Raw genomic sequence first — 576,716 nt, 5'->3', positions numbered from 1 at the left:
TCCGATGCAATATCTGTGTTTCTTCGTCAATAAAAAGGTCAGAGGGATACAGTAAACCTGAAGTGAAGCATCGGAATCTATAACTAGTGGCACAGGAATTTTTCAACACATAGACAACAAGAAGAGTCAGTCTTCCTGTACTTAAGTCGGCATTGTGCCTTTTGTATTTAATTAAGATGCTATTTCTGTGTTTCATCGTCAATAAGATGGTCAGAGGGATACAGTAAACCTGAAGTGAAGCATCGGAATCTGTAACTAGTGTCACAGGAATGGATCAAAACATAGACAGTAAGAAGAGTCAGTTTTCTTGTACTTAAGTCGGCATTGTGCCTTTTGTATATAATTCCGAAGCAATTTCTGTGTTTCTTCGTCAATAACAAGGTCACAGGTATACAGTAAATCTGAAGTGAAGCATCGGAATCTTTAACTAGTGTCACAGGAATGGTTCAAAACATAAACAGTAAGAAGAGTCAGTTTTCTTGTACTTAAGTCGGCATTGTGCCTATTCTATTTAATTCCGATACAATTTCTGTGTTTCATCGTCAATAAGAATGTCAGCGGGATACAGTAAACCTTAAGTGAAGCATCGGAATCTATAACTAGTGTCACAGGAATGGTTCAAGACATAGACAGTAAGAAGATTAAATTTTCTTGTACTTAAGTCGGATTAGTGCCTGTCGTATTTAATTCCGATGCAACTTCTGTGTTTCATCGTCAATAAGAAGGTCAGAGGGATTCAGTAAACCTGAAGTGAAGCATCGTAATCTACAACTAGTGTCACAGGAATGGTTCAAAACATAGACAGTAAGAAGAGTCAGTTTTCTTGTACTTAAGTCGGCATTGTGCCTATTCTATTTAATTCCGATACAATTTCTGTGTTTCAGCGTCAATAACAAGGTCCAAGGGATACAGTAAACCTGAAGTGAAGCATCGGAATCTAAAAGCGGTCTCTCAGGAAAGGTTCAAAACATAGACAGTAAGAAGAGCCAGTCTTCTTGTACTTGAGTCGGCATTGTGCCTTTTGTATTTATTTCCGATGCAATTTCTGTGTTTTGTCGTCAATAGAAAGGTTAGAGGGATACAGTAAACCTGAAGTGAAGCATCGGAATCTATAACTAGTGTCACAGGAACGGTTGAAAACGTTGACAGTAAGAAGAGTCAGTGTCCTAGTACTTAAGTCGGCATTGTGCCTTTTGTATTTAATTCCGATGCAATTTCTGTGTTTCATCGTCAATAAGGAGGCCAGAGGGATACAGAAAACCTGAAGTGAAGCATCGGAATCTATAACTAGTGTCACAGGAATGGTTCAAAGATAGACAGAAAGAAGAGTCAGTTTTCTTGTACTTAAGTCGGCATTGTGCCTTTTGTATTTAATTCCGATGCAATTTCTGTGTTTCTTCATCAATAGGAATGTCCAGAGGATACAGTATACCTGAAGGATAGCATCGGAATCTAAAATCGGGCTCACAGGAAAGGTTCAAAAACATAGACAGTAAGAAGAGCCAATCTTCTTGTACTTGAGTCGGCATTGTGCCTTTTGTATTTAATTCCGTTGCAATTTTGTGTGTTTCATCGTCAATAAGAAGGTCAGAGGGATACAGTAAACCTGAAGTGGAGCATCGGAATCAATAACTAGTGTCACAGGAAAGGTTCAAAACATAGACAATAAGAAGTGTCAGTTTTGTTGTACTTAAGTCGGTATTGTGCCTTTTGTATTTAATTCCGATGCAATTTCTGTGTTTCGTCGTCAATGAGAAGGACCATGGGATGCAGTAAACCTGAAGTGAAGCAACGGAATCTAAAACCTGTCTCACAGGAAAGGTTCAAAACATAGACAGTAAGAAGAGCCAGTCTTCTTGTACTTGAATCGGCATTGCGCGTTTTGTATTTAATTCCGATGCAATTTCTGTGTTTTATCGTCAATAAGAAGGTCAGAGGGATACAGTAAACCTGAAGTAAACCATCGGAATCTGTAACTACTGTCACAGGAATGGTTCAAAACATAGGCAGTAAGAAGGGTCTGTTTTCTTGTACTTAATTCAGCATTGTGCATTTTGTATTTAATTCCGATGCAATTTCTGTGTTTCATCGTCAATCAGGAGGTCAGAGGGATACAGTAAACCTGAAGTGAAGCATCTGGATCTATAACTTGTGTCACAGGAGTGGTTCAAACATAGACAGTAAGAAGAGTCAGTTTTCTTGTACTTAAGTCGGCATTGTGCATTTTGTATTTAATTCCGATGCAATTTCTGCGTTTCGTCGTCAATAAGAAGGTCCACCGGATACAGTATACCTGAAGTGAAGCATCGGAATCTATAAGTAGTGTTACAGGAATGGTTCAAAAACATAGACAGTAAGTACAGTCAGTTTTCTTGTACTTAATTCGGCATTGTGCCTTTTCTATTTAATTCCGAAGCAATTTCTGTGCTTCATCGTCAATAAATAGGTCAGAGGGATACAGTAAACCTGAAGTGAAGCATCGGAATCTAAAACCGGGCTCACAGGAAAGGTTCAAATCATGGACAGTAAGAAGAGTCAGTCTTCTTGTACTTGAGCCGGCATTGTGCCTTTGGTATATAATTCCGATGCAATTTCTGTGTTTCATCGTCAATAAGAAGGTCAGAGGGATACAGTAAACCTGAAGTGAAGCATCGGAATGTATAACTAGTGTCACAGGAATGGTTCAAACATAGACAGTAAGAAGTGTCAGATTTCTTGTACTTAAGTCGGCATTGTGCATTTTGTATTCAATTTCGGTGCAATTTCTGCGTTACGTCGTCAGTAAGAAGGTCCACCGGATAGAGAAAACCTGAAGTGAAGCATAGGAATCTAAAACCTGTCTCACAGGAAAGGTTCAAAACATTGACAGTAAGAAGAGCCAGTCTTCTTGTACTTGAGTCGGCATTGCGCCTTTTGTATTAAATTCCAATGCAATTTCTGTGTTTCATCGTCAATACGACGGTCAGAGGGATACAGTAAACCTGAAGTGAAGCATCGGAATCTATAACTAGTGTCACTGGAATGTTTCAAATCATAGATATTAAGAAGATTGTTTTTTCTTGTACTTAAGTCGGCGTTGTGCCTTTTCTATTTAATTCCGATGCAATTTCTGTGTATCATCGTCAATAAGAAGGTCCAAGGGATACAGTAAACCTGAAGTGAAGCATCGCAATCTAAAACTGGCGTCACAGGAAAGGTTCATAACATAGACAGTAAGAAGAGCCAGACTTCTTATACCTGAGTCGGCATTGTGCCTTTTGTATTTAATTCCGATGCAGTTTCTGTGTTTCATCGTTAATAAGACTGTCAGAGGGATACAAGAAACCTGAAGTGCAGCATCGGAATCTATAACTAGTGTCACAGGAATGATTCAAAACATAGACAAAAAAAAGAGTCAGTTTTCTTGTACTTATGTCGGCGTTGTGCATTTTCTATTTAATTCCGATGCAATTTCTGTGTTCGTTGTCAATAAGAATGTCGAAGGAATACAGTAAACCTGAAGTGAAGCACCGGAATCTAAAACCGGTGTCACAGGAAAGGTTCAAAACATAGACAGTAAAAGGAGCCAGACATCTTGTACTTGAGTCGTCATTGTGCCTTTTGTATTTAATTCCGATGCAATTTCTGTGTTTCATCGTCAATAAGAAGGTCAGAGGGATACAGTAATACTGAAGTGAAGCTTCGGAATCTATAACTTGTGTCACAGGAATGGTTCAAAACATAGACAGTAAGAAGAGTTAGTCTTCTTGTACTACGGTCGGCATTGTGCCTTTTGTATATAATTCCGATGCAATTTCTGTGTTTCATCGTCAATAAGAAGGTCAGAGGGATACAATAAACCTCTAGTGAAGCATCGGAATCTATAACTTGTGTCACAGGAGTGGTTCAAAGCATAGACAGTAAGAAGAGTTGGTCTTCTTGTACTAGGGTCGGCATTGTGCCTTTTCTATTTAATTCCGATGCAATTTCTGTGTTTCGGCGTCAATAAGAAGGTCCAAGGGATACAGTAAACCTGAAGTGAAGCATCGGAATCTAGAGCCCGTCACACAGAAAAGGTTCAAAACATAGACAGTAAGAAGAGTCAGTCTTCTTGTACTAGAGTCGGCATTGTGCCTTTTGTATTTAATTGCGATGCAATTTCTGTGTTTCATCGTCAATAAGAAGGTCAGAGGCATACAGTAAAACTGAAGTGAAGCCTCGCAGTCTATAGCTAGTGTCACAGGAATGGATCAAAAAATAGACAGTAAGAAGAGTCAGTTTTCTTGATCTTCAGTCGGCATTGTGCCTTTTGTATTTAATTCCGATGCAATTTCTGTGTCTGATCGTCAATAAGAGGGTCAGAGGGATACAGTAAACATGAAGTGAAGCATCGGAATCTATAACTAGTGTCACAGGAATGGTTCAAAACATAGACAGTAAGAAGAGGCAGTTTTGTTGTACTTGATCCGGAATTGTGTCTTTTGTATTTAATTCCGATGTAATTTCTGTGTTTCATCGTCAATAAGAAGGTCAGAGGGATACAGTAAACTGAAGTGATGCATCGGAATCTATAACTAGTGTCACAGGAATGGTTTAAAACATAGACAGTAAGAAGAGTCAATCTTCTTGTACTTAAGTCGGCATTGTGCCTTTTGTATTTAATTCCGATGCAATTTCTGTGTTTAATCGTCAATAAGAAGGTCAGCTGGATACAGTCAACCTGAAGAGAAGCATCGGAATCCATAACTAGTGTCACAGAATTGGTTCAAAACATAGAAAGGAAGAAGAGCCAGCCTCCTTTCCTTGAGTCGGCATTGTGCCTTTTGTATTTAATTCCGATGCAATTTCTGTGTTTCATCGTCAATACGAGGGTCAGAGGGATACAGTAAACCTGAGGTGAAGCATCGGAATCTACAACTAGTGTCGCAGGAATGGTTCAAATCATAGATATTAAGAAGAGTCTTTTTTCTTGTACTTAAGTCGGAAATGTGCCTTTTCTATTTAATTCCGATGTAATTTCTGTGTATCGTCGTCAACAAGAAGGTCCAAGGGATACAGTAAACCTGAAGTGAAGCATCGGAATCTAAAACTGGTCTCACAGGAAAGGTTCATAGCATAGACAGTAAGCAGAGCCATACTTCTTGTACCTGAGTCGGCATTGTGCATTTTGTATTTAATTCCGTTGCAATTTCTGTGTTTCATCGTTTATAAGACAGTCAGAGGGATACAGGAAACCTGAAGTGCAGCATCGGAATCTATAACTAGTGTCACAGGAATGGTTCAAAACATAGACAGTAGGAAGAGTCAGTCTTCTTGTACTTAAGTCGGCATTGTGCCTTTTGAATTTAATTCCGATGCAATTTCTGTTTTTCATCGTCAATAAGAAGGTCAGCTGAAAACAGTAAATCTGAAGTGAAGCAGCGGAAGCTTTAACTAGTGTCACAGGAATGATTCAAAACATAGATAGGAAAAAGAGTCAGTCTTCTACTACTTATGTCGGCGTTGTGCATTTTCTATTTAATTCCGATGCAATATCTGTGTTCGGCGTCAAAAAGAATGTCCAAGGAATACAGTAAACCTGAAGTGAAGCACCGGAATCTAAAACCGGTGTCACAGGAAAGGTTCAAAACATAGACAGTAAAAGGAGCCGGATATCTTGTACTTGAGTCGTCATTGTGCCTTTTGTATTTAATTCCGTTGCAATTTCTGTGTTTCATCGTCAATAAGAAGGTCAGAGGGATACAGTAAAACTGAAGTGAAGCTTCGGAATCTATAACTTGTGTCACAGGAGTGGTTCAAAGCATAGACAGTAAGAAGAGTTAGTCTTCTTGTACTTAGGTCGGCATTGTGCCTTTTCTATTTAATTCCGATGGAATTTCTATGTTTCGGCGTCAATAAGAAGTCCAAGGGATACAGTAAACCTGAAGTGAAGCATCGGAATCTAGAGCCCGTCACACAGAAAAGGTTCAAAACATAGACAGTAAGAAGAGTCAGTCTTCTTGTACTAGAGTCGGCATTGTGCCTTTTGTATTTAATTCCGATGCAATTTCCGTGTTTCATCGTCAATAAGAAGGTCAGAGGGATACAGTAAACCTGAAGTGAAGATTCGGAATCTGTAACTAGTGACACAGTAATGGTTCAAAGCATAGACAGTAAGAAGGGTCAGTTTTCTTGTACTTAAGTCGGTATTGTGCCTTTTGTATTTAATTCCGAGGCAATTTCTGTGTTTCGTCGTCAATAAGAAGGTCCATGGGATACAGTAAACCTGAAGTGAAGCAAGGGAATCTAAAACCTGTCTCACAGGAAAGGTTCAAAACATAGACAGTAAGAAGATCCAGTCTTCTTGTACTTGAGTCGACATTGTGCCTTTTGTATTTAATTCCGTTGCATTTTCTGTGTTTGATCGTCAATAAGAAGGTCAGAGGGATACAGTAAACTTGATGTGAAGCATCGGAATCTATAACTAGTGTCACAGGAATGGTTCAAAACATAGGCAGTAAGAAGAGTCCGTTTCCTTGTACTGAAGTCGGCATTGTGCCTTTTGAGTTTAATTCCGAGGCACTTTCTGTGTTTCATCGTGAATAAGAAGGTCAGAGGGATACAGTAAACCTGAAGTGAAGCATCAGAATCTATAACTAGTGTCACAGGAATGGATCAAAACATAGACAGTAAGAAGAGTACGTTTTCCTGTACTTAAGTCGGCATTGTGCCTTATGTAATTAATCCCGATGCAATTTCTATGTTTCATCGTCAATAAGAAGGTCAGAGGGATACAGTAAACCTGAAGTGAAGCATCGGAATCTATAAATAGTGTCACAGGAATAGTTCAAAAGATAGACAGTAAGAAGAGACAGTTTTCTTGTACTTAATTCGGCATTGTGCCTTTTCTATTTAATTCCGAAGCAATTTCTGTGTTTCATCGTCAATAAGGAGGTCAGAGGGATACAGTAAACCTGAAGTGAAGCATCGGAACCTAAAACCGGTCTCACAGGAAAGGTTCAAAACATAGACAGTAAGAAGAGCCAGTCTTCTTGTACTTGAGTCGGCATTGTGCCTTTTGTATTTAATTCCGATGCAATTTCTGTGTTTTATTGTCAATAACTGGGTCAGAGGGATACAGTAAACCTGAAGTGAAGCATCGGAATCTATAACTAGTGTCACTGGAATGGTTCAAAACATAGACAGTAAGAAGAGCCAGTCTTCTTGTACTTGAGTCGACATTGTGCCTTTTGTATTTATTTCCGTTGCATTTTCTGTGTTTGATCGTCAATAAGAATGTCAGAGGGATACAGTAAACCCGAAGTGAAGCATCGGAATCTATAACTAGTGTCACAGGAATGGTTCAAAACATAGACAGTAAGAAGAGTCCGTTTTCTTGTACTGAAGTCGGCATTGTGCCTTTTGAGTTTAATTCCGAGGCACTTTCGGTGTTTCATCGTCAATAAGAAGGTCAGAGGGATACAGTGAACCTGAAGTGAAGCTTTAGAATCTATAACTAGTGTCACAAGAATGGTTTAAAACAAAGACAGTCAGAAGAGTCCGTTTTCTTGTACTTAAGTCGGCATTGTGCCTAATGTATTTAATCCCGATGCAATTTCTATGTTTCATCGTCAATAAGAAGGTCAGAGGGATACAGTAAACCTGAAGTGAAGCATCGGAATCTAAAACATGTATCACAGGAAAGTTTCAAAACATAGACAGTAAGAAGAGTCAGTCTTCGTGTACTTGAGTCGACATTGTGCCTTTTGTATTTAATTCCGATGCAATTTCTGTGTTTCATCGTCAATAAGAAGGTCAGAGGGATACAGTAAACCTGAAGTGAAGATTCGGAATCTGTAACTAGTGACACAGTAATGGTTCAAAGCATAGACAGTAAGAAGGGTCAGTTTTCTTGTACTTAAGTCGGTATTGTGCCTTTTGTATTTAATTCCGAGGCAATTTCTGTGTTTCGTCGTCAATAAGAAGGTCCATGGGATACAGTAAACCTGAAGTGAAGCAAGGGAATCTAAAACCTGTCTCACAGGAAAGGTTCAAAACATAGACAGTAAGAAGATCCAGTCTTCTTGTACTTGAGTCGACATTGTGCCTTTTGTATTTAATTCCGTTGCATTTTCTGTGTTTGATCGTCAATAAGAAGGTCAGAGGGATACAGTAAACTTGATGTGAAGCATCGGAATCTATAACTAGTGTCACAGGAATGGTTCAAAACATAGGCAGTAAGAAGAGTCCGTTTCCTTGTACTGAAGTCGGCATTGTGCCTTTTGAGTTTAATTCCGAGGCACTTTCTGTGTTTCATCGTGAATAAGAAGGTCAGAGGGATACAGTAAACCTGAAGTGAAGCATCAGAATCTATAACTAGTGTCACAGGAATGGATCAAAACATAGACAGTAAGAAGAGTACGTTTTCCTGTACTTAAGTCGGCATTGTGCCTTATGTAATTAATCCCGATGCAATTTCTATGTTTCATCGTCAATAAGAAGGTCAGAGGGATACAGTAAACCTGAAGTGAAGCATCGGAATCTATAAATAGTGTCACAGGAATAGTTCAAAAGATAGACAGTAAGAAGAGACAGTTTTCTTGTACTTAATTCGGCATTGTGCCTTTTCTATTTAATTCCGAAGCAATTTCTGTGTTTCATCGTCAATAAGGAGGTCAGAGGGATACAGTAAACCTGAAGTGAAGCATCGGAACCTAAAACCGGTCTCACAGGAAAGGTTCAAAACATAGACAGTAAGAAGAGCCAGTCTTCTTGTACTTGAGTCGGCATTGTGCCTTTTGTATTTAATTCCGATGCAATTTCTGTGTTTTATTGTCAATAACTGGGTCAGAGGGATACAGTAAACCTGAAGTGAAGCATCGGAATCTACAACTAGTGTCACAGGAATGGTTCAAAACATGGACAGTAAGAAGAGTCAGTTTTCTTGTACTTAATTCGGCATTGTGTCTTTTGTGTTTAATTCCGATGCAATTTCTGTGTTTCATCGTCAATCATGAGGTCAGATTGATACAGTAAGAAGAGTCAGTTTTGTTGTACTTAAGTCGGCATTGTGCCTTTTGTATTTATTTCCGATGCAATTGCTGTGTTTGGTCGTCAATAAGAAGGTCCACCGGATACAGTAAACCTGAAGTGAAGCATCGGAACCTAAAGCCGGTCTCACAGGAAAGGTTCAAAACATAGACAGTAAGAAGAGCCAGTCTTCTTGTACTTGAGTCGGCATTGTGCCTTTTTTATTTAATTCCGATGCAATTTCTGTGTTTCATCGTCAATAAGAAGGTCAGAGGGATACAGTAAACCTGAAGTGAAGCATCGGAATCTATAACTAGTGTCACTGGAATGGTTCAAAACATAGACAGTAAGAAGAGCCAGTCTTCTTGTACTTGAGACGACATTGTGCCTTTTGTATTTATTTCCGTTGCATTTTCTGAGTTTGATCGTCAATAAGAATGTCAGAGGGATACAGTAAACCCGAAGTGAAGCATCGGAATCTATAACTAGTGTCACAGGAATGGTTCAAAACATAGACAGTAAGAAGAGTCCGTTTTCTTGTACTGAAGTCGGCATTGTGCCTTTTGAGTTTAATTCCGAGGCACTTTCGGTGTTTCATCGTCAATAAGAAGGTCAGAGGGATACAGTGAACCTGAAGTGAAGCTTTAGAATCTATAACTAGTGTCACAAGAATGGTTTAAAACAAAGACAGTCAGAAGAGTCCGTTTTCTTGTACTTAAGTCGGCATTGTGCCTAATGTATTTAATCCCGATGCAATTTCTATGTTTCATCGTCAATAAGAAGGTCAGAGGGATACAGTAAACCTGAAGTGAAGCATCGGAATCTAAAACATGTATCACAGGAAAGTTTCAAAACATAGACAGTAAGAAGAGTCAGTCTTCGTGTACTTGAGTCGGCATTGTGCCTTTTTTATTTAATTCCGATGCAATTTCTGTGTTTTATCGTCAATAAGAAGGTCAGAGGGATACAGTAAACCTGAAGTGAAGCATCGGAATCTATAATAAGTGTCACACGAATGGTTCAAAACATAGACAGTATGAAGAGACAGTTTTCTTGTACTTAATTCGGCCTTGTGCCTTTTCTATTTAATTCCGAAGCAATTTCTGTGTTTCATCGTCAATAAGGAGGTCAGAGGGATACAGTAAACCTGAAGTGAAGCATCGGAATCTATAACTAGTGTCACGGGAATGGTTCAAATATAGACAGTAAGAAGAGTCAGTTTTCTTGTACTTAAGTCGGCATACCCCCCCATGAACCATGGACCTTGCCATTGGTGGGGAGGCTTGCGTGCCTCAGCGATACAGATAGCCGTACCGTAGGTGCAACCACAACGGAGGGGTATCTGTTGAGAGGCCAGACAAACGTGTGGTTCCTGAAGAGGGGCAGCAGCCTTTTCAGTAGTTGCAATGGCAACAGTCTGGATGATTGACTGATCTGGCCCTGTAACAATAACCAAAACGGCCTTGCTGTGCTGGTACTGCGAACGGCTGAAAGCAAGGGGGAACTACAGCCGTAATTTTTCCCGAGGGCATGCAGCTTTACTGTATGATTACATGATGATGGCGTCCTCTTGGGTAAAATATTCCGGAGGTAAAATAGTCTTCCATTCGGATCTGCGGGCGGGGACTACTCAAGAGGATGTCATTATCAGGAGAAAGAAAACTGGCGTTCTACGGATCGGAGCGTGGAATGTCAGATCCCTTAATCGGGCAGGTAGGTTAGAAAATTTAGAAAGGGAAATGGATAGGTTGAAGTTAGATATAGTGGGAATTAGTGAAGTTCGGTGGCAGGAGGAACAAGACTTCTGGTCAGGTGACTACAGGGTTATAAACACAAAATCAAATAGGGGTAATGCAGGAGTAGGTTTAATAATGAATAGGAAAATAGGAATGCGGGTAAGCTACTACAAACAGCATAGTGAACGCATTATTGTGGCCAAGATAGATACGAAGCCCACACCTACTACAGTAGTACAAGTTTATATGCCAACTAGCTCTGCAGATGACGAAGAAATTGAAGAAATGTATGATGAAATAAAAGAAATTATCCAGATTGTGAAGGGAGACGAAAATTTAATAGTCATGGGTGACTGGAATTCGAGTGTAGGAAAAGGGAGAGAAGGAAACATAGTAGGTGAATATGGATTGGGGGACAGAAATGAAAGAGGAAGCCGCCTGGTAGAATTTTGCACAGAGCACAACATAATCATAACTAACACTTGGTTTAAGAATCATGAAAGAAGGTTGTATACCTGGAAGAACCCTGGAGATACTAAAAGGTATCAGATAGATTATATAATGGTAAGACAGAGATTTAGGAACCAGGTTTTAAATTGTAAGACATTTCCACAGGCAGATGTGGACTCTGACCACAATCTATTGGTTATGACCTGTAGATTAAAACTGAAGAAACTGCAAAAAGGTGGGAATTTAAGGAGATGGGACCTGGATAAACCAGAGGTTGAACAGAGATTCAGGGAGAGCATAAGGGAGCAATTGACAGGAATGGGGGAAATAAATACAGTAGAAGAAGAATGGGTAGCTTTGAGGGATGAAGTAGTGAAGGCAGCAGAGGATCAAGTAGGTAAAAAGACGAGGGCTAGTAGAAATCCTTGGGTAACAGAAGAAATATTGAATTTAATTGATGAAAGGAGAAAATATAAAAATGCAGTAAGTGAAACAGGCAAAAAGGAATACAAACGTCTCAAAAATGAGATCGGCAGGAAGTGCAAAATGGCTAAGCAGGGATGGCTAGAGGACAAATGTAAGGATGTAGAGGCCTATCTCACTAGGGGTAAGATAGATACCGCCTACAGGAAAATTAAAGAGACCTTTGGAGATAAGAGAACGACTTGTATGAATATCAAGAGCTCAGATGGAAACCCAGTTCTAAGCAAAGAAGGGAAAGCAGAAAGGTGGAAGGAATATATAGAGGGTCAATACAAGGGCGATGTACTTGAGGACAATATTATGGAAATGGAAGGGGATGTAGATGAAGATGAAATGGGAGATACGATACTGCGTGAAGAGTTTGACTGAGCACTGAAAGACCTGAGTCGAAACAAGGCCCCCGGAGTAGACAATATTCCATTGGAACTACTGACGGCCGTGGGAGAGCCAGTCCTGACAAAACTCTACCATCTGGTGGGCAAGATGTATGAAACAGGCGAAATACCCTCAGACTTCAAGAAGAATATAATAATTCCAATCCCAAAGAAAGCAGGTGTTGACAGATGTGAAAATTACCGAACTATCAGCTTAATAAGTCACAGCTGCAAAATACTAACACGAATTCTTTGCAGACGAATGGAAAAACTAGTAGAAGAAAACCTCGGGGAAGATCAGTTTGGATTCCGTAGAAACACTGGAACACGTGAGGCAATACTGACCTTACGACTTATCTTAGAAGAAAGATTAGGGAAAGGCAAACCTACGTTTCTAGCATTTGTAGACTTAGAGAAAGCTTTTGACAATGTTGACTGGAATACTCTCTTTCAAATTCTAAAGGTGGCAGGGGTAAAATACAGGGAGCGAAAGGCTATTTACAATTTGTACAGAAACCAGATGGCAGTTATAATAGTCGAGGGACATGAAAGGGAAGCAGTGGTTGGGAAGGGAGTAAGACAGGGTTGTAGCCTCTCCCCGATGTTGTTCAATCTGTATATTGAGCAAGCAGTAAAGGAAACAAAAGAAAAATTCGGAGTAGGTATTAAAATTCTTGGAGAAGAAATAAAAACTTTGAGGTTCGCCGATGACATTGTAATTCTGTCAGAGACAGCAAAGGACTTGGAAGAGCAGTTGAATGGAATGGACAGTGTCTTGAAAGGAGGATATAAGATGAAGATCAACAAAAGCAAAACAAGGATAATGGAATGTAGTCTAATTAAGTCAGGTGATGCTGAGGGAATTAGATTAGGAAATGAGGCACTTAAAGTAGTAAAGGAGTTTTGCTATTTGGGGAGCAAAATAACTGATGATGGTCGAAGTAGAGAGGATATAAAACGTAGGCTGGCAATGGCAAGGAAAGCGTTTCTGAAGAAGAGAAATTTGTTAACATCCAGTATTGATTTAAGTGTCAGGAAGTCATTTCTGAAAGTATTCGTATGGAGTGTAGCCATGTATGGAAGTGAAACATGGACGATAAATAGTTTGGACAAGAAGAGAATAGAAGCTTTCGAAATGTGGTGCTACAGAAGAATGCTGAAGATTAGATGGGTAGATCACATAACTAACAAGGAAGTATTGAATAGGATTGGGGAGAAGAGAAGTTTGTGGCACAACTTGACCAGAAGAAGGGATCGGTTGGTAGGACATGTTCTGAGGCATCAAGGGCTCACCAATTTAGTATTGGAGGGCAGCGTGGAGGGTAAAAATCGTAGAGGGAGACCAAGAGATGAATACACTAAGCAGATTCAGAAGGATGTAGGTTGCAGTAGGAACAGAGAGATGAAAAAGCTTGCACAGGAAAGAGTAGCATGGAGAGCTGCATCAAACCAGTCTCAGGACTGAAGTTCACAACAAGAACAAGTCGGCATTGTGCCTTTTGTATTTAATTCCGATGCAATTTCTGTGTTTCGTCGTCAATAAGAATGTCCATGGGATACAGTAAACCTGAAGTGAAGCATCGGAATCTAAAACCGGGCTCACAGGAAAGTTTCAAAACATAGACAGTAAGAAGAGCCAGTCTTCTTGTACTTGAGTCGGCATTATGATTTGGTATATAATTACGATGCAATTTCTGTGTTTCATCGTCAATAAGAAGGTCAGAGGGATACAGTAAACCTGAAGTGAAGCATCGGAATCTATAACTAGTGTCACAGGAATGGTTCAAAACATAGACAGTAAGAAGAGTCAGTTTTCTTGAACTTAAGTCGGTATTGTGCCTTTTGTATTTAATTCCGATGCAATTTCTGTGTTTCGTCGTCAATACGAAGGTCCATGGGATACAGTAAACCTGAAGTAAAGCATCGGAATCTAAAACCTGTCTCGCAGGAACGGTTCAAAACATAAACAGTAAGAAGAGTAAGTTTTCTTGTACTTAAGTCGGCATTGTGCCTTTTCTATTTAATTCCGATGCAATTTCTGTGTTTCGTCGTCAATAAGAAGGTCCACGGGATACAGTAAACATGAAGTGAAGCATGGGAATCTAAAACCGGTCTCACAGGAAAGGTTCATAACAAAGACAGTAAGAAGAGCCAGTCATCTTGTATTTGAGTCGGAGTTGTGCCTTTTGTATTTAATTCCATGGAATTTCTGTGTTTCATCGTCAATAACAAGGTCAGAGGGATACAGTAAACCTGAAAGGAAGCATCGGAATCTATAACTAGTGTCACAGGAATGGTTCAAAACATAGACAGTAAGAAGGGTCAGTTTTCTTGTACTTAAGTCGGTATTGTGCCTTTTGTATTAAATCCGATGCAATTTCTGTGTTTCGTCGTCAATAAGAAGGTCCATGGGATACAGTAAACCTGAATTGAAGCAACAGAATCTAAAACCTGCCTCACAGGAAAGGTTCAAAACATAGACAGTAAGAAGAGCCAGTCTTCTTGTACTTGAGTCGGCATTGTGCCTTTTGTATTTAATTCCGATGCAATTTCTGCGTTTCATCGTCAATAAGAAGGTCGGAGGGATACAGTAAACCTGAAGTGAAGCATCGGATTCTGTAACTAGTGTCACAGGAATGGTTCAAAACATAGACAGTAAGAAGAGTCAGTTTTCTTGAACTTAAGTCGGTATTGTGCCTTTTGTATTTAATTCCGATGCAATTTCTGTGTTTCGTCGTCAATACGAAGGTCCATGGGATACAGTAAACCTGAAGTAAAGCATCGGAATCTAAAACCTGTCTCGCAGGAACGGTTCAAACCATAAACAGTAAGAAGAGTAAGTTTTCTTGTACTTAAGTCGGTATTGTGCCTTTTCTATTTAATTCCGATGCAATTTCTGTGTTTCGTCGTCAATAAGAAGGTCCACGGGATACAGTAAACATGAAGTGAATCATGGGAATCTAAAACCGGTCTCACAGGAAAGGTTCATAACAAAGACAGTAAGAAGAGCCAGTCATCTTGTATTTGAGTCGGAGTTGTGCCTTTTGTATTTAATTCCATGCAATTTCTGTGTTTCATCGTCAATAACAAGGTCAGAGGGATACAGTAAACCTGAAGGGAAGCATCGGAATCAATAACTAGTGTCACAGGAATGGTTCAAAACATAGACAGTAAGAAGGGTCAGTTTTCTTGTACTTAAGTCGGTATTGTGCCTTTTGTATTAAATCCGATGCAATTTCTGTGTTTCGTCGTCAATAAGAAGGTCCATGGGATACAGTAAACCTGAATTGAAGCAACAGAATCTAAAACCTGCCTCACAGGAAAGGTTCAAAACATAGACAGTAAGAAGAGCCAGTCTTCTTGTACTTGAGTCGGCATTGTGCCTTTTGTATTTAATTCCGATGCAATTTCTGCGTTTCATCGTCAATAAGAAGGTCGGAGGGATACAGTAAACCTGAAGTGAAGCATCGGATTCTATAACTAGTGTCACAGGAATGGTTCAAAACATAGACAGTAAGAAGAGTCAGTTTTCTTGAACTTAAGTCGGTATTGTGCCTTTTGTATTTAATTCCGATGCAATTTCTGTGTTTCGTCGTCAATACGAAGGTCCATGGGATACAGTAAACCTGAAGTAAAGCATCGGAATCTAAAACCTGTCTCGCAGGAACGGTTCAAAACATAAACAGTAAGAAGAGTAAGTTTTCTTGTACATAAGTCGGTATTGTGCCTTTTCTATTTAATTCCGATGCAATTTCTGTGTTTCGTCGTCAATAAGAAGGTCCACGGGATACAGTAAACATGAAGTGAATCATGGGAATCTAAAACCGGTCTCACAGGAAAGGTTCATAACAAAGACAGTAAGAAGAGCCAGTCATCTTGTATTTGAGTCGGAGTTGTGCCTTTTGTATTTAATTCCATGCAATTTCTGTGTTTCATCGTCAATAACAAGGTCAGAGGGATACAGTAAACCTGAAGGGAAGCATCGGAATCTATAACTAGTGTCACAGGAATGGTTCAAAACATAGACAGTAAGAAGGGTCAGTTTTCTTGTACTTAAGTCGGTATTGTGCCTTTTGTATTAAATCCGATGCAATTTCTGTGTTTCGTCGTCAATAAGAAGGTCCATGGGATACAGTAAACCTGAATTGAAGCAACAGAATCTAAAACCTGTCTCACAGGAAAGGTTCAAAACATAGACAGTAAGAAGAGCCAGTCTTCTTGTACTTGAGTCGGCATTGTGCCTTTTGTATTTAATTCCGTTGCATTTTCTGTGTTTGATCGTCAATAAGAATGTCACAGGGATACAGTAAACCCGAAGTGAAGCATCGGAATCTATAACTAGTGTCACAGGAATGGTTCAAAACATAGACAGCAAGAAGAGTCCGTTTTCTTGTACTGAAGTCGTCATTGTGCCTTTTGAGTTTAATTCCGAGGCACTTTCTGTGTTTCATCGTCAATAAGAAGGTCAGAGGGATAGAGTAAACCTGAAGTGAAGCATCAGAATCTATAACTAGTGTCACAGGAATGGTTCAAAACATAGACAGTAAGAAGATTCCGTTTTCTTGTACTTAAGTCGGCATTGTGCTTTATGTATTTAACCCCGATGCAATTTCTATGTTTCATCGTCAATAAGAAGGTCAGAGGGATACAGTAAACCTGAAGTGAAGCATCGGAATCTAAAACCGGTCAACCAGGAAAGGTTCAAAGCATAGACAGTAAGAAGAGTCAGTCTCCTTGTACTTGAGTCGGCATTGTGCCTTTTGTATTTAATTCCGATGCAATTTCTGTGTTTTATCGTCCATAAGAAGGTAAGAGGGATACAGTAAACCTGAAGTGAAGCATCGGAATCTATAACTAGGGTCACAGGAATGGTTCAAACATAGACAGTAAGAAGAGTCAGATTTCTTGTACTGAAGTGGGCATTGTACCTTTTGTATTTAATTCCGATGCAATTTCTGTCTTTCGTCGTCAATAAGAATGTCCAAGGGATACAGTAAACCTGAAGTGAAGCACAGGAATCTAAAACCGGGCTCACAGGAAAGGTTCAAATCATAGACAGTAAGAAGAGCCAGTCTTCTTGTACTTGAGTCGGCATTGTGCCTTTGGTATATAATTCCGATGCAATTTCTGTGTTTCATCGTCAATAAGAAGGTCAGAGGGATACAGTAAACCTGAAGTGAAGCATCGGAATCTATAACTAGTGTCAGAGAAATAGTTCAAAACATAGACAGTAAGAAGTGTCAGATGTCTTGTACTTAAGTCGGCATTGTGCCTTTTGTATTCAATTCCGATGCAATTTCGGCGTTTCGTCGTCAATAAGAAGGTCCACCGGATACAGTAAACCTGAAGTGAAGTATCGGAATCTAAAACCGGTCTCACAGGAAAGGTTCAAAACATAGACAGTAAGAAGAGCCAGTCTTCTTGTACTTGATTCGGCATTGTGCCTTTTGTATTTAATTCCGATGCAATTTCTGTGTTTCATCGTCAATAAGAAGGTAGGAGGGATACAGTAAACCTGAAGTGAAGCATCGGATTCTATAACTAGTGTCACAGGAATGGTTCAAAACATAGACAGTAAGAAGAGTCCGTTTTCTTAAACTGAAGTCGGTATTGTGCCTTTTGTATTTAATTCCGATGCAATTTCTGTGTTTCGTCGTTAATACGAAGGTCGATGGGATATAGTGAACCTGAAGTGAAGCATCGGAATCTAAAACCAGTCTCACAGGAAAGGTTCAAAACACAAACAGTAAGAAGAGTAAGGATTTTTGTACTTATGTCGGCATTGTGCTTTTTCTATTTAATTCCGATGCAATTTCTGTGTTTCGTCGTCAATAAGAAGGTCCACGGGATACAGTAAACCTGAAGTGAAGCATCGGAATCTAAGACCGGTCTCACAGGAAAGGTTCATAACAAAGTCAGTAAGAAGAGCCAGTCTTCTTGTATTTGAGACGGCGTTGTGCCTTTTGTATTTAATTCCGATGCAATTTCTGTGTTTCATCGTCAATAAGAAGGTCAGCGGGATTCAGTAAACCTGAAGTGAAGAAACGAAATGTATAACTAGTGTCACACGAATGGTTCAAAGCATAGAAAGTAGGTAGTGTCAGTCTTCTTGTACTTAAGTCGGCATTGTGCCTTTTGTATTTAATTCTGATTCAATTTCTGTGTTTCATCGTCAATAACAAGGTCAGAGGGATACAGTAAACCTGAAGTGAAGCATCGGAATCTATAACTAGTGTCACAGGAATGGTTTAAAACAAAGACAGTAAGACGAGCCAATCTTCTTGTACTTGAGTCGGCATTGTGCCATTTGTATTTAATTCCCATGCTATTTCTGTGTTTCATCGTCAATAAGGAGGTCAGAGGGATACAGTAAACCTGAAGTGAAGCATCGGAATCTATAACTAGTGTCACAGGAATGGTTCAAAACATAGAAAGTAAGGGGAGTCAGTTTTCTTGTACTTAAGTCGGCAATGTGCCTTTTGTATTTAATTCCGATGTAATTTCTGTGTTTCATCGTCAATAAGAAGGTCAGTGGGATACAGTAAAACTGAAATGAAGCATCGCAATCTATAACTACTGTCACAGGAAAGGTTCAAAACATAGACTGTAAGAAGAGTCAGTTTTCTTGTACTTAAGTCGGCATTGAGCCTTTTGTATTTAATTCCGATGCAGTTTGTGCGTTTCATCGTCAATAAGAATGTCAGAGGGATACAGTAAACCTGAAGTGAAGCATCGGAATGTAAAAATAGTGTCAGAGGAATGGTTCAAAACATAGACAATAAGAAGTGTCAGATTTCTTGTACTTATGTCGGCATTGTGCCTTTTCTATTTAATTCCGATGCAATTTCTGCGTTCGTCGTCAATAAGAAGGTCCACCGGATACAGTAAACCTGAAGTGAAGTATCGGAATCTAAAACCGGTCTCACAGGAAAGGTTCAAAACATAGACAGTAAGAAGAGCCAGTCTTCTTGTACTTGAGTCGGCATTGTGCCTTTTGTATTTAATTCCGATGCAATTTCTGTGTTTCATCGTCAATAAGAAGGTCGGAGGGATACAGGAAACCTGAAGTGAAGCATTGGATTCTATAACTAGTGTCACAGGAATGGTTCAAAACATAGACAGTAAGAAGAGCCAGTTTTCTTGAACTGAAGTCGGTATTGTGCCTTTTGTATTTAATTCCAATGCAATTTCTGTGTTTCGTCGTTAATACGAAGGTCCATGGGATACAGTAAACCTGAAATGAAGAATCGAAATCTAAAACCAGTCTCACAGGAAAGGTTCAAAACATAGACAGTAAGAAGAGTAAGTTTTCTTGTACTTAAGTCGGCATTGTGCCTTTTGTATTTAATTTCAATGCAATTTCTGTGTTTCGTCGTTAATACGAAGGTCCATGGGATACAGTAAACCTGAAGTGAAGCATCGGAATCTAAAACCAGTCTCACAGGAAAGGTTCAAACATAGACAGTAAGAAGAGTAAGTTTCCTTGTACTTAAGTCGGCATTGTGCCTTTTGTATTTATTTTCAATGCAATTTCTGTGTTTCGTCGTTAATACGAAGGTCCATGGGATACAGTAAACCTGAAGTGAAGCATCGGAATCTAAAACCGGTCTCACAGGAAAGGTTCAAAACATAGACAGTAAGAAGAGCCATTCCTCTTGTATTTGAGTCGGCGTTGTGCCTTTTGTATTTAATTCCGATGCAATTTCTGTGTTTCATCGTCAATAAGAAGGTCGGAGGGATACAGTAAACCTGAAGTGAAGCATCGGATTCTATAACTAGTGTCACAGGAATGGTTCAAAACATAGACAGTAAGAAGAGTCAGTTTTCTTGAACTGAAGTCGGTATTATGCCTTTTGTATTTAATTTCAATGCAATTTCTGTGTTTCGTCGTTAATACGAAGGTCCATGGGATACAGTAAACCTGAAGTGAAGCATCGGAATCTATAACTAGTGTCACAGGAATGGTTCAAAACATAGACAGTAAGAAGAGCCAGTCTTCTTGTACTTGAGTTGGCATTGTGCCCTTTGTATTTAATTCCGATGTAATTTCTGTGTTTCATCGTCAATAAGAAGGTCAGAGGGATACAGTAAAACTGAAATGAAGCATCGGAATCTATAACTAGTGTCACAGGAAAGGTTCAAAACATAGACAGTAAGAAGAGTCCGTTTTCTTGTACTTATGTCGGCATTGTGCCTTTTGTATTTAATCCCCATGCAATTTCTATGTTTCATAGTCATTAAGAAGGTCAGAGGGATACAGTAGACCCGATGTGAAGCATCGGAATCTAAAACCGGTCTCACAGGAAAGGTTCAAGACATAGACAGTAAGAAGAGCCAGTCTTCTTGTACTTGTGTCGGCATTGTGCCTTTTGTGTTTAATTCCGATGCAATGTCTGTGTTTTATCGTCAATAAGAAGGTCAGAGGGATACAGTAAACCTGAAGTGAAGCATCGGAATCTATAACTAGTGTCACAGGAATGGTTCAAATCATAGACTGTAAGAAGAGTCAGTTTTCTTGTACTTAATTCGGCATTGTGCCTTTTGTATTTAATTCCGATGCAATTTCTGTGTTTCATCGTCAATTAGGAGGTCGGAGGGATACAGTAAACCTGAGGTGAAGCATCGGAATCTATAACTAGTGTCACAGGAAGGGTTCAAAACATAGACAGTAAGTAGAGTCAGTTTTCTTGTACTTAAGTCGGCATTGTGCCTATTCCATTTAATTCCGATGCAATTTCTGTGTTTCGTCGTCAGCAAGAAGGTCCACCGGATACAGTAAACCTGATGTGCAGCATCGGAATCTAAAACCCATCTCACACGAATGGTTCAAAACATAGACAGTAAGTAGAGCCAGTCTTCTTGTACTTGAGTCGGCATTGTGCCCTTTGTATTTAATTCTGATCCAATTTCTGTGTTTCATCGTCAATAAGGAGATCAGAGGGATACAGTAAACCTGACGTGAAGCATCGGAATCTATAACTAGTGTCACAGGAATGGTTCAAAACATAGACAGTAAGAAGAGCCAGTCTTCTTGTATTTGAGTTATCATTGTGCCTTTTTTATTTAATTCCGATGTAATTTCTGTGTTTCATCGTCAATAAGAAGGTCAGAGGGATACAGTAAAACTGAAATGAAGCATCGGAATCTATAACTAGTGTCACAGGAAGGGTTCAAAACATAGACAGTAAGAAGAGTCAGTTTTCTTGTACTTAAGTCGGCATTGTGCCTTTTGTATTTAATTCCAATGCAATTTCTGTGTTTCATCGTCAATAAGGAGGCCAGAGGGATACAGTAAAGCTGAAGTGAGCATCGGAATCTATAACTAGTGTCACAGGAATGGTTCAAACATAGACAGTAAGAAGAGTCAGTTTTCTTGTACTTAAGTCGGCATTGTGCCTTTTGTGTTTAATTCCGATGCAATTTCTGTGTTTCGTCGTCAATAGGAATGTCCAAGGGATACAGTAAACCTGAAGTGAAACATCGGAATCTAAAACCGGGCTCACAGGAAAGGTTCGAAAGATAGACAGTAAGAAGAGCCAGTCTTCTTGTACTTGAGTCGGCATTGTACATTTTGTATTTAATTCCGATGCAATTTCTGTGTTTCATCGTCAATAAGGTCAGAGGGATACAGTAAACCTGAAGTGAAGCATCGGAATCTATAACTAGTGTCACACGAATGGTTCAAAGATAGACAGTAAGAAGAGTCCGTTTTCTTGTACTTAAGTCGGCATTGTGCCTTTTGAGATTAATTCCGATGCACTTTCTGTGTTTCATCGTCAATAAGAAGGTCAGAGGGATACAGTAAACCTGAAGTGAAGCATCGGAATCTATAACTAGTGTCACAGGAATGGTTCAAAACATAGACAGTATTAAGAGTCAGTTTTCGTGTACTTAAGTCGGTATTGTGCCTTTTGTATTTAATTCCGATGCAATCTCTGTGTTTCGTCGTCAATAAGAAGGTCCATGGGATGCAGTAAACCTGAAGTGAAGAAACGGAATCTAAAACCTGTCTCACAGGAAAGGTTCAAAATATAGACAGTAAGAAGAGCTAGTCTTCTTGTACTTGAGTCGGCATTGTACCTATTGTATTTAATTCCGATGCAATTTCCGTGTTTCATCGTCAATAAGGTCAGAGGGATACAGTAAACCTGAAGTGAAGCATCGGAATCTATAACTAGTGTCACACGAATGGTTCAAAGATAGACAGTAAGAAGAGTCCGTTTTCTTGTACTTAATTCGGCATTGTGCCTTTTGAGTTTAATTCCGATGCACTTTCTGTGTTTCATCGTCAATAAGAAGGTCAGAGGGATACAGTAAACCTGAAGTGAAGCATCGGAATCTATAACTAGTGTCACAGGAATGGTTCAAAACATAGACAGTAAGAAGAGTCCGTTTTCTTGTACTTAAGTCGGCATTGTGCCTTTTGTATTTAATCCCGATGCAATTTCTATGTTTCGTAGTCATTAAGAAGGCCAGGGGGATACAGTAAACCTGAAGTGAAGCATCGGAATCTAAAACCGGTCTCACAGGAAAGGTTCAAACATAGACAGTAAGAAGAGCCAGTCTTCTTGTACTTGAGTCGGCATTGTGCCTTTTCTGTTTAATTCCAATGCAATTTCTGTGTTTTATCGTCAATAAGAAGGTCATAGGTATACAGTAAACCTGAAGTGAAGCATCGGAATCTATAACTAGTGTCATAGGAATGGTTCAAAACATAGACTGTAAGAAGAGTCAGTTTTCTTGTACTTCACTCGGCATTGTGCCTTTTGTATTCAATTCCGATGCAATTTCTGTGTTTGATCGTCAATAAGGAGGTCAGAGGGATACAGTAAACCTGAAGTGAAGCATCGGAATCTATAACTAGTGTCACAGGAATGGTTCAAACATAGACAGTAAGAAGAGTCAGTTTTCTTGTTTTTAAGACGGCATTGTGCCTTTTGTATTAAATCCGATGCAATTTCTGTGCATATTCGTCAATAAGAATGTCCAAGGGATACAGTAAACCTGAAGTGAAGCATCGAAATCTAAAAACGGGCTCACAGGAAAGGTTCAAAGCATAGACAGTAAGAAGAGCCTGTCTTCTAGAACTTGAGTCGGCATTGTGCCGTTTGTATTTAATTCCGATGCAATTTCTGTGTTTCTTCGTCAATAAGAAGGTCAGAGGGATACAGTAAACCTGAAGTGAAGCATGAGAATCTATAACCAGTGTCACAGGAAGGGTTCAAAACATAGACAGTAAGAAGAGACAGTTTTCTTGTACTTAATTCGGTTTTGTACATTATCTATTTAATTCCGAAGCAATTTCTGTGTTTCATCGTCAATAAGGAGGTCAGAGGGATACAGTAAACCCGAAGTGAAGCATCGGAATCTATAACTAGGGTCACAGGAATGGTTCAAACATAGACAGTAAGAAGAGTCAGTTTTCTCGTACTTAAGTCGGCATTGTGCCTTTTGTATTTAATTCCGATGCAATTTCTGTGTTTCGTCGTCAATAAGAAATTCCAAGGGATACAGTAAACCTGAAGTGAAGCATCGGAATCTAAAACCGGGATCACAGGAAAGGTTCAAATCATAGACAGTAAGAAGAGCCAGTCTTCTTGTACTTGAGTCGGCATTGTGCCTTTGGTATATAATTTCGATGCAATTTCTGTGTTTCATCGTCAATAAGAAGGTCAGAGGGATACAGTAGACCTGAAGTGAAGCATCGGAATCTATAACTAGTGTCACAGGAATGGTTCAAACATAGACAGTAAGAAGAGTCAGTTTTCTTGTACTTAAGTCGGCATTGAGCCTTTTGTATTTAATTCCGATGCAATTTGTGTGTTTCATCGTCAATAAGAAGGTCAGAGGGATACAGTAAACCTGAAGTGTAGCATCGGAATGTAAAAATAGTGTCAGAGGAATGGTTCAAAACATAGACAATAAGAGGTGTCAGATTTCTTGTACTTAAGTCAGCATTGTGCCTTTTCTATTTAATTCCGATGCAATTTCTGCGTTTCGACGTCAATAAGAAGGTCCACCGGATACAGTAAACCTGAAGTGAAGTATCGGAATCGAAAACCGGTCTCACAGGAAAGGTTCAAAACATAGACAGTAAGAAGAGCCAGTTTTCTTGAACTGAAGTCGGTATTGTGCCTTTTGTATTTAATTCCAATGCAATTTCTGTGTTTCGTCGTTAATACGAAGGTCCATGGGATACAGTAAACCTGAAGTGAAGCATCGGAATCTAAAACCAGTCTCACAGGAAAGGTTTAAAACATAGACAGTAAGAAGAGTAAGTTTTCTTGTACTTAAGTCGGCATTGTGCCTTTTGTATTTAATTTCAATGCAATTTCTGTGTTTCGTCGTTAATACGAAGGTCCATGGGATACAGTAAACCTGAAGTGAAGCATCGGAATCTAAAACCGGTCTCACAGGAAAGGTTCAAAACATAGACAGTAAGAAGAGCCAGTCTTCTTGTACTTGTGTCGGCATTGTGCCTTTTGTGTTTAATTCCGATGCAATGTCTGTGTTTTATCGTCAATAAGAAGGTCAGAGGGATACAGTAAACCTGAAGTGAAGCATCGGAATCTATAACTAGTGTCACAGGAATGGTTCAAAACATAGACTGTAAGAAGAGTCAGTTTTCTTGTACTTAATTCGGCATTGTGCCTTTTGTATTTAATTCCGATGCAATTTCTGTGTTTCATCGTCAATTAGGAGGTCGGAGGGATACAGTAAACCTGAGGTGAAGCATCGGAATCTATAACTAGCGTCACAGGAAGGGTTCAAAACATAGACAGTAAGAAGAGTCAGTTTTCTTGTACTTAAGTCGGCATTGTGCCTATTCTATTTAATTCCGATGCAATTTCTGTGCTTCGTCGTCAGCAAGAAGGTCCACCGGATACAGTAAACCTGATGTGCAGCATCGGAATCTAAAACCCATCTCACAGGAAAGGTTCAAAACATAGACAGTAAGTAGAGCCAGTCTTCTTGTACTTGAGTCGGCATTGTGCCCTTTGTATTTCATTCTGATCCAATTTCTGTGTTTCATCGTCAATAAGGAGGTCAGAGGGATACAGTAAACCTGACGTGAAGCATCGGAATCTATAACTAGTGTCACAGGAATGGTTCAAAACATAGACAGTAAGAAGAGCCAGTCGACTTGTACTTGAGTTGGCATTGTGCCTTTTTTATTTAATTCCGATGTAATTTCTGTGTTTCATCGTCAATAAGAAGGTCAGAGGGGTACAGTAAAACTGAAATGAAGCATCGGAATCTATAACTAGTGTCACAGGAAGGGTTCAAAACATAGACAGTAAGAAGAGTCAGTTTTCTTGTACTTAAGTCGGCATTGTGCCTTTTGTATTTAATTCCAATGCAATTTCTGTGTTTCATCGTCAATAAGGAGGCCAGAGGGATACAGTAAAGCTGAAGTGAGCATCGGAATCTATAACTAGTGTCACAGGAATGGTTCAAACATAGACAGTAAGAAGAGTCAGTTTTCTTGTACTTAAGTCGGCATTGTGCCTTTTGTGTTTAATTCCGATGCAATTTCTGTGTTTCGTCGTCAATAGGAATGTCCAAGGGATACAGTAAACCTGAAGTGAAACATCGGAATCTAAAACTGGGCTCACAGGAAAGGTTCGAAAGATAGACAGTAAGAAGATCAGTCTTCTTGTACTTGAGTCGGCATTGTACATTTTGTATTTAATTCCGATGCAATTTCTGTGTTTCATCGTCAATAAGGTCAGAGGGATACAGTAAACCTGAAGTGAAGCATCGGAATCTATAACTAGTGTCACACGAATGGTTCAAAGATAGACAGTAAGAAGAGTCCGTTTTCTTGTACTTAAGTCGGCATTGTGCCTTTTGAGATTAATTCCGATGCACTTTCTGTGTTTCATCGTCAATAAGAAGGTCAGAGGGATACAGTAAACCTGAAGTGAAGCATCGGAATCTATAACTAGTGTCACAGGAATGGTTCAAAACATAGACAGTATTAAGAGTCAGTTTTCGTGTACTTAAGTCGGTATTGTGCCTTTTGTATTTAATTCCGATGCAATCTCTGTGTTTCGTCGTCAATAAGAAGGTCCATGGGATGCAGTAAACCTGAAGTGAAGAAACGGAATCTAAAACCTGTCTCACAGGAAAGGTTCAAAATATAGACAGTAAGAAGAGCTAGTCTTCTTGTACTTGAGTCGGCATTGTACCTATTGTATTTAATTCCGATGCAATTTCCGTGTTTCATCGTCAATAAGGTCAGAGGGATACAGTAAACCTGAAGTGAAGCATCGGAATCTATAACTAGTGTCACACGAATGGTTCAAAGATAGACAGTAAGAAGAGTCCGTTTTCTTGTAGTTAATTCGGCATTGTGCCTTTTGAGTTTAATTCCGATGCACTATCTGTGTTTCATCGTCAATAAGAAGGTCAGAGGGATACAGTAAACCTGAAGTGAAGCATCGGAATCTATAACTAGTGTCACAGGAATGGTTCAAAACATAGACAGTAAGAAGAGTCCGTTTTCTTGTACTTAAGTCGGCATTGTGCCTTTTGTATTTAATCCCGATGCAATTTCTATGTTTCGTAGTCATTAAGAAGGCCAGGGGGATACAGTAAACCTGAAGTGAAGCATCGGAATATAAAACCGGTCTCACAGGAAAGGTTCAAAACATAGACAGTAAGAAGAGCCAGTCTTCTTGTACTTGAGTCGGCATTGTGCCTTTTGTGTTTAATTCCGATGCAATTTCTGTGTTTCATCGTCAATAAGGAGGTCAGAGGGATACAGTAAACCTGAAGTGAAGCATCGGAATCTATAACTAGTGTCACAGGAATGGTTCAAACATAGACAGTAAGAAGAGTCAGATTTCTTGTTTTTAAGACGGCATTGTGCCTTTTGTATTAAATCCGATGCAATTTCTGTGTATATTCGTCAATAAGAATGTCCAAGGGATACAGTAAACCTGAAGTGAAGCATCGAAATCTAAAAACGGGCTCACAGGAAAGGTTCAAAGCATAGACAGTAAGAAGAGCCAGTCTTCTAGAACTTGAGTCGGCATTGTGCCTTTTGTATTTAATTCCGATGCAATTTCTGTGTTTCTTCGTCAATGAGAAGGCCAGAGGGATACAGTAAACGTGAAGTGAAGCATCGGAATGTATAACTAGTGTCAGAGGAATGGTTCAAAACATAGACAGTAAGAAGTGTCAGATTTCTTGTACTTAAGTCGGCATTGTGCCTTTTGTATTCAATTCCGATGCAATTTCTGCGTTTCGTCGTCAATAAGAAGGTCCACCGGATACAGTAAACCTGAAGTGAAGTATCGGAATCTAAAACCGGTCTCACAGGAAAGGTTCAAAACATAGACAGTAAGAAGAGCCAGTCTTCTTGTACTTGAGTCGGCATTGTGCCTTTTCTATTTAATTCCGTTGCAATTTCTGTCTTTCGTCGTCAATAAGAAGGTCCACGGGATACAGTAAACCTGAAGTGAAACATCGAAATCTAAAACCGGTCTCACAGGAAGGTTCATAACAAAGACAGTAAGAAGAGCCAGTCTTCTTGTATTTGAGTCGGCGTTGTGCCTTTTGTATTTAATTCCGATGCAATTTCTGTGTTTCATCGTCAACAAGAAGGTCAGCGGGATTCAGTAAACCTGAAGTGAAGAAACGAAATGTATAACTAGTGTCACAGGATTGGTTCAAAACAAAGACATTTAAAAGAGTCAGTTTTCTTGTACTTAATTCGGCATTGAGCCTTTTGTATTTAATTCCGATGCAATTTCTGTGTTTCATCGTCAATTAGGAGGTCGGAGGGATACAGTAAACCTGAGGTGAAGCATCGGAATCTATAACTAGCGTCACAGGAAGGGTTCAAAACATAGACAGTAAGTAGAGCCAGTCTTCTTGTACTTGAGTCGGCATTGTGCCCTTTGTATTTAATTCTGATCCAATTTCTGTGTTTCGTCGTCAATAAGGAGGTCAGAGGGATACAGTAAACCTGACGTGAAGCATCGGAATCTATAACTAGTGTCACAGGAATGGTTCAAAACATAGACAGTAAGAAGAGCCAGTCTTCTTGTACTTGAGTTGGCATTGTGCCTTTTTTATTTAATTCCGATGTAATTTCTGTGTTTCATCGTCAATAAGAAGGTCAGAGGGGTACAGTAAAACTGAAATGAAGCATCGGAATCTATAACTAGTGTCACAGGAAGGGTTCAAAACATAGACAGTAAGAAGAGTCAGTTTTCTTGTACTTAAGTCGGCATTGTGCCTTTTGTATTTAATTCCAATGCAATTTCTGTGTTTCATCGTCATTAAGGAGGCCAGAGGGATACAGTAAAGCTGAAGTGAGCATCGGAATCTATAACTAGTGTCACAGGAATGGTTCAAACATAGACAGTAAGAAGAGTCAGTTTTCTTGTACTTAAGTCGGCATTGTGCCTTTTGTGTTTAATTCCGATGCAATTTCTGTGTTTCGTCGTCAATAGGAATGTCCAAGGGATACAGTAAACCTGAAGTGAAACATCGGAATCTAAAACTGGGCTCATAGGAAAGGTTCGAAAGATAGACAGTAAGAAGATCAGTCTTCTTGTACTTGAGTCGGCATTGTACATTTAGTATTTAATTCCGATGCAATTTCTGTGTTTCATCGTCAATAAGGTCAGAGGGATACAGTAAACCTGAAGTGAAGCATCGGAATCTATAACTAGTGTCACACGAATGGCTCAAAGATAGACAGGAAGAAGAGTCCGTTTTCTTGTACTTAACTCGGCATTGTGCCTTTTGAGATTAATTCCGATGCACTTTCTGTGTTTCATCGTCAATAAGAAGGTCAGAGGGATACAGTAAACCTGAAGTGAAGCATCGGAATCTATAACTAGTGTCACAGGAATGGTTCAAAACATAGACAGTATTAAGAGTCAGTTTTCGTGTACTTAAGTCGGTATTGTGCCTTTTGTATTTAATTCCGATGCAATCTCTGTGTTTCGTCGTCAATAAGAAGGTCCATGGGATGCAGTAAACCTGAAGTGAAGAAACGGAATCTAAAACCTGTCTCACAGGAAAGGTTCAAAATATAGACAGTAAGAAGAGCTAGTCTTCTTGTACTTGAGTCGGCATTGTACCTATTGTATTTAATTCCGATGCAATTTCCGTGTTTCATCGTCAATAAGGTCAGAGGGATACAGTAAACCTGAAGTGAAGCATCGGAATCTATAACTAGTGTCACACGAATGGTTCAAAGATAGACAGTAAGAAGAGTCCGTTTTCTTGTACTTAATTCGGCATTGTGCCTTTTGAGTTTAATTCCGATGCACTTTCTGTGTTTCATCGTCAATAAGAAGGTCAGAGGGATACAGTAAACCTGAAGTGAAGCATCGGAATCTATAACTAGTGTCACAGGAATGGTTCAAAACATAGACAGTAAGAAGAGTCCGTTTCCTTGTACTTAAGTCGGCATTGTGCCTTTTGTATTTAATCCCGATGCAATTTCTATGTTTCGTAGTCATTAAGAAGGCCAGGGGGATACAGTAAACCTGAAGTGAAGCATCGGAATCTAAAACCGGTCTCACAGGAAAGGTTCAAAACATAGACAGTAAGAAGAGCCAGTCTTCTTGTACTTGAGTCGGCATTGTGCCTTTTGTGTTTAATTCCGATGCAATTTCTGTGTTTCATCGTCAATAAGGAGGTCAGAGGGATACAGTAAACCTGAAGTGTAGCATCGGAATCTATAACTAGTGTCACAGGAATGGTTCAAACATAGACAGTAAGAAGAGTCAGATTTCTTGTTTTTAAGACGGCATTGTGCCTTTTGTATTAAATCCGATGCAATTTCTGTGTATATTCGTCAATAAGAATGTCCAAGGGATACAGTAAACCTGAAGTGAAGCATCGAAATCTAAAAACGGGCTCACAGGAAAGGTTCAAAGCATAGACAGTAAGAAGAGCCAGTCTTCTAGAACTTGAGTCGGCATTGTGCCTTTTCTATTTAATTCCGTTGCAATTTCTGTCTTTCGTCGTCAATAAGAAGGTCCACGGGATACAGTAAACCTGAAGTGAAACATCGAAATCTAAAACCGGTCTCACAGGAAGGTTCATAACAAAGACAGTAAGAAGAGCCAGTCTTCTTGTATTTGAGTCGGCGTTGTGCCTTTTGTATTTAATTCCGATGCAATTTCTGTGTTTCATCGTCAACAAGAAGGTCAGCGGGATTCAGTAAACCTGAAGTGAAGAAACGAAATGTATAACTAGTGTCACAGGATTGGTTCAAAACATAGACATTTAAAAGAGTCAGTTTTCTTGTACTTAAGTGGGCATTGTGTCTTTTGTATTTAATTCCGATGCAATTTCTGTGTTTCATCGTCACTAAGAAGGCCAGAGGGATACAGTAAACCTGAAGTGAAGCATCGGAATCTATAACTAGTGTCACAGGTATGGTTCAAAACATAGACAGTAAGAAGAGCCAGTCTCCTTGTACTAGAGTTGGCATTGTGCCCTTTGTATTTAATTCCGATGTAATTTCTGTGTTTCATCGTCTATAAGAAGGTCAAAGGGATACAGTAAAACTGAAATGAAGCATCGGAATCTATAACTAGTGTCACAGGAAAGGTTCAGAACATAGACAGTAAGAAGAGTCAGTTTTCTTGTACTTAAGTCGGCATTGTGCCTATTCTATTTAATTCCGATGCAATTTCTGTGTTTCGGCGTCAATAAGAAGGTCCAAGGGATATAGTAAACCTGAAGTGAAGCATCGGAATCTAAAACCGGTATCACAGTAAACGTTCAAAACATAGACAGTAAGAAGAGCCAGTCTTCTTGTACTTGTGTCGGCATTGTGCCTTTTGTATTTAATGCCGATGCAATTTCTGTGATTCATCGTCAATAAAAAGGTTAGAGGGATACAGTAAACCTGAAGTGAAACATCGGAATCTATAACTAGTGTCACAGGAACGGTTCAAAACATAGACAGTAAGAAGAGTCAGTTTTCTTGTACTTACGTCGGCATTGTGCCTTTTGTATCTAATTCCGATGCAATCTCTGTGTGTCATCGTCAATAAGGAGGCCAGAGGGATACAGTAGACCTGAAGCGAAGCATCGGAATCTATAACTAGTGTCACAGGAATGGTTCAAACATAGACTGTAAGAAGAGTCGGATTTCTTGTACTTAAGTCGGTATTGTGCCTTTTGTATTTAATTCCGATGCAATTTCTGTGTTTCATCGTCAATAAGAAGGTCCATGGGACACAGTAAACCTGAAGTGAGGCAATAGAATCTAAAACCTGTCTCACAGGAAAGGTTCAAAACACAGACAGTAAAAAGAGCCAGTCTTCTTGTACTTGAGTCGGCATTGTGCCTTTTGTATTTAATTCAGATGCAATTTCTGTGTTTCATCGTCAATAAGAAGGTCAGAGGGATACAGTAAACCTGAAGTGAAGCTTCGGAATCTATAACTAGTGTCACACGAATGGTTCAAAGCATAGTCAGTAAGAAGAGTCCGTTTTCTTGTACTTAAGTCGGCATTGTTCTTTTTGAGTTTAATTCCGATGCACTTTCTGTGTTTCATCGTCAATAAGAAAATCAACGGGATACAGTAAACCTGAAGTGAAGCATCGAAATCTATAACTAGTGTCACAGGAATGGTTCATAACATAGACAGTAAGAAGAGTCCGTTTTCTTGTACTTATGTCGGCATTGTGCCTTTTGTATTTAATCTCCATGCAATTTCTATGTTTCATAGTCATTAAGAAGGTCAGAGGGATACAGTAGACCCGTTGTGAAGCATCGGAATCTAAAACCGGTCTCACAGGAAAGGTTCAAGACATAGACAGTAAGAAGAGCCAGTCTTCTTGTACTTGTGTCGGCATTGTGCCTTTTGTGTTTAATTCCGATGCAATGTCTGTGTTTTATCGTCAATAAGAAGGTCAGAGGGATACAGTAAACCTGAAGTGAAGCATCGGAATCTATAACTAGTGTCACAGGAATGGTTCAAAACATAGACTGTAAGAAGAGTCAGTTTTCTTGTACTTAAATCGGCATTGTGCCTTTTGTATTTAATTCCGATGCAATTTCTGTGTTTCATCGTCAATTAGGAGGTCAGAGGGATACAGTAAACCTGAGGTGAAGCATCGGAATCTATAACTAGTGTCACAGGAATGGTTCAAAACATAGACAGTAAGAAGAGTCCGTTTTCTTGTACTTAATTCGGCATTGTGCCTTTTGTATTTAATTCCGAAGCAATTTCTGCGTTTCGTCGTCAGCAAGAAGGTCCACCGGATACAGTAAACCTGATGTGCAGCATCGGAATCTAAAACCCATCTCACAGGAAAGGTTCAAAACATAGACAGTAAGTAGAGCCAGTCTTCTTGTACTTGAGTCGGCATTGTGCCCTTTGTATTTAATTCTGATGCAATTTCTGTGTTTCATCGTCAATAAGGAGGTCAGAGGGATACAGTAAACCTGACGTGAAGCATCGGAATCTATAACTAGTGTCACAGGAATGGTTCAAAACATAGACAGTAAGAACAGCCAGTCTTCATGTACTTGAGTTGGCATTGTGCCTTTTTTGTTTAATTCCGATGTAATTTCTGTGTTTGATCGTCAATAAGAAGGTCAGAGGGATACAGTAAAACTGAAATGAAGCATCGGAATCTATAACTAGTGTCACAGGAAGGGTTCAAAACATAGACAGTAAGAAGAGTTAGTTTTCTTGTACTTAAGTCGGCATTGTGCCTATTCTATTTAATTCCGATGCAATTACTGTGTTTCGGCGTCAATAAGGATGTCCAAGGAATATAGTAAACCTAAAGTGAAGCATCGGAATGCAAAACTGGTCTCAGGAAACGTTCAAAACAAAGACAGTAAGAAGAGCCAGTCTTCTTGAACTTGAGTCGGCATTGTGCCTTTTGTATTTAATTCCGATGCAATTTCTGTGTTTCATCGTCAATAAAAAGGTTAGAGGGATACAGTAAACCTGAAGTGAAACATCTGAATCTATAACTAGTGTCACAGGAACGTTTCAAAACATAGACAGTAAGAAGAGTCAGTTTTCTTGTACTTAAGTCGGCATTGTGCCTTTTGTATTTAATTCCGATGCAATTTCTGTGTTTCATCGTCAATAAGGAGGCCAGAGGGATACAGTAAACCTGAAGTGAGCATCGGAATTTATAACAAGTGTCACTGGAATGGTTCAAACATAGACAGTAAGAAGAGTCAGTTTTCTTGTACTTAAGTCGGCATTGTGCCTTTTGTGTTTAATTCCGATGCAATTTCTGTGTTTCGTCGTCAATAGGAATGTCCAAGGGATACAGTAAACCTGAAGTGAAACATCGGAATCTAAAACTGGACTCACAGGAAAGGTTCGAAAGATAGACAGTAAGAAGATCAGTCTTCTTGTACTTGAGTCGGCATTGTACATTTTGTATTTAATTCCGATGCAATTTCTGTGTTTCATCGTCAATAAGGTCAGAGGGATACAGTAAACCTGAAGTGAAGCATCGGAATCTATAACTAGTGTCACACGAATGGTTCAAAGATAGACAGTAAGAAGAGTCCGTTTTCTTGTACTTAAGTCGGCATTGTGCCTTTTGAGATTAATTCCGAGGCACTTTCTGTGTTTCATCGTCAATAAGAAGGTCAGAGGGATACAGTAAACCTGAAGTGAAGCATCGGAATCTATAACTAGTGTCACAGGAATGGTTCAAAACATAGACAGTATTAAGAGTCAGTTTTCGTGTACTTAAGTCGGTATTGTGCCTTTTGTATTTAATTCCGATGCAATCTCTGTGTTTCGTCGTCAATAAGAAGGTCCATGGGATGCAGTAAACCTGAAGTGAAGAAACGGAATCTAAAACCTGTCTCACAGGAAAGGTTCAAAATATAGACAGTAAAAAGAGCTAGTCTTCTTGTACTTGAGTCGGCATTGTACCTATTGTATTTAATTCCGATGCAATTTCCGTGTTTCATCGTCAATAAGGTCAGAGGGATACAGTAAACCTGAAGTGAAGCATCGGAATCTATAACTAGTGTCACACGAATGGTTCAAAGATAGACAGTAAGAAGAGTCCGTTTTCTTGTACTTAATTTGGCATTGTGCCTTTTGAGTTTAATTCCGATGCACTTTCTGTGTTTCATCGTCAATAAGAAGGTCAGAGGGATACAGTAAACCTGAAGTGAAGCATCGGAATCTATAACTAGTGTCACAGGAATGGTTCAAAACATAGACAGTAAGAAGAGTCCGTTTTCTTGTACTTAAGTCGGCATTGTGCCTTTTGTATTTAATCCCGATGCAATTTCTATGTTTCGTAGTCATTAAGAAGGCCAGGGGGATACAGTAAACCTGAAGTGAAGCATCGGAATCTAAAACCGGTCTCACAGGAAAGGTTCAAAACATAGACAGTAAGAAGAGCCAGTCTTCTTGTACTTGTGTCGGCATTGTGCCTTTTGTGTTTAATTCCGATGCAATTTCTGTGTTTCATCGTCAATAAGGAGGTCAGAGGGATACAGTAAACCTGAAGTGAAGCATCGGAATCTATAACTAGTGTCACAGGAATGGTTCAAACATAGACAGTAAGAAGAGTCAGATTTCTTGTTTTTAAGACGGCATTGTGCCTTTTGTATTAAATCCGATGCAATTTCTGTGTATATTCGTCAATAAGAATGTCCAAGGGATACAGTAAACCTGAAGTGAAGCATCGAAATCTAAAAACGGGCTCACAGGAAAGGTTCAAAGCATAGACAGTAAGAAGAGCCAGTCTTCTAGAACTTGAGTCGGCATTGTGCCTTTTGTATTTAATTCCGATGCAATTTCTGTGTTTCTTCGTCAATGAGAAGGCCAGAGGGATACAGTAAACGTGAAGTGAAGCATCGGAATGTATAACTAGTGTCAGAGGAATGGTTCAAAACATAGACAGTAAGAAGTGTCAGATTTCATGTACTTAAGTCGGCATTGTGCCTTTTGTATTCAATTCCGATGCAATTTCTGCGTTTCGTCGTCAATAAGAAGGTCCACCGGATACAGTAAACCTGAAGTGAAGTATCGGAATCTAAAACCGGTCTCACAGGAAAGGTTCAAAACATAGACAGTAAGAAGAGCCAGTCTTCTTGTACTTGAGTCGGCATTGTGCCTTTTCTATTTAATTCCGTTGCAATTTCTGTCTTTCGTCGTCAATAAGAAGGTCCACGGGATACAGTAAACCTGAAGTGAAACATCGAAATCTAAAACCGGTCTCACAGGAAGAATCATAACAAAGACAGTAAGAAGAGCCAGTCTTCTTGTATTTGAGTCGGCGTTGTGCCTTTTGTATTTAATTCCGATGCAATTTCTGTGTTTCATCGTCAACAAGAAGGTCAGCAGGATTCAGTAAACCTGAAGTGAAGAAACGAAATGTATAACTAGTGTCACAGGAATGGTTCAAAACATAGACATTTAAAAGAGTCAGTTTTCTTGTACTTAAGTGGGCATTGTGTCTTTTGTATTTAATTCCGATGCAATTTCTGTGTTTCATCGTCACTAAGAAGGCCAGAGTGATACAGTAAACCTGAAGTGAAGCATCGGAATCTATAACTAGTGTCACAGGAATGGTTCAAAACATAGACAGTAAGAAGAGCCAGTCTCCTTGTACTAGAGTTGGCATTGTGCCCTTTGTATTTAATTCCGATGTAATTTCTGTGTTTCATCGTCGATAAGAAGGTCAGAGGGATACAGTAAAACTGAAATGAAGCATTGGAATCTATAACTAGTGTCACAGGAAAGGTTCAGAACATAGACAGTAAGAAGAGTCAGTTTTCTTGTACTTAAGTCGGCATTGTGCCTATTCTATTTAATTCCGATGCAATTTCTGTGTTTCGGCGTCAATAAGAAGGTCCAAGGGATATAGTAAACCTGAAGTGAAGCATCGGAATCTAAAACCGGTATCACAGTAAACGTTCAAAACATAGACAGTAAGAAGAGCCAGTCTTCTTGTACTTGTGTCGGCATTGTGCCTTTTGTATTTAATGCCGATGCAATTTCTGTGATTCATCGTCAATAAAAAGGTTAGAGGGATACAGTAAACCTGAAGTGAAACATCGGAATCTATAACTAGTGTCACAGGTACGGTTCAAAACATAGACAGTAAGAAGAGTCAGTTTTCTTGTACTTACGTCGGCATTGTGCCTTTTGTATTTAATTCCGATGCAATCTCTGTGTGTCATCGTCAATAAGGAGGCCAGAGGGATACAGTAGACCTGATGCGAAGCATCGGAATCTATAACTAGTGTCACAGGAATGGTTCAAACATAGACTGTAAGAAGAGTCGGATTTCTTGTACTTAAGTCGGTATTGTGCCTTTTGTATTTAATTCCGATGCAATTTCTGTGTTTCATCGTCAATAAGAAGGTCCATGGGACACAGTAAACCTGAAGTGAGGCAATAGAATCTAAAACCTGTCTCACAGGAAAGGTTCAAAACATAGACAGTAAGAAGAGTCCGTTTTCTTGTACTTATGTCGGCATTGTGCCTTTTGTATTTAATCTCCATGCAATTTCTATGTTTCATAGTTATTAAGAAGGTCAGAGGGATACAGTAGACCCGATGTGAAGCATCGGAATCTAAAACCGGTCTCACAGGAAAGGTTCAAGACATAGACAGTAAGAAGAGCCAGTCTTCTTGTACTTGTGTCGGCATTGTGCCTTTTGTGTTTAATTCCGATGCAATGTCTGTGTTTTATCGTCAATAAGAAGGTCGAAGGGATACAGTAAACCTGAAGTAAAGCATCGGAATCTATAACTAGTGTCACAGGAATGGTTCAAAACATAGACTGTAAGAAGAGTCAGTTTTCTTGTACTTAAATCGGCATTGTGCCTTTTGTATTTAATTCCGATGCAATTTCTGTGTTTCATCGTCAATTAGGAGGTCAGAGGGATACAGTAAACCTGAGGTGAAGCATCGGAATCTATAACTAGTGTCACAGGAATGGTTCAAAACATAGTCAGTAAGAAGAGTCCGTTTTCTTGTACTTAATTCGGCATTGTGCCTTTTGTATCTAATTCCGAAGCAATTTCTGCGTTTCGTCGTCAGCAAGAAGGTCCACCAGATACAGTAAACCTGATGTGCAGCATCGGAATCTAAAACCCATCTCACAGGAAAGGTTCAAAACATAGACAGTAAGTAGAGCCAGTCTTCTTGTACTTGAGTCGGCATTGTGCCCTTTGTATTTAATTCTGATGCAATTTCTGTGTTTCACCGTCAATGAGGAGGTCAGAGGGATACAGTAAACCTGACGTGAAGCATCGGAATCTATAACTAGTGTCACAGGAATGGTTCAAAACATAGACAGTAAGAACAGCCAGTCTTCATGTACTTGAGTTGGCATTGTGCCTTTTTTATTTAATTCCGATGTAATTTCTGTGTTTGATCGTCAATAAGAAGGTCAGAGGGATACAGTAAAACTGAAATGAAACATCGGAATCTATAACTAGTGTCACAGGAACGTTTCAAAACATAGACAGTAAGAAGAGTCAGTTTTCTTGTACTTAAGTCGGCATTGTGCCTTTTGTATTTAATTCCGATGCAATTTCTGTGTTTCGGCGTCAATAAGGATATCCAAGGAATATAGTAAACCTAAAGTGAAGCATCGGAATGCAAAACTGGTCTCAGGAAACGTTCAAAACAAAGACAGTAAGAAGAGCCAGTCTTCTTGAACTTGAATCGGCATTGTGCCTTTTGTATTTAATTCCGATGCAATTTCTGTGTTTCATCGTCAATAAAAAGGTTAGAGGGATACAGTAAACCTGAAGTGAAACATCGGAATCTATAACTAGTGTCACAGGAACGTTTCAAAACATAGACAGTAAGAAGAGTCAGTTTTCTTGTACTTAAGTCGGCATTGTGCCTTTTGTATTTAATTCCGATGCAATTTCTGTGTTTCGCCGTCAATAGGAATGTCCAAGGGATACAGTAAACCTGAAGTGAAGCATCGGAATCTAAAACCGGCCTCACAGGAAAGGTTCGAAAGATAGACAGTAAGAAGAGCCAGTCTTCTTGTACTTGAGTCGGCATTGTATATTTTGTATTTAGTTCCGATGCAATTTCTGTGTTTCATCGTCAATAATGTCAGAGGGATACAGTAAACCTGAAGTGAAGCATCGGAATCTATAACTAGTGTCACACGAATGGTTCAAAGATAGACAGTAAGAAGAGTCCGTTTTCTTGTACTTAAGTCGGCATTGTGCCTTTTGAGTTTAATTCCGATGCACTTTCTGTGTTTCATCGTCAATAAGAAGGTCAGAGGGATACAGTAAACCTGAAGTGAAGCATCGGAATCTATAACTAGTGTCACAGGAATGGTTCAAAACATAGACAGTAAGAAGAGTCCGTTTTCTTGTACTTAAGTCCTCATTGTGCCTTTTGTATTTAATCCCGATGCAATTTCTATGTTTCGTAGTCATTAAGAAGGCCAGGGGGATACAGTAAACCTGATGTGAAGCATCGGAAACTAAAACCGGTCTCACAGGAAAGGTTCAAAACATAGACAGTAAGAAGAGCCAGTCTTCTTGTACTTGAGTCGGCATTGTGCCTTTTGTGTTTAATTCCGATGCAATTTCTGTGTTTCATCGTCAATAAGAAGGTCAGAGGTATACAGTACAACTGAAGTGAAGCATCGGAATCTATAACTAGTGTCATAGGAATGGTTCAAAACGTAGACTGTAAGAAGAGTCAGTTTTCTTGTACTTCTTTCGGCATTGTGCCTTTTGTATTTAATTCCGATGCAATTTCTGTGTTTCATCGTCAATAAGGAGGTCAGAGGGATACAGTAAACCTGAAGTGAAGCATCGGAATCTACAACTAGTGTCACAGGAATGGTTCAAACATAGACAGTAAGAAGAGTCAGTTTTCTTGTTTTTAAGACGGCATTGTCCCTTTTGTATTAAATCCGATGCAATTTCTGTGTATATTCGTCAATAAGAATGTCCAAGGGATACAGTAAACCTGAAGTGAAGCGTCGAAATCTAAAAACGGGCTCACAGGAAAGGTTCAAAACATAGTCAGTAAGAAGAGCCAGTCTTCTAGAACTTGAGTCGGCATTGTGCCTTTTGTATTTAATTCCGATGCAATTTCTGTGTTTCATCGTCAATGAGAAGGCCAGAGGGATACAGTAAACGTGAAGTGAAGCTTCGGAATCTATAACTAGTGTCACAGGAATGGTTCAAACATAGACAGTAAGAAGAGTCAGTTTTCTTGTACTTAAGTCGGCATTGTGCCTCTTGTATTTAATTCCGATGCAATTTCTCTGTTTTGTCGTCAATAAGAAGGTCCATGGGATGCAGTAAACCTGAAGTGAAGAAACGTAATCTAAAACCTGTCTCACAGGAAAGGTTCAAAACATAGACAGTAAGAAGAGCCAGTCTTCTTGTACTTGAGTCGGCATTGTACCTTTTGTATTTAATTCCGATGCAATTTCTGTGTTTCATCGTCAATAAGGTCAGAGGGATACAGTAAACCTGAAGTGAAGCATCGGAATCTATAACTAGTGTTACAGGAATGGTTCAAAACATAGACCGTAAGAAGAGTCCGTTTTCTTGTACTTAAGTCGGCATTGTGAATTTTTAGTTTAATTCCGATGCTCTTTCTGTGTTTCATCGTCAATAAGAAGGTCAGAGGGATATAGTAAACCTGAAGTGAAGCATCGGAATCTATAACTAGTGTCGCAGGAATGGTTCAAAACATAGACAGTAAGAAGAGCCCGTTTTCTTGTACTTAAGTCAGCATTGTGCCTTTTGTATTTAATCCCGATTCAATTTCTATGTTTCATCGTCAATAAGAAGGTCAGAGGGATACAGTAAACCTGAAGTGAAGCATCGGAATCTAATACCGGTCTCACAGGAAAGGTTCAAAACATAGACAGTAAGAAGAGCCAGTCTTCTTGTACTTGAGTCGGCATTGTGCATTATGTAATTAATTCCGATGCAATTTCTGTGTTTCATCGTCAATAAGGAGGTCAGAGGGATACAGTAAACCTGAAGTGAAGCATCGGAATCTATAACTAGTGTCACAGGAAGGGTTCAAAACATAGACAGTAAGAAGAGCCAGTCTTCGTGTACTTGAGTTGGCATTGTGCCATTTGTATATTAATTCCGATGTAATTTCTGTGTTTCATCGTCAATAAGAAGGTCAGAGGGATACAGTAAAACTGAAATGAAGCTTCGGAATCTATAACTAGTGTCACAGGAAAGGTTCAAAACATAGACAGTAAGAAGAGTCAGTTTTCTTGTACTTAAGTCGGCATTGTGTCTATTCTATTTAATTTCGATGCAATTTCTGTGTTTCGGCGTCAATAAGAATGTCCAAGGGATACAGTAAACCTAAAGTGAATCATCGGAATCTAAAACCGGTCTCACAGGAAAAGTTCAAATCATAGACAGTAAGAAGAGCCAGTCTTCTCGTACTTGAGTCGGAATTGTGCCTTTTGTATTTAATTCCGATGCAATTTCTGTGTTTCATCGTCAATAAAAATGGTTAGAGTGATACAGTAAACCTGAAGTGAACATCGGAATCTATAACTAGTGTCACAGGAACGGTTCAAAACATAGACAGTAAGAAGAGTCAGTTTTCTTGTACTTAAGTCGGCATTGTGCCATTTGTATTTAATTCCGATGCAATTTCTGTGTTTCATCGTCAACAAGGAGGCCAGAGGGATACAGTAAACCTGAAGTGAAGCATCGGAATCTATAACTAGTGTCACAGGAATGGTTCAAATATAGACAGTAAGAAGAGTCAGTTTTCTTGTACTTAAGTCGGCATTGTGCGTTTTGTATTTAATTCCGATGCAATTTCTGTGTTTCGTCGTCAATAGGAATGTCCAAGGGATACAGTAAACCTGAAGTGAAGCATCGGAATCTATAACTAGTGTCACAGGAATGGTTCAAAACATAGACAGTAGGAGGAGTCAGTTTTCGTGTACTTAAGTCGGCATTGTGCCTTTTGTATTTAATTCCGATGCAATTTCTGTGTTTCGTCGTCAATAAGAAGGTCCATGGGATGCAGTAATCCTGAAGTGAAGAAACGGAACCTAAAACCTGTCTCACAGGAAATGTTCAAAACATAGACAGTAAGAAGAGCCAGTCTTCCTGTACTTGAGTCGGCATTGTACCTATTGTATTTAATTCCGATGCAATTTCTGTGTTTCATCGTCAATAAGGTCAGAGGGATACAGTAATCCTTAAGTGAAGCATCGGAATCTATAACTAGTGTTACAGGAATGGTTCAAAAGATTGACAGTAAGAAGAGTCCGTTTTCTTGTACTTAAGCCGGCATTGTGCATATTTAGTTTAATTCCGATGTAATTTCTGTGTTTCATCGCCAATAAGAAGGTCAGAGGGATACAGTAAAACTGAAATAAAGCATCGGAATCTATAACTAGTGTCACAGAAAAGGTTCAAAACATAGACAGTAAGAGGAATCAGTTTTCTTGTAATTAAGTCGGCATTGTGCCTATTCTATTTAATTCCGATGATATTTCTGTGTTTCGTCGTCAATAGGAATGTCCAAGGGATACAGTAAACCTGAAGGGAATTACGGTATCTAAAACCGGGCTCACAGGAAAGGTTCGAAAGATAGACAGTAAGAAGAGCCAGCCTTCTTGTACTTGAGTCGGCACTGTGCCTTTTGTATTTAATTCCGATGCAATTTCTGTGTTTCATCATCAATAAGAAGGTCAGAGGGATACAGTACACCTGAAGTGAAGCATCGGAATCTATAACTGGTGTCACAGGAATGGTTCAAAACATAGACAGTACGAAGAGTCAGTTTTCGTGTACTTAAGTCAGTATTGTGCCTTTTGTATTTAATTCCGATGCAATTTCTGTGTTTCGTCGTCAATAAGAAGGTCCATGGGATGCAGTAAACCTGAAGTGAAGAAACGGAATCTAAAACCTGTATCACAGGAAAGGTACAAAATATAGACAGTAAGAAGAGCCAGTCCTCTTGTATTTGAGTCGGCATTGTACCTTTTGTATTTAATTCGGATGCAATTTCTGTGTTTCATCGTCAATAAGGTCAGAGGGATACAGTAAACCTGAAGTGAAGCATCGGAATCTATAACTAGTGTCACAGGAATGGTTCAAACATAGACAGTAAGAAGAGTCAGTTTTCTTGTACTTGAGTCGGCATTGTGATTTTTGTGTTTAATTCCGATGCAATTTCTGTGTTTCGTCGTCAATAGGAATGTCCAAGGGATACAGTAAACCTGAAGTGAAGCATCGGAATCTAAAAACTGGCTCACAGGCAAGGTTCAAAACATATACAGTAAGAAGAGCCAGCCTTCTTGAACTTGAGTTGGCATTGTGCATTTTGTATTTAATTCCGATGCAATTTCTGTGTTTCATCGTCAATAAGATGGTCAGAAGGATACAGTAAGCCTGAAGTGAAGCATCGGAATCTATAACTAGTGTCACAGGAATGGTTCAAAACATAGACAGTAAGAAGAGTCAGTTTTCTTGTACTTAAGTCGGTATTGTGCCTTTTGTTTTTAATTCCGATGCAATTTCTGTGTTTCATCGACAATAAGAAGGTCCATGTGATACAGTAAACCTGAAGAGAGGCAACGGAATCTAAAACCTGTCTCACAGGAAAGGTTCAAAAGACAGACAGTAAGAAGAGCCAGTCTTCTTGTACTTGAGTCGGCACTGTGCTTTTTGTATTTAATTCCGATGCAATTTGTGTGTTTCATCATCAATAAGAAGGTCAGAGGGATACAGTAAACCTGAAGTGAAGCATCGGAATCTATAATTAGTGTCACACGAATGGTTCAAAACATAGACTGTAAGAAGAGTCCGTTTTCTTGTACTTAAGTCGGCATTGTGCCTTTTGAGTTAAATTCCGATGCACTTTCTGTGTTTCATCGTCAATAAGAAGGTCAGAGGGATACAGTAAACCTGAAGTGATGCATCGGAATCTATAACTAGTGTCACAGGAATGGTTCAAAACATAGACTGTAAGAAGAGTCAGTTTTCTTGTACTTAAATCGGCATTGTGCCTTTTGTATATAATTCCGATGCAATTTCTGTGTTTCATCGTCAATAAGAAGGTCAGAGGGATACAGTAAACCTGAAGTAAAGCATCGGAATCTATAACTAGTGTCACAGGAACGGTTCAAAACATAGACAGTAAAAAGAGTCAGTTTTCTTGTACTTAAGTCGGCATTGTGCCTTTTGTATTTAATTCCGATGCAATTTCTGTGTTTCATCGTCAATAAGGAGGCCAGAGGGATACAGTATACCTGAAGTGAAGCATCGGAATCTATAACTAATGTCACAGGAATGGTTCAAACATAGACAGTAAGAAGAGTAAGTTTTCTTGTAGTTAAGTCGGCATTGTGCCTTTTGTATTTAATTCCGATGCAATTTCTCTGTTTTGTCGTCATTACGAAGGTCCATGGGATGCAGTAAACCTGAAGTGAAGAAACGGAATCTAAAACCTGTCTCACAGGAAAGGTTCAGAACATAGACAGTAAGAAGAGCCAGTCTTCTTGTACTTGAGTCGGCATTGTACCTTTTGTATTTAATTCCGATGCAATCTCTGTGTTTTATCGTCAATAGGAAGGTCAAAGGGATACAGTAAACCTGAAGTGAAGCATCCGAATCTATAACTAGGGTCACAAGAATGGTTCGAAACATAGATAGTAAGAAGAGTCAGTTTTCTTGTACTTAATTCGGCATTGTGCCTTTTGTATTTAATTCCGATGCAATTTCTGTGTTTCATCGTCAATAAGGAGGTCAGAGGGATACAGTAAATCTGAAGTGAAGCATCGGAATCTATAACTAGTGTCACAGGAATTGTTCAAACATAGACAGTAAGAAGAGGCAGTTTTCTTGTATTTAAGTCGGCATTGTGCCTTTTGTATTTAATTCCGATACAATTTCTGCGTTTCGTCGTCAATAAGAAGGTCCACCCGATACAGTAAACCTGAAGTGAAGCATCGGAATCTAAAACCCATCTCACAGGAAAGTGTCAAAACATATACAGTAAGAAGAGCCAGTCATCTTGTACTTTAGTCGGCATTGTGCCTTTTGTATTTAATTCCGATGCAATTTCTGTGTTTCATCGTCAATAAGAATGTCAGAGGGATACAGTAAACCTGAAGTGAAGCAACGGAAGCTATAACTAGTGTCACAGGAATGGTTCAAAACATAGACAGTAAGAAGAGTCAGTTTTCTTGTACTTACGTCGGCATTGTGCCTTTAGTATTTAATTCCGATGCAATCTCTGTGTGTCATCGTCATTAAGGAGGCCAGAGGGATACAGTAAATCTCAAGCGTAGCATCGGAATGTATAACTAGTGTCACTGGAATGGTTCAAACAATGACAGTAAGAAGAGTCGGTTTTCTTGTACTGAAGTCGGCTATGTGACTTTTGTCTTTAATTCCGATGCAATTTCTGTGTTTCGTCGTCAATAGGAATGTCCAAGGGATACAGTAAACCTGAAGTGAAGCATCGGAATCTAAAAACGGGCTCACAGGAAAGATTCAAGACATAGGCAGTAAGAAGAGCCAGCCTTCTTGAACTTGAGTTGGCATTGTGCCTTTTGTATTTAATTCCGATGCAATTTCTGTGTTTATTCGTCAATAAGAATGTCCAAGGGATACAGTAAACCTGAAGTGAAGCATCGAAATCTAAAAACGGGCTCACATGAAAGGTTCAAAGCATAGACAGTAAGAACAGCCAGTCTTCTAGTACTTGAGTCGGCATTGTGCCTTTTGTATATAATTCCGATGCAATTTCTGTGTTTCATCGTCAATAAGAAGGTCAGGGGGATACAGTAAACCTGAAGTGAAGCATCGGAATCTATAAATAGTGTTACAGGAATCGTTCAAAACATAGACAGTAAGAAGAGTCAGTTTTCTTGTACTTAATTCGGCGTTGTGCCTTTTGTATTTAATTCCGAAGCAATTTGTGTGTTTCATCGTCAATAAGGTCAGAGGGATACAGTAAACCTGAAGTGAAAACTCGGAATCTATAACTAGTGTCACAGGAATGGTTCATAACATAGACAGTAGCAAGAGTCAGTTTTCTTGTACATGCGTCGGCATTGTGCCTGTTGTTTTTAATTCCGATGCAATTTCTGTGTTTCGTCGTCAATAGGAATGTCCAAGGGAGATAGTAAACCTGAAGTGAAGCATCGGAATCTAATACCGGTCTCACAGGAAAGGTTCAAAACATAGACAGTAAGAAGAGCCAGTCTATTTGTACTTGAGTCGGCATTGTGCCTTTTGTATTTAATTCCGATGCAATTTCTGTGTTTTATCGCCAATAAGAAGGTCAAAGGGTTACAGTACACCTGAAGTGAAGCATCGGAATCTATAACTAGTGTCACAGGAATGGTTCAAAACATAGACAGTAAGAAGAGTCAGTTTTCTTGTACTTAATTCGGCATTGTGCCTTTTGTATTTAATTCCGATGCAATTTGTGTGTTTCATCGTCAATAAGGAGGTCAGAGGGATACAGTAAACCTGAAGTGAAAAATCGGAATATATAACTAGTGTCACAGGACTTGTTCAAACATAGACAGTAAGAAGAGTCAGTTTTCTTGTACTTAAGTCGGCATTGTGCCGTTAGTATTTAATTCCAATGCAATTTCTGCGTTTCGTCGTCAATAAGAAGGTCCACCGGATAGAGTAAACCTGAAGTGAAGCATCGGAATCTAAAACCCATCTTACAGGAAAGTGTCAAAACATAGACAGTAAGAAGAGCCAGTCATCTTGTACTTGATTCGCATTGTGCCTTTTGTATTTAATTCCGATGCAATTTCTGTGTTTCATCGTCAATAAGAAGGTCAGAGGGATACAGTAAACCTGAAGTGAAGCATCGGAATCTATAACTAGTGTCACAGGAATGGTTCAAAACATAGACAGTAAGAAGAGTCAGTTTTCTTGTACTTACGTCGGCATTGTGCCTTTAGTATTTAATTCCGATGAAATCTCTGTGTGTCATCGTCATTAAGGAGGCCAGAGGGATACAGTAAACCTCAAGCGAAGCATCGGAATTTATAACTAGTGTCACAGGACTGGTTCAAACATAGACAGTAAGAAGTGTCGGTTTTCTTGTACTTAAGTCGGCTATGTGACTTTTGTCTTTAATTCTAATGCAATTTCTGTGTTTCGTCGTCAATAGGAATGTCCAAGGGATATAGTAAACCTGAAGTGAAGCGTCGGAATCTAAAAACGGGCTCACAGGAAAGGTTCAAGACATAGACAGTAAGAAGAGCCAGCCTTTTTGAACTTGAGTTGGCATTGTGCCTTTTGTATTTAAATCCGATGCAATTTCTGTGTTTCTTCGTCAATAAGAAGGTCAGAGGGATACAGTAAACCTGAAGTGAAGCATCGGAATCTATAACTAGTGTCACAGGAAAGGTTCAAATCATAGACAGTAAGAAGAGTCAGTTTTCTGGTACTTCAGTCGGTATTGTGCCTTTTGTATTTAATTCCGATGCAATTTCTGTGTCTCATCGACAATAAGAAGGTCCATGGGATACAGTGAACCTGAAGTGAGGAAACGGAATCTAAAACCTGTCTCACAGGAAAGGTTCAAAACACAGACAGTAAGAAGAGCCAGTCTTCTTGTACTTGAGTCGGTATTGTGCCTTTTGTATTTAATTCCGATGCAATTTCTGTGTTTCATCGTCAATAAGAATGTCTAAGGGATACAGAAAACCTGAAGTGAAGCATCGAAATCTAAAAACGGGCTCACAGGAAAGGTTCAAAATATAGACAGTAAGAAGAGCCAGTCTTCTAGTACTTGAGTCGGCATTGTGCCTTTTGTATTTAATTCCGATGCAATTTCTGTGTTTCATCGTCAATACGAAGGTCAGAGGGATACAGTAAACCTGAAGTGAAGCATCGGAATCGATAACTAGTGTCACAGGAATGGTTCAAAACATAGACAGTAAGAAGAGTCCGTTTTCTTGTACTTAAGTCGGCATTGTGCCTTTTGTATTTAATCCCGATGCAATTTCTATGTTTCATAGTCATTAAGAAGGCCAGAGGGATACAGTAAACCTGAAGTGAAGCATCGGAATATATAACTAGTGTCACAGGAATGGTTCAAAACATAGACCGTAAGAAGAGTCTGTTTTCTTGTACTTAATTCGGCATTGTGCCTTTTGTATTTAATTCCGATGCAATTTCTGTGTTTCATCGTCAATAAGGAGGTCAGAGGGATACAGTAAACCATAAGTGAAGCATCGGAATCTGTAACTAGTGTCACAGGAGTTGTTCAAACATAGACAGTAAGAAGAGTCAGTTTTCTTGTACTTAAGTCGGCATTGTGCCTTTGTATTTAATTCCGATGCAATTTCTGTGTTTATTCGTCAATAAGAATGTCCAAGGGATACAGAAAACCAGAAGTGAAGCATCGAAATCTAAAAACGGGCTCACAGGAAAGGTTCAAAACATAGACAGTAAGAAGAGCCTGTCTTCTAGTACTTGAGACGGCATTGTGCCTTTTGTATATAATTCCGATGCAATTTCTGTGTTTCATCGTCAATGAGAAGTTCAGAGGGATACAGTAAACCTGAAGTGAAGCATCGGAATCTATAAATAGTGTTACAGGAATGGTTCAAAACATAGACAGTAAGAAGAGTCAGTTTTCTTGTACTTAAGTTGGCATTGTGCCTTTTGTATTTAATTCCGATGCAATTTCTGTGTTTCATCGTCAATAAGAAGGTCATAGGGATACAGTAAACCTGAAGTGAAGCATCGGAATCTATAACTAGTGTCACAGGAATTGTTCAAACATAGACAGTAAGAAGAGTCAGTTTTCTTGTACTTGAATCGGCATTGTGCCTTTTGTATTTAATTCCGATGCAATTTCTGCGTTTCGTCGTCAGCAAGAAGGTCCTCCGGATACAGTAAACCTGAAGTGAAGCATCGGAATCTAAAACCCATCTTACAGGAAAGTGTCAAAACACAGACAGTAAGAAGAGCCAGTCATCTTGTACTTGATTCGCATTGTGCCTTTTGTATTTAATTCCGATGCAATTTCTGTGTTTCATCGTCAATAAGAAGGTCAGAGGGATACAGTAAACCTGAAGTGAAGCATCGGAATCTATAACTAGTGTCACAGGAATGGTTCAAAACATAGACAGTAAGAAGAGTCAGTTTTCTTGTACTTACGTCGGCATTGTGCCTTTAGTATTTAATTCCGATGAAATCTCTGTGTGTCATCGTCATTAAGGAGGCCAGAGGGATACAGTAAACCTCAAGCGAAGCATCGGAATTTATAACTAGTGTCACAGGACTGGTTCAAACATAGACAGTAAGAAGTGTCGGTTTTCTTGTACTTAAGTCGGCTATGTGACGTTTGTCTTTAATTCTAATGCAATTTCTGTGTTTCGTCGTCAATAGGAATGTCCAAGGGATATAGTAAACCTGAAGTGAAGCGTCGGAATCTAAAAACGGGCTCACAGGAAAGGTTCAAGACATAGACAGTAAGAAGAGCCAGCCTTTTTGAACTTGAGTTGGCATTGTGCCTTTTGTATTTAAATCCGATGCAATTTCTGTGTTTCTTCGTCAATAAGAAGGTCAGAGGGATACAGTAAACCTGAAGTGAAGCATCGGAATCTATAACTAGTGTCACAGGAAAGGTTCAAATCATAGACAGTAAGAAGAGTCAGTTTTCTGGTACTTCAGTCGGTATTGTGCCTTTTGTATTTAATTCCGATGCAATTTCTGTGTCTCATCGACAATAAGAAGGTCTGTGGGATACAGTGAACCTGAAGTGAGGAAACGGAATCTAAAACCTGTCTCACAGGAAAGGTTCAAAACACAGACAGTAAGAAGAGCCAGTCTTCTTGTACTTGAGTCGGTATTGTGCCTTTTGTATTTAATTCCGATGCAATTTCTGTGTTTCATCGTCAATAAGAATGTCTAAGGGATACAGAAAACCTGAAGTGAAGCATCGAAATCTAAAAACGGGCTCACAGGAAAGGTTCAAAATATAGACAGTAAGAAGAGCCAGTCTTCTAGTACTTGAGTCGGCATTGTGCCTTTTGTATTTAATTCCGATGCAATTTCTGTGTTTCATCGTCAATACGAAGGTCAGAGGGATACAGTAAACCTGAAGTGAAGCATCGGAATCGATAACTAGTGTCACAGGAATGGTTCAAAGCATAGACAGTAAGAAGAGTCCGTTTTCTTGTACTTAAGTCGGAATTGTGCCTTTTGTATTTAATCCCGATGCAATTTCTATGTTTCATAGTCATTAAGAAGGCCAGAGGGATACAGTAAACCTGAAGTGAAGCATCGGAATATATAACTAGTGTCACAGGAATGGTTCAAAACATAGACCGTAAGAAGAGTCTGTTTTCTTGTACTTAATTCGGCATTGTGCCTTTTGTATTTAATTCCGATGCAATTTCTGTGTTTCATCGTCAATAAGGAGGTCAGAGGGATACAGTAAACCATAAGTGAAGCATCGGAATCTGTAACTAGTGTCACAGGAGTTGTTCAAACATAGACAGTAAGAAGAGTCAGTTTTCTTGTACTTAAGTCGGCATTGTGCCTTTGTATTTAATTCCGATGCAATTTCTGTGTTTATTCGTCAATAAGAATGTCCAAGGGATACAGAAAACCAGAAGTGAAGCATCGAAATCTAAAAACGGGCTCACAGGAAAGGTTCAAAACATAGACAGTAAGAAGAGCCTGTCTTCTAGTACTTGAGACGGCATTGTGCCTTTTGTATATAATTCCGATGCAATTTCTGTGTTTCATCGTCAATGAGAAGGTCAGAGGGATACAGTAAACCTGAAGTGAAGCATTGGAATCTATAAATAGTGTTACAGGAATGGTTCAAAACATAGACAGTAAGAAGAGTCAGTTTTCTTGTACTTAAGTTGGCATTGTGCCTTTTGTATTTAATTCCGATGCAATTTCTGTGTTTCATCGTCAATAAGAAGGTCATAGGGATACAGTAAACCTGAAGTGAAGCATCGGAATCTATAACTAGTGTCACAGGAATTGTTCAAACATAGACAGTAAGAAGAGTCAGTTTTCTTGTACTTGAATCGGCATTGTGCCTTTTGTATTTAATTCCGATGCAATTTCTGCGTTTCGTCGTCAGCAAGAAGGTCCTCCGGATACAGTAAACCTGAAGTAAAGCATCGGAATGTAAAACCCATCTCACAGGAAAGGTTCAAAACACAGACAGTAAGAAGAGCCAGTCTTCTTGTACTTGAGTCGGCATTGTGCCTTTTGTATTTAATTCCGATGCAATTTCTGTGTTTCATCGTCAATAAGAAGGTCTGAGGGATACAGTAAACCTGAAGTGAAGCATCGAAATCTATAACTAGTGTCACAGGAATGGTTCAAAACATAGACAGTAAGAAGAGACAGTTTTCTTGTACTTAAGTCGATATTGTGCATTTTGTATTTAATTCCGATGCAATTTCTGTGTTTCGTCGTCAATAAGAAGGTCCATGGGATACAGTAAACCAGAAGTGAGGCAACGGAATCTGAATCCTGTCTCACAGGAAAGGTTCAAAACACAGACTGTAAGAAGAGCCAGTCTTCTTGTACTTGAGTCGGCATTGTGCCTTTTGTATTTAATTCCGATGCAATTTCTGTGTTTCATCGTCAATAAGAATGTCTAAGGGATACAGAAAACCTGAAGTGAAGCAACGAAATCTAAAAACGGGCTCACAGGAAAGGTTCAAAACATAGACAGTAAGAAGAGCCAGTCTTCTAGTACTTGAGTCGGCATTGTGCCTTTTGTATTTAGTTCCGATGCAATTTCTGTGTTTCATCGTCAATAAGAAGGTCAGAGGGATATAGTAAACCTGAAGTGAAGCATCGGAGTCTATAACTAGTGTCACACGAATGGTCCAAAACATAGACAGTAAGAAGAGTCCGTTTTCTTCTACTTAAGTCGGCATTGTGCCTTTTGAGTTAAATTCCGATACACTTTCTGTGTTTCATCGTCAATAAGAAGGTCAGAGGGATACAGTAAACCTGAAGTGAAGCATCAGAATCTATAACTAGTGTCACAGGAACGGTTCAAAACATAGACAGTAAGAAGAGTCCGTTTTCTTGTACTTAAGTCGGCATTGTGCCTTTTGTATTTAATCCCGATGCAATTTCTATGTTTCATAGTCATTAAGATGGCCAGAGGGATACAGTTACCCCAAGTGAAGCATCGGAATCTATAACTAGTGTCACAGGAATGGTTCAAAACATAGACTGTAAGAAGTGTCAGTTTTCTTGTACTTAATTCGGCAGTGTGCCTTTTGTATTAATTCCGATGCAATTTCTGTGTTTCATCGTCAATAAGGAGGTCAGAGGGATACAGTAAACCATAAGTGAAGCATCGGAATCTGTAACTAGTGTCACAGGAGTGGTACAAACATAGACAGTAAGAAGAGTCAGTTTTCTTGTACTTAAGTCGGCATTGTGCCTTTTGTATTTAATTCCGATGCAATATCTGTGTTTATTCGTCAATAAGAATGTCCAAGGGATAGAGAAAACCTGAAGTGAAGCATCGAAATCTAAAACCGGGCTCACAGGAAAGGTTCAAAACATAGACAGTAAGAAGAGCCAGTCTTCTTGTATTTGAGTCGGCATTGTGCCTTTTGTATTTAATTCCGATGCAATTTCTGTGTTTCATCGTCAATAAGAAGGTCAGAGGGATACAGTAAACCTGAAGTGAAGCATCGAAATCTATAACTAGTGTCACAGGAATGGTTCAAAACATAGACAGTAAGAACAGTCAGTTTTCTTGTACTTAAGTCGGTAGTGTGCATTTTGTATTTAATTCCGATGCAATTTCTGTGTTTCGTCGTCAATAAGAAGGTCCATGGGATACAGTAAACCAGAAGTGAGGCGACGGAATCTGAATCCTGTCTCACAGGAAAGGTTCAAAACACAGACAGTAAGAAGAGCCAGTCTTCTTCTACTTGAGTCGGCATTGTGCCTTTTGTATTTAATTCCGATGCAATTTCTGTGTTTCATCGTCAATAAGAAGGTCAGAGGGATACAGTAAACCTGAAGTGAAGCAACGGAATCTATAACTAGTGTCACACGAATGGTTCAAAACATAGACAGTAAGAAGAGTCCGTTTTCTTGTACTTAAGTCGGCATTGTGCCTTTTGTATTTAATCCCGATGCAATTTCTATGTTTCATAGTCATTAAGAAAGTCAGAGGGATACAGTAAACCTGTAGTGAAGCATCGGAATCTAAAACCGGTCTCACAGGAAAGGTTCAAACATAGACAGTAAGAGGAGCCAGTCTTCTTGTACTTAATTCGGCATTGTGCCTTTTGTATTTAATTCCGATGCAATTTCTGTGTTTCATCGTCAATAAGAAGGTCCATGGGATACAGTAAACCTGAAGTGAGGCAACGGAATCTAAAACCTGTCTCACAGGAATGATTCAAAACACAGACAGTAAGAAGAGCCCGTCTTCTTGTAATTGAGTCGGCATTGTGCCTTTTGTATTTAATTCCGATGCAATTTCTGTGTTTCATCGCCAATAAGAAGGTCAGAGGGATACAGTAAACCTGAAGTGAAGCATCGGAATCTATAACTAGTGTCACGCGAATGGTTCAAAACATAGACAGTAAGAAGAGTCCGTTTTCTTGTACTTAAGTCGGCATTGTGCATTTGTATTTAATTCCGATGCAATTTCTGTGTTTATTCGTCAATAAGAATGTCCAAGGGATACAGAAAACCAGAAGTGAAGCATCGAAATCTAAAAACGGGCTCACAGGAAAGGTTCAAAACATAGACAGTAAGAAGAGCCTGTCTTCTAGTACTTGAGACGGCATTGTGCCTTTTGTATATAATTCCGATGCAATTTCTGTGTTTCATCGTCAATGAGAAGGTCAGAGGGATACAGTAAACCTGAAGTGAAGCATCGGAATCTATAAATAGTGTTACAGGAATGGTTCAAAACATAGACAGTAAGAAGAGTCAGTTTTCTTGTACTTAAGTTGGCATTGTGCCTTTTGTATTTAATTCCGATGCAATTTCTGTGTTTCATCGTCAATAAGAAGGTCATAGGGATACAGTAAACCTGAAGTGAAGCATCGGAATCTATAACTAGTGTCACAGGAATTGTTCAAACATAGACAGTAAGAAGAGTCAGTTTTCTTGTACTTGAATCGGCATTGTGCCTTTTGTATTTAATTCCGATGCAATTTCTGCGTTTCGTCGTCAGCAAGAAGGTCCTCCGGATACAGTAAACCTGAAGTAAAGCATCGGAATGTAAAACCCATCTCACAGGAAAGGTTCAAAACACAGACAGTAAGAAGAGCCAGTCTTCTTGTACTTGAGTTGGCATTGTGCCTTTTGTATTTAATTCCGATGCAATTTCTGTGTTTCATCGTCAATAAGAAGGTCAGAGGGATACAGTAAACCTGAAGTGAAGCATCGAAATCTATAACTAGTGTCACAGGAATGGTTCAAAACATAGACAGTAAGAAGAGACAGTTTTCTTGTACTTAAGTCGATATTGTGCATTTTGTATTTAATTCCGATGCAATTTCTGTGTTTCGTCGTCAATAAGAAGGTCCATGGGATACAGTAAACCAGAAGTGAGGCAACGGAATCTGAATCCTGTCTCACAGGAAAGGTTCAAAACACAGACTGTAAGAAGAGCCAGTCTTCTTGTACTTGAGTCGGCATTGTGCCTTTTGTATTTAATTCCGATGCAATTTCTGTGTTTCATCGTCAATAAGAATGTCTAAGGGATACAGAAAACCTGAAGTGAAGCAACGAAATCTAAAAACGGGCTCACAGGAAAGGTTCAAAACATAGACAGTAAGAAGAGCCAGTCTTCTAGTACTTGAGTCGGCATTGTGCCTTTTGTATTTAGTTCCGATGCAATTTCTGTGTTTCATCGTCAATAAGAAGGTCAGAGGGATATAGTAAACCTGAAGTGAAGCATCGGAGTCTATAACTAGTGTCACACGAATGGTCCAAAACATAGACAGTAAGAAGAGTCCGTTTTCTTCTACTTAAGTCGGCATTGTGCCTTTTGAGTTAAATTCCGATACACTTTCTGTGTTTCATCGTCAATAAGAAGGTCAGAGGGATACAGTAAACCTGAAGTGAACCATCAGAATCTATAACTAGTGTCACAGGAATGGTTCAAAACATAGACTGTAAGAAGTGTCGGTTTTCTTGTACATAATTCGGCATTGTGCCTTTTGTAGTTAATTCCGATGCAATTTCTGTGTTTCATCGTCAATAAGGAGGTCAGAGGGATACAGTAAACCATAAGTGAAGCATCGGAATCTGTAACTAGTGTCACAGGAGTGGTACAAACATAGACAGTAAGAAGAGTCAGTTTTCTTGTACTTAAGTCGGCATTGTGCCTTTTGTATTTAATACCGATGCAATTTCTGTGTTTATTCGTCAATAAGAATGTCCAAGGGATAGAGAAAACCTGAAGTGAAGCATCGAAATCTAAAACCGGGCTCACAGGAAAGGTTCAAAACATAGACAGTAAGAAGAGCCAGTCTTCTTGTATTTGAGTCGGCATTGTGCCTTTTGTATTTAATTCCGATGCAATTTCTGTGTTTCATCGTCAATAAGAAGGTCAGAGGGATACAGTAAACCTGAAGTGAAGCATCGAAATCTATAACTAGTGTCACAGGAATGGTTCAAAACATAGACAGTAAGAACAGTCAGTTTTCTTGTACTTAAGTCGGTAGTGTGCATTTTGTATTTAATTCCGATGCAATTTCTGTGTTTCGTCGTCAATAAGAAGGTCCATGGGATACAGTAAACCAGAAGTGAGGCAACGGAATCTGAATCCTGTCTCACAGGAAAGGTTCAAAACACAGACAGTAAGAAGAGCCAGTCTTCTTCTACTTGAGTCGGCATTGTGCCTTTTGTATTTAATTCCGATGCAATTTCTGTGTTTCATCGTCAATAAGAAGGTCAGAGGGATACAGTAAACCTGAAGTGAAGCAACGGAATCTATAACTAGTGTCACAGGAATGGTTCAAAACATAGACAGTAAGAAGAGTCCGTTTTCTTGTACTTAAGTCGGCATTGTGCCTTTTGTATTTAATCCCGATGCAATTTCTATGTTTCATAGTCATTAAGAAAGTCAGAGGGATACAGTAAACCTGTAGTGAAGCATCGGAATCTAAAACCGGTCTCACAGGAAAGGTTCAAACATAGACAGTAAGAGGAGCCAGTCTTCTTGTACTTAATTCGGCATTGTGCCTTTTGTATTTAATTCCGACGCAATGTCTGTGTTTTATCGTCAATAAGAAGGTCAGAGGGATACAGTAAACCTGAAGTGAAGCATCGGAATCTATAACTAGTGTCACACGAATGGTTCAAATCATAGACAGTAAGAAGAGTCCGTTTTCTTGTACTTAAGTCGGCATTGTGCCTTTTGAGTTTAATTCCGATGCAATGTCTGTGTTTCATCGTCAATAAGAAGGTCAGAGGGATACAGTAAACCTGAAGTGAAGCATCGGAATCTATAACTAGTGTCACACGATTGGTTCAAAACATAGACAGTAAGAAGAGTCCGTTTTCTTGTACTTAAGTCGGCATTGTGCCTTTTGTATTTAATTCCGATGCAATGTCTGTGTTTCATCGTCAATAAGAAGGTCAGAGGGATACAGTATACCTGAAGTGTAGCATCTGAATGTATAACTAGTGTCACATGAATGGTTCAAAACATAGACAGTAAGAAGAGTCAGTTTTCTTGTACTTAAGTCGGTATTGTGCCTTTTGTATTTAATTCCGATGCAATTTCTGTGTTTCATCGTCAATAAGAAGGTCCATGGGATACAGTAAACCTGAAGTGAGGCAACGGAATCTAAAACCTGTCTCACAGGAATGATTCAAAACACAGACAATAAGAAGAGCCCGTCTTCTTGTAATTGAGTCGGCATTGTGCCTTTTGTATTTAATTCCGATGCAATTTCTGTGTTTCATCGCCAATAAGAAGGTCAGAGGGATACAGTAAACCTGAAGTGAAGCATCGGAATCTATAACTAGTGTCACACGAATGGTTCAAAACATAGACAGTAAGAAGAGTCCGTTTTCTTGTACTTAAGTCGGCATTGTGCCTTTTGTATTTAATCCCGATGCAATTTCTATGTTTCATAGTCATTAAGAAAGTCAGAGGGATACAGTAAACCTGTAGTGAAGCATCGGAATCTAAAACCGGTCTCACAGGAAAGGTTCAAACATAGACAGTAAGAGGAGCCAGTCTTCTTGTACTTAATTCGGCATTGTGCCTTTTGTAATTAATTCCGACGCAATTTCTGTGTTTTATCGTCAATAAGAAGGTCAGAGGGATACAGTAAACCTGAAGTGAAGCATCGGAATCTATAACTAGTGTCACACGAATGGTTCAAATCATAGACAGTAAGAAGAGTCCGTTTTCTTGTACTTAAGTCGGCATTGTGCCTTTTGAGTTTAATTCCGATGCAATGTCTGTGTTTCATCGTCAATAAGAAGGTCAGAGGGATACAGTAAACCTGAAGTGAAGCATCTGAATCTATAACTAGTGTCACACGAATGGTTCAGAACATAGACAGTAAGAAGAGTCCGTTTTCTTGTACTTAAGTCGGCATTGTGCCTTTTGTATTTAATTCCGATGCAATGTCTGTGTTTCATCGTCAATAAGAAGGTCAGAGGGATACAGTATACCTGAAGTGTAGCATCTGAATGTATAACTAGTGTCACATGAATGGTTCAAAACATAGACAGTAAGAAGAGTCAGTTTTCTTGTACTTAAGTCGGTATTGTGCCTTTTGTATTTAATTCCGATGCAATTTCTGTGTTTCATCGTCAATAAGAAGGTCCATGGGATACAGTAAACCTGAAGTGAGGCAACGGAATCTAAAACCTGTCTCACAGGAATGATTCAAAACACAGACAGTAAGAAGAGCCCGTCTTCTTGTAATTGAGTCGGCATTGTGCCTTTTGTATTTAATTCCGATGCAATTTCTGTGTTTCATCGCCAATAAGAAGGTCAGAGGGATACAGTAAACCTGAAGTGAAGCGTCGGAATCTATAACTAGTGTCACACGAATGATTCAAAACATAGACAGTAAGAAGAGTCCGTTTTCTTGTACTTAAGTCGGCATTGTGCCTTTTGTATTTAATTCCGATGCAATGTCTGTGTTTCATCGTCAATAAGAAGGTCAGAGGGATACAATAAACCTGAAGTGAAGCATCGGAATCTATAACTAGTGTCACAGGAATGGTTCAAACATAGACAGTAAGAAGAGTCAGTTTTCTTGTACTTAAGTCGGCATTGTGCCTTTTGTATTTAATTCCGATGCAATTTGTGTGTTTATTCGTCAATAAGAATGTCCAAGGGATACTGTAAATCTGAAGTGAATCATCGAAATCTAAAAACGGGCTCACAGGAAAGGTTCAAAACATAGACAGTAAGAAGAGCCAGTCTTCTTGTACTTGAGTCGGCATTGTACCTTTTGTATTTAATTCCGATGCAATTTCTATGTTTCATCGTCAGTATGGTCAGAGGGATACAGTAAACCTGAAGTGAAGCATCGGAATCTATAACTAGTGTTACAGGAATGGTTCAAAGCATAGACTGTAAGAAGAGTCCGTTTTCCTGTACTTAAGTCGGCATTGTGCATTTTTAGTTTAATTCCGATGCACTTTCTGTGTTTCATCGTCAATAAGAACGTCAGAGGGATATAGTAAACCTGAAGTGAAGCATCGGAATCTATAACTAGTGTCACAGGAATGGTTTAAAACATAGACAGTAAGAAGAGCCCGTTTTCTTGTACTTAAGTCAGCATTGTGCCTTTTGTATTTAATCGCGACTCAATTTCTATGTTTCATCGTCAATAAGAAGGTCAGAGGGATATAGTAAACCTGAAGTGAAGCATCGGAATCTTATACCGGTCTCACAGGAAAGGTTTAAATCATAGACAGTAAGAAGAGACAGTCTTCTTGTACTTGAGTCTGCATTGTGCCTTTTGTATTTAATTCCGATGCAATTTCTGTGTTTTATCGTCAATAAGAAGGTCAAAGGGATACAGTAAACCTGAAGTGAAGCATCGGAATCTATAACTAGTTTCACAGGAATGGTTCAAAACGTAGACAGTAAGAAGAGTCAGTTTTCTTGTACTTAATTCGGCATTGTGCCTTTTGTATTTAATTCCGATGCAATTTCTGTGTTTCATCGTCAATAAGGAGGCCAGAGGGATACAGTAAACCTCAAGCGAAGCATCGGAATCTATAACTAGTGTCACAGGAATGGTTCAAACATAGACAGTAAGAAGAGTCGGCTTTCTTGTACTTAAGTCGGTATTGTGCCTTTTGTTTTTAATTGTAATGCAATTTCTGTGTTTCGTCGTCAATAGGAATGTCCAAGGGATACAGTAAACCTGAAGTGAAGTATCGGAATCTAAAAGCGGGCTCACAGGAAAGGTCCAAAACATAGACAGTGGGAAGAGCCAGCCTTCTTGAACTTGAGTTGGCATTGTGCCTTTTGTATTTAATTCCGATGCAATTTCTGTGTTTCATCGTCAATAAGAAGGTCAGAGGGATACAGTAAACCTGAAGTGAAGCATCGGAATCTATAACTAGTGTCACAGGAATGGTTCAAAGCATAGACAGTAAGAAGAGTCAGTTCTCTTGTACTTAAGTTGGTATTGTGCCTTTTGTATTTAATTCCGATGCAATTTCTGTGTTTCATCGACAATAAGAAGGTCCGTGGGATACAGTAAACCTGAAGTGAAGCATCGGAATCTATAACTAGTGTCACAGGAATGGTTCAAAGCATAGACAGTAAGAAGAGTCAGTTTTCTTGTACTTAAGTTGGTATTGTGCCTTTTGTATTTAATTCCGATGCAATTTCTGTGTTTCATCGACAATAAGAAGGTCCGTGGGATACAGTAAACCTGAAGTGAAGCATCGGAATCTATAACTAGTGTCACAGGAATGGTTCAAAACATAGACAGTAAGAAGAGTCAGTTTTCTTGTACTTAAGTCGGTATTGTGCCTTTTGTATTTAATTCCGATGCAATTTCTGTGTTTCATCGACAATAAGAAGGACCATGGGATACAGTAAACCTGAAGTGAGGCAACGGAATCTAAAACCTGCCTCACAGGAACGGTTCAAACACAGACAGTAAGAAGAGCCAGTCTTCTTGTACTTGAGTCGGCATTGTGCCTTTTGTATTTAATTCCGATGCAATTTCTGTGTTTCATCGTCAATAAGAAGGTCAGAGGGATTCAGTAAACCTGAAGTGAAACATCGGAATCTATAACTAGTGTCACACGAATGGTTCAAAACATAGACAGTAAGAAGAGTCAGTTTTCTTGTACTTAAGTCGGCATTGTGCCTTTTGTATTTAATTCCGATGCAATTTCTGTGTTTCATCGTCAATAAGAAGGTCATAGGGATACAGTAAACCTGAAGTGAAGCATCGGAATCTATAACTAGTGTCACAGGAATGGTTCAAACATAGACAGTAAGAAGAGTCGGTTTACTTGTACTTAAGTCGGCATTGTGCCTTTTGTTTTTAATTCCGATGCAATTTCTGTGTTTCGCAGTCAATAGGAATGTCCAAGGGATACAGTAAACCTGAAGTAAAGCATCGGAATCTATAACTAGTGTCACACGAATGGTTCAAAACATAGACAGTAAGAAGAGTCCGTTTTCTTGTACTTAAGTCGGCATTGTGCCTTTTGAGTTTAAATTTGATGCACTTTCTGTGTTTCATCGTCTATAAGAAGGTCAGAGGGATACAGTAAACCTGACGTGAAGCATCGGAATCTATAACTAGTGTCACAGGAATGGTTCAAAACATAGACAGTAAGAAGAGTCCGTTTTCTTGTACTTATATCGGCATTGTGCCTCTTGTATTTAATTCCGATGCAATTTCTGTGTTTCATCGTAATAAGGAGGTCAGAGGGATACAGTAAACCTGAAGAGAAGCATCGGAATCTATAACTAGTGCCACAGGAATGCTTCAAACATAGACAGTAAGAAGAGTCAGTTTTCTTGTTCTTAAGTCGGCATTGTGCCTTTTGTATTTAATTCTGATGCAATTTCTATGTTTATTCGTCAATAAGAACGTCCAAGGGATACAGTAAACCTGAAATGAAGCATCGGAATCTAAAAACGGGCTCACAGGAAAGGCTCAAAACATAGACAGTAAGAAGAGCCAGTCTTCTTGTAGTTGGTCGGCATTGTGACTTTTGTATATAATTCCGATGCAATTTCTGTGTTTCATCGTCAATAAGAAGGTCAGAGGCATACAGGTAACCTGAAGTGAAGCATCGGAATCTATAACAAGTGTCACAGGAATGGTTCAAACTATAGACAGTAAGAAGAGTCAGTTTTCTTGTACTTAAGTCGACATTGTGCCTTTTGTATTTAATTCCGATGCAATTTCTGTGTTTCATCGTAAATAAGAAGGTCAGAGGGATACAGTAAACCTGAAGTGAAGCATCGGAATCTATAACTAGTGTCACAGGAATGGTTCAAAACATAAACAGTAAGAAGAGACAGTTTCCTTGTACTTAAGTCGGCATTGTGCCTTTTGTATTTAATTCCGATGCAATGTCTGTGTTTCATCGTCAATAAGAAGGTCAGAGGGATACAGTAAACCTGAAGTGAAGCACCGGAATGTATAACTAGTGTCACAGGAATGGTTCAAAACATAGACAGTAAGAAGTGTCAGATTTCTTGTACTTAAGTCGGCATTGTGCCTTTTGTATTGAATTACGATGCAATTTCTGCGTTTCGTCTTCAATAAGAAGGTCCACCGGATACAGTAAACCTGAAGTGAAGCATCGGAATCTAAAACCGGTCTCACAGGAAAGGTTCAAATCATAGACAGTAAGAAGGGTCAGTTTTCTTGTACTTAAGTCGGCATTGTGCATTTTGTATTTAATTCCGATGCAATTTCTGTGTTTCATCGTCAATAAGAAGGTCATAGGGATACAGTAAACCTGAAGTGAAGCATCGGAATCTATAACTAGTGTCACAGGAATGGTTCAAACATAGACAGTAAGAAGAGTCGGTTTACTTGTACTTAAGTCGGCATTGTGCCTTTTGTTTTTAATTCCGAAGCAATTTCTGTGTTTCGCAGTCAATAGGAATGTCCAAGAGATACAGTAAACCTGAAGTAAAGCATCGGAATCTATAACTAGTGTCACACGAATGGTTCAAAACATAGACAGTAAGAAGAGTCCGTTTTCTTGTACTTAAGTCGGCATTGTGCCTTTTGAGTTTAAACTTGATGCACTTTCTGTGTTTCATCGTCTATAAGAAGGTCAGAGGGATACAGTAAACCTGACGCGAAGCATCGGAATCTATAACTAGTGTCACAGGAATGGTTCAAAACATAGACAGTAAGAAGAGTCCGTTTTCTTGTACTTAAGTCGGCATTGTGCCTTTTGTATTTAATTCCGATGCAATGTCTGTGTTTCATCGTCAATAAGAAGGTCAGAGGGATACAATAAACCTGAAGTGAAGCATCGGAATCTATAACTAGTGTCACAGGAATGGTTCAAACATAGACAGTAAGAAGAGTCAGTTTTCTTGTACTTAAGTCGGCATTGTGCCTTTTGTATTTAATTCCGATGCAATTTGTGTGTTTATTCGTCAATAAGAATGTCCAAGGGATACTGTAAATCTGAAGTGAATCATCGAAATCTAAAAACGGGCTCACAGGAAAGGTTCAAAACATAGACAGTAAGAAGAGCCAGTCTTCTTGTACTTGAGTCGGCATTGTACCTTTTGTATTTAATTCCGATGCAATTTCTATGTTTCATCGTCAGTATGGTCAGAGGGATACAGTAAACCTGAAGTGAAGCATCGGAATCTATAACTAGTGTTACAGGAATGGTTCAAAGCATAGACTGTAAGAAGAGTCCGTTTTCCTGTACTTAAGTCGGCATTGTGCATTTTTAGTTTAATTCCGATGCACTTTCTGTGTTTCATCGTCAATAAGAACGTCAGAGGGATATAGTAAACCTGAAGTGAAGCATCGGAATCTATAACTAGTGTCACAGGAATGGTTTAAAACATAGACAGTAAGAAGAGCCCGTTTTCTTGTACTTAAGTCAGCATTGTGCCTTTTGTATTTAATCGCGACTCAATTTCTATGTTTCATCGTCAATAAGAAGGTCAGAGGGATATAGTAAACCTGAAGTGAAGCATCGGAATCTTATACCGGTCTCACAGGAAAGGTTTAAATCATAGACAGTAAGAAGAGACAGTCTTCTTGTACTTGAGTCTGCATTGTGCCTTTTGTATTTAATTCCGATGCAATTTCTGTGTTTTATCGTCAATAAGAAGGTCAAAGGGATACAGTAAACCTGAAGTGAAGCATCGGAATCTATAACTAGTTTCACAGGAATGGTTCAAAACGTAGACAGTAAGAAGAGTCAGTTTTCTTGTACTTAATTCGGCATTGTGCCTTTTGTATTTAATTCCGATGCAATTTCTGTGTTTCATCGTCAATAAGGAGGCCAGAGGGATACAGTAAACCTCAAGCGAAGCATCGGAATCTATAACTAGTGTCACAGGAATGGTTCAAACATAGACAGTAAGAAGAGTCGGCTTTCTTGTACTTAAGTCGGTATTGTGCCTTTTGTTTTTAATTGTAATGCAATTTCTGTGTTTCGTCGTCAATAGGAATGTCCAAGGGATACAGTAAACCTGAAGTGAAGTATCGGAATCTAAAAGCGGGCTCACAGGAAAGGTCCAAAACATAGACAGTGGGAAGAGCCAGCCTTCTTGAACTTGAGTTGGCATTGTGCCTTTTGTATTTAATTCCGATGCAATTTCTGTGTTTCATCGTCAATAAGAAGGTCAGAGGGATACAGTAAACCTGAAGTGAAGCATCGGAATCTATAACTAGTGTCACAGGAATGGTTCAAAGCATAGACAGTAAGAAGAGTCAGTTCTCTTGTACTTAAGTTGGTATTGTGCCTTTTGTATTTAATTCCGATGCAATTTCTGTGTTTCATCGACAATAAGAAGGTCCGTGGGATACAGTAAACCTGAAGTGAAGCATCGGAATCTATAACTAGTGTCACAGGAATGGTTCAAAGCATAGACAGTAAGAAGAGTCAGTTTTCTTGTACTTAAGTTGGTATTGTGCCTTTTGTATTTAATTCCGATGCAATTTCTGTGTTTCATCGACAATAAGAAGGTCCGTGGGATACAGTAAACCTGAAGTGAAGCATCGGAATCTATAACTAGTGTCACAGGAATGGTTCAAAACATAGACAGTAAGAAGAGTCAGTTTTCTTGTACTTAAGTCGGTATTGTGCCTTTTGTATTTAATTCCGATGCAATTTCTGTGTTTCATCGACAATAAGAAGGACCATGGGATACAGTAAACCTGAAGTGAGGCAACGGAATCTAAAACCTGCCTCACAGGAACGGTTCAAACACAGACAGTAAGAAGAGCCAGTCTTCTTGTACTTGAGTCGGCATTGTGCCTTTTGTATTTAATTCCGATGCAATTTCTGTGTTTCATCGTCAATAAGAAGGTCAGAGGGATTCAGTAAACCTGAAGTGAAACATCGGAATCTATAACTAGTGTCACACGAATGGTTCAAAACATAGACAGTAAGAAGAGTCAGTTTTCTTGTACTTAAGTCGGCATTGTGCCTTTTGTATTTAATTCCGATGCAATTTCTGTGTTTCATCGTCAATAAGAAGGTCATAGGGATACAGTAAACCTGAAGTGAAGCATCGGAATCTATAACTAGTGTCACAGGAATGGTTCAAACATAGACAGTAAGAAGAGTCGGTTTACTTGTACTTAAGTCGGCATTGTGCCTTTTGTTTTTAATTCCGATGCAATTTCTGTGTTTCGCAGTCAATAGGAATGTCCAAGGGATACAGTAAACCTGAAGTAAAGCATCGGAATCTATAACTAGTGTCACACGAATGGTTCAAAACATAGACAGTAAGAAGAGTCCGTTTTCTTGTACTTAAGTCGGCATTGTGCCTTTTGAGTTTAAATTTGATGCACTTTCTGTGTTTCATCGTCTATAAGAAGGTCAGAGGGATACAGTAAACCTGACGTGAAGCATCGGAATCTATAACTAGTGTCACAGGAATGGTTCAAAACATAGACAGTAAGAAGAGTCCGTTTTCTTGTACTTATATCGGCATTGTGCCTCTTGTATTTAATTCCGATGCAATTTCTGTGTTTCATCGTAATAAGGAGGTCAGAGGGATACAGTAAACCTGAAGAGAAGCATCGGAATCTATAACTAGTGCCACAGGAATGCTTCAAACATAGACAGTAAGAAGAGTCAGTTTTCTTGTTCTTAAGTCGGCATTGTGCCTTTTGTATTTAATTCTGATGCAATTTCTATGTTTATTCGTCAATAAGAACGTCCAAGGGATACAGTAAACCTGAAATGAAGCATCGGAATCTAAAAACGGGCTCACAGGAAAGGCTCAAAACATAGACAGTAAGAAGAGCCAGTCTTCTTGTAGTTGGTCGGCATTGTGACTTTTGTATATAATTCCGATGCAATTTCTGTGTTTCATCGTCAATAAGAAGGTCAGAGGCATACAGGTAACCTGAAGTGAAGCATCGGAATCTATAACAAGTGTCACAGGAATGGTTCAAACTATAGACAGTAAGAAGAGTCAGTTTTCTTGTACTTAAGTCGACATTGTGCCTTTTGTATTTAATTCCGATGCAATTTCTGTGTTTCATCGTAAATAAGAAGGTCAGAGGGATACAGTAAACCTGAAGTGAAGCATCGGAATCTATAACTAGTGTCACAGGAATGGTTCAAAACATAAACAGTAAGAAGAGACAGTTTCCTTGTACTTAAGTCGGCATTGAGCCTTTTGTATTTAATTCCGATGCAATGTCTGTGTTTCATCGTCAATAAGAAGGTCAGAGGGATACAGTAAACCTGAAGTGAAGCACCGGAATGTATAACTAGTGTCACAGGAATGGTTCAAAACATAGACAGTAAGAAGTGTCAGATTTCTTGTACTTAAGTCGGCATTGTGCCTTTTGTATTGAATTACGATGCAATTTCTGCGTTTCGTCTTCAATAAGAAGGTCCACCGGATACAGTAAACCTGAAGTGAAGCATCGGAATCTAAAACCGGTCTCACAGGAAAGGTTCAAATCATAGACAGTAAGAAGGGTCAGTTTTCTTGTACTTAAGTCGGCATTGTGCATTTTGTATTTAATTCCGATGCAATTTCTGTGTTTCATCGTCAATAAGAAGGTCATAGGGATACAGTAAACCTGAAGTGAAGCATCGGAATCTATAACTAGTGTCACAGGAATGGTTCAAACATAGACAGTAAGAAGAGTCGGTTTACTTGTACTTAAGTCGGCATTGTGCCTTTTGTTTTTAATTCCGAAGCAATTTCTGTGTTTCGCAGTCAATAGGAATGTCCAAGAGATACAGTAAACCTGAAGTAAAGCATCGGAATCTATAACTAGTGTCACACGAATGGTTCAAAACATAGACAGTAAGAAGAGTCCGTTTTCTTGTACTTAAGTCGGCATTGTGCCTTTTGAGTTTAAACTTGATGCACTTTCTGTGTTTCATCGTCTATAAGAAGGTCAGAGGGATACAGTAAACCTGACGCGAAGCATCGGAATCTATAACTAGTGTCACAGGAATGGTTCAAAACATAGACAGTAAGAAGAGTCCGTTTTCTTGTACTTATATCGACATTGTGCCTCTTGTATTTAATTCCGATGCAATTTCTGTGTTTCATCGTAATAAGGAGGTCAGAGGGATACAGTAAACCTGAAGAGAAGCATCGGAATCTATAACTAGTGCCACAGGAATGCTTCAAACATAGACAGTAAGAAGAGTCAGTTTTCTTGTTCTTAAGTCGGCATTGTGCCTTTTGTATTTAATTCTGATGCATTTTCTATGTTTATTCGTCAATAAGAACGTCCAAGGGATACAGTAAACCTGAAATGAAGCATCGGAATCTAAAAACGGGCTCACAGGAAAGGCTCAAAACATAGACAGTAAGAAGAGCCAGTATTCTTGTAGTTGGTCGGCATTGTGACTTTTGTATATAATTCCGATGCAATTTCTGTGTTTCATCGACAATAAGAAGGTCAGAGGCATACAGTTAACCTGAAGTGAAGCATCGGAATCTATAACAAGTGTCACAGGAATGGTTCAAAATATAGACAGTAAGAAGAGTCAGTTTTCTTGTACTTAAGTCGGCATTGTGCCTTTTGTATTTAATTCCCATGCAATTTCTGTGTTTCATCGTAAATACGAAGGTCAGAGGGATACAGTAAACCTGAAGTGAAGCATCGGAATCTATAACTAGTGTCACAGGAATGGTTCAAAACATAAACAGTGAGAAGAGACAGTTTCCTTGTACTTAAGTCGGCATTGTGCGTTTTCTATTTAATTCCGATGCAATTGCTGTGTTTCATCGTCAATAAGAAGGTCAGAGGGATACAGTAAACCTGAAGTGAATCATCGGAATCTATAACTAGTGTCACAGGAATGGTTCAAAATATAGACAGTAAGAATAGTCAGTTTTCTTGAACTTAGGTCGTTATTGTGCCTTTTGTATTTAATTCCGATGCAATTTCTGTGTTTCATCGTCAATAAGAAGGTCAGAGGGATACAGTAAACCTGAAGTGAATCATCGGAATCTATAACTAGTGTCACAGGAATGGTTCAAAATATAGACAGTAAGAATAGTCAGTTTTCTTGAACTTAGGTCGTTATTGTGCCTTTTGTATTTAATTCCGATGCAATTTCTGTGTTTCATCGTCAATAAGAAGGTCAGAGGGATACAGTAAGCTTGAAGGGAAGCATCGGAATCTGTAACTAGTGTCACAGGAATGGTTCAAAACAAAGACAGTAAAAAAAGTAAGTTTTCTTGTCCTTAAGTCGGCATTATGCCTTTTGTATCTAATTCCGATGCAATTTCTGTATTTCATCGTCAATAAGAAGGTCAGAGGGATACAGTAAACCTGAAGTGATGCATCAGAATCTATAACTAGTGTCACAAGAATGGTTCAAAACAAAGACTTTAAGAAGAGTCAGTTTTCCTGTACTTAATACGGCATTGTGCCTTTTGTATGTAATTCCGATGCAATTTGTAAGTTTCATCGTCAATAAGAAGATCAGAGGGATACAGTAAACCTGAAGTGAAGCATCGGAATCTATAACTAGTGACACAGGAATGGTTCAAAACATAGACAGTAAGAAGAGTCAGTTTTCTTGTACCTAAGTCGGCTTAGTGCCTTTTGTATTTAATTCCGATGCAATTTTTATGTTTCGTCGTCAATAATACGGTCCAAGGGATACAGTAAACCTGAAGTGAATCATCGGAATCTAAAACAGGTCTCACAGGAAAGGTTCATAGAATAGACAGTAAGAAGAGCCAGTCTTCTTGTATGTGAGTCGCCATTGTGCCTTTTGTATTTAATTCCGCTGCAATTTCTGTGTTTTATCGTCAATAAGAAGGTCAAAGGGATACAGTGAACATGAAGTGAAGCATCGGAATCTATAACTAGTGTCACAGGAATTGTCCAAACATAGACAGAAAGAAGAGTCAGTTTTCTCGTACTTAAGTCGGCATTGTGCCTTTCGAGTTTAATTCCGATGCACTTTCTGTGTTTCATCGTCTATAAGGTCAGAGGGATACTGTAAACCTGAAGTGAAGCATCGGAATCTATAACTAGTGTAACAGGAATGGTTCAAAACTTAGACAGTAAGATGAGTCAGTTTTCTTGTACTTAATTCGGCATTGTGCCTTTTGTAATTAATTCCGATGCAATTTCTGTGATTCATCGTCAATAAGGAGGTCAGAGGGATACAGTAAACCTGAAGTGAAGCATCGGAATCTATAACTAGTGTCACAGGAATGGTTCAAAACATAGACTGTAAGAAGAGTCAGTTTTCTTGTACTTAATTCGGCATTGTGCCTTTTGTATTTGATTCCGATGCAATTTCTGTGTTTCATCGTCAATAAGGAGGTCAGAAGGATACAGTAAACCTGAAGTGAAGCATCGGAATCTATAACTAGTGTCACAGGAATGGTTCAAACATAGACAGTAAGAAGCGTCAGTTTTCTTGTACTTAAATCGGTATTGTGCATTTTGTATTAAATTCCGATGCAATTTCTGTGTTTATTCGTCAATAAGAATGTCCAAGGCATACAGTAAACCTGAAGTGAAGCATCGAAATCTAAAAACGGGCTCACAGGAAAGGTTCAAAGCATAGACAGTAAGAAGAGCCAGTCTTCTAGTACTTGTGTCGGCATTTTGCCTTTTGTATATAATTCCGATGCAATTTCTGTGTTTCATCGTCAACAAGAAGGTCAGAGGGATACAGTAAACCTGAAGTGAAGCATCGGAATCTATAAATAGGGTCACAGGAATGGTTCAAAACATAGAAAGTAAGAAGAGTCGGTTTTCTTGTACTTAAGTCGGCATTGTGCCTTTTGTAGTTAATTCCGATGCAATTTCTGTGTTTCATCGTCAATAAGAAGGTCATAGGGATATAGTAAACCTGAAGTGAAGCATCGGAATCTATAACTAGTGTCACAGGAATTGTTCAAACATAGACAGTAAGAAGAGTCAGTTTGCTTGTACTTGAGTCGGCATTGTGCCTTTTGTATTTAATTCCGATGCAATTTCTGCGTTTTGTCGTCAGCAAGAAGTTCCTCCGGATACAGTAAACCTGAAGTGAAGCATCGGAATCTATTAGTGTCACAGGAACGGTTCATAACATAGACAGTAAGAAGAGTCAGTTTTCTTGTACTTACGTCGGCATTGTGCCTTTTGTTTTTAATTCCGATGCAATTTCTGTGTTTCGCCGTCAATAGGAATGTCCAAGGGATACAGTAAACCTGAAGTAAAGCATCGGAATCTATAACTAGTGTCACACGAATGGTTCAAAACATAGACAGTAAGAAGTGTCAGATTTCTTGTACTTAAGTCGGCATTGTGCCTTTTGTATTGAATTCCGATGCAATTTCTGCGTTTCGTCGTCAATAAGAAGGTCCACCGGATACAGTAAACCTGAAGTGAAGCATCGGAATCTATAACTAGTGTCACAGGAATGGTTCAAAACATAGACAGTAAGAATAGTCAGTTTTCTTGTACTTAAGTCGTTATTGTGCATTTTGTATTTAATTCCGAAGCAATTTCTGTGTTTCGTCGTCAATAAGAAGGTCCAAGGGATACAGTAAGCTTGAAGGGAAGCATCGGAACCTGTAACTAGTGTCACAGGAATGGTTCAAAACAAAGACAGTAAAAAAAGTAAGTTTTCTTGTCCTTAAGTCGGCATTATGCCTTTTGTATCTAATTCCGATGCAATTTCTGTGTTTCATCGTCAATAAGAAGGTCAGAGGGATACAGTAAACCTGAAGTGATGCATCAGAATCTATAACTAGTGTCACAAGAATGGTTCAAAACAAAGACTTTAAGAAGAGTCAGTTTTCCTGTACTTAATACGGCATTGTGCCTTTTGTATGTAATTCCGATGCAATTTGTATGTTTCATCGTCAATAAGAAGTTCAGAGGGATACAGTAAACCTGAAGTGAAGCATCGGAATCTATAACTAGTGACACAGGAATGGTTCAAACATAGACAGTAAGAAGAGTCAGTATTCTTGTACCTAAGTCGGCATAGTGCCTTTTGTATTTAATTCCGATGCAATTTTTATGTTTCGTCGTCAGTAATACGATCCAAGGGATACAGTAAACCTGAAGTGAATCATCGGAATCTAAAACCGGTCACACAGGAAAGGTTCATAAAATAGACAGTAAGAAGAGCCAGTCTTCTTGTATGTGAGTCGCCATTGTGCCTTTTGTATTTAATTCCGCTGCAATTTCTGTGTTTTATCGTCAATAAGAAGGTCAAAGGGATACAGTAAACATGAAGTGAAGCATCGGAATCTATAACTAGTGTCACAGGAATTGTCCAAACATAGACAGAAAGAAGAGTCAGTTTTCTTGTACTTAAGTCGGCATTGTGCCTTTCGAGTTTAATTCCGATATACTTTCTGTGTTTCATCGTCTATAAGGTCAGAGGGATACAGTAAACCTGAAGTGAAGCATCGGAATCTATAACTAATGTCACAGGAATGGTTCAAAACTTAGACAGTAAGATGAGTCAGTTTTTTTGTACTTAATTCGGCATTGTGCCTTTTGTAATTAATTCCGATGCAATTTCTATGTTTCATAGTCATTAAAAAGGCCAGAGGTATACAGTAAACCTGAAGTGAAGCATCGGAATCTAAAACAGGTCTCACAGGAAAGGTTCAAAACATAGACACAAGAACAGCCAGTCTTCTTGTACTTGAGTCGGTATTGTGCCTATTGTGTTTAATTCCGATGCAATTTCTGTGTTTCATCGTCAATAAGAAGGTCAGAGGGATACAGTAAACCTGAAGTGAAGCATCGGAAACTATAACTAGTGTCACAGGAATGGTTCAAAACATAGACTGTAAGAAGAGTCAGTTTTCTTGTACTTAATTCGGCATTGTGCCTTTTGTATTTAATTCCGATGCAATTTCTGTGTTTCATCGTCAATAAGGAGGTCAGAGGGATACAGTAAACCTGAAGTGAAGCATCGGAATCTATAACCAGTGTCACAGGAATGGTTCAAACATAGACAGTAAGAAGAGTCAGTTTTCTTGTACTTAAGTCGGCATTGTGCCTTTTGTATTTAATTCCGATGCAATTTCTGTGTTTATTCGTCAATAAGAATGTCCAAGGCATACAGTAAACCTGAAGTGAAGCATCGAAATCTAAAAACGGGCTCACAGGAAAGGTTCAAAACATAGACAGTAAGAAGAGCCAGTCTTCTAGTAGTTGAGTCGGCATTTTGAATTTGGTATATAATTCCGATGCAATTTCTGTGTTTCATCGTCAACAAGAAGGTCAGAGGGATACAGTAAACCTGAAGTGAAGCATTGGAATCTATAAATAGGGTCACAGGAATGGTTCAAAACATAGACAGTAAGAAGAGTCGGTTTTCTTGTACTTAAGTCGGCATTGTGCCTTTTGTAGTTAATTCCGATGCAATTTCCGTGTTTCATCGTCAATAAGAAGGTCATAGGGATATAGTAAACCTGAAGTGAAGCATCGGAATCTATAACTAGTGTCACAGGAATTGTTCAAACATAGACAGTAAGAAGAGTCAGTTTGACTGTACTTGAGTCGGCATTGTGCCTTTTGTATTTAATTCCGATGCAATTTCTGCGTTTTGTCGTCAGCAAGAAGTTCCTCCGGATACAGTAAACCTGAGGTGAAGCATCGGAATCAATTAGTGTCACAGGAACGGTTCATAACATACACAGTAAGAAGAGTCAGTTTTCTTGTACTTACGTCGGCATTGTGCCTTTTGTATTTAATTCCGATGCAATTTCTGTGTGTCATCGTCAATTAGGAGGCCAGAGGGATACAGTAAACCTGAAGTGAAGCATCGGAATCTATAACTAGTGTCACAGGAATGGTTCAAACATAGACAGTAAGAAGAGTCGGTTTTCTTGTACTTAAGTCGGCATTGTGCCTTTTGTTTTTAATTCCGATGCAATTTCTGTGTTTCGCCGTCAATAGGAATGTCCAAGGGATACAGTAAACCTGTAGTAAAGCATCGAAATCTATAACTAGTGTCACACGAATGGTTCAAAACACAGACAGTAAGAAGTGTCAGATTTCTTGTACTTAAGTCGGCATTGTGCCTTTTGTAATGAATTCCGATGCAATTTCTGCGTTTCGTCGTCAATAAGAAGGTCCACCGGATACAGTAAACCTGAAGTGAAGCTCCGGAATCTAAAACTGGTCTCACAGGAAAGGTTCAAAACATAGACAGAAAGAAGAGCCAGTCTTCTGGTACTTGAGTCGGCATTGTGCCTTTTGTATTTAATTCCGATGCAATTTATGTGTTTTATCTTCAATAAGAAGGTTAGAAGGATACAGTAAACCTGAAGTGAAGCATCGGAATCTATAACTAGTGTCACAGGAATGGTTCAAAACATAGACAGTAAGAATAGTCAGTTTTCTTGAACTTAAGTCGTTATTGTGCATTTTGTATTTAATTCCGAAGCAATTTCTGTGTTTCGTCGTCAATAAGAAGGTCCAAGGGATACAGTAAACCTGAAGTGAAGCAAAGGAATCTAAAACCTGTCTCACAGGAAAGGTTCAAAACATAGACAGTAAGAAGAGCCAGTCTTGATGTACTTGAGTCGGCATTGTGCCTTTTGTATTTAATTCACATGCAATTTCTGTGTTTCATCGTCGATAAGAAGGTCAGCGAGATTCAGTAAACCTGAAGTGAAGAATTGGAATCTATAACTAGTGTCACAGGAATGGTTTAAAACATAGACAGTAAGAAAAGTCAGTCTTCTTGTACTTAAATCGGCATTGTGCCTTTTGTATTTAATTCCGATGCAATTTCTGTGTTTCATCGTGAATAAGAAGGTCAGAGGGATACAGTAAGCTTGAAGGGATGCATCGGAATCTATAACTAGCGTCACAGGAATGGTTCAAAACAAAGACAGTAAGAAAAGTAAGTTTTCTTATCCTTAAGTCGGCATTGTGCCTTTTGTATCTAATTCCGATGCAATTTCTGTGTTTCATCGTCAATAAGAAGGTCAGAGGGATACAGTAAACCTGAAGTGAAGCATCGGAATCTATAACTAGTGTCACAAGAATGGTTCAAAACAAAGACTTTAAGAAGAGTCAGTTTTCCTGTACTTAAGACGGCATTGTGCCTTTTGTATGTAATTCCGATGCAATTTGTATGTTTCATCGTCAATAAGAAGATCAGAGGGATAAAGTAAACCTGAAGTGAAGCATCGGAATCTATAACTAGTGACACAGGAATGGTTCAAAACATAGAAAGTAAGAAGAGTCAGTTTTCTTGTACTTAAGTCGGCATTGTGCCTTTTGTATTTAATTCCGATGCAATTTTTATGTTTCGTCGTCAATAATACGGTCCAAGGGATACAGTAAACCTGATGTGAAGCATCGGAATCTAAAACCGGCCTCACAGAAAAGGTTCAAACATAGACAGTAAGAAGAGCCAGTCTTCTTGTACTTGAGTCGGCATTGTGCCTTTTGTATTTAATTCCGATGCAATTTCTGTGTTTTATCGTCAATAAGAAGGTCAGAGAGATACAGTAACCTGAAGTGAAGCATCGGAATCTATAACTAGTGTCACAGGAATGGTTCAAATCATAGACAGTAAGATGAGTCAGTTTTCTTGTACTTAATTCGGCATTGTGCCTTTTGTATTCAATTCCGATGCAATTTCTGTGTGTCATCGTCAATAAGGAGGTCAGAGGGATACAGTAAACCTGAAGTGAAGCATCGGAATCTATAACTAGTGTCACAGGAATGGTTCAAAACATAGACGGTAGGAAGGGTCCGTTTTCTTGTACTTAAGTCGGCATTCTGCCTTTTGTATTTAATCCCGATGCAATTTCTATGTTTCATAGTCATTAAAAAGGCCCAAGGTATACAGTAAACCTGAAGTGAAGCATCGGAATCTATAACTAGTGTCACAGGAATGGTTAAAACATAGACTGTAAGAAGAGTCAGTTTTCTTGTACTTAATTCGGCATTGTGCCTTTTGTATTTAATTCCGATGCAATTTCTGTGTTTCATCGTCAATAAGGAGGTCAGAGGGATACAGTAAACCTGAAGTGAAGCATCGGAATCTATAACTAGTGTCAACGGAATGGTTCAAACATAGACAGTAGGAAGAGTCAGTTTTCTTGTACTTAAGTCGGCATTGTGACTTTTGTATTTAATTCCGATGCAATTTGTGTGTTTATTCGTCAATAAGAATGTCCAAGGGATACAGTAAACCTGAAATGAAGCATCGAAATCTAAAAACGGGCTCACAGGAAAGGTTCAAAACATAGACAGTAAGAAGAGCCAGTCTTGTAGTACTTGAGTCGGCATTGTGCCTTTTGTATATAATTCCGATGCAATTTCTGTATTTCATCGTCAACAAGAATGTCAGAGGGATACAGTACACCTGAAGTGAAACATCGGAATCTATAAATAGTGTCACAGGAATGGTTCAAAACATAGACAGTAAGAAGAGTCAGTTTTCTTGTACTTAAGTCGGCATTGTGCCTTTCGAGTTTAATTCCGATGCACTTTCTGTGTGTCATCGTCTATAAGGTCAGAGGGATACAGTAAACCTGAAGTGAAGCATCGGAATCTATAACTAGTGTCACAGGAATGGTTCAAAACTTAGACAGTAAGATGAGTCAGTTTTCTTGTACTTAATTCGGCATTGTGCCTTTTGTAATTAATTCCGACGCAATTTCTGTGATTCATCGTCAATAAGGAGGTCAGAGGGATACAGTAAACCTGAAGTGAAGCATCGGAATCTATAACTAGTGTCACAGGAATGGTTCAAAACATAGACAGTAAGAAGGGTCCGTTTTCTTGTACTTAAGTCGGCATTGTGCCTTTTGTATTTAATCCCGATGCAATTTCTATGTTTCATAGTCATTAAGAAGGCCAGAGGTATACAGTAAACCTGAAGTGAAGCATCGGAATCTAAAACAGGTCTCACAGGAAAGGTTCAAAACATAGACACAAGAACAGCCAGTCTTCTTGTACTTGAGTCGGCATTGTGCCTATTGTGTTTAATTCCGATGCAATTTCTGTGTTTCATCGTCAATAAGAAGGTCAGAGGGATACAGTAAACCTGAGTGAAGCATCGGAATCTATAACTAGTGTCACAGGAATGGTTCAAAACATAGACTGTAAGAAGAGTCAGTTTTCTTGTCTTTAATTCGGCATTGTGCCTTTTGTATTTAATTCCGATGCAATTTCTGTGTTTCATCGTCAATAAGGAGGTCAGAGGGATACAGTAAACCTGAAGTGAAGCATCGGAATCTATAACTAGTGTCACAGGAATGGTTCAAACATAGACAGTAAGAAGAGTCAGTTTTCTTGTACTTAAGTCGGCATTGAGCCTTTTTTATTTAATTCCGATGCAATTTCTGTGTTTATTCGTCAATAAGAATGTCCAAGGCATACAGTAAACCTGAAGTGAAGCATCGAAATCTAAAAACGGGCTCACAGGAAAGGTTCAAACATAGACAGAAAGAAGAGCCAGTCTTCTAGTACTTGAGTCGGCATTTTGCCTTTTGTATATAATTCCGATGCAATTTCTGTGTTTCATCGTCAACAAGAAGGTCAGAGGGATACAGTAAACCTGAAGTGAAGCATCGGAATCTATAACTAGTGTCACAGGAATGGTTCAAAACATAGACAGAAAGAATAGTCAGTTTTCTTGAACTTAAGTCGTTATTGTGCATTTTGTATTTAATTCCGAAGCAATTTCTGTGTTTCGTCGTCAATAAGAAGGTCCAAGGGATACAGTAAACCTGAAGTGAAGCAAAGGAATCTAAAACCTGTCTCACAGGAAAGGTTCAAAACATAGACAGTAAGAAGAGCCAGTCTTGATGTACTTGAGTCGGCATTGTGCCTTTTGTATTTAATTCACATGCAATTTCTGTGTTTCATCGTCGATAAGAAGGTCAGCGAGATTCAGTAAACCTGAAATGAAGAATTGGAATCTATAACTAGTGTCACAGGAATGGTTTAAAACATAGACAGTAAGAAAAGTCAGTCTTCTTGTACTTAAATCGGCATTGTGCCTTTTGTATTTAATTCCGATGCAATTTCTGTGTTTCATCGTGAATAAGAAGGTCAGAGGGATACAGTAAGCTTGAAGGGAAGCATCGGAATCTATAACTAGTGTCACAGGAATGGTTCAAAACAAAGACAGTAAGAAAAGTAAGTTTTCTTGTCCTTGAGTCGGCATTGTGCCTTTTGTATCTAATTCCGATGCAATTTCTGTGTTTCATCGTCAATAAGAAGGTCAGAGGGATACAGTAAACCTGAAGTGAAGCATCGGAATCTATAACTAGTGTCACAAGAATGGTTCAAAACAAAGACTTTAAGAAGAGTCAGTTTTCCTGTACTTAAGACGGCATTGTGCCTTTTGTATGTAATTCCGATGCAATTTGTATGTTTCATCGTCAATAAGAAGATCAGGCATTGTGCGCTTGTGTTTAATTCCGATGCAATTTCTGTGTTTCATCGTCAATAAGAAGGTCAGAGGGATACAGTAAACCTGAAGTGAAGCATCGGAATCTATAACTAGTGTCACAGGAATGGTTAAAACATAGACTGTAAGAAGAGTCAGTTTTCTTGTACTTAATTCGGCATTGTGCCTTTTGTATTTAATTCCTATGCAATTTCTGTGTTTCATCGTCAATAAGGAGGTCAGAGGGATACAGTAAACCTGAAGTGAAGCATCGGAATCTGTAACTAGTGTCACAGGAATGGTTAAAAAATAGACAGTAGGAAGAGTCAGTTTTCTTGTACTTAAGTCGGCATTGTGCCTTTTGTATTTAATTCCGATGCAATTTGTGTGTTTATTCGTCAATAAGAATGTCCAAGGGATACAGTAAACCTGAAATGAAGCATCGAAATCTAAAAACGGGCTCACAGGAAAGGTTCAAAACATAGACAGTAAGAAGAGCCAGTCTTGAAGTACTTGAGTCGGCATTGTGCCTTTTGTATATAATTCCGATGCAATTTCTGTGTTTCATCCTCAATAAGGTCAGAGGGATACAGTAAACCTGAAGTGAAGCATCGGAATCTATAACTAGTGTCACACGAATGGTTCAAAACATAGACATTAAGAAGAGTCCGTTTTCTTGTACTTAAGTCAGCATTGTGCCTATGTATTTAATTCCGATGCAGTTTCTGTGTTTCATCGTCAATAAGAAGGTCCGAGGGATACAGTAAACCTGAAGTGAAGCATCGGAATCTATAACTAGTGTCACAGGAATGGTTAAAAACATAGACAGTAAGAAGAGTAAGTTTTCTTGTACTTAAGTCGGCATTGTGCCTTTTGTATTTAATCCCGATGCTATTTCTATGTTTCATAGTCATTAAGATGGCCAGAGGGATACAGTAAACCTGAAGTGAAACATCGGAATCTATAACTAGTGTCACAGGAATGGTTCAAAACATAGACTGTTAGAAGAGTCAGTTTTCTTGTACTTAATTCGGCATTGTGCCTTTTGTATTTAATTCCGATGCAATTTCTGTGTTTCATAGTCAATAAAGAGGACAAAGGGATACAGTAAACCTGAAGTGAAGCATCGGAATCTATAACTAGTGTCACAGGAATGGTTCAAACATAGAAAGTAAGAAGAGTCAGTTTTCTTGTACTTAAGTCGGCATTGTGCCTTTTGTATTTAATTCCGATGCAATTTCTGTGTTTATTCGTCAATAAGAATGTCCACGGCATACAGTAAACCTGAAGTGATGCATCGAAATCTAAAAACGGGCTCATAGGAAAGGGTTAAAACATAGACAGTAAGAAGAGCCAGTCTTCTAGTACTTGAGTCGGCATTGTGCCATTTGTATATAATTCCGATGCAATTTCTGTATTTCATCGTCAACAAGAATGTCAGAGGGATACAGTACACCTGAAGTGAAACATCGGAATCTATAAATAGTGTCACAGGAATGGTTCAAAACATAGACAGTAAGAAGAGTCAGTTTTCTTGTACTTAAGTCCGCATTGTGCCTTTTGTATTTAATTCCGATGCAATTTCTGTGTTTCATCGTCAATAAGAAGGTCATAGGGATACAGTAAACCTGAAGTGAAGCATCGGAATCTATAACTAGTGTCACAGGAATTGTTCAAACATAGACAGTAAAAAGAGTCAGTTTTCTTGTACTTGAGTCGGCATTGTGCCTTTTGTATTTAATTCCGATGCAATTTCTGCGTTTCGTCGTCAGCAAGAAGTTCCTCCGGATACAGTAAACCTGAAGTGAAGCATCGGAATCTATAACTAGTGTCACAGGAATGGTTCATAACATAGACAGTAAGAAAAGTCAGTTTTCTTGTACTTACGTCTGCATTGTGCCTTTTGTATTTAATTCCGATCCAATTTCTGTGTGTCATCGTCAATTAGGAGGCCAGAGGGGTACAGTAAACCTGAAGTGAAGCATCGGAATCTATAACTAGTGTCACAGGAATGGTTCAAACATAGACAGTAAGAAGAGTCGGTTTTCTTGTCCTTAAGTCGGCATTGTGCCTTTTGTTTTTAATTCCGGTGCAATTTCTGTGTTTCGCCGTCAATAGGAATGTCCAAGGGATACAGTAAACCTGAAGTGAAGCATCGGAAACTAAAATCGGACTCGCAAGAAAGGTTCAAAACATATACAGTAAAAAGAGCCAGTCTTCTTGTACTTGAGTTGGCATTGTGCCTTTTTTATTTATTCCGATGCAATTTCTGTGTTTCATCGTCAATAAGAAGGTCAGAGGGATACAGTAAACCTGAAGTAAAGCATCGGAATCCATAACTAGTGTCTCACGAATGGTTCAAAGCATAGACAGTAAGAAGAGTCCGTTTTCTTGTACTTAAGTCGGAATTGTGCCTTTTGAGTTTAAATTTGATGCACTTTCTGTGTTTCATCGTCTATAAGAGTGTCAGGCGGATACAGTAAACCTGAAGTGAAGCATCGGAATCTATAACTAGTGTCACAGGAATGGTTCAAAACATAGACAGTAAGAAGAGTCCGTTTTCTTGTACTTCATTCGGCATTATGCCTTTTGTATTTAATTCCGATGCAATTTCTGTGTTTCATCGTCAATAAGGAGGTCAGAGGGATACAGTAAACCTGAAGAGAAGCATCGGAATCTATAACTAGTGCCACAGGAATGGTTCAAACATAGACAGTAAGAAGAGTCAGTTTTCTTGTACTTAAGTCGGCATTGTGCCTTTTGTATTTATTTCCGATGCAATTTCTATGTTTATTCGTCAATAAGAACGTCCAAGGGGTACAGTAAACCTGAAATGAAGCATCGGAATCTAAAACCGGTCTCACAGGAAAGGTTCAAAACATAGACAGTAAGAAGAGCCAGTCTTGTTGTACTTGAGTCGGCATTGTGCCTTTTGTATTTAATTCCTATGCAATTTCTGTGTTTCATCGTCAATAAGAAGGTCAGCGAGATACATTAAACCTGAAGTGAAGAATTGGAATCTATATCTAGTGTCACAGGAATGGTTCAAACAAAGACAGTAAGAAAAGTAAGTTTTCTTTTCCTTAAGTCGGCATTGTGCCATTTGTATCAAATTCCGATGCAATTTCTGTGTTTCATCGTCAATAAGAACGTCAGAGGGATACAGTAAACCTGAAGTGAAGCATCGGAATCTATAACTAGTGCCACAAGAATGGTTCAAAACAAAGACTTTAAGAAGAGTCAGTTTTCCTGTACTTAAGACGGCATTGTGCCTATTGTATGTACTTCCGATGCAATTTGTATCTTTCATCGTCAATAAGATCAGAGGGATACAGTAAACCTTAAGTGAAGCATCAGAATCTATAACTAGTGACACAGGAATGGTTCAAAACATAGACAGTAAGAAGAGTCAGTTTTCTTGTACTTAAGTCGGCATTGTGCCTTTTGTATTTAATTCCGATGCAATTTTTATGTTTCGTCGTCAATAATACGGTCCAAGGGATACAGTAAACCTGAAGTGAAGCATCGGAATCTAAAACCGGTCTCACAGGAAAGGTTCATAGCATAGACAGTAAGAAGAGCCAGTCTTCTTGTATTTGAGTCGCCATTGTGCCTTTTGAATTTAATTCCGATGCAATTTCTGTGTTTCATCGTCAATAAGGAGGTCAGAGGGATACAGTAAACCTGAAGTGAAGCATCGGAATCTATAACTAGTGTCACAGTAATGGTTCAAAATATAGACAGTAAGAAGAGTCAGTTTTCTTGTACTTAAGTCCGTATTGTGCCTTTTGTATTTAATTCCGATGCAATTTCTGTGTTTCGTCGTCAATAAGAAGGTCCATGGGATACAGAAAACCAGAAGTGAGGCAACGGAATCTAAATCCTGTCTCACAGGAATGGTTCAAACACAGACAGTAAGAAGAGCCAGTCTTCTTGTACTTGTGTCGGCATTGTGCCTTTTGTATTTAATTCTGATGCAATTTCTGTGTTTCATCGTCAATAAGAAGGTCAGAGGGATACAGTAAACCTGAAGTGAAGCATCGGAACCTATAACTAGTGTCACACGAATGGTTCAAAGCATAGACAGTAAGAAGAGTCCGTTTTCTTGTACTTAAGTCGGAATTCTGCATATTGAGTTTAAATTTGATGCTCTTTCTGTGTTTCATCGTCTATAAGAATGTCAGAGGGATACAGTAAACCTGAAGTGAAGCATCGGAATCTATAACTAGTGTCACAGGAATGGTTCAAAACATAGACAGTAAGAAGAGTCCGTTTTCTTGTAGTTAATTCGGCATTGTGCCTTTTGTATTTAATTCCGATGCAATTTCTGTGTTTCATCGTCAATAAGGAGGTCAGAGGGATACAGTAAACCTGAAGTGAAGCATCGGAATCTATAACTAGTGCCACAGGAATGGTTCAAACATAGACAGTAAGAAGAGTCAGTTTTCTTGTACTTGAGTCGGCATTGTGCCTTTTGTATTTAATTCCGATGCAATTTCTATGTTTATTCGTCAATAAGAACGTCCAAGGGATACAGTAAACCTGAAATGAAGCATCGGAATCTAAAAACGGGCTCACAGGAAAGGTTCAAAACATAGACAGTAAGAAGAGCCAGTCTTCTTGTACTTGGTCGGCATTGTGACTTTTGTATATAATTCCGATGCAATTTCTGTGTTTCATCGTCAATAAGAAGGTCAGAGGCATACAGTTAACCTGAAGTGAAGCATCGGAATCTATAACGAGTGTCATAGGAATGGTTCAAAACATAGACAGTAGGAAGAGTCAGTTTTCTTGTACTTAAGTCGGCATTGTGCCTTTTGTATATAATTCCGATGCAATTTCTGTGTTTCATCGTCAATAAGAAGGTCACAGGGATACAGTAAACCTGAAGTGAAGCATCGAAATGTATAACTAGTGTCACAGGAATGGTTCAAAACATAGAAAATAAGAAGTGTCAGATTTCTTGTACTTAAGTCGGCATTCTGCCTTTTGTATTGAATTCCGATGCAATTTCTGCGTTTCGTCGTCAATAAGAAGGTCCACCGGATACAGTAAACCTGAAGTGAAGCATCGGAATCTAAAACCGGTCTCACAGGAAGGGTTCAAAACTTAGACAGTAAGAAGAACCAGTCTTGTTGTACTTGAGTCGGCATTGTGCCTTTTGTATTGAATTCCGATGCAATTTCTGTGTTTCATCGTCAATAAGAAGGTCAGCGAGATTCATTAAACCTGAAGTGAAGAATTGGAATCTATAACTAGTGTCACAGAAATGAGTCAAAACAAAGACAGTAAGAAAAGTAAGTTTTCTTGTCCTTAAGTCGGCATTGTGCCATTTGTATCTAATTCCGATGCAATTTCTGTGTTTCATCGTCAATAAGAAGGTCAGAGGGATACAGTAAACCTGAAGTGAAGCATCGGAATCTATAACTAGTGTCACAAGAATGGTTCAAAACAAAGACTTTAAGAAGAGTCAGTTTTCCTGTACTTAAGACGGCATTGTGCCTTTTGTATGTAATTCCGATGCAATTTGTATCTTTCATCGAAAATAAGAAGATCAGAGGGATACAGAAAACCTTAAGTGAAGCATCGGAATCTATAACTAGTGACACAGGAATGGTTCAAAACATAGACAGTAAGAAGAGTCAGTTTTCTTGTACTTAAGTCGGCATTGTGCCTTTTGTATTTAATTCCGATGCAATTTTTATGTTTCGTCGGTAATAATACGGTCCAAGGGATACAGTAAACCTGAAGTGAAGTATCGGAATCTAAAACCGGTCTGACAGGAAAGGTTCATAGCATAGACAGTAAGAAGAGCCAGTCTTCTTGTATTTGAGTCGCCATTGTGCCTTTTGTATTTAATTCCGATGCAATTTCTGTGTTTTATCGTCAATAAGAAGGTCAGAGGGATAGAGTAAACCTGAAGTGAATCATCGGAATCTATAACTAGTGTCACAGGAATGGTTCAAAACATAGACAGTAAGAAGAGTCAGTTTTCTTGTACTTAATTCGGCATTGTGCCTTTTGTATTTAATTCCGATGCAATTTCTGTGTTTCATCGTCAATAAGGAGGTCAGAGGGATACAGTAAACCTGAAGTGAAGCATCGGAATCTATAACTAGTGTCACAGGAATGGTTCAAACATAGACAGTAAGAAGAATCAGTTTTCTTGTACTTAAGTCGGCATTGTGCCTTTTGTATTTAATTTCGATGCAATTTCTGTGTTTATTCGTCAATAAGAATGTCCAAGGGATGCAGTAAACCAGAAGTGAACCATCGGAACCTAAAAACGGGCTCACAGGAAAGGTTCAAAACATAGACAGTAAGAAGAGCCAGTCTTCTTGTACTTGAGTCGGCATTGTGCCTTTTGTATACAAGTCCGATGCAATTTCTGTGTTTCATCGTCAATAAGAAGGTCAGAGGGATACAGTAAACCTGAAGTGAAGCATCGGAATCTATAACAAGTGTCACAGGAATGGTTCAAAACATAGACAGTAGGAAGAGTCAGTTTTCTTGTAGTTAAGTCGGCATTGTGCGTTTTGTATTTAATTCCGACGCAATTTCTGTGCTTCAGCGTCAATAAGAAGGTCAGAGGGATACAGTAAACCTGAAGTGAAACATCGGAATCTATAACTAGTGTCACAGGAATGGTTCAAAACATAGACAGGAAGAAGAGTCAGTTTTCTTGAACTTAAGACGTTTTTGTGCCTTTTGTATTTAATTCCGAAGCAATTTCTGTGTTTCGTCGTCAATAAGAAGATGCAAGGGATACAGTAAACCTGAAGTGAAGCATCGGAATCTAAAACCTGTCTCACAGGAAAGGTTCAAAACATAGACAGTAAGAAGAGCCAGTCTTCTTGTACTTGAGTCGGCATTGTGCCTTTTGTATTTAATTCCGATGCAATTTCTGTGTTTCATCGTCAATAAGAAAGTCAGCGAGATTCAGTAAACCTGAAGTGAAGAATTGGAATCCATAACTAGTGTTACAGGAATGGTTCAAAACATATACAGTAAGAGAAGTCAGTCTTCTTGTACTTAAGTCGGCATTGTGCCTCTTGTATTTAATTCCGTTGCAATTTCTGTGTTTCATCGTCAATAAGAAGGTCAGAGGGATACAGTAAGCTTGAAGGGAAGCATCGGCATCTATAACTAGTGTCACAGGAATGGTTCAAAACAAAGACAGTAAGAAAAGTAAGTTTTCTTGGTCTTAAGTCGGCATTGTGCGTTTTGTATCTAATTCCGATCCAATCTCTGTGTGTCATCGTCAATAAGGAGGCCAGAGGGATACAGTAAACCTGAAGCGAAGCATCGGAATCTACAACTAGTGTCACAGGAATGGTTCAAACATAGACAGTAAGAAGAGTCCGTTTTCTTGTACTTAAGTCGGCATTGTGCATTTTTAGTTTAATTCCGATGCACTTTCAGTGTTTCATCGTCAATAAGAAGGTCAGAGGGATATAGTAAACCTGAAGTGAAGCATCGGAATCTATAACTAGTGTCACAGGAATGGTTCAAAGTATAGACAGTAAGAAAAGCCCGTTTTCTTGTACTTATGTCAGCATTGTGCCTTTTGTATTTAATCGCGATTCAATTTCTATGTTTCATCGTCAATAAGAAGGTCAGAGGGATACAGTAAACCTGAAGTGAACCATCGGAATCTTATACCGGTCTCACAGGAAAGGTTCAAAACATTGACAGTAAGAAGAGCCAGCCTTCTTGAACTTGAGTTGGCATTGTGCCTTTTGTATTTAATTCCGATGCAATTTCTGTGTTTCATCGTCAATAAGAAGGTCCGAGGGATACAGTAAACCTGAAGTGAAGCATCGGAATCTATAACTAGTGTCACAGAAATGGTTCAAAACATAGACAGTAAGAAGAGTCAATTCTTCTGTACTTAATTCGGCATTGTGCATTTTGTATATAATTCCGATGCAATTTCTGTGTTTCATCGTCAATAAGGAGGTCAGAGGGATACAGTAAACCTGAAGTGAAGCATCGGAATCTATAACTAGTGTCACAGGAATGGTTCAAACATAGACAGTAAGAAGAATCAGTTTTCTTGTACTTAAGTCGGCATTGTGCCTTTTGTATTTAATTCCGATGCAATTTCTATGTTTATTCGTCAATAAGAATGTCCAAGGGATACAGTAAACCTGAAGTGAACCATCGTAATCTAAAAACGGGCTCACAGGAAAGGTTCAAATCATAGACAGTAAGAAGAGCCAGTCTTCTTGTACTTGAGTCGGCATTGTGCCTTTTGTATATTATTCCGATGCAATTTCTGTGTTTCATCATCAATAAGAAGGTCAGAGGGATACAGTAAACCTGAAGTGAAGCATCGGAATCTATAACAAGTGTCACAGGAATGGTTCAAAACATAGACAGTAGGAAGAGTCAGTTTTCTTGTAGTTAAGTCGGCATTGTGCGTTTTGTACTTAATTCCGATGCAATTTCTGCGTTTCATCGCAAATAAGAAGGTCAGAGGGATACAGTAAACCTGAAGTGAAGCATCGGAATCTATAACTAGTGTCACAGGAATGGTTCAAAACATAAACACTAAGAAGAGCCAGGCTTCTTGTACTTGAGTCGGCATTGTGCTTTTGTATTTAATTCCGAAGCAATTTCTGTGTTTCATCGTCAATAAGAAGGTCAGAGGGATACAGTAAAACTGAAGTGAAACATCGGAATCTATAACTAGTGTCACAGGAATGGTTCAAAACATAGACAGTAAGAAGAGCCAGTTTCCTTGAACTTAAGACGTCTTTGTGCCTTTTGTATTTAATTCCGAAGCAATTTCTGTGTTTCGTCGTCGATACGAAGGTGCAAGGGATACAGTAAACCTGAAGTGAACCATCGGAATCTTATACCGGTCTCACAGGAAAGGTTCAAAACATTGACAGTAAGAAGAGCCAGCCTTCTTGAACTAGAGTTGGCATTGTGCCTTTTGTATTTAATTCCGATGCAATTTCTGTGTTTCATCGTCAATAAGTAGGTCCGAGGGATACAGTAAACCTGAAGTGAAACATCGGAATCTATTACTAGTGTCACACGAATGGTTCAAAACATAGACAGTAAGAAGAGTCCGTTTTCTTGTACTTAAGTCGGCATTGTGCCTTTTGTATTTAATCCCGATGCAATTTCTATGTTTCATAGTCATTAAGAAGGTCAGAGGGATACAGTAAACCTGAAGTGAAGCATCGGAATCTAAAACAGGTCTCACAGGAAAGGTTCAAAACATAGACAGTAAGAAGAGCAAGTCTTCTTGTACTTGAGTCGGCACTGTGCCTTTTGTGTTTAATTCCGATGCAATTTCTGTGTTTTATCGTCAATAAGAAGGTCAGAGGGATACAGTAAACCTGAAGTGAAGCATCGGAATCTATAACTAGTGTCACAGGAATGGTTCAAAACATAGACTGTTAGAAGAGTCAGTTTTCTTGTACTTAATGCGGCATTGTGCCTTTTGTATTTAATTCCGATGCAATTACTGTGTTTCATCGTCAATAAAGAGGTCAGAGGGATACAGTAAACCTGAAGTGAAGCATCGGAATCTATAACTAGTGTCACAGGAATGGTTCAAACATAGACAGTAAGAAGAGTCAGTTTTCTTGTACTTAAGTCGGCATTGTGCCTTTTGTATTTAATTCCGATGCAATTTCTGTGTTTATTCGTCAATAAGAACGTCCACGGCATACAGTAATCCTGAAGTGAAGCATCGAAATCTAAAAACGGGCTCACAGGAAAGGTTCAAAACATAGACAGTAAGAAGAGCCAGACTTCTAGTACTTGAGTCGGCATTGTGCCTTTTGTATATAATTCCGATGCAATTTCTGTATTTCATCGTCAACAAGAATGTCAGAGGGATACAGTAAACCTGAAGTGAAGCATCGGAATCTATAAATAGTGTCACAGGAATGGTTCAAAACATAGACAGTAAGAAGAGTCCGTTTTCTTGTACTTAAGTCGGAATTCTGCCTTTTGAGTTTAAATTTGATGCACTCTCTGTGTTTCATCGTCTATAAGAATGTCAGAGGTATACAGTAAACCTGAAGTGAAGCATCGGAATCTATAACTAGTGCCACAGGAATGGTTCAAACATAGACAGTAAGAAGAGTCAGTTTTCTTGTACTTAAGTCGGCATTGTGCCTTTTGTATTTAATTCCGATGCAATTTCTATGTTTATTGTCCAAAAGGAACGTCCAAGGGATACAGTAAACCAGAAATGAAGCATCGGAATCTAAAAACGGGCTCACAGGAAAGGTTCAAAACATAGACAGTAAGAAGAGCCAGTCTTCTTGTACTTGGTCGGCATTGTGACTTTTGTATATAATTCCGATGCAATTTCTGTGTTTCATCGTCAATAAGAAGGTCAGAGGGATACAGTCAACCTGAAGTGAAGCATCGGAATGTATAACTAGTGTCACAGGAATGGTTCAAAACATAGACAGTAAGAAGTGTCAGATTTCTTGTACTTAAGTCGGCATTGTGCCTTTTGTATTGAATTCCGATGCAATTTCTGCGTTTCGTCTTCAATAAGAAGGTCAGAGGGATACAGTAAACCTGAAGTGAAGCATCGGAATCTATAACTAGTGTCACAGGAATGGTTCAAAACATAAACAGTAAGAAGAGACAGTTGTCTTGTACTTAAGTCGGCATTGAGCCTTTTGTATTTAATTCCGATGCAATGTCTGTGTTTCATCGTCAATAAGAAGGTCAGAGGGATACAGTAAACCTGAAGTGAAGCATCGGAATGTATCACTAGTCTCACAGGAATGGTTCAAAACATAGACAGTAAGAAGTGTCAGATTTCTTGTACTTAAGTCGGCATTGTGCCTTTTGTATTGAATTCCGATGCAATTTCTGCGTTTCGTCTTCAATAAGAAGGTCCTCCGGATACAGTAAACCTGAAGTGAAGCATCGGAATCTAAAACCGATCTCACAGGAAAGGTTCAAAACGTAGACAGTAAAAAGAGCCAGTCTTGTTGTACTTGAGTCGGCATTGTGCCTTTTGTATTTAATTCCGATGCAATTTCTGTGTTTCATCGTCAATAAGAAGGTCAGCGAGATTCAATAAACCTGAAGTGAAGAATTGGAATCTATAACTAGTGTCACAGGAATGGTTCAAAACAAAGACAGTAAGAAAAGTAAGTTTTCTTGTCCTTAAGTCGGCATTGTGCCATTTGTATCTAATTCCGATGCAATTTCTGTGTTTCATCGTCAATAAGAAGGTCAGAGGGATACAGTAAACCTGAAGTGAAGCATTGGAATCTATAACTAGTGTCACAAGAATGGTTCAAAACAAAGACTTTAAGAAGAGTCAGTTTTCCTGTGCTTAAGACGGCATTGTGCCTTTTGTATGTAATTCCGATGCAATTTGTATCTTTCATCGTCAATAAGAAGATCAGAGGGATACAGTAAACCTTAAGTGAAGCATCGGAATCTATAACTAGTGACACAGGAATGGTTCAAAACATAGACAGTAAGAAGAGTCAGTTTACTTGTACTTAAGTCGGCATTGTGCCTTTTGTATTTAATTCCGATGCAATTTTTATGTTTCGTCGTCAATAATACGGTCCAAGGGATACAGTAAACCTGAAGTGAAGCATCGGAATCTAAAACCGGTCTCACAGGAAAGGTTCATAGCATGGACAGTAAGAAGAGCCAGTCTTCTTGTATTTGAGTCGCCATTGTGCCTTTTGTATTTAATTCCGATGCAATTTCTGTGTTTTATCGTCAAAAAGAAGGTCGGAGGGATACAGTAAACCTGAAGTGAATCATCGGAATCTATAACTAGTGTCACAGGAATGGTTCAAAACATAGACAGTAAGAAGAGTCAGTTTTCTTGTACTTAATTCGGCATTGTGCCTTTTGTATTTAATTCCGATGCAATTTCTGTGTTTCATCGTCAATAAGGAGGTCAGAGGGATGCAGTAAACCTGAAGTGAAGCATCGGAATCTATAACTAGTGTCACAGGAATGGTTCAAACATAGACAGTAAGAAGAATCAGTTTTCTTGTACTTAAGACTGCATTGTGCCTTTTGTATTTAATTCCGATGCAATTTCTGTGTTTATTCGTCAATAAGATTGTCCAAGGGATACAGTAAACCTGAAGTGAACCATCGGAATCTAAAAACGGCCTCACAGGAAAGGTTCAAAACATAGACAGTAAGAAGAGCCAGTCTTTTTGTACTTGAGTCGGCATTGTGCCTTTTGTATATAATTCCGATGCAATTTCTGTGTTTCATCGTCAATAAGAAGGTCAGAGGGATACAGTAAACCTGAAGTGAAGCATCGGAATCTGTAACAAGTGTCACAGGAATGGTTCAAAACATAGACAGTAGGAAGAGTCAGTTTTCTTGTAGTTAAGTCTGCATTGTGCGTTTTGTATTGAATTCCGATGCAATTTCTGTGTTTCATCGTCAATAAGAAGGTCAGAGGGATACAGTAAACCTGAAGTGAAGCATCGGAATCTGTAACAAGTGTCACAGGAATGGTTCAAAACATAGACAGTAGGAAGAGTCAGTTTTCTTGTAGTTAAGTCTGCATTGTGCGTTTTGTATTGAATTCCGATGCAATTTCTGTGTTTCATCGTCAATAAGAAGGTCAGAGGGATACAGTAAACCTGAAGTGAAGCATCGGAATCTATAACTAGGGTCACAGGAATGGTTCAATACGTAAACACTAAGAAGAGCCAGGCTTCTTGTACTTGAGTCGGCATTGTGCCTTTTGTATTTAATTCCGATGCAATTTCTGTGTTTCATCGTCAATAAGAAAGTCAGCGAGATTCAGTAAACCTGAAGCGAAGCATCGGAATCTACAATTAGTGTCACAGGAATGGTTCAAACATAGACAGTAAGAAATGTCGGTTTTCTTGCACTTAAGTCGGCATTGTGCTTTTTGTTTTTAATTCTAATGCAATTTCTGAGTTTCGTCGTCAATAGGAAAGTCCAAGCGATACAGTAAACCTGAAGTGAAGCATCGGAATCTAAAAACGGGCTCACAAGAATGGTTCAAAACATAGACAGTAAGAAGAGTCAGCCTTCTTGTACTTGAGTTGGCATTGTGCTTTTTGTATTTAATTCCGATGCAATTTCTGTGTTTCATCGTCAATAAGAAGGTCAGAGTGATACAGTAAACCTGAAGTGAAGCACCGGAATCTATAACTAGTGTTACAGGATTGGTTCAAAACATAGACAGTAAGAAGAGTCCGTTTTCTTGTACTTAAGTCGGCATTGTGCATTTTTAGTTTAATTCCGATGCACTTTCAGTGTTTCATCGTCAATAAGAAGGTCAGAGGGATATAGTAAACCTGAAGTGAAGCATCGGAATCTATAACTAGTGTCACAGGAATGGTTCAAAGCATAGACAGTAAGAAAAGCCCGTTTTCTTGTACTTAAGTCAGCATTGTGCCTTTTGTATTTAATCGCGATTCAATTTCTATGTTTCATCGTCAATAAGAAGGTCAGAGGGATACAGTAAACCTGAAGTGGACCATCGGAATCTTATACCGGTCTCACAGGAAAGGTTCAAAACATTGACAGTAAGAAGAGCCAGCCTTCTTGAGCTTGAGTTGGCATTGTGCCTTTTGTATTTAATTCCGATGCAATTTCTGTGTTTCATCGTCAATAAGAAGGTCCGTGGGATACAGTAAACCTGAAGTGAAGCATCGGAATCTATAACTAGTGTCACAGAAATGGTTCAAAACATAGACAGTAAGAAGAGTCAATTCTTCTGTACTTAATTCGGCATTGTGCATTTTGTATTTAATTCCGATGCAATTTCTGTGTTTCATCGTCAATAAGGAGGTCAGAGGGATACAGTAAACCTGAAGTGAAGCATCGGAATCTATAACTAGTGTCACAGGAATGGTTCAAACATAGACAGTAAGAAGAATCAGTTTTCTTGTACTTAAGTCGGCATTGTGCCTTTTGTATTTAATTCCGATGCAATTTCTATGTTTATTCCTCAATAAGAATGTCCAAGGGATACAGTAAACCTGAAGTGAACCATCGTAATCTAAAAACGGGCTCACAGGAAAGGTTTAAAACATAGACAGTAAGAAGAGCCAGTCTTCTTGTACTTGAGTCGGCATTGTGCCTTTTGTATATTATTCCGATGCAATTTCTGTGTTTCATCATCAATAAGAAGGTCAGAGGGATACAGTAAACCTGAAGTGAAGCATCGGAATCTATAACAAGTGTCACAGGAATGGTTCAAAACATAGACAGTAGGAAGAGTCAGTTTTCTTGTAGTTAAGTCGGCATTGTGCGTTTTGTATTTAATTCCGATGCAATTTCTGTGTTTCATCGCAAATAAGAAGGTCAGAGGGATACAGTAAACCTGAAGTGAAGCATCGGAATCTATAACTAGTGTCACAGGAATGGTTCAAAACATAAACACTAAGAAGAGCCAGGCTTCATGTACTTGAGTCGGCATTGTGCCTTTTGTATTTAATTCCGAAGCAATTTCTGTGTTTCATCGTCAATAAGAAGGTCAGAGGGATACAGTAAAACTGAAGTGAAACATCGGAATCTATAACTAGTGTCACAGGAATGGTTCAAAACATAGACAGAAAGAAGAGCCAGTTTCCTTGAACTTAAGACGTTTTTGTGCCTTTTGTATTTAATTCCGAAGCAATTTCTGTGTTTCGTCGTCAATAAGAAGGTGCAAGGGATACAGTAAACCTGAAGTGAACCATCGGAATCTTATACCGGTCTCACAGGAAAGGTTCAAAACATTGACAGTAAGAAGAGCCAGCCTTCTTGAACTTGAGTTGGCATTGTGCCTTTTGTATTTAATTCCGATGCAATTTCTGTGTTTCATCGTCAATAAGAAGGTCCGAGGGATACAGTAAACCTGAAGTGAAACATCGGAATCTATAATTAGTGTCACACGAACGGTTCAAAACATAGACAGTAAGAAGAGTCCGTTTTCTTTTACTTAAGTCGGCATTGTGCCTTTTGTATTTAATCCCGATGCAATTTCTATGTTTCATAGTCATTAAGAAGGTCAGAGGGATACAGTAAACCTGAAGTGAAGCATCGGAATCTAAAACAGGTCTCACAGGAAAGGTTCAAAACATAGACAGTAAGAAGAGCCAGTCTTCTTGTACTTGAGTCGGCACTGTGCCTTTTGTGTTTAATTCCGATGCAATTTCTGTGTTTTATCGTCAATAAGAAGGTCAGAGGGATACAGTAAACCTGAAGTGAAGCATCGGAATCTATAACTAGTGTCACAGGAATGGTTCAAAACATAGACTGTTAGAAGAGTCAGTTTTCTTGTACTTAATGCGGCATTGTGCCTTTTGTATTTAATTCCGATGCAATTACTGTGTTTCATCGTCAATAAAGACGTCAGAGGGATACAGTAAACCTGAAGTGAAGCATCGGAATCTATAACTAGTGTCACAGGAATGGTTCAAACATAGACAGTAAGAAGAGTCAGTTTTCTTGTACTTAAGTCGGCATTGTGCCTTTTGTATTTAATTCCGATGCAATTTCTGTGTTTATTCGTCAATAAGTACGTCCACGGCATACAGTAAACCTGAAGTGAAGCTTCGAAATCTAAAAACGGGCTCACAGGAAAGGTTCAAATCATAGACAGTAAGAAGAGCCAGACCTCTAGTACTTGAGTCGGCATTGTGCCTTTTGTATATAATTCCGATGCAATTTCTGTATTTCATCGTCAACAAGAATGTCAGAGGGATACAGTAAACCTGAAGTGAATCATCGGAATCTATAAATAGTGTCACAGGTATGGTTCAAAACATAGACAGTAAGAAGAGTCAGTTTTCTTGTACCTAAGTCGGCATTGTGCCTTTTGTATTTAATTCCGATGCAATTTCTGTGTTTCATCGTCAATAAGAAGGTCATAGAGATACAGTAAACCTGAAGTGAAGCATCGGAATCTATAACTAGTGTCACAGGAATTGTTCAAACATGGACAGTAAGAAGAGTCGGTTTTCTTGTACTTAAGTCGGAATTGTGCCTTTTGTTTTTAATTCCGGTGCAATTTCTGTGTTTCGCCGTCAATAAGAAGGTCCATGGGATACAGAAAACCAGAAGTGAGGCAACGGAATCTAAATCCTGTCTCACAGGAAAGGGTCAAACACAGACAGTCAGATGAGCCAGTCTTCTTGTACTTGAGTCGGCATTGTCCCTTTTGTATTTAATTCCGATGCAATTTCTGTGTTTCATTGTCAATAAGAAGGTCAGAGGGATACAGTAAACCTGAAGTAAAGCATCGGAATCTATAACTAGTGTCAAACGAGTGGTTCAAAGCATAGACAGTAAGAAGAGTCCGTTTTCTTGTACTTAAGTAGGAATTCTGCCTTTTGAGTTTAAATTTGATGCACTCTCTGTGTTTCATCGTCTATAAGAATGTCAGAGGGATACAGTAAACCTGAAGTGAAGCATCGGAATCTATAACTAGTGCCACAGGAATGGTTCAAACATAGACAGTAAGAAGAGTCAGTTTTCTTGTACTTAAGTCGGCATTGTGCCTTTTGTATTTAATTCCGATGCAATTTCTATGTTTATTGTCCAATAAGAACGTCCAAGGGATACAGTAAACCTGAAATGAAGCATCGGAATCTAAAAACGGGCTCACAGGAAAGGTTCAAAACATAGACAGTAAGAAGGGCCAGTCTTCTTGTACTTGGTCGGCATTGTGACTTTTGTATATAATTCCGATGCAATTTCTGTGTTTCATCGTCAATAAGAAGGTCAGAGGGATACAGTCAACCTGAAGTGAAGCATCGGAATGTATAACTAGTGTCACAGGAATGGTTCAAAACACAGACAGTAAGAAGTGTCAGATTTCTTGTACTTAAGTCGGCATTGTGCCTTTTGTATTGAATTCCGATGCAATTTCTGCGTTTCGTCTTCAATAAGAAGGTCAGAGGGATACAGTAAACCTGAAGTGAAGCATCGGAATCCATAACTAGTGTCACAGGAATGGTTCAAAACATAAACAGTAAGAAGAGACGGTTTTCTTGTACTTAAGTCGGCATTGAGCCTTTTGTATTTAATTCCGATGCAATGTCTGTGTTTCATCGTCAATAAGAAGGTCAGAGGGATACAGTAAACCTGAAGTGAAGCATCGGAATGTGTCACTAGTCTCACAGGAATGGTTCAAAACATAGACAGTAAGAAGTGTCAGATTTCTTGTACTTAAGTCGGCATTGTGCCTTTTGTATTGAATTCCGATGCAATTTCTGCGTTTCGTCTTCAATAAGAAGGTCCTCTGGATACAGTAAACCTGAAGTGAAGCATCGGAATCTAAAACCGATCTCACAGGAAAGGTTCAAAACATAGACAGTAAGAAGAGCCAGTCTTGTTGTACTTGAGTCGGCATTGTGCCTTTTGTATTTAATTCCGATGCAATTTCTGTGTTTCATCGTCAATAAGAAGGTCAGCGAGATTCAATAAACCTGAAGTGAAGAATTGGAATCTATAACTAGTGTCACAGGAATGGTTCAAAACAAAGACAGTAAAAAAAGTAAGTTTTCTTGTCCTTAAGTCGGCATTGTGCCATTTGTATTTAATTCCGATACAATTTCTGTGTTTCATCGTCAATAAGAAGGTCAGAGGGATACAGTAAACCTGAAGTGAAGCATTGGAATCTATAACTAGTGTCACAAGAATGGTTCAAAACAAAGACTTTAAGAAGAGTCAGCTTTCCTGTACTTAAGACGGCATTGTGCCTTTTGTATGTAATTCCGATGCAATTTGTATCTTTCATCGTCAATAAGAAGATGAGAGGGATACAGTAGACCCTAAGTGAAGCATCGGAATCTATAACTAGTGACACAGGACTGGTTCAAAACATAGACAGTAAGAAGAGTCAGTTTACTTGTACTTAAGTCGGCATTGTGCCTTTTGTATTTAATTCCGATGCAATTTTTATGTTTCGTCGTCAATAATACGGTCCAAGGGATACAGTAAACCTGAAGTGAAGCATCGGAATCTAAAACCGGTCTCACAGGAAAGGTTCATAGCATAGACAGTAAGAAGAGCCAGTCTTCTTGTATTTGAGTCGCCATTGTGCCTTTTGTATTTAATTCCGATGCAATTTCTGTGTTTTATCGTCAAAAAGAAGGTCGGAGGGATACAGTAAACCTGAAGTGAATCATCGGAATCTATAACTAGTGTCACAGGAATGGTTCAAAACATAGACAGTAAGAAGAGTCAGTTTTCTTGTACTTAATTCGGCATTGTGCCTTTTGTATTTAATTCCGATGCAATTTCGGTGTTTCATCGTCAATAAGGAGGTCAGAGGGATGCAGTAAACCTGAAGTGAAGCATCGGAATCTATAACTAGTGTCACAGGAATGGTTCAAACATAGACAGTAAGAAGAATCAGTTTTCTTGTACTTAAGTCTGCATTGTGAATTTTGTATTTAATTCCGATGCAATTTCTGTGTTTATTCGTCAATAAGATTGTCCAAGGGATACAGTAAACCTGAAGTGAACCATCGGAATCTAAGAACGGCCTCACAGGAAAGGTTCAAAACATAGACAGTAAGGAGAGCCAGTCTTTTTTTACTTGAGTCGGCATTTTGCCTTTTGTATATAATTCCGATGCAATTTCTGTGTTTCATCGTCAATAAGAAGGTCAGAGGGATACAGTAAACCTGAAGTGAAGCATCGGAATCTGTAACAAGTGTCACAGGAATGGTTCAAAACATAGACAGTAGGAAGAGTCTGTTTTCTTGTAGTTAAGTCTGCATTGTGCGTTTTGTATTGAATTCCGATGCAATTTCTGTGTTTCATCGTCAATAAGAAGGTCAGAGGGATACAGTAAACCTGAAGTGAAGCATCGGAATCTATAACTAGTGTCACAGGAATGGTTCAATACGTAAACACTAAGAAGAGCCAGGCTTCTTGTACTTGAGTCGGCATTGTGCCTTATGTATTTAATTCCGATGCAATTTCTGTGTTTCATCGTCAATAAGAAGGTCAGAGGGATACAGTATACCTGAAGTGAAACATCGGAATCTATAAGTAGTGTCACAGGAATGGTTCAAAACATAGACAGTAAGAAGAGTCAGTTTTCTTGAACTTAAGACGTATTTGTGCCTTTTGTATTTAATTCCGAAGCAATTTCTGTGTTTCGTCATCAATAAGAAGGTGCAAGGGATACAGTAAACCTGAAGTGAAGCATCGGAATCTAAAACCTGTCTCACAGGAAAGGGTCAAAACATAGACAGTAAGAAGAGCCAGTCTTCTTGTACTTGAGTCGCCATTGTGCCTTTTGTATTTAATTCCGATGCAATTTCTGTGTTTCATCGTCAATAAGAAGGTCAGCGAGATTCAGTAAACCTGAAGTGAAGAATTGGAATCTATAACTAGTGTCACAGGAATGGTTCAAAACATATACAGTAAGAGAAGTCAGTCTTCTGGTACTTAAGTCGGCATTGTGCCTTTTGTATTTAATTCCGTTGCAATTTCTGTGTTTCATCGTCAATAAGAAGGTCAGAGCGATACAGTAAGCTCGAAGGGAAGCATCGGAATCCATAACTAGTGTCACAGGAATGGTTCAAAACAAAGACAGTAAGAAAAGTAAGTTTTCTTGTCCTTAAGTCGGCATTGTGCCTTTTGTATCTAATTCCGATGCAATCTCTGTGTGTCATCGTCAATAAGGAGGCCAGAGGGATACAGTAAACCTGAAGCGAAGCATCGGAATCTATAACTAGTGTCGCAGGAATGGTTCAAACATAGACAGTAAGAAAAGTCGGTTTTCTAACACTTAAGTCGGCATTGTGCTTTTTGTATTTAATTCCGATGCAATTTCTGTGTTTCATCGTCAATAAGAAGGTCATAGTGAAATAGTAAACCGGAAGTGAAGCATCGGAATCTATAACTAGTGTCACAGGAATGGTTCAAATCATAGACAGTAAGAAGAGTCAGTTTTTTTGTATTTAAGTCGGTATTGTGCCTTTTGTATTTAATTCCGATGCAATTTCTGTGTTTCATCGACAATAAGAAGGTCCATGGGATACAGTAAACCTGAAGTGAGGCAGCGGAATCTAAAACCTGTCTCACAGGAAAGGTACAAACCACAGACAGTAAGAAGAGCCAGTCTTCTTGTACTTGAGTCGGCATTGTGACTTTTGTATTTAATTCCGATGCAATTTCTGTGTTTCATCGTCTATAAGAAGGTCAGAGGGATACAGTAAACCTGAAGTGAAGCATCGGAATCTGGAACCGGTCTCACAGGAAAGGTTCATAGCATAGACAGTAAGAAGAGCCAGTCTTCTTGTATTTGAGTCGCCATTGTGCCTTTTGTATTTAATTCCGATGCAATTTCTGTGTTTTATCGTCAATAAGAAGGTCGGAGGGATACAGTAAACCTGAAGTGAATCATCGGAATCTATAACTAGTGTCACAGGAATGGTTCAATACGTAAACACTAAGAAGAGCCAGGCTTCTTGTACTTGAGTCGGCATTGTGCCTTTTGTAATTAATTCCGATGCAATTTCTGCGTTTCATCGTCAATAAGAAGGTCAGAGGGATACAGTAAACCTGAAGTGAAACATCGGAATCTATAACTAGTGTCACAGGAATAGTTCAAATCATAGACAGTAAGAAGAGTCAGTTTTCTTGAACTTAAGACGTTTTTGTGCCTTTTGTATTTAATTCCGAAGCAATTTCTGTGTTTCATCGTCAAGAAAGAGGTCAGAGGGATACAGTAAACCTGAAGTGAAGCATCGGAATCTATAACTAGTGTCACAGGAATGGTTCAAACATAGACAGTAAGAAGAATCAGTATTCTTGTACTTAAGTCGGCATTGTGCCTTTTGTATTTAATTCCGATGCAATTTCTGTGTTTATTCGTCAATAAGATTGTCCAAGGGATACAGTAAACCTGAAGTGAACCATCGGAATCTAAAAACGGGCTCACAGGAAAGGTTCAAAACATAGACAGTAAGAAGAGCCAGTCTTTTTGTACTTGATTCGGCATTGTGCCTTTTGTATATAATTCCGATGCAACTTCTGTGTTTCATCGTCAATAAGAAGGTCAGAGGGATACAGTAAACCTGAAGTGAAGCATCGGAATCTATAACAAGTGTCACAGGAATGGTTCAAAACATAGTCAGTAGGAAGAGTCAGTTTTCTTGTAGCTAAGTCTGCATTGTGCGTTTTGTATTGAATTCCGATGCAATTTCTGTGTTTCATCGTCAATAAGAAGGTCAGAGGGATACAGTAAACCTGAAGTGAAGCATCGGAATCTATAACTAGTGTCACAGGAATGGTTCAATACGTAAACACTAAGAAGAGCCAGGCTTCTTGTACTTGAGTCGGCATTGTGCCTTTTGTATTTAATTCCGATGCAATTTCTGTGTTTCATCGTCAATAAGAAGGTCAGAGGGATACAGTAAACCTGAAGTGAAACATCGGAATCTATAACTAGTGTCACAGGAATGGTTCAAATCATAGTCAGTAGGAAGAGTCAGTTTTCTTGTAGCTAAGTCTGCATTGTGCGTTTTGTATTGAATTCCGATGCAATTTCTGTGTTTCATCGTCAATAAGAAGGTCAGAGGGATACAGTAAACCTGAAGTGAAGCATCGGAATCTATAACTAGTGTCACAGGAATGGTTCAATACGTAAACAGAAAGAAGAGCCAGGCTTCTTGTACTTGAGTCGGCATTGTGCCTTTTGTATTTAATTCCGATGCAATTTCTGTGTTTCATCGTCAATAAGAAGGTCACAGTGATACAGTAAAGCTTAAGTGAAGCATCGGAATCTCTAACTAGTGTCACAGGAATGGTCCAAAGAATAGAGAGTAAGATAAGACAGTCTTCTTGTACTTAAGTCGGCATTAAGCCTTATGTATTTAATTCCGATGCAATTTCTGTGTTTTATCGTCAGTATAAGGTTAGAGGGATACAGTAAACCTGAAGTGAAGCTTCGTAATCTAAAACCCATCTCACAGGAAAGGTTCAAAGCATAGACAGTAAGAGGAGTCAGTTTTCTTGTACATTAGTCGGCATTGTGCCTTTTGTATTTAATTCCGATGCAATTTCTGTGTTTCATCGTCAATAAGAAGGTCAGAGGGATACAGTAAACCTGAAGTGAAGCATCGGAATCTATAACTAGTTTCACAGGAATGGTTCAAATCATAGACAGTAAGAAGAGTCAGTTTTCTTGTACTTAAGTCGGCATTGTGCCTTTTGTATTTAATTCCGATGCAAATTCTGTGTTTCGTCGTCAATACGAAGGTCCAAGGGATACAGTAAACATGAAGTGAAGCATTGGAATCTATGACTAGTGTCACAGGAATGGTTCAAAACATCGACAGTAAAAAGAGTCAGTTTTCTTGTACTTAAGTCGGCATTGTGCCTTTTGTATTTATATCCGATGAAATTTCTGTGTTTCATCGTCAATAAGAAGGTCAGAGGGATAGAGTATACCTGAAGTGAAGCATCGGAATCTATAACTAGTGTCACAGGAATGGTTCAAAACATAGACAGTAAGAAGAGTCAGTTTTCTTGTACTTAATTCGGCATTGTGCCTTTTGCATTTAATTCCGATGCAATTTCTGTGTTTCATCGTCAATAAGAAGGTCAGAGGGATACAGGAAACCTGAAGTGAAGCATCGGAATCGATAATTAGTGTCACAGGAATGGTTCAAAACATGGACAGTAAGAAGAGTCAGTTTTCTTGTACTTAAGTCGGCATTGTGCCTTTTGTATTTAATTCCATTGCAATTTCTGTGTTTCATCGTCAATAAGAAGTTCAGTGGGATACAGTAAACCTGAAGTGAAGCATCGGAATCTATAACTAGTGTCACAGGAATGGTTCAAAACATAGTCAGTAAGAAGAGTCAGTTTTCTTGTACTTAAGTCGGCATTGTGCCTTTTGCATTTAATTCCGGTGCAATTTCTGTTTTTCGTCGTCAATAAGAAGGTCCGAGGGATACAGTAAACCTGAAGTGAAGCATCGGAATCTATAGCTAGTGTCACAGGAATGGTTCAAAACATAGACAGTAAGAAGAGCCAGTCTTCTTGTACTGTAGTCGGAATTGTGCCTTTTGTATTTAATTCCGATGCAATTTCTGTGTCTCATCGTCAATAAGAAGGTCACAGTGATACAGTAAATCTGAAGTGAAGCATCGGAATCTCTAACTAGTGTCACAGGAATGGTCCAAAGAATAGAGAGTATGATGAGACAGTCTTGTTGTACTTAAGTCGGCATTGAGCCTTATGTATTTAATACCGATACAATTTCTGTGTTTCATCGTCAGTATAAGGTCAGAGGGATACAGTAAACCTGAAGTGAAGCATCGGAAACTAAAACCCATCTCACAGGAAAGGTTCAAAACATAGACAGTAAGAAGAGTCAGTTTTCTTGTACATATGTCGGCATTGTGCCTTTTGTATTTAATTCCAATGCAATATCTGTGTTTCATCGTCAATAAGAAGGTAAGAGGGATACAGTGAACCTGAAGTGAAGCATCGGAATCTATAACTAGTGTCACAGGATTGGTTCAAACATAGACAGTAAGAAGAGTCTGTTTTCTTGTACTTGAGTCGGCATTGTGCCTTTTGTATTTAATTCCGATGCAATTCCTGTGTTTTATCGTCAATAAGAAGGTCAGAGGGATACAGTAAAGCTGAAGTGACGGATCGGAATCTATATCTAGTGTCACAGGATTGGTTCAAAACATAGACAGTAAGAAGAGTCAGTTTTCTTGTATTTAAGTTGGCATTGTGCTTTTTGTATTTAATTCCGATGAAATTTCTGTGTTTCGTCGCCAATAAGAAGGTCAGAGGGAGACAGTGAACCTGAAGTCGAGCATCCGAATCTATAACTATTGTCACAGGAATGGTTCAAATCATAGACAGTAAGATGAGCCAGTCTTCTTGTACTTGAGTCGGCATTGTGCCTTTTGTATTTAATTGCGATGCAATTTTGTGTTTCATCGACAATAAGGAGGTCAAGGGGACACAGTAAACATGAAGCGAACCATCGGAATCTATAACTAGTGTCACAGGAATGGTTCAAATCATAGACAGTAAGATGAGCCAGTCTTCTTGTACTTGAGTCGGCATTGTGCCTTTTGTATTTAATTCCGATGCAATTTTGTGTTTCATCGACAATAAGGAGGTCAGAGGGACACAGTAAACATGAAGTGAACCATCGGAACCTATAACTAGTGTCACAGGAAAAGTTCAAAAGATAGACAGTAAGAAGAGCAAGTCTTCTTGTACTTGAGTCCGAATTGTGCCTTTTGTATGTAATTCCGATGCAATTTCTGTGTTTCATCGTCAATAAGAAGGTCACAGTGATACAGTAAAGCTTAAGTGAAGCATCGGAATCTCTAACTAGTGTCACAGGAATGGTCCAAAGAATAGAGAGTAAGATAAGACAGTCTTCTTGTACTTAAGTCGGCATTAAGCCTTATGTATTTAATTCCGATGCAATTTCTGTGTTTTATCGTCAGTATAAGGTTAGAGGGATACAGTAAACCTGAAGTGAAGCTTCGTAATCTAAAACCCATCTCACAGGAAAGGTTCAAAGCATAGACAGTAAGAGGAGTCAGTTTTCTTGTACATTAGTCGGCATTGTGCCTTTTGTATTTAATTCCGATGCAATTTCTGTGTTTCATCGTCAATAAGAAGGTCAGAGGGATACAGTAAACCTGAAGTGAAGCATCGGAATCTATAACTAGTTTCACAGGAATGGTTCAAATCATAGACAGTAAGAAGAGTCAGTTTTCTTGTACTTAAGTCGGCATTGTGCCTTTTGTATTTAATTCCGATGCAAATTCTGTGTTTCGTCGTCAATACGAAGGTCCAAGGGATACAGTAAACATGAAGTGAAGCATTGGAATCTATGACTAGTGTCACAGGAATGGTTCAAAACATCGACAGTAAAAAGAGTCAGTTTTCTTGTACTTAAGTCGGCATTGTGCCTTTTGTATTTATATCCGATGAAATTTCTGTGTTTCATCGTCAATAAGAAGGTCAGAGGGATAGAGTATACCTGAAGTGAAGCATCGGAATCTATAACTAGTGTCACAGGAATGGTTCAAAACATAGACAGTAAGAAGAGTCAGTTTTCTTGTACTTAATTCGGCATTGTGCCTTTTGCATTTAATTCCGATGCAATTTCTGTGTTTCATCGTCAATAAGAAGGTCAGAGGGATACAGGAAACCTGAAGTGAAGCATCGGAATCGATAATTAGTGTCACAGGAATGGTTCAAAACATGGACAGTAAGAAGAGTCAGTTTTCTTGTACTTAAGTCGGCATTGTGCCTTTTGTATTTAATTCCATTGCAATTTCTGTGTTTCATCGTCAATAAGAAGTTCAGTGGGATACAGTAAACCTGAAGTGAAGCATCGGAATCTATAACTAGTGTCACAGGAATGGTTCAAAACATAGTCAGTAAGAAGAGTCAGTTTTCTTGTACTTAAGTCGGCATTGTGCCTTTTGCATTTAATTCCGGTGCAATTTCTGTTTTTCGTCGTCAATAAGAAGGTCCGAGGGATACAGTAAACCTGAAGTGAAGCATCGGAATCTATAGCTAGTGTCACAGGAATGGTTCAAAACATAGACAGTAAGAAGAGCCAGTCTTCTTGTACTGTAGTCGGAATTGTGCCTTTTGTATTTAATTCCGATGCAATTTCTGTGTCTCATCGTCAATAAGAAGGTCACAGTGATACAGTAAATCTGAAGTGAAGCATCGGAATCTCTAACTAGTGTCACAGGAATGGTCCAAAGAATAGAGAGTATGATGAGACAGTCTTGTTGTACTTAAGTCGGCATTGAGCCTTATGTATTTAATACCGATACAATTTCTGTGTTTCATCGTCAGTATAAGGTCAGAGGGATACAGTAAACCTGAAGTGAAGCATCGGAAACTAAAACCCATCTCACAGGAAAGGTTCAAAACATAGACAGTAAGAAGAGTCAGTTTTCTTGTACATATGTCGGCATTGTGCCTTTTGTATTTAATTCCAATGCAATATCTGTGTTTCATCGTCAATAAGAAGGTAAGAGGGATACAGTGAACCTGAAGTGAAGCATCGGAATCTATAACTAGTGTCACAGGATTGGTTCAAACATAGACAGTAAGAAGAGTCTGTTTTCTTGTACTTAAGTCGGCATTGTGCCTTTTGTATTTAATTCCGATGCAATTCCTGTGTTTTATCGTCAATAAGAAGGTCAGAGGGATACAGTAAAGCTGAAGTGACGGATCGGAATCTATATCTAGTGTCACAGGATTGGTTCAAAACATAGACAGTAAGAAGAGTCAGTTTTCTTGTATTTAAGTTGGCATTGTGCTTTTTGTATTTAATTCCGACGAAATTTCTGTGTTTCGTCGCCAATAAGAAGGTCAGAGGGAGACAGTGAACCTGAAGTCGAGCATCCGAATCTATAACTATTGTCACAGGAATGGTTCAAATCATAGACAGTAAGATGAGCCAGTCTTCTTGTACTTGAGTCGGCATTGTGCCTTTTGTATTTAATTGCGATGCAATTTTGTGTTTCATCGACAATAAGGAGGTCAAGGGGACACAGTAAACATGAAGCGAACCATCGGAATCTATAACTAGTGTCACAGGAATGGTTCAAATCATAGACAGTAAGATGAGCCAGTCTTCTTGTACTTGAGTCGGCATTGTGCCTTTTGTATTTAATTCCGATGCAATTTTGTGTTTCATCGACAATAAGGAGGTCAGAGGGACACAGTAAACATGAAGTGAACCATCGGAATCTATAACTAGTGTCACAGGAAAAGTTCAAAAGATAGACAGTAAGAAGAGCAAGTCTTCTTGTACTTGAGTCCGAATTGTGCCTTTTGTATGTAATTCCGATGCAATTTCTGTGTTTCATCGTCAATAAGAAGGTCACAGTGATACAGTAAAGCTTAAGTGAAGCATCGGAATCTCTAACTAGTGTCACAGGAATGGTCCAAAGAATAGAGAGTAAGATGAGACAGTCTTCTTGTACTTAAGTCGGCATTAAGCCTTATGTATTTAATTCCGATGCAATTTCTGTGTTTTATCGTCAGTATAAGGTTAGAGGGATACAGTAAACCTGAAGTGAAGCTTCGTAATCTAAAACCCATCTCACAGGTAAGGTTCAAAGCATAGACAGTTAGAGGAGTCAGTTTTCTTGTACATTAGTCGGCATTGTGCCTTTTGTATTTAATTCCGATGCAATTTCTGTGTTTCATCGTCAATAAGAAGGTCATAGGGATACAGTAAACCTGAAGTGAAGCATCGGAATCTATAACTAGTTTCACAGTTATGGTTCAAAACTTAGACAGTAAGAAGAGTCAGTTTTCTTGTACTTAAGTCGGCATTGTGCCTTTTGTATTTAATTCCGATGCAAATTCTGTGTTTCGTCGTCAATACGAAGGTCCAAGGGATACAGTAAACCTGAAGTGAAGCATTGGAATCTATAACTAGTGTCACAGGAATGGTTCAAAACATCGACAGTAAAAAGAGTCAGTTTTCTTGTACTTAGGTCGGCATTGTGCCTTTTGTATTTAATTCCGATGAAATTTCTGTGTTTCATCGTCAATAAGAAGGTCAGAGGGATACAGTAAACCTGAAGTGAAGCATCGGAATCTATAACTAGTGTCACAGGAATGGTTCAAATATAGACAGTAAGAAGAGTCAGTTTTCTTGTACTTAATTCGGCATTGTGCCTTTTGCATTTAAATCCGATGCAATTTCTGTGTTTCATCGTCAATAAGAAGGTCAGAGGGATACAGTAAACCTGAAGTGAAGCATCGGAATCGATAATTAGTGTCACAGGAATGGTTCAAAACATTGACAGTATGAAGAGTCAGTTTTCTTGTACTTAAGTCGGCATTGTGCCTTTTGTATTTAATTCCGTTGCAATTTCTGTGTTTCATCGGCAATAAGAAGGTCAGCGGGATACAGTAAACCTGAAGTGAAGCATCGGAATCTATAACTAGTGTCACAGGAATGGTTCAAAACATAGTCAGTAAGAAGAGTCAGTTTTCTTGTACTTAAGTCGGCATTGTGCCTTTTGTATTTAATTCCGGTGCAATTTCTGTGTTTCGTCGTCAATAAGAAGGTCCGAGGGATACAGTAAACCTGAAGTGAAGCATCGGAATCTATAGCTAGTGTCACAGGAATGGTTCAAAACATAGACAGTAAGAAGAGCCAGTCTTCTTGTACTTTAGTCGGAATTGTGCCTTTTGTATTTAATTCCAATGCAATTTCTGTGTTTCATCGTCAATAAGTAGGTCACAGTGATACAGTAAAGCTGAAGTGAAGCATCGGAATCTCTAACTAGTGTCACAGGAATGGTCCAAAGAATAGAGAGTAAGATGAGACAGTCTTCTTGTACTTAAGTCGGCATTGAGCCTTATGTATTTAATACCGATGCAATTTCTGTGTTTCATCGTCAGTATAAGGTCAGAGGGATACAGTAAACCGGAAGTGAAGCATCGGAAACTAAAACCCATCTCACAGGAAAGGTTCAAAACATAGACAGTAAGAAGAGTCAGTTTTCTTGTACATATGTCGGCATTGTGCCTTTTGTATTTAATTCCGATGCAATTTCTGTGTTTCATCGTCAATAAGAAAGTAAGAGGGATACAGTGTACCTGAAGTGAAGCATCGGAATCTATAACTAGTGTCACAGGAATGGTTCAAAACATAGACAGTAAGAAGAGTCAGTTTTCTTGTACTTAAGTCGGCATTGTGCCTTTTGTATTTAATTCCGATGCAATTCCTGTGTTTTATCGTCAATAAGAAGGTCAGAGGGATACAGTAAACCTGAAGTGACGGATCGGAATCTATATCTAGTGTCACAGGATTGGTTCAAAACATAGACAGTAAGAAGAGTCAGTTTTCTTGTATTTAAGTCGGCATTCTGCTTTTTGTATTTAATTCCGATGAAATTTCTGTGTTTCATCGCCAATAAGAAGGTCAGAGGGAGACAGTGAACATGAAGTCGAGCATCCGAATCTATAACTATTGTCACAGGAATGGTTCAAATCATAGACAGTAAGATGAGCCGGTCTTCTTGTACTTGAGTCGGCATTGTGTTTTTTGTATTTAATTCCGATGCAATTTTGTGTTTCATCGACAATAAGGAGGTCAGAGGGACACAGTAAACATGAAGTGAACCATCGGAATCTATAACTAGTGTCACAGGAAAGGTTCAAAACATAGACAGTAAGAAGAGCCAGTCTTCTTGTACTTGAGTCGGAATTGTGCCTTTTGTATTTAATTCCGATGCAATTTCTGTGTTTCATCGTCAATAAGAAGATCACAGTGATACAGTAAAGCTTAAGTGAAGCATCGGAATCTCTAACTAGTGTCACAGGAATGGTCCAAAGAATAGAGAGTAAGTTGAGACAGTCTTCTTGTACTTAAGTCGGCATTAAGCCTTATGTATTTAATTCCGATGCAATTTCTGTGTTTTATCGTCAGTATAAGGTAAGAGGGATACAGTAAACCTGAAGTGAAACTTCGGAATCTAAAACCCATCTCACAGGAAAGGTTCAAAACATAGACAGTAAGAAGAGTCAGTTTTCTTGTACTTAAGTCGGCATTGTGCCTTTTGTATTTAATTCCGATGAAATTTCTGTGTTTCATCGTCAATAAGAAGGTCAGAGGGATACAGTAAACCTGAAGTGAAGCATCGGAATCTATAACTAGTGTCACAGGAAGGGTTCAAAACTTAGACAGTAAGAAGAGTCTGTTTTCTTGTACTTAAGTCGGCATTGTGCTTTTTATATTTATTTCCGATGTAATTTCTGTGTTTCATCGTCAATACGAAGGTCAGAGGGATACAGTAAACCTGAAGGGAAGCATCGGAATCTATAACTAGTGTCACAGGAATGGTTCAAACATAGACAGTAAGAAGAGTCTGTTTTCTTGTACTTAATTCGGCATTGTGCCTTTTGCATTTAATTCCGATGCAATTTCTGTGTTTCATCGTCAATAAGAAGGTCAGAGTGATACAGTAAACCTGAAGTGAAGCATCGGAATCGATAACTAGTGTCACAGGAATGGGTCAAAACATAGACAGTAAGAAGAGTCAGTTTTCTTGTACTTAAGTCGGCATTGTGCCTTTTGTATTTAATTCCGTTGCTATTTCTGTGTTTCATCGTCAATAAGAAGGTCAGTGGGATACAGTAAACGTGAAGTGAAGCATCGGAATCTATAACTAGTGTCACAGGTATGGTTCAAAACATAGTCAGTAAGAAGAGTCAGTTTTCTTGTACTTAAGTCGGCATTGTGCCTTTTGTATTTAATTCCGGTGCAATTTATGTGTTTCGACGTCAATAAGAATGTCCGAGGTATACACTAAACCTGAAGTGAAGCATCGGAATCTATAGCTAGTGTCACAGCAATGGTTCAAAACATAGACAGTAAGAAGAGCCAGCCTTCTTGTACTTTAGTCGGAATTGAGTCTTTTGTATTCAATTCCGATGCAATTTCTGTGTTTGATCGACAATAAGAAGGTCACAGTGATACAGTAAAGCTGAAGTGAAGCATCGGAATCTCTAACTAGTGTCACAGGAATGGTCCAAAGAATAGAGAGTAATATGAGACAGTCTTCTTGTACTTAAGTCGGCATTAAGCCTTATGTATTTAATACCGATGCAATTTCTGTGTTTCATTGTCAGTATAAGGTCAGAGGGATACAGTAAACCTGAAGTGAAGCATCGGTATCTAAAACCCATCTCACAGGAAAGGTTCAAAACATAGACAGTAAGAAGAGTCAGTTTTCTTGTACTTAAGTCGGCATTGTGCATTTTGTATTTAATTCCAATGCAATTTCTGTGTTTCATCGTCAAAAAGAAGGTCAGAGGGATACAGTAAACCTGAAGTGAAGCATCGGAATCTATAAGTTGTGTCACAGGAATGGTTCAGAACATTGACAGTCAGAAGAGTCAGTTTTCTTGTACTTAAGTCGGCATTGTGCCTTTCGTATTTAATTCCGTTGCAATTTCTGTGTTTCATCGTCAGTAAGAGGGTCAGAGGGATACAGTAAACCTGAGGTGAAGCATTGTAATCTATTATTAGTGTCACAGGAATGGTTCAAAACATAGACAGTAAGAAGAGTAGTTTTCTTGTACTTAAGTCGGCATTGTGCCTTTTGTATTTATTTCCGATGCAATTTCTGTGTTTCATCGTCAATAAGAAGGTCAGAGGGATACAGTAAACCTGAAGTGAAGCATCGGAATCTATAACTAGTGTCACAGGAATGGTTCATAACATAGACAGTAAGAAGAGTCAGTTTTCTTGTACTTAAGTCGGCATTGTGGCTTTTGTAATTAATTCCGATGAAATTTCTGTGTTTCTTCGTCAATAAGAAGGTCAGAGGGATACAGTAAACCTGACGTGAAGCATCGGAATCTATAACTAGTGTCACAGGAATGGTTCAAACCTTAGACAGTAAGAAGAGTCAGTTTTTTTGTACTTAAGTCGGCATTGTGCCTTTTATATTTATTTCCGATGCAATTTCTGCGTTTCATCGTCAAGACGAAGGTCAGAGGGATACAGTATACCTGAAGTGAAGCATCGGAATCTATAACTAGTGTCACAGGAATGGTTCAAACATAGACAGTAAGAAGAGTCTGTTTTCTTGTACTTAAGTCGGCATTGTGCCTTTTGTATTTAATTCCGATATAATTCCTGTGTTTCATCGTCAATAAGAAGGTCTGAGGGATACAGTAAATCTGAAGTGAAGCATCGGAATCTATATCTAGTGTCACAGGATTGGTTCAAAGCATAGACAGTAAGAAGAGTCAGTTTTCTTGTACTCAAGTCGGCATTGTGCCTTTTGTATTTAATTCCGATGCAAATTTTGTGTTTCGTCGTCAATACGAAGGTCCAAGGGATACAGTAAACCTTAAGTGAAGCATCGGAATCTATAACTAGTGTCACATTAATGGTTCATAACATAGACAGTAAGAAGAGTCAATTTTTTTGTACTTAATTCGGCATTGTGCCTTTTGTATTTAATTGCGATGCAATTTCTGTGTTTCATCGTCAATAAGAAGGTCAGAGGGATACAGTAAACCTGAAGTGAAGCATCGGAATCTGTAACTAGTCTCAAAGGAATGGTTCAAAACATAGAGAGTAAGAAGAGTCAGTTTTCTTGTACTTAAGTCGGCATTGTGCCTTTTGTATTTAATTCCGATGCAATTTCTGTGTTTCATCGTCAATAAGAAAGTCAGCGGAATACAGTAAACCTGAAGTGAAGCATCGGAATCTATAACTAGTGTCACTGGAATGGTTCAAACATTGACAGTAAGAAGAGTCAGTTTTCTTGTACTTAAGTCGGCATTGTGCCTTTCGTATTTAATTCCGTTGCAATTTCTGTGTTTCATCATCAGTAAGAAGGTCAGAGGGATACAGTAAACCTGAGGTGAAGCATTGGAATCTATTACTAGTGTCACAGGAATGGTTCAAAACATAGACAGTAAGAAGAGTCAGTTTTCTTGTACTTAAGTCAGCATTGTGTCTTTTGTATTTAATTCCGATGCAATTTCTGTGTTTCATCGTCAATAAGAAGGTCAGAGGGATACAGTAAACCTGAAGTGAAGCATCGGAATCTATAACTAGTGTCATAGGAATCGTTCAAACATAGACAGTAAGAAGAGTCAGTTTTCTTGTACTTAAGTCGGCATTGTGCCTATTGTATTTAATTCCGAAGCAATTTCTGTGTTTCATCGTCAATAAGAAGGTCAGAGGGATACAGTAAACCTGAAGTGAAGCATCGGAATCTATAACTAGTGTCACAGGAATGGTTCAAACCTTAGACAGTAAGAAGAGTCAGTTTTCTTGTACTTAAGTCGGCATTGTGCCTTTTATATTTATTTCCGATGCAATTTCTGCGTTTCATCGTCAATACGAAGGTCAGAGGGATACAGTAAACCTGAAGTGAAGCATCGGAATCTATAACTAGTGTCACAGGAATGGTTCAAACATAGACAGTAAGAAGAGTCTGTTTTCTTGTACTTAAGTCGGCATTGTGCCTTTTGTATTTAATTCCGATGCAATTCCTGTGTTTCATCGTCAATAAGAAGGTCAGAGGGATACAGTAAACCTGAAGTGAAGCATCGGGATCTATATCTAGTGTCACAGGAATGGTTCAAAACATAGTCAGTAAGAAGAGTCAATTTTCTTGTATTTAAGTCGGCATTGTGCCTTTTGTATTTAATTCCGATGCAATTTCTGTGTTTCATCGTCAATACGAAGGTCAGAGGGATACAGTAAACCTGAAGTGAAGCATCGGAATCTATAACTAGTGTCACAGGAAGGGTTCAAACATAGACAGTAAGAAGAGTCTGTTTTCTTGTACTTAAGTCGGCATTGTGCCTATTGTATTTAATTCCGATGCAATTTCTGTGTTTCATCGTCAATAAGAGGGTCAGAGGGATACAGTAAACCTGACGTGAAGCATCGGAATCGATAACTAGTGTCACAGGAATGGTTCAAAACATAGACAGTAAGAAGTGACAGTTTTCTTGTATTTAAGTCGGCATTGTGCCTTTTGTATTTAATTCCGATGCAATTTCTGTGTTTCATCGTCAATAAGAATGTCAGAGGGATACAGTAAACCTGAAGTGAAGCATCGGAATCTATAACTAGTGTCACAGGAATCGTTCAAACATAGACAGTAAGAAGAGTCAGTTTACTTGTACTTAAGTCGGCATTGTGCCTTTTGTATTTAATTCCGAAGCAATTTCTGTGTTTCATCGTCAATAAGAAGGTCAGAGGGATACAGTAAACCTGAAGTGAAGCATCGGAATCTATAACTAGTGTCACATGAATGGTTCAAAACATAGACAGTAAGAAGAGTCAATTATCTTGTTCTTAAGACGGCATTCTGCCTTTTGTATTTAATTCCGATTTTATTTCTGTGTTTAATCGTCAATAAGAAGGTCAGAGGGATACAGTAAACCTAAAGTGAAGCATCGGAATCTATAACTAGTGTCACAGGAATGGTTCAAACATAGACAGTAAGAAGAGTCTGTTTTCTTATACTTAAGTCGGCATTGTGCATTTTGTATTTAATTCCAATGCAATTTCTGTGTTTCATCGTCAATAAGATGGTCAGACGGATTACAGTAAACCTGAAGTGAAGCATCGGAATCTATAACTAGTGTCACAGGATTGGTTCAAAACATAGACAGTAAGAAGTGTCAGTTTTCTTGTACTTAAGTCGCCGTTGTCGCTTTTGTATTTCATTCCGATGCAATTTCTGTGTTTCATCGTCAATAAGAAGGTCAGAGGGTTACAGTAAACCTGAAGTGAAATATCGGAATCTAAAACTAGTGCCACAGGAATGATTCAAAACATAGACAGTAAGAAGAGTCAGTTTTCTTGTACTTAAGTCGGCATTGTGCCTTTTGTATTTAATTCCGATGCAATTTCTGTGTTTCATCGTCAATAAGAAGGTCAGAGGGATACAGTAAACCTGAAGTGAAGCATCGGAATCTATAACTAGTGTCACAGTAACGGTTCAAAACATAGACAGTAAGAAGAGTCAGTTTTCTTGTACTTAATTCGGCATTGTGCCTTTTGCATTTAATTCCGATGCAATTTCTGTGTTTCATCGTCAATAAGAAGGTCAGAGGGATACAGTAAACCTGAAGTGAAGCATCGGAATCTATAACTAGTGTCACAGGAATCGTTCAAACATAGACAGTAAGAAGAGTCAGTTTTCTTGTACTTAAGTCGGCATTGTGCCTTTTGTATTTAATTCCGAAGCAATTTCTGTGTTTCATCGTCAATAAGAAGGTCAGAGGGATACAGTAAACCTGAAGTGAAGCATCGGAATCTATAACTAGTGTCACATGAATGGTTCAAAACATAGACAGTAAGAAGAGTCAATTGTCTTGTACTTAAGTCGGCATTGTGCCTTTTGTATTTAATTCCAATTTTACTTCTGTGTTTCATCGTCAATAAGAGGTCAGAGGTATACAGTAAACCTTAAGTGAAGCATCGGAATCTATAACTAGTGTCACAGGAATGGTTCAAACAGAGACAGTAAGAAGAGTCAGTTTTCTTGTACTTAAGTCGGCATTGTGCATTTTGTATTTAATTCCGATGCAATTTCTGTGTTTCATCGTCAATAAGATGGTCAGAGGGATACAGTAAACCTGAAGTGAAGCATCGGAATCTATAACTAGTGTCACATGAATAGCTCAATACATAGACAGTAAGAAGAGTCAGTTTCCTTGTACTTAAATCGGCATTGTGCATTTTGTATTTAATTCCGGTGCTGTTTCTGTGTTTCATCGTCAATATGAAGGTCAGAGGGATACAGCAAACGTGAAGTGAAGCATCGGAATCTGTAACTAGTGTCACAGGAATGGTTCAAAACATAGAGAGTAAGAAGAGTCAGTTTTCTTGTACTTAAGTCGGCATTGTGCCTTTTGCATTTAATTCCGATGCAATTTCTGTGTTTCATCGTCAATAAGAAGGTCAGAGGGATACAGTAAACCTGAAGTGAAGCATCGGAATCTATTACTAGTGTCACAGGAATGGTTCAAAACATAGACAGTAAGAAGAGTCAGTTTTCTTGTACTTAAGTCGGCATTGTGCCTTTCGTATTTAATTCCATTGCAATTTCTGTGTTTCTTCGTCAATAAGAAGGTCAGAGGGATACAGTAAACATGAGGTGAAGCATCGGAATCTATTACTAGTGTCACAGGAATGGTTCAAAACATAGACAGTAAGAAGAGTCAGTTTTCTTGTACTTAAGTCGGCATTGTGCCTTTTGTATTTAATTCAGATGCTATTTCTGCGTTTCATCGTCAATAAGAAGGTCAGAGGGATACAGTAAACCTGAAGTGAAGCATCGGAATCTATAACTAGTGTCACAGGAATGGTTCAAAACATAGACAGTAAGAAGAGTCAGTTTTCTTGTACTTAAGTCGGCATTGTGCATTTCGTATTTAATTCCGATGCAATCTCTGTGTTTCATCGTCAATAAGAATGTCAGAGGGATACAGTAAACCTGAAGTGAAGCATCGGAATCTATAACTAGTGTCACATGAATGGTTCAAAACATAGACAGTAAGAAGAGTCAGTTATCTTGTACTTAAGTCGGCATTGTGCCTTTTGTATTTAATTCCGATGCTATTTCTGTGTTTCATCAACAATAAGAAGGTCAGTGGGATACAGTAAACCTGAAATGAAGCATCTTAATCTAGAACTAGTGTCACAGGAATGGTTCAAAGCTTAGACAGTAAGAAGAGTCAGTTTTCTTGAACTTAAGTCGGCATAGTGTCTTTTGTATTTAATTCCGAAGCAATTTCTGTGATTCAGCGTCAAAAAGAAGGTCGGAGGGATACAGTAAACTTGGAGTAAAGCATCGGAGTCTATAACTAGTGTCACATGAGTAGTTCAAAACATAGACAGTAAGAAGAGTCAGTTTTCTTTTACTTAGGTCGGCATTGTGTTTTTTGTATTTAATTCCGATGCAATTTCTGTGTTTTATCGTCAATAAGAAGGTCAGAGGGATACAGTAAACCTGAAGTGAAGAATCGGAATCAATAACTAGTGTCACAGGAATGGTTCGAAGCATAGACAGTAAGAAGAGTCAGTTTTCTTGTACTTAAATCGGCATTGTGCATTTTGTATTTAATTCCGATGCAATTTCTGTGTTTCATCGTCAATAAGAATGTCAGAGGGATACAGTAAACCTGAAGTGAAGCACCGGAATCTATAACTCGTGTCACATGAATGGTTCAAAACATAGACAGTAAGAAGAGTCAGTTATCTTGTACTTAAGTCGGCATTGTGCCTTTTGTATTTAATTCCGATGCTATTTCTGTGTTTCATCGTCAATAAGAAAGTCAGAGGGATACAGTAAACCTGAAGTGAAGCATCGGAATCTATAACTAGTGTCACAGGAATGGTTCAAACATAGACAGTAAGAAGAGTCAGTTTTCTTGTACTTTAGTCGGCATTGTGCCTTTTGTTTTTAATTCCGAAGCAATTTCTGTGTTTAATCGTCAATAAGATGGTCACAGGGATACAGTAAACCTGAAGTGAAGCATCGGAATCTATAACTAGTGTCACATGAATAGTTCTAAACATAGACAGTAAGAAGAGTCAGTTTTCTTGTACTTAAGTCGGCATTGTGCCTTTTGTATTTAATTCCGATGCTGTTTCTGTGTTTCATCGTTAATAAGAAGGTCAGAGGGATACAGTAATCCTGCAATGAAGCATTGTAATCTATAACTAGTGTCACAGGAATGGTTCAAAACATAGACAGTAAGAAGAGTCAGTTTTCTTGTACTTAAGTCGGCATTGTGCCTTTTGCATTTAATTCCGTTGCAATTTCTGTGTTTCATCAACTATAAGAAGGTCAGAGGGATAAAGTAAACCTGCAGTGAAGCATCGGAATCTATAACTAGTGTCACAGGAATGGTTCAAAACTTAGAGAGTAAGAAGAGTTAGTTTTCTTGTACTTAAGTCGGCATTGTGTCTTTTGTATTATTTCCGAAGCAATTTCTGTGATTCAGCGTCAAAAAGAAGGTCGGAGGGATACAGTAAACTTGGAGTAAAGCATCGGAGTCTATAACTAGTGTCACATGAGTAGTTCAAAACATAGACAGTAAGAAGAGTCAGTTTTCTTGTACTTACGTCGGCATTGTGTTTTTTGTATTTAATTCCGATGCAATTTCTGTGTTTTATCGTCAATAAGAAGGTCAGAGGGATACAGTAAACCTGAAGTGAAGCATCGGAATCTATAACTAGTGTCACAGGAATGGTTCAAAACATAGACAGTAAGAAGTGTCAGTTTTCTTGTACTTAAGTCGCCGTTGTGGCTTTTGTATTTCATTCCGATGCAATTTCTGTGTTTCATCGTCAATAAAAAGGTCAGAGGGATACAGTAAACCTGAAGTGAAAGATCGGAATCTAAAACTAGTGCCACAGGAATGATTCAAAACATAGACAGTAAGAAGAGTCAGTTTTCTTGTACGTAAGTCGGCATTGTGCCTTTTGTATTTAATTCCGATGCAATTTCTGTGTTTCATCGTCAATAAGAAGGTGAGAGGGATACAGTAAACCTGAAGTGAAGCATCGGAATCTATAACTAGTGTCACAGGAACGGTTCAAAACATAGACAGTAAGAAGAGTCAGTTTTTTGTACTTAATTCGGCATTGTGCCTTTTGCATTTAATTCCGATGCAATTTCTTTGTTTCATCGTCAATAAGAAGGTCAGAGGGATACAGTAAACCTGAAGTGAAGCATCCGAATCTATAACTAGTGTCACAGGAATCGTTCAAACATAGACAGTAAGAAGAGTCAGTATTCTTGTACTTAAGTCGGCATTGTGCCTTTTGTATTTAATTCCGAAGCAATTTCTGTGTTTCATCGTCAATAAGAAGGTCAGAGGGATACAGTAAACCTGAAGTGTAGCATCGGAATCTATAACTAGTGTCACAGGAATGGTTCAAAACATAGACAGTAAGAAGAGTCAATTACCTTGTACTTAAGTCGGCATTGTGCCTTTTGTATTTAATTCCAATTTTATTTCTGTGTTTCATCGTCAATAAGAGGTCAGAGGTATACAGTAAACCTAAAGTGAAGCATCGGAATCTATAACTAGTGTCACAGGAATGGTTCAAATAGAGACAGTAAGAAGAGTCAGTTTTCTTGTACTTAAGTCGGCATTGTGCATTTTGTATTTAATTCCGATGCAATTTCTGTGTTTCATCGTCAATAAGATGGTCAGAGGGATACAGTAAACCTGAAGTGAAGCATCGGAATCTATAACTAGTGTCACATGAATAGTTCAAGACATAGACAGTAAGAAGAGTCAGTTTCCTTGTACTTAAATCGGCATTGTGCATTTTGTATTTAATTCCGGTTCTGTTTCTGTGTTTCATCGTCAATATGAAGGTCAGAGGGATACAGTAAACCTGAAGTGAAGCATCGGAATCTGTAACTAGTGTCACAGGAATGGTTCAAAACATAGAGAGTAAGAAGAGTCAGTTTTCTTGTACTTAAGTCGGCATTGTGCCTTTTGTATTTAATTCCGATGCAATTTCTGTGTTTCATCGTCAATAAGAAGGTCAGAGGGATACAGTAAACCTGAAGTGAAGCATCGGAATCTATAACTAGGGTCACAGGAATGGTTCAAAACATAGACAGTAAGAAGAGTCATTTTTCTTGTACTTAAGTCGGCATTGTGCCTTTCGTATTTAATTCCATTGCAATTTCTGTGATTCATCGTCAATAAGAAGGTCAGAGGGATACAGTAAACATGAGGTGAAGCATCGGAATCTATTACTAGTGTCACAGGAATGGTTCAAAACATAGACAGTAAGAAGAGTCAGTTTTCTTGTACTTAAGTCGGCATTGTGCCTTTTGTATTTAATTCAGATGCTATTTCTGCGTTTCATCGTCAATAAGAAGGTCAGAGGGATACAGTAAACCTGAAGTGAAGCATCGGAATCTATAACTAGTGTCACAGGAATGGTTCAAAACATAGACAGTAAGAAGAGTCAGTTTTCTTGTACTTAAGTCGGCATTGTGCATTTTGTATTTAATACCGATGCAATCTCTGTGTTTCATCGTCAATACGAATGTCAGAGGGATACAGTAAACCTGAAGTGAAGCATCGGAATCTATAACTAGTGTCACAACAATGGTTCAAAACATAGACAGTAAGAAGAGTCAGTTATCTTGTACTTAAGTCGGCATTGTGCCTTTTGTATTTAATTCCGGTGCTATATCTGTGTTTCATCGTCAATAAGAATGGCAGAGGGATACAGTAAACCTGAAGTGAAGCATCGGAATCTATAACTAGTGTCACAGGAATGGTTCAAACATAGACAGTAAGAAGAGTCAGTTTTCTTGTACTTAAGTCGGCATTGTGCCTTTTGTATTTAATTCCGATGCAATTTCTGTGTTTCATCGCCAATAAGATGGTCAGAGGGATACAGTAAACCTGAAGTGAAGCATCGGAATCTATAACTAGTGTCACATGAATAGTTCAAAACATAGACAGTAAGAAGAGTCAGTTTTCTTGTACTTAAGTCGGCATTGTGCCTTTTGTATTTAATTCCGATGCTGTTTCTGTGTTTCATCGTTAATAAGAAGGTCGGAGGGATACAGTAAACCTGAAATGAAGCATTGTAATCTATAACTAGTGTCACAGGAATGGTTCAAAACATAGAGAGTAAGCAGAGTCAGTTTTCTTGTACTTAAGCCGGCATTGTGCCTTTTGTATTTAATTCCGTTGCAATTTCTGTGTTTCATCAACAATAAGAAGGTCAGAGGGATACAGTAAACCTGAAGTGAAGCATCTTAATCTAGAACTAGTGTCACAGGAATGGTTCAAAGCTTAGACAGTAAGAAGAGTCAGTTTTCTTGAACTTAAGTCGGCATTGTGTCCTTTGTATTTAATTCCGAAGCAATTTCTGTGATTCAGCGTCAAAAAGAAGGTCGGAGGGATACAGTAAACTTGGAGTAAAGCATCGGAGTCTATAACTAGTGTCACATGAGTAGTTCAAAACATAGACAGTAAGAAGAGTCAGTTTTCTTGTACTTAGGTCGGCATTGTGTTTTTTGTATTTAATTCCGAAGCAATTTCTGTGTTTTATCGTCAATAAGAAGGTCAGAGGGATACAGTAAACCTGAAGTGAAGAATCGGAATCAATAACTAGTGTCACAGGAATGGTTCGAAACATAGACAATAAGAAGAGTCAGTTTTCTTGTACTTAAGTCGGCATTGTGCATTTTGTATTTAATTCCGATGCAATTTCTGTGTTTCATCGTCAATAAGAATGTCAGAGGGATACAGTAAACCTGAAGTGAAGCGTCGGAATCTATAACTAGTGTCACATGAATGGTTCAAAACATAGACAGTAAGAAGAGTCAGTTATCTTGTACTTATGTCGGCATTGTGCCTTTTGTATTTAATTCCGATTCTATTTCTGTGTTTCATCGTCAATAAGAATGTCAGAGGGATACAGTAAACCTGAAGTGATGCATCGGAATCTATAACTAGTGTCACAGGAATGGTTCAAAACATAGACAGTAAGAAGTGTCAGTTTCCTTGTACTTAAGTCGCCGTTGTGGCTTTTGTATTTCATTCCGATGCAATTTCTGTGTTTCATCGTCAATAAGAAGGTCAGAGGGATACAGTAAACCTGAAGTGAAAGATCGGAATCTAAAACTAGTGCCACAGGAATGATTCAAAACATAGACAGTAAGAAGAGTCAGTTTTCTTGTACTTAAGTCGGCATTGTGCCTTTTGTATTTAATTCCGATGCAATTTCTGTGTTTCATCGTCAATAAGAAGGTGAGAGGGATACAGTAAACCTGAAGTGAAGCATCGGAATCTATAACTAGTGTCACAGGAACGGTTCAAAACATAGACAGTAAGAAGAGTCAGTTTTCTTGTACTTAATTCGGCATTGTGCCTTTTGCATTTCATTCCGATGCAATTTCTGTGTTTCATCGTCAATAAGAAGGTCAGAGGGATACAGTAAACCTGAAGTGAAGCATCGGAATCTATAACTAGTGTCACAGGAATGGTTCAAAACATAGACAGTAAGAAGAGTCAGTTTTCTTGTACTTAAGTCGGCATTGTGCCTTTTGTATTTAATTCCGAAGCAATTTCTGTGTTTCATCGTCAATAAGAAGGTCAGAGGGATACAGTAATCCTGAAGTGAAGCATCGGAATCTATAACTAGTGTCACATGAATGGTTCAAAACATAGACAGTAAGAAGAGTCAATTACCTTGTACTTAAGTCGGCATTGTGCCTTTTGTATTTAATTCCAATTTTATTTCTGTGTTTCATCGTCAATAAGAGGTCAGAGGTATACAGTAAACCTAAAGTGAAGCATCGGAATCTATAACTAGTGTCACAGGAATGGTTCAAACGTAGACAGTAAGAAGAGTTAGTTTTCTTGTACTTAAGTCGGCATTGTGCATTTTGTATTTAATTCCGATGCAATTTCTGTGTTTCATCGTCAATAAGATGGTCAGAGGGATACAGTAAACCTGAAGTGAAGCATCGGAATCTATAACTAGTGTCACATGAATAGTTCAAGACATAGACAGTAAGAAGAGTCAGTTTCCTTGTACTTAAATCGGCATTGTGCATTTTGTATTTAATTCCGGTGCTGTTTCTGTGTTTCATCGTCAATATGAAGGTCAGAGGGATACAGTAAACCTGAAGTGAAGCATCGGAATCTGTAACTAGTGTGACAGGAATGGTTCAAAACATAGAGAGTAAGAAGAGTCAGTTTTCTTGTACTTAAGTCGGCATTGTGCCTTTTGTATTTAATTCCGATGCAATTTCTGTGTTTCATCGTCAATAAGAAGGTCAGAGGGATACAGTAAACCTGAAGTGAAGCATCGGAATCTATAACTAGTGTCACAGGAATGGTTCAAAACATAGACAGTAAGAAGAGTCATTTTTCTTGTACTTAAGTCGGCATTGTGCCTTTCGTATTTAATTCCATTGCAATTTCTGTGTTTCATCGTCAATAAGAAGGTCAGAGGGATACAGTAAACATGAGGTGAAGCATCGGAATCTATTACTAGTGTCACAGGAATGGTTCAAAACATAGACAGTAAGAAGAGTCAGTTTTCTTGTACTTAAGTCGGCATTGTGCCTTTTGTATTTAATTCAGATGCTATTTCTGCGTTTCATCGTCAATAAGAAGGTCAGAGGGATACAGTAAACCTGAAGTGAAGCATCGGAATCTATAACTAGTGTCACAGGAATGGTTCAAAACATAGACAGTAAGAAGAGTCAGTTTTCTTGTACTTAAGTCGGCATTGTGCATTTTGTATTTAATTCCGATGCAATCTCTGTGTTTCATCGTCAATAAGAATGTCAGAGGGATACAGTAAACCTGAAGTGAAGCATCGGAATCTATAACTAGTGTCACATGAATGGTTCAAAACATAGACAGTAAGAAGAGTCAGTTATCTTGTACTTAAGTCGGCATTGTGCCTTTTGTATTTAATTCCGATGCTATTTCTGTGTTTCATCAACAATAAGAAGGTCAGTGGGATACAGTAAACCTGAAGTGAAGCATCTTAATCTAGAACTAGTGTCACAGGAATGGTTCAAAGCTTAGACAGTAAGAAGAGTCAGTTTTCTTGAACTTAAGTCGGCATTGTGTCTTTTGTATTTAATTCCGAAGCAATTTCTGTGATTCAGCGTCAAAAAGAAGGTCGGAGGGATACAGTAAACTTGGAGTAAAGGATCGGAGTCTATAACTAGTGTCACATGAGTAGTTCAAAACATAGACAGTAAGAAGAGTCAGTTTTCTTTTACTTAGGTCGGCATTGTGTTTTTTGTATTTAATTCCGATGCAATTTCTGTGTTTTATCGTCAATAAGAAGGTCAGTGGGATACAGTAAACCTGAAGTGAAGAATCGGAATCAATAACTAGTGTCACAGGAATGGTTCGAAGCATAGACAGTAAGAAGAGTCAGTTTTCTTGTACTTAAGTCGGCATTGTGCATTTTGTATTTAATTCCGATGCAATTTCTGTGTTTCATCGTCAATAAGAATGTCAGAGGGATACAGTAAACCTGAAGTGAAGCACCGGAATCTATAACTAGTGTCACATGAATGGTTCAAAACATAGACAGTAAGAAGAGTCAGTTATCTTGTACTTAAGTCGGCATTGTGCCTTTTGTATTTAATTCCGATGCTATTTCTGTGTTTCATCGTCAATAAGAAAGTCAGAGGGATACAGTAAACCTGAAGTGAAGCATCGGAATCTATAACTAGTGTCACAGGAATGGTTCAAACATAGACAGTAAGAAGAGTCAGTTTTCTTGTACTTTAGTCGGCATTGTGCCTTTTGTTTTTAATTCCGAAGCAATTTCTGTGTTTCATCGTCAATAAGATGGTCACAGGGATACAGTAAACCTGAAGTGAAGCATCGGAATCTATAACTAGTGTCACATGAATAGTTCTAAACATAGACAGTAAGAAGAGTCAGTTTTCTTGTACTTAAGTCGGCATTGTGCCTTTTGTATTTAATTCCGATGCTGTTTCTGTGTTTCATCGTTAATAAGAAGGTCAGAGGGATACAGTAATCCTGCAATGAAGCATTGTAATCTATAACTAGTGTCACAGGAATGGTTCAAAACATAGACAGTAAGAAGAGTCAGTTTTCTTGTACTTAAGTCGGCATTGTGCCTTTTGCATTTAATTCCGTTGCAATTTCTGTGTTTCATCAACTATAAGAAGGTCAGAGGGATAAAGTAAACCTGCAGTGAAGCATCGGAATCTATAACTAGTGTCACAGGAATGGTTCAAAACTTAGAGAGTAAGAAGAGTTAGTTTTCTTGTACTTAAGTCGGCATTGTGTCTTTTGTATTATTTCCGAAGCAATTTCTGTGATTCAGCGTCAAAAAGAAGGTCGGAGGGATACAGTAAACTTGGAGTAAAGCATCGGAGTCTATAACTAGTGTCACATGAGTAGTTCAAAACATAGACAGTAAGAAGAGTCAGTTTTCTTGTACTTACGTCGGCATTGTGTTTTTTGTATTTAATTCCGATGCAATTTCTGTGTTTTATCGTCAATAAGAAGGACAGAGGGATACAGTAAACCTGAAGTGAAGCATCGGAATCTATAACTAGTGTCACAGGAATGGTTCAAAACATAGACAGTAAGAAGTGTCAGTTTTCTTGTACTTAAGTCGCCGTTGTGGCTTTTGTATTTCATTCCGATGCAATTTCTGTGTTTCATCGTCAATAAAAAGGTCAGAGGGATACAGTAAACCTGAAGTGAAAGATCGGAATCTAAAACTAGTGCCACAGGAATGATTCAAAACATAGACAGTAAGAAGAGTCAGTTTTCTTGTACGTAAGTCGGCATTGTGCCTTTTGTATTTAATTCCGATGCAATTTCTGTGTTTCATCGTCAATAAGAAGGTGAGAGGGATACAGTAAACCTGAAGTGAAGCATCGGAATCTATAACTAGTGTCACAGGAACGGTTCAAAACATAGACAGTAAGAAGAGTCAGTTTTTTGTACTTAATTCGGCATTGTGCCTTTTGCATTTAATTCCGATGCAATTTCTTTGTTTCATCGTCAATAAGAAGGTCAGAGGGATACAGTAAACCTGAAGTGAAGCATCGGAATCTATAACTAGTGTCACAGGAATCGTTCAAACATAGACAGTAAGAAGAGTCAGTATTCTTGTACTTAAGTCGGCATTGTGCCTTTTGTATTTAATTCCGAAGCAATTTCTGTGTTTCATCGTCAATAAGAAGGTCAGAGGGATACAGTAAACCTGAAGTGTAGCATCGGAATCTATAACTAGTGTCACAGGAATGGTTCAAAACATAGACAGTAAGAAGAGTCAATTACCTTGTACTTAAGTCGGCATTGTGCCTTTTGTATTTAATTCCAATTTATTTCTGTGTTTCATCGTCAATAAGAGGTCAGAGGTATACAGTAAACCTAAAGTGAAGCATCGGAATCTATAACTAGTGTCACAGGAATGGTTCAAATAGAGACAGTAAGAAGAGTAAGTTTTCTTGTACTTAAGTCGGCATTGTGCATTTTGTATTTAATTCCGATGCAATTTCTGTGTTTCATCGTCAACAAGATGGTCAGAGGGATACAGTAAACCTGAAGTGAAGCATCGGAATCTATAACTAGTGTCACATGAATAGTTCAAGACATAGACAGTAAGAAGAGTCAGTTTCCTTGTACTTAAATCGGCATTGTGCATTTTGTATTTAATTCCGGTTCTGTTTCTGTGTTTCATCGTCAATATGAAGGTCAGAGGGATACAGTAAACCTGAAGTGAAGCATCGGAATCTGTAACTAGTGTCACAGGAATGGTTCAAAACATAGAGAGTAAGAAGAGTCAGTTTTCTTGTACTTAAGTCGGCATTGTGCCTTTTGTATTTAATTCCGATGCAATTTCTGTGTTTCATCGTCAATAAGAAGGTCAGAGGGATACAGTAAACCTGAAGTGAAGCATCGGAGTCTATAACTAGGGTCACAGGAATGGTTCAAAACATAGACAGTAAGAAGAGTCATTTTTCTTGTACTTAAGTCGGCATTGTGCCTTTCGTATTTAATTCCATTGCAATTTCTGTGATTCATCGTCAATAAGAAGGTCAGAGGGATACAGTAAACATGAGGTGAAGCATCGGAATCTATTACTAGTGTCACAGGAATGGTTCAAAACATAGACAGTAAGAAGAGTCAGTTTTCTTGTACTTAAGTCGGCATTGTGCCTTTTGTATTTAATTCAGATGCTATTTCTGCGTTTCATCGTCAATAAGAAGGTCAGAGGGATACAGTAAACCTGAAGTGAAGCATCGGAATCTATAACTAGTGTCACAGGAATGGTTCAAAACATAGACAGTAAGAAGAGTCAGTTTTCTTGTACTTAAGTCGGCATTGTGCATTTTGTATTTAATACCGATGCAATCTCTGTGTTTCATCGTCAATACGAATGTCAGAGGGATACAGTAAACCTGAAGTGAAGCATCGGAATCTATAACTAGTGTCACAACAATGGTTCAAAACATAGACAGTAAGAAGAGTCAGTTATCTTGTACTTAAGTCGGCATTGTGCCTTTTGTATTTAATTCCGGTGCTATATCTGTGTTTCATCGTCAATAAGAATGGCAGAGGGATACAGTAAACCTGAAGTGAAGCATCGGAATCTATAACTAGTGTCACAGGAATGGTTCAAACATAGACAGTAAGAAGAGTCAGTTTTCTTGTACTTAAGTCGGCATTGTGCCTTTTGTATTTAATTCCGATGCAATTTCTGTGTTTCATCGCCAATAAGATGGTCAGAGGGATACAGTAAACCTGAAGTGAAGCATCGGAATCTATAACTAGTGTCACATGAATAGTTCAAAACATAGACAGTAAGAAGAGTCAGTTTTCTTGTACTTAAGTCGGCATTGTGCCTTTTGTATTTAATTCCGATGCTGTTTCTGTGTTTCATCGTTAATAAGAAGGTCAGAGGGATACAGTAAACCTGAAATGAAGCATTGTAATCTATAACTAGTGTCACAGGAATGGTTCAAAACATAGAGAGTAAGCAGAGTCAGTTTTCTTGTACTTAAGCCGGCATTGTGCCTTTTGTATTTAATTCCGTTGCAATTTCTGTGTTTCATCAACAATAAGAAGGTCAGAGGGATACAGTAAACCTGAAGTGAAGCATCTTAATCTAGAACTAGTGTCACAGGAATGGTTCAAAGCTTAGACAGTAAGAAGAGTCAGTTTTCTTGAACTTAAGTCGGCATTGTGTCCTTTGTATTTAATTCCGAAGCAATTTCTGTGATTCAGCGTCAAAAAGAAGGTCGGAGGGATACAGTAAACTTGGAGTAAAGCATCGGAGTCTATAACTAGTGTCACATGAGTAGTTCAAAACATAGACAGTAAGAAGAGTCAGTTTTCTTGTACTTAGGTCGGCATTGTGTTTTTTGTATTTAATTCCGATGCAATTTCTGTGTTTTATCGGCAATAAGAAGGTCAGAGGGATACAGTAAACCTGAAGTGAAGAATCGGAATCAATAACTAGTGTCACAGGAATGGTTCGAAACATAGACAATAAGAAGAGTCAGTTTTCTTGTACTTAAGTCGGCATTGTGCATTTTGTATTTAATTCCGATGCAATTTCTGTGTTTCATCGTCAATAAGAATGTCAGAGGGATACAGTAAACCTGAAGTGAAAGATCGGAATCTAAAACTAGTGCCACAGGAATGATTCAAAACATAGACAGTAAGAAGAGTCAGTTTTCTTGTACTTAAGTCGGCATTGTGCCTTTTGTATTTAATTCCGATGCAATTTCTGTGTTTCATCGTCAATAAGAAGGTGAGAGGGATACAGTAAACCTGAAGTGAAGCATCGGAATCTATAACTAGTGTCACAGGAACGGTTCAAAACATAGACAGTAAGAAGAGTCAGTTTTCTTGTACTTAATTCGGCATTGTGCCTTTTGCATTTCATTCCGATGCAATTTCTGTGTTTCATCGTCAATAAGAAGGTCAGAGGGATACAGTAAACCTGAAGTGAAGCATCGGAATCTATAACTAGTGTCACAGGAATGGTTCAAAACATAGACAGTAAGAAGAGTCAGTTTTCTTGTACTTAAGTCGGCATTGTGCCTTTTGTATTTAATTCCGAAGCAATTTCTGTGTTTCATCGTCAATAAGAAGGTCAGAGGGATACAGTAATCCTGAAGTGAAGCATCGGAATCTATAACTAGTGTCACATGAATGGTTCAAAACATAGACAGTAAGAAGAGTCAATTACCTTGTACTTAAGTCGGCATTGTGCCTTTTGTATTTAATTCCAATTTTATTTCTGTGTTTCATCGTCAATAAGAGGTCAGAGGTATACAGTAAACCTAAAGTGAAGCATCGGAATCTATAACTAGTGTCACAGGAATGGCTCAAAACATAGACAGTAAGAAGAGTCAGTTTTCTTGTACTTAAGTCGGCATTGTGCCTTTTGTATTTAATTCCGAAGCAATTTCTGTGTTTCATCGTCAATAAGAAGGTCAGAGGGATACAGTAATCCTGAAGTGAAGCATCGGAATCTATAACTAGTGTCACATGAATGGTTCAAAACATAGACAGTAAGAAGAGTCAATTACCTTGTACTTAAGTCGGCATTGTGCCTTTTGTATTTAATTCCAATTTTATTTCTGTGTTTCATCGTCAATAAGAGGTCAGAGGTATACAGTAAACCTAAAGTGAAGCATCGGAATCTATAACTAGTGTCACAGGAATGGTTCAAACATAGACAGTAAGAAGAGTTAGTTTTCTTGTACTTAAGTCGGCATTGTGCCTTTTGCATTTAATTCCGTTGCAATTTCTGTGTTTCATCAACTATAAGAAGGTCAGAGGGATAAAGTAAACCTGCAGTGAAGCATCGGAATCTATAACTAGTGTCACATGAGTAGTTCAAAACATAGACAGTAAGAAGAGTCAGTTTTCTTGTACTTAGGTCGGCATTGTGTTTTTTGTATTTAATTCCGATGCAATTTCTGTGTTTTATCGTCAATAAGAAAGTCAGAGGGATACAGTAAACCTGAAGTGAAGAATCGGAAGCAATAACTAGTGTCACAGGAATGGTTCGAAGCATAGACAGTAAGAAGAGTCAGTTTTCTTGTACTTAAGTCGGCATTGTGCATTTTGTATTTAATTCCGATGCAATTTCTGTGTTTCATCGTCAATAAGAATGTCAGAGGGATACAGTAAACCTGAAGTGAAGCACCGGAATCTATAACTAGTGTCACATGAATGGTTCAAAACATAGACAGTAAGAAGAGTCAGTTATCTTGTACTTAAGTCGGCATTGTGCCTTTTGTATTTAATTCCGATGCTATTTCTGTGTTTCATCGTCAATAAGAAAGTCAGAGGGATACAGTAAACCTGAAGTGAAGCATCGGAATCTATAACTAGTGTCACAGGAATGGTTCAAACATAGACAGTAAGAAGAGTCAGTTTTCTTGTACTTTAGTCGGCATTGTGCCTTTTGTTTTTAATTCCGAAGCAATTTCTGTGTTTCATCGTCAATAAGATGGTCACAGGGATACAGTAAACCTGAAGTGAAGCATCGGAATCTATAACTAGTGTCACATGAATAGTTCTAAACATAGACAGTAAGAAGAGTCAGTTTTCTTGTACTTAAGTCGGCATTGTGCCTTTTGTATTTAATTCCGATGCTGTTTCTGTGTTTCATCGTTAATAAGAAGGTCAGAGGGTTACAGTAATCCTGCAATGAAGCATTGTAATCTATAACTAGTGTCACAGGAATGGTTCAAAACATAGACAGTAAGAAGAGTCTGTTTTCTTGTACTTAAGTCGGCATTGTGCCTTTTGCATTTAATTCCGTTGCAATTTCTGTGTTTCATCAACTATAAGAAGGTCAGAGGGATAAAGTAAACCTGCAGTGAAGCATCGGAATCTATAACTAGTGTCACAGGAATGGTTCAAAGCTTAGAGAGTAAGAAGAGTTAGTTTTCTTGTACTTAAGTCGGCATTGTGTCTTTTGTATTATTTCCGAAGCAATTTCTGTGATTCAGCGTCAAAAAGAAGGTCGGAGGGATACAGTAAACTTGGAGTAAAGCATCGGAGTCTATAACTAGTGTCACATGAGTAGTTCAAAACATAGACAGTAAGAAGAGTCAGTTTTCTTGTACTTACGTCGGCATTGTGTTTTTTGTATTTAATTCCGATGCAATTTCTGTGTTTTATCGTCAATAAGAAGGTCAGAGGGATACAGTAAACCTGAAGTGAAGCATCGGAATCTATAACTAGTGTCACAGGAATGGTTCAAAACATAGACAGTAAGAAGTGTCAGTTTTCTTGTACTTAAGTCGCCGTTGTGGCTTTTGTATTTCATTCCGATGCAATTTCTGTGTTTCATCGTCAATAAGAAGGTCAGAGGGATACAGTAAACCTGAAGTGAAAGATCGGAATCTAAAACTAGTGCCACAGGAATGATTCAAAACATAGACAGTAAGAAGAGTCAGTTTTCTTGTACGTAAGTCGGCATTGTGCCTTTTGTATTTAATTCCGATGCAATTTCTGTGTTTCATCGTCAATAAGAAGGTGAGAGGGATACAGTAAACCTGAACTGAAGCATCGGAATCTATAACTAGTGTCACAGGAACGGTTCAAAACATAGACAGTAAGAAGAGTCAGTTTTTTGTACTTAATTCGGCATTGTGCCTTTTGCATTTAATTCCGATGCAATTTCTTTGTTTCATCGTCAATAAGAAGGTCAGAGGGATACAGTAAACCTGAAGTGAAGCATCGGAATCTATAACTAGTGTCACAGGAATCGTTCAAACATAGACAGTAAGAAGAGTCAGTTTTCTTGTACTTAAGTCGGCATTGTGCCTTTTGTATTTAATTCCGAAGCAATTTCTGTGTTTCATCGTCAATAAGAAGGTCAGAGGGATACAGTAAACCTGACGTGTAGCATCGGAATCTATAACTAGTGTCACAGGAATGGTTCAAAACATAGACAGTAAGAAGAGTCAATTATATTGTACTTAAGTCGGCATTGTGCCTTTTGTATTTAATTTCAATTTTATTTCTGTGTTTCATCGTCAATAAGAGGTCAGAGGTATACAGTAAACCTAAAGTGAAGCATCGGAATCTATAACTAGTGTCACAGGAATGGTTCAAATAGAGACAGTAAGAAGAGTCAGTTTTCTTGTACTTAAGTCGGCATTGTGCATTTTGTATTTAATTCCGATGCAATTTCTGTGTTTCATCGTCAATAAGATGGTCAGAGGGATACAGTAAACCTGAAGTGAAGCATCGGAATCTATAACTAGTGTCACATGAATAGTTCAAGACATAGACAGTAAGAAGAGTCAGTTTCCTTGTACTTAAATCGGCATTGTGCATTTTGTATTTAATTCCGGTTCTGTTTCTGTGTTTTATCGTCAATATGAAGGTCAGAGGGATACAGTAAACCTGAAGTGAAGCATCGGAATCTGTAACTAGTGTCACAGGAATGGTTCAAAACATAGAGAGTAAGAAGAGTCAGTTTTCTTGTACTTAAGTCGGCATTGTGCCTTTTGTATTTAATTCCGATGCAATTTCTGTGTTTCATCGTCAATAAGAAGGTCAGAGGGATACAGTAAACCTGAAGTGAAGCATCGGAATCTATAACTAGGGTCACAGGAATGGTTCAAAACGTAGACAGTAAGAAGAGTCATTTTTCTTGTACTTAAGTCGGCATTGTGCCTTTCGTATTTAATTCCATTGCAATTTCTGTGTTTCATCGTCAATAAGAAGGTCAGAGGGATACAGTAAACATGAGGTGAAGCATCGGAATCTATTACTAGTGTCACAGGAATGGTTCAAAACATAGACAGTAAGAAGAGTCAGTTTTCTTGTACTTAAGTCGGCATTGTGCCTTTTGTATTTAATTCAGATGCTATTTCTGCGTTTCATCGTCAATAAGAAGGTCAGAGGGATACAGTAAACCTGAAGTGAAGCATCGGAATCTATAACTAGTGTCACAGGAATGGTTCAAAACATAGACAGTAAGAAGAGTCAGTTTTCTTGTACTTAAGTCGGCATTGTGCATTTTGTATTTAATACCGATGCAATCTCTGTGTTTCATCGTCAATACGAATGTCAGAGGGATACAGTAAACCTGAAGTGAAGCATCGGAATCTATAACTAGTGTCACAACAATGGTTCAAAACATAGACAGTAAGAAGAGTCAGTTATCTTGTACTTAAGTCGGCATTGTGCCTTTTGTATTTAATTCCGGTGCTATATCTGTGTTTCATCGTCAATAAGAATGGCAGAGGGATACAGTAAACCTGAAATGAAGCATCGGAATCTATAACTAGTGTCACAGGAATGGTTCAAACATAGACAGTAAGAAGAGTCAGTTTTCTTGTACTTAAGTCGGCATTGTGCCTTTTGTATTTAATTCCGATGCAATTTCTGTGTTTCATCGCCAATAAGATGGTCAGAGGGATACAGTAAACCTGAAGTGAAGCATCGGAATCTATAACTAGTGTCACATGAATAGTTCAAAACATAGACAGTAAGAAGAGTCAGTTTTCTTGTACTTAAGTCGGCATTGTGCCTTTTGTATTTAATTCCGATGCTGTTTCTGTGTTTCATCGTTAATAAGAAGGTCAGAGGGATACAGTAAACCTGAAATGAAGCATTGTAATCTATAACTAGTGTCACAGGAATGGTTCAAAACATAGAGAGTAAGCAGAGTCAGTTTTCTTGTACTTAAGCCGGCATTGTGCCTTTTGTATTTAATTCCGTTGCAATTTCTGTGTTTCATCAACAATAAGAAGGTCAGAGGGATACAGTAAACCTGAAGTGAAGCATCTTAATCTAGAACTAGTGTCACAGGAATGGTTCAAAGCTTAGACAGTAAGAAGAGTCAGTTTTCTTGAACTTAAGTCGGCATTGTGTCCTTTGTATTTAATTCCGAAGCAATTTCTGTGATTCAGCGTCAAAAAGAAGGTCGGAGGGATACAGTAAACTTGGAGTAAAGCATCGGAGTCTATAACTAGTGTCACATGAGTAGTTCAAAACATAGACAGTAAGAAGAGTCAGTTTTCTTGTACTTAGGTCGGCATTGTGTTTTTTGTATTTAATTCCGATGCAATTTCTGTGTTTTATCGTCAATAAGAAGGTCAGAGGGATACAGTAAACCTGAAGTGAAGAATCGGAATCAATAACTAGTGTCACAGGAATGGTTCGAAACATAGACAGTAAGAAGAGTCAGTTTTCTTGTACTTAAGTCGGCATTGTGCATTTTGTATTTAATTCCGATGCAATTTCTGTGTTTCATCGTCAATAAGAATGTCAGAGGGATACAGTAAACCTGAAGTGAAGCGTCGGAATCTATAACTAGTGTCACATGAATGGTTCAAAACATAGACAGTAAGAAGAGTCAGTTATCTTGTACTTATGTCGGCATTGTGCCTTTTGTATTTAATTCCGATTCTATTTCTGTGTTTCATCGTCAATAAGAATGTCAGAGGGATACAGTAAACCTGAAGTGATGCATCGGAATCTATAACTAGTGTCACAGGAATGGTTCAAAACATAGACAGTAAGAAGTGTCAGTTTTCTTGTACTTAAGTCGCCGTTGTGGCTTTTGTATTTCATTCCGATGCAATTTCTGTGTTTCATCGTCAATAAGAAGGTCAGAGGGATACAGTAAACCTGAAGTGAAAGATCGGAATCTAAAACTAGTGCCACAGGAATGATTCAAAACATAGACAGTAAGAAGAGTCAGTTTTCTTGTACTTAAGTCGGCATTGTGCCTTTTGTATTTAATTCCGATGCAATTTCTGTGTTTCATCGTCAATAAGAAGGTGAGAGGGATACAGTAAACCTGAAGTGAAGCATCGGAATCTATAACTAGTGTCACAGGAACGGTTCAAAACATAGACAGTAAGAAGAGTCAGTTTTCTTGTACTTAATTCGGCATTGTGCCTTTTGCATTTCATTCCGATGCAATTTCTGTGTTTCATCGTCAATAAGAAGGTCAGAGGGATACAGTAAACCTGAAGTGAAGCATCGGAATCTATAACTAGTGTCACAGGAATGGTTCAAAACATAGACAGTAAGAAGAGTCAGTTTTCTTGTACTTAAGTCGGCATTGTGCCTTTTGTATTTAATTCCGAAGCAATTTCTGTGTTTCATCGTCAATAAGAAGGTCAGAGGGATACAGTAATCCTGAAGTGAAGCATCGGAATCTATAACTAGTGTCACATGAATGGTTCAAAACATAGACAGTAAGAAGAGTCAATTACCTTGTACTTAAGTCGGCATTGTGCCTTTTGTATTTAATTCCAATTTTATTTCTGTGTTTCATCGTCAATAAGAGGTCAGAGGTATACAGTAAACCTAAAGTGAAGCATCGGAATCTATAACTAGTGTCACAGGAATGGTTCAAACATAGACAGTAAGAAGAGTTAGTTTTCTTGTACTTAAGTCGGCATTGTGCATTTTGTATTTAATTCCGATGCAATTTCTGTGTTTCATCGTCAATAAGATGGTCAGAGGGATACAGTAAACCTGAAGTGAAGCATCGGAATCTATAACTAGTGTCACATGAATAGTTCAAGACATAGACAGTAAGAAGAGTCAGTTTCCTTGTACTTAAATCGGCATTGTGCATTTTGTATTTAATTCCGGTGCTGTTTCTGTGTTTCATCGTCAATATGAAGGTCAGAGGGATACAGTAAACCTGAAGTGAAACATCGGAATCTGTAACTAGTGTCACAGGAATGGTTCAAAACATAGAGAGTAAGAAGAGTCAGTTTTCTTGTACTTAAGTCGGCATTGTGCCTTTTGTATTTAATTCCGATGCAATTTCTGTGTTTCATCGTCAATAAGAAGGTCAGAGGGATACAGTAAACCTGAAGTGAAGCATCGGAATCTATAACTAGTGTCACAGGAATGGTTCAAAACATAGACAGTAAGAAGAGTCATTTTTCTTGTACTTAAGTCGGCATTGTGCCTTTCGTATTTAATTCCATTGCAATTTCTGTGTTTCATCGTCAATAAGAAGGTCAGAGGGATACAGTAAACATGAGGTGAAGCATCGGAATCTATTACTAGTGTCACAGGAATGGTTCAAAACATAGACAGTAAGAAGAGTCAGTTTTCTTGTACTTAAGTCGGCATTGTGCCTTTTGTATTTAATTCCGATGCTGTTTCTGCGTTTCTTCGTCAATAAGAAGGTCAGAGGGATACAGTAAACCTGAAGTGATGCATCGGAATCTATAACTAGTGTCACAGGAATGGTTCAAAACATAGACAGTAAGAAGAGTCAGTTTTCTTGTACTTAAGTCGGCATTGTGCATTTTGTATTTAATTCCGATGCAATTTCTGTGTTTCATCGTCAATAAGATGGTCAGAGGGATACAGTAAACCTGAAGTGAAGCATCGGAATCTATAACTAGTGTCACATGAATAGTTCAAAACATAGCCAGTAAGAAGAGTCAGTTTTCTTGTACTTAAGTCGGCATTGTGCCTTTTTTATTTAATTCTGATGCAATTTCTGTGTTTTATCGTCAATAAGAAGGTCAGATGGATACAGTAAACCTGAAATGAAGCATTGTAATCCATAACTAGTGTCACAGGAATGGTTCAAAACATTGACAGTAAGAAGAGTCAGTTTTCTTGTACTTAAGCCGGCATTGTGCCTTTTGTATTTAATTCCGTTGCAATTTCTGTGTTTCATCAACAATAAGCAGGTCAGAGGGATACAGTAAACCTGAAGTGAAGCATCGGAATCTAGAACTAGTGTCACAGGAATGGTTCAAAGCTTAGAAAGTAAGAAGAGTCAGTTTTCTTGAACTTAAGTCGCCATTGTGTCTTTTGTATTTAATTCCGAAGCAATTTCTGTGATTCAGCGTCAAAAAGAAGGTCGGAGGGAAACAGTAAACTTGGGGTAAAGCATCGGAGTCAATAACTAGTGTCACATGAGTAGTTCAAAACATAGACAGTAAGAAGAGTCAGTTTTCTTGTACTTAAGTCGGCATTGTACCTTTTGTATTTAATTCCGATGCAATTTCTGTGTTTTATCGTCAATAAGAAGGTCAGAGGGATACAGTAAACTTGAAGTGAAGCATCGGAATCTATAACTAGTGTCACAGGAATGGTTCAAAACATAGACAGTAAGAAGTGTCAGTTTTCTTGTACTTAAGTCGGCGTTGTGCCTTTTGTATTAATTTCCGATGAAATTTCCGTGTTTCATCGTCAATAAGAAGGTCAGAGGGATACAGTAAACCTGAAGTGAAGCATCGGAATCTATAACTAGTGTCACAGGAATGGTTCAAATCATAGACAGTAAGAAGAGTCAGTTTTTTTGTACTTAAGTCGCCGTTGTGCCTTTTGTATTTCATTCCGATGCAATTTCTGTGTTTCATCGTCAATAAGAAGGTCAGAGGGATACAGTGAACCTGAAGTGAAGCATCGGAATCTATGACTAGTGTCACAGGAATGTTTCAAAACATAGACAGTAAGAAGAGTCAGTTTTCTTGTACTTAAGTCGGCAAATGTGCCATTTGTATGTAATTCCTATGAAATTTCTGTGTTTCATCGTCAATAAGATGGTCAGAGGGATACAGTAAACCTGAATTGAAGCATCGGAATCTATAACTAGTGTCACAGGAATGGTTCAAAACATAGTAAGAAGAGTCAGTTTTCTTGTACTTAAGTCGGCATTGTGCCTTTTGTATTTAATTCCGATGCAATTTCTGTGTTTCTTCGTCAATAAGGAGGTAAGAGGAATACAGTGAACCTGAAGTGAAGCATTGGGATCTATAACTAGTGTCACAGGAATGTTTCAATTCATAGACAGTACAGAGATTCAGTTTTCTTGTCCTTAAGTCAGCATTGTGCCTTTTGTATTTAATTCCGGTACAATTTCTGTGTTTGTTCGTCAATAAGAAGGTCAGAAGGATACAGTAAACCTGAAGTGAAGCATCGGAATCTATAACTAGTGTCACATAAATGGTTCAAAACATAGACAGTAAGAAGAGTTAGTTTTCTTGTACTTAAGTCGGCATTGTACCTTTTGTATTTAATTCCGATGCAATTTCTGTGTTTCATCGTCAATAAGAAGGTAAGAGGGATACAGTAAACCAGAAGTGAAGCATCGGAAATTATAACTAGTGTCACAGGAATGGTTCATAACATAGTCTGTAAAAAGAGTCAGTTTTCTTGTACTTAAGTCGGCATTGTGCCTTTTGTATTTAATTCCGATGCTATTTCTGTGTTTCGTCGTCAATAAGAAGGTCAGAGGGATACAGTAAACCTGAAGTGAAGCATCGGAATCTATACCTAGTGTCACAGGAATGGTTCAAAACATAGACAGTAAGAAGAGTCAGTTTTTTGTACATAAGTCGGCATTGTGCCTTTTGTATTTAATTCCGATGCAATTTCTGTGTCTTATCGTCAATATGATGGTCAGAGGGATACAGTAAACCTGAAGTGAATTTTCGGAATCTATAACTAGTGTCACTTGAATGGCTCAAAACATAGACAGTAAGAAGAGTCAGTTTTCTTGTACTTAAGCCGGCATTGTTCCATTTGTACATAATTCCGATGCTATTTCTGTGTTTCATCGTCAATAAGAAGGTCAGAGGGATACAGTAATCCTGAAGTGAAGCATCGGAATCTATAACTAGTGTCACAGGAATGGTTCAAAACATAGAAAGTAAGAAGAGTCAGTTTCCATGTACTTAAGTCGGCATTGTGCCTTTTGTATTTAATACCGATGCAATTTCTGTGTTTCATCAACAATACGAAGGTCAGAGGGATACAGTGAACCTGAAGTGAAGCATCGGAATCTATAACTAGTGTCACAGGAACGTTTCAATACATAGACAGTAAGAAGAGTCAGTTTTCTTGTAGTTAAGCCGGCATTGTGCATTTTGAAATTTAATTCCGGTGCAATTTCTGTGTTTGATCGTCAATAAGAAGGTCAGAGGGATACAGTAGACCTGAAGTGAAACATCGGAATCTATAACTAGAGTCACAGGAATGGTTCAAAACATAGCCAGTAAGAAGAGTCAGTTTTCTTGTACTTAAGTCGGCATTGTGCCTTTTCTATTTAATTCCGATGCAATTTCGATGTTTCATCGTCAATAAGAAGGTCAGAGGGATACAGAAAACCTGAAGTGAAGCATCGAAGTCTATAACTAGTGGCACAGGAATGGTTCAAAACATAGGCAGGAAGAAGAGTCAGTTTTTTTGTACTTAAGTCGCCGTTGTGCCTTTTGCATTTTATTCCGATGCAATTTCTGTGTTTCATCGTCAATAAGAAGGTCAGAGGGATACAGTGAACCTGAAGTGAAGCATCGGAATCTATTACTAGTGTCACAGGAATGTTTCAAATCATAGACAGTAAGAAGAGTCAGTTTTTCTTGTACTTATGTCGGCATTGTGCCATTTGTATTTAATTGCGATGCAATTTCTGTGTTTCATCGTCAATAAGAAGGTCAGAGGGATTCAGTAAACCTGAAGTGAAGCATCGGAATCTATAACTAGTGTCACAGGAATGGTTCAAAACATAGACAGTAAGAAGAGACTGTTATCTTGTACTTAAGTCGGCATTGTGCCTTTTGTATTTAATTCCGATGCTATTTCTGTGTTTCATCGTGAATAAGAAGGTCAGAGGGATACAGTAAACCTGAAGTGATGCATCGGAATCTATAAATAGTGTAAAAGGAATGGTTCAAAACATAGCCAGTAAGAAGAGTCAGTTTTGTTGTACTTAAGTCGGCATTGTGCCTTTTGTATTTAATTCCGATGCAATTTCTGTGTTTCATCGTCAATAAGAACGTCAGAGGGATACAGGAAACCTGAAGTGAAGTATCGGAATCTATAACTAGTGTCACAGGAATGGTTCAAAACATAGACAGTAAGAAGGGTCAGTTTTCTTGTACTTTAGTCGGCATTGTGCCTTTTGTATTTAATTCCGATGCAATTTCTGTGTTTCATCGTCAATAAGAAGGTCAGAGGGATACAGTGAACCTGAAGTTAAGCATCGGGATCTATAACTAGTGTCACAGGAATGTTTCAAATCATAGACAGTACGAAGAGTCAGTTTTCTTGCACTTAAGTCAGCATTGTGTCTTTTGTATTTAATTCCAGTACAATTTCTGTGTTTGTTCGTCAATAAGAAGGTCAGAGGGATACAGTAAACCTGAAGTGAAGCATCGGAATCTATAACTAATGTCACAGGAATGGTTCAAAACATAGACAGTAAGAAGAGTCAGTTTTCTTGTACTTTAGTCGGCATTGTGCCTTTTGTATTTAATTCCGATGCAATTTCTGTGTTTCATCGTTAATAAGAAGGTAAGAGGGATACAGTAAACCTGAAGTGAAGCATCGGAATCTATAACTAGTGTCACAGGAATGGTTCAAAACATAGAAAGTAAGAAGAGTCAGTTTCCATGTACTTAAGTCGGCATTGTGCCTTTTGTATTTAATTCCGATGCAATTTCTGTGTTTTATCAACAATAAGAAGCTCAGAGGGATACAGTAAACCTGAAGTGAATCATCGGAATCTATAACTAGTGTCACAGGAATTGTTCAAAACTTAGACAGTATGAAGAGTCAGTTTTCTTGTACTTAGGTAGGCATTGTGCATTTTGTATTTAATTCCGAAGCAATTTCTGTGATTCATCGTCAATAAGAAGGTCGGAGGGATGCAGTAAACTTGGAGTAAAGCATCGGAGTCTATAACTAGTGTCACATGTATGGTTCAAAACATAGACAGTTAGAAGAGTCAGTTTTCTTGTACTTAAGTCGGCATTGTGTTTTTTTTATTTAATTCCGATCCAATTTCTGTGTTTCATCGTCAATAAGAAGGTCAGAGGGATACAGTTAACCTGAAGTGAAGCATCGGAATCTATAACTAGTGGCACAGGAATTGTTCAAAACATAGACAGTAAGAAGAGTCAGTTTTCTTGTACATAAGTCGGCGTTGTGCCTTTTGTATTTAATTCCGATGCAATATCTGTGTTTCATCGTCAATAAGTAGGCCAGAGGGATACAGTAAACCTGAAGTGAAGCATCGGAATCTATAACTAGTGTCACAGGAATGGTTCAAAGCATAGACTTAAAGAATAGTCTGTTTTCTTGTACTTAAGTCGGCATTATTATTTTTGTATTTAATTCCGATGCAATTTCTGTGTTTCATCGTCGATAAGAAGGTCAAAGGAATACAGTAAATCTGAAGTGAAGCATCGGAATCGATAACTAGTGTCACTTGAATGGTTCAAAACATAGACAGTAAGAAGAGTCAGTTTTCTTGTACTTAAGTCGGCATTGTGCCTTTTGTAATTAATTCCGATGCAATTTCTGTGTTTTATCTTCAATAAGAAGGGCAGAGGGATACAGTAAACCTGAAGTGAAGCATCGGAATTTATAACTAGTGTCACAGGAATGGTTCAAAACATAGACAGTAAGAAGAGACTGTTTTCTTGTACTTAAGTCGGCATTGTTATTTATGTATGTAATTCCGATGCAATTTCTGTGATTCATCGTCGATAAGAAGGTCAGAGGGATACAGTGAACCTGAAGTGAAGCATCGGAATCTATAACTAGTGTCACAGGAATGTTTCAATACATAGACAGTAAGAAGAGTCAGTTTTTTTGTCCTTAAATCGGCATTGTGGCATTTGTATTTAATTCCGATGCAATATCTGTGTTTCATCGTCAATAAGAAGGTCAGAGGGATACAGTAATCCTGAAGTGTAGCATCGGAATCTATAACTAGTATCACAGGAATGGTTCAAACCATAGACTGTAAGAAGAGTCAGTTTTGTTGTACTTAAGTCGGCATTGTGCCTATTGTATTTAACTCCGATGCAATTTCTGTGTTTCATCGTCAATAAAAAGGTCAGAGGGATACAGTAAACCTGAAGTAAAGCATCGGAATCTATAACTAGTGTCACAGGAATGGTTCAAAATATAGACAGTAAGAAGAGTCAGTTTTCCTGTACTTAAGTCGGCATTGTGCCTTTTGCATTTAATTCCGACGCAATTTCTGTGTTTCATCGTCAATAAGAAGGTCAGAGGGATACAGTAAACCTGAAGTGAAGCATCGGAATCTATAACTAGTGTCACAGGAATGGTTCAAACATAGACAGTAAGAAGAGTCTGTTTTCTTATACTTAAGTCGGCATTGTGCCTTTTGTATTTAGTTCCGATGCAATTTCTGTGTTTCATCGTCAATAAGAAGGTCAGAGGGATACAGTAAACCTGAAGTGAAGGATCGGAATCTATAACTAGTGTCAAAGGAATGGTTCAAAACATAGACAGTAAGAAGAGTCAGTATTCTTGTACTTAAGTCGGCATTGTGCCTTTTGTATTTAATTCCCATGCAATTTCTGTGTTTTATCGTCAATAAGAAGGTCAGAGGGATACAGTAAACCTGAAGTGAAGCATCGGAACCTATAACTAGTGCCACATGAATGGTTCAAAACATAGACAATTAGAAGAGTCAGTTCTCTTGAACATAAGTCGGCATTGTGCCTTTTGTATTTAGTTCCGATGCAATTTCTGTGTTTGATCGTCAATAAGAAAGTCAGTGGGATACAGTGAACCTGAAGTGAAGCATCGGAATCTGTAACTAGTGTCACATAAGTGGTTCAAATCATAAACAGTAAGAAGAGTCAGTTATTTTGTACTTACGTCGGCATTGTGCCTTTTGTATTTAATTCCCATGCAATTTCTGTGTTTCATCGTCAATAAGAAGGTCAGAGGGATACAGTAAACCTGAAGTGAAGCATCGGAACCTATAACTAGTGCCACATGAATGGTTCAAAACATAGACAATTAGAAGAGTCAGTTCTCTTGAACATAAGTCGGCATTGTGCCTTTTGTATTTAGTTCCGATGCAATTTCTGTGTTTGATCGTCAATAAGAAAGTCAGTGGGATAAAGTGAACCTGAAGTCAAGCATCGGAATCTGTAACTAGTGTCACATAAGTGGTTCAAATCATAAACAGTAAGAAGAGTCAGTTATTTTGTACTTAAGTCGGCATTGTGCCTTTTGTATTTAATTCCGATACAATTTCTGTGTTTCATCGGCATTAAGAAGGTCAGAGGGATACAGTAAACCTGAAGTGAAGCATCGGAATCTATAACTAGTCTCACAGGAATGGTTCAAACATAGACAGTAAGAAGAGTCAGTTTTCTTATACTTAAGTCGGCATTGTGCCTTTTGTCTTTAATTCCGATGCAATTTCTGTGTTTCATCGTCAATAAGAAGGTCAGAGGGATACAGTAAACCTGAAGTGAAGGATCGGAATCTATAACTAGTGTCAAAGGAATGGTTCAAAACATAGACAGTAAGAAGAGTCAGTATTCTTGTACTTAAGTCGGCATTGTGCCTTTTGTATTTAATTCCCATGCAATTTCTGTGTTTCATCGTCAATAAGAAGGTCAGAGGGATACAGTAAACCTGAAGTGAAGCATCGGAACCTATAACTAGTGTCACAGGAATGGTTCAAAACATAGACAATAAGAAGAGTCTGTTTTCTTGTACATAAGTCGGCGTTGTGGCTTTTGTATTTAATTCCGATGCAATTTCTGTGTTTCATCGTCAATAAGAAGGCCAGAGGGATACAGTAAACCTGAAGTGAAACATCGGAATCTATAACTAGTGTCACAGGAATGGTTCAAAGCATAGACATTAAGAAGAGTCAGTTTTCTTGTCCTTAAGTCGGCATTGTTATTTTTGTATGTAATTCCGATGCAATTTCTGTGTTTCATCGTCGATAAGAAGGTCAGAGGGATACAGTGAACCTGAAGTGAAGCATCGGAATCTATAACTAGTGTCTCAGAAATGTTTCAATACATAGACAGTAAGAAGAGTCAGTTTTCTTGTAGTTAAGTCGGCATTGTACCTTTTGTATTTAATTCAGGTGCAATTTCTGTGTTTGATCGTCAATAAGAAGGTCAGAGGGATACAGTAAACCTGAAGTGAAGCATCGGAAACTATAACTAGTGTCACAGGAATGGTTCAAAACATAGACAGTAAGAAAAGTCAGTTTTCTTGTACTTAAGTCGGCATTGTGCATTTTGTATTTAATTCCGACGCAATTTCTGTGTTTCATCGTCAATAGGAAGGTCAGAGGGATACAGTAAACCTGAAGTGAAGCATCGGAAACTATAACTAGTGTCACAGGAATGGTTCAAAATATAGACAGTAAGAAGAGTCAGTTTTTTTGTACTTAAATCGGCATTGTGCCATTTGTATTTAATTTCGATGCAATATCTGTGTTTCATCGTCAATAAGAAGGTCAGGGGGATACAGTAAACCTGAAGTGTAGCATCGGAATCTATAACTAGTATCACAGGAATGGTTCAAACCATAGACTGTAGGGAAGAGTCAGTTTTGTTGTACTTAAGTCGGCATTGTGCCTTTTGTATTTAACTCCGATGCAATTTCTGTGTTTCATCGTCAATAAGAAGGTCAGAGGGATACAGTAAACCTGAAGTAAAGCATCGGAATCTATAACTAGTGTCACAGGAATGGTTCAAAATATAGACAGTAAGAAGAGTCAGTTTTCTTGTACTTAAGTCGGCATTGTGCCTTTTGCATTTAATTCCGATGCAATTTCTGTGTTTCATCTACAATAAGAAGGTCAGAGGGATACAGTAAACCTGAAGTGAAGCATCGGAATCTATAACTAGTGTCACAGGAATGGTTCAAACTTAGACAGTAAGAAGAGTCAGTTTTCTTATACTTAAGTCGGCATTGTGACTTTTGTATTTAATTCCGATGCAATTTCTGTGTTTCATCGTCAATAAGAAGGTCAGAGGGATACAGTAAACCTGAAGTGAAGGATCGGAATCTATAACTAGTGTCAAAGGAATGGTTCAAAACATAGACAGTAAGAAGAGTCAGTATTCTTGTACTTAAGTCGGCATTGTGCCTTTTGTATTTAATTCCCATGCAATTTCTGTGTTTCATCGTCAATAAGAAGGTCAGAGGGATACGGTAAACCTGAAGTGAAGCATCGGAACCTATAACTAGTGCCACATGAATGGTTCAAAACATAGACAGTTAGAAGAGTCAGTTCTCTTGAACATAAGTCGGCATTGTGCCTTTTGTATTTAGTTCCGATGCAATTTCTTTGTTTGATCGTCAATAAGAAAGTCAGTGGGATGCAGTGAACCTGAAGTGAAGCATCGGAATCAGTAACTAGTGTCACATAAGTGGTTCAAATCATAGACAGTAAGAAGAGTCAGTTATTTTGTACTTAAGTCGGCATTGTGCCTTTTGTATTTAATTCCGATGCAATTTCTGTGTTTCATCGGCATTAAGAAGGTCAGAGGGATACAGTAAACCTGAAGTGAAGCATCGGAATCTATAACTAGTGTCACAGGAATGGTTCAAACATAGACAGTAAGAAGAGTCAGTTTTCTTATACTTAAGTCGGCATTGTGCCTTTTGTATTTAATTCCGATGCAATTTCTGTGTTTCATCGTCAATAAGAAGGTCAGAGGGATACAGTAAACCTGAAGTGAAGGATCGGAATCTATAACTAGTGTCAAAGGAATGGTTCAAAACATAGACAGTAAGAAGAGTCAGTATTCTTGTACTTAAGTCGGCATTGTGCCTTTTGTATTTAATTCCAATGCAATTTCTGTGTTTCATCGTCAATAAGAAGGTCAGAGGGATACAGTAAACCTGAAGTGAAGCATCGGAACCTATAACTAGTGTCACAGGAATGGTTCAAAGCATAGACAGTAAGAAGAGTCAGTTTTCTTGTACATAAATCGGCGTTGTGCCTTTTGTATTTAATTCCGATGCAATTTCTGTGTTTCATCGTCAATAAGAAGGCCAGAGGGATACAGTAAACCTGAAGTGAAACATCGGAATCTATAACTAGTGTCACAGGAATGGTTCAAAGCATAGACATTAAGAAGAGTCAGTTTTCTTGTACTTAAGTCGGCATTGTTATTTTTGTATGTAATTCCGATGCAATTTCTGTGTTTCATCGTCGATAAGAAGGTCAGAGGGATACACTGAACCTGAAGTGAAGCATCGGAATCTATAACTAGTGTCACAGGAATGTTTCAATACATAGACAGTAAGAAGAGTCAGTTTTCTTGTAGTTAAGTGGCATTGTGCCTTTTGTATTTAATTCAGGTTCAATTTCTGTGTTTGATCGTCAATAAGAAGGTCAGAGGGATACAGTAAACCTGAAGTGAAGCATCGGAATCTATAACTAGTGTCACAGGAAAGGTTCAAATCATAGACAGTAAGAAGAGTCAGTTTTCTTGTACTTAAGTCGGCATTGTGCATTTTGTATTTAATTCCGATGCAATTTCTGTGTTTCATCGTCAATAGGAAGGTCAGAGGGATACAGTAAACCTGAAGTGAAGCATCGGAATCTATAACTAGTGTCACAGGAATGGTTCAAACATAGACAGTAAGAAGAGTCAGTTTTCTTATACTTAAGTCGGCATTGTTCCTTTTGTATTTAATTCCGATGCAATTTCTGTGTTTCATCGTCAATAAGAAGGTCAGAGGGATACAGTAACACTGAAGTGAAGGATCGGAATCTATAACTAGTGTCAAAGGAATGGTTCACAACATAGACAGTAAGAAGAGTCAGTATTCTTGAACTTAAGTCGGCATTGTGGCTTTTGTATTTAATTCCCATGCAATTTCTGTGTTTCATCGTCAATAAGAAGGTCAGAGGGATACAGTAAAGCTGAAGTGAAGCATCGGAACCTATAACTAGTGCCACATGAATGGTTCAAAACATAGACAGTTAGAAGAGTCAGTTCTCTTGAACATAAGTCGGCATTGTGCCTTTTGTATTTAGTTCCGATGCAATTTCTGTGTTTGATCGTCAATAAGAAAGTCAGTGGGATACAGTGAACCTGAAGTGAAGCATCGGAATCTGTAACTAGTGTCACATAAGTGGTTCAAATCATAGACAGTAAGAAGAGTCAGTTATTTTCTACTTAAGTCGGCATTGTGCCTTTTGTATTTAATTCCGATGCAATTTCTGTGTTTCATCGGCATTAAGAAGGTCAGAGGGATACAGTAAACCTGAAGTGAAGCATCGGAATCTATATCTAGATTCACAGGAATAGTTCATAACATAGACAGTAAGAAGAGTCAGTTTTCTTGTACTTAAGTCGGCATTGTGCCTTTTGTATTTAATTCCGATGCAATTTCTGTGTTTCATCGTCAATACGAAAGTCTGAGGCATACTGTAAAGCTAAAGTGAAGCATCGGAATCTATAACTAGTGTCACAGGAATGGTTCAAATCTTAGATTGTAAGAAGAGTCAGTTTTCTTGTACTTAAGTCCGCATTGTGCCTTTTGTATTTAATTGCGATGCAATTTCTGTGTTTCATCGTCAATAAGAAGGTCAGATGGATACAGTAAACCTGAAGTGAAGCATCGGAATCTATAACTAGTGTCACAGGAATGGTTCAAAACATAGACAATAAGAAGAGTCAGTTTTCTTGTACTTAAGTCGGCATTGTACCTTTTGTATTTAATTCCCTTGCAATTTCCGTGTTTCATCGTCAATAAGAAGGTCAGAGGGCTACAGTAAACCTGAAGTGAAGGATCGGAATCTATAACTAGTGTCACAGAAATGGTTCAAAACATAGACAATAAGAAGAGTCAGTTTTCTTGAACTTAAGTCGGCATTGTGCCTTTGTATTTAATTCCGTTGCAATTTCTGTGTTTCATCGTCAATAAGAAGGTCAGAGGGATACAGAAAACCTGAAGTGAAGCATCGGAATCTATAACTAGTGTCAAAGGAATGGTTCAAAACATAGACAGTAAGAAGAGTCAGTTTTCTTTTACTCAAGTCGGCATTGTGCCATTTATATTTATTTCCGATGCAATTTCTGTGTTTCATCAACAATAACAAAGTCAGAGGGATACAGTAAACCTGATGTGAAGCATCGTAATCTATAACTAGTGTCACAGGAATGGTTCAAAACATAGACAGTAAGAAGAGTCAGTTTTCTTGTACTTAAGTCGGCATTGTACCTTTTGTATTTAATTCCCTTGCAATTTCCGTGTTTCATCGTCAATAAGAAGGTCAGAGGGATACAGTAAACCTGAAGTGAAGCATCGGAATCTATAACTAGTGTCACAGGAATGGTTCAAAACTTAGATAGTAAGAAGAGTCAGTTTTCTTGTGCTTAAGTCAGCATTGTGCTTTTTGTATTTAATTCCGATGAAATTTCTGTGTTTCATCGTCAATAAGAAGGTCAGAGGGATACAGTAAACCTGAAGTGAAGCATCGGAATCTATAACTAGTGTCACAGGAATGGTTCAAACATAGACAGTAAGAAGAGTCAGATTTCTTGTACTTAAGTTGGCATTGTGCCTTTTGTATTTAATTCCGATGCAATTACTGTGTTTCATCGTCAATAAGAAGGTCAGAGGGATACAGTAAACCTGAAGTGAAGCATCGGAATCTGTAACTAGTGTCACATGAGTGGTTCAAATCATAGACAGTAAGAGGAGTCAGTTATTTTGTACTTAAGTCGGCATAGTGCCTTTTGTATTTAATTCCGATGCAATTTCTGTGTTTCATCGGTAATAAGAAGGTCAGAGGGATGCAGTTAACCTGAAGTGAAGCATCGGAAACTATAACTAGTGTCACAGGAATAATTCAAAACATAGACAGTCAGAAGAGTCAGATTTCTTGTACTTAAGTTGGCATTGTGCCTTTTGTATTTAATTCCGATGCAATTACTGTGTTTCATCGTCATTAAGAAGGTCAGAGGGATACAGTAAACCTGAAGTGAAGCATCGGAATCTATAACTAGTGTCACAGGAATGGTTCAAACATAGACAGTAAGAAGAGTCAGATTTCTTGTGCTTAAGTTGGCATTGTGCCTTTTGTATTTAATTCCGATGCAATTACTGTGTTCCATCGTCAATAAGAAGGTCAGAGGGATTCAGTAAACCTGAAGTGAAGCATCGGAATCTGTAACTAGTGTCACATGAGTGGTTCAAATCATAGACAATAAGAAGAGTCAGTTATTTTGTACTTAAGTCGGCATAGTGCCTTTTGTATTTAATTCCGATGCAATTTCTGTGTTTCATCGGCAATAAGAAGGTCAGAGGGATACAGTTAACCTGAAGTGAAGCATCGGAAACTATAACTAGTGTCACAAGAATAGTTCAAAACATAGACAGTAAGAAGAGTCAGATTTCTTGTACTTAAGTTGGCATTGTGCCTTTTGTATTTAATTCCGATGCAATTACTGTGTTTCATCGTCAATAAGAAGGTCAGAGGGATACAGTAATTCTGAAGTGAAGCATCGGAATCTATAACTAGTGTCACATGAATGGTTAAAAACATAGACAGTTAGAGGAGTCAGTTCCCTTGAACTTAAGTCGGCATTGTGCCTTTTGTATTTAATTCCGATGCAATTACTGTGTTTCATCGTCAATAAGAAGGTCAGAGGGATACAGTAAAACTGAAGTGAAGCATCGGAATCTGTAACTAGTGTCACATGAGCGGTTCAAATCATAGACAGTAAGAAGAGTCAGTTATTTTGTACTTAAGTCGGCATAGTGCCTTTTGTATTTAATTCCGATGCAATTTCTGTGTTTCATCGGCAATAAGAAGGTCAGAGGGATACAGTTAGCCTGAAGTGAAGCATCGGAAACTATAACTAGTGTCACAGGAATAGTTCAAAACATAGACAGTAAGAAGAGTCAGATTTCTTGTACTTAAGTTGGCATTGTGCCTTTTGTATTTAATTCCGATGCAATTACTGTGTTTCATCGTCAATAAGAAGGTCAGAGGGATACAGTAAACCTGAAGTGAAGCATCGGCATCTATAACTAGTGTCACATGAATGGTTAAAAACATAGACAGTTAGAGGAGTCAGTTTTCTTGAACTTAAGTCGGCATTGTGCCTTTTGTATTTAATTCCGATGCAATTTCTGTGTTTCATCGTCAATAAGAAGGTCAGAGGGATACAGTAAACCTGAAGTGAAGCATCGGAATCTGTAACTAGTGTCACATGAGTGGTTCAAATCATAGACAGTAAGAAGAGTCAGTTATTTTGTACTTAAGTCGGCATAGTGCCTTTTGTATTTAATTCCGATGCAATTTCTGTGTTTCATCGGCAATAAGAAGGTCAGAGGGATACAGTTAACCTGAAGTGAAGCATCGTAATCTATAACTAGTGTCACAGGAATGGTTCAAAGCATGGACAGTAAGAAGAGTCAGTTTTCTTGTACTTAAGTCGGCATTGTGCATTTTGTATTTAATTCCGATGCAATTTCTGTGTTTCATCGTCAATAGGAAGGTCAGAGGGATACAGTAAACCTGAAGTGAAGCATCGGAATCTATAACTAGTGTCACAGGAATGGTTCAAACATAGACAGTAAGAAGAGTCAGTTTTCTTATACTTAAGTCGGCATTGTGCCTTTTGTATTTAATTCCGATGCAATTTCTGTGTTTCATCGTCAATAAGAAGGTCAGAGGGATACAGTAAACCTGAAGTGAAGTATCGGAATCTATAACTAGTGTCAAAGGAATGGTTCAAATCATAGACAGTAAGAAGAGTCAGTATTCTTGTACTTAAGTCGGCATTGTGCCTTTTGTATTTAATTCCCATGCAATTTCTGTGTTTCATCGTCAATAAGAAAGTCAGAGGGATACAGTAAACCTGAAGTGAAGCATCGGAACCTATAACTAGTGCCACATGAATGGTTCAAAACATAGACAGTTAGAAGAGTCAGTTCTCTTGAACATAAGTCGGCATTGTGCCTTTTGTATTTAGTTCCGATGCAATTTCTGTGTTTGATCGTCAATAAGAAAGTCAGTGGGATACAGTGAACCTGAAGTGAAGCATCGGAATCTGTAACTAGTGTCACATAAGTGGTTCAAATCATAGACAGTAAGAAGAGTCAGTTATTTTCTACTTAAGTCGGCATTGTGCCTTTTGTATTTAATTCCGATGCAATTTCTGTGTTTCATCGGCATTAAGAAGGTCAGAGGGATACAGTAAACCTGAAGTGAAGCATCGGAATCTATATCTAGATTCACAGGAATAGTTCATAACATAGACAGTAGGGAGAGTCAGTTTTCCTGTACTTAAGTCGGCATTGTGCCTTTTGTATTTAATTCTGATGCAATTTCTGTGTTTCATCGTCAATACGAAAGTCTGAGGCATACTGTAAAGCTAAAGTGAAGCATCGGAATCTATAACTAGTGTCACAGGAATGGTTCAAATCTTAGATTGTAAGAAGAGTCAGTTTTCTTGTACTTAAGTCCGCATTGTGCCTTTTGTATTTAATTGCGATGCAATTTCTGTGTTTCATCGTCAATAAGAAGGTCAGATGGATACAGTAAACCTGAAGTGAAGCATCGGAATCTATAACTAGTGTCACAGGAATGGTTCAAAACATAGACAATAAGAAGAGTCAGTTTTGTTGTACTTAAGTCGGCATTGTGCCTTTGTATTTAATTCCGTTGCAATTTCTGTGTTTCATCGTCAATAAGAAGGTCAGAGCGATACAGTAAACCTGAAGTGAAGCATCGGAATCTATAACTAGTGCCACATGAATGGTTAAAAACATAGACAGTTAGAAGAGTCAGTTTTCTTGAACTTTAGTCGGCATTGTGCCTTTTGTATTTAATTCCGATGCAATTTCTGTGTTTCATCGTCAATAAGAAGGTCAGAGGGATACAGTAAACCTGGAGTGAAGGATCGGAATCTATAACTAGTGTCACAGGAATGGTTCAAAACATTGACAATAAGAAGAGTCAGTTTTCTTGTACTTAAGTCGGCATTGTGCCTTTGTATTTAATTCCGTTGCAATTTCTGTGTTTCATCGTCAATAAGAATGTCAGAGGGATACAGTAAACCTGAAGTGAAGCGTCGGAATCTATAACTAGTGTCACATGAATGGTTCAAAACATAGACAGTAAGAAGAGTCAGTTATCTTGTACTTATGTCGGCATTGTGCCTTTTGTATTTAATTCCGATTCTATTTCTGTGTTTCATCGTCAATAAGAATGTCAGAGGGATACAGTAAACCTGATGTGAAGCATCGGAATCTATAACTAGTGTCACAGGAATGGTTCAAACATAGACAGTAAGGAGAGTCAGTTTTCTTGTACTTAAGTCGGCATTGTACCTTTTGTATTTATTTTCCTTGCAATTTCCGTGTTTCATCGTCAATAAGAAGGTCAGAGGGATACAGTAAACCTGAAGTGAAGCATCGGAATCTATAACTAGTGTCACAGAATGGTTCAAAACTTAGATAGTAAGAAGAGTCAGTTTTCTTGTACTTAAGTCAGCATTGGGCCTTTTGTATTTAATTCCGATGAAATTTCTGTGTTTCATCGTCAATAAGAAGGTCAGAGGGATACAGTAAACCTGAAGTGAAGCATCGGAATCTATAACTAATGTCACAGGAATGGTTCAAACATAGACTGTAAGAAGAGTCAGATTTCTTGTACTTAAGTTGGCATTGTGCCTTTTGTATTTAATTCCGATGCAATTACTGTGTTTCATCGTCAATAAGAAGGTCGGAGGGATACAGTAAACCTGAAGTGAAGCATCGGAATCTGTAACTAGTGTCACATGAGTGGTTCAAATCATAGACAGTAAGAAGAGTCAGTTATTTTGTACTTAAGTCGGCATAGTGCCTTTTGTATTTAATTCCGATGCAATTTCTGTGTTTCATCGGTAATAAGAAGGTCAGAGGGATACAGTTAACCTGAAGTGAAGCATCGGAAACTATAACTAGTGTCACAGGAATAGTTCAAAACATAGACAGTGAGAAGAGTCAGATTTCTTGTACTTAAGTTGGCATTGTGCCTTTTGTATTTAATTCCAATGGAATTACTGTGTTTCATCGTCTTTAAGAAGGTCAGAGGGATACAGTAAACCTGAAGTGAAGCATCGGAATCTATAACTAGTGTCACATGAATGGTTAAAAACATAGACAGTTAGAGGAGTCAGTTTTCTTGAACTTAAGTCGGCATTGTGCCTTTTGTATTTAATTCCGATGCAATTTCTGTGTTTCATCGTCAATAAGAAGGTCAGAGGGATACAGTAAACCTGAAGTGAAGCATCGGAATCTGTAACTAGTGTCACATGAGTGTTTCAAATCATAGACAGTAAGAAGAGTCAGTTATTTTGTACTTAAGTCGGCATAGTGCCTTTTGTATTTAATTCCGATGCAATTTCTGTGTTTCATCGGCTATAAGAAGGTCAGAGGGATACAGTTAACCTGAAGTGAAGCATCGGAAACTATAACTAGTGTCACAGGAATAGTTCAAAACATAGACCGTAAGAAGAGTCAGATTTCTTGTACTTAAGTTGGCATTGTGCCTTTTGTATTTAATTCCGATGCAATTTCTGTGTTTCATCGTCAATAAGAAGGTCAGAGGGATACATTAAACCTGAAGTGAAGCATCGGAATCTATAACTAGTGTCACATGAATGGTTAAAAACATAGACAGTTAGAGGAGTCAGTTTTCTTGAACTTAAGTCGGCATTGTGCCTTTTGTATTTAATTCCGATGCAATTTCTGTGTTTCATCGTCAATAAGAAGGTCAGAGGGATACAGTAAACCTGAAGTGAAGCATCGGAATCTGTAACTAGTGTTACATGAGTGGTTCAAATCATAGACAGTAAGAAGAGTCAGTTATTTTGTACTTAAGTCGGCATAGTGCCTTTTGTATTTAATTCCGATGCAATTTCTGTGTTTCATCGGCAATAAGAAGGTCAGAGGGATACAGTTAACCTGAAGTGAAGCATCGGAATCTATAACTAGTGTCACAGGAATGGTTCAAAGCATAGACAGTAACAAGAGTCAGTTTTCTTCTACTTAAGTCGGCATTGTGCCTTTTGTATTTAATTCCGAAGCAATTTCTGTGATTCATCGTCAAAAAGAAGGTCAGAGGGATACAGTAAACTTGGAGTAAACCATCGGAGTCTATAACTAGTGTCACATGAATGGTTCAAAACATAGACAGTAAGAAGAGTCAGTTTTCTTGTACTTAAGTCGGCATTGTGTTTTTCGTATTTAATTCCGATGCAATTTCTGTGTTTTATCGTCAATAAGAAGGTCAGAGGGATACAGTAAACCTGAAGTGAAGCATCGGAATCTATAACTAGTGTCACAGAAATGGTTCAAAACATAGACAGTAAGAAGTGTCAGTTTTCTTGTACTTAAGTCGCCGTTGTGACTTTTGTATTTCATTCCGATGCATTTTCTGTGTTTCATCGTCAATAAGAAAGTCAGAGGGATACAGTAAACCAGAAGTGAAGCATCGGATTCTATAACTAGTGTCACAGGAATGGTTCAAAACATAGACAGTAAGAAGAGTCAGTCTTCATGTACTTAAGTCGGCATTGTGCCTTTTGTATTTAATTCCGATGCAATTTCTGTGTTTCATCGTCAATAAGAAGGTCAGAGGGATACAGTAAACCTGAAGTGAAGCATCGGAATCTATAACTAGTGTCACAGGAACGGTTCAAAACATAGACAGTTAGAAGAGTCAGTTTTCTTGTACTTACGTCGGCATGTGCCTTTTGTATTTAATTCCGATGAAATTTCTGTGTTTCATCGTCAATAAGAAGGTCAGAGGGATACAGTAAACCTGAAGTGAAGCATCTTAATCTATAACTAGTGTCACAGGAATGGTTCAAAACATAGACAGTAAGAAGAGTCAGTTTTCTTGTACTTAAGCCCGCATTGTGCCTTTTGTATTTACTTCCGATGCAATTTCTGTGTTTCATCGTCAATAATAAGGTCAGAGGGATACAGTAAACCTGAAGTGAAGCATCTGAATCTATAACTATTGTCACTTAAATGGTTCAAAACATAGTCAGTAATAAGAGTCAGTTATCTTGTACTTAAGTCGGCATTGTGGCTTTTGTATTTAATTCCGATGCTATTTCTGTGTTTCATCGTCAATAAGAAGGTCAGAGGGATACAGTAAACCTGAAGTCAAGCATCGGAATCTATAACTAGTGTCACAGGAATGGTTCAAAACATAGACAATAAGAAGAGTCAGTTTTCTTATACTTAAGTTTTCACTGTGCCTTTTGTATTTAATTCCGATGCAATTTCTGTGTTTCATCGTCAATAAGATGGTCAGAGGGATACAGTAAACCTAAAGTGAAGCATTGGAATCTATAACTAGTGTCACATGAAAGGTTCAAAACATAGACAGTAAGAAGAGTCAGTCTTCTTGTACTTAAGTCGGCATTGTACCTTTTGTATTTAATTATCTTGCAATTTCCGTGTTTCATCGTCAATAAGAAGGTCAGAGGGATACAGTAAACCTGAAGTGAAGCATCGGAATCTGTAACTAGTGTCACATGAGTGTTTCAAGTCATAGACAGTAAGAAAAGTCAGTTATTTTGTACTTAAGTCGGCATAGTGTCTTTTGTATTTAATTCCGATGCAATTTCTGTGTTTCATCGGCAATAAGAAGGTCAGAGGGATACAGTTAACCTGAAGTGAAGCATCGGAAACTATAACTAGTGTCACAGGAATGGTTCAAAATATAGACAGTAAGAAGAGTCAGTTTTTTTGTACTTAAATCGGCATTGTGCCATTTGTATTTAATTCCGATGCAATATCTGTGTTTCATCGTCAATAAGAAGGTCAGAGGGATACAGTAAACCTGAAGTGTAGCATCGGAATCTATAACTAGTATCACAGGAATGGTTCAAACCATAGACTGTAAGAAGAGTCAGTTTTGTTGTACTTAAGTCGGCATTGGGCCTTTTGTATTTAACTCCGATGCAATTTCTGTGTTTCATCGTCAATAAAAAGGTCAGAGGGATACAGTAAACCTGAAGTAAAGCATCGGAATCTATAACTAGTGTCACAGGAATGGTTCAAAATATAGACAGTAAGAAGAGTCAGTTTTCTTGTACTTAAGTCGGCATTGTGCCTTTTGCATTTAATTCCGATGCAATTTCTGTGTTTCATCGTCAATAAGAAGGTCAGAGGGATACAGTAAACCTGAAGTGAAGCATCGGAATCTATAACTAGTGTCACAGGAATGGTTCAAACAGAGACAGTAAGAAGAGTCAGTTTTCTTATACTTAAGTCGGCATTGTGCCTTTTGTATTTAATTCCGATGCAATTTCTGTGTTTCATCGTCAATAAGAAGGTCAGAGGGATACAGTAAACCTGAAGTGAAGGATCGGAATCTATAACTAGTGTCAAAGGAATGGTTCAAAACATAGACAGTAAGAAGAGTCAGTATACTTGTACTTAAGTCGGCATTGTGCCTTTTGTATTTAATTCCCATGCAATTTCTGTGTATCATCGTCAATAAGAAGGTCGGAGGGATACAGTAAACCTGAAGTGAAGCATCGGAACCTATAACTAGTGCCACATGAATTATTCAAAACATAGACGGTTAGAAGAGTCAGTTCTCTTGAACATAAGTCGGCATTGTGCCTTTTGTATTTAGTTCCGATGCAATTTCTTTGTTTGATCGTCAATAAGAAAGTCAGTGGGATACAGTGAACCTGAAGTGAAGCATCGGAATCTGTAACTAGTGTCACATAAGTGGTTCAAATCATAGACAGTAAGAAGAGTCAGTTATTTTCTACTTAAGTCGGCATTGTGCCTTTTGTATGTAATTCCGATGCAATTTCTGTGTTTCATCGGCATTAAGAAGGTCAGGGGGATGCAGTAAACCTGAAGTGAAGCATCGGAATCTATATCTAGATTCACAGGAATAGTTCATAACGTAGACAGTAAGAAGAGTCAGTTTTCCTGTACTTGAGTCGGCATTGTGCCTTTTGTATTTAATTCCGATGCAATTACTGTGTTCCGTCGTCAATAAGAAGGCCAGAGGCATACTGTAAAGCTGAAGTGAAGCATCGGAATCTATAACTAGGGTCACAGGAATGGTTCAAAACTTAGATAGTAAGAAGAGTCAGTTTTCTTGTACTTAAGTCGGCATTGTGCCTTTTGTATTTAATTCCGATGCAATTTCTGTGTTTCATCGCCAATAAGAAGGTCAGTGGGATACAGTAAACCTGAAGTGAAGCATCGGAATCTATAACTAGTGACACAGGAATGGTTCAAATCTTAGATAGTAAGAAGAGTCAGTTTTCTTGTACTTAAGTCGTCATTAGGCCTTTAGTATTTAATTCCGATGAAATTTGTGTGTTTCATCGTCAATAAGAAGGTCAGAGGGATACAGTAAACCTGAAGTGAAGCATCGGAATCTATAACTAGTGTCACAGGAATGGTTCAAACATAGACAGTAAGAAGAGTCAGATTTCTTGTACTTAAGTTGGCATTGTGCCTTTTGTATTTAATTCCGATGCAATTTCTGTGTTTCATCGTCAATAAGAAGGTCAGAGGGATACAGTAAACCTGAATTGAAGGATCGGAATCTATAACTAGTGTCACATGAATGGTTAAAAAAATAGACAGTTAGAAGAGTCAGTTTTCTTGAACTTAAGTCAGCATTGTGCCTTTTGTATTTAATTCCGATGCAATTTCTATATTTCATCGTCAATAAGAAGGTCAGAGGGATACAGTAAACCTGAAGTGAAGCATCGGAATCTGTAACTAGTGTCACATGAGTGGTTCAAATCATAGACAGTAAGAAGAGTCAGTTATTTTGTACTTAAGTCAGCATAGTGCCTTTTGTATTTAATTCCGATGCAATTTCTGTGTTTCATCGGCAATAAGAAGGTCAGAGGGATACAGTTAACCTGAAGTGAAGCATCGGAAACTATAACTAGTGTCACAGGAATAGTTCAAAACATAGATAGTAAGAAGAGTCAGTTTTCTTGTACTTAAGTCGGCATTGTGCCTTATGTATTTAATTCCGATACAATTTCTGTGTTTCATCGTCAATACGAAAGTCTGAGGCATACTGTAAAGCTAAAGTGAAGCATCGGAATCTATAACTAGTGTCACAGGAATGGTTCAAAACTTAGATTGTAAGAAGAGTCAGTTTTCTTGTACTTAAGTACGCATTGTGCCATTTATATTTATTTCCGATGCAATTTCTGTGTTTCATCAACAATAACAAAGGCAGAGGGATACAGTAAACCTGAAGTGAAGCATCGGAATCTATAACTAGTGTCACAGGAATGGTTCAAACATAGACAGTAAGAAGAGTCAGATTTCTTGTACTTAAGTTGGCATTGTGCCTTTTGTATTTAATTCCGATGCAATTACTGTGTTTCATCGTCAATAAGAAGGTCAGAGGGATACAGTAAACCTGAAGTGAAGCATCGGAATCTGTAACTACTGTCACATGAGTGGTTCAAATCATAGACAGTAAGAAGAGTCAGTTATTTTGTACTTAAGTCGGCATAGTGCCTTTTGTATTTAATTCCGATGCAATTTCTGTGTTTCATCGGCAATAAGAAGGTCAGAGGGATACAGTTAACCTGAAGTAAAGCATCGGAAACTATAACTAGTGTCACAGGAATAGTTCAAAACATAGACAGTAAGAAGAGTCAGATTTCTTGTACTTAAGTTGGCATTGTGCCTTTTGTATTTAATTCCGATGCAATTACTGTGTTTCATCGTCAATAAGAAGGTCAGAGGGATACAGCAAACCTGAAGTGAAGCATCGTAATCTATAACTAGTGTCACATGAATGGTTAAAATCATAGACAGTTAGAGGAGTCAGTTTTCTCGAACTTAAGTCGGCATTGTGCCTTTTGTATTTAATTCCGATGCAATTTCTGCGTTTCATCGTCAATAAGAAGGTCAGAGGGATACAGTAAACCTGAAGTGAAGCATCGGAATCTGTAACTAGTGTCACATGAGTGTTTCAAATCATAGACAGTAAGAAGAGTCAGTTATTTTGTACTTAAGTCGGCATAGTGCCTTTTGTATTTAATTCCGATGCAATTTCTGTGTTTCATCGGCAATAAGAAGGTCAGAGGGATACAGTTAACCTGAAGTGAAGCATCGTAATCTATAACTAGTGTCACAGGAATGGTTCAAAGCATAGACAGTAAGAAGAGTCAGTTTTCTTGTACTTAAGTCGGCATTGTGCCTTTTGTATTTAGTTCCGACGCAATTTCTGTGTTTGATCGTCAATAAGAAAGTCAGTGGGATACAGTGAACCTGAAGTGAAGCATCGGAATCTGTAACTAGTGTCACATAAGTGGTTCAAATCATAGACAGTAAGAAGAGTCAGTTATTTTCTTCTTAAGTCGGCATTGTGCCTTTTGTATGTAATTCCGATGCAATTTCTGTGTTTCATCGGCATTAAGAAGGTGAGGGGGATGCAGTAAACCTGAAGTGAAGCATCGGAATCTATATCTAGATTCACAGGAATAGTTCATAACATAGACAGTAAGAAGAGTCAGTTTTCCTGTACTTAAGTCGGCATTGTGCCTTTTGTATTTAATTCCGATGCAATTTCTGTGGTTCGTCGTCAATAAGAAGGCCAGAGGCATACTGTAAAGCTGAAGTGAAGCATCGGAATCTATAACTAGGGTCACAGGAATGGTTCAAAACTTAGATAGTAAGAAGAGTCAGTTTTCTTGTACTTAAGTCGGCATTGTGCCTTTTGTATTTAATTCGGATGCAATTTCTGTGTTTCATCGTCAATAAGAAGGTCAGTGGGATACAGTAAACCAGAAGTGAAGCATCGGAATCTATAACTAGTGACACAGGAATGGTTCAAATCTTAGATAGTAAGAAGAGTCAGTTTTCTTGTACTTAAGTCGGCATTAGGCCTTTAGTATTTAATTCCGATGAAATTTGTGTGTTTCATCGTCAATAAGAAGGTCAGAGGGATACAGTAAACCTGAAGTGAAGCATCGGAATCTATAACTAGTGTCACAGGAATGGTTCAAACATAGACAGTAAGAAGAGTCAGATTTCTTGCACTTAAGTCGGCATTGTGCCTTTTGTATTTAATTCCGATGCAATTTCTGTGTTTCACTGTCAATAAGAAGGTCAGAGGGATACAGTAAACCTGAATTGCAGGATCGGAATCTATAACTAGTGTCACATGAATGGTTAAAAAAATAGACAGTTAGAAGAGTCAGTTTTCTTGAACTTAAGTCAGCATTGTGCCTTTTGTATTTAATTCCGATGCAATTTCTGTGTTTCATCGTCAATAAGAAGGTCAGAGGGATACAGTAAACCTGAAGTGAAGCTTCGGAATCTGTAACTAGTGCCACATGAGTGGTTCAAATCATAGACAGTAAGAAGAGTCAGTTATTTTGTACTTAAGTCAGCATAGTGCCTTTTGTATTTAATTCCGATGCAATTTCTGTGTTTCATAGGCAATAAGAAGGTCAGAGGGATACAGTTAACCTTAAGTGAAGCATCGGAAACTATAACTAGTGTCACAGGAATAGTTCAAAACATAGACAGTAAGAAGAGTCAGTTTTCTTGTACTTAAGTCGGCATTGTGCCTTATGTATTTAATTCCGATACAATTTCTGTGTTTCATCGTCATTACGAAAGTCTGAGGCATACTGTAAAGCTAAAGTGAAGCATCGGAATCTATAACTAGTGTCACAGGAATGGTTCAAAACTTAGATTGTAAGAAGAGTCAGTTTTCTTGTACTTAAGTACGCATTGTGCCATTTATATTTATTTACGATGCAATTTCTGTGTTTCATCAACAATAACAAAGGCAGAGGGATACAGTAAACCTGAAGTGAAGCATCGGAATCTATAACTAGTGTCACAGGAATGGTTCAAACATAGACAGTAAGAAGAGTCAGATTTCTTGTACTTAAGTTGGCATTGTGCCTTTTGTATTTAATTCCGATGCAATAACTGTGTTTCATCGTCAATAAGAAGGTCAGAGGGATACAGTAAACCTGAAGTGAAGCATCGGAATCTGTAACTAGTGTCACATGACTGGTTCAAATCATAGACAGTAAGAAGAGTCAGTTATTTTGTACTTAAGTCGGCATAGTGCCTTTTGTATTTAATTCCGATGCAATTTCTGTGTTTCATCGGCAATAAGAATGTCAGAGGGATACAGTTAACCTGAAGTAAAGCATCGGAAACTATAACTAGTGTCACAGGAATAGTTCAAAACATAGACAGTAAGAAGAGTCAGATTTCTTGTACTTAAGTTGGCATTGTGCCTTTTGTATTTAATTCCGATGCAATTACTGTGTTTCATCGTCAATAAGAAGGTCAGAGGGATACAGCAAACCTGAAGTGAAGCATCGTAATCTATAACTAGTGTCACATGAATGGTTAAAATCATAGACAGTTAGAGGAGTCAGTTTTCTTGAACTTAAGTCGGCATTGTGCCTTTTGTATTTAATTCCGATGCTATTTCTGTGTTTCATCGTCAATAAGAAGGTCCGAGGGATACAGTAAACCTGAAGTGAAGCATCGGAATCTATAACTAGTGTCACAGGAATGGTTCAAAACATAGACAGTAAGAAGAGTCAGAATTGTTGTACTTAAGTCTGCATTGTGCCTTTTGTATCTAATTCCAAAGCAATTTCTGTGATTCATCGTCAATAAGAAAGTCAGAGGGATACAGTAAACCTGAAGTGAAGCGTCGGAATCTATAACTAGTGTCACAGGAATTTTTCAAATCATAGACAGTAAGAACAGTCAGTTTTCTTGTACTTAAGTCGGCATTGTGCCTTTTGTATTTAATTCCGATGCAATTTCTGTGTTTCATCGTCAATAAGAAGGTCAGAGGGATACAGTGAACCTGAAGTGAAGCATCGGAATCTATAACTAGTGTCACAGGAATGGTTCAAACATAGACAGTAAGAAGAGTCAGTTTTCTTGTATTTAAGTCGGCATTGTGCCTTTTGTATTTAATTCCGATGCAATGTCTGTGTTTCATCGTCAATAAGAAGGTCAGAGGAATACAGTAAACCTGAAGTGAAGCATCGGAATCTATAACTATTGTCACTTGAATGGTTCAAATCATAGACAGTAAGAAGAGTCAGTTATCTTGTACTTAAGTCGGCATTGTGCCTTTTGTATTTAATTCCGATGCAATTTCTGTGTTTCATCGTCAATAAGAAGGTCAGAGGGATACAGTAAACCTGAAGTGAAGCATCGGAATCTATAACTAGTGTCACAGGAATGGTTCAAAACATAGACAGTAAGAAGAGTCAGTTTTCTTGTACTTAAGTCGGCATTGTGCCTTTTGTATTTAATTCCGATGCAATTTCTGTGTTTCATCGTGAATAAGATGGTCAGAGGGATACAGTAAACCTGAAGTGAAGCATCGGAATCTATAACTAGTGTCACATGAATGGTTCAAAACATAGACAGTAAGAAGAGTCAGTTTTCTTGTACTTCAGTTGGCATTGTGCTATTTGTATTTAATTCCGATGCTATTTCTGTGTTTCATCGTCAATAAGAAGGTCAGAGGGATACAGTAAACCTGAAGTGAAGCATCGGAATCTATAACTAGTGTCACAGGAATGGTTCAAAACATAGACAGTAAGAAGAGACAGTTTTCTTGTACTTAAGTCGGCATTGTGCCTTTTGTATTTAGTTCCGATGCAATTTCTGTGTTTCATCGTCAATACGAAGGTCAGAGGGATACAGTAAACCTGTAGTGAAGCATCGGAATCTATAACTAGTGTCACAGGAATGGTTCAAATCATAGACAGTAAGAAGAGTAAGTTTTCTTGTACTTAAGTCGGCATTGTGCCTTTTGTATTTAATTCCGATGCAATTTCTGTGTTTCATCGTCAATACGAAGGTCAGAGGGATACAGTAAACCTGAAGTGAAGCATCGGAATCTATAACTAGTGTCACAGGAATGGTTCAAATCATAGACAGTAAGAAGAGACAGTTTTCTTGTACTTAAGTCGGCATTGTGCCTTTTGTATTTAATTCCGATGAAATTTCTGTGTTCCATCGTCAATAAGAAGGTCAGAGGGATACAGTAAACCTGAAGTGAAGCATCGGAATCTATAACTAGTGTCACAGGAATGGTTCAAAATATAGACAGTAAAAAGAGTCAGTTTTGTTGTACTAAAGTCGGCATTGTGCCTTTTGTATTTAATTCCGAAGCAATTTCTGTGATTCATCATCAATAAGAAGGTCAGAGGAATACAGTAAACCTGAAGTGAAGCATCGGAATCTAGAACTAGTGTCACAGGAATGGTTCAAAACATAGACAGTAAGAAGAGTCAGTTTTCTTGTACTTAAGTCGGCATTGTGCATTTTGTATTTAATTCCGATGCAATTTCTGTGTTTCACCGTCAATACGAAGGTCAGAGGGATACAGTAAACCTGAAGTGAAGCATCGGAATCTATAACTAGTGTCACAGGAATGGTTCAAATCATAGACAATAAGAAGAGACAGTTATCTTGTACTTAAGTCGGCATTGTGCCTTTTGTATTTAATTCCGATGCAATTTCTGTGTTTCATCGTCAATAAGAAGGTCAGAGGGATACAGTAAACCTGAAGTGAAGCATCGGAATCCATAACTAGTGTCACATGAACGGTTCAAAACATAGACAGTAAGAAGAGTTAGTTATCTTGTACTTAAGTCGGCATTGTGCCTTTTGTATTTAATTCCGATGCTATTTCTGTGTTTCATCGTCAATTAAAAGGTTAGAGGGATACAGCAAACCTGAAGTGAAGCATCGGAATCTATAACTAGTGTCACAGGAATGGTTCAAACATAGACAGTAAGAAGAGTCAGTTATCTTGTACTGAAGTCGGCATTGTGCCTTTTGTATTTAATTCCGATGCCATTTCTGTGTTTCATCGTCAATAAGAAGGTTAGAGGGATACAGTAAACCTGAAGTGAAGCATCGGAATCTATAACTAGTGTCACTTGTATGGTTCAAAACATAGACAGTAAGAAGAGTCACTTATCTTGTACTTAAGTCAGCATTGTGCCTTTTGTATTTGATTCCGATGCTATTTCTGTGTTTCATCGTCAATAAGAAGGTCAGAGGGATACAGTAAACCTGAAGTGAAGCATCGGAATCTATAACTAGTGTCACAGGAACGGTTCAAAACATAGACAGTAAGAAGAGTCAGGTTTCTTGTACTTAAGTCGGCATTGTGCCTTTTGTATTTAATTCCGATGCAATTTCGGTGTTTCATCGTCAATAAGATGGTCAGAGGGATACAGTAAACCTGAAGTGAAGTATCGGAATCTATAACTAGTGTCACATGAATGGTTCAAAACATAGACAGTAAGAAGAGTCAGTTTTCTTGTACTTCAGTTGGCATTGTGCCATTTGTATTTAATTCCGATGCTGTATCTGTGTTTCATCGTCAATAAGAAGGTCAGAGGGATACAGTAAACCTGAAGTGAAGCATCGGAATCTATAACTAGTGTCACAGGAATGGTTCAAAACATAGACTGTAAAAGAGTCAGTTTTCTTGTACTTAAGTCGGCATTGTGCATTTTGTATTTAATTCCGATGCCATTTCTGTGTTTCATCAACAATAAGAAGGTCAGAGGGATACAGTAAAGTGAAGTGAAGCATCGGAATCTATAACTAGTGTCACAGGAATGGTTCAAAACATAGACACTAAGAAGAGTCAGTTGTTTTGTACTTCAGTCGGCATTGTGCCTTTTGTATTTGATTCCGATGCAATTTCTGTGTTTCATCGTCAATAAGAAGGTCAGAGGGATACAGTAAACCTGAAGTGAAGCATCGGAATCCATAACTAGTGTCACATGAACGGTTTAAAACATAGACAGTAAGAAGAGTCAGTTTTCTTGTACTTAAGTCGGCATTCTTCCTTTTGTATGTAATTCCGATGCATTTTCAGTGTTTCATCGTGAATAAGAAGGTAAGAGGAATACAGTAAACCTCTAGTGAAGCATCGGAATCTATAACTAGTGTCACTTGAATGGTTCAATACATAGACAGTAAGAAGAGTCAGTTATCTTGTACTTAAGTCGGCATTGTGCCTTTTGTATTTAATTCCGATGCTATTTCTGTGTTTCATCGTCAATAAGAAGGTCCGAGGGATACAGTAAACCTGAAGTGAAGCATCGGAATCTATAACTAGTGTCACAGGAATGGTTCAAAACATAGACAGTAAGAAGAGTCAGAATTGTTGTACTTAAGTCTGCATTGTGCCTTTTGTATCTAATTCCAAAGCAATTTCTGTGATTCATCGTCAATAAGAAAGTCAGAGGGATACAGTAAACCTGAAGTGAAGCATCGGAATCTATAACTAGTGTCAATGGAATTTTTCAAATCATAGACAGTAAGAACAGTCAGTTTTCTTGTACTTAAGTCGGCATTGTGCCTTTTGTATTTAATTCCGATGCAATTTCTGTGTTTCATCGTCAATAAGAGGGTCAGAGGGATACAGTGAACCTGAAGTGAAGCATCGGAATCTATAACTAGTGTCACAGGAATAGTTCAAACATAGACAGTAAGAAGAGTCAGTTTTCTTGTATTTAAGTCGGCATTGTGCCTTTTGTATTTAATTCCGATGCAATATCTGTGTTTCATCGTCAATAAGAAGGTCAGAGGAATACAGTAAACCTGAAGTGAAGCATCGGAATCTATAACTATTGTCACTTGAATGGTTCAAATCATAGACAGTAAGAAGAGTCAGTTATCTTGTACTTAAGTCGGCATTGTGCCTTTTGTATTTAATTCCGATGCAATTTCTGTGTTTCATCGTCAATAAGAAGGTCAGAGGGATACAGTAAACCTGAAGTGAAGCATCGGAATCTATAACTAGTGTCACAGGAATGGTTCAAAACGTAGACAGTAAGAAGAGTCAGTTTTCTTGTACTTAAGTCGGCATTGTGCCTTTTGTATTTAATTCCGATGCAATTTCTGTGTTTCATCGTGAACAAGATGGTCAGAGGGATACAGTAAACCTGAAGTGAAGCATCGGAATCTATAACTAGTGTCACATAAATGGTTCAAAACATAGACAGTAAGAAGTGTCAGTTTTTTTGTACTTCAGTTGGCATTGTGCCATTTGTATTTAATTCCGATGCTATTTCTGTGTTTCATCGTCAATAAGAAGGTCAGAGGGATACAGTAAACCTGAAGTGAAGCATCGGAATCTATAACTAGTGTCACAGGAATGGTTCAAAACATAGACAGTAAGAAGAGACAGTTTTCTTGTACTTAAGTCGGCATTGTGCCTTTTGTATTTAGTTCCGATGCAATTTCTGTGTTTCATCGTCAATACGAAGGTCAGAGGGATACAGTAAACCTGAAGTGAAGCATCGGAATCTATAACTAGTGTCACAGGAATGGTTCAAATCATAGACAGTAAGAAGAGTAAGTTTTCTTGTACTTAAGTCGGCATTGTGCCTTTTGTATTTAATTCCGATGCAATTTCTGTGTTTCATCGTCAATACGAAGGTCAGAGGGATACAGTAAACCTGAAGTGAAGCATCGGAATCAATAACTAGTGTCACAGGAATGGTTCAAATCATAGACAGTAAGAAGAGTCAGTTTTCTTGTACTTAAGTCGGCATTGTGCCTTTTGTATTTAATTCCGATGAAATTTCTGTGTTCCATCGTCAATAAGAAGGTCAGAGGGATACAGTAAACCTGAAGTGAAGCATCGGAATCTATAACTAGTGTCACAGGAATGGTTCAAAACTTAGACAGTAAAAAGAGTCAGTTTTGTTGTACTAAAGTCGGCATTGTGCCTTTTGTATTTAATTCCGAAGCAATTTCTGTGATTCATCATCAATAAGAAGGTCAGAGGAATACAGTAAACCTGAAGTGAAGCATCGGAATCTAGAACTAGTGTCACAGGAATGGTTCAAAACATAGACAGTAAGAAGAGTCAGTTTTCTTGTACTTGAGTCGGCATTGTGCATTTTGTATTTAATTCCGATGCAATTTCTGTGTTTCACCGTCAATACGAAGGTCAGAGGGATACAGTAAACCTGAAGTGAAGCATCGGAATCTATAACTAGTGTCACAGGAATGGTTCAAATCATAGACAATAAGAAGAGACAGTTATCTTGTACTTAAGTCGGCATTGTGCCTTTTGTATTTAATTCCGATGCAATTTCTGTGTTTCATCGTCAATAAGAAGGTCAGAGGGATACAGTAAACCTGAAGTGAAGCATCGGAATCCATAACTAGTGTCACATGAACGGTTCAAAACATAGACAGTAAGAAGAGTTAGTTATCTTGTACTTAAGTCGGCATTGTGCCTTTTGTATTTAATTCCGATGCTATTTCTGTGTTTCATCGTCAATTAAAAGGTTAGAGGGATACAGTAAACCTGAAGTGAAGCATCGGAATCTATAACTAGTGTCACATTAATGGTTCAAACATAGACAGTAAGAAGAGTCAGTTATCTTGTACTGAAGTCGGCATTGTGCCTTTTGTATTTAATTCCGATGCCATTTCTGTGTTTCATCGTCAATAAGAAGGTTAGAGGGATACAGTAAACCTGAAGTGAAGCATCGGAATCTATAACTAGTGTCACTTGTATGGTTCAAAACATAGACAGTAAGAAGAGTCAGTTATCTTGTACTTAAGTCAGCATTGTGCCTTTTGTATTTGATTCCGATGCTATTTCTGTGTTTCATCGTCAATAAGAAGGTCAGAGGGATACAGTAAACCTGAAGTGAAGCATCGGAATCTATAACTAGTGTCACAGGAACGGTTCAAAACATAGACAGTAAGAAGAGTCAGTTTTCTTGTACTTAAGTCGGCATTGTGCCTTTTGTATTTAATTCCGATGCAATTTCGGTGTTTCATCGTCAATAAGATGGTCAGAGGGATACAGTAAACCTGAAGTGAAGTATCGGAATCTATAACTAGTGTCACATGAATGGTTCAAAACATAGACAGTAAGAAGAGTCAGTTTTCTTGTACTTCAGTTGGCATTGTGCCATTTGTATTTTATTCCGATGCTATTTCTGTCTTTCATCGTCAATAAGAAGGTCAGAGGGATACAGTAAACCTGAAGTGAAGCATCGGAATCTATAACTAGTGTCACAGGAATGGTTCAAAACATAGACTGTAAAAAGAGTCAGTTTTCTTGTACTTAAGTCGGCATTGTGCCTTTTGTATTTAATTCCGATGCCATTTCTGTGTTTCATCAACAATAAGAAGGTCAGAGGGATACAGTAAACTGAAGTGAAGCATCGGAATCTATAACTAGTGTCACAGGAATGGTTCAAAACATAGACACTAAGAAGAGTCAGTTGTTTTGTACTTCAGTCGGCATTGTGCCTTTTGTATTTGATTCCGATGCAATTTCTGTGTTTCATCGTCAATAAGAAGGTCAGAGGGATACAGTAAACCTGAAGTGAAGCATCGGAATCCATAACTAGTGTCACTTGAACGGTTCAAAACATAGACAGTAAGAAGAGTCAAGTATCTTGTACTTAAGTCGGCATTGTGCCTTTTGTATTTAATTCCGATGCTATTTCTGTGTTTCATCGTCACTAAGAAAGTTAGAGGGATACAGTAAACCTGAAGTGAAGCATCGGAATCTATATCTAGTGTCACAGGAATGGTTCAAAACATAGACAGTAAGAAGGGTCAGTTATCTTGTACTCAAGTAGGGATTGTGCCTTTTGTATTTAATTCCGATGCCATTTCTATGTTTCATCGTCAATAAGAAGATTAGAGGGATACAGTAAACCTGAAGTGAAGCATCGGAATCTATAACTAGTGTCACAGGAATGGTTCAAACATAGATGGTAAGAAGAGTCAGTTTTCTTGTACTTAAGTTGGCATTGTGCCTTTTGTATTTAATTCCGATGCAATTTCTGTGTTTCATCGTCAATAAGAAGGTCAGAGGAATACAGTAAATTTGAAGTGAAGCATCGGAATCTATAACTAGTGTCACTTGAATGGTTCAAAACAGAGACAGTAAGAAGAGTCAGTAATATTGTACTTAAGTCGGCATTGTGCCATTTGTATTTAATTCCGATGCTATTTCTGTGTTTCATCGTCAATAAGATGGTCAGAGGGATACAGTTAATCTGAAGTGAAGCATCGGAATCTATAACTAGTGTCACAGGAATGGTTCAAAACATAGACAGTAAGAAGAGTCAGTTTTCTTGTACTTAAGTCGGCATTGTGCCTTTTGTATTTAATTCCGATGCAATTTCTGTGTTTCATCGTCAATAAGATGGTCAGAGGGATACAGTAAACCAGAAGTGAAGCATCGGAATCTATAACGAGTGTCACATGAAAACTTCAAAACGTAGACAGTAAGAAGAGTCAGTTTTCTTGTACTTCAGTTGGCATTGTGCCATTTGTATTTAATTCCGATGCTATTTCTGTGTTTCATCGTCAATAAGAAGGTCAGAGGGATACAGTAAACCTGAAGTGAAGCATCGGAATCCATAACTAGTGTCACTTGAACGGTTCAAAACATAGACAGTAAGAAGAGTCAGTTATCTTGTACTTAAGTCGGCATTGTGCCTTTTGTATTTAATTCCGATGCTATTTCTGTGTTTCATCGTCACTAAGAAAGTTAGAGGGATACAGTAAACCTGAAGTGAACCATCGGAATCTATATCTAGTGTCACAGGAATGGTTCAAAACATAGACAGTAAGAAGGGTCAGTTATCTTGTACTCAAGTAGGGATTGTGCCTTTTGTATTTAATTCCGATGCCATTTCTATGTTTCATCGTCAATAAGAAGATTAGAGGGATACAGTAAACCTGAAGTGAAGCATCGGAATCTATAACTAGTGTCACAGGAATGGTTCAAACATAGACTGTAAGAAGAGTCAGTTTTCTTGTACTTAAGTTGGCATTGTGCCTTTTGTATTTAATTCCGATGCGATTTCTGTGTTTCATCGTCAATAAGAAGGTCAGAGGAATACAGTAAATTTGAAGTGAAGCATCGGAATCTATAACTAGTGTCACTTGAATGGTTCAAAACAGAGACAGTAAGAAGAGTCAGTAATATTGTACTTAAGTCGGCATTGTGCCTTTTGTATTTAATTCCGATGCAATTTCTGTGTTTCATCGTCAATAAGAAGGTCAGAGGGATACAGTAAACCTGAAGTGAAGCATCGGAATCTATAACTAGTGTCACATTAATGGTTCAAAACATAGACAGTAAGAAGAGTCAGTTTTCTTGTACTTAAGTCGGCATTGTGCCTTTTGTATTTAATTCCGATGCAATTTCTGTGTTTCATCGTGAATAAGATGGTCAGAGGGATACAGTAAACCTGAAGTGAAGCATCGGAATCTATAACTAGTGTCACATGAATGGTTCAAAACATAGACAGTAAGAAGAGTCAGTTTTCTTGTACTTCAGTTGGCATTGTGCCATTTGTATTTAATTCCGATGCTATTTCTGTGTTTCATCGTCAATAAGAAGGTCAGAGGGATACAGTAAACCTGAAGTGAAGCATCGGAATCTATAACTAGTGTCACAGGAATGGTTCAAAACATAGACAGTAAGAAGAGACAGTTTTCTTGTACTTAAGTCGGCACTGTGCCTTTTGTATTTAGTTCCGATGCAATTTCTGTGTTTCATCGTCAATACGAAGGTCAGAGGGATACAGTAAACCTGAAGTGAAGCATCGGAATCTATAACTAGTGTCACAGGAATGGTTCAAATCATAGACAGTAAGAAGAGTAAGTTTTCTTGTACTTAAGTCGGCATTGTGCCTTTTGTATTTAATTCCGATGCAATTTCTGTGTTTCATCGTCAATACGAAGGTCAGAGGGATACAGTAAACCTGAAGTGAAGCATCGGAATCTATAACTAGTGTCACAGGAATGGTTCAAATCATAGACAGTAAGAAGAGTCAGTTTTCTTGTACTTAAGTCGGCATTGTGCCTTTTGTATTTAATTCCGATGAAATTTCTGTGTTCCATCGTCAATAAGAAGGTCAGAGGGATACAGTAAACCTGAAGTGAAGCATCGGAATCTATAACTAGTGTCACAGGAATGGTTCAAAACATAGACAGTAAGAAGAGACAGTTTTCTTGTACTTAAGTCGGCATTGTGCCTTTTGTATTTAGTTCCGATGCAATTTCTGTGTTTCATCGTCAATACGAAGGTCAGAGGGATACAGTAAACCTGAAGTGAAGCATCGGAATCTATAACTAGTGTCACAGGAATGGTTCAAATCATAGACAGTAAGAAGAGTAAGTTTTCTTGTACTTAAATCGGCATTGTGCCTTTTGTATTTAATTCCGATGCAATTTCTGTGTTTCATCGTCAATACGAAGGTCAGAGGGATACAGTAAACCTGAAGTGAAGCATCGGAATCTATAACTAGTGTCACAGGAATGGTTCAAATCATAGACAATAAGAAGAGACAGTTATCTTGTACTTAAGTCGGCATTGTGCCTTTTGTATTTAATTCCGATGCCATTTCTGTGTTTCATCGTCAATAAGAAGGTTAGAGGGATACAGTAAACCTGAAGTGAAGCATCGGAATCTATAACTAGTGTCACTTGTATGGTTCAAAACATAGACAGTAAGAAGAGTCAGTTATCTTGTACTTAAGTCAGCATTGTGCCTTTTGTATTTGATTCCGATGCTATTTCTGTGTTTCATCGTCAATAAGAAGGTCAGAGGGATACAGTAAACTGAAGTGAAGCATCGGAATCTATAACTAGTGTCACAGGAATGGTTCAAAACATAGACACTAAGAAGAGTCAGTTGTTTTGTACTTCAGTCGGCATTGTGCCTTTTGTATTTGATTCCGATGCAATTTCTGTGTTTCATCGTCAATAAGAAGGTCAGAGGGATACAGTAAACCTGAAGTGAAGCATCGGAATCCATAACTAGTGTCACTTGAACGGTTCAAAACATAGACAGTAAGAAGAGTCAAGTATCTTGTACTTAAGTCGGCATTGTGCCTTTTGTATTTAATTCCGATGCTATTTCTGTGTTTCATCGTCACTAAGAAAGTTAGAGGGATACAGTAAACCTGAAGTGAAGCATCGGAATCTATAACTAGTGTCACAGGAATGGTTCAAACATAGACGGTAAGAAGAGTCAGTTTTCTTGTACTTAAGTTGGCATTGTGCCTTTTGTATTTAATTCCGATGCAATTTCTGTGTTTCATCGTCAATAAGAAGGTCAGAGGAATACAGTAAATTTGAAGTGAAGCATCGGAATCTATAACTAGTGTCACTTGAATGGTTCAAAACAGAGACAGTAAGAAGAGTCAGTAATATTGTACTTAAGTCGGCATTGTGCCATTTGTATTTAATTCCGATGCTATTTCTGTGTTTCATCGTCAATAAGATGGTCAGAGGGATACAGTTAATCTGAAGTGAAGCATCGGAATCAATAACTAGTGTCACTTGAACGGTTCAAAACATAGACAGTAAGAAGAGTCAGTTATCTTGTACTTAAGTCGGCATTGTGCCTTTTGTATTTAATTCCGATGCTATTTCTGTGTTTCATCGTCAATAAGATGGTCAGAGGGATACAGTAAACCAGAAGTGAAGCATCGGAATCTATAACGAGTGTCACATGAAAACTTCAAAACATAGACAGTAAGAAGAGTCAGTTTTCTTGTACTTCAGTTGGCATTGTGCCATTTGTATTTAATTCCGATGCTATTTCTGTGTTTCATCGTCAATAAGAAGGTCAGAGGGATACAGTAAACCTGAAGTGAAGCATCGGAATCCATAACTAGTGTCACTTGAACGGTTCAAGACATAGACAGTAAGAAGAGTCAGTTATCTTGTACTTAAGTCGGCATTGTGCCTTTTGTATTTAATTCCGATGCTATTTCTGTGTTTCATCGTCACTAAGAAAGTTAGAGGGATACAGTAAACCTGAAGTGAAGCATCGGAATCCATAACTAGTGTCACTTGAACGGTTCAAAACATAGACAGTAAGAAGAGTCAAGTATCTTGTACTTAAGTCGGCATTGTGCCTTTTGTATTTAATTCCGATGCTATTTCTGTGTTTCATCGTCACTAAGAAAGTTAGAGGGATACAGTAAACCTGAAGTGAAGCATCGGAATCTATAACTAGTGTCACAGGAGTGGTTCAAACATAGACGGTAAGAAGAGTCAGTTTTCTTGTACTTAAGTTGGCATTGTGCCTTTTGTATTTAATTCCGATGCAATTTCTGTGTTTCATCGTCAATAAGAAGGTCAGAGGAATACAGTAAATTTGAAGTGAAGCATCGGAATCTATAACTAGTGTCACTTGAATGGTTCAAAACAGAGACAGTAAGAAGAGTCAGTAATATTGTACTTAAGTCGGCATTGTGCCATTTGTATTTAATTCCGATGCTATTTCTGTGTTTCATCGTCAATAAGATGGTCAGAGGGATACAGTTAATCTGAAGTGAAGCATCGGAATCAATAACTAGTGTCACTTGAACGGTTCAAAACATAGACAGTAAGAAGAGTCAGTTATCTTGTACTTAAGTCGGCATTGTGCCTTTTGTATTTAATTCCGATGCTATTTCTGTGTTTCATCGTCAATAAGATGGTCAGAGGGATACAGTAAACCAGAAGTGAAGCATCGGAATCTATAACGAGTGTCACATGAAAACTTCAAAACATAGACAGTAAGAAGAGTCAGTTTTCTTGTACTTCAGTTGGCATTGTGCCATTTGTATTTAATTCCGATGCTATTTCTGTGTTTCATCGTCAATAAGAAGGTCAGAGGGATACAGTAAACCTGAAGTGAAGCATCGGAATCCATAACTAGTGTCACTTGAACGGTTCAAGACATAGACAGTAAGAAGAGTCAGTTATCTTGTACTTAAGTCGGCATTGTGCCTTTTGTATTTAATTCCGATGCTATTTCTGTGTTTCATCGTCACTAAGAAAGTTAGAGGGATACAGTAAACCTGAAGTGAAGCATCGGAATCTATATCTAGTGTCACAGGAATGGTTCAAAACATAGACAGTAAGAAGGGTCAGTTATCTTGTACTCAAGTAGGGATTGTGCCTTTTGTATTTAATTCCGATGCCATTTCTATGTTTCATCGTCAATAAGAAGATTAGAGGGATACAGTAAACCTGAAGTGAAGCATCGGAATCTATAACTAGTGTCACAGGAATGGTTCAAACATAGACTGTAAGAAGAGTCAGTTTTCTTGTACTTAAGTTGGCATTGTGCCTTTTGTATTTAATTCCGATGCGATTTCTGTGTTTCATCGTCAATAAGAAGGTCAGAGGAATACAGTAAATTTGAAGTGAAGCATCGGAATCTATAACTAGTGTCACTTGAATGGTTCAAAACAGAGACAGTAAGAAGAGTCAGTAATATTGTACTTAAGTCGGCATTGTGCCTTTTGTATTTAATTCCGATGCAATTTCTGTGTTTCATCGTCAATAAGAAGGTCAGAGGGATACAGTAAACCTGAAGTGAAGCATCGGAATCTATAAGTAGTGTCACATTAATGGTTCAAAACATAGACAGTAAGAAGAGTCAGTTATCTTGTACTTAAGTCGGCATTGTGCCTTTTGTATTTAATTCCGATGCAATTTCTGTGTTTCATCGTGAATAAGATGGTCAGAGGGATACAGTAAACCTGAAGTGAAGCATCGGAATCTATAACTAGTGTCACATGAATGGTTCAAAACATAGACAGTAAGAAGAGTCAGTTTTCTTGTACTTCAGTTGGCATTGTGCCATTTGTATTTAATTCCGATGCTATTTCTGTGTTTCATCGTCAATAAGAAGGTCAGAGGGATACAGTAAACCTGAAGTGAAGCATCGGAATCTATAACTAGTGTCACAGGAATGGTTCAAAACATAGACAGTAAGAAGAGACAGTTTTCTTGTACTTAAGTCGGCATTGTGCCTTTTGTATTTAGTTCCGATGCAATTTCTGTGTTTCATCGTCAATACGAAGGTCAGAGGGATACAGTAAACCTGAAGTGAAGCATCGGAATCTATAACTAGTGTCACAGGAATGGTTCAAATCATAGACAGTAAGAAGAGTAAGTTTTCTTGTACTTAAGTCGGCATTGTGCCTTTTGTATTTAATTCCGATGCAATTTCTGTGTTTCATCGTCAATACGAAGGTCAGAGGGATACAGTAAACCTGAAGTGAAGCATCGGAATCTATAACTAGTGTCACAGGAATGGTTCAAATCATAGACAGTAAGAAGAGTCAGTTTTCTTGTACTTAAGTCGGCATTGTGCCTTTTGTATTTAATTCCGATGAAATTTCTGTGTTCCATCGTCAATAAGAAGGTCAGAGGGATACAGTAAACCTGAAGTGAAGCATCGGAATCTATAACTAGTGTCACAGGAATGGTTCAAAATATAGACAGTAAAAAGAGTCAGTTTTGTTGTACTAAAGTCGGCATTGTGCCTTTTGTATTTAATTCCGAAGCAATTTCTGTGATTCATCATCAATAAGAAGGTCAGAGGAATACAGTAAACCTGAAGTGAAGCATCGGAATCTAGAACTAGTGTCACAGGAATGGTTCAAAACATAGACAGTAAGAAGAGTCAGTTTTCTTGTACTTAAGTCGGCATTGTGCATTTTGTATTTAATTCCGATGCAATTTCTGTGTTTCACCGTCAATACGAAGGTCAGAGGGATACAGTAAACCTGAAGTGAAGCATCGGAATCTATAACTAGTGTCACAGGAATGGTTCAAATCATAGACAATAAGAAGAGACAGTTATCTTGTACTTAAGTCGGCATTGTGCCTTTTGTATTTAATTCCGATGCAATTTCTGTGTTTCATCGTCAATAAGAAGGTCAGAGGGATACAGTAAACCTGAAGTGAAGCATCGGAATCCATAACTAGTGTCACATGAACGGTTCAAAACATAGACAGTAAGATAGAGTTAGTTATCTTGTACTTAAGTCGGCATTGTGCCTTTTGTATTTAATTCCGATGCTATTTCTGTGTTTCATCGTCAATTAAAATGTTAGAGGGATACAGCAAACCTGAAGTGAAGCATCGGAATCTATAACTAGTGTCACAGGAATGGTTCAAACATAGACAGTAAGAAGAGTCAGTTATCTTGTACTGAAGTCGGCATTGTGCCTTTTGTATTTAATTCCGATGCCATTTCTGTGTTTCATCGTCAATAAGAAGGTTAGAGGGATACAGTAAACCTGAAGTGAAGCATCGGAATCTATAACTAGTGTCACTTGTATGGTTCAAAACATAGACAGTAAGAAGAGTCAGTTATCTTGTACTTAAGTCAGCATTGTGCCTTTTGTATTTGATTCCGATGCTATTTCTGTGTTTCATCGTCAATAAGAAGGTCAGAGGGATACAGTAAACCTGAAGTGAAGCATCGGAATCTATAACTAGTGTCACAGGAACGGTTCAAAACATAGACAGTAAGAAGAGTCAGGTTTCTTGTACTTAAGTCGGCATTGTGCCTTTTGTATTTAATTCCGATGCAATTTCGGTGTTTCATCGTCAATAAGATGGTCAGAGGGATACAGTAAACCTGAAGTGAAGTATCGGAATCTATAACTAGTGTCACATGAATGGTTCAAAACATAGACAGTAAGAAGAGTCAGTTTTCTTGTACTTCAGTTGGCATTGTGCCATTTGTATTTAATTCCGATGCTATTTCTGTGTTTCATCGTCAATAAGAAGGTCAGAGGGATACAGTAAACCTGAAGTGAAGCATCGGAATCTATAACTAGTGTCACAGGAATGGTTCAAAACATAGACTGTAAAAAGAGTCAGTTTTCTTGTACTTAAGTCGGCATTGTGCATTTTGTATTTAATTCCGATGCCATTTCTGTGTTTCATCAACAATAAGAAGGTCAGAGGGATACAGTAAACTGAAGTGAAGCATCGGAATCTATAACTAGTGTCACAGGAATGGTTCAAAACATAGACACTAAGAAGAGTCAGTTGTTTTGTACTTCAGTCGGCATTGTGCCTTTTGTATTTGATTCCGATGCAATTTCTGTGTTTCATCGTCAATAAGAAGGTCAGAGGGATACAGTAAACCTGAAGTGAAGCATCGGAATCCATAACTAGTGTCACATGAACGGTTTAAAACATAGACAGTAAGAAGAGTCAGTTTTCTTGTACTTAAGTCGGCATTCTTCCTTTTGTATGTAATTCCGATGCATTTTCAGTGTTTCATCGTGAATAAGAAGGTAAGAGGAATACAGTAAACCTCAAGTGAAGCATCGGAATCTATAACTAGTGTCACTTGAATGGTTCAATACATAGACAGTAAGAAGAGTCAGTTATCTTGTACTTAAGTCGGCATTGTGCCTTTTGTATTTAATTCCGATGCTATTTCTGTGTTTCATCGTCAATAAGAAGGTCCGAGGTATACAGTAAACCTGAAGTGAAGCATCGGAATCTATAACTAGTGTCACAGGAATGGTTAAAACATAGACAGTAAGAAGAGTCAGAATTGTTGTACTTAAGTCTGCATTGTGCCTTTTGTATCTAATTCCAAAGCAATTTCTGTGATTCATCGTCAATAAGAAAGTCAGAGGGATACAGTAAACCTGAAGTGAAGCATCGGAATCTATAACTAGTGTCAATGGAATTTTTCAAATCATAGACAGTAAGAACAGTCAGTTTTCTTGTACTTAAGTCGGCATTGTGCCTTTTGTATTTAATTCCGATGCAATTTCTGTGTTTCATCGTCAATAAGAGGGTCAGAGGGATACAGTGAACCTGAAGTGAAGCATCGGAATCTATAACTAGTGTCACAGGAATAGTTCAAACATAGACAGTAAGAAGAGTCAGTTTTCTTGTATTTAAGTCGGCATTGTGCCTTTTGTATTTAATTCCGATGCAATATCTGTGTTTCATCGTCAATAAGAAGGTCAGAGGAATACAGTAAACCTGAAGTGAAGCATCGGAATCTATAACTATTGTCACTTGAATGGTTCAAATCATAGACAGTAAGAAGAGTCAGTTATCTTGTACTTAAGTCGGCATTGTGCCTTTTGTATTTAATTCCGATGCAATTTCTGTGTTTCATCGTCAATAAGAAGGTCAGAGGGATACAGTAAACCTGAAGTGAAGCATCGGAATCTATAACTAGTGTCACAGGAATGGTTCAAAACGTAGACAGTAAGAAGAGTCAGTTTTCTTGTACTTAAGTCGGCATTGTGCCTTTTGTATTTAATTCCGATGCAATTTCTGTGTTTCATCGTGAACAAGATGGTCAGAGGGATACAGTAAACCTGAAGTGAAGCATCGGAATCTATAACTAGTGTCACATGAATGGTTCAAAACATAGACAGTAAGAAGAGTCAGTTTTCTTGTACTTCAGTTGGCATTGTGCCATTTGTATTTAATTCCGATGCTATTTCTGTGTTTCATCGTCAATAAGAAGGTCAGAGGGATACAGTAAACCTGAAGTGAAGCATCGGAATCTATAACTAGTGTCACAGGAATGGTTCAAAACATAGACAGTAAGAAGAGACAGTTTTCTTGTACTTAAGTCGGCATTGTGCCTTTTGTATTTAGTTCCGATGCAATTTCTGTGTTTCATCGTCAATACGAAGGTCAGAGGGATACAGTAAACCTGAAGTGAAGCATCGGAATCTATAACTAGTGTCACAGGAATGGTTCAAATCATAGACAGTAAGAAGAGTAAGTTTTCTTGTACTTAAGTCGGCATTGTGCCTTTTGTATTTAATTCCGATGCAATTTCTGTGTTTCATCGTCAATACGAAGGTCAGAGGGATACAGTAAACCTGAAGTGAAGCATCGGAATCAATAACTAGTGTCACAGGAATGGTTCAAATCATAGACAGTAAGAAGAGTCAGTTTTCTTGTACTTAAGTCGGCATTGTGCCTTTTGTATTTAATTCCGATGAAATTTCTGTGTTCCATCGTCAATAAGAAGGTCAGAGGGATACAGTAAACCTGAAGTGAAGCATCGGAATCTATAACTAGTGTCACAGGAATGGTTCAAAACTTAGACAGTAAAAAGAGTCAGTTTTGTTGTACTAAAGTCGGCATTGTGCCTTTTGTATTTAATTCCGAAGCAATTTCTGTGATTCATCATCAATAAGAAGGTCAGAGGAATACAGTAAACCTGAAGTGAAGCATCGGAATCTAGAACTAGTGTCACAGGAATGGTTCAAAACATAGACAGTAAGAAGAGTCAGTTTTCTTGTACTTGAGTCGGCATTGTGCATTTTGTATTTAATTCCGATGCAATTTCTGTGTTTCACCGTCAATACGAAGGTCAGAGGGATACAGTAAACCTGAAGTGAAGCATCGGAATCTATAACTAGTGTCACAGGAATGGTTCAAATCATAGACAATAAGAAGAGACAGTTATCTTGTACTTAAGTCGGCATTGTGCCTTTTGTATTTAATTCCGATGCAATTTCTGTGTTTCATCGCAATAAGAAGGTCAGAGGGATACAGTAAACCTGAAGTGAAGCATCGGAATCCATAACTAGTGTCACATGAACGGTTCAAAACATAGACAGTAAGAAGAGTTAGTTATCTTGTACTTAAGTCGGCATTGTGCCTTTTGTATTTAATTCCGATGCTATTTCTGTGTTTCATCGTCAATTAAAAGGTTAGAGGGATACAGTAAACCTGAAGTGAAGCATCGGAATCTATAACTAGTGTCACAGGAATGGTTCAAACATAGACAGTAAGAAGAGTCAGTTATCTTGTACTGAAGTCGGCATTGTGCCTTTTGTATTTAATTCCGATGCCATTTCTGTGTTTCATCGTCAATAAGAAGGTTAGAGGGATACAGTAAACCTGAAGTGAAGCATCGGAATCTATAACTAGTGTCACTTGTATGGTTCAAAACATAGACAGTAAGAAGAGTCAGTTACCTTGTACTTAAGTCAGCATTGTGCCTTTTGTATTTGATTCCGATGCTATTTCTGTGTTTCATCGTCAATAAGAAGGTCAGAGGGATACAGTAAACCTGAAGGGAAGCATCGGAATCTATAACTAGTGTCACAGGAACGGTTCAAAACATAGACAGTAAGAAGAGTCAGTTTTCTTGTACTTAAGTCGGCATTGTGCCTTTTGTATTTAATTCCGATGCAATTTCGGTGTTTCATCGTCAATAAGATGGTCAGAGGGATACAGTAAACCTGAAGTGAAGTATCGGAATCTATAACTAGTGTCACATGAATGGTTCAAAACATAGACAGTAAGAAGAGTCAGTTTTCTTGTACTTCAGTTGGCATTGTGCCATTTGTATTTTATTCCGATGCTATTTCTGTGTTTCATCGTCAATAAGAAGGTCAGAGGGATACAGTAAACCTGAAGTGAAGCATCGGAATCTATAACTAGTGTCACAGGAATGGTTCAAAACATAGACTGTAAAAAGAGTCAGTTTTCTTGTACTTAAGTCGGCATTGTGCCTTTTGTATTTAATTCCGATGCCATTTCTGTGTTTCATCAACAATAAGAAGGTCAGAGGGATACAGTAAACTGAAGTGAAGCATCGGAATCTATAACTAGTGTCACAGGAATGGTTCAAAACATAGACACAAAGAAGAGTCAGTTGTTTTGTACTTCAGTCGGCATTGTGCCTTTTGTATTTGATTCCGATGCAATTTCTGTGTTTCATCGTCAATAAGAAGGTCAGAGGGATACAGTAAACCTGAAGTGAAGCATCGGAATCCATAACTAGTGTCACTTGAACGGTTCAAAACATAGACAGTAAGAAGAGTCAGTTATCTTGTACTTAAGTCGGCATTGTGCCTTTTGTATTTAATTCCGATGCTATTTCTGTGTTTCATCGTCACTAAGAAAGTTAGAGGGATACAGTAAACCTGAAGTGAAGCATCGGAATCTATATCTAGTGTCACAGGAATGGTTCAAAACATAGACAGTAAGAAGGGTCAGTTATCTTGTACTCAAGTAGGGATTGTGCCTTTTGTATTTAATTCCGATGCCATTTCTATGTTTCATCGTCATTAAGAAGATTAGAGGGATACAGTAAACCTGAAGTGAAGCATCGGAATCTATAACTAGTGTCACAGGAATGGTTCAAACATAGACGGTAAGAAGAGTCAGTTTTCTTGTACTTAAGTTGGCATTGTGCCTTTTGTATTTAATTCCGATGCAATTTCTGTGTTTCATCGTCAATAAGAAGGTCAGAGGAATACAGTAAATTTGAAGTGAAGCATCGGAATCTATAACTAGTGTCACTTGAATGGTTCAAAACAGAGACAGTAAGAAGAGTCAGTAATATTGTACTTAAGTCGGCATTGTGCCATTTGTATTTAATTCCGATGCTATTTCTGTGTTTCATCGTCAATAAGATGGTCAGAGGGATACAGTTAATCTGAAGTGAAGCATCGGAATCTATAACTAGTGTCACAGGAATGGTTCAAAACATAGACAGTAAGAAGAGTCAGTTTTCTTGTACTTAAGTCGGCATTGTGCCTTTTGTATTTAATTCCGATGCAATTTCTGTGTTTCATCGTCAATAAGATGGTCAGAGGGATACAGTAAACCAGAAGTGAAGCATCGGAATCTATAACGAGTGTCACATGAAAACTTCAAAACATAGACAGTAAGAAGAGTCAGTTTTCTTGTACTTCAGTTGGCATTGTGCCATTTGTATTTAATTCCGATGCTATTTCTGTGTTTCATCGTCAATAAGAAGGTCAGAGGGATACAGTAAAAATGAAGTGAAGCATCGGAATCTATAACTAGTGTCACAGGAATGGTTCAAAACATAGACTGTAAGAAGAGACAGTTTTCTTGTACTTAAGTCGGCATTGTGCCTTTTGTATTTAATTCCGATGCAATTTCTGTGTTTCATCGTCAATACGAAGGTCAGAGGGATACAGTAAACCTGAAGTGAAGCATCGGAATCTATAACTAGTGTCACAGGAATGGTTCAAATCATAGACAGTAAGAAGAGTCAGTTTTCTTGTACTTAAGTCGGCATTGTGCCTTTTGTATTTAATTCCGATGCAATTTCTGTGTTTCATCGTCAATACGAAGGTCAGATGGATACAGTAAACCTGAAGTGAAGCATCGGAATCTATAACTAGTGTCACAGGAATGGTTCAAATCATAGACAGTAAGAAGAGTCAGTTTTCTTGTACTTAAGTCGGCATTGTGCCTTTTGTATTTAATTCCGATGAAATTTCTGTGTTCCATCGTCAATAAGAAGGTCAGAGGGATACAGTAAACCTTAAGTGAAGCATCGGAATCTATAACTAGTGTCACAGGAATGGTTAAAAACTTAGACAGTAAAAAGAGTCAGTTTTGTTGTACTAAAGTCGGCATTGTGCCTTTTGTATTTAATTCCGAAGCAATTTCTGTGATTCATCATCAATAAGAAGGTCAGAGGGATACAGTAAACCTGAAGTGAAGCATCGGAATCTAGGACTAGTGTCACAGGAATGGTTCAAAACATAGACAGTAAGAAGAGTCAGTTTTCTTGTACTTAATTCGGCATTGTGCCTTTTGTATTTAATTCCTATGCAATTTCTGTGTTTCACCGTCAATACGAAGGTCAGAGGGATACAGTAAACCTGAAGTGAAGCATCGGAATCTACAACTAGTGTCACAGGAATGGTTCAAATCATAGACAATAAGAAGAGACAGTTATCTTGTACTTAAGTCGGCATTGTGCCTTTTGTATTTAATTCCGATGCAATTTCTGTGTTTCATCGTCAATAAGAAGGTCAAAGGGATACAGTAAACCTGAAGTGAAGCATCGGAATCCATAACTAGTGTCACATGAACGGTTCAAAACATAGACAGTAAGAAGAGTCAGTTATCTTGTACTTAAGTCGGCATTGTGCCTTTTGTATTTAATTCCGATGCTATTTCTGTGTTTCATCGTCAATTAAAAGGTTAGAGGGATACAGTAAACCTGAAGTGAAGCATCGGAATCTATAACTAGTGTCACAGGAATGGTTCAAACATAGACAGTAAGAAGAGTCAGTTATCTTGTACTTAAGTCGGCATTGTGCCTTTTGTATTTAATTCCGATGCTATTTCTGTGTTTCATCGTCAATTAAAAGGTTAGAGGGATACAGTAATCCTGAAGTGAAGCATCGGAATCTATAACTAGTGTCACAGGAATGGTTCAAACATAGACAGTAAGAAGAGTCAGTTATCTTGTACTTAAGTCGGCATTGTGCCTTTTGTATTTAATTCCGATGCAATTTCGGTGTTTCATCGTCAATAAGATGGTCAGAGGGATACAGTAAACCTGAAGTGAAGTATCAGAATCTATAACTAGTGTCACATGCATGGTTCAAAACATAGACAGTAAGAAGAGTCAGTTTTCTTGTACTTCAGTCGGCATTGTGCCATTTGTATTTAATTCCGATGCTATTTCTGTGTTTCATCGTCAATAAGAAGGTCAGAGGGAAACAGTAAACCTGAAGTGAAGCATCGGAATCTATAACTAGTGTCACAGGAATGGTTTAAAACATAGACAGTAAGAAGAGTCAGTTTTCTTGTACTTAAGTCGGCATTGTGCCTTTTGTATTTAATTCCGATGCCATTTCTGAGTTTCATCAACAATAAGAAAGTCAGAGGGATACAGTAAACTGAAGTGAAGCATCGGAATCTATAACTAGTGTCACAGGAATGGTTCAAAACATAGACACTAAGAAGAGTCAGTTGTTTTGTACTTCAGTCGGCATTGTGCCTTTTGTATTTGATTCCGATGCAATTTCTGTGTTTCATCGTCAATAAGAGGGTCAGAGGGATACAGTAAACCTGAAGTGAAGCATCGGAATCCATAACTAGTGTCACTTGAACGGTTCAAACATAGACAGTAAGAAGAGTCAGTTATCTTGTACTTCAGTCGGCATTGTGCCTTTTGTATTTATTCCGATGCTATTTCTGTGTTTCATCGTCACTAAGAAAGAGGGATACAGTAAACCTGAAGTGAAGCATCGGAATCTATATCTAGTGTCACAGGAATGGTTCAAAACATAGACAGTAAGAAGGGTCAGTTATCTTGTACTCAAGTAGGGATTGTGCCTTTTGTATTTAATTCCGATGCTATTTCTATGTTTCATCGTCAATAAGAAGATTAGAGGGATACAGTAAACCTGAAGTGGAGCATCGGAATCTATAACTAGTGTCACAGGAATGGTTCAAACATAGACGGTAAGAAGAGTCAGTTTTCTTGTACTACAGTTGGCATTGTGCCTTTTGTATTTAATTCCGATGCAATTTCTGTGTTTCATCGTCAATAAGAAGGTCAGAGGAATACAGTAAATTTGAAGTGAAGCATCGGAATCTATAACTAGTGTCACTTGAATGGTTCAAAACATAGACAGTAAGAAGAGTCAGTAATATTGTACTTAAGTCAGCATTGTGCCATTTGTATTTAATTCCGATGCTATTTCTGTGTTTCATCGTCAATAAGATGGTCAGAGGGATACAGTAAATCTGAAGTGAAGCATCGGAATCTATAACTAGTGTCACAGGAATGGTTCAAAATCTAGACAGTAAGAAGAGTCAGTTTTCTTGTACTTAAGTCGGCATTGTGCCTTTTGTATTTAATTCCGATGCAATTTCTGTGTTTCATCGTCAATAAGATGGTCAGAGGGATACAGTAAACCAGAAGTGAAGCATCGGAATCTATAACGAGTGTCACATGAAAACTTCAAAACATAGACAGTAAGAAGAGTCAGTTTTCTTGTACTTCAGTTGGCATTGTGCCATTTGTATTTAATTCCGATGCTATTTCTGTGTTTCATCGTCAATAAGAAGGTCAGAGGGATACAGTAAACCTAAAGGGATGCATCAGAATCTATAACTAGTGTCACAGGAATGGTTCAAAACATAGACAATAAGAAGAGACAGTTATCTTGAACTTAAGTCGGCATTGTGCCGTTTGTATTTAATTCCGATACATTTTCTGTGTTTCATCGCCAATATGAAGGTCAGAGCAATACAGTAAACCTGAAGTGAAGCATCGGAATCTATAACTAATGTCACTTGAATGGTTCAAAACATAGACAGTAAGAAGAGTCAGTTATCTTGTACTTAAGTAGGGATTGTGCCTTTTGTATTTAATTTCGATGCTATTTCTGTGTTTCATCGTCAATAAGAAGGTCAGAGGGATACAGTAAACCTGAAGTGAAGCATCGAAATCTATAACTAGTGTCTCAGGAATGGTTCAAACATAGACAGTAAGAAGAGTCAGTTTTCTTGTACTTAAGTAGGGACTGTGCCTTTTGTATTTAATTCCGATGCTATTTCTGTGTTTTATCGTCAATAAGAAGGTCAGGGGGATACAGTAAACCTGAAGTGAAGCATCGGAATCTATAACTAGTGTCACAGGAGTGGTTCAAACATAGACAGTAAGAAGAGTCAGTTTTCTTGTACTTAAGTCCGCATTGTGCCTTTTGTATTTAATTTCGATGCAATTTATGTGTTTCATCGTCAATAAGAAGGTCAGAGGAATACAGTAAACCTGAAGTGAAGCATCGGAATCTATAACTTGTGTCACTTGTATGGTTCAAAACATAGACAGTAAGAAGAGTCACTTATATTGTACTTAAGTCGGCATTGTGCCTTTTGTATTTGATTCCGATGCTATTTCTGTGTTTCATCGTCAATAAGAAGGTCAGAGGGATACAGTAAACCTGAAGTGAAGCATCGGAATCTATAACTAGTGTCACAGGAACGGTTCAAAACATAGACAGTAAGAAGAGGCAGTTTTCTTGTACTGAAGTCGGCATTGTGCCTTTTGTATTTAATTCCGATGCAATTTCGGTGTTTCATCGTCAATAAGATGGTCAGAGGGATACAGTAAACCTGAAGTGAAGCATCGGAATCTATAACTAGTGTCACAGGAATGGTTCAAACATAGACAGTAAGAAGAGTCAGTTTTCTCGTACTTAAGTCGGCATTGTTCCATTTGTATTTAATTCCGATGCAATTTCTGTGTTTCATCGTCAACAAGAAGGACAGAGGAATACAGTAAACCTATAGTGAAGCATCGGAATCTATAACTAGTGTCACTTGAATGGTTCAAAACATAGTAATAAGAGTCAGTTATCTTGTACTTAAGTCGGCATTGTGCCTTTTGCATTTAATTCCGATGCTATTTCTGTGTTTAATCGTCAATAAGAAGGTCAGAGGGATACAGTAAACCTGCAGTGATGCATCGGAATCTATAACTAGTGTCACAGGAATAGTTCAAAACATACACAGTAAGAAGAGTCAGTTTTCTTGTACTTAAGTCGGCATTGTGCCTTTTGTATTTAATTCCGATGCAATTTCTGTGTTTCATCGTCAATAAGATGGTCAGAGGGATACAGTAAACCTGAAGTGAAGCATCGGAATCTATAACTAATGTCACATGAATGGGCAAAACATAGACAGTAAGAAGAGCCAGTTTTCTTGTACTTCAGTTGGCATTCTGCCATTTGTATTTAATTCCGATGCTATTTCTATGTTTCATCGTCAATAAGAAGGTCGGAGGGATACAGTAAACCTGAAGTGAAGCATCGGAATCTATAACTAGTGTCACAGGAATGGTTCAAAACATAGACAGTAAGAAGAGTCAGTTTTCTTGTACTTAAGTCGGCATTGTGCCTTTTGTATTTAATTCCGATGCCATTTCTGTGTTTCATCAACAATAAGAAGGTCAGAGGGATACAGTAAACCTGAAGTGAAGCATCGGAATCTATACCTAGTGTCACAGCAATGGTCCAAAGCTTAGACAGTAAGAAGAGTCAGTTTTCTTGTACTTAAGTCGGCATTGTGCCTTTTGTATTTAATTCCGAAGCAATTTCTGTGATTCATCGTCAATAAGAAGGTCAGAGGGATACAGTAAACCTGAAGTGAAGCATCGCAATCTGTAACTAGTGTCACAGGAATGGTTCAAAACAAAGACAATAAGAAGAGACAGTTATCTTGTACTTAAGTCGGCATTGTGCCTTTTGTATTTAATTCCGATGCAATTTCTGTGTTTCCTCGTCAATAAGAAGGTCAGAGGGATACAGTAAACCTGAAGTGAAGCATCGGAATACATAACTAGTGTCACTTGAATGGTTCAAAACATAGTAATAAGAGTCAGTTATCTTGTACTTAAGTCGGCATTGTGCCTTTTGTATTTAATTCCGATGCTATTTCTGTGTTTCATCGTCAATAAGAAGGTCAGAGGGATACAGTAAATCTGCAGTGATGCATCGGAATCTATAACTAGTGTCACAGGAATGGTTCAAAACATACACAGTAAGAAGAGTCAGTTTTCTTGTACTTAAGTCGGCATTGTGCCTTTTGTATTTAATTCCGATGCAATTTCAGTGTTTCATCGTCAATAAGATGGTCAGAGGGATACAGTAAACCTGAAGTGAAGCATCGGAATCTATAACTAATGTCACATGAATGGGCAAAACATACACAGTAAGAAGAGTCAGTTTTCTTGTACTTAAGTCGGCATTGTGCCTTTTGTATTTAATTCCGATGCAATTTCAGTGTTTCATCGTCAATAAGATGGTCAGAGGGATACAGTAAACCTGAAGTGAAGCATCAGAATCTATAACAAGTGTCACAGGAATGGTTCAGAACATAGACAATAATAAGAGACAGTTATCTTGAACTTAAGTCGGCATTGTGCCTTTTGTATTTAATTCCGATTTAATTTCTGTGTTTCATCGCCAATATGAAGGTCAGAGGAATACAGTAAACCTTAAGTGTAGCATCGGAATCCATAACTAGTGTCACTGGAATGGTTCAAAACATAGACAGTAAGATGAGTCAGTTATCTTGTACTTATGTAGGGATTGTGCCTTTTGTATTTAATTCCGATGCTATTTCTGTGTTTCATCGTCAATAAGAAGGTCAGAGGGATACAGTAAACCTGAAGTGAAGCATCGAAATCTATAACTAGTGTCACAGGAATGGTTCAAACATAGACAGTAAGAAGAGTCAGTTTTCTTGTTCTTAAGTCGGCATTGTGCCTTTTGTATTTAATTCCGATGCAATTTCTGTGTTTCATCATCAATAAGAAGGTCAGAGGAATACAGTAAACCTGAAGTGAAGCATCGGAATCTATAACTAGTGTCACTTGAATGGTTCAAAACATAGACAGTAAGAAGAGTCAGTTATCTTGTACTTAAGTCGGCATTGAGCCTTTTGTATTTAATTCCGATGCTATTTCTGTGTTTCATCGTCAATAAGAAGGTCAGAGGGATACAGTAAACCTGAAGTGAAGCATCGGAATTTATAACTAGTGTCACAGGAGTCGTTCAAAACATAGACAGTAAGAAGAGTCAGTTTTCTTGTACTTAAGTCGGCATTGTGCCTTTTGTATTTAATTCCGACGCAATTTCTGTGTTTCATCGTCAATAATATGGTCAGAGGGATACAGTAAACCTGAAGTGAAGCATAGGAATCTATAACTAGTGTCACATGAATGGTTCAAAACATAGACAGTAAGAAGAGTCAGTTTTCTTGTACTTCAGTTGGCATTGTGCCATTTGTATTTAATTCCGATGCTATTTCTGTGTTTCATCGTCAATAAGAAGGTCAGAGTTATACAGTAAACCTGAAGTGGAGCATCGGAATCTATAACTAGTGTCACTTGAATGGTTCAAAACATAGACAGTAATAAGAGTCAGTTATCTTGTACTTAAGTCGGCATTGTGCCTTTTGTATTTAATTCCGATGAAATTTCTGTGTTTCATCGTCAATAAGAAGGTCAGAGGGATACAGTAAACCTGAAGCATCGGAATCTAGAACTAGTGTCACAGGAATGGTTCAAAACATAGACAGTAAGAAGAGTCATTTTTATTGTACTTAAGTCGGCATTGTGCCTTTTGTATTTAATTCCTATGAAATTTCTGTGTTTCATCGTCAATAAGAAGGTCAGAGGGATACAGTAAACCTGAAGTGAAGCATCGGAATCTATAACTAGTGTCACAGGAATGGTTCAAAACATAGACAGTAAGAAGAGTCAGTTTTCTTGTACTTAAGTCGGCATTATGCCTTTTGTATTTAATTCCGATGCAATTTCTGTGTTTCATCGTCAATAAGAAGGTCAGAGGGATACAGTAAACCTCAAGTGAAGCATCAGAATCTATAACAAGTGTCACAGGAATGGTTCAAAACATAGACAATAATAAGAGACAGTTATCTTGAACTTAAGTTGGCATTGTGCCTTTTGTATTTAATTCCGATTTAATTTCTGTGTTTCATCGTCAATAAGAAGGTCAGAGGGATACAGTAAACCTGAAGTGAAGCATCGGAATCTATAACTAGTGTCACAGGAGTCGTTCAAAGCATAGACAGTAAGAAGAGTCAGTTTTCTTGTACTTAAGTCGGCATTGTGCATTTTGTCATTAATTCCGATGCAATTTCTGTGTTTTATCTTCAATAAGATGGTAAGAGGGATACAGTAAACCTGAAGTGAAGCATGGGAATTTATAACTAGTGTCACATGAATGGTTCAAAACATAGACAGTAAGAAGATTCAGTTTTCTTGTACTTCAGTTGGCTTTGTGCCATTTGTATTTAATTCTTATGCTATTTCTGTGTTTCATCGTCAATAAGAAGGTCAGAGGGATACAGTAAACCTGAAGTGAAGCATCGGAATCTATAACTAGTGTCACAGGAATGGTTCACACATAGACAGTAAGAAGAGTCAATTTTCTCGTACTTAAGTCGGCATTGTGCCTTTTGTATTTAATTCCGATGCAATTTCTGTGTTTCATCGTCAAAAAAAGGTCAGAGGAATACAGTAAACCTGAAGTGAAGCATCGGAATCTATAACTAGTGTCACTTGAATGGTTCAAAACATAGACAGTAATAAGAGTCAGTTATCTTGTACTTAAGTCGGCATTGTGCCTTTTGTATTTAATTCCGATGCTATTTCTGAGTTTCATCGTCAATAAGAAGGTCAGAGGGATACAGTAAACCTGCAGTGAAGCATCGGAATCTATAACTAGTGTCACAGGAATGGTTCAAAACATAGACAGTAAGAAGAGTCAGTTTTCTTGTACTTAAGTCGGCATTGTGCCTTTTGTATTTAATTCCGATGCAATTTCTGTGTTTCATCGTCAATAAGAAGGTCAGAGGGATACAGTAAACCTGAAGTGAAGCATCAGAATCTATAACAAGTGTCACAGGGATGGTTCAAAACATAGACAATAATAAGAGACAGTTATCTTGAACTTGAGTCGGCATTGTGCCTTTTGTATTTAATTCCGATGCAATTTCTGTATTTCATCGTCAATAAGAAGGTCAGAGGTATACAGTAAACCTGAAGTGAAGCATAGGAATCTATAACTAGTGTCACATGAATGGTTCAAAACATAGACAGTAAGAAGAGTCAGTTTTCTTGTACTTCAGTTGGCATTGTGCCATTTGTATTTAATTTTTATGCTATTTCTGTGTTTCATCGTCAATAAGAAGGTCAGAGGGATACAGTAAACCTGAAGTGAAGCATCGGAATCTATAAGTAGTGTCACAAGAATGGTTCAAACATAGACAGTAAGAAGAGTCAATTTTCTCGTACTTAAGTCGGCATTGTGCCTTTTCTATTTATTTCCGATGCAATTTCTGTGTTTCATCGTCAATAAGAAGGTCAGAGGGATACAGTAAACCTGAGGTGGAGCATCGGAATCTATAAGTAGTGTCACAGGAATGGTTAAAAACATAGACAATAATAAGAGACAGTTATCTTGAACTTGAGTCGGCATTGTGCCTTTTGTATTTAATTCCGATGCAATTTCTGTATTTCATCGTCAATAAGAAGGTCAGAGGTATACAGTAAACCTGAAGTGAAGCATAGGAATCTATAACTAGTGTCACATGAATGGTTCAAAACATAGACAGTAAGAAGAGTCAGTTTTCTTGTACTTCAGTTGGCATTGTGCCATTTGTATTTAATTTTTATGCTATTTCTGTGTTTCATCGTCAATAAGAAGGTCAGAGGGATACAGTAAACCTGAAGTGAAGCATCGGAATCTATAAGTAGTGTCACAAGAATGGTTCAAACATAGACAGTAAGAAGAGTCAATTTTCTCGTACTTAAGTCGGCATTGTGCCTTTTGTATTTAATTCCGATGCCATTCCTGTGCTTCATCAACAATAAGAAAGTCAAAGGGATACAGTAACCTGAAGTGAAGCATCGAAATCTATACCTAGTGTCACAGGAATGGTTCAAAACATAGACAGTAAGAAGTGTCAGTTTTCTTGTACTTAAGTCGGCATTGTGCCTTTTGTATTTAATTCCGAAGCAATTTCTGTGATTCATCGTCAATAAGAATGTCAGAGGGATACAGTAAACCTGAAGTGAAGCATCGGAATCTATAACTAGTGTCACTTGAATGGTTCAAAACATAGACAGTAAGAAGAGTCAGTCTTCATGTACTTAAGTCGGCATTGTGCCTTTTGTATTTAATTCCGATGCTATTTCTATGTTTCATCGTCAATAAGAAGGTTAGTGGGATACAGTAAACCTGAAGTGAAGCATCGGAATCTATAACTAGTGTCACAGGAAAAGTTCAAACATAGACAGTAAGAGGAGTCAGTTTTCTTGCACTTAAGTCGGCATTGTTCTTTTTGTATTTAATTCCGGTGCATTTTCTCTGTTTCATCGTCAATAAGAAGGTCAGAGGAATACAGTAAACCTGAAGTCAAGCATCGGAATCTATAACTAGTGTCACTTGAATGGTTCAAAACATAGACAGTAAGAAGAGTCAGTTACCTTGTACTTAAGTAGGGATTCTGCCTTTTGTATTTAATTCCGATGTTATTACTGTGTTTCATCGTCAATAAGAAGGTCAGAGGGATACAGTAAACCTGAAGTGAAGCATCGGAATCTATAAGTAGTGTCACAGGAATGGGTCAAAACATAGACAGTAAGAAGTGTCAGTTTTCTTGTACTTAAGTCGGCATTGTGCCTTTTGTATTTAATTCCGATGCAATTTCTGTGTTTCATCGTCAATAAGATGGTCAGAGAGATACAGTGAACCTGAAGTGAAGCATAGGAATCTATAACTAGTGTCACATGAATGGTTCAAAACATAGACAGTAAGAAGAGTCAGTATTCTTGTACATAATTCCAATGCAATTTCTGTGTTTCATCGTCAATAAGAAGGTCAGAGGGATACAGTAAAGCTGAAGTGAAGCATCGGAATCTATAACTAGTGTCACAGGAGTGGTTCAAAACATAGACGGTAAGAAGAGTCAGTTTTCTTGTACTTAAGTCGGCATTGTGCCTTTTGTATTTAATTCCGATGCTATTTCTGTGTTTCATCGTCAATAATTAGGTCAGAGGGATACAGTAAACCTGAAGTGAAGCATCGGATTCTATAACTAGTGTCACAGGAATGGTTCAAACATAGACAGTAAGAAGAGTCAGGTTTCTTGTACTTAAGTCGGCATTGTGCCTTTTGTATTTAATTCCGATGCAATTTCTGTGTTTCATCGTCAATACGAAGGTCAGAGGAATACAATAAACCTGAAGTGAATCATCGGAATCTATAACTAGTGTCACTTGAATGGTTCAAAACATAGACAGTAATAAGAGTCAGTTATCTTGTACTTAAGTCGGCATTGTGCCTTTTGTATTTAATTCCGATGCTATTTCTGGGTTTCATCGTCAATAAGAAGGTCAGAGGGATACAGTAAACCTGCAGTGAAGCATCGGAATCTATAACTAGTGTCACAGGAATGGTTCAAAACATAGACAGTAAGAAGAGTCAGTTTTCTTGTACTTAAGTCGGCATTGTGCCTTTTGTATTTAATTCCGATGCAATTTCTGTGTTTCATCGTCAATAAGATGGTCAGAGGGATACAGTAAACCTAAAGTGAAGCATCGGAATCTATAACTAGTGTCACATGAATGGGCAAAACATAGACAGTAAGAAGAGCCAGACTTCTTGTACTTCAGTTGGCATTGTGCCATTTGCATTTAATTCCGATGCTATTTCTATGTTTCATCGTCAATACGAAGGTCAGAGGGATACAGTAAACCTGAAGTGAAGCATCGGAATCTATAACTAGTGTCACAGGAATGGTTAAAACATAGACAGTAAGAACAGTCAGTTTTCTTGCACTTAAGTCGGCATTGTTCCTTTTGTATTTAATTCCGATGCATTTTCTGTGTTTCATCGTCAATAAGAAGGTCAGAGGAATACAGTAAACCTGAAGTGAAGCATCGGAATCTATAACTAGTGTCACATGAATGGTTCAAAACATAGACAGTAAGAAGAGTCAGTTATCTTGTACTTAAGTAGGGATTGTGCCTTTGTATTTAATTCCGATGTTATTTCTGTGTTTCATCGTCAGTAAGAAGGTCAGAGGGATACAGTAAACCTGAAGTGAAGCATCGGAATCTATAACTAGTGTCACATGAATGGCTCAAAACATAGACAGTAAGAAGAGTCAGTATTCTTGTACATAAGTCGGCATTGTGTTTTTTTTATTTAATTCCAATCCAATTTCTGTGTTTCATCGTCAATAAGAAGGTCAGAGGGATACAGTAAACCTGAAGTGAAGCATCGGAATCTATATCTAGTGTCACAGGAATGGTTCAAACATAGATAGTAAGAAGAGTCAGTTGTCCTGCACTAAAGTCGGCATTGTTCCTTTTGTATGTAATTGTGGTGCATTTTCTGTGTTTCATCGTCAATGAGAAGGTCAGAGGAATACAGTAAACCTGAAGTGAAGCATCGGAATCTATAACTAGTGTCACTTGAATGGTTCAAAACATAGACAGTAAGAAGAGTCGGTTATCTTGTACTTAAGTAGGGATTGTGCCTTTTGTATTTAATTCCGATGCTATTTCTATGTTTCATCGTCAATAAGAAGTTCAGAGGGATACAGTAAACGTGAAGTGAAGCATCGGAATCTATAACTAGTGTCACAGGAATGGTTCAAACATAGACAGTAAGAAGAGTCAGTTTTCTTGTACTTAAGTCGGCATTGTGCCTTTTGTATTTAATTCCGATGCAATTTCTGTGCTTCATCGTCAATAAGAAGGTCAGAGGAATACAGTAAATTTGAAGTGAAGCATCGGAATCTTTAACTAGTGTCACTTGAATGGTTCAAAACATAGACAGTAAGCAGAGTCAGTTATCTTGTACTTAAGTCGGCATTGTGCCTTCTGTATTTAATTCCGATGCTATATCTGAGTTTCATCGTCAATAAGAAGGTCAGACGGATACAGTAAACCTGCAGTGAAGCATCGGAATCTACAACTAGTGTCACAGGAATGGTTCAAAACATAGACAGTAAGAAGAATCAGTTTTCTTGTACTTAAGTCGGCATTGTGCCTTTTGTATTTAATTCCGATGCAATTTCTGTGTTTCATCGTAAATAAGATGGTCAGAGGGATACAGTAAACCTGAAGTGAAGCATCGGAATCTATAACGAGTGTCACATGAATAATTCAAACATAGACAGTAAGAAGAGTCAGTTTTGTTGTACTTCAGTTGGCATTGTGCCATTTGTATTTAATTCCGATGCTATTTCTGTGTTTCATCGTCAATAAGAAGGTCAGAGGGATACAGTAAACCTAAAGTGAAGCATCGGAATCTATATCAAATGTCACAGGAATGGTTCAAACCATAGACAGTAAGAAGAGTCAGTTTTCTTGTACTTAAGTCGGCATTGTGTCTTTTGTATTTAATTTCGATGCTATTTTTGTGTTTCATCAACAATAAGAAGGTCAGAGGGATGCAGTAAACCTGAAGTGAAGCATCGGAATCTATAACTAGTGTCACAGGAATGGTTCAAAACTTAGACAGTAACAAGAGTCAGTGTTGTTGTACTTAAGTCGGCATTGTGCCTTTTGTATTTAATTACGAGGCAATTTCTGTGATTCATCGTCAATAAGAAGGTCAGAGGGATACAGTAAACCTGAAGTGAAACATCGGAGTCTATAACTAGTGTCACAGGAATGGTTCAAAACATAGACAGTGAGAAGAGTCAGTTTTCTTGTACTTAAGTCGGCATTGTGCCTTTTGTATTTAATTCCGATGCAATTTCTGTGTTTCATCGTCAATAAGAAGGTCAGAGGGATACAGTAAACCTGACGCATCGGAATCTAGAACTAGTGTCACAGGAATGGTTCAAAACATAGACAGTAAGAAGAGTCAGTTTTATTGTACTTAAGTCGGCATTGTGCCTTTTGTATTTAATTCCGATGAATCTTCTGTGTTTCATCGTCAATAAGAAGGTCAGAGGGATACAGTAAACCTGAAGTGAAGCATCGGAATCAATAACTAGTGTCACAGGAATGGTTCAAAACATAGACAGTAAGAAGAGTCAGTTTTCTTGTACTTAAGTCGGCATTGTGCCTTTTGTGTTTAATTCCGATGCAATTTCTGTGTTTCATCGTCAATAAGAAGGTCAGTGGGATACAGTAAACCTGAAGTGAATCATCAGAATCTATAACAAGTGTCACAGGGATGGTTCAAAACATAGACAATAAGAAGAGACAGTTATCTTGAACTTGAGTCGGCATTGTGCCTTTTGTATTTAATTCCGATGCAATTTCTGTGTTTCATCGTCAATAAGAAGGTCAGAGGTATACAGTAAACCAGAAGTGAAGCATCGGTATTCATAACTAGTGTCACATGAACGGTTCAAAACATAGACAGTAAGAAGAGTCAGTTATCTTGTACTTAAGTCGGCATTGTGTCTTTTGTATTTAATTCCGATGCTATTTCTGTGTTTCATCGTCAATAAGAAGGTTAGAGGGATACAGTAAACCTGAAGTGAAGCATCGGAATCTATAACTAGTGTCACAGGAATGGTTCATACATAGACAGTAAGAAGAGTCAGTTTTCTTGCACTTAAGTCGGCATTGTTCCTTTTGTATTTAATTCCGATGCATTTTCTGTGTTTCATCGCCAATATGAAGGTCAGACGAATACAGTAAATCTGAAGTGAAGCATCGGAATCTATAACTAGTGTCACTTGAATGGTTCAAAACATAGACAGTAAGAAGAGTCAGTTATCTTGTACTTAAGTAGGGATTGTGCCTTTTGTATTTAATTCCGATGCTATTTCTGTGTTTCATCGTCAATAAGAAGGTCAGAGGGATACAGTAAAACTGAAGTGAAGCATCGACATCTATAACTAGTGTCACAGGAATGGTTCAAACATAGACAGTAAGAAGAGTCAGTTTTCTTGTACTTAAGTCGGCATTGTGCCTTTTGTATATAATTCCGATGCAATTTCTGTGTTTAATCATCAATAAGAAGGTCAGAGGAATACAGTAAACCTGAAGTGAAGCATCGGAATCTATAACTAGTGTCACTTGAATGGTTCAAAACATAGACAGTAAGAAGAGTCAGTTATCTTGTACTTAAGTCGGCATTGAGCTTTTTGTATTTAATTCCGATGCCATTTCAGTGTTTCATCGTCAATAAGAAGGTCAGAGGGATACAGTAAACCTGAAGTGAAGCATCGGAATCTATAACTAGTGTCACTGGAGTCGTTCAAAGCATAGACAGTAAGAAGAGTCAGTTTTCTTGTACTTCAGTTGGCATTGTGCCATTTGTATTTAATTCTTATGCTATTTCTGTGTTTCATCGTCAATAAGAAGGTCAGAGGTATACAGTAAACCTGAAGTGATGCATCGGAATCTATAACTAGTGTCACAAGAATGGTTCAAACATAGACAGTAAGAAGAGTCAATTTTCTCGTACTTATGTCGGCATTGTGCCTTTTGTATTTAATTCCGATGCAATTTCTGTGTTTCATCGTCAATAAGAAGGTCAGAGGAATACAGTAAACCTGGAGTGAACCATCGGAATCTATAACTAGTGTCACTTGAATGGTTCAAAACATAGAGAGTAATAAGAGTCAGTTATCTTGTACTTAAGTCGGCATTGTGCCTTTTGTATTTAATTCCGATGCAATTTCTGTGTTTCATCGTCAATAAGAAGGTCAGAGGGATACAGTAAACCTGCAGTGAAGCATCGGAATCTAGAACTAGTGTCACAGGAATGGTTCAAAACATAGACAGTAAGAAGAGTCAGTTTTCTTGTACTTAAGTCGGCATTGTGCCTTTTGTATTTAATTCCGATGCAATTTCTGTGTTTCATCGTCAATAAGATGGTCAGAGGGATACAGTAACCTGAAGTGAAGCATCGAAATCTATACCTAGTGACACAGGAATGGTTCAAAACATAGACAGTAAGAAGTGTCAGTTTTCTTGTACTTAAGTCGGCATTGTGCCTTTTGTATTTAATTCCGAAGCAATTTCTGTGATTCATCGTCAATAAGAAGGTCAGAGGGATACAGTAAACCTGAAGTGAAGCATCGGAATCTATAACTAGTGTCACAGGAATGGTTCAAAACATAGACAGTAAGAAGAGTCAGTCTTCATGTACTTAAGTCGGCATTGTGCCTTTTGTATTTAATTCCGATGCAATATCTGTGTTTCATCGCCATTAAGAAGGTCAGAGTGATACAGTAAACCTGAAGTGAAGCATCGGAATCTATAACTAGTGTCACAGGAATGGTTCAAAACGTAGACAGTAAGAAGAGTCAGTTTTCTTGTACTTAAGTCGGCATTGTGCCTTTTGTATTTCATTCCGATGCATTTTCTGTGTTTCATCGTCAATAAGAAGGTCAGAGGGATACAGTAAACCTGAAGTGAAACATCGGAATCCATAACTAGTGTCACATGAACGGTTCAAAACGTAGACAATAAGGAGAGTCAGTTATCTTGTACTTAAGTCGGCATTGTGCCTTTTGTATTTAATTCCGATGCTATTTCTATGTTTCATCGTCAATAAGAAGGTTAGTGGGATACAGTAAACCTGAGGTGAAGCATCGGAATCTATAACTAGTGTCACAGGAAAAGTTCAAACATAGACAGTAAGAGGAGTCAGCTTTCTTGCACTTAAGTCGGCATTGTTCCTTTTGTATTTAATTCCGGTGCATTTTCTGTGTTTCATCGTCAATAAGAAGGTCAGAGGAATACAGTAAACCTGAAGTCAAGCATCGGAATCTATAACTAGTGTCACTTGAATGGTTCAAAACATAGACAGTAAGAAGAGTCAGTTACCTTGTACTTAAGTAGGGATTCTGCCTTTTGTATTTAATTCCGATGTTATTTCTGTGTTTCATCGTCAATAAGAAGGTCAGAGGGATACAGTAAACCTGAAGTGAAGCATCGGAATCTATAAGTAGTGTCACAGGAATGGTTCAAAACATAGACAGTAAGAAGTGTCAGTTTTCTTGTACTTAAGTCGGCATTGTGCCTTTTGTATTTAATTCCGATGCTATTTCTGTGTTTCATCGTCAATAAGATGGTCAGAGGGATACAGTGAACCTGAAGTGAAGCATAGGAATCTATAACTAGTGTCACATGAATGGTTCAAAACATAGACAGTAAGAAGAGTCAGTATTCTTGTACATAATTCCAATGCAATTTCTGTGTTTCATCGTCAATAAGAAGGTCAGAGGGATACAGTAAACCTGAAGTGAAGCATCGGAATATATAACTAAAGTCACAGGAGTGGTTCAAAACATAGACAGTAAGAAGAGACAGTTTTCTTGTACTTAAGTCGGCATTGTGCCTTTTGTATTTCATTCCGATGCAATTTCTGTGTTTCATCGTCAATATGATGGTCAGAGGGATACAGTAAACCTGAAGTGAAGCATCGGAATCTATAACTAGTGTCACTCGAATGGTTCAAAACATAGACAGTAAGAAGAGTCAGTTATCTTGTACTTAAGTAGGGATTGTGCCTTTTGTATTTAATTCCGATGTTATTTCTGTGTTTCATCGTCAATAAGAAGGTCATAGGGATACAGTAAGCCTGAAGTGAAGCATCGGAATCTATAAGTAGTGTCACAGGAATGGTTCAAAACATAGAGAGTAAGAAGTGTCAGTTTTCTTGTACTTAAGTCGGCATTGTGCCTTTTGTATTTAATTCCGATGCAATTTCTGTGTTTCATCGTCAATAAGATGGTCAGAGGGATACAGTGAACCTGAAGTGAAGCATCGGAATCAATAACTAGTGTCACATGAATGGCTCAAAACATAGACAGTATGAAGAGTCAGTATTCTTGTACATAAGTCGGCATTGTGTTTTTTGTATTTAATTCCAATCCAATTTCTGTGTTTCATCGTCAATAAGAAGGTCAGAGGGATACAGTAAACCTGAAGTGAAGCATCGGAATCTATAACTAGTGTCACAGGAGTGGTTCAAAACATAGACAGTAAGATGAGTCAGTTTTCTTGTACTTAAGTCGGCATTGTTCCATTTGTATTTAATTCCGATGCAATTTCTGTGATTCATCGTCAATAAGATGGTCAGAGGGATACAGTGAACCTGAAGTGAAGCATCGGAATCTATAACTAGTGTCACATGAATGGTTCAAAACATAGACAGTAAGAAGAGTCAGTTTTCTTGTACTTCAGTTGGCTTTGTGCCTTTTGGATTTAATTCCGATGCTATTTCTGTGTTTCATCGTCAATAATTAGGTCAGAGGGATACAGTAAACCTGAAGTGAAGCATCGGATTCTATAACTAGTGTCACAGGAATGGTTCAAACATAGACAGTAAGAAGAGTCAGGTTTCTCGTACTTAAGTCGGCATTGTGCCTTTTGTATTTAATTCCGATGCAATTTCTGTGTTTCATCGTCAATACGAAGGTCAGAGGAATACAATAAACCTGAAGTGAATCATCGGAATCTATAACTAGTGTCACTTGAATGGTTCAAAGCATAGACAGTAATACGAGTCAGTTATCTTGTACTTAAGTCGGCATTGTGCCTTTTGTATTTAATTCCGATGCTATCTCTGTGTTTCATCGTCAATAAGAAGGTCAGAGGGATGCAGTAAACCTGCAGTGAAGCATCGGAATCTATAACTAGTGTCACAGGAATGGTTCAAAACATAGACAGTAAGAAGAGTCAGTTTTCTTGTACTTAAGTCGGCATTGTGCCTTTTGTATTTAATTCCGATGCAATTTCTGTGTTTCATTGTCATTAGATGGTCAGAGGGATACAGTAAACCTGAAGTGAAGCATCGGAATCTATAACTAGTGTCACATGAATGGGCAAAACATAGACAGTAAGAAGAGCCAGTCTTCTTGTACTTCAGTTGGCATTGTGCCATTTGTATTTAATTCCGATGCTATTTCTATGTTTCATCGTCAATACGAAGGTCAGAGGGATACAGTAAACCTGAAGTGAAGCATCGGAATCTATAACTAGTGTCACAGGAATGGTTAAAACATAGACAGTAAGAAGAGTCAGTTTTCTTGCACTTAAGTCGGCATTGTTCCTTTTGTATTTAATTCCGATGCATTTTCTGTGTTTCATCGCCAATAAGAAGGTCAGAGGAATACAGTAAACCTGAAGTGATGCATCGGAATCTATCACAAGTGTCACTTGAATGGTTCAAAACATAGACAGTAAGAAGAGTCAGTTATCTTGTACTTAAGTAGGGATTGTGCCTTTTGTATTTAATTCCGATGTTATTTCTGTGTTTCATCGTCAATAAGAAGGTCAGAGGGATACAGTAAACCTGAAGTGAAGCATCGGAATCTATAAGTAGTGTCACAGGAATGGTTCAAAACATAGAGAGTAAGAAGTGTCAGTTTTCTTGTACTTAAGTCGGCATTGTGCCTTTTGTATTTAATTCCGATGCAATTTCTGTGTTTCATCGTCAATAAGATGGTCAGAGGGATACAGTGAACCTGAAGTGAAGCATCGGAATCTATAACTAGTGTCACATGAATGGCTCAAAACATAGACAGTAAGAAGAGTCAGTATTCTTGTACATAAGTCGGCATTGTGTTTTTTTTATTTAATTCCAATCCAATTTCTGTGTTTCATCGTCAATAAGAAGGTCAGAGGGATACAGTAAACCTGAAGTGAAGCATCGGAATCTATAACTAGTGTCACAGGAGTGGTTCAAAACATAGACAGTAAGATGAGTCAGTTTTCTTGTACTTAAGTCGGCATTGTGCCTTTTGTATTTAATTCCGATGCAATTTCTGTGTTTCATCGTCAATATGATGGTCAGAGGGATACAGTAAACCTGAAGTGAAGCATCGGAATCCATAACTAGTGTCACATGAACGGTTCAAAACATAGACAGTAAGAAGAGTCAGTTATCTTGTACTTAAGTTGGCATTGTGCCTTTTGTATTTAATTCCGATGCTATTTCTGTGTTTCATCGTCAATAAGAAGGTTAGAGGGATGCAGTAAACCTGAAGTGAAGCATCGGAATCTATATCTAGTGTCACAGGAATGGTTCAAACATAGATAGTAAGAAGAGTCAGTTGTCCTGCACTAAAGTCGGCATTGTTCCTTTCGTATGTAATTGCGGTGCATTTTCTGTGTTTCATCGTCAATGAGAAGGTCAGAGGAATACAGTAAACCTGAAGTGAAGCATCGGAATCTATAACTAGTGTCACTTGAATGGTTCAAAACATAGACAGTAAGAAGAGTCAGTTATCTTGTACATAAGTAGGGATTGTGCCTTTTGTATTTATTTCCGATGCTATTTCTATGTTTCATCGTCAATAAGAAGTTCAGAGGGATACAGTAAACGTGAAGTGAAGCATCGGAATCTATAACTAGTGTCACAGGAATGGTTCAAACATAGACAGTAAGAAGAGTCAGTTTTCTTGTACTTAAGTCGGCATTGTGCCTTTGTATTTAATTCCGATTCAATTTCTGTGTTTCATCGTCAATAAGAAGGTCAGAGGAATACAGTAAATTTGAAGTGAAGCATCGGAATCTTTAACTAGTGTCACTTGAATGTTTCAAAACATAGACAGTAAGAAGAGTCAGTTATCTTGTACTTAAGTCGGCATTGTGCCTTCTGTATTTAATTCCGATGCTATATCTGTGTTTCATCGTCAATACGATGGTCAGAGGGATACAGTAAACCTGAAGTGAAGGATCGGAATCTATAACTAGTGTCACAGGAATGGTTCAAAACTTAGACAGTAAGAAGAGTCAGTGTTGTTGTACTTAAGTCGGCATTGTGCCTTTTGTATTTAATTACGAGGCAATTTCTGTGATTCATCGTCAATAAGAAGGTCAGAGGGATACAGTAAACCTGAAGTGAAACATCGGAATCTATAACTAGTGTCACAGGAATGGTTCAAAACATAGACAGTGAGAAGAGTCAGTTTTCTTGTACTTAAGTCGGCATTGAGCCTTTTGTATTTAATTCCGATGCAATTTCTGTGTTTCATCGTCAATAAGAAGGTCAGAGGGATACAGTAAACCTGAAGTGAAGCATCAGAATCTATAACTAGTGTCACAGGAATGGTTCAAAACATAGACAATAAGAAGAGACAGTTATCTTGAACTTAAGTCGGCATTGTGCCTTTTGTATGTAATTCCGATGCAATTTCTGTGTTTCATCGTCAATAAGAAGGTCAGAGGTATACAGTAAACCTGAAGTGAAGCATCGGTATTCATAACTAATGTCACATGAACGGTTCAAAACATAGACAGTAAGAAGAGTCGGGTATCTTGTACTTAAGACTGCATTGTGCCTTTTGTATTTAATTCCGATGCTATTTCTGTGTTTCATCGTCAATAAGAAGGTTAGAGGGATACAGTAAACCTGAAGTGAAGCATCGGAATCTATAACTAGTGTCACAGGAATGGTTCAAACATAGACAGTAAGAAGAGTCAGTTTTCTTGCACTTAAGTCGGCGTTGTTCCTTTTGTATTTAATTCCGATGCATTTTCTGTGTTTCATCGCCAATATGAAGGTCAGAGGAATACAGTAAACCTGAAGTGAAGTATCGGAATCTATAGCTAGTGTCACTTGAATGGTTCAAAACATAGACAGTAAGAAGAGTCAGCTATCTTGTTCTGAAGTAGGGATTGTGCCTTTTATATTTAATTCCGATGCTATTTCTGTGTTTCATCTTCAATAAGAAGGTCAGAGGGATACAGTAAACCTGAAGTGAAGCGTCGGAATCTATACCTAGTGTCACAGGAATGGTTCAAAACTTAGACAGTAAGAAGAGTCAGTTTTCTTGTACTTAAGTCGGCATTGTGCCTTTTGTATTTAATTCCGAAGCAATTTCTGTGATTCATCGTCAATAAGAAGGTCAGAGGGATACAGTAAACCTGAAGTGATGCATCGGAATCTATAACTAGTGTCACAGGAATGGTTCAAATCATAGACAGTAATAAGAGTCAGTCTTCATGTACTTAAGTCGGCATTGTGCCTTTTGTATTTAATTCCGATGCAAATTCTGTGTTTCATCGTCAATAAGAAGGTCAGAGGAATACAGTAAACCTGAAGTGAAGCATCGGAATCTATAACTAGTGTCACTTGAATGGTTCAAAACATAGACAGTAAGAAGAGTCAGTTATATTGTACTTAAGTAGAGATTGTGCCTTTTGTATTTTATTCCGATGTTATTTCTGTGTTTCATCGTCAATAAGAATTTCAGAGGGATACAGTAAACCTGAAGTGAAGCATAGGAATCTATAACTAGTGTCACAGGAATGATTCAAATATAGACAGTATGAAGAGTCAGTATTCTTGTACTTAAGTCGGCATTGTGCCTTTTGGATTTAATTCGTGTGCAATTTCTGTGTTTCATCAACAATAAGAAGGTCAGAGGGATACAGTAAACTTGAAGTGAAGCATCGGAATCTATAACTAGTGTCACAGGAATGGTTCAAACTTAGACTGTAAGAAGAGTCAGTTTTGTTGTACTTAAGTCGGCATTGTGCCTTCTGTATTTAATTCCAAAGCAATTTCTGTGATTCATCGTCAATAAGAAGGTGAGAGGGATACAGTAAACCTGAAGTGAAGCATCGGAATCTATAACTTGTGTCACAGGAATGGTTCAAAACATAGACTGTAAGAAGAGTCAGTTTTCTTGTACTTATGTCGGCATTGTGCTTTTTGTATTTAATTCCGATGTAATTTCTGTGTTTCATCGTCAATAAGAAGGTCAGAGGGATACAGTAAACCTGAAGTGAAGCATCGGAATCTATAACTACTGCCACAGGAATGGTTCAAACATAGACAGTAAGAAGAGTCACTTTTCTTGTACTTCAGTCGGGATTGTGCTTTAGTATTTAATTCCGATGAAATTTCTGCGTTTCATCGTCAATAAGAAGGTCAGAGGGATACAGTAAAGCTGAAGTGAAGCAACGGAATCTATAACTAGTGTCACAGGAATGGTTTAAAACATAGACAGTAAGAAGAGACAGTTATCTTGTACTTAAGTCGGCATTGTGTCTTTTGTATTTAATTCCGATGCTATATCTGTGTTTCATCGTCAATAAGAAGGTCAGAAGGATACAGTCAACCTGAAGTGAAGCATCGGAATCTATAACTAGTGTCACAGGAGTGGTTCAAACATAGACAGTACGAAGAGTCAGTTCTCTTGCACTTAAGTCTCCATTGTTCCTTTTGTATTTAATTCCGATGCATTTTCTGTGTTTCATCGTCAATAGGAAGGTCAGAGGAATATAGTAAACCTGAAGTGAAGCATCGGAGTATTTAATTCCGAAGCAATTTCTGTGATTCATCGTCAATAAGAAGGTCAGAGGGATACAGTAAACCTGAAGTGAAGCATCGCAATCTGTAACTAGTGTCACAGGAATGGTTCAAAACAAAGACAATAAGAAGAGACAGTTATCTTGTACTTAAGTCGGCATTGTGCCTTTTGTATTTAATTCCGATGCAATTTCTGTGTTTCCTCGTCAATAAGAAGGTCAGAGGGATACAGTAAACCTGAAGTGAAGCATCGGAATACATAACTAGTGTCACTTGAATGGTTCAAAACATAGTAATAAGAGTCAGTTATCTTGTACTTAAGTCGGCATTGTGCCTTTTGTATTTAATTCCGATGCTATTTCTGTGTTTCATCGTCAATAAGAAGGTCAGAGGGATACAGTAAACCTGCAGTGATGCATCGGAATCTATAACTAGTGTCACAGGAATGGTTCAAAACATACACAGTAAGAAGAGTCAGTTTTCTTGTACTTAAGTCGGCATTGTGCCTTTTGTATTTAATTCCGATGCAATTTCAGTGTTTCATCGTCAATAAGATGGTCAGAGGGATACAGTAAACCTGAAGTGAAGCATCGGAATCTATAACTAATGTCACATGAATGGGCAAAACATAGACAGTAAGAAGAGCCAGTTTTCTTGTACTTCAGTTGGCATTCTGCCATTTGTATTTAATTCCGATGCTATTTCTATGTTTCATCGTCAATAAGAAGGTCGGAGGGATACAGTAAACCTGAAGTGAAGCATCGGAATCTATAACTAGTGTCTCAGGAACGGTTCAAAACATAGACAGTAAGAAGAGTCAGTTTTCTTGTACTTAAGTCGGCATTGTGCCTTTTGTATTTAATTCCGATGCCATTTCTGTGTTTCATCAACAATAAGAAGGTCAGAGGGATACAGTAAACCTGAAGTGAAGCATCGGAATCTATACCTAGTGTCACAGCAATGGTCCAAAACTTAGACAGTAAGAAGAGTCAGTTTTCTTGTACTTAAGTCGGCATTGTGCCTTTTGTATTTAATTCCGAAGCAATTTCTGTGATTCATCGTTAATAAGAAGGTCAGAGGGATACAGTAAACCTGAAGTGAAGCATCGCAATCTGTAACTAGTGTCACAGGAATGGTTCAAAACAAAGACAATAAGAAGAGACAGTTATTTTGTACTTAAGTCGGCATTGTGCCTTTTGTATTTAATTCCGATGCAATTTATGTGTTTCCTCGTCAATAAGAAGGTCAGAGGGATACAGTAAACCTGAAGTGAAGCATCGGAATACATAACTAGTGTCACATGAACGGTTCAAAACGTAGACAATAAGGAGAGTCAGTTATCTTGTACTTAAGTCGGCATTGAGCCTTTTGTATTTAATTCCGATGCTATTTCTATGTTTCATCGTCAATAAGAAGGTTAGTGGGATACAGTAAACCTGAAGTGAAGCATCAGAATCTATAACAAGTGTCACAGGAATGGTTCAAAACATAGACAATAATAAGAGACAGTTATCTTGAACTTAAGTCGGCATTGTGCCTTTTGTATTTAATTCCGATTTAATTTCTGTGTTTCATCGCCAATATGAAGGTCAGAGGAATACAGTAAACCTTAAGTGATGCATCGGAATCCATAACTAGTGTCACTGGAATGGTTCAAAACATAGACAGTAAGAAGAGTCAGTTATCTTGTACTTATGTAGGGATTGTGCCTTTTGTATTTAATTCCGATGCTATTTCTGTGTTTCATCGTCAATAAGAAGGTCAGAGGGATACAGTAAACCTGAAGTGAAGCATCGAAATCTATAACTAGTGTCACAGGAATGGTTCAAACATAGACAGTAAGAAGAGTCAGTTTTCTTGTTCTTAAGTCGGCATTGTGCCTTTTGTATTTAATTCCGATGCAATTTCTGTGTTTCATCATCAATAAGAAGGTCAGAGGAATACAGTAAACCTGAAGTGAAGCATCGGAATCTATAACTAGTGTCACTTGAATGGTTCAAAACATAGACAGTAAGAAGAGTCAGTTATCTTGTACTTAAGTCGGCATTGAGCCTTTTGTATTTAATTCCGATGCTATTTCTGTGTTTCATCGTCAATAAGAAGGTCAGAGGGATACAGTAAACCTGAAGTGAAGCATCGGAATCTATAACTAGTGTCACAGGAGTCGTTCAAAACATAGACAGTAAGAAGAGTCAGTTTTCTTGTACTTAAGTCGGCATTGTGCCTTTTGTATTTAATTCCGACGCAATTTCTGTGTTTCATCGTCAATAATATGGTCAGAGGGATACAGTAAACCTGAAGTGAAGCATAGGAATCTATAACTAGTGTCACATGAATGGTTCAAAACATAGACAGTAAGAAGAGTCAGTTTTCTTGTACTTCAGTTGGCATTGTGCCATTTGTATTTAATTCCGATGCTATTTCTGTGTTTCATCGTCAATAAGAAGGTCAGAGGGATACAGTAAACCTGAAGTGGAGCATCGGAATCTATAACTAGTGTCACTTGAATGGTTCAAAACATAGACAGTAATAAGAGTCAGTTATCTTGTACTTAAGTCGGCATTGTGCCTTTTGTATTTAATTCCGATGAAATTTCTGTGTTTCATCGTCAATAAGAAGGTCAGAGGGATACAGTAAACCTGAAGCATCGGAATCTAGAACTAGTGTCACAGGAATGGTTCAAAACATAGACAGTAAGAAGAGTCATTTTTATTGTACTTAAGTCGGCATTGTGCCTTTTGTATTTAATTCCTATGAAATTTCTGTGTTTCATCGTCAATAAGAAGGTCAGAGGGATACAGTAAACCTGAAGTGAAGCATCGGAATCTATAACTAGTGTCACAGGAATGGTTCAAAACATAGACAGTAAGAAGAGTCAGTTTTCTTGTACTTAAGTCGGCATTATGCCTTTTGTATTTAATTCCGATGCAATTTCTGTGTTTCATCGTCAATAAGAAGGTCAGAGGGATACAGTAAACCTCAAGTGAAGCATCGGAAACTATGACTAGTGTCACAGGAGTGGTTAAAAACATAGACAGTAAGAAGAGTCAGTTTTCTTGTACTTAAGTCGGCATTGTGCCTTTTGTATTTAATTCCGATGCAATTTCTGTGTTTCATCGTCAATATGATGGTCAGAGGGATACAGTAAACCTGAAGTGAAGCATCTGAATCAATAACTAGTGTCACATGAATGGTTCAAAACATAGACATTAAGAAGAGGCAGTTTTCTTGTACTTCAGTTGGCATTGTGCCTTTTGGATTTAATTCCGATGCTATTTCTGTGTTTCATCGTCAATAATTAGGTCAGAGGGATACAGTAAACCTGAAGTGAAGCATAGGAATCTATAACTAGTGTCACAGGAATGATTCAAATATAGACAGTATGAAGAGTCAGTATTCTTGTACTTAAGTCGGCATTGTGCCTTTTGGATTTAATTCGTGTGCAATTTCTGTGTTTCATCAACAATAAGAAGGTCAGAGGGATACAGTAAACTTGAAGTGAAGCATCGGAATCTATAACTAGTGTCACAGGAATGGTTCAAACTTAGACTGTAAGAAGAGTCAGTTTTGTTGTACTTAAGTCGGCATTGTGCCTTCTGTATTTAATTCCAAAGCAATTTCTGTGATTCATCGTCAATAAGAAGGTGAGAGGGATACAGTAAACCTGAAGTGAAGCATCGGAATCTATAACTTGTGTCACAGGAATGGTTCAAAACATAGACTGTAAGAAGAGTCAGTTTTCTTGTACTTATGTCGGCATTGTGCTTTTTGTATTTAATTCCGATGTAATTTCTGTGTTTCATCGTCAATAAGAAGGTCAGAGGGATACAGTAAACCTGAAGTGAAGCATCGGAATCTATAACTACTGCCACAGGAATGGTTCAAACATAGACAGTAAGAAGAGTCAGTTTTCTTGTACTTCAGTCGGGATTGTGCTTTAGTATTTAATTCCGATGAAATTTCTGCGTTTCATCGTCAATAAGAAGGTCAGAGGGATACAGTAAAGCTGAAGTGAAGCAACGGAATCTATAACTAGTGTCACAGGAATGGTTTAAAACATAGACAGTAAGAAGAGACAGTTATCTTGTACTTAAGTCGGCATTGTGTCTTTTGTATTTAATTCCGATGCTATATCTGTGTTTCATCGTCAATAAGAAGGTCAGAAGGATACAGTCAACCTGAAGTGAAGCATCGGAATCTATAACTAGTGTCACAGGAGTGGTTCAAACATAGACAGTACGAAGAGTCAGTTCTCTTGCACTTAAGTCTCCATTGTTCCTTTTGTATTTAATTCCGATGCATTTTCTGTGTTTCATCGTCAATAGGAAGGTCAGAGGAATATAGTAAACCTGAAGTGAAGCATCGGAGTATTTAATTCCGAAGCAATTTCTGTGATTCATCGTCAATAAGAAGGTCAGAGGGATACAGTAAACCTGAAGTGAAGCATCGCAATCTGTAACTAGTGTCACAGGAATGGTTCAAAACAAAGACAATAAGAAGAGACAGTTATCTTGTACTTAAGTCGGCATTGTGCCTTTTGTATTTAATTCCGATGCAATTTCTGTGTTTCCTCGTCAATAAGAAGGTCAGAGGGATACAGTAAACCTGAAGTGAAGCATCGGAATACATAACTAGTGTCACTTGAATGGTTCAAAACATAGTAATAAGAGTCAGTTATCTTGTACTTAAGTCGGCATTGTGCCTTTTGTATTTAATTCCGATGCTATTTCTGTGTTTCATCGTCAATAAGAAGGTCAGAGGGATACAGTAAACCTGCAGTGATGCATCGGAATCTATAACTAGTGTCACAGGAATGGTTCAAAACATACACAGTAAGAAGAGTCAGTTTTCTTGTACTTAAGTCGGCATTGTGCCTTTTGTATTTAATTCCGATGCAATTTCAGTGTTTCATCGTCAATAAGATGGTCAGAGGGATACAGTAAACCTGAAGTGAAGCATCGGAATCTATAACTAATGTAACATGAATGGGCAAAACATAGACAGTAAGAAGAGCCAGTTTTCTTGTACTTCAGTTGGCATTCTGCCATTTGTATTTAATTCCGATGCTATTTCTATGTTTCATCGTCAATAAGAAGGTCGGAGGGATACAGTAAACCTGAAGTGAAGCATCGGAATCTATAACTAGTGTCACAGGAATGGTTCAAAACATAGACAGTAAGAAGAGTCAGTTTTCTTGTACTTAAGTCGGCATTGTGCCTTTTGTATTTAATTCCGATGCCATTTCTGTGTTTCATCAACAATAAGAAGGTCAGAGGGATACAGTAAACCTGAAGTGAAGCATCGGAATCTATACCTAGTGTCACAGCAATGGTCCAAAGCTTAGACAGTAAGAAGAGTCAGTTTTCTTGTACTTAAGTCGGCATTGTGCCTTTTGTATTTAATTCCGAAGCAATGTCTGTGATTCATCGTCAATAAGAAGGTCAGAGGGATACAGTAAACCTGAAGTGAAGCTTCGCAATCTGTAACTAGTGTCACAGGAATGGTTCAAAACAAAGACAATAAGAAGAGACAGTTATTTTGTACTTAAGTCGGCATTGTGAATTTTGTATTTAATTCCGATGCAATTTATGTGTTTCCTCGTCAATAAGAAGGTCAGAGGGATACAGTAAACCTGAAGTGAAGCATCGGAATACATAACTAGTGTCACATGAACGGTTCAAAACGTAGACAATAAGGAGAGTCAGTTATCTTGTACTTAAGTCGGCATTGAGCCTTTTGTATTTAATTCCGATGCTATTTCTATGTTTCATCGTCAATAAGAAGGTTAGTGGGATACAGTAAACCTGAAGTGAAGCATCAGAATCTATAACAAGTGTCACAGGAATGGTTCAAAACATAGACAATAATAAGAGACAGTTATCTTGAACTTAAGTCGGCATTGTGCCTTTTGTATTTAATTCCGATTTAATTTCTGTGTTTCATCGCCAATATGAAGGTCAGAGGAATACAGTAAACCTTAAGTGAAGCATCGGAATCTATAACTAGTGTCACTTGAATGGTTCAAAACATAGACAGTAAGAAGAGTCAGTTATCTTGTACTTAAGTCGGCATTGAGCCTCTTGTATTTAATTCCGATGCTATTTCTGTGTTTCATCGTCAATAAGAAGGTCAGAGGGATACAGTAAACCTGAAGTGAAGCATCGGAATTTATAACTAGTGTCACAGGAGTCGTTCAAAACATAGACAGTAAGAAGAGTCAGTTTTCTTGTACTTAAGTCGGCATTGTGCCTTTTGTATTTAATTCCGACGCAATTTCTGTGTTTCATCGTCAATAATATGGTCAGAGGGATACAGTAAACCTGAAGTGAAGCATAGGAATCTATAACTAGTGTCACATGAATGGTTCAAAACATAGACAGTAAGAAGAGTCAGTTTTCTTGTACTTCAGTTGGCATTGTGCCATTTGTATTTAATTCCGATGCTATTTCTGTGTTTCATCGTCAATAAGAAGGTCAGAGGGATACAGTAAACCTGAAGTGGAGCATCGGAATCTATAACTAGTGTCACTTGAATGGTTCAAAACATAGACAGTAATAAGAGTCAGTTATCTTGTACTTAAGTCGGCATTGTGCCTTTTGTATTTAATTCCGATGAAATTTCTGTGTTTCATCGTCAATAAGAAGGTCAGAGGGATACAGTAAACCTGAAGCATCGGAATCTAGAACTAGTGTCACAGGAATGGTTCAAAACATAGACAGTAAGAAGAGTCATTTTTATTGTACTTAAGTCGGCATTGTGCCTTTTGTATTTAATTCCTATGAAATTTCTGTGTTTCATCGTCAATAAGAAGGTCAGAGGGATACAGTAAACCTGAAGTGAAGCATCGGAATCTATAACTAGTGTCACAGGAATGGTTCAAAACATAGACAGTAAGAAGAGTCAGTTTTCTTGTACTTAAGTCGGCATTATGCCTTTTGTATTTAATTCCGATGCAATTTCTGTGTTTCATCGTCAATAAGAAGGTCAGAGGGATACAGTAAACCTCAAGTGAAGCATCAGAATCTATAACAAGTGTCACAGGAATGGTTCAAAACATAGACAATAATAAGAGACAGTTATCTTGAACTTAAGTCGGCATTGTGCCTTTTGTATTTAATTCCGATTTAATTTCTGTGTTTCATCGTCAATAAGAAGGTCAGAGGGATACAGTAAACCTGAAGTGAAGCATCGGAATCTACAACTAGTGTCACAGGAGTCGTTCAAAGCATAGACAGTAAGAAGAGTCAGTTTTCTTGTACTTAAGTCGGCATTGTGCATTTTGTCATTAATACCGATGCATTTTCTGTGTTTTATCGTCAATAAGATGGTAAGAGGGATACAGTAAACCTGAAGTGGAGCATCGGAATCTATAACTAGTGTCACATGAATGGTTCAAAACATAGACAGTAAGAAGATTCAGTTTTCTTGTACTTCAGTTGGCATTGTGCCATTTGTATTTAATTCTTATGCTATTTCTGTGTTTCATCGTCAATAAGAAGGTCAGAGGGATACAGTAAACATGAAGTGAAGCATCGGAATCTATAACTAGTGTCACAGGAATGGTTCACACATAGACAGTAAGAAGAGTCAATTTTCTCGTACTTAAGTCGGCATTGTGCCTTTTGTATTTAATTCCGATGCAATTTCTGTGTTTCATCGTCAAAAAAAAGGTCAGAGGAATACAGTAAACCTGAAGTGAAGCATCGGAATCTATAACTAGTGTCACTTGAATGGTTCAAAACATAGACAGTAATAAGAGTCAGTTATCTTGTACTTAAGTCGGCATTGTGCCTTTTGTATTTAATTCCGATGCTATTTCTGAGTTTCATCGTCAATAAGAAGGTCAGAGGGATACAGTAAACCTGCAGTGAAGCATCGGAATCTATAACTAGTGTAACAGGAATGGTTCAAAACATAGACAGTAAGAAGAGTCAGTTTTCTTGTACTTAAGATGGCATTGTGCCTTTTGTATTTAATTCCGATGCAATTTCTGTGTTTCATCGTCAATAAGAAGGTCAGAGGGATACAGTAAACCTGAAGTGAAGCATCAGAATCTATAACAAGTGTCACAGGGATGGTTCAAAACATAGACAATAATAAGAGACAGTTATCTTGAACTTGAGTCGGCATTGTGCCTTTTGTATTAATTTCCGATGCAATTTCTGTATTTCATCGTCAATAAGAAGGTCAGAGGTATACAGTAAACCTGAAGTGAAGCATAGGAATCTATAACTAGTGTCACATGAATGGTTCAAAACATAGACAGTAAGAAGAGTCAGTTTTCTTGTACTTCAGTTGGCATTGTGCCATTTGTATTTAATTTTTATGCTATTTCTGTGTTTCATCGTCAATAAGAAGGTCAGAGGGATACAGTAAACCTGAAGTGAAGCATCGGAATCTATAAGTAGTGTCACAAGAATGGTTCAAACATAGACAGTAAGAAGAGTCAATTTTCTCGTACTTAAGTCGGCATTGTGCCTTTTGTATTTAATTCCGATGCCATTTCTGTGCTTCATCAACAATAAGAAAGTCAAAGGGATACAGTAACCTGAAGTGAAGCATCGAAATCTATACCTAGTGCCACAGGAATGGTTCAAAACATAGACAGTAAGAAGTGTCAGTTATCTTGTACTTAAGTCGGCATTGTGCCTTTTGTATTTAATTCCGAAGCAATTTCTGTGATTCATCGTCAATAAGAATGTCAGAGGGATACAGTAAACCTGAAGTGAAGCATCGGAATCTATAACTAGTGTCACTTGAATGGTTCAAAACATAGACAGTAATAAGAGTCAGTTATCTTGTACTTAAGTCGGCATTGTGCCTTTTGTATTTAATTCCGATGCTATTTCTGAGTTTCATCGTCAATAAGAAGGTCAGAGGGATACAGTAAACCTGCAGTGAAGCATCGGAATCTATAACTAGTGTCACAGGAATGGTTCAAAACATAGACAGTAAGAAGAGTCAGTTTTCTTGTACTTAAGTCGGCATTGTGCCTTTTGTATTTAATTCCGATGCAATTTCTGTGTTTCATCGTCAATAAGAAGGTCAGAGGGATACAGTAAACCTGAAGTGAAGCATCAGAATCTATAACAAGTGTCACAGGGATGGTTCAAAACATAGACAATAATAAGAGACAGTTATCTTGAACTTGAGTCGGCATTGTGCCTTTTGTATTTAATTCCGATGCAATTTCTGTATTTCATCGTCAATAAGAAGGTCAGAGGTATACAGTAAACCTGAAGTGAAGCATAGGAATCTATAACTATTGTCACATGAATGGTTCAAAACATAGACAGTAAGAAGAGTCAGTTTTCTTGTACTTCAGTTGGCATTGTGCCATTTGTATTTAATTTTTATGCTATTTCTGTGTTTCATCGTCAATAAGAAGGTCAGAGGGATACAGTAAACCTGAAGTGAAGCATCGGAATCTATAAGTAGTGTCACAAGAATGGTTCAAACATAGACAGTAAGAAGAGTCAATTTTCTCGTACTTAAGTCGGCATTGTGCCTTTTGTATTTAATTCCGATGCCATTTCTGTGCTTCATCAACAATAAGAAAGTCAAAGGGATACAGTAACCTGAAGTGAAGCATCGAAATCTATACCTAGTGTCACAGGAATGGTTCAAAACATAGACAGTAAGAAGTGTCAGTTTTCTTGTACTTAAGTCGGCATTGTGCCTTTTGTATTTAATTCCGAAGCAATTTCTGTGATTCATCGTCAATAAGAATGTCAGAGGGATACAGTAAACCTGAAGTGAAGCATCGGAATCTATAACTAGTGTCACTTGAATGGTTCAAAACATAGACAGTAAGAAGAGTCAGTCTTCATGTACTTAAGTCGGCATTGTGCCTTTTGTATTTAATTCCGATGCTATTTCTATGTTTCATCGTCAATAAGAAGGTTAGTGGGATACAGTAAACCTGAAGTGAAGCATCGGAATCTATAACTAGTGTCACAGGAAAAGTTCAAACATAGACAGTAAGAGGAGTCAGTTTTCTTGCACTTAAGTCGGCATTGTTCTTTTTGTATTTAATTCCGGTGCATTTTCTGTGTTTCATCGTCAATAAGAAGGTCAGAGGAATACAGTAAACCTGAAGTCAAGCATCGGAATCTATAACTAATGTCACTTGAATGGTTCAAAACATAGACAGTAAGAAGAGTCAGTTACCTTGTACTTAAGTAGGGATTCTGCCTTTTGTATTTAATTCCGATGTTATTACTGTGTTTCATCGTCAATAAGAAGGTCAGAGGGATACAGTAAACCTGAAGTGAAGCATCGGAATCTATAAGTAGTGTCACAGGAATGGGTCAAAACATAGACAGTAAGAAGTGTCAGTTTTCTTGTACTTAAGTCGGCATTGTGCCTTTTGTATTTAATTCCGATGCAATTTCTGTGTTTCATCGTCAATAAGATGGTCAGAGGGATACAGTGAACCTGAAGTGAAGCATAGGAATCTATAACTAGTGTCACATGAATGGTTCAAAACATAGACAGTAAGAAGAGTCAGTATTCTTGTACATAATTCCAATGCAATTTCTGTGTTTCATTGTCAATAAGAAGGTCAGAGGGATACAGTAAAGCTGAAGTGAAGCATCGGAATCTATAACTAGTGTCACAGGAGTGGTTCAAAACATAGACGGTAAGAAGAGTCAGTTTTCTTGTACTTAAGTCGGCATTGTGCCTTTTGTATTTAATTCCGATGCTATTTCTGTGTTTCATCGTCAATAATTACGTCAGAGGGATACAGTAAACCTGAAGTGAAGCATCGGATTCTATAACTAGTGTCACAGGAATGGTTCAAACATAGACAGTAAGAAGAGTCAGGTTTCTTGTACTTAAGTCGGCATTGTGCCTTTTGTATTTAATTCCGATGCAATTTCTGTGTTTCATCGTCAATACGAAGGTCAGAGGAATACAATAAACCTGAAGTGAATCATCGGAATCTATAACTAGTGTCACTTGAATGGTTCAAACATAGACAGTAATAAGAGTCAGTTATCTTGTACTTAAGTCGGCATTGTGCCTTTTGTATTTAATTCCGATGCTATTTCTGGGTTTCATCGTCTATAAGAAGGTCAGAGGGATACAGTAAACCTGCAGTGAAGCATCGGAATCTATAACTAGTGTCACAGGAATGGTTCAAAACATAGACAGTAAGAAGAGTCAGTTTTCTTGTACTTAAGTCGGCATTGTGCCTTTTGTATTTAATTCCGATGCAATTTTTGTGTTTCATCGTCAATAAGATGGTCAGAGGGATACAGTAAACCTAAAGTGAAGCATCGAAATCTATAACTAGTGTCACATGAATGGGCAAAACATAGACAGTAAGAAGAGCCAGACTTCTTGTACTTCAGTTGGCATTGTGCCATTTGCATTTAATTCCGATGCTATTTCTATGTTTCATCGTCAATACGAAGGTCAGAGGGATACAGTAAACCTGAAGTGAAGCATCGGAATCTATAACTAGTGTCACAGGAATGGTTAAAACATAGACAGTAAGAACAGTCAGTTTTCTTGCACTTAAGTCGGCATTGTTCCTTTTGTATTTAATTCCGATGCATTTTCTGTGTTTCATCGTCAATAAGAAGGTCAGAGGAATACAGTAAACCTGAAGTGAAGCATCGGAATCTATAACTAGTGTCACATGAATGGTTCAAAACATAGACAGTAAGAAGAGTCAGTTATCTTGTACTTAAGTAGGGATTGTGCCTTTGTATTTAATTCCGATGTTATTTCTGTGTTTCATCGTCAGTAAGAAGGTCAGAGGGATACAGTAAACCTGAAGTGAAGCATCGGAATCTATAACTAGTGTCACATGAATGGCTCAAAACATAGACAGTAAGAAGAGTCAGTATTCTTGTACATAAGTCGGCATTGTGTTTTTTTTATTTAATTCCAATCCAATTTCTGTGTTTCATCGTCAATAAGAAGGTCAGAGGGATACAGTAAACCTGAAGTGAAGCATCGGAATCTATATCTAGTGTCACAGGAATGGTTCAAACATAGATAGTAAGAAGAGTCAGTTGTCCTGCACTAAAGTCGGCATTGTTCCTTTTGTATGTAATTGTGGTGCATTTTCTGTGTTTCATCGTCAATGAGAAGGTCAGAGGAATACAGTAAACCTGAAGTGAAGCATCGGAATCTATAACTAGTGTCACTTGAATGGTTCAAAACATAGACAGTAAGAAGAGTCGGTTATCTTGTACTTAAGTAGGGATTGTGCCTTTTGTATTTAATTCCGATGCTATTTCTATGTTTCATCGTCAATAAGAAGTTCAGAGGGATACAGTAAACGTGAAGTGAAGCATCGGAATCTATAACTAGTGTCACAGGAATGGTTCAAACATAGACAGTAAGAAGAGTCAGTTTTCTTGTACTTACGTCGGCATTGTGCCTTTTGTATTTAATTCCGATGCAATTTCTGTGCTTCATCGTCAATAAGAAGGTCAGAGGAATACAGTAAATTTGAAGTGAAGCATCGGAATCTTTAACTAGTGTCACTTGAATGGTTCAAAACATAGACAGTAAGCAGAGTCAGTTATCTTGTACTTAAGTCGGCATTGTGCCTTCTGTATTTAATTCCGATGCTATATCTGAGTTTCATCGTCAATAAGAAGGTCAGACGGATACAGTAAACCTGCAGTGAAGCATCGGAATCTACAACTAGTGTCACAGGAATGGTTCAAAACATAGACAGTAAGAAGAGTCAGTTTTCTTGTACTTAAGTCGGCATTGTGCCTTTTGTATTTAATTCCGATGCAATTTCTGTGTTTCATCGTCAATAAGATGGTCAGAGGGATACAGTAAACCTGAAGTGAAGCATCGGAATCTATAACGAGTGTCACATGAATAATTCAAACATAGACAGTAAGAAGAGTCAGTTTTGTTGTACTTCAGTTGGCATTGTGCCATTTGTATTTAATTCCGATGCTATTTCTGTGTTTCATCGTCAATAAGAAGGTCAGAGGGATACAGTAAACCTAAAGTGAAGCATCGGAATCTATATCAAATGTCACAGGAATGGTTCAAACCATAGACAGTAAGAAGAGTCAGTTTTCTTGTACTTAAGTCGGCATTGTGTCTTTTGTATTTAATTTCGATGCCATTTTAGTGTTTCATCAACAATAAGAAGGTCAGAGGGATGCAGTAAACCTGAAGTGAAGCATCGGAATCTATAACTAGTGTCACAGGAATGGTTCAAAACTTAGACAGTAACAAGAGTCAGTGTTGTTGTACTTAAGTCGGCATTGTGCCTTTTGTATTTAATTACGAGGCAATTTCTGTGATTCATCGTCAATAAGAAGGTCAGAGGGATACAGTAAACCAGAAGTGAAACATCGGAGTCTATAACTAGTGTCACAGGAATGGTTCAAAACATAGACAGTGAGAAGAGTCAGTTTTCTTGTACTTAAGTCGGCATTGTGCCTTTTGTATTTAATTCCGATGCAATTTCTGTGTTTCATCGTCAATAAGAAGGTCAGAGGGATACAGTAAACCTGAAGCATCGGAATCTAGAACTAGTGTCACAGGAATGGTTCAAAACATAGACAGTAAGAAGAGTCAGTTTTATTGTACTTAAGTCGGCATTGTGCCTTTTGTATTTAATTCCGATGAATCTTCTGTGTTTCATCGTCAATAAGAAGGTCAGAGGGATACAGTAAACCTGAAGTGAAGCATCGGAATCTATAACTAGTGTCACAGGAATGGTTCAAAACATAGACAGTAAGAAGAGTCAGTTTTCTTGTACTTAAGTCGGCATTGTGCCTTTTGTGTTTAATTCCGATGCAATTTCTGTGTTTCATCGTCAATAAGAAGGTCAGAGGGATACAGTAAACCTGAAGTGAATCATCAGAATCTATAACAAGTGTCACAGGGATGGTTCAAAACATAGACAATAATAAGAGACAGTTATCTTGAACTTGAGTCGGCATTGTGCCTTTTGTATTTAATTCCGATGCAATTTCTGTGTTTCATCGTCAATAAGAAGGTCAGAGGTATACAGTAAACCAGAAGTGAAGCATCGGTATTCATAACTAGTGTCACATGAACGGTTCAAAACATAGACAGTAAGAAGAGTCAGTTATCTTGTACTTAAGTCGGCATTGTGCCTTTTGTATTTAATTCCGATGCTATTTCTGTGTTTCATCGTCAATAAGAAGGTTAGAGGGATACAGTAAACCTGAAGTGAAGCATCGGAATCTATAACTAGTGTCACAGGAATGGTTCATACATAGACAGTAAGAAGAGTCAGTTTTCTTGCACTTAAGTCGGCATTGTTCCTTTTGTATTTAATTCCGAAGCATTTTCTGTGTTTCATCGCCAATATGAAGGTCAGACGAATACAGTAAATCTGAAGTGAAGCATCGGAATCTATAACTAGTGTCACTTGAATGGTTCAAAACATAGACAGTAAGAAGAGTCAGTTATCTTGTACTTAAGTAGGGATTGTGCCTTTTGTATTTAATTCCGATGCTATTTCTGTGTTTCATCGTCAATAAGAAGGTCAGAGGGATACAGTAAAACTGAAGTGAAGCATCGACATCTATAACTAGTGTCACAGGAATGGTTCAAACATAGACAGTAAGAAGAGTCAGTTTTCTTGTACTTAAGTCGGCATTGTGCCTTTTGTATATAATTCCGATGCAATTTCTGTGTTTAATCATCAATAAGAAGGTCAGAGGAATACAGTAAACCTGAAGTGAAGCATCGGAATCTATAACTAGTGTCACTTGAATGGTTCAAAACATAGACAGTAAGAAGAGTCAGTTATCTTGTACTTAAGTCGGCATTGAGCTTTTTGTATTTAATTCCGATGCTATTTCAGTGTTTCATCGTCAATAAGAAGGTCAGAGGGATACAGTAAACCTGAAGTGAAGCATCGGAATCTATAACTAGTGTCACAGGAGTCGTTCAAAGCATAGACAGTAAGAAGAGTCAGTTTTCTTGTACTTAAGTCGGCATTGTGCTTTTTGTATTTAATTCCGATGCAATTTCTGTGTTTTATCGTCAATAAGATGGTCAGAGGGATACAGTAAACCTGAAGTGCAGCATAGGAATCTATAACTAGTGTCACATGAATGGTTCAAAACATAGACAGTAAGAAGAGTCAGTTTTCTTGTACTTCAGTTGGCATTGTGCCATTTGTATTTAATTCTTATGCTATTTCTGTGTTTCATCGTCAATAAGAAGGTCAGAGGGATACAGTAAACCTGAAGTGAAGCATCGGAATCTATAACTAGTGTCACAAGAATGGTTCAAACATAGACAGTAAGAAGAGTCGATTTTCTCGTACTTATGTCGGCATTGTGCCTTTTGTATTTAATTCCGATGCAATTTCTGTGTTTCATCGTCAATAAGAAGGTCAGAGGAATACAGTAAACCTGGAGTGAACCATCGGAATCTATAACTAGTGTCACTTGAATGGTTCAAAACATAGAGAGTAATAAGAGTCAGTTATCTTGTACTTAAGTCGGCATTGTGCCTTTTGTATTTAATTCCGATGCAATTTCTGTGTTTCATCGTCAATAAGAAGGTCAGAGGGATACAGTAAACCTGCAGTGAAGCATCGGAATCTAGAACTAGTGTCACAGGAATGGTTCAAAACATAGACAGTAAGAAGAGTCAGTTTTCTTGTACTTAAGTCGGCATTGTGCCTTTTGTATTTAATTCCGATGCAATTTCTGTGTTTCATCGTCAATAAGATGGTCAGAGGGATACAGTAAACCTGAAGTGAAGCATCGGAATCTATAACTAGTATCGAATGAATGGGCAAAACATAGACAGTAAGAAGAGCCAGTTTTCTTGTACTTCAGTTGGCATTGTGCCTTTTGTATTTAATTCCGATGCTATTTCTATGTTTCATCGTCAATACGAAGTTCAGAGGGATACAGTAAACCTGAAGTGAAGCATCGGAATCTATAACTAGTGTCACAGGAATGGTTCAAAACATAGACAGTAAGAAGAGTCAGTTTTCTTGTACTTAAGTCGGCATTGTGTCTTTTGTATTTAATTCCGATGCCATTTCTGTGCTTCATCAACAATAAGAAAGTCAGAGGGATACAGTAACCTGAAGTGAAGCATCGAAATCTATACCTAGTGACACAGGAATGGTTCAAAACATAGACAGTAAGAAGTGTCAGTTTTCTTGTACTTAAGTCGGCATTGTGCCTTTTGTATTTAATTCCGAAGCAATTTCTGTGATTCATCGTCAATAAGAAGGTCAGAGGGATACAGTAAACCTGAAGTGAAGCATCGGAATCTATAACTAGTGTCACAGGAATGGTTCAAAACATAGACAGTAAGAAGAGTCAGTCTTCATGTACTTAAGTCGGCATTGTGCCTTTTGTATTTAATTCCGATGGAATATCTGTGTTTCATCGTCATTAAGAAGGTCAGAGTGATACAGTAAACCTGAAGTGAAGCATCGGAATCTATAACTAGTGTCACAGGAATGGTTCAAAACATAGACAGTAAGAAGAGTCAGTTTTCTTGTACTTAAGTCGGCATTGTGCCTTTTGTATTTAATTCCGATGCATTTTCTGTGTTTCATCGTCAATAAGAAGGTCAGAGGGATACAGTAAACCTGAAGTGAAACATCGGAATCCATAACTAGTGTCACATGAACGGTTCAAAACGTAGACAATAAGGAGAGTCAGTTATCTTGTACTTTAGTCGGCATTGTGCCTTTTGTATTTAATTCCGATGCTATTTCTATGTTTCATCGTCAATAAGAAGGTTAGTGGGATACAGTAAACCTGAGGTGAAGCATCGGAATCTATAACTAGTGTCACAGGAAAAGTTCAAACATAGACAATAAGAGGAGTCAGCTTTCTTGCACTTAAGTCGGCATTGTTCCTTTTGTATTTAATTCCGGTGCATTTTCTGTGTTTCATCGTCAATAAGAAGGTCAGAGGAATACAGTAAACCTGAAGTCAAGCATCGGAATTTATAACTAGTGTCACTTGAATGGTTCAAAACATAGACAGTAAGAAGAGTCAGTTACCTTGTACTTAAGTAGGGATTCTGCCTTTTGTATTTAATTCCGATGTTATTTCTGTGTTTCATCGTCAATAAGAAGGTCAGAGGGATACAGTAAACCTGAAGTGAAGCATCGGAATCTATAAGTAGTGTCACAGGAATGGTTCAAAACATAGACAGTAAGAAGTGTCAGTTTCCTTGTACTTAAGTCGGCATTGTGCCTTTTGTATTTAATTCCGATGCTATTTCTGTGTTTCATCGTCAATAAGATGGTCAGAGGGATACAGTGAACCTGAAGTGAAGCATAGGAATCTATAACTAGTGTCACATGAATGGTTCAAAACATAGACAGTAAGAAGAGTCAGTATTCTTGTACATAATTCCAATGCAATTTCTGTGTTTCATCGTCAATAAGAAGGTCAGAGGGATACAGTAAACCTGAAGTGAAGCATCGGAATATATAACTAGTGTCACAGGAGTGGTTCAAAACATAGACAGTAAGAAGAGACAGTTTTCTTGTACTTAAGTCGGCATTGTGCCTTTTGTATTTCATTCCGATGCAATTTCTGTGTTTCATCGTCAATATGATGGTCAGAGGGATACAGTAAACCTGAAGTGAAGCATCGGAATCTATAACTAGTGTCACTTGAATGGTTCAAAACATAGACAGTAAAAAGAGTCAGTTATCTTGTACTTAAGTAGGGATTGTGCCTTTTGTATTTAATTCCGATGTTATTTCTGTGTTTCATCGTCAATAAGAAGGTCATAGGGATACAGTAAGCCTGAAGTGAAGCATCGGAATCTATAAGTAGTGTCACAGGAATGGTTCAAAACATAGAGAGTAAGAAGTGTCAGTTTTCTTGTACTTAAGTCGGCATTGTGACTTTTGTATTTAATTCCGATGCAATTTCTGTGTTTCATCGTCAATAAGATGGTCAGAGGGATACAGTGAACCTGAAGTGAAGCATCGGAATCAATAACTAGTGTCACATGAATGGCTCAAAACATAGACAGTATGAAGAGTCAGTATTCTTGTACATAAGTCGGCATTGTGTTTTTTGTATTTAATTCCAATCCAATTTCTGTGTTTCATCGTCAATAAGAAGGTCAGAGGGATACAGTAAACCTGAAGTGAAGCATCGGAATCTATAACTAGTGTCACAGGAGTGGTTCAAAACATAGACAGTAAGATGAGTCAGTTTTCTTGTACTTAAGTCGGCATTGTTCCTTTTGTATTTAATTCCGATGCAATTTCTGTGATTCATCGTCAATAAGATGGTCAGAGGGATACAGTGAACCTGAAGTGAAGCATCGGAATCTATAACTAGTGTCACATGAATGGTTCAAAACATAGACAGTAAGAAGAGTCAGTTTTCTTGTACTTCAGTTGGCTTTGTGCCTTTTGGATTTAATTCCGATGCTATTTCTGTGTTTCATCGTCAATAATTAGGTCAGAGGGATACAGTAAACCTGAAGTGAAGCATCGGATTCTATAACTAGTGTCACAGGAATGGTTCAAACATAGACAGTAAGAAGAGTCAGGTTTCTCGTACTTAAGTCGGCATTGTGCCTTTTGTATTTAATTCCGATGCAATTTCTGTGTTTCATCGTCAATACGAAGGTCAGAGGAATACAATAAACCTGAAGTGAATCATCGGAATCTATAACTAGTGTCACTTGAATGGTTCAAAACATAGACAGTAATACGAGTCAGTTATCTTGTACTTAAGTCGGCATTGTGCGTTTTGTATTTAATTCCGATGCTATTTCTGTGTTTCATCGTCAATAAGAAGGTCAGAGGGATGCAGTAAACCTGCAGTGAAGCATCGGAATCTATAACTAGTGTCACAGGAATGGTTCAAAACATAGACAGTAAGAAGAGTCAGTTTTCTTGTACTTAAGTCGGCATTGTGCCTTTTGTATTTAATTCCGATGCAATTTCTGTGTTTCATTGTCATTAGATGGTCAGAGGGATACAGTAAACCTGAAGTGAAGCATCGGAATCTATAACTAGTGTCACATGAATGGGCAAAACATAGACAGTAAGAAGAGCCAGTCTTCTTGTACTTCAGTTGGCATTGTGCCATTTGTATTTAATTCCGATGCTATTTCTATGTTTCATCGTCAATACGAAGGTCAGAGGGATACAGTAAACCTGAAGTGAAGCATCGGAATCTATAACTAGTGTCACAGGAATGGTTAAAACATAGACAGTAAGAAGAGTCAGTTTTCTTGCACTTAAGTCGGCATTGTTCCTTTTGTATTTAATTCCGATGCATTTTCTGTGTTTCATCGCCAATAAGAAGGTCAGAGGAATACAGTAAACCTGAAGTGATGCATCGGAATCTATCACAAGTGTCACTTGAATGGTTCAAAACATAGACAGTAAGAAGAGTCAGTTATCTTGTACTTAAGTAGGGATTGTGCCTTTTGTATTTAATTCCGATGTTATTTCTGTGTTTCATCGTCAATAAGAAGGTCAGAGGGATACAGTAAACCTGAAGTGAAGCATCGGAATCTATAAGTAGTGTCACAGGAATGGTTCAAAACATAGAGAGTAAGAAGTGTCAGTTTTCTTGTACTTAAGTCGGCATTGTGCCTTTTGTATTTAATTCCGATGCAATGTCTGTGTTTCATCGTCAATAAGATGGTCAGAGGGATACAGTGAACCTGAAGTGAAGCATCGGAATCTATAACTAGTGTCACATGAATGGCTCAAAAACATAGACAGTAAGAAGAGTCAGTATTCTTGTACATAAGTCGGCATTGTGTTTTTTTTATTTAATTCCAATCCAATTTCTGTGTTTCATCGTCAATAAGAAGGTCAGAGGGATACAGTAAACCTGAAGTGAAGCATCGGAATCTATAACTAGTGTCACAGGAGTGGTTCAAAACATAGACAGTAAGATGAGTCAGTTTTCTTGTACTTAAGTCGGCATTGTGCCTTTTGTATTTAATTCCGATGCAACTTCTGTGTTTCATCGTCAATATGATGGTCAGAGGGATACAGTAAACCTGAAGTGAAGCATCGGAATCCATAACTAGTGTCACATGAACGGTTCAAAACATAGACAGTAAGAAGAGTCAGTTATCTTGTACTTAAGTTGGCATTGTGCCTTTTGTATTTAATTCCGATGCTATTTCTGTGTTTCATCGTCAATAAGAAGGTTAGAGGGATACAGTAAACCTGAAGTGAAGCATCGGAATCTATATCTAGTGTCACAGGAATGGTTCAAACATAGATAGTAAGAAGAGTCAGTTGTCCTGCACTAAAGTCGGCATTGTTCCTTTTGTATGTAATTGCGGTGCATTTTCTGTGTTTCATCGTCAATGAGAAGGTCAGAGGAATACAGTAAACCTGAAGTGAAGCATCGGAATCTATAACTAGTGTCACTTGAATGGTTCAAAACATAGACAGTAAGAAGAGTCAGTTATCTTGTACATAAGTAGGGATTGTGCCTTTTGTATTTATTTCCGATGCTATTTCTATGTTTCATCGTCAATAAGAAGTTCAGAGGGATACAGTAAACGTGAAGTGAAGCATCGGAATCTATAACTAGTGTCACAGGAATGGTTCAAACATAGACAGTAAGAAGAGTCAGTTTTCTTGTACTTAAGTCGGCATTGTGCCTTTGTATTTAATTCCGATTCAATTTCTGTGTTTCATCGTCAATAAGAAGGTCAGAGGAATACAGTAAATTTGAAGTGAAGCATCGGAATCTTTAACTAGTGTCACTTGAATGTTTCAAAACATAGACAGTAAGAAGAGTCAGTTATCTTGTACTTAAGTCGGCATTGTGCCTTCTGTATTTAATTCCGATGCTATATCTGTGTTTCATCGTCAATACGATGGTCAGAGGGATACAGTAAACCTGAAGTGAAGGATCGGAATCTATAACTAGTGTCACAGGAATGGTTCAAAACTTAGACAGTAAGAAGAGTCAGTGTTGTTGTACTTAAGTCGGCATTGTGCCTTTTGTATTTAATTACGAGGCAATTTCTGTGATTCATCGTCAATAAGAAGGTCAGAGGGATACAGTAAACCTGAAGTGAAACATCGGAATCTATAACTAGTGTCACAGGAATGGTTCAAAACATAGACAGTGAGAAGAGTCAGTTTTCTTGTACTTAAGTCGGCATTGAGCCTTTTGTATTTAATTCCGATGCAATTTCTGTGTTTCATCGTCAATAAGAAGGTCAGAGGGATACAGTAAACCTGAAGTGAAGCATCAGAATCTATAACTAGTGTCACAGGAATGGTTCGAAACATAGACAATAAGAAGAGACAGTTATCTTGAACTTAAGTCGGCATTGTGCCTTTTGTATGTAATTCCGATGCAATTTCTGTGTTTCATCGTCAATAAGAAGGTCAGAGGTATACAGTAAACCTGAAGTGAAGCATCGGTATCCATAACTAATGTCACATGAACGGTTCAAAACATAGACAGTAAGAAGAGTCGGGTATCTTGTACTTAAGACTGCATTGTGCCTTTTGTATTTAATTCCGATGCTATTTCTGTGTTTCATCGTCAATAAGAAGGTTAGAGGGATACAGTAAACCTGAAGTGAAGCATCGGAATCTATAACTAGTGTCACAGGAATGGTTCAAACATAGACAGTAAGAAGAGTCAGTTTTCTTGCACTTAAGTCGGCGTTGTTCCTTTTGTATTTAATTCCGATGCATTTTCTGTGTTTCATCGCCAATATGAAGGTCAGAGGAATACAGTAAACCTGAAGTGAAGCATCGGAATCTATAACTAGTGTCACTTGAATGGTTCAAAACATAGACAGTAAGAAGAGTCAGCTATCTTGTTCTGAAGTAGGGATTGTGCCTTTTATATTTAATTCCGATGCTATTTCTGTGTTTCATCTTCAATAAGAAGGTCAGAGGGATACAGTAAACCTGAAGTGAAGCATCGGAATCTATACCTAGTGTCACAGGAATGGTTCAAAACTTAGACAGTAAGAAGAGTCAGTTTTCTTGTACTTAAGTCGGCATTGTGCCTTTTGTATTTAATTCCGAAGCAATTTCTGTGATTCATCGTCAATAAGAAGGTCAGAGGGATACAGTAAACCTGAAGTGATGCATCGGAATCTATAACTAGTGTCACAGGAATGGTTCAAAACATAGACAGTAATAAGAGTCAGTCTTCATGTACTTAAGTCGGCATTGTGCCTTTTGTATTTAATTCCAATGCAAATTCTGTGTTTCATCGTCAATAAGAAGGTCAGAGGAATACAGTAAACCTGAAGTGAAGCATCGGAATCTATAACTAGTGTCACTTGAATGGTTCAAAACATAGACAGTAAGAAGAGTCAGTTATATTGTACTTAAGTAGAGATTGTGCCTTTTGTATTTTATTCCGATGTTATTTCTGTGTTTCATCGTCAATAAGAAGGTCAGAGGGATACAGTAAACCTGAAGTGAAGCATCGGGATTTATAAGTAGTCTCACAGGAATGGTTCAAAACATAGACAGTAAGAAGTGTCAGTTTTCTTGTACTTAAGTCGGCATTGTGCCTTTTGTATTTAATTCCAATACAATTTCCTTGTTTCATCGTCAATAAGATGGTCAGAGGGATACAGTGATTCTGAAGTGAAGCATCGGAATTTATAACTAGTGTCACATGAATGGTTCAAAACATAGACAGTAAGAAGAGTCAGTATTCTTGTACATAAGTCGGCATTGTGTTTTTTGTATTTAATTCCAATGCAATTTCTGTGTTTCATCGTCAATAAGAAGGTCAGAGGGATACAGTAAACCTGAAGTGAAGCAACGGAATCTATGACTAGTGTCACAGGAGTGGTTAAAAACATAGACAGTAAGAAGAGTCAGTTTTCTTGTACTTAAGTCGGCATTGTGCCTTTTGTATTTAATTCCGATGCAATTTCTGTGTTTCATCGTCAATATGATGGTCAGAGGGATACAGTAAACCTGAAGTGAAGCATCTGAATCTATAACTAGTGTCACATGAATGGTTCAAAACATAGACATTAAGAAGAGTCAGTTTTCTTGTACTTCAGTTGGCATTGTGCCTTTTGGATTTAATTCCGATGCTATTTCTGTGTTTCATCGTCAATAATTAGGTCAGAGGGATACAGTAAACCTGAAGTGAAGCATAGGAATCTATAACTAGTGTCACAGGAATGATTCAAATATAGACAGTATGAAGAGTCAGTATTCTTGTACTTAAGTCGGCATTGTGCCTTTTGGATTTAATTCGTGTGCAATTTCTGTGTTTCATCAACAATAAGAAGGTCAGAGGGATACAGTAAACTTGAAGTGAAGCATCGGAATCTATAACTAGTGTCACAGGAATGGTTCAAACATAGACTGTAAGAAGAGTCAGTTTTGTTGTACTTAAGTCGGCATTGTGCCTTCTGTATTTAATTCCAAAGCAATTTCTGTGATTCATCGTCAATAAGAAGGTGAGAGGGATACAGTAAACCTGAAGTGAAGCATCGGAATCTATAACTTGTGTCACAGGAATGGTTCAAAACATAGACTGTAAGAAGAGTCAGTTTTCTTGTACTTATGTCGGCATTGTGCTTTTTGTATTTAATTCCGATGCAATTTCTGTGTTTCATCGTCAATAAGAAGGTCAGAGGGATACAGTAAACCTGAAGTGAAGCATCGGAATCTATAACTACTGCCACAGGAATGGTTCAAACATAGACAGTAAGAAGAGTCAGTTTTCTTGTACTTCAGTCGGGATTGTGCTTTAGTATTTAATTCCGATGAAATTTCTGCGTTTCATCGTCAATAAGAAGGTCAGAGGGATACAGTAAAGCTGAAGTGAAGCAACGGAATCTATAACTAGTGTCACAGGAATGGTTTAAAACATAGACAGTAAGAAGAGACAGTTATCTTGTACTTAAGTCGGCATTGTGTCTTTTGTATTTAATTCCGATGCTATATCTGTGTTTCATCGTCAATAAGAAGGTCAGAAGGATACAGTCAACCTGAAGTGAAGCATCGGAATCTATAACTAGTGTCACAGGAGTGGTTCAAACATAGACAGTACGAAGAGTCAGTTCTCTTGCACTTAAGTCTCCATTGTTCCTTTTGTATTTAATTCCGCTGCATTTTCTGTGTTTCATCGTCAATAGGAAGGTCAGAGGAATATAGTAAACCTGAAGTGAAGCATCGGAATCTATAACTAGTGTCACTTGAATGGTTCAAAACATAGACAGTAAGAAGAGTCAGTTATCTTGTACTTAAGTAGGCATTGTGCCTTTTGTATTTAATTTCGATGCTATTTCTGTGTTTCATCGTCAATAAGAAGGTCAGAGGGATACAGTAAACCTGAAGTGAAGCATCGGAATCTATAACTAGTGTCACAGGAATGGTTCAAAACATAGACAGTAAGAAGGGTCAGTTTTCTTGTACTTAAGTCGGCATTGTGCCTTTTGTATTTAATTCCGATGCAATTTCTGTGCTTCACCGTCAATAAGATGGTCAGAGGGATACAGAAAACCTGAAGTGAAGCATCGGAATCTATAACTAGTGTCACAGGAATGGTTCAAAGCATAGACAGTAAGAAGAGTCAGTTTTCTTGTACTTAAGTCGGCGTTGTGCCTTTTGTATTTAATTCCGAAGCAAATTCCGTGTTTCATCGTCAATAAGAAGGTCAGAGGGATACAGTAAACCTGAAGTGAAGCATCGGAATCTATAACTAGTGTCACAGGAATGGTTCAAAACATAGACAGTAAGAAGAGTCAGTTTTCTTGTACTTAGGTCGGCATTGTGCCTTTTGTATTTAATTCCGAAGCAATTTCTGTGATTCATCGTCAATAAGAAGGTCAGAGGGATACAGTAAACCTGAAGTGAAGCATCGGAATCTATAACTAGTGTCACTTGAATGGTTCAAAACATAGACAGTAAGAAGAGTCCGTTATCTTGTACTGAAGTAGGGATTGTGCCTTTCGTATGTAATTCCGATGCTATTTCTGTGTTTCATCTTCAATAAGAAGGTCAGAGGGATACAGTAAACCTGAAGCTAAGCATAGGAATCTATAACTAGTGTCACATGAATGGTTCAAAACATAGACAGTAAGAAGAGTCAGTTTTCTCGTACTTAAGACGGCATTGTGCCTTTTGTATTTAATTACGATGCAATTTCTGTGTTTCATCGTCAATAAGAAGGTCAGAGGAATACAGTAAACCTGAAGTGAAGCATCGGAATCTATAACTAGTGTCACTTGAATGGTTCAAAACATAGACAGTAATAAGAGTCAGTTATCTTGTACTTAAGTCGGCATTGTGCCTTTTGTATTTAATTCCGATGCTATTTCTGTGTTTCATCGTCACTAAGAAGGTCACAGGGATACAGTAAACCTGCAGTGAAGCATCGGAATCTATAACTAGTGTCACAGGAATGGTTCAAAACATAGACAGTAAGAAGAGTCAGATTTCTTGTACTTAAGTCGGCATTGTGCCTTTTGTATTTAATTCCGATGCAATTTCTGTGTTTTATCGTCAATAAGATGGTCAGAGGGATACAGTAAACCTGAAGTGAAGCATCGGAATCTATAACTAGTGTCACATGAATGGGCAAAACATAGACAGTAAGAAGAGCCAGTTTTCTTGTACTTCAGTTGGCCTTGTGCCATTTGTATTTAATTCCGATGCTATTTCTATGTTTCATCGTCAATACGAAGGCCAGAGGGATACAGTAAACCTGAAGTGAAGCATCGGAATCTATAACTAGTGTCACAGGAATGGTTAAGAACATAGACAGTAAGAAGAGTCAGTTTTCTTGTACTTAAGTCGGCATTGTGCCTTTTTTATTTAATTCCGATGCCATTTGTGTGTTTCATCAACAATAAGAAGGTCAGAGGGATACAGTAAACCTGAAGTGAAGCATCGGAATCTATACCTAGTGTCACAGGAATGGTTCAAAACTTAGACAGTAAGAAGAGTCAGTTTTCTTGTACTTAAGTCGGCATTGTGCCTTTTGTATTTAATTCCGAAGCAATTTCTGTGATTCATCGTCAATAAGGAGGTCAGAGGGATACAGTAAACCTGAAGTGAAGCATCGGAATCTATAACTAGTGTCACAGGAATGGTTCAAAACATAGACAGTAAGAAGAGTCAGTCTTCATGTACTTAAGTCGGCATTGTGCCTTTTGTATTTAATTCCGATGCAATTTCTGTGTTTCATCGTCAATAAGAAGGTCAGAGGGATAGAGTAAACCTGAAGTGAAGCATCGAATCTATAACTAGTGTCACAGGAATGGTTCAAAACATAGACAGTTAGAAGAGTCAGTTTTCTTGTACTTAAGTCGGCATTGTGCCTTTTGTATTTAATTCCGATGCAGTTTCTGTGTTTCATCGTCAATAAGAAGGTGAGAGGGATACAGTAAACCTGAAGTGAAGCATCAGAATCTATAACTAGTGTCACAGGAATGGTTCAAAACAAATACAATAAGAAGAGACAGTTATCTTGTACTTAAGTCGGCATTGTGCCTTTTGTATTTAATTCCGATGCAATTTCTGTGTTTCATCGTCAATAAGAAGGTCAGAGGGATACAGTAAAACTGAAGTGAAGCATCGGAATCCATAACTAGTGTCACATGAACGGTTCAAAACGTAGACAATAAGGAGAGTCAGTTATCTTGTACTTAAGTCGGCATTGTGCCTTTTGTATTTAATTCCGATGCTATTTCTATGTTTCTTCGTCAATAAGAAGGTTAGTGGGATACAGTAAACCTGAAGTGAAGCATTGGAATCTATAACTAGTGTCACAGGAATAGTTCAAACATAGACAGTAAGAAGAGTCAGTTTTCTTGCACTTAAGTCGGCATTGTTCCTTTTGTATTAATTTCCGATGCATTTTCTGTGTTTCATCGTCAATAAGAAGGTCAGAGGAATACAGTAAACCTGAAGTGAAGCATCGGAATCTATAACTAGTGTCACTTGAATGGTTCAAAACATAGACAGTAAGAAGAGTCAGTTATCTTGTACTTAAGTAGGGATTGTGCCTTTTATATTTTATTCCAATGTTATTTCTGTGTTTCATCGTCAATAAGAAGGTCAGAGGGATACAGTAAACCTGAAGTGAAGCCTCGGAATTTATAAGTAGTGTCACAGGAATGGTTCAAAACATAGACAGTAAGAAGTGTCAGTTTTCTTGTACTTAAGTCGGCATTGTGCCTTTTGTATTTAATTCCAATACAATTTCCTTGTTTCATCGTCAATAAGATGGTCAGAGGGATACAGTGAATCTGAAGTGAAGCATCGGAATCTATAACTAGTGTCACATGAATGGTTCAAAACATAGACAGTAAGAAGAGTCAGTATTCTTGTACATAAGTCGGCATTGTGTTTTTTGTATTTAATTCCAATGCAATTTCTGTGTTTCATCGTCAATAAGAAGGTCAGAGGGATACAGTAAACCTGAAGTGAAGCATCGGAATCTATAACTAGTGTCACAGGAGTGGTTCAAAACATAGACAGTAAGAAGAGTCAGTTTTCTTGTACTTAAGTCGGCATTGTGCCTTTTGCATTTAATTCCGATGCAATTTCTGTGTTTCATCGTCAATATGATGGTCAGAGGGATACAGTAAACCTGATGTGAAGCATCTGAATCTATAACTAGTGTCACATGAATGGTTCAAAACATAGACATTAAGAAGAGTCAGTTTTCTTGTACTTCAGTTGGCATTGTGAATTTTGGATTTAATTCCGATGCTATTTCTGTGTTTCATCGTCAATTATTAGGTCAGAGGGATACAGTAAACCTGAAGTGAAGCATAGGAATCTATAACTAGTGTCACAGGAATGATTCAAATATAGACAGTATGACGAGTCAGTTTTCTTGTACTTAAGTCGGCATTGTGCCTTTTGGATTTAATTCGTGTGCAATTTCTGTGTTTCATCAACAATAAGAAGGTCAGGGGGATACAGTAAACTTGAAGTGAAGCATCGGAAACTATAACTAGTGTTACAGGAATGGTTCAAACTTAGACTGTAAGAAGAGTCAGTTTTGTTGTACTTAAGTCGGCATTGTGCCTTCTGTATTTAATTCCAAAGCAATTTCTGTGATTCATCGTCAATAAGAAGGTGAGAGGGATACAGTAAACCTGAAGTGAAGCATCGGAATCTATAACTTGTGTCACAGGAATGGTTCAAAACATAGACTGTAAGAAGAGTCAGTTTTCTATTACTTATGTCGGCATTGTGCTTTTTGTATTTAATTCCGATGCAATTTCTGTGTTTCATCGTCAATAAGAAGGTCAGAGGGATACAGTAAACCTGAAGTGAAGCATCGGAATCTATAACTAGTGCCACAGGAATGGTTCAAACATAGACAGTAAGAAGAGTCAGTTTTCTTGTACTTCAGTCGGGACTGTGCTTTAGTATTTAATTCCGATGAAATTTCTGTGTTTCATCGTCAATAAGAAGGTCAGAGGGATACAGTAAACCTGAAGTGAAGCATCGGAATCTATAACTATTGTCACAGGAATGGTTCAAAACATAGACAGTAAGAAGAGTCAGTTTTCTTGTACTTAAGTCGGCATTGTGCCTTTTGTATTTAATTCCGATGGAATTTCTGTGTTTCATCGTCAACAAGAAGGTCAGAGGGATACAGTAAAGCTGAAGTGAAGCATCGGAATCTATAACTAGTGTCACAGGAATGGTTTATAACATAGACAGTAAGAAGAGACAGTTATCTTGTACTTAAGTCGGCATTGTGTCTTTTGTATTTAATTCCGATGCTATATCTGTGTTTCATCGTCAATAAGAAGGTCAGAAAGATACAGTCAACCTGAAGTGAAGTATCGGAATCTATAACTAGTGTCACAGGAGTGGTTCAAACATAGACAGTACGAAGAGTCAGTTCTCTTGCACTTAAGTCTCCATTGTTAATTTTGTATTTAATTCCGATGCATTTTCTGTGTTTCATCGTCAATAGGAAGGTCAGAGGAATATAGTAAACCTGAAGTGAAGCATCGGAATCTATAACTAGTGTCACTTGAATGGTTCAAAACATAGACAGTAAGAAGAGTCAGTTATCTTGTACTTAAGTAGGCATTGTGCCTTTTGTATTTAATTCCGATGCTATTTCTGTGTTTCATCGTCAATACGAAGGTCAGAGGGATACAGTAAACCTGAAGTGAAGCATCGGAATCTATAACTAGTGTCACAGGAATGGTTCAAAACATAGACAGTAAGAAGAGTCAGTTTTCTTGTACTTAAGTCGGCATTGTGCCTTTTGTATTTAATTCCGATGCAATTTCTGTGTTACATCGTCAATAAGATGGTCAGAGGGATACAGAAAACCTGAAGTGAAGCATCGGAATCTATAACTAGTGTCACAGGAATGGTTCAAAGCATAGACAGTAAGAAGTGTCAGTTTTCTTGTACTTAAGTCGGCGTTGTGCCTTTTGTATTTAATTCCGAAGCGAATTCCGTGTTTCATCGTCAATAAGAAGGTCAGAGGGATACAGTAAACATGAAGTGAAGCATCGGAATCTATAACTAGTGTCACAGGAATGGTTCAATACATAGACAGTAAGAAGAGTCAGTTTTCTTGTATTTAAGTCGGCATTGTGCCTTTCGTAATTAATTCCGATGCTATTTCTGTGTTTCATCGTCAATACGAAGGTCAGAGGGATACAGTAAACCTGAAGTGAAGCATCGGAATCTATAACTAGTGTCACAGGAATGGTTCAAAACATAGACAGTAAGAAGAGTCAGTTTTCTTGTACTTAAGTCGGCATTGTGCTTTTTGTATTTAATTCCGAAGCAATTTCTGTGATTCATCGTCAATAAGAAGGTCAGAGGGATACAGTAAACCTGAAGTGAAGCATCGGAATCTATAACTAGTGTCACAGGAATGGTTCAAACATAGACAGTAAGAAGAGTCAGTTTTCTTGTACTTAAGTCGGCATTGTGCCTTTTGTATTTAATTCCGATGCAATTTCTGTGTTTCATCGTCAATAAGAAGGTCAGAGGGATACAGTAAACCTGAAGTGAAGCATCGGAATCCATAACTAGTGTCACATGAACGGTTCAAAACGTAGACAATAAGGAGAGTCAGTTATCTTGTACTTAAGTCGGCATTGTGCCTTTTGTATTTAATTCCGATGCTATTTCTATGTTTCATCGTCAATAAGAATGTTAGTGGGATACAGTAAACCTGAAGTGAAGCATCGGAATCTATAACTAGTGTCACAGGAATAGTTCAAACATAGACAGTAAGAAGAGTCAATTTTCTTGCACTTAAGTCGACATTGTTCCTTTTGTATTTAATTCCGATGCATTTTCTGTGTTTCATCGTCAATAAGAAGGTCAGAGGAATACAGTAAAACTGAATTGAAGCATCGGAATCTATAACTAGTGTCACTTGAATGGTTCAAAACATAGACAGTAAGAAGAGTCAGTTATCTTGTACTTAAGTAGGGATTGTGCCTTTTGTATTTAATTCGGATGTTATTTCTGTGTTTCATCGTCAATAAGATGGTCAGAGGGATACAGAAAACCTGAGGTGAAGCATCGGAATCTATAACTAGTGTCACAGGAATGGTTCAAACCATAGACAGTAAGAAGTGTCAGTTTTCTTGTACTTAAGTTGGCATTGTGCCTTTTGTATTTAATTCCGATGCAATTTCTGTGTTTCATCGACAATAAGATGGTCAGAGGGATACAGTGAACCTGAAGTGAAGCATCGGAATTTACAACTAGTGTCACATGAATGGTTCAAAACATAGACAGTAAGAAGAGTCAGTATTCCTTTACATAAGTCGGCATTGTGTTTTTTGTATTTAATTCCAATGCAATTTCTGTGTTGTATCGTCAATAAGAAGGTCAGAGGGATACAGTAACCCTGAAGTGAAACATCGGAATCTATAACTAGTGTCACAGGAATGGTTCAAAACATAGACAGTAAGAAGAGTCAGTTTTCTTGTACTTAAGTCGGCATTGTGCCTTTTGGATTTAATTCCGATGCTATTTCTGTGTTTCATCGTCAATAATTAGGTCAGAGGGATACAGTAAACCTGAAGTAAAGCATCGGAATCTATAACTAGTGTCACAGGAATGGTTCAAACATAGACAGTAAGAAGAGTCAGTTTTCTTGTACTTAAGTCGGCATTGTGCCTTTTGGATTTAGTTCCGATGCAATTTCTGTGTTTCATCAACAGTAAGAAGGTCAGAGGGATACAGTAAACTTGAAGTGAAGCATCGGAATCTATAACTAGTGTCACAGGAATGGTTCAAACTTAGACAGTAAGAAGAGTCAGTTTTGTTGTACTTAAGTCGGCATTGTGCCTTCTGTATTTAATTCGAAAGCAAAATCTGAGATTCATCGTCAATAAGAAGGTCAGAGGGATACAGTTAACCTGAAGTGAAGCATCGGAATCTATAACTAGTGCCACAGGAATGGTTCAAACATAGACAATAAGAAGAGTCAGTTTTCTTGTACTTAAGTCTTGATTGTGCCTTTTGTATTTAATTCCGATGAAAATTCTGTGTTTCATCGTCAATAAGAAGGTCAAAGGGATACAGTAAACCTGAAGTGATGCATCGGAATCTATAACTAGTGTCACAGGAATGGTTCAAAACATAGACAGTAAGAAGAGTCAGTTTTCTTGTACTTAAGTCGGCATTGTGCCTTTTGTATTTAATTCCGATGGAATTTCTGTGTTTCGTCGTCAATAAGAAGGTCAGAGGGATACAGTAAACCTGAAGTGAAGCATCGGAATCTATAACTAGTGTCACAGGAATGGTTCAAAACATAGACAGTAAGAAGAGACAGTTATCTTGTACTTAAGTCGGCATTGTGCCTTTTGTATTTAATTCCGATGCTATATCTGTTTTTCATCGTCAATAAGAAGGTCAAAGGGGTACAGTAAACCTGAAGTGAAGCATCGGAATCTATAACTAGTGTCACAGGAATGGTTCAAAACATAGACAGTAAGCAGAGTCAGTTTTCTTGTACTTAAGTCGGCATTGTGCCTTTTGTATTTAATTCCGATGCAATTTCTGTGTTTCATCGTCAATAAGATGGTCAGAGGGATACAGTAAACCTGAAGTGTAGCATCAGAATCTATAACTAGTGTCACATGAATGGTTCAAAACATAGACAGTAAGAAGAGTCAGTTTTCTTGTACTTAAGTCGGCATTGTGTTTTTTGTATTTAATTCCAATGCAATTTCTGTGTTTCATCGTCAATAAGAAGGTCAGAGGGATACAGGAAACCTGAAGTGAAGCATCGGAATCTATAACTAGTGTCACAGGAATGGTTCAAAGCATAGACAGTAAGAAGAGTTAGTTTTCTTGTACTTAAGTCGGCGTTGTGCCTTTTGTATTTAATTCCGAAGCAAATTCCGTGTTTCATCGTCAATAAGAAGGTCAGAGGGATACAGTAAACCTGAAGTGAAGCATCGGAATCTATAACTTGTGTCAAAGGAATTGTTCAAACATATACAGTAAGAAGAGTCAGTTTTCTTGTATTTAAGTCGGCATTGTGCCTTTCGTAATTACTTCCGACGCAATTTCTGTGTTTCATCGTCAATAAGAAGGTCAGAGGGATACAGTAAACCTGAAGTGAAGCAGCGGGATCTATAACTAGTGTCACAGGAATGGTTCAAAACATAGACAGTAAGAAGAGTCAGTTTTCCTACACTTAAGTTGGCATTGTGCCTTTTGTATTTATTTCCGATGCAATTTCTGTGTTTGATCGTCAATAAGAAGGTCAGAGTGATAAAGTAAACCTGAAGTGAAGCATCGGAATCTATAACTAGTGTCGCAGGAATGGATCAAAACATAGACAGTAAGAAGAGTCAGTTTTCTTGTACTTAAGTCGGCATTGTGCCTTTTGTATTTAATTCCGATGGAATTTCTGTGTTTCGTCGTCAATAAGAAGGTCAGAGGGATACAGTAAACCTGAAGTGAAACATCGGAATCTATAATTAGTGTCACAGGAATGGTTCAAAATAAAGACAGTAAGAAGGGTCAGTTTTCTTGTACTTAAGTCGGCATTGTGCCTTTTGTATTTTATTCCGATGCCATTTCTGTGTTTCATCGTCAATATGATGGTCGGAGGGATACAGTAAACCTGAAGTGAAGCATCGGAATCTATAACTAGTGTCACATGAATGGTTCAAAACATAGACAGTAAGAAGAGTCAGTTTTCTTGTACTTCAGTTGGCATTGTGCCTTTTGGATTTAATTCCGATGGAATTTATGTGTTTCATCGTCAATAAGAAGGTCAGAGGGATACAGTAAACCTGAAGTGAAGCATCGGAATCTATAACTAGTGTCACAGGAATGGTTCAAACTCAGACAGTAAGAAGAGTCAGTTTTGTTGTACTTAAGTCGGCATTGTGTCTTCTGTATTTAATTCCAAAGCAATTTCTGTGATTCATCGTCAATAAGAAGGTCAGAGGGATACAGTAAACCTGAAGTGAAGCATCGGAATCTATAACTAGTGTCACAGGAATGGTTCAAAATATAGACTGTAAGAAGAGTCAGTTTTCTTGTACTTAAGTCGGCATTGTGCTTTTTGTATTTAATTCCGATGCAATTTCTGTGTTTCATCGTCAATAAGAATGTCAGAGGAATACAGTAAACCTGAAGTGAAGCATCAGAATCTATAACTAGTGCCACAGGAATGGTTCAAACATAGACAATAAGAAGAGTCAGTTTTCTTGTACTTAAGTCGGGATTGTGCCTTTTGTATTTAATTCCGATGAAATTTCTGTGTTTCATCGTCAATAAGAAGGTCAGAGGAATACAGTAAACCTGAAGTGAAGCATCGGAATCTATAACTAGTGTCACAGGAATGGTTCAAAACATAGACAGTAAGAAGGGTCAGTTTTCTTGTACTTAAGTCGGCATTGTGCCTTTTGTATTTAATTCCGATGGAATTTCTGTGTTTCATCGTCAATAAGAAGGTCAGAGGGATACAGTAAACCTGAAGTGAAGCATCGGAATCTATAACTAGTGTCACAGGAATGGTTCAAAACATAGACAGTAAGAAGAGACAGTTAACTTGTACTTAAGTCGTCATTGTGCTTTTGTATTTAATTCCGATGCTATATCTGTTTTTCATCGTCAATAAGAAGGTCAGAGGGATACAGTAAACCTGAAGTGAAGCATCGGAATCTATAACTAGTGTCACAGGAATGGTTCAAAACATAGACAGTAAGAGGAGTCAGTTTTCTTGTACTTAAGTCGGCATTGTGTATTTTGTATTTAATTCCAATGCAATTTCTGTGTTTCATCGTCAATAAGAAGGTCAGAGGGATACAGGAAACCGGAAGTGAAGCATCGGAATCTATAACTAGTGTCACAGGAATGGTTCAAAGCATAGACAGTAAGAAGAGTCAGTTTTCTTGTACTTAAGTCGGCGTTGTGCCTTTTGTATTAAATTCCGAAGCAAATTCCGTGTTTCATCGTCAATAAGAAGGTCAGAGGGTTACAGTAAACCTGAAGTGAAGCATCAGAATCTATAACTAGTGTCAAAGGAATGGTTCAAAACATAGACAGTAAGAAGAGTCAGTTTTCTTGTATTTAAGTCGGCATTGTGCCTTTCGTAATTACTTCCGACGCAATTTCTGTGTTTCATCGTCAATAAGAAGGTAAGTGGGAAACAGTAAACCTGAAGTGAAGCAGCGGGATCTATAACAAGTGTCACAGGAATGGTTCAAAACATAGACAGTAAGAAGAGTCAGTTTTCCTACACTTAAGTTGGCATTGTGCCTTTTGTATTTATTTCCGATGCAATTTCTGTGTTTGATCGTCAATAAGAAGGTCAGAGTGTTAAAGTAAACCCGAAGTGAAGCATCGGAATCTATAACTAGTGTCTCAGGAATGGTTAAAATCTTAGACAGTAAGAAGAGTCAGTTTTCTTGTACTTAAGTCGGCATTGTGCCTCTTGTATTTAATTTCGAAGCAATTTCTGTGATTCATCGTCAATAAGAAGGTCGGAGGGATACAGTAAACTTGGAGTAAAGCATCGGAGTCTATAACTAGTGTCACATGAATGGTTCAAAACATTGACAGTTAGAAGAGTCAGCTTTCTTGTACTTAATTCGGCATTGTGTTTTTTGTATTTAATTCCGATGCAATTTCTGTGTTTCATCGTCAATAAGAAGGTCAGAGGGATACAGTAAACCTGAAGTGAAACATCGGAATCTATAATTAGTGTCACAGGAATGGTTCAAAACATAGACACTAAGAAGAGTCAGTTTTCTTGTACTTAAGTCGGCGTTGTGCCTTTTGTATTTAATTCCGATGCAATTTCTGTGTTTCATCGTCAATAAGATGGCCAGAGGGATACAGTAAACCAGAAGTGAAGCATCGGAATTTATAACTAGTGTCACAGGAATGAATCAAAACATAAACAGTAAAAAGAGTCAGTTTTCTTGTACTTAAGTCGGCATTATTAATTTTGTATTTAATTCCAATGCAATTTCTGTGTTTCATCGTCGATAAGAAGGTCAGAGGGATACAGTGAACTTGAAGTGAAGCATCGGAATCTATAACTAGAGTCACAGGAATGGTTCAAAACATAGACAGTAAGAAGAGTCAGTTTTCTTGTAGTTAAGACGGCATTGTGCCCTTTGTATTTAACTCCGATGCAATTTCTGTGTTTGATCGTCAATAAGAAGGTCAGAGGGATACATTAAACCTGAAGTGAAGCATCGGAATCTATAACTAGAGTCACAGGAATGGTTCAAAACATAGACTGTAAGAAGAGTCAGTTTTCTTGTACTTAAGTCGGCATTGTGCTTTTTGTATTTAATTCCGATGCAATTTCTGTGTTTCATCGTCAATAAGAAGGTCAGAGGGATACAGTAAACCGGAAGTGAAGCATCGGAATCTATAACTAGTGCCACAGGAATGGTTCAAACATAGACAATAAGTAGAGTCAGTTTTCTTGAACTTAAGTCGGGATTGTGCCTTTTGTATTTAATTCCGATGAAATTTCTGTGTTTCATCGTCAATAAGAAGGTCAGAGGGATACAGTAAACCTGAAGTGAAGCATCGGAATCTATAACTAGTGTCACAGGAATGGTTCAAAACATAGACAGTAAGAAGAGTCAGTTTTCTTGTACTTAAGTCGGCATTGTGCCTTTTGTATTTAATTCCGATGGAATTTCTGTGTTTCGTCGTCAATAAGAAGGTCAGAGGGATACAGTAAACCTGAAGTGAAACATCGGAATCTATAATTAGTGTCACAGGAATGGTTCAAAATAAAGACAGTAAGAAGAGTCAGTTTTCCTACACTTAAGTTGGCATTGTGCCTTTTGTATTTATTTCCGATGCAATTTCTGTGTTTGATCGTCAATAAGAAGGTCAGAGTGATAAAGTAAACCTGAAGTGAAGCATTTGAATCTATAACTAGTGTCACAGGAATGGTTCAAATCATAGACAGTAAGAAGAGTCAGTTTTCTTGTACTTAAGTCGGCATTGTGCCTTTTGTATTTAATTCCGATGGAATTTCTGTGTTTCGTCGTCAATAAGAAGGTCAGAGGGATACAGTAAACCTGAAGTGAAACATCGGAATCTATAATTAGTGTCACAGGAATGGTTCAAAATAAAGACAGTAAGAAGGGTCAGTTTTCTTGTACTTAAGTCGGCATTGTGCCTTTTGTATTTAATTCCGATGCCATTTCTGTGTTTCATCGTCAATATGATGGTCAGAGGGATACAGTAAACCTGAAGTGAAGCATCGGAATCTATAACTAGTGTCACATGAATGGTTCAAAACATAGACAGTAAGAAGAGTCTGTTTTCTTGTACTTCAGTTGGCATTGTGCCTTTTGGATTTAATTCCGATGGAATTTCTGTGTTTCATCGTCAATAAGAAGGTCAGAGGGATACAGTAAACCTGAAGTGAAGCATCGGAATCTGTAACTAGTGTCACAGGAATGGTTCAAACATAGACAGTAAGAAGAGTCAGTTTTCTTGTACTTAAGTCGGCATTGTGCCTTTTGGATTTAATTCCGATGCAATATCTGTGTTTCATCAACAGTAAGAAAGTCAGAGGGATACAGTAAACTTGAAGTGAAGCATCGGAATCTATAACTAGTGTCACAGGAATGGTTCAAAACATAGACAGTAAGAAGAGTCAGTTTTCTTGTACTTAAGTCGGCATTGTGCCTTTTGTATTTAATTCCGATGGAATTTCTGTGTTTCATCGTCAATAAGAAGGTCAGAGGGATACAGTAAACCTGAAGTGAAGCATCGGAATCTATAACTAGTGTCACAGGAATGGTTCAAAACATAGACAGTAAGAAGAGACAGTTATCTTGTACGTAAGTCGTCATTGTGCTTTTGTATTTAATTCCGATGCTATATCTGTTTTTCATCGTCAATAAGAAGGTCAGAGGGATACAGTAAACCTGAAGTGAAGCATCGGAATCTATAACTAGTGTCACAGGAATGGTTCAAAACATAGACAGTAAGAAGAGTCAGTTTTCTTGTACTTAAGTCGGCATTGTGTATTTCGTATTTAATTCCAATGCAATTTCTGTGTTTCATCGTCAATAAGAAGGTCAGAGGGATACAGGAAACCGGAAGTGAAGCATCGGAATCTATAACTAGTGTCACAGGAATGGTTCAAAGCATAGACAGTAAGAAGAGTCAGTTTTCTTGTACTTAAGTCGGCGTTGTGCCTTTTGTATTAAATCCCGAAGCAAATTCCGTGTTTCATCGTCAATAAGAAGGTCAGAGGGTTACAGTAAACCTGAAGTGAAGCATCAGAATCTATAACTAGTGTCAAAGGAATGGTTCAAAACATAGACAGTAAGAAGAGTCAGTTTTCTTGTATTTAAGTCGGCATTGTGCCTTTCGTAATTACTTCCGACGCAATTTCTGTGTTTCATCGTCAATAAGAAGGTAAGTGGGAAACAGTAAACCTGAAGTGAAGCAGCGGGATCTATAACAAGTGTCACAGGAATGGTTCAAAACATAGACAGTAAGAAGAGTCAGTTTTCCTACACTTAAGTTGGCATTGTGCCTTTTGTATTTATTTCCGATGCAATTTCTGTGTTTGATCGTCAATAAGAAGGTCAGAGTGTTAAAGTAAACCCGAAGTGAAGCATCGGAATCTATAACTAGTGTCTCAGGAATGGTTAAAATCTTAGACAGTAAGAAGAGTCAGTTTTCTTGTACTTAAGTCGGCATTGTGCCTCTTGTATTTAATTTCGAAGCAATTTCTGTGATTCATCGTCAATAAGAAGGTCGGAGGGATACAGTAAACTTGGAGTAAAGCATCGGAGTCTATAACTAGTGTCACATGAATGGTTCAAAACATTGACAGTTAGAAGAGTCAGCTTTCTTGTACTTAATTCGGCATTGTGTTTTTTGTATTTAATTCCGATGCAATTTCTGTGTTTCATCGTCAATAAGAAGGTCAGAGGGATACAGTAAACCTGAAGTGAAACATCGGAATCTATAATTAGTGTCACAGGAATGGTTCAAAACATAGACACTAAGAAGAGTCAGTTTTCTTGAACTTAAGTCGGCGTTGTGCCTTTTGTATTTAATTCCGATGCAATTTCTGTGTTTCATCGTCAATAAGATGGCCAGAGTGATACAGTAAACCAGAAGTGAAGCATCGGAATTTATAACTAGTGTCACAGGAATGAATCAAAACATAAACAGTAAAAAGAGTCAGTTTTCTTGTACTTAAGTCGGCATTATTATTTTTGTATTTAATTCCAATGCAATTTCTGTGTTTCATCGTCGATAAGAAGGTCAGAGGGATACAGTGAACTTGAAGTGAAGCATCGGAATCTATAACTAGTGTCACAGGAATGTTTCAATACATAGACAGTAAGAAGAGTCAGTTTTCTTGTAGTTAAGACGGCATTGTGCCCTTTGTATTTAACTCCGATGCAATTTCTGTGTTTGATCGTCAATAAGAAGGTCAGAGGGATACATTAAACCTGAAGTGAAGCATCGGAATCTATAACTAGAGTCACAGGAATGGTTCAAAACATAGACTGTAAGAAGAGTCAGTTTTCTTGTACTTAAGTCGGCATTGTGCTTTTTGTATTTAATTCCGATGCAATTTCTGTGTTTCATCGTCAATAAGAAGGTCAGAGGGATACAGTAAACCGGAAGTGAAGCATCGGAATCTATAACTAGTGCCACAGGAATGGTTCAAACATAGACAATAAGTAGAGTCAGTTTTCTTGAACTTAAGTCGGGATTGTGCCTTTTGTATTTAATTCCGATGAAATTTCTGTGTTTCATCGTCAATAAGAAGGTCAGAGGGATACAGTAAACCTGAAGTGAAGCATCGGAATCTATAACTAGTGTCACAGGAATGGTTCAAAACATAGACAGTAAGAAGAGTCAGTTTTCTTGTACTTAAGTCGGCATTGTGCCTTTTGTATTTAATTCCGATGGAATTTCTGTGTTTCGTCGTCAAGAAGAAGGTCAGAGGGATACAGTAAACCTGAAGTGAAACATCGGAATCTATAATTAGTGTCACAGGAATGGTTCAAAATAAAGACAGTAAGAAGAGTCAGTTTTCCTACACTTAAGTTGGCATTGTGCCTTTTGTATTTATTTCCGATGCAATTTCTGTGTTTGATCGTCAATAAGAAGGTCAGAGTGATAAAGTAAACCTGAAGTGAAGCATAGGAATCTATAACTAGTGTCACAGGAATGGTTCAAATCATAGACAGTAAGAAGAGTCAGTTTTCTTGTACTTAAGTCGGCATTGTGCCTTTTGTATTTAATTCCGATGGAATTTCTGTGTTTCGTCGTCAATAAGAAGGTCAGAGGGATACAGTAAACCTGAAGTGAAACATCGGAATCTATAATTAGTGTCACAGGAATGGTTCAAAATAAAGACAGTAAGAAGGGTCAGTTTTCTTGTACTTAAGTCGGCATTGTGCCTTTTGTATTTAATTCCGATGCCATTTCTGTGTTTCATCGTCAATATGATGGTCAGAGGGATACAGTAAACCTGAAGTGAAGCATCGGAATCTATAACTAGTGTCACATGAATGGTTCAAAACATAGACAGTAAGAAGAGTCTGTTTTCTTGTACTTCAGTTGGCATTGTGCCTTTTGGATTTAATTCCGATGGAATTTCTGTGTTTCATCGTCAATAAGAAGGTCAGAGGGATACAGTAAACCTGAAGTGAAGCATCGGAATCTGTAACTAGTGTCACAGGAATGGTTCAAACATAGACAGTAAGAAGAGTCAGTTTTCTTGTACTTAAGTCGGCATTGTGCCTTTTGGATTTAATTCCGATGCAATATCTGTGTTTCATCAACAGTAAGAAAGTCAGAGGGATACAGTAAACTTGAAGTGAAGCATCGGAATCTATAACTAGTGTCACAGGAATGGTTCAAACTTAGACAGTAAGAAGAGTCAGTTTTGTTGTACTTAAGTCGGCATTGTGCCTTCTGTATTTAATTCCAAAGCAATTTCTGTGATTCATCGTCAATAAGAAGGTCAGAGGGATACAGTAAACCTGAAGTGAAGCATCGGAATCTATAACTAGTGTCACAGGAATGGTTCAAAATATAGACAGTAAGAAGAGTCAGTTTTCCTACACTTAAGTTGGCAATGTGCCATTTGTATTTATTTCCGATGCGATTTCTGTGTTTGATCGTCAATAAGAAGGTCAGAGTGATAAAGTAAACCTGAAGTGAAGCATCGGAATCTATAACTAGTGTCACAGGAATGGTTCAAAACATAGACAGTAAGAAGAGTCAGTTTTCTTGTACTTAAGTCGGCATTGTGCCTTTTGTATTTAATTCCGATGGAATTTCTGTGTTTCATCGTCAATAAGAAGGTCAGAGGGATACAGTAAACCTGAAGTGAAGCATCGGAATCTATAACTAGTGTCACAGGAATGGTTCAAACATAGACAGTAAGAAGAGTCAGTTTTCTTGTACTTAAGTCGGGATTGTGCCTTTTGTATTTAATTCCGATGAAATTTCTGTGTTTCATCGTCAATAAGAAGGTCAGAGGGATACAGTAAACCTGAAGTGAAGCATCGGAATCTATAACTAGTGTCATAGGAATGGTTCAAAACATAGACAGTAAGAAGAGTCAGTTTTCCTGTACTTAAGTCGGCATTGTGCCTTTTGTATTTAATTCCGATGGAATTTCTGTGTTTCATCGTCAATAAGAAGGTCAGAGGGATACAGTAAACCTGAAGTGAAGCATCGGAATCTATAACTAGTGTCACAGGAATGGTTCAAAACATAGACAGTAAGAAGAGACAGTTATCTTGTACTTAAGTCGTCATTGTGCTTTTGTATTTAATTCCGATGCTATATCTGTTTTTCATCGTCAATAAGAAGGTCAGAGGGATACAGTAAACCTGAAGTGAAGCATCGGAATCTGTAACTAGTGTCACAGGAATGGTTCAAAACATAGACAGTAAGAAGAGTCAGTTTTCTTGTACTTAAGTCGGCATTGTGCCTTTTGTATTTAATTCCGATGCAATTTCTGTGTTTCATCGTCAATAAGATGGTCAGAGGGATACAGTAAACCTGAAGTGAAGTATCAGAATCTATAACTAGTGTCACATGAATGGTTCAAAACATAGACAGTAAGAAGAGTCAGTTTTCTTGTACTTAAGTCGGCATTGTGTTTTTTGTATTTAATTCCAATGCAATTTCTGTGTTTCATCGTCAATAAGAAGGTCAGAGGGATACAGGAAACCGGAAATGAAGCATCGGAATCTATAACTAGTGTCACAGGAATGGTTCAAAGCATAGACAGTAAGAAGAGTCAGTTTTCTTGTACTTAAGTCGGCGTTGTGCTTTTTGTATTAAATTCCGAAGCAAATTCCGTGTTTCATCGTCAATAAGAAGGTCAGAGGGTTACAGTAAACCTGAAGTGAAGCATCGGAATCTATAACTAGTGTCAAAGGAATGGTTCAAAACATAGACAGTAAGAAGAGTCAGTTTTCTTGTATTTAAGTCGGCATTGTGACTTTCGTAATTACTTCCGACGCAATTTCTGTGTTTCATCGTCAATAAGAAGGTAAGAGGGAAACAGTAAACCTTAAGTGAAGCAGCGGGATCTATAACTAGTGTCACAGGAATGGTTCAAAACATAGACAGTAAGAAGAGTCAGTTTTCCTACACTTAAGTTGGCATTGTGCCTTTTGTATTTATTTCCGATGCAATTTCTGTGTTTGATCGTCAATAAGAAGGTCAGAGTGTTAAAGTAAACCTGAAGTGAAGCATCGGAATCTATAACTAGTGTCTCAGGAATGGTTAAAATCTTAGACAGTAAGAAGAGTCAGTTTTCTTGTACTTAAGTCGGCATTGTGCCTCTTGTATTTAATTTCGAAGCAATTTCTGTGATTCATCGTCAATAAGAAGGTCGGAGGGATACAGTAAACTTGGAGTAAAGCATCGGAGTCTATAACTAGTGTCACAGGAATGGATCAAAACATAAACAGTAAAAAGAGTCAGTTTTCTTGTACTTAAGTCGGCATTGTGCTTTTTGTATTTAATTCCGATGCAATTTCTGTGTTTCATCGTCAATAAGAAGGTCAGAGGGATACAGTAAACCTGAAGTGAAGCATCGGAATCTATAACTAGTGCCACAGGAATGGTTCAAACATAGACAATAAGAAGAGTCAGTTTTCTTGAACTTAAGTCGGGATTGTGCCTTTTGTATTTAATTCCGATGAAATTTCTGTGTTTCATCGTCAATAAGAAGGTCAGAGGGATACAGTAAACCTGAAGTGAAGCATCGGAATCTATAACTAGTATCACAGGAATGGTTCAAAACATAGACAGTAAGAAGAGTCAGTTTTCTTGTACTTAAGTCGGCATTGTGCCTTTTGTATTTAATTCCGATGGAATTTCTGTGTTTCATCGTCAGTAAGAAGGTCAGAGGGATACAGTAAACCTGAAGTGAAGCATCGGAATCTATAACTAGTGTCACAGAAATGGTTCAAAACATAGACAGTAAGAAGAGACAGTTATCTTGTACTTAAGTCATCATTGTACCTTTTGTATTTAATTCCGATGCTATATCTGTTCTTCATCGTCAATAAGAAGGTCAGAGGGATGCAGTAAACCAGAAGTGAAGCATCGGAATCTATAACTAGTGTCACAGGAATGGTTCAAAACATAGACAGTAAGAAGAGTCAGTTTTCTTGTACTTAAGTCGGCATTGTGCCTTTTGTATTTAATTCTGATGCAATTTCTGTGTTTCATCGTCAATAAGATGGTCAGAGGGATACAGTAAACCTGAAGTGAAGCATCAGATTCTATAACTAGTGTCACATGACTGGTTCAAAACATAGACAGTAAGAAGAGTCAGTTTTCTTGTACTTAAGTCGGCATTGTGTTTTTTGTATTTAATTCCAATGCAATTTCTGTGTTTCATCGTCAATAAGAAGGTCGGAGGGATTCAGTAAACTTGGAGTAAAGCATCGGAGCATATAACTAGTGTCACATGAATGGTTCAAAACATAGACAGTAAGAAGAGTCAGTTTTCTTGTACTTAAGTCGGCATTGTGTTTTTTGTATTTAATTCCGATGCAATTTCTGTGTTTCATCGTCAATAAGAAGGTCAGAGGGATACAGTAAACCTGAAGTGAAACATCGGAATCTATAATTAGTGTCACAGGAATGGTTCAAAACATAGACACTAAGAAGAGTCAGTATTCTTGTACTTAAGTCGGCGTTGTGCCTTTTGTATTTAATTCCGATGCAATTTCTGTGTTTCATCGTCAATAAGATGGCCAGAGGGATACAGTAAACCTGAAGTGAAGCATCGGAATTTATAACTAGTGTCACAGGAATGGATCAAAACATAGACACTAAGAAGAGTCAGTTTTCTTGTACTTAAGTCGGCGTTGTGCCTTTTGTATTTAATTCCGATGCAATTTCTGTGTTTTATCGTCAATAAGATGGCCAGAGGGATACAAAACCTGAAGTGAAGCATCGGAATTTATAACTAGTGTCACAGGAATGGTTCAAAACATAGACAGTAAGAAGGGTCAGTTTTCTTGTACTTAAGTCGGCATTGTGCCTTTTGTATTTAATTCCGATGCAATATCTGTGTTTCATCGTCAATAAGATGGTCAGAGGGATGCAGTAAACCTGATGTGAAGCATCGGAATCAATAACTAGTGTCACATGTATGGTTCAAAACATAGACAGTAAGAAGAGTCAGTTTCCTTTTACTTAAGTCGGCATTGTGTTTTTTGTATTTAATTCCGATGCAATTTCTGTGTTTCATCGTCAATAAGAAGGTCAGAGGGATACAGTAAACCTGAAGTGAAGCAACGGGATCTATAACTAGTGTCACAGGAATGGTTCAAAACATAGACAGTAAGAAGAGTCAGTTTTCCTACACTTAAGTTGGCATTGTGCCTTTTGTATTTATTTCCGATGCGATTTCTGTGTTTGATCGTCAATAAGAAGGTCAGAGTGATAAAGTAAACCTGAAGTGAAGCATCGGAATCTATAACTAGTGTCACAGAAATGGTTAAAATCTTAGACAGTAAGAAGAGTCAGTTTTCTTGTACTTAAGTCGGCATTGTGCCTCTTGTATTTAATTTCGAAACAATTTCTGTGATTCATCGTCAATAAGAAGGTCGGAGGGATACAGTAAACTTGGAGTAAAGCATCGGAGTCTTAACTAGTGTCACATGAATGGTTCAAAACATTGCCAGTTAGAAGAGTCAGTTTTCTTGTACTTAAGTCGGCATTGTGTTTTTTGTATTTAATTCCGATGCAATTTCTGTGTTTCATCGTCAATAAGAAGGTCAGAGGGATACAGTAAACCTGAAGTGAAGCATCGGAATCTATAACTAGTGTCACAGGAATGGTTCAAAACATAGACAGTAAGAAGAGACAGTTAACTTGTACTTAAGTCGTCATTGTGCTTTTGTATTTAATTCCGATGCTATATCTGTTTTTCATCGTCAATAAGAAGGTCAGAGGGATACAGTAAACCTGAAGTGAAGCATCGGAATCTATAACTAGTGTCACAGGAATGGTTCAAAACATAGACAGTAAGAAGAGTCAGTTTTCTTGTACTTAAGTCGGCATTGTGCCTTTTGTATTTAATTCCGATGCAATTTCTGTGTTTCATCGTCAATAAGATGGTCAGAGGGATACAGTAAACCTGAAGTGAAGTATCAGAATCTATAACTAGTGTCACATGAATGGTTCAAAACATAGACAGTAAGAAGAGTCAGTTTTCTTGTACTTAAGTCGGCATTGTGTTTTTTGTATTTAATTCCAATGCAATTTCTGTGTTTCATCGTCAATAAGAAGGTCAGAGGGATACAGGAAACCGGAAGTGAAGCATCGGAATCTATAACTAGTGTCACAGGAATGGTTCAAAGCATAGACAGTAAGAAGAGTCAGTTTTCTTGTACTTAAGTCGGCGTTGTGCCTTTTGTATTAAATTCCGAAGCAAATTCCGTGTTTCATCGTCAATAAGAAGGTCAGACGGTTACAGTAAACCTGAAGTGAAGCATCGGAATCTATAACTAGTGTCAAAGGAATGGTTCAAAACATAGACAGTAAGAAGAGTCAGTTTTCTTGTATTTAAGTCGGCATTGTGACTTTCGTAATTACTTCCGACGCAATTTCTGTGTTTCATCGTCAATAAGAAGGTAAGAGGGAAACAGTAAACCTGAAGTGAAGCAGCGGGATCTATAACTAGTGTCACAGGAATGGTTCAAAACATAGACAGTAAGAAGAGTCAGTTTTCCTACACTTAAGTTGGCATTGTGCCTTTTGTATTTATGTCCGATGCAATTTCTGTGTTTGATCGTCAATAAGAAGGTCAGAGTGTTAAAGTAAACCTGAAGTGAAGCATCGGAATCTATAACTAGTGTCTCAGGAATGGTTAAAATCTTAGACAGTAAGAAGAGTCAGTTTTCTTGTACTTAAGTCGGCATTGTGCCTCTTGTATTTAATTTCGAAGCAATTTCTGTGATTCATCGTCAATAAGAAGGTCGGAGGGATACAGTAAACTTGGAGTAAAGCATCGGAGTCTATAACTAGTGTCACAGGAATGGATCAAAACATAAACAGTAAAAAGAGTCAGTTTTCTTGTACTTAAGTCGGCATTGTGCTTTTTGTATTTAATTCCGATGCAATTTCTGTGTTTCATCGTCAATAAGAAGGTCAGAGGGATACAGTAAACCTGAAGTGAAGCATCGGAATCTATAACTAGTGCCACAGGAATGGTTCAAACATAGACAATAAGAAGAGTCAGTTTTCTTGAACTTAAGTCGGGATTGTGCCTTTTGTATTTAATTCCGATGAAATTTCTGTGTTTCATCGACAATAAGAAGGTCAGAGGGATACAGTAAACCTGAAGTGAAGCATCGGAATCTATAACTAGTATCACAGGAATGGTTCAAAACATAGACAGTAAGAAGAGTCAGTTTTCTTGTACTTAAGTCGGCATTGTGCCTTTTGTATTTAATTCCGATGGAATTTCTGTGTTTCATCGTAAGTAAGAAGGTCAGAGGGATACAGTAAACCTGAAGTGAAACATCGGAATCTATAACTAGTGTCACAGAAATGGTTCAAAACATAGACATTAAGAAGAGACAGTTATCTTGTACTTAAGTCATCATTGTACCTTTTGTATTTAATTCCGATGCTATATCTGTTCTTCATCGTCAATAAGAAGGTCAGAGGGATGCAGTAAACCTGAAGTGAAGCATCGGAATCTATAACTAGTGTCACAGGAATGGTTCAAAACATAGACAGTAAGAAGAGTCAGTTTTCTTGTACTTAAGTCGGCATTGTGCCTTTTGTATTTAATTCTGATGCAATTTCTGTGTTTCATCGTCAATAAGATGGTCAGAGGGATACAGTAAACCTGAAGTGAAGCATCAGATTCTATAACTAGTGTCACATGACTGGTTCAAAACATAGACAGTAAGAAGAGTCAGTTTTCTTGTACTTAAGTCGGCATTGTGTTTTTTGTATTTAATTCCAATGCAATTTCTGTGTTTCATCGTCAATAAGAAGGTCGGAGGGATTCAGTAAACTTGGAGTAAAGCATCGGAGCCTATAACTAGTGTCACATGAATGGTTCAAAACATAGACAGTAAGAAGAGTCAGTTTTCTTGTACTTAAGTCGGCATTGTGTTTTTTGTATTTAATTCCGATGCAATTTCTGTGTTTCATCGTCAATAAGAAGGTCAGAGGGATACAGTAAACCTGAAGTGAAACATCGGAATCTATAATTAGTGTCACAGGAATGGTTCAAAACATAGACACTAAGAAGAGTCAGTTTTCTTGTACTTAAGTCGGCGTTGTGCCTTTTGTATTTAATTCCGATGCAATTTCTGTGTTTCATCGTCAATAAGATGGCCAGAGGGATACAGTAAACCTGAAGTGAAGCATCGGAATTTATAACTAGTGTCACAGGAATGGATCAAAGCATAGACACTAAGAAGAGTCAGTTTTCTTGTACTTAAGTCGGCGTTGTGCCTTTTGTATTTAATTCCGATGCAATTTCTGTGTTTCATCGTCAATAAGATGGCCAGAGGGATACAGTAAACCTGAAGTGAAGCATCGGAATTTATAACTAGTGTCACAGGAATGGTTCAAAACATAGACAGTAAGAAGAGTCAGTTTTCTTGTACTTAAGTCGGCATTGTGCCTTTTGTATTTAATTCCGATGCAATATCTGTGTTTCATCGTCAATAAGATGGTCAGAGGGATACAGTAAACCTGATGTGAAGCATCGGAATCAATAACTAGTGTCACATGTATGGTTCAAAACATAGACAGTAAGAAGAGTCAGTTTCCTTGTACTTAAGTCGGCATTGTGTTTTTTGTATTTAATTCCGATGCAATTTCTGTGTTTCATCGTCAATAAGAAGGTCAGAGGGATACAGTAAACCTGAAGTGAAGCAACGGGATCTATAACTAGTGTCACAGGAATGGTTCAAAACATAGACAGTAAGAAGAGTCAGTTTTCCTACACTTAAGTTGGCATTGTGCCTTTTGTATTTATTTCCGATGCGATTTCTGTGTTTGATCGTCAATAAGAAGGTCAGAGTGATAAAGTAAACCTGAAGTGAAGCATCGGAATCTATAACTAGTGTCACAGAAATTTTTAAAATCTTAGACAGTAAGAAGAGTCAGTTTTCTTGTACTTAAGTCGGCATTGTGCCTCTTGTATTTAATTTCGAAACAATTTCTGTGATTCATCGTCAATAAGAAGGTCGGAGGGATACAGTAAACTTGGAGTAAAGCATCGGAGTCTTAACTAGTGTCACATGAATGGTTCAAAACATTGACAGTTAGAAGAGTCAGTTTTCTTGTACTTAAGTCGGCATTGTGTTTTTTGTATTTAATTCCGATGCAATTTCTGTGTTTCATCGTCAATAAGAAGGTCAGAGGGATACAGTAAACCTGAAGTGAAACATCGGAATCTATAATTAGTGTCACAGGAATGGTTCAAAACATAGACACTAAGAAGAGTCAGTTTTCTGGTACTTAAGTCGGCGTTGTGTCTTTTGTATTTAATTCCGATGCAATTTCTGTGTTTCATCGTCAATAAGATGGCCAGAGGGATACAGTAAACCTGAAGTGAAGCATCGGAAATAATAACTAGTGTCACAGGAATGGATCAAAACATAGACAGTAAGAAAAGTCAGTTTTCTTGTACTTAAGTCGGCATTATTATTTTTGTATTTAATTCCGATGCAATTTCTGTGTTTCATCGTCGATACGAAGGTCAGAGGGATACAGTGAACCTGAAGTGAAGCATCGGAATCTATAACTAGTGTCACAGGAATGTTTCAATACATAGACAGTAAGAAGAGTCAGTTTTCTTGTAGTTAAATTGGCATTGTGATTCTTGTATTTAATTCCGGTGCAATATCTGTGTTTGATCGTCAATAGGAAGGTCAGTGGGATACAGTAAACCTGAAGTCAAGCATCGGAATCTATAACTAGTGTCACAGGAATGGTTCAAAATAAAGAAAGTAAGAAGAGTCAATTTACTTGTACTTAAGTCGGCATTGTGTTTTTTGTATTTAATTCCGATGCAATTTCTGTGTTTCATCGTCAATAAGAAGGTCAGAGGGATACAGTAAACCTGAAGTGAAGCATCGGAATCTATAACTAGTGTCACAGGAATGGTTCAAAACATAGACAGTAAGAAGAGTCAGTTTTCTTGTACTTAAGTCGGCATTGTGCCTTTTGTATTTAATTCCGATGGAATTTCTGTGTTTCATCGTCAATAAGAAGGTCAGAGGGATACAGTAAACCTGAAGTGAAGCATCGGAATCTGTAACTAGTGTCAAAGGAATGGTTCAATACATAGACAGTAAGAAGAGACAGTTATCTTGTACTTAAGTCGTCTTTGTGCCTTTTGTATTTAATTCCGATGCTATATCTGTTTTTCATCGTCAATAAGAAGGTCAGAGGGATACAGTAAACCTGAAGTGAAGCATCGGAATCTATAACTAGTGTCACAGGAATGGTTCAAAACATAGACAGTAAGAAGAGTCAGTTTTCTTGTACTTAAGTCGGCATTGTGCCTTTTGTATTTAATTCCGATGCTATATCTGTTTTTCATCGTCAATAAGAAGGTCAGAGGGATACAGTAAATCTGAAGTGAAGCATCGGAATCTATAACTAGTGTCACAGGAATAGTTCAAAGCATAGACAGTAAGAAGAGTCAGTTTTCTTGTACTTAAGTCGGCGTTGTGCCTTTTGTATTTAATTCCGAAGCAAATTCCGAGTTTCATCGTCAATAAGAAGGTCAGAGGGATACTGTAAACCTGAAGTGAAGCATCGGGATCTATAACTAGTGTCACAGGAGTGGTTCAAAACATAGACAGTAAGAAGAGTCAGTTTTCCTACACTTAAGTTGGCATTGTGCCTTTTGTATTTATTTCCGATGCGATTTCTGTGTTTGATCGTCAATAAGAAGGTCAGAGTGATAAAGGAAACCTGAAGTGAAGCATCGGAATCTATAACTAGTGTCACAGGAATGGTTAAAATCTTAGACAGTAAGAAGAGTCAGTTTTCTTGTACTTAAGTCGGCATTGTGCCTCTTGTATTTAATTTCGAAGCAATTTCTGTGATTCATCGTCAATAAGAAGGTCGGAGGGATACAGTTAACTTGGAGTAAAGCATCGTAGTCTTAACTAGTGTCACATGAATGGTTCAAAACATTGACAGTTAGAAGAGTCAGCTTTCTTGTACTTAAGTCGGCATTGTGTTTTTTGTATTTAATTCCGATGCAATTTCTGTGTTTCATCGTCAATAAGAAGGTCAGAGGGATACAGTAAACCTGAAGTGAAACATCGGAATCTATAATTAGTGTCACAGGAATGGTTCAAAACATAGACACTAAGAAGAGTCAGTTTTCTTGTACTTAAGTCGGCGTTGTGCCTTTTGTATTTAATTCCGATGCAATTTCTGTGTTTCATCGTCAATAAGATGGCCAGAGGGATACAGTAAACCAGAAGTGAAGCATCGGAATTTATAACTAGTGTCACAGGAATGGATCAAAACATAAACAGTAAAAAGAGTCAGTTTTCTTGTACTTAAGTCGGCATTGTGCTTTTTGTATTTAATTCCGATGCAATTTCTGTGTTTCATCGTCAATAAGAAGGTCAGAGGGATACAGTAAACCTGATGTGAAGCATCGGAATCTATAACTAGTGCCACAGGAATGGTTCAAACATAGACAATAAGAAGAGTCAGTTTTCTTGAACTTAAGTCGGGATTGTGCCTTTTGTATTTAATTCCGATGAAATTTCTGTGTTTCATCGTCAATAAGAAGGTCAGAGCGATACAGTAAACCTGAAGTGAAGCATCGGAATCTATAACTAGTGTCACAGGAATGGTTCAAAACATAGACAGTAAGAAGAGTCAGTTTTCTTGTACTTAAGTCGGCATTGTGCCTTTTGTATTTAATTACGATGGAATTTCTGTGTTTCATCGTCAGTAAGAAGGTCAGAGGGATACAGTAAACCTGAAGTGAAGCATCGGAATCTATAACTAGTGTCACAGAAATGGTTCAAAACATAGACAGTAAGAAGAGACAGTTATCTTGTACTTAAGTCAGCATTGTACCTTTTGTATTTAATTCCGATGCTATATCTGTTCTTCATCGTCAATAAGAAGGTCAGAGGGATGCAGTAAACCTGAAGTGAAGCATCGGAATCTATAACTAGTGTCACAGGAATGGTTCAAAACATAGACAGTAAGAAGAGTCAGTTTACTTGTACTTAAGTCGGCATTGTGCCTTTTGTATTTAATTCTGATGCAATTTCTGTGTTTCATCGTCAATAAGATGGTCAGAGGGATACAGTAAACCTGAAGTGAAGCATCAGATTCTATAACTAGTGTCACATGACTGGTTCAAAACATAGACAGTAAGAAGAGTCAGTTTTCTTGTACTTAAGTCGGCATTGTGTTTTTTGTATTTAATTCCAATGCAATTTCTGTGTTTCATCGTCAATAAGAAGGTCGGAGGGATTCAGTAAACTTGGAGTAAAGCATCGGAGTCTATAACTAGTGTCACATGAATGGTTCAAAACATAGACAGTAAGAAGAGTCAGTTTTCTTGTACTTAAGTCGGCATTGTGTTTTTTGTATTTAATTCCGATGCAATTTCTGTGTTTCATCGTCAATAAGAAGGTCAGAGGGATACAGTAAACCTGAAGTGAAACATCGGAATCTATAATTAGTGTCACAGGAATGGTTCAAAACATAGACACTAAGAAGAGTCAGTTTTCTTGTACTTAAGTCGGCGTTGTGCCTTTTGTATTTAATTCCGATGCAATTTCTGTGTTTCATCGTCAATAAGATGGCCAGAGGGATACAGTAAACCTGAAGTGAAGCATCGGAATCTATAACTAGTGTCACTGGAATGGTTCAAACATAGACAGTAAGAAGAGACAGTTATCTTGTACTTAAGTCGTCATTGTGCCTTTTGTATTTAATTCCGATGCTGTATCTGTTTTTCATCGTCAATAAGAAGGTCAGAGGGATACAGTAAACCTGAAGTGAAGCATCGGAATCTATAACTAGTGTCACAGGAATGGTTCAAAACATAGACAGTAAGAAGAGTCAGTTTTCTTGTACTTAAGTCGGCATTGTGCCTTTTGTATTTAATTCCGATGCAATATCTGTGTTTCATCGTCAATAAGATGGTCAGAGGGATACAGTAAACCTGATGTGAAGCATCGGAATCAATAACTAGTGTCACATGTATGGTTCAAAACATAGACAGTAAGAAGAGTCAGTTTCCTTGTACTTAAGTCGGCATTGTGTTTTTTGTATTTAATTCCGATGCAATTTCTGTGTTTCATCGTCAATAAGAAGGTCAGAGGGATACAGTAAACCTGAAGTGAAGCAACGGGATCTATAACTAGTGTCACAGGAATGGTTCAAAACATAGACAGTAAGAAGAGTCAGTTTTCCTACACTTAAGTTGGCATTGTGCCTCTTGTATTTTTTTCCGATGCGATTTCTGTGTTTGATCGTCAATAAGAAGGTCAGAGTGATAAAGTAAACCTGAAGTGAAGCATCGGAATCTATAACTAGTGTCACAGAAATGGTTAAAATCTTAGACAGTAAGAAGAGTCAGTTTTCTTGTACTTAAGTCGGCATTGTGCCTCTTGTATTTAATTTCGAAGCAATTTCTGTGATTCATCGTCAATAAGAAGGTCGGAGGGATACAGTAAACTTGGAGTAAAGCATCGGAGTCTTAACTAGTGTCACATGAATGGTTCAAAACATTGACAGTTAGAAGAGTCAGTTTTCTTGTACTTAAGTCGGCATTGTGTTTTTTGTATTTAATTCCGATGCAATTTCTGTGTTTCATCGTCAATAAGAAGGTCAGAGGGATACAGTAAACCTGAAGTGAAACATCGGAATCTATAATTAGTGTCACAGGAATGTTTCAATACATAGACAGTAAGAAGAGTCAGTTTTCTTGTAGTTAAATTGGCATTGTGATTCTTGTATTTAATTCCGGTGCAATATCTGTGTTTGATCGTGAATAGGAAGGTCAGTGGGATACAGTAAACCTGAAGTCAAGCATCGGAATCTATAACTAGTGTCACAGGAATGATTCAAAATAAAGACAGTAAGAAGAGTCAATTTACTTGTACTTAAGTCGGCATTGTGTTTTTTGTATTTAATTCCGATGCAATTTCTGTGTTTCATCGTCAATAAGAAGGTCAGAGGGATACAGTAAACCTGAAGTGAAGCATCGGAATCTATAACTAGTGTCACAGGAATGGTTCAAAACATAGACATAAGAAGAGTCAGTTTTCTTGTACTTAAGTCGGCATTGTGCCTTTTGTATTTAATTCCGATGGAATTTCTGTGTTTCATCGTCAATAAGAAGGTCAGAGGGATACAGTAAACCTGAAGTGAAGCATCGGAATCTATAACTAGTGTCAAAGGAATGGTTCAATACATAGACAGTAAGAAGAGACAGTTATCTTGTACTTAAGTCGTCTTTGTGCCTTTTGTATTTAATTCCGATGCTATATCTGTTTTTCATCGTCAATAAGAAGGTCAGAGGGATACAGTAAACCTGAAGTGAAGCATCGGAATCTATAACTAGTGTCACAGGAATGGTTCAAAACATAGACAGTAAGAAGAGTCAGTTTTCTTGTACTTAAGTCGGCATTGTGCCTTTTGTATTTACTTCCGATGCAATATCTGTGTTTCATCGTCAATAAGATGGTCAGAGGGATACAGTAAACCTGAAGTGAAGCATCAGAAACTATAACTAGTGTCACATGAATGGTTCAAAACATAGACAGTAAAAAAAGTCAGTTTTCTTGTACTTAAGTCGGCATTGTGTTTTTTGTATTTAATTCCAATGCAATTTCTGTGTTTCATCGTCAATAAGGAGGTCAGAGGGATACAGGAAACCTGAAGTGAAGCACCGGAATCTATAACTAGTGTCACAGGAGTGGTTCAAAACATAGACAGTAAGAAGAGTCAGTTTTCCTACACTTAAGTTGGCATTGTGCCTTTTGTATTTATTTCCGATGCGATTTCTGTGTTTGATCGTCAATAAGAAGGTCAGAGTGATAAAGGAAACCTGAAGTGAAGCATCGGAATCTATAACTAGTGTCACAGGAATGGTTAAAATCTTAGACAGTAAGAAGAGTCAGTTTTCTTGTACTTAAGTCGGCATTGTGCCTCTTGTATTTAATTTCGAAGCAATTTCTGTGATTCATCGTCAATAAGAAGGTCGGAGGGATACAGTAAACTTGGAGTAAAGCATCGGAGTCTTAACTAGTGTCACATGAATGGTTCAAAACATTGACAGTTAGAAGAGTCAGTTTTCTTGTACTTAAGTCGGCATTGTGTTTTTTGTATTTAATTCCGATGCAATTTCTGTGTTTCATCGCGAATAAGATGGCCAGAGGGATACAGTAAACCTGAAGTGAAGCATCGGAATTTATAACTAGTGTCACAGGAATGGATCAAAACATAGACAGTAAGAAGAGTCAGTTTTCTTGCACTTAAGTCGGCATTATTATTTTTGTATTTAATTCCGATGCAGTTTCTGTGTTTCATCGTCGATAAGAAGGTCAGAGGGATACAGTGAACCTGAAGTGAAGCATCGGAATCTATAACTAGTGTCACAGGAATGTTTCAATACATAGACAGTAAGAAGAGTCAGTTTTCTTGTAGTTAAGTCGGCATTGTGCCTCTTGTATTTAATTCCGGTGCAATTTCTGTGTTTTTATCGTCAATAGGAAGGTCAGTGGGATACAGTAAACCTGAAGTGAAGCATCGGAATCTATAGCTAGTGTCCCAGGAATGGTTCAAAATAAAGACAGTAAGAAGAGTCAGTTTACCTGTACTTAAGTCGACATTGTGCCTTTTGTATTTAATTCCGATGCAATATCTGTGTTTCATCGTCAATAAGAAGGTCAGAGGGCTACAGTAAACCTGAAGTGAAGCATCGGAATCTATAACTAGTATCACAGGAATGGTTCAAAACATAGACTGTAAGAAGAGTCAGTTTTCTTGTACTTAAGTCGGCATTGTGCCCTTTGTATTTAACTCCGATGCAATTTCTGTGTTTCCTCGTCAATAAGAAGGTCAGAGGGATACAGAAAACCTGAAGTGAAGCATCGGAATCTATAACTAGTGTCAAAGGAATGCTTCAAATCTTAGATAGTAAGAAGAGTCAGTTTTCTTGTACTTAAGTCGGCATTGTGCCTTTTGTATTTAATTCCGATTCATTTTCTGTGTTTCATCGTCAATAAGTAGGTCAGAGGGATACAGTAAACCTGAAGTGAAGCATCGGAATCTATAACTAGTGTCAGAGGAATGGTTCAAACATAGACAGTAAGAAGAGTCAGTTTTCTTGTACTTAAGTCGGCATTGTGCCTTTTGTATTTAATTCCGATGCAATTTCTGTGTTTCGTTGTCAATTAGAAGGCCAGAGGCATACTGTAAAGCTGAAGTGAAGCATCGGAATCTATAACTAGTGTCACAGGAATGGTTCAAATCTTAGATAGTAAGAAGAGTCAGTTTTCTTGTACTTAAGTCGGCATTGTGCCTTTTGTATTTAATTCCGATGCATTTTCTGTGTTTCATCGTCAATAAGTAGGTCAGAGGGATACAGTAAACCTGAAGTGAAGCATCGGAATCTATAACTAGTGTCACAGGAATGGTTCAAACATAGACAGTAAGAAGAGACAGTTTTCTTGTACTTAAGTCGGCATTGTGCCTTTTGTATTTAATTCCGATGCAATTTCTGTGTTTCATCGTCAATAAGAACGTCAGAGGGATACAGTAAACCTGAATTGAAGGATCGGAATCTATAACTAGTGTCACAGGAATGGTTCAAATCATAGACAGTAAGAAGAGTCAGTTTTGTTGTACTTAAGTCGGCATCGTGCCTTTTGTATTTAATTCCGAAGCTTTTCTGTATTTCATCGTCAATAAGAAGGTCAGAGGAATACAGTAAACCTGAAGTTAAGCATCGGAATCTATAACTAGTGTCACTTTAATGGTTCAAAACATAGACAGTAAGAAGAGTCAGTTATCTTGTACTTAAGTAGGCATTGTGCCTTTTGTATTTAATTCCGGTGCTATTTCTGTGTTTCATCGTCAATAAGAAGGTCAGAGGGATACAGTAAACCTGAAGTGAAGCATCCTAATCTATAACTAGTGTCACAGGAATGGTTCAAAACATAGACAGTAAGGAGAGTCAGTTTTCTTGTACTTAAGTCGGCATTGTGCCTTTTGTTTTTAATTCCGATGCAATTTCTGTGTTTCATCGTCAATAAGATGGTCAGAGGGATACAGTAAACCTGAAGTGAAGCATCAGAATCTATAACTAGTGTCACATGAATGGTTCAAAACATAGACAGTAAGAAGAGTCAGTTTTCTTGTACTTAAGTCGGCATTGTGTTTTTTGTATTTAATTCCAATGCAATTTCTGTGTTTCATCGTCAATAAGAAGGTCAGAGGGATACAGGAAACCTGAAGTGAACCATCGGAACCTATAACTAGTGTCACAGGAATGGTTCAAAGCATAGACAGTAGGAAGAGTCAGTTATTTTGTACTTAAGTCGGCATAGTGCCTTTTGTATTTAATTCCGATGAAATTTCTGTGTTTCATCGTCAATAAGAAGGTCAGAGGGATACAGTAAACGTGAAGTGAAGCACCGGAATCTGTAACTAGTGTCACAGGAATGGTTCAAATCATAGACAGTAAGAAGAGTCAGTTTTCTTGTACTTAAGTCGGCATTGTGCCTTTTGTATTTAATTCCGATAGAATTTCTGTGTTTCATCGTCAATAAGAAGGTCAGAGGGATACAGTAAACCTGAAGTGAAGCATCGGAATCTATAACTAGTGTCACAGGATTCGTTCAAACATAGACAGTAAGAAGAGTCAGTTCTCTTGCACTTATGTCGGCATTGTTCCTTTTGTATTTAATTCCGATGCTTTTCTGTGTTTCATCGTCAATAAGAAGGTCAGAGGAATACAGTAAACCTGAAGTTAAGCATCGGAATCTATAACTAGTGTCACTTTAATGGTTCAAAACATAGACAGTAAGAAGAGTCAGTTATCTTGTACTTAAGTAGGCATTGTGCCTTTTGTATTTAATTCCGATGCTATTTCTGTGTTTCATCGTCAATAAGAAGGTCAGAGGGATACAGTAAACCTGAAGTGAAGCAACCTAATCTATAACTAGTGTCACAGTAATGGTTCAAAACATAGACAGTAAGGAGAGTCTGTTTTCTTGTACTTCAGTCGGCATTGTGCCTTTTGTTTTTAATTCCGATGCAATTTCTGTGTTTCATCGTCAATAAGATGGTCAGAGGGATACAGTAAACCTGAAGTGAAGCATCAGAATCTATAACTAGTGTCACATGAATGGTTCAAAACATAGACAGTAAGAAGAGTCAGTTTTCTTGTACTTAAGTCGGCATTGTGTTTTTTGTATTTAATTCCAATGCAATTTCTGTGTTTCATCGTCAATAAGAAGGTCAGAGGGATACAGAAAACCTGAAGTGAAGCATCGGAACCTATAACTAGTGTCACTGGAATGGTCCAAAGCATAGACAGTAAGAAGAGTCAGTTTTCTTGTACTTAAGTCGGCATTGTGCCTTTTGTATTTAATTCCGAAGGAATTTCTGGGATTCATCGTCAATAAGAAGGTCGGAGGGATACAGTAAACTTGGAGTAAAGCATCGGAGTCTATAACTAGTGTCACATGATTGGTTCAAAACATTGACAGTTAGAAGAGTCAGTTTTCTTGTACTTAAGTCGGCATTGATTTTTTGTATTTAATTCCGATGAAATTTCTGTGTTTCATCGTCAGTAAGAAGGTCAGGGGGATACAGTAAACCTGAAGTGAAACATCGGAATCTATAATTAGTGTCACAGGAATGGTTCAAAACATAGACAGTTAGAAGAGTCAGTTTTCTTGACTTAAGTCGGCATTGTGCCTTTTGTATCTAATTCCGATGCAATTTCTGTGTTTCATCGTCAATTAGAAGGCCAGAGGGATACAGTAAACCTGAAGTGAAGCATCGGAATTTATAACTAGTGTGACAGGAATGGATCAAAACATAGACAGTAAGAAGAGTCAGTTTTCTTGTACTTAAGTCGGCATTGTTATTTTTGTATTTAATTCCGATGCAATTTCTGTGTTTCATCGTCGATAAGAAGGTCAGAGGGATACAGGAAACCTGAAGTGAAGCATCGGAACCTATAACTAGTGTCACAGGAATGGTTCAAAGCATAGACAGTAGGAAGAGTCAGTTATTTTGTACTTAAGTCGGCATAGTGCCTTTTTTATTTAATTCCGATGCAATTTCTGTTTTTCATCGGCAATACGAAGGTCAGAGGGATGCAGTAAACCTGAAGTGAAGCATCGGAATCTATAACTAGTGTCACACGAATAGTTCAAAACATAGACAGTAAGAAGAGTCAGATTTCTTGTACTTAAGTCGGCATTGTGCCTTTTGTATTTAATTCCGATGCAATTTCTGTGTTTCATCGTGAATACGAAGGTCAGAGGCATACTGTAAACCTGAAGTGAAGCATCGGAATCTATAACTAGTGCCACAGGAATGGTTCAAACATAGACAGTAAGAAGAGTCAGTTTTCTTGTACATAAGTCGGGATTGTGCCTTTTGTATTTAATTCCGATGAAATTTCTGTGTTTCATCGTCAATAAGAAGGTCAGAGGGATACAGTAAACGTGAAGTGAAGCACCGGAAACTATAACTAGTGTCACAGGAATGGTTCAAAACATAGACAGTAAGAAGAGTCAGTTTTCTTGTACTTAAGTCGGCATTGTGCCTTTTGTATTTAATTCCGATAGAATTTCTGTGTTTCATCGTCAATAAGAAGGTCAGAGGGATACAGTAAACCTGAAGTGAAGCATCGGAATCTATAACTAGTGTCACAGGAGTCGTTCAAACATAGACAGTAAGAAGAGTCAGTTCTCTTGCACTTATGTCGGCATTGTTCCTTTTGTATTTAATTCCGATGCTTTTCTTTGTTTCATCGTCAATAAGAAGGTCAGAGGAATACAGTAAACCTGAAGTTAAGCATCGGAATCTATAACTAGTGTCACTTTAATGGTTCAAAACATAGACAGTAAGAAGAGTCAGTTATCTTGTACTTAAGTAGGCATTGTGCCTTTTGTATTTAATTCCGATGCTATTTCTGTGTTTCATCGTCAATAAGAAGGTCAGAGGGATACAGTAAACCTGAAGTGAAGCATCAGAATCTATAACTAGTGTCACATGAATGGTTCAAAACATAGACAGTAAGAAGAGTCAGTTTTCTTGTACTTAAGTCGGCATTGTGTTTTTTGTATTTAATTCCAATGCAATTTCTGTGTTTCATCGTCAATAAGAAGGTCAGAGGGATACAGTAAACCTGAAGTGAAGCATCGGAACCTATAACTAGTGTCACAGGAATGGTTCAAAGCATAGACAGTAAGAAGAGTCAGTTTTCTTGTACTTAAGTCGGCATTGTGCCTTTTGTATTTAATTCCGAAGGAATTTCTGTGATTCATCGTTAATAAGAAGGTCGGAGGGATGCAGTAAACTTGGAGTAAAGCATCGGAGTCTATAACTAGTGTCACATGATTGGTTCAAAACATTGACAGTTAGAAGAGTCAGTTTTCTTGTACTTAAGTCGGCATTGATTTTTTGTATTTAATTCCGATGAAATTTCTGTGTTTCATCGTCAGTAAGAAGGTCAGGGGGATACAGTAAACCTGAAGTGAAACATCGGAATCTATAATTAGTGTCACAGGAATGGTTCAAAACATAGACAGTTAGAAGAGTCAGTTTTCTTGTACTTAAGTCGGCGTTGTGCCTTTTGTATTTAATTCCGATGCAATTTCAGTGTTTCATCGTCAATTAGAAGGCCAGAGGGATACAGTAAACCTGAAGTGAAGCATCGGAATTTATAACTAGTGTGACAGGAATGGATCAAAACATAGACAGTAAGAAGAGTCAGTTTTCTTCTACTTAAGTCGGCATTGTTATTTTTGTATTTAATTCCAATGCAATTTCTGTGTTTCATCGTCGATAAGAAGGTCAGAGGGATACAGTGAACCTGAAGTGAAGCATCGGAATCTATAACTAGTGTCACAGGAATGTTTCAATACATAGACAGTAAGAAGAGTCAGTTTTCTTGTAGTTAAGTAGGCATTGTGCTTTTGTATCTAATTCCGGTCCAATTTCTGTGTTTGATCGTCAATAAGAAGGTCAGAGGGATGCAGTAAACCTGAAGTGAAGCATCGGAATCTGTAACTAGTGTCACATGAGTGGTTCAAATCATAGACAGTAAGAAGAGTCAGTTATTTTGTACTCAAGTCGGCATTGTGCCTTTTGAATTTTATTCCGATGCAATATCTGTGTTTCATAGTCAATAAGAAGGTCAGAGGGATACAGTAATCCTGAAGTGAAGCATCGGAATCTATAACTAGTATCACAGGAATGGTTCAAAACATAGACTGTAAGAAGTGTCAGTTTTCTTGTACTTAAGTCGGCATTGTGCCTTTTGTATTCAACTCCGATGCAATTTCTGTGTTTCATCGTCAATAAGAAGGTCAGAGGGATACAGTAAACCTGAGGTGAAGCACCGGAATCTATAACTAGTGTCACATGAGTGGTTCAAAGCATAGACAGTAAGAAGAGTCAGTTTTCTTGTACTTAAGTCGGCATTGTGCCTTTTGTATTTAATTCCGATGCAATTTCTGTGTTTCATCGTCAATAAGTAGATCAGAGGTATACAGTAAATCTGAAGTGAAGCATCGGAATCTGTAACTAGTGTCACATGAGTGGTTCAAATCATAGACAGTAAGAAGAGTCAGTTATTTTGTACTTATGTCGGCATTGTGCCTTTTGTATTTAATTCCGTTGCAATTTCTGTGTTTCATCGGCAATAAGAAGGTCAGAGGGATACAGAAAACCTGAAGTGAAGCATCGGAAACTATAACTAGTGTCACAGCAATAGTTCAAAACATAGACAGTAAGAAGAGTCAGTTTTCTTGTACATAAGTCGGCATTGTGCCTTTTGTATTTAATTCCGATGCAATTTCTGTGTTTCGTCGTCAATAAGAAGGCCAGAGGCATACTGTAAAGCTGAAGTGAAACACCGGAATCTATAACTAGTGTCACAGGAATGGTTCAAAACTTAGATAGTAAGAAGAGTCAGTTTTCTTGTACTTAAGTCGGCATTGTGTCTTTTGTATTTAATACCGATGCAATTTCTGTGTTTGATCGTCAATAAGAAGGTCAGAGGGATACAGTAAACCTGAAGTGAAGCATCGGAATCTATAACTAGTGTCACAGGAATGGTTCAAATCTTAGGTAGTAAGAAGACTCAGTTTTCTTGTACTTAAGTCGGCAATGTGCCTTTTGTATTTAATTCCGATGCATTTTCTGTGTTTCATCGTCAATAAGAAGGTCAGAGCGATACAGTACACCTGAACTGGAGCATCGGAATCTATAACTAGTGTCACAGGAATGGTTCAAACATAGACAGTAAGAAGAGTCAGTTATCTTGTACTTAAGTAGGGATTGTGCCTTTTGTATTTAATTCCGATGCAATTTCTGTGTTTCATCGTCAATAAGAATGTCAGAGGGATACAATAAACCTGAATTGAAGGATCGGAATCTACAACTAGTGTCACAGGAATGGTTCAAAACATAGACAGTAAGAAGAGTCAGTTTTCTTGTACTTAAGTCGAAATTGTGCCTTTTGTATTTAATTCCGATGCAATTTCTGTGTTTCATCGTCAATAAGAAGGTCAGAGGGATACAGTAAACCTGAAGTGAAGCATCGGAATCTGTAACTAGTGTCACATGAGTGGTTCAAATCATAGACAGTAAGAAGAGTCAGTTATTTTGTACTTAAGTCGGCATAGTGCCTTTTGTATTTTATTCCAATGCAATTTCTGTGTTTCATCGGCAATACGAAGGTCAGAGGGATACAGTAAACCAGAAGTGAAGCATCGGAATCTATAACTAGTGTCACAGGAAAAGTTCAAAACATAGACAGTAAGAAGAGTCAGTTTTCTTGTACTTAAGTCGGCATTGTGCCTTTTGTATTTAATTCCGATGCAATTTCTGTGTTTCATCGTCAATACGAAGGTCAGAGGCATACTGTAAAGCTAAAGTGAAGCATCGGAATCTATAACTAGTGTCACAGGAATGGTTCAAAACTTAGATAGTAAGAAGAGTCAGTTTTCTTGTACTTAAGTCGGCATTGTGCCTTTTGTATTTAATTGCGATGCAATTTCAGTGTTTCATCGTCAATAAGAAGGTCAGAGGGATACAGTAAACCTGAAGTGAAGCATCGGAATCTATAACTAGTGTCACAGGAATGGTTCAAAACTTAGACAGAAAGAGGAGTCAGTTTTCTTGTACTTAAGTCGGCATTGTGCCGTTTGTATCTAATTCCGATGCAATTTCTGTGTTTCATCATCAATAAGAAGGTCAGAGGGATACAGTAAACCTTAAGTGAAGCATCTGAATCTATAACTAGTGTCACATGAATGGTTCAAAACATAGACAGTAAGAAGAGTCAGTTTTCTTGTACATAAGTCGGCATTGTGCCTTTTGTATTTAATTCCGAAGCAATTTCTGTGTTTCATCATCTATAAGAAGGTCAGAGGGATGCAGTAAACCTGACGTGAAGCATCGGAATCTATAACTAGTGTCACATGAATGGTTCAAACATAGATAATAAGAAGGGTCAGTTTTCTTGTACATAAGTCGGAATTGTGCCTTTTGTATTTAATTCCGATGGAATTTCTGTGTTTCATCGTCAATAAGAAGGTCAGAGGGATACAGTAAACCTGAAGTGAAGCATCTGAATCTATAACTAGTGTCACATGAATGGTTCAAAACATAGACAGTAAGAAGAGTCAGTTTTCTTGTACATAAGTCGGCATTGTGCCTTTTGTATTTAATTCCGATGCAATTTCTGTGTTTCATCATCTATAAGAAGGTCAGAGGGATGCAGTAAACCTGACGTGAAGCATCGGAATCTATAACTAGTGTCAAAGGAATGGTTCAAAACATAGACAGTAAGAAGAGTCAGTTTTCTTGTACTTAAGTCTGCATTGTGCCTTTTCTATTTAATTCCGATGCAATGTGTGTGTTTCATCGTCAATAAGAAGGTAAGAGGGATACAGTAAACCTGAAGTGAAGCATCGGAATCTATAACTAGTGTCACATGAATGGTTCAAAACATAGACAGTAAGAAGAGTCAGTTTTCTTGTACTTAAGTCGGCATTGTGCCTTTTGTATTTAATTCCGATGCAATTTCTGTGTTTCATCGTCAATAAGAAGTTCAAAGTGATACAGTAAACCTGAAGTGAAGCATCGGAATCTATAACTAGTGTCACAGGAATAGTTCAAATCATAGACAGTAAGAAGAGTCAGTTGTTTTGTACTTAAGTCGGCATTGTGCCTTTTGTATTTAATTCCGATGCAATTTCTGTGTTTCATCGTCAATAAGACGGTCAGAGGAATACAGTAAACCTGAAGTGAAGCATCGGAATCTGTAACTAGTGTCACAGGAATGGTTCAAAACATAGACAGTAAGAAGAGTCAGTTTTCTTGTACTTAAGTCAGCATTGTGCCTTTTGTATTTAATTCCGATGCTATTTCTGTGTTTCATCGTCAATAAGAAGGTCAGAGGGATACTGTAAAGCTGAAGTGAAGTATCGGAATCTATAACTAGTGTAACAGGAATGGTTCAAACTTAGACAGTAAGAAGAGTCAGTTTTCTTGTACTTAACTCGGCATTGTGCCTTTTGTATTTAATTCCGATTCAATTTCTGTGTTTCATCGTCAATAAGAAGGTCAGAGGGATACAGTAAACCTGAAGTGAAGCATCGGAATCTATAACTAGTGTCACAGTAATGGTTCAAAACATAGACAGTAAGAAGAGTCAGTTTTCTTGTACTTAAGTCGGCATTGTGCCTTTTCTATTTATTTCCGATGCAATTTCTGTGTTTCATCGTCAATAAGAAGGTCAGAGGGATACAGTAAACCTGATGTGAAGCATCGGAATCTATAACTAGTGTCACAGGAATGGTTCAAACATAGACAGTAAGAAGAGTCAGTTTTCTTGTACTTAAGTCGTCATTGTGCCTTTTGTATTTAATTCCGATGCAATTTCTGTGTTTCATCGTCAATAAGAACGTCAGGGGGATACAGTAATCCTGATTTGAAGGATCGGAATCTATAACTAGTGTCACAGGAATGGTTCAAAACATAGACAGTAAGAAGAGTCAGTTTTCTTGTACTTGAGTCGAAATTGTGCCTTTTGTATTTAATTCCGATGCAATTTCTGTGTTTCATCGTCAATAAGAAGGTCAGAGGGATACAGTAAACCTGAAGTGAAGCATCGAAATCTATAACTAGTGTCACATGAATGGTTCAAATCATAGACAGTTAGAAGAGTCAGTTTTCTTGAACTTAAGTCGGCATTGTGCATTTTGTATTTAATTCCGATGCAATTTCTGTGTTTCATCGTCAATAAGAAGGTCAGAGGGATACAGTAAACCTGAAGTGAAACATCGGAATCTGTAACTAGTGTCACATGAGTGGTTCAAATCATAGACAGTAAGAAGAGTCAGTTATTATGTACTTAAGTCGGCATAGTGCCTTTTGTATTTAATTCCGATGCAATTTCTGTGTTTCATCGGCAATACGAAGGTCAGATAGATACAGTAAACCTGAAGTGAAGCATCGGAATCTATAACTAGTGTCACAGGAATAGTTCAAAACATAGACAGTAAGAAGAGTCAGTTTTCTTGTACTTAAGTCGGCATTGTGCCTTTTCTATTTATTTCCGATGCAATTTCTGTGTTTCATCGTCAATAAGAAGGTCAGAGGGATACAGTAAACCTGAGGTGGAGCATCGGAATCTATAAGTAGTGTCACAGGAATGGTTAAAAACATAGACAGTAAGAAGAGTCAGTTATCCTGTACTTAAGTCGGGATTGTCCCTTTTGTATTTAATTCCGATGATATTTCTGTGTTTCATCGACAATAAGATGGTCAGAGGCATACAGTAAACCTGAAGTGAAGCATCGGAATCTATAACTAGTGTCACATGAATGGTTCAAACATAGACAGGTGGAAGAGTCAGATTTCTTGTACATAAGTCGGCATTGTGCCTTTTGTATTTAATTCCGATGCAATTTCTGTGTTTCATCGTCAATAAGAAGGTCAGAGGGATACAGTAAACCTGAAGTGAAGCATCGGAATCTATAACTAGTGTCACATGAATTGTTCAAAACATAGACAGTAAGAAGAGTCAGTTTTGTTGTACTTAAGTCGGCATTGTGCCTTTTCTATTTAATTCCGATGCAATTTCTGTGTTTCATCGTCAAAAAGAAGGTCACAGGTATACTGTTAAGCTGAAGTGAAGCATCGAAATCTATAACTAGTGTCACAGGAATGGTTCAAAACTTAGACAGTAAGAAGAGTCAGTTTTCTTGTACTTAACTCGGCATTGTGCCTTTTGTATTTAATTCCGATGCAATTTCTGTGTTTCATCGTCAATAAGAAGGTCAGAGGGATACAGTAAACCTGAAGTGAAGCATCGGAATCTATAACTAGTGTCACAGGAATGGTTCAAAACATAGACAGTAAGAAGAGTCAGTTTTCTTGTAGTTATGTCGGCGTTGTGCCTTTTGTATTTAATTCCGATGCAATTTCTGTGTTTCATCGTCAATAAGAAGGTCAGAGGGAATCAGTAAACCTTAAGTGAAGCATCGGAATCTATAACTAGTGTCACAGGAATGATTAAAAAAAAAAACAGTAAGAAGAGTCAGTTTTCTTGTACTTAAGTCGGCATTGTGCCATTTGTATTTAAATCCGATGCAATTTCAGAGTTTCATCGTCAATAAGAAGGTCAGAGGGATACAGTAAACCTGAAGTGAAGCATCGGAATCTATAATTAGTGTCACATGAATGTTTCAAACATAGACAGTAAGAAGGGTCAGTTTTCTTGTACATAAGTCGGCATTGTGCCTTTTGTATTTAATTCCGATGCAATTTCTGTGTTTCATCGTCAATAAGAAGGTCAGAGGGATGCAGTAAACCTGAAGTGAAGCATCGGAATCTATAACTAGTGTCACAGGAATGGTTCAAAACATAGACAGTAAGATGAGTCAGTTTTCTTGTAGTTAAGTCTGCACTGTGCCTTTTCTATTTAATTCCGATGCAATTTTTGTGTTTCATCGTCAATAAGAAGGTCAGAGGGATACAGTAAACCTGAAGTGAAGCATCGGAATCTATAACTAGTGTCACAGGAATGGTTCAAATCATAGACAGTAAGAAGAGTCAGTTGTTTTGTACTTAAGTCGGCATTGTGCCTTTTGTTTTTCATTCCGATGCAATTTCTGTGTTTAATCGTCAATACGACGGTCAGAGGGATACAGTAAACCTGAAGTGAAGCATCGGAATCTGTAACTAGGGTCACAGGAATGGTTCAAATCATAGACAGTAAGAAGTATCAGTTTTCTTGTACTTAAGTCAGCATTATGCCTTTTGTATTTAATTCCGATGATATTTCTGTGTTTCATCGACAATAAGATGGTCAGAGGGATACAGTAAACCTGAAGTGAAGCATCGGAATCTATAACTAGTGTCACAGGAATGGTTCAAAACATAGACAGTAAGAAGAGTCAGTTTTCTTGTACTTAAGTCGGCATTGTGCCTTTTGTTTTTAATTCCGATGCAATTTCTGTGTTTCATCGTCAATACGAAGGTCAGAGGGATACAGTAAACCTGAAGTGAAGCATCGGAATCTATTACTAGTGTCACATGAATGGTTCAAAACATAGACAGTAAGAAGAGTCAGTTTTCTTGTACATAAGTCGGCATTGTGCCTTTTGTATTTAATTCCGATGCAATTTCTGTGTTTCATCATCTATAAGAAGGTCAGAGGGATGCAGTAAACCTGAAGTGAAGCATCGGAATCTATAACTAGTGTCACAGGAATGGTTCAAAACATAGACAGTAAGAAGAGTCAGTTTTCTTGTACTTAAGTCTGCATTGTGCCTTTTCTATTTAATTCCGATGCAATGTGTGTGTTTCATCGTCAATAAGAAGGTAAGAGGGATACAGTAAACCTGAAGTGAAGCATCGGAATCTATAACTAGTGTCACATGAATGGTTAAAAACATAGACAGTAAGAAGAGTCAGTTTTCTTGTACTTAAGTCGGCATTGTGCCTTTTGTATTTAATTCCGATGCAATTTCTGTGTTTCATCGTCAATAAGAAGTTCAAAGTGATACAGTAAACCTGAAGTGAAGCATCGGAATCTGTAACTAGTGTCACAGGAATGGTTCAAAACATAGACAGTAAGAAGAGTCAGTTTTCTTGTACTTAAGTCAGCATTGTGCCTTTTGTATTTAATTCCGATGCTATTTCTGTGTTTCATCGTCAATAAGAAGGTCAGAGGGATACTGTAAAGCTGAAGTGAAGCATCGGAATCTATAACTAGTGTCACAGGAATGGTTCAAACTTAGACAGTAAGAAGAGTCAGTTTTCTTGTACTTAACTCGGCATTGTGCCTTTTGTATTTAATTCCGATGCAATTTCTGTGTTTCATCGTCAATAAGAAGGTCAGAGGGATACAGTAAACCTGAAGTGAAGCATCGGAATCTATAACTAGTGTCACAGTAATGGTTCAAAACATAGACAGTAAGAAGAGTCAGTTTTCTTGTACTTAAGTCGGCATTGTGCCTTTTCTATTTATTTCCGATGCAATTTCTGTGTTTCATCGTCAATAAGAAGGTCAGAGGGATACAGTAAACCTGATGTGGAGCATCGGAATCTATAACTAGTGTCACAGGAATGGTTCAAACATAGACAGTAAGAAGAGTCAGTTTTCTTGTACTTAAGTCGTCATTGTGCCTTTTGTATTTAATTCCGATGCAATTTCTGTGTTTCATCGTCAATAAGAACGTCAGGGGGATACAGTAAACCTGATTTGAAGGATCGGAATCTATAACTAGTGTCACAGGAATGGTTCAAAACATAGACAGTAAGAAGAGTCAGTTTTCTTGTACTTAAGTCGGCATTGTGCCTTTTCTATTTATTTCCGATGCAATTTCTGTGTTTCATCGTCAATAAGAAGGTCAGAGGGATACTGCAAAGCTGAAGTGAAGCATCGGAATCTATAACTAGTGTCACAGGAATGGTTCAAACTTAGACAGTAAGAAGAGTCAGTTTTCTTGTACTTAACTCGGAATTGTGCCTTTTGTATTTAATTCCGATGCAATTTCTGTGTTTCATCGTCAATAAGAAGGTCAGAGGGATACAGTAAACCTGAAGTGAAGCATCGGAATCTATAACTAGTGTCACAGGAATGGTTCAAACTTAGACAGTAAGAAGAGTCAGTTTTCTTGAACTTAAGTCGGCACTGTGCATTTTGTATTTAATTCCGATGCAATTTCTGTGTTTCATCGTCAATAAGAAGGTCAGAGGGATACAGTAAACCTGAAGTGAAACATCGGAATCTGTAACTAGTGTCACATGAGTGGTTCAAATCATAGACAGTAAGAAGAGTCAGTTATCTTGTACTTAAGTCGGCATAGTGCCTTTTGTATTTAATTCCGATGTAATTTCTGTGTTTCATCGGCAATACGAAGGTCAGATAGATACAGTAAACCTGAAGTGAAGCATCGGAATCTATAACTAGTGTCACAGGAATAGTTCAAATCATAGACAGTAAGGAGAGTCAGTTTTCTTGTACTTAAGTCGGCATTGTGCCTTTTCTATTTATTTCCGATGCAATTTCTGTGTTTCATCGTCAATAAGAAGGTCAGAGGGATACAGTAAACCTGAGGAGGAGCATCGGAATCTATAAGTAGTGTCACAGGAATGGTTAAAAACATAGACAGTAAGAAGAGTCAGTTATCTTGTACTTAAGTCGGGATTGTGCCTTTTGTATTTAATTCCGATGATATTTCTGTGTTTCATCGACAATAAGATGGTCAGAGGCATACAGTAAACCTGAAGTGAAGCATCGGAATCTATAACTAGTGTCACATGAATGGTTCAAACATAGACAGGTGGAAGAGTCAGATTTCTTGTACATAAGTCGGCATTGTGCCTTTTGTATTTAATTCCGATGCAATTTCTGTGTTTCATCGTCAATAAGAAGGTCAGAGGGATACAGTAAACCTGAAGTGAAGCATCGGAATCTATAACTAGTGTCACATGAATTGTTCAAAACATAGACAGTAAGAAGAGTCAGTTTTGTTGTACTTAAGTCGACATTGTGCCTTTTCTATTTAATTCCGATGCAATTTCTGTGTTTCATCGTCAAAAAGAAGGTCACAGGTATACTGTATGGCTGAAGTGAAGCATCGAAATCTATAACTAGTGTCACAGGAATGGTTCAAAACTTAGACAGTAAGAAGAGTCAGTTTTCTTGTACTTAACTCGGCATTGTGCCTTTTGTATTTAATTCCGATGCAATTTCTGTGTTTCATCGTCAATAAGAAGGTCAGAGGGATACAGTAAACCTGAAGTGAAGCATCGGAATCTATAACTAGTGTCACAGGAATGGTTCAAAACATAGACAGTAAGAAGAGTCAGTTTTCTTGTACTTATGTCGGCGTTGTGCCTTTTGTATTTAATTCCGATGCAATTTCTGTGTTTCATCGTCAATAAGAAGGTCAGATGGAATCAGTAAACCTTAAGTGAAGCATCGGAATCTATAACTAGTGTCACAGGAATGATTAAAAAAAAAACAGTAAGAAGAGTCAGTTTTCTTGTACTTAAGTCGGCATTGTGCCATTTGTATTTAAATCCGATGCAATTTCAGAGTTTCATCGTCAATAAGAAGGTCAGAGGGATACAGTAAACCTGAAGTGAAGCATCGGAATCTATAATTAGTGTCACATGAATGTTTCAAACATAGACAGTAAGAAGGGTCAGTTTTCTTGTACATAAGTCGGCATTGTGCCTTTTGTATTTAATTCCGATGCAATTTCTGTGTTTCATCGTCAATAAGAAGGTCAGAGGGATGCAGTAAACCTGAAGTGAAGCATCGGAATCTATAACTAGTGTCACAGGAATGGTTCAAAACATAGACAGTAAGAAGCGTCAGTTTTCTTGTACTTAAGTCGGCATTGTGCCTTTTCTATTTATTTCCGATGCAATTTTTGTGTTTCATCGTCAATAAGAAGGTCAGAGGGATACAGTAAACCTGAAGTGAAGCATCGGAATCTATAACTAGTGTCACAGGAATGGTTCAAATCATAGACAGTAAGAAGAGTCAGTTGTTTTGTACTTAAGTCGGCATTGTGCCTTTTGTTTTTCATTCCGATGCAATTTCTGTGTTTAATCGTCAATACGACGGTCAGAGGGATACAGTAAACCTGAAGTGAAGCATCGGAATCTGTAACTAGGGTCACAGGAATGGTTCAAAACATAGACAGTAAGAAGTATCAGTTTTCTTGTACTTAAGTCAGCATTGTGCCTTTTGTATTTAATTCCGATGATATTTCTGTGTTTCATCGACAATAAGATGGTCAGAGGGATACAGTAAACCTGAAGTGAAGCATCGGAATCTATAACTAGTGTCACAGGAATGGTTCAAAACATAGACAGTAAGAAGAGTCAGTTTTCTTGTACTTAAGTCGGCATTGTGCCTTTTGTTTTTAATTCCGATGCAATTTCTGTGTTTCATCGTCAATACGAAGGTCAGAGGGATACAGTAAACCTGAAGTGAAGCATCGGAATCTATTACTAGTGTCACATGAATGGTTCAAATCAATGACAGTAAGAAGAGTCAGTTGTTTTGTACTTAAGTCGGCATTGTGCCTTTTGTACTTAATTCCGATGCAATTTCTGTGTTTCATCGTCAATAAGACGGTCAGAGGGATACAGTAAACCTGAAGTGAAGCATCGGAATCTATAACTAGTGTCACAGGAATGGTTCAAAACTTAGACAGTAAGAAGAGTCAGTTTTCTTGTACTTAAGTCGGCATTGAGCCTTTTGTTTTTAATTCCGATGCAATTTCTGTGTTTCATCGTCAATACGAAGGTCAGAGGGATACAGTAAACCTGAAGTGAAGCATCGGAATCTATTACTAGTGTCACATGAATGGTTCAAATCAATGACAGTAAGAAGAGTCAGTTGTTTTGTACTTAAGTCGGCATTGTGCCTTTTGTACTTAATTCCGATGCAATTTCTGTGTTTCATCGTCAATAAGACGGTCAGAGGGATACAGTAAACCTGAAGTGAAGCATCGGAATCTATAACTAGTGTCACAGGAATGGTTCAAAACATAGACAGTAAGAAGAGTCAGTTTTCTTGTACTTAAGTCGGCATTGTGCCTTTTGTTTTTAATTCCGATGCAATTTCTGTGTTTCATCGTCAATACGAAGGTCAGAGGGATACAGTAAACCTGAAGTGAAGCATCGGAACCTATTACTAGTGTCACATGAATGGTTCAAATCAATGACAGTAAGAAAAGTCAGTTGTTTTGTACTTAAGTCGGCATTGTGCCTTTTGTACTTAATTCCGATGCAATTTCTGTGTTTCATAGTCAATAAGACGGTCAGAGGGATACAGTAAACCTGAAGTGAAGCATCGGAATCTATAACTAGTGTCACAGGAATGGTTCAAAACATAGACAGTAAGAAGAGTCAGTTTTCTTGTACCTAAGTCAGCATTGTGCCTTTTGTATTTAATTCCGATGCAATTTCTGTATTTCATCGTCAATAAGAAAGTCAGAGGGATACTGTAAAGCTGAAGTGAAGCATCGGAATCTATAACTAGTGTCACTGGAATGGTTCAAAACTTAGACAGTAAGAAGAGTCTGTTTTCTAGTACTTAAGTCGGCATTGTGCCTTTTGTATTTAATTCCGATCCAATTTCTGTGTTTCATCGTCAATAAGAAGGTCAGAGGGATACATTAAACCAGAAGTGAAGCATCGGAATCTATAAGTAGTGTCACAGTAATGGTTCAAAACATAGACAGTAAGAAGCGTCAGTTTTCTTGTACTTAAGTCGGCATTGTGCCTTTTCTATTTATTTCCGATGCAATTTCTGTGTTTCATCGTCAATAAGAAGGTCAGAGGGATACAGTAAACCTGAGGTGGAGCATCGGAATCTATAAGTAGTGTCACAGGAATGGTTAAAAACATAGACAGTAAGAAGAGTCAGTTATCTTGTACTTAAGTCGGGATTGTGCCTTTTGTATTTAATTCCGATGATATTTCTGTGTTTCATCGACAATAAGATGGTCAGAGGCATACAGTAAACCTGAAGTGAAGCATCGGAATCTATAACTAGTGTCACATGAATGGTTCAAACATAGACAGGTGGAAGAGTCAGATTTCTTGTACATAAGTCGGCATTGTGCCTTTTGTATTTAATTCCGATGCAATTTCTGTGTTTCATCGTATATAAGAAGGTCAGAGGGATACAGTAAACTTGAAGTGAAGCATCGGAATCTATAACTAGTGTCACAGGAATGGTTCAAAACATAGACAGTAAGAAGAGTCAGTTTTGTTGTACTTAAGTCGGCATTGTGCCTTTTCTATTTATTTCCGATGCAATTTCTGTGTTTCATCGTCAATAAGAAGGTCAGAGGGATACAGTACACCTGAAGTGAAGCATCGGAATCTATAATTAGTGTCACATGAATGTTTCAAACTTAGACAGTAAGAAGGGTCAGTTTTCTTGTACATAAGTCGGCATTGTGCCTTTTGTATTTAATTCCGATGCAATTTCTGTGTTTCATCGTCAATAAGAAGGTCAGAGGGATGCAGTAAACCTGAAGTGAAGCATCGGAATCTATAACTAGTGTCACAGGAATGGTTCAAAACATAGACAGTAAGAAGAGTCAGTTTTCTTGTAGTTAAGTCTGCACTGTGCCTTTTCTATTTAATTCCGATGCAATTTTTGTGTTTCATCGTCAATAAGAAGGTCAGAGGGATACAGTAAACCTGAAGTGAAGCATCGGAATCTATAACTAGTGTCACAGCAATGGTTCAAATCATAGACAGTAAGAAGAGTCAGTTGTTTTGTACTTAAGTCGGCATTGTGCCTTTTGTTTTTCATTCCGATGCAATTTCTGTGTTTAATCGTCAATACGACGGTCAGAGGGATACAGTAAACCTGAAGTGAAGCATCGGAATCTGTAACTAGGGTCACAGGAATGGTTCAAAACATAGACAGTAAGAAGTATCAGTTTTCTTGTACTTAAGTCAGCATTGTGCCTTTTGTATTTAATTCCGATGATATTTCTGTGTTTCATCGACAATAAGATGGTCAGAGGGATACAGTAAACCTGAAGTGAAGCATCGGAATCTATAACTAGTGTCACAGGAATGGTTCAAAACATAGACAGTAAGAAGAGTCAGTTTTCTTGTACTTAAGTCGGCATTGTGCCTTTTGTTTTTAATTCCGATGCAATTTCTGTGTTTCATCGTCAATACGAAGGTCAGAGGGATACAGTAAACCTGAAGTGAAGCATCGGAATCTATTACTAGTGTCACATGAATGGTTCAAATCAATGACAGTAAGAAGAGTCAGTTGTTTTGTACTTAAGTCGGCATTGTGCCTTTTGTACTTAATTCCGATGCAATTTCTGTGTTTCATCGTCAATAAGACGTTCAGAGGGATACAGTAAACCTGAAGTGAAGCATCGGAATCTATAACTAGTGTCACAGGAATGGTTCAAAACTTAGACAGTAAGAAGAGTCAGTTTTCTTGTACTTAAGTCGGCATTGAGCCTTTTGTTTTTAATTCCGATGCAATTTCTGTGTTTCATCGTCAATACGAAGGTCAGAGGGATACAGTAAACCTGAAGTGAAGCATCGGAATCTATTACTAGTGTCACATGAATGGTTCAAATCAATGACAGTAAGAAGAGTCAGTTGTTTTGTACTTAAGTCGGCATTGTGCCTTTTGTACTTAATTCCGATGCAATTTCTGTGTTTCATCGTCAATAAGACGGTCAGAGGGATACAGTAAACCTGAAGTGAAGCATCGGAATCTATAACTAGTGTCACAGGAATGGTTCAAAACATAGACAGTAAGAAGAGTCAGTTTTCTTGTACTTAAGTCGGCATTGTGCCTTTTGTTTTTAATTCCGATGCAATTTCTGTGTTTCATCGTCAATACGGTCAGAGGGATACAGTAAACCTGAAGTGAAGCATCGGAATCTATTACTAGTGTCACATGAATGGTTCAAATCAATGACAGTAAGAAAAGTCAGTTTTCTTGTACTTAAGTCGGCATTGTGCCTTTTGTACTTAATTCCGATGCAATTTCTGTGTTTCATCGTCAATAAGACGGTCAGAGGGATACAGTAAACCTGAAGTGAAGCATCGGAATCTATAACTAGTGTCACAGGAATGGTTCAAAACATAGACAGTAAGAAGAGTCAGTTTTCTTGTACCTAAGTCAGCATTGTGCCTTTTGTATTTGATTCCGATGCAATTTCTGTATTTCATCGTCAATAAGAAGGTCAGAGGGATACTGTAAAGCTGAAGTGAAGCATCGGAATCTATAACTAGTGTCACAGGAATGGTTCAAAACTTAGACAGTAAGAAGAGTCAGTTTTCTTGTACTTAATTCGGCATTGTGCCTTTTGTATTTAATTCCGATGCAATTTCTGTGTTTCATCGTCAATAAGAAGGTCAGAGGGATACAGTAAACCTGAAGTGAAGCATCGGAATCTATAACTAGTGTCACATGAATTGTTCAAAACATAGACAGTAAGAAGAGTCAGTTTTCTTGTACTTAAGTCGGCATTGTGCCTTTTCTATTTAATTCCGATGCAATATCTGTGTTTCATCGTCAAAAAGAAGGTCACAGGTATACTGTAAAGCTGAAGTGAAGCATCGAAATGTATAACTAGTGTCACAGGAATGGTTCAAGACTTAGACAGTAAGAAGAGTCAGTTTTCTTGTACTTAATTCGGCATTGTGCCTTTTGTATTTAATTCCGATGCAATTTCTGTGTTTCATCGTCAATAAGAAGGTCAGAGGGATACAGTAAACCTGAAGTGAAGCATCGGAATCTATAACTAGTGTCACAGGAATGGTTCAAAACATAGACAGTAAGAAGAGTCAGTTTTCTTGTACTTATGTCGGCGTTGTGCCTTTTGTATTTAATTCCGATGCAATTTCTGTGTTTCATCGTCAATAAGAAGGTCAGAGGGAATCAGTAAACCTTAAGTGAAGCATCGGAATCTATAACTAGTGTCACAGGAATGATAAAAAAAAAAAAACAGTAAGAAGAGTCAGTTTTCTTGTACTTAAGTCGGCATTGTGCCATTTGTATTTAAATCCGATGCAATTTCAGAGTTTCATCGTCAATAAGAAGGTCAGAGGGATACAGTAAACCTGAAGTGAAGCATCGGAATCTATAATTAGTGTCACATGAATGTTTCAAACATAGACAGTAAGAAGGGTCAGTTTTCTTGTACATAAGTCGGCATTGTGCCTTTTGTATTTAATTCCGATGCAATTTCTGTGTTTCATCGTCAATAAGAAGGTCAGAGGGATGCAGTAAACCTGAAGTGAAGCATCGGAATCTATAACTAGTGTCACAGGAATGGTTCAAAACATAGACAGTAAGAAGAGTCAGTTTTCTTGTACTTAAGTCGGCATTGTGCCTTTTCCATTTAATTCCGATGCAATTTCTGTGTTTCATCGTCAATAAGAAGGTGAGAGGGATACAGTAAACATGAAGTGAAGCATCGGAATCTATAACTAGTGTCACAGGAATGGTTCAAATCATAGACAGTAAGAAGAGTCAGTTTTCTTGTACTTAAGTCGGCATTGTGCCTTTTGTATTTAATTCCGATGGTATTTCTGTGTTTCATCGACAATAAGATGGTCAGAGGGATACAGTAAACCTGAAGTGAAGCATCGGAATCTATAACTAGTGTCACAGGAATGGTTCAAAACATAGACAGTAAGAAGAGTCAGTTTTCTTGTACTTAAGTCGGCTTTGTGCCTTTTGTTTTTAATTCCGATGCAATTTCTGTGTTTCATCGTCAATACGAAGGTCAGAGGGATACTGTAAAGCTGAAATGAAGCATCGGAATGTATAACTAGTGTCACAGGAATGGTTCAAAACTTAGACAGTAAGAAGAGTCTGTTTTCTAGTACTTAAGTCGGCATTGTGCCTTTTGTATTTAATTCCGATGCAATTTCTGTGTTTCATCGTCAATAAGAAGGTCAGAGGGATACATTAAACCTGAAGTGAAGCATCGGAATCTATAAGTAGTGTCACAGTAATGGTTCAAAACATAGACAGTAAGAAGCGTCAGTCTTCTTGTACTTAAGTCGGCATTGTGCCTTTTCTATTTATTTCCGATGCAATTTCTGTGTTTCATCGTCAATAAGATGGTCAGAGGGATACAGTAAACCTGAGGTGGAGCATCGGAATCTATAAGTAGTGTCACAGGAATGGATAAAGACATAGACAGTAAGAAGAGTCAGTTATCTTGTACTTAAGTCGGGATTGTGCCTTTTGTATTTAATTCCGATGATATTTCTGTGTTTCATCGACAATAAGATGGTCAGAGGCATACAGTAAACCTGAAGTGAAGCATCGGAATCTATAACTAGTGTCACAGGAATGGTTCAAAACATAGACAGTAAGAAGAGTCAGTTTTCTTGTACTTAAGTCAGCATTGTGCCTTTTGTATTTAATTCCGATGATATTTCTGTGTTTCATCGACAATACGATGGTCAGAGGGATACAGTAAACCTGAAGTGAAGCATCAGAATCTATAACTAGTATCACAGGAATGGTTCAACGCTAAGACAGTAAGAAGAGTCAGTTTTCTTGTACGTAAGTCGGCATTGTGCCTTTTGTATTTAATTCCGATGCAATATCTGTGTTTCATCGTCAATAAGTAGGTCAAAGGCATACAGTAAAAATGAAGTGAAGCATCGGAATCTATAAATCTATAACCAGTGTCACAGGAATGTTTCAAAACATAGACTGTAAGAAGAGTTAGTTATCTTGTACTTAAGTCGGCATTGTGACTTTTGTATTTAATTCCGATGCATTTTCTGTGTTTCATCGTCAATAAGAAGGTCAGAGGGATACAGTAAACCTGAAGTGAAGCATCGGAATCTATAACTAGTGTCACATGAATTGTTCAAAACATAGACAGTAAGAAGAGTCAGTTTTCTTGTACTTAATTCGGCATTGTGCCTTTTGTATTTAATTCCGATGCAATTTCTGTGTTTCATCGTCAATAAGAAGGTCAGAGGGATACAGTAAACCTGAAGTGAAGCATCGGAATCTATAACTAGTGTCACAGGAATGGTTCAAAGCATAGACAGTAAGAAGAGTCAGTTTTCTTGTACTTATGTCGGCGTTGTGCCTTTTGTATTTAATTCCGATGCAATTTCTGTGTTTCATCGTCAATAAGAAGGTCAGAGGGATACAGTAAACCTTAAGTGAAGCATCGGAATCTATAACTAGTGTCACAGGAATGATTAAAAAAAACAGTAAGAAGAGTCAGTTTTCTTGTACTTAACTCGGCATTGTGCCTTTTGTTTTTAATTCCGATGCAATTTCTGTGTTTCATCGTCAATACGAAGGTCAGAGGGATACAGTAAACCTGAAGTGAAGCATCGGAATCTATTACTAGTGTCACATGAATGGTTCAAATCAATGACAGTAAGAAGAGTCAGTTGTTTTGTACTTAAGTCGGCACTGTGCCTTTTGTATTTAATTCCGATGCAATTTCTGTGTTTCATCGTCAATAAGATGTTCAGAGGGATACAGTAAACCTGTAGTGAAGCATCGGAATCTATAACTAGTGTCACAGGAATGGTTCAAAACATAGACAGTAAGAAGAGTCAGTTTTCTTGTACCTAAGTCAGCATTGTGCCTTTTGTATTTAATTCCGATGCAATTTCTGTATTTCATCGTCAATAAGAAGGTCAGAGGGATACTGTAAAGCTGAAGTGAAGCATCGGAATCTATAACTGGTGTCACAGGAGTGGTTCAAAACTTAGACAGTAAGAAGAGTCTTTTTTCTAGTACTTAAGTCGGCATTGTGCCTTTTGTATTTAATTCCGATGCAATTTCTGTGTTTCATCGTCAATAAGAAGGTCAGAGGGATACATTAAACCTGAAGTGAAGCATCGGAATCTATAAGTAGTGTCACAGTAATGGTTCAAAACATAGACAGTAAGAAGCGTCAGTTTTCTTGTACTTAAGTCGGCATTATGCCTTTTCTATTTATTTCCGATGCAATTTCTGTGTTTCATCGTCAATAAGAAGGTCAGAGGGATACAGTAAACCTGAGGTGAAGCATCGTAATCTATAAGTAGTGTCACAGGAATGGTTAAAAACATAGACAGTAAGAAGGGTCAGTTATCTTGTACTTAAGTCGGGATTGTGCCTATTGTATTTAATTCCGATGATATTTCTGTGTTTCATCGACAATAAGATGGTCAGAGGGATACAGTAAACCTGAAGTGAAGCATCAGAATCTATAACTAGTATCACAGGAATGGTTCAACGCATAGACAGTAAGAAGAGTCAGTTTTCTTGTACGTAAGTCGGCATTGTGCCTTTTGTATTTAATTCCGATGCAATTTCTGTGATTCATCGTCAATAAGTAGGTCAGAGGCATACAGTAAAAATGAAGTGAAGCATCGGAATCTATAAATCTATAACCAGTGTCACAGGAATGTTTCAAAACATAGACTGTAAGAAGAGTCAGTTATCTTGTACTTAAGTCGGCATTGTGACTTTTGTATTTAATTCCGATGCATTTTCTGTGTTTCATCGTCAATAAGAAGGTCAGAGGGATACAGTAAACCTGAAGTGAAGCATCGGAATCTATCTCTAGTGTCACAGGAATGGTTCAAAGCATAGACTGTAAGAAGAGTCAGTTTTCTTGTACTTAAGTCGGCATTGTGCCTTTTGTATTTAATTCCGATGCAATGTCTGTGTTTCATCGTCAATAAGAAGGTCAGAGGGATACAGTAAACCTGAAGTGAAGCATCGGAATCTATAACTAGTGTCACAGGAATGGTTCAAAACATAGACAGTAAGAAGAGTCAGTTTTCTTGTACTTAAGTCGGCTTTGTGCTTTTTGTATTTAATTCCGATGCAATTTCTGTGTTTTATCGTCAATAAGAAGGTCAGAGGGATACAGTAAGCCTGAAGTGAAGCATCGGAATCTATAACTAGTTTCACAGGAATGGTTCAAAACATAGACAGTAAGAAGAGTCTGTTTTCTTGTACTTAAGTCGGCATTGTGCCATTTGTATTTTATTCCGATGCAATTTCTGTGTTTCATCAACAATAAGAAGGTCAGAGGGATACAGTAAACCAGAAGTGAAGCATCGGAATCTATAACTAGTGTCACATGAATGGTTCAAAAGTAGACAGTAAGAAGAGTCAGTTTTCTTGTACTTAAGTCGGCATTGTGCCTTTTGTATTTAATTCCGATGCATTTTCTGTGTTTCATCGTCAATAAGAAGGTCAGAGGGATACAGTAAACCTGAAGTGAAGCATCGGAATCTATAACTTGTGTCACATGAATGGTTCAAATCATAGACAGTAAGAAGAGTCAGTTGTTTTGTACTTAAGTCGGCATTGTGCGTTTTGTATTTAATTCCGATGCTATTTCTGTGTTTCATCGTCAATAACACGGTCAGAGGGATACAGTAAACCTGAAGTGAAGCATCGGAACCTATAACTAGTGTCACAGGATTGGTTCAAAACATAGACAGTAAGAAGAGTCAGTTTTCTTATACTTAAGTCAGCATTGTGCCTTTTTTATTTAATTCCGATGGAATTTCTGTGTTTCATCGTCAATAAGAAGGTCAGAGGGATACTGTAAAGCTGAAGTGAAGCATCGGAATCTATAACTGGTGTCACAGGAATTGTTCAAATTTAGACAGTAAGAAGAGTCAGTTTTCTTGTACTTAAGTCGGCATTGTGCCTTTTGTATTTAATTCCGATGATATTTCTGTGTTTCATCGACAATAAGGTGGTCAGAGGGATACAGTAACCCTGAAGTGAAGCATCGGAATCTATAACTAGTGTCACATGAATCGTTCGAACATAGACAGTAAGAAGAGTCAGTTTTCTAGTCCTTAAGCCGGCATTGTGCCCTCTGTATTTAATTCCGATGCAATTTCTGTGTTTCATCGTCAATAAGAAGGTCAGAGGGATACTGTAAAGCTGAAGTGAAGTATCGGAATCTATAACTAGTGTCACAGGAATGGTTCAAACTTAGACAGTAAGAAGAGTCAGTTTTCTTGTACTTAACTCGGCATTGTCTCTTTTGTATTTAATTCCGATGCAATTTCTGTGTTTCATCGTCAATAAGAAGGTCAGAGGGATACAGTAAACCTGAAGTGAAGCATCGCAATCTATAACTAGTGCCACAGTAATGGTTCAAAGCATAGAAAGTAAGAACAGTCAGATTTCTTGTAATTAAGTCGGCATTGTGCCTTTTCTATTTATTTCCGATGCAGTTTCTGTGTTTCATCGTCATTAAGAGGGTCAGAGGGATACAGTAAACCTGAGGTGAAGCATCGGAATCTATAACTAGTGTCTCAGGAATGGTTAAAAGCATAGACAGTAAGAAGAGTCAGTTTTCTTGTACTTAAGTCGGCATTGTGCCTTTTGTATTCAATTCCGATGCAATTTCTGTGTTTCATCGTCAATAAGAAGGTCAGAGGGATACAGTAAACCTGAAGTGAAACATCGGAATCTATAACTAGTGTCACAGGAATGGTTCAAATCATAGACATTAACAAGAGTTAGTTTTCTTGTACTTAAGTCGGCATTGTGCCTTTTGTATTTAATTCCGATGATATTTCTGTGTTTCATCGACAATAAGATGGTCAGAGGGATACAGTAAACCTGAAGTGAGGCATCGGAATCTATAACTAGTGTCACATGAATTGTTCAAAACATAGACTGTAAGAAGAGTCAGTTTTCTTGTACTTAAGTCGGCATTGTGCCTTTTGTACTTAATTCCGATGCAATTTCTGTGTTTCATCGTCAATAAGACGGTCAGAGGGATACAGTAAACCTGAAGTGAAGCATCGGAATCTATAACTAGTGTCACAGGAATGGTTCAAAACATAGACAGTAAGAAGAGTCAGTTTTCTTGTACTTAAGTCGGCATTGTGCCTTTTGTTTTTAATTCCGATGCAATTTCTGTGTTTCATCGTCAATACGAAGGTCAGAGGGATACAGTAAACCTGAAGTGAAGCATCGGAATCTATTACTAGTGTCACATGAATGGTTCAAATCAATGACAGTAAGAAAAGTCAGTTTTCTTGTACTTAAGTCGGCATTGTGCCTTTTGTACTTAATTCCGATGCAATTTCTGTGTTTCATCGTCAATAAGACGGTCAGAGGGATACAGTAAACCTGAAGTGAAGCATCGGAATCTATAACTAGTGTCACAGGAATGGTTCAAATCATAGACAGTAAGAAGAGTCAGTTTTCTTGTACCTAAGTCAGCATTGTGCCTTTTGTATTTGATTCCGATGCAATTTCTGTATTTCATCGTCAATAAGAAGGTCAGAGGGATACTGTAAAGCTGAAGTGAAGCATCGGAATCTATAACTAGTGTCACAGGAATGGTTCAAAACTTAGACAGTAAGAAGAGTCTGTTTTCTAGTACTTAAGTCGGCATTGTGCCTTTTGTATTTAATTCCGATGCAATTTCTGTGTTTCATCGTCAATAAGAAGGTCAGAGGGATACATTAAACCAGAAGTGAAGCATCGGAATCTATAAGTAGTGTCACAGTAATGGTTCAAAACATAGACAGTAAGAAGCGTCAGTTTTCTTGTACTTAAGTCGGCATTGTGCCTTTTCTATTTATTTCCGATGCAATTTCTGTCTTTCATCGTCAATAAGAAGGTCAGAGGGATACAGTAAACCTGAGGTGGAGCATCGGAATCTATAAGTAGTGTCACAGGAATGGTTAAAAACATAGACAGTAAGAAGAGTCAGTTATCTTGTACTTAAGTCGGGATTGTGCCTTTTGTATTTAATTCCGATGATATTTCTGTGTTTCATCGACAATAAGATGGTCAGAGGCATACAGTAAACCTGAAGTGAAGCATCGGAATCTATAACTAGTGTCACATGAATGGTTCAAACATAGACAGGTGGAAGAGTCAGATTTCTTGTACATAAGTCGGCATTGTGCCTTTTGTATTTAATTCCGATGCAATTTCTGTGTTTCATCGTCAATAAGAAGGTCAGAGGGATACAGTAAACCTGAAGTGAAGCATCGGAATCTATAACTAGTGTCACATGAATTGTTCAAAACATAGACAGTAAGAAGAGTCAGTTTTCTTGTACTTAAGTCGGCATTGTGCCTTTTCTATTTAATTCCGATGCAATTTCTGTGTTTCATCGTCAAAAAGAAGGTCACAGGTATACTGTAAAGCTGAAGTGAAGCATCGAAATGTATAACTAGTGTCACAGGAATGGTTCAAAACTTAGACAGTAAGAAGAGTCAGTTTTCTTGTACTTAATTCGGCATTGTGCCTTTTGTATTTAATTCCGATGCAATTTCTGTGTTTCATCGTCAATAAGAAGGTCAGAGGGATACAGTAAACCTGAAGTGAAGCATCGGAATCTATAACTAGTGTCACAGGAATGGTTCAAAACATAGACAGTAAGAAGAGTCAGTTTTCTTGTACTTATGTCGGCGTTGTGCCTTTTGTATTTAATTCCGATGCAATTTCTGTGTTTCATCGTCAATAAGAAGGTCAGAGGGAATCAGTAAACCTTAAGTGAAGCATCGCAATCTATAACTAGTGTCACAGGAATATTTAAAAAAAAAAACAGTAAGAAGAGTCAGTTTTCTTGTACTTAAGTCGGCATTGTGCCATTTGTATTTAAATCCGATGCAATTTCAGAGTTTCATCGTCAATAAGAAGGTCAGAGGGATACAGTAAACCTGAAGTGAAGCATCGGAATCTATAATTAGTGTCACATGAATGTTTCAAACATAGACAGTAAGAAGGGTCAGTTTTCTTGTACATAAGTCGGCATTGTGCCTTTTGTATTTAATTCCGATGCAATTTCTGTGTTTCATCGTCAATAAGAAGGTCAGAGGGATGCAGTAAACCTGAAGTGAAGCATCGGAATCTATAACTAGTGTCACAGGAATGGTTCAAAACATAGACAGTAAGAAGAGTCAGTTTTCTTGTACTTAAGTCGGCATTGTGCCTTTTCCATTTAATTCCGATGCAATTTCTGTGTTTCATCGTCAATAAGAAGGTGAGAGGGATACAGTAAACATGAAGTGAAGCATCGGAATCTATAACTAGTGTCACAGGAATGGTTCAAATCATAGACAGTAAGAAGAGTCAGTTTTCTTGTACTTAAGTCGGCATTGTGCCTTTTGTATTTAATTCCGATGGTATTTCTGTGTTTCATCGACAATAAGATGGTCAGAGGGATACAGTAAACCTGAAGTGAAGCATCGGAATCTATAACTAGTGTCACAGGAATGGTTCAAAACATAGACAGTAAGAAGAGTCAGTTTTCTTGTACTTAAGTCGGCTTTGTGCCTTTTGTTTTTAATTCCGATGCAATTTCTGTGTTTCATCGTCAATACGAAGGTCAGAGGGAGACTGTAAAGCTGAAATGAAGCATCGGAATGTATAACTAGTTGCACAGGAATGGTTCAAAACTTAGACAGTAAGAAGAGTCTGTTTTCTAGTACTTAAGTCGGCATTGTGCCTTTTGTATTTAATTCCGATGCAATTTCTGTGTTTCATCGTCAATAAGAAGGTCAGAGGGATACATTAAACCTGAAGTGAAGCATCGGAATCTATAAGTAGTGTCACAGTAATGGTTCAAAACATAGACAGTAAGAAGCGTCAGTCTTCTTGTACTTAAGTCGGCATTGTGCCTTTTCTATTTATTTCCGATGCAATTTCTGTGTTTCATCGTCAATAAGATGGTCAGAGGGATACAGTAAACCTGAGGTGGAGCATCGGAATCTATAAGTCGTGTCACAGGAATGGTTAAAGACATAGACAGTAAGGAGAGTCAGTTATCTTGTACTTAAGTCGGGATTGTGCCTTTTGTATTTAATTCCGATGATATTTCTGTGTTTCATCGACAATAAGATGGTCAGAGGCATACAGTAAACCTGAAGTGAAGCATCGGAATCTATAACTAGTGTCACAGGAATGGTTCAAAACATAGACAGTAAGAAGAGTCAGTTTTCTTGTACTTAAGTCAGCATTGTGCCTTTTGTATTTAATTCCGATGATATTTCTGTGTTTCATCGACAATACGATGGTCAGAGGGATACAGTAAACCTGAAGTGAAGCATCAGAATCTATAACTAGTATCACAGGAATGGTTCAACGCTAAGACAGTAAGAAGAGTCAGTTTTCTTGTACGTAAGTCGGCATTGTGCCTTTTGTATTTAATTCCGATGCAATTTCTGTGTTTCATCGTCAATAAGTAGGTCAAAGGCATACAGTAAAAATGAAGTGAAGATTCGGAATCTATAAATCTATAACCAGTGTCACAGGAATGTTTCAAAACATAGACTGTAAGAAGAGTTAGTTATCTTGTACTTAAGTCGGCATTGTGACTTTTGTATTTAATTCCGATGCATTTTCTGTGTTTCATCGTCAATAAGAAGGTCAGAGGGATACAGTAAACCTGAAGTGAAGCATCGGAATCTATAACTAGTGTCACATGAATTGTTCAAAACATAGACAGTAAGAAGAGTCAGTTTTGTTGTACTTAAGTCGGCATTGTGCCTTTTCTATTTAATTCCGATGCAATTTCTGTGTTTCATCGTCAAAAAGAAGGTCAGAGGTATACTGTAAAGCTGAAGTGAAGCATCGAAATCTATAACTAGTGTCACAGGAATGGTTCAAAACTTAGACAGTAAGAAGAGTCAGTTTTCTTGTACTTAATTCGGCATTGTGCCTTTTGTATTTAATTCCGATGCAATTTCTGTGTTTCATCGTCAATAAGAAGGTCAGAGGGATACAGTAAACCTGAAGTGAAGCATCGGAATCTATAACTAGTGTCACAGGAATGGTTCAAAGCATAGACAGTAAGAAGAGTCAGTTTTCTTGTACTTATGTCGGCGTTGTGCCTTTTGTATTTAATTCCGATGCAATTTCTGTGTTTCATCGTCAATAAGAAGGTCAGAGGGATACAGTAAACCTTAAGTGAAGCATCGGAATCTATAACTAGTGTCACAGGAATGATTAAAAAAAAACAGTAAGAAGAGTCAGTTTTCTTGTACTTAACTCGGCATTGTGCCTTTTGTTTTTAATTCCGATGCGATTTCTGTGTTTCATCGTCAATACGAAGGTCAGAGGGATACAGTAAACCTGAAGTGAAGCATCGGAATCTATTACTAGTGTCACATGAATGGTTCAAATCAATGACAGTAAGAAGAGTCAGTTGTTTTGTACTTAAGTCGGCACTGTGCCTTTTGTATTTAATTCCGATGCAATTTCTGTGTTTCATCGTCAATAAGATGTTCAGAGGGATACAGTAAACCTGTAGTGAAGCATCGGAATCTATAACTAGTGTCACAGGAATGGTTCAAAACATAGACAGTAAGAAGAGTCAGTTTTCTTGTACCTAAGTCAGCATTGTGCCTTTTGTATTTAATTCCGATGCAATTTCTGTATTTCATCGTCAATAAGAAGGTCAGAGGGATACTGTAAAGCTGAAGTGAAGCATCGGAATCTATAACTGGTGTCACAGGAGTGGTTCAAAACTTAGACAGTAAGAAGAGTCTTTTTTCTAGTACTTAAGTCGGCATTGTGCCTTTTGTATTTAATTCCGATGCAATTTCTGTGTTTCATCGTCAATAAGAAGGTCAGAGGGATACATTAAACCTGAAGTGAAGCATCGGAATCTATAAGTAGTGTCACAGTAATGGTTCAAAACATAGACAGTAAGAAGCGTCAGTTTTCTTGTACTTAAGTCGGCATTGTGCCTTTTCTATTTATTTCCGATGCAATTTCTGTGTTTCATCGTCAATAAGAAGGTCAGAGGGATACAGTAAACCTGAGGTGAAGCATCGTAATCTATAAGTAGTGTCACAGGAATGGTTAAAAACATAGACAGTAAGAAGGGTCAGTTATCTTGTACTTAAGTCGGGATTGTGCCTATTGTATTTAATTCCGATGATATTTCTGTGTTTCATCGACAATAAGATGGTCAGAGGGATACAGTAAACCTGAAGTGAAGCATCAGAATCTATAACTAGTATCACAGGAATGGTTCAACGCATAGACAGTAAGAAGAGTCAGTTTTCTTGTACGTAAGTCGGCATTGTGCCTTTTGTATTTAATTCCGATGCAATTTCTGTGATTCATCGTCAATAAGTAGGTCAGAGGCATACAGTAAAAATGAAGTGAAGCATCGGAATCTATAAATCTATAACCAGTGTCACAGGAATGTTTCAAAACATAGACTGTAAGAAGAGTCAGTTATCTTGTACTTAAGTCGGCATTGTGACTTTTGTATTTAATTCCGAAGCATTTTCTGTGTTTCATCGTCAATAAGAAGGTCAGAGGGATACAGTAAACCTGAAGTGAAGCATCGGAATCTATCTCTAGTGTCACAGGAATGGTTCAAAGCATAGACTGTAAGAAGAGTCAGTTTTCTTGGACTTAAGTCGGCATTGTGCCTTTTGTATTTAATTCCGATGCAATGTCTGTGTTTCATCGTCAATAAGAAGGTCAGAGGGATACAGTAAACCTGAAGTGAAGCATCGGAATCTATAACTAGTGTCACAGGAATGGTTCAAAACATAGACAGTAAGAAGAGTCAGTTTTCTTGTACTTAAGTCGGCTTTGTGCTTTTTGTATTTAATTCCGATGCAATTTCTGTGTTTTATCGTCAATAAGAAGGTCAGAGGGATACAGTAAGCCTGAAGTGAAGCATCGGAATCTATAACTAGTTTCACAGGAATGGTTCAAAACATAGACAGTAAGAAGAGTCTGTTTTCTTGTACTTAAGTCGGCATTGTGCCATTTGTATTTTATTCCGATGCAATTTCTGTGTTTCATCAACAATAAGAAGGTCAGAGGGATACAGTAAACCAGAAGTGAAGCATCGGAATCTATAACTAGTGTCACATGAATGGTTCAAAAATAGACAGTAAGAAGAGTCAGTTTTCTTGTACTTAAGTCGGCATTGTGCCTTTTGTATTTAATTCCGATGCATTTTCTGTGTTTCATCGTCAATAAGAAGGTCAGAGGGATACAGTAAACCTGAAGTGAAGCATCGGAATCTATAACTTGTGTCACATGAATGGTTCAAATCATAGACAGTAAGAAGAGTCAGTTGTTTTGTACTTAAGTCGGCATTGTGCGTTTTGTATTTAATTCCGATGCTATTTCTGTGTTTCATCGTCAATAACACGGTCAGAGGGATACAGTAAACCTGAAGTGAAGCATCGGAACCTATAACTAGTGTCACAGGATTGGTTCAAAACATAGACAGTAAGAAGAGTCAGTTTTCTTATACTTAAGTCAGCATTGTGCCTTTTTTATTTAATTCCGATGGAATTTCTGTGTTTCATCGTCAATAAGAAGGTCAGAGGGATACTGTAAAGCTGAAGTGAAGCATCGGAATCTATAACTGGTGTCACAGGAATTGTTCAAATTTAGACAGTAAGAAGAGTCAGTTTTCTAGTCCTTAAGCCGGCATTGTGCCTTTTGAATTTAATTCCGATGCAATTTCTGTGTTTCATCGTCAATAAGAAGGTCAGAGGTATACAGTAAACCAGAAGTGAAGCATCGGAATCTATAACTAGTGTCACATGAATGGTTCAAAAATAGACAGTAAGAAGAGTCAGTTTTCTTGTACTTAAGTCGGCATTGTGCCTTTTGTATTTAATTCCGATGCATTTTCTGTGTTTCATCAACAATAAGAAGGTCAGAGGGATAGAGTAAACCTGAAATGAAGCATCGGAATCTGTAACTAGTGTCACATGAATGGTTCAAACATAGACAGTAAGAAGAGTCAGTTTTCTTGTCCTTAAGCCGGCATTGTGCCTTTTGAATTTAATTCCGATGCAATTTCTGTGTTTCATCGTCAATAAGAAGGTCAGAGGTATACAGTAAACCAGAAGTGAAGCATCGGAATCTATAACTAGTGTCACATGAATGGTTCAAAAATAGACAGTAAGAAGAGTCAGTTTTCTTGTACTTAAGTCGGCATTGTGCCTTTTGTATTTAATTCCGATGCATTTTCTGTGTTTCATCGTCAATAAGAAGGTCAGAGGGATACAGTAAACGTGAAGTGAAGCATCGGAATCTGTAACTTGTGTCACATGAATGGTTCAAATCATAGACAGTAAGAAGAGTCAGTTGTTTTGTACTTAAGTCGGCATTGTGCGTTTTGTATTTAATTCCGATGCAATTTCTGTGTTTCATCGTCAATACGACGGTCAGAGGGATACAGTAAACCTGAAGTGAAGCATCGGAATCTATAACTAGTGTCACAGGATTGGTTCAAAACATAGTCAGTAAGAAGAGTCAGTTTTCTTGTACTTATGTCAGCATTGTGCCTTTTGTATTTAATTCCGATGGAATTTCTGTGTTTCATCGTCAATAAGAAGGTCAGAGGGATACTGTAAAGCTGAAGTGCAGCATCGGAATCTATAACTGGTGTCACAGGAATTGTTCAAACTTAGACAGTAAGAAGAGTCAGTTTTCTTGTACTTAACTCGGCATTGTCTCTTTTGTATTTAATTCCGATGCAATTTCTGTGTTTCATCGTCAATAAGAAGGTCAGAGGGATACAGTAAACCTGAAGTGAAGCATCGCAATCTATAACTAGTGCCACAGTAATGGTTCAAAGCATAGAAAGTAAGAACAGTCAGATTTCTTGTAATTAAGTCGGCATTGTGCCTTTTCTATTTATTTCCGATGCAGTTTCTGTGTTTCATCGTCATTAAGAGGGTCAGAGGGATACAGTAAACCTGAGGTGAAGCATCGGAATCTATAACTAGTGTCTCAGGAATGGTTAAAAGCATAGACAGTAAGAAGAGTCAGTTTTCTTGTACTTAAGTCGGCATTGTGCCTTTTGTATTCAATTCCGATGCAATTTCTGTGTTTCATCGTCAATAAGAAGGTCAGAGGGATACAGTAAACCTGAAGTGAAACATCGGAATCTATAACTAGTGTCACAGGAATGGTTCAAATCATAGACATTAACAAGAGTTAGTTTTCTTGTACTTAAGTCGGCATTGTGCCTTTTGTATTTAATTCCGATGATATTTCTGTGTTTCATCGACAATAAGATGGTCAGAGGGATACAGTAAACCTGAAGTGAGGCATCGGAATCTATAACTAGTGTCACATGAATTGTTCAAAACATAGACTGTAAGAAGAGTCAGTTTTCTTGTACTTAAGTCGGCATTGTGCCTTTTGCATTTAATTCCGATGCAATTTCTGTGTTTCATCAACAATAAGAAGGTCAGAGGGATAGAGTAAACCTGAAATGAAGCATCGGAATCTGTAACTAGTGTCACATGAATGGTTCAAACATAGACAGTAAGAAGAGTCAGTTTTCTTGTCCTTAAGCCGGCATTGTGCCTTTTGAATTTAATTCCGATGCAATTTCTGTGTTTCATCGTCAATAAGAAGGTCAGAGGTATACAGTAAACCAGAAGTGAAGCATCGGAATCTATAACTAGTGTCACATGAATGGTTCAAAAATAGACAGTAAGAAGAGTCAGTTTTCTTGTACTTAAGTCGGCATTGTGCCTTTTGTATTTAATTCCGATGCATTTTCTGTGTTTCATCGTCAATAAGAAGGTCAGAGGGATACAGTAAACGTGAAGTGAAGCATCGGAATCTGTAACTTGTGTCACATGAATGGTTCAAATCATAGACAGTAAGAAGAGTCAGTTGTTTTGTACTTAAGTCGGCATTGTGCGTTTTGTATTTAATTCCGATGCAATTTCTGTGTTTCATCGTCAATACGACGGTCAGAGGGATACAGTAAACCTGAAGTGAAGCATCGGAATCTATAACTAGTGTCACAGGATTGGTTCAAAACATAGTCAGTAAGAAGAGTCAGTTTTCTTGTACTTATGTCAGCATTGTGCCTTTTGTATTTAATTCCGATGGAATTTCTGTGTTTCATCGTCAATAAGAAGGTCAGAGGGATACTGTAAAGCTGAAGTGCAGCATCGGAATCTATAACTGGTGTCACAGGAATTGTTCAAATTTAGACAGTAAGAAGAGTCAGTTTTCTGGTACTTAACTCGGCATTGTGCCTTTTGTATTTAATTGCGATGCAATTTCTTTGTTTCATCGTCAATAAGAAGGTCAGAGGGATACAGTAAACCTGAAGTGAAGCATCGGAATCTATAACTAGTGTCACAGTAATGGTTCAAAACATAGACAGTAAGAAGAGTCAGTTTTCTTGTACTTAAGTCGGCATTGTGCCTTTTCTATTTATTTCCGATGCAATTTCTGTGTTTCATCGTCAATAAGAAGGTCAGAGGGATACAGTAAACCTGAGGTGAAGCATCGGAATCTATAACTAGTGTCACAGGAATGGTCAAAAACATAGACAGTAGGAAGCGTCAGTTTTCTTGTACTTAAGTCGGCAATGTGCTTTTTCTATTTAATTCCGATGCAATTTCTGTGTTTCATCGTCAATATGAAGCTGAGAGGGATACAGTAAACCTGAAGTGAAGCATCGGAATCTATAACTAGTGTCACAGGAATGGTTCAAAACATAGACAGTAAGAAGAGTCAGTTTTCTTGTACTTTAGTCGGCATTGTGCCTTTTGTATTTAATTCCGATGATATTTCTGTGTTTCATCGACAATAAGATGGTCAGAGGGATACAGTAAACCTGAAGTGAAGCATCGGAATCTATAACTAGTGTCACAGGAATGGTTCAAATTATAGACAGTAAGAAGAGTCAGTTTTCTTGTACTTAAGTCGGCATTGTGCCTTTTGTATTTAATTCCGATGATATTTCTGTGTTTCATTGACAATAAGATGGTGAGTGGATTACAGTAAACCTGAAGTGAAGCATCGGAATCTATAACTAGTGTCACAGGAATGGTTGAAAACATAGACAGTAAGAAGAGTCAGTTTTCTTGTACTTAAGTCGGCATTGTGTCTTTTGGATTTAATTCCGATGATATTTCTGTGTTTCATCGACAATAAGGTGGTCAGAGGGATACAGTAAACCTGAAGTGAAGCATCGGAATCTATAACTAGTGTCACATGAATCGTTCGAACATAGACAGTAAGAAGAGTCAGTTATCTTGTACTTAAGTCGGCATTGTGACTTTTGTATTTAATTCCGATGCATTTTCTGTGTTTCATCGTCAATAAGAAGGTCAGAGGGATACAGTAAACCTGAAGTGAAGCATCGGAATCTATCTCTAGTGTCACAGGAATGGTTCAAAGCATAGACTGTAAGAAGAGTCAGTTTTCTTGTACTTAAGTCGGCATTGTGCCTTTTGTATTTAATTCCGATGCAATGTCTGTGTTTCATCGTCAATAAGAAGGTCAGAGGGATACAGTAAACCTGAAGTGAAGCATCGGAATCTATAACTAGTGTCACAGGAATGGTTCAAAACATAGACAGTAAGAAGAGTCAGTTTTCTTGTACTTAAGTCGGCTTTGTGCTTTTTGTATTTAATTCCGATGCAATTTCTGTGTTTTATCGTCAATAAGAAGGTCAGAGGGATACAGTAAGCCTGAAGTGAAGCATCGGAATCTATAACTAGTTTCACAGGAATGGTTCAAAACATAGACAGTAAGAAGAGTCAGTTTTCTTGTACTTAAGTCGGCATTGTGCCATTTGCATTTTATTCCGATGCAATTTCTGTGTTTCATCAACAATAAGAAGGTCAGAGGGATACAGTAAACCAGAAGTGAAGCATCGGAATCTATAACTAGTGTCACATGAATGATTCAAAAATAGACAGTAAGAAGAGTCAGTTTTCTTGTACTTAAGTCGGCATTGTGCCTTTTGTATTTAATTCCGATGCATTTTCTGTGTTTCATCGTCAATAAGAAGTTCAGAGGGATACAGTAAACCTGAAGTGAAGCATCGGAATCTATAACTTGTGTCACATGAATGGTTCAAATCATAGACAGTAAGAAGAGTCAGTTGTTTTGTACTTAAGTCGGCATTGTGCGTTTTGTATTTAATTCCGATGCTATTTCTGTGTTTCATCGTCAATAAGACGGTCAGAGGGATACAGTAAACCTGAAGTGAAGCATCGGAACCTATAACTAGTGTCACAGGATTGGTTCAAAACATAGACAGTAAGAAGAGTCAGTTTTCTTATACTTAAGTCAGCATTGTGCCTTTTTTATTTAATTCCGATGGAATTTCTATGTTTCATCGTCAATAAGAAGGTCAGAGGGATACTGTAAAGCTGAAGTGAAGCATCGGAATCTATAACTGGTGTCACAGGAATTGATCAAATTTAGACAGTAAGAAGAGTCAGTTTTCTGGTACTTAACTCGGCATTGTGCCTTTTGTATTTAATTGCGATGCAATTTCTTTGTTTCATCGTCAATAAGAAGGTCAGAGGGATACAGTAAACCTGAAGTGAAGCATCGGAATCTATAACTAGTGTCACAGTAATGGTTCAAAACATAGACAGTAAGAAGAGTCAGTTTTCTTGTACTTAAGTCGGCATTGTGCCTTTTCTATTTATTTCCGATGCAATTTCTGTGTTTCATCGTCAATAAGAAGGTCAGAGGGATCCAGTAAACCTGAGGTGAAGCATCGGAATCTATAACTAGTGTCACAGGAATGGTCAAAAACATAGACAGTAGGAAGCGTCAGTTTTCTTGTACTTAAGTCGGCAATGTGCTTTTTCTATTTAATTCCGATGCAATTTCTGTGTTTCATCGTCAATATGAAGGTGAGAGGGATACAGTAAACCTGAAGTGAAGCATCGGAATCTATAACTAGTGTCACAGGAATGGTTCAAAACATAGACAGTAAGAAGAGTCAGTTTTCTTGTACTTTAGTCGGCATTGTGCCTTTTGTATTTAATTCCGATGATATTTCTGTGTTTCATCGACAATAAGATGGTCAGAGGGATACAGTAAACCTGAAGTGAAGCATCGGAATCTATAACTAGTGTCACAGGAATGGTTCAAATTATAGACAGTAAGAAGAGTCAGTTTTCTTGTACTTAAGTCGGCATTGTGCCTTTTGTATTTAATTCCGATGATATTTCTTTGTTTCATTGACAATAAGATGGTGAGTGGATTACAGTAAACCTGAAGTGAAGCATCGGAATCTATAACTAGTGTCACAGGAATGGTTCAAAACATAGACAGTAAGAAGAGTCACTTTTCTTGTACTTAAGTCGGCATTGTGTCTTTTGGATTTAATTCCGATGATATTTCTGTGTTTCATCGACAATAAGGTGGTCAGAGGGATACAGTAAACCTGAAGTGAAGCATCGGAATCTATAACTAGTGTCACAGGAATGGTTCAACGCATTGACAGTAACAAGAGTCAGTTTTCTTGTACTTAAGTCGGCATTGTGCCTTTTCTATTTATTTCCGATGCAGTTTCTGTATTTCATCGTCATTAAGAAGGTCAGAGGGATATAGTAAACCGGAGGTGAAGCATCGAAATCTATAACTAGTGTCTCAGGAATGGTTAAAAGCATAGACAGTAAGAAGAGTCAGTTTTCTTGTACTTAAGTCGGCATTGTGCCTTTTGTATTCAATTCCGATGCAATTTCTGTGTTTCATCGTCAATAAGAAGATCAGAGGGATACAGTAAACCTGAAGTGAAACATCGGAATCTATAACTAGTGTCACAGGAATGGTTCAAATCATAGACATTAACAAGAGTTAGTTTTCTTGTACTTAAGTCGGCATTGTGCCTTTTGTATTTAATTCCGATGATATTTCTGTGTTTCATCGACAATAAGATGGTCAGAGGGATACAGTAAACCTGAAGTGAGGCATCGGAATCTATAACTAGTGTCACATGAATTGTTCAAAACATAGACTGTAAGAAGAGTCAGTTTTCTTGTACTTAAGTCGGCATTGTGCCTTTTGCATTTAATTCCGATGCAATTTCTGTGTTTCATCAACAATAAGAAGGTCAGAGGGATAGAGTAAACCTGAAATGAAGCATCGGAATCTGTAACTAGTGTCACATGAATGGTTCAAACATAGACAGTAAGAAGAGTCAGTTTTCTTGTCCTTAAGCCGGCATTGTGCCTTTTGTATTTAATTCCGATGCTATTTCTGTGTTTCATCGTCAATAAGAAGGTCAGAGGTATACAGTAAACCAGAAGTGAAGCATCGGAATCTATAACTAGTGTCACATGAATGGTTCAAAAATAGACAGTAAGAAGAGTCAGTTTTCTTGTACTTAAGTCGGCATTGTGCCTTTTGTATTTAATTCCGATGCATTTTCTGTGTTTCATCGTCAATAAGAAGGTCAGAGGGATACAGTAAACGTGAAGTGAAGCATCGGAATCTGTACTTGTGTCACATGAATGGTTCAAATCATAGACAGTAAGAAGAGTCAGTTGTTTTGTACTTAAGTCGGCATTGTGCGTTTTGTATTTAATTCCGATGCAATTTCTGTGTTTCATCGTCAATACGACGGTCAGAGGGATACAGTAAACCTGAAGTGAAGCATCGGAATCTATAACTAGTGTCACAGGATTGGTTCAAATCATAGACAGTAAGAAGAGTCAGTTTTCTTGTACTTAAGTCAGCATTGTGCCTTTTGTATTTAATTCCGATGGAATTTCTGTGTTTCATCGTCAATAAGAAGGTCAGAGGGATACTGTAAAGCTGAAGTGCAGCATCGGAATCTATAACTGGTGTCACAGGAATTGTTCAAATTTAGACAGTAAGAAGAGTCAGTTTTCTGGTACTTAACTCGGCATTGTGCCTTTTGTATTTAATTGCGATGCAATTTCTTTGTTTCATCGTCAATAAGAAGGTCAGAGGGATACAGTAAACCTGAAGTGAAGCATCGGAATCTATAACTAGTGTCACAGTAATGTTTCAAAACATAGACAGTAAGAAGAGTCAGTTTTCTTGTACTTAAGTCGGCATTGTGCCTTTTCTATTTATTTCCGATGCAATTTCTGTGTTTCATCGTCAATAAGAAGGTCAGAGGGATACAGTAAACCTGAGGTGAAGCATCGGAATCTATAACTAGTGTCACAGGAATGGTCAAAAACATAGACAGTAGGAAGCGTCAGTTTTCTTGTACTTAAGTCGGCAATGTGCTTTTTCTATTTAATTCCGATGCAATTTCTGTGTTTCATCGTCAATATGAAGGTGAGAGGGATACAGTAAACCTGAAGTGAAGCATCGGAATCTATAACTAGTGTCACAGGAATGGTTCAAAACATAGACAGTAAGAAGAGTCAGTTTTCTTGTACTTTAGTCGGCATTGTGCCTTTTGTATTTAATTCCGATGATATTTCTGTGTTTTATCGACAATAAGATGGTCAGAGGGATACAGTAAACCTGAAGTGAAGCATCGGAATCTATAACTAGTGTCACAGGAATGGTTCAAATTATAGACAGTAAGAAGAGTCAGTTTTTTGTACTTAAGTCGGCATTGTGCCTTTTGTATTTAATTCCGATGATATTTCTGTGTTTCATTGACAATGAGATGGTGGGTGGATTACAGTAAACCTGAAGTGAAGCATCGGAATCTATAACTAGTGTCACAGGAATGGTTCAAAACATAGACAGTAAGAAGAGTCAGTTTTCTTGTACTTAAGTCGGCATTGTGTCTTTTGGATTTAATTCCGATGATATTTCTGTGTTTCATCGACAATAAGGTGGTCAGAGGTATACAGTAAACCTGAAGTGAAGCATCGGAATCTATAACTAGTGTCACATGAATCGTTCGAACATAGACAGTAAGAAGAGTCAGTTTTCTAGTCCTTAAGCCGGCATTGTGCCCTCTGCATTTAATTCCGATGCAATTTCTGTGTTTCATCGTCAATAAGAAGGTCAGAGGGATACTGTAAAGCTGAAGTGAAGTATCGGAATCTATAACTAGTGTCACAGGAATGTTTCAAACTTAGACAGTAAGAAGAGTCAGTTTTCTTGTACTTAAATCGGCATTGTGCCTTTTGTATTTAATTCCGATGCAATTTCTGTGTTTCATCGTCAATAAGAAGGTCAGAGGGATACAGTAAACCTGAAGAGAAGCATCGCAATCTATAACTAGTGCCACAGTAATGGTTCAAAACATAGAAAGTAAGAACAGTCAGATTTCTTGTAATTAAGTCGGCATTGTGCCTTTTCTAATTATTTCCGATGCAGTTTCTGTGTTTCATCGTCATTAAGAAGGTCAGAGGGATATAGTAAACCTGAGGTGAAGCATCGGAATCTATAACTAGTGTCTCAGGAATGGTTAAAAGCATAGACAGTAAGAAGAGTCAGTTTTCTTGTACTTAAGTCGGCATTGTGCCTTTTGTATTCAATTCCGATGCAATTTCTGTGTTTCATCGTCAATAAGAAGATCAGAGGGATACAGTAAACCTGAAGTGAAACATCGGAATCTATAACTAGTGTCACAGGAATGGTTCAAATCATAGACATTAACAAGAGTTAGTTTTCTTGTACTTAAGTCGGCATTGTGCCTTTTGTATTTAATTCCGATGATATTTCTGTGTTTCATCGACAATAAGATGGTCAGAGGGATACAGTAAACCTGAAGTGAGGCATCGGAATCTATAACTAGTGTCACATGAATTGTTCAAAACATAGACTGTAAGAGGAGTCAGTTTTCTTGTACTTAAGTCGGCATTGTGCCTTTTGCATTTAATTCCGATGCAATTTCTGTGTTTCATCAACAATAAGAAGGTCAGAGGGATAGAGTAAACCTGAAATGAAGCATCGGAATCTGTAACTAGTGTCACATGAATGGTTCAAACATAGACAGTAAGAAGAGTCAGTTTTCTTGTCCTTAAGCCGGCATTGTGCCTTTTGTATTTAATTCCGATGCAATTTCTGTGTTTCATCGTCAATAAGAAGGTCAGAGGTATACGGTAAACCAGAAGTGAAGCATCGGAATCTATAACTAGTGTCACAGGATTGGTTCAAAACATAGACAGTAAGAAGAGTCAGTTTTCTTGTACTTAAGTCGGCATTGTGACTTTTCTATTTATTTCCGATGCAATTTCTGTGTTGCATCGTCATTAAGAAGGTCAGAGGGATACAGTAAACCTGAGGTGAAGCATCGGAATCTATAACTAGTGTCACCGGAATGGTTCAAATCATAGACAGTAACAAGAGTTAGTTTTCTTGTACTTAAGTCGGCATTGTGCCTTTTGTATTTAATTCCGATGGTATTTCTGTGTTTCATCGACAATAAGATGGTCAGAGGGATTCAGTAAACCTGAAGTGAGGCATCGGAATCTTTAACTAGTGTCACATGAATTGTTCAAAACATAGACTGTAAGAAGAGTCAGTTTTCTTGTACTTAAGTCGGCATTGTGCCTTTTGCATTTAATTCCGATGCAATTTCTGTGTTTCATCAACAATAAGAAGGTCAGAGGGATAGAGTAAACCTGAAATGAAGTATCGGAATCTCTAACTAGTGTCACATGAATGGTTCAAACATAGACAGTAAGAAGAGTCAGTTTTCTTGTCCTTAAGCCGGCATTGTGCCTTTTGTATTTAATTCCGATGCAATTTCTGTGTTTCATCGTCAATAAGAAGGTCAGAGGTATACAGTAAACCAGAAGTGAAGCATCGGAATCTATAACTAGTGTCACATGAATGGTTCAAAACTAGACAGTAAGAAGAGTCAGTTTTCTTGTACTTAAGTCGGCATTGTGCCTTTTGTATTTAATTCCGATGCATTTTCTGTGTTTCATCGTCAATAAGAAGGTCAGAGGGATACAGTAAACGTGAAGTGAAGCATCGGAATCTGTAACTTGTGTCACATGAATGGTTCAAATCATAGACAGTAAGAAGAGTCAGTTGTGTTGTACTTAAGTCGGCATTGTGCGTTTTGTATTTAATTCCGATGCAATTTCTGTGTTTCATCGTCAATAAGACGGTCAGAGGGATACAGTAAACATGAAGTGAAGCATCGGAATCTATAACTAGTGCCACAGGATTGGTTCAAAACATAGACAGTAAGAAGAGTCAGTTTTCTTGTACTTAAGTCAGCATTGTGCCTTTTGAATTTAATTCCGATGGAATTTCTGTGTTTCATCGTCAATAAGAAGGTCAGAGGGATACTGTAAAGCTGAAGTGCAGCATCGGAATCTATAACTGGTGTCACAGGAATTGTTCAAATTTAGACAGTAAGAAGAGTCAGTTTTCTGGTACTTAACTCAGCATTGTGCCTTTTATATTTAATTGCGATGCAATTTCTTTGTTTCATCGTCAATAAGAAGGTCAGAGGGATACAGTAAACCTGAAGTGAAGCATCGGAATCTATAACTAGTGTCACAAAAATGGTTCAAAACATAGACAGTAAGAAGAGTCAGTTTTCTTGTACTTAAGTCGGCATTGTGCCTTTTCTATTTATTTCCGATGCAATTTCTGTGTTTCATCGTCAATAAGAAGGTCAGAGTGGTACAGTAAACCTGAGGTGAAGCATCGGAATCTATAACTAGTGTCACAGGAATGGTCAAAAACATTGACAGTAGGAAGCGTCAGTTTTCTTGTACTTAAGTCGGCAATGTGCCTTTTCTATTTAATTCCGATGCAATTTCTGTGTTTCATCGTCAATAAGAAAGTGAGAGGGATACAGTAAACCTGAAGTGAAGCATCGGAATCTATAACTAGTGTCACAGGAATGGTTCAAAACATAGACAGTAAGAAGAGTCAGTTTTCTTGTACTTTAGTCGGCATTGTGCCTTTTGTATTTAATTCCGATGATATTTCTGTGTTTCATCGACAATAAGATGGTCAGAGGGATACAGTAAACCTGAAGTGAAGCATCGGAATCTATAACTAGTGTCACAGGAATGTTTCAAATTATAGACAGTAAGAAGAGTCAGTTTTCTTGTACTTAAGTCGGCATTGTGCCTTTTGTATTTAATTCCGATGATATTTCTGTGTTTCATTGACAATAAGATGGTGAGTGGATTACAGTAAACCTGAAGTGAAGCATCGGAATCTATAACTAGTGTCACAGGAATGGTTCAAAACATTGACAGTAAGAAGAGTCAGTTTTCTTGTACTTAAGTCGGCATTGTGTCTTTTGGATTTAATTCCGATGATATTTCTGTGTTTCATCGACAATAAGGTGGACAGAGGGATACAGTAAACCTGAAGTGAAGCATCGGAATCTATAACTAGTGTCACATGAATCGTTCGAACATAGACAGTAAGAAGAGTCAGTTTTCTGGTCCTTAAGCCGGCATTGTGCCCTCTGTATTTAATTCCGATGCAATTTCTGTGTTTCATCGTCAATAAGAAGGTCAGAGGGATACTGTAAAGCTGAAGTGAAGTATCGGAATCTATAACTAGTGTCACAGGAATGTTTCAAACTTAGACAGTAAGAAGAGTCAGTTTTCTTGTACTTAACTCGGCATTGTGCCTTTTGTATTTAATTCCGATGCAATTTCTGTGTTTCATCGTCAATAAGAAGGTCAGAGGGATACAGTAAACCTGAAGTGAAGCATCGGAATCTATAACTAGTGCCACAGTAATGGTTCAAAACATAGACAGTAAGAAGAGTCAGTTTTCTTGTACTTAAGTCGGCATTGTGCCTTTTCTATTTATTTCGGATGCAATTTCTGTGTTTCATCGTCATTAAGAAGGTCAGAGGGATACAGTAAACCTGAGGTGAAGCATCGTAATCTATAACTAGTGTCTCAGGAATGGTTAAAATCATAGACAGTAAGAAGAGTCAGTTTTCTTGTACTTAAGTCGGCATTGTGCCTTTTGTATTTAATTCCGATGCAATTTCTGTGTTTCATCGTCAATAAGAAGGTCAGAGGGATACAGTAAACCTGAAGTGAAACATCGGAATCTATAACTAGTGTCACAGGAATGGTTCAAATCATAGACAGTAACAAGAGTTAGTTTTCTTGAAATTAAGTCGGCATTGTGCCTTTTGTATTTAATTCCGATGATATTTCTGTGTTTCATCGACAATAAGATGGTCAGAGGGATACAGTAAAAATGAAGTGAAGCATCGGAATCTATAACTAGTGTCACATGAATTGTTCAAAACATAGACTGTAAGAAGAGTCAGTTTTCTTGTACTAAAGTCGGCATTGTGCCTTTTGCATTTAATTCCGATGCAATTTCTGTGTTTCATCAACAATAAGAAGGTCAGAGGGATAGAGTAAACCTGAAATGAAGCATCGGAATCTCTAATTAGTGTCACATGAATGGTTCAAACATAGACAGTAAGAAGAGTCAGTTTTCTTGTCCTTAAGCCGGCATTGTGCCTTTTGTATTTAATTCCGATGCAATTTCTGTGTTTCACGTTAATAAGAAGGTCAGAGGGATACAGTAAACCAGAAGTGAAGCATCGGAATCTATAACTAGTGTCACATGAATGGTTCAAAAATAGACAGTAAGAAGAGTCAGTTTTCTTGTACTTAAGTCGGCATTGTGCCTTTTGTATATAATTCCGATGCATTTTCTGTGTTTCATCGTCAATAAGAAGGTCAGATTGATACAGTAAACCTGAAGTGAAGCATCGGAATCTATAACTTGTGTCACATGAATGGTTCAAATCATAGACAGTAAGAAGAGTCAGTTGTTTTGTACCTAAGTCGACATTGTGCGTTTTGTATTTAATTCCGATGCAATTTCTGTGTTTCATCGTCAATAAAACCGTCAGAGGGATACAGTAAACCTGAAGTGAAGCATCGGAAACTATAACTAGTGTCACAGGAATGGTTCAAATCATAGACAGTAAGAAGAGTCAGTTTTCTTGTACTTAAGTCAGCATTGTGCCTTTTGTATTTAATTCCGATGGAATTTCTGTGTTTCATCGTCAATAAGAAGGTCAGAGGGATACTGTAAAGCTGAAGTGCAGCATCGGAATCTATAACTGGTGTCACAGGAATTGTTCAAATTTAGACAGTAAGAAGAGTCAGTTTTCTTGTACTTAACTCGGCATTGTGCCTTTTGTATTTAATTGCGATGCAATTTCTTTGTTTCATCGTCAATAAGAAGGTCAGAGGGATACAGTAAACCTGAAGTGAAGCATCGGAATCTATAACTAGTGTCACAGTAATGGTTCAAAACATAGACAGTAAGAAGAGTCAGTTTTCTTGTACTTAAGTCGGCATTGTGCCTTTTCTATTTATTTCCGATGCAATTTCTGTGTTTCATCGTCAATAAGAAGGTCAGAGGGATACAGTAAACCTGAGGTGAAGCATCGGAATCTATAACTAGTGTCACAGGAATGGTCAAAAACATAGACAGTAGGAAGAGTCAGTTTTCTTGTACTTTAGTCGGCATTGTGCCTTTTGTATTTAATTCCGATGATATTTCTGTGTTTCATCGACAATAAGATGGTCAGAGGGATACAGTAAACCTGAAGTGAAGCATCGGAATCTAGAACTACTGTCACAGGAATGGTTCAAATTATAGACAGTAAGAAGAGTCAGTTTTCTTGTACTTAAGTCGGCATTGTGCCTTTTGTATTTAATTCCGATGATATTTCTGTGTTTCATCGACAATAAGATGGTGAGTGGGATACAGTAAACCTGAAGTGAAGCATCGGAATCTATAACTAGTGTCACAGGAATGGTTCAATACATAGACAGTAAGAAGAGTCAGTTTTCTTGTACTTAAGTCGGCATTGTGCCTTTTGGATTTAATTCCGATGATATTTCTGTGTTTCATCGACAATAAGGTGGTCAGAGGGATACAGTAAACCTGAAGTGAAGCATCGGAATCTATAACTAGTGTCACATGAATCATTCGAACATAGACAGTAAGAAGAGTCAGTTTTCTAGTCCTTAAGCCGGCATTGTGCCTTTTGTATTTAATTCCGATGCAATTACTGTGTTTCATCGTCAATAAGAAGGTCAGAGGGATACAGTAAACCTGAAGTGAAACATCGGAATCTATAACTAGTGTCACAGGAATGGTTCAAATCATAGACAGTAACAAGAGTTAGTTTTCTTGTAATTAAGTCGGCATTGTGCCTTTTGTATTTAATTCCGATGATTTTTCTGTGTTTCATCGACAATAAGATGGTCAGAGGGACACAGTAAACCTGAAGTGAAGCATCGGAATCTATAACTAGTGTCACATGAATTGTTCAAAACATAGACTGTAAGAAGAGTCAGTTTTCTTGTACTTAAGTCGGCATTGTGCCTTTTGCATTAAATTCCGATGCAATTTCTGTGTTTCATCGTCAATAAGAAGGTCAGAGGGATACAGTAAACCTGAAGTGAAGCATCGGAATCTATAACTAGTGTCACATGAATGGTTCAAATAATTGACAGTAAGAAGAGTCAGTTGTTTTGTACTTAAGTCGGCACTGTGCGAATTTGTATTTAATTCCGATGCAATTTCTGTGTTTCATCGTCAATAAGACGGTCAGAGGGATACAGTAAACATGAAGTGAAGCATCAGAATCTATAACTAGTGTCACAGGAATGGTTCAAAACATAGACAGTAAGATGAGTCAGTTTTCTTGTACTTAACTCGGCATTGTGCCTTTTGTATTTAACCCCGATGCAATTTCTGTGTTTCATCGTCAATAAGAAGATCAGAGGGATACAGTAAACCTGAAGTGAAGCATCGGAATCTATAACTAGTGTCACAGTATTGGTTCAAAACATAGACAGTAAGAAGAGTCAGTTTTCTTGTACTTAAGTCGGCATTGTGTCTTTTCTATTTATTTCCGATGCAATTTCTGTGTTTCATCGTCAATAAGAAGGTCTGAGGGATACAGTAAACCTGAGGTGAAGCATCTGAATCTGTAACTAGTGTCACAGGAATGGTTAAAAGCATAGACAGTAAGAAGAGTCAGTTTCCTTGTACTTATGTCGGCATTGTGAATTTTTTATTTAATTCCGATGCAATTTGTGTGTTTCATCGTCAATAAGAAGGTGAGAGGGATACAGTAAACCTGAAGTGAAGCATCGGAATCTATAACTAGTGTCACAGGAATGGTTCAAATTATAGACAGTAAGAAGAGTCAGTTTTCTTGTACTTAAGTCGGCATTGTGCCTTTTGTATTTAATTCCGATGATATTTCTGTGTTTCATCGGCAATAAGATGGTGAGAGGAATACAGTAAACCTGAAGTGAAGCATCGGAATCTATAACTAGAGTCACAGGAATGGTTCAAAACATAGACAGTAAGAACAGTCAGTTTTCTTGTACTTAAGTCGGCATTGTGTCTTTTGTATTTAATTCCGATGATATTTCTGTGTTTCATCGACAATAAGGTGGTCAGAGTGATACAGTAAACCTGAAGTGAAGCATCGGAATCTATAACTAGTGTCACATGAATAGTTCGAACATAGACAGTAAGAAGAGTCAGTTTTCTTGTCCTTAAATCGGCATTGTGCCTTTTGTATTTAATTCCGATGCAATTTCTGTGTTTCATCGTCAATAAGAATGTCAGAGGGATACAGTAAACCTGAAGTGAAGCATCGGAATCTATATCTAGTGTCACAGGAATGGTTCAAAACATAGACTGTAAAAAGAGTCAGTTTTCTTGTACTAAAGTCGGCATTGGGCCTTTTGTATTTAATTCCGATTCAATTTCTGTGATTCATCGTCAATAAGAAGGTCAGAGGGATACAGTAAACCTGAAGTGAAGCATCGGCATCTATATCTATTGTCACAGGAATGGTTCAAAACATAGACAGTAAGAAGAGTCAGTTTTCTTGTACTTAAGTCGGCATTGTGCCTTTTGTATTTAATTCCGATGCAATTTCTGTGTTTCATCGTCAATAAGAAGGTCAGAGGGATACAGTAAACCTGAAGTGAAGCATCGGAATCTATGACTAGTGTCACATGAACGGTTCAAAACATAGACAGTAAGAAGAGTCAGCTTTCTTGTACTTAGGTCGGCATTGTGCCATTTGTATTTTAATCCGATGCAATTTCAGTGTTTCATCAACAACAAGAAGGTCAGAGGGATAGAGTCAACCTGAAATGAAGCATCGGAATCTATAACTAGTGTCACATGAATGGTTCAAACATAGACAGTAAGAAGAGTCAGTTTTCTTGTCCTTAATTCGGCATTGTGGCTTTTGTATTTAATTCGGATGCAATTTCTGTGTTTCATCGCCAATAAGAAGGTCAGATGGATACAGTAAACCTGAAGTGAAGCATCGGAATCTATATCTAGTATCACAGGAATGGTTCAAAACATAGACTGTAAAAAGAGTCAGTTTTCTTGTACTAAAGTCGGCATTGTGCCTTTTGTATTTAATTCCGATTCAATTTCTGTGATACATCGTCAATAAGAAGGTCAGAGGGATACAGTAAACCTGAAGTGAAGCATCGGAATCTATATCTATTGTCACAGGAATGGTTCAAAACATAGACAGTAAGAAGAGTCAGTTTTCTTGTACTTAAGTCGGCATTGTGCCTCTTGTACATAATTCCGATGCAATTTCTGTGTTTCATCGTCAATAAGAAGGTCAGAGGGATACAGTAAACCTGAAGTGAAACATCGGAATCTATAACTAGTGTCACATGAATGGTTCAAATAATTGACAGTAAGAAGGGTCAGTTGTTTTGTACTTAAGTCGGCATTGTGCGTTTTGTAATTAATTCCGATGCAATTTCTGTGTTTCATCGTCAATAAGACGGTCAGAGGGATACAGTAAACCTGAAGTGAAGCATCGGAATCTATGACTAGTGTCACATGAACGGTTCAAAACATAGACAGTAAGAAGAGTCAGTTTTCTTGTCCTTAATTCGGCATTGTGGCTTTTGTATTTAATTCGGATGCAATTTCTGTGTTTCATCGCCAATAAGAAGGTCAGATGGATACAGTAAACCTGAAGTGAAGCATCGGAATCTATATCTAGTGTCACAGGAATGGTTCAAAACATAGACTGTAAAAAGAGTCAGTTTTCTTGTACTAAAGTCGGCATTGTGCCTTTTGTATTTAATTCCGATTCAATTTCTGTGATACATCGTCAATAAGAAGGTCAGAGGGATACAGTAAACCTGAAGTGAAGCATCGGAATCTATATCTATTGTCACAGGAATGGTTCAAAACATAGACAGTAAGAAGAGTCAGTTTTCTTGTACTTAAGTCGGCATTGTGCCTCTTGTACATAATTCCGATGCAATTTCTGTGTTTCATCGTCAATAAGAAGGTCAGAGGGATACAGTAAATCTGAAGTGAAGCATCGGAATCTATGACTAGTGTCACATGAATGGTTCAAAATATAGACAGTAAGAAGAGTCAGTTTTCTTGTACTTAGGTCGGCATTGTGCCATTTGTATTTTATTCCGATGCAATTTCAGTGTTTCATCAACAATAAGAAGGTCAGAGGGATAGAGTAAACCTGAAATGAAGCATCGGAATCTATAACTAGTGTCACATGAATGGTTCAAACATAGACAGTAAGAAGAGTCAGTTTTCTTGTCCTTAAATCGGCATTGTGGCTTTTGTATTTAATTCCGATGCAATTTCTGTGTTTCATCGCCAATAAGAAGGTCAGAGGGATACAGTAAACCTGAAGTGAAGCATCGGAATCTATATCTAGTGTCACAGGAATGGTTCAAAACATAGACTTTGAAAAGAATCAGTTTTCTTGTACTTAAGTCGGCATTGTGCCTTTTGTATTTATTTCCGATGCAATTTCTGTGTTTCATCGTCAATAAGAAGGTCAGAGGGATACTGTAAAGCTGAAGTGCAGCATCGGAATCTATAACTGGTGTCACAGGAATTGTTCAAATTTAGACAGTAAGAAGAGTCAGTTTTCTTGTACTTAACTCGGCATTGTGCCTTTTGTATTTAATTGCGATGCAATTTCTTTGTTTCATCGTCAATAAGAAGGTCAGAGGGATACAGTAAACCTGAAGTGAAGCATCGGAATCTATAACTAGTGTCACAGTAATGGTTCAAAACATAGACAGTAAGAAGAGTCAGTTTTCTTGTACTTAAGTCGGCATTGTGCCTTTTCTATTTATTTCCGATGCAATTTCTGTGTTTCATCGTCAATAAGAAGGTCAGAGGGATACAATAAACCTGAGGTGAAGCATCGGAATCTATAACTAGTGTCACAGGAATGGTCAAAAACATAGACAGTAGGAAGAGTCAGTTTTCTTGTACTTAAGTCGGCAATGTGCCTTTTCTATTTAATTCCGATGCAATTTCTGTGTTTCATCGTCAATAAGAAGGTGAGAGGGATACAGTAAACCTGAAGTGAAGCATCGGAATCTATAACTAGTGTCACAGGAATGGTTCCAAACATAGACAGTAAGAAGAGTCAGTTTTCTTGTACTTTAGTCGGCATTGTGCCTTTTGTATTTAATTCCGATGCAATTTCTGTGTTTCATCGTCAATAAGAAGGTCAGAGGGATACAGTAAACCTGAAGTGAAACGTCGGAATCTATAACTAGTGTCACAGGAATGGTTCAAATCATAGACAGTAACAAGAGTTAGTTTTCTTGTAATTAAGTCGGCATTGTGCCTTTTGTATTTAATTCCGATGATTTTTCTGTGTTTCATCGACAATAAGATGGTCAGAGGGATACAGTAAACCTGAAGTGAAGCATCAGAATCTATAACTAGTGTCACATGAATTGTTCAAAACATAGACTGTAAGAAGAGTCAGTTTTCTTGTACTTAAGTCGGCATTGTGCCTTTTGCATTAAATTCCGATGCAATTTCTGTGTTTCATCGTCAATAAGAAGGTCAGAGGGATACAGTAAACCTGAAGTGAAGCATCGGAATCTATAACTAGTGTCACATGAATGGTTCAAATAATTGACAGTAAGAAGAGTCAGTTGTTTTGTACTTAAGTCGGCACTGTGCGTTTTGTATTTAATTCCGATGCAATTTCTGTGTTTCATCGTCAATAAGACGGTCAGAGGGATACAGTAAACATGAAGTGAAGCATCAGAATCTATAACTAGTGTCACAGGAATGGTTCAAAACATAGACAGTAAGAAGAGTCAGTTTTCTTGTACTTAACTCGGCATTGTGCCTTTTGTATTTAACCCCGATGCAATTTCTGTGTTTCATCGTCAATAAGAAGATCAGAGGGATACAGTAAACCTGAAGTGAAGCATCGGAATCTATAACTAGTGTCACAGTATTGGTTCAAAACATAGACAGTAAGAAGAGTCAGTTTTCTTGTACTTAAGTCGGCATTGTGTCTTTTCTATTTATTTCCGATGCAATTTCTGTGTTTCATCGTCAATAAGAAGGTCAGAGGGATACAGTAAACCTGAGGTGAAGCATCTGAATCTATAACTAGTGTCACAGGAATGGTTAAAAGCATAGACAGTAAGAAGAGTCAGTTTCCTTGTACTTATGTCGGCATTGTGAATTTTTTATTTAATTCCGATGCAATTTGTGTGTTTCATCGTCAATAAGAAGGTGAGAGGGATACAGTAAACCTGAAGTGAAGCATCGGAATCTATAACTAGTGTCACAGGAATGGTTCAAATTATAGACAGTAAGAAGAGTCAGTTTTCTTGTACTTAAGTCGGCATTGTGCCTTTTGTATTTAATTCCGATGATATTTCTGTGTTTCATCGGCAATAAGATGGTGAGAGGGATACAGTAAACCTGAAGTGAAGCATCGGAATCTATAACTAGAGTCACAGGAATGGTTCAAAACATAGACAGTAAGAACAGTCAGTTTTCTTGTACTTAAGTCGGCATTGTGTCTTTTGTATTTAATTCCGATGATATTTCTGTGTTTCATCGACAATAAGGTGGTCAGAGTGATACAGTAAACCTGAAGTGAAGCATCGGAATCTATAACTAGTGTCACATGAATGGTTCGAACATAGACAGTAAGAAGAGTCAGTTTTCTTGTCCTTAAATCGGCATTGTGCCTTTTGTATTTAATTCCGATGCAATTTCTGTGTTTCATCGTCAATAAGAATGTCAGAGGGATACAGTAAACCTGAAGTGAAGCATCGGAATCTATATCTAGTGTCACAGGAATGGTTCAAAACATAGACTGTAAAAAGAGTCAGTTTTCTTGTACTAAAGTCGGCATTGGGCCTTTTGTATTTAATTCCGATTCAATTTCTGTGATTCATCGTCAATAAGAAGGTCAGAGGGATACAGTAAACCTGAAGTGAAGCATCGGCATCTATATCTATTGTCACAGGAATGGTTCAAAACATAGACAGTAAGAAGAGTCAGTTTTCTTGTACTTAAGTCGGCATTGTGCCTCTTGTACATAATTCCGATGCAATTTCTGTGTTTCATCGTCAATAAGAAGGTGAGAGGGATACAGTAAACCTGAAGTGAAGCATCGGAATCTATAACTAGTGTCACAGGAATGGTTCCAAACATAGACAGTAAGAAGAGTCAGTTTTCTTGTACTTTAGTCGGCATTGTGCCTTTTGTATTTAATTCCGATGCAATTTCTGTGTTTCATCGTCAATAAGAAGGTCAGAGGGATACAGTAAACCTGAAGTGAAACGTCGGAATCTATAACTAGTGTCACAGGAATGGTTCAAATCATAGACAGTAACAAGAGTTAGTTTTCTTGTAATTAAGTCGGCATTGTGCCTTTTGTATTTAATTCCGATGATTTTTCTGTGTTTCATCGACAATAAGATGGTCAGAGGGATACAGTAAACCTGAAGTGAAGCATCGGAATCTATAACTAGTGTCACATGAATTGTTCAAAACATAGACTGTAAGAAGAGTCAGTTTTCTTGTACTTAAGTCGGCATTGTGCCTTTTGCATTAAATTCCGATGCAATTTCTGTGTTTCATCGTCAATAAGAAGGTCAGAGGGATACAGTAAACCTGAAGTGAAGCATCGGAATCTATAACTAGTGTCACATGAATGGTTCAAATAATTGACAGTAAGAAGAGTCAGTTGTTTTGTACTTAAGTCGGCACTGTGCGTTTTGTATTTAATTCCGATGCAATTTCTGTGTTTCATCGTCAATAAGACGGTCAGAGGGATACAGTAAACATGAAGTGAAGCATCAGAATCTATAACTAGTGTCACAGGAATGGTTCAAAACATAGACAGTAAGAAGAGTCAGTTTTCTTGTACTTAACTCGGCATTGTGCCTTTTGTATTTAACCCCGATGCAATTTCTGTGTTTCATCGTCAATAAGAAGATCAGAGGGATACAGTAAACCTGAAGTGAAGCATCGGAATCTATAACTAGTGTCACAGTATTGGTTCAAAACATAGACAGTAAGAAGAGTCAGTTTTCTTGTACTTAAGTCGGCATTGTGTCTTTTCTATTTATTTCCGATGCAATTTCTGTGTTTCATCGTCAATAAGAAGGTCAGAGGGATACAGTAAACCTGAGGTGAAGCATCTGAATCTATAACTAGTGTCACAGGAATGGTTAAAAGCATAGACAGTAAGAAGAGTCAGTTTCCTTGTACTTATGTCGGCATTGTGAATTTTTTATTTAATTCCGATGCAATTTGTGTGTTTCATCGTCAATAAGAAGGTGAGAGGGATACAGTAAACCTGAAGTGAAGCATCGGAATCTATAACTAGTGTCACAGGAATGGTTCAAATTATAGACAGTAAGAAGAGTCAGTTTTCTTGTACTTAAGTCGGCATTGTGCCTTTTGTATTTAATTCCGATGATATTTCTGTGTTTCATCGGCAATAAGATGGTGAGAGGGATACAGTAAACCTGAAGTGAAGCATCGGAATCTATAACTAGAGTCACAGGAATGGTTCAAAACATAGACAGTAAGAACAGTCAGTTTTCTTGTACTTAAGTCGGCATTGTGTCTTTTGTATTTAATTCCGATGATATTTCTGTGTTTCATCGACAATAAGGTGGTCAGAGTGATACAGTAAACCTGAAGTGAAGCATCGGAATCTATAACTAGCGTCACATGAATGGTTCGAACATAGACAGTAAGAAGAGTCAGTTTTCTTGTCCTTAAATCGGCATTGTGCCTTTTGTATTTAATTCCGATGCAATTTCTGTGTTTCATCGTCAATAAGAATGTCAGAGGGATACAGTAAACCTGAAGTGAAGCATCGGAATCTATATCTAGTGTCACAGGAATGGTTCAAAACATAGACTGTAAAAAGAGTCAGTTTTCTTGTACTAAAGTCGGCATTGGGCCTTTTGTATTTAATTCCGATTCAATTTCTGTGATTCATCGTCAATAAGAAGGTCAGAGGGATACAGTAAACCTGAAGTGAAGCATCGGCATCTATATCTATTGTCACAGGAATGGTTCAAAACATAGACAGTAAGAAGAGTCAGTTTTCTTGTACTTAAGTCGGCATTGTGCCTTTTGTATTTAATTCCGATGCAATTTCTGTGTTTCATCGTCAATAAGAAGGTCAGAGGGATACAGTAAACCTGAAGTGAAGCATCGGAATCTATGACTAGTGTCACATGAACGGTTCAAAACATAGACAGTAAGAAGAGTCAGCTTTCTTGTACTTAGGTCGGCATTGTGCCATTTGTATTTTAATCCGATGCAATTTCAGTGTTTCATCAACAACAAGAAGGTCAGAGGGATAGAGTCAACCTGAAATGAAGCATCGGATCTATAACTAGTGTCACATGAATGGTTCAAACATAGACAGTAAGAAGAGTCAGTTTTCTTGTCCTTAATTCGGCATTGTGGCTTTTGTATTTAATTCGGATGCAATTTCTGTGTTTCATCGCCAATAAGAAGGTCAGAGGGATACAGTAAACCTGAAGTGAAACATCGGAATCTATAACTAGTGTCACATGAATGGTTCAAAACATAGACTGTAAAAAGAGTCAGTTTTCTTGTACTAAAGTCGGCATTGTGCCTTTTGTATTTAATTCCGATTCAATTTCTGTGTTACATCGTCAATAAGAAGGTCAGAGGGATACAGTAAACCTGAAGTGAAGCATCGGAATCTGTATCTATTGTCACAGGAATGGTTCAAAACATAGACAGTAAGAAGAGTCAGTTTTCTTGTACTTAAGTCGGCATTGTGCCTCTTGTAGATAATTCCGATGCAATTTCTGTGTTTCATCGTCAATAAGAAGGTCAGAGGGATACAGTAAACCTGAAGTGAAACATCGGAATCTATAACTAGTGTCACATGAATGGTTCAAATAATTGACAGTAAGAAGGGTCAGTTGTTTTGTACTTAAGTCGGCATTGTGCGTTTTGTAATTAATTCCGATGCAATTTCTGTGTTTCATCGTCAATAAGACGGTCAGAGGGATACAGTAAACATGAAGTGAAGCATCAGAATCTATAACTAGTGTCACAGGAATGGTTCAAAACATAGACAGTAAGAAGAGTCAGTTTTCTTGTACTTAACTCGGCATTGTGCCTTTCGTATTTAACCCCGATGCAATTTCTGTGTCTCATCGTCAATAAGAAGGTCAGAGGGATACAGTAAACCTGAAGTGAAGCATCGGAATCTATATCTAGTGTCACAGGAATGGTTCAAAACATAAACTGTAAAAAGAGTCAGTTTTCTTGTACTAAAGTCGGCATTGTGCCTTTTGTATTTAATTCCGATTCAATTTCTGTGATTCATCGTCAATAAGAAGGTCAGAGGGATACAGTAAACCTGAAGTGAAGCATCGGAATCTATATCTATTGTCACAGGAATGGTTCAAAACATAGACAGTAAGAAGAGTCAGTTTTCTTGTACTTAAGTCGGCATTGTGCCTTTTGTATTTAATTCCGATGCAATTTCTGTGTTTCATCGTCAATAAGAAGGTCAGAGGGATACAGTAAATCTGAAGTGAAGCATCGGAATCTATGACTAGTGTCACATGAATGGTTCAAAATATAGACAGTAAGAAGAGTCAGTTTTCTTGTACTTAGGTCGGCATTGTGCCATTTGTATTTTATTCCGATGCAATTTCAGTGTTTCATCAACAATAAGAAGGTCAGAGGGATACAGTAAACCTGAAGTGAAGCATCGGAATCTATAACTTGTGTCACATGAATGGTTCAAATCATAGACAGTAAGAAGAGTCAGTTGTTTTGTACTTAAGACGACATTGTGCGTTTTGTATTTAATTCCGATGCAATTTCTGTGTTTCATCGTCAATAAAACCGTCAGAGGGATACAGTAAACCTGAAGTGAAGCATCGGAAACTATAACTAGTGTCACAGGAATGGTTCAAATCATAGACAGTAAGAAGAGTCAGTTTTCTTGTACTTAAGTCAGCATTGTGCCTTTTGCATTTAATTCCGATGGAATTTCTGTGTTTCATCGTCAATAAGAAGGTCAGAGGGATACTGTAAAGCTGAAGTGCAGCATCGGAATCTATAACTGGTGTCACAGGAATTGTTCAAATTTAGACAGTAAGAAGAGTCAGTTTTCTTGTACTTAACTCGGCATTGTGCCTTTTGTATTTAATTGCGATGCAATTTCTTTGTTTCATCGTCAATAAGAAGGTCAGAGGGATACAGTAAACCTGAAGCGAAGCATCGGAATCTATAACTAGTGTCACAGTAATGGTTCAAAACATAGACAGTAAGAAGAGTCAGTTTTCTTGTACTTAAGTCGGCATTGTGCCTTTTCTATTTATTTCCGATGCAATTTCTGTGTTTCATCGTCAATAAGAAGGTCAGAGGGATACAGTAAACCTGAGGTGAAGCATCGGAATCTATAACTAGTGTCACAGGAATGGTCAAAAACATAGACAGTAGGAAGAGTCAGTTTTCTTGTACTTAAGTCGGCAATGTGCCTTTTCTATTTAATTCCGATGCAATTTCTGTGTTTCATCGTCAATAAGAAGGTGAGAGGGATACAGTAAACCTGAAGTGAAGCATCGGAATCTATAACTAGTGTCACAGGAATGGTTCCAAACATAGACAGTAAGAAGAGTCAGTTTTCTTGTACTTTAGTCGGCATTGTGCCTTTTGTATTTAATTCCGATGATATTTCTGTGTTTCATCGACAATAAGATGGTCAGAGGGATACAGTAAACCTGAAGTGAAGCATCGGAATCTAGAACTACTGTCACAGGAATGGTTCAAATTATAGACAGTAAGAAGAGTCAGTTTTCTTGTACTTAAGTCGGCATTGTGCCTTTTGTATTTAATTCCGATGATATTTCTGTGTTTCATCGACAATAAGATGGTGAGTGGGATACAGTAAACCTGAAGTGAAGCATCGGAATCTATAACTAGTGTCACAGGAATGGTTCAAAACATAGACAGTAAGAAGAGTCAGTTTTCTTGTACTTAAGTCGGCATTGTGCCTTTTGGATTTAATTCCGATGATATTTCTGTGTTTCATCGACAATAAGGTGGTCAGAGGGATACAGTAAACCTGAAGTGAAGCATCGGAATCTATAACTAGTGTCACATGAATCATTCGAACATAGACAGTAAGAAGAGTCAGTTTTCTAGTCCTTAAGCCGGCATTGTGCCTTTTGTATTTAATTCCGATGCAATTTCTGTGTTTCATCGTCAATAAGAAGGTCAGAGGGATACAGTAAACCTGAAGTGAAACATCGGAATCTATAACTAGTGTCACAGGAATGGTTCAAATCATAGACAGTAACAAGAGTTAGTTTTCTTGTAATTAAGTCGGCATTGTGCCTTTTGTATTTAATTCCGATGATTTTTCTGTGTTTCATCGACAATAAGATGGTCAGAGGGATACAGTAAACCTGAAGTGAAGCATCGGAATCTATAACTAGTGTCACATGAATTGTTCAAAACATAGACTGTAAGAAGAGTCAGTTTTCTTGTACTTAAGTCGGCATTGTGCCTTTTGCATTAAATTCCGATGCAATTTCTGTGTTTCATCGTCAATAAGAAGGTCAGAGGGATACAGTAAACCTGAAGTGAAGCATCGGAATCTATAACTAGTGTCACATGAATGGTTCAAATAATTGACAGTAAGAAGAGTCAGTTGTTTTGTACTTAAGTCGGCACTGTGCGTTTTGTATTTAATTCCGATGCAATTTCTGTGTTTCATCGTCAATAAGACGGTCAGAGGGATACAGTAAACATGAAGTGAAGCATCAGAATCTATAACTAGTGTCACAGGAATGGTTCAAAACATAGAGAGTAAGAAGAGTCAGTTTTCTTGTACTTAACTCGGCATTGTGCCTTTTGTATTTAACCCCGATGCAATTTCTGTGTTTCATCGTCAATAAGAAGATCAGAGGGATACAGTAAACCTGAAGTAAAGCATCGGAATCTATAACTAGTGTCACAGTATTGGTTCAAAACATAGACAGTAAGAAGAGTCAGTTTTCTTGTACTTAAGTCGGCATTGTGTCTTTTCTATTTATTTCCGATGCAATTTCTGTGTTTCATCGTCAATAAGAAGGTCAGAGGGATACAGTAAACCTGAGGTGAAGCATCTGAATCTATAACTAGTGTCACAGGAATGGTTAAAAGCATAGACAGTAAGAAGAGTCAGTTTCCTTGTACTTATGTCGGCATTGTGAATTTTTTATTTAATTCCGATGCAATTTGTGTGTTTCATCGTCAATAAGAAGGTGAGAGGGATACAGTAAACCTGAAGTGAAGCATCGGAATCTATAACTAGTGTCACAGGAATGGTTCAAATTATAGACAGTAAGAAGAGTCAGTTTTCTTGTACTTAAGTCGGCATTGTGCCTTTTGTATTTAATTCCGATGATATTTCTGTGTTTCATCGGCAATAAGATGGTGAGAGGGATACAGTAAACCTGAAGTGAAGCATCGGAATCTATAACTAGAGTCACAGGAATGGTTCAAAACATAGACAGTAAGAACAGTCAGTTTTCTTGTACTTAAGTCGGCATTGTGTCTTTTGTATTTAATTCCGATGATATTTCTGTGTTTCATCGACAATAAGGTGGTCAGAGTGATACAGTAAACCTGAAGTGAAGCATCGGAATCTATAACTAGTGTCACATGAATCATTCGAACATAGACAGTAAGAAGAGTCAGTTTTCTAGTCCTTAAGCCGGCATTGTGCCTTTTGTATTTAATTCCGATGCAATTCCTGTGTTTCATCGTCAATAAGAAGGTCAGAGGGATACAGTAAACCTGAAGTGAAACATCGGAATCTATAACTAGTGTCACAGGAATGGTTCAAATCATAGACAGTAACAAGAGTTAGTTTTCTTGTAATTAAGTCGGCATTGTGCCTTTTGTATTTAATTCCGATGATTTTTCTGTGTTTCATCGACAATAAGATGGTCAGAGGGATACAGTAAACCTGAAGTGAAGCATCGGAATCTATAACTAGTGTCACATGAATTGTTCAAAACATAGACTGTAAGAAGAGTCAGTTTTCTTGTACTTAAGTCGGCATTGTGCCTTTTGCATTAAATTCCGATGCAATTTCTGTGTTTCATCGTCAATAAGAAGGTCAGAGGGATACAGTAAACCTGAAGTGAAGCATCGGAATCTATAACTAGTGTCACATGAATGGTTCAAATAATTGACAGTAAGAAGAGTCAGTTGTTTTGTACTTAAGTCGGCACTGTGCGTTTTGTATTTAATTCCGATGCAATTTCTGTGTTTCATCGTCAATAAGACGGTCAGAGGGATACAGTAAACATGAAGTGAAGCATCAGAATCTATAACTAGTGTCACAGGAATGGTTCAAAACATAGAGAGTAAGAAGAGTCAGTTTTCTTGTACTTAACTCGGCATTGTGCCTTTTGTATTTAACCCCGATGCAATTTCTGTGTTTCATCGTCAATAAGAAGATCAGAGGGATACAGTAAACCTGAAGTGAAGCATCGGAATCTATAACTAGTGTCACAGTATTGGTTCAAAACATAGACAGTAAGAAGAGTCAGTTTTCTTGTACTTAAGTCGGCATTGTGTCTTTTCTATTTATTTCCGATGCAATTTCTGTGTTTCATCGTCAATAAGAAGGTCAGAGGGATACAGTAAACCTGAGGTGAAGCATCTGAATCTATAACTAGTGTCACAGGAATGGTTAAAAGCATAGACAGTAAGAAGAGTCAGTTTCCTTGTACTTATGTCGGCATTGTGAATTTTTTATTTAATTCCGATGCAATTTGTGTGTTTCATCGTCAATAAGAAGGTGAGAGGGATACAGTAAACCTGAAGTGAAGCATCGGAATCTATAACTAGTGTCACAGGAATGGTTCAAATTATAGACAGTAAGAAGAGTCAGTTTTCTTGTACTTAAGTCGGCATTGTGCCTTTTGTATTTAATTCCGATGATATTTCTGTGTTTCATCGGCAATAAGTTGGTGAGAGGGATACAGTAAACCTGAAGTGAAGCATCGGAATCTATAACTAGAGTCACAGGAATGGTTCAAAACATAGACAGTAAGAACAGTCAGTTTTCTTGTACTTAAGTCGGCATTGTGTCTTTTGTATTTAATTCCGATGATATTTCTGTGTTTCATCGACAATAAGGTGGTCAGAGTGATACAGTAAACCTGAAGTGAAGCATCGGAATCTATAACTAGTGTCACATGAATGGTTCGAACATAGACAGTAAGAAGAGTCAGTTTTCTTGTCCTTAAATCGGCATTGTGCCTTTTGTATTTAATTCCGATGAAATTTCTGTGTTTCATCGTCAATAAGAATGTCAGAGGGATACAGTAAACCTGAAGTGAAGCATCGGAACCTATATCTAGTGTCACAGGAATGGTTCAAAACATAGACTGTAAAAAGAGTCAGTTTTCTTGTACTAAAGTCGGCATTGGGCCTTTTGTATTTAATTCCGATTCAATTTCTGTGATTCATCGTCAATAAGAAGGTCAGAGGGATACAGTAAACCTGAAGTGAAGCATCGGCATCTATATCTATTGTCACAGGAATGGTTCAAAACATAGACAGTAAGAAGAGTCAGTTTTCTTGTACTTAAGTCGGCATTGTGCCTTTTGTATTTAATTCCGATGCAATTTCTGTGTTTCATCGTCAATAAGAAGGTCAGAGGGATACAGTAAACCTGAAGTGAAGCATCGGAATCTATGACTAGTGTCACATGAACGGTTCAAAACATAGACAGTAAGAAGAGTCAGCTTTCTTGTACTTAGGTCGGCATTGTGCCATTTGTATTTTAATCCGATGCAATTTCAGTGTTTCATCAACAACAAGAAGGTCAGAGGGATAGAGTCAACCTGAAATGAAGCATCGGAATCTATAACTAGTGTCACATGAATGGTTCAAACATAGACAGTAAGAAGAGTCAGTTTTCTTCTCCATAATTCGGCATTGTGGCTTTTGTATTTAATTCGGATGCAATTTCTGTGTTTCATCGCCAATAAGAAGGTCAGATGGATACAGTAAACCTGAAGTGAAGCATCGGAATCTATGTCTAGTGTCACAGGAATGGTTCGAACATAGACAGTAAGAAGAGTCAGTTTTCTTGTCCTTAAATCGGCATTGTGCCTTTTGTATTTAATTCCGATGAAATTTCTGTGTTTCATCGTCAATAAGAATGTCAGAGGGATACAGTAAACCTGAAGTGAAGCATCGGAATCTATATCTAGTGTCACAGGAATGGTTCAAAACATAGACAGTAAGAAGAGTCAGTTTTCTTGTCCTTAAATCGGCATTGTGAGTTTTGTATTTAATTCCGATGAAATTTCTGTGTTTCATCGTCAATAAGAATGTCAGAGGGATACAGTAAACCTGAAGTGAAGCATCGGAATCTATGACTAGTGTCACATGAACGGTTCAAAACATAGACAGTAAGAAGAGTCAGCTTTCTTGTACTTAGGTCGGCATTGTGCCATTTGTATTTTAATCCGATGCAATTTCTGTGTTTCATCGCCAATAAGAAGGTCAGAGGGATACAGTAAACCTGAAGTGAAGCATCGGAATCTATAACTAGTGTCACAGGAATGGTTCAAAACTTAGACAGTAAGAAGAGTCTGTTTTCTTGTACTTAAGTCGGCGTTGTGCCTCTTGTACTTAATTCCGATGCAATTTCTGTGTTTCATCGTCAATAAGAAGGTCAGAGGGATACAGTAAACCTGAAGTGAAACATCGGAATCTATAACTAGTGTCACATGAACGGTTCAAATAATTGACAGTAAGAAGGGTCAGTTGTTTTGTACTTAAGTCGGCATTGTGCGTTTTGTAATTAATTCCGATGCAATTTCTGTGTTTCATCGTCAATAAGACGGTCAGAGGGATACAGTAAACATGAAGTGAAGCATCAGAATCTATAACTAGTGTCACAGGAATGGTTCAAAACATAGACAGTAAGAAGAGTCAGTTTTCTTGTACTTAACTCGGCATTGTGCCTTTCGTATTTAACCCCGATGCAATTTCTGTGTCTCATCGTCAATAAGAAGGTCAGAGGGATACAGTAAACCTGAAGTGAAGCATCGGAATCTATATCTAGTGTCACAGGAATGGTTCAAAACATAAACTGTAAAAAGAGTCAGTTTTCTTGTACTAAAGTCGGCATTGTGCCTTTTGTATTTAATTCCGATTCAATTTCTGTGATTCATCGTCAATAAGAAGGTCAGAGGGATACAGTAAACCTGAAGTGAAGCATCGGAATCTATATCTATTGTCACAGGAATGGTTCAAAACATAGACAGTAAGAAGAGTCAGTTTTCTTGTACTTAAGTCGGCATTGTGCCTTTTGTATTTAATTCCGATGCAATTTCTGTGTTTCATCGTCAATAAGAAGGTCAGAGGGATACAGTAAATCTGAAGTGAAGCATCGGAATCTATGACTAGTGTCACATGAATGGTTCAAAATATAGACAGTAAGAAGAGTCAGTTTTCTTGTACTTAGGTCGGCATTGTGCCATTTGTATTTTATTCCGATGCAATTTCAGTGTTTCATCAACAATAAGAAGGTCAGAGGGATAGAGTAAACCTGAAATGAAGCATCGGAATCTATAACTAGTGTCACATGAATGGTTCAAACATAGACAGTAAGAAGAGTCAGTTTTCTTGTCCTTAAATCGGCATTGTGGCTTTTGTATTTAATTCCGATGCAATTTCTGTGTTTCATCGCCAATAAGAAGGTCAGAGGGATACAGTAAACCTGAAGTGAAGCATCGGAATCTATATCTAGTGTCACAGGAATGGTTCAAAACATAGACTTTAAAAAGAATCAGTTTTCTTGTACTTAAGTCGGCATTGTGCCTTTTGTATTTATTTCCGATGCAATTTCTGTGATTCATCGTCAATAAGAAGGTCAGAGGGATACAGTAAACCTGCAGTGAAGCATCGGAATCTATATCTATTGTCACAGGAATGGTTCAAAACATAGACAGCAAGAAGAGTCTGTTTTCTTGTACTTAAGTCGGCGTTGTGCCTCTTGTACTTAATTCCGATGCAATTTCTGTGTTTCATCGTCAATAAGAAGGTCAGAGGGATACAGTAAACCTGAAGTGAAACATCGGAATCTATAACTAGTGTCACAGGAATGGTTCAAATCATAGACAGTAACAAGAGTTACTTTTCTTGTAATTAAGTCGGCATTGTGCCTTTTGCATTTAATTCCGATGACATTTCTGTGTTTCATCGACAATAAGATGGTCAGAGGGATACAGTAAACCTGAAGTGAAGCATCGGAATCTAAAACTAGTGTCACATGAATTGTTCAAAACATAGACTGTAAGAAGAGTCAGTTTTCTTGTACTTAAGTCGGCATTGTGCCTTTTGCATTTAATTCCGATGCAATTTCTGTGTTTCATCGTCAATAAGAAGGTCAGAGGGATACAGTAAACCTGAAGTGAAGCATCGGAATCTATAACTAGTGTCACAGGAATGGTTCAAATTATAGACAGTAAGAAGAGTCAGTTTTCTTGTACTTAAGTCGGCATTGTGCCTTTTGTATTTAATTCCGATGATATTTCTGTGTTTCATCGACAATAAGATGGTGAGAGGGATACAGTAAACCTGAAGTGAAGCATCGGAATCTATAACTAGTGTCACAGGAATGGTTCAAAACATAGACAGTAAGAACAGTCAGTTTTCTTGTACTTAAGTCGGCATTGTGTCTTTTGTATTTAATTCCGATGATATTTCTGTGTTTCATCGACAATAAGGTGGTCAGAGGGATACAGTAAACCTGAAGTGAAGCATCGGAATGTATAACTAGTGTCACATGAATGGTTCGAACATAGACAGTAAGAAGAGTCAGTTTTCTTGTCCTTAAATCGGCATTGTGCCTTTTGTATTTAATTCCGATGCAATTTCTGTATTTCATCGTCAATAAGAATGTCAGAGGGATACAGTAAACCTGAAGTGAAGCATCGGAATCTATATCTAGTGTCACAGGAATGGTTCAAAACATAGACTGTAAAAAGAGTCAGTTTTCTTGTACTAAATTCGGCATTGTGCCTTTTGTATTTAATTCCGATTCAATTTCTGTGATTCATCGTCAATAAGAAGGTCAGAGGGATACAGTAAACCTGAAGTGAAGCATCGGAATCTATATCTATTGTCACAGGAATGGTTCAAAACATAGACAGTAAGAAGAGTCAGTTTTCTTGTACTTAAGTCGGCATTGTGCCTTTTGTATTTAATTCCGATGCAATTTCTGTGTTTCATCGTCAATAAGAAGGTCAGAGGGATACAGTAAACCTGAAGTGAAGCATCGGAATCTATGACTAGTGTCACATGAATGGTTCAAAACATAGACAGTAAGAAGAGTCAGTTTTCTTGTACTTAGGTCGGCATTGTGCCATTTGTATTTTATTCCGATGCAATTTCAGTGTTTCATCAACAATAAGAAGGTCAGAGGGATAGAGTAAACCTGAAATGAAGCATCGGAATCTATAACTAGTGTCACATGAATGGTTCAAACATAGACAGTACGAAGAGTCAGTTTTCTTGTCCTTAAATCGGCATTGTGGCTTTTGTATTTAATTCCGATGCAATTTCTGTGTTTCATCGCCAATAAGAAGGTCAGAGGGATACAGTAAACCTGAAGTGAAGCATCGGAATCTATATCTAGTGTCACAGGAATGGTTCAAAACATAGACTTTAAAAAGAATCAGTTTTCTTGTACTTAAGTCGGCATTGTGCCTTTTGTATTTAATTCCGATGCAATTTCTGTGATTCATCGTCAATAAGAAGGTCAGAGGGATACAGTAAACCTGAAGTGAAGCATCGGAATCTATATCTATTGTCACAGGAATGGTTCAAAACATAGACAGTAAGAAGAGTTAGTTTTCTTGTACTTAAGTCGGCATTGTGCCTCTTGTACTTAATTCCGATGCAATTTCTGTGTTTCATCGTCAATAAGAAGGTCAGAGGGATACAGTAAACCTGAAGTGAAGCATCGGAATCTATGACTAGTGTCACATGAATGGTTCAAAACATAGACAGTAAGAAGAGTCAGTTTTCTTGTACTTAAGTCGGCATTGTGCCATTTGTATTTTATTCCGATGCAATTTCTGTGTTTCATCAACAATAAGAAGGTCAGAGGGATACAGTAAACCTGAAGTGAAGCATCGGAATCTATAACTTGTGTCACAGGAATGGTTAAAAACATAGACAGTAAGAAGAGTCAGTTTTCTTGTACTTAAGTCGGCATTGTGCCTTTTGTATTTAATTCCGATGATATTTCTGTGTTTCATCGACAATAAGATGGTGAGAGGGATACAGTAAACCTGAAGTGAAGCATCGGAATCTATAACTAGTGTCACAGGAATGGTTCAAAACATAGACAGTAAGAACAGTCAGTTTTCTTGTACTTAAGTCGGCATTGTGCCTTTTGTATTTAATTCCGATGATATTTCTGTGTTTCATCGACAATAAGATGGTCAGAGGGATACAGTAAACTTGAAGTGAAGCATCGGAATCTATAACTAGTGTCACAGGAATGGTTCAACGCATTGACAGTAAGAAGAGTCAGTTTTCTTGTACGTAAGTCGGCATTGTGCCTTTTGTATTTAATTCCGACTCAATTTCTGTGTTACATCGTCAATAATAAGGTCAGAGGGATACAGTAAAAATGAAGTGAAGCATCGGAATCTATAAATCTATAACTAGTGTTACACGAATGTTTCAAAACATAGACTGTAAGAAGAGTCAGTTATTTTGTACTTAAGTCGGCATTGTGACTTTTGTATTTAATTCCGATGCAATTTCTGTGTTTCATCGTCAATAAGAAGGTCAGAGGGATACAGTAAACCTGAAATGAAGCATCGGAATCTATATCAAGTGTCACAGGAATGGTTCAAAACATAGACAGTAAGAAGAATCAGTTTTCTTGTACTTAAGTTGGCATTGTGCGTTTTGTATTTAATTCCGATGCAATTTCTGTGTTTCATCGTCAATAAGACGGTCAGAGGGATACAGTAAACCTGAAGTGAAGCATCGGAATCTATAACTAGTGTCACAGGAATGGTTCAAAACATACACAGTAAGAAGAATCAGTTTTCTTGTACTTAAGTCGGCATTGTGCGTTTTGTATTTAATTCCGAAGCAATTTCTCTGTTTCATCGTCAATAAGAAGGTCAGAGGGATACTGTAAAGCTGAAGAGAAGCATCGGAATCTATAACTAGTGTCACAGGAATGGTTCAAAAGTTAGACAGTAAGAAGAGTCAGTTTTCATGTACTTAATTCGGCATTGTGCCTTTTGTATTTAATTCCGATGCAATTCCTGTGTTTCATCGCCAATAAGAAGGTCAGTGGGATACAGTAAACCTGAAGTGAAGCATCGGAATCTATAACTAGTGTCACAGTAATGGTTGAAAACATAGACAGTAACAAGAGTTAGTTTTCTTGTAATTAAGTCGGCATTGTGCCTTTTGCATTTAATTCCGATGACATTTCTGTGTTTCATCGTCAATAAGAAGGTCAGAGGGATACAGTAAACCTGAAGTGAAGCATCGGAATCTATAACTAGTGTCACAGGAATGGTTCAAATTATAGACAGTAAGAAGAGTCAGTTTTCTTGTACTTAAGACGGCATTGTGCCTTTTGTATTTAATTCCGATGATATTTCTGTTTTTCATCGACAATAAGATGGTGAGAGGGATACAGTAAACCTGAAGTGAAGCATCGGAATCTATAACTAGTGTCACAGGAATGGTTCAAAACATAGACAGTAAGAACAGTCAGTTTTCTTGTACTTAAGTCGGCATTGTGTCTTTTGTATTTAATTCCGATGATATTTCTGTGTTTCATCGACAATAAGGTGGTCAGAGGGATACAGTTAACCTGAAGTGAAGCATCGGAATCTATAACTAGTGTCACATGAGTGGTTCGAACATAGATAGTAAGAAGAGTCAGTTTTCTTGTCCTTAAATCGGCATTGTGCCTTTTGTATTTAATTCCGATGCAATTTCTGTGTTTCATCGTCAATAAGAATGTCAGAGGGACACAGTAAACCTGAAGTGAAGCATCGGAATCTATATCTAGTGTCACAGGAATGGTTCAAAACATAGACTGTAAAAAGAGTCAGTTTTCTTGTACTAAAGTCGGCATTGTGCCTTTTGTATTTAATTCCGATTCAATTTCTGTGATTCATCGTCAATAAGAAGGTCAGAGGGATACAGTAAACCTGAAGTGAAGCATCGGAATCTATATCTATTGTCACAGGAATGGTTCAAAACATAGACAGTAAGAAGAGTCAGTTTTCTTGTACTTAAGTCGGCATTGTGCCTTTTGTATTTAATTCCGATGCAATTTCTGTGTTTCATCGTCAATAAGAAGGTCAGAGGGATACAGTAAACCTGAAGTGAAGAATCGGAATCTATGACTAGTGTCACATGAATGGTTCAAAACATAGACAGTAAGAAGAGTCAGTTTTCTTGTATTTAGGTCGGCATTGTGCCATTTGTATTTTATTCCGATGCAATTTCAGTGTTTCATCAACAATAAGAAGGTCAGAGGGATAGAGTAAACCTGAAATGAAGCATCGGAATCTATAACTAGTGTCACATGAATGGTTCAAACATAGACAGTTAGAAGAGTCAGTTTTCTTGTCCTTAAATCGGCATTGTGGCTTTTGTATTTAATTCCGATGCAATTTCTGTGTTTCATCGCCAATAAGAAGGTCAGAGGGATACAGTAAACCTGAAGTGAAGCATCGGAATCTATATCTAGTGTCACAGGAATGGTTCAAAACATAGACTTTAAAAAGAATCAGTTTTCTTGTACTTAAGTCGGCATTGTGCCTTTTGTATTTAATTCCGATGCAATTTCTGTGATTCATCGTCAATAAGAAGGTCAGAGGGATACAGTAAACCTGAAGTGAAGCATCGGAATCTATAACTATTGTCACAGGAATGGTTCCAAACATAGACAGTAAGAAGAGTTTGTTTTCTTGTACTTAAGTCGGCATTGTGCCTCTTGTACTTAATTCCGATGCAATTTCTGTGTTTCATCGTCAATAAGAAGGTCAGAGGGATACAGTAAACCTGAAGTGAAGCATCGGAATCTATGACTAGTGTCACATGAATGGTTCAAAACATAGACAGTAAGAAGAGTCAGTTTTCTTGTACTTAAGTCGGCATTGTGCCATTTGTATTTTATTCCGATGCAATTTCTGTGTTTCATCGTCAATAAGAATGTCAGAGGGACACAGTAAACCTGAAGTGAAGCATCGGAATCTATATCTAGTGTCACAGGAATGGTTCAAAACATAGACTGTAAAAAGAGTCAGTTTTCTTGTACTAAAGTCGGCATTGTGCCTTTTGTATTTAATTCCGATTCAATTTCTGTGATTCATCGTCAATAAGAAGGTCAGAGGGATACAGTAAACCTGAAGTGAAGCATCGGAATCTATATCTATTGTCACAGGAATGGTTCAAAACATAGACAGTAAGAAGAGTCAGTTTTCTTGTACTTAAGTCGGCATTGTGCCTTTTGTATTTAATTCCGATGCAATTTCTGTGTTTCATCGTCAATAAGAAGGTCAGAGGGATACAGTAAACCTGAAGTGAAGAATCGGAATCTATGACTAGTGTCACATGAATGGTTCAAAACATAGACAGTAAGAAGAGTCAGTTTTCTTGTATTTAGGTCGGCATTGTGCCATTTGTATTTTATTCCGATGCAATTTCAGTGTTTCATCAACAATAAGAAGGTCAGAGGGATAGAGTAAACCTGAAATGAAGCATCGGAATCTATAACTAGTGTCACATGAATGGTTCAAACATAGACAGTTAGAAGAGTCAGTTTTCTTGTCCTTAAATCGGCATTGTGGCTTTTGTATTTAATTCCGATGCAATTTCTGTGTTTCATCGCCAATAACAAGGTCAGAGGGATACAGTAAACCTGAAGTGAAGCATCGGAATCTATAACTTGTGTCACAGGAATGGTTAAAAACATAGACAGTAAGAAGAGTCAGTTTTCTTGTACTTAAATCGGCATTGTGCCTTTTGTATTTAATTCCGATGCAATTTCTGTGTTTCATCGTCAATAAGAAGGTCAGAGGGATACAGTAAACCTGAAGTGAAGCATCGGAATCTATAACTAGTGTCACAGGAATGGTTCAAATTATAGACAGTAAGAAGAGTCAGTTTTCTTGTACTTAAGACGGCATTGTGCCTTTTGTATTTAATTCCGATGATATTTCTGTTTTTCATCGACAATAAGATGGTGAGAGGGATACAGTAAACCTGAAGTGAAGCATCGGAATCTATAACTAGTGTCACAGGAATGGTTCAAAACATAGACAGTAAGAACAGTCAGTTTTCTTGTACTTAAGTCGGCATTGTGTCTTTTGTATTTAATTCCGATGATATTTCTGTGTTTCATCGACAATAAGGTGGTCAGAGGGATACAGTTAACCTGAAGTGAAGCATCGGAATCTATAACTAGTGTCACATGAGTGGTTCGAACATAGATAGTAAGAAGAGTCAGTTTTCTTGTCCTTAAATCGGCATTGTGCCTTTTGTATTTAATTCCGATGCAATTTCTGTGTTTCATCGTCAATAAGAATGTCAGAGGGACACAGTAAACCTGAAGTGAAGCATCGGAATCTATATCTAGTGTCACAGGAATGGTTCAAAACATAGACTGTAAAAAGAGTCAGTTTTCTTGTACTAAAGTCGGCATTGTGCCTTTTGTATTTAATTCCGATTCAATTTCTGTGATTCATCGTCAATAAGAAGGTCAGAGGGATACAGTAAACCTGAAGTGAAGCATCGGAATCTATATCTATTGTCACAGGAATGGTTCAAAACATAGACAGTAAGAAGAGTCAGTTTTCTTGTACTTAAGTCGGCATTGTGCCTTTTGTATTTAATTCCGATGCAATTTCTGTGTTTCATCGTCAATAAGAAGGTCAGAGGGATACAGTAAACCTGAAGTGAAGAATCGGAATCTATGACTAGTGTCACATGAATGGTTCAAAACATAGACAGTAAGAAGAGTCAGTTTTCTTGTATTTAGGTCGGCATTGTGCCATTTGTATTTTATTCCGATGCAATTTCAGTGTTTCATCAACAATAAGAAGGTCAGAGGGATAGAGTAAACCTGAAATGAAGCATCGGAATCTATAACTAGTGTCACATGAATGGTTCAAACATAGACAGTTAGAAGAGTCAGTTTTCTTGTCCTTAAATCGGCATTGTGGCTTTTGTATTTAATTCCGATGCAATTTCTGTGTTTCATCGCCAATAAGAAGGTCAGAGGGATACAGTAAACCTGAAGTGAAGCATCGGAATCTATATCTAGTGTCACAGGAATGGTTCAAAACATAGACTTTAAAAAGAATCAGTTTTCTTGTACTTAAGTCGGCATTGTGCCTTTTGTATTTAATTCCGATGCAATTTCTGTGATTCATCGTCAATAAGAAGGTCAGAGGGATACAGTAAACCTGAAGTGAAGCATCGGAATCTATAACTATTGTCACAGGAATGGTTCCAAACATAGACAGTAAGAAGAGTTTGTTTTCTTGTACTTAAGTCGGCATTGTGCCTCTTGTACTTAATTCCGATGCAATTTCTGTGTTTCATCGTCAATAAGAAGGTCAGAGGGATACAGTAAACCTGAAGTGAAGCATCGGAATCTATGACTAGTGTCACATGAATGGTTCAAAACATAGACAGTAAGAAGAGTCAGTTTTCTTGTACTTAAGTCGGCATTGTGCCATTTGTATTTTATTCCGATGCAATTTCTGTGTTTCATCGTCAATAAGAATGTCAGAGGGACACAGTAAACCTGAAGTGAAGCATCGGAATCTATATCTAGTGTCACAGGAATGGTTGAAAACATAGACTGTAAAAAGAGTCAGTTTTCTTGTACTAAAGTCGGCATTGTGCCTTTTGTATTTAATTCCGATTCAATTTCTGTGATTCATCGTCAATAAGAAGGTCAGAGGGATACAGTAAACCTGAAGTGAAGCATCGGAATCTATATCTATTGTCACAGGAATGGTTCAAAACATAGACAGTAAGAAGAGTCAGTTTTCTTGTACTTAAGTCGGCATTGTGCCTTTTGTATTTAATTCCGATGCAATTTCTGTGTTTCATCGTCAATAAGAAGGTCAGAGGGATACAGTAAACCTGAAGTGAAGAATCGGAATCTATGACTAGTGTCACATGAATGGTTCAAAACATAGACAGTAAGAAGAGTCAGTTTTCTTGTATTTAGGTCGGCATTGTGCCATTTGTATTTTATTCCGATGCAATTTCAGTGTTTCATCAACAATAAGAAGGTCAGAGGGATAGAGTAAACCTGAAATGAAGCATCGGAATCTATAACTAGTGTCACATGAATGGTTCAAACATAGACAGTTAGAAGAGTCAGTTTTCTTGTCCTTAAATCGGCATTGTGGCTTTTGTATTTAATTCCGATGCAATTTCTGTGTTTCATCGCCAATAACAAGGTCAGAGGGATACAGTAAACCTGAAGTGAAGCATCGGAATCTATAACTTGTGTCACAGGAATGGTTAAAAACATAGACAGTAAGAAGAGTCAGTTTTCTTGTACTTAAATCGGCATTGTGCCTTTTGTATTTAATTCCGATGCAATTTCTGTGTTTCATCGTCAATAATAAGGTCAGAGGGATACAGTAAAAATGAAGTGAAGCATCGGAATCTATAAATCTATAACTAGTGTTACACGAATGTTTCAAAACATAGACTGTAAGAAGAGTCAGTTTTCTTGTACTTAAGTCGGCATTGTGCCTTTTGTATTTAATTCAGATGCAATTTCTGTGTTTCATCGTCAATAGGACGGTCAGAGGGATACTGTAAAGCTGAAGTGAAGCATCGGAATCTATAACTAGTGTCACAGGAATGGTTAAAAACATAGACAGTAAGAAGAGTCAGTTTTCTTGTACTTAAATCGGCATTGTGCCTTTTGTATTTAATTCCGATGCAATTTCTGTGTTTCATCGTCAATAAGAAGGTCAGAGGGATACAGTAAACCTGAAGTGAAGCATCGGAATCTATAACTAGTGTCACAGGAATGGTTCTAATCATAGACAGTAAGAAGAGTCAGTTTTCTTGTACTTAAGTCGGCATTGTGCCTTTTGTATTTAATTCCGATGATATTTCTGTGTTTCATCGACAATAAGATGGTCAGAGGGATACAGTAAACCTGAAGTGAAGCATCGGAATCTATAACTAGTGTCACATGAATTGTTCAAAACATAGACTCTAAGAAGAGTCAGTTTTCTTGTACTTAAGTCGGCATTGTGCCTTTTGCATTTAATTCCGATGCAATTTCTGTGTTTCATCGTCAATAAGAAGGTCAGAGGGATACATTAGACCTGAAGTGAAGCATCGGATACTATAACTAGTGTCACATGAATGGTTCAAATCATTGACAGTAAGAAGAGTCAGTTGTTTTGTACTTAAGTCGGCATTGTGCCTTTTGTATTTAATTCCGATGCAATTTCTGTGTTTCATCGTCAATAAGACGGTCATAGGGATAGAGTAAACGTGAAGTGAAGCATCGGAAGCTATAACTAGTGTCACAGGAATGGTTCAAAACATAGACAGTAAGAAGAGTCAGTTTTCTTGTACTTAAGTCAGCATTGTGCCTTTTGTATTTAATTCCGATGCAATTTCTGTGTTTCATCGTCAATAAGAAGGTCAGAGGGATACAGTAAACCTGAAGTGAAGCATCGGAATCTATAACTAGTGTCACAGTAATGGTTCAAAACATAGACAGTAAGAAGAGTCAGTTTTCTTGTACTTAATTCGGCATTGTGCCTTTTCTATTTATTTCCGATGCATTTTCTGTGTTTCATCGTCAATAAGAAGGTCAGAGGGATACAGTAAACCTGAGGTGAAGCATCGGAATCTATAACTAGTGTCACAGGAATGGTTAAAAACATAGACAATAAGAAGAGTCAGTTTTCTTGTACTTAAGTCGGCATTGTGCCTTTTCTATTCAATCCCGATGCAATTTCTGTGTTTCATCGTCAATAAGAAGGTCAGAGGGATACAGTAAACCTGAAGTGAAGCATCGGAATCTATAACTAGTGTCACAGGAATGGTTCAAATCATAGACAGTAAGAAGAGTCAGTTTTCTTGTACTTAAGTCGGCATTGTGCCTTTTGTATTTAATTCCGATGCAATTTCTGTGTTTCATCGTCAATAAGAATGTCAGAGGGATACAGTAAACCTGAAGTGAAGCATCGGAATCTATATCTATTGCCACAGGAATGGTTCAAAACATAGACAATAAGAAGAGTCAGTTTTCTTGAACTTAAGTCGGCATTGTGCCTTTTGTATTTAATTCCGATGCAATTTCTGTGTTTCATCGTCAATCAGAAGGTCAGAGGGATACAGTAAACCTGAAGTGAAGCATCGGAATCTATGACTAGTGTCACATGAATTGTTCAAAACATAGACAGTAAGAAGAGTCAGTTTTCTTGTACTTAAGTCGGCATTGTGCCATTTGCATTTTATTGCGATGCAATTTCTGTGTTTCATCAACAATAAAAAGGTCAGAGGGATAGAGTAAACCTCAAATGAAGCATCGGAATCTATATCTAGTGTCACATGAGTGGTTCAAACATAGACAGTAAGAAGAGTCAGTTTTCTTGTCCTTAAATCGGCATTGTGGCTTTTGTATTTAATTCCGATGCAATTTCTGTGATTCATCGCCAATAAGAAGGTCAGAGGGATACAGTAAACCTGAAGTGAAGCATCGGAATCTATATCTAGTGTCACAGGAATGGTTCAAAACATAGACTGTAAAAAGAGCCAGTTTTCTTGTACTTAAGTCGGCATTGTTCCTTTTGTATTTAATTCCGATTCAATATCTGTGTTACATCGTCAGTAAGAAGGTCAGAGGGATACAGTAAACCAGAAGTGAAGCATCGGTATCTATTACTTGTGTCACAGGAATGGTTCAAAACATAGACAGTAAGAAGAGTCAATTTTCTTGTACTTAAGTCGGCATTGTGCCATTTGTATTTTATTCCGATGCAATTTCTGTGTTTCATCAACAATAAGAAGGTCAGAGGGATACAGTAAACCAGAAGTGAAGCATCGGAATCTATACCTTGTGTCACAGGAATGGTTAAAAACATAGACAGTAAGAAGAGTCAGTTTTCTTGTACTTAAGTCGGCATTGTGCCTCTTCTATTTAATTCCGAAGCAATTTCTGTGTTTCATCGTCAATAAGAAGGTAAGAGGGATGCAGTAAACCTGAAGTGAAGCATCGGAATCTATAAGTAGTGTCACATGAATGGTTCAAATTATAGACAGTAAGAAGAGTCAGTTTTCTTGGACTTAAGTCGGCATTGTGCCTTTTGTATTTAATTCGGTTGCAATTTCTGTGTTTCATCGTCAATAAGATTGTCAGAGGGATACAGTAAACCTGAAGTGAAGCATCGGAATCTATAACTAGTGTCACATGAATGGTTCAAATCATAGACAGTTAGAAGAGTCAGTTGTTTTGTACTTAAGTCGGCATTGTGCCTTTTGTATTTAATTCCGATGCAATTTCTGTGTTTCATCGTCAATAAGACGGTCAAAGGGATACAGTAAACCTGAAGTGAAGCATCGGAATCTATAACTAGTGCCACAGGAATGGTTCAAAACATACACAGTAAGAAGAGTCAGTTTTCTTGTACTTAAGTCAGCATTATGCCTTTTGTATTTAATTCCGAAGCAATTTCTCTGTTTCATCGTCAATAAGAAGGTCAGAGGGATACTGTAAAGCTGAAGAGAAGCATCGGAATCTATAACTAGTGTCACAGGAATGGTTCAAAACTTAGACAGTAAGAAGAGTCAGTTTTCATGTACTTAATTCGGCATTGAGCCTTTTGTATTTAATTCCGATGCAATTCCTGTGTTTCATCGCCAATAACAACGTCAGAGGGATACAGTAAACCTGAAGTTGAGCATCGGAATCTATAACTAGTGTCACAGTAATGGTTCAAAACATAGACAGTAAGAAGAGTCAGTTTTCTTGTACTTAAGTCGGCATTGTTCCTTTTGTATTTAATTCCGATTCAATTTCTGTGTTTCATCGTCAATAAGAAGGTCAGAGGGATACAGTAAACCAGAAGTGAAGCATCGGTATCTATTACTTGTGTCACAGGAATGGTTCAAAACATAGACAGTAAGAAGAGTCAATTTTCTTGTACTTAAGTCGGCATTTTGCCATTTGTATTTTATTCCGACGCAATTTCTGTGTTTCATCAACAATAAGAATGTCAGAGGGATACAGTAAACCTGAAGTGAAGCATCGGAATCTATAACTTGTGTTGCAGGAATGGTTAAAAACATAGACAGTAGGAAGAGTCAGTTTTCTTGTACTTAAGTCGGCATTGTGCCTTTTCTATTTAATTCCGATGCAATTTCTGTGTTTCATCGTCAATAAGAAGGTGAGAGGGATACAGTAAACCTGAAGTGAAGCATCGGAATCTATAATTAGTGTCACAGGAATGGTACAAATCATAGACAGTAAGAAGAGTCAGTTTTCTTGTACTTAAGTCGGCATTGTGCCTTTTGTATTGAATTCCGATGATATTTCTGTGTTTCATCGACAATAAGATGGTCAGAGGGATACAGTAAACCTGAAGTGAAGCATCGGAATCTATAACTAGTGTCACAGGAATGGTTCAAAACATAGACAGTTAGAAGAGTCAGTTTTCTTGTACTTAAGTCGGCATTGTGCCTTTTGTATTTAATTCCGATGATATTTCTGTGTTTCATCGACAATAAGATGGTCAGAGGGATACAGTGAACCTGAAGTGAAGCATCGGAATCTATAACTAGTGTCACAGGAATGGTTCAACGCATTGACAGTAACAAGAGTCAGTTTTCTTGTACTTAAGTCGGCATTGTGCCTCTTCTATTTAATTCCGAAGCAATTTCTGTGTTTCATCGTCAATAAGAAGGTAAGAGGGATGCAGTAAACCTGAAGTGAAGCATCGGAATCTATAAGTAGTGTCACATGAATGGTTCAAATTATAGACAGTAAGAAGAGTCAGTTTTCTTGGACTTAAGTCGGCATTGTGCCTTTTGTATTTAATTCGGTTGCAATTTCTGTGTTTCATCGTCAATAAGAAGGTCAGAGGGATACAGTAAACCTAAAGTGAAGCATCGGAATCTATAACTAATGTCACATGAATGGTTCAAATCATAGACAGTTAGAAGAGTCAGTTGTTTTGTACTTAAGTCGGCATTGTGCCATTTGTATTTAACTCCGAAGCAATTCTCTGTTTCATCGTCAATAAGAAGGTCAGAGGGATTATGTAAAGCTGAAGAGAAGCATCGGAATCTATAACTAGTGTCACAGGAATGGTTCAAAACTTAGACAGTAAGAAGTGTCAGTTTTCATGTACTTAACTCGGCATTGTGCCTTTTGTATTTAATTCCGATGCAAATCCTGTGTTTCATCGCCAATAAGAAGGTCAGAGGGATACAGTAAACCTAAAGTGAAGCATCGGAATCTATAACTAGTGTCACAGTAATGGTTCAAAACATAGACAGTAAGAAGAGTCAGTTTTCTTGTACTTAAGTCGGCATTGTGCCTTTTGTATTTAATTCCGATTCAATTTCTGTGTTTCATCGTCAATAAGAAGGTCAGAGCGATACAGTAAACCGGAAGTGAAGCATCGGAATCTATTACTTGTGTCACAGGAATGGTTCAAATCATAGACAGTAAGAAGAGTCAGTTTTCTTGTACTTAGGTCGGCATTGTGCCATTTGTATTTTATTCCGATGCAATTTCTGTGTTTCATCAACAATAAGAAGCTAAGAGGGATAGAGTAAACCTGAAATGAAGCATCGGAATCTATAACTAGTGTCACATGAATGGTTCAAACATAGACAGTAAGAAGAGTCAGTTTTCTTGTACTTAAGTCGGCATTGTTCCTTTTGTATTTAATTCCGATTCAATTTCTGTGTTTCATCGTCAATTAGAAGGTCAGAGGGATACAGTAAACCGGAAGTGAAGCATCGGAATCTATATCTATTGTCACACGAATGGATCAAAACATAGACAGTAAGAAGAGTCAGTTTTCTTGTGCTTAAGTCGGCATTGTGCCTCTTGTATTTAATAACGATGCAATTTCTGTGTTTCATAGTCAATAAGAAGGTCAGAGGCATACAGTAAACCTGAAGTGAAGCATCGGAATCTATGCCTAGTGTCACATGAATGGTTCAAAACGTAGACAGTAAGAAGAGTCAGTTTTCTTGTACTTAAGTCGGCATTGTTCCTTTTGTATTTAATTCCGATTCAATTTCTGTGTTTCATCGTCAATTAGAAGGTCAGAGGGATACAGTAAACCGGAAGTGAAGCATCGGTATCTATTACTTGTGTCACAGGAATGGTTCAATACATAGACAGTAAGAAGAGTCAATTTTCTTGTACTTAAGTCGGCATTGTGCCATTTGTATTTTATTCCGATGCAATTTCTGTGTTTCATCAACAATAAGAAGGTCAGAGGGATACAGTAAACCTGAAGTGAAGCATCGGAATCTATAACTTGTGTCACATGAATGGTTCAAATCATGGACAGTAAGAAGAGTCAGTTTTCTTGTTCATAAGTCGGCATTGTGCCTTTTGTATTTAATTCCGACGAAATTTCTGTGTTTCATCTTCAATAATAAGGTCAGAATGATACAGTAAAAATGAAGTGAAGCATCAGAATCTATAACTAGTGTCACAGGAATGGTTCAAATCATAGACTGTAAGAAGAGTCAGTTTTCTTGTACTTAAGTCGGCATTGTGCCTCTTCTATTTCATTCCGATGCAATTTCTGTGTTTCATCGTCAATAAGAAGGTAAGAGGGATGCAGTAAACCTGAAGTAAAGCATCGGAATCTATAAGTAGTGTCACATGAATGGTTCAAATCATAGACAGTTAGAAGAGTCAGTTGTTTTGTACTTAAGTCGGCATTGTGCCTTTTGTATTTAATTCCGATGCAATTTCTGTGTTTCATCGTCAATAAGACGGTCAGAGGGATACAGTAAACCTGAAGTGAAGCATCGGAATCTATAACTAGTGTCACAGGAATGGTTCAAAACATACACAGTAAGAAGAGTCAGTTTTCTTGCACTTAAGTCAGCATTGAGCCTTTTTTATTTAATTCCGAAGCAATTTCTCTGTTTCATCGTCAATAAGAAGGTCAGAGGGATACTGTAAAGCTGAAGAGAAGCATCGGAATCTATAACTAGTGTCACAGGAATGGTTCAAAACTTAGACAGTAAGAAGAGTCAGTTTTCATGTACTTAACTCGGCATTGTGCCTTTTGGATTTAATTCCGATGCAATTCCTGTGTTTCATCGTCAATAAGAAGGTCAGAGGGATACAGTAAACCGGAAGTGAAGCATCGGAATCTATAACTAGTGTCACAGTAATGGCTCAAAACATAGACAGTAAGAAGAGTCAGTTTTCTTGTACTTAAGTCGGCATTGTGCCTTTTGTATTTAATTCCGATGCAATTTCTGTGTTTCATCGTCAATAAGAAGGTCAGAGGGATACAGTAAACCTGAAGTGAAGCATCGGAATCTATAAGTAGTGTCACAGGAATGGTTCAAATCATAGACAGTAAGAAGAGTCAGTTTTCCTGTACTTAAGTCGGCATTGTGCTTTTTGTGTTTAATTCCGATGATATTTCTGTGTTTCATCGACAATAAGATGGTCAGAGGGATACAGTAAACTTGAAGTGAAGCATCGGAATCTATAAGTAGTGTCACATGAATGGTTCAAATTATAGACAGTAAGAAGAGTCAGTTTTCTTGGACTTAAGTCGGCATTGTGCCTTTTGTATTTAATTCCGATGCAATTTCTGTGTTTCATCGTCAATAACAAGGTCAGAGGGATACAGTAAACCTGAAGTGAAGCATCGGAATCTATAACTAGTGTCACATGAATGGTTCAAATCATAGACAGTTAGAAGAGTCAGTAGTTTTGTACTTCAGTCGGCATTGTGCCTTTTGTAATTAATTCCGATGCAATTTCTGTGTTTCATCGTCAATAAGACGGTCAGAGGGATACAGTAAACCTGAAGTGAAGCATCGGAATCTATAACTAGTGTCACAGTAATGGCTCAAAACATAGACAGTAAGGAGAGTCAGTTTTCTTGTACTTAAGTCGGCATTGTGCCTCTTCTATTTAATTCCGATGCAATTTCTGTGTTTCATCGTCAATAAGAAGGTCAGAGGGATACAGTAAACCTGAAGTGAAGCATCGGAATCTATAAGTAGTGTCACAGGAATGGTTCAAACATTAGACAGTAAGAAGAGTCAGATTTCCTGTACTTCAGTCGGCATTGTGCTTTTTGTGTTTAATTCCGATGATATTTCTGTGTTTCATCGACAATAAGATGGTCAGAGGGATACAGTAAACCTGAAGTGAAGCATCGGAATCTATAACTAGTGTCACAGGAATGGTTCAAAACATAGACAGTAAGAAGAGTCAGTTTTCTTGTACTTAAAACGGCATTGTGCTCTTTGTGTTTAATTCCGATGATATTTCTGTGTTTCATCGACAATAAGATGGTCAGAGGGATACAGTAAACCAGAAGTGAAGCATCGGTATCTATTACTTGTGTCACAGGAATGGTTCAAAACATAGACAGTAAGAAGAGTCAATTTTCTTGTACTTAAGTCGGCATTGTGCCATTTGTATTTTATTCCGATGCAATTTCTGTGTTTCATCGTCAATAAGAAGGTCAGAGGGATACAGTAAACCTGAAGTGAAGCATCGGAATCTATAAGTAGTGTCACAGGAATGGTTCAAATCATAGACAGTAAGAAGAGTCAGATTTCCTGTACTTCAGTCGGCATTGTGCTTTTTGTGTTTAATTCCGATGATATTTCTGTGTTTCATCGACAATAAGATGGTCAGAGGGATACAGTAAACCTGAAGTGAAGCATCGGAATCTATAACTTGTGTCACAGGAATGGTTAAAAACATAGACAGTAAGAAGAGTCAATTTTCTTGTACTTAATTCGGCATTGTGCCTTTTCTATTTAATTCCGATGCAATTTCTGTGTTTCATCGTCAATAAGAAGGTGAGAGGGATACAGTAAACCTGAAGTGAAGGATCTGAATCTATAATTAGTGTCACAGGAATGGTTCAAATCATAGACAGTAAGAAGAGTCAGTTTTCTTGTACTTAAGTCGGCTTTGTGCCTTTTGTATTTAATTCCGATGATATTTCTGTGTTTCATCGACAATAAGATGGTCAGAGGGATACAGTAAACCTGAAGTGAAGCATCGGAATCTATAACTAGTGTCACAGGAATGGTTCAAAACATAGACAGTTAGAAGAGTCAGTTTTCTTGTACTTAAGTCGGCATTGTGCCTTTTGTATTTAATTCCGATGATATTTCTGTGTTTCATCGACAATAAGATGGTCAGAGGGATACAGTAAACCTGAAGTGAAGCATCGGAATCTATAACTAGTGTCACAGGAATGGTTCAACGCATTGACAGTAACAAGAGTCAGTTTTCTTGTACTTAAGTCGGCATTGTGCCTCTTCTATTTAATTCCGAAGCAATTTCTGTGTTTCATCGTCAATAAGGTCAGAGGGATACAGTAAACCTGAAGTGAAGCATCGGAATCTATAACTAGTGTCACATGAATGGTTCAAATCATAGACAGTTAGAAGAGTCAGTTGTTTTGTACTTAAGTCGGCATTGTGCCTTTTGTATTTAATTCCGATGCAATTTCTGTGTTTCATCGTCAATAAGACGGTCAGAGGGATACAGTAAACCTGAAGTGAAGCATCGGAATCTATAACTAGTGTCACAGGAATGGTTCAAAACATACACAGTAAGAAGAGTCAGTTTTCTTGCACTTAAGTCAGCATTGTGCCTTTTTTATTTAATTCCGAAGCAATTTCTCTGTTTCATCGTCAATAAGAAGGTCAGAGGGATACTGTAAAGCTGAAGAGAAGCATCGGAATCTATAACTAGTGTCACAGGAATGGTTCAAAACTTAGACAGTAAGAAGAGTCAGTTTTCATGTACTTAACTCGGCATTGTGCCTTTTGGATTTAATTCCGATGCAATTCCTGTGTTTCATCGTCAATAAGAAGGTCAGAGGGATACAGTAAACCTAAAGTGAAGCATCGGAATCTATAACTAGTGTCACAGTAATGGCTCAAAACATAGACAGTAAGAAGAGTCAGTTTTCTTGTACTTAAGTCGGCATTGTGTCTTTTCTATTTAATTCCGATGCAATTTCTGTGTTTCATCGTCAATAAGAAGGTCAGAGGGATACAGTAAACCTGAAGTGAAGCATCGGAATCTATAAGTAGTGTCACAGGAATGGTTCAAATCATAGACAGTAAGAAGAGTCAGCTTCCCTGTACTTCAGTCGGCATTGTGCTTTTTGTGTTTAATTCCGATGATATTTCTGTGTTTCATCGACAATAAGATGGTCAGAGGGATACAGTAAACCTGAAGTGAAGCATCGGAATCTATAACTAGTGTCACAGGAATGGTTCAAAACATAGACACTTAGAAGAGTCAATTTTCTTGTACTTATGTCGGCATTGTGCCATTTGTATTTTATTCCGATACAATTTCTGTGTTTCATCAACAATAAGAAGGTCAGAGGGATACAGTAAACCTGAAGTGAAGCATCGGAATCTATAACTTGTGTCACAGGAATGGTTAAAAACATAGACAGTAGGAAGAGTCAGTTTTCTTGTACTTACGTCGGCATTGTGCCTTTTCTATTTAATTCCGATGCAATTTCTGTGTTTCATCGTCAATAAGAAGGTGAGAGGGATACAGTAAACCTGAAGTGAAGGATCGGAATCCATAATTAGTGTCACAGGAATGGTTCAAATCATAGACAGTAAGAAGAGTCAGTTTTCTTGTACTTAAGTCGGCATTGTGCCTTTTGTATTTAATTCCGATGATATTTCTGTGTTTCATCGACAATAAGATGGTCAGAGGGATTCAGTAAACCTGAAGTGAAGCATCGGAATCTATAACTAGTGTCACAGGAATGGTTCAAAACATAGACAGTTAGAAGAGTCAGTTTTCTTGTACTTAAGTCGGCATTGTGCCTTTTGTATTTAATTCCGATGATATTTCTGTGTTTCATCGACAATAAGATGGTCAGAGGGATACAGTAAACCTGAAGTGAAGCATCGGAATCTATAACTAGTGTCACAGGAATGGTTCAACGCATTGACAGTAACAAGAGTCAGTTTTCTTGTACTTAAGTCGGCATTGTGCCTCTTCTATTTAATTCCGAAGCAATTTCTGTGTTTCATCGTCAATAAGGTCAGAGGGATACAGTAAACCTGAAGTGAAGCATCGGAATCTATAACTAGTGTCACATGAATGGTTCAAATCATAGACAGTTAGAAGAGTCAGTTGTTTTGTACTTAAGTCGGCATTGTGCCTTTTGTATTTAATTCCGATGCAATTTCTGTGTTTCATCGTCAATAAGACGGTCAGAGGGATACAGTAAACCTGAAGTGAAGCATCGGAATCTATAACTAGTGTCACAGGAATGGTTCAAAACTTAGACAGTAAGAAGAGTCAGTTTTCATGTACTTAACTCGGCATTGTGCCTTTTGGATTTAATTCCGATGCAATTCCTGTGTTTCATCGTCAATAAGAAGGTCAGAGGGATACAGTAAACCTAAAGTGAAGCATCGGAATCTATAACTAGTGTCACAGTAATGGCTCAAAACATAGACAGTAAGAAGAGTCAGTTTTCTTGTACTTAAGTCGGCGTTGTGTCTTTTCTATTTAATTCCGATGCAATTTCTGTGTTTCATCGTCAATAAGAAGGTCAGAGGGATACAGTAAACCTGAAGTGAAGCATCGGAATCTATAAGTAGTGTCACAGGAATGGTTCAAATCATAGACAGTAAGAAGAGTCAGCTTCCCTGTACTTCAGTCGGCATTGTGCTTTTTGTGTTTAATTCCGATGATATTTCTGTGTTTCATCGACAATAAGATGGTCAGAGGGATACAGTAAACCTGAAGTGAAGCATCGGAATCTATAACTAGTGTCACAGGAATGGTTCAAAACATAGACAGTTAGAAGAGTCAATTTTCTTGTACTTATGTCGGCATTGTGCCATTTGTATTTTATTCCGATACAATTTCTGTGTTTCATCAACAATAAGAAGGTCAGAGGGATACAGTAAACCTGAAGTGAAGCATCGGAATCTATAACTTGTGTCACAGGAATGGTTAAAAACATAGACAGTAGGAAGAGTCAGTTTTCTTGTACTTACGTCGGCATTGTGCCTTTTCTATTTAATTCCGATGCAATTTCTGTGTTTCATCGTCAATAAGAAGGTGAGAGGGATACAGTAAACCTGAAGTGAAGGATCTGAATCTATAATTAGTGTCACAGGAATGGTTCAAATCATAGACAGTAAGAAGAGTCAGTTTTCTTGTACTTAAGTCGGCATTGTGCCTTTTGTATTTAATTCCGATTATATTTCTGTGTTTCATCGACAATAAGATGGTCAGAGGGATTCAGTAAACCTGAAGTGAAGCATCGGAATCTATAACTAGTGTCACAGGAATGGTTCAAAACATAGACAGTTAGAAGAGTCAGTTTTCTTGTACTTAAGTCGGCATTGTGCCTTTTGTATTTAATTCCGATGATATTTCTGTGTTTCATCGACAATAAGATGGTCAGAGGGATACAGTAAACCTGAAGTGAAGCATCGGAATCTATAACTAGTGTCACAGGAATGGTTCAACGCATTGACAGTAACAAGAGTCAGTTTTCTTGTACTTAAGTCGGCATTGTGCCTCTTCTATTTAATTCCGAAGCAATTTCTGTGTTTCATCGTCAATAAGGTCAGAGGGATACAGTAAACCTGAAGTGAAGCATCGGAATCTATAACTAGTGTCACATGAATGGTTCAAATCATAGACAGTTAGAAGAGTCAGTTGTTTTGTACTTAAGTCGGCATTGTGCCTTTTGTATTTAATTCCGATGCAATTTCTGTGTTTCATCGTCAATAAGACGGTCAGAGGGATACAGTAAACCTGAAGTGAAGCATCGGAATCTATAACTAGTGTCACAGGAATGGTTCAAAACATACACAGTAAGAAGAGTCAGTTTTCTTGCACTTAAGTCAGCATTGTGCCTTTTTTATTTAATTCCGAAGCAATTTCTCTGTTTCATCGTCAATAAGAAGGTCAGAGGGATACTGTAAAGCTGAAGAGAAGCATCGGAATCTATAACTAGTGTCACAGGAATGGTTCAAAACTTAGACAGTAAGAAGAGTCAGTTTTCATGTACTTAACTCGGCATTGTGCCTTTTGGATTTAATTCCGATGCAATTCCTGTGTTTCATCGTCAATAAGAAGGTCAGAGGGATACAGTAAACCTAAAGTGAAGCATCGGAATCTATAACTAGTGTCACAGTAATGGCTCAAAACATAGACAGTAAGAAGAGTCAGTTTTCTTGTACTTAAGTCGGCATTGTGTCTTTTCTATTTAATTCCGATGCAATTTCTGTGTTTCATCGTCAATAAGAAGGTCAGAGGGATACAGTAAACCTGAAGTGAAGCATCGGAATCTATAAGTAGTGTCACAGGAATGGTTCAAATCATAGACAGTAAGAAGAGTCAGCTTCCCTGTACTTCAGTCGGCATTGTGCTTTTTGTGTTTAATTCCGATGATATTTCTGTGTTTCATCGACAATAAGATGGTCAGAGGGATACAGTAAACCTGAAGTGAAGCATCGGAATCTATAACTAGTGTCACAGGAATGGTTCAAAACATAGACAGTTAGAAGAGTCAATTTTCTTGTACTTATGTCGGCATTGTGCCATTTGTATTTTATTCCGATACAATTTCTGTGTTTCATCAACAATAAGAAGGTCAGAGGGATACAGTAAACCTGAAGTGAAGCATCGGAATCTATAACTTGTGTCACAGGAATGGTTAAAAACATAGACAGTAGGAAGAGTCAGTTTTCTTGTACTTACGTCGGCATTGTGCCTTTTCTATTTAATTCCGATGCAATTTCTGTGTTTCATCGTCAATAAGAAGGTGAGAGGGATACAGTAAACCTGAAGTGAAGGATCGGAATCTATAATTAGTGTCACAGGAATGGTTCAAATCATAGACAGTAAGAAGAGTCAGTTTTCTTGTACTTAAGTCGGCATTGTGCCTTTTGTATTTAATTCCGATGATATTTCTGTGTTTCATCGACAATAAGATGGACAGAGGGATTCAGTAAACCTGAAGTGAAGCATCGGAATCTATAACTAGTGTCACAGGAATGGTTCAAAACATAGACAGTTAGAAGAGTCAGTTTTCTTGTACTTAAGTCGGCATTGTGCCTTTTGTATTTAATTCCGAAGATATTTCTGTGTTTCATCGACAATAAGATGGTCAGAGGGATACAGTAAACCTGAAGTGAAGCATCGGAATCTATAACTAGTGTCACAGGAATGGTTCAACGCATTGACAGTAACAAGTGTCAGTTTTCTTGTACTTAACTCGGCATTGTGCCTCTTCTATTTAATTCCGAAGCAATTTCTGTGTTTCATCGTCAATAAGAAGGTAAGAGGGATGCAGTAAACCTGAAGTGAAGCATCGGAATCTATAAGTAGTGTCACAGGAATGGTTCAAATCATAGACAGTAAGAAGAGTCAGTTTTCTTGTACTTAAGTCAGCATTGTGCCTTTTGTATTTAATTCCGAACCAATTTCTCTGTTTCATCGTCAATAAGAAGGTCAGAGGGATACTGTAAAGCTGAAGAGAAGCATCGGAATCTATAACTAGTGTCACAGGAATGGTTCAAAACTTAGACAGTAAGAAGAGTCAGTTTTCATGTACTTAACTCGGCATTGTGCCTTTTGTATTTAATTCCGATGCAAATCCTGTGTTTCATCGCCAATAAGAAGGTCAGAGGGATACAGTAAACCTGAAGTGAAGCATCGGAATCTATAACTAGTGTCACAGTAATGGTTCAAACATAGAGAGTAAGATGAGTCAGTTTTCTTGTACTTAAGTCGGCATTGTGCCTTATCTATTTAATTCCGATGTAATTTCTGTGTTTCATCGTCAATAAGAAGGTCAGAGGGATACAGTAAACCTGAAGTGAAGCATCGGAATCTATAAGTAGTGTCACAGGAATGGTTCAAATCATAGACAGTAAGAAGAGTCAGTTTTCTTGTACTTAAGTCGGCATTGTGCCTTTTGTATTTAATTCCGATTCAATTTCTGTGTTTCATCGTCAATAAGAAGGTCAGAGCGATACAGTAAACCGGAAGTGAAGCATCGGAATCTATTACTTGTGTCACATTAATGGTTCAAATCATAGACAGTAAGAAGAGTCAGTTTTCTTGTACTTAGGTCGGCATTGTGCCATTTGTATTTTATTCCGATGCAATTTCTGTGTTTCATCAACAATAAGAAGCTAAGAGGGATAGAGTAAACCTGAAATGAAACATCGGAATCTATAACTAGTGTCACATGAATGGTTCAAACATAGACAGTAAGAAGAGTCAGTTTTATTGTCCTTAAACCGGCATTTAAGTTCCAAGGAACTGAATTCCTTCTATGTCTGTGTTTCATCGTCAATAAGAAGGTCAGAGGGATACAGTAAACCGGAAGTGAAGCATCGGTACCTATTACTTGTGTCACAGGAATGGTTCAAAGCATAGACAGTAAGAAGAGTCAATTTTCTTGTACTTAAGTCGGCATTGTGCCATTTGTATTTTATTCCGATGCAATTTCTGTGTTTCATCGTCAATAAGAAGGTCAGAGGCATACAGTAAACCTGAAGTGAAGCATCGGAATCTATGCCTAGTGTCACATGAATGGTTCAAAACATAGACAGTGAGAAGAGTCAGTTTTCTTGTACTTAAGTCGGCATTGTTCCTTTTGTATTTAATTCCGATTCTATTTCTGTGTTTCATCGTCAATAAGAAGGTCAGAGGGATACAGTAAACCGGAAGTGAAGCATCGGTACCTATTACTTGTGTCACAGGAATGGTTCAAAGCATAGACAGTAAGAAGAGTCAATTTTCTTGTACTTAAGTCGGCATTGTGCCATTTGTATTTTATTCCGATGCAATTTCTGTGTTTCATCAACAATAAGAAGGTCAGAGGGATACACTTAACCTGAAGTGAAGCATCGGAATCTATAACTTGTGTCACATGAATGGTTCAAAACATAGACAGTAAGAAGAGTCAGTTTTCTTGTTCATAAGTCGGCATTGTGCCTTTTGTATTTGATTCCGACGCAATTTCTGTGTTTAATCTTCAATAATAAGGTCAAAGGGATACAGTAAAAATGAAGTGAAGCATCGGAATCTATAAATCTATAATTAGTGTTACACGAATGTTTCAAAACATAGACTGTAAGAAGAGTCAGTTAATATGTACTTAAGTCGGCATTGTGCCTTTTGTATTTAATTCCGATGCAATTTCTGTGTTTCATCGTCAATAAGAAGGTCAGAGGGATACAGTAAACCTGAAGTGAAGCATCGGAATCTATAACTAGTGCCACAGGAATGGTTCAAAACATACACAGTAAGAAGAGTCAGTTTTCTTGTACTTAAGTCAGCATTGTGCCTTTTGTATTTAACTCCGAAGCAATTTCTCTGTTTCATCGTCAATAAGATGGTCAGAGGGATACTGTAAAGCTGAAGAGAAGCATCGGAATCTATAACTAGTGTCACAGGAATGGTTCAAAACTTAGACAGTAAGAAGAGTCAGTTTTCATGTACTTAACTCGGCATTGTGCCTTTTGTATTTAATTCCGATGCAAATCCTGTGTTTCATCGCCAATAAGAAGGTCAGAGGGATACAGTAAACCTGAAGTGAAGCATCGGAATCTATAACTAGTGTCACAGTAATGGTTCAAAACATAGACAGTAAGAAGAGTCAGTTTTCTTGTACTTAAGTCGGCATTGTGCCTTTTCTATTTAATTCCGATGCAATTTCTGTGTTTCATCGTCAATAAGAAGGTCAGAGGGATACAGTAAACCTGAAGTGAAGCATCGGAATCTATAAGTAGTGTCACAGGAATGGTTCAAATCATAGACAGTAAGAAGAGTCAGTTTTCTTGTACTTAAGTCGGCATTGTGCCTTTTGTATTTAATTCCGATTCAATTTCTGTGTTTCATCGTCAATAAGAAGGTCAGAGCGATACAGTAAACCGGAAAGGAAGCATCGGAATCTATTACTTGTGTCACAGTAATGGTTCAAATCATAGACAGTAAGAAGAGTCAGTTTTCTTGGACTTAGTTCGGCATTGTGCCATTTGTATTTTATTCCGATGCAATTTCTGTGTTTCATCAACAATAAGAAGCTAAGAGGGATAGAGTAAACCTGAAATGAAGCATCGGAATCTATAACTAGTGTCACATGAATGGTTCAAACATAGACAGTAAGAAGAGTCAGTTTTCTTGTCCTTAAATCGGCATTGTGGCTTTTGTATTTAATTCCGATGCAATTTCTGTGTTTCATCGCCAATAAGAAGGTCAGAGGCATACAGTAAACCTGAAGTGAAGCATCGGAATCTATATCTAGTGTCACAGGAATGGTTCAAAACATAGACTGTAAAAAGAGTCAGTTTTCTTGTACTTAAGTCGGCATTGTGCCTTTTGTATTTAATTCCGATGCAATTTCTGTGATTCATCGTCAATAAGAAGGTCAGAGGGATACAGTAAACCTGAAGTGAAGCTTCGGAATCTATATCTATTGTCACACGACTGGATCAAAACATAGACAGTAAGAAGAGTCAGTTTTCTTGTACTTAAGTCGGCATTGTGCCTCTTGTATTTAATAACGATGCAATTTCTGTGTTTCATCGTCAATAAGAAGGTCAGAGGCATACAGTGAACCTGAAGTGAAGCATCGGAATCTATGCCTAGTGTCACATGAATGGTTCAAAACATAGACAGTAAGAAGAGTCAGTTTTCTTGTACTTAAGTCGGCATTGTTCCTTTTGTATTTAATTCCGATTCAATTTCTGTGTTTCATCGTCAATAAGAAGGTCAGAGGGATACAGTAAACCGGAAGTGAAACATCGGTATCTATTACTTGTGTCACAGGAATGGTTCAAAGCATAGACAGTAAGAAGAGTCAATTTTCTTGTACTTAAGTCGGCATTGTGCCATTTGTATTTTATTCCGATGCAATTTCTGTGTTTCATCAACAATAAGAAGGTCAGAGGGATACAGTAAACCTGAAGTGAAGCATCGGAATCTATAACTTGTGTCACATGAATGGTTCAAAACATAGACAGTAAGAAGAGTCAGTTTTCTTGTACATAAGTCGGCATTGTGCCTTTTGTATTTAATTCCGACGCAATTTCTGTGTTTCATCTTCAATAATAAGGTCAGAGGGATACAGTAAACCGAAAGTGAAGCATCGGAATCTATAAATCTATAATTAGTGTTACACGAATGTATCAAAACATAGACTGTAAGAAGAGTCAGTTATTTTGTACTTAAGTCGGCATTGTGACTTTTGTATTTAATTCCGATGCAATTTCTGTGTTTCATCGTCAATAAGAAGGTCACAGGGATACAGTGAACCTGAAATGAAGCATCGGAATCTATATCAAGTGTCACAGGAATGGTTCAAATCATAGACAGTAAGAAGAGTCAGTTTTCTTGTACTTAAGTCGGCATTGTGCCTTTTGTATGTAATTCCGATGCAATTTCTGTGTTTCATCGTCAATAAGAAGGTCACAGGGATACAGTAAACCTGAAGTGAAGCATTGGAATCTATAACTAGTGTCACAGGAATGGTTCAAATCATAGACTGTAAGAAGAGTCAGTTTTCTTGTACTTAAGTCGGCATTGTGCCTCTTCTATTTAATTCCGATGCAATTTCGGTGTTTCATCGTCAATAAGAAGGTAAGAGGGATGCAGTAAACCTGAAGTGAAGCATCGGAATCTATAAGTAGTGTCACATGAATGGTTCAAATTATAGACAGTAAGAAGAGTCAGTTTTCTTGGACTTAAGTCGGCATTGTGCCTTTTGTATTTAATTCCGATGCAATTTCTGTGTTTCATCGTCAATAAGAAGGTCAGAGGGATACAGTAAACCTGAAGTGAACCATCGGAATCTATAACTAGTGTCACATGAATGGTTCAAATCATAGACAGTTAGAAGAGTCAGTTGTTTTGTACTTAAGGCGGCATTTTGCCTTTTGTATTTACTTCCGATGCAATTTCTGTGTTTCATCGTCAATAAGACGGTCAGAGGGATACAGTAAACCTGAAGTGAAGCATCGGAATCTATAACTAGTGTCACAGGAATGGTTCAAAACATACACAGTAAGAAGAGTCAGTTTTCTTGTACTTAAGTCGGCATTGTGCCTTTTCTATTTAATTCCGATGCCATTTCTGTGTTTCATCGTCAATAAGAAGGTCAGAGGGATACAATAAACCTGAAGTGAAACATCGGAATCTATAACTAGTGTTACAGGAATGGTTCAAATCATAGACAGTAAGAAAGGTCAGTTTTCTTGTACTTAAGTCTGCATTGTGCCTTTTGTATTTAATTCCGATGATATTTCTGTGTTTAATCGTCAATAAGAAGGTCATAGGGATACAGTAAACCTGAAGTGAAGCATCGGAATCTATATCTAGTGTTACAGGAATGGTTCAAAACGTAGACTGTAAAAAGAGTCAGTTATCTTGTACTTAAGTCGACATTGTGCCTTTTGTATTTAATTCCGATGCAATTCCTGTGATTCATCGTCAATAAGAAGGTGATAGGGATACAGTAAACCTGAAGTGAAGCATCGGAATCTATATCTATTGTCACAGGTGTGGTTCAAAACTTAGACAGTAAGAAGAGTCAGTTTTCTAGTACTTAAGTCGGCATTGTGCCTCTTGTATTTAATTCCGATGCAATTTCTGTGTTTCATCGTCAATAAGAAGGTCAGAGGGATACAGTAAACCTGAAGTGAAGCATCTGAATCTATGACTTGTGTCACATGAATGGTTCAAAACATAGACAGTAAGAAGAGTCAGTTTTCTTGAACTTAAGTCGGCATTGTTCCTTTTGTATTTAATTCCGATTCAATTTCTGTGTTTCATCGTCAATAAGAAGGTCAGAGGGATACAGTAAACCGGATGTGAAGCATCGGTATCTATTACTTGTGTCACAGGAATGGTTCAAACATAGACAGTAAGAAGAGTCAATTTTCTTGTACTTAAGTCATCATTGTGCCATTTGTAATTTATTCCGATGCAATTTCTGTGTTTCATCAACAATAAGAAGGTCAGAGGGATACAGTAAACCTGAAGTGAAGCATCGGAATCTATAACTTGTGTCACAGGAATGGTTGAAAACATAGACAGTAAGAAGAGTCAGTTTTCTTGTACTTAAGTCGGCATTGTGCCTTTTCTATTTAATTCCGATTCAATTTCTGTGTTTCATCGACAATAAGAAGGTGAGAGGGATACAGTAAACCTGAAGTGAAGCATCGGAATCTATAACTAGTGTCACAGGAATGGTTCAAATCATAGACAGTAAGAAGAGTCAGCTTTCTTGTACTTAAGTCGGCATTGTGCCTTTTGTATTTAATTCCGATGATATTTCTGTGTTTCATCGACAATAAGATGGTCAGAGGGATACAGTAAACCTGAAGTGAAGCATCGGAATCTACAACTAGTGTCACAGCAATGGTTCAAAACATAGACAGTTAGAAGAGTCAGTTTTCTTGTACTTAAGTCGGCATTGTGCCTTTTGTATTTAATTCCGATGATATTACTGTGTTTCCTCGACAATAAGATGGTCAGAGGGATACAGTAAAGCTGAGGTGAAGCATCGGAATCTATAACTAGTGTCACAGGAATGGTTCAACGCATAGACAGTAAGAAGAGTCAGTTTTCTTGTACGTAAGTCGGCATTGTGCCTTTTGTATTTAATACCGACGCAATTTCTGTGTTTCATCGTCAATAATAAGGTCAGAGGGATACAGTAAAAGTGAAGTGAAGCATCGGAATCTATAAATCTATAAGTAGTGTTATACGAATGTTTCAAAATATTGACTGTAAGAAGAGTCAGTTATTTTGTACTTAAGTCGGCATTGTGACTTTTGTATTTAATTCCGATGCAATTTCTGTGTTTCATCGTCAATAAGAAGGTCAGAGGGATACAGTAAACCTGAAATGAAGCATCGGAATCTATATCAAGTGTCACAGGAATGGTTCAAAACATAGACAGTAAGAAGAGTCAGTTTTCTTGTACATAAGTCGGCATTGTGCCTTTTGTATTTAATTCCGATGCAATTTCTGTGTTTCATCGTCAACAAGAAGGTCAGAGGGATACAGTAAACCTGAAGTGAAGCATCGGAATCTATAACTAGTGTCACAGGAATGGTTCAAATCATAGACTGTAAGAAGAGTCAGTTTTCTTGTACTTAACTCGGCATTGTGCCTCTTCTATTTAATTCCGATGCAATTTCTGTGTTTCATCGTCATTAAGAAGGTAAGAGGGATACAGTAAACCTGAAGTGAAGCATCGGAATCTATAAGTAGTGTCACATGAATGGTTCAAATTATAGACAGTAAGAAGAGCCAGTTTTCTTGGACTTAAGTCGGCATTGTGCCTTTTGTATTTAGTTCCGATGCAATTTCTGTGTTTCATCGTCAATAAGAAGGTCAGAGGGATACAGTAAACCAGAAATGAAGCATCGGAATCTATAACTAGTGTCACATGAATGGTTCAAACCATAGACAGTTAGAAGAGTCAGTTGTTTTGTACTTAAGTCGGCATTGTGCCTTTTGTATTTAATTCCGATGCAATTTCTGTGTTTCATCGTCAATAAGACGGTCAGAGGGATTCAGTAAACCTGAAGTGAAGCATCGGAATCTATAACTAGTGTCACAGGAATGGTTCAAAACATACACATTAAGAAGAGTCAGTTTTCTTGTACTTAAGTCAGCATTGTGCCTTTTGTATTTAATTCCGAAGCAATTTCTCTGTTTCATCGTCAATAAGAAGGGCAGAGGGATACTGTAAAGCTGAAGAGAAGCATCGGAATCTATAACTAGTGTCACAGGAATGGTTCAAAACTTAGACAGTTAGAAGAGTCAGTTTTCATGTACTTAACTCGGCATTGTGCCTTTTGTATTTAATTCCGATGCAATTCCTGTGTTTTATCGTCAATAAGAAGGTCAGAGGGATACAGTAAACCTGAAGTGAAGCATCGGAATCTATAACTAGTTTCACAGTAATGGTTCAAAACGTAGACAGTAAGAAGAGTCAGTTTTCTTGTACTTAAGTCGGCATTGTGCCTTTTCTATTTAATTCCGATGCAATTTCTGTGTTTCATCGTCAATAAGAAGGTCAGAGGGATACAGTAAATCTGAAGTGAAGCATCGGAATCTATAAGTAGTGTCACAGGAATGGTTCAAATCATAGACAGTAAGAAGAGTCAGTTTTCTTGTACTTAAGTCGGCATTGTGCTTTTTGTGATTAATTCCGATGATATTTCTGTGTTTCATCGACAATAAGATGGTCAGAGGGATACAGTAAACCTGAAGTGAAGCATCGGAATCTATAACTAGTGTCACAGGAATGTTTCAAAACATAGACAGTAAGAAGAGTCAGTTTTCTTGTACTTAAGTCGGCATTGTGCCTTTTGTATTTAATTCCGATGGTATTTCTGTGTTTCATCGACAATAAAATGGTCAGAGGGATACAGTAAATCTGAAGTGAAGCATCGGAATCTATAACTAGTGTCACAGGAGTGGTTCAACGCATAGACAGTAAGAAGAGTCAGTTTTCTGGTACTTAAGTCGGCATTGTGCCTTTTGTATTCAATTCCGATGCAATTTCTGTGTGTCATTGTCAATAAGAAGGTCGGAGGGATACAGTAAAAATGAAGTGAAGCATCGGAATCTATAATTCTATTACTAGTGTCACAGGAATGTTTCAAAACATAGACTGTAAGAAGTGTCAGTTATCTTGTACTTAAGTCGGCATTGTGCCTTTTGTATTTAATTCCGATTCAATTTCTGTGTTTCATCGTCAATAAGAAGGTCAGAGAGATACAGTAAACCGAAAGTGAAGCATCGGAATCTATAACTTGTGCACAGGAATGGTTCAAAACATAGACAGTAAGAAGAGTCAATTTTCTTGTACGTAAGTCGGCATTGTGCCATTTGTACTTTATTCCGATGCAATTTCTGTGTTTCATCAACAATAAGAAGGTCAGGGGGATACGGTAAACATGAGTGAAGCATCGGAATCTATAACTTGTGTCACATGAATGGTTGAAACATAGATAGTAAGAAGAGTCAGTTTTCTTGTACTTAAGTTGGCATTGTGCCTTTTGTATTTAATTCCGATGCAATTTCTGTGCTTCATCGTCGGTAAGAAGGTAAGAGGGATACAGTAAACCTGAAGTGAAGCATCGGAATCTATAACTAGTGTCACAGGAATGCTTCAAATCATAGACAGTAAGAAGGGTCAGTTTTCTTGTACTTAAGTCGGCATTGTGCCTTTTGTATTTAATTCCGAAGAAATTTCTGTGTTTCATCGACAATAAGACGGTCAGACGGACACAGTAAACCTGAAGTGAAGCATCAGAATCTATAACTAGTGTCACAGGAGTGGTTCAAACGTAGACAGTAAGAAGAGTCAGTTTTCTTCACTTAAGTCGGCATTGTGCCTTTTGTATTTATTTCCCCTGATATTTCTGTGTTTCATCGACAATAAGATGGTCAGAGGGATACAGTAAACCTGAAGTGAACCATCGGAATCTATAACTAGTGTCACAGGAATGGTTCAACGCATAGACAGTAAGAAGAGTCAGTTTTCTTGTACTTAAGTCTGCATTGTGCTTTTTGTATTTAATTCCAATGCAATTTCTGTATTTCATCGTCAATAAGAAGGTCAGAGTGATACAGTAAAAATGAAGTGAAGCATCGGAATCTATAAATCTATAAATAGTGTCACAGGAATGTTTCAAAACATAGACTGTAAGAAGAGTCAGTTATCTTGTACTTAAGTCGGCATTGTGTTTTTTGTATTTAATTCCGATGCAATTTCTGTGTTTCATCGTCAATAAGAAGGTCAGAGGGATACAGTAAACCTGAAGTGAAGCATCGGAATCTATATCTAGTGTCACAGGAATGGTTCAAAACATAGACTGTAAGAAGAGTCTGTTTTCTTGTACTTAAATCGGCATTGTGCCTTTTGTATTTAATTCCGATACAATAACTGTGTTTCATCGTCAATAAGAAGGTCAGAGGGATACAGTAAACCTGAAGTGAAGCATCGGAATCTATAACTAGTGTCACAGGAAGGGTTCAAAACATAGACAGTAAGAAGAGTCAGTTTTCTTGTACTTAAGTCGGCATTGTGCTTTTTGTATTTAATTCCGATGCAATTTCTGTGTTTGATCGTCAATAAGAAGGTCAGAGGGATACAGTAAACCTGAAGTGAAGCATCGGAATCTATAACTAGTGTCACAGGAATGGTTGAAAACATAGACAGTAAGAAGAGTCAGTTTTCTTGTACTTAAGTCGGCATTGTGCCATTTGTATTTTATTCCGATGAAATTTCTGTGTTTCATCAACAATAAGAAGGTCAGAGGGATACAGTAAAACTGAGAAGAAGCATCGGAATCTATAACTAGTGTCACATGAATGGTTCAAACATAGAGAGTAAGAAGAGTCAGTTTTCTTGTCCTTAAGTCGGCATTGTGCTTTTTGTATTTAATTCTGATGCAATTTCTGAGATTCATCGTCAATAAGAAGGTCAGAGGGATAGAGTAAACCTGAAGTGAAGCTTCGGAGTCTATATCTAGTTTCACAGGAATGGTTCAAAGCATAGACTGTAATAAGAGTCAGTTCTCCTGTACTTAAGTTGGCATTGTGCCTTTTCTTTTTAATTCCGATGCAATAACTGTGTTTCATCGTCAATAAGAAGGTCAGAGGGATACAGTAAACCTGAAGTGAAGCATCAGAATCTATATCTAGTGCCACAGGAATGGTTCAAAGCATAGACTGTAATGAGAGTCAGTTTTCTTGTACTTAAGTCGGCATTGTGCCTTTTCTATTTAATTCCGATGCAATTTCTGTGATTCATTGTCAATAAGAAGGTCAGAGGGATACAGTAAACCTGAAGTGAAGCATCGGAATCTATATCTAGTGTCACAGGAATGGTTCAAAACATAGACTGTAAGAAGAGTCTGTTTTCTTGTACTTAAATCGGCATTGTGCCTTTTGTATTTAATTCCGATACAATAACTGTGTTTCATCGTCAATAAGAAGGTCAGAGGGATACAGTAAAACTGAAATGAAGCTTCGGAATCTATAACTTGTGTCACATGAATGGTTGAAACATAGACAGTAAGAAGAGTCAGTTTTCTTGTACTTAAGTCGGCATTGTGCCTTTTGTATTTAATTCCGATGCATTTTCTGTGTTTCATCGTCAATAAGAAGGTCAGACGGATACAGTAAACCTGAAGTGAAGCATCGGAATCTATATCTAGTGTCACAGGAATGGTTCAAAAGATAGACTGTAAGAAGAGTCAGTTTTCTTGTATCTAAGTCGGCATTGTGCCTTTTGTATTTAATTCCGATGCAATTTCTGTGTATCATCGATAATAAGATGGTCAGAGGGATACAGTAAACCTGAAGTGAAGCATCGGAATCTATAACTAGTGTCACAGGAATGGTTCAACGCACAGACAGTAAGAAGAGTCAGTTTTCTTGTACCTAAGTCGGCATTCTGCCCTTTGTAATTAATTCCAATGCAATTTCTGTGTTTCATCGTCAATAAGAAGGTCAAAGTGATACAGTAAAAATGAAGTGAAGCATTGGAATCTATAAATCTATAAATATTGTCACAGGATTGTTTCAAAACATAGACTGTAAGAAGAGTCAGTTATCTTGTACTTAAGTCGGCATTGTGACTTTTGTATTTAATTCCGATGCAATTTCTGTGTTTCATCGTCAATAAGAAGGTCAGAGGGATACAGTAAAACTGAAGTGAAGCATCGGAATCTATATCTAGTGTCACAGGAATGGTTCAAACATAGACTGTAAGGAGTGTCTGTTTTCTTGTACTTAAGTCGGCATTGTGCCTTTTGTATTTAATTCCGATACAATAACTGTGTTTCATCGTCAATAAGAAGGTCAGAGGGATACAGTAAACCTGAAGTGAAGCATCGGAATCTATAACTAGTGTCACAGGAATGGTTCAAAACATAGACAGTAAGAAGAGTCAGTTTTCTTGTACTTAAGTCGGCATTGTGCTTTTTGTATTTAATTCCGATGCAATTTCTGTGTTTCATCGTCTATAAGGAGGTCAGAGGGATACAGTAAACCTGAAGTGAAGCATCGGAATCTATATCTATTGTCACACGACTGGATCAAAACATAGACAGTAAGAAGAGTCAGTTTTCTTGTACTTAAGTCGGCATTGTGCCTTTTGTATTTAATTCTGATGCAATTTCTGTGATTCATCGTCAATAAGAAGGTCAGAGGGATACAGTAAACGTGAAGTGAAGCATCGGAGTCTATATCTAGTTTCACAGGAATGGTTCAAATCATAGACTGTGATAAGAGTCAGTTTTCTTGTACTTAAGTCGGCATTGTGCCTTTTCTATTTCATTCCGATGCAATATCTGTGATTCATCGTCAATAAGAAGGTCAGAGGGATACAGTAAACCTGAAGTGAAGCATCAGAATCTATATCTAGTGCCACAGGAATGGTTCAAAGCATAGACTGTAATGAGAGTCAGTTTTCTTGTACTTAAGTCGGCATTGTGCCTTTTGTATTTAATTCCGATACAATAACTGTGTTTCATCGTCAATAAGAAGGTCAGAGGGATACAGTAAAACTGAAATGAAGCTTCGGAATCTATAACTTGTGTCACATGAATGGTTGAAACATAGACAGTAAGAAGAGTCAGTTTTCTTGTACTTAAGTCGGCATTGTGCCTTTTGTATTTAATTCCGATGCATTTTCTGTGTTTCATCGTCAATAAGAAGGTCAGACGGATACAGTAAACCTGAAGTGAAGCATCGGAATCTATATCTAGTGTCACAGGAATGGTTCAAAAGATAGACTGTAAGAAGAGTCAGTTTTCTTGTATCTAAGTCGGCATTGTGCCTTTTGTATTTAATTCCGATGCAATTTCTGTGTATCATCGATAATAAGATGGTCAGAGGGATACAGTAAACCTGAAGTGAAGCATCGGAATCTATAACTAGTGTCACAGGAATGGTTCAACGCACAGACAGTAAGAAGAGTCAGTTTTCTTGTACCTAAGTCGGCATTCTGCCCTTTGTAATTAATTCCAATGCAATTTCTGTGTTTCATCGTCAATAAGAAGGTCAAAGTGATACAGTAAAAATGAAGTGAAGCATTGGAATCTATAAATCTATAAATATTGTCACAGGAATGTTTCAAAACATAGACTGTAAGAAGAGTCAGTTATCTTGTACTTAAGTCGGCATTGTGCCTTTTGTATTTAATTCCGATTAGATTTCTGTGTTTCATCGTCAATAAGAAGGTCAGAGGGATACAGTAAACCGAAAGTGAAGCATCGGAATCTATTACTTGTGTCACAGGAATGGTTCAAAACATAGACAGTAAGAAGAGTCAATTTTCTTGTACTTAAGTCGGCATTGTGCCACTTGTATTTTATTCTGATGCAATTTCTGTGTTTCATCAACAATAAGAAGGTCAGAGGGATACAGTAAACCTGAAGTGAAGCTTCGGAATCTATAACTTGTGTCACATGAATGGTTGAAACATAGACAGTAAGAAGAGTCTGTTTTCTTGTACTTAAGTCGGCATTGTGCCTTTTGTATTTAATTCCGATGATATTTCTGTGTTTCATCGACAATAAGATGGTCAGAGGGACACAGTAAACCTGAAGTGAAGCATCGGAATCTATAACTATTGTCACAGGAGTGGTTCAAACATAGACAGTAAGAAGAGTCAGTTTTCTTCACTTAAGTCGGCATTGTGCCTCTTGTATTTATTTCCCATGATATTTCTGTGTCTCATCGACAATAAGATGGTCAGAGGGATACAGTAAACCTGAAGTGAAGCATTGGAATCTATAACTAGTGTCACAGGAATGGTTCAACGCATAGACAGTAAGAAGAGTCAGTTTACTTGTACTTAAGTCGGCATTGTGCCTTTTGTATTTAATTCCAATGCATTTTCTGTGTTTCATCGTCAATAAGAAGGTCAGAGTTATACAGTAAAAATGAAGTGAAGCATCGGAATCTATAAATCTACAAATAGTGTCACAGGAATGTTTCAAAACATAGACTGTGAGAAGAGTCAGTTATCTTGTACTTAAGTCGGCATTGTGACTTTTATATTAAATTCCGATGCAATTTCTGTGTTTCATCGTCAATAAGAAGGTCAGGGGGATACAGTAAACCTGAAGTGAAGCATCGGAATCTATAACTTGTGTCACATGAATGGTTGAAACATAGATAGTAAGAAGAGTCAGTTTTCTTGTACTTAAGTCGGCATTGTGCCTTTTGTATTTAATTCCGATGCAATTTCTGTGCTTCATCGTCGGTAAGAAGGTCAGAGGGATACAGTAAACCTGAAGTGAAAAATCGGAATCTATAACTAGTGTCACAGTAATGGTTCAAAACATAGACTGTAAGAAGAGTCAGTTTTCTTGTACTTAAGTCGGCATTGTGCCTTTTCTATTTAATTCGGATGCAATTTCTGTGTTTCATCGTCAATAAGAAGGTCAGAGGGATACAATAAACCTGAAGTGAAGCATCGGAATCTATAACTAGTGTCACAGGAATGCTTCAAATCATAGACAGTAAGAAGGGTCAGTTTTCTTGTACTTAAGTCGGCATTGTGCCTTTTGTATTTAATTCCGAAGAAATTTCTGTGTTTCATCGACAATAAGATGGTCAGAGGGACACAGTAAACCTGAAGTGAAGCATCGGAATCTATAACTAGTGTCACAGGAGTGGTTCAAACGTAGACAGTAAGAAGAGTCAGTTTTCTTCACTTAAGTCGGCATTGTGCCTTTTGTATTTATTTCCCATGATATTTCTGTGTTTCATCGACAATAAGATGGTCAGAGGGATACAGTAAACCTGAAGTGAAGCATCGGAATCTATAACTAGTGTCACAGGAATGGTTCAACGCATAGACAGTAAGAAGAGTCAGTTTTCTTGAACTTAAGTCTGCATTGTGCTTTTTGTATTTAATTCCAATGCAATTTCTGTATTTCATCGTCAATAAGAAGGTCAGAGTGATACAGTAAAAATGAAGTGAAGCATCGGAATCTATAAATCTATAAATAGTGTCACAGGAATGTTTCAAAACATAGACTGTAAGAAGAGTCAGTTATCTTGTACTTAAGTCGACATTGTGTTTTTTGTATTTAATTCTGATGCAATTTCTGTGTTTCATCGTCAATAAGAAGGTCAGATAGATACAGTAAACCTGAAGTGAAGCATCGGAATCTATATCTAGTGTCACAGGAATGGTTCAAAACATAGACTGTAAGAAGAGTCTGTTTTCTTGTACTTAAATCGGCATTGTGCCTTTTGCATTTAATTCCGATACAATAACTGTGTTTCATCGTCAATAAGAAGGTCAGAGGGATACAGTAAACCTGAAGTGAAGCATCGGAATCTATAACTAGTGTCACAGGAATGGTTCAAAACATAGACAGTAAGAAGAGTCAGTTTTCTTGTACTTAAGTCGGCATTGTGCTTTTTGTATTTAATTCCGATGCAATTTCTGTGTTTGATCGTCAATAAGAAGGTCAGAGGGATACAGTAAACCTGAAGTGAAGCATCGGAATCTATAACTAGTGTCACAGGAATGGTTGAAAACATAGACAGTAAGAAGAGTCAGTTTTCTTGTACTTAAGTCGGCATTGTGCCAATTGTATTTTATTCCGATGAAATTTCTGTGTTTCATCAACAATTAGAAGGTCAGAGGGATACAGTAAAACTGAAATGAAGCATCGGAATCTATAACTAGTGTCACATGAATGGTTCAAACATAGAGAGTAAGAAGAGTCAGTTTTCTTGTCCTTAAGTCGGCATTGTGCTTTTTGTATTTAATTCTGATGCAATTTCTGAGATTCATCGTCAATAAGAAGGTCAGAGGGATAGAGTAAACCTGAAGTGAAGCATCGGAGTCTATATCTAGTTTCACAGGAATGGTTCAAAGCATAGACTGTAATAAGAGTCAGTTCTCCTGTACTTAAGTCGGCATTGTGCCTTTTCTATTTAATTCCGATGCAATTTCTGTGATTCATTGTCAATAAGAAGGTCAGAGGGATACAGTAAACCTGAAGTGAAGCATCGGAATCTATATCTAGTGTCACAGGAATGGTTCAAAACATAGACTGTAAGAAGAGTCTGTTTTCTTGTACTTAAATCGGCATTGTGCCTTTTGTATTTAATTCCGATACAATAACTTTGTTTCATCGTCAATAAGAAGGTCAGAGGGATACAGTAAAACTGAAATGAAGCTTCGGAATCTATAACTTGTGTCACATGAATGGTTGAAACATAGACAGTAAGAAGAGTCAGTTTTCTTGTACTTAAGTCGGCATTGTGCCTTTTGTATTTAATTCCGATGCAATTTCTGTGTTTCATCGTCAATAAGAAGGTCAGGCGGATACAGTAAACCTGAAGTGATGCATCGGAATCTATATCTAGTGTCACAGGAATGGTTCAAAAGATAGACTGTACGAAGAGTCAGTTTTCTTGGATCTAAGTCGGCATTGTGCCTTTTGAATTTAATTCCGATGCAATTTCTGTGTATCATCGATAATAAGATGGTCAGAGGGATACAGTAAACCTGAAGTGAAGCATCGGAATCTATAACTAGTGTCACAGGAATGGTTCAACGCATAGACAGTAAGAAGAGTCAGTTTTCTTGTACTTAAGTCGGCATTCTGCCTTTTGTAATTAATTCCAATGCAATTTCTGTGTTTCATCGTCAATAAGAAGGTCAAAGTGATACAGTAAAAATGAAGTGAAGCATTGGAATCTATAAATCTATAAATATTGTCACAGGAATGTTTCAAAACATAGACTGTAAGAAGAGTCAGTTATCTTGTACTTAAGTCGGCATTGTGACTTTTGTATTTAATTCCGATGCAATTTCTGTGTTTCATCGTCAATAAGAAGGTCAGAGGGATACAGTAAAACTGAAGTGAAGCATCGGAATCTATATCTAGTGTCACAGGAATGGTTCAAACATAGACTGTAAGGAGTGTCTGTTTTCTTGTACTTAAGTCGGCATTGTGCCTTTTGTATTTAATTCCGATACAATAACTGTGTTTCATCGTCAATAAGAAGGTCAGAGCGATACAGTAAACCTGAAGTGAAGCATCGGAATCTATAACTAGTGTCACAGGAATGGTTCAAAACATAGACAGTAAGAAGAGTCAGTTTTCTTGTACTTAAGTCGGCATTGTGCTTTTTGTATTTAATTCCGATGCAATTTCTGTGTTTCATCGTCTATAAGGAGGTCAGAGGGATACAGTAAACCTGAAGTGAAGCATCGGAATCTATATCTATTGTCACACGACTGGATCAAAACATAGACAGTAAGAAGAGTCAGTTTTCTTGTACTTAAGTCGGCATTGTGCCATTTGTAATTTATTCCGATGAAATTTCTGTGTTTCATCAACAATAAGAAGGTCAGAGGGATACAGTAAAACCGAAATGAAGCATCGGAATCTATAACTAGTTTCACATGAATGGTTCAAACATAGACAGTAAGAAGAGTCAGTTTTCTTTTCCTTAAGTCGGCATTGTGCCTTTTGTATTTAATTCTGATGCAATTTCTGTGATTCATCGTCAATAAGAAGGTCAGAGGGATACAGTAAACCTGAAGTGAAGCATCGGAGTCTATATCTAGTTTCACAGGAATGGTTCAAATCATAGACTGTGATAAGAGTCAGTTTTTCCTTGTACTTAAGTCGGCATTGTGCCTTTTCTATTTCATTCCGATGCAATTTCTGTGATTCATCGTCAATAAGAAGGTCAGAGGGATACAGTAAACCTGAAGTGAAGCATCAGAATCTATATCTAGTGCCACAGGAATGGTTCAAAGCATAGACTGTAATGAGAGTCAGTTTTCTTGTACTTAAGTCGGCATTGTGCCTTTTCTATTTAATTCCGATGCAATTTCTGTGATTCATTGTCAATAAGAAGGTCAGAGGGATACAGTAAACCTGAAGTGAAGCATCGGAATCTATATCTAATGTCACAGGAATGGTTCAAAACATAGACAATAAGAAGAGTGAGTTTTCTTGTACTTAAGTCAACATTGTGCCTTTTGTATTTAATTCCGATTCGATTTCTGTGTTTCATCGTCAATAAGAAGGTCAGAGGGATACAGTAAACCGAAAGTGAAGCATCGGAATCTATAACTAGTGTCACAGGAATGGTTCAACGCATAGACAGTAAGAAGAGTCAGTTTTCTTGTACTTAAGTCTGCATTGTGCTTTTTGTATTTAATTCCAATGCAATTTCTGTATTTCATCGTCAATAAGAAGGTCAGAGTGATACAGTAAAAATGAAGTGAAGCATCGGAATCTATAAATCTATAAATAGTGTCACAGGAATGTTTCAAAACATAGACTGTAAGAAGAGTCAGTTATCTTGTACTTAAGTCGGCATTGTGTTTTTTGTATTTAATTCCGATGCAATTTCTGTGTTTCATCGTCAATAAGAAGGTCAGAGGGATACAGTAAACCTGAAGTGAAGCATCGGAATCTATATCTAGTGTCACAGGAATGGTTCAAAACATAGACTGTAAGAAGAGTCTGTTTTCTTGTACTTAAATCGGCATTGTGCCTTTTGTATTTAATTCCGATACAATAACTGTGTTTCATCGTCAATAAGAAGGTCAGAGGGATACAGTAAACCTGAAGTGAAGCATCGGAATCTATAACTAGTGTCACAGGAAGGGTTCAAAACATAGACAGTAAGAAGAGTCAGTTTTCTTGTACTTAAGTCGGCATTGTGCTTTTTGTATTTAATTCCGATGCAATTTCTGTGTTTGATCGTCAATAAGAAGGTCAGAGGGATACAGTAAACCTGAAGTGAAGCATCGGAATCTATAACTAGTGTCACAGGAATGGTTGAAAACATAGACAGTAAGAAGAGTCAGTTTTCTTGTACTTAAGTCGGCATTGTGCCATTTGTATTTTATTCCGATGAAATTTCTGTGTTTCATCAACAATAAGAAGGTCAGAGGGATACAGTAAAACTGAGAAGAAGCATCGGAATCTATAACTAGTGTCACATGAATGGTTCAAACATAGAGAGTAAGAAGAGTCAGTTTTCTTGTCCTTAAGTCGGCATTGTGCTTTTTGTATTTAATTCTGATGCAATTTCTGAGATTCATCGTCAATAAGAAGGTCAGAGGGATAGAGTAAACCTGAAGTGAAGCTTCGGAGTCTATATCTAGTTTCACAGGAATGGTTCAAAGCATAGACTGTAATAAGAGTCAGTTCTCCTGTACTTAAGTTGGCATTGTGCCTTTTCTTTTTAATTCCGATGCAATAACTGTGTTTCATCGTCAATAAGAAGGTCAGAGGGATACAGTAAACCTGAAGTGAAGCATCAGAATCTATATCTAGTGCCACAGGAATGGTTCAAAGCATAGACTGTAATGAGAGTCAGTTTTCTTGTACTTAAGTCGGCATTGTGCCTTTTCTATTTAATTCCGATGCAATTTCTGTGATTCATTGTCAATAAGAAGGTCAGAGGGATACAGTAAACCTGAAGTGAAGCATCGGAATCTATATCTAGTGTCACAGGAATGGTTCAAAACATAGACTGTAAGAAGAGTCTGTTTTCTTGTACTTAAATCGGCATTGTGCCTTTTGTATTTAATTCCGATACAATAACTGTGTTTCATCGTCAATAAGAAGGTCAGAGGGATACAGTAAAACTGAAATGAAGCTTCGGAATCTATAACTTGTGTCACATGAATGGTTGAAACATAGACAGTAAGAAGAGTCAGTTTTCTTGTACTTAAGTCGGCATTGTGCCTTTTGTATTTAATTCCGATGCATTTTCTGTGTTTCATCGTCAATAAGAAGGTCAGACGGATACAGTAAACCTGAAGTGAAGCATCGGAATCTATATCTAGTGTCACAGGAATGGTTCAAAAGATAGACTGTAAGAAGAGTCAGTTTTCTTGTATCTAAGTCGGCATTGTGCCTTTTGTATTTAATTCCGATGCAATTTCTGTGTATCATCGATAATAAGATGGTCAGAGGGATACAGTAAACCTGAAGTGAAGCATCGGAATCTATAACTAGTGTCACAGGAATGGTTCAACGCACAGACAGTAAGAAGAGTCAGTTTTCTTGTACCTAAGTCGGCATTCTGCCCTTTGTAATTAATTCCAATGCAATTTCTGTGTTTCATCGTCAATAAGAAGGTCAAAGTGATACAGTAAAAATGAAGTGAAGCATTGGAATCTATAAATCTATAAATATTGTCACAGGAATGTTTCAAAACATAGACTGTAAGAAGAGTCAGTTATCTTGTACTTAAGTCGGCATTGTGACTTTTGTATTTAATTCCGATGCAATTTCTGTGTTTCATCGTCAATAAGAAGGTCAGAGGGATACAGTAAAACTGAAGTGAAGCATCGGAATCTATATCTAGTGTCACAGGAATGGTTCAAACATAGACTGTAAGGAGTGTCTGTTTTCTTGTACTTAAGTCGACATTGTGCCTTTTGTATTTAATTCCGATACAATAACTGTGTTTCATCGTCAATAAGAAGGTCAGAGGGATACAGTAAACCTGAAGTGAAGCATCGGAATCTATAACTAGTGTCACAGGAATGGTTCAAAACATAGACAGTAAGAAGAGTCAGTTTTCTTGTACTTAAGTCGGCATTGTGCTTTTTGTATTTAATTCCGATGCAATTTCTGTGTTTCATCGTCTATAAGGAGGTCAGAGGGATACAGTAAACCTGAAGTGAAGCATCGGAATCTATATCTATTGTCACACGACTGGATCAAAACATAGACAGTAAGAAGAGTCAGTTTTCTTGTACTTAAGTCGGCATTGTGCCTTTTGTATTTAATTCTGATGCAATTTCTGTGATTCATCGTCAATAAGAAGGTCAGAGGGATACAGTAAACGTGAAGTGAAGCATCGGAGTCTATATCTAGTTTCACAGGAATGGTTCAAATCATAGACTGTGATAAGAGTCAGTTTTCTTGTACTTAAGTCGGCATTGTGCCTTTTCTATTTCATTCCGATGCAATATCTGTGATTCATCGTCAATAAGAAGGTCAGAGGGATACAGTAAACCTGAAGTGAAGCATCAGAATCTATATCTAGTGCCACAGGAATGGTTCAAAGCATAGACTGTAATGAGAGTCAGTTTTCTTGTACTTAAGTCGGCATTGTGCCTTTTGTATTTAATTCCGATACAATAACTGTGTTTCATCGTCAATAAGAAGGTCAGAGGGATACAGTAAAACTGAAATGAAGCTTCGGAATCTATAACTTGTGTCACATGAATGGTTGAAACATAGACAGTAAGAAGAGTCAGTTTTCTTGTACTTAAGTCGGCATTGTGCCTTTTGTATTTAATTCCGATGCATTTTCTGTGTTTCATCGTCAATAAGAAGGTCAGACGGATACAGTAAACCTGAAGTGAAGCATCGGAATCTATATCTAGTGTCACAGGAATGGTTCAAAAGATAGACTGTAAGAAGAGTCAGTTTTCTTGTATCTAAGTCGGCATTGTGCCTTTTGTATTTAATTCCGATGCAATTTCTGTGTATCATCGATAATAAGATGGTCAGAGGGATACAGTAAACCTGAAGTGAAGCATCGGAATCTATAACTAGTGTCACAGGAATGGTTCAACGCACAGACAGTAAGAAGAGTCAGTTTTCTTGTACCTAAGTCGGCATTCTGCCCTTTGTAATTAATTCCAATGCAATTTCTGTGTTTCATCGTCAATAAGAAGGTCAAAGTGATACAGTAAAAATGAAGTGAAGCATTGGAATCTATAAATCTATAAATATTGTCACAGGAATGTTTCAAAACATAGACTGTAAGAAGAGTCAGTTATCTTGTACTTAAGTCGGCATTGTGCCTTTTGTATTTAATTCCGATTAGATTTCTGTGTTTCATCGTCAATAAGAAGGTCAGAGGGATACAGTAAACCGAAAGTGAAGCATCGGAATCTATTACTTGTGTCACAGGAATGGTTCAAAACATAGACAGTAAGAAGAGTCAATTTTCTTGTACTTAAGTCGGCATTGTGCCACTTGTATTTTATTCTGATGCAATTTCTGTGTTTCATCAACAATAAGAAGGTCAGAGGGATACAGTAAACCTGAAGTGAAGCTTCGGAATCTATAACTTGTGTCACATGAATGGTTGAAACATAGACAGTAAGAAGAGTCAGTTTTCTTGTACTTAAGTCGGCATTGTGCCTTTTGTATTTAATTCCGATGATATTTCTGTGTTTCATCGACAATAAGATGGTCAGAGGGACACAGTAAACCTGAAGTGAAGCATCGGAATCTATAACTATTGTCACAGGAGTGGTTCAAACATAGACAGTAAGAAGAGTCAGTTTTCTTCACTTAAGTCGGCATTGTGCCTCTTGTATTTATTTCCCATGATATTTCTGTGTCTCATCGACAATAAGATGGTCAGAGGGATACAGTAAACCTGAAGTGAAGCATTGGAATCTATAACTAGTGTCACAGGAATGGTTCAACGCATAGACAGTAAGAAGAGTCAGTTTACTTGTACTTAAGTCGGCATTGTGCCTTTTGTATTTAATTCCAATGCATTTTCTGTGTTTCATCGTCAATAAGAAGGTCAGAGTTATACAGTAAAAATGAAGTGAAGCATCGGAATCTATAAATCTACAAATAGTGTCACAGGAATGTTTCAAAACATAGACTGTGAGAAGAGTCAGTTATCTTGTACTTAAGTCGGCATTGTGACTTTTATATTAAATTCCGATGCAATTTCTGTGTTTCATCGTCAATAAGAAGGTCAGGGGGATACAGTAAACCTGAAGTGAAGCATCGGAATCTATAACTTGTGTCACATGAATGGTTGAAACATAGATAGTAAGAAGAGTCAGTTTTCTTGTACTTAAGTCGGCATTGTGCCTTTTGTATTTAATTCCGATGCAATTTCTGTGCTTCATCGTCGGTAAGAAGGTCAGAGGGATACAGTAAACCTGAAGTGAAAAATCGGAATCTATAACTAGTGTCACAGTAATGGTTCAAAACATAGACTGTAAGAAGAGTCAGTTTTCTTGTACTTAAGTCGGCATTGTGCCTTTTCTATTTAATTCGGATGCAATTTCTGTGTTTCATCGTCAATAAGAAGGTCAGAGGGATACAATAAACCTGAAGTGAAGCATCGGAATCTATAACTAGTGTCACAGGAATGCTTCAAATCATAGACAGTAAGAAGGGTCAGTTTTCTTGTACTTAAGTCGGCATTGTGCCTTTTGTATTTAATTCCGAAGAAATTTCTGTGTTTCATCGACAATAAGATGGTCAGAGGGACACAGTAAACCTGAAGTGAAGCATCGGAATCTATAACTAGTGTCACAGGAGTGGTTCAAACGTAGACAGTAAGAAGAGTCAGTTTTCTTCACTTAAGTCGGCATTGTGCCTTTTGTATTTATTTCCCATGATATTTCTGTGTTTCATCGACAATAAGATGGTCAGAGGGATACAGTAAACCTGAAGTGAAGCATCGGAATCTATAACTAGTGTCACAGGAATGGTTCAACGCATAGACAGTAAGAAGAGTCAGTTTTCTTGAACTTAAGTCTGCATTGTGCTTTTTGTATTTAATTCCAATGCAATTTCTGTATTTCATCGTCAATAAGAAGGTCAGAGTGATACAGTAAAAATGAAGTGAAGCATCGGAATCTATAAATCTATAAATAGTGTCACAGGAATGTTTCAAAACATAGACTGTAAGAAGAGTCAGTTATCTTGTACTTAAGTCGACATTGTGTTTTTTGTATTTAATTCTGATGCAATTTCTGTGTTTCATCGTCAATAAGAAGGTCAGATAGATACAGTAAACCTGAAGTGAAGCATCGGAATCTATATCTAGTGTCACAGGAATGGTTCAAAACATAGACTGTAAGAAGAGTCTGTTTTCTTGTACTTAAATCGGCATTGTGCCTTTTGTATTTAATTCCGATACAATAACTGTGTTTCATCGTCAATAAGAAGGTCAGAGGGATACAGTAAACCTGAAGTGAAGCATCGGAATCTATAACTAGTGTCACAGGAATGGTTCAAAACATAGACAGTAAGAAGAGTCAGTTTTCTTGTACTTAAGTCGGCATTGTGCTTTTTGTATTTAATTCCGATGCAATTTCTGTGTTTGATCGTCAATAAGAAGGTCAGAGGGATACAGTAAACCTGAAGTGAAGCATCGGAATCTATAACTAGTGTCACAGGAATGGTTGAAAACATAGACAGTAAGAAGAGTCAGTTTTCTTGTACTTAAGTCGGCATTGTGCCAATTGTATTTTATTCCGATGAAATTTCTGTGTTTCATCAACAATTAGAAGGTCAGAGGGATACAGTAAAACTGAAATGAAGCATCGGAATCTATAACTAGTGTCACATGAATGGTTCAAACATAGAGAGTAAGAAGAGTCAGTTTTCTTGTCCTTAAGTCGGCATTGTGCTTTTTGTATTTAATTCTGATGCAATTTCTGAGATTCATCGTCAATAAGAAGGTCAGAGGGATAGAGTAAACCTGAAGTGAAGCATCGGAGTCTATATCTAGTTTCACAGGAATGGTTCAAAGCATAGACTGTAATAAGAGTCAGTTCTCCTGTACTTAAGTCGGCATTGTGCCTTTTCTATTTAATTCCGATGCAATTTCTGTGATTCATTGTCAATAAGAAGGTCAGAGGGATACAGTAAACCTGAAGTGAAGCATCGGAATCTATATCTAGTGTCACAGGAATGGTTCAAAACATAGACTGTAAGAAGAGTCTGTTTTCTTGTACTTAAATCGGCATTGTGCCTTTTGTATTTAATTCCGATACAATAACTTTGTTTCATCGTCAATAAGAAGGTCAGAGGGATACAGTAAAACTGAAATGAAGCTTCGGAATCTATAACTTGTGTCACATGAATGGTTGAAACATAGACAGTAAGAAGAGTCAGTTTTCTTGTACTTAAGTCGGCATTGTGCCTTTTGTATTTAATTCCGATGCAATTTCTGTGTTTCATCGTCAATAAGAAGGTCAGGCGGATACAGTAAACCTGAAGTGATGCATCGGAATCTATATCTAGTGTCACAGGAATGGTACAAAAGATAGACTGTACGAAGAGTCAGTTTTCTTGGATCTAAGTCGGCATTGTGCCTTTTGAATTTAATTCCGATGCAATTTCTGTGTATCATCGATAATAAGATGGTCAGAGGGATACAGTAAACCTGAAGTGAAGCATCGGAATCTATAACTAGTGTCACAGGAATGGTTCAACGCATAGACAGTAAGAAGAGTCAGTTTTCTTGTACTTAAGTCGGCATTCTGCGTTTTGTAATTAATTCCAATGCAATTTCTGTGTTTCATCGTCAATAAGAAGGTCAAAGTGATACAGTAAAAATGAAGTGAAGCATTGGAATCTATAAATCTATAAATATTGTCACAGGAATGTTTCAAAACATAGACTGTAAGAAGAGTCAGTTATCTTGTACTTAAGTCGGCATTGTGACTTTTGTATTTAATTCCGATGCAATTTCTGTGTTTCATCGTCAATAAGAAGGTCAGAGGGATACAGTAAAACTGAAGTGAAGCATCGGAATCTATATCTAGTGTCACAGGAATGGTTCAAACATAGACTGTAAGGAGTGTCTGTTTTCTTGTACTTAAGTCGGCATTGTGCCTTTTGTATTTAATTCCGATACAATAACTGTGTTTCATCGTCAATAAGAAGGTCAGAGCGATACAGTAAACCTGAAGTGAAGCATCGGAATCTATAACTAGTGTCACAGGAATGGTTCAAAACATAGACAGTAAGAAGAGTCAGTTTTCTTGTACTTAAGTCGGCATTGTGCTTTTTGTATTTAATTCCGATGCAATTTCTGTGTTTCATCGTCTATAAGGAGGTCAGAGGGATACAGTAAACCTGAAGTGAAGCATCGGAATCTATATCTATTGTCACACGACTGGATCAAAACATAGACAGTAAGAAGAGTCAGTTTTCTTGTACTTAAGTCGGCATTGTGCCATTTGTAATTTATTCCGATGAAATTTCTGTGTTTCATCAACAATAAGAAGGTCAGAGGGATACAGTAAAACTGAAATGAAGCATCGGAATCTATAACTAGTTTCACATGAATGGTTCAAACATAGACAGTAAGAAGAGTCAGTTTTCTTTTCCTTAAGTCGGCATTGTGCCTTTTGTATTTAATTCTGATGCAATTTCTGTGATTCATCGTCAATAAGAAGGTCAGAGGGATACAGTAAACCTGAAGTGAAGCATCGGAGTCTATATCTAGTTTCACAGGAATGGTTCAAATCATAGACTGTGATAAGAGTCAGTTTTTCCTTGTACTTAAGTCGGCATTGTGCCTTTTCTATTTCATTCCGATGCAATTTCTGTGATTCATCGTCAATAAGAAGGTCAGAGGGATACAGTAAACCTGAAGTGAAGCATCAGAATCTATATCTAGTGCCACAGGAATGGTTCAAAGCATAGACTGTAATGAGAGTCAGTTTTCTTGTACTTAAGTCGGCATTGTGCCTTTTCTATTTAATTCCGATGCAATTTCTGTGATTCATTGTCAATAAGAAGGTCAGAGGGATACAGTAAACCTGAAGTGAAGCATCGGAATCTATATCTAATGTCACAGGAATGGTTCAAAACATAGACAATAAGAAGAGTGAGTTTTCTTGTACTTAAGTCAACATTGTGCCTTTTGTATTTAATTCCGATTCGATTTCTGTGTTTCATCGTCAATAAGAAGGTCAGAGGGATACAGTAAACCGAAAGTGAAGCATCGGAATCTATTACTTGTGTCACAGGAATGGTTCAAAACATAGACAGTAAGAAGAGTCAATTTTCTTGTACTTAAGTCGGCATTGTGCCACTTGTATTTTATTCTGATGCAATTTCTGTGTTTCATCAACAATAAGAATGTCAGAGGGATACAGTAAACCTGAAGTGAAGCTTCGGAATCTATAACTTGTGTCACATGAATGGTTGAAACATAGACAGTAAGAAGAGTCAGTTTTCTTGTACTTAAGTCGGCATTGTGCCTTTTGTATTTAATTCCGATGATATTTCTGTGTTTCATCGACAATAAGATGGTCAGAGGGACACAGTAAACCTGAAGTGAAGCGTCGGAATCTATAACTATTGTCACAGGAGTGGTTCAAACATAGACAGTAAGAAGAGTCAGTTTTCTTCACTTAAGTCGGCATTGTGCCTCTTGTATTTATTTCCCATGATATTTCTGTGTTTCATCGACAATAAGATGGTCAGAGGGATACAGTAAACCTGAAGTGAAGCATTGGAATCTATAACTAGTGTCACAGGAATGGTTCAACGCATAGACAGTAAGAAGAGTCAGTTTACTTGTACTTAAGTCGGCATTGTGCCTTTTGTATTTAATTCCAATGCATTTTCTGTGTTTCATCGTCAATAAGAAGGTCAGAGTTATACAGTAAAAATGAAGTGAAGCATCGGAATCTATAAATCTACAAATAGTGTCACAGGAATGTTTCAAAACATAGACTGTAAGAAGAGTCAGTTATCTTGTACTTAAGTCGGCATTGTGACTTTTATATTAAATTCCGATGCAATTTCTGTGTTTCATCGTCAATAAGAAGGTCAGGGGGATACAGTAAACCTGAAGTGAAGCATCGGAATCTATATCTAGTGTCACAGGAATGGTTCAAAACATAGACTGTAAGAAGAGTCTGTTTTCTTGTACTTAAGTCGGCATTGTGCCTTTTGTATTTAATTCCGATACAATAACTGAGTTTCATCGTCAATAAGAAGGTCAGAGGGATACAGTAAACCTGAAGTGAAGCATCGGAATCTATAACTAGTGTCACAGGAATGGTTCAAAACATAGACAGTAAGAAGAGTCAGTTTTTAGTGTACTTAAGTCGGCATTGTGCTTTTTGTATTTAATTCCGGTGCAATTTCTGTGTTTCATCGTCAATAAGGAGGTCAGAGGGATACAGTAAACCTGAAGTCAAGCATCGGAATCTATAACTAGTGTCACAGGAATGGTTGAAAACATAGACAGTAAGAGGAGTCAGTTTTCTTGTACTTAAGGCGGCATTGTGCCATTTGTATTTTATTCCGATGAAATTTCTGAGTTTCATCAACAATAAGAAGGTCAGAGGGATACAGTAAAACTGAAATGAAGCATCGGAATCTATAACTAGTGTCACATGAATGGTTCAAACATAGACAGTAAGAAGAGTCAGTTTTCCTGTCCTTAAGTCGGCATTGTGCCTTTTGTATTTAATTCTGATGCAATTTCTGTGATTCATCGTCAATAAGAAGGTCAGAGGGATACAGTAAACCGAAAGTGAAGCATCAGAATCTATAACTTGTGCACAGGAATGGTTCAAAACATAGACAGTAAGAAGAGTCAATTTTCTTGTACGTAAGTCGGCATTGTGCCATTTGTACTTTATTCCGATGCAATTTCTGTGTTTCATCGTCAATATGAAGGTCAGCGAGATACAGTAAACCGAAAGTGAAGCATCGGAATCTATAACTTGTGCACAGGAATGGTTCAAAACGTAGACAGTAAGAAGAGTCAATTTTCTTGTACGTAAGTCGGCATTGTGCCATTTGTACTTTATTCCGATGCAATTTCTGTGTTTCATCAACAATAAGAAGGTCAGAGGGATACAGTAAACATGAGTGAAGCATCGGAATCTATAACTTGTGTCACATGAATGGTTGAAACATAGATAGTAAGAAGAGTCAGTTTTCTTGTACTTAAGTCGGCATTGTGCCTTTTGTATTTAATTCCGATGCAATTTCTGTGCTTCATCGTCGGTAAGAAGGTCAGAGGGATACAGTAAACCTGAAGTGAAAAATCGGAATCTATAACTAGTGTCACAGTAATGGTTCAACGCATAGACAGTAAGAAGAGTCAGTTTTCTTGTACTTAAGTCTGCATTGTGACTTTTGTATTTAATTCCGATGCAATTTCTGTATTTCATCGTCAATAAGAGGGTCAGAGTGATACAGTAAAAATGAAGTGAAGCATCGGAATCTATAAATCTATAAATAGTGTCACAGGAATGTTTCAAAACATAGACTGTAAGAAGAGTCAGTTATCTTGTACTTAAGTCGGCATTGTGATTTTTGTAATTAATTCCGAAGCAATTTCTGTGTTTCATCGTCAATAAGAAGGTCAGAGGGATACAGTAAACCTGAAGTGAAGCATCGGAATCTATATCTAGTGTCACAGGAATGGTTCAAAACATAGACTGTAAGAAGAGTCTGTTTTCTTATACTTAAGTCGGCATTGTGCCTTTTGTATTTAATTCCGATACAATAACTGTGTTTCATCGTCAATAAGAAGGTCAGAGGGATACAGTAAACCTGAAGTGAAGCATCGGAATCTATAACTAGTGTCACAGGAATGGTTCAAAACATAGACAGTAAGAAGAGTCAGTTTTCTTGTACTTAAGTCGGCATTGTGCTTTTTGTATTTAATTCCGATGCAATTTCTGTGTTTCATCGTCAATAAGAAGGTCAGAGGGATACAGTAAACCTGAAGTGACGCATCGGAATCTATAACTAGTGTCACAGGAATGGTTGAATACATAGACAGTAAGAAGAGTCAGTTTTCTTGTACTTAAGTCGGCATTGTGCCATTTGTATTTTATTCCGATGAAATTTCTGTGTTTCATCAACAATAAGAAGGTCAGAGGGATACAGCAAAACTGAAATGAAGCATCGGAATCTATAACTAGTGTCACATGAATGGTTCAAACATAGAGAGTAAGAAGAGTCAGTTTTCTTGTCCTTAAGTCGGCATTGTGCTTTTTGTATTTAATTCTGATGCAATTTCTGTGATTCATCGTCAATAAGAAGGTCAGAGGGATACAGCAAACCTGAAGTGAAGCATCGGAGTCTATATCTAGTTTCACAGGAATGGTTCAAAGCATAGACTGTAATAAGAGTCAGTTTTCTTGTACTTAAGTCGGCATTGTGCCTTTTCTTTTTAATTCCGATGCAATTTCTGTGATTCATCGTCAATAAGAAGGTCAGAGGGATACAGTAAACCTGAAGTGAAGCATCGGAATCTATATCTAGTGTCACAGGAATGGTTCAAATATATACTGTAATAAGAGTCAGTTTTCTTGTACTTAAGTCGGCATTGTGCCTTTTCTATTTAATTCCGATGCAATTTCTGTGATTCATCGTCAATATAAAGGTCAGAGGGATACAGTAAACCTGAAGTAAAGCATCGGAATCTATATCTAGTGTCACAGGAATGGTTCAAAACATAGACAATAAGAAGAGTGAGTTTTCTTGTACTTAAGTCAGCATTGTGCCTTTTGTATTTAATTCCGATTCAATTTCTGTGTTTCATCGTCAATAAGAAGGTCAGAGGGATACAGTAAACCGAAAGTGAAGCATCGGAATTTATTACTTGTGTCACAGGAATGGTTCAAAACATAGACAGTAAGAAGAGTCAATTTTCTTGTACTTAAGTCGGCATTGTGCCATTTGTATTTTATTCTGATGCAATTTCTGTGTTTCATCAACAATAAGAAGGTCAGAAGGATAAAGTAAACCTGAAGTGAAGCTTCGGAATCTATAACTTGTGTCACATGAATGGTTGAAACATAGACAGTAAGAAGAGTCAGTTTTCTTGTACTTAAGTCGGCATTGTGCCTTTTGTGTTTAATTCCGATGCAATTTCTGTGTTTCACCGTCAATAAGAAGGTCAGAGTGATACAGTAAAAATGAAGTGAAGCATTGGAATCTATAAATCTATAAATATTGTCACAGGAATGTTTCAAAACATAGACTGTAAGAAGAGTCAGTTATCTTGTACTTAAGTCGGCATTGTGACTTTTGTATTTAATTCCGATGCAATTTCTGTGTTTCATCGTCAATAAGAAGGTCAAAGGGATACAGTAAAACTGAAGTGAAGCATCGGAATCTATATCTAGTGTCACAGGAATGGTTCAAACATAGACTGTAAGGAGAGTCTGTTTTCTTGTTCTTAAGTCGGCATTGTGCCTTTTGTATTTAATTCCGATGCAATTTCTGTGTATCATCGACAATAAGATGGTCAGAGGGATACAGTAAACCTGAAGTGAAGCATCGGAATCTATAACTAGTGTCACAGGAATGGTTCAACGCATAGACAGTAAGAAGAGTCAGTTTTCTTGTACTTAAGTCGGCATTCTGCCTTTTGTAATTAATTCCAATGCAATTTCTGTGTTTCATCGTCAATAAGAAGGTCAGAGTGATACAGTAAAAATGAAGTGAAGCATTGGAATCTATAAATCTATAAATATTGTCACAGGAATGTTTCAAAACATAGACTGTAAGAAGAGTCAGGTATCTTGTACTTATGTCGGCATTGTGCCTTTTGTATTTAATTCCGATGATATTTCTGTGTTTCATCGACAATAAGATGGTCAGAGGGACACAGTAAACCTGAAGTGAAGCATCGGAATCTATAACTATTGTCACAGGAGTGGTTCAAACATAGACAGTAAGAAGAGTCAGTTTTCTTCACTTAAGTCGGCATTGTGCCTCTTGTATTTATTTCCCATGATATTTCTGTGTTTCATCGACAATAAGATGGTCAGAGGGATACAGTAAACCTGAAGTGAAGCATTCGAATCTATAACTAGTGTCACAGGAATGGTTCAACGCATAGACAGTAAGAAGAGTCAGTTTACTTGTACTTAAGTCGGCATTGTGCCTTTTGTATTTAATTCCAATGCATTTTCTGGTTTCATCGTCAATAAGAAGGTCAGAGTGATACAGTAAAAATGAAGTGAAGCATCGGAATCTATAAATCTACAAATAGTGTCACAGGAATGTTTCAAAACATAGACTGTAAGAAGAGTCAGTTATCTTGTACTTAAGTCGGCATTGTGACTTTTATATTAAATTCCGATGCAATTTCTGTGTTTCATCGTCAATAAGAAGGTCAGGGGGATACAGTAAACCTGAAGTGAAGCATCGGAATCTATATCTAGTGTCACAGGAATGGTTCAAAACATAGACTGTAAGAAGAGTCTGTTTTCTTGTACTTCAGTCGGCATTGTGCCTTTTGTATTTAATTCCGATACAATAACTGTGTTTCATCGTCAATAAGAAGGTCAGAGGGATACAGTAAACCTGAAGTGAAGCATCGGAATCTATAAGTAGTGTCACAAGAATGGTTCAAATTATAGACAGTAAGAAGAGTCAGTTTTTAGTGTACTTAAGTCGGCATTGTGCCTTTTGTATTTAATTCCGATGCAATTTCTGTGTTTCATCGTCAATAAGAAGGTCAGAGGGATTCAGTAAACCTGAAGTGAAGCATCGGAATCTATAACTAGTGTCACAGGAATGGTTGAAAACATAGACAGTAAGAAGAGTCAGTTTTCTTGTACTTAAGTCGGCATTGTGCCATTTGTATTTTATTCCGATGAAATTTCTGAGTTTCATCAACAATAAGAAGGTCAGAGGGATACAGTAAAATTGAAATGAAGCATCGGAATCTATAACTAGTGTCACATGAATGGTTCAAACATAGACAGTAAGAAGAGTCAGTTTCTTGTCCTTAAGTCGGCATTGTGCCTTTTGTATTTAATTCTGATGCAATTTCTGTGATTCATCGTCAATATGAAGGTCAGAGGGATACAGTAAACCTGAAGTGAAGCATCGGAGTCTATATCTAGTTTCACAGGAATGGTTCAAAACATAGACAGTAAGAAGAGTCAGTTTTTAGTGTACTTAAGTCGGCATTGTGCCTTTTGTATTTAATACCGATGCAATTTCTGTGTTTCATCGTCAATAAGAAGGTCAGAGGGATACAGTAAACCTGAAGTGAAGCATCGGAACCTATAACTAGTGTCACAGGAATGGTTGAAAACATAGACAGTAAGAAGAGTCAGTTTTCTTGTACTTAAGTCAACATTGTGCCTTTTGTATTTAATTCCGATTCAATTTCTGTGTTTCATCGTCAATAAGAGGGTCAGAGGGATACAGTAAACCGAACGTGAAGCATCGGAATCTATTACTTGTGTCACAGGAATGGTTCAAAACATAGACAGTAAGAAGAGTCAATTTTCTTGTACTTAAGTCGGCATTGTGCCATTTGTATTTTATTCTGATGCAATTTCTGTGTTTCATCAACAATAAGAAGGTCAGATGGATACAGTAAACCTGAAGTGAAACTTCGGAATCTATAACTTGTGTCACATGAATGGTTGAAACATAGACAGTAAGAAGAGTCAGTTTTCTTGTACTTAAGTCGGCATTGTGCCTTTTGTATTTAATTCCGATGCAATTTCTGTGTTTCATCGTCAATAAGAAGGTCAGAGGGATACAGTAAACCTGAAGTGAAGCATCGGAATCTATATCTAGTGTCACAGGAATGGTTCAAAGCATAGACTGTAAGAATAGTCCGTTTTCTTGTACTTAAGTCGGCACTGTGCCTTATGTGTTTAATTCCGATGCAATTTCTGTGTTTCATCGTCAATAAGAAGGTCAGAGGGATACAGTAAACCTGAGGTTAAGCATCGGAATCTATATCTATTGTCACAGGAACGGTTCAAAAAACAGACAGTAAGAAGAGTCAGTTTTCTTGTATTTAAGTCGGCATCGTGCCTTTTGTATTTAATTCCGATGCAATTTCTGTGTTTCATCGCCAATAAGAAGGTCAGAGGGATACAGTAAACCTGAAGTGAAGCATCGGAATGTATGACTAGTGTCACATGAATGGTTCAAAACATAGACAGTAAGAAGAGTCAGTTTTCTTGTACTTAAGTCGGCATTGTGCCATTTGTATTTAATTCCGATGCAATTTCTGTGTTTCATCGTCAATAAGAAGGTCAGAGGGATACAGTAAACCTGAAGTGATGCATCGGAACCTATGGCTAATGGCACATGAATGGTTCAAAACATAGACAGTAAGAAGAGTCATTTTTGTTGTACTTACGTCGGCATTGTGCCTTTTGTATTTAATTCCGATGCAATTTCTGTGTTTCGTCGTCAATAAGAAGGTAAGAGGGATACAGTAAACCTGAAGTGAAGCATCGGAATCTGTAACTAGTGTCACATGAATGATTCAAACATAGACAGTAAGATGAGTCAGTTTTCTTGTACATAAGTCGTCATTGTGCCTTTTGTATTTATTTCCGATGCAATTTCTGCGTTTCATCGTCAATAAGAAGGTCGGAGGGATACAGTAAACCTGAAGTGAAGCATCGGAATCTATAACTAGTGTCACAGGAATGGTTCAAAACATAGACAGTAAGAAGAGTCAGTTTTCTTGTACTTAAGTCGGCATTGTGCCTTTTGTATTTAATTCCGATGCAATTTCTGTGTTTCATCGACAATACGAAGGTCAGAGGGATACAATAAACCTGAAGTGAAGCATCGGAATCTATAACTAGTGTCACAGGAATAGTTCAAATCATAGACAGTAAGAAGAGTCAGTTTTCTTGTACTTATGTCGGCATTGTGCCTTTTGTATATAATTCCGATGCAATTTCTGTGTTTCATCGTCAACAAGAAGGTCAGAGAAATACAGTAAACCTGAAGTGAAGCATCGGAATCTATAACTAGTGTCACAGGAATGGTTCAAATCATAGACTGTAAGAAGAGTCAGTTTTCTTGTACTTAAGTCGGCATTGTGCCTCTTCTATTTAATTCCGATGCAATTTCTGTGTTTCATCGTCAATACGAAGGTCAGAGGGATACAGTAAACCTGAAGTGAAACATCGGAATCTATAACTAGTGTCACAGGAATAGTTCAAATCATAGACAGTAAGAAGAGTCAGTTTTCTTGTACTTATGTCGGCATTGTGCCTTTTGTATTTAATTGCGATGCAATTTCTATATTTCATCGTCAACAAGAAGGTCAGAGGGATACAGTAAACCTGAAGTGAAGCATCGGAATCTATAACTATGGTCACAGGAATGGTTCAAATCATAGACTGTAAGAAGAGTCAGTTTTCTTGTACTTATGTCGGCATTGTGCCTTTTGTATTTAATTGCGATGCAATTTCTGTATTTCATCGTCAACAAGAAGGTCAGAGGGATACAGTAAACCTGAAGTGAAGCATCGGAATCTATAACTATGGTCACAGGAATGGTTCAAATCATAGACTGTAAGAAGAGTCAGTTTTCTTGTACTAAAGTCGGCATTGTACCTCTTCTATTTAATTCCGATGCAATTTCTGTGTTTCATCGTCAATAAGAAGGTCAGAGGGATACAGTAAACCTGAAGTGAAGCATCGGAATCTATATCTATTGTCACAGGAATGGTGCAAAACATAGACAGTAAGAAGAGTCAGTTTTCTTGTACTTAAGTCGGCATTGTGCCTTTAGTATTTAATTCCGATGCAATTTCTGTGTTTCATCGTCAATAAGAAGGTCAGAGGGATACAGTAAACCTGAAGTGAAGCATCGGAATCTATAACTAGTGTCACATGAATGGTTCAAAACATAGACAGTAAGAAGAGTCAGTTTTCTTGTACTTAAGTCGGCATTGTGCCTTTTGTATTTAAATCCGATGCAATTTCTGTGTTTCATCGTCAATACGAAGGTCAGAGGGATACAGTAAACCTGAAGTGAAGCATCGGAATCTATAACTAGTGTCACAGGAATAGTTCAAATCATAGACAGTAAGAAGAGTCAGTTTTCTTGTAGTTATGTCGGCATTGTGCCTTTTGTATTTAATTCCGATGCAATTTCTGTGTTTCATCGTCAACAAGAAGGTCAGAGGGATACAGTAAACCTGAAGTGAAGCATCGGAATCTATAACTAGTGTCACAGGAATGGTTCAAATCAAAGACTGTAAGAAGTATCAGTTTTCTTGTACTTAATTCGGCATTGTGCCTCTTGTATTTAATTCCGATGCAATTTCTATGTTTCATCGCCAATACGAAGGTCAGAGGGATACAGTAAACCTGAAGTGAAGCATCGGAATCTATAACTAGTGTCACATGAATGGTTCAAATTATAGACAGTAAGAAGGGTCAGTTTTCTTGGACTTAAGACGCCATTGCGCCTTATGTATTTAATTCCGATGCAATTTCTGTGTTTCATCGTCAATAAGAAGGTCAGAGGGATACAGTAAATGTGAAGTGAAGCATCGGAATCTATAAATAGTGTCACATGAATGGTTCAAATCATAGACAGTTAGAAGAGTCAGTTGTTTTGTACTTCCGTCGGCATTGGGCCTTTTGTATTTAATTCCGATGCAATTTCTGTGTTTCATCGTCAATAAGACGGTCAGAGGGATACAGTAAACCTGAAGTGAAGCATCGGAATCTATAACTAGTGTCACAGGAATGGTTCAAAACATACAGAGCAAGAAGAGTCAGTTTTCTTGTACTTAAGTCAGCATTGTGCCTTTTGTATTTAATTCCGAAGCAATTTCTCTGTTTCATCGTCAATAAGAAGGTCAGAGGGATACTGTAAAGCTGAAGAGAAGCATCGGAAACTATAACTAGTGTCACAGGAATGGTTCAAAACTTAGACAGTAAGAAGAGTCAGTTTTCATGTACTTAACTCGGCATTGTGCCTTTTGTATTTAATTCCGATGCAATTTATATGTTTCATCGTCAATAAGAAGGTCAGAGGGATACAGTAAACCCGAAGTGAAGCATCGGAATCTATAACTAGTGTCACAGTAATGGTTCAAAACATAGACAGTAAGAAGAGTCAGTTTTCTTGTACGTAAGTCGGCATTGTGCCTTTTCTATTTAATTCCGATGCAATTTCTGTGTTTCATCGTCAATAAGAAGGTCAGAGGGATACAGTAAACCTGAGGTAAAGCATCGGAATCTATAACTAGTGTCACAGTAATGGTTCAAAACATAGACAGTAAGAAGAGTCAGTTTTCTTATACTTAAGTCAGCATTGTGCCTTTTCTATTTAATTCCGATGCAATATCTGTGTTTCATCGTCAATAAGAAGGTCAGAGGGATACAGTAAACCTGAAGTGAAACATCGGAATCTATAAGTAGTGTCACAGGAATGGTTCAAATCATAGAGAGTAAGAAGAGTCGGTTTTCTTGTACTTAAGTCGGCATTGTGCCTTTTGTATTTAATTCCGATGATATTTCTGTGTTTCATGGACAATAAGATGGTCAGAGGGATACAGTAAACCTGAAGTAAAGCATCGGAATCTATAACTAGTGTCACAGGAATGGTTCAAAACATAGACAGTAAGAAGAGTTAGTTTTCTTGTACTTAAGTCGGCATTGTGCTTTTTGTATTTAATTCCGATGATATTTCTGTGTTTCATCGACAATAAGATGGTCAGAGGGATACAGTAAACCTGAAGTGAAGCATCGGAATCTATAACTAGTGTCACAGGAATGGTTCAACGCATAGACAGTAAGAAGAGTCAGTTTTCTGGTACTTAAGTCGGCATTGTGCCTTTTGTATTCAATTCCGATGCAATTTCTGTGTTTCATCGTAAATAAGAAGGTCGGAGGGATACAGTAAAAACGAAGTGAAGCATCGGAATCTATAAATCTATAACTAGTGTCACAGGAATGTTTCAAAACATAGACTGTAAGAAGAGTCAGTTATCTTGTACTTAAGTCGGCATTGTGACTTTTGTATTTAATTCCGATGCAATTTCTGTGTTTCATCGTCAATAAGAAGGTCAGAGGGATACAGTAAACCTGAAGTGAAGCATCGGAATCTGTATCCAGTGTCACTGGAATGGTTCATATCATAGACTGTAAGAAGAGTCAGTTTTCTTGTTCCTAAGTTGGCATTGTGCCTTTTGTATTTAATTCCGATGCGATTTCTGTGTTTCATCGTCAATAAGAAGGTCAGAGGGATACAGTAAACCAGAAGTGAAGCATCGGAATCCATAACTAGTGTCACAGGAATGGTTCAAACATAGACAGTATGAAGAGTCAGTTTACTTGTCTTGAAGTCGGCATTGTGAATCTTGTATTTAATTCCGATGCAATTTCTGTGTTTCATCGTCAATAAGAAGGTCATAGATATACAGTAAACCTGAAGTGAAGCATCGGAATCTATATCTAGTGTTACAGGAATGGTTCAAAACGTAGACTGTAAGAAGAGTCAGTTTTATTGTACTTAAGTCGGCATTGTGCCTTTTGCATTTAATTCCGATGCAATTTCTGTGATTCATCGTCAATAAGAAGGTCAGAGGGATACAGTAAACCGAAAGTGAAGCATCGGAATCTATAACTTGTGCCACAGGAATGGTTCAAAACATAGACAGTAAGAAGAGTGAATTTTCTTGTACGTAAGTCGGCATTGTGCTTTTTGTATTTAATTCCGATGCAATTTCTGTGTTTCTTCGTCAATAAGAAGGTCATAGAGATACAGTAAACCTGAAGTGAACCATCGGAATCCATAACTTGTGTCACATGAATGGTTGAAACATAGATAGTAAGAAGAGTCAGTTTTCTTGTACTTAAGTCGACATTGTGCCTTTTGTATTTAATTCCGATGCAATTTCTGTGTTTCATCGTCAATAAGAAGGTCAGAGGGATACAGTAAACCTGAAGTGAAAAATCGGAATCTATAACTAGTGTCACAGTAATGGTTCAAAACATAGACTGTAAGAAGAGTCAGTTTTCTTGTACTTAAGTCGGCATTGTGCCTTTTCTATTTAATTCCGATGCAATTTCTGTGTTTCATCGTCAACAAGAAGGTCAGAGGGATACAGTAAACCTGAAGTGAAGCATCGGAATCTATAACTAGCGTCACATGAATGGTTCAAATTATAGACAGTAAGAAGAGTCAGTTTTCTTGGACTTAAGACGCCATTGTGCCTTATGTATTTAATTCCGATGCAATTTCTGTGTTTCATCGTCAATAAGAAGGTCAGAGGGATACAGTAAACCTGAAGTGAGGCATCGGAATCTATAGTGTCACATGAATGGTTCAAATCATAGAGAGTTAGAAGAGTCAGTTGTTTTGTACTTACGTCGGCATTGGGCCTTTTGTATTTAATTCCGATGCAATTTCTGTGTTTCATCGTCAATAAGACGGTCGGAGGGATACAGTAAACCTGAAGTGAAGCATCGGAATCTATAACTAGTGTCACAGGAATGGTTCAAACCATACACAGCAAGAAGAGTCAGTTTTCTTGTACTTAAGTCAGCAGTGTGCCTTATGTATTTAATTCCGAAGCAATATCTCTGTTTCATCGTCAATAAGAAGGTCAGAGGGATACTGTAAAGCTGAAGAGAAGCAACGGAAACTATAACTAGTGTTACAGGAATGGTTCAAAACTTAGACAGTAAGAAGAGTCAGGTTTCATGTACTTAACTCGGCATTGTGCCTTTTGTATTTAATTCCGATGCAATTCCCGTGTTTCATCGTCAATAAGAAGGTCAGAGGGATACAGTAGACCTGAAGTGAAGCATCGGAATCTATAACTAGTGTCACAGTAATGGTTCAAAACATAGACAGTAAGAAGAGTCAGTTTTCTTGTACGTAAGTCGGCATTGTGCCTTTTCTATTTAATTCCGATGCAATTTCTGTGTTTCATCGTCAATAAGAAGGTCAGAGGGATACAGTAAACCTGAGGTAAAGCATCGGAATCTATAACTAGTGTCACAGGAATGGTTCAAAACATAGACAGTAAGAAGAGTCAGTTTTCTTATACTTAAGTCGGCATTGTGCCTTTTCTATTTAATTCCGATGCAATATCTGTGTTTCATCGTCAATAAGAAGGTCAGAGGGATACAGTAAACCTGAAGTGAAACATCGGAATCTATAAGTAGTGTCACAGGAATGGTTCAAATCATAGAGAGTAAGAAGAGTCAGTTTTCTTGTACTTAAGTCGGCATTGTGCCTTTTGTATTTATTTCCGATGATATTTCTGTGTTTCATGGACAATAAGATGGTCAGAGGGATACAGTAAACCTGAAGTGAAGCATCGGAATCTATAACTAGTGTCACAGGAATGGTTCAAAACATAGACAGTAAGAAGAGTCAGTTTTATTGTACTTAAGTCGGCATTGTGCCTTTTGTATTTAATTCCGATGATATTTCTGTGTTTCATGGACAATAAGATGGTCAGAGGGATACAGTAAACCTGAAGTGAAGCATCGGAATCTATAACTAGTGTCACAGGAATGGTTCAAAACATAGACAGTAAGAAGAGTGAATTTTCTTGTACGTAAGTCGGCATTGTGCTTTTTGTATTTAATTCCGATGCAATTTCTGTGTTTCATCGTCAATAAGAAGGTCATAGAGATACAGTAAACCTGAAGTGAAGCATCGGAATCTATAACTTGTGTCACATGAATGGTTGAAACATAGATAGTAGGAAGAGTCAGTTTTCTTGTACTAAAGTCGACATTGTGCCTTTTGTATTTAATTCCGATGCAATTTCTGTGTTTCATCGTCAATAAGAAGGTCAGAGGGATACAGTAAACCTGAAGTGAAAAATCGGAATCTATAACTAGTGTCACAGTAATGGTTCAAAACATAGACTGTAAGAAGAGTCAGTTTTCTTGTACTTAAGTCGGCATTGTGCCTTTTCTATTTAATTCCGATGCAATTTCTGTGTTTCATCGTCAATAAGAATGTCAGAGGGATACAATAAACCAGATGTGAAGCATCGGAATCTATAACTATTGTCACAGGAATGGTTCAAATCATAGACAGTAAGAAGGGTCAGTTTCTTGTACTTAAGTCGGCATTGTGCCTTTTGTATTTAATTCCGATGATATTTCTGTGTTTCAATGACAATAAGATGGTCAGAGGGACACAGTAAAATTGAAGTGAAGCATCGGAATCTATAACTAGTGTCAAAGGAGTGGTTCAAAACATAGACAGTAAGAAGAGTCAGTTTTCTTGTACCTAAGTCAGCATTGTGCCTTTAGTATTTAATTCCGATGCAATTTCTGTGTTTCATCATCAATAAGAAGGTCAGAGGGATACAGTAAACCTGAAGTGAAGCATCGGAATCTGTAACTAGTGTCACATGAATGGTTCAAATCATAGACAGTAAGAAGAGTCAGTTTTCTTGTACTTAAGTCGGCATTGTGCCTTTTGTATTTAAATCCGATGCAATTTCTGTGTTTCATCGTCAATACGAAGGTCAGAGGGATACAGTAAACCTGAAGTGAAGCATCGGAATCTATAACTAGTGTCACAGGAATAGTTCAAATCATAGACAGTAAGAAGAGTCAGTTTTCTTGTAGTTATGTCGGCATTGTGCCTTTTGTATATAATTCCGATGCAATTTCTGTGTTTCATCGTCAACAAGAAGGTCAGTGGGATACAGTAAACCTGAAGTGAGGCATCGGAATCTATAACTAGTGTCACAGGAATGGTTCATATCATAGACTGTAAAAAGAGTCAGTTTTCTTGTACTTAAGTCGGCATTGCGCCTCTTGTATGTAATTCCGATGCAATTTCTATGTTTCATCGTCAATACGAAGGTCAGAGGGATACAGTAAACCTGAAGTGAAGCATCGCAATCTATAACTAGTGTCACATGAATGGTTCAAATTATAGACAGTAAGAAGAGTCAGTTTTCTTGGACTTAAGTCGTCATTGTGCCTTATGTATTTAATTCCGATGCAATTTCTGTGTTTCATCGTCAATAAGAAGGTCAGAGGGATACAGTAAACCTGAAGTGAAGCATCGGAATCTATAAATAGTGTCACATGAATGGTTCAAATCATAGACAGTTAGAAGAGTCAGTTGTTTTGTACTTACGTCGGCATTGGGCCTTTTGTATTTAATTCCGATGCAATTTCTGTGTTTCATCGTCAATAAGACGGTCAGAGGGATACAGTAAACCTGAACTGAAGCATCGGAATCTATAACTAGTGTCACAGGAATGGTTCAAAACATACACAGCAAGAAGAGTCAGTTTTCTTGTACTTAAGTCAGCATTGTGCCTTTTGTATTTAATTCCGAAGCAATTTCTCTGTTTCATCGTCAATAAGAAGGTCAGAGGGATACTGTAAAGCTGAAGAGAAGCATCGGAAACTATAACTAGTGTCACAGGAATGGTTCAAAACTTAGACAGTAAGAAGAGTCAGTTTTCATGTACTTAACTCGGCATTGTGCCTTTTGTATTTAATTCCGATGCAATTCCTGTGTTTCATCGTCAATAAGAAGGTCAGAGGGATACAGTAAACCTGAAGTGAAGCATCGGAGTCTATAACTAGTGTCACAGTAATGGTTCAAAACATAGACAGTAAGAAGAGTCAGTTTTCTTGTACGTAAGTCGGCATTGTGCCTTTTCTATTTAATTCCGATGCAATTTCTGTGTTTCATCGTCAATAAGAAGGTCAGAGGGATAGAGTAAACCTGAGGTAAAGCATCGGAATCTATAACTAGTGTCACAGGAATGGTTCAAAACATAGAGAGTAAGAAGAGTCAGTTTTCTTGGACTTAAGTCGTCATTGTGCCTTATGTATTTAATTCCGATGCAATTTCTGTGTTTCATCGTCAATAAGAAGGTCAGAGGGATACAGTAATCCTGAAGTGAAGCATCGGAATCTATAAGTAGTGTCACAGGAATGGTTCAAATCATAGAGAGTAACAAGAGTCAGTTTTCTTGTACTTAATTCGGCATTGTGCCTTTTGTATTTAATTCCGATGATATTTCTGTGTTTCATGGACAATAAGATGGTCAGAGGAATACATTAAACCTGAAGTGAAGCATCGGAATCTATAACTAGTGTCACAGGAATGGTTCAAAACATAGACAGTAAGAAGAGTCAGTTTTCTTGTACTTGAGTCGGCATTGTGCCTTTTGTATTTAATTCCGATGATATTTCTGTGTTTCATCGACAATAAGATGGTCAGAGGGATACAGTAAACCTGAAGTGAAGCATCGGAATCTATAACTAGTGTCACAGGAATGGTTCAACGCATAGGCAGTAAGAAGAGTCAGTTTTCTGGTACTTAAGTCGGCATTGTGCCTTTTGTATTCAATTCCGATGCAATTTCTGTGTTTCATCGTAAATAAGAAGGTCGGAGGGATACAGTAAAAATGAAGTGAAGCATCGGAATCTATAAATCTATAACTAGCGTCACAGGAATGTTTCAAAACATAGACTGTAAGAAGAGTCAGTTATCTTGTACTTAAGTCGGCATTGTGACTTTTGTATTTAATTCCGATGCAATTTCTGTGTTTCATCGTCAATAAGAAGGTCAGAGGGATACAGTAAACCTGAAGTGAAGCATCGGAATCTGTATCTAGTGTCACAGGAATGGTTCATATCATAGACTGTAAGAAGAGTCAGTTTTCTTGTTCCTAAGTTGGCATTGTGCCTTTTGTATTTAATACCGATGCGATTTCTGTGTTTCATCGTCAATAAGAAGGTCAGAGGGATACAGTAAACCAGAAGTGAAGCATCGGAATCCATAACTAGTGTCACAGGAATGGTTCAAACATAGAGAGTATGAAGAGTCAGTTTACTTGTCTTTAAGTCGGCATTGTGCCTTTTGTATTTAATTCCGATGCAATTTCTGTGTTTCATCGTCAATAAGAAGGTAATAGAGCTACAGTAAACCTGAAGTGAAGCATCGGAATCTATATCTAGTGTTACAGGAATGGTTCAAAACGTAGACTGTAAGAAGAGTCAGTTTTATTGTACTTAAGTCGGCATTGTGCCTTTTGTATTTAATTCCGATGCAATTTCTGTGATTCATCGTCAATAAGAAGGTCAGAGGGATACAGTAAACCGAAAGTGAAGCATCGGAATCTATAACTTGTGTCACAGGAATGGTTCAAAACATAGACAGTAAGAAGAGTGAATTTTCTTGTACGTAAGTCGGCATTGTGCCTTTTGTATTTAATTCCGATGCAATTTCTGTGTTTCATCGTCAATAAGAAGGTCATAGAGATACAGTAAGCCTGAAGTGAAGCATCGGAATCTATAACTTGTGTCACATGAATGGTTGAAACATAGATAGTAAGAAGAGTCAGTTTTCTTGTACTTAAGTCGACATTGTGCCTTATGTATTTAATTCCGATGCAATTTCTGTGTTTCATCGTCAATAAGAAGGTCAGAGGGATACAGTAAACCTGAAGTGAAAAATCGGAATCTATAACTAGTGTCACAGTAATGGTGCAAAGCATAGACTGTAAGAAGAGTCAGTTTTCTTGTACTTAAGTCGGCATTGTGCCTTTTCTATTTAATTCCGATGCAATTTCTGTGTTTCATCGTCAATAAGAAGGTCAGAGGGATACAATAAATCTGATGTGAAGCATCGGAATCTATAACTAGTGTCACAGGAATGGTTCAAATCATAGACAGTAAGAAGGGTCAGTTTTCTTGTACTTAAGTCGGCATTGTGCCTTATGTATTTAATTCCGATGATATTTCTGTGTTTCATCGACAACAAGAAGGTCAGAGGGACACAGTAAAATTGAAGTGAAGCATCGGAATCTATAACTAGTGTCAAAGGAGTGGTTCAAAACATAGACAGTAAGAAGAGTCAGTTTTCTTCACTTAAGTCGGCATTGTGCCTTTTGTATTTATTTCCCATGATATTTCTGTGTTTCATCGACAATAAGATGGTCAGAGGGATACAGTAAACCTGAAGTGAAGCATCGGAATCTATAACTAGTGTCACAGGAATGGTTCAACGCATAGACAGTAAGAAGAGTCAGTTTTCTTGTACTTAAGTCGGCATTGTGCCTTTTGTATTTAATTCCGATGCAATTTCTGTGATTCATCGTCAATAAGAAGGTCAGAGGGATACAATAAACCAGATGTGAAGCATCGGAATCTATAAGTAGTGTCACATGAATGGTTCAAATCATAGACAGTAAGAAGGGTCAGTTTTCTTGTACTTAAGTCGGCATTGTGCCATTTGTATTTAATTCCGATGCAATTTCTGTGATTCATCGTCAATAAGAAGGTCAGAGGGATACAGTAAACCGAAGGTGAAGCATCGGAATCTATAACTTGTGTCACAGGAATGGTTCAAAACATAGACAGTAAGAAGAGTCAGTTTTCTTGCACTTAAGTCGGTATTGTGCCTTTTGTATTTAAATCTGATGCAATTTCTGTGTTTCATCGTCATTAAGAAGGTCAGAGGGATACAGTAAACCTGAAGTGAAGCATCGGAATCTATAAATAGTGTCACATGAATGGTTCAAATCATAGACAGTTAGAAGAGTCAGTTTTCTTGTACTTAAGTCGGCATTGTGCCTCTTGTATTTAATTCCGATGCAATTTCTATGTTTCATCGTCAATACGAAGGTCAGAGGGATACAGTAAACCTGAAGTGAAGAATCGCAATCTATAACTAGTGTCACATTAGTGGTTCAAATTATAGACAGTTAGAAGAGTCAGTTTTCTTGTACTTAAGTCGGCATTGTGCCTCTTGTATTTAATTCCGATGCAATTTCTATGTTTCATCGTCAATACGAAGGTCAGAGGGATACAGTAAACCTGAAGTGAAGTATCGCAATCTATAACTAGTGTCACATGAATGGTTCAAATTATAGACAGTAAGAAGAGTCAGTTTTCTTGGACTTAAGTCGTCATTGTGCCTTATGTATTTAATTCCGATGCAATTTCTGTGTTTCATCGTCAATAAGAAGGTCAGAGGGATACAGTAAACCTGAAGTGAAGCATCGGAATCTATAAATAGTGTCACATGAATGGTTCAAATCATAGACAGTTAGAAGAGTCAGTTGTTTTGTACTTACGTCGGCATTGGGCCTTTTGTATTTAATTCCGATGCAATTTCTGTGTTCCATCGTCAATAAGACGGTCAGAAGGATACAGTAAACCTGAAGTGAAGCATCGGAATCTATAACTAGTGTCACAGGAATGGTTCAAAACATAGTAAGAAGAGTCAGTTTGCTTGTACTTAAGTCGGCATTGTGCCTTTTGTATTTAATTCCGAAGCAATTTCTCTGTTTCATCGTCAATAAGGAGGTCAGAGGGATACTGTAAAGCTGAAGAGAAGCATCGGAAACTATAACTAGTGTCACAGGAATGGTTCAAAACTTAGACAGTCAGAAGAGTCAGTTTTCATGTACTTAACTCGGCATTGTGCCTTTTGTATTTAATTCCGATGCAATTCCTGTGTTTCATCGTCAATAAGAAGGTCAGAGGGATACAGTAAACCTGAAGTGAAGCATCGGAGTCTATAACTAGTGTCACAGTAATGGTTCAAAGCATAGACAGTAAGAAGAGTCAGTTTTCTTGTACGTAAGTCGGCATTGTGCCTTTTCTATTTAATTCCGATGCAATTTCTGTGTTTCATCGTCAATAAGAAGGTCAGAGGGATACAGTAAACCTGAGGTAAAGCATCGGAATCTATAACTAGTGTCACAGGAATGGTTCAAAACATAGGCAGTAAGAAGAGTCAGTTTTCTTATACTTAAGTCGGCATTGTGCCTTTTCTATTTAATTCCGATGCAATTTCTGTGTTTCATCGTCAATAAGAAGGTCAGAGGGATACAGTAATCCTGAAGTGAAGCATCGGAATCTATAAGTAGTGTCACAGGAATGGTTCATATCATAGAGAGTAACAAGAGTCAGTTTTCTTGTACTTAAGTCGGCATTGTGCCTTTTGTATTTAATTCCGATGATATTTCTGTGTTTCATGGACAATAAGATGGTCAGAGGAATACAGTAAACCTGAAGTGAAGCATCGGAATCTATAACTAGTGTCACAGGAATGGTTCAAAACATAGACAGTAAGAAGAGTCAGTTTTCTTGTACTTAAGTCGGCATTGTGCCTTTTGTATTTAATTCCGATGATATTTCTGTGTTTCATCGACAATAAGATGGTCAGAGGGATACAGTAAACCTGAAGTGAAGCATCGGAATCTATAACTAGTGTCACAGGAATGGTTCAACGCATAGGCAGTAAGAAGAGTCAGTTTTCTGGTACTTAAGTCGGCATTGTGCCTTTTGTATTCAATTCCGATGCAATTTCTGTGTTTCATCGTAAATAAGAAGGTCGGAGGGATACAGTAAAAATGAAGTGAAGCATCGGAATCTATAAATCTATAACTAGCGTCACAGGAATGTTTCAAAACATAGACTGTAAGAAGAGTCAGTTATCTTGTACTTAAGTCGGCATTGTGACTTTTGTATTTAATTCCGATGCAATTTCTGTGTTTCATCGTCAATAAGAAGGTCAGAGGGATACAGTAAACCTGAAGTGAAGCATCGGAATCTGTATCTAGTGTCACAGGAATGGTTCATATCATAGACTGTAAGAAGAGACAGTTTTCTTGTTCCTAAGTTGGCATTGTGCCTTTTGTATTTAATTCCGATGCAATTTCTGTGTTTCATCGTCAATAAGAAGGTCATAGAGATACAGTAAACCTGAAGTGAAGCATCGGAATCTATATCTAGTGTTACAGGAATGGTTCAAAACGTAGACTGTAAGAAGAGTCAGTTTTATTGTACTTAAGTCGGCATTGTGCCTTTTGTATTTAATTCCGATGCAATTTCTGTGATTCATCGTCAATAAGAAGGTCAGAGGGATACAGTAAACCGAAAGTGAAGCATCGGAATCTATAACTTGTGTCACAGGAATGGTTCAAAACATAGACAGTAAGAAGAGTGAATTTTCTTGTACGTAAGTCGACATTGTGCCTTTTGTATTTAATTCCGATGCAATTTCTGTGTTTCATCGTCAATAAGAAGGTCATAGAGATACAGTAAACCTGAAGTGAAGCATCGGAATCTATAACTTGTGTCACATGAATGATTGAAACATAGATAGTAAGAAGAGTCAGTTTTCTTGTACTTAAGTCGACATTGTGCCTTATGTATTTAATTCCGATGCAATTTCTGTGTTCCATCGTCAATAAGAAGGTCAGAGGGATACAGTAAACCTGAAGTGAAAAATCGGAATCTATAACTAGTGTCACAGTAATGGTGCAAAGCATAGACTGTAAGAAGAGTCAGTTTTCTTCACTTAAGTCGGCATTGTGCCTTTTGTATTTATTTCCCATGATATTTCTGTGTTTCATCGACAATAAGATGGTCAGAGGGATACAGTAAACCTGAAGTGAAGCATCGGAATCTATAACTAGTGTCACTGGAATGGTTCAACGCATAGACAGTAAGAAGAGTCAGTTTTCTTGTACTTAAGTCGCCATTGTGCCTTTTGTGTTTAATTCCAATGCAATTTCTGTGTTTCATCGTCAATAAGAAGGTCAGAGGGATACAGTAAACCTGAAGTGAAGCATCGGAATCTATAACTAGTGTCACAGGAATGGTTCAAAACATAGACAGTAAGAAGATTCAGTTTTCTTGTACTTAAGTCGGCATTGTGCCTTTTGTATTTAATTCTGATGCAATTTCTGTGTTTCATCGTCAATAAGAAAGTCAGAGGGATACAGTAAACCTGAAGTGAAGCATCGGAGTCTATATCTAGTTTCACAGGAATGGTTCAAAGCATAGACTGTAAGAAGAGTCAGTTTTCTTGTACTTAAGTCGGCATTGTGCCTTTTGTATTTAATTCCGATGCAATTTCTGTGATTCATCGTCAATAAGAAGGTCAGAGGGATACAGTAAACCAGAAGTGAAGCATCGGAATCTATATCTAGTGTCACAGGAATTGTTCAAAAGATAGACAGTAAGAAGAGTCAGTTTTCTTGTACTTAAGTCGGCATTGTGCCTTTTGTATTTAATTCCGATTCAATTTCTATGTTTCATCGTCAATAAGAAGGTCAGAGGGATACAGTAAACCGAAAGTGAAGCATCGGAATCTATAACTTGTGTCACAGGAATGGTTCAAAACATAGACAGTAAGAAGAGTCAATTTTCTTGTACGTAAGTCGGCATTGTGCCATTTGTACTATATTCCGATGCAATTTCTGTGTTTCATCAACAATAAGAAGGTCAGAGGGATACAGTAAACCTGAAGTGAAGCATTGGAATCTATAACTTGTGTCACATGAATGGTTGAAACATAGATAGTAAGAAGAGTCAGTTTTCTTGTACTTAAGTCGGCATTGTGACTTTTGTATTTAATTCCGATGATATTTCTGTGTTTCATCGACAATAAGATGGTCAGAGGGACACAGTAAACCTGAAGTGAAGCATCGGAATCTATAACTAGTGTCAAAGGAGTGGTTCAAAACATAGACAGTAAGACGAGTCAGTTTTCTTCACTTAAGTCGGCATTGTGCCTTAGTATTTATTTCCCATGATATTTCTGTGTTTCATCGACAATAAGATGGTCAGAGGGATACAGTAAACCTGAAGTGAAGCATCGGAATCTATAACTAGTGTCACAGGAATGGTTCAACGCATAGACTGTAAGAAGAGTCAGTTTTCTTGTACTTAAGTCGGCATTGTGCATTTTGTATTTAATTCCAATGCAATTTCTTTGTTTCATCGTCAATAAGGAGGTCAGAGGGATACAGTAAAAATGAAGTGAAGCATCGGAATCTGTAAATCTATAAATAGTGTCACAGGAATGTTTCAAAACATAGACTGTAAGAAGAGTCAGTTATCTTGAACTTAAGTCGGCAGTGTGCCTTTTGTATTTAATTCCGATGCAATTTCTGTGTTTCATCGTCAATAAGAAGGTCAGAGGGATACAGTAAACCTGAAGTGAAGCATCGGAATCTATATCTAGTGTCATAGGAATGGTTCAAAACATAGACTGTAAGAAGAGTCTGTTTTCTTGTACTTAAGTCGGCATTGTGCCTTTTGTATTTAATTCCGATACAATAACTGTGTTTCATCGTCAATAAGAAGGTCAGAGGGATACAGTAAACCTGAAGTGAAGCATCGGAATCTATAACTAGTGTCACAGGAATGGTTCAAAACATAGACAATAAGAAGAGTGAGTTTTCTTGTACTTAAGTCAGCATTGTGCTATTTGTAATTAATTCCGATGCAATTTCTGTGTTTAATCGTCAATAAGAAGGTCAGAGGGATACAGTAAACCTGAAGTGAAGCATCGGAATCTATAACTAGTGTCACAGGAATGGTTCAAAACATAGACAGTAAGAAGAGTCAGTTTGCTTGTACTTAAGTCGGCATTGTGCCTTTTGTATTTAATTCCGATGCAATTTCTGTGTTTCATCGTCAATAAGAAGGTCAGAGGGATACAGTAAACCTGAAGTGAAGCACCGGAGTCTATATCTAGTTTCACAGGAATGGTTCAAAGCAGAGACTGTAAGAAGAGTCAGTTTTCTTGTACTTAAGTCGGCATTGTCCCTTTTGTATTTAATTCCGATGCAATTTCTGTGATTCATCGTCAATATGAAGGTCAGAGGGATACAGTAAACCTGAAGTGAAGCATCGGAATCTATATCTAGTGTCACAGGAATGGTTCAAAACATAGACAATAAGAAGAGTGAGTTTTCTTGTACTTAAGTCAGCATTGTTCCTTTTGTATTTAATTCCGATTCCATTTCTGTGTTTCATCGTCAATAAGAAGGTCAGAGGGATACAGTAAACCAAAAGTGAAGCATCGGAATCTATTACTTGTGTCACAGGAATGGATCAAAACATAGACAGTAAGAAGAGTCAATTTTCTTGTTCTTAAGTTGGTATTGTGCCATTTGTATTTTTTTCCGATGCAATTTCTGTGTTTCATCAACAATAAGAAGGTCAGAGGGATACAGTAAACCTGAAGTGATGCTTCGGAATCTATAACTTGTGACACATGAATGGTTGAAACATAGACAGTTAGAAGAGTCAGTTTTCTTGTACTTAAGTCGGCATTGTGCCTTTTGTATTTAATTCCGATGCAATTCCTGTGTTTCATCGTCAATAAGAAGGTCAGAGGGATACAGTAAACCTGAAGTGTAGCATCGGAATCTATATCTAGTGTCACAGGAATGGTTCAAAACATGGACTGGAAGAATAGTCAGTTTTCTTGTACTTAAGTCGGCACTGTGCCTTTTGTATTTAATTCCGATGCAATTTCTGTGTTTCATCGTCAATAAGAAGGTCAGAGGGATACAGTAAACCTGAAGTGAAGCATCGGAATCTATATCTATTGTCACAGGAATGGTTCAAAACATAGACAGTAAGAAGAGTCAGTTTTCTTGTATTTAAGTCGGCATTGTGCCTTTTGTATTTAATTCCGATGCAATTTCTGTGTTTCATCGTCAATAAGAAGGTCAGAGGGATACAGTAAACCTGAAGTGAAGCATCGGAATATATGACTAGTGTCACATGAATGGTTCAAAACATAGACAGTAAGAAGAGTCAGTTATCTTGCACTTAAGTCGGCATTGTGCCTTTTGTATTTAATTCCGATGCAATTTCTGTGTTTCATCGTCAATAAGAAGGTCAGAGGGATAAAGTAAACCTGAAGTGAAGCATCGGAATCTATAACTAGTGTCACAGGAATGGTTCAACGCATAGACAGTAAGAAGAGTTAGTTTTCTTGTACTTAAGTCGGCATTGTGCCTTTTGTATTTATTTCCCATGATATATCTGTGTTTCATCGACAATAAGATGGTCAGAGGGATACAGTAAACCTGAAGTGAAGCATCGGAATCTATAACTAGTGTCACAGGAATGGTTCAACGCATAGACAGTAAGAAGAGTTAGTTTTCTTGTACTTAAGTCGGCATTGTGCCTTTTGTGTTTAATTCCAATGCAATTTCTGTGTTACATCGTCAATAAGAAGGTCAGAGGGATACAGTAAACATGAAGTGAAGCATCGGAATCTATAACTAGTGTCACAGGAATGGTTCAAAACATAGACAATAAGAAGAGTGAGTTTTCTTGTACTTAAGTCAGCATTGTGCTTTTTGTAATTAATTCCGATGCAATTTCTGTGTTTCATCGTCAATAAGAAGGTCAGAGGGATACAGTAAACCTGAAGTGAAGCATCGGAATCTATAACTAGTGTCACAGGAATGGTTCAAAACATAGACACTAAGAAGAGTCAGTTTGCTTGTACTTAAGTCGGCATTGTGCCTTTTGTATTTAATTCCGATGCAATTTCTGTGTTTCATCGTCAATAAGAAGGTCAGAGGGATACAGTAAACCTGAAGTGAAGCATCGGAGTCTATATCTAGTTTCACAGGAATGGTTCAAAGCAGAGACTGTAAGAAGAGTCAGTTTTCTTGTACTTAAGTCGGCATTGTGCCTTTTGTATTTAATTCCGATGCAATTTCTGTGATTCATCGTCAATATGAAGGTCAGAGGGATACAGTAAAAATGAAGTGAAGCATCGGTATCTATATCTAGTGTCGCAGGAATGGTGCAAAACATAGACAATAAGAAGAGTGAGTTTTCTTGTACTTAAGTCAGCATTGTGCCTTTTGTATTTAATTCCGATTCAATTTCGGTGTTTCATCGTCAATAAGAAGGTCAGAGGGATACAGTAAACCGAAAGTGAAGCATCGGAATCTATTACTTTTGTCACAGGAATGGTTCAAAACATAGACAGTAAGAAGAGTCAATTTTCTTGTTCATAAGTTGGCATTGTGCCATTTGTATTTTATTCCGATGCAATTTCTGTGTTTCATCAACAATAAGAAGGTCAGAGGGATACAGTAAACCTGAAGTGAAGCTTCGGAATCTATAACTTGAGTCACATGAATGGTTGAAACATAGACAGTAAGAAGAGTCAGTTTTCTTGTACTTAAGTCGGCATTGTGCCTTTTGTATTTAATTCCGATGCAATTTCTGTGTTTCATCGTCTATAAGAAGGTCAGAGGGATACAGTAAACCTGAAGTGTAGCATCGGAAACTATATCTAGTGTCACAGGAATGGTTCAAAACATGGACTGTAAGAATAGTCAGTTTTCTTGTACTTAAGTCGGCACTGTGCCTTTTGTATTTAATTCCGATGCAATTTCTGTGTTTCATCGTCAATAAGAAGGTCAGAGGGATACAGTAAACCTGAAGTGAAGCATCGGAATCTATATCTATTGTCACAGGAATGGTTCAAAGCATAGACAGTAAGAAGAGTCAGTTTTCTTGTATTTAAGTCGGCATTGTGCCTTTTGTATTTAATTCCGATGCACTTTCTGTGTTTCATCGTCAATAAGAAGGTCAGAGGGATACAGTAAACCTGAAGTGAAGCATCGGAATATATGACTAGTGTCACATAAATGGTTCAAAACATAGACAGTAAGAAGAGTCAGTTTTCTTGTACTTAAGTCGGCATTGTGCCTTTTGTATTTAATTCCGATGCAATTTCTGTGCTTCATCGTCAATAAGAAGGTCAGAGGGATACAGTAAACCGAAAGTGAAGCATCGGAATCTATATCTTGTGTCACAGGAATGGTTCAAAACATAGACAGTAAGAAGAGTGAATTGTCTTGTACGTAAGTCGGCATTGTGCCTTTTGTATTTAATTCCGATGCAATTTCTGTGTTTCATCGTCAATAAGAAGGTCATAGAGATACAGTAAACCTGAAGTGAAGCATCGGAATCTATAACTTGTGTCACATGAATAGTTGAAACATAGATAGTAAGAAGAGTCAGTTTTCTTGTACTTAAGTCGGCATTGTGCCTTTTCTATTTAATTCCAAAGCAATTTCTGTGTTTCATCGTCAATAAGAAGGTCAGAGGGATACAGTAAACCTGAAGTGAAGCATCGGAATCTATAACTAGTGTCACAGGAATGGTTCAACGCATAGACAGTAAGAAGAGTTAGTTTTCTTGTACTTAAATCGGCATTGTGCCTTTTGTGTTTAATTCCAATGCAATTTCTGTGTTTCATCGTCAATAAGAAGGTCAGAGTGATACAGTAAAAATGAAGTGAAGCATCGGAATCTATAAATCTATAAATAGTGTCACAGGAATGTTTCAAAACATAGACTGTAAGAAGAGTCTGTTTTCTTGTACTTAAGTCGGCATTGTGCCTTTAGTATTTAATTCCGATACAATATCTGTGTTTCATCGTGAATAAGAAGGTCAGAGGGATACAGTAAACCTGATGTGAAGCATCGGAATCTATAACTAGTGTCACAGGAATGGTTCAAATCATAGACAGTAAGAAGGGTCAGTTTTCTTGTACTTAAGTCCGCATTGTGCCTTTAGTATTTAATTCCGATACAATATCTGTGTTTCATCGTCAATAAGAAGGTCAGAGGGACACAGTAAAATTGAAGTGAAGCATCAGAATCTATAACTGGTGTCAAAGGAGTGGTTCAAAACATAGACAGTAAGATGAGTCAGTTTTCTTCACTTAAGTCGGCATTGTGCCTTTTGTATTTATTTCCCATGATATTTCTGTGTTTCATCGACAATAAAATGGTCAGAGGGATACAGTAAACCTGAAGTGAAGCATCGGAATCTATAACTAGTGTCACAGGAATGGTTCAACGCATAGACAGTAAGAAGAGTTAGTTTTCTTGTACTTAAGTCGGCATTGTGCCTTTTGTGTTTAATTCCAATGCAATTTCTGTGTTTCATCGTCAATAAGAAGGTCAGAGGGATACAGTAAAAATGAAGTGAAGCATCGGAATCTATAAATCTATAAATAGTGTCTCAGGAATGTTTCAAAACATAGACTGTAAGAAGAGTTAGTTATCTTGTACTTAAGTCGGCATTGTGACTTTTTTATTTAATTCCGATGCAATTTCTGTGTTTCATCGTCAATATGAAGGTCAGAGGGATACAGTAAACATGAAGTGAAGCATCGGAATCTATATCTAGTGTCACAGGAATGGTTCAAATCATAGACTGTAAGAAGAGTCTGTTTTCTTGTACTTAAGTCAGCATTGTGCCTTTAGTATTTAATTCCGATACAATATCTGTGTTTCATCGTCAATAAGAAGGTCAGAGGGATACAGTAAACCTGAAGTGAAGCATCGGAATCTATAACTAGTGTCACACGAATGGTTCAAAACATAGACAATAAGAAGAGTGAGTTTTCTTGTACTTAAGTCAGCATTGTGCTTTTTGTAATTAATTCCGATGCAATTTCTGTGTTTCATCGTCAATAAGAAGGTCAGAGGGATACAGTAAACCTGAAGTGAAGCATCGGAATCTATAACTAGTGTCACAGGAATGGTTCAAAACATAGACACTAAGAAGAGTCAGTTTGCTTGTACTTAAGTCGGCATTGTGCCTTTTCTATTTAATTCCGATGCAATTTCTGTGTTTCATCGTCAATAAGAAGGTCAGAGGGATACAGTAAACCTGAAGTGAAGCATCGGAGTCTATATCTAGTTTCACAGGAATGGTTCAAAGCAGAGACTGTAAGAAGAGTCAGTTTTCTTGTACTTAAGTCGGCATTGTGCCTTTTGTATTTAATTCCGATGCAATTTCTGTGATTCATCGTCAATATGAAGGTCAGAGGGATACAGTAAAAATGAAGTGAAGCATCGGTATCTATATCTAGTGTCGCAGGAATGGTGCAAAACATAGACAATAAGAAGAGTGAGTTTTCTTGTACTTAAGTCAGCATTGTGCCTTTTGTATTTAATTCCGATTCAATTTCTGTGTTTCATCGTCAATAAGAAGGTCAGAGGGATACAGTAAACCGAAAGTGAAGCATCGGAATCTATTACTTTTGTCACAGGAATGGTTCAAAACATAGACAGTAAGAAGAGTCAATTTTCTTGTTCATAATTTGGCATTGTGCCATTTGTATTTTATTCCGATGCAATTTCTGTGTTTCATCGACAATAAGAAGGTCAGAGGGATACAGTAAACCTGAAGTGAAGCTTCGGAATCTATAACTTGAGTCACATGAATGGTTGAAACATAGACAGTAAGAAGAGTCAGTTTTCTTGTACTTAAGTCGGCATTGTGCCTTTTGTATTTAATTCCGATGCAATTTCTGTGTTTCATCGTCAATAAGAAGGTCAGAGGGATACAGTAAACCTGAAGTGTAGCATCGGAAACTATATCTAGTGTCACAGGAATGGTTCAAAACATGGACTGTAAGAATAGTCAGTTTTCTTGTACTTAAGTCGGCACTGTGCCTTTTGTATTTAATTCCGATGCAATTTCTGTGTCTCATCGTCAATAAGAAGGTCAGAGGGATACAGTAAACCTGAAGTGAAGCATCGGAATCTATATCTATTGTCACAGGAATGGTTCAAAGCATAGACAGTAAGAAGAGTCAGTTTTCTTGTATTTAAGTCGGCATTGTGCCTTTTGTATTTAATTCCGATGCAATTTCTGTGTTTCATCGTCAATAAGAAGGTCAGAGGGATACAGTAAACCTGAAGTGAATCATCGGAATATATGACTAGTGTCACATAAATGGTTCAAAACATAGACAGTAAGAAGAGTCAGTATTCTTGTACTTAAGTCGGCATTGTGCCTTTTGCATTTAATTCCGATGCAATTTCTGTGCTTCATCGTCAATAAGAAGGTCAGAGGGATACAGTAAACCGAAAGTGAAGCAACGGAATCTATAACTTGTGTCACAGGAATGGTTCAAAACATAGACAGTAAGAAGAGTGAATTGTCTTGTACGTAAGTCGGCATTGTGCCTTTTGTATTTAATTCCGATGCAATTTCTGTGTTTCATCGTCAATAAGAAGGTCATAGAGATACAGTAAACCTGAAGTGAAGCATCGGAATCTATAACTTGTGTCACATGAATAGTTGAAACATAGATAGTAAGAAGAGTCAGTTTTCTTGTACTTAAGTCGGCATTGTGCCTTTTCTATTTAATTCCGATGCAATTTCTGTGTTTCATCGTCAATAAGAGGGTCAGAGGGATACAGTAAACCTGAAGTGAAGCATCGGAATCTATAACTAGTGTCACAGGAATGGTTCAACGCATAGACAGTAAGAAGAGTTAGTTTTCTTGTACTTAAGTCGGCATTGTGCCTTTTGTGATTAATTCCAATGCAATTTCTGTGTTTCATCGTCAATAAGAAGGTCAGAGGGATACAGTAAAAATGAAGTGAAGCATCGGAATCTATAAATCTATAAATAGTGTCACAGGAATGTTTCAAAACATAGACTGTAAGAAGAGTCTGTTTTCTTGTACTTAAGTCGGCATTGTGCCTTTAGTATTTAATTCCGATACAATATCTGTGTTTCATCGTCAATAAGAAGGTCAGAGGGATACAGTAAACCTGATGTGAAGCATCGGAATCTATAACTAGTGTCACAGGAATGGTTCAAATCATAGACAGTAAGAAGGGTCAGTTTTCTTGTACTTAAGTCCGCATTGTGCCTTTAGTATTTAATTCCGATGATATTTCTGTGTTTCATCGTCAATAAGAAGGTCAGAGGGACACAGTAAAATTGAAGTGAAGCATCAGAATCTATAACTAGTGTCAAAGGAGTGGTTCAAAACATAGACAGTAAGATGAGTCAGTTTTCTTCACTTTAGTCGGCATTGTGCCTTTTGTATTTATTTCCCATGATATTTCTGTGTTTCATCGACAATAAGATGGTCAGAGGGATACAGTAAACCTGAAGTGAAGCATCGGAATCTATAACTAGTGTCACAGGAATGGTTCAACGCATAGACAGTAAGAAGAGTTAGTTTTCTTGTACTTAAGTCGGCATTGTGCCTTTTGTGTTTAATTCCAATGCAATTTCTGTGTTTCATCGTCAATAAGAAGGTCAGAGGGATACAGTAAAAATGAAGTGAAGCATCGGAATCTATAAATCTATAAATAGTGTCACAGGAATGTTTCAAAACATAGACTGTAAGAAGAGTTAGTTATCTTGTTCTTAAGTCGGCATTGTGCCTTTTGTATTTAATTCCGATGCAATTTCTGTGTTTCATCGTCAATAAGAAGGTCAGAGGGATACAGTAAACATGAAGTGAAGCATCGGAATCTATAACTAGTGTCACAGGAATGGTTCAAAACATAGACAGTAAGAAGAGTCAGTTTTCTTGTACTTAAGTCGGCATTGTGCTTTTTGTATTTAATTCCGATGCAATTTCTGTGTTTCATCGTCAATAAGAAGGTCAGAGGGATACAGTAAACCTGAAGTGAAGCATCGGAGTCTATATCTAGTTTCACAGGAATGGTTCAAACATAGACTGTAAGAAGAGTCAGTTTTCTTGTACTTAAGTCGGCATTGTGCCTTTTGTATGTAATTCCGATGCAATTTCTGTGATTCATCGTCAATATGAAGGTCAGAGGAATACAGTAAACCTGAAGTGAAGCATCGGAATCTATATCTAGCGTCACAGGAATGGTTCAAAGCATAGACAATAAGAAGAGTGAGTTATCTTGTACTTAAGTCAGCATTATGCCTTTTGTATTTAATTCCGATTCAATTTCTGTGTTTTATCGTCAATAAGAAGGTCAGAGGGATACAGTAAACCGAAAGTGAAGCATCGGAATCTATTACTTGTGTCACAGGAATGGTTCAAAACATAGACTGTAACAAGAGTCTGTTTTCTTGTACTTAAGTCGGCATTGTGCCATTGGTATTTAATTCCGATACAATAACTGTGTTTCATCGACAATAAGAAGGTCAGATGGATACAGTAAACCTGAAGTGAAGCATCGGAATATATGACTAGTGTCACATAAATGGTTCAAAACATAGACAGTAAGAAGAGTCAGTTTTCTTGTACTTAAGTCGGCATTGTGCCTTTTGTATTTAATTCCGATGCAATTTCTGTGCTTCATCGTCAATAAGAAGGTCAGAGGGATACAGTAAACCGAAAGTAAAGCATCGGAATCTATAACTTGTGTCACAGGAATGGTTCAAAACATAGACAGTAAGAAGAGTGAATTGTCTTGTACGTAAGTCGGCATTGTGCCTTTTGTATTTAATTCCGATGCAATTTCTGTGTTACATCGTCAATAAGAAGGTCATAGAGATACAGTAAACCTGAAGTGAAGCATCGGAATCTATAACTTGTGTCACATGAATAGTTGAAACATAGATAGTAAGAAGAGTCAGTTTTCTTGTACTTAAGTCGGCATTGTGCCTTTTCTATTTAATTCCGATGCAATTTCTGTGTTTCATCGTCAATAAGAAGGTCAGAGGGATACAGTAAACCTGAAGTGAAGCATCGGAATCTATAACTAGTGTCACAGGAATGGTTCAACGCATAGACAGTAAGAAGAGTTAGTTTTCTTGTACTTAAGTCGGCATTGTGCCTTTTGTGTTTAATTCCAATGCAATTTCTGTGTTTCATCGTCAATAAGAAGGTCAGAGGGATACAGTAAAAATGAAGTAAAGCATCGGAATCTATAAATCTATAAATAGTGTCACAGGAATGTTTCAAAACATAGACTGTAAGAAGAGTCTGTTTTCTTGTACTTAAGTCGGCATTGTGCCTTTAGTATTTAATTCCGATACAATATCTGTGTTTCATCGTCAATAAGAAGGTCAGAGGGATACAGTAAACCTGATGTGAAGCATCGGAAACTATAACTAGTGTCACAGGAATGGTTCAAATCATAGACAGTAAGAAGGGTCAGTTTTCTTGTACTTAAGTCCACATTGTGCCTTTAGTATTTAATTCCGATGATATTTCTGTGTTTCATCGTCAATAAGAAGGTCAGAGGGACACAGTAAAATTGAAGTGAAGCATAAGAATCTATAACTAGAGTCAAAGGAGTGGTTCAAAACATAGACAGTAAGATGAGTCAGTTTTCTTCACTTAAGTCGGCATTGTGCCTTTTGTATTTATTTCCCATGATATTTCTGTGTTTCATCGACAATAAGATGGTCAGAGGGATACAGTAAACCTGAAGTGAAGCATCGGAATCTATAACTAGTGTCACAGGAATGGTTCAACGCATAGACAGTAAGAAGAGTTAGTTTTCTTGTACTTAAGTCGGCATTGTGCCTTTTGTGTTTAATTCCAATGCAATTTCTGTGTTTCATCGTCAATAAGAAGGTCAGAGGGATACAGTAAAAATGAAGTGAAGCATCGGAATCTATAAATCTATAAATAGTGTCACAGGAATGTTTCAAAACATAGACTGTAAGAAGAGTTAGTTATCTTGTACTTAAGTCGGCATTGTGACTTTTTTATTTAATTCCGATGCAATTTCTGTGTTTCATCGTCAATAAGAAGGTTAGAGGGATACAGTAAACATGAAGTGAAGCATCGGAATCTATATCTAGTGTCACAGGAATGGTTCAAATCATAGACTGTAAGAAGAGTCTGTTTTATTGTACTTAAGTCAGCATTGTGCCTTTAGTATTTAATTCCGATACAATATCTGTGTTTCATCGTCAATAAGAAGGTCAAAGGGATACAGTAAACCTGAAGCGAAGCATCGGAATCTATAACTAGTGTCACAGGAATGGTTCAAAACATAGACAATAAGAAGAGTGAGTTTTCTTGTACTTAAGTCAGCATTGTGCTTTTTGTAATTAATTCCGATGCAATTTCTGTGTTTCATCGTCAATAAGAAGGTCAGAGGGATACAGTAAACCTGAAGTGAAGCATCGGAATCTATAACTAGTGTCACAGGAATGGTTCAAAACATAGACACTAAGAAGAGTCAGTTTGCTTGTACTTAAGTCGGCATTGTGCCTTTTGTATTTAATTCCGATGCAATTTCTGTGTTTCATCGTCAATAAGAAGGTCAGAGGGATACAGTAAACCTGAAGTGAAGCATCGGAGTCTATATCTAGTTTCACAGGAATGGTTCAAAGCAGAGACTGTAAGAAGAGTCAGTTTTCTTGTACTTAAGTCGGCATTGTGCCTTTTGTATTTAATTCCGATGCAATTTCTGTGATTCATCGTCAATATGAAGGTCAGAGGGATACAGTAAAAATGAAGTGAAGCATCGGTATCTATATCTAGTGTCGCAGGAATGGTGCAAAACATAGACAATAAGAAGAGTGAGTTTTCTTGTACTTAAGTCAGCATTGTGCCTTTTGTATTTAATTCCGATTCAATTTCTGTGTTTCATCGTCAATAAGAAGGTCAGAGGGATACAGTAAACCGAAAGTGAAGCATCGGAATCTATTACTTTTGTCACAGGAATGGTTCAAAACATAGACAGTAAGAAGAGTCAATTTTCTTGTTCATAAGTTGGCATTGTGCCATTTGTATTTTATTCCGATGCAATTTCTGTGTTTCATCAACAATAAGAAGGTCAGAGGGATACAGTAAACCTGAAGTGAAGCTTCGGAATCTATAACTTGAGTCACATGAATGGTTGAAACATAGACAGTAAGAAGAGTCAGTTTTCTTGTACTTAAGTCGGCATTGTGCCTTTTGTATTTAATTCCGATGCAATTTCTGTGTTTCATCGTCAATAAGAAGGTCAGAGGGATACAGTAAACCTGAAGTGTAGCATCGGAAACTATATCTAGTGTCACAGGAATGGTTCAAACATGGACTGTAAGAATAGTCAGTTTTCTTGTACTTAAGTCGGCACTGTGCCTTTTGTATTTAATTCCGATGCAATTTCTGTGTTTCATCGTCAATAAGAAGGTCAGAGGGATACAGTAAACCTGAAGTGAAGCATCGGAATCTATATCTATTGTCACAGGAATGGTTCAAAGCATAGACAGTAAGAAGAGTCAGTTTTCTTGTATTTAAGTCGGCATTGTGCCATTTGTATTTAATTCCGATGCAATTTCTGTGTTTCATCGTCAATAAGAAGGTCAGAGGGATACAGTAAACCTGAAGTGAAGCATCGGAATATATGACTAGTGTCACATAAATGGTTCAAAACATAGACAGTAAGAAGAGTCAGTTTTCTTGTACTTAAGTCGGCATTGTGCCTTTTGTATTTAATTCCGATGCAATTTCTGTGTTTCATCGTCAATAAGAAGGTCAGAGGGATACAGTAAACCGAAAGTGAAGCATCGGAATCTATAACTTGTGTCACAGGAATGGTTCAAAACATAGACAGTAAGAAGAGTGAATTGTCTTGTACGTAAGTCGGCATTGTGCCTTTTGTATTTAATACCGATGCAATTTCTGTGTTTCATCGTCAATAAGAAGGTCATAGAGATACAGTAAACCTGAAGTGAAGCATCGGAATCTATAACTTGTGTCACATGAATAGTTGAAACATAGATAGTAAGAAGAGTCAGTTTTCTTGTACTTAAGTCGGCATTGTGCCTTTTCTATTTAATTCCGATGCAATTTCTGTGTTTCATCGTCAATAAGAAGGTCAGAGGGATACAGTAAACCTGAAGTGAAGCATCGGAATCTATAACTAGTGTCACAGGAATGGTTCAACGCATAGACAGTAAGAAGAGTTAGTTTTCTTGTACTTAAGTCGGCATTGTGCCTTTTGTGTTTAATTCCAATGCAATTTCTGTGTTTCATCGTCAATAAGAAGGTCAGAGGGATACAGTAAAAATGAAGTGAAGCATCGGAATCTATAAATCTATAAATAGTGTCACAGGAATGTTTCAAAACATAGACTGTAAGAAGAGTTAGTTATCTTGTACTTAAGTCGGCATTGTGACTTTTTTATTTAATTCCGATGCAATTTCTGTGTTTTATCGTCAATAAGAAGGTCAGAGGGATACAGTAAACATGAAGTGAAGCATCGGAATCTATATCTAGTGTCACAGGAATGGTTCAAAGCATAGACTGTAAGAAGAGTCTGTTTTCTTGTACTTAAGTCAGCATTGTGCCTTTAGTATTTAATTCCGATACAATATCTGTGTTTCATCGTCAATAAGAAGGTCAGAGGGATACAGTAAACCTGAAGTGAAGCATCGGAATCTATAACTAGTGTCACAGGAATGGTTCAAAACATAGACAGTAAGAAGAGTCAGTTTTCTTGTACTTAAGTCGGCATTGTGCTCTTTGTATTTAATTCCGATGCAATTTCTGTGTTTCATCGTCAATAAGGTCAGAGGGATACAGTAAACCTGAAGTGAAGCATCGGAGTCTATATCTAGTTTCACAGGAATGGTTCAAACATAGACTGTAAGAAGAGTCAGTTTTCTTGTACTTAAGTCGGCATTGTGCCTTTTGTATGTAATTCCGATGCAATTTCTGTGGTTCATCGTCAATATGAAGGTCAGAGGGATACAGTAAACCTGAAGTGAAGCATCGGAATCTATATCTAGTGTCACAGGAATGGTTCAAAACATAGACAATAAGAAGAGTGAGTTATCTTGTACTTAAGTCAGCATTATGCCTTTTGTATTTAATTCCGATTCAATTTCTGTGTTTCATCGTCAATAAGAAGGTCAGAGGGATACAGTAAACCGAAAGTGAAGCATCGGAATCTATTACTTGTGTCACAGGAATGGTTCAAAACATAGACAGCAAGAAGAGTCAGTTTTCTTGTACTTAAGTCGGCATTGTGCTTTTTGTATTTAATTCCGATGCAATTTCTGTGTTTCATCGTCAATAAGAAGGTCAGAGGGATACAGTAAACCTGAAGTGAAGCATCGGAATCTATAACTAGTGTCACAGGAATGGTTCAAACATAGACAGTAAGAAGAGTCAGTTTTCTTGTACTTAAGTCGGCATTGTGCCATTTGTATTTAATTCCGATACAATAACTGTGTTTCATCGTCAATAAGAAGGTCAGAGGGATACAGTAAACCTGAAGTGATGCATCGGAATCTATAACTAGTGTCACAGGAATGTTTCAAAACATAGACAGTAAGAAGAGTCAGTTTTCTTGTACTTAAGTCGGCATTGTGCTTTTTGTATTTAATTCCGATGCAATTTCTGTGTTTCATCGTCAATAAGAAGGTCAGAGGGATACAGTAAACCTGAAGTGAAGCATCGGAATCTATAACTAGTGTCACAGGAATGGTTCAAACATAGACAGTAAGAAGAGTCAGTTTTCTTGTACTTAAGTCGGCATTGTGCCTTTTGTATTTAATTCTGATGCAATTTCTGTGTTTCATCGTCAATAAGAAGGTCAGAGGGATACAGTAAACCTGAAGTGAAGCATCGGAGTCTATATCTAGTTTCACAGGAATGGTTCAAAGCATATACTGTAAGAAGATTCAGTTTTCTTGTACTTAAGTTGGCATTGTGCCTTTTGTATTTAATTCCGATGCAATTTCTGTGATTCATCGTCAATAAGAAGGTCAGAGGGATACAGTAAACCAGAAGTGAAGCATCGGAATCTATATCTAGTGTCACAGGAATGGTTCAAAAGATAGACAGTAAGAAGAGTCAGTTTTCTTGTACTTATGACGGCATTGTGCCTTTTGTATTTAATTCCGATTCAATTTCTGTGTTTCATCGTCAATAAGAAGGTCAGAGGGATACAGTAAACCGAAAGTGAAGCATCGGAATCTATAACTTGTGTCACAGGAATGGTTCAAAACATAGACAGTAAGAAGAGTCAATTTTCATGTACGTAGGTCGGCATTGTGCCATTTGTACTTTATTCCGATGCAATTTCTGTGTTTCATCAACAATAAGAAGGTCGGAGGGATACAGTAAACCTGAAGTGAAGCATCGGAATCTGTAACTCGTGTCACATGAATAGTTGAAACATAGATAGTAAGAAGAGTCAGTTTTCTTGTACTTAAGTCGGCATTGTGCCTTTTCTATTTAATTCCGATGCAATTTCTGTGTTTCATCGTCAATAAGAAGGTCAGAGGGATACAGTAAACCTGAAGTGAAGCATCGGAATATATAAATCTATAAATAGTGTCACAGGAATGTTTCAAAACATAGACTGTAAGAAGAGTCTGTTTTCTTGTACTTAAGTCGGCATTGTGCCTTTAGTATTTAATTCCGATACAATATCTGTGTTTCATCGTCAATAAGAAGGTCAGAGGGATACAGTAAACCTGATGTGAAACATCGGAATCTATAACTAGTGTCACAGGAATGGTTCAAATCATAGACAGTAAGAAGGGTCAGTTTTCTTGTACTTAAGTCCGCATTGTGCCTTTAGTATTTAATTCCGATGATATTTCTGTGTTTCATCGTCAATAAGAAGGTCAGAGGGACACAGTAAAATTGAAGTGAAGCATCAGAATCTATAACTAGTGTCAAAGGAGTGGTTCAAAACATAGACAGTAAGATGAGTCAGTTTTCTTCACTTAAGTCGGCATTGTGCCTTTGTATTTATTTCCCATGATATTTCTGTGTTTCATCGACAATAAGATGGTCAGAGGGATCCAGTAAACCTGAAGTGAAGCATCGGAATCTATAACTAGTGTCACAGGAATGGTTCAACGCATAGACAGTAAGAAGAGTCAGTTTTCTTGTACTTAAGTCGGCATTGTGCCCTTTGTATTTAATTCCAATGCAATTTCTTTGTTTCATCGTCTATAAGAAGGTCAGAGGTATACAGTAAAAATGAAGTGAAGCATCGGAATCTGTAAATCTATAAATAGTGTCACAGGAATGTTTCAAAACATAGACTGTAAGAAGAGTCAGTTATCTTGAACTTAAGTCGGCAGTGTGACTTTTGTATTTAATCCCGATGCAATTTCTGTGTTTCATCGTCAATAAGAAGGTCAGAGGGATACAGTAAACCTGAAGTGAAGCATCGGAATCTATATCTAGTGTCACAGGAATGGTTCAAAACATAGACTGTAAGAAGAGTCTGTTTTCTTGTACTTAAGTCGGCATTGTGCCTTTTGTATTAAATTCCGATACAAAAACTGTGTTTCAGCGTCAATAAGAAGGTCAGAGGGATACAGTAAACCTGAAGTGAAGCATCGGAATCTATATCTAGTGTCACAGGAATGGTTCAAAACATAGACAGTAAGAAGAGTCAGTTTTCTTGTTCTTAAGTCGGCATTGTGCCTTTTGTATTTAATTCTGATGCAATATCTGTGTTTCATCGTCAATAAGAAGGTCAGAGGGATACAGTAAACCTGAAGTGAAGCATCGGAGTCTATATCTAGTTTCACAGGAATGGTTCAAAGCAGAGACTGTAAGAGGAGTCCGTTTTCTTGTACTTAAGTCGGCATTGTGCCTTTTGTATTTAATTCCGATGCAATTTCTGTGTTTCATCGTCAATACGAAGGTCAGAGGGATACAGTAAACCTGAAGTGAAGCATCGGAATCTATAACTAGTGTCACAGGAATAGTTCAAATCATAGACAGTAAGAAGAGTCAGTTTTCTAGTACTTATGTCGGCATTGTGCCTTTTGTATTTAATTCCGATGCAATTGCTGTGTCTCATCAACAATAAGAAGGTCAGAGAGATACAGTAAACCTGAAGTGAAGCATCGGAATCTATAACTAGTGTCACAGGAATGGTTCAAAACTTAGACAGTAAGAAGAGTCAGTTTTCTTGTGTTTAAGTCGGCATTGTGCCTTTTGTATTTAATTCCGATGCAATTTCTGTGTTTCATCGTCAATAAGAAGGTCAGAGGGATACTGTAAACCTGATGTGAAGCATCGAAATCTATAACTAGCGTCACAGGAATGGTTCAATGCATAGAAAGTAAGAAGAGTCAGTTTTCTTTTACTTAAGTCTGCAATGTGGTTTTTGTATTTAATTCCGATGCAATTTCTGAGTTTCATCGTCAATAAGAAGGTCAGAGGGATACAGTAAACCTGAAGTGAAGCATCGGAAACTATATCTAGTGTCACAGGAATGGTTCAAAACATAGACTTTAAGAAGAGTCTGTTTTCTTGTACTTAAGTCGGCATTGTGCCTTTTGTATTTAATTCCGATACAATAACTGTGTTTCATCGTCAATAAGAAGGTCACAGGGATACAGTAAACCTGAAGTGAAGCATCGGAATCTATAACTAGTGTCACAGGAATGGTTCAAAACATAGACAGTAAGAAGAGTCAGTTTTCTTGTACTTAAGTCGGCATTGTGCCTTTTGTATTTAATTCTGATGCAATTTCTGAGTTTCATCGTCAATAAGAAAGTCAGAGGGATACAGAAAACCTGAAGTGAAGCATCGGAGTCTATATCTAGTTTCACAGGAATGGTTCAAAGCGGAGACTGTAAGAAGAGTCAGTTTTCTTGTACTTAAGTCGGCATTGTGCCTTTTGTATTTAATTCCGATGCAATTTCTGTGATTCATCGTCAATATGAAGGTCAGAGGGATACAGTAAACCTGAAGTGAAGCATCGGAATCTATATCTAGTGTCACAGGAATGATTCAAAACATAGACAGTAAGAAGAGTGAGTTTTCTTGTACTTAAGTCAGCATTGTGCCTTTTGTATTTAATTCCGATTCAATTTCTGTGTTTCATCGTCAACAAGAAGGTCAGAGGGATACAGTAAACCGAAAGTGAAGCATCGGAATATATTACTTGTGTCACAGGAATGGTTCAAAACATAGAAAGTAAGAAGAGTCAGTTTTCTTGTACTTAAGTCGGCATTGTGCCTTTTGTATTTAATTCCGACGCAATTTCTGTGTTTCATCGTCAATACGAAGGTCAGAGGGATACAGTAAACCTGAAGGGATGCATCTGTACCTATGGCTAATGTCACATGAATGGTTCAAAACATAGACAGTAAGAATAGTCATTTTTGTTGTACTTACGTCGGCATTGTGCCTTTTGTATTTAATTCCGATGCAATTTCTGTGTTTCGTCGTCAATAAGAAGGTAAGAGGGATACAGTAAACCTGAAGTGAAGCATCGGAATCTATAATTAGTGTCACATGAATGGTTCAAACATAGACAGTAAGAAGTGTCAGTTTTCTTGTACATAAGTCGCCATTGTGCCTTTTGTATTTATTTCCGATGCAATTTCTGTGTTTCATCGTCAATAAGAAGGTCAGAGGGATACAGTAAACCTGAAGTGAAGCATCGGAATCTATAACTAGTGTCACATGAATGGTTCAAAACATAGACAGTAAGAAGAGTCAGTTTTCTTGTACTTAAGTCGGCATTGTGCCTTTTGTATTTAATTCCGATGCAATTTCTGTGTTTCATCGTCAATACGAAGGCAGAGGGATACAGTAAACCTGAAGTGAAGCATCGGAATCTATAACTAGTGTCACAGGAATAGTTCAAATCATAGACTTTAAGAAGAGTCTGTTTTCTTGTACTTAAGTCGGCATTGTGCCTTTTGTATTTAATTCCGATGCAATTTCTGTGCTTCATCGTCAATAAGGAGGTCAGAGGGATACAGTAAACCGAAAGTGAAGCATCGGAATCTATAACTTGTGTCACAGGAATGGTTCAAAACATAGACAGTAAGAAGAGTGAATTGTCTTGTACGTAAGTCGGCATTGTGCCTTTTGTATTTAATTCCGATGCAATTTCTGTGTTTCATCGTCAATAAGAAGGTCATAGAGATACAGTAAACCTGAAGTGAAGCACCGGAATCTATAACTTGTGTCACATGAATAGTTGAAACATAGATAGTAAGAAGAGTCAGTTTTCTTGTACTTAAGTCGGCATTGTGCCTTTTCTATTTAATTCCGATGCAATTTCTGTGTTTCATCGTCAGTAAGAAGGTCAGAGGGATACAGTAAACCTGAAGTGAAGCATCGGAATCTATAACTAGTGTCACAGGAATGGTTCAACGCATAGACAGTAAGAAGAGTTAGTTTTCTTGTACTTAAGTCGGCATTGTGCCTTTTGTGTTTAATTCCAATGCAATTTCTGTGTTTCATCGTCAATAAGAAGGTCAGAGGGATACAGTAAAAATGAAGTGAAGCATCGGAATCTATAAATCTATAAATAGTGTCACAGGAATGTTTCAAAACATAGACTGTAAGAAGAGTTAGTTATCTTGTACTTAAGTCGGCATTGTGACTTTTTATTTAATTCCGATGCAATTTCTGTGTTTCATCGTCAATAAGAAGGTCAGAGGGATACAGTAAACATGAAGTGAAGCATCGGAATCTATATCTAGTGTCACAGGAATGGTTCAAAACATAGACTGTAAGAAGAGTCTGTTTTCTTGTACTTAAGTCAGCATTGTGCCTTTAGTATTTAATTCCGATACAATATCTGTGTTTCATCGTCAATAAGAAGGTCAGAGGGATACAGTAAACCTGAAGTGAAGCATCGGAATCTATAACTAGTGTCACAGGAATGGTTCAAAACATAGACAGTAAGAAGAGTCAGTTTTCTTGTACTTAAGTCGGCATTGTGCTCTTTGTATTTAATTCCGATGCAATTTCTGTGTTTCATCGTCAATAAGGTCAGAGGGATACAGTAAACCTGAAGTGAAGCATCGGAGTCTATATCTAGTTTCACAGGAATGGTTCAAACATAGACTGTAAGATGAGTCAGTTTTCTTGTACTTAAGTCGGCATTGTGCCTTTTGTATGTAATTCCGATGCAATTTCTGTGATTCATCGTCAATATGAAGGTCAGAGGGATACAGTAAACCTGAAGTGAAGCATCGGAATCTATATCTAGTGTCACAGGAATGGTTCAAAACATAGACAATAAGAAGAGTGAGTTATCTTGTACTTAAGTCAGCATTATGCCTTTTGTATTTAATTCCGATTCAATTTCTGTGTTTCATCGTCAATAAGAAGGTCAGAGGGATACAGTAAACCGAAAGTGAAGCATCGGAATCTATTACTTGTGTCACAGGAATGGTTCAAAACATAGACTGTAACAAGAGTCTGTTTTCTTGTACTTAAGTCGGCATTGTGCCTTTAGTATTTAATTCCGATACAATATCTGTGTTTCATCGTCAATAAGAAGGTCAGAGGGATACAGTAAACCTGATGTGAAACATCGGAATCTATAACTAGTGTCACAGGAATGGTTCAAATCATAGACAGTAAGAAGGGTCAGTTTTCTTGTACTTAAGTCCGCATTGTGCCTTTAGTATTTAATTCCGATGATATTTCTGTGTTTCATCGTCAATAAGAAGGTCAGAGGGACACAGTAAAATTGAAGTGAAGCATCAGAATCTATAACTAGTGTCAAAGGAGTGGTTCAAAACATAGACAGTAAGATGAGTCAGTTTTCTTCACTTAAGTCGGCATTGTGCCTTTGTATTTATTTCCCATGATATTTCTGTGTTTCATCGACAATAAGATGGTCAGAGGGATACAGTAAACCTGAAGTGAAGCATCGGAATCTATAACTAGTGTCACAGGAATGGTTCAACGCATAGACAGTAAGAAGAGTCAGTTTTCTTGTACTTAAGTCGGCATTGTGCCCTTTGTATTTAATTCCAATGCAATTTCTTTGTTTCATCGTCTATAAGAAGGTCAGAGGTATACAGTAAAAATGAAGTGAAGCATCGGAATCTATAAATCTATAAATAGTGTCACAGGAATGTTTCAAAACATAGACTGTAAGAAGAGTCAGTTATCTTGAACTTAAGTCGGCAGTGTGACTTTTGTATTTAATTCCGATGCAATTTCTGTGTTTCATCGTCAATAAGAACGTCAGAGGGATACAGTAAACCTGAAGTGAAGCATCGGAATCTATATCTAGTGTCACAGGAATGGTTCAAAACATAGACTGTAAGAAGAGTCTGTTTTCTTGTACTTAAGTCGGCATTGTGCCTTTTGTATTTAATTCCGATACAAAAACTGTGTTTCATCGTCAATAAGAAGGTCAGAGGGATACAGTAAACCTGAAGTGAAGCATCGGTATCTATAACTAGTGTCACAGGAATGGTTCAAAACATAGACAGTAAGAAGAGTCAGTTTTCTTGTTCTTAAGTCGGCATTGTGCCTTTTGTATTTAATTCTGCTGCAATATCTGTGTTTCATCGTCAATAAGAAGGTCAGAGGGATACAGTAAACCTGAAGTGAAGCATCGGAGTCTATATCTAGTTTCACAGGAATGGTTCAAAGCAGAGACTGTAAGAGGAGTCCGTTTTCTTGTACTTAAGTCGGCATTGTGCCTTTTGTATTTAATTCCGATGCAATTTCTGTGATTCATCGTCAATATGAAGGTCAGAGGGATACAGTAAACCTGAAGTGAAGCATCGGAATCTATATCTAGTGTCACAGGAATGGTTCAAAACATAGACAATAAGAAGAGTGAGTCTTCTTGTACTTAAGACAGCTTTGTGCTTTTTGTAATTAATTCCGATGCAATTTCTGTGTTTCATCGTCAATAAGACGGTCAGAGGGATACAGTAAACCTGAAGTGAAGCATCGGAATCTATAACTAGTGTCACAGGAATGGTTCAAAACATAGACAGTAAGAAGAGTCAGTTTGCTTGTACTTAAGTCGGCATTGTGCCTTTTGTATTTAATTCCGATGCAATTTCTGTGTTTCATCGTCAATAAGAAGGTCAGAGGGATACAGTAAACCTGAAGTGAAGCATCGGAGTCTATATCTAGTTTCACAGGAATGGTTCAAAGCAGAGACTGAAAGAAGAGTCAGTTTTCTTGTACTTAAGTCGGCATTGTGCCTTTTGTATTTAATTCCGATGCAATTTCTGTGATTCATCGTCAATATGAAGGTCAGAGGGATTCAGTAAACCTGAAGTGAAGCATCGGAAACTATATCTAGTGTCACAGGAATGGTTCAAAACATAGACAATAAGGAGAGTGAGTTTTCTTGTACTTAAGTCAGCATTGTGCCTTTTGTATTTAATTCCGATTCAATTTCTGTGTTTCATCGTCAATAAGAAGGTCAGAGGGATACAGTAAACCGAAAGTGAAGCATCGGAATCTATTACTTGTGTCACAGGAATGGTTCAAACATAGACAGTAAGAAGAGTCAATTTTCTTGTTCTTAAGTCGGCATTGTGCCATTTGTATTTTATTCCGATGCAATTTTTGTGTTTCATCGACAATAAGAAGGTCAGAGGGATACAGTAAACCTGAAGTGAAGCTTCGGAATCTATAACTTGTGTCACATGAATGGTTGAAACATAGACAGTAAGAAGAGTCAGTTTTCTTGTACTTAAGTCGGCAATGTGCCTTTTGTATTTAATTCCGATGCAATTTCTGTGTTTCATCGTCAATAAGAAGGTCAGAGGGATAGAGTAAACCTGAAGTGTAGCATCGGAATCTATATCTAGTGTCACAGGAATGGTTTAAAACATGGACTGTAAGAATAGTCATTTTTGTTGTACATAAGTCGGCACTGTGCCTTTTGTATTTAATTCCGATGCAATTTCTGTGTTTCATCGTCAATAAGAAGGTCAGAGGGATACAGTAAACCTGAAGTGAAGCATCGGAATATATGACTAGTGTCACATGAATGGTTCAAAACATAGACAGTAAGAAGAGTCAGTTTTCTTGTACTTAAGTCGGCATTGTGCCTTTTGTATTTAATTCCGACGCAATTTCTGTGTTTCATCGTCAATAAGAAGGTCAGAGGGATACAGTAAACCTGAAGGGATGCATCTGTACCTATGGCTAATTTCACATGAATGGTTCAAAACATAGACAGTAAGAATAGTCATTTTTGTTGTACTTACGTCGGCATTGTGCCTTTTGTATTTAATTCCGATGCAATTTCTGTGTTTCATCGTCAATAAGAAGGTCTGAGGGATACAGTAAACCTGAAGTGAAGCATCGGAATCTATAACTAGTGTCACATGAATGGTTCAAAACATAGACAGTAAGAAGAGTCAGTTTTCTTGTACTTAAGTCGGCATTGTGTCTTTTGTATTTAATTCCGATGCAATTTCTGTGTTTCATCGTCAATACGAATGTCAGAGGGATACAGTAAACCTGAAGTGAAGCATCGGAATCTATATCTAGTTTCACAGGAATGGTTCAAAGCAGAGACTGTAAGAAGAGTCAGTTTTCTTGTACTTAAGTCGGCATTGTGCCTTTTGTATTTAATTCCGATGCAATTTCTGTGATTCATCGTCAATATGAAGGTCAGAGGGATACAGTAAACCTGAAGTGAAGCATCGGAATCTATATCTAGTGTCACAGGAATGGTTCAAAACATAGACAGTAAGAAGAGTGAGTTTTCTTGTACTTAAGTCAGCATTGTGCCTTTTGTATTTAATTCCGATTCAATTTCTGTGTTTCATCGTCAATAAGAAGGTCAGAGGGATACAGTAAACCGAGAGTGAAGCATCGGAATATATTACTTGTGTCACAGGAATGGTTCAAAACATAGACAGTAAGAAGAGTCAGTTTTCTTGTACTTAAGTCGGCATTGTGCCTTTTGTATTTAATTCCGACGCAATTTCTGTGTTTCATCGTCAATACGAAGGTCAGAGGGATACAGTAAACCTGAAGTGATGCATCTGTACCTATGGCTAATGTCACATGAATGGTTCAAAACATAGACAGTAAGAATAGTCATTTTTGTTGTACCTACGTCGGCATTGTGCCTTTTGTATTTAATTCCGATGCAATTTCTGTGTTTCGTCGTCAATAAGAAGGTAAGAGGGATACAGTAAACCTGAAGTGAAGCATCGGAATCTATAATTAGTGTCACATGAATGGTTCAAACATAGACAGTAAGAAGTGTCAGTTTTCTTGTACATAAGTCGCCATTGTGCCTTTTGTATTTATTTCCGATGCAATTTCTGTGTTTCATCGTCAATAAGAAGGTCTGAGGGATACAGTAAACCTGAAGTGAAGCATCGGAATCTATAACTAGTGTCACATGAATGGTTCAAAACATAGACAGTAAGAAGAGTCAGTTTTCTTGTACTTAAGTCGGCATTGTGCCTTTTGTATTTAATTCCGATGCAATTTCTGTGTTTCATCGTCAATACGAAGGCAGAGGGATACAGTAAACCTGAAGTGAAGCATCGGAATCTATAACTAGTGTCACAGGAATAGTTCAAATCATAGACAGTAAGAAGAGTCAGTTTTCTAGTACTTATGTTGGCATTGTGCCTTTTGTATTTAATTCCGATGCAATTGCTGTGTTTCATCAACAATAAGAAGGTCAGAGGGATACAGTAAACCTCAAGTGAAGCATCGGAATCTATAACTAGTGTCACAGGAATGGTTCAAAACTTAGACAGTAAGAAGAGTCAGTTTTCTTGTGTTTAAGTCGGCATTGTGCCTTTTGTATTTAATTCCGATGCAATTTCTGTGTTTCATCGTCAATAAGAAGGTCAGAGGGATACTGTAAACCTGATGTGAAGCATCGAAATCTATAACTAGCGTCACAGGAATGGTTCAATGCATAGAAAGTAAGAAGAGTCAGTTTTCTTTCACTTAAGTCTGCAATGTGGTTTTTGTATTTAATTCCGATGCGATTTCTGTGTTTCATCGTCAATAAGAAGGTCAGAGGGATACAGTAAACCTGAAGTGAAGCATCGGAAACTATATCTAGTGTCACAGGAATGGTTCAAAACATAGACTGTAACAAGAGTCAGTTTTCTTGTACTTAAGTCGGCATTGTGCCTTTTGTATTTAATTCCGATGCAATTTCTGTGATTCATCGTCAATATGAACGTCAGAGGGATACAGTAAACCTGAAGTGAAGCATCGGAATCTATATCTAGTGTCACAGGAATGGTTCAAAACATAGACAGTAAGAAGAGTGAGTTTTCTTGTACTTAAGTCAGCATTGTGCCTTTTGTATTTAATTCCGATTCAATTTCTGTGTTTCATCGTCAATAAGAAGGTCAGAGGGATACAGTAAACCGAAAGTGAAGCATCGGAATATATTACTTGTGTCACAGGAATGGTTCAAAACATAGACAGTAAGAAGAGTCAGTTTTCTTGTACTTAAGTCGGCATTGTGCCTTTTGTATTTAATTCCGACGCAATTTCTGTGTTTCATCGTCAATACGAAGGTCAGAGGGATACAGTAAACCTGAAGTGATGCATCTGTACCTATGGCTAATGTCACATGAATGGTTCAAAACATAGACAGTAAGAATAGTCATTTTTGTTGTACTTACGTCGGCATTGTGCCTTTTGTATTTAATTCCGATGCAATTTCTGTGTTTCGTCGTCAATAAGAAGGTAAGAGGGATACAGTAAACCTGAAGTGAAGCATCGGAATCTATAATTAGTGTCACATGAATGGTTCAAACATAGACAGTAAGAAGTGTCAGTTTTCTTGTACATAAGTCGCCATTGTGCCTTTTGTATTTATTTCCGATGCAATTTCTGTGTTTCATCGTCAATAAGAAGGTCAGAGGGATACAGTAAACCTGAAGTGAAGCATCGGAATCTATAACTAGTGTCACATGAATGGTTCAAAACATAGACAGTAAGAAGAGTCAGATTTCTTGTACTTAAGTCGGCATTGTGCCTTTTGTATTTAATTCCGATGCAATTTCTGTGTTTCATCGTCAATACGAAGGCAGAGGGATACAGTAAACCTGAAGTGAAGCATCGGAATCTATAACTAGTGTCACAGGAATAGTTCAAATCATAGACAGTAAGAAGAGTCAGTTTTCTAGTACTTATGTTGGCATTGTGCCTTTTGTATTTAATTCCGATGCAATTGCTGTGTTTCATCAACAATAAGAAGGTCAGAGGGATACAGTAAACCTGAAGTGAAGCATCGGAATCTATAACTAGTGTCACAGGAATGGTTCAAAACTTAGACAGTAAGAAGAGTCAGTTTTCTTGTGTTTAAGTCGGCATTGTGCCTTTTGTATTTAATTCCGATGCAATTTCTGTGTTTCATCGTCAATAAGAAGGTCAGAGGGATACTGTAAACCTGATGTGAAGCATCGAAATCTATAACTAGCGTCACAGGAATGGTTCAATGCATAGAAAGTAAGAAGAGTCAGTTTTCTTTCACTTAAGTCTGCAATGTGGTTTTTGTATTTAATTCCGATGCAATTTCTGTGTTTCATCGTCAATAAGAAGGTCAGAGGGATACAGTAAACCTGAAGTGAAGCATCGGAAACTATATCTAGTGTCACAGGAATGGTTCAAAACATAGACTGTAACAAGAGTCTGTTTTCTTGTACTTAAGTCGGCATTGTGCCTTTAGTATTTAATTCCGATACAATAACTGTGTTTCATCGACAATAAGAAGGTCAGAGGGATACAGTAAACCTGAAGTGAAGCATCGGAATATATGACTAGTGTCACATAAATGGTTCAAAACATAGACAGTAAGAAGAGTCAGTTTTCTTGTACTTAAGTCGGCATTGTGCCTTTTGTATTTAATTCCGATGCAATTTCTGTGCTTCATCGTCAATAAGAAGGTCAGAGGGATACAGTAAACCGAAAGTGAAGCATCGGAATCTATAACTTGTGTCACAGGAATGGTTCAAAACATAGACAGTAAGAAGAGTGAATTGTCTTGTACGTAAGTCGGCATTGTGCCTTTTGTATTTAATTCCGATGCAATTTCTGTGTTTCATCGTCAATAAGAAGGTCGTAGAGATACAGTAAACCTGAAGTGAAGCATCGGAATCTATAACTTGTGTCACATGAATAGTTGAAACATAGATAGTAAGAAGAGTCAGTTTTCTTGTACTTAAGTCGGCATTGTGCCTTTTCTATTTAATTCCGATGCAATTTCTGTGTTTCATCGTCAATAAGAAGGTCAGAGGGATACAGTAAACCTGAAGTGAAGCATCGGAATCTATAACTAGTGTCACAGGAATGGTTTAACGCATAGACAGTAAGAAGAGTTAGTTTTCTTGTACTTAAGTCGGTATTGTGCCTTTTGTGTTTAATTCCAATGCAATTTCTGTGTTTCATCGTCAATAAGAAGGTCAGAGGGATACAGTAAAAATGAAGTGAAGCATCGGAATCTATAAATCTATAAATAGTGTCACAGGAATGTTTCAAAACATAGACTGTAAGAAGAGTCTGTTTTCTTGTACTTAAGTCGGCATTGTGCCTTTAGTATTTAATTCCGATACAATATCTGTGTTTCATCGTCAATAAGAAGGTCAGAGGGATACAGTAAACCTGATGTGAAGCATCGGAATCTATAACTAGTGTCACAGGAATGGTTCAACGCATAGACAGTAAGAAGAGTTAGTTTTCTTGTACTTAAGTCGGCATTGTGCCTTTTGTGTTTAATTCCAATGCAATTTCTGTGTTTCATCGTCAATAAGAAGGTCAGAGGGATACAGTAAAATGAAGTGAAGCATCGGAATCTATAAATCTATAAATAGTGTCACAGGAATGTTTCAAAACATAGACTGTAAGAAGAGTTAGTTATCTTGTACTTAAGTCGGCATTGTGACTTTTTTATTTAATTCCGATGCAATTTCTGTGTTTCATCGTCAATAAGAAGGTCAGAGGGATACAGTAAACATGAAGTGAAGCATCGGAATCTATATCTAGTGTCACAGGAATGGTTCAAATCATAGACTGTAAGAAGAGTCTGTTTTCTTGTACTTAAGTCAGCATTGTGCCTTTAGTATTTAATTCCGATACAATATCTGTGTTTCATCGTCAATAAGAAGGTCAGAGGGATACAGTAAACCTGAAGTGAAGCATCGGAATCTATAACTAGTGTCACAGGAATGGTTCAAAACATAGACAATAAGAAGAGTGAGTTTTCTTGTACTTAAGTCAGCATTGTGCTTTTTGTAATTAATTCCGATGCAATTTCTGTGTTTCATCGTCAATAAGAAGGTCAGAGGGATACAGTAAACCTGAAGTGAAGCATCGGAATCTATAACTAGTGTCACAGGAATGGTTCAAAACATAGACACTAAGAAGAGTCAGTTTGCTTGTACTTAAGTCGGCATTGTGCCTTTTGTATTTAATTCCGATGCAATTTCTGTGTTTCATCGTCAATAAGAAGGTCAGAGGGATACAGTAAACCTGAAGTGAAGCATCGGAGTCTATATCTAGTTTCACAGGAATGGTTCAAAGCAGAGACTGTAAGAAGAGTCAGTTTTCTTGTACTTAAGTCGGCATTGTGCCTTTTGTATTTAATTCCGATGCAATTTCTGTGATTCATCGTTAATATGAAGGTCAGAGGGATACAGTAAAAATGAAGTGAAGCATCGGTATCTATATCTAGTGTCGCAGGAATGGTGCAAAACATAGACAATAAGAAGAGTGAGTTTTCTTGTACTTAAGTCAGCATTGTGCCTTTTGTATTTAATTCCGATTCAATTTCTGTGTTTCATCGTCAATAAGAAGGTCAGAGGGATACAGTAAACCGAAAGTGAAGCATCGGAATCTATTACTTTTGTCACAGGAATGGTTCAAAACATAGACAGTAAGAAGAGTCAATTTTCTTGTTCATAAGTTGGCATTGTGCCATTTGTATTTTATTCCGATGCAATTTCTGTGTTTCATCAACAATAAGAAGGTCAGAGGGATACAGTAAACCTGAAGTGAAGCTTCGGAATCTATAACTTGAGTCACATGAATGGTTGAAACATAGACAGTAAGAAGAGTCAGTTTTCTTGTACTTAAGTCGGCATTGTGCCTTTTGTATAACTAGTGTCACAGGAATGGTTCAAAACATAGACAATAAGAAGAGTGAGTTTTCTTGTACTTAAGTCAGCATTGTGCTTTTTGTAATTAATTCCGATGCAATTTCTGTGTGTCATCGTCAATAAGAAGGTCAGAGGGATACAGTAAACCTGAAGTGAAGCATCGGAATCTATAACTAGTGTCACAGGAATGGTTCAAAACATAGACACTAAGAAGAGTCAGTTTGCTTGTACTTAAGTCGGCATTGTGCCTTTTGTATTTAATTCCGATGCAATTTCTGTGTTTCATCGTCAATAAGAAGGTCAGAGGGATACAGTAAACCTGAAGTGAAGCATCGGAGTCTATATCTAGTTTCACAGGAATGGTTCAAAGCAGAGACTGTAAGAAGAGTCAGTTTTCTTGTACTTAAGTCGGCATTGTGCCTTTTGTATTTAATTCCGATGCAATTTCTGTGATTCATCGTCAATATGTAGGTCAGAGGGATACAGTAAAAATGAAGTGAAGCATCGGTATCTATATCTAGTGTCGCAGGAATGGTGCAAAACATAGACAATAAGAAGAGTGAGTTTTCTTGTACTTAAGTCAGCATTGTGCCTTTTGTATTTAATTCCGATTCAATTTCTGTGTTTCATCGTCAATAAGAAGGTCAGAGGGATACAGTAAACCGAAAGTGAAGCATCGGAATCTATTACTTTTGTCACAGGAATGGTTCAAAACATAGACAGTAACAAAAGTCAATTTTCTTGTTCATAAGTTGGCATTGTGCCATTTGTATTTTATTCCGATGCAATTTCTGTGTTTCATCAACAATAAGAAGGTCAGAGGGATACAGTAAACCTGAAGTGAAGCTTCGGAATCTATAACTTGAGTCACATGAATGGTTGAAACATAGACAGTAAGAAGAGTCAGTTTTCTTGTTCTTAAGTCGGCATTGTGCCTTTTGTATTTAATTCCGATGCAATTTCTGTGTTTCATCGTCAATAAGAAGGTCAGAGGGATACAGTAAACCTGAAGTGTAGCATCGGAAACTATATCTAGTGTAACAGGAATGGTTCAAACATGGACTGTAAGAATAGTCAGTTTTCTTGTACTTAAGTCGGCACTGTGCCTTTTGTATTTAATTCCGATGCAATTTCTGTGTTTCATCGTCAATAAGAAGGTCAGAGGGATACAGTAAACCTGAAGTGAAGCATCGGAATCTATATCTATTGTCACAGGAATGGTTCAAAGCATAGACAGTAAGAAGAGTCAGTTTTCTTGTATTTAAGTCGGCATTGTGCCATTTGTATTTAATTCCGATGCAATTTCTGTGTTTCATCGTCAATAAGAAGGTCAGAGGGATACAGTAAACCTGAAGTGAAGCATCGGAATATATGACTAGTGTCACATAAATGGTTACAAACATAGACAGTAAGAAGAGTCAGTTTTCTTGTACTTATGTCGGCATTGTGCCTTTTGTATTTAATTCCGATGCAATTTCTGTGCTTCATCGTCAATAAGAAGGTCAGAGGGATACAGTAAACCGAAAGTGAAGCATCGGAATCTATAACTTGTGTCACAGGAATGGTTCAAAACATAGACAGTAAGAAGAGTGAATTGTCTTGTACGTAAGTCGGCATTGTGCCTTTTGTATTTAATTTCGATGCAATTTCTGTGTTTCATCGTCAATAAGGAGGTCAGAGGGATACAGTAAACATGAAGTGAAGAATCGGAATCTATATCTAGTGTCACAGGAATGGTTCAAAACATAGACTGTAAGAAGAGTCTGTTTTCTTGTACTTAAGTCAGCATTGTGCCTTTAGTATTTAATTCCGATACAATATCTGTGTTTCATCGTCAATAAGAAGGTCAGAGGGATACAGTAAACCTGAAGTGAAGCATCGGAATCTATAACTAGTGTCACAGGAATGGTTCAAAAACATAGACAGTAAGAAGAGTCAGTTTTCTTGTACTTAAGTCGGCATTGTGCTCTTTGTATTTAATTCCGATGCAATTTCTGTGTTTCATCGTCAATAAGGTCAGAGGGATACAGTAAACCTGAAGTGTAGCATCGGAGTCTATATCTAGTTTCACAGGAATGGTTCAAACATAGACTGTAAGAAGAGTCAGTTTTCTTGTACTTAAGTCGGCATTGTGCCTTTTGTATGTAATTCCGATGCAATTTCTGTGATTCATCGTCAATATGAAGGTCAGAGGGATACAGTAAACCTGAAGTGAAGCATCGGAATCTATATCTAGTGTCACAGGAATGGTTCAAAACATAGACAATAAGAAGAGTGAGTTATCTTGTACTTAAGTCAGCATTATGCCTTTTGTATTTAATTCCGATTCAATTTCTGTGTTTCATCGTCAATAAGAAGGTCAGAGGGATACAGTAAACCGAAAGTGAAGCATCGGAATCTATTACTTGTGTCACAGGAATGGTTCAAAACATAGACTGTAACAAGAGTCTGTTTTCTTGTACTTAAGTCGGCATTGTGCCATTTGTATTTAATTCCGATACAATAACTGTGTTTCATCGTCAATAAGAAGGTCAGAGGGATACAGTAAACCTGAAGTGATGCATCGGAATCTATAACTAGTGTCACAGGAATGGTTCAAAACATAGACAGTAAGAAGAGTCAGTTTTCTTGTACTTAAGTCGGCATTGTGCTTTTTGTATTTAATTCCGATGCAATTTCTGTGTTTCATCGTCAATAAGAAGGTCAGAGGGATACAGTAAACCTGAAGTGAAGCATCGGAATCTATAACTAGTGTCACAGGAATGGTTCAAAACATAGACAGTAAGAAGAGTCAGTTTTCTTGTACTTAAGTCGGCATTGTGCCTTTTGTATTTAATTCTGATGCAATTTCTGTGTTTCATCGTCAATAAGAAGGTCAGAGGGATACAGTAAACCTGAAGTGAAGCATCGGAGTCTATATCTAGTTTCACAGGAATGGTTCAAAGCATATACTGTAAGAAGATTCAGTTTTCTTGTACTTAAGTTGGCATTGTGCCTTTTGTATTTAATTCCGATGCAATTTCTGTGATTCATCGTCAATAAGAAGGTCAGAGGGATACAGTAAACCAGAAGTGAAGAATCGGAATCTATATCTAGTGTCACAGGAATGGTTCAAAAGATAGACAGTAAGAAGAGTCAGTTTTCTTGTACTTATGACGGCATTGTGCCTTTTGTATTTAATTCCGATTCAATTTCTGTGTTTCATCGTCAATAAGAAGGTCAGAGGGATACAGTAAACCGAAAGTGAAGCATCGGAATCTATAACTTGTGTCACAGGAATGGTTCAAAACATAGACAGTAAGAAGAGTCAATTTTCATGTACGTAAGTCGGCATTGTGCCATTTGTACTTTATTCCGATGCAATTTCAGTGTTTCATCAACAATAAGAAGGTCGGAGGGATACAGTAAACCTGAAGTGAAGCATCGGAATATATAACTTGTGTCACATGAATAGTTGAAACATAGATAGTAAGAAGAGTCAGTTTTCTTGTACTTAAGTCGGCATTGTGCCTTTTCTATTTAATTCCGATGCAATTTCTGTGTTTCATCGTCAATAAGAAAGTCAGAGGGATACAGTAAACCTGAAGTGAAGCATCGGAATCTATAACTAGTGTCACAGGAATGGTTCAACGCATAGACATTAAGAAGAGTTAGTTTTCTTGTACTTAAGTCGGCATTGTGCCTTTTGTGTTTAATTCCAATGCAATTTCTGTGTTTCATCGTCAATAAGAAGGTCAGAGGGATACAGTAAAAATGAAGTGAAGCATCGGAATATATAAATCTATAAATAGTGTCACAGGAATGTTTCAAAACATAGACTGTAAGAAGAGTCTGTTTTCTTGTACTTAAGTCGGCATTGTGCCTTTAGTATTTAATTCCGATGATATTTCTGTGTTTCATCGACAATAAGATGGTCAGAGGGATACAGTAAACCTGATGTGAAACATCGGAATCTATAACTAGTGTCACAGGAATGGTTCAAATCATAGACAGTAAGAAGGGTCAGTTTTCTTGTACTTAAGTCCGCATTGTGCCTTTAGTATTTAATTCCGATGATATTTCTGTGTTTCATCGTCAATAAGAAGGTCAGAGGTATACAGTAAAAATGAAGTGAAGCATCGGAATCTATAACTAGTGTCACAGGAATGGTTCAAAACATACACTGTAAGAAGAGTCTGTTTTCTTGTACTTAAGTCGGCATTGTGCCTTTTGTATTTAATTCCGATACAAAAACTGTGTTTCATCGTCAATAAGAAGGTCAGAGGGATACAGTAAACCTGAAGTGAAGCATCGGAATCTATAACTAGTGTCACAGGAATGGTTCAAAACATAGACAGTAAGAAGAGTCAGTTTTCTTGTTCTTAAGTCGGCATTGTGCCTTTTGTATTTAATTCTGATGCAATATCTGTGTTTCATCGTCAATAAGAAGGTCAGAGGGATACAGTAAACCTGAAGTGAAGCATCGGAGTCTATATCTAGTTTCACAGGAATGGTTCAAAGCAGAGACTGTAAGAGGAGTCCGTTTTCTTGTACTTAAGTCGGCATTGTGACTTTTGTATTTACTTCCGATGCAATTTCTGTGATTCATCGTCAATATGAAGGGCAGAGGGATACAGTAAACCTGAAGTGAAGCATCGGAATCTATATCTAGTGTCACAGGAATGGTTCAAAACATAGACAGTAAGAAGAGTCAGTTTTCTTGTACTTAAGACAGCATTGTGCTTTTTGTAATTAATTCCGATGCAATTTCTGTGTTTCATCGTCAATAAGAAGGTCAGAGGGATACAGTAAACCTGAAGTGAAGCATCGGAATCTATAACTAGTGTCACAGGAATGGTTCAAAACATAGACAGTAAGAAGAGTCAGTTTGCTTGTACTTAAGTCGGCATTGTGCCTTTTGTATTTAATTCCGATGCAATTTCTGTGTTTCATCGTCAATAAGAAGGTCAGAGGGATACAGTAAACCTGAAGTGAAGCATCGGAGTCTATATCTAGTTTCACAGGAATGGTTCAAAGCAGAGACTGTAAGAAGAGTCAGTTTTCTTGTACTTAAGTCTGCATTGTGCCTTTTGTATTTAATTCCGATGCAATTTCTGTGATTCATCGTCAATATGAAGGTCAGAGGGATTCAGTAAACCTGAAGTGAAGTATCGGAAACTATATCTAGTGTCACAGGAATGGTTCAAAACATAGACAATAAGGAGAGTGAGTTTTCTTGTACTTAAGTCAGCATTGTGCCTTTTGTATTTAATTCCGATTCAATTTCTGTGTTTCATCGTCAATAAGAAGGTCAGAGGGATACAGTAAACCGAAAGTGAAGCATCGGAATCTATTACTTGTGTCACAGGAATGGTTCAAACATAGACAGTAAGAAGAGTCAATTTTCTTATTCTTAAGTCGGCATTGTGCCATTTGTATTTTATTCCGATGCAATTTCTGTGTTTCATCGACAATAAGAAGGTCAGAGGGATACAGTAAACCTGAAGTGAAGCTTCGGAATCTATAACTTGTGTCACATGAATGGTTGAAACATAGACAGTAAGAAGAGTCAGTTTTCTTGTACTTAAGTCGGCATTGTGCCTTTTGTATTTAATTCCGATGCAATTTCTGTGTTTCATCGTCAATAAGAAGGTCAGAGGGATAGAGTAAACCTGAAGTGTAGCATCGGAATCTATATCTAGTGTCACAGGAATGGTTTAAAACATGGACTGTAAGAATAGTCATTTTTGTTGTACATAAGTCGGCACTGTGCCTTTTGTATTTAATTCCGATGCAATTTCTGTGTTTCATCGTCAATAAGAAGGTCAGAGGGATACAGTAAACCTGAAGTGAAGCATCGGAATATATGACTAGTGTCACATGAATGGTTCAAAACATAGACAGTAAGAAGAGTAAGTTTTCTTGTACTTAAGTCGGCATTGTGCCTTTTGTATTTAATTCCGACGCAATTTCTGTGTTTCATCGTCAATAAAAAGGTCAGAGGGATACAGTAAACCTGAAGGGATGCATCTGTACCTATGGCTAATTTCACATGAATGGTTCAAAACATAGACAGTAAGAATAGTCATTTTTGTTGTACTTACGTCGGCATTGTGCCTTTTGTATTTAATTCCGATGCAATTTCTGTGTTTCATCGTCAATAAGAAGGTCTGAGGGATACAGTAAACCTGAAGTGAAGCATCGGAATCTATAACTAGTGTCACATGAATGGTTCAAAACATAGACAGTAAGAAGAGTCAGTTTTCTTGTACTTAAGTCGGCATTGTGCCTTTTGTATTTAATTCCGATGCAATTTCTGTGTTTCATCGTCAATACGAAGGTCAGAGGGATACAGTAAAAATGAAGTGAAGCATCGGAATCTATAACTAGTGTCACAGGAATAGTTCAAATCATAGACAATAAGAAGAGTCAGTTTTCTAGTACTTATGTCGGCATTGTGCCTTTTGTATTTAATTCCGATGCAATTGCTGTGTCTCATCAACAATAAGAAGGTCAGAGGGATACAGTAAACCTGAAGTGAAGCATCGTAATCTATAACTAGTGTCACAGGAATGGTTCAAAACTTAGACAGTAAGAAGAGTCAGTTTTCTTGTGTTTAAGTCGGCATTGTGCCTTTTGTATTTAATTCCGATGCAATTTCTGTGTTTCATCGTCAATAAGAAGGTCAGAGGGATACTGTAAACCTGATGTGAAGCATCGAAATCTATAACTAGCGTCACAGGAATGGTTCAATGCATAGAAAGTAAGAAGAGTCAGTTTTCTTTTACTTAAGTCTGCAATGTGGTTTTTGTATTTAGTTCCGATGCAATTTCTGAGTTTCATCGTCAATAAGAAGGTCAGAGGGATACAGTAAACCTGAAGTGAAGCATCGGAAACTATATCTAGTGTCACAGGAATGGTTCAAAACATAGACTTTAAGAAGAGTCTGTTTTCTTGTACTTAAGTCGGCATTGTGCCTTTTGTGTTTAATTCCGATACAATAACTGTGTTTCATCGTCAATAAGAAGGTCACAGGGATACAGTAAACCTGAAGTGAAGCATCGGAATCTATAACTAGTGTCACAGGAATGGTTCAAAACATAGACAGTAAGAAGAGTCAGTTTTCTTGTACTTAAGTCGGCATTGTGCCTTTTGTATTTAATTCTGATGCAATTTCTGAGTTTCATCGTCAATAAGAAAGTCAGAGGGATACAGAAAACCTGAAGTGAAGCATCGGAGTCTATATCTAGTTTCACAGGAATGGTTCAAAGCAGAGACTGTAAGAAGAGTCAGTTTTCTTGTACTTAAGTCGGCATTGTGCCTTTTGTATTTAATTCCGATGCAATTTCTGTGATTCATCGTCAATATGAAGGTCAGAGGGATACAGTAAACCTGAAGTGAAGCATCGGAATCTATATCTAGTGTCACAGGAATGGTTCAAAACATAGACAGTGAGAAGAGTGAGTTTTCTTGTACTTAAGTCAGCATTGTGCCTTTTGTATTTAATTCCGATTCAATTTCTGTGTTTCATCGTCAATAAGAAGGTCAGAGGGATACAGTAAACCGAAAGTGAAGCATCGGAATATATTACTTGTGTCACAGGAATGGTTCAAAACATAGACAGTAAGAAGAGTCAGTTTTCTTGTACTTAAGTCGGCATTGTGCCTTTTGTATTTAATTCCGACGCAATTTCTGTGTTTCATCGTCAATACGAAGGTCAGAGGGATACAGTAAACCTGAAGTGATGCATCTGTACCTATGGCTAATGTCACATGAATGGTTCAAAACATAGACAGTAAGAATAGTCATTTTTGTTGTACTTACGTCGGCATTGTGCCTTTTGTATTTAATTCCGATGCAATTTCTGTGTTTCGTCGTCAATAAGAAGGTAAGAGGGATACAGTAAACCTGAAGTGAAGCATCGGAATCTATAATTAGTGTCACATGAATGGTTCAAACATAGACAGTAAGAAGAGACAGTTTTCTTGTACCTAAGTCGCCATTGTGCCTTTTGTATTTATTTCCGATGCAATTTCTGTGTTTCATCGTCAATAAGATGGTCAGAGGGATACAGTAAACCTGAAGTGAAGCATCGGAATCTATAACTAGTGTCACATGAATGGTTCAAAACATAGACAGTAAGAAGAGTCAGTTTTCTTGTACTTAAGTCGGCATTGTGCCTTTTGTATTTAATTCCGATGCAATTTCTGTGTTTCATCGTCAATACGAAGGCGGAGGGATACAGTAAACCTGAAGTGAAGCATCGGAATCTATAACTAGTGTCACAGGAATAGTTCAAATCATAGACAGTAAGAAGAGTCAGTTTTCTAGTACTTATGTTGGCATTGTGCCTTTTGTATTTAATTCCGATGCAATTGCTGTGTTTCATCAACAATAAGAAGGTCAGAGGGATACAGTAAACCTGAAGTGAAGCATCGGAATCTATAACTAGTGTCACAGGAATGGTTCAAAACTTAGACAGTAAGAAGAGTCAGTTTTCTTGTGTTTAAGTCGGCATTGTGCCTTTTGTATTTAATTCCGATGCAATTTCTGTGTTTCATCGTCAATAAGAAGGTCAGAGGGATACTGTAAACCTGATGTGAAGCATCGAAATCTATAACTAGCGTCACAGGAATGGTTCAATGCATAGAAAGTAAGAAGAGTCAGTTTTCTTTCACTTAAGTCTGCAATGTGGTTTATGTATTTAATTCCGATGCAATTTCTGTGTTTCATCGTCAATAAGAAGGGCAGAGGGATACAGTAAACCTGAAGTGAAGCATCGGAAACTATATCTAGTGTACACAGGAATGGTTCAAAACATAGACTGTAAGAAGAGTCTGTTTTCTTGTACTGAAGTCGGCCTTGTGCCTTTAGTATTTAATTCCGATACAATAACTGTGTTTCATCGTCAATAAGAAGGTCACAGGGATACAGTAAACCTGAAGTGAAGCATCGGAATCTATATCTAGTGTCACAGGAATGGTTCAAAACATAGACAGTAAGAAGAGTGAGTTTTCTTGTACTTAAGTCAGCATTGTGCCTTTTGTATTTAATTCCGATTCAATTTCTGTGTTTCATCGTCAATAAGAAGGTCAGAGGGATACAGTAAACCGAAAGTGAAGCATCGGAATATATTACTTGTGTCACAGGAATGGTTCAAAACATAGACTGTAAGAAGAGTCAATTTCTGCCATTTGTATTTTATTCCAATGCAATTTCTGTGTTTCATCAACAATAAGAAGGTCAGAGGGATACAGTAAACCTGAAGTGAAGCTTCGGAATCTATAACTTGTGTCACATGAATGGTTGAAACATAGACAGTAAGAAGAGTCAGTTTTCTTGTACTTAAGTCGGCATTGTGCCTTTTGTATTTAATTCCGATGCAATTTCTGTGTATCATCGTCAATAAGAAGGTCAGAGGGATACAGTAAACCTGAAGTGAAGCATCGGAATATATGACTAGTGTCACATGAATGGTTCAAAACATAGACAGTAAGATGAGTCAGTTTTCTTGTACTTAAGTCGGCATTGTGCCTTTTGTATTTAATTCCGACGCAATTTCTGTGTTTCATCGACAATAAGAAGGTCAGAGGGATACAGTAAACCTGAAGTGATGCATCTGTACCTATGGCTAATGTCACATGAATGGTTCAAAACATAGACAATAAGAATAGTCATTTTTGTTGTACTTACGTCGGCATTGTGCCTTTTGTATTTAATTCCGATGCAATTTCTGTGTTTCGTCGTCAATAAGAAGGTAAGAGGGATACAGTAAACCTTAAGTGAAGCATCGGAATCTATAACTAGTGTCACATGAAAGGTTCAAACATAGACAGTAAGAAGTGTCAGTTTTCTTGTACATAAGTCGCCATTGTGCCTTTTGTATTTATTTCCGATGCAATTTCTGTGTGTCATCGTCAATAAGAAGGTCACAGGGATACAGTAAACCTGAAGTGAAGCATCGGATCCTATAACTAGTGTCACATGAATGGTTCAAAACATAGACAGTAAGAAGAGTCAGTTTTCTTGTACTTAAGTCGGCATTGTGCCTTTTGTATTTAATTCCGATGCAATTTCTGTGTTTCATCGTCAATACGAAGGTCAGAGGGATACAGTAAACCTGAAGTGAAATATCGGAATCTATAACTAGTGTCACAGGAATAGTTCAAATCATAGACAGTAAGAAGAGTCAGTTTTCTAGTACTTATGTCGGCATTGAGCCTTTTGTATTTAATTCCGATGCAATTGCTGTGTTTCATCAACAATAAGAAGGTCAGAGGGATACAGTAAACCTGAAGTGAAGCATCGGAATCTATAACTAGTGTCACAGGAATGGTTCAAAACTTAGACAGTAAGAAGAGTCAGTTTTCTTGTGTTTAAGTCAGCATTGTGCCTTTTGTATTTAATTCCGATGCAATTTCTGTGTTTCATCGTCAATAAGAAGGTCAGAGGTATACTGTAAACCTGATGTGAAGCATCGGAATCTATAACTAGCGTCACAGGAATGGTTCAATGCATAGAAAGTAAGAAGAGTCAGTTTTCTTTTACTTAAGTCTGCAATGTGGTATTTGTATTTAATTCCGATGCAATTTCTGTGTTTCATCGTCAATAAGAAAGTCAGAGGGATACAGTAAACCTGAAGTGAAGCATCGGAGTCTATACCTAGTTTCACAGGAATGGTTCAAAGCAGAGACTGTAAGAAGAGTCAGATTTCTTGTACTTAAGTCGGCATTGTGCCTTTTGTATTTAATTCTGATGCAATTTCTGTGTTTCATCGTCAATACGAAAGTCAGAGGGATACAGTAAACCTGAAGTGAAGCATCGGAGTCTATACCTAGTTTCACTGGAATGGTTCAAAGCAGAGACTGTAAGAAGAGTCAGTTTTCTTGTACTTAAGTCGGCATTGTGCCTTTTGTATTTAATTCCGATGCAATTTCTGTGATTCATCGTCAATATGAAGGTCAGAGGGATACAGTAAACCTGAAGTGAAGCATCGGAATCTATATCTAGTGTCACAGGAATGGTTCAAAACATAGACAATAAGAAGAGTGAGTTTTCTTGTACTTAAGTCAGCATTGTGCTTTTTGTAATTAATTCCGATGCAATTTCTGTGTTTCTTCGTCAATAAGAAGGTCAGAGGGATACAGTAAACCTGAAGTGAAGCATCGTAATCTATAACTAGTGTCACAGGAATGGTTCAAAACATAGACAGTAAGAAGAGTCAGTTTGCTTGTACTTAAGTCGGCATTGTGCCTTTTGTATTTAATTCTGATGCAATTTCTGTGTTTCATCGTCAATAAGAAGGTCAGAGGGATACAGTAAACCTGAAGTGAAGCATCGGAGTCTATATCTAGTGTCACAGGAATGGTTCAAAGCATAGACAATAAGAAGAGTGAGTTTTCTTGTACTTAAGTCAGCATTGTGCCTTTTGTATTTAATTCCGATTCAATTTCTGTGTTTCATCGTCAATAAGAAGGTCAGAGGGATACAGTAAACCTGAAGTGTAGCATCGGAATCTATATCTAGTGTCACAGGAATGGTTCAAAGCATGGACTGTAAGAATAATCAGTTTTCTTGTACTTAAGTCGGCACTGTGCCTCTTGTATTTAATTCCAATGCAATTTCTGTGTTTCATCGTCAATAAGAAGGTCAGAGGGATACAGTAAACCTGAAGTGAAGCATCGGAGTCTATATCTATTGTCACAGGAATGGTTCAAAACATAGACAGTAAGAAGAGTCAGTTTTCTTGTATTTAAGTCGGCATTGTGCCTTTTGTATTTAATTCCGATGCAATTTCTGTGTTTCATCGTCAATAAGAAGGTCAGAGGGATACAGTAAACCTGAAGTGAAGCATCGGAATATATGACTAGGGTCACATGAATGGTTCAAAACATAGACAGTAAGAAGAGTCAGTTTTCTTGTACTTAAGTCGGCATTGTGCTTATTGTAATTAATTGCGATGCAATTTCTGTGTTTCATCATCAATAAGAAGGTCAGAGGGATACAGTAAACCTGAAGTGAAGCATCGGAATCTATAACTAGTGCCACATGAATGGTTCAAATCATAGACAGTGAGAAGAGTCAGTTTTCTTGTACTTAAGTCAGCATTGTGACTTTTGTATTTAATTCCGTTGCAATTTCTGTGTTTCATCGTCAATAAGAAGGTCAGAGGGATACAGTAAACCTGAAGTGAAGCATCGGAATCTATAACTAGTGCCACATGAATGGTTCAAATCATAGACAGTAAGAAGAGTCAGTTGTTTTGTACTTAAGTCGGCATTGTGCCTTTTTTATTTAATTCCGATGCAATTTCTGTGTTTCATCGTCAATAAGACGGTTAGTGGTATACAGTAAACCTGAAGTGAAGCATCGGAATCTATAACTAGTGTCACAGGAATGGTTCAAAACATAGACAGTGAGAAGAGTCAGTTTTCTTGTACTTAAGTCAGCATTGTGACTTTTGTATTTAATTCCGATGCAATTTCTGTGTTTCATCGTCAATAAGAAGGTCAGAGGGATACAGTAAACCTGAAGTGTAGCATCGGAATCTATATCTAGTGTCACAGGAATGGTTTAAAACATGGACTGTCAGAATAGTCAGTTTTCTTGTACTTAAGTCGGCACTGTGCCTTTTGTATTTAATTCCGATGCAATTTCTGTGTTTCATCGTCAATAAGAAGGTCAGAGGGATACAGTAAACCTGAAGTGAATCATCGGAATCTATATCTATTGTCACAGGAATGGTTCAAAACATAGACAGTAAGAAGAGTCAGTTTTCTTGTATTTAAGTCGGCATTGTGAATTTGTATTTAATTCCGATGCAATTTCTGTGTTTCATCGTCAATAAGAAGGTCAGAGGGATACAGTAAACCTGAAGTGAAGCATCGGAATATATGACTAGTGTCACATGAATGGTTCAAAACATAGACAGTAAGATGAGTCAGTTTTCTTGTACTTAAGTCGGCATTGTGCCTTTTGTATTTAATTCCGACGCAATTTCTGTGTTTCATCGTCAATAAGAAGGTCAGAGGGATACAGTAAACCTGAAGTGATGCATCTGTACCTATGGCTAATGTCACATGAATGGTTCAAAACATAGACAGTAAGAATAGTCATTTTTGTAGTACTTACGTCGGCATTGTGCCTTTTGTATTTAATTCCGATGCAATTTCTGTGTTTCGTCGTCAATAAGAAGGTAAGAGGGATACAGTAAACCTTAAGTGAAGCATCGGAATCTATAACTAGTGTCACATGAAAGGTTCAAACATAGACAGTAAGAAGTGTCAGTTTTCTTGTACATAAGTCGCCATTGTGCCTTTTGTATTTTTTTCCGATGCAATTTCTGTGTGTCATCGTCAATAAGAAGGTCACAGGGATACAGTAAACCTGAAGTGAAGCATCGGAATCTATAACTAGTGTCACATGAATGGTTCAAAACATAGACAGTAAGAAGAGTCAGTTATCTTGTACTTAAGTCGGCATTGTGCCTTTTGTATTTAATTCTGATGCAATTTCTGTGTTTCATCGTCAATAAGAAGGTCAGAGGGATACAGTAAACCTGAAGTGAAGCATCGTAATCTATAACTAGTGTCACAGGAATGGTTCAAAACATAGACAGTAAGAAGAGTCAGTTTGCTTGTACTTAAGTCGGCATTGTGCCTTTTGTATTTAATTCTGATGCAATTTCTGTGTTTCATCGTCAATAAGAAGGTCAGAGGGATACAGTAAACCTGAAGTGAAGCATCGGAGTCTATATCTAGTTTGACAGGAATGGTTCAAAGCAGAGACTGTAAGAAGAGTCAGTTTTCTTGTACCTAAGTCGGCATTGTGCCTTTTGTATTTAATTCCGATGCAATTTCTGTGATTCATCGTCAATATGAAGGTCAGAGGGATACAGTAAACCTGAAGTGAAGCATCGGAATCTATAACTAGTGTCACAGGAATAGTTCAAATCATAGACAGTAAGAAGAGTCAGTTTTCTAGTACTTATGTCGGCATTGTGCCTTTTGTATTTAATTCCGATGCAATTGCTGTGTTTCATCAACAATAAGAAGGTCAGAGGGATACAGTAAACCTGAAGTGAAGCATCGGAATCTATATCTAGTGTCACAGGAATGGTTCAAAACATAGACAATAAGAAGAGTGAGTTTTCTTGTACTTCAGTCAGCATTGTGCTTTTTGTAATTAATTCCGATGCAATTTCTGTGTTTCTTCGTCAATAAGAAGGTCAGAGGGATACAGTAAACCTGAAGTGAAGCATCGTAATCTATATCTAGTTTGACAGGAATGGTTCAAAGCAGAGACTGTAAGAAGAGTCAGTTTTCTTGTACCTAAGTCGGCATTGTGCCTTTTGTATTTAATTCCGATGCAATTTCTGTGATTCATCGTCAATATGAAGGTCAGAGGGATACAGTAAACCTGAAGTGAAGCATCGGAATCCATATCTAGTGTCACAGGAATGGTTCAAAGCATAGACAATAAGAAGAGTGAGTTTTCTTGTACTTAAGTCAGCATTGTGCCTTTTGTATTTAATTCCGCTTCAATTTCTTTGTTTCATCGTCAATAAGAAGGTCAGAGGGATACAGTAAACCTGAAGTGTAGCATCGGAATCTATATCTAGTGTCACAGGAATGGTTCAAAACATGGACTGTAAGAATAATCAGTTTTCTTGTACTTAAGTGGGCACTGTGCCTCTTGTATTTAATTCCAATGCAATTTCTGTGTTTCATCGTCAATAAGAAGGTCAGAGGGATACAGTAAACCTGAAGTGAAGCATCCGAGTCTATATCTATTGTCACAGGAATGGTTCAAAACATAGACAGTAAGAAGAGTCAGTTTTCTTGTATTTAAGTCGGCATTGTGCCTTTTGTATTTAATTCCGATGCAATTTCTGTGTTTCATCGTCAATAAGAAGGTCAGAGGGATACAGTAAACCTGAAGTGAAGCATCGGAATATATGACTAGGGTCACATGAATGGTTCAAATCATAGACAGTAAGAAGAGTCAGTTTTCTTGTACTTAAGTCGGCATTGTGCTTATTGTAATTAATTGCGATGCAATTTCTGTGTTTCATCATCAATAAGAAGGTCAGAGGGATACAGTAAACCTGAAGTGAAGCATCGGAATCTACAACTAGTGCCACATGAATGGTTCAAATCATAGACAGTGAGAAGAGTCAGTTTTCTTGTACTTAAGTCAGCATTGTGACTTTTGTATTTAATTCCGTTGCAATTTCTGTGTTTCATCGTCAATAAGAAGGTCAGAGGGATACAGTAAACCTGAAGTGAAGCATCGGAATCTATAACTAGTGCCACATGAATGGTTCAAATCATAGACAGTAAGAAGAGTCAGTTGTTTTGTACTTAAGTCGGCATTGTGCCTTTTTTATTTAATTCCGATGCAATTTCTGTGTTTCATCGTCAATAAGACGGTTAGTGGTATACAGTAAACCTGAAGTGAAGCATCGGAATCTATAACTAGTGTCACAGGAATGGTTCAAAACATAGACAGTGAGAAGAGTCAGTTTTCTTGTACTTAAGTCAGCATTGTGACTTTTGTATTTAATTCCGATGCAATTTCTGTGTTTCATCGTCAATAAGAAGGTCAGAGGGATACAGTAAACCTGAAGTGAATCATCGGAATCTATATCTATTGTCACAGGAATGGTTCAAAACATAGACAGTAGGAAGAGTCAGTTTTCTTGTATTTAAGTCGGCATTGTGCCTTTTGTATTTAATTCCGATGCAATTTCTGTGTTTCATCGTCAATAAGAAGGTCAGAGGGATACAGTAAACCTGAAGTGAAGCATCGGAATATATGACTAGTGTCACATGAATGGTTCAAAACATAGACAGTAAGATGAGTCAGTTTTCTTGTACTTAAGTCGGCATTGTGCCTTTTGTATTTAATTCCGACGCAATTTCTGTGTTTCATCGTCAATAAGAAGGTCAGGGGGATACAGTAAACCTGAAGTGATGCATCTGTACCTATGGCTAATGTCACATGAATGGTTCAAAACATAGACAGTAAGAATAGTCATTTTTGTTGTACTTACGTCGGCATTGTGCCTTTTGTATTTAATTCCGATGCAATTTCTGTGTTTCGTCGTCAATAAGAAGGTAAGAGGGATACAGTAAACCTTAAGTGAAGCATCGGAATCTATAACTAGTGTCACATGAAAGGTTCAAACATAGACAGTAAGAAGTGTCAGTTTTCTTGTACATAAGTCGCCATTGTGCCTTTTGTATTTATTTCCGATGCAATTTCTGTGTGTCATCGTCAATAAGAAGGTCACAGGGATACAGTAAACCTGAAGTGAAGCATCGGAATCTATAACTAGTGTCACATGAATGGTTCAAAACATAGACAGTAAGAAGAGTCAGTTTTCTTGTACTTAAGTCGGCATTGTGCCTTTTGTATTTAATTCCGATGCAATTTCTGTGTTTCATCGTCAATACGAAGGTCAGAGGGATACAGTAAACCTGAAGTGAAGCATCGGAATCTATAACTAGTGTCACAGGAATAGTTCAAATCATAGACAGTAAGAAGAGTCAGTTTTCTAGTACTTATGTCGGCATTGTGCCTTTTGTATTTAATTCCGATGCAATTGCTGTGTTTCATCAACAATAAGAAGGTCAGAGGGATACAGTAAACCTGAAGTGAAGCATCGGAATCTATAACTAGTGCCACATGAATGGTTCAAATCATAGACAGTGAGAAGAGTCAGTTTTCTTGTACTTAAGTCAGCATTGTGACTTTTGTATTTAATTCCGTTGCAATTTCTGTGTTTCATCGTCAATAAGAAGGTCAGAGGGATACAGTAAACCTGAAGTGAAGCATCGGAATCTATAACTAGTGCCACATGAATGGTTCAAATCATAGACAGTAAGAAGAGTCAGTTGTTTTGTACTTAAGTCGGCATTGTGCCTTTTTTATTTAATTCCGATGCAATTTCTGTGTTTCATCGTCAATAAGACGGTTAGTGGTATACAGTAAACCTGAAGTGAAGCATCGGAATCTATAACTAGTGTCACAGGAATGGTTCAAAACATAGACAGTGAGAAGAGTCAGTTTTCTTGTACTTAAGTCAGCATTGTGACTTTTGTATTTAATTCCGATGCAATTTCTGTGTTTCATCGTCAATAAGAAGGTCAGAGGGATACAGTAAACCTGAAGTGTAGCATCGGAATCTATATCTAGTGTCACAGGAATGGTTTAAAACATGGACTGTCAGAATAGTCAGTTTTCTTGTACTTAAGTCGGCACTGTGCCTTTTGTATTTAATTCCGATGCAATTTCTGTGTTTCATCGTCAATAAGAAGGTCAGAGGGATACAGTAAACCTGAAGTGAATCATCGGAATCTATATCTATTGTCACAGGAATGGTTCAAAACATAGACAGTAAGAAGAGTCAGTTTTCTTGTATTTAAGTCGGCATTGTGCCTTTTGTATTTAATTCCGATGCAATTTCTGTGTTTCATCGTCAATAAGAAGGTCAGAGGGATACAGTAAACCTGAAGTGAAGCATCGGAATATATGACTAGTGTCACATGAATGGTTCAAAACATAGACAGTAAGATGAGTCAGTTTTCTTGTACTTAAGTCGGCATTGTGCCTTTTGTATTTAATTCCGACGCAATTTCTGTGTTTCATCGTCAATAAGAAGGTCAGAGGGATACAGTAAACCTGAAGTGATGCATCTGTACCTATGGCTAATGTCACATGAATGGTTCAAAACATAGACAGTAAGAATAGTCATTTTTGTTGTACTTACGTCGGCATTGTGCCTTTTGTATTTAATTCCGATGCAATTTCTGTGTTTCGTCGTCAATAAGAAGGTAAGAGGGATACAGTAAACCTTAAGTGAAGCATCGGAATCTATAACTAGTGTCACATGAAAGGTTCAAACATAGACAGCAAGAAGTGTCAGTTTTCTTGTACATAAGTCGCCATTGTGCCTTTTGTATTTATTTCCGATGCAATTTCTGTGTGTCATCGTCAATAAGAAGGTCACAGGGATACAGTAAACCTGAAGTGAAGCATCGGAATCTATAACTAGTGTCACATGAATGGTTCAAAACATAGACAGTAAGAAGAGTCAGTTTTCTTGTACTTAAGTCGGCATTGTGCCTTTTGTATTTAATTCCGATGCAATTTCTGTGTTTCATCGTCAATACGAAGGTCAGAGGGATACAGTAAACCTGAAGTGAAGCATCGGAATCTATAACTAGTGTCACAGGTATAGTTCAAATCATAGACAGTAAGAAGAGTCAGTTTTCTAGTACTTATGTCGGCATTGTGCCTTTTGTATTTAATTCCGATGCAATTGCTGTGTTTCATCAACAATAAGAAGGTCAGAGGGATACAGTAAACCTGAAGTGAAGCATCGGAGTCTATATCTAGTTTGACAGGAATGGTTCAAAGCAGAGACTGTAAGAAGAGTCAGTTTTCTTGTACCTAAGTCGGCATTGTGCCTTTTGTATTTAATTCCGATGCAATTTCTGTGATTCATCGTCAATATGAAGGTCAGAGGGATACAGTAAACCTGAAGTGAAGCATCGGAATCCATATCTAGTGTCACAGGAATGGTTCAAAGCATAGACAATAAGAAGAGTGAGTTTTCTTGTACTTAAGTCAGCATTGTGCCTTTTGTATTTAATTCCGATTCAATTTCTGTGTTTCATCGTCAATAAGAAGGTCAGAGGGATACAGTAAACCTGAAGTGTAGCATCGGAATCTATATCTAGTGTCACAGGAATGGTTCAAAACATGGACTGTAAGAATAATCAGTTTTCTTGTACTTAAGTGGGCACTGTGCCTCTTGTATTTAATTCCAATGCAATTTCTGTGTTTCATCGTCAATAAGAAGGTCAGAGGGATACAGTAAACCTGAAGTGAAGCATCCGAGTCTATATCTATTGTCACAGGAATGGTTCAAAACATAGACAGTAAGAAGAGTCAGTTTTCTTGTATTTAAGTCGGCATTGTGCCTTTTGTATTTAATTCCGATGCAATATCTGTGTTTCATCGTCAATAAGAAGGTCAGAGGGATACAGTAAACCTGAAGTGAAGCATCGGAATATATGACTAGGGTCACATGAATGGTTCAAAACATAGACAGTAAGAAGAGTCAGTTTTCTTGTACTTAAGTCGGCATTGTGCTTATTGTAATTAATTGCGATGCAATTTCTGTGTTTCATCATCAATAAGAAGGTCAGAGGGATACAGTAAACCTGAAGTGAAGCATCGGAATCTATAACTAGTGCCACATGAATGGTTCAAATCATAGACAGTGAGAAGAGTCAGTTTTCTTGTACTTAAGTCAGCATTGTGACTTTTGTATTTAATTCCGTTGCAATTTCTGTGTTTCATCGTCAATAAGAAGGTCAGAGGGATACAGTAAACCTGAAGTGAAGCATCGGAATCTATAACTAGTGCCACATGAATGGTTCAAATCATAGACAGTAAGAAGAGTCAGTTGTTTTGTACTTAAGTCGGCATTGTGCCTTTTTTATTTAATTCCGATGCAATTTCTGTGTTTCATCGTCAATAAGACGGTTAGTGGTATACAGTAAACCTGAAGTGAAGCATCGGAATCTATAACTAGTGTCACAGGAATGGTTCAAAACATAGACAGTGAGAAGAGTCAGTTTTCTTGTACTTAAGTCAGCATTGTGACTTTTGTATTTAATTCCGATGCAATTTCTGTGTTTCATCGTCAATAAGAAGGTCAGAGGGATACAGTAAACCTGAAGTGTAGCATCGGAATCTATATCTAGTGTCACAGGAATGGTTTAAAACATGGACTGTCAGAATAGTCAGTTTTCTTGTACTTAAGTCGGCACTGTGCCTTTTGTATTTAATTCCGATGCAATTTCTGTGTTTCATCGTCAATAAGAAGGTCAGAGGGATACAGTAAACCTGAAGTGAATCATCGGAATCTATATCTATTGTCACAGGAATGGTTCAAAACATAGACAGTAAGAAGAGTCAGTTTTCTTGTATTTAAGTCGGCATTGTGCCTTTTGTATTTAATTCCGATGCAATTTCTGTGTTTCATCGTCAATAAGAAGGTCAGAGGGATACAGTAAACCTGAAGTGAAGCATCGGAATATATGACTAGTGTCACATGAATGGTTCAAAACATAGACAGTAAGATGAGTCAGTTTTCTTGTACTTAAGTCGGCATTGTGCCTTTTGTATTTAATTCCGACGCAATTTCTGTGTTTCATCGTCAATAAGAAGGTCAGAGGGATACAGTAAACCTGAAGTGATGCATCTGTACCTATGGCTAATGTCACATGAATGGTTCAAAACATAGACAGTAAGAATAGTCATTTTTGTTGTACTTACGTCGGCATTGTGCCTTTTGTATTTAATTCCGATGCAATTTCTGTGTTTCGTCGTCAATAAGAAGGTAAGAGGGATACAGTAAACCTTAAGTGAAGCATCGGAATCTATAACTAGTGTCACATGAAAGGTTCAAACATAGACAGTAAGAAGTGTCAGTTTTCTTGTACATAAGTCGCCATTGTGCCTTTTGTATTTATTTCCGATGCAATTTCTGTGTGTCATCGTCAATAAGAAGGTCACAGGGATACAGTAAACCTGAAGTGAAGCATCGGAATCTATAACTAGTGTCACATGAATGGTTCAAAACATAGACAGTAAGAAGAGTCAGTTTTCTTGTACTTAAGTCGGCATTGTGCCTTTTGTATTTAATTCCGATGCAATTTCTGTGTTTCATCGTCAATACGAAGGTCAGAGGGATACAGTAAACCTGAAGTGAAGCATCGGAATCTATAACTAGTGTCACAGGAATAGTTCAAATCATAGACAGTAAGAAGAGTCAGTTTTCTAGTACTTATGTCGGCATTGTGCCTTTTGTATTTAATTCCGATGCAATTGCTGTGTTTCATCAACAATAAGAAGGTCAGAGGGATACAGTAAACCTGAAGTGAAGCATCGGAATCTATATCTAGTGTCACAGGAATGGTTCAAAACATAGACAATAAGAAGAGTGAGTTTTCTTGTACTTCAGTCAGCATTGTGCTTTTTGTAATTAATTCCGATGCAATTTCTGTGTTTCTTCGTCAATAAGAAGGTCAGAGGGATACAGTAAACCTGAAGTGAAGCATCGTAATCTATAACTAGTGTCACAGGAATGGTTCAAAACATAGACAGTAAGAAGAGTCAGTTTGCTTGTACTTAAGTCGGCATTGTGCCTTTTGTATTTAATTCTGATGCAATTTCTGTGTTTCATCGTCAATAAGAAGGTCAGAGGGATACAGTAAACCTGAAGTGAAGCATCGGAGTCTATATCTAGTTTGACAGGAATGGTTCAAAGCAGAGACTGTAAGAAGAGTCAGTTTTCTTGTACCTAAGTCGGCATTGTGCCTTTTGTATTTAATTCCGATGCAATTTCTGTGATTCATCGTCAATATGAAGGTCAGAGGGATACAGTAAACCTGAAGTGAAGCATCGGAATCCATATCTAGTGTCACAGGAATGGTTCAAAGCATAGACAATAAGAAGAGTGAGTTTTCTTGTACTTAAGTCAGCATTGTGCCTTTTGTATTTAATTCCGATTCAATTTCTGTGTTTCATCGTCAATAAGAAGGTCAGAGGGATACAGTAAACCTGAAGTGTAGCATCGGAATCTATATCTAGTGTCACAGGAATGGTTCAAAACATGGACTGTAAGAATAATCAGTTTTCTTGTACTTAAGTCGGCACTGTGCCTCTTGTATTTAATTCCAATGCAATTTCTGTGTTTCATCGTCAATAAGAAGGTCAGAGGGATACAGTAAACCTGAAGTGAAGCATCGGAGTCTATATCTATTGTCACAGGAATGGTTCAAAACATAGACAGTAAGAAGAGTCAGTTTTCTTGTATTTAAGTCGGCATTGTGCCTTTTGTATTTAATTCCGATGCAATTTCTGTGTTTCATCGTCAATAAGAAGGTCAGAGGGATACAGTAAACCTGAAGTGAAGCATCGGAATATATGACTAGGGTCACATGAATGGTTCAAAACATAGACAGTAAGAAGAGTCAGTTTTCTTGTACTTAAGTCGGCATTGTGCTTATTGTAATTAATTGCGATGCAATTTCTGTGTTTCATCATCAATAAGAAGGTCAGAGGGATACAGTAAACCTGAAGTGAAGCATCGGAATCTATAACTAGTGCCACATGAATGGTTCAAATCATAGACAGTGAGAAGAGTCAGTTTTCTTGTACTTAAGTCAGCATTGTGACTTTTGTATTTAATTCCGTTGAAATTTCTGTGTTTCATCGTCAATAAGAAGGTCAGAGGGATACAGTAAACCTGAAGTGAAGCATCGGAATCTATAACTAGTGCCACATGAATGGTTCAAATCATAGACAGTAAGAAGAGTCAGTTGTTTTGTACTTAAGTCGGCATTGTGCCTTTTTTATTTAATTCCGATGCAATTTCTGTGTTTCATCGTCAATAAGACGGTTAGTGGTGTACAGTAAACCTGAAGTGAAGCATCGGAATCTATAACTAGTGTCACAGGAATGGTTCAAAACATAGACAGTGAGAAGAGTCAGTTTTCTTGTACTTAAGTCAGCATTGTGACTTTTGTATTTCATTCCGATGCAATTTCTGTGTTTCATCGTCAATAAGAAGGTCAGAGGGATACAGTAAACCTGAAGTGTAGCATCGGAATCTATATCTAGTGTCACAGGAATGGTTTAAAACATGGACTGTCAGAATAGTCAGTTTTCTTGTACTTAAGTCGGCACTGTGCCTTTTGTATTTAATTCCGATGCAATTTCTGTGTTTCATCGTCAATAAGAAGGTCAGAGGGATACAGTAAACCTGAAGTGAATCATCGGAATCTATATCTATTGTCACAGGAATGGTTCAAAACATAGACAGTAAGAAGAGTCAGTTTTCTTGTATTTAAGTCGGCATTGTGCCTTTTGTATTTAATTCCGATGCAATTTCTGTGTTTCATCGTCAATAAGAAGGTCAGAGGGATACAGTAAACCTGAAGTGAAGCATCGGAATATATGACTAGTGTCACATGAATGGTTCAAAACATAGACAGTAAATTGAGTCAGTTTCCTTGTACTTAAGTCGGCATTGTGCCTTTTGTATTTAATTCCGACGCAATTTCTGTGTTTCATCGTCAATAAGAAGGTCAGAGGGATACAGTAAACCTGAAGTGATGCATCTGTACCTATGGCTAATGTCACATGAATGGTTCAAAACATAGACAGTAAGAATAGTCATTTTTGTTGTACTTACGTCGGCATTGTGCCTTTTGTATTTAATTCCGATGCAATTTCTGTGTTTCGTCGTCAATAAGAAGGTAAGAGGGATACAGTAAACCTTAAGTGAAGCATCGGAATCTATAACTAGTGTCACATGAAAGGTTCAAACATAGACAGTAAGAAGTGTCAGTTTTCTTGTACATAAGTCGCCATTGTGCCTTTTGTATTTATTTCCGATGCAATTTCTGTGTGTCATCGTCAATAAGAAGGTCACAGGGATACAGTAAACCTGAAGTGAAGCATCGGAATCTATAACTAGTGTCACATGAATGGTTCAAAACATAGACAGTAAGAAGAGTCAGTTTTCTTGTACTTAAGTCGGCATTGTGTCTTTTGTATTTAATTCCGATGCAATTTCTGTGTTTCATCGTCAATACGAAGGTCAGAGGGATACAGTAAACCTGAAGTGAAGCATCGGAATCTATAACTAGTGTCACAGGAATAGTTCAAATCATAGACAGTAAGAAGAGTCAGTTTTCTAGTACTTATGTCGGCATTGTGCCTTTTGTATTTAATTCCGATGCAATTGCTGTGTTTCATCAACAATAAGAAGGTCAGAGGGATACAGTAAACCTGAAGTGAAGCATCGGAATCTATAACTAGTGTCACAGGAATGGTTCAAAACTTAGACAGTAAGAAGAGTCAGTTTTCTTGTGTTTAAGTCAGCATTGTGCCTTTTGTATTTAATTCCGATGCAATTTCTGTGTTTCATCGTCAATAAGAAAGACAGAGGGATACAGTAAACCTGAAGTGAAGCATCGGAGTCTATACCTAGTTTCACAGGAATGGTTCAAAGCAGAGACTGTAAGAAGAGTCAGTTTTCTTGTACTTAAGTCGGCATTGTGCCTTTTGTATTTAATTCTGATGCAATTTCTGTGTTTCATCGTCAATAAGAAAGTCAGAGGGATACAGTAAACCTGAAGTGAAGCATCGGAGTCTATACCTAGTTTCACTGGAATGCTTCAAAGCAGAGACTGTAAGAAGAGTCAGTTTTCTTGTACTTAAGTCGGCATTGTGCCTTTTGTATTTAATTCCGATGCAATTTCTGTGATTCATCGTCAATATGAAGGTCAGAGGGATACAGTAAACCTGAAGTGAAGAATCGGAATCTATATCTAGTGTCACAGGAATGGTTCAAAACATAGACAATAAGAAGAGTGAGTTTTCTTGTACTTAAGTCAGCATTGTGCTTTTTGTAATTAATTCCGATGCAATTTCTGTGTTTCTTCGTCAATAAGAAGGTCAGAGGGATACAGTAAACCTGAAGTGAAGCATCGTAATCTATAACTAGTGTCACAGGAATGGTTCAAAACATAGACAGTAAGAAGAGTCAGTTTGCTTGTACTTAAGTCGGCATTGTGCCTTTTGTATTTAATTCTGATGCAATTTCTGTGTTTCATCGTCAATAAGAAGGTCAGAGGGATACAGTAAACCTGAAGTGAAGCATCGGAGTCTATATCTAGTTTGACAGGAATGGTTCAAAGCAGAGACTGTAAGAAGAGTCAGTTTTCTTGTACCTAAGTCGGCATTGTGCCTTTTGTATTTAATTCCGATGCAATTTCTGTGATTCATCGTCAATATGAAGGTCAGAGGGATACAGTAAACTTGAAGTGAAGCATCGGAATCCATATCTAGTGTCACAGGAATGGTTCAAAGCATAGACAATAAGACGAGTGAGTTTTCTTGTACTTAAGTCAGCATTGTGCCTTTTGTATTTAATTCCGATTCAATTTCTGTGCTTCATCGTCAATAAGAAGGACAGAGGGATACAGTAAACCTGAAGTGTAGCATCGGAATCTATATCTAGTGTCACAGGAATGGTTCAAAACATGGACTGTAAGAATAATTAGTTTTCTTGTATTTAAGTCGGCATTGTGCCTTTTGTATTTAATTCCGATGCAATTTCTGTGTTTCATCGTCAATAAGAAGGTCAGAGGGATACAGTAAACCTGAAGTGAAGCATCGGAATATATGACTAGTGTCACATGAATGGTTCAAAACATAGACAGTAAGAAGAGTCAGTTTTCTTGTACTTAAGTTGGCATTGTGCCTATTGTAATTAATTGCGATGCAATTTCTGTGTTTCATCATCAATAAGAAGGTCAGAGGGATACAGTAAACCTGAAGTGAAGAATCGGAATCTGTAACTAGTGCCACATGAATGGTTCAAATCATAGACAGTGAGAAGAGTCAGTTTTCTTGTACTTAAGTCAGCATTGTGACTTTTGTATTTAATTCCGTTGCAATTTCTGTGTTTCATCGTCAATAAGAAGGTCAGAGGGATACAGTAAACCTGAAGTGAAGCATCGGAATCTATAACTAGTGCCACATGAATGCTTCAAATCATAGACAGTAAGAAGAGTCAGTTGGTTTGTACTTAAGTCGGCATTGTGCCTTTTTTATTTAATTCCGATGCAATTTCTGTGTTTCATCGTCAATAAGACGGTTAGTGGTATACAGTAAACCTGAAGTGAAGCATCGGAATCTATAACTAGTGTCACAGGAATGGTTCAAAACATAGACAGTGAGAAGAGTCAGTTTTCTTGTACTTAAGTCAGCATTGTGACTTTTGTATTTAATTCCGTTGCAATTTCTGTGTTTCATCGTCAATAAGAAGGTCAGAGGGATACAGTAAACCTTAAGTGAAGCATCGGAATCCATAACTAGAGTCACAGGAATGGATCAAACATAGACAGTAAGAAGAGTCAGTTTTCATGTACTTAAGTTGGCATTGTGCCATTTGTATTTAATTCCGATGCAATTTCTGTGTTTCGTCGTCAATGAGAAGTTAAGAGGGATACAGTAAACCTAAAGTGAAGCATCGGAATCTATAACTAGTGTCACATGAATGGTTCAAACATAGACAGTAAGAAGAGTCAGTTTTCTTGTACATAAGTCGCCATTGTGCCTTTTGTATTTAATTCCGATGCAATTTCTGTGTTTCATCGTCAATAAGAAGTTCAGAGGGATACAGTAAACCTGAAGTGAAGCATCGGAATCTATAACTAGTGTCACAGGAATGGTTCATAACATAGACAGTAAGAAGTGTCAATTTCCTTGTACTTAAGTCGGCATTGTGCCATTTGTATTTTATTCCGATGCAATTTCTGTGTTTCATCAACAATAAGATGGTCAGAGGGATACAGTAAACCTGAAGTGAAGCATCGGAATCTATAACTTGTGACACATGTATGGTTGAAACATAGACAGTAACAACAGACAGTTTCCTTGTACTTAAGTCGGCATTGTGCCTTTTGTATTTAATTCCGATGCAATTTCTGTGTTTCATCGTCAATAAGAAGGTCAGAGGGATACAGTAAACCTGAAGTGAAGCATCGGAATCTATATCTAGTGTCACAGGAATGGTTCAAACATAGACTGTAAGATTAGTAGGTTTTCTTGTACTTAAGTCAGCACTGTGCCTTTTGTATTTAATTCCGATGCAATTTCTGTGTTTCATCGTCAATAAGAAGGTCAGAGGGATACAGTAAACCTGAAGTGAAGCATCGGGATCTTTATCTATTGTCACAGAATTGGTTCAAACATAGACGGTAAGAAGAGTCAGTTTTCTTGTACTTAAGTCGGCATTGTGCCTTTTGTATTTAATTCCGATGCAATTTCTGTGTTTCATCGTCAATACGAAGATCACAGGGATACAGTAAACCTGAAGTGAAGTATCGGAATCTGTGATTAGTGTCACATGAATGGTTCAAAACATAGACAGTAAGAAGAGTCTGTTTTCTTGTACTTAAGTCGGCATTGTGCCTCTTGTATTTTATTCCGATGCAATTTCTGTGTTTCATCAACAATAAGATGGTCAGAGGGATACAGTAAACCTGAAGTGAAGCATCGGAATCTATGATTAGTGTCACATGAATGGTTCAAAACATAGACAGTAAGATGAGCCATTCTTCTAGTACTTGAGTCAGCATTGTGCATTTTGTATTTAATTCCGATGCAATTAGGTGTTTCATCGACAATAAGGAGGTCAGAGGGACACAGTAAACATGAAGTGAACCATCGGAATCTATAACTAGTGTCACAGGAATGGTTCAGATCATAGACAGTAAGAAGAGCCAGTCTTCTTGTACTTGAGTCGGAATTGTGCCTTTTGTATTTAATTCCGATGCAATTTCTGTGTTTCTTCGTCAATAAGAAAGTCACAGTGATACAGTAAAGCTGAAGTGAAGCATCAGAATCTCTAACTAGTGTCACAGGAATGGTCTAAAGAATAGAGAGTAAGATGAGACAGTCTTCTTGTACTTAAGTCGGCATTGAGCCTTATGTATTTAATTCCGATGCAATTCCTGTGATTTATCGTCATGATAAGGTCAGAGGGATACAGTAAACCTGAAGTGAACCATCGGAATCTATATCTAGTGTCACAGGAATGGTTCAAAACATAGACTGTAAATTTAGTCAGTTTTCTTGTACTTAAGTCGGCACTGTGCCTTTTGTATTTCATTCCGATGCAATTTCTGTGTTTCATCGTCAATAAGGAGGTCACAGGGATACAGTAAACCTGAAGTGAAGCATCGGAATCTATGATTAGTGTCACATGAATGGTTCAAAACATAGACAGTAAGAAGAGTCAGTTTTCTTGTACTTAAGTCGGCATTGTGCCTTTTGTATTTAATTCCGATGCAATTTCTGTGTTTCATCGTCAATACGAAGGTCAGAGGGATTCAGTAAACCTGAAGTGAAGCATCTGAAACTATAACTAGTGTCACAGGAATAGTTCAAAACATAGACAGTAAGAAGAGTCAGTTTTCTTGTACTTAAGTCGGCATTGTGCCTTTTGTATTTAATTACGATGCAATTTCTGTGTTTCATCAACAATAAGAAGGTCAGAGGGATATAGTAAACCTGAAGTGAAGCATCGGAACCCATAACTAGTGTCACAGGAATGGTTCAAAACTTAGACAATAAGAAGAGTCAGTTTACTTGTGTTTAAGTCGGCATTGTGCCTTTTGTATTTAATTCCGAACCAAATTTCTGTGTTTCATCGTCAATAAGAAGGTCAGAGCGATACAGTAAACCTGTTGTGAAGCATTGGAATCTGTAACTAGTGTCACAGGAATGGTTCAAGGCATAGATAGTAAGAAAGGTCAGTTTTCTTGTACTTAAGTCTGCATTGTGCTTTTTGTACTTAATTCCGATGCAATTTCTGTGTTTCATCGTCAATAAGAAGGTCAGAGGGATACAGTAAACCTGAAATGAAGCATCGGAATATATATCAAGTGTCGCAGGAATGGTTCAAAACATAGACAGTAATAAGAGTCAGTTATCTTGTACTTAAGTCGGCATTGTGCCTTTTGTATTTAATTCCGGTGCAATTTCTGTGTTTCATCGTCAATAAGAAGGTCAGAGGGATACAGTAAACCTGAAGTGAAGCATCGGAATCTATAACTAGTGTCACAGGAATGGTTAAAATCATAGACAGTAAGAAGAGTCAGTATTCTTGTTCTTAAGTCGGCATTGTGCCTTTTGTATTTAATTCCGGTGCAATTTCTGTGTTTTATCGTCAATAAGGAGGTCAGAGGGATACAGTAATCCTGAAGTGAAGCATCGGAATCTATAACTAGTGTCACAGTAATGGTTCAAAACATAGACAGTTATAAGAGTCAGTTTTCTTGTCTTTAAGTCGGCATTGTTCAATTTCTATTTAATTCCGATGCAATTTCTATGTTTCATCATCAGTAAGAAGGTCAGAGGGATACAGTAAACCTGATGAGATGGATCGGAATCTATAACTAGTGTCACAGGTATGGTTCAAAACATAGACAGTAAGAAGAGTCAGTTTTCTTGTACTTAAGTCGGATTTGTGCCTTTTGTATTTAATTCCGATGCAATTTCTGTGTTTCATCGTCAATAAGAAGGTCAGAGGGATACAGTAAACCTGAAGTGAAGCATCGGAATCTATAACTAGTGTCACAGGAATGGTTAAAATCATAGACAGTAAGAAGAGTCAGTATTCTTGTCCTTAAGTCGGCATTGTGCCTTTTGTATTTAATTCCGGTGCAATTTCTGTGTTTTATCGTCAATAAGAAGGTCAGAGGGATACAGTAAACCTGTAGTGAAGCATCTGGATCTATAACTAGTGTCACATGAATGGTTCAAAACATATACATTAAGAAGAGTCAGTATTCTTGTACTTAAGTCGGCATTGTGCCTTTTGTGTTTAATTCCGATGCAATTTCTGTGTTTCATAGTCAATAAGAAGGTCAGAAATATACAGTAAACCTGAAGAGAAGCATCGGAATCTATAACTAATGTCACAGGTATGGTTCAAAACATAGACAGTAAGAAGAGACAGTTTTCTTGTACTTAAGTCGGCATTGTGCCTTTAGTATTTAATTCCGATGCAATATCTGTGTTTCGTCGTCAATAAGAAGGTCAGAGGGATACAGTAAACCTGAAGTGAAGCATCGGAATCTATAACTAGAGTCACAGGAATGGTTGAAACATAGACAGTAAGAAGAGTCAGTTTTCTTGTACTTAAGTTGGCATTGTGCCTTTTGTACTTAATTCCGATGCAATTTCTGTGTTTCGTCGTCAATAAGAAGGTAAGAGGGATACAGTAAACCTGAAGTGAAGCATCGGAATCTATAACTAGTGTCACATGAATGGTTCAAACGTAGACAGTAAGAAGAGTCAGTTTTCTTGTACATAAGTCGCCATTGTGCCTTTTGAATTTAATTCCGATGCAATTTCTGTGTTTCATCGTCAATAAGAAGGTCAGAGGGATACAGTAAACCTGAAGTGAAGCATCGGAATCTATAACTAGTGTCACAGAAATGGTTCAAAACATAGACAGTAAGAAGTGTCAATTTTCTTGTACTTAAGTCGGCATTGTGCCATTTGTATTTTATTCCGAAGCAATTTCTGTGTTTCATCAACAATAAGATGGTCAGAGGGATGCAGTAAACCTGAAGTGAAGCATCGGAATCTATAACTTGTGTCACATGAATGGTTGAAACATAGACAGTAAGAAGAGTCTGTTTTCTTGTACTTATGTCGGCATTGTGCCTTTTGTATTTAATTCCGATGCAATTTCTGTGTTTCGTCGTCAATAAGAACGTCAGAGGGATACAGTAAACCTGAAGTGAAGCATCGGAATCTATATCTAGTGTCACAGGAATGGTTCAAAACATAGACTGTAAGATTAGTCAGTTTTCTTGTACTTAAGTCGGCACTGTGCCTTTTGTATTTAATTCCGATGCAATTTCTGTGTTTCATCGTCAATAAGATGGTCAGAGGGATACAGTAAACCTGAAGTGAAGCATCGGTATCTTTATCTATTGTCGCAGGAATGGATCAAAACATAGACAGTAAAAAGAGTCAGTTTTCTTGTACTTAAGTCGGCATTGTGCCTTTTGTATTTAATTCCGATGCAATTTCTGTGTTTCATCGTCAATAAGGAGGTCACAGGGATACAGTAAACCTGAAGTGAAGCAACGGAATCTATGATTAGTGTCACATGAATGGTTCAAAACATAGACAGTAAGAAGAGTCAGTTTTCTTGTACTTAAGTCGGCATTGTGCCTTTTGTATTTAATTCCGATGCAATTTCTGTGTTTCATCGTCAATAAGAAGGTCAGAGGAATACAGTAAACCTGAAGTGAAGCATCGGAACCTATGACTAATGTCACACGAATAGTTCAAAACATAGACAGTAAGAAGAGTCAGTTTTCTTGTACTTAAGTCGGCATTGTTCCTTTTGTATTTAATTCCGATGCAATTTCTGTGTTTCATCGTCAATACGAAGGTCAGAGGGATTCAGTAAACCTGAAGTGAAGCATCTGAAACTATAACTAGTGTCACAGGAATAGTTCAAAACATAGACAGTAAGAAGAGTCAGTTTTCTTGTACTTAAGTCGGCATTGTGCCTTTTGTATTTAATTACGATGCAATTTCTGTGTTTCATCAACAATAAGAAGGTCAGAGGGATATAGTAAACCTGAAGTGAAGCATCGGAACCCATAACTAGTGTCACAGGAATGGTTCAAACTTAGACAATAAGAAGAGTCAGTTTTCTTGTGTTTAAGTCGGCATTGTGCCTTTTGTATTTCATTCCGAACCAAATTTCTGTGTTTCATCGTCAATAAGAAGGTCAGAGCGATACAGTAAACCTGTTGTGAAGCATTGGAATCTGTAACTAGTGTCACAGGAATGGTTCAAGGCATAGATAGTAAGAAAGGTCAGTTTTCTTGTACTTAAGTCTGCATTGTGCTTTTTGTACTTAATTCCGATGCAATTTCTGTGTTTCATCGTCAATAAGAAGGTCAGAGGGATACAGTAAACCTAAAATGAAGCATCGGAATATATATCAAGTGTCACAGGAATGGTTCAAATCATAGACAGTAATAAGAGTCAGTTATCTTGTACTTAAGTCGGCATTGTGCTTTTAGTATTTAATTCGGATGCAATATCTGTGTTTCATCTTCAATAAGAAGGTCAGAGGGATACAGTAAACCTGATATGAAGCATCGGAATCTATAACTAGTGTCACAGTAATGGTTCAAAACATAGACAGTTATAAGAGTCAGTTTTCTTGTCTTTAAGTCGGCATTGTTCAATTTCTATTTAATTCCGATGCAATTTCTATGTTTCATCATCAGTAAGAAGGTCAGAGGGATACAGTAAACCTGATGAGATGGATCGGAATCTATAACTAGTGTCACAGGTATGGTTCAAAACATAGACAGTAAGAAGAGTCAGTTTTCTTGTACTTAAGTCGGCATTGTGCCTTTTGTATTTAATTCCGATGCAATTTCTGTGTTTTATCGTCAATACGAAGGTCAGAGGGATACAGTAAACCTGAAGTGAAGCATCGGAATCTATAACTAGTGTCACAGGAATGGTTAAAATCATAGACAGTAAGAAGAGTCAGTATTCTTGTTCTTAAGTCAGCATTGTGCCTTTTGTATTTAATTCCGGTGCAATTTCTGTGTTTTATCGTCAATAAGAAGGTCAGAGGGATACAGTAAACCTGCAGTGAAGCATCTGAATCTATAACTAGTGTCACATGAATGGTTCAAAACATAGACATTAAGAAGAGTCAGTATGCTTGTACTTAAGTCGGCATTGTGCCTTTTGTGTTTAATTCCGATGCAATTTCTGTGTTTCATCGTCAATAAGAAGGTCAGAAATATACAGTAAACCTGAAGAGAAGCATCGGAATCTATAACTAATGTCACAGGTATGGTTCAAAACATAGACAGTAAGAAGAGACAGTTTTCTTGTACTTAAGTCGGCCTTGTGCCTTTAGTATTTAATTCCGATGCAATATCTGTGTTTCATCTTCAATAAGAAGGTCAGAGGGATACAGTAAACCTGATGTGAAGCATCGGATCCATAACTAGTGTCACAGTAATGGTTCAAAACATAGACTGTGAGAAGAGTCAGTTTTCTTGTACTGAAGTCGGCATTGTACCTTTTCTATATAATTCCGATGCAATTTCTATGTTTCATCGTCAATAAGAAGGTCAGAGGGATACAGTAAACCTGCAGTGAAGCATCGGAATCTATAACTAGTGTCACATGAATGGTTCAAAACATAGACATTAAGAAGAGTCAGTATTCTTGTACTTAAGTCGGCATTGTGCCTTTTGTATTTAATTCCGAAGCATTTTCTGAGTTTCATCGTCAATAAGAAGGTCAGAGATATACAGTAAACCTGAAGAGAAGCATCGGAATCTATAACTATTGTCACAGGTATGGTTCAAAACATAGACAGTAAGAAGAGTCAATTTTCATGTGTTTAAGTCGGCATTGTGCCTTTTGTATTTAATTCCGATGCAATTTCTGTTTTTCGTCGTCAATAAGAAGGTCAGATCGATACAGTAAACCTGAAGTGAAGCATCGGAATCTGTAACTAGTGTCACATGAATGATTCAAAACATAGACATTAAGAAGAGTCAGTATTCTTGTACTTAAGTCGGCATTGTGCCTTTTGTATTTAATTCCGATTCAATTTCTGAGTTCATTGTCAATAAGAAGGTCAGAGGGATACAGTAAACCTGAAGTGAAGCATCGGAATCTATAACTAGTGTCACAGGAATGGTTCAAATCATAGACAGTAAGAAGAGTCAGTTCTCTTCTACTTAAGTCGGCATTGTGCCTTTTGTATTTCATTCCGATGCAATTTCTGTGTTTCATCGTCAATAAGAAGGTCAGAGGGATTCAGTGAACCTGAAGTGAAGCATCGGAATCTATAACTAGTGTCAAAGGAGTGGTTCAAAACATAGAAAGTAAGAAGAGTCAGTTTTCTTGTACTTAAGTCGGCATTGTGCCTCTTGTATTTAATTCCGATGCAAATTCTGTTTTTCATCGTCAATAAGAAGGTCAGAGGGATACAGTAAGCCTGAAGTGAAGCATCGGAATCTATAACTAGTGTCACATGAATGGTTCAAATCGTAGAGAGTGAGAAAAGTCAGGTTTCTTGTACTTAAGTCGGCATTGTGCGCTTTGTATTTCATTCCGATGCAATTTCTCTGTTTCATCGACAATAAGAAGGTCAGAATTACACAGTAAACCTTAAGTGAAGCATCGGAATCTATATCAAGTGTCACAGGAATGGTTCAAAAGATAGACAGTAAGAAGAGTCAGTTTTCTTGTACTTAAGTCGGCATTGTGAATTTAGTATTTAATTCCGATGCAATATCTGTGTTTCATCTTCAATACGAAGGTCAGAGGGATACAGTAAACCTGCAGTGAAGCATCGGAATCTATAACTAGTGTCACAGTAGTGGTTCAAAACATAGACAGTTAGAAGAGTCAGTTTTCGTGTACTTAAGTCGGCATTGTTCCTTTTCTATTTAATTGCGATGCTATTTCTATGTTTCATCGTCAATAAGAAGGTCAGAGGGATACAGTAAACCTGAAGTGATTGATCGGAATCTATAACTAGTGTCACAGGAATGGATCAAAACAAAGACAGTAAGAGGAGTCAGTTTTCTAGTACTTCAGTCGGCATTGTGCCTTTTGTATTTAATTCCGATGCAATTTCTGTGTTTCATCGGCAATAAGAATGTCAGAGATATACAGTAAACCTGAAGAGAAGCATCGGAATCTATAACTATTGTCACAGGTATGGTTCAAAACATAGACAGTAAGAAGAGTCAATTTTCATGTGTTTAAGTCGGCATTGTGCCTTTTGTATTTTATTCCGATGCAATTTCTGTATTTCGTCGTCAATAAGAAGGTAAGATCGATACAGTAAACCTGAAGTGAAGCATCGGAATCTTTAACTAGTGACACAGGAATGGTTCAAATCATTGACAGTAAGAAGAGTCAGTTTTCTTGTACTTAAGTCGGCATTGTGCTTTTTGTATTTAATTCCGGTGCAATTTCTGTGTTTCATCGTCAATGAAATGGTCAGAGGGATACAGTAAACCCCGCAGTGAAGCATCGGAATCTATAACTAGTGTCACATGAATGGTTCAAAACATAGACAGTAAGAAGAGTCAGTTTTCTTGTACTTAAGTCAGCATTGTGCCTTTTGTATTTAATGCAGATGCAATTTCTGTGTTTCATCGTCAATAAGACGGTCAGAGGGATACAGTAAACCGGAAGTGAAGCATCGGAATCTATATCTAGTGTCACAGGAATGGTTCGAATCATAGAATGTAATAAGAGTCAGTTTTCTTGTAATTAAGTCGGCATTGTTCCTTTTCTATATAATTCCGATGCAATTTCTATGTTTCATCGTGAATAAGAAGGTCAGAGGGATACAGTAAACCTGCAGTGAAGCATCGGAATCTATAACTTGTGTAACATGAATGGTTCAAAACATAGACATTAAGAAGAGTCAGTATTCTTGTACTTAAGTCGGCATTGTGCCTTTTGTATTTAATTCCGATTTAATTTCTGAGTTTCATCGTCAATAAGAACGTCAGAGGGATACAGTAAACCTGAAGTGAAGCATCGGAATTTATAACTAGTGTCACAGGAATGGTTCAAAAGATAGACAGAAGGAAGAGTCAGTTTTCGTTTACTTAAGTCGGCATTGTGCCTTTTTTATTTAATTCCGATGCAAATTCTGTGTTTCATCGTCAATAAGAAGGTCAGAGGCATACAGTAAACCTGAAGTGAAGCATCGGAAACTATAACTAGTGTCACAGGAATGGTTCAAAACATAGACAGTAAGAAGGGTCAGTTTTCTTGTACTTAAGTTGGAATTGTGCCTTTTGTATTTAATTCCGATGCAATTTCTGTGTTTCATCGTCAATAAGAAAGTCAGAGGGATACAGTAAACCTGAAGTGAAGCATCGGAATCTATAACTAGTGTCACAGGAATGGTTCAAATCATAGACAGTAAGAAGAGTCAGTTTTCTTCTACTTAAGTCGGCATTGTGCCTTTTGTATTTCATTCCGATGCAATTTCTGTGTTTCATCGTCAATAAGAAGGTCAGGGGGATACAGTGAACCTGAAGTGAAGCATCGGAATCTATAACTAGTGTCAAAGGAGTGGTTCAAAACATAGAAAGTAAGAAGAGACAGTTTTCTTGTTCTTAAGTCGGCATTGTGCCTTTTGTATTTAATTCCGATGCAATTTCTGTATTTCGTCGTCAATAAGAAGGTCAGAGCGATACAGTAAACCTGAAGTGAAGCATCGGAATCTATAACTAGTGTCACATGAAAGTTTCAAATCATAGACATTAAGAAGAGTCAGTATTCTTGTAATTAAGTCGGAATTGTGCCGTTTGTATTTAATTCCGATGCAATTTCTGCGTTCATCGTCAATAAGAAGGTCAGAGGTATACAGTAAACCTGAAGTGAAGCATCGGAATCTATAACTATTGTCACAGGAATGGTTCAAAACATAGACAGTAAGAAGAGTCAATTTTCTTGTATTTAAGTCTGCATTGTGCCTTTTGTATTTAATTCCGATGCAATTTCTGTATTTCGTCGTCAATAAGAAGGTCAGAGCGATACAGTAAACCTGTAGTGAAGCATCGGAATCTATAACTAGTGTCACAGGAATGGTTCAAAACATAGACAGTAAGAAGAGTCAGTTTTCCTGTACTTAAGTCGGCATTGTGCCTTTTGTATTTAATTCCGATGCAATTTCTATGTTTCATCGTCAATAAGAAGGTCAGAGGGATACAGTAAACCTGAAGTGATGCATCGGAATCGATAACTAGTGTCACAGGAATGGTTCAAATCACAGACAGTAAGAAGCGTCAGTTTTCTTGTACTTAAGTCGGCATTGTGCCTTTGGTATTTAATTCCGATTTAATTTCTGAGTTTCATCGTCAATAAGAACGTCAGAGGGATACAGTAAACCTGAAGTGAAGCATCGGAATTTATAACTAGTGTCACAGGAATGGTTCAAAAGATAGACAGAGGGAAGAGTCAGTTTTCGTTTACTTAAGTCGGCATTGTGCCTTTTTTATTTAATTCCGATGCAAATTTTGTGTTTCATCGTCAATAAGAAGGTCAGAGGCATACAGTAAACCTGAAGTGAAGCATCGGAAACTATAACTAGTGTCACAGGAATGGTTCAAAACATAGACAGTAAGAAGGGTCAGTTTTCTTGTACTTAAGTTGGAATTGTGCCTTTTGTATTTAATTCCGATGCAATTTCTGTGTTTCATCGTCAATAAGAAAGTCAGAGGGATACAGTAAACCTGAAGTGAAGCATCGGAATCTATAACTAGTGTCACAGGAATGGTTCAAATCATAGACAGTAAGTAGAGTCAGTTTTCTTCTACTTAAGTCGGCATTGTGCCTTTTGTATTTCATTCCGATGCAATTTCTGTGTTTCATCGTCAATAAGAAGGTCAGGGGGATACAGTGAACCTGAAGTGAAACATCGGAATCTATAACTAGTGTCAAAGGAGTGGTTCAAAACATAGAAAGTAAGAAGAGACAGTTTTCTTGTTCTTAAGTCGGCATTGTGCCTTTTGTATTTAATTCCGATGCAATTTCTGTATTTCGTCGTCAATAAGAAGGTCAGAGCGATACAGTAAACCTGAAGTGAAGCATCGGAATCTATAACTAGTGTCACATGAAAGTTTCAAATCATAGACATTAAGAAGAGTCAGTATTCTTGTAATTAAGTCGGAATTGTGCCTTTTGTATTTAATTCCGATGCAATTTCTGAGTTCATCGTCAATAAGAAGGTCAGAGGTATACAGTAAACCTGAAGTGAAGCATCGGAATCTATAACTATTGTCACAGGAATGGTTCAAAACATAGACAGTAAGAAGAGTCAATTTTCTTGTATTTAAGTCTGCATTGTGCCTTTTGTATTTAATTCCGATGCAATTTCTGTATTTCGTCGTCAATAAGAAGGTCAGAGCGATACAGTAAACCTGAAGTGAAGCATCGGAATCTATAACTAGCGTCACAGGAATGGTTCAAAACATAGACAGTAAGAAGAGTCAGTTTTCCTGTACTTAAGTCGGCATTGTGCCTTTTGTATTTAATTCCGATGCAAATTCTGTGTTTCATCGTCAATAAGAAGGTCAGAGGGATACAGTAAACCTGATGTGAAGCATCGGAATCTATAAATAGTGTCACAGGAATGGTTCGAAACATAGACAGTAAGAAGAGTCAGTTTTCTTGTACTTAAGTCGGCATTGGTCCTTTTCTATTTAATTCCGAAGCAATTTCTATGTTTCATCGACAATAAGAAGGTCAGAGGGATACAGTAAACCTGAAGTGATGTAGCGGAATCTATAAATAGTGTCACAGGAATGGTTTAAAAGCATAGACAGTAAGAAGCGTCAGTTTTCTTGAACTTAAGTCGGCATTGTGCTTTTTGTATTTAATTCCGATGCAATTTCTGTGTTTCATCGTCAATACGAAGGTCAGAGGGATACAGTAAACCTGAAGTGAAGCATCGGAATCTATAACTAGTGTCACAGGAATGGTTCAAATCATAGACAGTGAGAAGAGTCAGTTTCCTTGTACATAAGTCGGCATTGTGCCTTTTGTATTTATTTGCGATGCAATATCTGTGTTTCATCGACAATAAGAACGTCAGAGAGACACAGTAAACCTGAAGTGAAGCATCGGAATCTATAACTAGTGTCACAGGAATGGGTCAAAACATAGACAGTAAGAAGAGTCAGTTTTCTTCTACTTAAGTCGGCATTGTGCCTTTTGTATATCATTCCGATGCAATTTCTGTGTTTCATCGTCAATAAGAAGGTCAGAGGGATACAGTGAACCTGAAGTGAAGCATCGGAATCTATAACTAGTGTCACAGGAATGGTTCAAATGCATAGACAGTAAGAAGAGTCAGTTTTCTTGTACTTAAGTCGGCATTGTGCCTTTTGTATTTAATTCCGATGCAATTTCTGTGTTTCATCGTCAATACGAAGGTCAGAGGGATACAGTAAACCTGAAGTGAAGCATCGGAATCTATAACTAGTGTCACAGGAATGGTTCAAATCATAGACAGTAAGAAGAGTCAGTTTTCTTGTACTTAAGTCGGCATTGTGCCTTTTGTATTTAATTCCGATGCAATTTCTGTGTTTCATTGTCAATAAGAAAGTCAGAGGGATACAGTAAACCTGAAGTGAAGCATCGGAATCTATAACTAGTGTCACAGGAATGGTTCAAAACATAGACAGTAAGAAGAGTCAGTTTTCTTCTACTTAAGTCGGCATTGTGCCTTTTGGATATCATTCCGATGCAATTTCTGTGTTTCATCGTCAATAAGAAGGTCAGAGGGATACAGTGAATCTGAAGTGAAGCATCGGAATCTATAACTAGTGTCACGGGAGTGGTTCAAAGCATAGAAAGTAAGAAGAGTCAGTTTTCTTGTACTTGTATTTAATTCCGATGCAAATTCTGTGTTTCATCGTCAATAAGAAGATCAGAGGCATACAGTAAACCTGAAGTGAAGCACCGGAATCTATAACTAGTGTCACAGGAATGGTTCAGAACATAGACAGTAAGAAGAGTCAGTTTTCTTGTACTTAAGTCGGCATTGTGACTTTTGTATTTAATTCCGATGCAAATTCTATTTTTCATCGTCAATAAGAAGGTCAGAGGGATACAGTAAACCTGCAGTGAAGCATCGGAATCTATAACTAGTGTCACAGGAATGGTTCAAAACATAGACCGTAAGAAGAGTCAGTTTTCGTTTACTTAAGTCGGCATTGTGCCTTTTGTATTTAGTTCCGATGCAAATTCAGTGTTTCATCGTCCATAAGAAGGTCAGAGGCATACAGCAAACCTGAAGTGAAGCATCGGCATCTATAACTAGTGTCACAGGAATGGTTCAAAACATAGACAGTAAGAAGGGTCAATTTTCTTGTACTTAAGTTGGAATTGTGCCTTTTGTATTTACTTCCGATGCAATTTCTGTGTTTCATCGTCAATAAGAAGGTCAGAGGGATACAGTAAACCTGATATGAAGCATTGGAATCTATAACTAGTGTCACAGGAATGGTTCAAATCATAGACAGTAAGAAGAGGCAGTTTTCTTCTACTTAAGTCGGGATTGTGCCTTTTGTATTTCATTCCGATGCAATTTCTGTGTTTCATCGTCAATAAGAAGGTCAGAGATATACAGTAAATCTGAAGAGAAGCATCGGAATCTATAACTATTGTCACAGGTATGGTTCAAAACATAGACAGTAAGAAGAGTCAATTTTCATGTGTTTAAGTCGGCATTGTGCCTTTTGTATTTAATTCCGATGCAATTTCTGTTTTTCGTCGTCAATAAGAAGGTCAGATCGATACAGTAAACCTGAAGTGAAGCATCGGAATCTGTAACTAGTGTCACATGAATGATTCAAAACATAGACATTAAGAAGAGTCAGTATTCTTGTACTTAAGCCGGCATTGTGCCTTTTGTATTTAATTCCGATTCAATTTCTGAGTTCATTGTCAATAAGAAGGTCAGAGGGGTACAGTAAACCTGAAGTGAAGCATGGGAATCTATAACTAGTGTCACAGGAATGGTTCAAATCATAGACAGTAAGAAGAGTCAGTTCTCTTCTACTTAAGTCGGCATTGTGCCTTTTGTATTTCATTCCGATGCAATTTCTGTGTTTCATCGTCAATAAGAAGGTCAGAGGGATACAGTGAACCTGAAGTGAAGCATCGGAATCTATAACTAGTGTCAAAGGAGTGGTTCAAAACATAGAAAGTAAGAAGAGTCAGTTTTCTTGTACTTAAGTCGGCATTGTGCCTCTTGTATTTAATTCCGATGCAAATTCTGTTTTTCATCGTCAATAAGAAGGTCAGAGGGATACAGTAAGCCTGAAGTGAAGCATCGGAATCTATAACTAGTGTCACATGAATGGTTCAAATCGTAGAGAGTGAGAAAAGTCAGGTTTCTTGTACTTAAGTCGGCATTGTGCGCTTTGTATTTCATTCCGATGCAATTTCTCTGTTTCATCGACAATAAGAAGGTCAGAATTACACAGTAAACCTTAAGTGAAGCATCGGAATCTATATCAAGTGTCACAGGAATGGTTCAAAACATAGACAGTAAGAAGAGTCAGTTTTCGTGTACTTAAGTCGGCATTGTTCCTTTTCTATTTAATTGCGATGCTATTTCTATGTTTCATCGTCAATAAGAAGGTCAGAGGGATACAGTAAACCTGAAGTGATTGATCGGAATCTATAACTAGTGTCACAGGAATGGATCAAAACATAGACAGTAAGAGGAGTCAGTTTACTAGTACTTCAGTCGGCATTGTGTCTTTTGTATTTAATTCCGATGCAATTTCTATGTTTCATCGTCAATAAGAAGGTCAGAGGGATACAGCAAACCTGCAGTGAAGCATCGGAATCTATAACTAGTGTCACATGAATGGTTCAAAACATAGACATTAAGAAGAGTCGGTATTCTTGTACTGAAGTCGGCATTGTGCCTTTTGTATTTAATTCCGATGCAATTTCTGAGTTTCATCGGCAATAAGAATGTCAGAGATATACAGTAATCCTGAAGAGAAGCATCGGAATCTATAGCTATTGTCACAGGTATGGTTCAAAACATAGACAGTAAGAAGAGTCAATTTTCATGTGTTTAAGTCGGCATTGTGCCTTTTGTATTTTATTCCGATGCAATTTCTGTATTTCGTCGTCAATAAGAAGGTCAGATCGATACAGTAAACCTGAAGTGAAGCATCGGAATCTTTAACTAGTGTCACAGGAATGGTTCAAAACATAGACAGTAAGAAGAGTCAGTTTTCTTGTACTTAAGTCGGCATTGTGCCTTTTGTATTTAATTCCGATGCAATTTCTGTGTTTCATCGTCAATAAGAAGGTCAGAGGGATACAGTAAACCTGAAGTGAAGCATCGGAATCTATAACTAGTGTCACAGGAATGGTTCAAATCATAGACAGTAAGAAGAGTCAGTTTTCTTGTACTTAAGTCGGCATTGTGCTTTTTGTATTTAATTCCGGTGCAATTTCTGTGTTTCATCGTCAATAAAAAGGTCAGAGGGATACAGTAAACCCCGCAGTGAAGCATCGGAATCTATAACTAGTGTCACATGAATGGTTCAAAACATAGACAGTAAAAGAGTCAGTTTTCTTGTACTTAAGTCAGCATTGTGCCTTTTGTATTTAATGCAGATGCAATTTCTGTGTTTCATCGTCAATAAGAAGGTCAGAGGGATACAGTAAACCGGAAGTGAAGCATCGGAATCTATATCTAGTGTCACAGGAATGGTTCGAATCATAGAATGTAATAAGAGTCAGTTTTCTTGTAATTAAGTCGGCATTGTTCCTTTTCTATATAATTCCGATGCAATTTCTATGTTTCATCGTGAATAAGAAGGTCAGAGGGATACAGTAAACCTGCAGTGAAGCATCGGAATCTATAACTTGTGTAACATGAATGGTTCAAAACATAGACATTAAGAAGAGTCAGTATTCTTGTACTTAAGTCGGCATTGTGCCTTTTGTATTTAATTCCGATTTAATTTCTGAGTTTCATCGTCAATAAGAACGTCAGAGGGATACAGTAAACCTGAAGTGAAGCATCGGAATTTATAACTAGTGTCACAGGAATGGTTCAAAAGATAGACGGAAGGAAGAGTCAGTTTTCGTTTACTTAAGTCGGCATTTTGCCTTTTTTATTTAATTCCGATGCAAATTCCGTGTTTCATCGTCAAGAAGAAGGTCAGAGGCATACAGTAAACCTGAAGTGAAGCATCGGAAACTATAACTAGTGTCACAGGAATGGTTCAAAACATAGACAGTAAGAAGGGTCAGTTTTCTTGTACTTAAGTTGGAATTGTGCCTTTTGTATTTAATTCCGATGCAATTTCTGTGTTTCATCGTCAATAAGAAAGTCAGAGGGATACAGTAAACCTGAAGCGAAGCATCGGAATCTATAACTAGTGTCACAGGAATGGTTCAAATCATAGACAGTAAGAAGAGTCAGTTTTCTTCTACTTAAGTCGGCATTGTGCCTTTTGTATTTCATTCCGATGCAATTTCTGTGTTTCATCGTCAATAAGAAGGTCAGGGGGATACAGTGAACCTGAAGTGAAGCATCGGAATCTATAACTAGTGTCAAAGGAGTGGTTCAAAACATAGAATGTAAGAAGAGACAGTTTTCTTGTTCTTAAGTCGGCATTGTGCCTTTTGTATTTAATTCCGATGCAATTTCTGTATTTCGTCGTCAATAAGAAGGTCAGAGCGATACAGTAAACCTGAAGTGAAGCATCGGAATCTATAACTAGTGTCACATGAAAGTTTCAAATCATAGACATTAAGAAGAGTCAGTATTCTTGTAATTAAGTCGGAATTGTGCCTTTTGTATTTAATTCCGATGCAATTTCTGAGTTCATCGTCAATAAGAAGGTCAGAGGTATACAGTAAACCTGAAGTGAAGCATCGGAATCTATAACTATTGTCACAGGAACTGTTCAAAAATAGACAGTAAGAAGAGTCAATTTTCTTCTATTTAAGTCTGCATTGTGCCTTTTGTATTTAATTCCGATGCAATTTCTGTATTTCGTCGTCAATAAGAAGGTCAGAGCGATACAGTAAACCTGAAGTGAAGCATCGGAATCTATAACTAGTGTCACAGGAATGGTTCAAAACATAGACAGTAAGAAGAGTCAGTTTTCCTGTACTTAAGTCGGCATTGTGCCTTTTGTATTTAATTCCGATGCAATTTCTATGTTTCATCGTCAATAAGAAGGTCAGAGGGATACAGTAAACCTGAAGTGATGCATCGGAATCTATAACTAGTGTCACAGGAATGGTTCAAATCATAGACAGTAAGAAGAGTCAGTTTTCTTGTACTTAAGTCGGCATTGTGCCTTTGGTATTTAATTCCGATGCAAATTCTGTGTTTCATCGTCAATAAGAAGGTCAGAGGGATACAGTAAACCTGAAGTGATGTATCGGAATCTATAAATAGTGTCACAGGAATGGTTTAAAAGCATAGACAGTAAGAAGAGTCAGTTTTCTTGTACTTAAGTCGGCATTGTGCTTTTTGTATTTAATTCCGATGCAATTTCTGTGTTTCATCGTCAATACGAAGGTCAGAGGGATACAGTAAACCTGAAGTGAAGCATCGGAATCTATAACTAGTGTCACAGGAATGGTTCAAATCATAGACAGTGAGAAGAGTCAGTTTCCTTGTACATAAGTCGGCATTGTGCCTTTTGTATTTATTTGCGATGCAATATCTGTGTTTCATCGACAATAAGAAGGTCAGAGAGACACAGTAAACCTGAAGTGAAGCATCGGAATCTATAACTAGTGTCACAGGAATGGTTCAAAACATAGACAGTAAGAAGAGTCAGTTTTCTTCTACTTAAGTCGGCATTGTGCCTTTTGGATATCATTCCGATGCAATTTCTGTGTTTCATCGTTAATAAGAAGGTCAGAGGGATACAGTGAACCTGAAGTGAAGCATCGGAATCTATAACTAGTGTCACGGGAGTGGTTCAAAGCATAGAAAGTAAGAAGAGTCAGTTTTCTTGTACTTGTATTTAATTCCGATGCAAATTCTGTGTTTCATCGTCAATAAGAAGATCAGAGGCATACAGTAAACCTGAAGTGAAGCATCGGAATCTATAACTAGTGTCACATGAATGGTTCAAATCATAGACAGTGAGAAGAGTCAGTTTCCTTGTACATAAGTCGGCATTGTGCCTTTTGTATTTAATTCCGATGCAATTTCTGTGTTTCATCGTCAATAAGAAGGTCAGAGGGATACAGTAAACCGGAAGTGAAGCATCGGAATCTATAACTAGTGTCACAGGAATGGTTCAAAACAGAGACAGCAAGAAGAGTCAGTTTTCTTGTACATATGTCGCCATTGTGCCTTTTGTATTTAATTCCGATGCAATTTCTGTGTTTCATCGTCAATAAGAAGGTCAGAGGGATACAGTAAACCGGAAGTGAAGCATCGGAATCTATAACTAGTGTCACAGGAATGGTTCAAAACATAGACAGTAAGCAGTGTCAGTTTTCTTCTACTTAAGTCGGCATTGTGCCTTTTGTATATCATTCCGATGCAATTTCTGTGTTTCGTGGTCAACAAGAAGGTCAGAGGGATCCAGTGAACCTGAAGTGAAGCATCGGAATCTATAACTAGTGTCACAGGAGTGGTTCAAATGATAGAAAGTAAGAAGAGTCAGTTTTCTTGTACTTGTATTTAATTACGATGCAAATTTTGTTTTTCATCGTCAATAAGAAGGTCAGAGGGATACAGTAAACCTGAAGTGAAGCATCGGAATCTATAACTAGTGTCACATGAATGGTTCAAATCATAGACAGTGAGAAGAGTCAGTTTTCTTATACTTAAGTCGGCATTGTGTCTTTTGTATTTATTTCCGATGCAATTTCTGTGTTTCATCGACAGTAAGAAGGTCAGAGAGACACAGTAAACCTGAAGTGAAGCATCGGAATCTATAACTAGTGTCACAGGAATAGTTCAAAACATAGACAGTAAGAAAAGCCAGTTTTCTTGTATTTAAGTCTGCATTGTGCCTTTTGTATTTAATTCCGATGCAATTTCTGTATTTCGTCGTCAATAAGAAGGTCAGAGCGATACAGTAAACCTGAAGTGAAGCATCGGAATCTATAACTAGTGTCACAGGAATGGTTCAAAACATAGACAGTAAGAAGAGTCAGTTTTCTTGTACTTAAGTCGGCATTGTGCCTTTTGTATTTAATTTCGATGCAATTTCTGTGTTTCATCGTCAATAAGAAGGTATGAGGGATACAGTAAACCTGAAGTGACGCATCGGAATCTATAACTAGTGTCACAGGAATGGTTCAAAACATAGACAGTAAGAAGAGTCAGTTTTCTTGTACTTAAGTCGGCATTGTGCCTTTTGTATTTAATTCCGATGCAAATTCTGTGTTTCATCGTCAATAAGAAGGTCAGAGGCATACAGTAAACCTGAAGTGAAGCATCGGAATCTATAAATAGTGTCACAGGATGGTTCGAAACATAGACTGTAAGAAGAGTCAGTTTTCTTTTACTTAAGTCGGCACTGTGCCTTTTGTATTTAATTCCGATGCAATTTCTGTGTTTCATCGTCAATAAGAAGGTGAGAGGAATACAGTAAACCTGAAGTGATGGATCGGAATCTATAACTAGTGTCACAGGAATGGATCAAAACATAGACAGTAAGAAGAGTCAGTTTTCTTGTACTTAAGTCGGCATTGTGCCTTTTGTATTTAATTCCGATGCAATTTCTGTGTTTCATCGTCAATACGAAGGTCAGAGGGATACAGTAAACCTGAAGTGAGGCATCGGAATCTTTAACTAGTGTCACAGGAATGGTTCAAAACATAGACAGTAAGAAGAGTCAGTTTTCTTTTACTTAAGTCGGCATTGTGCCTTTTGTATTTAATTCCGATGCAAATTCTGTGTTTCATCGTCAATAAGAAGGTCAGAGGCATACAGTAAACCTGAAGTGAAGCATCGGAATCTATAACTAGTGTCACATGAATGGTTCAAATCATAGACAATGAGAAGAGTCAGTTTTCTTGTACATAAGTCGGCATTGTGCCTTTTGTATTTATTTGCGATGCAATTTGTGTGTTTCATCGTCAATAAGAAGGTCAGAGGCATACAGTGAACCTGAAGTGAAGCATCGGAATCTATAACTAGTGTCACAAGAGTGGTTCAAATGATAGAAAGTAAGAAGAGTCAGTTTTCTTGTACTTGTATTTAATTCCGATGCAAATTCTGTTTTTCATCGTCAATAAGAAGGTCAGAGGGATACAGTAAACCTGAAGTGAAGCATCGGAATCTATAACTAGTGTCACATGAATGGTTCAAATCATAGACAGTGAGAAGAGTCAGTTTTCTTATACTTAAGTCGGCATTGTGCCTTTTGTATTTATTTCCGATGCAATTTCTATGTTTCATCGACAGTAAGAAGGTCAGAAAGACACAGTAAACCTGAAGTGAAGCATCGGAAACTATAACTAGTGTCACAGGAATAGTTCAAAACATAGACAGTAAGAAGAGTCAGTTTTCTTGTACTTAAGTCATCATTGTGCCTTTTGTATTTAATTCCGATGCAATTTCTGTGTTTCATCGTCAATAAGAAGATCAGAGGCATACAGTAACCCTGAAGTGAAGCATCGGAATCTATAACTAGTGTCACATGAATGGTCCAAATCATAGACAGTGAGAAGAGTCAGTTTCCTTGTACATAAGTCGGCATTGTGCCTTTTGTATTTATTTGCGATGCAATTTCTGTGTTTCATCGACAATTAGAAGGTCAGAGAGACACAGTAAACCTGAAGTGAAGCATCGGAATCTATAACTAGTGTCACAGGAATAGTTCAAAACATAGACAGTAAGAAGAGTTAGTTTTCTTGTACTTAAGTCGGCATTGTGCCTTTTGTATTTAATTCCGATGCAATTTGTGTGTTTCATCGACAATAAGAAGGTCAGAGGGATACCGTAAACCGGAAGTGAAGCATCGGAATCTATATCTAGTGTCACAGGAATGGTTCAAAACATAGACTGTAAGAAGAGTCAATTTTCTTGTACTTAAGTCGGCACTGTGCCTTTTGTATTTAATTCCGATGCAATTTCTGTGTTTCATCGTCAATAAGAAGGTAAGAGGGAAACAGTAAACCTGAAGTGAAGCATCGCAATCTATATCTAGTGTCACAGGAATGGTTCAAAACAGAGACAGCAAGAAGAGTCAGTTTTCTTGTACATATGTCGCCATTGTGCCTTTTGTATTTAATTCCGATGCAATTTCTGTGTTTCATCGTCAATAAGAAGGTCAGAGGGATACAGTAAACCGGAAGTGAAGCATCGGAATCTATAACTAGTGTCACAGGAATGGTTCAAAACATAGACAGTAAGCAGTGTCAGTTTTCTTCTACTTAAGTCGGCATTGTGCCTTTTGTATATCATTCCGATGCAATTTCTGTGTTTCGTGGTCAACAAGAAGGTCAGAGTGATACAGTCAACCTGAAGTGAAGCATCGGATTCTATAACTAGTGTCACAGGAGTGGTTCAAATGATAGAAAGTAAGAAGAGTCAGTTTTCTTGTACTTGTATTTAATTCCGATGCAAATTCTGTTTTTCATCGTCAATAAGAAGGTCAGAGGGATACAGTAAACCTGAAATGAAGCATCGGAATCTATAACTAGTCTCACATGAATGGTTCAAAACATAGACAGTAAGAAGAGTCAGTTTTCTTGTACTTAAGTCGGCATTGTGCCTTTAGTAATTAATTCCGATGCAATTTCTGTGTTTCATCGTCAATACGAAGGTCAGAGGGATACAGTAAACCTGAAGTGAAGCATCGGAATGTTTAACTAGTGTCACATGAATGGTTCAAATCATAGACAATGAGAAGAGTCAGTTTTCTTGTACATAAGTCGGCATTGTGCCTTTTGTATTTATTTGCGATGCAATTTGTGTGTTTCATCGTCAATAAGAAGGTCAGAGGGATACAGTAAACCTGAAGTGAAGCATCGCAATCTATATCTAGTGTCACAGGAATGGTTCAAAACAGAGACAGCAAGAAGAGTCAGTTTTCTTGTACATATGTCGCCATTGTGCCTTTTGTATTTAATTCCGATGCAATTTCTGTGTTTCATCGTCAATAAGAAGGTCAGAGGGATACAGTAAACCTGAAGTGAAGCATCGGAATCTATAACTAGTGTCACAGGAATGGTTCAAAACATAGAAAGTAAGCAGTGTCAGTTTTCTTCTACTTAAGTCGGCATTGTTCCTTTTCTATATCATTCCGATCCAATTTCTGTGTTTCGTCGTCAACAAGAAGGTCAGAGGGATACAGTGAACCTGAAGTGAAGCATCGGAATCTATAACTAGTGTCACAGGAGTGGTTCAAATGATAGAAAGTAAGAAGAGTCAGTTTTCTTGTACTTGTATTTAATTCCGATGCAAATTCTGTTTTTCATCGTCAATAAGAAGGTCAGAGGGATACAGTAAACCAGAAGTGAAGCATCGGAATCTATAACTAGTGTCACATGAATGGTTCAAATCATAGACAGTGAGAAGAGTCAGTTTTCTTATACTTAAGTCGGCATTGTGCCTTTTGTATTTATTTCCGATGCAATTTCTATGTTTCATCGACAGTAAGAAGGTTAGAGAGACACAGTAAACCTGAAGTGAGCATCGGAATCTATAACTAGTGTCACAGGAATAGTTCAAAACATAGACAGTAAGAAGAGTCAGTTTTCTTGTACTTAAGTCATCATTGTGCCTTTTGTATTTAATTCCGATGCAATTTCTGTGTTTCATCGTCAATAAGAAGGTCAGAGGGATACAGTAAACCGGAAGTGAAGCATCGGAATCTATAACTAGTGTCACTTGAATGGTTCAAGACATAGACAGTAAGAAGAGTCAGTACTCTTGTACTTAAGTCGGCATTGTGCGTTTTGTATTTAATTCCGATGCAATTTCTGTGTTTCATCGACAGTAAGAAGGTCAGAGAGACACAGTAAACCTGAAGTGAAGCATCGGAATCTATAACTAGTGTCACAGGCATAGTTCAAAACATAGACAGTAAGAAGAGCCAGTTTACTTGTATTTAAGTCTGCATTGTGCCTTTTGTATTTAATTCCGATGCAATTTCTGTATTTCGTCGTCAATAAGAAGGTCAGAGCGATACAGTAAACCTGAAGTGAAGCATCGGAATCTATAACTAGTGTCACAGGAATGGTTCAAAACATAGACAGTAAGAAGAGTCAGTTTTCTTGTACTTAAGTCGGCATTGTGCCTTTTGTATTTAATTTCGATGCAATTTCTGTGTTTCATCGTCAATAAGAAGGTCAGAGGGATACAGTAAACCTGAAGTGAAGCATCGGAATCTTTAACTAGTGTCACAGGAATGGTTCAAAACATAGACAGTAGGAAGAGTCAGTTTTCTTTTACTTAAGTCGGCATTGTGCCTTTTGTATTTAATTCCGATGCAAATTCTGTGTTTCATCGTCAATAAGAAGGTCAGAGGCATACAGTAAACCTGAAGTGAAGCTCGGACTCTATAACTAGTGTCACAGGAATGGTTCAAAACATAGACAGTAAGAAGAGTCAGTTTTCTTGTACTTAAGTCCTCATTGTGCCTTTTGTATTTAATTCCGATGCAGTTTCTGTGTTTCATTGTCAATAAGAAGGTCAGAGTGATACAGTAATCCTGAAGTGAAGCATCGGAAGCCATAACTAGTGTCACAGGAATGATTCAAATCATAGACAGTAAGAAGAGTCAGTTTTCTTCTACTTAAGTCGGCATTGTGCCTTTTGTATATCATTCCGATGCAATTTCTGTGTTTCATCGTCAATAAGAAGGTCAGAGGGATACAGTGAACCTGAAGTGAAGCATCGGAATCTATAACTAGTGTCACGGGAGTGGTTCAAAGCATAGAAAGTAAGAAGAGTCGGTTTTCTTGTACTTGTATTTAATTCCGATGCAAATTCTGTGTTTCATCGTCAATAAGAAGGTCAGAGGCATACAGTAAACCTGAAGTGAAGCATCGGAATCTATAACTAGTGTCACATGAATGGTTCAAATCATAGAAAGTGAGAAGAGTCAGTTTTCTTGTACATAAGTCGGCATTGTGCCTTTTGTACTTATTTGCGATGCAATTTGTGTGTTTCATCGTCAATAAGAAGGTCAGAGGGATACAGTAAACCTGAAGTGAAGCATCGCAATCTATATCTAGTGTAACAGGAATAGTTCAAAACAGAGACAGCAAGAAGAGTCAGTTTTCTTGTACATATGTCGCCATTGTGCCTTTTGTATTTAATTCCGATGCAATTTCTGTGTTTCATCGTCAATAAGAACGTCAGAGTGATACAGTAAACCTGAAGTGAAGCATCGGAATCTATAACTAGTGTCACAGGAATGGTTCAAAACATAGACAGTAAGCAGTGTCAGTTTTATTCTACTTAAGTCGGCATTGTGCCTTTTGTATATCATTCCGATGCAATTTCTGTGTTTCGTCGTCAACAAGAAGGTCAGAGGGATACAGTGAACCTGAAGTGAAGCATCGGAATCTATAACTAGTGTCACAGGAGTGGTTCAAATGATAGAAAGTAAGAAGAGTCAGTTTTCTTGTACTTGTATTTAATTCCGATGCAAATTCTGTTTTTCATCGTCAATAAGATGGTCAGAGGGATACAGTAAACCTGAAGTGAAGCATCGGAATCTATAACTAGTGTCACATGAATGGTTCTAATCATAGACAGTGAGAAGAGTCAGTTTTCTTATACTTAAGTCGGCATTGTGCCTTTTGTATTTATTTCCGATGCAATTTCTATGTTTCATCGACAGTAAGAAGGTCAGAGAGACACAGTAAACCTGAAGTGAAGCATCGGAATCTATAACTAGTGTCACAGGAATAGTTCAAAACATAGACAGTAAGAAGAGTCAGTTTTCTTGTACTTAAGTCATCATTGTGCCTTTTGTATTTAATTCCGATGCAATTTCTGTGTTTCATCGTCAATAAGAAGGTCAGAGGGATACAGTAAACCTGAAGTGAAGCATCGGAATCTATAACTAGTGTCACATGAATGGTTCAAGACATAGACAGTAAGAAGAGTCAGTATTCTTGTACTTAAGTCTGCATTGTGCTTTTTATATTTAATTCCGATGCAATTTCTGTGTTTCATCGTCAATAAGAAGGTCAGAGGGATACAGTAAACCTGAAATGAAGCATCGGAATCTATATCAAGTGTCACAGGAATGGTTCAAATCATAGACAGTAAGAAGAGTGATTTTTCTTGTACTTAAGTCGGCATGGTGCCTTTAGTATTTAATTCCGATGCAATATCTGTGTTTCATCTTCACTAAGAAGGTCAGAGGGATACAGTAAACCTGATGTGAAGCATCGGAATCTATAACTAGTGTCACAGTAATGGTTCAAAACATAGACAGTAAGAAGAGTCAGTTTTCTTGTACTTAAGTCGGCATTGTTCCTTTTCTATTTAATTGCGATGCAATTTCTACGTTTCATCGTCAATAAGAAGGTCAGAGGGATACAGTAAACCTGAAGTGATGGATCGGAATCAATAACTAGTGTCACAGGAATGGATCAAAACATAGACAGTAAGAAGAGTCAGTTTTCTTGTACTTAAGTCGGCATTGTGCCTTATGTATTTAATTCCGATGCAATTTCTGTGTTTCATCGTCAATAAGACGGTCAGAGGGATACAGTAAACCTGCAGTGAAGCATCGGAATCTATAACTAGTGTCACTTGAATGGTTCAAGACATAGACAGTAAGAAGAGTCAGTATTCTTGTACTTAAGTCGGCATTGTGCGTTTTGTATTTAATTCCGATGCAATTTCTGTGTTTCATCGACAGTAAGAAGGTCAGAGAGACACAGTAAACCTGAAGTGAAGCATCGGAATCTATAACTAGTTTCACAGGAATAGTTCAAAACATAGACAGTAAGAAGAGCCAGTTTTCTTGTATTTAAGTCTGCATTGTGCCTTTTGTATTTAATTCCGATGCAATTTCTGTATTTCGTCGTCAATAAGAAGGTCAGAGCGATACAGTAAACCTGAAGTGAAGCATCGGAATCAATAAGTAGTGTCACAGGAATGGTTCAAAACATAGACAGTAAGAAGAGTCAGTTTTCTTGTACTTAAGTCGGCATTGTGCCTTTTGTATTTAATTTCGATGCAATTTCTGTGTTTCATCGTCAATAAGAAGGTCAGAGGGATACAGTAAACCTGAAGTGATGCATCGGAATCTATAACTAGTGTCACAGGAATGGTTCAAAACATAGACAGTAAGAAGAGTCAGTTTTCTTGTACTTAAGTCGGCATTGTGCCTTTTGTATTTAATTCCGATGCAAATTCTGTGTTTCATCGTCAATAAGAAGGTCAGAGGCATACAGTAAACCTGAAGTGAAGCATCTGAATCTATAAATAGTGTCACAGGAATGGTTCGAAACATAGACAGTAAGAAGAGTCAGTTTTCTTTTACTTAAGTCGGCACTGTGCCTTTTGTATTTAATTCCGATGCAATTTCTGTGTTTCATCGTCAATAAGAAGGTCAGAGGAATACAGTAAACCTGAAGTGATGGATCGGAATCTATAACTAGTGTCACAGAAATGGATCAAGACATAGACAGTAAGAAGAGTCTGTTTTCTTGTACTTAAGTCGGCATTGTGCCTTTTGTATTTAATTCCGATGCAATTTCTGTGTTTCATCGTCAATACGAAGGTCAGAGGGATACAGTGAACCTGAAGTGAAGCATCGGAATCTATAACAAGTGTCGCGGGAGTGGTTCAAAGCATAGAAAGTAGGAAGAGTCAGTTTTCTTGTACTTGTATTTAATTCCGATGCAAATTCTGTGTTTCATCGTCAATAAGAAGGTCAGAGGCATACAGTAAACCTGAAGTAAAGCATCGGAATCTATAACTAGTGTCACATGAATGGTTCAAATCATAGACAGTGAGAAGAGTCAGTTTTCTTGTACATAAGTCGGCATTGTGCCTTTTGTATTTATTTGCGATGCAATTTGTGTGTTTCATCGTCAATAAGAAGGTCAGAGGGATACAGTAAACCTGAAGTGAAGCATCGCAATCTATATCTAGTGTCACAGGAGTGGTTCAAAACAGAGACAGCAAGAAGAGTCAGTTTTCTTGTACATATGTCGCCATTGTGCCTTTTGTATTTAATTCCGATGCAATTTCTGTGTTTCATCGTCTATAGGAAGGTCAGAGGGATACAGTAAACCTGAAGTGAAGCATCGGAATCTATAACTAGTGACACAGGAATGGTTCAAAACATAGACAGTAAGCAGTATCAGTTTTCTTCTACTTAAGTCGGCATTGTGCCTTTTGTATATCATTCCGATGCAATTTCTGTGTTTCGTCGTCAACAAGAAGGTCAGAGGGATACAGTGAACCTGAAGTGAAGCATCGGAATCTATAACTAGTGTCACAGGAGTGGTTCAAATGATAGAAAGTAAGAAGAGTCAGTTTTCTTGTACTTGTATTTAATTCCGATGCAAATTCTGTTTTTCATCGTCAATAAGAAGGTCAGAGGGATACAGTAAACCTGAAGTGAAGCATCGGAATCTATAACTAGTGTCACATGAATGGTTCAAATCATAGACAGTGAGAAGAGTCAGTTTTCTTATACTTATGTCGGCATTGTGAGTTTTGTATTTATTTCCGATGCAATTTCTATGTTTCATCGACAATAAGAAGGTCAGAGAGACACAGTAAACCTGAAGTGAAGCATCGGAATCTATAACTAGTGTCACAGGAATAGATCAAAACATAGACAGTAAGAAGAGCCAGTTTTCTTGTATTTAAGTCTGCATTGTGCCTTTTGTATTTAATTCCGATGCAATTTCTGTATTTCGTCGTCAATAAGAAGGTCAGAGCGATACAGTAAACCTGAAGTGAAGCATCGGAATCAATAAGTAGTGTCACAGGAATGGTTCAAAACATAGACAGTAAGAAGAGTCAGTTTTCTTGTACTTAAGTCGGCATTGTGCCTTTTGTATTTAATTTCGATGCAATTTCTGTGTTTCATCGTCAATAAGAAGGTCAGAGGGATACAGTAAACCTGAAGTGATGCATCGGAATCTATAACTAGTGTCACAGGAATGGTTCAAAACATAGACAGTTAGAAGAGTCAGTTTTCTTGTACTTAAGTCGGCATTGTGCCTTTTGTATTTAATTCCGATGCAAATTCTGTGTTTCATCGTCAATAAGAAGGTCAGAGGCATACAGTAAACCTGAAGTGAAGCATCTGAATCTATAAATAGTGTCACAGGAATGGTTCGAAACATAGACAGTAAGAAGAGTCAGTTTTCTTTTACTTAAGTCGGCACTGTGCCTTTTGTATTTAATTCCGATGCAATTTCTGTGTTTCATCGTCAATAAGAAGGTCAGAGGAATACAGTAAACCTGAAGTGATGGATCGGAATCTATAACTAGTGTCACAGGAATGGATCAAAACATCGACAGTAAGAAGAGTCAGTTTTCTTGTACTTAAGTCGGCATTGTGCCTTTTGTATTTAATTCCGATGCAATTTCTGTGTTTCATCGTCAATACGAAGGTCAGAGGGATACAGTGAACCTGAAGTGAAGCATCGGAATCTATAACTAGTGTCGCGGGAGTGGTTCAAAGCATAGAAAGTAGGAAGAGTCAGTTTTCTTGTACTTGTATTTAATTCCGATGCAAATTCTGTGTTTCATCGTCAATAAGAAGGTCAGAGGCATACAGTAAACCTGAAGTAAAGCATCGGAATCTATAACTAGTGTCACATGAATGGTTCAAATCATAGACAGTGAGAAGAGTCAGTTTTCTTGTACATAAGTCGGCATTGTGCCTTTTGTATTTATTTGCGATGCAATTTGTGTGTTTCATCGTCAATAAGAAGGTCAGAGGGATACAGTAAACCTGAAGTGAAGCATCGCAATCTATATCTAGTGTCACAGGAGTGGTTCAAAACAGAGACAGCAAGAAGAGTCAGTTTTCTTGTACATATGTCGCCATTGTGCCTTTTGTATTTAATTCCGATGCAATTTCTGTGTTTCATCGTCTATAGGAAGGTCAGAGGGATACAGTAAACCTGAAATGAAGCATCGGAATCTATAACTAGTCTCACATGAATGGTTCAAAACATAGACAGTAAGAAGAGTCAGTTTTCTTGTACTTAAGTCGGCATTGTGCCTTTAGTAATTAATTCCGATGCAATTTCTGTGTTTCATCGTCAATACGAAGGTCAGAGGGATACAGTAAACCTGAAGTGAAGCATCGGAATGTTTAACTAGTGTCACATGAATGGTTCAAATCATAGACAATGAGAAGAGTCAGTTTTCTTGTACATAAGTCGGCATTGTGCCTTTTGTATTTATTTGCGATGCAATTTGTGTGTTTCATCGTCAATAAGAAGGTCAGAGGGATACAGTAAACCTGAAGTGAAGCATCGCAATCTATATCTAGTGTCACAGGAATGGTTCAAAACAGAGACAGCAAGAAGAGTCAGTTTTCTTGTACATATGTCGCCATTGTGCCTTTTGTATTTAATTCCGATGCAATTTCTGTGTTTCATCGTCAATAAGAAGGTCAGAGGGATACAGTAAACCTGAAGTGAAGCATCGGAATCTATAACTAGTGTCACAGGAATGGTTCAAAACATAGAAAGTAAGCAGTGTCAGTTTTCTTCTACTTAAGTCGGCATTGTGCCTTTTCTATATCATTCCGATGCAATTTCTGTGTTTCGTCGTCAACAAGAAGGTCAGAGGGATACAGTGAACCTGAAGTGAAGCATCGGAATCTATAACTAGTGTCACAGGAGTGGTTCAAATGATAGAAAGTAAGAAGAGTCAGTTTTCTTGTACTTGTATTTAATTCCGATGCAAATTCTGTTTTTCATCGTCAATAAGAAGGTCAGAGGGATACAGTAAACCTGAAGTGAAGCATCGGAATCTATAACTAGTGTCACATGAATGGTTCAAATCATAGACAGTGAGAAGAGTCAGTTTTCTTATACTTAAGTCGGCATTGTGCCTTTTGTATTTATTTCCGATGCAATTTCTATGTTTCATCGACAGTAAGAAGGTTAGAGAGACACAGTAAACCTGAAGTGAGCATCGGAATCTATAACTAGTGTCACAGGAATAGTTCAAAACATAGACAGTAAGAAGAGTCAGTTTTCTTGTACTTAAGTCATCATTGTGCCTTTTGTATTTAATTCCGATGCAATTTCTGTGTTTCATCGTCAATAAGAAGGTCAGAGGGATACAGTAAACCGGAAGTGAAGCATCGGAATCTATAACTAGTGTCACTTGAATGGTTCAAGACATAGACAGTAAGAAGAGTCAGTAATCTTGTACTTAAGTCGGCATTGTGCGTTTTGTATTTAATTCCGATGCAATTTCTGTGTTTCATCGACAGTAAGAAGGTCAGAGAGACACAGTAAACCTGAAGTGAAGCATCGGAATCTATAACTAGTGCCACAGGAATAGTTCAAAACATAGACAGTAAGAAGAGCCAGTTTACTTGTATTTAAGTCTGCATTCTGCCTTTTGTATTTAATTCCGATGCAATTTCTGTATTTCGTCGTCAATAAGAAGGTCAGAGCGATACAGTAAACCTGAAGTGAAGCATCGGAATCTATAACTAGTGTCACAGGAATGGTTCAAAACATAGACAGTAAGAAGAGTCAGTTTTCTTGTACTTAAGTCGGCATTGTGCCTTTTGTATTTAATTTCGATGCAATTTCTGTGTTTCATCGTCAATAAGAAGGTCAGAGGGATACAGTAAACCTGAAGTGAAGCATCGGAATCTTTAACTAGTGTCACAGGAATGGTTCAAAACATAGACAGTAGGAAGAGTCAGTTTTCTTTTACTTAAGTCGGCATTGTGCCTTTTGTATTTAATTCCGATGCAAATTCTGTGTTTCATCGTCAATAAGAAGGTCAGAGGCATACAGTAAACCTGAAGTGAAGCTCGGACTCTATAACTAGTGTCACAGGAATGGTTCAAAACATAGACAGTAAGAAGAGTCAGTTTTCTTGTACTTAAGTCGGCATTGTGCCTTTTGTATTTAATTCCGATGCAGTTTCTGTGTTTCATTGTCAATAAGAAGGTCAGAGTGATACAGTAATCCTGAAGTGAAGCATCGGAATCCATAACTAGTGTCACAGGAATGATTCAAATCATAGACAGTAAGAAGAGTCAGTTTTCTTCTACTTAAGTCGGCATTGTGCCTTTTGTATATCATTCCGATGCAATTTCTGTGTTTCATCGTCAATAAGAAGGTCAGAGGGATACAGTGAACCTGAAGTGAAGCATCGGAATCTATAACTAGTGTCACGGGAGTGGTTCAAAGCATAGAAAGTAAGAAGAGTCGGTTTTCTCGTACTTGTATTTAATTCCGATGCAAATTCTGTGTTTCATCGTCAATAAGAAGGTCAGAGGCATACAGTAAACCTGAAGTGAAGCATCGGAATCTATAACTAGTGTCACATGAATGGTTCAAATCATAGAAAGTGAGAAGAGTCAGTTTTCTTGTACATAAGTCGGCATTGTGCCTTTTGTACTTATTTGCGATGCAATTTGTGTGTTTCATCGTCAATAAGAAGGTCAGAGGGATACAGTAAACCTGAAGTGAAGCATCGCAATCTATATCTAGTGTAACAGGAATAGTTCAAAACAGAGACAGCAAGTAGAGTCAGTTTTCTTGTACATATGTCGCCATTGTGCCTTTTGTATTTAATTCCGATGCAATTTCTGTGTTTCATCGTCAATAAGAACGTCAGAGTGATACAGTAAACCTGAAGTGAAGCATCGGAATCTATAACTAGTGTCACAGGAATGGTTCAAAACATAGACAGTAAGCAGTGTCAGTTTTCTTCTACTTAAGTCGGCATTGTGCCTTTTGTATATCATTCCGATGCAATTTCTGTGTTTCGTCGTCAACAAGAAGGTCAGAGGGATACAGTGAACCTGAAGTGAAGCATCGGAATCTATAACTAGTGTCACAGGAGTGGTTCAAATGATAGAAAGTAAGAAGAGTCAGTTTTCTTGTACTTGTATTTAATTCCGATGCAAATTCTGTTTTTCATCGTCAATAAGATGGTCAGAGGGATACAGTAAACCTGAAGTGAAGCATCGGAATCTATAACTAGTGTCACATGAATGGTTCTAATCATAGACAGTGAGAAGAGTCAGTTTTCTTATACTTAAGTCGGCATTGTGCCTTTTGTATTTATTTCCGATGCAATTTCTATGTTTCATCGACAGTAAGAAGGTCAGAGAGACACAGTAAACCTGAAGTGAAGCATCGGAATCTATAACTAGTGTCACAGGAATAGTTCAAAACATAGACAGTAAGAAGAGTCAGTTTTCTTGTACTTAAGTCATCATTGTGCCTTTTGTATTTAATTCCGATGCAATTTCTGTGTTTCATCGTCAATAAGAAGGTCAGAGGGATACAGTAAACCTGAAGTGAAGCATCGGAATCTATAACTAGTGTCACATGAATGGTTCAAGACATAGACAGTAAGAAGAGTCAGTATTCTTGTACTTAAGTCGGCATTGTGCGTTTTGTATTTAATTCCGATGCATTTTCTGTGTTTCATCGTCAATAAGAAGGTCAGAGGGATACAGTAAACCTGATGTGAAGCATCTGATTCTATAACTAGTGTCACAGGAATGGTTCAAGACATAGAAAGTAAGAAGAGTAAGTTTTCTTGTACTTAAGTCTGCATTGTGCTTTTTATATTTAATTCCGATGCAATTTCTGTGTTTCATCGTCAATAAGAAGGTCAGAGGGATACAGTAAACCTGAAATGAAGCATCGGAATCTATATCAAGTGTCACAGGAATGGTTCAAATCATAGACAGTAAGAAGAGTGATTTTTCTTGTACTTAAGTCGGCATGGTGCCTTTAGTATTTAATTCCGATGCAATATCTGTGTTTCATCTTCAATAAGAAGGTCAGAGGGATACAGTAAACCTGATGTGAAACATCGGAATCTATAACTAGTGTCACAGTAATGGTTCAAAACATAGACAGTAAGAAGAGTCAGTTTTCTTGTACTTAAGTCGGCATTGTTCCTTTTCTATTTAATTGCGATGCAATTTCTACGTTTCATCGTCAATAAGAAGGTCAGAGGGATACAGTAAACCTGAAGTCATGGATCGGAATCAATAACTAGTGTCACAGGAATGGATCAAAACATAGACAGTAAGAAGAGTCAGTTTTCTTGTACTTAAGTCGGCATTGTGCCTTATGTATTTAATTCCGATGCAATTTCTGTGTTTCATCGTCAATAAGACGGTCAGAGGGATACAGTAAACCTGCAGTGAAGCATCGGAATCTATAACTAGTGTCACTTGAATGGTTCAAGACATAGACAGTAAGAAGAGTCAGTATTCTTGTACTTAAGTCGGCATTGTGCGTTTTGTATATAATTCCGATGCAATTTCTGTGTTTCATCGACAGTAAGAAGGTCAGAGAGACACAGTAAACCTGAAGTGAAGCATCGGAATCTATAACTAGTTTCACAGGAATAGTTCAAAACATAGACAGTAAGAAGAGCCAGTTTTCTTGTATTTAAGTCTGCATTGTGCCTTTTGTATTTAATTCCGATGCAATTTCTGTATTTCGTCGTCAATAAGAAGGTCAGAGCGATACAGTAAACCTGAAGTGAAGCATCGGAATCAATAAGTAGTGTCACAGGAATGGTTCAAAACATAGACAGTAAGAAGAGTCAGTTTTCTTGTACTTAAGTCGGCATTGTGCCTTTTGTATTTAATTTCGATGCAATTTCTGTGTTTCATCGTCAATAAGAAGGTCAGAGGGATACAGTAAACCTGAAGTGATGCATCGGAATCTATAACTAGTGTCACAGGAATGGTTCAAAACATAGACAGTAAGAAGAGTCAGTTTTCTTGTACTTAAGTCGGCATTGTGCCTTTTGTATTTAATTCCGATGCAAATTCTGTGTTTCATCGTCAATAAGAAGGTCAGAGGCATACAGTAAACCTGAAGTGAAGCATCTGAATCTATAAATAGTGTCACAGGAATGGTTCGAAACATAGACAGTAAGAAGAGTCAGTTTTCTTTTACTTAAGTCGGCACTGTGCCTTTTGTATTTAATTCCGATGCAATTTCTGTGTTTCATCGTCAATAAGAAGGTCAGAGGAATACAGTAAACCTGAAGTGATGGATCGGAATCTATAACTAGTGTCACAGGAATGGATCAAAACATAGACAGTAAGAAGAGTCAGTTTTCTTGTACTTAAGTCGGCATTGTGCCTTTTGTATTTAATTCCGATGCAATTTCTGTGTTTCATCGTCAATACGAAGGTCAGAGGGATACAGTGAACCTGAAGTGAAGCATCGGAATCTATAACTAGTGTCGCGGGAGTGGTTCAAAGCATAGAAAGTAGGAAGAGTCAGTTTTCTTGTACTTGTATTTAATTCCGATGCAAATTCTGTGTTTCATCGTCAATAAGAAGGTCAGAGGCATACAGTAAACCTGAAGTAAAGCATCGGAATCTATAACTAGTGTCACATGAATGGTTCAAATCATAGACAGTGAGAAGAGTCAGTTTTCTTGTACATAAGTCGGCATTGTGCCTTTTGTATTTATTTGCGATGCAATTTGTGTGTTTCATCGTCAATAAGAAGGTCAGAGGGATACAGTAAACCTGAAGTGAAGCATCGCAATCTATATCTAGTGTCACAGGAGTGGTTCAAAACAGAGACAGCAAGAAGAGTCAGTTTTCTTGTACATATGTCGCCATTGTGCCCTTTGTATTTAATTCCGATGCAATTTCTGTGTTTCATCGTCTATAGGAAGGTCAGAGGGATACAGTAAACCTGAAGTGAAGCATCGGAATCTATAACTAGTGTCACAGGAATGGTTCAAAACATAGACAGTAAGCAGTATCAGTTTTCTTCTACTTAAGTCGGCATTGTGCCTTTTGTATATCATTCCGATGCAATTTCTGTGTTTCGTCGTCAACAAGAAGGTCAGAGGGATACAGTGAACCTGAAGTGAAGCATCGGAATCTATAACTAGTGTCACAGGAGTGGTTCAAATGATAGAAAGTAAGAAGAGTCAGTTTTCTTGTACTTGTATTTAATTCCGATGCAAATTCTGTTTTTCATCGTCAATAAGAAGGTCAGAGGGATACAGTAAACCTGAAGTGAAGCATCGGAATCTATAACTAGTGTCACATGAATGGTTCAAATCATAGACAGTGAGAAGAGTCAGTTTTCTTATACTTAAGTCGGCATTGTGAGTTTTGTATTTATTTCCGATGCAATTTCTATGTTTCATCGTCTATAGGAAGGTCAGAGGGATACAGTAAACCTGAAGTGAAGCATCGGAATCTATAACTAGTGTCACAGGAATGGTTCAAAACATAGACAGTAAGCAGTATCAGTTTTCTTCTACTTAAGTCGGCATTGTGCCTTTTGTATATCATTCCGATGCAATTTCTGTGTTTCGTCGTCAACAAGAAGGTCAGAGGGATACAGTGAACCTGAAGTGAAGCATCGGAATCTATAACTAGTGTCACAGGAGTGGTTCAAATGATAGAAAGTAAGAAGAGTCAGTTTTCTTGTACTTGTATTTAATTCCGATGCAAATTCTGTTTTTCATCGTCAATAAGAAGGTCAGAGGGATACAGTAAACCTGAAGTGAAGCATCGGAATCTATAACTAGTGTCACAGGAATAGTTCAAAACATAGACAGTAAGAAGAGCCAGTTTTCTTGTATTTAAGTCTGCATTGTGCCTTTTGTATTTAATTCCGATGCAATTTCTGTATTTCGTCGTCAATAAGAAGGTCAGAGCGATACAGTAAACCTGAAGTGAAGCATCGGAATCAATAAGTAGTGTCACAGGAATGGTTCAAAACATAGACAGTAAGAAGAGTCAGTTTTCTTGTACTTAAGTCGGCATTGTGCCTTTTGTATTTAATTTCGATGCAATTTCTGTGTTTCATCGTCAATAAGAAGGTCAGAGGGATACAGTAAACCTGAAGTGATGCATCGGAATCTATAACTAGTGTCACAGGAATGGTTCAAAACATAGACAGTTAGAAGAGTCAGTTTTCTTGTACTTAAGTCGGCATTGTGCCTTTTGTATTTAATTCCGATGCAAATTCTGTGTTTCATCGTCAATAAGAAGGTCAGAGGCATACAGTAAACCTGAAGTGAAGCATCTGAATCTATAAATAGTGTCACAGGAATGGTTCGAAACATAGACAGTAAGAAGAGTCAGTTTTCTTTTACTTAAGTCGGCACTGTGCCTTTTGTATTTAATTCCGATGCAATTTCTGTGTTTCATCGTCAATAAGAAGGTCAGAGGAATACAGTAAACCTGAAGTGATGGATCGGAATCTATAACTAGTGTCACAGGAATGGATCAAAACATAGACAGTAAGAAGAGTCAGTTTTCTTGTACTTAAGTCGGCATTGTGCCTTTTGTATTTAATTCCGATGCAATTTCTGTGTTTCATCGTCAATACGAAGGTCAGAGGGATACAGTGAACCTGAAGTGAAGCATCGGAATCTATAACTAGTGTCGCGGGAGTGGTTCAAAGCATAGAAAGTAGGAAGAGTCAGTTTTCTTGTACTTGTATTTAATTCCGATGCAAATTCTGTGTTTCATCGTCAATAAGAAGGTCAGAGGCATACAGTAAACCTGAAGTAAAGCATCGGAATCTATAACTAGTGTCACATGAATGGTTCAAATCATAGACAGTGAGAAGAGTCAGTTTTCTTGTACATAAGTCGGCATTGTGCCTTTTGTATTTATTTGCGATGCAATTTGTGTGTTTCATCGTCAATAAGAAGGTCAGAGGGATACAGTAAACCTGAAGTGAAGCATCGCAATCTATATCTAGTGTCACAGGAGTGGTTCAAAACAGAGACAGCAAGAAGAGTCAGTTTTCTTGTACATATGTCGCCATTGTGCCTTTTGTATTTAATTCCGATGCAATTTCTGTGTTTCATCGTCTATAGGAAGGTCAGAGGGATACAGTAAACCTGAAGTGAAGCATCGGAATCTATAACTAGTGTCACATGAATGGTTCAAATCATAGACAGTGAGAAGAGTCAGTTTTCTTATACTTAAGTCGGCATTGTGAGTTTTGTATTTATTTCCGATGCAATTTCTATGTTTCATCGACAGTAAGAAGGTCAGAGAGACACAGTAAACCTGAAGTGAAGCATCGGAATCTATAACTAGTGCCACAGGAATAGTTCAAAACATAGACAGTAAGAAGAGTCAGTTTTCTTGTACTTAAGTCATCATTGTGCCTTTTGTATTTAATTCCGATGCAATTTCTGTGTTTCATCGCCAATAAGAAGGTCAGAGGGATACAGTAAACCTGAAGTGAAGCATCGGAATCTATAACTAGTGTCACATGAATGGTTCAAGACATAGACAGTAAGAAGAGTCAGTATTCTTGTACTTAAGTCGGCATTGTGCGTTTTGTATTTAATTCCGATGCAATTTCTGTGTTTCATCGTCAATAAGAAGGTCAGAGGGATACAGTAAACCTGATGTGAAGCATCGGATTCTATAACTAGTGTCACAGGAATGGTTCAAGACATAGAAAATAAGAAGAGTAAGTTTTCTTGTACTTAAGTCTGCATTGTGCTTTTTATATTTAATTCCGATGCAATTTCTGTGTTTCATCGTCAATAAGAAGGTCAGAGGGATACAGTAAACCTGAAATGAAGCATCGGAATCTATATCAAGTGTCACAGGAATGGTTCAAATCATAGACAGTAAGAAGAGTCATTTTTCTTGTACTTAAGTCGGCATTGTTCCTTTTCTATTTAATTGCGATGCAATTTCTATGTTACATCGTCAATAAGAAGGTCAGAGGGATACAGTAAACCTGAAGTGATGGATCGGAATCAATAACTAGTGTCACAGGAATGGATCAAAACATAGACAGTAAGAAGAGTCAGTTTTCTTGTACTTAAGTCGGCATTGTGCCTTATGTATTTAATTCCGATGCAATTTCTGTGTTTCATCGTCAATAAGACGGTCAGAGGGATACAGTAAAACTGCAGTGAAGCATCGGAATCTATAACTAGTGTCACATGAATGGTTCAAATCATAGACATTAAAAAGAGTCAGTATTCTTGTACTTAAGTCGGCATTGTGCCTTTTGTATATAATTCCGATGCAATTTCTGAGTTTCATCGTCAATACGAAGGTCAGAGGTATACAGTAAACCTGAAATGAAGCATCGGAATCTATAACTATTGTCACAGGTATGGTTCAAAACATAGATAGTAAGAAGAGTCAATTTTCTTGTATTTAAGTCGGCATTGTGCCTTTTGTATTTAATTCCGATGCAATTTCTGTATTTCGTCGTCAATAAGAAGGTCAGATCGATACAGAAAACCTGAAGTGAAGCATCGGAATCTATAACTAGTGTCACAGGAATGGTTCAAAACATAGACAGTAAGAAGAGTAATTTTTCTTGTACTTAAGTCGGCATTGTGCCTTTTGTATTTAATTCCGATGCAATTTCTGTGTTTCATCGTCAATAAGAAGGTCAGAGGGATACAGTAAACCTGAAGTGAAGCATCTGAATCTATAACTAGTGTCACAGGAATGGTTCAAAACATAGACAGTAAGAAGAGTCGGTTTTCTTGTACTTATGTCGGCATTGTGACTTTTGTATTTAATTCCGATGCAATTTCTGTGTTTCATCGTCCATAAGAAGGTCAGAGGGATACAGTAAACCTGCAGTGAAGCATCGGAATCTATAACTAGTGTCATATGAATGGTTCAAAACATAGACAGTAAGAAGAGTCAGTTTTCTTGTACTTAAGTCAGCATTGTGCCTTTTGTATTTAATGCCGATGCAATTTCTGTGTTTCATCGTCAATAAGAAGGTCAGAGGGTAACAGTAAACCTGAAGTGAAGCATCGGAATCTATAACTAGTGTCACAGGAATGGTTCAAACATAGACAGTAAGAAGAGTCATTTTTCTTTTACTTATGTCGGCATTGTGCCTTTTGTATTTAATTCCGATGCAAATTCTGTGTTTCATCGTCAACAAGAAGGTCAGAGGCATACAGTAAACCTGAAGTGAAGCATCGGAATCTATAACTAGTGTCACAGGAATGGTTCATAACATAGACAGTAAGAAGAGTCAGTTTTCTTCTACTTAAATCGGCATTGGGCCTTTTGTATATCATTCCAATGCAATTTCTGTGTTTCATCGTCCGTAAGAAGGTCAGAGGGATTGAGTGAACCTGAAGTGTAGCATCGGAATCTACAACTAGTGTCACAGGAGTGGTTAAAAACATAGAAAGTACGAAGAGTCAGTTTTCTTGTACTTCAGTCGGCATTGTGCCTCTTGTATTTAATTCCGATGCAAATTCTGTTTTTCATCGTCAATAAGAAGGTCAGAGGGATACAGAAAACCTGAAGTGAAGCATCGGAATCTATAACTAGTGTCACATGAATGTTCAAAACGTAGACAGTGAGAAGAGTCAGTTTTCTTATACTTAAGTCGGCATTGTGCCTTATGTATTTAATTCCGATGCAATTTCTGTGTTTCATCGTCAATAAGAAGGCCAGAGGGACACTGTGATCCTGAAGTGAAGCATCGGAATCTACAACTAGTGTCACAGGAAAAGTTCAAAACATAGACAGTAAGAAGAGTCAGTTTTCTTGTACTTAAGTCGGCATTGTGCTATTTGTATTTAATTCCGATGCAATTTCTGTGTTTCATCGTCAATAAAACGGTCGGAGGGATACAGTAAACCTGCAGTGAAGCATCGGTATCTATAACTAGTGTCACATGAATGGTTCAAATCATAGACATTAAGAAGAGTCAGTGTTTTTGTACTTAAGTCGGCATTGTTCCTTTTGTATATAATTCCGATGCATTTTCTGAGTTTCATCGTCAATAAGAAGGTCAGAGGTATACAGTAAACCTGAAGTGAAGCATCGGAATCTATAACTATTGTCACAGGTATGGTTCAAAACATAGATAGTAAGAAGAGTCAATTTTCTTGTATTTAAGTCTGCATTGTGCCTTTTCTATTTAATTCCGATGTAATTTCTGTATTTCGTCGTCAATAAGAAGGTCAGATCGATACAGAAAACCTGAAGTGAAGCATCGGAATCTATAACTTGTGTCACATGAATGGTTGAAACATAGACAGTAAGAAGAGTCAGTTTTCTTGTACTTAAGTCGGCATTGTGCCTTTTGTATTTCATTCCGATGCAATTTCTGCGTTTCATCGTCAATAAGAAGGTCAGAGGGATACAGTAAACCTGAAGTGAAGCATCGGAATCTATAACTAGTGTCACAGGAATGGTTCAAAACATAGACAGTAAGAAGAGTCAGTTTTCTTGTACTTATGTCGGCATTGTGACTTTTGTATTTAATTCCGATGGAATTTCTGTGTTTCATCGTCAATAAGAAGGTCAGAGGGTAACAGTAAACCTGAAGTGAAGCATCGGAATCTATAACTAGTGTCACAGGAATGGTTCAAACATAGACAGTAAGAAGAGTCATTTTTCTTTTACTTGAGTCGGCATTGTGCCTTTTGTATTTAATTCCGATGCAAATTCTGTGTTTCATCGTCAATAAGAAGGTCAGAGGCATACAGTAAACCTGAAGTGAAGCATCGGAATCTATAACTAGTGTCACAGGAATGGTTCAAAACATAGACAGTAAGAAGAGTCAGTTTTCTTCAACTAAAGTCGGCATTGAACCTTTTGTATATCATTCCGATGCAATTTCTGTGTTTCATCGTCAATAAGAACATCAGAGGGATACAGTGAACCTGAAGTGTAGCATCGGAATCTACAACTAGTGTCACAGGAGTGGTTAAAAACATAGAAAGTACGAAGAGTCAGTTTTCTTGTACTAAAGTCTGCATTGTGCCTCTTGTATTTAATTCCGATGCAAATTTTGTTTTTCATCGTCAATAAGAAGGCCAGAGGGACACAGTAAACCTGAAGTGAAGCATCGGAATCTATAACTAGTGTCACAGGAATAGTTCAAAGCATAGACAGTAAGAAGAGTCAGTTTTCTTGTACATAAGACGGCATTGTGCCTTTTGTATTTAATTCCGATGCAATTTCTGTGTTTCATCGTCAATAAGAATGTCAGAGGGATACAGTAAACCTGAAGTGAAGCATCGGAATCTATAACTAGTGTCACAGGAATGGTTCGAAACATAGACAGTAAGAAGAGTCAGTTTTCTTGTACTTAAGTCGGCATTGTGACTTTCGTATTTAATTCCAATGCAATTTCTGTGTTTCATCGTCAATAAGAAGGTCAGAGAGATACAGTAAACCTGCAGTGAAGCATCGAAATCTATAACTAGTGACACAGGAATGGTTCAAAACTTAGACAGTAAGAAGAGTCATTTTTCTTTCACTTAAGTCGGCATTGTGTCTTTTGTATTTAATTCCGATGCAAATTCTGTGTTTCATCGTCAATAAGAAGGTCAGAGGCATACAGTAAACCTGAAGTGAAGCATCGGAATCTATAACTAGTGTCACAGGAATGGTTCAAAACATAGACAGTAAGAAGAGTCAGTTTTCTACTTCTTAAGTCGGCATTGGGCCTTTTGTATATCATTCCGATGCAATTTCTGTGCTTCATCGTCAATAAGAAGGTCAGAGGGATACAGTGAACCTGAAGTGAAGCATCGGAATCTACAACTAGTGTCACAGGAGTGGTTCAAAACACAGAAAGTAAGAAGAGTCAGTTCTCTTGTACTTAAGTCGGCATTGTGCCTCTTGTATTTGATTCCGATGCAAATTCTGTGTTTCATCGTCAATAAGAAGGTCAGAGGGATACACTAAGCCTGAAGTGAAGCATCGGAATCTATAACTAGTGTCACATGAATGGTTCAAAACATAGACAGTGAGAAGAGTCAGTTTTCTTGTACTTAAGTCGGCATTGTGCCTTTTGTATTTAATTCCGATGCAATTTCTGTGTTTCATCGACAGTAAGAAGGTCAAAGGGACACAGTAAACCTGAAGTGAATCATCGGAACCTATAACTAGTGTCACAGGAATAGTTCAAAACATAGACAGTAAGAAGAGTCAGTTTTCTTGTACTTAAGTCGGCATTGTGCCTTTTGTATTCAATTCCGATGCAATTTCTGTGTTTCATCGTCAATAAGAAGGTCAGAGGGATACAGTAAACCGGAAGTGAAGCATCAGAATCTATATCTAGTGTCACAGGAATGGTTCAAAACATAGACTGTAAGAAGAGTCACTTTTCTTGTACTTAAGTCGGCACTGTGCCTTTTGTATTTAATTCCGATGCAATATCTGTGTTTCATCGTCAATAAGAAGGTCAGAGGGATACAGTAAACCTGAAGTGAAGCATCGGAATCTATATCAAATGTCACAGGAATGGTTCAAAACATAGACAGTAAGAAGAGTCAGTTTTCTTGTACTTAAGTCGGCATTGTGCCTTTAGTAATTAATTCCGATGCAATATCTGTGTTTCATCGTCAATAAGAAGGTCAGAGGGATACAGTAAACCTGATGTGAAGCATCGGAATCTATAACTAGTGTCACAGTAATGGTTCAAAACATAGACAGTAAGAAGAGTCAGTTTTCTTGTACTTAAGTCGGCATTGTGACTTTCGTATTTATTTCCGATGCAATTTCTGTTTTTCATCGTCAATAAGAAGGTCAGATGGATACAGTAAACCTGCAGTGAAGCATCGGAATCTATAACTAGTGTCACATGAATGGTTCAAAACATGGACAGTAAGAAAAGTCAGTTTTCTTGAACTTAAGTCAGCATTGTGCCTTTTGTATTTAATGCCGATGTAATTTCTGCGTTTCATCGTCAATAAGGAGGTCAGAGGGGTACAGTAAACCTGAAGTGAAGCATCGGAATCTATAACTAGTGTCACAGGAATAGTTCAAAACATAGACAGTAAGAATAGTCATTTTTCTTGTACATAAGACGGCATTGTGCCTTTTGTATTTAATTCCGATGCAATTTCTGTGTTTCATCGTCAATAAGAATGTCAGAGGGATACAGTAAACCTGAAGTGAAGCATCGGAATCTATAACTAGTGTCACAGGAATGGTTCGAAACATAGACAGTAAGAAGAGTCAGTTTTCTTGTACTTAAGTCGGCATTGTGACTTTCGTATTTAATTCCAATGCAATTTCTGTGTTTCATCGTCAATAAGAAGGTCAGAGAGATACAGTAAACCTGCAGTGAAGCATCGAAATCTATAACTAGTGACACAGGAATGGTTCAAAACTTAGACAGTAAGAAGAGTCATTTTTCTTTCACTTAAGTCGGCATTGTGTCTTTTGTATTTAATTCCGATGCAAATTCTGTGTTTCATCGTCAATAAGAAGGTCAGAGGCATACAGTAAACCTGAAGTGAAGCATCGGAATCTATAACTAGTGTCACAGGAATGGTTCAAAACATAGACAGTAAGAAGAGTCAGTTTTCTACTTCTTAAGTCGGCATTGGGCCTTTTGTATATCATTCCGATGCAATTTCTGTGCTTCATCGTCAATAAGAAGGTCAGAGGGATACAGTGAACCTGAAGTGAAGCATCGGAATCTACAACTAGTGTCACAGGAGTGGTTCAAAACACAGAAAGTAAGAAGAGTCAGTTCTCTTGTACTTAAGTCGGCATTGTGCCTCTTGTATTTGATTCCGATGCAAATTCTGTGTTTCATCGTCAATAAGAAGGTCAGAGGGATACACTAAGCCTGAAGAGAAGCATCGGAATCTATAACTAGTGTCACATGAATGGTTCAAAACATAGACAGTGAGAAGAGTCAGTTTTCTTGTACTTAAGTCGGCATTGTGCCTTTTGTATTTAATTCCGATGCAATTTCTGTGTTTCATCGACAATAAGAAGGTCAAAGGGACACAGTAAACCTGAAGTGAATCATCGGAATCTATAACTAGTGTCACAGGAATAGTTCAAAACATAGACAGAAAGAAGAGTCAGTTTTCTTGTACTTAAGTCGGCATTGTGAGTTTTGTATTCAATTCCGATGCAATTTCTGTGTTTCATCGTCAATAAGAAGGTCAGAGGGATACAGTAAACCGGAAGTGAAGCATCAGAATCTATATCTAGTGTCACAGGAATGGTTCAAAACATAGACTGTAAGAAGAGTCACTTTTCTTGTACTTAAGTCGGCACTGTGCCTTTTGTATTTAATTCCGATGCAATATCTGTGTTTCATCGTCAATAAGAAGGTCAGAGGGATACAGTAAACCTGAAGTGAAGCATCGGAATCTATATCAAATGTCACAGGAATGGTTCAAAGCATAGACAGTAAGAAGAGTCAGTTTTCTTGTACTTAAGTCGGCATTGTGCCTTTAGTAATTAATTCCGATGCAATATCTGTGTTTCATCGTCAATAAGAAGGTCAGAGGGATACAGTAAACCTGATGTGAAGCATCGGAATCTATAACTAGTGTCACAGGAATAGTTCAAAACATAGACAGAAAGAAGAGTCATTTTTCTTTCAATTAAGTCGGCATTGTGCCTTTTGTATTTAATTCCGATGCAAATTCTGTGTTTCATCGTCAATAAGTAGGTCAGAGGCATACAGTAAACCTGAAGTGAAGCATCGGAATCTATAACTAGTGTCACAGTAATGGTTCAAAACATAGACAGCAAGAAGAGTCAGTTTTCTTGTACTTAAGTCGGCATTATTCCTTTTCTATTTAATTGCGATGCAATTTCTATGTTCATCGTCAATAAGAAGGTCAGAGGGGTACAGTAAACCTGAAGTGATGGATCGGAATCTATAACCTGTGTCACAGGAATGGATCAAAACATAGACAGTAAGAAGAGTCAGTTTTCTTGTACTTAAGTCGGCATTGTGCCTTTTGTATTTAATTCCGATGCAATTTCTGTGTTTCATCGTCAATAAGAAGGCCAGAGGGATACAGTAAACCTGAAGTGAAGCATCGGAATCTATATCAAATGTCACAGGAATGGTTCAAAGCATAGACAGTAAGAAGAGTCAGTTTTCTTGTACTTAAGTCGGCATTGTGACTTTCGTATTTAATTCCGATGCAATTTCTGTTTTTCATCGTCAATAAGAAGTCCAGAGGGATACAGTAAACCTGCAGTGAAGCATCGGAATCTATAACTAGTGTCACATGAAAGGTTCAAGTCATAGACATTAAGAAGAGTCAGTATTCTTGTACTTAAGTCGGCATTGTGCCTTTTGTATATAATTCCGATGCAATTTTTGAGTTTCATCGTCAATAAGAAGGTCAGAGGTATACAGCAAACCTGAAGTGAAGCATCGGAATCTATAACTATTGTCACAGGTATGGTTCAAACATAGATAGTAAGAAGAGTCAATTTACTTGTATTTAAGTCGGGATTGTGCCTTTTGTATTTAATTCCGATGCAATTTCTGTATTTCGTCGTCAATAAGAAGGTCAGATCGATACAGAAAACCTGAAGTGAAGCATCGGAATCTATAACTAGTGTCACAGGAATGGTTCAAAACATAGACAGTGAGAAGAGTCAGTTTACTTGTACTTAAGTCGGCATTGTGCCTTTTGTATTTAATTCCGATGCAATTTCTATGTTTCATCGTCAATAAGAAGGCCAGAGGGACACAGTAAACCTGAAGTGAAGCATCGGAATGTATAACTAGTGTCACAGGAATAGTTCAAAGCATAGACAGTAAGAAGAGTCAGTTTTCTTGTACTTAAGTCGGGATTGTGCCTTTTGTATTTAATTCCGATGCAATTTCTGTGTTTCATCGTCAATAAGAATGTCAGAGGGATACAGTAAACCTGAAGTGAAGCATCGGAATCTATAACTAGTGACACAGGAATGGTTCAAAACATAGACTGTAAGAAGAGTCAGTTTTCTTGTACTTAAGTCGGCATTGTGACTTTCGTATTTAATTCCGATGCAATTTCTGTTTTTCATCGTCAATAAGAAGGTCAGAGGGATACAGTAAACCTGCAGTGAAGCATCGGAATCTATAACTAGTGTCACATGAATGGTTCAAAACATAGACTGTAAGAAGAGTCAATTTTCTTGTAGTTAAGTCGGCATTGTGTCTTTTGTATTTAATTCCGATGCAAAAATCTGTATTTCGTCGTCAATAAGAAGGTCAGATCGATACAGAAAACCTGAAGTGAAGCATCGTAATCTATAACTAGTGTCACAGGAATGGTTCAAAACATAGACAGTAAGAAGAGACAGTTTTCTTGTACTTAAGTCGGCATTGTTCCTTTTCTATTTAATTGCGATGCAATTTCTATGTTTCATCGTCAATAAGAAGGTCAGAGGGATACAGTAAATCAGAAGTGGTGGATCGGAATCTATAACTAGTGTCACAGGAATGGTACAAAACATAGACAGTAAGAAGAGTCAGTGTTCTTGTACTTAAGTCGGCATTGTGCCTTTTGTATTTAATTCCGATGCAATTTCTGTGTTTCGTCGTCAATAAGACGGTCAGTGGGATACAGTAAACCTGCAGTGAAGCATCGGAATCTATAACTAGTGTCACATGAATGGTTCAAATCATAGACGTTAAGAAGATTCAGTATTCTTGTACTTAAGTCGGCAATGTGCATTTTGTATATAATTCCGATGCAATTTCTGAGTTTCATCGTCAATAAGAAGGTCAGAGGTATACAGTAAACCTGAAGTGAAGCATCGGAATCTATAACTATTGTCACAGGTATGGTTCTAAACATAGATAGTAAGAAGTGTCAATTTTCTTGTAGTTAAGTCGGCATTGTGTCTTTTGTATTTAATTCCGATGGAAAAATCTGTATTTCGTCGTCAATAAGAAGGTCACATCGATACAGAAAACCTGAAGTGAAGCATCGGAATCTTTAACTAGTGTCACAGGAATGGTTCAAAACATAGACAGTAAGAAGAGTCAGTTTTCTTGTACTTAAGTCGGCATTGTGCCTTTTGTATTTAATTCCGATGCAATTTCTTTGTTTCATCGTCAATATGATGGTCAGAGGGATACAGTAAACCTGAAGTGAAGCATCGGAATCTATAACTAGTGTCACAGGAATGGTTCAAAACATAGACAGTAAGAAGAGTCAGTTTTCGTGTACTTATGTCGGCATTGTGTCTTTTGGATTTAATTCCGATGCAATTTCTATGTTTCATCGTCAATAAGATGGACAGAGGGATACAGTAAACCTGCAGTGAAGCATCGGAATCTATAACTAGTGTCACATGAATGGTTCAAAACATAGACAGTAAGAAGAGTCAGTTTTCTTGTAGTTAAGTCAGCATGTGCCTTTTGTATTTAATGCCGATGCAATTTCTGTGTTTCATCGTCAATAAGAAGGTCAGAGGGTAACAGTAAACCTGAAGTGAAGCATCGGAATCTATAGCTAGTGTCACATGAATGGTTCTAAACATAGACAGTGAGAAGAGTCAGTTTTCTTGTGCTTAAGTCGGCATTGTGCCTTTTGTATTTAATTCCGATGCAATTTCTGCTTTTCATCGTCAATAAGAAGGTCAGTGGGATACAGTACACCTGAAGTGAAGCATCGGAATCTATAACTAGTGTCACAGGAATGGTTCAAAACATAGACAGTAAGAAGAGTCAGTGTTCTAGTACTTAAGTCGGCATTGTGACTTTCGTACTTAATTCCAATGCAATTTCTGTGTTTCATCGTCAATAAGAAGGTCAGAGGGATACAGTAAACCTGCAGTGAAGCATCGGAATATATAACTAGTGTCACATGAATGGTTCAAACATAGACAGTAAGAAGAGTCAGTTTTCTTGTACTTAAGTCAGCATTGTGCCTTTTGTATTTAATGCCGATGCAATTTCTGTGTTTCATCGTCAATAAGAAGGTCAGAGGGATACAGTAAACCTGAAGTGAAGCATCTGAAGCTATAACTAGTGTCACAGGAATGGTTCAAAACATAGACAGTAAGAAGAGTCAGTTTTCTTCTACTAAAGTCGGCATTGGGCCTTTTGTATATCATTCCGATGCAATTTCTGTGCTTCATCGTCAATAAGAAGGTCAGAGGGTACAGAGAACCTGAAGTGAAGCATCGGAATCTACAACTGGTGCCACAGGAGTGGTTCAAAACATGGAAAGTAAGAAGAGTCAGTTCTCTTGTACTTAAGTCGGCATTGTGCCTCTTGTATTTAATTCCGATGCAATTTCTGTGTTTCATCGTCAATAAGAATGTCAGAGGGATACAGTAAACCTGAAGTGAAGCATCGGAATCTATAACTAGTGTCACAGGAATGGTTCGAAACATAGACAGTAAGAAGAGTCAGTTTTCTTACACTTAAGTCGGCATTGTGACTTTCGTATTTAATTCCAATGCAATTTCTGTGTTTCATCGTCAATAAGAAGGTCAGAGGGATACAGTAAACCTACAGTGAAGCATCGAAATCTATAACTAGTGTCACAGGAATGGTTCAAAACTTAGACAGTAAGAAGAGTCATTTTTCTTTCACTTAAGTCGGCATTGTGCCTTTTGTATTTAATTCCGATGCAAATTCTGTGTTTCATCGTCAATAAGAAGGTCAGAGGCATACAGTAAACCTGAAGTGAAGCATCGGAATCTATAACTAGTGTCACAGGAATGGTTCAAAACATAGACAGTAAGAAGAGTCAGTTTTCTTCTTCTTAAGTCGGCATTGGGCCTTTTGTATATCATTCCGATGCAATTTCTGTGCTTCTTCGTCAATAAGAAGGTCAGAGGGATACAGTGAACCTGAAGTGAAGCATCGGAATTTATAACTAGTGTCACAGGAGTGGTTCAAAACACAGAAAGTAAGAAGAGTCAGTTCTCTTGTACTTAAGTCGGCATTGTGCCTCTTGTATTTGATTCCGATGCAAATTCTGTGTTTCATCGTCAATAAGAAGGTCAGATGGATACAGTAAACCTGAAGTGAAGCATCGGAATCTATAACTAGTGTCACATGAATGGTTCAAAACATAGACAGTGAGAAGAGTCAGTTTTCTTGTACTTAAGTCGGCATTGTGCCTTTTGTATTTAATTCCGATGCAATTTCTGTGTTTCATCGACAATAAGAAGGTCAAAGGGACACAGTAAACCTGAAGTGAATCATCGGAATCTATAACTAGTGTCACAGGAATAGTTCAAAACATAGACAGTAAGAAGAGTCAGTTTTCTTGTACGTAAGTCGGCATTGTGCCTTTTGTATTTAATTCCGATGCAATATCTGTGTTTCATCGTCAATAAGAAGGTCAGAGGGATACAGTAAACCGGAAGTGAAGCATCAGAATCTATATCTAGTGTCACAGGAATGGTTCAAAACATAGACTGTAAGAACAGTTACTTTTCTTGTACTTAAGTCGGCACTGTGCCTTTTGTATTTAATTCCGATGCAATTTCTGTGTTTCATCGTCAATAGGAAGGCCAGAGGGATACAGTAAACCTGAAGTGAAGCATCGGAATCTATATCAAATGTCACAGGAATGGTTCAAACCATAGACAGTAAGAAGAGTCAGTTTTCTTGTACTTAAGTCGGCATTGTGCCTTTAGTAATTAATTCCGATGCAATATCTGTGTTTCATCGTGAATAAGATGGTCAGAGGGATACAGTAAACCTGATGTGAAGCATCGGAATCTATAACTAGTGTCACAGTAATGGTTCAAAACATAGACAGTAAGAAGAGTAAGTTTTCTTGTACTTAAGTCTGCATTGTTCCTTTTATATTTAATTCCGATGCAATTTCTATGTTTCATCGTCAATAAGAAGGTCAGAGGGATACAGTAAACCTGAAGTGATGGATCGGAATCTATAACTAGTGTCACAGGAATGGATCAAAACATAGACAGTAAGAAGAGTCAGTTTTCTTGTACTTAAGTCGGCATTGTGCCTCTTGTATTTAATTCCGATGCAAATTCTGTTTTTCATCGTCAATAAGAAGGTCAGAGGGATACAGTAAACCTGAAGTGAAGCATCGGAATCTATAACTAGTGTCACATGAATGGTTCAAAACATAGACAGTGAAAAGAGACAGTTTTCTTGTACTTAAGTCGGCATTGTGCCTTTTGTATTTAATTCCGATGCAATATCTGTGTTTCATCGTCAATAAGAAGGCCAGAGGGACACAGTAAACCTGCAGTGAAGCATCGGAATCTATAACTAGTGTCACATGAATGGTTCAAAATATAGCCAGTAAGAAGAGTCAGTTTTCTTGTACTTAAGTCGGCATTGTGACTTTCGTATTTATTTTCGATGCAATTTCTGTTTTTCATCGTCAATAAGAAGGTCAGATGGATACAGTAAACCTGCAGTGAAGCATCGGAATCTATAACTAGTGTCACATGAATGGTTCAAAACATAGACAGTAAGAAGAGTCAGTTTTCTTGTACTTAAGTCAGCATTGTGCCTTTTGTATTAAATGCCGATGCAATTTCTGTGTTTCATCGTCAATAAGGAGGTCAGCGGGGTACAGTAAACCTGAAGTGAAGCATCGGAATCTATAACTAGTGTCACAGGAATGGTTCAAAACATAGACAGTAAGAAGAGTCATTTTTCTTTCACTTAAGTCGGCATTGTGCCTTTTGTATTTAATTCCGATGCAAATTCTGTGTTTCATCGTCAATAAGTAGGTCAGAGGCATACAGTAAACCTGAAGTGAAGCATCGGAATCTATAACTAGTGTCACAGTAATGGTTATAAACATAGACAGTAAGAAGAGTCAGTTTTCTTGTACTTAAGTCAGCATTGTGCCTTTTGTATTTAATGCCGATGCAATTTCTGTGTTTCATCGTCAATAAGGAGGTCAGAGGGGTACAGTAAACCTGAAGTGAAGCATCGGAATCTATAACTAGTGTCGCAGTAATGGTTCAAAACATAGACAGTAAGAAGAGTCAGTTTTCTTGTACTTAAGTCGGCATTGTGCCTTTTGTATTTAATTCCGATGCAATTTCTGTGTTTCATCGTCAATAAGAAGGCCAGAGGGATACAGTAAACCTGAAGTGGAGCATCGGAATCTATATCAAATGTCACAGGAATGGTTCAAAGCATAGACAGTAAGAAGAGTCAGTTTTCTTGTACTTAAGTCGGCATTGTGACTTTCGTATTTAATTCCGATGCAATTTCTGTTTTTCATCGTCAATACGAAGGTCAGAGGGATAGAGTAAACCTGCAGTGAAGCATCGGAATCTATAACTAGTGTCACATGAATGGTTCAAATCATAGACATTAAGAAGAGTCAGTATTCTTGTACTTAAGTCGGCATTGTGCCTTTTGTATATAATTCCGATGCAATTTTTGAGTTTCATCGTCAATAAGAAGGTTAGAGGTATACAGTAACCCTGAAGTGAAGCATCGGAATCTATAACTATTGTCACAGGTATGGTTCAAACATAGATAGTAAGAAGAGTCAATTTTCTTGTATTTAAGTCGGCATTGTGCCTTTTGTATTTAATTCCGATGCAATTTCTGTATTTCGTCGTCAATAAGAAGGTCAGATCGATACAGAAAACCTGAAGTGAAGCATCGGAATCTATAACTAGTGTCACAGGAATGGTTCAAAGCATAGACAGTGAGAAGAGTCAGTTTACTTGTACTTAAGTCGGCATTGTGCTTTTTGTATTTAATTCCGATGCAATTTCTGTGTTTCATCGTCAATAAGAAGGCCAGAGGGACACAGTAAACCTGAAGTGAAGCATCGGAATCTATAACTAGTGTCACAGGAATAGTTCAAAACATAGAGAGTAAGAAGAGTCAGTTTTCTTGTACTTAAGTCGGGATTGTGCCTTTTGTATTTAATTCCGATGCAATTTCTGTGTTTCATCGTCAATAAGAATGTCAGAGGGATACAGTAAACCTGAAGTGAAGCATCGGAATCTATAACTAGTGTCCCAGGAATGGTTCAAAGCATAGACTGTAAGAAGAGTCAGTTTTCTTGTACTTAAGTCGGCATTGTGACTTTCGTATTTAATTCCGATGCAATTTCTGTTTTTCATCGTCAATAAGAAGGTCAGAGGGATACAGTAAACCTGCAGTGAAGCATCGGAATCTATAACTAGTGTCACATGAATGGTTCAAAACATAGACGGTAAGAAGAGTCAGTTTTCTTGTACTTAAGTCAGCATTGTGCCTTTTGTATTTAATGCCGATGCAATTTCTGTGTTTCATCGTCAATAAGGAGGTCACAGGGGTACAGTAAACCTGAAGTGAAGCATCGGAATCTATAACTAGTGTCACAGGAATGTTTCAAAACATAGACAGTAAGAAGAGTCATTTTTCTTTCACTTAAGTCGGCATTGTGCCTTTTGTATTTAATTCCGATGCAAATTCTGTGTTTCATCGTCAATAAGTAGGTCAGAGGCATACAGTAAACCTGAAATGAAGCATCGGTATCTATAACTAGTGTCACAGTAATGGTTCAAAACATAGACAGTAAGAAGAGTCAGTTTTCTTGTTCTTAAGTCGGCATTGTTCCTTTTCTATTTAATTGCGATGCAATTTCTATGTTTCATCGTCAATAAGAAGGTCAGAGGGATACAGTAAACCTGAAGTGATGGATCGGAATCTATAACTATTGTCACAGGTATGGTTCAAAACATAGATAGTAAGAAGAGTCAATTTTCTTGTATTTAAGTCGGCATTGTGTCTTTTGTATTTAATTCCGATGCAAAAATCTGTATTTCGTCGTCAATAAGAAGGTCAGATCGATACAGAAAACCTGAAGTGAAGCATCGGAATCTATAACTAGTGTCACAGGAATGGTTCAAAACATAGACAGTAAGAAGAGTCAGTTTTCTTGTACATAAGTCGGCATTGTGCCTTTTGTATTTAATTCCGATGCAATTTCTGTGTTTCATCGTCAATAAGAAGGTCAGAGGGATACAGTAAACCTAAAGTGAAGCATCGGAATCTATAACTAGTGTCACAGGAATGGTTCAAAACATAGACAGTAAGAAGAGTCAGTTTTCGTGTACTTATGTCGGCATTGTGTCTTTTGGATTTAATTCCGATGCAATTTCTATGTTTCATCGTCAATAAGATGGTCAGAGGGATACAGTAAACCTGCAGTGAAGCATCGGAATCTATAACTAGTGTCACATGAATGGTTCAAAACATAGACAGTAAGAAGAGTCAGTTTTCTTGTAGTTAAGTCAGCATGTGCCTTTTGTATTTAATGCCGATGCAATTTCTGTGTTTCATCGTCAATAAGAAGGCCAGAGGGACACAGTAAACCTGAAGTGAAGCATCGGAATCTATAACTAGTGTCACAGGAATGGTTCAAAACATAGACAGTGAGAAGAGTCAGTTTACTTGTACGTAAGTCGGCATTGTGCCTTTTGTATTTAATTCCGATGCAATTTCTGTTTTTCATCGTCAATAAGAAGGTCAGAGGGATATAGTAAACCTGCAGTGAAGCATCGGAATCTATAACTAGTGTCACATGAATGGTTCAAAACATAGACGGTAAGAAGAGTCAGTTTTCTTGTACTTAAGTCAGCATTGTGCCTTTTGTATTTAATGCCGATGCAATTTCTGTGTTTCATCGTCAATAAGGAGGTCAGAGGGGTACAGTAAACCTGAAGTGAAGCATCGGAATCTATAACTAGTGTCACAGGAATGGTTCAAAACATAGACAGTAAGAAGAGTCAGTTTTCTTGTACTTAAGTCGGCATTGTTCCTTTTCTATTTAATTGCGATGCAATTTCTATGTTTCATCGTCAATAAAAAGGTCAGAGGGATACAGTAAACCTGAAGTGATGGATCGGAATCTATAACTAGTGTCACAGGAATGGATCAAAACATAGACAGTAAGAAGAGTCAGTTTTCGTGTACTTATGTCGGCATTGTGTCTTTTGGATTTAATTCCGATGCAATTTCTATGTTTCATCGTCAATAAGATGGTCAGAGGGATACAGTAAACCTGCAGTGAAGCATCGGAATCTATAACTAGTGTCACATGAATGGTTCAAAACATAGACAGTAAGAAGAGTCAGTTTTCTTGTAGTTAAGTCAGCATGTGCCTTTTGTACTTAATGCCGATGCAATTTCTGTGTTTCATCGTCAATAAGAAGGTCAGAGGGTAACAGTAAACCTGAAGTGAAGCATCGGAATCTATAGCTAGTGTCACATGAATGGTTCTAAACATAGACAGTGAGAAGAGTCAGTTTTCTTGTACTTAAGTCGGCATTGTGCCTTTTGTATTTAATTCCGATGCAATTTCTGTGTTTCATCGTCAATAAGAAGGTCAGAGGGATACAGTAAACCTGAAGTGAAGCATCGAAATCTATAACTAGTGTCACAGGAATGGTTCAAAACATAGACAGTAAGAAGAGTCAGTTTTCTAGTACTTAAGTCGGCATTGTGACTTTCGTACTTAATTCCAATGCAATTTCTGTGTTTCATCGTCAATACGAAGGACAGAGGGATACAGTAAACCTGCAGTGAAGCATCGGAATCTATAACTAGTGTCACATGAATGGTTCAAACATAGACAGTAAGAAGAGTAATTTTTCTTTCACTTAAGTCGGCATTGTGCCTTTTGTATTTAATTCCGATGCAAATTCTGTGTTTCATCGTCAATAAGAAGGTCAGAGGCATTCCGTAAACCTGAAGTGAAGCATCTGAATCTATAACTAGTGTCACAGGAATGGTTCAAAACATAGACAGTAAGAAGAGTTAGTTTTCTTCTACTTAAGTCGGCATTGGGCCTTTTGTATATCATTCCGATGCAATTTCTGTGCTTCATCGTCAATAAGAAGGTCAGAGGGATACAGTGAACCTGAAGTGAAGCATCGGAATCTACAACTAGTGTCACAGGAGTGGTTCAAAGCATGGAAAGTAAGAAGAGTCAGTTCTCTTGTACTTAAGTCGGCATTGTGCCTCTTGTATTTAATTCCGATGTAATTTCTGTGTTTCATCGTCAATAAGAAGGCCAGAGGGATACAGTAAACCTGAAGTGAAGCATCTTAATCTATATCAAATGTCACAGGATGGGTTCAAAACATAGACAGTAAGAAGAGTCAGTTTTCTTGTACTTAAGTCGGCATTGTGCCTTTTGTATTTAATTCCGATGCAATTTGTGTGTTTCATCGTCAATAAGAAGGGCAGAGGGATACAGTAAACCTGAAGTGAAGCATCGGAATCTATATCAAATGTCACAGGAATGGTTCAAAGCATAGACAGTAAGAAGAGTCAGTTTTCTTGTACTTAAGTCGGCATTGTGACTTTCGTATTTAATTCCGATGCAATTTCTGTTTTTCATCGTCAATAAGAAGGTCAGAGGGATACAGTAAACCTGCAGTGAAGCATCGGAATCTATAACTAGTGTCACATGAATGGTTCAAATCATAGACATTAAGAAGAGTCAGTATTCTTGTACTTAAGTCGGCATTGTGCCTTTTGTATATAATTCCGATGCAATTTTTGAGTTTCATCGTCAATAAGAAGGTCAGAGGTATACAGTAAACCTGAAGTGAAACATCGGAATCTATAACTATTGTCACAGGTATGGTTCAAACATAGTTAGTAAGAAGAGTCAATTGTCTTGTATTTAAGTCGGCATTGTGCCTTTTGTATTTAATTCCGATGCAATTTCTGTATTTCGTCGGCAATAAGAAGGTCAGATCGATACAGAAAACCTGAAGTGAAGCATCGGAATCTATAACTAGTGTCACAGGAATAGTTCAAAACATAGAGAGTAAGAAGAGTCAGTTTTCTTGTACTTAAGTCGGGATTGTGCCTTTTGTATTTAATTCCGATGCAATTTCTGTGTTTCATCGTCAATAAGAATGTCAGAGGGATACAGTAAACCTGAAGTGAAGCATCGGAATCTATAACTAGTGTCACAGGAATGGTTCAAAGCATAGACTGTAAGAAGAGTCAGTTTTCTTGTACTTAAGTCGGCATTGTGACTTTCGTATTTAATTCCGATGCAATTTCTGTTTTTCATCGTCAATAAGAAGGTCAGAGGGATATAGTAAACCTGCAGTGAAGCATCGGAATCTATAACTAGTGTCACATGAATGGTTCAAAACATAGACTGTAAGAAGAGTCAGTTTTCTTGTACTTAAGTCAGCATTGTGCCTTTTGTATTTAATGCCGTTGCAATTTCTGTGTTTCATCGTCAATAAGGAGGTCAGAGGGGTACAGTAAACCTGATGTGAAGCATCGGAATCTATAACTAGTGTCACAGGAATGGTTCAAAACATAGACAGTAAGAAGAGTCATTTTTCTTTCACTTAAGTCGGCATTGTGCCTTTTGTATTTAATTCCGATGCAAATTCTGTGTTTCATCGTCAATAAGTAGGTCAGAGGCATACAGTAAACCTGAAATGAAGCATCTGTATCTATAACTAGTGTCACAGTAATGGTTCAAAACATAGACAGTAAGAAGAGTCAGTTTTCTTGTACTTAAGTCGGCATTGTTCCTTTTCTATTTAATTGCGATGCAATTTCTATGTTTCATCGTCAATAAAAAGGTCAGAGGGATACAGTAAACCTGAAGTGATGGATCGGAATCTATAACTAGTGTCACCGGAATGGATCAAAACATAGACAGCAAGAAGAGTCAGTTTTCTTGTACTTAAGTCGGCATTGTGCCTTTTGTATTTAATTCCGATGCAATTTCTGTGTTTCATCGTCAATAAGTCGGTCAGAGGGTTACAGTAAACCTGCAGTGAAGCATCGGAATCTATAACTAGTGTCACATGAATGGTTCAAATCATAGACATTAAGAAGAGTCAGTATTCTTGTACTTAAGTCGGCAATGTGCCTTTTGTATATAATTCCGATGCAATTTCTGAGTTTCATCGTCAATAAGAAGGTCAGAGGTATACAGTAAACCTGAAGTGAAGCATCGGAATCTATAACTATTGTCACAGGTATGGTTCAAAGCATAGATAGTAAGAAGAGTCAATTTTCTTGTATTTAAGTCGGCATTGTGTCTTTTGTATTTAATTCCGATGCAAAAATCTGTATTTCGTCGTCAATAAGAAGGTCAGATCGATACAGAAAACCTGAAGTGAAGCATCGGAATCTATAACTAGTGTCACAGGAATGGTTCAAAACATAGACAGTAAGAAGAGTCAGTTTTCTTGTACATAAGTCGGCATTGTGCCTTTTGTATTTAATTCCGATGCAATTTCTGTGTTTCATCGTCAATAAGAAGGTCAGAGGGATACAGTAAACCTGAAGTGAAGCATCGGAATCTATAACTAGTGTCACAGGAATGGTTCAAAACAAAGACAGTAAGAAGAGTCAGTTTTCGTGTACTTATGTCGGCATTGTGTCTTTTGAATTTAATTCCGATGCAATTTCTATGTTTCATCGTCAATAAGATGGTCAGAGGGATACAGTAAACCTGCAGTGAAGCATCGGAATCTATAACTAGTGTCACATGAATGGTTCGAAACATAGACAGTAAGAAGAGTCATTTTTCTTGTAGTTAAGTCAGCATGTGCCTTTTGTATTTAATGCCGATGCAATTTCTGTGTTTCATCGTCAATAAGAAGGTCAGAGGGTAACAGTAAACCTGAAGTGAAGCATCGGAATCTATAGCTAGTGTCACATGAATGGTTCTAAACATAGACAGTGAGAAGAGTCAGTTTTCTTGTACTTAAGTCGGCATTGTGCCTTTTGTATTTAATTCCGATGCAATTTCTGTAGTTCATCGTCAATAAGAAGGTCAGAGGGATACAGTAAACCTGAAGTGAAGCATCGGAATCTATAACTAGTGTCACAGGAATGGTTCAAAACATAGACAGTAAGAAGAGTCAGTTTTCTTGTACTTAAGTCGGCATTGTGACTTTCGTACTTAATTCCAATGCAATTTCTGTGTTTCATCGTCAATAAGAAGGTCAGAGGCATACAGTAAACCTGCAGTGAAGCATCGGAATCTATAACTAGTGTCTCATGAATGGTTCAAACATAGACAGTAAGAAGAGTAATTTTTCTTTCACTTAAGTCGGCATTGTGCCTTTTGTATTTAATTCCGATGCAAATTCTGTGTTTCATCGTCAATAAGAAGGTCAGAGGCATACAGTAAACCTGAAGTGAAGCATCTGAATCTATAACAAGTGTCACAGGAATGGTTCAAAACATAGACAGTAAGAAGAGTCAGTTTTCTTCTACTTAAGTCGGCATTGGGTATTTTGTATATCATTCCGATGCAATTTCTGTGCTTCATCGTCAATAAGAAGGTCAGAGGGATACAGTGAACCTGAAGTGAAGCATCGGAATCTACAACTAGTGTCACAGGAGTGGTTCAAAACATGGAAAGTAAGAAGAGTCAGTTCTCTTGTACTTAAGTCGGCATTGTGCCTCTTGTATTTAATTCCGATGCAATTTCTGTGTTTCATCGTCAATAAGAAGGCCAGAGGGATACAGTAAACCTGAAGTGAAGCATCGGAATCTATATCAAATGTCACAGGATGGGTTCAAAACATAGACAGTAAGAAGAGTCAGTTTTCTTGTACTTAAGTCGGCATTGTGCCTTTAGTAATTAATTCCGATGGAATATCTGTGTTTCAACGTCAATAAGAACGTCAGAGGGATACAGTAAACCTGAAGTGATGGATCGGAATCTATAACTAGTGTCACAGGAATGGATTAAAACATAGACAGTAAGAAGAGTCAGTTTTCTTGTACTTAAGTCGGCATTGTGCCTCTTGTATTTAATTCCGATGCAAATTCTGTTTTTCATCGTCAATAAGAAGGTCAGAGGGATACAGTAAACCTGAAGTGAAGCATCGGAATCTATAACTAGTGTCACATGAATGGTTCAAAACATAGACAGTGAGAAGAGTCAGTTTTCTTGTACTTAAGTCGGCATTGTGCCCTTTGTACTTAATTCCGATGCAATTTCTGTGTTTCATCGTCAATAAGAAGGCCAGAGGGACACAGTAGACCTGAAGTGAAGCATCGGAATCTTTAACTAGTGTCACAGGAATAGTTCAAATCATAGACAGTAAAAAGAGTCAGTTTTCTTGTACTTAAGTCGGCATTGTGCCTTTTGTATTTAATTCCGATGCAATTTCTGTGTTTCATCGTCAATAAGAAGGTCAGAGGGATACAGTAAACCTGAAGTGAAGCATCGGAATCTGTAACAAGTGTCACAGCAACGGTTCAAAACATAGACAGTAAGAAGAGTCAGTTTTCTTGTACTTACGTCGGCATTGTGACTTTCGTATTTAATTCCGATGCAATATCTGTGTTTCATCGTCAATAAGAAGGTCAGAGGGATACAGTAAACCTGCAGTGAAGCATCGGAATCTATAACTAGTGTCACATGAATGGTTGAAAACATAGACAGTAAGAAGAGTCAGTTTTCTTGTACTTAAGTCAGCATTGTGCCTTTTGTATTTAATGCCGATGCAATTTCTGTGTTTCATCGTCAATAAGGAGGTCAGAGGGATACAGTAAACCTGAAGTGAAGCATCGGAATCTATAACTAGTGTCACAGGAATGGTTCAAAACATAGACAGTAAGAAGAGTCATTTTTCTTTCACTTAAGTCGGCATTGTGCCTTTTGTATTTAATTCCGATGCAAATTCTGTGTTTCATCGTCAATAAGTAGGTCAGAGGCATACAGTAAACCTGAAGTGAAGCATCGGAATCTATAACTAATGTCACAGGAATGGTTCAAAACATAGGCAGTAAGAAGAGTCAGTTTTCTTCTACTTAAGTCGGCATTGGGCCTTTTGTATATCATTCCGATGCAATTTCTGTGCTTCATCGTCAATAAGAAGGTCCGAGGGATACAGTGATCCTGAAGTGAAGCATCAGAATCTACAACTAGTGTCACAGGAGTGGTTCAAATCATAGAAAGTAAGAAGAGTCAGTTTTCTTGTACTTAAGTCGGCATTGTGCCTCTTGTATTTAATTCCGATGCAAATTCTGTTTTTCATCGTCAATAAGAAGGTCAGAGGGATACAGTAAACCTGAAGTGAAGCATCGGAATCTATAACTAGTGTCACATGAATGGTTCAAATCATAGACAGTGAGAAGAGTCAGTTTTCTTGTACTTAAGTCGGCATTGTGCCTTTTGTATTTAATTCCGATGCTATTTCTGAGTTTCATCGACAATAAGAAGGTCAAAGGGACACAGGAAACCTGAAGTGAAGCATCGGAAACTATAACTAGTGTCACAGGAATAGTTCAAAACATAGACAGTAAGAAGAGTCAGTTTTCTTGTACTTAAGTCGGCATTGTGCCTTTTGAATTTAATTCCGATGCAATATCTATGTTTCATCGTCAATAAGAAGGTCAGAGGGATACAGTAAACCGGAAGTGAAGCATCAGAATCTATATCTAGTGTCACAGGAATAGTTCAAAACATAGACTGCAAGAAGAGTCAGTTTTCTAGTACTTAAGTCGGCACTGTGCCTTTTGTATTTAATTCCGATGCAATTTCTGTGTTTCATCGTCAATAAGAAGGCCAGAGGGATACAGTAAACCTGAAGTGAAGCATCGGAATCTATATCAAATGTCACAGGAATGGTTCAAAACATAGACAGTAAGAAGAGTCAGTTTTCTTAAACTTAAGTGGGCATTGTGCCTTTATTAATTAATTCCGATGCAATATCTGTGTTTCATCGACAATAAGAAGGTCAGAGGGATACAGTAAACCTGATGTGAAGCTTCGGAATCTATAACTAGTGTCACAGTAATGGTTCAAACATAGACAGTAAGAAGAGTCAGTTTTCTTGTACTTAAGTCGGCATTGTTCCTTTTCTATTTAATTCCGATGCAATTTCTATGTTTCATCGTCAAGAAGAAGGTCAGAGGGATACAGTAAACCTGAAGTGATGGATCGGAATCTATAACTAGTGTCACAGGAATGGATCAAAACATAGACAGTAAGAAGAGTCAGTTTTCTTGTACTTAAGTCGGCATTGTGCCCTTTGTATTTAATTCCGATGCAATTTCTGTGTTTCATCGTCAATAAGAAGGTCAGAGGTATACAGTAAACCTGCAGTGAAGCATCGGAATCTATAACTAGTGTCACAGGAATGGTTCAAAACATAGAAAGTAAGAAGAGTCAGTTTTCTTGTACTTGTATTTAATTCCGATGCAAATTCTGTTTTTCATCGTCAATAAGAAGGTCAGAGGGATACAGTAAACCGGAAGTGAAGCATCGGAATCTATAACTAGTGTCACATGAATGGTTCAAAACATAGACAGTGAGAAGAGTTAGTTTTCTTGTACTTAAGTCGGCATTGTGCCTTTTGTGTTTAATTCCTATGCAATTTCTGTGTTTCATCGACAATAAGAAGGTCAAAGGGACACAGTAAACCTGAAGTGAAGCATCGGAATCTATAACTAGTGTCACAGGAATAGTTCAAAACATAGACAGTAAGAAGAGTCAGTTTTCTGGTACTTAAGTCGGCATTGTGCCTTTTGTATTTAATTCCGATGCAATTTCTGTGTTTCATCGTCAATAAGAAGGTCAGATGGATACAGTAAACCGGAAGTGAAGCATCAGAATCTATATCTAGTGTCACAGGAATGGTTCAAACATAGACTGTAAGAAGAGTCAGTTTTCTTGTACTTAAGTCGGCACTGTGCCTTTTGTATTTAATTCCGATGCAATTTCTGTGTTTCATCGTCAATAAGGAGGCCAGAGGGATACAGTAAACCTGAAGTGAAGCATCGGAATCTATATCAAATGTCACAGGATGGGTTCAAAACATAGACAGGAAGTAGAGTCAGTTTTCTTGTACTTAAGTCGGCATTGTGCCTTTAGTAATTAATTCCGATGCAATATCTGTGTTTCATCGTCAATAAGAAGGTCAGCGGGATACAGTAAACCTGATGTGAAGCATCGGAGTCTATAACTCGTGTCACAGTAATGGTTCAAAACATAGACAGTAAGAAGAGTCAGTTTTCTTGTACTTAAGTCGGCATTGTTCCTTTTCTATTTAATTCCGATGCAATTTCTATGTTTCATCGTCAATAAGAACGTCAGAGGTATACAGTAAACCTGAAGTGATGGATCGGAATCTACAACTAGTGTCACAGGATCGGATCAAAACATAGACAGTAAGAAGAGTCAGTTTTCTTGTACTTAAGTCGGCATTGTGCCTCTTGTATTTAATTCCGATGCAAATTCTGTTTTTCATCGTCAATACGAAGGTCAGAGGGATACAGTAAACCTGAAGTGAAGCATCGGAATCTATAACTAGTGTCACATGAATGGTTCAAAACATAGACAGTGAGAAGAGTCAGTTTTCTTGTACTTAAGTCGGCATTGTGCCTTTTGTATTTAATTCCGATGCAATTTCTGTGTTTCTTCGTCAATAAGAAGGCCAGAGGGACACAGTAAACCTGAAGTGAAGCATCGGAATCTATAACTAGTGTCACAGGATTGGTTCAAAACATAGACAGTAAGAAGAGTCAGTTTTCTTGTACTTAAGTCGGCACTGTGCCTTTTGTATTTAATTCCGATGCAATTTCTGTGTTTCATCGTCAATAAGAAGGTCAGAGGGATACAGTAAACCTGATGTGAAGCATCGGAAACTATAACTAGTGTCACAGTAATGGTTCAAAACATAGACAGTAAGAAGAGTCAGTTTTCTTGTACTTAAGTCAGCATTGTGCCTTTTGTATTTAATGCCGATGCAATTTCTGTGTTTCATCGTCAATAAGGAGGTCAGAGGGATACAGTAAACCTGAAGTGAAGCATCGGAATCTATAACTAGTGTCACAGTAATGGTTCAAAACATAGACAATAAGAAGAGTCATTTTTCTTGTACTTAAGTCGGCATTGTGCCTTTTGTATTTAATTCCGGTGCAATTTCTGTGTTTCATTGTCAATAAGTAGGTCAGAGGCATACAGTAAACCTGAAGTGAAGCATCGGAATCTATAACTAATGTCACAGGAATGGTTCAAAACATAGGCAGTAAGAAGAGTCAGTTTTCTTCTACTTAAGTCGCATTGGGCCTTTTGTATATCATTCCGATGCAATTTCTGTGTTTCATCGTCAATAAGAAGGTCCGAGGGATACAGTGATCCTGAAGTGAAGCATCAGAATCTACAACTAGTGTCACAGGAGTGGTTCAAAACATAGAAAGTAAGAAGAGTCAGTTTTCTTGTACTTAAGTCGGCATTGTGACTTTCGTACTTAATTCCAATGCAATTTCTGTGTTTCATCGTCAATAAGAAGGTCAGAGGCATACAGTAAACCTGCAGTGAAGCATCGGAATCTATAACTAGTGTCTCATGAATGGTTCAAACATAGACAGTAAGAAGAGTAATTTTTCTTTCACTTAAGTCGGCATTGTGCCTTTTGTATTTAATTCCGATGCAAATTCTGTGTTTCATCGTCAATAAGAAGGTCAGAGGCATACAGTAAACCTGAAGTGAAGCATCTGAATCTATAACAAGTGTCACAGGAATGGTTCAAAACATAGACAGTAAGAAGAGTCAGTTTTCTTCTACTTAAGTCGGCATTGGGTATTTTGTATATCATTCCGATGCAATTTCTGTGCTTCATCGTCAATAAGAAGGTCAGAGGGATACAGTAAACCGGAAGTGAAGCATCAGAATCTATATCTAGTGGCACAGGAATAGTTCAAAACATAGACTGTAAGAAGAGTCAGTTTTCTTGTACTTAAGTCGGCACTGTGCCTTTTGTATTTAATTCCGATGCAATATCTGTGTTTCATCGTCAATAAGAAGGTCAAAGGGACACAGTAAACCTGAAGTGAAGCATCGGAATCTATAACTAGTGTCACAGGAATAGTTCAAAACATAGACAGTAAGAAGAGTCAGTTTTCTTGTTCTTAAGTCGGCATTGTGCCTTTAGTAATTAATTCCGATGCAATTTCTGTGTTTCATCGCCAATAAGAAGGTCAGAGGGATGCAGTAAACCTGAAGTGAAGCATCGGAATCTATAACTAGTGTCACAGGAATGGTTCAAAACATAGACAGTAAGAAGAGTCAGTTTTCTTCTACTTAAGTCGGCATTGTGCCTTTTGTATATTATTCCGATGTAATTTCTGTGTTTCATCGTCAATAAGAAGGTCAGAGGGGTACAGTGAACCTGAAGTGAAGCATCGGAATCTATAACTAGTGTCACAGGAGTGGTTCAAAACATAGAAAGTAAGAAGAGTCAGTTTTCTTGTACTTGTATTTAATTCCGATGCAAATTCTGTTTTTCATCGTCAATAAGAAGGTCAGAGGGATACAGTAAACCGGAAGTGAAGCATCGGAATCTATAACTAGTGTCACATGAATGGTTCAAAACATAGACAGTGAGAAGAGTCAGTTTTCTTGTACTTAAGTCGGCATTGTGCCTTTTGTGTTTAATTCCTATGCAATTTCTGTGTTTCATCGACAATAAGAAGGTCAAAGGGACACAGTAAAGCTGAAGTGAAGCATCGGAATCTATAACTAGTGCCACAGGAATAGTTCAAAACATAGACAGTAAGAAGAGTCAGTTTTCTTGTTCTTAAGTCGGCATTGTGCCTTTAGTAATTAATTCCGATGCAATATCTGTGTTTCATCGTCAATAAGAAGGTCAGAGGGGTACAGTAAACCTGAAGTGAAGCATCGGAATCTATATCAAATGTCACAGGAATGGTTCAAAACATAGACAGTAAGAAGAGTCAGTTTTCTTGTACTTAAGTCGGCATTGTGCCTTTAGTAATTAATTCCGATGCAATATCTGTGTTTCATCGTCAATAAGAAGGTCAGAGGGATACAGTAATTCTGATGTGAAGCATCGGAATCTATAACTAGTGTAACAGGAGTGGATCAAAACATAGACAGTAAGAAGAGTCAGTTTTCTTGTACTTAAGTCGGCATTGTGCCTTTTGTATTTAATTCCGATGCCATTTCTGTGATTCATCGTCAATAAGAAGGTCAGAGGGATACAGTAAACCTGCAGTGAAGCATCGGAAACTATAACTAGTGTCACATGAATGGTTCAAACATAGACATTAAGAAGAGTCAGTATTCTTGTACTTAAGTCGGCATTGTGCCTTTTGTATTTAATTCCGATGCAATTTCTGTGTTTCATCGTCAATAAGAAGGTCAGAGGGATACAGTAAACCTGAAGTGAGGCATCGGAATCTATAACTAGTGTCACAGGAATGGTTCAAAACATAGACAGTAAGAAGAGTCAGTTTTCTTCTACTTAAGTCGGCATTGTGCCTTTTGTATATCATTCCGATGCAATTTCTGTGTTTCATCGTCAATAAGAAGGTCAGAGGGATACAGTAAACCTGAAGTGAAGCATCGGAATCTATAACTAGTGTCACATGAATGGTTCAAAACATAGAGAGTAAGAAGAGTCAGTTTTCTTGTACTTAAGTCAGCATTGTGCCTTTTGTATTTAATGCCGATGCAATTTCTGTGTTTCATCGCCAATAAGAAGATCAGAGGGTAACAGTAAACCTGAAGTGAAGCATCGGAATCTATAACTAGTGTCACAGGAATGGTTCAAAACATAGACAGTAAGAAGAGTCATTTTTCTTTTACTTAAGTCGGCATTGTGCCTTTTGTATTTAATTCCGATGCAAACTCTGTGTTTCATCGTCAATAAGAAGGTCAGAGGCATACAGTAAACCTGAAGTGAAGCATCGGAATCTATAACTAGTGTCACAGGAATGGTTCAAATCATAGACAGTAAGAAGAGTCAGTTTTCTTCTACTTAAGTCGACATTGGGCATTTTGTATATCATTCCGATGCAATTTCTGTGTTTCATCGTATATAAGAAGGTCAGAGGGATACAGTGAACCTGAATTGAAGCATCGGAATCTACAACTAGTGTCACAGGAGTGGTTCAAAACATAGAAAGTAAGAAGAGTCAGTTTTCTTATACTTAAGTCGGCATTGTGCCTCTTGTATTTAATTCCGATGCAAATTCTGTTTTTCATCGTCAATAAGAAGGTCAGAGGGATACAGTAAACCTGAAGTGATGCATCGGAATCTATAACTAGTGTCACATGAATGGTTCAAAACATAGACAGTGAGAAGAGTCAGTTTTCTTGTACTTAAGTCGGCATTGTGCCTTTTGTATTTAATTCCGATGCAATTTCTGTGTTTCATGGTCAATAAGAAGGTCAGAGGGATACAGTAAACCTGCAGTGAAGCATCGGAATCTATAACTAGTGTCACATGAATGGTTCAAATCATAGACAGGAAGAAGAGTCAGTTTTCTTGTATTTAAGTCAGCATTGTGCCTTTTGTATTTAATGCCGATGCAATTTCTGTGTTTCATCGTCAATAAGAAGGTCAGAGGGATACAGTGAACCACAAGTGAAGCATCGGAATCTATAACTAGTGTCACAGGAGTGGTTCAAAACATAGAAAGCAAGAAGAGTCAGTTTTCTTTTACTTGTATTTAATTCCGACGCAAATTCTGTTTTTCATCGTCAATAAGAAGGTCAGAGGGATACAGTAAACCGGGAGTGAAGCATCGGAATCTATAACTAGTGTCACATGAATGGTTCAAAACATAGACAGTGAGAAGAGTCAGTTTTCTTGTACTTAAGTCGGCATTGTGCCTTTTGTGTTTAATTCCTATGCAATTTCTGTGTTTCATCGACAATAAGAAGGTCAAAGGGACACAGTAAACCTGAAGTGAAGCATCGGAATCTATAACTAGTGTCACATGAATGGTTCAAAACATAGACAGTGAGAAGAGTCAGTTTTCTTGTATTTAAGTCGGCATTGTTCCTTTTCTATTTAATTCCGATGCAATTTCTATGTTTCATCGTCAATAAGAAGGTCAGAGGGATACAGTAAACCTGAAGTGATGGATCGGAATCTATAACTAGTGTCACAGGAATGAATCAAAACATAGACAGTAAGAAGAGTCAGTTTTCTTGTACTTAAGTCGGCATTGTGCCTTTTGTATTTAATTCCGATGCAATTTCTGTGTTTCATCGTCAATAAGAAGGTCAGAGGGATACAGTAAACCTGCAGTGAAGCATCGGAATCTATAACTAGTGTCACATGAATGGTTCAAAACATAGACATTAAGAAGAGTCAGTATTCTTGTACTTAAGTCGGCATTGTGCCTTTTGTATTTAATTCCGATGCAATTTCTGTGTTTCATCGTCAATAAGAAGGTCAGAGGGATACATTGAACCTGAAGTGAAGCATCGGAATCTATAACTAGTGTCACATTAGTGGTTCAAAACATAGAAAGTAAGAAGAGTCAGTTTTCTTGTACTTGTATTTAATTCCGATGCAAATTCTGTTTTTCATCGGCAATAAGAAGGTCGGAGGGATACAGTAAACCGGAAGTGAAGCATCGGAATCTATAACTAGTGTCACATGAATGGTTCAAAACATAGACAGTGAGAAGAGTCAGTTTTGTTGTACTTAAGTCAGCATTGTGCCTTTAGTAATTAATTCCGATGCAATATCTGTGTTTCATCGTCAATAAGAAGGTCAGAGGGATACAGTAATTCTGATGTGAAGCATCGGAATCTATAACTAGTGTCACAGTAATGGTTCAAAACTTAGAAGGTAAGAAGGGTAAGTTTTCTTGTACTAAAGTCGGCAATGTTCCTTTTCTATTTAATTCCGATGCAATTTCTATGTCTCATCGTCAATAAGAAAGTCAGAGGGATACAGTAAATCTGAAGTGATGGATCGGAATCTATAACTAGTGTCACAGGAGTGGATCAAAGCATAGACAGTAAGAAGAGTCAGTTTTCTTGTACTTAAGTCGGCATTGTGCCTTTTGTATTTAATTCCGATGCCATTTCTAAGATTCATCGTCAATAAGAAGGTCTGAGGGATACAGTAAACCTGCAGTGAAGCATCGGAATCTATAACTAGTGTCACATGAATGGTTCAAAACATAGACATTAAGAAGAGTCAGTATTCTTGTACTTAAATCGGCATTGTGCCTTTTGTATTTAATTCCGATGCAATTTCTGTGTTTCATCGTCAATAAGAAGGTCAGAGGGTTACAGTAAACCTGAAGTGAGGCATCGGAATCTATAACTAGTGTCACATGAATGGTTCGAAACATAGACAGTAAGAAGAGTCAGTTTTCTTCTACTTAAGTCGGCATTGTGCCTTTTGTATATCATTCCGATGCAATTTCTGTGTTTCATCGTCAATAAGAAGGTCAGAGGGATACAGTAAACCTGAGGTGAAGCATCGGAATCTATAACTAGTGTCACATGAATGGTTCAAAACATAGACAGTAAGAAGAGTCAGTTTTCTTGTACTTAAGACGGCATTGTGCCTTTAGTAATTAATTCCGATGCAATATCTGCGTTTCATCGTCAATAAGAAGGTCAGAGGGATACAGTAAACCTGAAGTGAAGCATCGGAATCTATATCAAATGTCACCGGAATGGTTCAAAACATAGACAGTAAGAAGAGTCAGTTTTCTTGTAGTTAAGTCGGCATTGTTCCTTTAGTAATTAATTCCGATGCAATATCTGTGTTTCATCGTCAATAAGAAGGTCAGAGGGATACAGTAATTCTGATGTGAAGCATCGGAATCTATAACTAGTGTCACAGTAATGGTTCAAAACATAGACAGTAAGAAGAGTCAGTTTTCTTGCACTAAAGTCGGCATTGTTCCTTTTCTATTTAATTCCAATGCAATTTCTATGTTTCATCGTCAATAAGAAGGTCAGAGGGATACAGTAAACCTGAAGTGATGGATCGGAATCTATAACTAGTGTCACAGGAGTGGATCAAAACATAGACAGTAAGAAGAGTCAGTTTTCTTGTACTTAAAACGGCATTGTGCCTTTTGTATTTAATTCCGATGCCATTTCTGTGATTCATCGTCAATAAGAAGGTCAGAGGGATACAGTAAACCTGCAGTGAAGCATGGGAATCTATAACTAGTGTCACATGAATGGTTCAAAACATAGACATTAAGAAGAGTCAGTATTCTTGTACTTAAGTCGGCATTGTGCCTTTTGTATTTGATTCCGATGCAATTTCTGTGTTTCATCGTCAATAAGATGGTCAGAGGGATACAGTAAACCTGAAGTGAGGCATCGGAATCTATAACTAGTGTCACAGGAATGGTTCAAAACATAGACAGTAAGAAGAGTCAGTTTTCTTCTACTTAAGTCGGCATTGTGCCTTTTGTATATCATTCCGATGCAATTTCTGTGTTTCATCGTCAATAAGAAGGTCAGAGGGATACAGTAAACCTGAAGTGAAGCATCGGAATCTATAACTAGTGTCACATGAATGGTTCGAAACATAGACAGTAAGAAGAGTCAGTTTTCTTCTACTTAAGTCGGCATTGTGCCTTTTGTATTTAATTCCGATGCCATTTCTAAGATTCATCGTCAATAAGAAGGTCTGAGGGATACAGTAAACCTGCAGTGAAGCATCGGAATCTATAACTAGTGTCACATGAATGGTTCAAAACATAGACATTAAGAAGAGTCAGTATTCTTGTACTTAAGTCGGCATTGTGCCTTTTGTATTTAATTCCGATGCAATTTCTGTGTTTCATCGTCAATAAGAAGGTCAGAGGGATACAGTAAACCTGAAGTGAGGCATCGGAATCTATAACTAGTGTCACATGAATGGTTCGAAACATAGACAGTAAGAAGAGTCAGTTTTCTTCTACTTAAGTCGGCATTGTGCCTTTTGTATATCATTCCGATGCAATTTCTGTGTTTCATCGTCAATAAGAAGGTCAGAGGGTACAGTAAACCTGAGGTGAAGCATCGGAATCTATAACTAGTGTCACATGAATGGTTCAAAACATAGACAGTAAGAAGAGTCAGTTTTCTTGTACTTAAGTCAGCATTGTGCATTTTGTATTTAGTGCCGATGCAATTTCTGTGTTTCATCGTATATAAGAAGGTCAGAGGGATACAGTGAACCTGAATTGAAGCATCGGAATCTACAACTAGTGTCACAGGAGTGGTTCAAAACATAGAAAGTAAGAAGAGTCAGTTTTCTTATACTTAAGTCGGCATTGTGCCTCTTGTATTTAATTCCGATGCAAATTCTGTTTTTCATCGTCAATAAGAAGGTCAGAGGGATACAGTAAACCTGAAGTGATGCATCGGAATCTATAACTAGTGTCACATGAATGGTTCAAAACATAGACAGTGAGAAGAGTCAGTTTTCTTGTACTTAAGTCGGCATTGTGCCTTTTGTATTTAATTCCGATGCAATTTCTGTGTTTCATCGTCAATAAGAAGGTCAGAGGGATACAGTAAACCTGAAGTGAAGCATCGGAATCTATAACTAGTGTCACATGAATGGTTCAAAACATAGAGAGTAAGAAGAGTCAGTTTTCTTGTACTTAAGTCAGCATTGTGCCTTTTGTATTTAATGCCGATGCAATTTCTGTGTTTCATCGCCAATAAGAAGATCAGAGGGTAACAGTAAACCTGAAGTGAAGCATCGGAATCTATAACTAGTGTCACAGGAATGGTTCAAAACATAGACAGTAAGAAGAGTCATTTTTCTTTTACTTAAGTCGGCATTGTGCCTTTTGTATTTAATTCCGATGCAAACTCTGTGTTTCATCGTCAATAAGAAGGTCAGAGGCATACAGTAAACCTGAAGTGAAGCATCGGAATCTATAACTAGTGTCACAGGAATGGTTCAAATCATAGACAGTAAGAAGAGTCAGTTTTCTTCTACTTAAGTCGACATTGGGCATTTTGTATATCATTCCGATGCAATTTCTGTGTTTCATCGTATATAAGAAGGTCAGAGGGATACAGTGAACCTGAATTGAAGCATCGGAATCTACAACTAGTGTCACAGGAGTGGTTCAAAGCATAGAAAGTAAGAAGAGTCAGTTTTCTTATACTTAAGTCGGCATTGTGCCTCTTGTATTTAATTCCGATGCAAATTCTGTTTTTCATCGTCAATAAGAAGGTCTGAGGGATACAGTAAACCTGAAGTGATGCATCGGAATCTATAACTAGTGTCACATGAATGGTTCAAAACATAGACAGTGAGAAGAGTCAGTTTTCTTGTACTTAAGTCGGCATTGTGCCTTTTGTATTTAATTCCGATGCAATTTCTGTGTTTCATGGTCAATAAGAAGGTCAGAGGGATACAGTAAACCTGCAGTGAAGCATCGGAATCTATAACTAGTGTCACATGAATGGTTCAAATCATAGACAGGAAGAAGAGTCAGTTTTCTTGTATTTAAGTCAGCATTGTGCCTTTTGTATTTAATGCCGATGCAATTTCTGTGTTTCATCGTCAATAAGAAGGTCAGAGGGATACAGTGAACCTCAAGTGAAGCATCGGAATCTATAACTAGTGTCACAGGAGTGGTTCAAAACATAGAAAGCAAAAAGAGTCAGTTTTCTTTTACTTGTATTTAATTCCGACGCAAATTCTGTTTTTCATCGTCAATAAGAAGGTCAGAGGGATACAGTAAACCGGGAGTGAAGCATCGGAATCTATAACTAGTGTCACATGAATGGTTCAAAACATAGACAGTGAGAAGAGTCAGTTTTCTTGTACTTAAGTCGGCATTGTGCCTTTTGTGTTTAATTCCTATGCAATTTCTGTGTTTCATCGACAATAAGAAGGTCAAAGGGACACAGTAAACCTGAAGTGAAGCATCGGAATCTATAAGTAGTGTCACAGGAATAGTTCAAAACATAGACAGTAAGAAGAGTCAGTTTTCTTGTACTTAAGTCGGCATTGTGCCTTTAGTAATTAATTCCGATGCAATATCAGTGTTTCATCGTCAATAAGAAGGTCAGAGGGATACAGTAAACCTGAAGTGAAGCATCGGAATCTATATCAAATGTCACCGGAATGGTTCAAAACATAGACAGTTAGAAGAGTCAGTTTTCTTGTAGTTAAGTCGGCATTGTGCCTTTAGTAATTAGATCCGATGCAATATCTGTGTTTCATCGTCAATAAGAAGGTCAGAGGGATACAGTAAACCTGAAGTGAAGCATCGGAATCTATATCAAATCTCACAGGAATGGTTCAAAACATAGACAGTAAGAAGAGTCAGTTTTCTTGTACTTAAGTCGGCATTGTGCCTTTAGTAATTAATTCCGATGCAATATCTGTGTTTCATCGTCAATAAGAAGGTCAGAGGGATACAGTAAACCTGATATGAAGCATCGGAATCTATAACTAGTGTCACAGTATTGGTTCAAACATAGACAGTAAGAAGAGTCAGTTTTCTTGTATTTAAGTCTGCATTGTTCCTTTTCTATTTAATTCCAATGCAATTTCTATGTTTCATCGTCAATAAGAAGGTCAGAGGGATACAGTAAACCTGAAGTGATGGATCGGAATCTATAACTAGTGTCACAGGAATGAATCAAAACATAGACAGTAAGAAGAGTCAGTTTTCTTGTACTTAAGTCGGCATTGTGCCTTTTGTATTTAATTCCGATGCAATTTCTGTGTTTCATCGTCAATAAGAAGGTCAGAGGGATACAGTAAACCTGCAGTGAAGCATCGGAATCTATAACTAGTGTCACATGAATGGTTCAAAACATAGACATTAAGAAGAGTCAGTATTCTTGTACTTAAGTCGGCATTGTGCCTTTTGTATTTAATTCCGATGCAATTTCTGTGTTTCATCGTCAATAAGAAGGTCAGAGGGATACATTGAACCTGAAGTGAAGCATCGGAATCTATAACTAGTGTCACATTAGTGGTTCAAAACATAGAAAGTAAGAAGAGTCAGTTTTCTTGTACTTGTATTTAATTCCGATGCAAATTCTGTTTTTCATCGGCAATAAGAAGGTCGGAGGGATACAGTAAACCGGAAGTGAAGCATCGGAATCTATAACTAGTGTCACATGAATGGTTCAAAACATAGACAGTGAGAAGAGTCAGTTTTCTTGTACTTAAGTCAGCATTGTGCCTTTAGTAATTAATTCCGATGCAATATCTGTGTTTCATCGTCAATAAGAAGGTCAGAGGGATACAGTAATTCTGATGTGAAGCATCGGAATCTATAACTAGTGTCACAGTAATGGTTCAAAACTTAGAAGGTAAGAAGGGTAAGTTTTCTTGTACTAAAGTCGGCAATGTTCCTTTTCTATTTAATTCCGATGCAATTTCTATGTCTCATCGTCAATAAGAAGGTCAGAGGGATACAGTAAATCTGAAGTGATGGATCGGAATCTATAACTAGTGTCACAGGAGTGGATCAAAGCATAGACAGTAAGAAGAGTCAGTATTCTTGTACTTAAGTCGGCATTGTGCCTTTTGTATTTAATTCCGATGCAATTTCTGTGTTTCATCGTCAATAAGAAGGTCAGAGGGATACAGTAAACCTGAAGTGAGGCATCGGAATCTATAACTAGTGTCACATGAATGGTTCGAAACATAGACAGTAAGAAGAGTCAGTTTTCTTCTACTTAAGTCGGCATTGTGCCTTTTGTATATCATTCCGATGCAATTTCTGTGTTTCATCGTCAATAAGAAGGTCAGAGGGATACAGTAAACCTGAGGTGAAGCATCGGAATCTATAACTAGTGTCACATGAATGGTTCAAAACATAGACAGTAAGAAGAGTCAGTTTTCTTGTACTTAAGTCAGCATTGTGCCTTTTGTATTTAATGCCGATGCAATTTCTGTGTTTCATGGTCAATAAGAAGGTCAGAGTTATACAGTAAACCGGAAGTGAAGCATCGGAATCTATAACTAGTGTCACATGTATGGTTCAAAACATAGACAGTGAGAAGAGTCAGTTTTCTTGTACTTAAGTCGGCATTGTGCCTTTTGTGTTTAATTCCTATGCAATTTCTGTGTTTCATCGACAATAAGAAGGTCAAAGGGACACAGTAAACCTGAAGTGAAGCATCGGAATCTATAACTAGTGTCACAGGAATAGTTCAAAACATAGACAGTAAGAAGAGTCAGTTTTCTTGTACTTAAGACGGCATTGTGCCTTTAGTAATTAATTCCGATGCAATATCTGCGTTTCATCGTCAATAAGAAGGTCAGAGGGATACAGTAAACCTGAAGTGAAGCATCGGAATCTATATCAAATGTCACCGGAATGGTTCAAAACATAGACAGTAAGAAGAGTCAGTTTTCTTGTAGTTAAGTCGGCATTGTTCCTTTAGTAATTAATTCCGATGCAATATCTGTGTTTCATCGTCAATAAGAAGGTCAGAGGGATACAGTAATTCTGATGTGAAGCATCGGAATCTATAACTAGTGTCACAGTAATGGTTCAAAACATAGACAGTAAGAAGAGTCAGTTTTCTTGCACTAAAGTCGGCATTGTTCCTTTTCTATTTAATTCCAATGCAATTTCTATGTTTCATCGTCAATAAGAAGGTCAGAGGGATACAGTAAACCTGAAGGGATGGATCGGAATCTATAACTAGTGTCACAGGAGTGGATCAAAACATAGACAGTAAGAAGAGTCAGTTTTCTTGTACTTAAAACGGCATTGTGCCTTTTGTATTTAATTCCGATGCCATTTCTGTGATTCATCGTCAATAAGAAGGTCAGAGGGATACAGTAAAACTGCAGTGAAGCATGGGAATCTATAACTAGTGTCACATGAATGGTTCAAAACATAGACATTAAGAAGAGTCAGTATTCGTGTTCTTAAGTCGGCATTGTGCCTTTTGTATTTGATTCCGATGCAATTTCTGTGTTTCATCGTCAATAAGATGGTCAGAGGGATACAGTAAACCTGAAGTGAGGCATCGGAATCTATAACTAGTGTCACAGGAATGGTTCAAAACATAGACAGTAAGAAGAGTCAGTTTTCTTCTACTTAAGTCGGCATTGTGCCTTTTGTATATCATTCCGATGCAATTTCTGTGTTTCATCGTCAATAAGAAGGTCAGAGGGATACAGTAAACCTGAAGTGATGCATCGGAATCTATAACTAGTGTCACATGAATGGTTCAAAACATAGACAGTGAGAAGAGTCAGTTTTCTTGTACTTAAGTCGGCATTGTGCCTTTGGTATTTAATTCCGATGCAATTTCTGTGTTTCATGGTCAATAAGAAGGTCAGAGGGATACAGTAAACCTGCAGTGAAGCATCGGAATCTATAACTAGTGTCACATGAATGGTTCAAATCATAGACAGGAAGAAGAGTCAGTTTTCTTGTATTTAAGTCAGCATTGTGCCTTTTGTATTTAATGCCGATGCAATTTCTGTGTTTCATCGTCAATAAGAAGGTCAGAGGGATACAGTGAACCTCAAGTGAAGCATCGGAATCTATAACTAGTGTCACAGGAGTGGTTCAAAACATAGAAAGCAAAAAGAGTCAGTTTTCTTTTACTTGTATTTAATTCCGACGCAAATTCTGTTTTTCATCGTCAATAAGAAGGTCAGAGGGATACAGTAAACCGGGAGTGAAGCATCGGAATCTATAACTAGTGTCACATGAATGGTTCAAAACATAGACAGTGAGAAGAGTCAGTTTTCTTGTACTTAAGTCGGCATTGTGCCTTTTGTGTTTAATTCCTATGCAATTTCTGTGTTTCATCGACAATAAGAAGGTCAAAGGGACACAGTAAACCTGAAGTGAAGCATCGGAATCTATAAGTAGTGTCACAGGAATAGTTCAAAACATAGACAGTAAGAAGAGTCAGTTTTCTTGTACTTAAGTCGGCATTGTGCCTTTAGTAATTAATTCCGATGCAATATCAGTGTTTCATCGTCAATAAGAAGGTCAGAGGGATACAGTAAACCTGAAGTGAAGCATCGGAATCTATATCAAATGTCACCGGAATGGTTCAAAACATAGACAGTTAGAAGAGTCAGTTTTCTTGTAGTTAAGTCGGCATTGTGCCTTTAGTAATTAGATCCGATGCAATATCTGTGTTTCATCGTCAATAAGAAGGTCAGAGGGATACAGTAAACCTGAAGTGAAGCATCGGAATCTATATCAAATCTCACAGGAATGGTTCAAAACATAGACAGTAAGAAGAGTCAGTTTTCTTGTACTTAAGTCGGCATTGTGCCTTTAGTAATTAATTCCGATGCAATATCTGTGTTTCATCGTCAATAAGAAGGTCAGAGGGATACAGTAAACCTGATATGAAGCATCGGAATCTATAACTAGTGTCACAGTATTGGTTCAAACATAGACAGTAAGAAGAGTCAGTTTTCTTGTACTTAAGTCAGCATTGTGCCTTTTGTATTTAATGCCGATGCAATTTCTGTGTTTCATGGTCAATAAGAAGGTCAGAGTTATACAGTAAACCGGAAGTGAAGCATCGGAATCTATAACTAGTGTCACATGTATGGTTCAAAACATAGACAGTGAGAAGAGTCAGTTTTCTTGTACTTAAGTCGGCATTGTGCCTTTTGTGTTTAATTCCTATGCAATTTCTGTGTTTCATCGACAATAAGAAGGTCAAAGGGACACAGTAAACCTGAAGTGAAGCATCGGAATCTATAACTAGTGTCACAGGAATAGTTCAAAACATAGACAGTAAGAAGAGTCAGTTTTCTTGTACTTAAGACGGCATTGTGCCTTTAGTAATTAATTCCGATGCAATATCTGCGTTTCATCGTCAATAAGAAGGTCAGAGGGATACAGTAAACCTGAAGTGAAGCATCGGAATCTATATCAAATGTCACCGGAATGGTTCAAAACATAGACAGTAAGAAGAGTCAGTTTTCTTGTAGTTAAGTCGGCATTGTTCCTTTAGTAATTAATTCCGATGCAATATCTGTGTTTCATCGTCAATAAGAAGGTCAGAGGGATACAGTAATTCTGATGTGAAGCATCGGAATCTATAACTAGTGTCACAGTAATGGTTCAAAACATAGACAGTAAGAAGAGTCAGTTTTCTTGCACTAAAGTCGGCATTGTTCCTTTTCTATTTAATTCCAATGCAATTTCTATGTTTCATCGTCAATAAGAAGGTCAGAGGGATACAGTAAACCTGAAGTGATGGATCGGAATCTATAACTAGTGTCACAGGAGTGGATCAAAACATAGACAGTAAGAAGAGTCAGTTTTCTTGTACTTAAAACGGCATTGTGCCTTTTGTATTTAATTCCGATGCCATTTCTGTGATTCATCGTCAATAAGAAGGTCAGAGGGATACAGTAAAACTGCAGTGAAGCATGGGAATCTATAACTAGTGTCACATGAATGGTTCAAAACATAGACATTAAGAAGAGTCAGTATTCGTGTTCTTAAGTCGGCATTGTGCCTTTTGTATTTGATTCCGATGCAATTTCTGTGTTTCATCGTCAATAAGATGGTCAGAGGGATACAGTAAACCTGAAGTGAGGCATCGGAATCTATAACTAGTGTCACAGGAATGGTTCAAAACATAGACAGTAAGAAGAGTCAGTTTTCTTCTACTTAAGTCGGCATTGTGCCTTTTGTATATCATTCCGATGCAATTTCTGTGTTTCATCGTCAATAAGAAGGTCAGAGGGATACAGTAAACCTGAAGTGATGCATCGGAATCTATAACTAGTGTCACATGAATGGTTCAAAACATAGACAGTGAGAAGAGTCAGTTTTCTTGTACTTAAGTCGGCATTGTGCCTTTTGTATTTAATTCCGATGCAATTTCTGTGTTTCATGGTCAATAAGAAGGTCAGAGGGATACAGTAAACCGGGAGTGAAGCATCGGAATCTATAACTAGTGTCACATGAATGGTTCAAAACATAGACAGTGAGAAGAGTCAGTTTTCTTGTACTTAAGTCGGCATTGTGCCTTTTGTGTTTAATTCCTATGCAATTTCTGTGTTTCATCGACAATAAGAAGGTCAAAGGGACACAGTAAACCTGAAGTGAAGCATCGGAATCTATAAGTAGTGTCACAGGAATAGTTCAAAACATAGACAGTAAGAAGAGTCAGTTTTCTTGTACTTAAGTCGGCATTGTGCCTTTAGTAATTAATTCCGATGCAATATCAGTGTTTCATCGTCAATAAGAAGGTCAGAGGGATACAGTAAACCTGAAGTGAAGCATCGGAATCTATATCAAATGTCACCGGAATGGTTCAAAACATAGACAGTTAGAAGAGTCAGTTTTCTTGTAGTTAAGTCGGCATTGTGCCTTTAGTAATTAGATCCGATGCAATATCTGTGTTTCATCGTCAATAAGAAGGTCAGAGGGATACAGTAAACCTGAAGTGAAGCATCGGAATCTATATCAAATCTCACAGGAATGGTTCAAAACATAGACAGTAAGAAGAGTCAGTTTTCTTGTACTTAAGTCGGCATTGTGCCTTTAGTAATTAATTCCGATGCAATATCTGTGTTTCATCGTCAATAAGAAGGTCAGAGGGATACAGTAAACCTGATATGAAGCATCGGAATCTATAACTAGTGTCACAGTATTGGTTCAAACATAGACAGTAAGAAGAGTCAGTTTTCTTGTATTTAAGTCTGCATTGTTCCTTTTCTATTTAATTCCAATGCAATTTCTATGTTTCATCGTCAATAAGAAGGTCAGAGGGATACAGTAAACCTGAAGTGATGGATCGGAATCTATAACTAGTGTCACAGGAATGAATCAAAACATAGACAGTAAGAAGAGTCAGTTTTCTTGTACTTAAGTCGGCATTGTGCCTTTTGTATTTAATTCCGATGCAATTTCTGTGTTTCATCGTCAATAAGAAGGTCAGAGGGATACAGTAAACCTGCAGTGAAGCATCGGAATCTATAACTAGTGTCACATGAATGGTTCAAAACATAGACATTAAGAAGAGTCAGTATTCTTGTACTTAAGTCGGCATTGTGCCTTTTGTATTTAATTCCGATGCAATTTCTGTGTTTCATCGTCAATAAGAAGGTCAGAGGGATACATTGAACCTGAAGTGAAGCATCGGAATCTATAACTAGTGTCACATTAGTGGTTCAAAACATAGAAAGTAAGAAGAGTCAGTTTTCTTGTACTTGTATTTAATTCCGATGCAAATTCTGTTTTTCATCGGCAATAAGAAGGTCGGAGGGATACAGTAAACCGGAAGTGAAGCATCGGAATCTATAACTAGTGTCACATGAATGGTTCAAAACATAGACAGTGAGAAGAGTCAGTTTTCTTGTACTTAAGTCAGCATTGTGCCTTTAGTAATTAATTCCGATGCAATATCTGTGTTTCATCGTCAATAAGAAGGTCAGAGGGATACAGTAATTCTGATGTGAAGCATCGGAATCTATAACTAGTGTCACAGTAATGGTTCAAAACTTAGAAGGTAAGAAGGGTAAGTTTTCTTGTACTAAAGTCGGCAATGTTCCTTTTCTATTTAATTCCGATGCAATTTCTATGTCTCATCGTCAATAAGAAGGTCAGAGGGATACAGTAAATCTGAAGTGATGGATCGGAATCTATAACTAGTGTCACAGGAGTGGATCAAAGCATAGACAGTAAGAAGAGTCAGTATTCTTGTACTTAAGTCGGCATTGTGCCTTTTGTATTTAATTCCGATGCAATTTCTGTGTTTCATCGTCAATAAGAAGGTCAGAGGGATACAGTAAACCTGAAGTGAGGCATCGGAATCTATAACTAGTGTCACATGAATGGTTCGAAACATAGACAGTAAGAAGAGTCAGTTTTCTTCTACTTAAGTCGGCATTGTGCCTTTTGTATATCATTCCGATGCAATTTCTGTGTTTCATCGTCAATAAGAAGGTCAGAGGGATACAGTAAACCTGAGGTGAAGCATCGGAATCTATAACTAGTGTCACATGAATGGTTCAAAACATAGACAGTAAGAAGAGTCAGTTTTCTTGTACTTAAGTCAGCATTGTGCCTTTTGTATTTAATGCCGATGCAATTTCTGTGTTTCATGGTCAATAAGAAGGTCAGAGTTATACAGTAAACCGGAAGTGAAGCATCGGAATCTATAACTAGTGTCACATGTATGGTTCAAAACATAGACAGTGAGAAGAGTCAGTTTTCTTGTACTTAAGTCGGCATTGTGCCTTTTGTGTTTAATTCCTATGCAATTTCTGTGTTTCATCGACAATAAGAAGGTCAAAGGGACACAGTAAACCTGAAGTGAAGCATCGGAATCTATAACTAGTGTCACAGGAATAGTTCAAAACATAGACAGTAAGAAGAGTCAGTTTTCTTGTACTTAAGACGGCATTGTGCCTTTAGTAATTAATTCCGATGCAATATCTGCGTTTCATCGTCAATAAGAAGGTCAGAGGGATACAGTAAACCTGAAGTGAAGCATCGGAATCTATATCAAATGTCACCGGAATGGTTCAAAACATAGACAGTAAGAAGAGTCAGTTTTCTTGTAGTTAAGTCGGCATTGTTCCTTTAGTAATTAATTCCGATGCAATATCTGTGTTTCATCGTCAATAAGAAGGTCAGAGGGATACAGTAATTCTGATGTGAAGCATCGGAATCTATAACTAGTGTCACAGTAATGGTTCAAAACATAGACAGTAAGAAGAGTCAGTTTTCTTGCACTAAAGTCGGCATTGTTCCTTTTCTATTTAATTCCAATGCAATTTCTATGTTTCATCGTCAATAAGAAGGTCAGAGGGATACAGTAAACCTGAAGTGATGGATCGGAATCTATAACTAGTGTCACAGGAGTGGATCAAAACATAGACAGTAAGAAGAGTCAGTTTTCTTGTACTTAAAACGGCATTGTGCCTTTTGTATTTAATTCCGATGCCATTTCTGTGATTCATCGTCAATAAGAAGGTCAGAGGGATACAGTAAAACTGCAGTGAAGCATGGGAATCTATAACTAGTGTCACATGAATGGTTCAAAACATAGACATTAAGAAGAGTCAGTATTCGTGTTCTTAAGTCGGCATTGTGCCTTTTGTATTTGATTCCGATGCAATTTCTGTGTTTCATCGTCAATAAGATGGTCAGAGGGATACAGTAAACCTGAAGTGAGGCATCGGAATCTATAACTAGTGTCACAGGAATGGTTCAAAACATAGACAGTAAGAAGAGTCAGTTTTCTTCTACTTAAGTCGGCATTGTGCCTTTTGTATATCATTCCGATGCAATTTCTGTGTTTCATCGTCAATAAGAAGGTCAGAGGGATACAGTAAACCTGAAGTGAAGCATCGGAATCTATAACTAGTGTCACATGAATGGTTCGAAACATAGACAGTAAGAAGAGTCAGTTTTCTTCTACTTAAGTCGGCATTGTGCCTTTTGTATTTAATTCCGATGCCATTTCTAAGATTCATCGTCAATAAGAAGGTCTGAGGGATACAGTAAACCTGCAGTGAAGCATCGGAATCTATAACTAGTGTCACATGAATGGTTCAAAACATAGACATTAAGAAGAGTCAGTATCCTTGTACTTAAGTCGGCATTGTGCCTTTTGTATTTAATTCCGATGCAATTTCTGTGTTTCATCGTCAATAAGAAGGTCAGAGGGATACAGTAAACCTGAAGTGAGGCATCGGAATCTATAACTAGTGTCACATGAATGGTTCGAAACATAGACAGTAAGAAGAGTCAGTTTTCTTCTACTTAAGTCGGCATTGTGCCTTTTGTATATCATTCCGTTGCAATTTCTGTGTTTCATCGTCAATAAGAAGGTCAGAGGGTACAGTAAACCTGAGGTGAAGCATCGGAATCTATAACTAGTGTCACATGAATGGTTCAAAACATAGACAGTAAGAAGAGTCAGTTTTCTTGTACTTAAGTCAGCATTGTGCATTTTGTATTTAATGCCGATGCAATTTCTGTGTTTCATCGCCAATAAGAAGGTCAGAGGGTAACAGTAAACCTGAAGTGAAGCATCGGAATCCATAACTAGTGTCTCAGGAATGGTTCAAAACATAGACAGTAAGAAGAGTCAGTTTTCTTCTACTTAAGTCGGCATTGGGCCTTTTGTATATCATTCCGATGTAATTCCTGTTTTTCATCGTCAATAAGAAGGTCAGAGGGATACAGTGAACCTGAAGTGTAGCATCGGAATCTACAACTAGTGTCACAGGAGTGGTTCAAAACATAGAAAGTAAGAAGAGTCAGTATTCTTGTACTTAAGTCGGCATTGTGCCTTTTGTATTTAATTCCGATGCAATTTCTGTGTTTCATCGTCAATAAGAAGGTCAGAGGGATACATTGAACCTGAAGTGAAGCATCGGAATCTATAACTAGTGTCACATTAGTGGTTCAAAACATAGAAAGTAAGAAGAGTCAGTTTTCTTGTACTTGTATTTAATTCCGATGCAAATTCTGTTTTTCATCGGCAATAAGAAGGTCGGAGGGATACAGTAAACCGGAAGTGAAGCATCGGAATCTATAACTAGTGTCACATGAATGGTTCAAAACATAGACAGTGAGAAGAGTCAGTTTTCTTGTACTTAAGTCAGCATTGTGCCTTTAGTAATTAATTCCGATGCAATATCTGTGTTTCATCGTCAATAAGAAGGTCAGAGGGATACAGTAAACCTGAAGTGAGGCATCGGAATCTATAACTAGTGTCACAGGAGTGGATCAAAGCATAGACAGTAAGAAGAGTCAGTTTTCTTGTACTTAAGTCGGCATTGTGCCTTTTGTATTTAATTCCGATGCCATTTCTAAGATTCATCGTCAATAAGAAGGTCTGAGGGATACAGTAAACCTGCAGTGAAGCATCGGAATCTATAACTAGTGTCACATGAATGGTTCAAAACATAGACATTAAGAAGAGTCAGTATTCTTGTACTTAAGTCGGCATTGTGCCTTTTGTATTTAATTCCGATGCAATTTCTGTGTTTCATCGTCAATAAGAAGGTCAGAGGGATACAGTAAACCTGAAGTGAGGCATCGGAATCTATAACTAGTGTCACATGAATGGTTCGAAACATAGACAGTAAGAAGAGTCAGTTTTCTTCTACTTAAGTCGGCATTGTGCCTTTTGTATATCATTCCGATGCAATTTCTGTGTTTCATCGTCAATAAGAAGGTCAGAGGGATACAGTAAACCTGAGGTGAAGCATCGGAATCTATAACTAGTGTCACATGAATGGTTCAAAACATAGACAGTAAGAAGAGTCAGTTTTCTTGTACTTAAGTCAGCATTGTGCCTTTTGTATTTAATGCCGATGCAATTTCTGTGTTTCATGGTCAATAAGAAGGTCAGAGTTATACAGTAAACCGGAAGTGAAGCATCGGAATCTATAACTAGTGTCACATGTATGGTTCAAAACATAGACAGTGAGAAGAGTCAGTTTTCTTGTACTTAAGTCGGCATTGTGCCTTTTGTGTTTAATTCCTATGCAATTTCTGTGTTTCATCGACAATAAGAAGGTCAAAGGGACACAGTAAACCTGAAGTGAAGCATCGGAATCTATAACTAGTGTCACAGGAATAGTTCAAAACATAGACAGTAAGAAGGGTCAGTTTTCTTGTACTTAAGACGGCATTGTGCCTTTAGTAATTAATTCCGATGCAATATCTGCGTTTCATCGTCAATAAGAAGGTCAGAGGGATACAGTAAACCTGAAGTGAAGCATCGGAATCTATATCAAATGTCACCAGAATGGTTCAAAACATAGACAGTAAGAAGAGTCAGTTTTCTTGTAGTTAAGTCGGCATTGTTCCTTTAGTAATTAATTCCGATGCAATTTCTGTGTTTCATCGTCAATAAGAAGGTCAGAGGGATACAGTAATTCTGATGTGAAGCATCGGAATCTATAACTAGTGTCACAGTAATGGTTCAAAACATAGACAGTAAGAAGAGTCAGTTTTCTTGCACTAAAGTCGGCATTGTTCCTTTTCTATTTAATTCCAATGCAATTTCTATGTTTCATCGTCAATAAGAAGGTCAGAGGGATACAGTAAACCTGAAGTGATGGATCGGAATCTATAACTAGTGTCACAGGAGTGGATCAAAACATAGACAGTAAGAAGAGTCAGTTTTCTTGTACTTAAAACGGCATTGTGCCTTTTGTATTTAATTCCGATGCCATTTCTGTGATTCATCGTCAATAAGAAGGTCAGAGGGATACAGTAAACCTGCAGTGAAGCATGGGAATCTATAACTAGTGTCACATGAATGGTTCAAAACATAGACATTAAGAAGAGTCAGTATTCTTGTACTTAAGTCGGCATTGTGCCTTTTGTATTTGATTCCGATGCAATTTCTGTGTTTCATCGTCAATAAGATGGTCAGAGGGATACAGTAAACCTGAAGTGAGGCATCGGAATCAATAACTAGTGTCACAGGAATGGTTCAAAACATAGACAGTAAGAAGAGTCAGTTTTCTTCTACTTAAGTCGGCATTGTGCCTTTTGTATATCATTCCGATGCAATTTCTGTGTTTCATCGTCAATAAGAAGGTCAGAGGGATACAGTAAACCTGAAGTGAAGCATCGGAATCTATAACTAGTGTCACATGAATGGTTCGAAACATAGACAGTAAGAAGAGTCAGTTTTCTTCTACTTAAGTCGGCATTGTGCCTTTTGTATTTAATTCCGATGCCATTTCTAAGATTCATCGTCAATAAGAAGGTCTGAGGGATACAGTAAACCTGCAGCGAAGCATCGGAATCTATAACTAGTGTCACATGAATGGTTCAAAACATAGACATTAAGAAGAGTCAGTATTCTTGTACTTAAGTCGGCATTGTGCCTTTTGTATTTAATTCCGATGCAATTTCTGTGTTTCATCGTCAATAAGAAGGTCAGAGGGATACAGTAAACCTGAAGTGAGGCATCGGAATCTATAACTAGTGTCACATGAATGGTTCGAAACATAGACAGTAAGAAGAGTCAGTTTTCTTCTACTTATGTCGGCATTGTGCCTTTTGTATATCATTCCGATGCAATTTCTGTGTTTCATCGTCAATAAGAAGGTCAGAGGGTACAGTAAACCTGAGGTGAAGCATCGGAATCTATAACTAGTGTCACATGAATGGTTCAAAACATAGACAGTAAGAAGAGTCAGTTTTCTTGTACTTAAGTCAGCATTGTGCATTTTGTATTTAATGCCGATGGAATTTCTGTGTTTCATCGCCAATAAGAAGGTCAGAGGGTAACAGTAAACCTGAAGTGAAGCATCGGAATCTATAACTAGTGTCTCAGGAATGGTTCAAAACATAGACAGTAAGAAGAGTCAGTTTTCTTGTACTTAAGTCGGCATTGTGACTTTCGTATTTAATTCCGATGCAATTTCTGTGTTTCATGGTCAATAAGAAGGTCAGAGTTATACAGTAAACCGGAAGTGAAGCATCGGAATCTATAACTAGTGTCACATGTATGGTTCAAAACATAGACAGTGAGAAGAGTCAGTTTTCATGTACTTAAGTCGGCATTGTGCCTTTTGTGTTTAATTCCTATGCAATTTCTGTGTTTCATCTACAATAAGAAGGTCAAAGGGACACAGTAAACCTGAAGTGAAGCATCGGAATCTATAACTAGTGTCACAGGAATAGTTCAAAACATAGACAGTAAGAAGAGTCAGTTTTCTTGTACTTAAGTCGGCATTGTGCCTTTAGTAATTAATTCCGATGCAATATCTGCGTTTCATCGTCAATAAGAAGGTCAGAGGGATACAGTAAACCTGAAGTGAAGCATCGGAATCTATATCAAATGTCACCGGAATGGTTCAAAACATAGACAGTAAGAAGAGTCAGTTTTCTTGTAGTTAAGTCGGCATTGTTCCTTTAGTAATTAATTCCGATGCAATATCTGTGTTTCATCGTCAATAAGAAGGTCAGAGGGATACAGTAATTCTGATGTGAAGCATCGGAATCTATAACTAGTGTCACAGTAATGGTTCAAAACATAGACAGTAAGAAGAGTCAGTTTTCTTGCACTAAAGTCGGCATTGTTCCTTTTCTATTTATTTCCAATGCAATTTCTATGTTTCATCGTCAATAAGAAGGTCAGAGGGATACAGTAAACCTGAAGTGATGGATCGGAATCTATAACTAGTGTCACAGGAGTGGATCAAAACATAGACAGTAAGAAGAGTCAGTTTTCTTGTACTTAAGTCGGCATTGTGCCTTTTGTATTTAATTCCGATGCCATTTCTGTGATTCATCGTCAATAAGAAGGTCAGAGGGATACAGTAAACCTGCAGTGAAGCATGGGAATCTATAACTAGTGTCACATGAATGGTTCAAAACACAGACATTAAGAAGAGTCAGTATTCTTGTACTTAAGTCAGCATTGTGCCTTTTGTATTTGATTGCAATGCAATTTCTGTGTTTCACCGTCAATAAGATGGTCAGAGGGATACAGTAAACCTGAAGTGAGGCATCGGAATCTATAACTAGTGTCACAGGAATGGTTCAAAAGATAGACAGTAAGAAGAGTCATTTTTCTTTTATTTAAGTCAGCATTGTGCCTTTTGTATTTAGTTCCGAAGCAAATTATGTGTTTCATCGTCAATACGAAGGTCAGAGGCATACAGTAAACCTGAAGTGAAGCATCGGAATCTATAACTAGTGTCACAGGAATGGTTCAAAATATAGACAGTAAGAAGAGTCAGTTTTCTTCTACTTGAGTCGGCATTGGGCCTTTTGTAAATCATTCCGATGCAATTTCTGTGTTTCATCGTCAATAAGAAGGTCAGAGGGATACAGTGAACCTGAAGTGTAGCATCGGAATCTACAACTAGTGTCACAGGAGTGGTTCAGAACATAGAAAGTAAGAAGAGTCAGTTTTCTTGTACTTAAGTCGGCATTGTGACTTTCGTATTTAATTCCGATGGAATTTCAGTGTTTCATGGTCAATAGGAAGGTCAGAGGGATACAGTAAACCTGCAGTGAAGCATCGGAATCTATAACTAGTGTCACATGAATGGTTCAAATCATAGACAGGAAGACGAGTCAGTTTTCTTGTATTTAAGTCAGCATTGTGCCTTTTGTATTTAATGCCGATGCAATTTCTGTGTTTCATCGTCAATAAGAAGGTCAGAGGGATACAGTGAACCTGAAGTGAAGCATCGGAATCTACAACTAGTGTCACAGGAGTGGTTCAAAACATAGAAAGTAAGAACAGTCAGTTTTCTTGTACTTAAGTCGGCATTGTGGCTCTTGTATTTAATTCCGATGCAAATTCTGTTTTTCATCGTCAATAAGAAGGGCAGAGGGATACAGTAAACCTGAAGTGAAGCATCGGAATCTATAACTAGTGTCACATGAATGGTTCAAAACATAGACAGTGAGAAGAGTGAGTTTTCTTGTACTTAAGTCGGCATTGTGCCCTTTGTATTTATTTCCGATGCAATTTCTGTGCTTCATCGACAATAAGAAGGTCAAAGGAACACAGTAAACCTGAAGTGAAGCATCCGAATCTATAACTAGTGTCACAGGAATAGTTCAAAACATAGACAGTAAGAAGAGTCAGTTTTCTTGCACTTAAGTCGGCATTGTGCCTTTTTGTATTTAATTCCGATGTAATTTCAGTGTTTCATCGTCAATAAGAAGGTCAGAGGGATACAGTAAACCGGAAGTGAAGCATCAGAATCTATATCTAGGGTCACAGGAAGGGTTCAAAACATAGACTGTAAGAAGAGTCAGTTTTCTTGTACTTAAGTCGGCACTGTGCCTTTTGTATTTAATTCCGATGCAATTTCTGTGTTTCATCGTCAATAAGAAGGCCAGAGGGATACAGTAAACCTGAAGTGAAGCATCGGAATCTATATCAATTGTCACATAAATGGTTCAAAACATAGACAGTAAGAAGAGTCAGTTTTCTTGTACTTAAGTCGGCATTGTGCCTTTAGTAATTAATTCCGATGCAATATCTATGTTTCATCGTCAATAAGAAGGTCAGAGTGATACAGGAAACCTGATGTTAAGCATCGGAATCTATAACTAGTGTCACAGTAATGGTTGAAAACATAGACAGTAAGAAGAGTCAGTTTTCTTGTACTTAAGTCGGCATTGTGCCTTTTGTATTTAATTCCGATGCCATTACTGTGATTCATCGTCAATAAGAAGGTCAGAGGGATACAGTAAACCTGCAGTGAAGCATGGGAATCTATAACTAGTGTCACATGAATGGTTCAAAACATAGACATTAAGAAGAGTCAGTATTCTTGTACTTAAGTCGGCATTGTGCCTTTTGTACATCATCCGATGCAATTTCTGTGTTTCATCGTCAATAAGAAGGTCAGAGGGATACAGTAAACCTGAAGTGAAGCATCGGAATCTATAACTAGTGTCACATGAATGGTTCAAAACATAGACAGTAAGAAGAGTCAGTTTTCTTGTACTTAAGTCAGCATTGTGCCTTTTGTATATAATGCCGATGCAATTTCTGTGTTTCATCGCCAATAAGAAGGTCGGAGGGTAAGAGTAAACCTGAAGTGAAGCATCGGAATCTATAACTAGTGTCACAGGAATGGTTCAAAACATAGACAGTAAGAAGAGTCATTTTTCTTTTACTTAAGTCGGCATTATGCCTTTTGTATTTAATTCCGAAGCAAATTCTGTGTTTCATCGTCAATAAGAATGTCAGAGGCATACTGTAAACCTGAAGTGAAGCATCGGAATCTATAACTAGTGTCACAGGAATGGTTCAAAACATAGACAGTAAGAAGAGTCAGTTTTCTTCTACTTAAGTCGGCATTGGGCCTTTTGTATATCATTCCGATGCAATTTCTGTTTTCATCGTCAATAAGAAGGTCAGAGGGATACAGTGAACCTGAAGTGTAGCATCGGAATCTACAACTAGTGTCACAGGAGTGGTTCAAAACATAGAAAGCAAGAAGAGTCAGTTTTCTTGTACTTAAGTCGGCATTGTGACTTTCGTATTTAATTCCGATGGAATTTCTGTGTTTCATGGTCAATAGGAAGGTCAGAGGGATACAGTGAACCTGCAGTGAAGCATCGGAATCTATAACTAGTGTCACATGAATGGTTCAAATCATAGACAGGAAGAAGTGTCAGTTTTCTTGTATTTAAGTCAGCATTGTGCCTTTTGTATTTAATGCCGATGCAATTTCTGTGTTTCATCGTCAATAAGAAGGTCAGAGGGATACAGTGAACCTGAAGTGAAGCATCGGAATCTACAACTAGTGTCACAGGAGTCGTTATAAACATAGAAAGTAAGAACAGTCAGTTTTCTTGTACTTAAGTCGGCATTGTGGCTCTTGTATTAAATTCCGATGCAAATTCTGTTTTTCATCGTCAATAAGAAGGTCAGAGGGATACAGTAAACCTGAAGTGAAGCATCGGAATCTATAACTAGTGTCACATGAATGGTTCAAAACATAGACAGTGAGAAGAGTCATTTTTCTTGTACTTAAGTCGGCATTGTGCCTTTTGTATTTATTTCCGATGCAATTTCTGTGTTTCATCGACAATAAGAAGGTCAGAGGGATACAGTAAACCGGAAGTGAAATATGAGAATCTATATCTAGGGTCACAGGAAGGGTTCAAAACATAGACTGTAAGAAGAGTCAGTTTTCTTGTACTTAAGTCGGCATTGTGCCTTTTGTATTTATTTCCGATGCAATTTCTGTGTTTCATCGACAATAAGAAGGTCAAAGGGACACAGTAAACCTGAAGTGAAGCATCCGAATCTATAACTAGTGTCACAGGAATAGTTTAAAACTTAGACAGTAAGAAGAGTCAGTTTTCTTGTATTTAAGTCGGCATTGTGCCTTTTGTATTTAATTCCGATGCAATTTCTGTGTTTCATCGTCAATAAGAAGGCCAGAGGGATACAGTAAACCTGAAGTGAAGCATCGGAATCTATATCAATTGTCACATAAATGGTTCAAAACATAGACTGTAAGAAGAGTCAGTTTTCTTGTACTTAAGTCGGCATTGTTCCTTTTCAATTTAATTCCGATGCAATTTCTATGTTTCATCGTCAATAAGAAGGTCAGACGGATACAGTAAACCTGAAGTGATGGATCGGAATCTATAACTAGTGTCACAGGAATGGATAAAAGCATAGACAGTATGAAGAGTCTGTTTTCTTGTACTTAAGTCGGCATTGTGCCTTTTGTATTTAATTCCGATGCCATTTCTGTGATTCATCGTCAATAAGAAGGTCAGAGGGATACAGTAAACCTGCAGTGAAGCATGGGAATCTATAACTAGTGTCACATGAATGGTTCAAAACATAGACATTAAGAAGAGTCAGTATTCTTGTACTTAAGTCGGCATTGTACCTTTTGTATTTGATTCCGATGCAATTTCTGTGTTTCATCGTCAATAAGATGGTCAGAGGGATACAGTAAACCTGAAGTGAGGCATCGGAATCTATAACTAGTGTCACAGGAATGGTTCAAAACATAGACAGTAAGAAGAGTCAGTTTTCTTCTACTTAAGTCGGCATTGTGCTTTTGTATATCATTCCGATGCAATTTCTGTGTTTCATCGTTAATAAGAAGGTCAGAGGGATACAGTAAACCTGAAGTGAAGCATCGGAATCTATAACTAGTGTCACATGAATGGTACAAAACATAGACAGTAAGAAGAGTCAGTTTTCTTGTACTTAAGTCAGTATTGTGCCCATTGTATTTAATGCCGATGCAATTTCTGTGTTTCATCGCCAATAAGAAGGTCAGAGGGTAAGAGTAAACCTGAAGTGAAGCATCGGAATCTATAACTAGTGTCACAGGAATGGTTCAAATCATAGACAGTAAGAAGAGTCATTTTTCTTTTACTTAAGTCGGCATTGTGCCTTTTGTATTTAATTCCGAAGCAAATTCTGTGTTTCATCGTCAATAAGAAGGTCAGAGGCATACAGTAAACCTGAAGTGAAGCATCGGAATCTATAACCAGTGTCACATGAATGGTACAAAACATAGACAGTAAGAAGAGTCGGTTTTCTTGTACTTAAGTCGGCACTGTGCCTTATGTATTTAATTCCGATGCAATTTCTGTGTTTCATCGTCAATAAAAAGGTCAGAGGGATACAGTAAAACTTCAGTGAAGCATCGGAATCTATAACTAGTGTCACATGAATGGTTCAAAACTTAGACATTAAGAAGAGTCAGTATTCTTGTACTTAAGTCGGCATTGTGCCTTTTGTATTTAATTCCGATGCAATTTCTGTGTTTCATCGTCAATAAGAAGGTCAGAGGGATACAGTAAACCTGAAGTGAAGCATCGGAATCTATAACTAGTGTCACAGGAATGGTTCAAAACATAGACAGTGAGAAGAGTCAGTTTTCTTGTACTTAAGTCGGCATTGTGCCTTTTGTGTTTAATTCCGATGCAATTTCTGTGTTTCATCGTCAATAAGAAGGTCAGAGGGATACAGTAAACCTGAAGTGAAGCAGCGGAATCTATATCAAATGTCACAGGAATGGTTCAAAACATAGACAATAAGAAGAGTCATTTTTCTTGTACTTAAGTCGGCATTGTGCCTTTAGTAATTAATTCCATTGTAATATCTGTGTTTCATCGTCAATAAGAAGGTCAGAGGGATACAGTAAACCTGATGTGAAGCATCGGAATCTATAACTAGTGTCACAGTAATGGTACAAAACATAGACAGTAAGAAGAGTCAGTTTTCTCGTACTTAAGTTGGCATTGTTCCTTTTCTATTTAATTCCGATGCAATTTCAATGTTTCATCGTCAATAAGAAGGTCAGAGGGATACAGTGAACCTGAAGTGATGGATCGGAATCTATCACTAGTGTCACAGGAATGGATCAAAACATAGACAGTAAGAAGAGTCATTTTTCTTGTACTTAAGTCGGCATTTTGCCTTTTGCATTTAATTCCGATGCAATTTCTGTGATTCATCGTCAATAAGAAGGTCAGAGGGATACAGAAAACCTGCAGTGAAGCATCGGAATCTATAACTAGTGTCACATGAATGGTTCAAAACATAGACATTAAGAAGAGTCAGTATTCTTGTACTTAAGTCGGCATTGGGCATTTTGTATTTAATTCCGATGCAATTTCTGTGTTTCATCATCAATAAGAAGGTCGGAGGGATACAGTAAACCTGAAGTGAGGCATCGGAATCTATAACTAGTGTCACAGGAATGGTTCAAAACATAGACAGTAAGAAGAGTCAGTTTTCTTCTACTTAAGTCGGCATTGTGCCTTTTGTATATCATTTCGAACAATTTCTGTGTTTCATCGTCAATAAGAAGGTCAGAGGGATACAGTGAACCTGAAGTGAAGCATCGGAATCTATAACTAGTGTCACAGGAGTGGTTCTAAACATAGAATGTAAGAAGAGTCGGTTTTCTTGTACTTGTATTTAATTCCGATGCAAATTCTGTTTTTCATCGTCAATAAGAAGTTCAGAGGGATACAGTAAACCTGAAGTGAAGCATCGGAATCTATAACTAGCGTCACATGAATGGTTCAAATCATAGACAGTGAGAAGAGTCAGTTTCCTTGTACTTAAGTCGGCATTGTGCCTTTTGTATTTATTTCCGATGCAATTTCTGTGTTTCATCGACAATAAAAAGGACAGAGGGACACAGTAAACCTGAAGTGACGCATCGTAATCTATAACTAGTGTCACAGGAATAGTTCAAATCATAGAAAGTAAGAAGAGTCAGTTTTCTTTTATTTAAGTCAGCATTGTGCCTTTTGTATTTAATGCCGATGCAATTTCTGTGTTTCATCGTCAATAAGAAGGTCAGAGGGTTACAGTAAGCCTGAAGTGAAGCATCGGAATCTATAACTAGTGTCACAGGAATGGTTCAAAACATAGACAGTAAGAAGAGTCAGTTTTCTTCTACTTAAGTCGGCATGGGGCCTTTTGTATATCATTCCGATGCAATTTCTGTGTTTCATCGTCAATAAGAAGGTCAGAGGGATACAGTGAACCTGAAGTGAAGCATCGGAATCTACAACTAGTGACAAAGGAGTGGTTCAAAACATAGAAAGTAAGAAGAGTCAGTTTTCTTGTACTTGTATTTAATTCCGATGCAAATTCTGATTTTCATCGTCAATAAGAAGGTCTGAGGGATACAGTAAACCGGAAGTGATGCATCGGAATCTATAACTAGTGTCACATGAATGGTTAAAAACATAGACAGTGAGAAGAGTCAGTTTTCTTGTACTTAAGTCGGCATTGGGCCTTTTGTGTTTAATTCCGATGCAATTTCTGTGTTTCATCGACAATAAGAAGGTCAAAGGGACAAGGTAAACCTGAAGTGAAGCATCGGAATCTATAACTAGTGTCACAGGGATAGTTCAAAACATAGACAGTAAGAAGAGTCAGTTTTCTTGTACATTAGTCGGCATTGTGCCTTTAGTAATTAATTCCGATGCAATTTCTGTGTTTCATCGTCAATAAGAAGGTCAGAGGGATACAGTAAACCTGAAGTGAAGCATCTGAATCTATATCAAATGTCACAGGAATGGTTCAAAACATAGACAATAAGAAGAGTCAGTTTTCTTGTACTTAAGTCGGCATTGTGCCTTTAGTAATTAATTCCGATGCAATATCTGTGTTTCGTCGTCAATAAGAAGGTCAGAGGGATACAGTAAACCTGATGTGAAGCATCGGAATCTATAACTAGTGTCACAGTAATGGTTCAAAACATAGACAGTAAGAAGAGTCAGTTTTCTTGTACTTAAGTCGGCATTGTTCCTTTTCTATTTAATTCCGATGCAATTTCTATGTTTCATCGTCAATAAGAAGGTCAGAAGGATACGGTGAACCTGAAGTGATGGATCGGAATCTATAACTAGTGTCACAGGAATGGATCAAAACATGGACAGTTAGAAGAGTCATTTTTCTTGTACTTAAGTCGGCATTGTGCCTTTTGCATTTAATTCCGATGCAATTTCTGTGATTCATCGTCAATAAGAAGGTCAGAGGGATACAGTAAACCTGCAGTGAAGCATCGGAATCTATAACTAGTGTCACATGAAAGGTTCAAAACATAGACATTAAGAAGAGTCAGTATTCTTGTACTTAAGTCGGCATTGGGCCTTTTGTATTTAATTCCGATGCAATTTCTGTGTTTCATCGTCAATAAGAAGGTCAGAGGGATACAGTAAACCTGAAGTGAGGCATCGGATTCTATAACTAGTGTCACAGGAATGGTTCAAAACATAGACAGTAAGAAGAGTCAGTTTTCTTCTACTTAAGTCGGCATTGTGCCTTCTGTATATCATTTCGATGCAATTTCTGTGTTTCATCGTCAATAAGAAGGTCAGAGGGATACAGTGAACCTGAAGTGAAGCATCGGAATCTATAACTAGGGTCACAGGAGTGGTTCAAAACATAGAATGTAAGAAGAGTCAGTTTTCTTGTACATGTATTTGATTCCGATGCAAATTCTGTTTTTCATCGTCAATAAGAAGGTCAGAGGGATACAGTAAACCTGAAGTGAAGCATCGGAATCTATAACTAGTGTCACATGAATGGTTCAAATCATAGACAGTGAGAAGAGTCAGTTTTCTTGTACTTAAGTCGGCATTGTGCCTTTTGTATTTATTTCCGGTGCAATTTCTGTGTTTCATCGACAATAAGAAGGTCAGAGGGACACAGTAAACCTGAAGTGACGCATCGTAATCTATAACTAGTGTCACAGGAATAGTTCAAATCATAGACAGTAAGAAGAGTCAGTTTTCTTTTATTTAAGTCAGCATTGTGCCTTTTGTATTTAATGCCGATGCAATTTCTGTGTTTCATCGTCAATAAGAAGGTCAGAGGGATACAGTAAACCTGAAGTGAAGCATCGGAATCTATAACTAGTGTCACAGGAATGGTTCAAAACATAGACAGTAAGAAGAGTCATTTTTCTTTCACTTAAGTCGGCATTGTGCCTGTTGTATTTAATTCCGATGCAAATTCTGTGTTTCATCGTCAATAAGAAGGTCAGAGGCATACAGTAAACCTGAAATGAAGCATCGGAACCTATAACTAGTGTCACAGTAATGGTTCAAAACATAGACAGTAAGAAGAGTCAGTTTTCTTGTACTTAAGTCGGCATTGTTCCTTTTCTATTTAATTCCGATGCAATTTCTATGTTTCATCGTCAATAAGAAGGTCAGAGGGATACAGTGAACCTGAAGTGATGGATCGGAATCTATAACTAGTGTCACAGGAATGGATCAAAACATAGACAGTAAGAAGAGTCATTTTTCTTGAACTTAAGTCGGCATTGTGCCTTTTGCATTTAATTCCGATGCAATTTCTGTGATTCATCGTCAATAAGAAGGTCAGAGGGATACAGTAAACCTGCGGTGAAGCATCGGAATCTATAACTAGTGTCACATGAATGGTTCAAAACATTGACATTAAGAAGAGTCAGTATTCTTGTACTTAAGTCGGCATTGGGCCTTTTGTATTTAATTCCGATGCAATTTCTGTGTTTCATCGTCAATAAGAAGGTCAGTGGGATACAGTAAACCTGAAGTGAGGCATCGGAATCTATAACTAGTGTCACAGGAATGGTTCAAAACATAGACAGTAAGAAGAGTCAGTTTTCTTCTACTTAAGTCGGCATTGTGCCTTTTGTATATAATTTCGATGCAATTTTTGTGTTTCATCGTCAATAAGAAGGTCAGAGGGATACAGTGAACCTGAAGTGAAGCATCGGAATCTATAACTAGTGTCACATGAATAGTTCAAATCATAGACAGTGAGAAGAGTCAGTTTTCTTGTACTTAAGTCGGCATTGTGCCTTTTGTATTTATTTCCGATGCAATTTCTGTGTTTCATCGACAATAAGAAGGACAGAGGGACACAGAAAACCTGAAGTGACGCATCGTAATCTATAACTAGTGTCACAGGAATAGTTCAAATCATAGACAGTAAGAAGAGTCAGTTTTCTTTTATTTAAGTCAGCATTGTGCCTGTTGTATTTAATGCCGATGCAATTTCTGTGTTTCATCGTCAATAAGAAGGTCAGAGGGATACAGTAAACCTGAAGTGAAGCATCGGTATCAATAACTAGTGTCACAGGAATGGTTCAAAACATAGACAGTAAGAAGAGTCATTTTTCTTTCACTTAAGTCGGCATTGTGCCTGTTGTATTTAATTCCGATGCAAATTCTGTGTTTCATCGTCAATAAGAAGGTCAGAGGCATACAGTTAACCTGAAGTGAAGCATCGGAATCTATAACTAGTGTCACAGGAATGGTTCAAAACATTGACAGTAAGAAGAGTCAGTTTTCTTCTACTTAAGTCGGCATTGGGCCCTTTGTATATCATTCCGATGCAATTTCTGTGCTTCATCGTCAATAAGAAGGTCAGAGGGATACAGTGAACCTGAAGAGAAGCATCGGAATCAATTACTAGTGTCACAGGTGTGGTTCAAACATAGAAAGGAAGAAGAGTCAGTTTTCTTGTACTTGTATTTAATTCCGATGCAAATACTGATTTTCATCGTCAATAAGAAGGTCAAAGGGACACAGTAAACCTGAAGTGAAGCATCGGAATCTATAATTAGAGTCACAGGAATGGTTCAAAACATAGACAGTAAGAAGAGTCAGTTTTCTTCTACTTAAGTCGGCATTGTGCCTTTTGTGTTTAATTCCGATGCAATTTCTGTGTTTCATCGACAATAAGAAGGTCAAAGGGACACAGTAAACCTGAAGTGAAGAATCGGAATCTATAATTAGAGTCACAGGAATAGTTCAAAACATAGACAGTAAGAAGAGTCAGTATTCTTGTACTTAAGTCGGCATTGTGCCTTTTGTATTTAATTCCGATGCAATTTCTGTGTTTGATCGTCAATAAGAAGGTCAGAGGGGTACAGTAAACCTGAAGTGAAGCATCGGAATCTATAACTAGTGTCACAGGAATGGTTCAAAACATAGACAGTAAGAAGAGTCAGTTTTCTTCTACTTAAGTCGGCATTGTGCCTTTTGTATATCATTCCGATGCAATTTCTGTGTTTCATCGTCAATAAGAAGGTCAGAGGGATACAGTGAACCTGAAGTGAAGCATCGGAATCTATAACTAGTGTCACATGAATGGTTCAAATCATAGACAGTGAGAAGAGTCAGTTTTCTTGTACTTAAGTCGGCATTGTGCCTTTTGTATTTATTTCCGATGCAATTTCTGTGTTTCATCGACAATAAGAAGGTCAGAGGGACACAGTAAACCTGAAGTGAAGCATCGGAATCTATAACTAGTGTCACAGGAATGGTTCAAAACATAGACAGTAAGAAGAGTCAGTTTTCTTCTACTTAAGTCGGCATTGGGCCTTTTGTATATCATTCCGATGCAATTTCTGTGCTTCATCGTCAATAAGAAGGTCAGAGGTATACAGTGAACCTGAAGTGAAGCATCGGAATCTACAACTAGTGTCACAGGAGTGGTTCAAAGCATAGAAAGTAAGAAGAGTCAGTTTTCTTCTACTTAAGTCGGCATTGTGCCTCTTGTATTTAATTCCGATGCAAATTCTGTTTTTCATCGTCAATAAGAAGGTCAGAGGAATACAGTAAACCTGAAGTGAAGCATCGGAATCTATATCAAATGTCACAGGAATGGTTCAAAACATAGACAATAAGAAGAGTCAGTTTTCTTGTACTTAAGTCGGCACTGTGCCTTTTGTATTTAATTCCGATGCAATTTCTGTGTTTCATCGTCAATAAGTAGGCCCGAGGGATACAGTAAACCTGAAGTGAAGCATCGGAATCTATATCAAATGTCACATAAATGGTTCAAAACATAGACAGTAAGAAGAGTCAGTTTTCTTGTACTTATGTCGGCATTGTGCCTTTAGTAACTAATTCCGATGCAATATCTGTGTTTCATCGTCAATAAGAAGGTCAGAGGGATACAGGAAACCTGATGTGAAGCATCGGAATCTATAACTAGTGTCACAGTAATGGTTCAAAACATAGACAGTAAGAAGAGTCAGTTTTCTTGTACTTAAGTCGGCATTGTTCCCTTTCAATTTAATTCCGATGCATTTTCTATGTTTCATCGTCAATAAGAAGGTCAGACGGATACAGTAAACCTGAGGTGATGGATCGGAATCTATAACTAGTGTCACAGGAATGGATCAAAGCATAGACAGTAAGAAGAGTCAGTTTTCTTGTACTTAAGTCGGCATTGTGCCTTTTTTATTTAATTCCGATGCAATTTCTGTGTTTCATCGTCAATAAGAAGGTCAGAGGGATACAGTAAAACTGCAGTGAAGCATCGGAATCTATAACTAGTGTCACATGAATGGTTCAAACATAGACATTAAGAAGAGTCAGTATTCTTGTACTTAAGTCGGCATTGTGCCTTTTGTATTTAATTCCGATGCAATTTCTGTGTTTGATCGTCAATAAGAACGTCAGAGGGGTACAGTAAACCTGAAGTGAAGCATCGGAATCTATAACTAGTGTCACAGGAATGGTTCAAAACATAGACAGTAAGAAGAGTCAGTTTTCTTCTACTTAAGTCGGCATTGTGCCATTAGTAATTAATTCCGATGCAATTTCTGTGTTTCATCGTCAATAAGAAGGTCAGAGGCATACAGTAAACCTGAAGTGAAGCATCGGAATCTATATCAAATGTCACAGGAATGGTTCAAAACATAGACAATAAGAAGACTCAGTTTTCATGTACTTAAGTCGGCATTGTGCCTTTAGTAATTAATTCCGATGCAATATCTGTGTTTCATCGTCAATAAGAAGGTCAGAGGGATACAGTAAACCTGATGTGAAGCATCGGAATCTATAACTAGTGTCACAGTAATGGTTCAAAACATAAACAGTAAGAAGAGTCAGTTTTCTTGTACTTAAGTCGGCATTGTGTATTTTCTATTTAATTCCGATGCAATTTCTGTGTTTCATCGTCAATAAGAAGGTCAGAGGGATACAGTAAACCTGAAGTGAGGCATCGGAATCTATAACTAGTGTCACAGGAATGGTTCAAAACATAGACAGTAAGAAGAGTCAGTTTTCTTGTACTTAAGTCGGCATTGTGTCTTTTCTATTTAATTCCGATGCAATTTCTGTGTTTCATCGTCAATAAGAAGGTCAGAGGGATACAGTAAACCTGAAGTGATGGATCGGAATCTATAACTAGTGTCACAGGAATGGATCAAAACATAGACAGTAAGAAGAGTCATTTTTCTTGTACTTAAGTCGGCATTGTGCCTTTTGTATTTATTTCCGATGCAATTTCTGTGTTTCATCGACAATAAGAAGGACAGAGGGACACAGTAAACCTGAAGTGACGCATCGTAATCTATAACTAGTGTCACAGGAATAGTTCAAATCATAGACAGTAAGAAGAGTCAGTTTTCTTGTACTTAATTCGGCATTGTGCCATTTGTATTTAATGCCGATGCAATTTCTGTGTTTCATCGTCAATAAGATGGTCAGAGGGATACAGTAAACCTGAAGTGAAGCAACGGAATCTATAACTAGTGTCACAGGAATGGTTCAAAACATAGACAGTAAGAAGAGTCATTTTTCTTTTACATAAGTCGGCATTGTGCCTCTTGTATTTAATTCCGATGCAAATTCTGTGTTTCATCGTCAATAAGAAGGTCAGAGGCATACAGTAAACCTGAAGTGAAGCATCGGAATCTATAACTAGGGTCACAGGAATGGTTCAAAACATAGACAGTAAGAAGAGTCAGTTTTCTTCTACTTAAGTCGGCATTGGGCCTTTTGTATATCATTCCGATGCAATTTCTGTGCTTCATCGTCAATAAGAAGGTCAGAGGGATACAGTGAACCTGAAGTGAAGCATCAGAATCTATTACTAGTGTCACAGGTGTGGTTCAAACATAGAAAGTAAGAAGAGTCAGTTTTCTTGTACTTGTATTTAATTCCGATGCAAATTCTGATTTTCATCGTCAATAAGAAGGTCAGAGGGATACAGTAAACCGGAAGTGAAGCATCGGAATCAATAACTAGTGTCACATGAATGGTTAAAAACATAGACAGTGAGAAGTGTCAGTTTTCTTGTACTTAAGTCGGCATTGTGCCTTTTGTGTTAAATTCCGATGCAATTTCTGTGTTTCATCGACAATAAGAAGGTCAAAGGGACACAGTAAACCTGAAGTGAAGCATCGGAATCTATAATTAGAGTCACAGGAATAGTTCAAAACATAGATAGTAAGAAGAGTCAGTTTTCTTGTACTTACGTCGGCATTGTGCCTTTAGTAATTAATTCCGATGCCATATCTGTGTTTCATCGTCAATAAGAAGGTCAGAGGGATACAGTAAACCTGAAGTGAAGCATCGGAATCTATATCAAATGTCACAGGAATGGTTCAAAACATAGACAGTAAGAAGAGTCAGTTTTCTCGTACTTAAGTCGGCATTGTGCCTTTAGTAATTAATTCCGATGCAATATCTGTGTATCATCGTCAATAAGAAGGTCAGAGGGATACAGTAAACCTGATGTGAAGCATCGGAATCTATAACTAGTGTCAAAGTAATGGTTCAAAACATAGACAGTAAGAAGAGTCAGTTTTCTTGTACTTAAGTCGGCATTGTTCGTTTTCTATTTAATTCCGATGCAATTTCTATGTTTCATCGTCAATAAGAAGGTCAGAGGGATACAGTAAACCTGAAGTGATGGATCGGAATCTATAACTAGTGTCACAGGAATGGTTCAAAACATAGACATTAAGAAGAGTCAGTATTCTTGTACTTAAGTCGGCATTGTGCCTTTAGTATATAATTCCAATGCAATTTCTGTGTTTCATCGTCAATAAGAAGGTGAGAGGGAAACAGTAAAACTGAAGTGAGGCATCGGAATCTATAACTAGTGTCACAGGAATGGATCAAAACATAGACAGTAAGAAGAGTCAGTTTTCTTCTACTTAAGTCGGCATTGTGCCTATTGTATATCATTTCGATGCAATTTCTGTGTTTCATCGACAATAAGAAGGTCAGAGGGATACAGTGAACCTGAAGTGAAGCATCGGAATCTATAACTAGTGTCACAGGAGTGGTTCAAAACATAGAAAGTAAGAAGAGTCAGTTTTCTTGTACCTGTATTTAATTCCGATGCAAATTCTGTTTTTCATCGTCAATAAGAAGGTCAGAGGGATACAGTAAACCTGAAGTGAAGCATCGGAATCTATAACTAGTGTCACAGGAATGGTTCAAAACATAGACAGTAAGAAGAGTCAGTTTTCTTCTACTTAAGTCGGCATTGGGCCTTTTGTATATCATTCCGATGCAATTTCTGTGCTTCATCGTCAATAAGAAGGTCAGAGGGATACAGTGAACCTGAAGTGAAGCATCGGAATCTACAACTAGTGTCACAGGAGTGGTTCAAAACATAGAAAGTAAGAAGAGTCAGTTTTCTTTAACTTAAGTCGGCATTGGGCCTTTTGTATATCATTCCGATGCAATTTCTGTGCTTCATCGTCAATAAGAAGGTCAGAGGGATACAGTGAACCTGAAGTGAAGCATCGGAATCTACAACTAGTGTCACAGGAGTGGTTCAAAACATAGAAAGTAAGAAGAGTCAGTTTTCTTGTACTTAAGTCGGCATTGTGCCTCTTGTATTTATTTCCGATGCAAATTCTGTTTCTCATCGTCAATAAGAAGGTCAGAGGGATGCAGTAAACCTGAAGTGAAGCATCGGAATCTATAACTAGTGTCACATGAATGGTTCAAAACATAGACAGTGAGATGAGTCAGTTTTCTTGTACTTAAGTCGGCATTGTGCATTTTGTATTTAATTCCGATGCTGTTTCTGTGTTTCATCGACAATAAGAAGGTCAAAGGGACACAGTAAACGTGAAGTGAAGCATCCGAATCTATAACTAGTGTCACAGGAATAGTTCAAAACATAGACAGTAAGAAGAGTCAGTTTTCTTGTACTTAAGTCGGCACTGTGCCTTTTGTATTTAATTCCGATGCAATATCTGCGTTTCATCGTCAATAAGAATGCCAGAGGGATACAGTAAACCTGAAGTGAAGCATCGGATTCTATATCAAATGTCACAGGAATGGTTCAAAACATAGACAGTAAGAAGAGTCAGTTTTCTTGTACTTAAGTCGGCATTGTGCCTTTAGTAATTAATTCCGATGCAATATCTGTGTTTCATCGTCAATAAGAAGGTCAGAGGGATATAGGAAACCTAATGTGAAGCATCGGAATCTATAACTAGTGTCACAGTAATGGTTCAAAACATAGACAGTAAGAAGAGTCAGTTTTCTTGTACTTAAGTCGGCATTGTTCCTTTTCTATTTAATTCCGATGCAATTTCTATGTTTCATCGTCAATAAGAAGGTCAGAGGGATACAGTAAACCTGAAGTGATGGATCGGAATCTATAACTAGTGTCACAGGAATGGTTCAAAGCATAGACAGTAAGAAGAGTCAGTTTTCTTGTACTTAAGTCGGCATTGTGCCTTTTGTATTTAATTCCGATGCAATTTCTGTGTTTCATCGTCAATAAGATGGTCAGAGGGATACAGTAAACCTGCAGTGAAGCATCGGAATCTATAACTAGTGTCACATGAATGGTTCAAATCATAAACATTAAGAAGAGTCAGTATTCTTGTACTTAAGTCGGCATTGTGCCTTTTGTATTTAATTCCGATGCAATTTCTGTGTTTCATCGTCAATAAGAAGGTCAGAGGGATACAGAAAACCTGAAGTGAAGCATCGGAATCTATAACTAGTGTCACAGGAATGGTTCAAAACATAGACAGTAAGAAGAGTCAGTTTTCTTCTACTTAAGTCGGCATTGTGCCTTTTGTATATCATTCCGATGTAATTTCTGTGTTTCATCGTCAATAAGAAGGTCAGAGGGATACAGTGAACCTGAAGTGAAGCATCGGAATCTATAACTAGTGTCACAGGAGTGGTTCAAAACATAGAAAGTAAGAAGAGTCAGTTTTCTTGTACTTGTATTTAATTCCGATGCAAATTCTGATTTTCATCGTCAATAAGAAGGTCAGAGGGATACAGTACACCGGAAGTGAAGCATCGGAATCTATAACTAGTGTCACATGAATGGTTAAAAACATAGACAGTGAGAAGAGTCAGTTTTCTTGTACTTAAGTCGGCATTGTGCCTTTTGTGTTTAATTCCGATGCAATTTCAGTGTTTCATCGACAATAAGAAGGTCAAAGGGACACAGTAAACCTGAAGTGAAGCATCGGAATCTATAACTAGTGTCACAGGAATAGTTCAAAACATAGACAGTAAGAAGAGTCAGTTTTCTTGTACTTAAGTCGGCATTGTGCCTTTAGTAATTGATTCCGATGCAATATCTGTGTTTTATCGTCAATAAGAAGGTCACAGGGATACAGTAAACCTGAAGTGAAGCATCGGAATCTATATCAAATGTCACAGGAATGGTTTAAAACATAGACAGTAAGAAGAGTCAGTTTTCTTGTACTTAAGTCGGCATTGTGCCTTTAGTAATTAATTCCGATGCAATATCTGTGTTTCATCGTCAATAAGAAGGTCAGAGGGATACAGTAAACCTGATGTGAAGCATCGGAATCAATCACTAGTGTCACAGTAATGGTTCAAAACATTGACAGTAAGAAGAGTCAGTTTTCTTGTACTTAAGTCGGCATTGTTCCTTTTCTATTTAATTCCGATGCAATTTCTATGTTTCATCGTTAATAAGAAGGTCAGAGGGATACAGTAAACCTGAAGTGATGTATCGGAATCTATAACTAGTGTCACAGGAGTGGATCAAAACATAGACAATAAGAAGAGTCATTTTTCTTGTACTTAAGTCGGCATTGTGCCTTTTGTATTTAATTCCGATGCAATTTCTGTGATTCATCGTCAATAAGTAGATCAGAGGGATACAGTAAACCTGCAGTGAAGCATCGGAATCTATAACTAGTGTCACATGAATGGTTCAAAACATAGACATTAAGAAGAGTCAGTATTCTTGTACTTAAGTCGGCATTGTGCCTTTTGTATTTAATTCCGATGCAATTTCTGTGTTTCATCGTCAATAAGAACTTCAGAGGGATACAGTAAACCTGAAGTGAGGCATCGGAATCTATAACTAGTGTCACAGGAATGGTTCAAAACATAGAATGTAAGAAGAGACAGTTTTCTTGTACTTGTATTTAATTCCGATGCAAATTCTGTTTTTCATCGTCAATAAGAAGGTCAGAGGGATACAGTAAACCTGAAGTGAAGCATCGGAATCTATAACTAGTGTCACATGAATGGTTCAAATCATAGACAGTGAGAAGAGTCAGTTTTCTTGTACTTAAGTCGGCATTGTGCCTTTTGTATTTATTTCCGATGCAATTTCTGTGTTTCATCGACAATAAGAAGGACAGAGGGACACAGTAAACCTGAAGTGACGCATCGTAATCTATAACTAGTGTCACAGGAATAGTTCAAATCATAGACAGTAAGAAGAGTCAGTTTTCTTTTATTTAAGTCAGCATTGTGCCTTTTGTATTTAATGCCGATGCAATTTCTGTGTTTCATCGTCAACAAGAAGGTCACAGGGATACAGTAAACCTGAAGTGAAGCAACGGAATCTATAACTAGTGTCACAGGAATGGTTCAAAACATAGACAGTAAGAAGAGTCATTTTTCTTTCACATAAGTCGGCATTGTGCCTGTTGTATTTAATTCCGATGCAAATTCTGTGTTTCATCGTCAATAAGAAGGTCAGAGGCATACAGTAAACCTGAAGTGAAGCATCGGAATCTATAACTAGTGTCACAGGAATGGTTCAAAACATAGACAGTAAGAAGAGTCAGTTTTCATCTACTTAAGTCGGCATTGGGCCATTTGTATATCATTCCGATGCAATTTCTGTGCTTCATCGTCAATAAGAAGGTCAGAGGGATACAGTGAACCTGAAGTGAAGCATCGGAATCTATTACTAGTGTCACAGGTGTGGTTCAAACATAGAAAGTAAGAAGAGTCAGTTTTCTTGTACTTGTATTTAATTCCGATGCAAATTCTGATTTTCATCGTCAATAAGAAGGTCAGAGGGATACAGTAAACCGGAAGTGAAGCATCGGAAACTATAACTAGTGTCACATGAATGGTTAAAAACATAGACAGTGAGAAGAGTCAGTTTTCTTGTACTTAAGTCGGCATTGTGCCTTTTGTGTTTAATTCCGATGCAATTTCTGTGTTTCATCGACAATAAGAAGGTCAAAGGGACACAGTAAACCTGAAGTGAAGCATGGGAATCTATAATTAGAGTCACAGGAATAGTTCAAAACATAGACAGTAAGAAGAGTCAGTTTTCTTGTACTTAAGTCGGCATTGTGCTTTTAGTAATTAATTCCGATGCCATATCTGTGTTTCATCGTCAATAAGAAGGTCAGAGGGATACAGTAAACCTGAAGTGAAGCATCGGAATCTAGACCAAATGTCACAGGAATGGTTCAAATCATAGACAGTAAGAAGAGTCAGTTTTCTCGTACTTAAGTCGGCATTGTGCCTTTAGTAATTAATTCCGATGCAATATCTGTGTTTCATCGTCAATAAGAAGGTCAGAGGGATACAGTAAACCTGATGTGAAGCATCGGAATCTATAACTAGTGTCAAACTATTGGTTCAAAACATAGACAGTAAGAAGTGTCAGTTTTCTTGTACTTAAGTCGGCATTGTTCGTTTTCTATTTAATTCCGATGCAATTTCTATTTTTCATCGTCAATAAGAAGGTCTGAGGGATACAGTAAACCTGAAGTGATGGAACGGAATCTATAACTAGTGTCACAGGAATGGTTCAAAACATAGACATTAAGAAGAGTCAGTATTCTTGTACTTAAGTCGGCATTGTGCCTTTAGTATTTAATTCCGATGCAATTTCTGTGTTTCATCGTCAATAACAAGGTGAGAGGGAAACAGTAAACCTGAAGTGAGGCATCGGAATCTATAACTAGTGTCACAGGAATGGTTCAAAACATAGACAGTAAGAAGAGTCAGTTTTCTTCTACTTAAGTCGGCTTTGTGCCTTTTGTATATCATTTCGATGCAATTTCTGTGTTTCATCGACAATAAGAAGGTCAGAGGGATACAGTGAACCTGAAGTGAAGCATCAGAATCTATAACTAGTGTCACAGGAGTGGTTCAAAACATAGAAAGCAAGAAGAGTCAGTTTTCTTGTACCTGTATTTAATTCCGATGCAAATTCTGTTTTTCATCGTCAATAAGAAGGTCAGAGGGATACAGTAAACCTGAAGTGAAGCATCGGAATCTATAACTAGTGTCACATGAATGGTTCAAATCATAGACAGTGAGAAGAGTCAGTTTTCTTGTACTTAAGTCGGCGTTGTGCCTTTTGTATTTATTTCCGATGCAATTTCTGTGTTTCATCGACAGTAAGAAGGTCAGAGGGACACAGTAAACCTGAAGTGACGCATCGTAATCTATAACTAGTGTCACAGGAATAGTTCAAAACATAGACAGTAAGAAGAGTCAGTTTTCTTGTATTTAAGTCAGCATTGTGCCTTTTGTATTTAATGCCTACGCAATTTCGGTGTTTCATCGTCAATAAGAAGGTCAGAGGGATACAGTAAACCTGAAGTGAAGCATCGGAATCTATAACTAGTGTCACAGGAATGGTTCAAAACATAGACAGTAAGGAGAGTCATTTTTCTTTCACTTAAGTCGGCATTGTGCCTGTTGTATTTAATTACGATGCAAATTCAGTGTTTCATTGTCAATAAGAAGGTCAGAGGCATACAGTAAACCCGAAGTGAAGCATCGGAATCTATAACTAGTGTCACAGGAATTTTTCAAAACATAGACAGTAAGAAGAGTCAGTTTTCTTCTACTTAAGTCGGCATTGGGCCTTTTGTATATCATTCCGATGCAATTTCTGTGCTTCATCGTCAATAAGAAGGTCAGAGGGATACAGTGAACCTGAAGTGAAGCATCGGAATCCACAACTAGTGTCACAGGAGTGGTTCAAAACATAGAAAGTAAGAAGAGTCAGTTTTCTTGTACTTAAGTCGGCATTGTGCCCCTTGTATTTATTTCCGATGCAAATTCTGTTTTTCATCGTCAATAAGAAGGTCAGAGGGATGCAGTAAACCTGAAGTGAAGCATCGGAATCTATAACTAGTGTCACATGAATGGTTCAAAACATAGACAGTGAGATGAGTCAGTTTTCTTGTACTTAAGTCGGCATTGTGCCTTTTGTGTTTAATTCCGATGCAATTTCTGTGTTTCATCGACAATAAGAAGGTCAAAGGGACACAGTTAACCTGAAGTGAAGCATCGGAATCTATAACTAGTGTCACAGGAATAGTTCAAAACATAGACAGTAAGAAGAGTCAGTTTTCTTGTACTTAAGTCGGCATTGTGCCTTTAGTAATTAATTCCGATGCAATATCTGTGTTTCATCGTCAATAAGAAGGTCACAGGGATACAGTAAACCTGAAGTGAAGCATCGGAATCTATATCAAATGTCACAGGAATGGTTCAAAACATAGACAGTAAGAAGAGTCAGATTTCTTGTACTTAAGTCGGCATTGTGCCTTCAGTAATTAATTCCGATGCAATATCTGTGTTTCATCGTCAATAAGAAGGTCAGAGGGATACAGTAAACCTGATGTGAAGAATCGGAATCAATCACTAGTGTCACAGTAATGGTTCAAAACATTGACAGTAAGAAGAGTCAGTCTTCTTGTACTTAAGTCGGCATTATGCCTTTTGTATTTAATTCCGATGTAATCTCGGTGTTTCGTCGTCAATAAGAAGGTCAGAGGGATACAGTAAACCTGCAGTGAAGCATCGGAATCTATAACTAGTGTCACATGAATGGTTCAAAACATAGACAGTAAGAAGAGTCAGTTTTCTTGTACTTAAGTTGGCATTGTGCCCTTGGTGTTTAATTCCGATGCAATTTCTGTGTTTCATCGTCAATAAGAAGGTCAGAGGGATACAGTAAACCTGAAGTGAAGCATCGGAATCTTTAACTAGTGTCACATGAACGGTTCAAAACATAGACAATAAGAAGAGTCAGTTTTCTTGTACTTAAGTCGGCATTGTGCCTTTAGTATTTAATTACGATGCAATATCTGTGTTTCATCGTCAATAAGAAGGTCAGAGGGATACAGTAAACCTGATGTGAAGCATCGGAATCTATAGCTAGTGTCACAGTAATGGTTCAAACATAGATAGTAAGAAGAGTCAGTTTTCTTGTACTTAAGTGGGCATTCTTCCTTTTCTATTTAATTCCGATGCAATTTCTATGTTTCATCGTCAATAAGTTGGTCAGAGGGATACAGTAAACCTGAAGTGAAGAATCGGAATCTATAACTAGTGTCACAGGAATGGATCAAAACATAGACAGTAAGAAGAGTCAGTTTTCTTGTACTTAAGTCGCCATTGTGCCTTTTGTATTTAATTCCGATGCAATTTCTGTGATTCATCGTCAATAAGAAGGTCAGAGGGATACAGTAAACCTGCAGTGAAGCATCGGAATCTATAACTAGTGTCTCATGAATGGTTCAAAACGTAGACATTAAGAAGAGTCAGTATTCTTGTACTTAAGTCGGCATTGTGCATTTTGTATTTAATTCCGATGCAATTTCTGTGTTTCATCGTCAATAAGAAGGTCAGAGGGATACAGTAAACATGAAGTGAGGCATCGGAATCTATAACTAGTGCCACAGGAATGGTTCAAAACATAGACAGTAAGAAGAGTCAGTTTTCTTCTACTGAAGTCGGCATTGTGCCTTTTGTATATCATTTCGATGCAATTTCTGTGTTCCATCGTCAATAAGAAGGTCAGAGGGATACAGTGAACCTGAAGTGAGGCATCGGAATCTATAACTAGTGTCACAGGAGTGGTTCAAAACATAGAAAGTAAGAAGAGTCAGTTTTCTTGTACTTGTATTTAATTCCGTTGCAAATTCTGTTTTTCATCGACAATAAGAAGGTCAGAGGGACACAGTAAACCTGAAGTGACGCATCGTAATCTATAACTAGTGTCACAGGAATAGTTCAAAACATAGACAGTAAGAAGAGTCAGTTCTCTTGTACTTAAGTCGGCATTGTGACTTTTGTATTTAATTCCGATGCAATTTCTGTGTTTCATCGTCTATAAGAAGGTCAGAGGGATACAGTAAATCGGAAGTGAAGCATCGGAATCTATATCTAGTGTCACAGGAATGGTTCAAAACATAGACTGTAAGAAGAGTCAGTTTTCTTGTACTTATGTCGGCACTGTGCCTTTTGTATTTAATTCCGATGCAATTTCTGTGTTTCATCGTCAATAAGAACGTCAGAGGGATACTATAAACCCGATGTGAAGCATCGGATTCTATAACTAGTGTCACAGGAATGGTTCAAGACATAGACAGTAAGAAGAGTCAGTTTTCTTGTACTTAAGTCGGCATTGTTCCTTTTCTATTTAATTGCGATGCAATTTCTATGTTTCATCGTCAATAAGAAGGTCAGAGGGATACAGTAAACCTGAAGTGATGGATCGGAATCTATAACTAGTGTCACAGGAATGGATCAAAACATAGACCGTAAGAAGAGTCAGTTTTCTTGTACTTTAGTCGGCATTGTGCCTTTTGTATTTAATTCCGATGCAATTTCTGTGTTTCATCGTCAATAAGAAGATCAGAGGGATACAGTAAACCTGCAGTGAAGCATCGGAATCTATAACTAGTGTCACATGAATGGTTCAAATCATAGACATTAAGAAGAGTCAGTATTCTTGTACTTAAGACGGCATTGTGCCTTTTGTATATAATTCCGATGCAATTTCTGAGTTTCATCGTCAATAAGAAGGTCAGAGGTATACAGTAAACCTGAAGTGAAGCATCGGAATCTATAACTATTGTCACAGGTATGGTTCAAAACATAGACAGTAAGAAGAGTCAATTTCCTTGTATTTCAGTCGGCATTGTGCCTTTTGTATTTAATTCCGATGCAATTTCTGTATTTCGTCGTCAATAAGAAGGTCAGATCGATACAGTAAACCAGAAGTGAAGAATCGGAATCAATAACTAGTGTCACAGGAATGGTTCAAAACATAGACAGTAAGAAGAGTGAGTTTTCTTGTACATAAGTCATCATTGTGCCTTTTGTATTTAATTCCGATGCAATTTCTGTGTTTAATCGTCAATGAAAAGGTCAGAGGGATACAGTAAAAATGAAGTGAAGCATCGGAATCTATAACTAGTGTCACAGGAATGGTTCAAAACATAGACAGTAAGAAGAGTCAGTTTTCTTGTACTTAAGTCGGCATTGTGACTTTTGTATTTAATTCCGGTGCAATTTCTGTGTTTCATCGTCAATAAGAAGGACAGAGGGATACAGTAAACCTGAAGTGAAGCATCGGAATCTATAGCAAATGTCACAGGAATGGTTCAAAACATAGACAGTAAGAAGAGTCGGTTTTCTTGTACTTAAGTCGGCATTGTGCCTTTCGTATTTAATTCCGATGCAATTTCTGTGTTTCATCGTCAATAAGAAGGTCAGAGGGATACAGTAAACCGGAAGTGAAGCATCGGAATCTATATCAAGTGTCATAGTAATGGTTCAAAACATAGACTGTAAGAAGAGTCAGTTTTCTTGTACTTAAGTCGGCACTGTGCCTTTTGTATTTAATTCCGATGCAATTTCTGTGTTTCATCGTCAATCAGAAGGACAGAGGGAAACAGTAAACCTGAAGTGAAGCATCGGAATCTATATCTAGTGTCACAGGAATGGTTCAAAACAGAGACAGCAAGAAGAGTCAATTTTCTTGTACATATGTCGCCATTGTGCCTTTTGTATTTAATTCCGATGCAATTTCTGTGTTTCATCGTCAATAAGACGGTCAGAGGGATACAGTAAACCTGATGTGAAGCATCGGATTCTATAACTAGTGTCACAGGAATGGTTCAAGACATAGAAAGTAAGAAGAGTCAGTTTTCTTGTACTAAAGTCTGCATTGTGCTTTTTGTATTTAATTCCGATGCAATTTCTTTGTTTCAATGTCAATAAGAAGGTCAGAGGGATACAGTAAGCCTGAAATGAAGCATCGGAATCTATATCAAGTGTCACAGGAATGGTTCAAACATAGACAGTAAGAAGAGTCAGTTTTCATGTACTTAAGTCGGCATTGTGCCTTTTGTATTTAATTCCGATGCAATTTCTGTGTTTCATCGTCAATAAGAAGGTCAGAGGGACACAGTAAACATGAAGTGAAGCATCGGAATCTATAACTAGTGTCTCAGGAGTGGTTCAAAACACAGACAGTAAGAAGAGTCAGTTTTCTTGTACTTAAGTCGGCATTGTCCCTTTAGTATTTAATTCCGATGCAATTTCTGTGTTTCATCGTCAATAAGAAGGTCAGAGGGATACAGTAAACCTGAAGTGAAGCATCGGAATCTATAACTAGTGTCTCAGGAATGGTTCAAAACATAGACAGTGAGAAGAGTTAGTTTTCTTGTACTTAAGTCGGCATTGTGCCTTTAGTATTTAATTCCGATGCAATATCTGTGTTTCATCTTCCATAAGAAGGTCAGAGTGATACAGTAAACCTGATGTGAAGCATCGGAATCTATAACTAGTGTCACAGTAATGGTTCAAAACATAGACAGTAAGAAGAGTCAGTTTTCTTGTACTTAAGTCTGCATTGTTCCTTTTCTATTTAATTGCGATGCAATTTCTATGTTTCATCGTTAATAAGAAGGTCAGAGGGATACAGTTAACCTGAAGTGATGGATCGGAATCTATAACTAGTGTCACAGGAATGGATCAAAGCATAGACATTAAGAAGAGTCAGTTTTCTTGTACTTAAGTCGGCATTGTGCCTTTTGTATTTAATTCCTTTGCAATTTCTGTGTTTCACCGTCAATAAGAAGGTCAGAGGGATACAGTAAACCTGCAGTGAAGAATCGGAATCTATAACTATTGACACAGGTATGGTTCAAAACATAGACAGTAAGAAGAGTCAATTTCCTTGTATTTAAGTCGGCATTGTGCCTTTTGTATTTAATTCCGATGCAATTTCTGTATTTCGTCGTCAATAAGAAGGTCAGATCGATACAGTAAACCAGAAGTGAAGAATCGGAATCTATAACTAGTGTCACAGGAATGGTTCAAAACATAGACAGTAAGAAGAGTCAGTTTTCTTGTACATAAGTCGGCATTGTGCCTTTTGTATTTAATTCCGATGCAATTTCTGTGTTTCATCGTCAATGAAAAGGTCAGAGGGATACAGTAAAAATGAAGTGAAGCATCGGAATCTATAACTAGTGTCACAGGAATGGTTCAAAACATAGACAGTAAGAAGAGTCAGTTTTCTTGTACTTAAGTCGGCATTGTGACTTTTGTATTTAATTCCGGTGCAATTTCTGTGTTTCATCGTCAATAAGAAGGCCAGAGGGATACAGTAAACCTGAAGTGAAGCATCGGAATCTATAGCAAATGTCACAGGAATGGTTCAAAACATAGACAGTAAGAAGAGTCTGTTTTCTTGTACTTAAGTCGGCATTGTGCCTTTAGTATTTAATTACGATGCAATATCTGTGTTTCATCGTCAATAAGAAGGTCTGAGGGATACAGTAACCCTGATGTGAAGCATCGGAATCTATAACTAGTGTCACAGTAATGGTTCAAAACATAGATAGTAAGAAGAGTCAGTTTCCTTGTACTTAAGTCGGCATTGTTCCTTTTCTATTTAATTCCGATGCAATTTCTATGTTTCACCGTCAGTAAGTTGGTCAGAGGGATACAGTAAACCTGAAGTGATGGATCGGAATCTATAACTAGTGTCACAGGAATGGATCAAAACATAGACAGTAAGAAGAGTCAGTTTTCTTGAACTTAAGTCGGCATTGTGCCTTTTGTATTTAATTCCGATGCAATTTCTGTGTTTCATCGTCAATAAGAAGGTCAGAGGGATACAGTAAACTTGCAGTGAAGCATCGGAATCTATAACTAGTGTCACATGAATGGTTCAAAACATAGACATTAAGAAGATTCAGATTCTTTTACTTAAGTCGGCATTGTGCCTTTTGTATTTAATTCCGATGCAATTTCTGTGTTTCGTCGTCAATAAGTAGGTCAGAGGGATACAGTAAACCTGAAGTGAAGCATCGGAATCTATAACTAGTGTCACAGGAATGGTTCAAAACTTAGACAGTAAGAAGAGTCATCTTTCTTCTACTTAATTCGGCATTGTGCCTTTTGTATATCATTCCGATGCAATCTCTGTGTTTCATCGTCAATAAGAAGGTCAGAGGGATACAGTGAACCTGAAGTGAAGCATCGGAATCTATAACTAGTGTCACAGGAGTGGTTCAAAACATAGAAAGTAAGAAGAGTCAGTTTTCTTGTACTTGTATTTAATTCTGATGCAAATTCTGTTTTTCATCGTCAATAAGAAGGTCAGAGGGATACAGTAAACCTGAAGTGAAGCATCGGAATCTAAAACTAGTGTCACATGAATGGTTCAAATCATAGACAGTGAGAAGAGTCAGTTTTCTTGTACTTAAGTCGGCATTGTGCCATTTGTATTTATTTCCGATGCAATTTCTGTGTTTCGTCGACAATAAGACGGTCAGAAGGACACAGTAAACCTGAAGTGAAGCATCGGAATCTATAACTAGTGTCACAGGAATAGTTCAAAACATAGACAGTAAGAAGAGTCGGTTTTCTTGTACTTAAGTCGGCATTGTGCCTTTCGTATTTAATTCCGATGCAATTTCTGTGTTTCATCGTCAATAAGAAGGTCAGAGGGATACAGTGAACCGGAAGTGAAGCATCGGAATCTATATCTAGTGTCATAGGAATGGTTCAAAACATAGACTGTAAGAAGAGTCAGTTTTCTTGTACTTAAGTCGGCACTGTGCGTTTTGTATTTAATTCCGATGCAATTTCTGAGTTTCATCGTCAATCAGAAGGTCAGAGGGAAACAGTAAACCTGAAGTGAAGCATCGGAATCTATATCTAGTGTCACAGGAATGGTTCAAAACAGAGAAAGCAAGAAGAGTCAATTTTCTTGTACATATGTCGCCATTGTGCCTTTTGTATTTAATTCCGATGCAATTTCTGTGTTTCATCGTCAATAAGAAGGTCAGAGGGATACAGTAAACCTGATGTGAAGCATCGGATTCTATAACAAGTGTCACAGGAATGGTTCAAGACATAGAAAGTAAGAAGAGTCAGTTTTCTTGTACTAAAGTCTGCATTGTGCTTTTTGTATTTAATTCCGATGCAATTTCTTTGTATCAATGTCAATAAGAAGGTCAGAGGGATACAGTAAACCTGAAATGAAGCATCGGAATCTATATCAAGTGTCACAGGAATGGTTCAAACATTGACAGTAAGAAGAGTCAGTTTTCATGTACTTAAGTCGGCATTGTGCCTTTTGTATTTAATTCCGATGCAATTTCTGTGTTTCATCGTCAATAAGAAGGTCAGAGGGACACAGTAAACCTGAAGTGAAGCATCGGAATCTATAACTAGTGTCTCAGGAATGGTTCAAAAGCACAGACAGTAAGAAGAGTCAGTTTTCTTGTACTTAAGTCGGCATTGTCCCTTTAGTATTTAATTCCGATGCAATTTCTGTGTTTCATCGTTAATAAGAAGGTCAGAGGGATACAGTAAACCTGAAGTGAAGCATCGGAATCTATAACTAGTGTCTCAGGAATGGTTCAAAACATAGACAGTAAGAAGAGTCAGTTTTCTTGTACTTAAGTCGGCATTGTGCCTTTAGTATTTAATTCCGATGCAATATCTGTGTTTCATCTTCCATAAGAAGGTCAGAGTGATACAGTAAACCTGATGTGAAGCATCGGAATCTATAACTAGTGTCACAGTAATGGTTCAAAACATAGGCAGTAAGAAGAGTCAGTTTTCTTGTACTTAAGTCTGCATTGTTCCTTTTCTATTTAATTGCGATGCAATTTCTATGTTTCATCGTCAATAAGAAGGTCAGAGGGATACAATTAACCTGAAGTGATGGATCGGAATCTATAACTAGTGTCACAGGAATGGATCAAAGCATAGACAGTAAGAAGAGTCAGTTTTCTTGTACTTAAGTCGGCATTGTGCCTTTTGTATTTAATTCCTTTGCAATTTCTGTGTTTCATCGTCAATAAGAAGGTCAGAGGGATACAGTAAACCTGCAGTGAAGCATCGGAATCTATAACTAGTGTCACATGAATGGTTCAAATCTTAGACATTAAGAAGAGTCAGTATTCTTGTACTTAAGTCGGCATTGTGCCTTTTGTATATAATTCCGATGCAATTTCTGAGTTTCATCGTCAATAAGAAGGTCAGAGGTATACAGTAAACCTGAAGTGAAGCATCGGAATCTATAACTATTGTCACAGGTATGGTTCAAATCATAGACAGTAAGAAGATTCAATTTTCTTGTATTTAAGTCGGCATTGTGCCTTTTGTATTTAATTCCGATGCAATTTCTGTATTTCGTCGTCAATAAGGAGGTCAGATCGATACAGTAAACCTGAAGTGAAGCATCGGAATCTATAACTAGTGTCACAGGAATGGTTCAAAACATAGACAGTAAGAAGCGTCAGTTTACTTCTACTTAAGTCGGCATTGTGCCATTTGTATTTAATTCCGATGCAATTTCTGTGTTTCATCGTCAATAAGAATGTCAGAGGGATACAGTAAACCTGAAGTGATGGGTCGAAATCTATAACTAGTGTCACACGAATGGATCAAAGCATAGACAGTAAGAAGAGTCAGTTTTCTTGTACTTAAGTCGGCATTGTTCTTTTTCTATTTAATTCCTATGCAATTTCTATGTTTCATCGTCAACAAGAAGGTCAGAGGAATACAGTAAACCTGAAGTGATGGGTCGAAATCTATAACTAGTGTCACACGAATGGATCAAAGCATAGACAGTAAGAAGAGTCAGTTTTCTTGTACTTAAGTCGGCATTGTGCCTTTTGTATTTAATTCCGATGCAATTTCTGTGTTTCATCGTCAATAAGAAGGTCAGAGGGATACAGTAAACCTGCAGTGAAGTATCGGAATCTATAACTAGTGTCACATGAATGGTTCAAAACATAGACATTAAGAAGAGTGAGGATTCTTGTACTTAAGTCGGCATTGTGCCTTTTGTATTTCATTCCGATGCAATTTCTGTGTTTCATCGTCAATAAGAAGGTCAGAGGGATACAGTAAACCTGAAGTGAAGCATCGGCATCTATAACTAGTGTCACAGGAATGGTTCAAAACATAGACAGTAAGAAGAGTCAGCTTTCTTCTACTTAAGTCGGCATTGTGCCTTTTGTATATCATTCCGATGCAATTTCTGTGTTTCATCGTCAATAAGAAGGTCAGAGGGATACAGTGAACCTGAAGTGAAGCATCGGAAACTATAACTAGTGTCACAGGAGTGGTTCTAAACATAGAAAGTAAGAAGAGTCAGTTTTCTTGAACTTGTCTTTAATTCCGATGCAAATTCTGTTTTTCATCGTCAATAAGAAGGTGAGAGGGATACAGTAAACCTGAAGTGAAGCATCGGAAACTATAACTAGTGTCACATGAATGGTTCAAAACATAGACAGTAAGAAGAGTCAGTTTTCTTGTACTTAAGTCAGCATTGTGCCTATTCTATTAAATTCCGATGCAATTTTTGTGTTTCGTCGTCAATAAGAAGGTCATAGGGATACAGTAAACCTGAAGTGAAGCATCGGAATCTATAACTAGTGTCGCAGGAATGGTTCAAAGCATAGACAGTAAGAAGAGTCATTTTTCTTTTACTTAAGTCGGCATTGTGCCTTTTGTATTTAATTGCGATGCAAATTCTGTGTTTTATCGTCAATAAGAAGGTCAGAGGTATACAGTAAACCTGAAGTGAAGCATCGGAATCTATAACTATTGTCACAGGTATGGTTCAATACATAGACAGTAAGAAGAGTCAATTTTCTTGTATTTAAGTCGGCATTGTGCCTTTTGTATTTAATTCCGATGCAATTTCTGTATTTCGTCGTCAATAAAAAGGTCAGATCGATACAGTACACCTGAAGTGAAGCATCGGAATCTATAACTAGTGTCACAGGAATGGTTCAAAACATAGACAGTAAGAAGAGTCATTTTTCTTTTACTTAAGTCGGCATTGTGCCTTTTGTATTTAATTCCGATGCAATTTCTGTGTTTCATCGTCAATAAGAAGGTCAGAGGCATACAGTAAACCTGAAGTGAAGCATCGGAATCTATAACTAGTGTCACAGGAATGGTTCAAAAGATAGACAGTAAGAAGCGTCAGTTTACTTCTACTTAAGTCGGCATTGGGCCTTTTGTATATCATTCCGATGCAATTTCTGTGTTTCATCGTCAATAAGAAGGTCAGAGGGATACAGTGAACCTGAATTGAAGCATCGGAATCTACAACTAGTGTCACAGGAGTGGTTAAAAACATAGAATGTAAGAAGAGTCAGTTTTCTTGTACTTAAGTCGGCATTGTGCCTTTTATATTTAATTCCGATGCAATTTCTGTGTTTCATCGACAATAAGAGGGTCAAAGTGACGCAGTAAACCTAAGTGAAGCATCGGAATCTATAACGAGTGTCACAGGAATGGTTCAAAACATAGACTGTAAGAAGAGTCAGTTTTCTTGTACTTAAGTCGGCATTGTTCTTTTTCTATTTAATTCCGATGCAATTTCTATGTTTCATCGTCAATAAGAAGGTCAGAGGAATACAGTAAACCTGAAGTGATGGGTCGCAATCTATAACTAATGTCACAGGAATGGATCAAAACATAGACAGTAAGAAGAGTCAGTTTTCTTGAACTTAAGTCGGCATTGTGCCTTTTGTATTTAATTCCGATGCAATATCTGTGTTCATCGTCAATAAGAAGGTCAGAGGCATACAGTAAACCTGCAGTGAAGCATCGGAATCTATAACTAGTGTCACATGAATGGATCAAAACATAGACATTAAGAAGAGTCAGTATTCTTGTACTTAAGTCGGCATAGTGCCTTTTGTATTTAATTCCGACGCAATTTCTGTGTTTCATCGTCAATAAGAATGTCAGAGGGATACAGTAAACCTGAAGTGAAGCATTGGAATCTATAACTAGTGTCACAGGAATGGTTCAAAACATAGACAGTAAGAAGAGTCAGCTTTCTTCTACTTAAGTCGGCATTGTTCCTTTTGTATATCATTCCGATGCAATTTCTGTGTTTCATCGTCAATAAGAAGGTCAGAGGGATACAGTGAACCTGAAGTGAAGCATCGGAATCTATAACTAGTGTCACAGGAGTGGTTCAAAACATAGAAAGTAAGAAGAGTCAGTCTTCTTGTACTTGTATTTAATTCCGATGCAAATTCTGTTTTTCATCGTTAATACGAAGGTGAGAGAGATACAGTAAAACTGAAGTGAAGCATCGGAATCTATAACTAGTGTCACATGAATGGTTCAAATCATAGACAGTGAGAAGAGTCAGTTTTCTTGTACTTAAGTCGGCATTGCGCCTTTTGTATTTATTTCCGATGCAATTTCTGTGTTTCATCGACAATAAGAAGGTCAGAGGGACACAGTAAACCTGAAGGGAAGCATCAGAATCTATATCTAGTGTCACAGAAATGGTTCAAAACATAGACTGTAAGAAGAGTCAATTTTCTTGTACTTAAGTCGGCACTGTGCCTTTTGTATTTAATTCCGATGCAATTTTTGTGTTTCATCGTCAATAAGAAGGTCAGAGGGAAACAGTAAACCTGAAGTGAAGCATCGGAATCTATATCTAGTGTCACAGGAATGGTTCAAGACAGAGACAGCAAGAAGAGGCAATTATCTTGTACATATGTCGCCATTGTGCCTTTTGTATTTAATTCCGATGCAATTTCTGTGTTTCATCGTCAATAAGAAGGTCAGAGGGATACAGTAAACCTGAAGTGAAGCATCGGAATCTATAACTAGTGTCACATGAATGGTTCAAGTCATAGACAGTAAGAAGAGTCAGTTTTCTTGTACTTAAGTCGGCATTGTGCGTTTTGTATTTAATTCCGATGCAATTTCTGTGTTGCATCGTCAATAAGAAGGTCAGAGGGATACATTAAACCTGATGTGAAGCATCGGATTCTATAACTAGTGTCACAGGAATGGTTCAAGACATAGAAAGTAAGAAGAGTCAGTTTTCTTGTACCTAAGTCTGCATTGTGCTTTTTGTATTTAATTCCGATGCAATTTCTGTGTTTCATCGTCAATAAGAGGGTCAGAGGGATACAGTAAACCTGAAATGAAACATCGGAATCCATATCAAGTGTCACAGGAATGGTTCAAAACATAGACAATAAGAAGAGTCAGTGTTCATGTACTTAAGTCGGCACTGTGCCTTTTTTATTTAATTCCGATGCAATTTCTGTGTTTCATCGTCAATAAGAAGGTCAGATCGATACAGTAAACCTGAAGTGAAGCATCGGAATCTGTAACTAGTGTCACAGGAATGGTTCAAAACATTGACAGTAAGAAGAGTCAGTTTTCTTGTACTTAAGTCGGCATTGTGCTTTTAGTATTTAATTCCGATGCAATATCTGTGTTTCATCTTCAATAAGAAGGTCAGAGGGATACAGTAAACCTGATGTGAAGCATCGGAATCTATAACTAGTGTCACAGTAATGGTTCAAAACATAGACAGTAAGAAGAGTCAGTTTTCTTGTACTTAAGTCGGCATTGTTCCTTTTCTATTTAATTGCGATGCAATATCTATGTTCATCGTGAATAAGAAGGTCAGAGGGATACAGTTAACCTGATGTGATGGATCGGAATCTATAACTAGTGTTACAGGAATGGATCAAAACATAGACAGTAAGAAGAGTCAGTTTTCTTGTACTTAAGTCGGCATTGTGCCTTTTGTATTTACTTCCGATGCAATTTCAGTGTTTCATCGTCAATAAGAAGGCCAGAGGGATACATTAAACCTGAAGTGATGCGTCGCAATCTATATCAAATGTCACTGGAATGGTTCAAAACATAGACAGTAAGAAGAGTCAGTTTTCTTGTACTTAAGTCGGGATTGTGCCTTTAGTATTTAATTCCGATGCAACATCTGTGTTTCATCGTCAATACGGTCAGAGGGATACAGTAAACCTGATGTGAAGCATCGGAATCTATAACTAGTGTCACAGTAATGGTTCAAAACATAGACAGTAAGAAGAGTCAGTTTTCTTGTACTTAAGTCGGCATTGTGCCTTTTGTATTTAATTCCGATGCAATTTCTGTGTTTCATCGTCAATAAGAAGGTCAGAGGGATACAGTAAACCTGAAGTGAAGCATCGGAATCTATAACTAGTGTCACAGGATTGGTTCAAAGCATAGACAGTAAGAAGTGTCAGCTTTCTTCTACTTAAGTCGGCATTGTGCCTTTTGTATATCATTCCGATGCAATTTCTGTGTTTCATCGTCAATAAGAAGGTCAGAGGGATACAGTGAACCTGAAGTGAAGCATCGGAATCAATAACTAGTGTCACAGGAGTGGTTCAAAACATAGAAAGTAAGAAGAGTCAGTTTTCTTGTAATTGTATTTAATTCCGATGCAAATTCTGTTTCTCATCGTCAATAAGAAGGTCAGAGGGATACAGTAAACCTGAAGTGAAGCATCGGAATCTATAACTAGTGTCACATGAATGGTTCAAATCATAGACAGTGAGAAGAGTCAGTTTTCTTGTACTTAAGTCGGCATTGTGCCTTTTGTATTTATTTCCGATGCAATTTCTGGGTTTCATCGACAATAAGACGGTCAGAGGGACGCAGTAAACCTGAAGTGAAGCATCGGAATCTATAACTAGTGTCACACGAATAGTTCAAAACATAGACAGTAAGAAGAGTCAGTTTTCTTGTATTTAAGTCGGCATTGTGCCTTTTGTATTTAATTCCGATGCAATTTCTGTGTTTCATCGTCAATAAGAAGGTGAGAGGGATACAGTAAACCGGAAGTGAAGCATCGGAATCTATATCTAGTGTCACAGGAATGGTTCAAAACATAGACTGTAAGAAGAGTCAGTTTTCTTGTACTTAAGTCGGCACTGTGCCTTTTGTACTTAATTCCGATGCAATTTCTGTGTTTCATCGTCAATAAGAAGGTCAGAGGGAAACAGTAAACCTGTAGTGAAGCATCGGAATCTATATCTAGTGTAACAGGAATGGTTGAAGACAGAGACAGCAAGAAGAGTCAATTTTCTTGTACATATCTCACGATTGTGCCTTTTGTATTTACTTCCGATGCAATTTCTGTGTTTCATCGTGAATAAGAAGGTCAGAGGGATACAGTAAACCTGAAGTGAAGCATCGGAATCTATAACTAGTGTCACATGAATGGTTCAAGACACAGACAGTAAGAAGAGTCAGTTTTCTTGTACTAAAGTCGGCATTGTGCGTTTTGTATTTAATTCCGATGCAATTTCTGTGTTGCATCGTCAATAAGAAGTTCAGAGGGATACAGTAAACCTGATGTGAAGCATCGGATTCTATATCAAGTGTCACAGGAATGGTTCAAAACATAGACAGTAAGAAGAGTCAGTTTTCATGTACTTAAGTCGGCATTGTGCCTTTTGTATTTAATTCCGATGGAATTTCTGTGTTTCATCGTTAATAAGAAGGTCAGATCGATACAGTAAACCTGAAGTGAAGCATCGGAATCTATCACTAGTGTCACAGGAATGGTTCAAAACATAGACAGTAAGAAGAGTCAGTTTTCTTGTACTTAAGTCGGCATTGTGCCTTTAGTATTTAATTCCGATGCAATATCTGTTTTTCATCTTCAATAAGAAGGTCAGAGGGATACAGTAAACCTGATGTGAAGCATCGGAATCTATAACTAGTGTCACAATAATGGTTCAAAACATAGATAGTAAGAAGAGTCAGTTTTCTTGTACTTAAGTCGGCATTGTTCCTTTTCTATTTAATTGCGATGCAATTTCTATGTTTCATCGTCAATAAGAAGGTCAGAGGGATACAGTTAACTTGATGTGATGGATCGGAATCTATAACTAGTGTCACAGGAATGGATTTAAACATAGACAGTAAGAAGAGTCAGTTTTCTTGTACTTAAATCGGCATTGTGCCTTTTGTATTTAATTCCGATGCAATTTCTGTGTTTCATCGTCAATAAGAAGGCCAGAGGGATACATTAAACCTGAAGTGAAGCATCGCAATCTATATCAAATGTCACAGGAATGGTTCAAAACATAGATAGTAAGAAGAGTCAGTTTTCTTGTACTTATGTCGGCATTGTGCCCTTAGTATTTAATTCCGATGCAATATCTGTGTTTCATCGTAATAAGGTCAGTGGAATACATTAAACCTGATGTGAAGCATCGGAATCTATAACTAGTGTCACAGTAATGGTTCAAAACATAGACAGTAAGAAGAGTCAGTTTTCTTGTACTTAAGTCGGCATTGTTCCTTTTGTATTTAATTCCGATGCAATTTATATGTTTCATCGTCAATAAGAAGGTCAGAGGAATACAGTAAACCTGAAGTGATGGGTCGGAATCTATAACTAGTGTCACAGGAATGGATCAAAACATAGACAGTAAGAAGAGTCAGTTTTCTTGTACTTAAGTCGGCATTGTGCCTTTTGTATTTAATTCCGATGCAATTTCTGTGTTTCATCGTCAATAAGAAGGTCAGAGGGATACAGTAAACCTGCAGTGAAGCATCGGAATCTATAACTAGTGTCACATGAATGGTTCAAAACATAGACAGTAAGAAGAGTCAGTTTTCTTGTACTTAAGTCGGCATTGTGCCTTTTGTATTTAATTCCGATGCAATTTCTGTGTTTCATCGTCAATAAGAAGGTCAGAGGGATACAGTAAACCTGAAGTGAAGCATCGGAATCTATAACTAGTGTCACAGGAATGGTTCAAAACATAGACAGTAAGAAGAGTCAGCTTTCTTCTACTTAAGTCGGCATGGTGCCTTTTGTATATCATTCCGATGCAATTTCTGTGTTTCATCGTCAATAAGAAGGTCAGAGGGATACAGTGAACCTGAAGTGAAGCATCGGAATCTATAACTAGTGTCACAGGAGTGGTTCAAAACATAGAAAGTAAGAAGAGTCGGTTGTCTTGTACTTGTATTTAATTCCGATGCAAATTCTGTTTTTCATCGACAATAAGAAGGTCAGAGGGATACAGTAAACCTGAAGTGAAGCATCGGAATCTATAACTAGTGTCACATGAATGGTTCAAATCATAGACAGTGAGAAGAGTCAGTTTTCTTGTACTTAAGTCGGCATTGTGCCTTTTGTATTTATTTCCAATGCAATTTCTGTGTTTCATCGTCAATAAGAAGGTCAGTGGAATACATTAAACCTGATGTGAAGCATCGGAATCTATAACTAGTGTCACAGTAATGGTTCAAAACATAGACAGTAAGAAGAGTCAGTTTTCTTGTACTTAAGTCGGCATTGTTCCTTTTGTATTTAATTCCGATGCAATTTATATGTTTCATCGTCAATAAGAAGGTCAGAGGAATACAGTAAACCAGAAGTGATGGGTCGGAATCTATAACTAGTGTCACAGGAATGGATCAAAACATAGACAGTAAGAAGAGTCAGTTTTCTTGTACTTAAGTCGGCATTGTGCCTTTTCTATTTAATTCCGATGCAATTTCTGTGTTTCATCGGCAATAATACGGTCAGAGGGACACAGTAAACCTGAAGTGAAGCATCGGAATCTATAACTAGTGTCACAGGAATAGTTCAAAACATAGACAGTAAGAAGAGTCAGTTTTCTACTACTTAAGTCGGCATTGTGCCTTTTGTATTTAATTCCGATGCAGTTTCTGTGTTTCATCGTCAATAAGAAGGTCAGAGGGATACAGTAAACCGGAAGTGAAGCATCGGAATCTATATCTAGTGTCACAGGAATGGTTCAAAACATAGACTGTAAGAAGAGTCAGTTTTCTTGTACTTAAGTCGGCACTGTGCGTTTTGTATTTAATTCCGATGCAATTTCTGTGTTTCATCGTCAATAAGAAGGTCAGAGGGAAACAGAAAACCTGAAGTGAAGCATCGGAATCTATATCTAGTGTCACAGGAATGGTTCAAGACAGAGACAGCAACAAGAGTCAATTTTCTTGTACATATATCACCATTGTGCCTTTTGTATTTAATTCCGATGCAATTTCTGTGTTTCATCGTCAATAAGAAGGTCAGAGGGATACAGTAAACCTGAAGGGAAGCATCGGAATCTATAACTAGTGTCACATGAATGGTTCAAGACATAGACAGTAAGAAAAGTCAGTATTCTTGTACTTAAGTCGGCATTGTGCGTTTTGTATTTAATTCCGATGCAATTTCTGTGTTGCATCGTCAATAAGAAGGTCAGAGGGATACAGTAGACCTGATGTGAAGCATCGGATTCTATAACTAGTGTCACAGGAATGGTTCAAGACATAGAAAGTAAGAAGAGTCAGTTTTCTTGTACTTAAGTCTGCATTGTGCTTTTTGTATTTAATTCCGATGCAATTTCTGTGTTTCATCGTCAATAAGAAGGTCAGAGGGATACAGTAAACCTGAAATGAAGCATCGGAATCTATATCAAGTGTCACAGGAATGGTTCAAAACATAGGCAGTAAGAGAAGTCAGTTTTCATGTACTTAAGTCGGCATTGTGCCTTTTGTATTTAATTCCCATGCAATTTCTGTGTTTCATCGTCAATGAGAAGGTCAGATCGATACAGTAAACCTGAAGTGACGCATCGGAATCTATAACTAGTGTCACAGGAATGGTTCAAAACATAGACAGTAAGAAGAGTCAGTTTTCTTGTACTTAAGTCGGTTTTGTGCCTTTAGTATTTAATTCCGATGCAATATTTGTGTTTCAACTTCAATAAGAAGGTCAGAGGGATACAGTAAACCTTATGTGAAGCATCGGAATCTATAACTAGTGTCACAGTAATGGTTCAACACATAGACAGTAAGAAGAGTCAGTTTTCTTGTACTTAAGTCGGCATTGTTCCTTTTCTATTTAATTGCGATGCAATTTCTATGTTTCATCGTCAATAAGAACGTCAGAGGGATACAGTTAACCTGATGTGATGGATCGGAATCTATAACTAGTGTCACAGGAATGGATCAAAACATAGACAGTAAGAAGAGTCAGTTTTCTTGTACTTAAGTCGGCATTGTGCCTTTTGTATTTAATTCCGATGCAATTTCTGTGTTTCATCGTCAATAAGAAGGCCAGAGGGATACATTAAACCTGAAGTGAAGCATCGCAATCTATATCAAATGTCACAGGAATGGTTCAAAACATAGACAGTAAGAAGAGTCAGTTTTCTTGTACTTAAGTCGGCATTGTGCCTTTATTATTTAATTCCGATGCAATATCTGTGTTTCATCGTCAATAAGAAGGTCAGAGGGATACAGTAAACCTGCAGTGAAGCATCGGAATCTATAACTAGTGTCACATGAATGGTTCAAATCATAGACATTAAGAAGAGTCAGTATTCTTGTACTTAAGTCAACTTTGTGCCTTTTGTATTTAATTCCGATGCAATTTCTGTGTTTCATCGTCAATGAGAAGGTCAGAGGGATACAGTAAACCTGAAGTGAAGCATCGGAATCTATAACTAGTGTCACAGGAATGGTTCAAAACATAGACAGTAAGAAGAGTCAGCTTTCTTCTACTTAAGTCGGCATTGTGCCTTTTGTATATCATTCCGATGCAATTTCTGTGTTTCATCGTCAATAAGAAGGTCAGAGGGATACAGTGAACCTGAAGTGAAGCATCGGAATCTATAACTAGTGTCACAGGAGTGGTTCAAAACATAGAAAGTAAGAAGAGTCAGTTTTCTTGTACTTGTATTTAATTATGATGCAAATTCTGTTTTTCATCGTCAAAAAGAAGGTCAGAGGGATACAGTAAACCTGAAGTGAAGCATCGGAATCTATAACTAGTGTCACATGAATGGTTCAAATCATAGACAGTGAGAAGAGTCAGTTTACTTGTACTTAAGTCGGCATTGTGCCTTTTGTATTTATTTCCGATGCAATTTCTGTGTTTCATCAACAATAAGACGGTCAGAGGGACACAGTAAACCTGAAGTGTAGCATCGGAATCTATAACTAGTGTCACAGGAATAGTTCAAAACATAGACAGTAAGAAGAGTCAGTTTTCTTGTACTTAAGTCGGCATTGTGCCTTTTGTATTTAATTCCGATGCAATTTCTGTGTTTCATCGTTAATAATAAGGTCAGAGGGATACAGTAAACCGGAAGTGAAGCATCGGACTCTATATCTAGTGTCACAGGAATGGTTCAAAACATAGACTGTAAGAAGAGTCAGTTTTCTTGTACTTAAGTCGGCACTATGCCTTTGGTATTTAATTTCGATGCAATTTCTGTGTTTCATCGTCAGTAAGAAGGTCAGAGGGAAACAGTACACCTGAGGTGAAGCATCGGAATCTATATCTAGTGTCACAGGAATGGTTCAAGACAGAGACAGCGAGAAGAGTCAATTTTCTTGTACATATGTCGCCATTGTGCCTTTTGTATTTAATTCCGATGCAATTTCTGTGTTTCATCGTCAATAAGAAGGTCAGAGGGATACAGTAAACCTGAAGTGAAGCATCGGAATCTATAACTAGTGTCACATGAATGGTTCAAGACATAGACAGTAAGAAGAGTCTGTTTTCTTGTACTTAAGTCGGCATTGTGCGTTTTGTATTTAATTCCGATGCAATTTCTGTGTTGCATCGTCAATAAGAAGGTCAGAGGGATACAGTAAACCTGATGTGAAGCATCGGATTCTATAACTAGTGTCACAGGAATGGTTCAAGGCATAGAAAGTAAGAAGAGTCAGTTTTCTTGTACTTAAGTCTGCATTGTGCATTTGTATTTAATTCCGATGCAATTTCTGTGTTTCATCGTCAATAAGAAGGTCAGAGGGATACAGTAAACCTGAAATGAAGCATCGGAATCTATATCAAGTGTCACAGGAATGGTTCAAAACATAGACAGTAAGAAGAGTCAGTTTTCATGTACTTAAGTCGGCATCGTGCCTTTTGTATTTAATTCCGATGCAATTTCTGTGTTTCATCGTCAATAAGAAGGTCAGAGGGATACAGTAAACCTGATGTGAAGCATCGGAATCTATAACTAGTGTCACAGTAATGGTTCAAAACATAGACAGTAAGAAAAGTCAGTTTTCTTGTACTTAAGTCGGCATTGTTCCTTTTCTATTTAATTCCGATGCAATTTCTATGTTTCATCGTCAATAAGAAGGTCAGAGGAATAGAGTAAACCTGAAGTGATGGGTCGGAATCTATAACTAGTGTCACAGGAATGGATCAAAACATAGACAGTAAGAAGAGTCAGTTTTCTTGTACTTAAGTCGGCATTGTGCCTTTTGTATTTAATTCCGATGCAATTTCTGTGTTTCATCGTCAATAAGAAGGTCAGAGGGATACAGTAAACCTGCAGTGAAGCATCGGAATCTGTAACTAGTGTCACATGAATGGTTCAAAACATAGACATTAAGAAGAGTCAGTATTCTTGTACTTAAGTCGGCATTGTGCCTTTTGTATTTAACTCCGATGCAATTTCTGTGTTTCATCGTCAATAAGAAGGTCAGAGGGATACAGTAAACCTGAAGTGAAGCATCGGAATCGATAACTAGTGTCACAGGAATGGTTCAAGGCATAGAAAGTAAGAAGAGTCAGTTTTCTTGTACTTAAGTCTGCATTGTGCTTTTTGTATTTAATTCCGATGCAATTTCTGTGTTCATCGTCATTAAGAAGGTCAGAGGGATACAGTAAACCTGAAATGAAGCATCGGAATCTATATCAAGTGTCACAGGAAAGGTTCTAAACATAGACAGTAAGAAGAGTCAGTTTTCATGTACTTAAGTCAGCATTGTGCCTTTTGTATTTAATTCCGATGCAATTTCTGTGTTTCATTGTCAATAAGAAGGTCAGATCGATACAGTAAACCTGAAGTGAAGCATCGGAATCTATAACTAGTGTCACAGGAATGGTTCAAAACATAGACAGTAAGAAGAGTCAGTTTTCTTGTACTTAAGTCGGCATTGTGCCTTTAGTATTTAATTCCGATGCAATATCTGTGTTTCATCTTCAATAAGAAGGTCAGAGGGATACAGTAAACCTGATGTTAAGCATCGGAATCTATAACTAGTGTCACAGTAATGGTTCAAAACATAGACAGTAAGATGAGTCAGTTTTCTTGTACTTAAGTCGGCATTGTTCCTTTTCTATTTAATTGCGATGCAATTTCTATGTTTCATCGTCAATAAGAAGGTCAGAGGGATACAGTTAACCAGATGTGATGGATCGGAATCTATAACTAGTGTCACAGGAATGGATCAAAACATAGACAGTAAGAAGAGTCAGTTTTCTTGTACTTAAGTCGGCATTGTGCCTTTTGTATTTAATTCCGATGCAATTTCTGTGTTTCATCGTCAATAAGAAGGCCAGAGGGATACATTAAACCTGAAGTGAAGCATCGCAATCTATATCAAATGTCACAGGAATGGTTCAAAACATAGACAGTAAGAAGAGTCAGTTTTCTTGTACTTAAGTCGGCATTGTGCATTTAGTATTTAATTCCGATGCAATATCTGTGATTCATCGTCAATTAGAAGGTCAGATGGATACAGTAAACCTGATGTGAAGCATCGGAATCTATAACTAGTGTCACAGTAATGGTTCAAAACATAGACAGTAAGAAGAGTCAGTTTTCTTGTACTTATGTCGGCATTGTTCCTTTTCTATTTAATTCCGATGCAATTTCTATGTTTCATCGTCAATAAGAAGGTCAGAGGAATACAGTAAACCTGAAGTGATGGGTCGGAATCTATAACTAGTGTCACAGGAATGGATCAATACATAGACAGTAAGAAGAGTCAGTTTTCTTGTACTTCAGTCGGCATTGTGCTTTTTGTATTTAATTCCGATGCAATTTCTGTGTCTGATCGTCAATAAGAAGGTCAGAGAGATACAGTAAACCTGCAGTGAAGCATCGGAATCCATAACTAGTGTCACATGAATGGTTCAAAACATAGACATTAAGAAGAGTCAGTATTCTTGTACTTAAGTCGGCATTGTGCCTTTTGTATTTAATTCCGATGCAATTTCTGTGTTTCATCGTCAATAAGAAGGTCAGAGGGATTCAGCAAACCTGAAGTGAAGCATCGGAATCTATAACTAGTGTCACAGGAATGGTTCAAAACATAGACAGTAAGAAGAGTCAGTTTTCTTGTACTTAAGTCGGCATTGTGCCTTTAGTATTTAATTCCGATGCAATATCTGTGTTTCATCTTCAATAAGAAGGTCAGAGGGATACAGTAAACCTGATGTTAAGCATCGGAATCTATAACTAGTGTCATAGTAATGGTTCAAAACATAGACAGTAAGATGAGTCAGTTTTCTTGTACTTAAGTCGGCATTGTTCCTTTTCTATTTAATTGCGATGCAATTTCTATGTTTCATCGTCAATAAGAAGGTCAGAGGGATACAGTTAACCTGATGTGATGGATCGGAATCTATAACTAGTGTCACAGGAATGGATCAAAACATAGACAGTAAGAAGAGTCAGTTTTCTTGTACTTAAGTCGGCATTGTGCCTTTTGTATTTAATTCCGATGCAATTTCTGTGTTTCATCGTCAATAAGAAGGCCAGAGGGATACAGTAAACCTGAAGTGAAGCATCGCAATCTATATCAAATGTCACAGGAATGGTTCAAAACATAGACAGTAAGAAGAGTCAGTTTTCTTGTACTTAAGTCGGCATTGTGCCTTTAGTATTTAATTCCGAAGCAATATCTGTGTTTCATCGTCAATAAGAAGGTCAGAGGGATACAGTAAACCTGATGTGAAGCATCGGAATCTATAACTAGTGTCACAGTAATGGTTCAAATCATAGACAGTAAGAAGAGTCAGTTTTCTTGTACTTATGTCGGCATTGTTCCTTTTCCATTTAATTCCGATGCAATTTCTATGTTTCATCGTCAATAAGAAGGTCAGAGGAATACAGTAAACCAGAAGTGATGGGTCGGAATCTATAACTAGTGTCACAGGAATGGATCAATACATAGACAGTAAGAAGAGTCAGTTTTCTTGTACTTCAGTCGGCATTGTGCCTTTTGTATTTAATTCCGATGCAATTTCTGTGTCTGATCGTCAATAAGAAGGTCAGAGAGATACAGTAAACCTGCAGTGAAGCATCGGAATCCATAACTAGTGTCACATGAATGGTTCAAAACATAGACATTAAGAAGAGTCAGTATTCTTGTACTTAAGTCGGCATTGTGCCTTTTGTATTTAATTCCGATGCAATTTCTGTGTTTCATCGTCAATAAGAAGGTCAGAGGGATTCAGCAAACCTGAAGTGAAGCATCGGAATCTATAACTAGTGTCACAGGAATGGTTCAAAACATAGACAGTAAGAAGAGTCAGCTTTCTTCTACTTAAGTCGGCATTGTGCCTTTTGTATATCATTCCGATGCTATTTCTGTGTTTCATCGTCAATAAGAAGGTCAGAGGGATACAGTGAACCTGAAGTGAAGCATCGGAATCTATAACTAGTGTCACAGGAGTGGTTCAAAACATAGAAAGTAAGAAGAGTCAGTTTTCTTGTACTTGTATTTAATTCCGATGCAAATTCTGTTTTTCATCGTCAAAAAGAAGGTCAGAGGGATACAGTAAACCTGAAGTGAAGCATCGGAATCTATAACTAGTGTCACATGAATGGTTCAAATCATAGACAGTGAGAAGAGTCAGTTTACTTGTACTTAAGTCGGCATTGTGCCTTTTGTATTTATTTCCGATGCAATTTCTGTGTTTCATCGACAATAAGACGGTCAGAGGGACACAGTAAACCTGAAGTGAAGCATCGGAATCTATAACTAGTGTCACAGGAATAGTTCAAAACATAGACAGTAAGAAGAGTCAGTTTTCTTGTACTTAAGTCGGCATTGTGCCTTTTGTATTTAATTCCGATGCAATTTCTGTGTTTCATCGTTAATAATAAGGTCAGAGGGATACAGTAAACCGGAAGTGAAGCATCGGAATCTATATCTAGTGTCACAGGAATGGTTCAAAACATAGACTGTAAGAAGAGTCAGTTTTCTTGTACTTAAGTCGGCACTATGCCTTTGGTATTTAATTTCGATGCAATTTCTGTGTTTCATCGTCAGTAAGAAGGTCAGAGGGAAACAGTACACCTGAGGTGAAGCATCGGAATCTATATCTAGTGTCACAGGAATGGTTCAAGACAGAGACAGCGAGAAGAGTCAATTTTCTTGTACATATGTCGCCATTGTGCCTTTTGTATTTAATTCCGATGCAATTTCTGTGTTTCATCGTCAATAAGAAGGTCAGAGGGATACAGTAAACCTGAAGTGAAGCATCGGAATCTATAACTAGTGTCACATGAATGGTTCAAGACATAGACAGTAAGAAGAGTCTGTTTTCTTGTACTTAAGTCGGCATTGTGCGTTTTGTATTTAATTCCGATGCAATTTCTGTGTTGCATCGTCAATAAGAAGGTCAGAGGGATACAGTAAACCTGATGTGAAGCATCGGATTCTATAACTAGTGTCACAGGAATGGTTCAAGGCATAGAAAGTAAGAAGAGTCAGTTTTCTTGTACTTAAGTCTGCATTGTGCTTTTTGTATTTAATTCCGATGCAATTTCTGTGTTTCATCGTCAATAAGAAGGTCAGAGGGATACAGTAAACCTGAAATGAAGCATCGGAATCTATATCAAGCGTCACAGGAATGGTTCAAAACATAGACAGTAAGAAGAGTCAGTTTTCATGTACTTAAGTCGGCATCGTGCCTTTTGTATTTAATTCCGATGCAATTTCTGTGTTTCATCGTCAATAAGAAGGTCAGATCGATACAGTAAACCTGAAGTGAAGAATCGGAATCTATAACTAGTGTCACAACAATGGTTCAAAACATAGACAGTAAGAAGAGTCAGTTTTCTTGTACTTAAGTCGGCGTTGTGCCTTTAGTATTTAATTCCGATGCAATATCTGTGTTTCATCTTCAATAAGAAGGTCCGAGGGATACAGTAAACCTTATGTGAAGCGTCGGAATCTATAACTAGTGTCACAGTAATGGTTCAAAACATAGACAGTAAGAAGAGTCAGTTTTCTTGTACTTAAGTCGGCATTGTGCCTTTTGTATTTACTTCCGATGCAATTTCAGTGTTTCATCGTCAATAAGAAGGCCAGAGGGATACATTAAACCTGAAGTGAAGAATCGCGATCTATATCAAATGTAACAGGAATCGTTCAAAACATAGACAGTAAGAAGAGTCAGTTTTCTTGTACTTAAGTCGGCATTGTGCCTTTAGTATTTAATTCCGATGCAATATCTGTGTTTCATCGTCAATAAGGTCAGAGGGATACAGTGAACCTGATGTGAAGCATCGGAATCTATTACTAGTGTCACAGTAATGGTTCAAAACATAGACAGTAAGAAAAGTCAGTT

This window comes from Schistocerca serialis, unplaced genomic scaffold, assembly GCF_023864345.2.
Source record: "Schistocerca serialis cubense isolate TAMUIC-IGC-003099 unplaced genomic scaffold, iqSchSeri2.2 HiC_scaffold_1417, whole genome shotgun sequence".
In the NCBI taxonomy this organism is placed as follows: domain Eukaryota; kingdom Metazoa; phylum Arthropoda; class Insecta; order Orthoptera; family Acrididae; genus Schistocerca; species Schistocerca serialis.
Note: the sequence above shows the minus strand (reverse complement) of the source record.